The following is a 576,716-nucleotide window of genomic DNA, read 5'->3' as shown; positions in this document are numbered from 1 at the left end:
AAGGTACTGTTCATAATAGGGGTTGCTTTTTATAATTAAGGTGGAATTAAATCTTCTGAGGAATAAACCACAGAAAATAATAATGATTGCAAATGTTCAGAAAGTTAAAAACATTTGATTGCTTTGGGAAAAAAAAAATCAGTGTATTTGAAAAGAATAACGGGATAATCAAGCAAGTCATGTTTTACTATTGCAGTGTAAGAGCCTTTTGGGCTTCCAGCACAGAAGGCAATTTATGGATCATCAATCTATTATTTATGGAAACAAAAAGAAAAAAATGCTTTTGTCTAGAGACAATATTCTTGATTCTGATGTTTTTGAAGCAATAAAAGTATATGCAAGTCTAGCTTATATTTTTGCCTTTTTACTATAGGGACCATTTTAGAATCCCAATTTACTACTTACAAATATTATTTGCATATATCAGTTCAATAAACAGACATCTGGCTGTTAAATCTGCCTGGTCCTTTGGAAGTGCCAAACGAAGCTTTTAGAACTAGTAAATATATGGTTGTTATACTTACAAGATCCATAACATACCAGGTCCTCAGAGTTCAAAAGATTTGTCATTTGTGAATAATTGCTTTTGAAGTGGAGGTCAGGAACTGAAGCCAGAAATGAATTGATGCTGGGTATAGTTTGTAAACAAGACTCCCTTGCCATGCTAACTTGATTGTGCCTGTTGTTATTTCCTTTGGCTTGCTTTTAATCTTGTTCAATTAAAGTGACTACAGAGAAATTAAAAGACTGATTGGATTTGGGGAGACATATTTGCTCATATAAATCCAACATCTTAAGAAAACAGTCTATGGCATTCAAAATTTTTTCGCGTATATCTGGGGATATAACTTTATATTCAAAGGTATAATGTGGTTCTACCTGTTCAATAGATTTGTAAGAAAATATTACAGCGTTTTATTTCACTAGAAAATTTAGAAGTAGAGCAGCTATGAAATACTGCCTTCTCCAAATTTACTCATCCTGCTGATCAATTAGTTTGATCTTTATAAAGAAACCTGTGGTTAGAGAACATAAAAATTCAAGAAAATAAACTTTCATTCTCTGTTCCTGATCTTTTAGGCCAAACTAAAACCTGGAGGAAGCACTGACGCCAGGAAGTAGTCATTGTCATTCCAACAAAAGGAAACAAAAATACACACCCAAAATCTTGTTATGAGCAAAAAGGAACATAATGTACATATGGAACTAAGAACACCTTGTTTATCCTATCAGGATTTTAGCAGTGTAGTTATCCAAATAATTAGTCCAGTTTTGATGCTATACATTCAGACCAAATTATACAGAAAAACCTCATAAATTATATCCATATATTGTTATACAGTTAAAGTTCCTATTATCTACCTGGAACTATGCTCACCCTTCCAATGTCTCTTTGGGTTGGGTTGAAGGTGTCAATCCTCTTTCTCCAGCAGCAAGGAGTATGTTTTGCAGCATATCATCATGGCCCTGAAACAGTCATTGGGAAAGGTATAATGTCCATGTTAGTGGGATCCCTTCCTCCTTGGTCTTGGTGTCCGCTTGGGGTTACTTTTTATACATTTTCTTAACAAGGTCAGCTTTCAGCTAAAGTTTGAAATTTGTGCAATAGCATCCCGTAGCCCAGTCTAATACAGAGGGCTGTTAGCTTGTCCCACGATGACTACCTAGATTTGTCAGACCTTTGCCCATGCAGTATTCCCTGGCATGAAGCTACAAGCAAGTCACTTGACCACTAGACAATTATTAAAGCAAGCTGAGACCAATTCAGACCAAGGTAAGCACAAAAACTCCTGAGGTCCAGCACTGTCGGGTCAATAAAAAGCCTGTGGACTTTTATTAGCAGTGCCAAAAATATCATTTACTGTGCTACTACAATGGAAACCAGTGGGAAAAACAAGGAAAATCAACAATAAAAAGAACATGTAAGAGAGAATGTAGAAATGGGTCTAGCCTCTCTGAAAAAAAAGTTCATGTAACAGTGTGGCCACAACCATGCCACACCGCTTGGAGTTCAAGAATCACTTTTTAATGGTAAACCTTTAAAAAAGGTTGAATGTTTATATTAAGACGATGCCCAAGCATTGTAGAATCTTTCAAAGTAACATGATGAAGATGAACCTATACAAGCCTGTGTCTGCAATAAGGATTCTGTAGAACTGATGGCAAACTGGTGCTTTACAATATGCATAGTTTCTTGGGAATAAAATAATGAGTGTTGGTTCTTGGTTTTGTTTTTTGTTTTTTTCAAAATATGTTACTGCTTTTTGTATAACAAAGTATTAGAATCCATAGGTTGAGAAAGGATTTTTCATCACACAAGTGCTTCAAAAATAATTAGAATTTTGCAATGACCTGTTGTGATTCAAAGATTAAGGTTATGGAAAACTAATTAAGAATATCTTAGAGGGGCATTGAAGTAATTTCATGCAGGCTTATTGCCTCACTATATTTTAAAATCATTACTTCTTGCATCAATTTTCCACACTGGATCCTGCAAATTCAAGTGTCGGCATCTACTGACAGGAACTCTCACTGGCATAAAGGCAGATTTAATGCAATGCTCCAACAAATAACTTTAATGATAAAAGACAGTGGCATTTGGTAGATCTCTGATTAAACTTGATAGGAAATTTTACATTGTAGATGTATTCTGTTATAAAATGCCGATTTGTCAAAGTGAAATCTGTTTAAATAAAGACAGCCTTTTTGATAAAATGCTTTGGAAACACATTTTGACATTTAAATCTCCCCAAATTAGTATTTTTTTTTTATTTTAAAAGTATTTTTATTTTAAGAATATACTGGGGCATATTGAAAAAAACACACATGAATAATTTTACAAAGTAATGAAAAAGAATAATGAAAATCAAAACAAAAGAAGTGTTGATTTATATTTAATGAACATTTTTAGACTGCTGATTCATGAACATTCTTTTGCATTTTGAATATTTAATCCCCATTGAGAATGGGAGCTTCCTGTGATGAGAAAACATTTTCCTCCCAGTTCTATTCATGAGTGTCCACTGGGAAATTGCAGTAAAGTCTCAGATATATTGCTTACTGAACTTTGTATTTCTCTGGGGGGGGGGGGGGGGGGGGGGAAATCTAGGCAAAGACATTTTCTGAATTTAGTTATTACTAAAATTTTAACTATTTGCCTTTCTTGTCACAAGAAGTAACCCAGACAAACCATGCCACTCTAGCTGGCAGTGATCAGCTTTGATGCTGTGCTGTCATCTGTTGCAGGAATCTGCTTCTGATTCAACTTTCAGTTTGCTTGCTAACACTTCTTGGGACAAAGGTCAGCAACTACAGGGAGAAGGTTTGCCAGATGAGGCCAGCTTGGGAAGCAGCTCTGGTCTTTAACAGCCAGTGTTAGCAAACTACATCAAATTGCTTCCAGTGAAGTTCTGCTCCAATCTAAGATGCACAAAGGAAAAAATGTTCTTTCTCATATTTAAGTATTTTAGACCAAGTGAAATTTATTCTGCACCGTTGATGAGGTATCCCATCAGGCTTAGGATCAAAATGAAAGTCTCCTATGTCTCTTCAGCAATTAATATAAGTGCCAAGTAATCATTTCCCCCTATCTGATAAAAGTCAAGTAGCTTTATTTAAATGCCAGCAATCATCCTGCTTCCTGCTATCTCCTTCCTCACAACACATCCTCTCTCCCCTAATCCACAATGTCAGTCAAGAGTTTTGATTCTAGCACTGTTACTTTGCATTTCTTTGTTCCACCAGGAGTTCTCCACTCTCCCCTCATTCTCTTGGAGAATGAGCTTTTATTTGGTCAAAATAATTCAAATAACCCCTGTTTGTCTTACTAGACGGTGAAGTGATTTAACTTGTTCTACTCTTCTACAGAACCAGTGGCCTCATGGACCTTATGCCTTTTTGGAAAGCAATGTGAAGAAGACGAAGTAGGTATGCAGAGATGGCGTCTTTTTCATGACTTGAAGTATGCTCTAATAGATATGCTCCTTTGGCTTCTCTCAAAATAATGAATTCTCACCCTGACCCTTGCTCACCATTTTGCATGTATTCACAAAGCCTCCTGCAGTGAAGGCACGCAAAATATGGTCATTCTAGTGCCTGGTATTTCAGAATGATACATGGGTTCAGACCACTTACATTTTTAATTTGGGGGGACAGGAGCCATCTGTCTTGTAGCTGTGTGCATTACCTAAGCCAAAATAGGTCCTATTGCATTCCAAGCAAATGACCACACTCTCTAACACTTAAAAAGTAATTATGGTCATTATTTATCACCAACATGTTCAGCGTGTGAAAAGATTCTTTGCTCTTCAGAAATGAAATAGACCATGGTCCCAAGCAGCAAACGCCCATCTGACTGCGGCATTCTCTAGTACAGCTCATAAGCAAAAGAAATGTAAGCAGCTGAGCTGTGCTGATGCTGTAATGACTTAGGGCTGTCTTCTACTCCATATGCTTACTTTCTCCAATGGATTTTTATTCAGGATGTATATATTCATCCTATACAATACTACACCACGCAGAGATACCTTGACCAGGTATTTCTGGAAGTAGTAACTCTGGAATTTGAAGCAGGGCTGAGTTTTACTCCTGGGTTAGTTTTCCTCTGCTGTTTTTGTAACTCAGGCTGATGTCTCTGTACTGCCAGCAGTGCTGTGTAGTCCCAGGCAGCACAGCTCTCTGCCCAGTGCTGAACTGCACAATGTAGACAGTTCCAAATGCAAGCAACGTATGGCATTGCCCGCAACGTATTGCCTGCTCATTATTGCTGCTCGTGCACCAAATGGTAGATGGAGAAGGAGAGTACTAATTAAAACATAAGGAACAGATCATTCAAGAGTCGTCTGAAAAAGGAAAAGCTGAAGAATCAGCAATAATTATTTTAATCATCTTTGCCAAATTTATATTCAACCTGCAAGATACATGTATGCTCTAGCATATAAACTCCTTTGGCTGTGTAAGGAACACTGCATTTCTTTAAAATGAAAATTTTCTATAGTTTGCTATAATTACTAGAATTATGCTCCACTGAACAGCTGTGTGACTATTAAAACACCTTCACAAATGCAGTTTTGCAAAAATACTTTTCATTGAAGTACACTTAAACCTATCCGTTTTAAATATCTAAAGTGTTAAAATATTCTTCAAATTTGTAGCCAAATGTCCAGAATACACAGAAAAGACAAGGAGGGTGGCTATATACAGAGAAAAATATATACCAGATGTACTTTAAATTCAAAGGCTACACTAGAATACCAAATAATTTTGTCCATGCTGAATATTCACAGAGCTTAAATCTCACCTAATTCCTGGTGGTAAGTCAGTAAGGGAAACTGCAACTTTGAAGGCTTTTGAAGGGCTCACATACGCCTCTTGGAGGGGAATTGGTTCAAGCCAGTGAATGGGAGATAATACCTCAGGTGGAACTTAAACTGTCTGAATATGACCTGCAGTGAATTTCTAAAAAGCATTCAGCCGGTAGCATTTTGATCACAAATGTCCAGAGTTTCTGCAGGCTTTGCAAACATCAAAAACAGTATTTCCCAAAGATGAACAAAGATAATTTCACATGCTGGGAATCAATGTGGTGAGAGGAAAAATCTGGTGGTTTTATGAACTGTACTGATCTAGCATCAACCCTAACATATTACTGTGATAACAGTCTACAAAAACAGAAGGAAAGAGCTAAGCAAATTTTCTTCATTTCAGTGTTGTTATTATAGATGGAAGGAATAAGTAATTCACGGACTTCTGCATCAAAAAAAAATTCCATTAAGTCCGTTCCAAGAATATCTGGAACTCAGTGATCACACCAGCATTTGCTTTACACATTTAATAATGAGCAGCATATACCTATAAGGTATTTTTGATAAAGCTGAGTTTCAAATTTAAAAGACATTAATAACTTCTTCAATTAAGTGCTAAAGGATCATTTTATTTTAACAAATAGTTTAGAAATACAAAACCCTGGCAACTGAAGCACATACCTGAAGATGATTTTTGGTTTAGGTTTCATCAGTTCTAAGCAATTTTCCATCATATGACTTGCTGAAAGACACATGATATGATCTGAATGACTGGTGATTGACGTGTCCAAAGGAGCACAATTTTAACTGTTCCATATGAAACAGCTGTCTATCTACCACAGACAGACAAAGTCCAGCATTTTCCCAACCAGCCACAAGCCTAGGTTCGTATTACAGAAGTCAATTCTTAACCTATTGAACATTTTTTTTTCTTTTTATACAAGTTCCCAATGGTAGCAAAAAGTTTCTCTTCCTTACAAAGATTCTTAGGAAAACTTGAAGTAATCTTTCCTTGCCACTTCAACCTCCCCTATGTGTAAGAGAAAAGGGGGCAGCTGAGAAACAATAATTAACATTATTTCCCTTTCCAAAGCTGGCTAAACAGTAAGGAAGGAAATCTATAAGGTAGTATTTGGGGAACAATATCAAATATTGAAAACCTGAGAGTTTGACATTGGCCATCTAAACTAAGTGAGGGACTACGTTCTTCAGGAAGTACCTGAAAAACTCATACACCAAGATATGTACATAAAATTTTTCTTCTTCTGGTTCCCCACTTTGATAAGCAGTTTTCCTAATCAGTCATATTTGCATTGTGTTTTCCATCCCAAGAAATGCCAACATACATCATAAAACAAGGGTAGATTTAGATTAGATATTAGGAAGATTATTAGATATTAGGAAGAAATTCCTTCCTGTTAGAGTAGTGAGGCACTAGAACAGGTTGCCCAGAGAAGCTGTGGATGCCCCCTCCCTGGAAGTGTTCAAGGCCAGGTTGGATGGGGCTTTGGGCAACGTGGTCTAGTGGAGGGTGTCCCTGCCCGTGGCAGGGGGGTTGGAACTAGATGATCTTTGAGGTCCTTTCCAACCCAAACCATTCTATGATTTTATGATTCTATGAAACAAGACCATATGCTACCAAAAGAGCATACAAATATGTTTCGGAAACAAACAGTTCTTTTCTGGAGTGAAAGATTGAGACCCAATCCACATTACACTTTTCCAATTACAATTCTGCCAGCTAGAACATGGAAGATATATACCCAGTAACCAGTTTACTGATGCCAACAGGTCCCCAGGCACCAGTACCCCTATGCCACGGATTAGCCTCCGTACTTCAGGAGGGTGGTGTCAATCTGACAGCAGGAAAGAGTTCCTTCTGCCAGCTTACAGAGATTCTCCGTGATGGGGCTGTGACTTGGCGAGGAATAGTGTAATGGAGCTCAGCCCTAAGCATGGAAAATTCCAGTCCTGAAGTAATTAATTTGATTGAGTTGTGAGCTAGTGACATTTCGAGAGGCACGAGTACGGAGGGGATCAGAGCAAAAGTTGGAATTCAGCCTCTGTTACAAAGCATATTGTCTATTTGTGTTACGAAAATAGACTGCTTCTTACAAATACGTTCTTCCACTGAGTATCATTTAAAAAAAATCCAGAGATCAACTGGTATCAGGTATCACAGTGTAATTAGTAATCTTGAAACTGACATATTTATTACAAGAAAAATGCAGATTTTTACCTGAGAGGAAAAACATAACACTGCAACTATATTTCAAGGTCTGTGGTAAAATCTTCATCACTGATTGCTTTTTAAATTGAGACTGCATGTTTATCTAAAAGATATGCTTCAGTTCCAGTAGGACTTATGGACTGTGTTATGCAGGTCAGACTATGTAATTACAATCAGTTAATCTACTAATTCAATTTTATACTGTGCATTTCATATAAATTATTGTATCCAAAGAAGAGAGTCACAATGAATGATTTTAAATTCTTTAAAAGGCTAGAAGAAAACTGAAGGGTTAGAAACACAGTGGAAAACATAAGTTGTAAAACAAAATGGAAAGAATCCCAAAATTATTAACTCAATAATTAATACTAAAATCTATTATCTCATAAACAAACAGCTAACACTGAGTTATGTAGACCCATGTTCTCCTCTTCAGGTGAGCATCCTAAGTGCTAGGCTACCCTGTTCTTTTCACTTCTGGGCTTTGTATAATTCTGTTTTAATGGGAAAAGAGGAATTTGATCCATTTTCTTTAGCTGTTAAGACTATTTGATGGGACTTGGTGTCACTGCTACCCCCTCTCAAGCAGAGGAGGAGATCAAATTAGTCAAGAGATGGTCCTTCACTTTTCCTTCCACCCATTTTTTAAATGACAGCTCTCTTGGCCGCTGTGTTTTGTGATGGGCACTGATGAGTGTCAGCTACGTTCTGACTCCTGTTAGAAACAATGCAGGGCAGTGAACAGTTTGAAATGGGGCACCTTAACCATGTAAAGTACACACTCAGGCCACTGCAAACAAAAAGAATTAGAAATTATTCTTCAAGTAAATTCTTATTAATTTTGCTAATTAATAGTAATCTGCAATCTGGCAAATGCCTAAAATGTGTCCTCTGCGTGCACACTGTACTGGGTCTGGCTGGAACGGAGTTAATTTTCTTCATAGCAGGCTGTATGGTGCTATGTTTTAGATTGGTGACCAAAAAAGTGCTGATAGCACACCTGTGTTGTGAGGCCCTGATAACAAGCGAATGTCGCAAACACCCGTCTTGACATGGACAGGGATGGGCTAATGATGACCAGGGAGTGTTGAACAAGGACGGAGCCTGCGGAGGCAGGATAACGTCTTGTGAGACCACTCCTCTATTCCTAAAACACGTAAACAATGACCATCTGTGCTCTGTACACCATGTGCCTGTGACAGATCACCACTCGCTTGGTCAGCCCTGAAGTGGGGGGGGCAGTGAGTCCCCCGGACCCCCACAACCCACCGACTCATTTCTAGAACATTTCTGAACATTCCTGAGCACATACTGTGCCTGCTCAGTGATGACAGACCCCCGCCTATGGGGCGGGCACATCAGGTTATAAAAAGTGGAAACATAACTTCTTGGCGTGCGCCCACCACCTGAAGACTACAACTACAAGCAGAGAACATTGCTGGATCCAAGGGTGGTGATATCTTTTCTCTCTCTCTCTCTTCTTTCTCTCTTTCTTTTCCTCTCTATCACTCTCTTTGTAACTTAATTTTCGGCACATTAGGGTAATATTGTCACACGTTTTGCTAAATGCTTACCTTTCATAGTTCTGCTAAATTTTGAGCATTGTTATGACCTTTGCCAAACCTCTATCTTTTATAGTTCCACTGAATTTTAAGTAAATTTATAGTTGGTTTGAACCTCTGAAATAATTGTCGTTACTTCTCATTACTGTGCAGAGAATTAAAAAGTTAACCTCACCCTCACCCCCTGAGTGGGACGGGACATGTGTTTTAGCTATTGCCGAACAGTGCTTGCAGAGTGTCAAGGCCATCCCTGTTTCTCACTGTGCTGTTCCAGTGAGTAGGCTGGGGTGGGCAAGAGGCTGAGGGGGGACACAGCCGGGACAGCTGACCCCAACTGACCAAAGGGATACCCCATACCATATAACGTCATGCTCAGCAATAAAAACAGGGAAGGATTTTTTTCAAAGTAGCTTGAGGACTGGCTGGGCATTGGTCTGCTGGTGGTGAGTGATTGCTGTAAGCATCCCTTGTTTTCTTTTGTCTTTGTTTTTCCTTCATTTACTAAAGTGCCTTTATCTCAACCCATGAGTTCTTTCTCACTTCTGCCCTTCCAATGCTCTGCCTCAGCCTGCATTGACTGAGTGGGGTCTCAGCTGACGGCTGGGGTCAGACCACCACAGACACAGCATTCAAACTTGTGCTCTTAATGCCACATCTATACCTAAGTTATTACGGAAACAGTCAAATTTTGGCAAACATTTTGAAAACTATATTTCTAAATTGTAAAATAATGCAATATGAAGTATGCATTCATATGAATAACATATGTGTGCTCGACTCATACTGATACAGTTATGTTTGTTCAAAAAACCTGTTCCCTTTTAAGGTAGGAGAAAAACTATCTGGAATTCTTGGAGACAAACAAAATTGAAAATTTAATAGGATTTGGTCACCTAATTCCTTTACAAGGAGAATTTTAAAGAACAGAAAATGCATAATCTATTCTAAAGATTCATGTAGATTAAGGACTACAGACCCAGACAAAAATACTTCACAAAACATTATTAAATTAAATAAATGTTCACAAGATGTCTGTTCAATGCCCAATATATTGTTCAAAATAATTTTAGACAGTACTTCTTTTTCTGCCAGGGTAGTTTTTAATATACAGGATTACTCAAAGTATTATGGAAACACAAGTGTTTTTGCTTACAGTGTATCAAATTACAACATATGTAGCCAAGATTTGGCTTGAAATACTGTCAAGAAGCTATGCATAAATGTCCCAGTTTGAAAAGCATTTGGTCAGAATGACAGAAGTTATTACCAATAAAATACAAATAACGGTTAAAAATGTGAAAATAAAGGATGAGTCCAATTTCAAGACTTTCAAGTTGCATGAAGATTCTGGGCAAGAATTTGTCTTTTCAGCAAGAAATTTAATCTTTATATAAAATATGCATATGGAGAGGGTAAATCTTCAGATATGTAAATTTTTTTAGCATTTTTGATTTCAGTATTCTGAAACATGACTTATATATTGTCAAATGTTTCTGCCTAACAGAACCAATCATTTTTTATTTTTCTTAATTTGTGAAATGTCATTATATTCCATGGCAATAAAGAAGTGAGTAAGAAAGATAAAATTTTGTGTCCTGGTTTCAGCTGAGACAGAATTACTTTTTCTTTCTAGTAGCCAGTATAGTGCTGTGGTTTGGATTTAGAATAATGTCAATAATACACTGATGTTTAAAATTGTTGTGAGGTAGTTGTAGAGCCTACACTAAGTCAAGGACTTTTCAGCTTCTCACGCCCTGCCAGGTGCACAAGAAGCTGGGAGAGCACAGCCAGGACAGCTGACCCAGGCTGGCCACAGGGATGTTCCATAGCATATAATGTCATGCTCCGTATATAACTGCAGAAGCTAGCTGGGAGGCAGATTAGCTGCCTTGAAACATACTGGGCATCCAGTTGGGCTTTTTTTTCCTTTTGCATGTGGTGAGCAATTGTATTTGTGCATCACTTGTGTTATTGTTGTTGCTGCTGTTGGTGTTGTTGTTATTATCTTCCTTTGTTATCCTATTAAACTGTCTTTATCTCAACCCATGAGGATTTTTTTTCCATTCTCCTCCCCAAGCTCTTTGGGAGAGGGGTGAGCGAGCAGCTGCATGGTGCTTAGTTACCGGCTGAGGTTAAACCACGACATCTTGGCATAAGCAAAATTCACTAATTCACATTTTATAAAATAGCTTCATAATAATTTTATAAGTTCCATCTCTTTTTAGCCCAGTTAAACAGGAAAAAAAACCCCCAACACCCAGACTTATAATCCATAATTCAATCAAACAACATTGTTGTATATAATACCCTAGGGTGATGATGAAAGCTTATTATTTTAAATGTGTTCATAGTAATTTCAGACTAAACTGAGCAAGGAACAACATAGTATTTTTCAGTGTGATCATTGCCCGTGTTGAACAAGTAACTATTATCAATGTACTGTTACAATGGAAATAGGAAACATCTTAATTTTGCTAGTTCTTGTCTTTGTTATATAGTCTGTCTTTTTCATTTTTTTCTTTCTTTTTTTTTTCTCTCAAAGAGCAGAACCATATGCCTGAGCATTACATTCCAGAGAACATTTTCACATTGAAGTTTTCATTAGCTGTCTCTCCATTCACAAACATTGCTGTGTATGAACAGAGGAAGAAGAAGCAAAATTTTCCCCTTCTCTGGAAAACACACCGATGTCTCTAGGAGAAAAGGGAAGTACTTAGGAAACTGAAATTCACCATACTGAAACCAAGTGGTGCACTAACTTGGCTGTATGGTTAATGGAAGAGAGAGGTGTCAATTTGGGGCTGCTTCTTGTAAATGGAAAAAAAGGGAAAAGAAAAAATTGATAAAGCCCCCAAACAGTAGTTGGTATAAATCAAACACCTACAGAACTGCTATTATTACATCCCAAGTTCTTTCCCTGGAAAGAAAAGAAAAGCACAGAGCAACAACAGCAGTACCATCATACTCCATTCCCAGCATAGTCATGCAACTTTCTCCAAATTCCACTTTTTCTCCAGAACGACAACACTTGCTTTGAGGAAAATTTGCTAACCACTGTAATTGGTTATGAGTTATACATTTGGATCCTTATAGCCCTTGCATGACCACTGCAACTTAGTTCATGGGTGGTCCCAAAATCTACTTTAAACAAGGTAGAAATGAGATGTAAGCCAAATAGTATACCTATCCACTGTATATTATACAGGTAAACTAAATCAACACTTTGATCTGTATTGGGTTTGTGTGGCAAGGTTTTGGTAGTGGGGGGCTACAGGGGTGGCTTCTGTAAGAAGCTGCTAGAAGCTTCCCCTGTGTCTGACAGAGCCAACGCCAGCCGGCTCCCCAGGACGGACCCGCCGCTGGCCAAGGCCAAGCCAATCAGCCACGGTGGTAGCGCCTCTGAGGTAACAGAGTTAAGAAGGAAAAAACCCCAACCTCGGGAAGCTTTTGCAGCCGGGGAGAGGAGTGAGAAGATGTAAGAAACTCTGCAGACACCAAGGTCAGTGCAGAAGGAGGGGGAGGAGGTGCTCCAGGCGCTGGAGCAGAGATTCCCCTGCAGCCTGTGGTGAAGACCATGGTGAAGCAGGCTGTCCCCCTGCAGCCCATGGAGGAAGGATGAGGGGGTGTAGAGATTCCACCTGCAGCTCATGGAGGACCCCACACCAGAGCAGGTGGAGACACCTGAAGGAGGCTATGACCCCGTGGGAAGCCCATGCTGGAGCAGGTTTGCTGACAGGACTTGTGACCCCATGGGGGACCCACGCTGGAGCAGTTTGCTCCGGAAGAACTGCACCCCGTGGAAGGGACCCACGCTGGAGCAGTTCGTGAAGGACTGCAGCCCATGGGAAGGACTCATGTTAGAGAAGCTGGTGGAGGACTGTCTCCCGTGGGAGGGATCCCACGCTGGAGCAAGTGAAGAGTGTGAGGAGTCCTTCCCCTGAGGAGGAAGGAGGAGCAGAAACAACATGTGATGCACTGACCGTAACCCCCATTCCCCGTCCCCCTGTGCCACTGAGGGGGTGGAGGTTGAAGCCGGGAGTGAAGTTGAGCCCAGGAAGAAGGGAGGGGTGGGGGGAGGTGTTTTAAGATTTGATTTTTTTTCTCATTGCTCTACTCTGTTTTGTTTGATAATAAATTAGATGAGTTTCCTCTCTAAGTTCAGTCTGTTTTGCTCGTGGTGATAATTAGTGAGTGATCTCTCCCTGTCCTTATCTCGACCCACAAGCCTTTTGTTATACCTTTTCTCCCCTGTCTAGTTAAGGAGGGGGAGTGATAGAGCAGCTCTGGTGGGCACCTGGCCTCCAGCCAGGGTCAACCCACCACAGATCACAAATAAATTTGTGAATATCCACAAATAAAACTGTGTGGATTTTACTAAACTGGTTTGTTGCAGTAAATTACAGCATTTTCTAGGTATAAACTATACCAACATAGAATGTCATCTTATAGGAACTAGGTTAAATTAGTGCTTCTTTTGTATATACTTTTCTCTCTGGTTTAGTTTTTTTGTTGTTGTTTGTTTGTTTCTTTGTTTAGTTTGTTATATTTGGAGCAAGAATATGAGATCCTGTGAAATAAGTCTGGAAATTTCATTTACACCCAAGTTGAAGTGCTCTGGTACTCTGCTTCGCTAGCACAGCTGTCGGATAGGTTCCTACAGCCAAAAGCAATCAACAGCTGTGGGAACCTGAGGTAACCCCTGAAAACTGCCAGAGCTATTTGTGTAAAAAACATCTGATGACAGCCCTTGGTCTGTTTGCATTTTGGTTGTACCAGTGTGAATGAGAGGAAACCCTGCTGAGACTAACAAGTCTTTCAAAAAAGGCCCTGGGCCTCTACAGGAAGATCAGGATGTGCAAGATCTAGGTTTTGCAACATCTGTGCAAAAATAAGGCTTGCTGAGGCCTTGCCTCTGTCTCAGAATGAACTACCATCAATTCAGATATACCTCTGACTCCTTGTCCCCACTGTGTCACTCTTTGGACTACAACATTTGACCTTATGCACAACCAGTGCTATGCTAGGTCAGATCAGCAGCAAAGTGTTACAATTCCCACTCTATTCCCAAATCCCCTAAGCAGCCAGTTATACAGCAGCCTTCCCCTGGCTAATTTTTGAATTGATACCCAGTAATGACTCTGTGCACTAGGGCACACAACTCAGACTTTTCACTCTGACATTTCTTTTTTTTTTTATCTGTGTGTATATTTTGTCCTTTTCTAAAACACACTAAGCCAATTACATCAGAGAGAGGCAGAGGAGATGAATTTCTCATATTGATCGTTCTGTGAAAAAAAAGTCAGTTGTAAACGTCTCGCTTTCCAACTCTACTGGAATTCCCTAGTCCTTTATATATCAGGAGAGAGTAATTGCAACACTTTATGTACAATTTATTTTTTCTATGAGGTCTTACGGATTTCTTCTTTACTTTAATGATACTCTTCAGATTGCCTTCACATAGAGGTTTTCAGTGCCTTTGATAATTTTTGTTGTTCATTCCCAAACCTCTATTTCTCTCTACTATATTTGCACACATGTTTTATACAGGGTTACACCAAAATGTTGTTCAGCAGAGCACCACAAAGTGAAATGGAGTGGCTTACAGTGTTCTTCCCAAGTGAAAGAAACACCTTGAAGTTTATTGTATCTGACACTATATTATATAGAGGGAACATCTGTAGGCAAGAATCCATGAACAAGGTTATACAGCATTGCATTAGCAAAGAATTTATACGGCATGAGCTATTTGGCCAAAAATTGGAAATGAAAGAGTAAACCCCAAGAGAAGTTTTCTTTCCTTGCAGTTGTGCTTATTTTTATCCTACTCTGTTACAGTATGCATAGGAATTGGACTCTTACTCTGAAAGTCTTAAGCCTGTCAGTGTTTAAGAGGCATTTGGACAATGCCCTCAATAATGTTCTTTAACTTTTGGTCAGCCCTGAAGTAGTCAGGCAGTTGGACTACGTGATTGTTGTTAAATCCCTTCTAACTGAAATAGTCTACTCTATTCTACTCTGGAAAAAAAAATAAATTAGATGGTCATCTAAACAGCAGTCAGGTAATTTTTGTCATTTCAAACTTGACAATAAAGTGAATTTTGAGCAAAGGTGAGAGGATAATTTACCATAAATAATGCATCTTATTTTTTCAGTCTCTATTTCTGCCCAGAGAAATTCTGAATTTTTTTCTTTGTTCTTTGATTTTTTGACACTTTTCCATTTTTTTATTTTAATCTATGGCATATTCAGACCTTACACTAACTAGTAAATGCTGTTGGTGTTTTAGAATGGTTTCTTAATGATGCTAAGATTAGGCAGTGTCCTGTTTTGGCTGAGATAGATACAGTTAATTTTCTTTCTAGTAGCTGGTATAGTGCTGTGGTTTGGATTCAGTGTGAGAATAATGTTGATAACATACTGATGTTTTTAGTTGTTGCTAGGTAGTCATTTTGCCTACACTAAGTCAAGGACTTTTCAGCTTCTCACGCCCTGCCAGGTGCACAAGAAGCTGGGAGAGCGCAGCCAGGACAGCTGACCCAGACTGGCTAAAGGGATATGCCATAGCATATAACTGGGGAGCCAGCTGGGAGGCAGATTTGCTGCTTGGAAACAGACTGGGCATCCGGTGGTTGGGGTTTTTTTTTTCCCTTCACATGTGGTGAGCAATTCCTTTTGTCCATCACTTGCTTTATTTATTGTCATCATCATCATCATCATCATCATCTTCCTTTGTTATCCTATTAAACTGTCTTTATCTCAATCCACAAGGTTTTTCTCCATCCTTCTCCCCATTCCCTTGGAGAGAGGAGGGCGGACCAAGTGGCTGCACTGTGTTTAATTACCAGCTGGGGTTAAAACAGAACAGGCAGCCATGATTCAGGTATGTGCATTCATCTGTCTGTCAGTCAGTGGATCACTGCTTTCATCCATGCTACTTGGGTTTTGTAAAAACAGGAGTCCAGGTAATCCAGCCACTGATGGATAGCTGGTGGTCATTGTTTTCCCAGGGATTCGTGCTTCAAGTTTAGTTTTGAACCAAATTATGTTAGTACAGCAGAGTAGTCTCACCTCTTATTCCCCCATAACCATGTGCCCCTCCCATGAGAGTGCTCTGGTAACAAAGGGCTGAGCTGGTCCTTCATCCTGAGCATATTATAGTTTAAAAGCTGACCAAACATAACACTACAAGTGTCAACAATACTGATGCTCTTTGAAGGATTTGCTTGAAATACTTGTTGTTGCAAGAAAACTATATCCTGAGTACTTATGCTCTGAGGAAATCATCTGGTATTACTTATTGCCTGAATCAAAGTGTTGCCCTGTGAACCTTGCCTGTAGGTTAGGCAATTCTGACTTGACTGTGGTTTTGTGATGTAACAGCATGCATCTCTTACAGTAAATTAGAGATATATCATCTGTAGTTATATGATGTGTTCTCTCATTAGAAGATTTTGAGTGTGACATTTATTACCAGATGTCTGGGATTGTTTGGATTCTTCAGGAGGGAAAAACTCACTGGGTTTTGTTTGTTTGTTTGGTTTTGTTTTTGTTTTTGTTTTTTTATTATTATTATTATTATTCCCCAAGACCATGACAGGATAAGGCCTTCTGTAAAAATTAGTCTACTGCAGCCAGGTTTTACCATATGAACTTGCATCCTCTGACAGTAATTAATGTTCTTCAAACACTGGGCCTTATCTGCTGTCTTAAATGAACCTAGCCTGTGAGAAAGCCAGAGGCATAGTTTAATTTAAACTTTCTAAGATGAAAAGGAAAAATACCTTATTCTTCCTTTTGCGTAGGTGATTAGGAACTTTGTGGTGATGCATAGGTGAACTCGGTAGTCCCTGCCCAGGGACTCAAGGGCACAAATCATCCATCCTGTCTAAAATGTCTGTACCAATGTCTGTTGGCTGAACTGTTCAATGCTTCCTTGACCACACAGGGCACCCCAAATTTTAGAGAGTTAACATTCTTATGCAGAAGTTAGTTTGGAAAGTAGGAATGATTTTTTTTTTTTTTTTTTTTTTTGGTCCTCTAGGAGTTTCATATCTTTTCCAGTGAAGGCAAAATGTAGCCAACAAAAATGAATTGTGTAAGAGCACTGTGTGATGCAAAAATGTCTCCAGTGATTGCAGGGGACATCTGAGTGTTTTGTACCAGCTCTCAGCTGGGGACTTGATATGTACCTATTCCAGTACTTCTCTGCTTATATTTTGCTCAAGCCATTGTTGAATTATCCTTGAGCATCTGCGCCAGCTCCATAATTATCCATAACCACAACTGATAGTGTCTCAGCAGTTCACAAAAAATTAGAATTAGAAAATAAAAGAAGAATGATTTTTTTATTACTATAGATACAGGCAAAAAATAAAAAGACTTTCTCCACTGAAGTCTGTAAAAGTAATTTAAAAGGATAAACCTCAGTGACTTTACTAAGTTATTTTCTTAGAAAAGGACTACTTCTTTTTCTTAGAAAGTACAAGTACCTTAAAACAAAATAAAGTTAAGTTAAAATCCAAACATCTAATAAAAAAATGCAATTATATTTCAATTACCCCCTGGGGATTACATTGAAAAGAACATTTTGATTCCATTGCCCTTGGATCCAAAAGAAAAGGAATAATGAGAATTCTTGGCATTTACTGTATGTGAAGGTAAGTGGCAAAGCCATTTTCATTCCAAAACAATAATTCCTGCTTTTTGCTTATTTATATATTTCTTGAGATTTTTTTTCTCCTCTCTCATTACTTCTAGAACTGAGGTCCCATCTGAGCAGTGCTTCAGCACTCCATGTTGAGGGAAAAGATTAACAACTTTCACAAATTGCTTCCTATTTACAAATTTGGTGAAGATAGGGATAGGCTTGATTCCTGGTGATTGTCCACTGACGTGCCATTCAGACAATGTCTCATTAATCATTTTATTACTTTATGCAGTGTGGAACATTGTTGGAAAGGTCTGAACAAAACTCATCACATACCAGAGAGTCCCAAACTGCAAGGATTCCCAAAGACTGCTGTTTCTAACCTAAAAAAGGCTCTGTATGGTATCCTGAAGAAGACATTTTAGTTGCAGCTGTCCTTAAAAGAACAATAGACAGTCAAGGCTGTTGGATCTCATCTGCCTGCACTAGGACTGAATTGAGCATCTGGGCACTTAGAGATCCTTGGCTCTCAGTCAATCCAGCTATGTCCAATTCTGCTAATAAAATTGGGCCAGCGGTCAATTCTTGGCTCTGAGGCTCCATAGTGTGGACTGACTCACGTCCATATTTGTGTATATATTTACAATGCAAGTGTCTAGATCAGAGCTAGTCACCCCAGTCTTTTTTTGTACTCACTGTAGAGACATATGCTCACCTGAATGTGGTTCATCCTGTCCTTCAGTAAAGGTCTGAGGTTGGTGAGAGAATGGGATGGGCGGTTTTGTTGCTTGCATCTATTATACACCTTTACTTTTGGATAAGATGAGTCAGACTAAGGCATGCATCTCTTCACTAATTATAAAGGGAGCCTAGTATGACTTGTTTTGACATATGCAGTTAAGTGATGATTTGAATCCCCTTCTGATGGTAAGAAGCAGTATTTGAGGTATACGTTGCATGGACTCAGGTAAATGCACACTCAGAGACAGAGTTCAGAAAAGAACAGCCATCTTGGGATGTTGCTCTAGGATCAGGGGAGTGGGGAGAAATGTGGCATGGGGTCAAAGAGACCCAGCAAAGGACATGGATTTTACTATAGAGCCCCAGGTTGACCCCACCACCTGTTAAACTCCCTTTTCTTGAATAAAAACTGTCGGGAAGCCTTGGCCTACTAAGCTGCGTAGATGGTGGGAGGTTTAGGTTCTCACCAACCAAAATGTCAGGGACTGAACCGAGGACATCCCCCAACTTGGTGAGCATTTCAAACTCCTGGAGAGAGGCGTGTGGAGAGGATCTTACTGGCAATGCGTATGCTGGGATCCCCTCTTCCCCTGCTCAAAAAGTATATATAGTTTGCAAATTTTACCACCATTGATTCAGAGCAACCAAAAATGTACTCTTCAGTGAACTAAGTATAATGAAAAATTCCATTTAACCCCAGCTTAAAGCCACTGACACCCCAATTTCCCCATAGGCTATGAATTCTCATCAGGGACCCCTACAATAAAGAAACTACTTCTGTCTTTGGCAAGCTTTATGTTTGTGTTCACTTGCTTTTAGGTCATTAGCTTTCAGATGTCTGGTTAGAGATGATATATTTTACAATATGAGATGATAGTGATTCTTATAATTAAGAAAATCAAAGAGCCCCAGTGAGATGCCTCTTGTTTTGATCATATGCAGCCTTTTGAAAGTTTCACTTGTTAGCCTGTTTTTTCCCCAGAAATCAATATTTTGAGAAAACTTGAGAAAATGGCACTCTACCACTTCTGACTCAAAAGATATGAAAAAGTTATTTTTACTCATTTCAAAACCTTTCTGAACCATTCAATGCAAACACAATTTTTTTTACAGAGAACAAATTTGTTCAGTGTTCTGAACACAGTAATTCATCATACTATCATAGTAATTAATTACTATGATGATGATTGAAATAAAGACCTTTTTCAAAGGTAGCAATATATGTGATAGAATCAGATCCACAAAAAAGCAATAGTTACTCCTGTATAGTATCAAAAGTCTGCAGACTGGTGTTTCTTGGCAACGTCAGATGGGTGTAGAGGAGAATCAGCAAGGAGAACAGCTCACTGAAGTTACTCACTGGGATTATTTGAATTTTAGTTGGTTTGAAATGCAGTTAATTTTTGAGTTAGAGAAAAATAAAGTATTCAAGTAATGCCAGAAAATGAAAGGACAGGGTACACAAGTGATTAGAAGCTATGAGTCACCTAGCCTGATGAGGAAACACAGTAAGGAATTGTTGAATGGGGCGAATGGGTAAGTCTGAGGAAGCTGCTGCTGAGGACATGGTCCTACCTAGTGTCAAGGACTCAGTTTAGGGCTCTACATGCCCTTGATTCGTTCCTAAAGAGCGTGTATTCTGTGATTTGATTATGTTATAGATGCTGAAACTGAAGAGGTGACACATAGAGTTGAAAGGGTGTAGAGGCTGCTTCAAAGCACGCACACATACTGAGGGGGAGGGCAGAGCTAAAATTGCTTGAGCTGGGGTTACACAAAGCAGCAGGAAGCTGATAGCCTCTGTCCTTGGCATCACAAGTGTACTCACTTCAAGTGGCTTCCCCAAAGCTTCATACAACCAGATGATGGAGCTGCTGAATTACTGGGTTTCAACAGCCCTCAGTGAGATGAAGTGGAGGAGGGGAGGGACTGACTTAATACATAACTGTGTTAGGAACACCACACTAAATGAGCACTACAGCGAGTACTCCTCAGTTCTTATGAAGTATTATTATAGTGGTTTTCCACAGTTTATTCTTTCTTTTCAAATATTTTGTTAGTTTCTTGCACTTGATGCTTGTGAGTAAGAATAGCTCACAAGGGCAGCCAGTCCTGTAACTCACCCATTGAGGGTATTCTCACTGCAGCCTCCTCCATCACTTAGTTTCCAAGGGTTTTGCCAGGACTCAAGATGTTTAAGGGAAAATTAAACCCAGCCTCTTTCCTTCTAACAGACTTGGCAGAAGAATTGCAGCTAGAACTATTAAACGGAAAAGCACCAGGCACACAGCAGGGAGAAAGCTATAAAAGAGCTACAATGAAAAGCATACCAGAAACTTTAAAAAAAAAAAAAATCACAAAAAAGGCCTGCTAGAAAATTTCCACACAGAAATGCAGCTGAGATACCATTACTGTTACTAAATGCAATATAAGGGAATGACTGATATTAACAAAAACAAAACCCAAGGGAAATCTCATACTGAACACATACAAATATTCAGTCACAAGCCTCAATATCAAGTTTATGCACATTGATTCTTAGAAATACTAAGCATTAGTTACCAAAACTTGTACTTTGCATTCATACAAATAATCATAACACCATGAGTTCCCTGTGAATCTTTCTATTCCCTATGGAGCAAGAACATCGCGCCTTATGACAATACCCACAGCTACTGGGAGATTTAGTCAGTCACCAAACTACATCTGTCAACCAGAATTCAGTTCACTTTACTATATCCTTGTCAAGCCTACTATAAGTTCACCTTGGCTTGTTTGGCTTTTTTATTGTTTGTTTTTTTGGGGGTATTTTTTAGTAGCTACATAAAATACATAATCTAAAATGTATGAATGAAAATTATTTGGTTCCATAAAAACAAAAAAAAAATAATTTGAATCAGTTGTACCACTCAGCAAACATATGAAATTTCAAATACAAATTCCATTGATCTGATTTGCAGTTGACTTTAATGGAATTAATTTGACTTATAGGAGAATCAGGAATAATTGCAGGCTTTTCAGAGCCACACCACTGTCATTGACTTAGGAAGACTGTGAAAGTAATTTTAAGCTCCCTTTATCTCACAGGATGGTGCAGCGTCCTAGATTTTGTATCTTGTTTGTTATTAGAAAAGGGTATTCAGCTCACACATTCAGCTTTCTGAAAGTCCATGTCAAGCTTCTCCCTGCTGTTAGCATGTAATCAATATGAAACATTACTCTGGAGTTTTCCACTGGGTAGCGTTTATTACTTGCATTTCCAGGAGCGGCAGGCAGGAAGCTGCTGGTGGCTTCAGGGCTCCCACAACTCAGTCAGATGCCAGACAAAGCCAGTTTGCAGGCACTTTTTCAATAGCGTCTCCTTTTTTGGAGTCTCAATGATCTGACTGTCAATGAGGAATCTATTTTTATCCAGGCAACTCCTCTCAAATAAGTGATCTCACTGAGTAGTTTGAATTTTAGCATTACAGAGGGCAGATTTCTAATAATTCTCCTTTCTGGGATTCTTTTTTTCCGCTTTTCTCATTACTCTGATAATGACCTTCCTATTGCCTGTCACCTAACAGAAGTCAATCTGATTGATGGTGACTTAACGAGATGTCTGAATCACGGCTATAAGCCTTGCTGCATATAGGTGTCCTATTGACTTCAGTGAGGCTTGACATGTGAAAGCAGTGATGTACCTCCAGTAGAACTCAGACTCTGGGGTTAAGCTCATAGAGTGCATTTACCCTACTTATTTAAAGAGGGCCAAGGAGCAAACCAGCACTGGATCACTGCTTGTCCCTGATGTTGGTTAGCTTGCTCACTCACTCACATTTTGTACTGCTCAAACTAGCTCACTCCAAGAGGGGCTAGACCCAAGCAAAGCAAATGAGAGAAAATCAGTGCAACTCTACATATGGGCTGGAGATTGATCAGAATAGACATATCCATATGGCCCACGGGCAATGCCTGAGGACAGATGGGTGACTCCAAATGGGAACTGCACATATCACCATGTTGAGCAGCAGGGTAACTCCATTGCATGCTCATTGAGTAAAATAGACTCATCCCTCCTGAAAGAATCACAGGAGTCTAGTGGTCCCCTTACAAATAAGCCCCAACACATCTTAGAATAACACTCTTGTAAGTCTTTTTGTCCTCTGGAACAACAAATACTGATTTCTTTTTTTCTGCACAGTGGCTCTGCCTTGACAGGTAAGGTGAGGACTGACACCCTCAAGTTCACTCTCATCTCAAAGTAGCCTGCAGCCTGGTGGCCAGGACACTGTCCTTTCCAGTGAGGTAAAGGAACTGACCATGATTTTCCAAAGCCTTGGAATTGCTCTGTCACCTAAAGGATAGCACCCAAAAAAAAAAAAAAAAAAAAAAAATTAAAGAAAGCAGCAGGTGAGATGGTGTTTTGTATGGTGCTGCCTACAGTATTCCCTTCTCCTTTCAAGGGGTTTAGCAAATAATAGTCTGGAAAAAGACAAAGAAAAGAAGTTGGAAGAGTTGGGAGCAATGGCAGTAAATGTGATATTCATGGAAAATCTTAACCAAACAGAAAACGAGGGAAATTCCTGACTTTATCAAACCTGTTGAAAGACAGGACTCTTTTGTCAAAAACATCTTATGAATGACTCCCATCTGGGCTTTATGAAAACCCAACTTTCTTGTTGCTGCATGAAAAAAATACCCTAGAAGGTCTTTACTATAGTAGAATGCAATCCACTAATGGCTTTGAATAGAGATTGTTTCCAAATTAAGCTATGAAAGATAGATCATACTTAAAAAAACATCCTTCCATTCTTTGATCTACAAATTCAGAGGTGGATGGCAAGTCTCCATTTTAATCTAGGTTTATTTAAAGTATTTTATATACATTTCATACTGTTAATGTTTCCTCTGATAAGCTTTTGGCTTTTTTTACTAGAAATACATTTTTTTCCATATCCTCAGAGCAGCATTTAATATAGAAGTTTTACTTTGTAAAATTGCAAAATGCATTAAAGGAAAAAGGTATGTTGCCTGCACGTTTCAGTTAATCCAAGTTTAGGTGCACAGCTGAGATTCCCACTTAGGAATGCAGCTGTTCTATGCTTTATATCGAGAGGTCAGTAGAGGGAGAGAGACAGGCACTTAGGAGAGATTGAGCTCACTTAAGAACCAAATTGCTCTCTTAAGCAGGTTATTTTGCACCATGATGACTACAAGACAACCCTGGAAATGGTGTGTGAGTTCAAGCTAGATATGCAAGTCCCCAAACTTTATGAATCACAATGAAATGTAATTCATTTCATCCTACCATGGGAGACAGAATGCCATTGCAATCAGTGTCACTTCAAATGTTCACGTGAAAGATGGGCGTGATTACTCATACTTCTACATTATACTATTCTGTAAACTACTGTTACTTGAAACTGATTATGTATTTGCAATATAATTGTTTATAATAAATAAAGAATCACATTCTGAATTATTACGGTATTTAATATTGTTACCCTATCACTTCAAATTAAAAATAATGACTCTAGCTGAGTTAGTTAGAAACAAAAGAACATTAAACACTATACCATGATACCACACTTTTTGGAAAAACTGTGGGTTGCTATAACAGTTTTAAAGGCTGAAGTTTTACATAATGTTGAGGAGTGTACAAGATGTACAAAAAATATACCGCAAAATAATAACTAAATCATAAGCATTCTGACTGTGGAAAAAATATAAATATAGGGACCATTTCCAATTAAAGCAAGACAATAATATAATAAAATTGTGATCAGAATTTTCAAGAGTTTCAATTAATGTTGAGACTCATTAAAATACACTTTTGCTTGACCTCTGTTACCTTCTGTAGTTGAGTTTTATTCAATTTTTCACAAATAAATACTGTGATTTTTTACTAGCTGTCAAGTCACTAGGTAAGGAAAGACACACTTTGCATAAAGAAATGCTTGTGGGTGGATTGTCTTATATTCTTCTGCAGAACCATAGCATGTTCCTGACTGACTTCAGCAGAAGTGCAATGAAATTAATGTTCAGTGAGTTACAGAAATGCAAAATGATTTCCAAACACCAGAAGGTGAAGATGAGGAGACCAGGAGAAAAGAAGAGGTCAGCTATAGACAGTGTCTCTTCATGCAGTTAGTCAGAAATCTCTGAAATGTCTTCTAAATTATTCTATCAGCCTGTGCCGAGCTGCCTTAACAAAAATAATCTCTTCATTAAGAAAATTATGGAGATTGATAGAAGCTGCCAGAGATATTTGATTTTATAAAAAGCTAATAAAATTTCCCTGAGTGAAAAAAGCCTGACAAAAACTATCTCCAAAAAAAGTTTCTGAAGTTTTGCTTAGCAAGCTCCTGTGTAAATGATTATCACATATATGAGGTCAAACAACAACTCTCTACTAGAAACAAATGCAAAGTTAACCTAAAGCCATAGAGATGGTCTGATTGATCGCACATTTAGGCAGCTAAGGGGCCTAATTTAGGAGTGTAGTCACCCTAGGATCTTTATGGAGTCAGAAGAGAAAGAGACACCTTCAGAGGGTGTCCCAGATATTGTCATCTGACTTAGACAAGATCTATGTTTGCCCATACCTCTCTTTCAACTATGTAGGACTCTCTTAGGCTCAACTACCTTCTGAGACTCTGTGATTCTGGTGAGATCTCTGCTTGACATAATTTTATTTGCAATGTCTCTTATTCTACATTCAGTGTATGGCATCCTTCCTTACCAATGGATGCTATCACCTGTTAGCTGGGCAATGGTGCTTACTGAAGATGGACAGAGCTTATCATTCCCACTGAAGATGATGATGTTCCAGACTAACCCTTTCTGGGCTGGGGCCCAAAGGGGTGATGATATTTCCAAAAGGTTAGTTGATTCAGGGCATATAGAAAGTACTTAATATGATGTCACATCCCTTATCAGTTCCATTCAGTGTGGGACTGAGACTCACTGAAAGTGGATCTAATCACTGGATTTTGTGTCCCAAAACCTGTATCTCTAGAAAACACTTTGGCACACACTATATCTCCAACACCTTTCCTGCAGAGCAACATTCTGGAATCAGCCTCTCTTTCCAAGTCATCCCTCACTTCCACACAACCCCTGAGAATCCATCTCATGCTCTGCCCTTTCTGTTTCCCAACAAACATCCAGGCTAAGAAGCAAGAGAAAGAACCTTAGTAAAAGGTATTTGTTAACTGGAGTTTTATCCCTTGAGGAAAGACAAGACAGCTACAGGGTTTTGGTTTTTTGCAAATAGCACAGCCCTAAATTTCATATATTTCTGAATTTCAAGCCACCCTCTCTGTAAGTCTGACATTTGGCCAGATCACAGGAAATCCCATTAGTCTTTGTCCCTTCTCTATGTCACACCTTTCTGACCTTCTGTCATGTTGTCTCCCTGCTAACGAGTCAACTGCAACTTACCTTGGTTTTTGACCCTTGGAGCACATCCTGCAAGACAATTTCATCATTTACATGGATAGGCAAAAAATTGGAAGTCACTAGTAACTGGCTTATGACAGTTCTTAATTTAAAATTTTCCAGAGATCATCTCACACTTTTACTTACCAGATCCATCTCTGGAATTGAGTATGTTGTCAGGGCTGTTTGTTCCAACATTAAACACAACCCCTATAAGATCAGGATCCATCCTCCTCAGTTGCTGCAGTTGCTGGCAGAAGTTTACTTGCATTGTACGCCTTTAACAGTCTTCTATAATATATTACCCTCAAAAATCCCATTCTGTTCTTTGATTTAATAAAATCCCTCAAAATAAGCTACACTTCTATTTTGATTGCTTATTGTAGGAAAAAGCCAAACCATAATAATTTCTTCCTTCTGAGTTATAAAACTCATTTTAGGTTTTTTTGTATTTTAGCAAGTATACCATTTAGCTAAAATGGCTAAAGAATGATAGAACAATCATTGTATCACATCCTATTTTTCAGTATACATTAATCTTTTCAGTACTATCTCTTTTCAAAAATACCTTTAAAAAATAAAATATCCTATAAGAATGGTTCTGCTACTTTTCTGTCAATTAAGTCCTGCATATGAATGATTACTGTGCTAATGAAACAGGAATAGTAGTTATTTTAAGTTTGATGCACACTGTGAAGCTATAATTAACATTGCACGTGGTATACATTTACTTATCCCCAACCAAAACCGGGAAAAATGTGCTTTCTACTTTGATTGTGCATGTAAACATATTGCTTATGCTAGTGAATAATCTGAGTAAAACCAGAAACGAATTGCCCTGTCAGCATGTCATCCTACAGCCAAATTTCTTATGATTATAAAACCATTATTACATATTCCTCCTACGGTACAAAAACACCTACACACAGATGAAAATGAAACTCCTGTTGAATTGATTCCCACATATCCTCTGCCTATTCCTGATGTTTATGAATGTCCATTTTTTCTAAAAAGGAATCCTCCATTTTTCTCCCAACTTTCGTGCAATTCTTCCACCGTGCTGGATTCAACGACATCATTCTTGGGCAAGCACAGGTTGGGAAAGAGGTCAAGAGGAATGTGACACAGGCAGTCTCTGGTGCTGCTCCAGAGACTACCTTTTGTAGTTTTAGGATAGGTCCAAAATGTACATGCAGATACATGGAGAAACACTGAACTAATTTCATATTACTGACATTCAGACTCAGAAGTCCCATAAAAATGAAACTTACTGTAAGTGGTCTAAGTCCTTTGAAAATTTACTTAATATCCTTATAAATAAGTTATAGCCACTACCTAGATAAGAAAGTTCTCCACTCATCCTCTTTCTTCTGTTTTCCACTTCCAAACTGGTATATAAGAGCTGAGCCGGCACTATACTCACATTATACCCCTAGAGGATTTTCCCGAAAAGAAAAAAATCTTCAACTAAACAAATAAATTGTCTTCTCAATTTCTTCTGCTGCTGTACTGGCAAATAGCAGCATTGCAGATCTGGACTTCACATAGGAGTTCAAAGTGGTAGACAGGCAGGCTGCAGGAAAAATAAATCTGTCCAAATTGAAGGCCAGTTTATGGCCTGAGATAAATGTATATTCGTATCATGATTTCCACAAGCATTGTGTATTAGTATACCTGAGGGCAGAACATGACCCTGAATTTTAAACAGTGCTCCATTGTATGCTTCTTGATCATTTTTTTCAATTAGTTTTTTGCTTTTATTTAGTTTATCCACAAGAAATAAAAAGTTAATTGACTATTATTAACTAATCTGGGTACAGTGCCAAGACATTTTGATATTAATCTGAAAGATATATTTAAATTCAGTTACATATCTAAGGTCAATAAATACTAGTCTAAGCTATCAATCAATAAATGAATAAATGAATTCATAAATGAATACATATATATTATGACTGAACTGGTTTTTAAGAGCAGTTTATTAATTGAGGTATTTTCTAATACCTCACTTGGAGAAGGAGATGGAAGTTTTAAAAAGTAAACCTGATTGTAGAGGAACAAGCTTTAAGGCCTTCATTCTTTAAAGTAATCTAGAAAAAAAAATCTTTCTGACCTCCACTCTAAATAAAATATTTCCTATTTAGAAAACAACCCACAAGGTGGGGTTTGGAACACACCTTTCATCCGCAACCCTCATTTTTGAATGGCTGCAGGTGCCCGGGAGCGCTCAGTACCTCCATTTCCAGTATCTCCCTTTCCAGCCATCCCCCAGACAGGGCAGTCACCTCTCAGAAGAAAGAAGGAGCAGGTGCATGACATTAAATCAAGAGACACCTTCAAATTTGTGATTGTTTTCCTGAGTGATAACTAGTTCACCACAATTGAAGAACTGTAGAATCATGGAATTGTTTGGGTAGGAAGGGACCTCAAAGGTCATCTAGTTCCAACCCCCCTGCCATGGGCAGGGACACCCTCCACTAGACCACGTTGCCCAAAGCCCCATCCAACCTGGCCTTGAACACTTCCAGGGAGGGCGCATCCACAGCTTCTCTGAGCAACCTGTTCCAGTGCCTCACTACTCTAACAGTAAAGAATTTCTTCCTGATATGTAATCTGAATCTACCCTCCTTCAGTTTAAACCCATTCCCCCTTGTCCTGTCAGTACATATCCATGCAAACAGTCCCACTCCAGCTTTTCTGTAGGCCCCCTTCAGGTACTGGAAGGCTGCAATTAGGTCTCCCCAGAGCCGCCTTTTCTCCAGGCTAAACAACCCCAACTCTCTCAGCCTGTCTTCACAGGAGAGGTGCTCCAGCCCTCTGATCATTTTCATGGCCCTCCTCTGAACTCTCTACAACAGCTCCATGTCCTTCTTATGTTGGGGCCCCCAGAGCTGGACGCAGTACTCAAGGTGAGGTCTCACAATAGCAGAGTAGAGGGGCAGGATCACCTCCCTCGACCTGCTGGTCATGCTTGTTTTGATGCGGCCCAGGATACAGTTGGCTTTCTGGGCTGCAAACGCACATTGGCAAGTCACATTGAGTTTCTCATCAACCAACACCCCCAAGTCCTTCTCCTCAGGGCTGCTCTCAATCCATTCTCTGCCCAGCCTGTAGCTGTCCTTGAGATTTCCCCCACCCAGGTGCAGGACCTCGCACTTGGCCTTGTTGAACTTCATGAGGTTTGCATGGGCCCACCTCTCAAGCCTGTCATGGTCCTCTGGATGGCATCCCTTCCCTACAGTGTGTCAACCACACCACACAGCTTGGTGTCATTGGAAAAGTTACTGAGGGTGCACTCGATCCCACTGTCCATGTCACCGACAAAGATGTTAAACAGTGCTAGTCCAAATACCGACTGCTGAGAAGCACTACTCATCACTGATCTCCACTTGGACATTGAACTGTTGACCACAACTCTTTGAGTGCGACCAGCCAGACAATTCCTTATCCACTGAGTTGTGCATCCATCGAATCCATGTCTCTCCAATTTAAGAGACAAGGATGTCATGTGGAACAGTGTCAAATGCTTTATACAAGTCCAGGTAGACGACATCAGTTGCTTTTCTCTTATCCACCAATGCTGTAACCCTATCATAGAAGACCACCAAATTTGTCAGGCACGACTTGCCCTTAGTGAAGCCGTGTCAGCTATCACCCATCACCTCCTTATTTTACATGTGTCTTAGTGTAGTTTTCAGGAGGATCTGATCCATAATCTTGCCAGGCACAGAGGTGAGACTGACCGGCCTGTAGTTCCCCAGGTCTTCCTTTTTTCCCTTCTTAAAAATGGGGATTATGTTTCCCCTTTTCCAGTCACCTATCACTTTCCCCAGGACCTGTGGATGTATCTTATCAGGTCCCAGGGACCTGTGCACCTTCAGGTTCCTTAGATGGTCTCGAACCTGATCTTCTCCTACAGTGGGCAGTTCTTCATTCTCCCAGTCCCTGCCTTTGCCCTCTGTGACTTGGGCGGTGCGGATGGAGCACTTGCCAGTGAAGACTGAGGCAAAGAAGTCATTGGCTAGCTCAGCCTTCTCCATATCTCAGGTAACGAGATCTCCCATTTCACTCTGGAGGTAGCCCACATTTTCCCTAGTCTTCTTTCATCACTGATTGTCATGGTTTAGCCCCAGCCGGCAGCTGAGCACCACGCAGCCACTCACTCACTCCCCCCTCCTCCTTCCCCCCTCTCTCCCCCCCTCCCCCAGTGGGATGGGGAGGAGAATGGGAAGGAAAAGGCAAGACCTGGTGGGTTGGTATAAGGACAGTTCACTGGGATAGTAAAGGGAGAGGGGAAAACAAACCAAACCAAACCAGTACTTAACAGAGTATACAAAACTGGTGATACACAATGCAGTTTCTCACCCAAGGACCGTACAACTCAAACCGCACACTCAGACCCATCCTGAAACCAGACTGTCCCCAAGCCACGCATCCGGGAGCTGCTGCCGCCCCTCCCCGACTAGCCCCCCTTTTACACTGAGCGTGATGTCACATGGTATGGAATTCCCCCTTTGGCTAGTTTGGATCACTTGTCCTGTCTATGTCCCCTTCCAACTCCTTGTGCACCCCCAGCCATCCCACTGGCAAGGTGGTGTGAGAAGCAGAAAAGGCCTTGGCTCTGTGTAAGCACTGCTCAGCAATAACAGGTCCATAGAACAAAATCATCTCTGTATTATCAACGCTGTTTCCAGCACAAATCCAAAACATCGCCCCATACTAGCTACTGTGAAGAAAATGAACCCTCAGATGAAACCAGGACACTGAGGTACCTATAGGAGCTTTTCTTGTTGCCCTTGACGTCCCTGGCCAGATTTAATTCTATCAGGGCTTTGGCTTTCCTAACCTGATCCCTGGCTGCTTGGATAGTTTCTCGGTATTCCTCCTGGGCTACTTGCCCTTGCTTACAGCCTCTGTAGGCTTCCTTTTTGTGTTTGAGTTTGTTCACGAGCTCCTTGTTCATCCATGCAGGCCTCCTAGTGTTTTTGCCTGACTTCTCTTTATTGGGATGCATCACTCCTCAGCTTGGAGGAAGTGACCCTTGAATATTAGCCAGCTGTCTTGGGCCCCTCTTCCCTCCAGGGCTTTGTCCCATGGTGTTTACCAAGCAGGTCCCTGAAGAGGCCAATTTTTTTTTAATTCTGCTATGTCATCTTATCTTTGCTTAGCTTATCCCTGAAAAAAAGTCATATTTTGTTTGTCAGAATAATGCGATGTTAGGTTTGCCAGTAGCACTGGTAATTCAGTGCAGTTTTGAAATAAGTGAGGTATGGCTTCTGCTCTTTCTCTCTACTGCTCACCTGCAGGGACCCCCACAGCTGTGGTACAAGCAATTTAGGGAAGCAGAGCTTCAAGACGGTGGTGTCTTTTGGTGTGGCTTATATTCTGGAGGACAACTGGGCATGGCCCTACCCAATGTTTGTTTCCTTTCTGACTCTCGGCCTTAAAGAGAAGGAAAGGAAGAAAAGTGATGTGGGAAGTCCTTGTCCAGCCCTTGCACCCAAAGGGTGTGAGGAAGGTCGGCCTGCTAGGGATGGATAATGCTTTTTATGAATTTTAATTGGAAAACAAACCTTCAGACATCCCTCCCATCTCCCTAAAATCATCATTAGGACTAGCATGACCTAAATGAATAAACATAAAACTTGCCACTACACCATCACAGCTCAGAATTAATGCTCCCATAATAGTACCATGAAAACCACTAGCTCTTACCTTTGCACTTCGTGCAGTGTAATATATTGATCCAGTGCACCAGATGTCCACATGTAAACCTCACAGCTGAAATTAAGGGCCACTGCACATCAAAAGGAACACGCACAGATAACTGATCAAGGATCAAAATACCCATTTATCCAGAAGGAAGACATTTCTCACCATACGGCTTCTCGCTACTCACTTCCCTGTTCCCATCGTCAAGGGAGACATCTGTCCTGTTTATAAAGTACCTCCAAAAGATGGTCTTGAGAAGTAAAATTGCTAACTCTACTCAATATTAAAAATCATAGCTTCGATAAAAATACAATCTATTTTTCTCACATTCCATCACCAATAACGCCATTTTTAATAAATGACAAATTAATATCTTGTCTTCCCCCCATAGGCTACAACTACTTTATTACATCCTTCTATTAAATATAAAACTTAGAGTTTTGTTCCGAATAATTGCTCTCAGCTTGTGTTTAAAATTTTCTGTTTCTATTTCATATTTAAAGAAGGGCTTATGCGCCTGAAAGTCTGTCTGTTTTTCCAGTTTTAAAAGACATTACCTCTTCCTACAAACTTTGACTCATTCACACAGGAAGGCTTCTACCAAAAGAGGCAATATTACATGGAACTATGGTTTTGGGGCAAGCAACTCTTCTTTCTCTTTTGAACCTTTCATTTTTTCACATGGACTTGCAATTACACAGTGCTTGGCTGCCTTTGTTTTTAAAATGTAAGATTTATAGGCAATATTACAACCTGACCTGCTTCGGTACATGGCTGCACACATTCTGCTGAAGAGAATCCCAGATCAACCATTTTTCTCCATTTCAGTGAAATTTTCCATATATGCGAAATTGTGTGCAGTGAGCAGGACGCTTTTATGTCAGGCTCTCGGGAGCATGGAGCAAACAGTATTTCCCAACGATGTGTTCTGAAGTGCTGGTAAAATCAGAGCATCAAACAACACATTGTGAAAGAGGATGCCCAAATCCCGAGTGTGCGCTTGTTAATCAGAGGGGTTTTTTTAGCTTCAGTGAGCTTGCCTGAAAGAGACCCAGTAGGCCTAACAGTCGAGTCCCATATATCAGTGAGACTGTTTTGATTTTCACTACGCCATTAGCAATGCTGATATCGATGCTAATCAACCGGTAATTTTACAAATGAAATGTTATAAACTTCAGCAATAAACTATACACAGCATACAGATGTAGAATACTATAGCGACAGGTTTAGTTGCAGTTACATCTCAAAACAGGTCAGAAGGGAACTGATCTAAGGTTGCACAAGCAGAAGGCAGAACTCAAAAACATGCACTATGCTAAAAGAGCGTTTTTACAGTTGTAAAGTCAGGATGATGTCTTCCCAGCGTGGGTCTCATCATCCTTTTCCTTACCCTTTCACCTGCTCTGGTTTCACCTGGACTCTTCCCCTCAGCAAGTACCATGCTCTCACCTATCCCAACTGCCTGGTCCAACTTTTGTCTTTCTGACCATACTGAAACTCTTACCCCTACAATCTTTAACTCTATTACCCAACTTTTCTAAGCCAAATTCCTGTTCAGGATTTGAGCCAGGCACAGCTTTATAATACCTGGGCAAGGGAACCTCAAAGCTCTGTTTTCATTCCTGGTCCTTCTTCTGCCCATGCCAGTCTGTAGACAATGTGAGTGACAGCAGTACTAAGATACAGGATGCTGTCTCCTTCGTTCAGGATCACCATTTCAACTCTAGAGGTCTTTGCTCTAACAGTCTGCAGCAAACACTCACTGTCTCAGATCTCCCCTGTGGCTGGACCTTTTTTTTTTTTAATATTTTTCTGCAAAGCTCCCTTAAATCTGTGATGTGTCTGGCAATTTCCAATTATTTTTATTTTCCTCCTTTTTCAAGGTAATAACAAATTAAAGTCAATTCCGTTGGAATAACAGGCAACATTTTGAACACAGAAACTACTGTCCTGACAAATTTCAAATTTCTGCTCCAACACATGGTGGCATTAGACCTTCTGAAAGAAGATGTCATCAAAATTTTGGACTATCACAAAATACTTTTTGGTATGTTCATTTCCAGATGTATATCACTGAGTGGCAACTGTCACCAAGAAATTGAAAGAAGAGTCTGTTAGATGCTAGCTTGATGCATCTGCCTATCTGTGTGGTTATAATGGTATCCCAGTGTTTTGGGGAGCTACTGAATCACCCTATAACAGCAGGCTGTCTACTTCTCTGTGTACAAAGTAATAAAGCAGTATACAGAAGAAAATATTAGACAGCTATACTCTTTGGGCCAATTTGTCTCACAGCTACACTACAGTAAATCAGAAATAACTCCACAAACCTCGGTAGAGCTATTCCAGATTTATGTTTGCAGAACTAAGAGCAGAATCTAGCTCTTTTAGTCTCATGCTATCATTTTACATAGCCAGCTACTGAAATAGTGACTTAGGGCAGGAGTTTCTGAAAAAATATCTGTTGTCAAAGCACATTTATTTTCGCAATAGTTTTGACAGCCAAAGGTAAAATACAATGGAATAGTGAGAATATACTGACTACTTTTGAACTCTTTGCTGGCTGTGTGTGAGATATATGTGAACTTTCTTCATGCATTTAACATACAACTTCGGCGGTGGTCTCCCTGCCGATATCTACTCTGTCGCTGTGCCTACTCTGTGCATTTTCAGGGAGCAGCATGGCCTCTTTCCCTCTTTTTCCTCTGGATCATCTACAGGAAGGGTATTCCAAAAAAAAAAAAAAAAGGGGAGGGGTGGTTCCAATAAAAAGCATAACCGTCTCCAGTTCTTCCCCACTTGGACATGAGCTCAGTTGTTCTGGCCTTTTCAGAGGGCCAATGGTCTTCTTCCAAAGAGCAAGTAAGCCAGCCATGGTCTCATACACTGCGAATCTCTTTTTTGAGAAGTCTGACCTGTGCTCTAATGTGACAAATTTCAGAGGAAAGGACAACTTCTAAATGTTACCTGAAATTACTATTGATTTTATCTAAACTGAAAAGCAAAAATTTGAGATTAGTTTCAGGACAGCTTATAGTGTGGTTGAAAAAAACCTACCCTGTTTTCTACTTCAGAGTCATTGCACTGCAACAGTAACCAGGTAGCTCTAGTGCATACCTTATTACATGACATCCCCCTAAAGCAGCAGCAATTCTTGTAGTTATCACTGGCATAGATGCACCAGAGTTGCTGAGATTCTTTATTTAAAAAAAAAAAAAAAAACAAAACCCAGCTACTTTTCCATCAAGATTTAGCTTTTTTTTATTTTTTTCAAATAAATGTAGTAGGTGAAGATAACTTAGATTGTGAACGTTGACAGGCAGCAGATAATTGCGTGTCTGTGGGTGAGTGGGTGACTATCTGAAAGTGAACTTTTGAACTCACAAGCAAGCATGAGCCTGCCGCCTGCTAGCTGCAACTGGTGTGGGCTGGCTGTAAATTTTGATAACACTGTGACTAAATAACTGTGGCACGTCCTGATTCCTCCACTTAATAAAAAGATGTGAGACAGAACCTCCAATTAGGAGTTGATCATGCATTTGATTCTGCACATTGACTATTTAGATTGGGAAATGTGGAGGCTGGAGGACACAGAAAGAAGGCGGTGAAGATCCCCACTGCAGAAAAGATCCTGGAAGTAGGAGAAGACTCGGGAGATCAGAGTGCTGCATGGAGAGAAGTTCTGGGGGATCACCAGAGACCTTGGCTGCTAACACCTGAGGCTGGTACCCGTCAGCGGCGGCACAGCATCACCGGACAGGGCTTTCTGCCTCTCCTTCCCCGGCCAGCAGCCACCTTCCTGAGGGGAGGGACATCAAGACCAGGGGAACGTAGTGCTGGTGGGGAGGGCATGAGCAAGCACGTGAGGAAATCGAGCAGGGTAAAAGCTTTAATCTCACTAGTTCTTAAATAAACCCCAATATCCAGATTCACCATGGGTTGTTGTTTGCTCCATCTCACTTGTGACCATGTAAAATATAATTTGCACAACAGTATAATTAGATCCCCGCCAAACTGCATATCCATGTACGCAAAACGCAGTCTATATATTCACAGCAGAAGACCATGCTACTTGTGCAACGATCAATGACTCACCAGCAGTGTAGTCTTCTAAATTTAGTCCCGTGCCCTATTGAGGAGTTACTCTGACAATTTACCATGGTGACGCTACCCTTATAAGCTTATTATCACTATGTTCATATTCTCCCCCTTACTGCTGCTGGAAAATAGGCATAAATACGCTAGTGTTGTTCTCATCGTCAGCTGTTTTTCCTTCAAATTCTAACTTCTAAATTCCACAGAAAGAACTGAGAGACAGAAACTGAACAAAGATCACTTAATCTTGTTAAACATGGCAGCAAATCACATTTGTGTCAGAGTGGTGCGACAAAAAAAAGATACATCCCCATACAAACTCCTGTAAATCCACTACCCAATTATTTTCAAACACATAAATCACGTTTAATGCCAATATATTTATACATGAAAGAACAGACTGGCTGGGAAAACAAGGAAATGGTACAGAATTATGTGAGTTATATTTGAACTGAGTTTTGTTTATAATGAAGTCATCCTTGTTTGCTTGGGGTTTTTTAGATATTTTTAAAAAGGATCTGAAAACACAAGTTATTAATAAATATTTTCATGTAATTAGACTGTGGTAGAGTCTTTCAGTAGAAATACTGAAAGCTCATTTAAATGCTCAAAAAGGCATTTAAACAAAACTGGGCAAAACACTACAGAACAGTCTGCATAATGTTAGTCACATTAGCAAGTAACTGAAAATGGCTGATGCCCTTTTTCAGACTTTTATCATAAAAACACAGGCTGCGATTAAACAGAAGTCTATTTTCTCATAAGGGAGGGACAAGTATCCACTAATACCTGTAGTGCTTATTGAATTTCCTTCTGCAAGTATGACATGATACAGCCAGCACAGACGATTCTAAAAAAAGCAAAGACAAGTGAGGTCAGAACATTGAACCGATGTCAAATACCATTTCCGCACCTCATCTGCTCTCTGAACAAACTGTTACTGCCTTTCTTTAAATGAGTAGCTACCCACTGGCTGTTATCATTTCTCTATCAGGTCCTGAGTAGGCATGTATTTTAGCTCTGTCAGGATAATCTGGGTGTCCTCAAGAAAAAGGACTTGATGTCAGCCAGGGTTTTACCAAGACATTTTCAGCTCTTTCTGAACCTAATTGTGCAAATCTTTAGCAGTAGTAAAACATTTACTGTGGATATGGACTGTAAAGCCACTTTCTGTTTCAGGTCTAACCCTCTCCTTTTAACTTCTCTTTTCTGGTTTCCCCATACGTAAGTCTTGTGTAATTATTTCAGAATTAGTTCTCCTTGGTTCAAGCAACTTGGCAGAACTGGGCAGTAAAATATTTGTCCATCTGCCCTGTTGCTTGAAAAATTGTCTACAACAACATCCTTTCTACTGATAGCAGGTTGTTTTACTCCTTACTTCTTTGCTAATGTTACGCTATGCTTACTTCTTCACAAGAGGTACTTAAAACATTCTAGATATTTTGCTATTAGTTAAATAAAATAAGCCTGCACAGCTTAAGGATTCAGGCTGCACCAGTGGCCTCATCTTTTTCTTTTCCACACAAATCAGCTTATTTCTTCCTAAGTACTCCCAAAAGCTTATTTAAATATGCTAAAGTACTCTCTGCTTATAAAATACATCTCTCCAGACAGCTATATGGACAGACAAAAACATAAAAGCAGTCCTGTTCACAGGTGCAAAGTGTGACATTGTGGATGCCAGTACTATACAATCCCAGTGTAAGACCCCTTCTTAAGGAAGGTAATAATATTTCAGCTGAAAGCAATAGTGTAAAAAAGACTAAAATCCATTGGTGGGCCAGTTCTGTGAAATCCAGAGGACTGGATTCAAAGGCATTAGAGTGGTTAGGGCTTTTTTTTGCCTTATCAGAAAAATCTTTTAGTGACAATCTCTGATAAGAAAGAAATTGAACTAGTTGGAGAGTGATGAAGCAAACCAGTAAATGTGATGAGGGATAGACACATCATGGAATATATAGAAAAGCTGGAAGACTGCCAGGCATGCTGAGGAAGTGGGACGAGATGGAAGGCATTAACCATGTCAGACAACGTTCGAGGACAACATTTCTGTGTAGAGCATTGGGGAGGTCGGGAAGGGGAGACAGCTAACAGCAGCAGGCTGCATCCAGCAAACTGAGCACTTAGAGCCTGCAGTCCTTTGGAAAAGAGAGATGGATCCTGACACAAGACCAGCAAGACCCAGGGAACACCACAGCTGTAAGGAATAGTAGTACACTTAATTATTTCCCTGGATTTAGCATTGCAGAATGGCTTTTGTCCAGCAACAAACTTGATCCCATCTAGGAGAAATCCTGTGTACATGGCATTTGTATGTGCTACCTAGTTGCACAACTGGTTGCCCCACACCAACTAATTTCCTTCCCTATAACCATTCTGCCTGTCTCCTTACCTGTGAGATCCTATTTCCCAATCACTGAACCACTGGCTATCGACAGGTTCTTCATCTAACCAGCCCCTGTGCTATACATAGAGAGCAGAGCTGACTCTGCATACATTTCACTTTGCTGAAGTAGTACTGTGCTGGTCTTTTTATGTTTGCTTTGCATTTCATTAGAGAGTCCTGTGCCTTCATGTTTTTAACAGCAACAATCCCTGCAGCTGATTTGGATGGAGGCAGCTATTTTGGAGCACACCAGGGCAAAGGGTTTTTCTTGCATTTCCTCAGCACTGGGTTGTTGTACACGAAAAGCCTCAATTCTTAAACAATTCTCACTTTTGTAGTTTCTCAGTAAGGACCAAGAGCTGAGCTAGAAGGGTTGGCATTCTGCTAGATGCCATGCAAACAGCATAATAGACAGTCTAGGCCTCAATATGTCTGTGATTCAGGTAAGACAGGGAAAAAGTGCGGGAAAGAAGTGTGAACCTCAGCTTATGCAATGGGACTACTTCCTCCTCACCATAGTACATCTTTTCATTTAAAATTTTCAGTGAAAACGCTGTGGGAATGCTTTATTCCAGAATTTATTGTCCTTTTGTAGTCATCTCCATAGGTAAGTGACCTCCTCAAAGATCATAGGAAAAATTGCACATATGGAGTTCCCTCATAGGTATTCAAAATTATTTTACTGTGGGCCAACTTGTTAGCATCCTGTCTACCTGTTCCTTGCTTACACATAACAATGCGTAGCCCTCATGTTGGTTTGGGCATCTGGACATTGTAACAGCAGAAACAAGAACACAGCATTTGGTGAAAACAACAAGTAAGGAGTGGATTCCTCTTCCAGACGTGCTTAGTCTAGAACTGCTGCTTTCCTTCTTACTATCTATTAACTGCTTTTCCGTATTCAGCTTCTAAAATGCAATTGCCTGGCAGTTTCTACCACCTGTTTATTAGATTTCTGGTGTGTATGGTTGTTAAAACGTATAAATAATTTGGGTCCTGCTAACCTGCTACTCACGCTGGCGTCAGTTTTCATTTTGTGTGGCAATAGTTGCAAATATTTTTGCTTTTTTTTTTTTTCCCCCGGGAAGTTTTCAAGCACCAGTGAGTTGGTGAGCAGAAAATGATAGCTTTTTATCTATAAAGAAATATAAGCAGAAGAGAATAGCTCTAGGATGTCTACTACCTTACCTACATTGTCCTCAGAGTGAGCTATGAAAACAAGAATTTCTTAGTTGGAAAACAATTCAGAATAAAGGAATAGAAATGAAAATGTAGACAAGCAGTGTCATGACATTTCTGAGGGTCATAACTGAGGCTAGAGCTATTCAAAATGATCTGCTAAAATCAGAGAACCCAATAGTTTTGCTTTTTCTGGGTTTCTTTGCCCTAGTAAGCCATCCAGTTCATCAGTTCATTAGCTTTTTGTCATCGTCGTTGTTGTTGCTCTTGGTTTTTAGAGAGAGGGCTTAAAGTACATTACTAGTGTTTTCCTCCTCAAAAGCAGATAATTGTGAAGAGACCACATCCATCCCTCAGTGGCTTCGTCTTTCGAAGGGGACAGTTATTAAGCGTGCTGTGATGCAGACAACCCCCTCTATAATCATATAAAAATCCCAAATATAGGGGTTTATGTAGTGTCCATTATTTCATGGTTGAGATAGGTGAGTACTCCTGCAAGGCAGGAGCTTGTGGTAAATCAGCTGCCACGTGTGACATGAAATGTTGGCGGCTGGAGAGAAAAATCCAACTCAAGGTGGTTGACCCCTTGACCAGGAATCTGTTCACTAGTTTATGCCGCCTTTTACAAATCTCCAGTGTAACATATTTCAGCAAACCTCAGGAACCAATGCATAAACAGGGGCAGACTGTAGGTAAACATAGTTCATTTCCTCTAAGTACACTGAAAACAAAACCACAGGGGAGAGAGGCTGTACAGGTGGAGCAGACATTGAGTAGTTCTGAGTGCATAACTGGCTGTAGAGAAGGTACAGAGAGTAAAAAATTCCTTTTAAAATCTCTTCTAGTATCTCAGGTGAGTTTGAGAGTGCAGAGGAATGAACTCTAAGGTTGTAATATTATTATACTCCATATGGATATAAAGTATTCATTAGGCTGCAAATTACTGATTGGGTCATTTTAATGAAAGAAATGATATGATTCTTATTGGTGCAGTGTTGGAATGCATAAAACATCTGCATCTTCCTTTGTCTTTCTCTTTACCTGATAGTTTTGTTTCTCATTTCTGCTGCTAAGTTTGACCCCAAAATCACAAACGATCTGTTAGCCATATTGATCAGACCACATTCCTGGGGCCCTGTGCTCATATCATGCAACAGGACTTGAAGGATGTCTTCCTTTTAATACCAAACTGCTGCATTGTTTCGTACGTTATTTGGGTGTAATCTGGAGGAAGCTGCTGAATGAAAGAAATTAATTGAATTACAGATTTGAAATCATGCTTTTCCTGTAATATGTTTTGTCTCACAGCTAACCACAGCTGCCTGAGGACAGAAATGCTTTTTGTACTAGCAAAACGGGATTGGCTTGTCCCAAGAGTTGCTGAACATCTGGATTCAGCAGCAGCATCCAATTTCTTATGGAGGTCCTAGGAGCATCTCAGTGATGCTCCAAACATCTGAACCTGCTCCAAAAAAGACTGAAAATTGAGTCTGGTATCTCATGGCTGCTGAGCTGAAAGTCAAAGATCCCATAGTGACTCTCAGGGAAAAGAGCAAGATATGAACTTGAAAACTTTGACCAGCTTTTTTTTCCTTTGGTGAAAGACAGATTTGTTTGCCTACACAGGACCACTGATGGCCGGCTACCATAGTGGACATCCCTTCCGTTGCCCCCATCATTAACTTTCTTCTTTGCTGCCGAGGTCTCTTTCTTCCATTCTCCCCATTCCTCAGTTGCATGGGAGATTCATCAAGTAAGCAGCTATTTTAGGTAAAACACCAAGAATTGTAAAAAAATTAAAAAAAACCCCCATATGTAAGAGTAGGAACTAGTATAAATGCATACACATTGCTCATCAATAAAGTAATTAGTTTATTTAGGCAGTATGGAGTCAACTCTTTTCAGGCTTTTTTTTTTACAGAACGGTGCTGAAAATACCAGCAAAATGGTGCAAAGTGTGTCCTCATTTCCCTTTTCCTAATACCACATGTGTTGGGTTTGTGTGGCAAGGTTTTGGTAGCGGGGGGGGGGGGGTCTACAGGGGTGGCTTCTGTGAGAAGCTGCTAGAAGCTTCCCCTGTGTCTGACAGAGCCAATGCCAGCCGGCTCCAAGACGGACCCACCGCTGGCCAAGGCCAAGCCCATCAGCGCCTCTGTGATGACATATTTAAGAAGGGAAAAAACAGTTAGAGAGAGGTCTTGCAGCTGGAGAGAGGAGTGAGAAGATGTAAGAACATCTGCAGACACCAAGGTCAGTGCAGAAGGAGGGGGAGGAGGTGCTCCAGGCGCCGGAGCAAGATTCCCCTGCAGCCCGTGGTGAAGACCATGGTGAAGCAGGCTGTCCCCCTGCAGCCCATGGAGGGAGGATGAGGGGGTGTAGAGATTCCACCTGCAGCCCGTGGAGGACCCCACGCCGGAGCAGGTGAAGGCACCTGAAGGAGGCTGTGGCCCATGGGAAGCCCACGCTGGAGTAAGCTCCTGGCAGGACCTGTGGATCCGTGGAGAGAGGAGCCCACGCCAGAGCAGGTTTGCTGGCAGGACTTGTGACCCCGTGGGGGACCCACGCTGGAGCAGTTTGCTCCTGAAGGTCTGCACCCCATGGAGGAGACTCATGTTGGAGAAGTTTGTGAAGGACTGTCTCCCTTGAGAGGAACTCCATGCTGGAGCAGGGGAACGATGAGAGGAGTCCTCCCCCTGAGGATGAAGAAGTGGCAGAAACACCGTGTGATGAACTGACCGTAACCCCCACTCCCCGTCCCCCTGTGCCACTGAGGGGGGAGGAGGTTGAAGCCGGGAGTGAAGTTGAGCCCGGGAAGATGGGAGGGGTGGGGGGAGGTGTTTTTAAGATTTGGTTTTATTTCTCATTCCTCTACTCTGTTTTGCTTAGTAATAAATTAGATGAATTCCCTCTCTAAGTTCAGTCTGTTTTGCTCGTGATGATAATTAGAGAATGATCTCTCCCTGTCCTTATCTCGACCCACAAGCTTTTCGTTATACCTTTTCTCCCCTGTCTAGTGAAGGAGGGGAGGGATAGAGCGGCTCTGGTGGGCACCTGGCCTCCAGCCAGGGTCAACCCACCACACACACCATGTTATCAACAATTGTGAATAGGTTTGAGTTGATGTACCCTCATTTTATCACTTCAGAAGCACATATATGAACTTCTTGCCTCTCCACTATGGTCCTCCAGAGAAGATTTACACCATGTGAAATGCCAGCGAGGTTTCAAATGGTGGGAGCAAGTGAACGCTTCTGCCGAAGGGGTCTGCAATGAAAGAGCTGGTGACGTTGGAAGTTAAATTGCCAGTGTTAGGCATATAGTTTCAGGCTATATGTAGATTTTTCACAGTGGTGCTATTGATCTTGAATTTGCGGCACTAGTAAATCACAAAAAATCAATGTGACAATCTGTGCAAAATGCAGTGGGTTTGAATAAACAGCTCTGTGTTAGTATAAATGTGTCCACATTGCATATTTAGACTAAATGAGCGACATTTTTCAGAAACTTTGAGAAATGGGAACATAAATATAGAAATTTTTTCAACGTGAAGGTTCAAAACTGTGGAAGGTAAAAGCTTTGACACTGGCACACAATTCTGTGGTGAGCTGTAATGGCTACATGTCAAAGTGGTCGGATTCACAGGGTTTTGCTACGCATTAACTCTCTCAGCCCCAGCACTAGTTGTCTGAACAGGTTTTCGCCAGTCGTGTGGGCTAAGCATGGGAAGCTGCATGATAGGACGATCTCCAGCCTGCAGAACTCCTGGGAAGGCACTTGCTTAAGGAACAGATTGTGCAAACAGGATAGTGTCATTTGCACTGTGCTTTCCTCCAAGATGCACAGCAAGACCAGTCGCCCAAGCTCAGGCAGGAGGCCAGCAGGGCCCACCAGGACAGAGGTGGTCCCTGCAGGAGGACTGTGACTCTAGATCTTCTCAGTACTAACTGCCCCTGCTCCCAGAGTGCCTGCCTAATGTATCCACGTGCTGGAAGTCACACAAGGCTCACATCAGCATCCTGAAGGCAGTGGTGGGCTAGTGGAGTTGATATCTCCAACTCCTGTGGTTGCGAAGATGCCATAGCTGACATTTGTACACTGAGGCTACTATTGAGAACTGTTTCCAGTTTAGGCTTTGGGGTGGATTTTACTATACAAACGTGCACACGTACACACACACTCACACAGAGCATCCTCAGCCCTTAACCCACCTGCAGCCCCTTCATTACCACCCTGCGAGACTACTCATTATGGGTATCAGAGGAGAGAAAGGGGTTCTCAGCCCCCAGCTGTCAATCTGGGAGATGGCAGCAGGAAGACTGAGGAAAACAATGAGATACTATAAGCATGAAGAAGAGACTAACTTTTGATTTTTTTGCCATTTCTGTAACTACTTTGTACGACTGCTGGTAGACAGCGCTTTTTGTGCACAACAGGAATGTATCCTTCCTTTTTCTCAAAACAGCAGTTCATCCTTCTTTCTTCCTGATTTAGTTTCAGTATTAGACCTGGTGAAAAAGAAGATACTCGGTTTTAATTTGCCAATTGAAAATGAATCTACAAATGAAGAATAGAAACACAAAATGTGAGGGTAGGAGAGGAAAGAAGGAAAAAAAGGACCTTAAAGAAGTACTGTACGAAGAAAGTTTAAGTGCTGAAAGACAACATGCAAGAACAAAATAAAACAATCATTGTCGTAATGGTACAGGAAATAAAAAGCAATAATAACATTTAGGAAACTTTTACTAGATCAGACTCCCATTTAAAAACATTGCTGGCCAGAGCTGTGTGAGTCTGCAACCAGAATTAGGTTATGCCACTGCAGTAGGAGGTCCGACGGCAGCACGGAGACAGACCACGCCAGCTCTATGCAGGCACCATTCACTGCGTTGCCATAGTCTTATGAGCATCATGGCGAGTTACCCAGCCTACTGGAGACCCTGAGTGATTACATGGAGATTGACACCCCAGCTACTCTGTGACATGGTAGCCAAGATATACCAAAACTTAAACTAAGCTGGGTGCCTCAACACAAAACTCTGACTGCATATCTATGGAGCTGTATTGCCTTCATGCACTTAGTCCATTCAGGGTGGGACCTTATGTTCATAATGTAAGCAGGAACCACTGTGTCACAGGCAGTAAAATTTTCCCTGTATTCAGATGCAGTTTCTTCTCACTGAAAGGAACAAAAGCCCGACCTTGCAAATTTTTCCATTGGAAAAAAAGCTTTTTATGAAAATTGAACTGAAAGTAATTTCCTTTGGCCAAAAATTATCTAAATGGCTAACAAGGTAGCTTGGCGGCACTTTGTTTAGGAGAACGACATTGGTCCAGGAAACCAAATGAGTGCTTGGTAACAGAGTACAGAAATATCTCAGAGAAACATTGGCTGAATTTCACTGCTGATGTAAAAAAGTGCAAGACTGTTGAGCCCAGCTGAATTGTAGTTCCTTATGAGAGCTGTAAATTTAGACTAATATCTTTAGAGAGTGAAGAAGCTGTTTCAACACCTACTGCAACTTGTCCCTTATTTAATATGAGTGCAATAGCTTTAATTCATCCCAGAAGACATCAAATGGCGGGAGCAGCACTTTTGCTATTCTGCTCTGAAATGCATTAACAGCTTCATTCTAGGAAGAGTATCAGCATGGTATTACTCTTCTAGAAGATGGTTTCTTTATATTCCAGCCTCTAGAAGCTGCTCAGAAATACATTATATAAACCTACATTCCAGGTGCTCTGGCTTATAGCCTATTGCCTCTCACTTTGGAAGTGTTTTAAAGTCCCCTTCTGCTCAGTGAGAGGTTTTTTTGTAGAACGATGCACATACTTCATCAGTTCTTTTAGCAAAAGTTGTTTCTAACAAAGTTCTGCAATTATGACTAAGCAAGGCAGTCTGATTAAATTTTCCCATTGGTTTACAAATACAATTTGATTGGATAAGAATGTGTTGGGGATGGCTCAGGACAGCAAGGAAATGCTTCTGATCCTACGTGTGCCACTACTGTAAAGAAATAATTTGATTGTGTCTGTTGTGCCTTTAGATTTCAGGAAGGTTTGAGGGAAGCTATGACAGCTGGTTTTGAGTGGGTATTTGTTAGCAAGATGTATTTGAGACACTTGTCCAAAAAGACTACTGTTCGTGAAGTCGTTTTGGTCCAGCAGATGTAAATATGCCTGACATTGTAGCACCTGAATCAACAGTAGCTAAAGAAAAAAACATAAACTCTCTGAATATGCTGCTTACCATTTTCCCATCCTACCTGCACCGAGACAGCCACTCCCAGAGAGAAATTTGCCCCTCAGTCACATCCTAAATTCTTCTCAAATGCAGTGTTAAGTAAGTTCTTCATTTTTAGAGTTCTTCATTTCTTCCATGCTTTGCTTCATTTCACTTCTAGGCAGCGCTACCAGCCAAATGTAGATAACCTGAGATGTCATTTTGGAAAGCAAGTGTGACTACCAACAAAGGGAATGCCTATCTTCTTCGAGTACTTTGCGGCTAAACACAAGAACAGGGATATACCCTGAGAAAAGGCCCTTTCCCCCTTACATAAGCCCATGCTTAGGTCCATATATAATCTATTCCTGCATTTCAAGTGGAATAACAGAAACCACTGGCATAGTGATAAATTCCTACTCTATCAAAGGATTGTATGGTGAGTTCCACTTCTGTGAAGCCCCTTGCAAAAATATGAGATTCAAATGAACAGGAGCCAAAGAGACTGAGTCCCACAAACAGGTTTCTGTTTTCATGTAATAGTTAGTTTAACTAGAAATATGTATTTCAGTACAAAACGGACCTCCCTCCTGTTTCCACATTATCTTTAAAGCCTCTGGCTCAAGGGAGTATCCTGTATTTTAAATGAAGGTTTCCCTTGTGTCCTGCCATTTTAGCTCTACTCGGTGGCAGTGCTGTTCTCCACTGAGTTCCTTGCCCTGCAAATCAGCAGGTGCTTCTTCAGTGGCCACCATCCTTCAGGCCCCAGTCTGACCTCACAGCCGTACACATCAAGACCTGGTCTTGTAAAGGAAGGTCCATCTGTTCTGGCTTCTAACACATCGGATTTTGAAATGGAGGCATCTTAGCAACAGAGATTAACAGAAAGCAAGAGATCATCAACATATTTTGTTTATGAAGTGGTTTAGCTGTGCTGGGTGTAAAGCTAACCCAAAGCCTCCTGAGGCCTGTTTCTTTTCAATAACTCCTCTTGGAAGAGGCTTTTCTGCAACCCCCATAAATTTCAAGAAGTGGGTGAGGTCATACTGGGCCCGGTTTGATTTTCAGAAATGAGATGGATCCCAGTATTAATACAGTCAGCAGGAGCTGACAGAGACAGGGTGTGCTCTCCTTTCCCAGCGAGATCATCACCACAGAGCTGGACTCTGAGGATACTGTAATGTCGTCAGTGCGGAGTCTGCAGCTGCTGCTTGGTTTGCCTCGTTTGTGACTGGGAGGCAGCTGAAAGATGACATCTCTTAGTCCAGAACTGGCACCACAGTGAAATAGCCATATTGCTTTTGGGACCCAGACCTCTCATTCTTCACTACCCTTGCACAATGCAATTGGGGCGTGACGGCTCTCATCAGTATTAGGTCAGGGAGCTTTGCATATCACGTTATTGCATGGCATAAACCTGTCTCAGACCTTTCAGGGAGTCAGTCCTCCACCTTGGAATTTCCTACAGGTGCCAAAAGCAGTTCTGCGCTCTGCAGGCTATGCATGAATTGCCTCCTTCTGGAGGCAATGCAAACACTTCAGAGCAATGCCAGGTGAGATAGCTCTGGTTAAAACAGCTAACCAGAAGCTAACAGGTTGTTGCTTCTTTCTGTTCCTAACACAGCCAGTATCTCTGTATGGCCCTGCAAAAGGTCATGCAAACACACCCTATTTCTCTCCATTCATTCTGTCACTACACTTATATCCAAAATTGCTGGAATAGACTGAAAGTCCTAAAACCAAAGTGCTGCATCCTTTCCTACGTCTACCCTCAAAGCAATCAGAAATACTATTTTAGCAAATCTTCCTGGTGCCACCATAATGGCGTCAGTTTTTCCTTTCCCCTTCAGATATGGCTTTTTCATAGTTAAAAGGCTCTGGGGTATGGTGCCAGAACCCTACAGCATAGCTACAGGTACACTTTTTCCATTTTCTGAGCTGGAAACACTCCTGATGGCACAGGACTATAACCACATGTCCTCAGTTGAGTGGAACACGCAAGAGCTGTGCAAACAATGATGTCGTGCGCCATAAGAATACGCTGTGACTTTTGTTCTGGTTGTCAACCCATATTTATTTCTTTGAAGATCTTCCCTTTTAAAGTTCTGCTTTGGAAAAATGGGGTGGGGGGGCGGGGGGAAGAAATGTGCTGATGAAAAGTCTGTTAAAGCCTGCAATTCAGACCAGTGAAAGCAGAATACCCAACTGAGCCAGGAACCATAACCTAAACTCCTTCCATCAGTGAGGAGCTGTCAAGGCCTGATGCTTCAGATCAGTTGTACACAGGATAAGTCAAGGTTAGTTCTGTACAAACAGACAAACTGGGCACTTATAATCTTCACCCAAAAGATCACGTTATGTGAAAATTAAATCTGGGCTGTAAATTCACTGTCTGAAAAACAGCAAAGCAGAAATGGAAGGATGGTGCTACAGGTCAGTGGATTACACTGAAAACTGCATGTAAAATCGCACATAATGGCTGGGGTAGAGATGTGGAGTGAAAGGGTGAAGCTCTACTTTGCAATCAGTTTTTGGAGACTGGCCCAGCTACTCCATTTCATGGCCTAGAGCTTGGGCCAGTGAAACGTGCTCCCAGAAGGGTTAAGTGTTCTTCTCTTTGTCAGTAAATAGACTGTTCTTTTATGAGCATACCTGTTCTGGAAGGATGTGTGTCCCACTGGTGAACTTAAGCACAGAGAAACTATTTCACAAAAGGCCTTTTGGAGAGGAAAAGAACAACAAACTCCTATGGAAGAGGCAGGCATTCAACCTTTCTCAAGTAACCTTCTCTTCATGCTGCCCTTACTAGTGTCTCTAGCATCCTCCCTGTACTGTACATCCTCAGTACTGTAACAGTCTGAAACCATTTTTTATCTCTGTGTCAGTCTGTGTTCTGGTTTTAAGCATCAGGATGAAAACAGAAATTACTTTCTCCTCAATGCTGCATGCTCTCTCTAGCCCTTGACAAGGTTCGTCACCTGGCATCAGCTGAACTAAAGTTCAGGAGTAATCAAGTCCAGCACGACACTGAGTTACATGCCATTAGGAAATTAAGGACAAGAAGGACGAAGGAAGGACAGTGAAAGCAAGGAAAGACAAGGCTGGAACCTTTGCTTTTGCTTTGTATGAGTAAAAGTTTTTCATCTTGTTTTCTTTGTGTCCCCAAAACAAGCCATATGGGAGACTGCACATCTACGATGTATAGACGTGCTCCTGTATCCATGCTGGCAGGTGAAAGCAGGCTAGAGCTTTCTCTGCCCTTGCTAGCTCTGGACCTGTAAGCACAAGGAAACAAGCTCTAAAGACACCAGAGCTAACTGGACATGGACCAGTTCAGCTCTGGAGGTGACTTAACCTGGTGCTAATCCAGCTCAGCAAGTGAGCTCTGCCGACAGTAATGTTTTAGTCACTGAGATGCAGCACCAGACCATGGGAGCTAGAAGGCTCTCAAAAATAAACAATTGGGCTGAGGTTTTCCAAGGCTTCTCTTGTAGGGATTTCAAGTCCAGATTTGTTCCTCTAAGATTGGTTTGGTATGGTATGTTTCCCCAGACAATTTCCATTCATCAGCAGAAGAAAGCAGCAGTTGCAATTCAGCAAAATTTCAGCTGGCAAGCTTAGTGGAATGGATAGGTTCATACATAAAAGGATCTTTAACCCCAGGGGTGACAGAGACTAATCGAACATGGTCAAGTATTGACAGACCAAGAAAAAGGCCCTTAATAACATCACACAGAAAAAAAAGTGAATTCTGAAAAGTATATCTGACAATTGGATCCATATCTGTGAATTGAGGTAAGGATAAAACTGAGGCCAACTCCTACTTAAAGACAGTTCTGTAAGGAAGGAGGCTACTTCACTTTGGCCTGTAAAAGAAAATGTATTTTACAAGACTTGAACAAGGAACTTGATAGCATTTCCTGATACAGAGATCACTAAACCAAGCTTGTAATGGAGGTGATAGAAGTGATAAGACTAACATGCATGTGCAGTTCTTGTATGTGCCTTAGAAAGAGAGTTCAGGCAGTGTCGGACATCAAAGCCAAATTAATAGGGCAGTGTGCAGGGTACAGAAAAGATTTTAGCATGGGGCTTCCTTTGTTTAAGGAAACACTTCCTTTGTTTAAGGAAGCCACTTTTAAGTTTACCTTATTGGCAGCCATCTCCAGTCAAATCAAGATTCAGAAAAGAGACCCTAGATTATTTAGTCAGAGAAATTTTCCACTCTTTACATTCCCTGTTTCTTCTGAAACCATGAAATACTTCTTCCATATTCAGCACAGTATGCCTTTCTTTTAGATATGTTCTGTCCAAAAAAAATAAAAATAAAAAAAAATAAAAAAAACCCTTGCTCTATCATCACAAAGCAAACAATATTCACATATCAAAACCAAACAGCGTGACTGGTTTCTGAAATAGGCTATTTGACAAAACAAACTGCAATTGCTAGAGATGGGATTTAGTGGTACAAGAGGAGGCCATCCAATTTGATTTTTAAGGTTTTCATAAATTTCAGCTGCCATAAATCTGCACTGCTGTCAGTAAGACTACTTTGATCTATATTGACTGAGAATTTACACCGATGTTTTCATAAAAAACTTGCTCAAAGAATGCCCAGAAACATTTTTTTCTCTTTCTATAGAGTTGGTATGTGAGAGGAACTGAGACTTTCTGCCAGCATTATCTATAAAAGAGGTGAAAAGAAGTGACCAGGAAGTCAGCATTATTTTCCTCTTATACCAACATAACAGTTATTCTATTGCAGCTAACAATGTATAACCTCCATAAAAGATATGCAAAAAGGAGAGAGGGGTGGACCCACCATTCAGGCTTGAATGAGACCTCAGCAAAGGTTATACAAGGGAGAAAGCAGTGGCGCAACACTTTAGAGGAGTGGCATCATCATGTAAGGCTGAACCAGACAGATTATTAGATTGCTATGTGGGGTTTTTTTATACAGTATTATTATATCACCTCTGTTTATTATTCTACTCTACCATTTATCCTTTTGGATCCTCCCACAGATGAAGGGAGCAACCATAAAGACAGGCTATGGCCAAGGGAAGGTCTTTTCCTCTGTAGGGGCAATGAAGAGCAAGGTCTGCTCTCCATGGAGGGTGGGGTGGAGAAGAGGAACGGGTACACACCACAGTCAGGGCTTGTCTTAGCCTAGGTCTTTGTCATGAATGACGAAAAGTCAAAGTCTGGCAAGCAAACGTTGGTCTTTGGGTCTCTTGAAACAGAAGAGGAGAACCCAGGAAGAAACTTGCAAGACAGGAGCTTTGGATAGGAAAGAGAAGAAAACTGAATCCAGAAAGGCAACTTGAGCAGCTTCCCATAAGGGAAGACCAAGTGTGATAAAGGAGAGGCTGACATGAATCTCTTGTCTTGAGTTTATCAGTTGTGGTGATGACCCATTTGTTCCATGCTGCTGTGTGTCATTTTGAATAGAAGCCAAAGCTGAAATTATATGACAGAAGCAATTTAGATTGGGGAGCACTATCATCAGTGCTGCAGCATCAGTGCAAGAAAAAGTTGGAAGAAATTTCAAAGACAAAAAAAAAAAATCATATATTTCACAGCTGTTAGGAAGGCAATTTCCATACTGTCATCTGGGACAGCACGTCTGCGATGTATTACTTGAATTGTCTGGTATAAAACACCAGTCGTTTAGCCCCTCCTTTTCTGATGGAGGAAAAGGAATTGATTTCTTATTCATACCACTGTTTGCTGAAGAGGAATTAATAAATTAGATCCCAGAGGGAGTCTATGATGGGTTTTTAAATAAACATAGTGAAGTATAGCTTAACCTCAGTGGCTCTTTATGCTATGTTTATTAGGCATGACAATAGATTAAATAATTACAGCTAAGACCTTCCTCACTCCACCAGAATTGTTCATATTAAATTTGGGTTTTATTAAAAGACATTCTTCAGGGGAAATATGAAATCTCATTCTTTAAAATTTGAATTTTGTTATAAATTTTGACTTGTTAAGGTTAGCTATAGCAAAGACTCTGTTTAAGCCCCTTTCAGTGTTCACTTGTTTAATTTTATTCAGCTGTGTATGTGCGAGCAGAGGTGGTAATGAATAAAAGGTATGGGGTAATGTTGGAAGGGGATGGTGAGCAGAAGTCACATGAGTAGTAAAATAAGAAGAAAACTAATATTGCCTAGCAACCTAAGGGAAAAAAATGTGCCTGGCAACAGAAAGGAAGGACTTAGCTGCATAGAGAACACTTGCCAGGAAAGAGAGACAAAGAGAAAGAAAATTCATAACATAACAAGCCTGCAAAGTGGGGGATGGGAAGGAGCAAGAATGAATGGTTTAGGAACTTGGAAAAGAAAGCTAGAGCTTGCCTTGCACAGAAATGGCAGAGCACTTTACAGAAATGGCTATTGGTAATCATTTGCATTGGCTTTTTATGATGGTGAACCAAAACAGGAGATGCAACAAATGTATGGTCACCCTTGCCATTATATTTGGAACTTCAAAGGGAAAACTGAACTCAAATAATTCTGTTACAAAAACATGAGACCCATTATCTGGGCTAGAAGAAAATAACCATTTATGCTCCTCACAGAACAGGACCTTGTCTTACCAAGGACTCTAGGCTTCTAACAGTGTAAACAAAATTCAACTAGTAAACAGGAGCAATGCACTATCAAAAAGTGGAGATTTAGATTAGCCGATATCAAAAGAGGGTAAATTCACCCTGCCAATTAAGTGCCCCTACAGGGGCAGCTTTGCTGGGGGTTTAACTTGCCAGCAGCATTATGTTGTTGACTTTCTGTATATTGGAAACAAAGCAAGGTGCTGGCCATCACAGCACAAGAGGGGACATTTACCCTCAGTCCCATTAAAAGCAATGGGATTGAAAATGTCTTTGAAAAAAGAGAAGTTCTTTCATAGTTTCACTGATGGGAATAGTCATATGCAGATGAATTTTCAGCTATGCTAATCTTGGCACCAAATGCCATGTAATCTTAAACCTTTCTTTTCAAAATTCTACTCATTGCAGCAAAGGTAATAGAGGTTAGCATAAAAGAATTGAAAATAAAACATCAAAAAATGGAAAAAGTAATTTATTCTCTGCTGGGACTGCAGACACCGAGCAGCTTTAATCATAATCATACGGCTATTGCACCATGGGACTATGGGGCAAAGTTAAGGTTGTTTCAGTGGTAGGTATGTGGGGATTTTCTATTATTTGGGATAACTGCAACACTGATGACATGCCATGCTGTCAATCATCATGTGTTATTTTGGACACATTTTCACTTTGTTTGGAAATTTTTAATTATTTTTTTTTTAAATTTAGCTGTGGCAACAGCTTATTAAATAGAAAATAATTTTAAAATATTCCTCAGAAACCACAGTTATTTCTTCTTTTCCCCAGGAAAGTTGAAACTTCAATATCCTAAACACTTTGAATGACACTTTCAAATGCAGGAATGAGAAGGATGTTAGACCTGGGGCATAAGTAAGAGATTAGTAGTTTATATTAGCTCCAGATTAGTTAGCAATTTATAAAATTGAAACTCCACTCCCCTCTAGCTGCTGGAAGGGAAAAGGAGCTTGCTTTTTTATCAATTTCAGGAGTCTTTTTTAATTAAAAAAGGCTTTCATTTTTTATGATCTGCCCCTACTTTGAAGTTATCTTCAGTTACAGCTTCACTGCTATCCTGAGTTTATCACCAACCCATCTGACCTATATTGCAGGTCCCTCCTTTGCCATTATTTTATATGGGCATCGGATGGCTAACATTGTGCCTAGCAGTCTCTGTTTCTCGTCTCCTTTATTGTAGCTGGGTCTCCGCTTACTGTGTGTTATCTCAGCTATTTGTACATACTAGCTATTTGCTGTAACAGAATGCCCTAGCAGGAAGCAAAGCCTTGATTTTCTGACACATTTCTGCTGATCCCTGCTCTGTGCAGAGCAGCAATGCCGTGGATAGGTAACTCCTGCTGCCTCTTGGCTCTTTTTTACTTTTGACTCTTCTTTTCCATAGCTTTGTGGGAGCCTTGGGAAGAAATGATGCATTGAGAAAAACAATGCCAGTAATTTAAATGTAATGGTCTTTGCTGGTTTCCTTATTTCAGACTAAAAGGAAGTATGTGATTAAGGTCATGGTTTTCATTTAATGTATTATTAAGTTTTATGCAAAAACATGGGCTCAAGTTATTTCTGTGTGAAAGCACTTTCATTTCACAGGTGTGGGAAGTTATTCTTCAGGATGCCAAGTAAATACCCACTTTGTTTATGTTTCTTAAGAAAAATATCACTATTATTCTTCAACATTTCTGGGCATGAAAACAACAACACAACAGTTCTTGTTTGAATTCTGTTACAGCGTACTGGAGCATGTTGTAAGAATTACACATCCTTACATGCATTTCAGTTTCCATATACCTTCTGCTTCCTGGCTTTAGTATCTCTGGGATAGCCCATATTCCAGAGAATGGAGAAATAATCTTTGACCTTATGTCTCTTCTGTAAAAACAAACTAATCTGATCTGATAGGTGGGCTGGGATTTTCAAAGGGTAAAATATTCTTTGCTGTTCTTGATTATTGTAGTCTTTACACATCCCATAAGGTTCATTGGATGTTCAGTCCTAACAATATGATTATTTCCAAATTCACCTAAGGCTTTTTAATATCCTAAGTATTAACTGTCTGTGTTTACTGACTGGTCATTAATGCACAGATTACCCTCCAACCAATGACAGAAACATATTACTATGACATTGTGTCCTTATGTACTGGACAGTTTGAGTGCATAAATAATTTTCTTTTCCTAGCATTCACTCAAGGTGTTGCTGCTCAACCTAGAGCCTCTTGCCATAAGTAGGAAAAACTCAAGTACAATGTTATTCTATTTCCTGAGCCACTCAAGCTGCACTAGAGAAATACAGCCTCTTTGGTTTATCTGTCGCAAGGAGTACCTTTCCTGGATATTATTTGGTTAATGGCCTCTACACAATGCTTTCCAGTGGCTTGTGAAAGGTTTGTACCCTTGCAAAGAGCTAAGACAGAACTGTTCCATGCTGGAAAGCCAGCAACCAGCATCTCCTTTTATTCAAACTTATTCGTCTCTGTGCCATTCAGGACCCTTATGACAAAGCTGGTTTTGTCAGTGTGTTGCTCCCAGGTCTCCTTCAGATGCATTATTCTGTTGCTCCAGCCACTTCACAGCTTTGTGGTGCTTTCAATTTTTGTTTGGGTTTGTTTATTCTTGAAAAAGGTATTCCTGAGTCTCTATGATGCCATCACGTAATGTTTCAAGGGCAGAACATAATAGAATCTGAGAGATTCCAATAAAACCTAATATCTGTCAGATCTGTCTCACAGCATCCCTGGGTCTTTCATGTATTTAGATCTAGGCATTCCCTTGGAGTTTTAGTTTCCCTAGGGCTGTCCAGATTTCCTCAGAAGCCAATGAATTCCTGATTAAAAGGATCTGAGTTTTCCTCAGCTTCAATGTGCCTACATTTATTCTGATATTCGCCTCGCATCATTGGTTTTGGCAGTGTTACAGTCTAGCTTGCCATGGCATTACCATGTAGTATGGTCTTTTCATAAACAGGGAATTCAAATTTGGTCTTCAGTAAGGGGAATGTGCTTCCTACCAAGTCTCCTGTTCAGTGATTTTATGCATATATCAGCTTCTGATATAAAATTTTAGCTTTCCTAACTTTTCTTGAGACTTACAGGGCTGATGGTCTACTCGGTAGTGTACGATAATCCATTTTCTTTGCTGGCTTTCCAGTAATCTCATTATTTCCCCGTCAGCATCTGCACATCAGCACCATGAAATATATCTTTATAGTCTGTTTAAATTCCTAACAGGGCCCAAAATTATTATACTCTTTCCTCTCTCAGTTTTGTTCTGCAGTCAAATATGTGATCACAAGTAATGAATAGAAGAGCTACTATGATTTCCAGAAATGTTTCATTGTGTATTCCTCAACAACTTATGTTTGCCTGTTGGCACCGTCATAGTTGCATAGTATATCCCTAGTAATTGCATTCCTCAGGTCAAACACCGCTTATGTCCTTGCCCATTCACATGGCATCACTGGATGCTCCTCTCTGGTCGGCACTTACGTGCCTGACTCAGCTTTGTTTGCTTCTTAATTACATTTTCTTCCTTGCTGTGAGTTTCACTAGCCCCCTCCATCCATATGTTTCATATACCACATGCTGGATTATAACGTAACGGGCCTACCTATTTCTGTAAGAAAACTCCCCCCCTTTTCAGAGATGCTGCAGGCACAGGGAACACTCAAGCTAAATACAGTACGGTGTGTCTTCTTGGTGCCTCCTCCAAAGTCTTCTGTAAGTTGTGTTCCTCTTCCTAAGCTTTTTGCAAATGGTTCCTGCCTTTTTCCTGCCTATACCTTCAATGAGTAACAGCAGATTAACAATGAATCATTCTTGACAGTAATAATTCTTAATCAGTGATACTAAGTGATTTCTCACTGTATGTGAAATACATGAAATATAGATATTTTTTTTCCTACAGTATTTTGGGGGGTGGAGACATTGTTGATTTTCATTGATATTCTTATAAGACTTTTGTCTTTGGGCTTTGCAGCTACCTTTTTAATCAGTAGGTTAACCTCAATGAGGAGAGAAAGCTTCTAACTCTCACATAAGAGCTTTTGTCAAAGGAATTGCTATCTTTATGCCCATTTTACAAGCAGAATGCAAGAGGAGAGTGGCAAACAGAACAGATTTCACCTGTTTGATCAACATGAAATGTGGGTAAGTTTTCTATTACCCAAATTAGATTTTGTAATACCTGCCGCGCCACTGAAGCAGGAAATGTGTCACCTCGCCGTTCAGTGGAAGAACTGTGGTAACAATCCTGGTTTTGAGAGCTGCACTACAGTCATCTGCCCCCAACATAAAACCATTTTTTGAGGTGTGGGTGGCTTTGTTCAAAGAACAGTGCCCACTTTTGATCAGCAATGGTGACTTCTGTCTGAGTTCAGCATTTGAACTTATCATCTCGGCAATCAGCTTTGAGATTACAAATGTTTTTCCATGTAAATCACAGCTAGACTGTGGTGTTTTTTTCCTGACATTTTCCTCATTTGTTCCTACTTTTAAAAACCTTTGATATTTAGAGAAACTACATATGTCAGCCAGAACTGTATGCCATGGACAGAAATGACAACAGGAAAGAAATAGACTGGTCCCAAGGCACTGAGTCAAGATTAAAAGCCAATTTATTTAATTAAAATTACACAGATGACAAAGACAATAATCAAAGTATTAAAATGAGAAATAGAATGGGCAATAAAAAAGCAAATGCAAAACTGTATGTGAAAATGATAATTCCATCTACTCCAAGGATACCAATGAGTCTCAGGGATATCCAGGAGAGCACCTGAAGTGCAGCACAAAGGAATTCCAGCCACTCCAGCCAGTCAGTCAGCTTCATCAGGGGTCCAACTTAAATGCCTCTGTACAAACATATATAGCACGGGAAATAAACAAGAGGAGTTGGAGATGTGCGCACACCTGCAAGGCTATGATCTTATTGGCATCACAGAGACGTGGTGGGATGGCTCCTATGACTGGAGTGTAGGAATGGAAGGATAGAGGCTCTTTAGGAAGGACAGGCAGGGGAGACGAGGAGGAGGTGTCACCCCCTATGTCAATGACCAGCTGGAGTGCATGGAGCTCTGCCTGGGGATGCATGAGGAGCTGACCAAGAGCTTATGGGTCAGGATTAAAGGGAGGGCTGGGGCAGGGGACATCATAGTGGGGGTCTGCTACAGGCCACCTGACCGGGAAGACTGAGCAGATGAGGCCCTCTATAAACAATTATAAGCAGCCTCACGTTCACAAGCCCTAGTCCTCATGGGGGACTTCAATCACCCCGATATTTGTCAGAGGGACAACACAGCAGGGCATAAGCAATCCAGGAGGTTCCTGGAATGCACCGATGATAACTTCCTCCTCCAAGTAATAGAGGACCCAACAAGGAGAGGTGCCATGCTGGACCTTGTTCACACCACCAGGGAGGAGCTGGTGGGAAACGTGAAGCTCAAGGGCAGCCTTGGCTGCAGTGACCATGCAATGGTGGAGTTCAAGATTCACAGGACAGCAAGGAGAGTGCACAGGAAGCTCACTACCCTGGACTTCAGGAGAGCAGACTTTGGCCTCTTCAGGGACCTGCTTGGTAGAATAGCATGGGACAAAGTCCTGGAAGGAAGAGGGGTCCTAGAAAGCTGGTTAGTATTCAAGGATCACCTCCTCCAAGCTCAGGAGCAATGCATCCCAACAAAGAGGAAGTCAGGCAAAAACACTAGGAGGCCTGCATGGATGAACAAGGGGCTCGTGGACAAACTCAAACACAAAAAAGGAAGCCTCCAGAGGCTGTAAGCAAGGGCAAGTAAGGATCAGATTAGGAAAGCTAAAGCCCTGATAGAATTAAATCTGGCCAGGGACATCGAGGGCAACAAGAAAAGCTTCTATAGGTACATCAGTGATAAAAGGAAGACTAGGGAAAATGTGAGTTCTCTCCAGAAGAAAACAGGAGACCTGGTTACCCAGGATCTCAAGAAGGCTGAGGTAGTCAATGATTTTTTTTCCTCAGTCTTCTCTGGCAAATGCTTCAGCCACACCGCCCAAGTTGCAGAAGGCAAAGGCAGGGACTGGGAGAATGAAGAACTGCCCACTGTAGGAGAAGATCAGGTTCAAGACCATCTAAGGAACCTGAAGGTGCACAGGTCCATGGCACCTGATAAGATACATCCGCAGGTCCTGGGGGAACTGGCAGCTAAAGTTGCTGAGCCACTCTCCATCATATTTGAGAAGTCATGGCAGCCCAGTGAAGTTCCCACTCACTGGAAAGGGGAAACATAACCCCAATTTTTAAGAAGGGAAAAAAGGAAGACCTGGGGAACTACAGGCCTGTCAGTCTCACCTCTGTGCCCAGCAAGATCATGGAGGAGATTCTCCTGGAAACTATGTTAACGCACATGTAAAACAAGGAGGTGATTGGTGACAGCCAACATGGCTTCACTAAGGGCAAATGATGCCTGACAAATTTGGTGGCCTTCTACAGCTGGGTTACAGCACTGATAGATAAGGGAAGAGCGACAGACAGCATCTACCTGGACTTGTCCAAAGCATTTGACGCTGTCACACACAACATCTTTGTCTCTAAATTGGAGAGACATGGATTTGACACATGGACGACTTGGTGGATAAAAAATTGGCTGAACAGTGGCACTCAAAGAGTTGTGGTCAACGACTCGATGTTCAAGTGGAGAACAGTGATGAGTGGCATTTCTCAGGGGTCAGTATTGGGACCAGTGCTGTTTAACACATTTGTCAGTGACATGGACAGTGGGATCGAGTGCACCCTCAGCAAGTTTGTTGATGACATCAAGCGGTGTGGTGCGGTCGACACGCTGGAGGGAAGGGGCGCCATCCAGAGGGACCTTGACAGGCTTTAGAGGTGGGCTTGTGCAACCTGCATGAAGCAACCTGATCCAATGGAGGGTGTCCCTGCCCATGGCAGGGGGTTTGGAACTATATGATCTTTAAGGTTCCTTCCAACCCAAACCGTTCTAACCTCATTTGGTGATAAAACAGAGTGCAGACCTGCACTTGTGCCACAGACGTACGCACCTGGGAATCATACTCCTTCTGAAACTTGTCTTCATCTAGCCAGGGAGCAGATGTCATACTTTAAATGACAAAGGAGGAAGCAGGAGAGCATCGTTTATTTTAGGGAGCAGAAAGCTCTGTGGTCAGTGGAAAAAGACCCTTCTTCTGAGTTTCTCTTGGTGAAAATACAGTGACCATGGCTGCTTTTGTAGTATTTACATATCATGAGAACAAGCTGTGCTGGTAGCAATTTTGGTTTGGCCATCTGGTAGGAAAAAGAAGGGATGAGAGGGAAGAAAAGGAAATAGCAAGAGGACTCTGAATGTCCATGTATTTGTGTACACATGTATGAGGTAGGAAAAGGGAGAGAAATAATAAAAGAGAAAAAATTGAGAGGGTATGAAAAGTGGGAGGGAAGCGAGCAGAGGAAAAAGACACTAAAAGGAAGGGTATTGCATCATTGTAAAAGACAGAAACAAAGAACCTGTCAGGGAAGGATACAGAAGGAGGAAAAAAAAAAAAGAAAAGAGAAAAAAAGAAAATTAGACATTGTTGGGCTACTTCCATCAGTTTTGTCAGAAATTGAATTAAGCCCTTCACCAGCCATTTGTGTTGTCATCTGACTTTAGTGGTACACGTATTACTGAATTACCACAAAAAGTCTTTGTGGTAAAGTATCTCTTTGAAGCCCTCAGGAGTCTGAGTTGAGGGAAGACATATGAATTTTGTTTTTCTGTTTACACACTTATCTCAGTAGATGAGGACTAACTGCCACATGCATTGCAGCTTTATCTACCACTCATGTGTGTTGGTTGCTAAGAGGTAGTGGAGGCTTTTGGTGTTGTCTGGATTTCTCTTCCGTCTTTCTGGGATGGAGGAGGTGATGCAACACCAGAAGCCAGGGTAGAAAGAGGCAGGACGACAGTGATTTTTAAGTCACACTGAACAGGCCTTGGCAGCTGGTCCTGGAGACTTACGTATACCAGAAATGTCCTCACCCTGGAGCCAAGTATACTAGCCATTGGATATAAGTTCCCATTAAGCAGGCAAGCTTTTGAGTCATCCCTACACTTATTTCTGGGCAGTGGATTGCTCTGGATTTGAGCAAATCCTATTTTGTAATTCTGTAATCTCAGCCCTAGATGTTAAATCTGGCCACTGCACTGCCAATGCCGCTCAGAACTTCCCTCTGGTCTTTCCCAAGCCCAAAGTTGCACGTGAAATGACAGAGAGGACCTACCTATCATCCCAGGACCTTCATCCCTCCTGCCTACCTCTAAGGTCAGCACTGAGCAAGGAGAGGAGGTAGGCACCTCTCTCTGGCAGCAGCCTGAATGACTTCTCCAGGAGGCAAGAACCTGCAGAAGGCACTCATGCTGGGATGTCCCTTCCCACTCTGAAGGCTAGAGTTTCTCTGTCACATCAAAGCTGGCTCCAGCAGGAGCCAAAATAACATTGCATGTAGTGAAATAATTGATACTCCACAGAAGGCAGAGAGCCGCTGTGCCAGGACAGCTCTAATCAGACAATTCTGCGACTGGCTTTGGAATTTATCATTCAGTTTACTGGAAAGGTACATTAAAAGGTGCCTTTTAGAGCTCTTTCTGAAAACTGCCCAGGTAGGAAACAGCATGATACTAGGGAGGAAGGAGACTAAGCTGTGGGAAGGAAGAGTGTGAAGCAGGCCCTAGGAAATCACTCTGTGCACATGGCTGAAAAAAAAAAAAAAACCTGCTGCAGGATGAACTATGAAAATATTACTACCCAGCATGCAGCTCATAAAAAAAGTGGCTTTGAGTTTCAAAGTATTTCTTCAGGGAAGATCAAGACGCTCCAGGAGGAAAGGGGAGCAGATAAAAGAACAGAGCAAAGCTTCTGAACCTACAGTTCCAGTTACATTTTGTGTCAGCAAATAATTTGCTTAAACTGCAGACTGTCACAAACAGAGAACAAGTAAATTATTTATGCTGTACGCAAAACTGGAAATGCATCACTCAAATCCTCTGTTTTCTATTAATGTAAATACATAAATTTCACAGGTGGCTTCTGTCTAAAGAATCTATGGCATCCTTTCCTATCTCTGTGTTCTGCAAGGGAAGAATACAGGATACTAGTTACGAAGCATAATAACACCGTAAAAATGGGAAATGATGCAAGGGCAATGAGGTGAGCTCAGGGTGCCATAACACCACAGTGCAGGTTACAGAGAGATATGCATTTAAAGCAAGAACAAAAAGTTTCTTGGTAATTCTGTGAATGAACTTAATCACAAAATTTTGGGAGAAAAAAAACTTCAGAAAATTGAACTTTGCAAATATTTTTACAAAGTCTTCAAAAGGTATTTATTAATCCTTGCAGAAGGAATATTTTAAAATATTCTTTCTTGTCATGCTTGGCTTTGCTTTTTGTGTCCTAAGTACCAAAAGTTGCATTCTTGGGCATGTCCTGTCATAACATCCCAGATGAAGGTGGCTTTTAAATCATATACAAAAAAGAAGTTGTTATTATTAACCACAAGCTGACTAATATTTACCAGCGAAAAAATGAGTTCTTTCTTCAGTTCTCTCAGCTACTTTATTTGGCCATGCTTCAGGGAACAGCTGCCTGCAAGCTGAGCTGCAAGCTACATATTGCTAATCACTGAATTTTGGGCTTTACCTCTTCCTCTTTCCCTCTAACTGTTTCTATTTCAGTCCTGCATAAGGGGAATGAAACAAGAGCTTGAAACTCTGGCCCAAAGGCCAACATTCCACTTTTTAGCCATCTGTGAAACATTTCCTATTTTAAGTACCTGTATTGGCCTTATCACTCCAGTGTCATCATTTTATTGAAGACTTTCAACTCTATCTACAGAGATATACCCCTGCTGTTATCAACCCAGGAACTCAGAGGAGAACTTAAAAATTACTCAATTTCACGATCCACGTGTGACCCAGGAACTGAGCATCCCTACACCCTGCAGCATGACAGGAGGGCAGAGCAGCGCGGGTGCCCCAGTGTCACGCTGCCGGATTGGGTTGACGCTCTGATGGCAGCTAAACTCTTTGTACGAGAGTGTGGCCAGGAGAGAAGGGACGCCCTGGCAAGTCCAAAGGTTTCCAGCTGCAACTTTGAAAATGGCTAAACTTCAAGCAGCGATTTACACCCAAGCGCAGGGACGCAGCATGTCTACACACAGCAGAAAGGAAAGGCTAGGTACTGTCTCTACTCTCTGCTTGGACCCTCACTCCTTGTTTCTTGAACCTAACGTAAGATCTGGCCCCATAAGGTATGAGAATTAGTAGGCCACCAGCTGCATGACAAAAGAAGCCAACACTGGCCCTTTCTGCTTGTTATCTCCTTTCTAAAATGGAAATACTTGGATTGCAGTGTTTTCCATGGTGCTTTGATGCCTGCATATCCATGTCTATGTAGAAATATTTATTTGGCAAATGAAAAAAAAACAGGAATAGAAAAATAAAAAAATGTCCTTTTCTGAGTTTTTTGAAAAGTCGTGCAAAAGCTTTTTCCTGACCAACAACAGTGGTCAAGAGTAAAAAGTAAAACGAGCTCAGAAAAACAAAAGATTCTGTAGCTGATAGTTTCCCATTTCTCCCCACAGTCACAGAACAAGAGCGAGCTCAATTTTTCTGAAAGGCAGGAAGAGATGTAAGGTAGTTTGGCAGGTCAAGAATTTAAGGTTTTAACAGTGTGGCTGGACCTACTAGAAGATACCTTAGAGTTTTCTGTATGTGATATATCCATGGTTAAATATACACATGGTGTGTATACAAATACAACAGCATGAAATTCTAATACCAAGTACATAAATAATCGTGTGTGATTGCACTGAAGAAGAAGAAAATAAAGGTCAGGTGAAGTGGATAACTATTTTCTATCCATGTACATGCTGAGAAAATTTCCGGCCACATACCATAGCGCTTTACCTTCCACTTACTAGAAATCCTATGATGGTTTCATTTCCTGATCCTTTTCTTATGTACCCAGATTTTAGCCTCACTCATGTGCTTTCAATGTGGCTGGAGACCACCATGGAAGTGAAAGGAAAGCAAAGTGAAAATGGGGTGAAGCTGACATTACATAAAGCTATGTAAGTCTCCCAGAAGATTACAAACATCCCCGGTGCCCAAGGTGTACCAGCCACCACAAAGTCATGTCCACTACAGTATCGGCTGCTCTGAATTCAGCCCCATGTGTATAAGAATCGCTACACATCCATACCAGAACAGCTTTTCACTCTTGGCTTTGTTGTGATTGTAAGAAGTCTACATAATTTAACCAAAGCTGAAAGGAGAACTCATGCTTTTTCCAATTTAATGTTGCAGAACAGATAGTACCTATGAAAAGTAGGGACCAGAGCTTATTTTTCCTTCTCTACTCTTTGGATTACTCCTGATTCCCTTATACCGGGGAAATCCTCAGCTGATGCTGCTAGTCCTTGCACTGGGCACAGGGTGAGAAGTGAGGCTGGAGCACGGCAGCCGTCAGTAATCCTGGCATTTACCTGCAAGGGCAAGTGGAAACTGCTCCACTGTTCTTTACAACATTAAGACATCCAAGAAGAAAAAGGTGAATGCACACAGCTCAGAAGAGAGGAGACAAAACAGAAATGCTGTGTTTCCCCAAACAGAGACACTGTTAGCATTCAGAGAGGGCTGCTGGGCTTTGTAAAAGTGTTCCAGCTTCCTTGCCAAGCAGAACGTGTTATCCATCTTCCGTAAAAGTGTATAAATCTGTTCCAGCTACTCTTTTCTTCTGGGAGTTTTCCAGATTCCAGTGTCTCGGTCTAAATGACTTTGCACAAAAAGAGCTAAGGTTTGCTTCATACTTATTTTGCACTGTTTTGTATATACAGTCTTACAACAATCTGACTGAAATCTTCCAGTCTTTACCAGGAGGGGGAAACTTGGCTGTGGTCAAAAATGTGAGAACCACTGAATTAACTTATGAAGACAATATAATTTACTTTGTTAGACTTCATTCTCATAGAAGGCAGCATAGACCTAGGATTCGATTCACTTTTGGGGTGTCTCCTGAGAGTATCAGCCTAAAAAACAATGGTTATTCTGAGGTAAAATTTTGGTATGAAAATATAATGCAGACAGGCTAACCTCAGCTGTACATATAAAAAGTATAGAGTGAACAAAGATTTGAGTACCACATTTCCCTAAAATAATAAAAAACAATTTTAATATTAGCACTGAAATCTCTGGCTCCTTATTTTCCCTTTTCATTTTTATGTTTTATGTAAAAGTAGATTCAATAATGTACAACCTACTTCAGCAAAGCAGGCTTTGGGCTAGAGGGAGGCTAAGCTTACACACCAAGTCAGCAAAGAGTTTTCTCAGTCCAGATGACAGTGCATGAGATACATCTAAATGCAGTCAGAGAGTCCTGCCGCTCAGACAGAAACCCTCAAGTGTTTTTTAACCACCCAGCAAGAGCACAGTAGCCATGGCAACGTGAAACTTAGCCCAGGCTACGAAACCTGCCCCAGACCTCGGGTGAATGCCAGGGTGGTGGTTAACCCACACTTAATTTTATCCCGCCGCTTCCAGATCCTAAACCAGGTCACACCTGCCTTGGCTCTGCGCGGGTTTTTGACTGCCATGCACATTCATTTCTTCTCATGTATGGCCAGTTCTCAAAGGGCAAAGAAAGATGTGCAGCTGCTGCGATGCTCCCTTCAGATGCACAGGGAGTTCTTGCATCACAGGATGCTCAGGCGTATCTCATCTGTGCGAGGGACTCTCAGCTCCAGCCAAATACTTCATACGAAGGCAAGACTCCTGCATGCCTCAGTAGGAGACAGAAGGTTTTATGCCTGCAGGGACTTTGTCGGAGCCAGCGACTGCATCTCTCTGGAGGCCAGATCCTGTAAAGCAGCTGATCTGCCAGCCACCTTTGCTCCTCACCCGCAGCGCTCTTCCCCGAGCGCTACTGCTGCAGCGTGGTAGCTATAAGTGAGGATGTTTCTCGGGCAGTCAGCAAGCACACATATTTCTTCGTGAGCTGCAAGTGGCCTGTGCAGTCTGCGTCACGTTTTCCTTTTTCTAACAATTGTGTCATGGATTAGTGGAGCCACTTGCTTGAAGGACTAAAGAAATGGTGAAAAATATTTGGAGTTGACAACAAGCAGCTTTTTGTGAGGGAGTCTTGGTAACTTATCTGGGTAGAGAAAAGAGAAAATTTCCTCTGAGCAACAAATCAACAGATGACCTACTAGTACCTACTATGGTGTAACCACTAAGATGCAGTTTTTCAGAAACACTTGTCACACGTAGGAAGCAGCCAGAAATGTTTCAAGAATATCTTTCCTAACACCACTGAAAATAGAATTTGTCATCTGGCAGCAAGTAACACCATTGTATTTCCAACTGCTCACTGAGGCCAGCCCTTGGGGTCTCCTTTGGGGTCAGAGCTGAGAGTTTAGTTCTCTTGGGTGTCAGAGAATGAAATAATATCTGCCCTATACTCCTAGAGCTGTTTCAAGCAGAAATATCTAACATTGTTTCTTCAACATCACCCTTGCCCACAGTCTAGCTGATGCTCATGTGCCTATTGGCCCACCGGCAGTGGTTACCAGTGGCTTGTGGAAAATTTGTATAACAAATATTGAAGTATAAGATGTACATAAAGTTAAAAAAAAAAAAAAAAAAAAAAAAAGTCTTGCAAAGATTGTTAAGAGGGTTCCAGGAGGAGAGGTACCATGCAAAGTTATATTATTTAGCTGAACAGGAAAATTAAAACTCAAGTACCCAGCCCACTGTGCACCAAGTCGGAAATGCCAAGAGAGCTCATTCAGACATACTAGAAAAATGCATGACTGATATTTTATTCTGTTTGAACAGTAGAGCAGCAGAGAGTAAAAAGCCAGTATTTGTGCCTTTGTCAGAGACTCAGAAGGCGCCCAACACTGCTTTTTCATTATGCTGACTTTATTCCATCTGAATACAGAACAGACTTTGTGCAGGTTTGTAAGAGTATTTTTTTTGCTCTGTCAAATGCGATGTGTCCTGGGAGATCTGCGTAAGCCTGCATTAAAAAGATTCAGAAGAAAAAGAAAAATAATGCCTCACTCTTCTTCCTGTCCTCCCACTAATGGCCACACTTATGGTGTTCCTAGGATAATGCAAATATATGATATACTTTCATAGGCAAATGATGATTGATTAAAACTTTGCAAAAAACTCCATAGTAATTTCTCTGCCAGCAGCAACACTTTCATATATAGCAGTGATGTGGGCAGTGTTTTTGAATCACAGGGGGATTTCTGGGTGGGAAATAATGTTTAGTCAAAGAGCAAGCAATTATATACAACAGCAATATAAAATTGGATTACATTTTTTCCAAGTGTAATCAAAGCCAAAACAAGTATCCCTGAAGGATTTAGGAGCTGCTAAGGTTGTAGTGGGAATTAGATTTGTTCTTCTACATTTTGTTCCATGGATTGTCCAAGGGGTAACAGAGCTCGCCAGATAATTTTGAGCTTCTGTACTAAAAATGAAGATGATTGCCATCTCCTTTCCATGCTATTTTGCTAAATACTGTAAAGAGAAGCTTAATGATTTAATGTACTGAACTTGTCAGGTTGCATCAGAAATACAGAGAAGACTAGCTCTAAAAATCTTCATTAACGATAGGGCAGAGAAATTACTGTCTGTAACAGTGCTTTGGTGTTTATTGCTCAGCAGAGAAAAAAGGTGTACTTAAAAGCCACATCAAGCCAGGAAATTATAAGGCACTTATTTCTCTTTTTCTGTTCAAGGGACTCACCTGGGGAGGAGAGGCTAAATCTATGCCTGAAAAAGGAAGCAGTATGACATGAACATCTTGAAAAGACCATTCCTGCTGATGCAAAAGATTTCTATCTTTCACGCACGATCAACTCAACAAAAATATTTGACAGTCATGTTCCACAGAATAATGTGTAGTCTGGTGTTCCGTGCAGGCAAAACAGCTGAGATTCTCAAAAGCTTTTTCACTGAGTGTGCCAACTTATCCCAGACCTGATTTGGCCATAAAGTCACAGTTTTATTCAGGAAGATAGATAGCCTAATATCTGCAAATTTGTGTGTTGTTACCATTGATTATACAGCACTGTTCACATGCAAAATGTACTTACTACAAGCATCCTTTGGTAACCATTATTAAATAATTGCAATTGTCAAAACATACAATGAGACCTCTCATTTAAAAAATGTAAAGTAAGTTTTAATAACCATGGTATTGCTTTCAAAAGCAGTATGTCTTCAGGGAAAATATTGGGAAGTGGCTATGCAAAAGCTCCTCTGGCCTTACTGAAAAGAAGACGCATGTCTGTTTGGTGGGTTTTGATAGATGTCCTGGGTTTACAGAGGTTCCTCTTTTTATTAGTCTTGGAAGAAAACAAAAACTTTCACAGTATTGTGTTTAGTCCGACACTGCAGCTGAAAATAATACTGATAACAAGCATACAATTTCTCATTTAGATTTCCAAACTTTATGCTATTACAAGATTTTCAAGCAGCTTTTTTCTTCCAGCCTATCATCCATTGGTAACAGGTTTTGAGACTACTATGGATTCCTGTGAGAGCTCCAGGGATATGATGGTGTGATACAGCAGTATTTAGGTTAAGTAGATTCTCTGGAGTTTCTTCAGTTTACCAGCTTCCAAGAGTAATCTGCTCTCCCTGTTTGATTATTCTGTGTTGTTGACTGGTTAAATTAACTTAGTTATATATTAATACTTATACTGTTGACTGTTCATTGTTACCAGGTGTCAGCTGTTCGCTTCTGCGGAGACCTTTATATTAAATTCATGTGAATTTGGACAGCTGTCAGACTTTGTGGCACTGTGCATACTTGTCCCTAAATCCTGGGTTTTCCCCAAAACTCACTTCAAAGTTGCACTATGCTTTTTGGTATTTCACAGTAGACATGACATCCAGCATCCAGTTGATGGATACCTCACTGGATGCATGGCATGCATTTGGTTTCTCAAACATCCCAGCAGTGTTGCTGGGGCTCTTCACATCCACAAAGAAGCAGCTGATGGGGGAAATGATGCAGTTTAATGCATATGGGATCTTGGTCATGTCACTACGAGACTTCGCAGGAGAGTGCTGAACTTTTTATTGTGGAGCAGCTGTCAATTGACACTGCAGTGAATGACAAAGGTGTGCAGAATGGAGGCTAAAAATCTGTTTATTTTAGATATGGAGTAGAAGGCCAGGTGAGATCTTGTTTGATCTTGGTGATTCACAGTCCTGCTAAGCAAGAAAATGTTCAGAAATATGCAATGGAGCATTTTATATCGCACATCAGCCACTGGGATCCAGAGCACATGGACATCTTGAAAAACAAGGAGTTACCACTGACCTGTAGTCCCTGTGAAATGAGTTGTGCTCCTGTTCGGTGTGTGTCACTTTTACCAACCTTTGCAACAGACAGGACAAGCGTCCCCGCTCCTAAGAGGCAGAGCACTCTGGATCAGGACAGGGTTCACCGTGAAGGGGCTACTGCTTCTGTCTGCATCGGTTCTAGGGAATAAACAAACCATCATTAATCTATCACTTTTTATAAGCCAAATATTCAGATAAAACATATTAAAAGGAGAAGACAATTTTTAACACATCAGGTTAACATCAGCAAAGGCAGAACAGTTTGTCAGAACAGATGTTAAGAGAAGCAGCAGTAAATATAAGAAAGAATCAAATGCAAATGTTCAAAGGGAACTTAAATGTTTTGAGTGGTTTATGGACATAAAATAGAAAAACCCAAAGGATCAGCCAGTAAGCAAGTAATAATTATAAAAGAAAAGATGAAGATAAAATCCCTATAATTAATATTAACAGTTAATTTGTAAGTGGTATTTGAAGCTAGGAATTTCAAGAGCATAAAATGTGGCAATTGATATTGTCATGACAGCAAACGGGTGGTCAGCTTAAGGAAGCCACCAACACTGTCACAAACTGAAGGACCATCACAGCAGATAGCTCCAGCTTTGATCAATAGCATATGAGGGTAATGACAATTATAGAACTGGACTATATCATGACAACAAACCACAGACGGAAACAAGGGTTTTCACTGCTAGTATTACCCAATGAAAGTGTAGAAACCTCCTGCCGCAAAGAAGTGTCTTGGTTTCAGTGGAAGGAGAACCAGCTGTAATGTCACTTTATAAGATGCAGTATTTTCTTTGCCCACTCTGGTCATCCAGGTCTGCTGGTCAACACGGAGAGGGGAGCCCTTTCAGTCAGGGTAAGAGACTATGTCAGCAGCAGCTGAGCGGAAGAACAATCCCTGCTGGGTCCCTGCAATCTACAGGAGCTCCTGAAGTACTAAATGAAGATTTGAATACCTATTTTCATAACACCTATGAGTTACAACTGAATTTATAAAAGCAGTACAGTCCTAAAGTTAATGCTGAGAATGCCTTTACATTACCATTCAAGAAAAACACCATACCAATCACCACCAAATTTTCATCTTGTTCTAAAAAAACTTTCTAGACTTATGTGCTGTTTCATCAAGTACTGACTTTGAACATGTTATTTTACTTTCAAAGCACCTAAGATTAATGCTGTGGCTTGTTGTGCCTCTTACTTAGATGACTTGGTCGTCATTTTCAGTTGTGAAAATAGATTGGTTGCTTTCCATGGAGTTTTCACTCCTTTTTTTTTTTAATAAATAAAAGAAATAAAATAAGAATAGTAAAATCTGAAATAACAGCTAATAGAATCTCTACAAGAAAGTTCTTAACAATATAGAGCTACACAGTCTAAGTGAATTCTGCAGAAAACAAAATTAGCTAATAAGCAAAATTATCTAATAATGAGTTCTGTGCTTTAGAATTTAAGATATTTATACAGTACATTTAATTCACAAAATTCAACCAAATCTTTAAAAAATAAAAGGAATAAAAGTAGTATATGCTTTCAGGAATTTTTCAATGTAAGGAGCTTCTACAGTATTGAATGCATCTGTGCATTATTTAATATATCTCATACAATATTTTTAAATTAAAATAGTTTTACATAATCTCTAAAACTTTCCACATTCCCTACAGATGGAGGCAGAGATACAAGTACATGGGACAATGTATATCACATGCTTTAACATGTTCTCTGGCCTGCCTTCCTAGCGGCCATACAGACACAGCTATAATAGATTTCAGATTGCAGATACTCCCTGCACAACACGGAGACTAAAATCCCAGATGAAGCTGCGGAATTATCATAGTAAAGTGGGTCACGAGAAATTAAGGAACAGAGAAGGGAAAGGCTGTGAGAATCAGCACAACTGTTGTGTATGCAGTGTCGGCCAAGGGGAGGCAAAGCCGATGGCTTTGGGACCCAGATGTTTTCTTTCCAGTTGTCTGGATGTGAGGGTAAATGTGTAGTCCCAAAAGGCACACACACACACGTCTCTCTGGTTTCTGGCATAAGCCTATAACTTCTCCAGTATCAGATCCCCAACCCCCAGTCTCTCCAGTAATCAGCCCCTAGATTTATAGCCCTTCCAGTATCTAGACCTAGATCTCTTGTCCTGCTCACCAGCTAGTTTGGCTTGAAGCTCACTGGTGTCCCACACAGAGCCCAGAGAGCACCCTGGCACAGAAAAATAGTTAGGAGTTCACATGGTGATCAGACGGTGGGGCCAGACCACCCCCTTTTATCTCCCTTCTCTGCATATTCTTATGGTTTTTCTTCCCCTTTTTCTTCCCTTCCTCCCATTTTCTCTTCCCTTGTTACCTCCAAAATAAACAACTTTCCACTAATTACTCTTCCCCCATCGGTCCTAGTTTTCATACATCTGTACCTAGATTTGGTATTTCTGGTGCCATTACCTAGGTCATCTCTGCCTTACCTGGTGTTTCGAATGGGGTTACCAACAACCCTCCTCAGCCCCTGTGAGACCCGATCATCCCCCGTGACACTGTCGGTCACCTTCGGCGGCTTCACAGCCTGTTTCTTGTTATGTTGAGCAACGTCTCGTGTCTGGTCCTGTAGTTCCTCACGTTGCATCCACCTAACCTTCACCTCCAGCCATGGGCAAGCCATCTCCCGGCATATGCTGGCAACGTCTTATGTCTATGCAGCAATACCATAGCAGCCCTAGACCTATTTAAAGTGAGCCTGGACTCCTGCCATTCATGTGGTATAAATTCTGTAAGATTTCAGACATGAACGGCCAAATAATGAATGTAAGTGAAGCTCGGGTTACCTTCGCAGCACAACTGACTTGGTCAAAACCAACATTGTGGTTAGAAAAATTTAAATAAACTGGTTTCCTCCAGGACTGAGGGGGAACTGAAGGCTTCTGGAAGGCTCTCTCAGTTGCTATTTTCCAAACAGCCATGTTTTTAATAAAATAGCATTTCCAATGGACCGTAAACTGTCTTTGATTCTAAAATACAACAATAATGCCAGAAAATAGACCCTAAAACTGCTGTGTATACATCATGGTAGTCCTGAATCACAAAGGTAAGTTTTCTACTTTTCTGCTCTTACTCCCATGACTCTCTAAAGTATTTTGCTATAAATTGACAGATATGTCTGCTGACTTCACAACAGGCAAGAAGTGCTAAACCTATCCTGAATTATGCTTCAGGCAACCAAATTTGATATTTTTCTGCTTTCACTTTGCTAGGTTTCATTGATAAAATTCTTACACATTAGAATCCAAAATGCAGTCTGAAAGTCAAATGAATATAATTGTGAAGCATATCCATAGATCATTCAACTATAGAATTGCATAAGAATTTTTTATAAATGTAAATAAACAAATCCATTTGCAAATTTATCTAATAGCTTTCTGTAATAAGATCCCTGTTTACCCTTGCACTTACCAAACATTTTATCATACTGCATGCATGTTTTAAGTCCCAAGATGCTCTTTAGTGAGATTGACTTGCTAAACTGAGTCGATTTTGTTTAGATCAAATGGGAGTGCTCTGCACCATCTAAACCAGAGCTTCCATCATAGGGAAGATGGTGGCATCATGCACCATTCTGTACTAATTACGTGCAAGCCAAGGTTGCATCAAATTGCAATTGCAACTCCAGACTACTGTGATGTGAGGCTTGGAAATCCTTAATGGAAAAAATTCACTCATCGAGCAAATGAATAGCTATTATGTAAGTATGAAATAACAGCACTAACAGTGAATACTCATCTCTTCTCAGAAGGGGTGCAAGTTAAATGTAAAAACATTTAGCTGCAAAGCAAAAAACTCATATACAGCATGACAAAACATTTCCGAGCAGCTCATCAGCTCTGGTTCTTCAGCTGATGGTAAACATATGGAGGAAACTAAACTTCAGGATAAATGAAGCCTGAAGATTGAAAAGCTATGAGGGATAACATGTATTTAAATAAAAATATTTCCAAAAGCATGAAGTGTAACTTGGAGGACATTTCCTGTCACTGTGGTAGATTTCTAAGTAAAAAGCCTCTCTTGAAAACCCCCTTGCCCAGACTGCCATGCCTGAAGTGCCCCTGGTTTTGAGGGCATCCTAGTGAATGCCCCAGCCATGCGATGCACAAACATGGATGCTCCTGGTCACTTGCTGCAGGCCAGGAAACTCTTTCCACAACTGCACCCAGGGCTGCTTTTCTGTCCTGTGCACATCCAATTAGCCCACTGTGCCAGCACCTGCTAACTTGTATTAGCATGGGACGGGGAAACCCATGGGACGCAGAGGACTGTTAGCTTTACCCACTGCACCTGGCTCTGCCGGGTGAGGCAAGGTAAACCAGTGCTTCCCCCCCCCCCCCCCCCGCCCCGAGACTCACCTGGCTGCCCCAAAACTTTGAGAAAGGGCACACTGTCAGGAGCTGTGGTGTCCCTGTATGTATCCTGGATCCAAGCACCGCCTCTAAAGGAGGAGCCTCCATGGATGCCTTCTCTCCATCCGCTCTGTAGCATCCTCTACACAGGCATGGAGGAGAAGAGGGAGTGCAAGATGGCATGATCCTCCTCTGTGGTCTTCAGTTGCAATGCTTTGGCCTTTTTTATGTGCAATGAGCTGGGAGACAAGATGTGTGGGACTCTGGTGACATACTTTATCCCAGCAAGAGCCAAGGTTCTTACAAGATTCCCACACAAAGCACAGCCAAGCTGTGGACAGAAAATAGGATCCCATAGCTCTCCTACAGAAAACAATATCCTCTTGGTCTCTGTGCCTGGTATTGGCACCTAAACTGGAAGCCACACAAGAATCTTAATGATTTCCTTACGAAGGGAAGTGAATGATTCACCGTCAAATTGGACAATCCTGGCAGGTCCAAGTGAAAGACAACATGCACAAGAGCCTTTTCAGTCCACTGAATGCAAAGCATCCTGCAGCTTTTGGCCCTAAGCTATTTTCCAAGTTACTCCTCAAGTCTAAAGAAAAGGCTGACTTCCTTGCCAAATCTCTCCATGGTAAATCACAAAATATACAGATATGCCTGCGGAGGTCTGTTCCTGCTTTTCCTTTTATTACCCTACAAAAGGGTTCTTGGTTCTGCATGCTCCTCCAGCCATAGCTGCCTGCTTCAGCAGGCATTGGAAGTGGTCTTGGGAATCTCTCATTTTAGCAAAGCAGAATGGGTTTGGGAGAGGTGTGGTGGAGACATCACATCGGCCATCACGAGCCTCTCTGAGTGCCAGTGCAGGTGGGAAAAAGATACATCCCTCTTATTCCTTTTCTAGATAGATGTATTTCTTTTTATCACTGCAATCTGGCAGGCTGCAATACTCTCCTAAGACTATTGCAGGCTCTTTGAACCAGAAACAACACACATAAAATAATACTGAAATCTGCTCAGGCCCCAGGGCTGAGTGTTTTACAGCATGGATATGGTTGGGTCACTGAAGTGCAGGGTACCCTAACTGCATCCCACTTGGCCTGCGGATTCAGAATCACTGTCTGGAGCAATTGCATTTGTCAGGATGGAGATAGCCCTGCACTAGACAGGTGAATTTGCCATTTCCCTATTTTCTATTTCTCTGTTCATGTATGTGTGTCTACCACTGTTTTATCTTTTTTACTTCCAGTACATATAAAGAATAACTATTGAAGTCAACTGGAATGTAATATCTCAAAGAAGGTGTGAGAAGAGAATCAGGACTAGAGGTCCAAAGTCTGATACTTATTTGATACTCCTGGTGTTGACTCATTCTTTAATCCTTCAGGAACCTCACAAGCCCAACTAATGAATTATTATTTTAATACAAATTAACAATCATCGCACTTATTGTTCTAAAGCATGCGAAAGAAAATGATATAAAAAGCCCAGTTTTACCAAACCAGAAATATGTCTAATCAGTTGAATTTTTACAGCATCTTTGCTTTTAATTGGATTTTGTGCAATTTGTTTGCCTGTGTTTCAGGCATCACTGGGCTACAGCTAGTGAATGGAAAATTAAGCTGCTTTCTCTAATACTCAAAAGTCTTCTCCAGATGAATGGTTTGGAAGGGATGGAACATGCACTGACTTCAAAATATTATAAAAATTATTTCAGTCATGAAGGGGCATCCACTTCACAGGGCCTGTAGTTCTATCCCAAGCCAAGTACAACCTGAACAGCTCATTATATTGAAAATCCAGACATACCTGCAGGCTTCAGTTTTCTAATCACAGCCATATAAAGAATTTATGTTAGCAATAGAGCACTTTAAGAGGTTCCTCACGAATTATGACAGTTGAGATAAAAAGCTGAACTTTATATTTCTTTGTTTTGGTTTTTTTCCTTGCTTAATCTTATCAATTCACTTTTATATTTAAAGTTAGTGGTGAAAGAACTTTATCTAGAGTTGTATTTTCACCTGTGTTGTGGTTTTGTTTCTTTTTTCCTCTCATGAGCACTTCTGATATTATAGTAGAGGCATTCACAACCCAAGGGTCCCATCCTAGAAATCTATTAATCAGCTTTGTGAAGGCTGAGATACTTTTCTTCTCTGTGAAGACTCTCTTCTTTGAATATTGCTAAATCATCTGAACTGAAAATTATTTATAAATTAGTTTTGCAGAACAAAGTCTTTGCCCCTGGAAAAAACTGAATTGCTGCAGGTTACAATATTTTGAAGAGAATTTTACCTAATGCATTTATGCAGTTGCCATTTTAAACTTTTATTAAAATTATATCAATTGAACACAACGTTATACTGCAAATATAGGGCACACAATTTCAGGAAGCATGTGCTGGTTTTGGCTGGGACAGAGTTAATTCTTTTTCATAGCAGCTAGTATGGGGCTGTGTTTTGGATTTGTCCTGAAAACAGTGTTGACAACACAGGGATGTTTTCATTATTGTTGAGCAGTGCTTACACAGAGCCAAGGCCTTTTCTGCTTCTCTCCCCCATCCCGCCATGGGGGGAGTGAACGAGCAGCTGCGTGGTGCTCAGCTGCCGGCTGGGGTTAAACCACAACAGTCCTTACTGGTGCCCAACACGGGGCTCAAAGGGTGCAAGATAACGATAGATTTGATTGGGATGTGCTAGGTCGAATTTATAGCTATATTTGCTGTTTAGCTATTAATTGGCAGGCTCCTGTGCTTGCCATGGGGCTTGCTTGCCTTACAGTAAATTAGAGTCTAGTGCTCGTTAGTGGCTGCATTTTGCTTTCGCTGCTGGCTGCAGTGCGGTACTGCTGATCACCTCACTGTGCTGTGCCTGGGAACATTTTGATAACAGCAATGGCGATGCGCCTGGGCTGGCCCATGGCCAGGGCATCGCGGCTGTTTCTGTGCTGCTGTCCTGGACAGGCTGGAACTCCTGGGTGAGCTCGAGTCGAAGGGACTGTGACCTGTGGGTGAGTCCACATGGGAGCAGGACACCCCAAAGTGTCTGTGGCCGTGAATAAGTCCACACCAGAGCAGGTGCATCTCAAAGTGTCTGTGGCCATGGTTATGTCTGTGCTGCAGCAGGTACACCTCTGAAGGGATTGTAGCCCAAGGATAAGTCCACGCTGGAGAAGGTACACCTGGAAGCATCTGTGGCTGTGGATAAGCCCATGCTGCAGCAGGTACATCCCCAAGGGACTGCAGTGTGTGGATAAGTCCAAGCTGGAACAGGGGCAAGGGGAGGAGTTCATTGCAATGTTAAAACTTCTAACATGGCCCAAAGGGACTGGGGTGGAGATTGTAATTGAAATAATACCTTTATATTGTTGTAACCCGGAATTCAAGTAGCATCTTATGGAAATTACTATAGCAGGAACCACCTGAACTGATGGAGAAGCAGCCTTACAAGAAGCAGCACAAGCGCAGCAGTGACCCGACCTGAGCTGGCTTTGGTGCCCAGTAACTCCACGCAACACACCACCTCTCCTGGCCTGAGTGACCACCATGACAGATTGAGCCCAAAGTCATGGGCTAAATGAACTCAATGGACAATGTGTGGACATCCTAAACACTTTAGAGGGGCGGTCCAATGACTAAGGGAATGATGTCTATGTATTATATCAAATGATGGAAAGGGGGTAGTTAATGAGGTTGTATTGGATAGTGTGGGACCTGAGTATGATGTACATTATACGGAATAAGGGGTGGAGAATGTGATGATTTTAGCTGGGATATAGTTAATTTTCCTCATAGTAGCTAGTACGCGGCTATGGTTTTGATTTGTGCTGAAAACAGTGTCTATCTTCATAGCCCTCTGACGTGGTTTAGGCGCAGCCGGCAGCAAGGTACCACGTGGCCGGTCGCTCACCTCTCCCCCAGCACGATGAGGAGAAGCGTAACAAAAGGCTCGGGTCGAGATAAGGACAGGGAGAAATCACTCACTAATTACTGTCACGAGCAAAACAGACAATTTAGAAAATGGATTCCTCTCATTTATTACTAAACAAAACAGAATAGAGCAATGAGAAAAATAACATCAAGTCTTAAAAGATCTCCCCCCACCCCTCCCATCTTCCCAAGCTCAACTTCACTCCCGGCTTCAACCTCCTCCCCCCCTCAGCGGCACAGGGGGGGCGGGGAATGGGGGTTGCGGTCAGTGCAGCGCACGTTGTTTCTGCCGCTTCTTTGTCCTCAGGGGAAGGACTCCTCTTAACGTTCCCCTGCTCCAAAATGGAGTCTCTCCCACAGGCTACAGTCCTTCACGAACTGCTCCAGCGTGGTCTCTTCCATGGCGGGCAGACCTTCAGGAGAAAACTGTTCCAGCGTGGGTCCCCCACGGGGTCACAAGTCCTGCCAGCAAACCTGCCCTGGCGTGGGCTCCCCTCTCCAAGGGTCTACCGGTCCGGCCAGGGACTTGCTCCAGCCTGGGCTTCCCATGGGCCACAGCCTCCTTCAGGTGTCTCCACCTGCTCCAGCGTGGGGTCCTCCATGAGCTGCAGGTGGAATCTCTACACCCCCTCATCCTTCCTCCATGGGCTGCAGGGGGACAGGCTGCTTCACCATGGTTTTCACCATGGGCTGCAGGGGAATCTCTGCTCCAGTGCCTGGAGCACCTCCTCCCCCTCCTTCTGCACTGATCTTGGTGTTACATGTTCACACCTCTCTCTCTAGCTGCAAAAGTCTTCCTTTGTGTTTTTTTCCCTTCTTAAATATGTTATCACAGAGGCGCTGATTGGCTTGGCCTTGGCCAGGGGCGGACCCATCTTGGAGCTGGCTGGCATTGGCTCTGTCAGACACTGTGGAAGCTTCTGGAAGCTCCTCACAGGAGCCACCCCTATAGCCCCCACCTGCTACCAAAACCTTGCTATGCAAACCCAACACACCCTCCCCTCTTACTGATTAAATAAATTCTTCAGTCTTTCAATGCAGGTCATATTTTGTATATTTGTGATCACTCTTACTCCTCTGAATTTGTCAGTTGCCTTTATTTAAATGCGATGCCTCAAATTTGGATACTGTTTTGTTAGCTTAACAATAATAATCAGAGGGAAAGTAGTATTTTATGTCTTTTATACTATATTCCCTGAATATATAAGAATGACCTTTGTCTTTTTCCGTTTGTGTGTTATGCTCACCTTGTGATCCAATGCAGCCCCCGGCTCCTTTTCTGAAGTACTGCTATTTAACTAGATATTTCCTTTCCCATGTGTCTAGTTGATTACTCCTGCCCAAGAATAATACATTACACTTGTCCCTATTCAATTTCATCTTACTATTTTCAAGTTGCTTAGTCAATTTTTCAAGGTCATTTTGAATTCTATGTTCTTCTCATGCCTCCCAGCTCCATGTCACCTGAAAATTGAATGGACTTATTCTTCAGATCATTAAGAAAAAAATCAAACACAATCAGAGTGAAGAAACACCTCTTGGAAACTATACTAGACACATGCTTTCCTCTTTGTTGCAAATCTCTAATCATCATTTCACAGGTTCTGAAACCTTCCAAACCCTTCTGTATCCACACTATGTCAGTGCATTATAGAATCACAGCATAGCATGGTTTTGGTTGGAAGGGACCTTTGAAGATCATCAAACCCCCAGGTACAAATCATATTTTTCTAATTTGTTAGGTAAGACAGTACAGAAAGCCCTATTAAAGTCAAGATAAATAGCATTTATGTTCTCACATCCTGGTGTCCTGCTGTAGGAGGAAATCACATGGATTTGATAATTTTCTTTTGGCTGCTACTCACATCCTTGTTGTCTTCCAATGCTAACAAATAGTTTGTTTTGTCAGTTGTTCAAACATTTTCTGAGAGCAGAAATTAAACTAGCGGCTGAATCATACCCCAATCTTCCTTTCTCCCTATTTAAAGACAGACACTGGCTTTCCCTTCATGAACCTTTCAAGACGTTACCTGCCCATCACATGTTCTCAAGTGCAACAGTAGTATCTAATATTTCATCATGAAGTTCTTTAATTTCTTCATTAGGAAACTCATAATCCCTTGTTGACTTCAAAAACCCTAATCTCTAAATTGTTCATTTCCCATTCAAAGTTGAGGTCTTTACTTTTATCACTGGTATGACTATAATACCCCTCAACTGCAACTGATCAGTAAGGCCTGAGGCAAAAAAGTTATTACAAAATTTGACCTTCTGAGTATCATCCAGCAATAGCTTTTCCTCTCTGCTGAACAGCTGACCAATTCACCCTTTCCTGCACTTTCCCTCTGTTACGATTGCGCTTCTAAATTGATTGATATCTCTTGGCAGATGCGTCTTGTTTTGAGCTTTGGATTTTTAAATTTTGTTCCTACATGTTCATGTTATATTTATCACCTGTCCTCAGCAGTCTGACCTAGTTTCTGCTTCCAGTTTGATTCTTTCTTGTGTTTAAGGTTCATGCACAGTTCATGTTTTAATCGAGCTGATCTCTTACTGTATTTTCTCTCTTTTCTTCACAGTGGGATAGTATATACCTGTCGATGGATATTATGTAATTGTGTGTATTATTTTTTAAGGAGCCAACTCTTTAACAGAATTTTCTTTTACGTGAGATCTTGCTTACCCATTCTGTGAATTTATTGAAGTCTACCTTCTATCACTCAGCTGCTATTCCTCCTTCTTGTCCTGAATGATCATGACTCTTTTTTCTAATGGCCACTCTTAAATAGACCTTCCAGCCTCAAATCCTCATTCATTCCTCACAATTGTCAAGGGATATGAAAGAATCTCTCCTTTATTTGCTTGCTTTATTTCTTGAATCAGAAACATTTTCCCTGATGTAATCTAAAAGTTTCCTGGCCAATATCTGCTGTATTTCTTTCCCAGCAGATATTCCACATTATCCCCAGTTACCTTGGGCTGAATATAAAAGTTCTTGCAACATATCACGTGTCATTTTTTCCCTCAGTTCTGTTCTGTTTATGCTACAAACCTTGGAAATAAGATGTTACATCTTGCATTCAGAGACTGAGTTTTGGGAAAATTTATGTCTAGGACATGTTTTGTTTGATAGGTATGCAAAGGTCAGCTTCAAGATAGCTTCAGCCATTGACAACACAACCCAGAGCACATGAGATCTCGCAAGTAAGGGCATTTCAGATGCTGCTGACATGGCATATGGCATTAGGGGCTGAATATCTCAGCAAACAAGTCTAGATAGTCTATGTACTTCTCCGTAGTCAATCTGGGGTTTGCCAACAAGATATGAACACCAGAAAATGGTGGATCTAGGAGTATGCCAGGATGTTGGCTGCTCATGTATGTCCTGTTTAAACTCATTATAATCTCACTGAATCACACGGAACGGAGAATACTGGGAAGACCTGCTACAGTAAAAGCAAGCTTTTTTGAAGACAGCTGGACTTTCCCCAGGAAACAAGAGACACATCTTAATATCAAAATCCCAAAATATAAATCTAGGTAATTACGCTAGCTTGAATGCTGTGAGCAGAAAGGACATTAAAAAGAAAAAAGAAAGAATGAAAAAGACAAACAATGTAAAAATGAGGTAATTCTAGGACACTAAATGTAAACTTTCTATTTTATTTGAACAAGGTGATTTTTTTATATAGTTCATAAAAATACAACATAAGAATGAAATAGTAATCTCAGAAGATTGTATTTGTCACGTACTAGCATACAAGCTAAATGTCCATAGCAGAGGCAGATGTGGAAGTTCTCATTCCAAGTCAAATAAATACTCATCAAACATAATACAAATGATAAAATGTAAAGCTTGCAAGCTGAAGCTAGATCCTGAGCAGACTTCTTGCATACAGTGACATAAACAGGATACATGATGTAACACTGAGTTTTCATGAGGCATAAGGTTTTAACAGCATGAATTTGAAATTATCCCATTACAGGCTTACCAAGGAAACACAGATAAAGTGCAAATGGACAAGGTATTTCAAGGGCTGGCAATAATATTTCTCAAGCAGAATACAATGATGAAGGGTCTTCTTTCTCTTACTATATAACACGAGTGGGTTTTATAACGGAGCCCAGAATAAGCCTTATTCTCTATCAGATCATACCTAGGGCTTGGGATAATATCTCAGCATTTCCGCTTTCATTCTAAAAAGAAGCATTTAGGCATCCTGAGTATTAGAAAAAAAGGTTTAAAAATGTAACTTGAATGCAACCAATATTGTTATTTCTATCTGCATCTGTAAAGATCTGGAATTAATAGATATGAAAAGCACAAGCTAGCACATTTATCATAATCAGGTCTTATTTTCAAGAATGGTGAATCAATCTTTTTGACCTTTAACTTCTAAGTTTTACATACATTATGTGAAGATGATTTTTAAATCCTAGCTACTTTTAAGCTTAAGAGAATATAAACACTTGCACCATAAAACATGGAGGCCTCATCTTCATACTCTTTAGGGTAAACATTCCTAGCAGGAAACCGAACAATGGGAAGTATGCAAGAGATGAGCTGGTGTTGCCCAGAAACCACTTAAACCAGCTCAACAGTAAATAACAGGTATATGCGCTTGTCTTAGTAATGTAAAGATTAGCTTAGTGCTAAAATAACAGAAAGCTCCAGCCTAAAATGGCTCCTTCTGTACTGAACACAGAGAAATCTCTCCTTGTAGGTGCCACCAGGAATTTATAAGAACTTTAGAGTTAAGTTAGCCTAGACTTAACTTAGCTAAAGATGTCTTCCATCAGAAAGCATCTTCTTCCTTTAATTGCACTGATTCCTTATGTGGTGCATTATTCTTTAGTTACTTGTTTTGTGCGGCAAAGACTGTAAATTTTTAACTGCTGGGTCACGGACACTTGATCCCTCTGATGTGGATTTCTGGTACTGGTCACAGTGCAGGATTGGGGTTTATCAGAATGACTGCTGGGGGATGAAAGATTTATAAAGACTATCTTCACCGCACGTGTGAGAAGAGTGCACTGTGAATATGCAGCGGGACTTACGTGGCCAGTTATATGTTATTGGGGTGAGGGTGGCTTTCCTGTCCTCACAGAATACCCCCTGGTCCTATTGTCAGGGGAAGTAATGGTTGTGAAATTGTTATCCTTACATCAAATATGTAAGAAGTCCTTCATTACCATTCGCAAGGCCTCTTTTCCCTTTGTTACACAGAATAGGTACTGGTTAGACATTTTAGTCTTTCTCTTGGAACCAATTTTAATCATGAACACAGAGCACTCCTTCATTTTGAGCCATTATTAAAGGGTTCTGAAAGTGCTGAAAAGTGGTGTTATCAGCACAGTTTATAAGACACCTGTAGCAAATCCAACTCCTTGCTGTTTTTTGTAAAGTTCCCGAGATTAGATTCCTTCAGCTGCTGTACTTCTGCACTGATAAGAAAAGTTCTCATCCCCATTGCCAGCCCTAAGCACCTCAGCAACCTTTCTTTTTTTGAATTATGGCTTAAACACAATAAAATATATTTTTTTAATGCCAAGAGTAGAAAGAAAAAGAGCAATATGTGGCCATATAACCAGAGAAATAGCAAGCAGCATTGCCTAAAAAAGCCATAAGATGTACAGCAATAAGCATGCTCAGTGATAGCCCATAGATAAAACAGTTCAATACAGGAAAGGAAGAATATGAGTAAGCAGGCAGAATATAATGGTAGCTGTCCCTTGGATAGGTATTATGTCAAAATACTTTCCTTCCAAGGAATAAGGAGCAAATTGAACCTTCTGCTCCTATACTCAGGACCACACATATTTTACAAGTAAAGAGCTTAAAAAGCATAGTTGTTCTATAAGCAGGAAATCAAATAAAGCCCAGGTCCATTATAGATGGACAGTCTTCCCCTCAGCCTCTCCTCGGTCATAATAGCCCCAACACTTCTCCACATTCCTAGTGCACCCCAGTGAAACAAGAGGCAGCAGTACTGTTGTTATCCTAGACAAACACACGTGCTGAGCCACCAGCCAGATGCAGATCCAGGGCATGGTGCTGCAGCTTGTGCAGCAGTTCGTGCAGCAGGGCATGCAGGAAGGGCACTGTAGCTCTGCTGGCTTGACCAGGGAGCAACGGTATCCACCCAGCAGAAAGTCATGGCCTCTCTAAGCTCAGCACCCACAACTGACACAACTGACAAGCTTCCCAGGCAGAGGTCTGGTGGGAAGAGGCTGCCACCCATGTGTCAGGCTGCAGGCTGTGCCCTACTCTTATGCCAGTACAGGACAGCAGCAGTGAGCAACTGTATGAGGTTCAACAAGGCTGAGTGCTGGGTCCTGCATTTGGGTCACAACAACCCCAGGCAGCACTGCTACAGGCTTGGTAAGAGTGGCTGGAAAGCTGCCTGGCAGAAAAGGACCTGGTAGCATTGATTAATAGCCAGCTGAATAGGAGCCAGCAGCATGCCCAGGTGGCCAAGAAGGCCAACAGCTTCCTGGCTTGTATCAGAAATAGTGTGGCCAGCAGGACTAGGGAAGTGATTGTCCCCCTGTACTTGGCACTGGTGAGGCCACACGTCAAGTCCTGTGTTCAGTGTTAGGCCCCTCACTACAAGAAGGACATTGAGGTGCTGGAGCATGTCCAGAGAAGGGCAATGAAGCTGGTGAAGGGTCTAGAGCGCAAGTCTTAGGAGGAGCCGCTGAGGGAACTGGGGTTGTTTAGCCTGGAGAAAAGGAGGCTGAGGGGAGACCTTATCACTCTCTATAACTACCTGAAAGAAGGTTGTAGCCACGTGGATGTTGGTCTCTTCTCCCAAGTAACAAGCGATAGGACAAGAGGAAATGGCCTCAAGTTGTGCCAGGGGAGGTTTAGATTGGAGATTAGGAAAAATTTCTTCACTGAAAGGGTTGTCAGTCATTGGAGCAGGCTGCCCAGAGAAGTGGTTGAGTCACCATCCCTGGAGGTATTTAAAAGACAGGCAGATGTAGTGTTTAGGGATATGGTTTAGTGATGGACTTGGCAGTGCTAGGTTAACAGCTGGACTTGATTTCATCTTACAGATCTTTTCCAACCTAACGATTCTACGATTATATGATTCGGCTTTCTCTTAGCTGGGCCATTAGCCTGGACCTCCTTTCCACCCAGACATCAGTATTCATTACAAAGGTGGTAACATAACTGTCTTTGAAACTCCTACTCATCTTCCAATTTGGCTTTTTGGAAACCTTGCATAAACAAAAACAAGTATAAGAGATGTTTGAAATGCCAAGGAGATTTTAGTACAGATGGTCAAAAGTATGTGATAAATATGATTTGTCATACCACATACAGATATAAAAATAAAGGAGCTATCCCATATGAAAAGAACTCTGCCTTTGTTTTATTTGGGATTTGGGGATTTGGTTGTGTCTAATGGTTAAGTACCTACCTGTTGGATCAGTCTTCATCAAGTATATGAATCAGCAATAGAAGGAAGAAGGTGCTTTTGAAGATTTCCAAAAAGAGCTCCAATTCACCAAAACTAAGCACTTTTAGTTATTGACATTAATGAATTTAAAAATTCATTTCAGTTGCAGTGGATCTCCCTCTGGAGGCTTTGAAAAGCACCTAACATTTCTCCTACAAACAGGAAGGGAATTTATTTCTTATTAAAAAAATATTTATTTGTTTGTTTGTTTATTTATTTGCATAGAGAGGTGATTCTCTGGGGGAATCACCAGGCACCTAGGATGAAGACATAAGTGCTGGAGCTAGACAGATGGGTCTCCACCCAATATCCTTCCTTTGGGAAAACAGAATTAGGAAAAAAAAAAAAAAGAAAATTAAAACAAGCTAGTACCATTGTGGAAGAAAATAATGTTCCATTACTTTATTTCTAAACTTTCTTGTCACTAAAGATATCTGTAGGAAAGAAAAATGAAGGTAAAATAAATACTACTCCAACGCTGGAAACTGATAAATGAGATCCCTATTAAAGACAATAGTATTTACATACTCTTTATCTGAGGGTTTGCAAAACTTTTCATCTCTTCTCCCATCTCCATGTAAGAGAGTGCCCTAAACTTTTCCTCATAAGTTCCCAAAGCTTTGTGTTAGTGTTATAATACAAAAAAGGAAGACTACTAATATGGGCTAGTGTACACAAGCAAAGGAAGAGCTGACAACCAACCACTGTGCCTTGAGGCAGTTTCTGTAGTGGAAAATAAATGCTTGGTCTGAACTCAACTATATAGATGTAATGCCAAAAATGAAGTAACTCCTGGCTTTAAAGCCCCTGAGAGTCACTAGAAAACTTCCCCAGACTTCAGATTACACAGTAATTTATTTTTCAGTGAGTCCGTACCGAGTAAATTGCTGAACTGACATTTAAGAAATGGAGTTGGTTTTCTGTTCCTGACATAGATTACATAGAAGAGCCTGGATCAGTCACAATGCAGTATTGTAAAAGCTAAAATTATTTTTTTGAGTACATACATACCAATACTGGAATATCAGGCTGGAAGATAGCGATGGTACCACTTTTTAAGGCTGACCGTGGAGAGGTCATAAGTGAAAGTATGATACTTGTAATACAAGAAGGATGTGTGTAAGTTAGCGACAGCTGACATAAGAAATAAATGTTTCCCAGTCCACAAAAAGAAGTTATTGAGCCTCTTGAACCATCTATGAAACAATCAAAAGATCTGACTTCTGCCTGAAAGCACCTACCAAGAAGAAAATAATAATGCAGAATGCAACAGGAACTTCTGGCCAAATTTTGACCTGAAAGGATGGTACATATTTTTAGCCATGTTATCCATAAACTAAGTTATTTATTTAAAAACTTAAAACTTATTTAATAACTTAAACTTATTTAAATGTTCTATAAGAGTTTAAAACATTTATTCTACACCTTAAAATTAGTGATTTGATGCAGAAATTATCAGATATACGATAGGTTGGAACAGCTAATAATCAATGTATCTTCTGAATTTGAAATCTTGTGGATCTCCTTCTGTTGCAGCTTACCCATCTCCAACAACTTGGTGTAATAGGGAACATAAAGTCCTTTTTAGGTGTCATTACTATGCTGTTTGTTTTATAAGCAGAGAGAAATTACATGCTCAGTATCTATTGCATGATATATGGACAGTACATGTTTTAAATCTTTACCTTTCTGTGTCCTCATTAAACACTATAAATTCATGAGCCAAGGGAATGCTACCTTAATGGCACAAAGTCCTCTGCATGACGAGGATGTTAAGTACTATGGGTGTAACTAATCTCTGAGGCATCTCTAGGGGGAAATTAATGCTGCTTCTTACGGGGTGCCGCTATGCAGCAGAGAAGAGAGTGCAAAAGGCACGCCCGAGCACTGGTTCTTGACCACCCACACTGCTTACCCCTCACCTCACTCCCTGGCTCTTCTTGGGACTCTTCCAACTCGCTCTCAGACACACCAGCCACAGAGGGAGCTGGTCTCACACTGTGTAGATGCAACTCAGCCTGTACCTGGCCCTTTTTTTATTTAGCTATATAGATACTGCCTTAGGGACTTACGTTAAGTTGGCTGAATAAGTCTCTAGGTGAAATGAATCCCACACTATAAGCGGAACCACCAATTTGGGCAAAAATTTATTAAAACATGTAGGCACAAAACTTAAACACATAAAATTCTGTCTGAAGATAAGAACTTTTTTTTTTTTTTTTTTTTTTTTTAATATGAGTGTAGTTCAACACTGCATTGCCCAGAAAGGTTGGAGAGCCTCCATCCTTGGAGATATTAAAAAGCCTTGTGGATGTGGTCCTGAGCAACCAGCTCTAGGCGACCTTGCTTTGAACAAGGGGTTGGAGCGGACAGTCTCCAGAGGTGCCTGCCCACCTCAAGCATTCTGTGATTCCGAAAATCTCTTAACTAGTCACTCCAATCCTAGACCATTGCATCACAGGGCATACAAAATTACGTGACTATATTGAGGGTTAGTTCTGCAGTTAGTGTGCTCATTTGGATGCAAAGACAGACAGTATATGAGGAGAGAGCTGCTACCACTCTGGGTAGTCGGTGATTATTATGTCTATCAGTTTAGCACTCTTCATCTGCAGTCTCATGAGTTCCTTATAAGCAGGGTTAAATACTAGCTTCGTTTTTCAGATAGGTCAGTCAAGGCCCCTGGAGTGTTCATGATGCTAATTTTCCTTAGGAGACTCACCTCAGGATTCCTGTATGACCCATGGAGAGACAGCAGCAACTGAGAGCAAGAGCCTAAGGGGAGGTTCTCTGCATCACCCATGACAGGGACAGTTTTACTATACTGACAATAGAGGAAATGCAGGACAACTAACTTCCCTAGCTTAAAATCAATTTGTGGAGGTAGAAGGGGAAATGAGGGCAAACTACGTCAGTAGTTAACACAAAAGCCATTGCCAATAGTGAGAATAAAGTCTTTGTTCATGGATCTTATAGCTCTAGAAACTGAGATGGCTGGATTTGCCATGAGCAAAAGCCATAATGATCTCTGAGAGTAACTAAATTGACAGGTTTTTCATGCAGGCTGGAAGCTTCCCTTCCAGGCTTTTAGGTCATCTGACAAAAACAGCCTCTTGGGGAAAAATACAGGCACACATGGAGATGCCCTCTGTCACATGCTGGTTTGCTGTGTTAGCCCAGACTTGGAGGTTGTGCAAAGGGGGCCCTTGTGGTGTCAGAAGAGCTTGTTAAAGCCTGTAAACTTCTCATAATCCTATTTGTTGTTCTCAGCACTTCCTACTTCTCGTGTCCTTCCTTTTCTACAGGAACAAATTTAACTTGTCTTTTGAAATCTCATTACCACAAGATTGCTCTTTCCTGTGTCAGCCAGGCCTTACTGGTTGATAAAGAGAGAAAACAAGTTTTAATGAAAAGGATGATTATTAAACTGGAAGTTGTTTATACACAGACTGGTAGGTCCAAGTTAGAGCATGCGCTGCAAGTTCCCCAGCTGCTGCTCTGCCATCAAGCTCTGTATGTGCTGACTGCCCAGATTTTGGGGCTAGTAAGAGATCAGATATGGTCTTGTAGGTGATGAAATGCATTGTGAGCAAAAGGAAGTGGTGAGGTGGCGCAGATAAAACTGTAGCAGTGCTAATGTAGTAAAGCAAGCAAAAGAAGCTTAAAAACACATGCATCATAGTGTGTAGAAAGCTTAACTTCACACCAGCAGAAAGCTATTCTGGTTAATTCATGTGATCATTTTGCTATTACTTTGTCATGCCAACTCCTAGTAACAGAAAGGCTCAAGATGCTTTTTTTACATCTCTGACAGAAGATACTGAAAATAAGTGCAACAAGGGACACTTCAGGAAGGGATCCTGCTAGCTGACATTCCAGAAATTCCCTCTTGATATCTTCAGCAAAGATATCAGCTATAGTGAAGATATTTATTTGATGTGTGAGACGTACGTGCGACATGGAAGGAAAACAGAGGGTTCCTCAAGCTCAAGTGTTTTTTGAGGAAGGGACTGTCATGCGTAACTGATGGTATTTTTCTGCAACTAGCTTGTCTGCCTTACTTTACTGTCCTTCCTGTACACTGGGAATGAAATATAAGGAGGTTGATAATGGGAACATGAAATCAAACAACATAAAACAATTTGGATCCTCAAAAGAATTATGTAGGAAATTTAATGCTTGGTTCCTTCCAGTGTGACACAGCTTATTATTTACAAGGCTAAAAGCTGGTTCCAGGAAGAACTGGAGATTAATTTGCTTTCGACAATCTAAGGATTATGCTCAGACTGGCCGAAGCCCATAAAAAGTCAGAGATCATGATGTGAGCAAGGCAGTCTGTTTAAGCCAAAGGGGGAGTTAACTGTGCTGGGGAGAACTCACAGAAAGAGAGGAGAAACGTGCACACAGAATTTCTCAGAATTTTTTTTTAGGGTAGATATATAAAGTAACAGTTTTCTACTGATTGCCCAAGAAGTTAGGCCTATTTGTGTAACAAAAATTGTGAAGTCAAAAACTGATACAAAAAGCATACTTTGTGTTATGTGGATTCAAATTTACGATTATTCAAATTACACATTCAAATTACACATTCAATTCAATCAACAAATAGTTGTTTCTCAGATAAATGAGAATATTATGTCTACAGTATCCACAGACTGTAGACATTATCTTTGTTAATTGGAAAAAGATAGGACCTTATGTGCATATTTAACCTCCTGTGGCTTTACAGTTTCAACAGGAAATTTGACAACCAACAAACAATTTATGGTTCGGTATTACACTGACATGTGCGGCAAAAGATGGAACGATCTGATCTGTGAGATTGTTCAGGGCTTGCCTTTTAGAAAACCCTTGCATCAGGAAAGATAGTGTTCAAAATATTATATTGCCTAATTAGATATGTGCCAGTGAAAATAAATTACATAGGCAAAGAGGTACTGAGGCTGAATGTCTATTGGGTGGTAGCAAAAGCAAGTAACGCTATCTTAGCTCATCATGTATCCATTAAAACTGTAGTGAGCAATATTCTTCAGAAGAGGTCATGTAGATTACTCCAACTCTAACTGAAAGATTAATCTCTTCAATAAATCATCCTGAAGTTAATTATTTCCAACTGACTTAAAAGATCCATGCTGAAGCAGCAGATTTTAATTGCATTTTAAGTGATTCATTCCTTTATACAGTCATTACATGTATATATGATCAGTTTCTTAGGTCACCAAAATGTTAATCAGTGAAGGTTTATGGGTGTAATAGAAGGTCTATAGGGGGTGAACACTTGTCAGTTTGCCCAGACCATTATATCGCCCAAAACCAAGCTTCAGCAAATATTTAACACAGTCATCAGTTCAGGATCTGTTACATTAATTGCATTTTGCAGCATTCTGTATTTATTTGTTACTGCAGAACAAATTTGGAGCAGGGCTAACTTCTGATATCAAAGAGGGTTTTTTTCCAGGAAATTATTTTTCAGGGTGAATATAAAAAATTTATCCTTGAAATGAATAGTTGTGAATGATTATTCTGGGCTTGTCTAATTTTCAGAACTTTTTATAATATCAGGCAATCTCTCTTAACAGGGAAATATCTTTCTGTTTTTAAGATTCCCAAGAAACAGAACAGGCAATCAGCAGACTGAGCCACCTTTTTACTTTATTACTGGATCAAAGCTGGGGTGGGGGCGTGTTAAAAGCGGCTTTTTGAACAAGTCTAAATCTTGCGCCATTTAAAAAAGGAATGAAAAGACAACTTGCAGTGCATGAACCTGAGGTTTAAAGTGCAAATCTTGAAGAACAGTCTTGTCTTACATGCTTCCCTAGATACCTGCTAATGCATATTCTGAGACAGGACAGTAAATAGACTTTTGATCTGACCCAATCCGGCTTCCTGCTTCCAGACCCTAAATTGCAGGAGTGTGCATGAAGGAATCAGTGTAGCTACATTTGTGAGCTCTTGTAAGCTACAAAGAGAACAGGAGGAACCACACTGAAGATGAAAATGGCAGAAGACTGATCAGAGGCAGGGAATGACAAGGAATGACCAATTAGACAAGAGGTCTTTACCCTGGTAAGGTGATGACTAAGGAAACAATATGACAGAAGGCTAAAAAAAGTCATGGCAGGGAGAATTATTGAATCATTTAGGTTGGAAAAGACCTTTAAGATCATCAAGTCCAACTGTTAACCTAGCACTGCCAAGTCCACCACTAAACCATGCATCTAAGCACCACATCTACATGTAATGTGAATGAGGAATGGTTATTCTTTTCCTATACAAGAACTAGTGGTCATCAAATAAAATTATGTTGCAGGTTGAAAACACAAAGGCGAATGAAGCTCTTTAGCATGATGTAGCTAAACCGTGAAATTCACTGCTGCTAGATGTTGGAGATATCACAAGTTCACAGGTGTTCAAAAAGTAACTACATAATGTCATGGACTAAAAATCCACCAAGCATTATTAGATAAAAATACATCGCTACTGGTTTAGAATCTGAGAATGGGAGTAGGAAATGCCATTACATGTTTGTTTTACATCTATGTGCCTTTGCATTCTTCCCTTACTTCTCCCTTTCTTCCCTAAACTTGCCTATTCTCAAGTCCAGAAAGACAATACTGGGTGAGATGAACCTTTTACCTGACCTGGCATACTTGTTCCTATCTAGAAGACCCTTGCTTCACTGGCATTTCTCCCCATTTGCTTTTTGCCTGAACTGCATATACAATTGAATAGTTAAGTATGTAACATTTCAGAAGGTAAAAAGGGCAGTATGCCCTTCCCTGTCACAACACATTTGGAAGTTTCTCCTCAGCTGTTAGGTTTCACATGTAAAAAACCTAGAGAATTGTAAAAGACGTGGACAGATGAAAAATGGAAAGGTGTCAGTGGCTGCTTTAATATTTCAATAAAACAAGTCCAAGCAAAAATCCTAAATGTCTTTAACCAAGGACTAGGCATGGTCACGTAAACACTATGGTCCCCCTTAGTCCCATGGCTCCTAATTAGGTCATTGCCAGCCTTCCCTACCGTTCCGGCTCTGTTGGGATCGTACTTCACTTTGCTAAGCCCTGCAATATGGGTGGGTAAAAATTGCTCCGGGGTACAGAGCTCTGGCACGCATTATTCAGCAGCAGTAAGGCCCAAGGGACTCTGCTGGAGATGCTAGCCTCACTAATGCTGTCAAGAGTGAAGGGGAAAGCAATTAGGCTAACCCTAATCCCCCATGAAAATTGCTGGGTAGTGAGGTTACTGACAATTAAGGGAGAAGAAACAGGGCTGTGAGAGTAAAAATATCCCTGAAAGTCAAGCTTTTTGTCTACCTATACAACAGAAGTGTTCTGTTGTGATAAAGTCAGAGTAAGTTCCGATTTTCACTGCTCCACTAAACGGTTATATATTGTAAAGGCTTACTAAGAAATAATTGTGTTAGTGTTCTTCCTGGTTATGCAGCCATGTATTATAATGAATAAATAGATGATAATGTCTTTGCTCTGCTACATTGTTCTATAACTGTGAATTAGGTTGTGTTTCATTTTAAGCATTTTCAAAAGATACAGATAATTACAGCTTTTACTAACAGCACTGAGGCAAATGTGAATTCTCTGGTGGGCTTTTAAGCCTCATCTCAGCATGGTGGAGGTAGGAACAAACATTAAAAGTACTCTAGTATTTTTTGTCAATGCTTTCCTGCATCAATTCTATTAAAAACATGGATTATTTTGGCCTTTCATGCAGAAAGTATAGTGAGAATAATTTTAATATTAAAATGTCTGCTTGTGATGTCAAAGATTAAATTAGAAATACCAACTACCTATATTTTTCTCATTTACTTGCAGATGGTCATAACAATCTGCAGAGAATACATATGTTAAGTAAGTCATCCAGTCATCCCTATTATTTTCATTCCTGGGTTATGATACAATTTGGCACAGATTATTAATTCAGTTGCAAAAAGTAATGCTGGGCCATACACATTCAGATTGATACATGGTCCCCAGGAGCTGCATGGGAGCAAAATGAAAAGTTTGATACTTTTCTTTAATAAGCAAAGGAGAACTGCATGCATTATGGAAATGAGAATTTAGTGTGGTATTTGACTAACGAAGGACAGGTCTGGTTCCTTTTCAGCTACTACACAAAGATACTCCACCATATCAAATGAGAAAATTTCTAAGGAAGTAGACATTTTTGAGCTGGAGAAAAGGCAGATGAAACAGAAAAGAGAGGACTAAAATCTGCAGCAAAATATTGTCTCTAAGGGAATACTATTTTTTTTCTTCCGCATAAACACTTGAATAATTACTCTGCAGTTCTCCAAACTGGAAATTTGCAAAAAGCTGTTTAGCATGGCTTTCAGTAGTATAAAGAGCAAAAGCTCTTCAGGGTTTCAATTACATCCTTGCAACAGCTGTAAAAAATGTAAACATGCAGATTGTTCCAATATATGAAAACACCTTCATTTACTTCTTATTTGTCATACAGGGAATAAACTAGCAGTGATGACCAGTGGAAAGTTTTAGATAAATAAAAAGCCCTCCAAAGTGGGAGAAATATTGTGCTATCAGGTAGCTGCAGCTTTGCTGTGTGAGCTCATTATTCATGTAGAGACATTTTCTAAATATGTTACTTCAGACACTAATGGCTTCTAATTCTAAAAAGCCATTTGCCTAGAGGAGTAGCTGCTATTGCTCTAACTTAGCAACAAACCCAGTGCATCCTCCACTATTTTACCTGAACAAAGACACTTGGCTCTCATACGCCACTCTTAGGACTTTCATGCTAATACTATTAAAAAAATTTCCTTAGAAAATTTTCCACCTCCTTCCAGAAAATACAACTAATGTCCCTAGCTGTCTCAGTTTCCTATTCCACCACTGCAAACTGTGGTGGACTTGGCAGTGTTAGATTTATGGTTGGACTCGATGATCTTGAGGGTCTTTTCCAACCTAAACGATGCTATGATTCTATGATATCAAAACCAAAGTTAAATACTGGCTGGTTACTAACTCAGCTCAACTTTTGAGCAGTCAGGTAGAGAATTTCCATTTAGTCTGGACCCAATGAAGTGCCAATGTAAATTAAAACAAAAAAAAAGGTAAATGAAACCTCAGATTCTCCAGTAAAACAATAGAAAGCATATGAAGAACTCGGTGTTGTCTGCTGTGTCTCTCTCATACATATAGTGATCAGCTCCCAGGAAAACACCAGCTGGACTGGTTGTGGGTGCGTCCATGAATATACCAGCTGAGCGCTGGGCAATGGCAAGGAGAGCACTAGAAAAAGCACAGACCCTTCATCTGACCCAGAACCACCGTTCTTAATGCATTTGAGGCTTGTTAGTCTTTGTGAACATATTTATTGTGACATGGGACATCAGTCAACAGTCACGACATCAGTCAGTCACCAAGACATTTTTCATATTCTTCGCATGTAGAGACCTTAATCATGGAACGGCTAAATTATAACATTATCAGGTTAATGCCAATTTATCCTCCCTGTCCTGCTAGAAACATTTTCAACAGGAACAGGCCAGAACTAACAGCTGCTAGAGAAACATGCCTGGTTTCCAGGTCAGTGCAGTCCATGCTCAACCTTGCAGCTCCAGCACACCTGTGTTATTCATTTTAGAGCCTCGCATACTTTAATACTTTATAATATATACTACTCAAATAAGTCTTTAGAATCTCCTTTTCACAAAAGCACCTTTTTTAAGCACAGGTCTAACTTCCACTGAGACTGAAGCATATTTTAAATCTAGGCTTCAGAAAAAACATGTCTGCAAACATTGCCTAGATGTCGGTGAACACGAGCCCAAGATGGAGTTAGGGAAGGAAGGCAAAGATGGAGTTCTGTGGAAACTCCTCCATCTCTGGGCTCTGTCACCAGGGTGCATCCTCTTTCTCCCTGCTCGATAACAAGGGAGAGCCTTTCCACTTGGAGCACTGCTTTGGCTGCAGGAAACAAGCCCTTCTCACCCTCACGGCAGTGGCACAGGGACACCTGCACAGAGAGGCTGGGACCGACTGTGAGTGGCACCCGTATGGGCACAAAGCATCCTGGAACACATCCACACCTCCCTGCACACAGCTGTCTATCTGCTAGTGCTTTATACAGATGTAGAGTCTCTGATAAAACATTGGCATACAAAGTTGTGCCCCTTTCTCTTCTCCATAGCGTGGATGCCCCAATGTATATTGCAACCAAAACACTTAATAAAGGATTATTTAAATGCCAATAAGAAATGATAGCAGGCACACCAGCCATCTGCAAAGCTGTGTCAAATCTGAGTACTGACAGTGATTGGGTTGCAGTCACGCTGAGTGACCGCTATGTGCCTATTCCCCTTGCCTTTGCTGGAATACATTGTACGGACTGTCTGCAGTTCCTAGCACTTCTTCCTATGTCCTTCTTTCTGAAATTGCTTACTATTTCTTTACAGAAATAAAGTCTCAAATGTATATCTGGCCAGTCTCAGTGTTTGGATGAGTCCTCTTCCTTTCCCTTGCCTTGCCTTCCCTTCCTCTCTCCTTCCCTGTGTTTCACCTTTCTCTCTCTGATATTTAACTGCCCAGGAAGACACCAAGGTCATGCAAGGGCTGCACTTGTGCTGGGAGAAAGCCCCCCCAGCAGCTTTGGTTTTTCTCACGGGAAACCCGTGAGGAGCCCAGGTGTGTAGCAGACCCTGCCATCCCTCTTTCAAATGCTCTGAGTCAAGGAAATATTTCCGTGGTGCACAGAGACGCTGCTGCTGCTCGGCTTTTGGCAAGGACCGCATCACGGCTCCCTGGGGGCTCCCTGCCGAGCCCCGCTGCCTGGCCAGGGCCCCTGCACATCTCTCTCAACTTGCCCTGCTCTGAGGGTATGGCCCATGTGGAGAAGGGGCCAAAGCAACACGAGTCACGGCCAGGAAGGGGTCTCTTTGCCGTGCCAGAGGACTTCCCAAAGAAGGGGGGGCAAAGTCACACCCGTTCCTGCCTTCCTGGTTCCATCAGCGCTTTCTGACTCTGTCCTTGTAGGTGCCGATGTGGTTTTGCTTCTTGGATTCCCCGGATGAGCTGCGACGCCTGGGCTTGGAGGGGCACGATGCAGCCCCAGCACCCCCTCGGCGGAGGCGAGGAGACCGGCACCCATGCCCTTCTGCTTGTGCCCCGCTCAGCCGGAGGGCCCCGCACCGCCCTCAGACACCGCCCCCCCAGCCTGCGCAGGAGGCCTTGCTGGCTCCCTCATCAGCTCCCTCAATAAATGCCCACCGGCTGGCACATCTACCCAGGTGGGGAGCTGGCCTGGGACCTTCAGATTCGAGGGAGCGTGTTGTGGGTGGCAGTGTCTGTTGTCTGGGAGGGAGGGACACGGGGGACATCCCATACTACAAACCCCTCCAGGTTTTCTTTGCACCAACTCATTCTTGGCAGCCAGATGCTGAACCAAATTGCTCAGTACAAGAAGGGAGCACCCATTGCTGCTCTTTGGCTAGCGCACGTACAGCGGCACGCAGCAGAATACCCTTTCCCACAATCCCTTATTACTATGGATTTTAGAAACAAATTTTTGGATATACTTTATACTTTTTTGGATACATGTTATAGCATTAACCTGGAAATGTAGTGTCCTAGCTCCCTTTCCCCCCTTAAGCCAATATAGGTACATTGATAAGTGTTCTGCTTTAGTGTTTTTTGCAATTTAGAAAGTAGTCATTTCACATTCTTTGAGCATACACTTCTAGGAATTTTGTTTTATTTCATCAGACTAATGTTAAAAAAAACAGAAAGAATGACAAAAGTGATATCCCCCTACCTTGCCATCTGCATCCGGCAGTTTGCAAAATGGAAAAGAAACTCTGCTGAGAGAATCTATGGATTAGGAAAGAAATGACAGATTATTATGAATGCAAAAGAAGAAGGGTAGCTTGTCACACAACTTACCTGACACTCCTTGAGTGGGTGTCGAGAAGGTGGATAATGCCAGCAGAGCTGCATTGCTTTTTTTTTATACAGGAACAAAGCACTGCACCTTTAAAAAAAGGCAAATAAGCTCCAGAAAAGTATTGGCTTGCCATTGGAATACAGCTACATATCTTCTCTACCTGTTGAGGTCAGGAAGTAAAGAGAAGATCATTTCTAAAAGAAAATGCAGACAGGAGCATTGAATTACTCCACTGCATTTTTATTCACAACTCGTCCTTGCCAAACAGATGCTGAACCAACTTGGTCAGTACAACAAGAGAGCAGCCGTTGCTGCTCTTGGGTCAGTGCAAGTTCTTGTCTGCAGCGCGCAGCAGAATACCCTTTCTTACAGTTCTTGCTCAGACATGACTAGCTGGCAGTTTTCACGAGGTTAGTAACTCCAGATCAGCTCTATCAAAAATCCCTTTCCTGTTTCTTCTCCAGCAGATCAGCTCTCTCTGAACTGAGGCAAACACCCCCCTTTCTGTCAGTCATAGCTGGAGTTTTGAAACCAGCTTATCCCAAAACTCCAAATACTGAAAGAACCTCTGTTGGTTTAATGCTTGAGCCCTGTCTGATGTCTAGTGGGGTCAAGCTCCTTTCAGAAGGAAAACTCCATATGGTGCTCAAACAGGAGAAACATCAGATGTCAAGACCTTACTGTGGGCATCTTTCTTACCATGTCCCTGCCATTCATTTACCTGCCTCGGTGCTTAATTGAGAACTGCAGATCAGCATTTAGTCCAGAGTTACTAACCACAACAGTTACTAACCAAGAACCCTGCTCCAGATGTTGCAGGGCCAGTATGGGCAGGCAGATACTGTACCTGCCATCTCTGGAGCTTAGGTCACACAAAGAAGGCAAATCAAGGATGCTAAGCACACTTGCATCACACAAGCATTTGGACCAGAGTCGATGGTGCTATTGTACACGCAGCTGTCTATCTGCTAGTGCTTTATACAGATGTGGAGTCTCTGATAAAACATTGGCATACAATGTTGTGCCCCTTTCTCTTCTCCATAGCACGGATGCCCTGATGTATATTGGGACGTTTCATAAATAGAGGATTATTTAAATGCCCATAGGAAATGATAGCAGGCACACCAGCCATCTGCAAACAAAGCTGTGTCAAATCTGAGTACTGACAGTGATTGGGTTGCAGTCACGCTGAGTGACCGCTATGTGCCTATTCCCCTTGCCTTTGCTGGAATACATTGTACGGACTGTCTGCAGTTCCTAGCACTTCTTCCTATGTCCTTCTTTCTGAAATTGATTCCTACTTCTTTACAGAAATAAAGTGTCAAATGTATATCTAGCCAGTCTCAGTATTTGGATGAGTCACCTTGCGTTGCCTTGCCTTGCCTTGCCTTGCCTTGCCTTGCCTTGCCTTCCCTTCCCTTCCCTTTCTTCCTCTCTCCTCTGTGTTTCACTTCTCTCTCTGATATTTAACTGCCCAAGAAGACACCAAGGTCATGCAAGGGCTGCACTTGTAGAAGCCTTGCCTTTCTTCCAGGAGCTTTGTTTGTTCTCAGAGGAAACCTGAGGAGACACCTGCATCCAAGAAAAGCTCCTGACAAGGAAAGGACTATGTTACTACTTCTTCTGACTGGGGAAAGAAAAGCACTGCTTTTTTGCCCATCACAGAAGCCACTGGTCAATATTTCTATTATCTTGCTATGCTTTTATTCCATCCTTCTTCATGTTTAGTGTCAAAGCCCCAAACCTCTTAGCCATATTGCCATACTACAGACTTTGTCAGGAAGAGAATAATTTAGAGATCATCAAGGAGCTTCTATATATGGAGAGTTTTTTTGTTGTTTGGTTTTTGGTTTTTTTTTAGTCAGCTGGAAAAGATAAAAAGAACTGGTAAGTTACAAGTTCTCTACCTATTGGAGCAAACAGGAATGTATGATCTGGACCACTGAAGATGACCATGATGCCCTCTCAGTGGTCACACTCAGTTACAGTGTGCTGGGATGACTGAATTATGCTAATAACTCTATGCCTATGTATGCATTCATGAAATGTGCAATTCTGCTTTTATTTCTAAAAATAAGTACATACTTAGTAAACATGACTCACTGCTCTTTCTTCTGGCTTGAAATCTGTATTTGCTCCGTATGTGCTGAGAGAGGAGGGATATCTGGGAAATGGATGCTCACATTCTCAAAGCCAACATCAACAAAGATGCTACGTGTCACTTATGCAAGTCAATTCAGCTTTCTTATCCCTGCACCATCCATTCCAGTGACTTGGGAGAGCTTCTTGTCGTTGTAATAGGTTCTGCATCGTGATGGAGGTCTCATGCAGAGAGGAGCACATGCGGCCTGATTCTTTCTTTCCTGAGACCGGACCTGCTCCAGTGCTGTACTGTGTTGCGTGATGAGCTCCAGCACTTCAGCCCTTTGCCAGGCAGTTCCCTAACACTAGACTTCCCCCATCTGCATTGGGCTGGAAAGCATCTCGTGGTCATGCAGGACCTGTGCTCTGCACAGAGGTATAGTGACCCTGGTTAGAGTTTTCACCAAAAAAACCCCAGCTGAATTGTTCTTCCAACCCTTTTAAGTGGATCCGTAAGATTGCAGACACTGAGCAGCCGGGGCTGGGCACTCACCTGCAAGGTCTCATACAAATTTCTGCTCAGCTCAAGCAAAGAAAGGCTGTACTCTGGGCTCCCATATCTGAGACAAGGTTTCTATTCTATTCCAGACAGGCAGCTAAGAAAAACTCTGGTTTGCAGTTGATATCCCTAAGCCCTTTCGTATAACCTAAACCAATCATCGGAGGCGCTGCCCGTTTTACTTATCTCTGTGTTTTTACATGCCTAAAGCTGTCTGTGAAATGCATTTTTCAGCAATGCAATTCACCACAATTTGCCCATCCTCTTCCAGAGCTAACCCCTAGTGTAACTACCAATGCCTTTACAGCTGGAGAGAATTTCAGAAAAAGAAACTAAAAAAATATGTGAGAAAGAGAATTTTAACAAAAGAGGAATGAAGGAGATGCGTATCCGTTTGAATTTGCCTGGTCCCATAAAGCCAATGTAGGCTGCAGGTGTTAGCTGGACCAGCAAAAACCTCAAGATTACTCTATTAAATTCATGAAATTTGATTGAGAGTAGACAACAAGCAGATTAAAAAAAAATATAACGATCAAACCCATTAAATTCATAAAGTAACAATAAAGGGGAGATATTCTGAGGAAAAGACTAAGGCTTTCACAGAACTAAAAACAAAATCTCTTTCTAAATCTTTCTTTTATATACAAAATAACCATGGAAAAGAACATTTTCTTATCAAAATAATAAAAACATTCTCTAAAAATCACAGATCAAATTCTTCTTCATTTCAAGGGGTAAAATATAATATAATGGGAGAGGTGAAAGTTCTTTTACAAAGCCTGAGCCAAGTGAAGCTGAGCAGAAAGAGAAGTGCAATTCTTTTTTTACTTTTTTTTTTTTTTTAATAGAATCATAGAATATCCTGAGTTGGAAGGGACCCATAAGGATCATCGAGTCCAACTCCTATTTATACCGCACTGGTACAGTGTAGGTATTGTGTAGGTACACCGGTACTGTGTAGGTTTCTCCACGTATGTAAACCAAAAGAACATTCAAAATGCATTTCTTCTAGTGACCTTTCCTTAGGTACATTTACAGTGTACAATTCCTAATTAAATGCATAAGCCAACTGCTTTGGCACATACTTAAAAATGGCTTTACAGCACATTACTCTGAGATGATCCATGGGCTTTACAGAGATGCTTACAGTTTCCTCTGACGTACGCACTGTCAGTCACCATCAGAGAGAGGATAAATGACTGGGCAAAGCAGTTAGCTGAGATGGTATGGGAATTCCTGTGTCGCCATAACTCTACCACAGATTCAAATATGCCATGTGTATGCACAGAACCATGTGCCTCAGCCAGAAGCCTTTTCATAAGAGAGAGGTGAATGCAAGAGCTAAAAGAGTTAACACAATCTGTAAATCGTCGAATCCAACATCAGACTTATTAGAAGTGCACAGGTACCTGCTGTTGCAGAAGATTTAGGAAAAGTAAAGGTCCTGTTAAGGAAGGTAATAGCCGGAAAGGAAAATTGCAAGCCAATACATCGCCTTAGGAAAGATGAAAATTGCTGTAGAATGGGAGCATCTCTGTAAAGAGGAATGGTGAAGTATGTTTCCTAGCTGGTGGTGTGTCAGAAGGAAAAAGCAGAAGTTTCATAAGGGCACAGTATCTTTGGAAAAGGGTGGGAGAGGTGGAGGATTTTATAATTCTGAAATTATTGTCCTGTGTTCTGCCTTCTTCTGGTTTGTGGAATGTCTGCATGATATGTACTTCATCTTAGGGAAAACATTGATTATTAGGCAATTGCTATTACAGAAGAGAGCCACTCTGACCTCAGGAAGACCTTCCTGCTTGATTTAAACCAAGTTATTTAGAACTACATATTCTGTTATTCCATAGAAAGGGAATGACTTGCTGATTTCAGACGGTGCCTCTTTTATTCCCATTTGCTGCTATAAAAATCAAGGCTAAAAGTAATCTCACATTGTCTAAGGATGCTAATTTAAAGCAGCATTTCTTCCTCTAATTTTCTGTAATCTAATTTTGCAAATGAGAATGTGGGAAGAACATTGAGCTTTTTAAGAGACTATCAAGGGGAAAATGGTGAGGACAACTGTATGGGTTATAGTGAGGGAACTATAGCCAAAATCATGTTTAAAGCTACAATAGGGCCTTCTCTTGAGGAGTAACCTGAAGAATACAAAGTAGGGGAAAAGCTACTACAACCTATTACTTGTAATGTTAAGTGTTTATTATTTACCCAGACAGTCTCAGCCTCCACGCACCATGAGTTTGCGGGGTGGGTAGGCAAAGTGTGCAGCCTCTACAAGCTGAGAAGTTGTCACTGATGAAACTCTTACCTGGCCACGTGCCTTTACCACAGCCGAGTTTCCATGTTGTCCCTCTGATTTCCATACCAATTCATATGTATTGGAAGAATGTATTGGAATCATGGCCTCAAAAAAAACCAAATACCAACTCCAGTGAGTGCAAGTCCAGGTAGGAGCAAAGGATTGAGCTGTGCGCCACATGTAGCACTCCAAAACGCACATCAGCAATGTTTGTAGGTGACTCCGTAAACAGGGTTGAGGAAAAGACATAAATAAGTGAATACAACAAAGAAGCAACTTTTAGATATGCCAAAACAGTGCTAAGAAAGATCTGAGAAAATACTCCTCTGGTATATCCTCTAGACATTCTTTGAATGTGCACGACAATATATACAATGAAATTAAATGATCAAAACGTAAAGTAACATTATTGTACAGAGTTTTGAAGTTCCACTATATTCCTATGGTGGCAGCTTTCCTATTTGTATGTTTTGCAAGCCTTCAAACAAAAAAATGGTACTTGAATTGCATATTGTGGTTGAAGGTAACAACAGCAACAGCAATATTTACACGCTGCCTTTCACAAGTCTGCATCCTTGTGTCCTGAATAGGTCAAAAAGGCTTTGGCTATGAATATAGTTATGAAATTTATATTTCGTATGTACAAAACTTATAACATTTATATATCACATATTTTCCAGCTTTTTGAAAATATTATATAGGACTGGTGGATTGGCATATGATAAAAAAGACACAGGTAGAAATGGCTTCAAGAAAAATTAAGGGAAATGTTTTCAGGTACTTGAGATGCCCACCAGCACAGAACACTGCTGCTGTATGATCACCAGCCCATATAATTTTGGTTTTGAAAAAGAAATGCTGATTGAGAGTACAGTAAAGAAGTTTTCTCTCAGTTAATAAGTCCACTGCAACTTCAAACACTACCTCAAGGACAGCACTTCTACAAAGGCTTCTGATCTTACATTAGTAAAGCAGGGCAAATTTGAACATGTTTGCCTTTAAAAAGAAAAGCAATTTTCTGAGTTTGCCGTTCTTTTCTGTTCTCTACAGTTTCCTGCAAGATTCCTTGAATAAAATATTGAGAATAATAAGAACTAATAGAAATCTCAATGGAAGGTCTGTAACTTGGCTTGTCAGCAAAATTTACTTCCTTCAGGAAAACAAAAAACATTTTTGAATGTTTTCTCTCTACTTCTATGAGAGACTGAGTTGACTAATTGTTATATTGAAGACTAGTGAATGAAGTATGAATTCCCACTAACTGCATATCAAGAAACAAACCTTTAAAAATACTATGTTATTTGCATTTCTAAATCCCAGGTTACAGTTTCAGCAAATAAATGTAAATGCAAAGTCATGAATGTAAAAGAAAGAACACTGTTTTTGTGAAATTGTCATGTACATCCTGCAGTGACAGCACCTTTTATTGACATCAACAGGAGTTACAGTTATCCAGTACATCCTGGGACAGGATCCAGATAGCTGCTATTAAAAATTCATAGATATAAACTCTAATAGGGAAATAGAAGGCTATCCCAACCTGTATAAATCAAAAGCTATAAATTCCAAATGCTGTACTAATTGCATTGTATAAATTCAATAAGGTAAGGAAAAAGAACATGAAGAAAGTATTAGTCAGCATGATTAAAAATGAAATTATTTAATTTTGTTAGGAACAACGTGAAAAATTGTATTGATTCATTGCTAGATGGAAGTTGGAGATTTGATAGTTTAGGAAAAGTATAAATATTTTGCTCTGCAGGTCTGTTGAGAATAATGAACAAATTCCCTTCTGAGACTAATTCAAAAAAGATGAGCAACAGGCTTTTCTTTTAATCAGGTCTGGCCAATTTACATCCGGTGTCTTTATGAGCCTGTGTAATTTCTAATGCAGCCTTCTCAGAAAGTCTCAGAACCCTGGGGAAGCTTCAAAGGGCTGGAAAAAACATAACCTGTCTGTGTTTGAAGACAGTTGTTAAAGAAAATTGGGTAATTTGGGAACTTTACACCTGCCGACCTGACATCAATACTCAGCCATCCATTTATCCAGTGTAAAAACTACCTATCTGATGTAATAACTTGTAAGAAATGATACTGAACAGTCGTGTGACAGAGTAATGTCCGTCAACATCAATGTACAGAAAATAGATCCTCATGTGTTAGTTTTGCTTTGTATTTTAAGGCTATTTAGTTGTTAGAAATTGAAAGGCGGTATAATGTTTAATAAGAAAACACACACTGCCATGCGTTTTGACTGATAATTGAGATGGCATTTGGAGGACAACACAGGTGCTCACGGTGGCGGTTTACCGAACATAAACTCCAGCAGTGCTTAAATCCCTGGCATTGCCAATGCACACCTTGGACAGCTGAATGGAAAAAGCAGAGGACAGGACAGAAGAACATTACTTTGCATTGGCACATTCCCTTACTGGAATGTGCAGTCTCTAAAATCAACAGTTCAAAAGACGTTGATAAATTGAAGAGGATTTAGAGATGAGACATGAGATGTCTAAAGGACTAAAAAACATGTCTTATTGACAGACCACAGGAGGTCACCCCGTTTAGTCATCAGGCCATTCCTCCTGGCACTACTGACTGTACTGTCATAGAATCACAGAATGGTTTGGGTTGGAAGGGACCTTAAAGATCCTCTAGTTCCACCCCCCCTGCTGCGGGCAGGGACACCCTCCACTAGACCAGGTTGCCCAAAGCCCCATCCAGCCTGGCCTTGAACACTTCCAGGGATGGGGCCTCACTATGCTGTGAGCCAGTTCAGGGAGCTGCTCTGGTTGACAGCTAACCTGCCTTCGTCCGTTTGCTTGTTTAAGGTTTTCATCTGCACCAGGTCCCTGCACTGGTTCACCCCACGGCCACATAAGTAAAGCCAACACAAAACTGGTTATGGGGACAAGTGTCGGGGAGCTGAAGGAAAAGACAGCTCAGTTCATCCCCAGATTTCGATCAAAGGCAGGGCCTCCATACATACCCTCCTACAGAACGCTCTCTCCAGCCTTGCGGTGCCAGTGAAGAAGACATTACTTCTGGCTGAAAGCCAAAGCCAGTGTCATTTGCAGCGGAACAATTAATTGAGCACTGTGATGTCCCCTTTTTCACCAGCAGCATCGTCCATGAGATTAGATGGCAGTCTAAGAGATTTCACTCCCTGATTTAAAGACTGTATTCAGGGAAGTCCTGCAGTGTATGCTATGTAGAACAGCAGAGTAGATTATCTGGATATCTCTCCCTGTCCTCAAACCCCAGGAGGTGATGTGTTGAAAAACATCCCATCTTATAATCTGCAAGTAACCTATAAACTTTTCTTTTAGAAACAGAAACACTAATGCATTTGTATACATTTACGCTTCCTTTAATATTTTCTAAAGAAATATGACTGTTTGGTCCAGTTACCCGCAACTGAGTGCTCTCCAGCCTTCAGCATTATACAAACAACATGATATCTGAGGGGATAAGCATGCTAGTGCTCTAGCAAAGCCAATAAAGCCATCATTCTCACCTATAAAAGAAAAGGTGTCTTTACCCAGTTTTATTATAGTTTATACAGCGTTTTTCATTGGTTATTCAGACAACAAAATTTTAAGGAACTGTAAAAGTATTTTTAACTGGCAGTCTTTATCGTTCCTTTAGTGTCACCGCAGATAAGCTGTTAGGCATCTTACAGTAAACAGCTGAATCTTTCCCATGTTCCAACCACACCCTGAGACAGCAGATAACGTACAGACCATGAAAGCAAACTCTGGAAATAAGTGGGTCAGAAGTCTAGCGGAGAAGTGCCAATTTGTGGCTGGAGGGATCTCACCAGAATACAAATGCTGCCCCTTTATTCAGGCAAGGCACCAGCAGCAGGACCGTGCTGGCTCAGGGACAACCAAACCACCTCGGTCACTGCTGGGAAGGAAGCAAGGCAGAAGGGGCTGCTGTGGTGAGGACCAGCAGGTCGTCCCAGGGCCTGGGACCCATCTGCCCAGCCAGCCTGGTTCTGACGCAAAAGAGACCACGGCAGAAAAGGATTGCCATGTACAAGTTGGGAGTCATCACAAGACCTCCTGATCCTTGCAGCTTTCTGAAATATTCCTGCCTTGAGCTGTGAGCCATAGGAAGATGTGGAAGTGAATTTTACAAGTTGAGGAAAACTAAGAGTGTTTGTACAGGACTACAGATTTTTTTAAAAAATCCGTAACTGGGATCCCTTGCTAAAAGAAAAAAAAAAAAAAAAAAAGAGTCACATTCCTAGAACAGTCTCTGCCCTTTTAAAGGAAAAAACCTTTAACTTCAGGCTTGTAATAATCATAGACTTTGCTGTAATACGAGGAGAGAGATTGTCACAAAGCTATTTGGAAAATCTGACTCAAAACCAAACTACATCCAAATCTACGTAAGTCTACATAGTCATGATGATATACTCTGCTAAAGGACCGTTTATTAAGTGTTGGTGTGACCCTAAAGTTCAGCCGCGACCAGAAGAACAGTGAAAACTGAAGTGGCAGCACTGTGGTTATCTCTGAAAAAGTAATTCCCACCATACCAGCACCACATTCCTGCCTGAAGAACATAGGCGCAGGGAAAGGACTGGAGGAAGGGGCTTCTCCTTTATTTTATTTTTGCTTTTTACATCACAGCCTGCTCCTCAATAAATTAACCAAGGCTGTGACTTTACCTCAAAATTACAAAGGAAAACAATCGATCAAATGCTCTTTATCAATGGAGCTGGTGTTTTTATTGCAGTCTAGATATGCTGTTCTCATCTCCTCTAGCTGAACTTCCGTCAGTTAACACTTATTTAAACTCTGGTCGGAGAAAATTGTTAAGCTGCCAAAGCTAAGTCAGAGGCTATAGGGAGCTGGGCATCATCTGCAAACTGACACCACAGGACACATTGGCTCATTCCTGTATGCCCCTGTGTGAACTTCCCTCCCTTCCATATTACGTTGAATAAAAAAGGATGATCAAATATTAACCCACATCTGTCCATCTCCCTAAGCAAGGTGTACTGCTAACGTCGTCATTTCCCAGCAGCTAAACAGTGAGCTTTTTTGAAGGAGAAGAAAAAAATTTCTTTCATCCAAATGATATCAGCTAAGATCCAGAACAAACAAATGACATCAAGGACTATAGTTTTTCAGGGTTTTTTGGGGTTTGCAAGATAGGAGTAATGTGTGAATGTATTATTTGGATTAGACAGAAAAATATTTTTAATTTTTTCTGATACCAAGAAATTTCCCCAAAACTGCATGAGGCTGCTCCCACTTTGTGCAAGGATTTGTTCCTAGCTCTTATTTCCTCACAAGGAAATAGATCTACATCAAAACCTTGACTGACTGTTGCTAACAGCTTTGACGGAAGTATCAAATATTCCATAGTATGTGCTAAATAACTTTTAGCACAAGAAAGGTGTAACAGAGCTTAATTTTATTCCAGTTTGAACACAGCGGAGAATGAACAGGGAAAAAATGTAATAATTTGACCGACTGTGGTTTTGACTGTCTCAGGAGTCGTACTGTGTATTTGCAACAGACTACTTGCAAAGGCGGTATTAATACTTCAGCAATCATACATAAGGGTTTTGTTTAGCAGCAGAGCCTTACATCTAGTACAGTTCTCTGCAAGGAGAAAAACACATGCAGCTCATTTTAATGAAAAACAAAATTAGCATTCAGTTTCACAAAACTAAATGCTAGTACTTTCTAAATAAATAACGGATTTCTGCTAATTTTTCATTAACAACTATGCCGAAGATTTCCTACAATAAAAAACTCTGAGTCAAATCTAGCCTTCGGAAAATATTTTCCTGCCCATTTTTTGAAGGGCAGAAGGAGTCCCAAAACTTCCATATTCATAACAGACATTTTCTCCAGCAAAGGTACCAACAGATGGGTTTAAGACAGGCAGCCAAGAAGAGCTCTTTTAACAAGGCTCAAAGCTGATGGAGCTACACTTGGAAACATTGCAGAAATTTGGAGGCTGGAAATATTTTTAAGCCATTCTAGTCCACCCATTCGCTTGGCTGACTGGCCAGTGTCATAAAAGTAAGCGTGACCACTTGCCTCCTTGGTCTATAGCGCTTTAGTACACTCGGACTACTGTGTCCTCCTTTGACAAAAGGTTTTATATAGACAGTGCCAGGCATTAATTACAGTAATTTGTTGTTAGCCTGGTTTCCTAAGGAAATAAGGCTCATACGCTTGCATTGTCTGTTTGGATGGACATCTGTCCCCCTCAAGAACTTCTGAGTTCATGGGTAATTTCAAACACAATTGAAAGGACTAGAAAACCTCGCAGATGTTATGTTCTTACAAATCCCATGAATAATGTTGACTGGGTAAAGGAAAGGGAGAAAATATCTGTAGTTCACTGAGGGAGAAAGGTAGAATTCAGCCATAACCTTCAGCATAGCAGAAGCTGTCTCTGCCAAAGAACGTGCCATCGTTTGCCTGATAGAAGTAAAATAAAAGGGTTGGGAGTGAGCAGAGTAATAAGAAGTGGTACTATAAAGGAAATGAGACTTAAGGCTGCAGAAAGACAGACTCAAAGTTTTGTTGTTCATGGAACAACCTCCTTTCTTTTATTATTGCGTGATAACAAAGCTCTCGAATACTACCAAGCTGTCAAATAAAATAGTTGATTAAACTTCCCTCAGCTGGTTCCTTTGCATTATAACGATGCTACCCAAGAAAGATCTATTAAATATACAGGTGCTTCACATAGGTGGGTTTTACTGCCAATTCATTACTCATTTTCTGTGAACCTGCCCACGGGTTTACGATAAACCATTAGGTTTGTAATAGTTCACTAGAAATCACAGGGTAGCTAGTAAGATCACCCTTCTGTTCCTTAACAGAATTTCTAAATGCATTTCTCTCAGATCATCTGTTTCCTTAGGTATTAATGTTTCTTTCATTAAATAAGCACTATACCCAATGTTATTATTCTCTGGCTTCATAAAAAACATGAACATTTTTTTCAACAATTATTCTCTGCTATTCAAATTTAGTTGTTTAATCACTATGGTTTCCTGAGGATTGATTTATATTGACCAGTACTATAAAAATTCTCTGTGACACTTAAAAGTACGCAGTCTGAGCATTCTACATTTGTGTTTATCTTGCCACGGGTGTTACTAGAGATCCCTATTCGCGTAATATTCTTTACTTGAAGTTTCTGCTTTACATATTAGTTTTGAGTCTTTGCTGAAGTTACGAATATGATACTGTGGAAGAGAGAGCAAAGCTAACAACATCTTTACCAAGTGTAAAAAGGACAGCATAAACCACGCAAGTGAGTTAATATTTAAAGAACAAGAATTTAATTTGGTATGCAACTTTTTCCTAGGAGGATCTTTATTTTCAATGCTATACATGTGAATATAAGAATGAGTGACACGTTATCTACATGTATAAAAATATAAACATCCTACCAAACATCTGCAAAGTCACCCTTCATGATATGCATCACTGAAAAGACCTATGCCTTAACTTCTAATTAAAAGAAAGACTGCCTTTGCTTTTTTAATACCACTTGTAAATGCTACTGCATTCATCCATAAGTACATGAACCGTGAACAGCAACAGCTACAAAATGTATACAGGACTCCAGTATTGTGCCTTTAGATTTTGATCTTTCTGCACGTCAACAGGCCAGCAGAGTCGGCGTGTTTATCCGTTCTTTGAGCTCTCAACAGCAGACACCAGCAAAACTCAGGGACTTTGCCTCGGGCATTTTACCTTTTAAAAATTTTCCTGAAATTACTGAGTATTGTTTAAGAAAAATGTTGTCTTCTACAGCAAACCATCAAATGACTATTACATTTACGGCACCATCAATTTAAGCCTAAATGTAATGACTTGCCAGTAAATGAAGGGCCCCGTTTCCTACTACTAATAGCACTTAAGAGTTTTTAGCACGAACACAAAGATTAGAAAAATCATCATTTTATGTTTTTATTACACCCATTTTTACTTAAAGTTATGAGAATTTCTGGGTCATCTGCCAGCAAACGGATAGGCAATCATTGATGAAAATACAGGCAATCTTTGTTTTAGAGATGCATTCAGCCACCTGGAAGTTTAGTTATGATTCACATTCAAGCAAATATGTAATTGATTTCAATTCTACAAGCTGATGTTCATATTCAGTTTTTCCATAGAAACAGGTATAGGAAAACAGTAAAACATTACCATATTATGTACATAGCATAATATGTAAATGCTCAGCTAGATATATTATGAAATTCTGTAGCACTAAAATGATTAAAAAACTAAATGATTCGTGTAAAATGTTTATATACTGTATATATATGTACACTAAATCACAAGTTAAATTTAAAACTGCCCCTATTCATAGCTCCTATGATGGATTTAGAAAGCTACCAGATTCTTAAAAAAAGAAAGCTATCTAAAGCGAATTGAACACTTTACTGAAAACTGATTTTATACAAAATCTTAAAAAACATACTTCAGAATTACTTAACAGAAACTAGAAAAGGACAGTCATTATTCTTGAGAATGACATCTTAAAGACCTAATAGCTGTGATCAATGTCCCTTCACTTGTGGTATAAATAAGCACAAAGAAATCATCTCAGAGTAAGGCATAGGACAACCAGGTTTCGTTCCATCTTCAGGTGTACTGGCCTCTCACTCTATCTTATTGCTCATCTAATTTGGCAGGTATACATTTCTCTCCTTTTAAAAATACTCCATTATACAACTATCTACAACTGGACAATACCCAAAGCTTTCATACGCGCATCTTCAATTTAATCACATTGATAAACAATCTTGCTAATATTAAAAAAAAAAACCAACCCTTACAGTGATGCAAATTATTTTCAGGTTTATGTGGTTCTGCATGCACTTAATGAAAGACCAAGTGGTGACACAGACTGAGCACTGAAACGTAACTCAATAAGTACGTAGCTATAGCTCTTTTCAAAGGAATTAAGGTTTTAAGAATAAAACCCTACTGTGAAAATTCTTTGGTTAAAATACAAGTGCCATCAATATTTCTAAATTTGGGGTTAGAACAATTTCTTATTGAAGAGTTTTAAAAATGTTAATTTAAGCTTTTAATATGTACCACTAAATTCTTCACCACTTAGGATACATTTAGAATATTTTTCCATCAAGGTCCAAATAGACAATACAGGTTTTGAAATTACATTCAGATTTAAAAGGAAAGTGCTTTTGTACCCAAAATCTTCAAGAACTTATTCGAAAGAGCTGCTAGATCTTCCTCACTGTAAAACCTGCTGCTCAGATCGTCTGTTCCAAAGCAAGCTATGGCTGCCTCCTCCAGGAAAGACAGACTGTTAGCATGAACCAAATACAGCTTAGAAGGGGTAAATTTTCCCTGAAGAAAGTTGGCATTGTTCTTGTTTTCATAAGGACAGGGCTTAATCCTTTCTAAGAAGTATTACGTTTGTCTAGGAAGAAGTATTTAACTCTCAGCAGTGTCACTGCCTTGGTAGTACTGCCATTAAAACTAAGAAACTGTTTCTTATAAAAGTGTTTTCAGCATCAATTCTGTTGGCTTCAAGGTTTTACAGCACTAACATGACAAAACTTAAATAAGCAGGGTGCTCTTGATTACACTTACAATGTACATCTGCATTAATTCAACGTACATGATTTCACCTTCCCAGGAAGCAGGCCCTACCTTCACTCTGGCAAGACTGGCTTTATCTCGCCCCCATCATTTTGAGGGTGTTTTAGGAAATATGCATTGGCATTTCGATGCATATTGTAGACAATAATTTCAAGAGAATCGTAAGGACTTCACACCACCCATAAAAGTTACAATTCACAAGCACTTTAATTTTTCAAAGCGTTGTTGCTTTACCTCTCGAGGGAATAATCACGTGTCTCTGAGGACACTTTATAGTTCAAGTGGTTGGTTGGTTGGTTGGTTATCCAGCGAACCCATCCTTTCACATCAGCCTCAAGTGTCTGCTGTGCAGTTTAACAGCTTGGAGAGGGGAGTTCAGAAAGACAGGGAGTGGAGAGAGGAGATGGATGCAACCCATCATGAAGGGCCACATGCACGCCTACTGCAAAATTACTCTTCCCTACCGATGAAGTATGAGCCGGTACGTCAACCTCTCACAGTCAGGCACCACTTCTGTGTGATGGTCCTTCACAGACAGGCATCGCTTTGATGGGGTGAGGGGATAAAACAGACCATTCGGGATCTGCCCAACAAGGCAAAATCTTGCTTTAAGGGTACGGGGATCAGAAAAGACAGCCATTTGTCACATCATCTTCAACAGAAGTTGCTGAAAAGGAACTGAAAAGTTCCTCAGCCCCTAAATGGGTGGTTTTTTTAAACACCCTACCCTAACAGAGCCACCCCTTGGCTCCTGTGGCTGGAGAGGGGCAGGGGCTGGGCACACATGCACGCCTTTTCAGGGCAGGTATTTATCTTCTCCCACTACCTCTCTCCTTCCTCGCTACCAACACAGCTACTGGGAGGGGGGATAATGGTGCGAGCCGGGATGCAGTGCCCAAGCAGGGACATGGCGGCCGAGGCACGACACGGTGACCTCCTGTCCCCAGGGCCGTCAGGAGGTGCGTGCAGGAGGGGTGAGGGCTGCGCTGGGGGGCCGATCTGCCTTGTATGTGGAGGCAGGCACCGGGGTGAGGAAAGCGCAGGGGGACACAGCCCCCCTCCACGTCCTCCTTCCTCCGGGCCAGGAGGGGACCGTGGGTGTGAGGTTGTGCAGGGGCCGCCGCCTTATCCCCACGCCACGGGCCGGGTGGATGCTCAGTCCCGGCAGAAGACATACTCGGTGTAGCTGGTCCAGATCTTGTCATCGGCAGGACCGCCCTGCTCGGGGGCAAAGGCGCAGGTGCCGGTGGAGGAGCAGGCGGCCATGCGGAAGCCGGCCTCGGAAAGCCGGTCGAAGGCTTGCTCCAGGAAGTTGAACTTGAGGTAGTAGCGGGCAGTGTAGCGCTCGGGAGGGCGGTCGGGGTCGCGGCTCTCGTTCAGCGTCTCCCCGAAGACCTCCTTGGCCAGCGCCGTCTTGCCGCAGACGGTGATGCGGGCCACCCGCCGGAACTTGGCGTCGGCCTGCGCCTCCCGCCCGATGGTGTAGGAGCCCCGGTAGCCGATGGTGATGTAGCCCGAGCGTCGCCCGCCCGCCCCGTCCAGCGACTGCGACGGAGTGAGCAGCGGCCCGCCCGAGGGGCTGCGGCTGGCGGTGGGCGACGGGGCGGACGCCGCAGCACCACCGCCGCCGCCTCCTTCCAGCGGCTCGGCCTCCAGGTAACCGAGGAGCGGCGGCGGCGGCTCGTCAGCGCAGAGCGAGCCGTCGCGGTGCAGGGCGGCGGGGCGGGCGGCGGCGGCGGCCCGAGCTTGCGCCAGGCGGCGAGCCAGGTCAGGCAGCTGGAAGTACTCGGCCTCCCGCTGGAGGCGGCTGCGCTCGGGGAAGTGCTCGGGAAGCACCAGCTGCAGGTCCCGCAGGTAGTCCAGGATGTAGCGGAAGAGGAAGCCGTCGCGGTCAAGGAAGAACCGGCCCTTGCTGTCCCGGGGCAGCTCGCTGGGCTGCTGCTGCGAGAACATGCGCCAGAGCAGCGAGTCGCGCACCGAGACTACGGTGCAGCGCCGCGTCACATACACTTGCCCGCCCACGTTCAGCTCCACGATCTCCGGGAAGGACGACCAGCCGCCCGCCGCCGCCGCCGCCCCGCTCCCCGCCGCCCCGCTCCCTGCCGCCGGCGAGACGCCGCCGCCGTTTGGCAGCCCGCGGGCACTGTCCGCCAGGGCCATACCGGAGGGACCCCGCCGCCGGCGGGGAGCTGCCGCCCTTCCTCCTCCTCCTCCTCTTCCTCCGGCCGCCCGGGGTCCGGCGGGGCCGTCGCCGCCCGCGGAGGAGCGCGCAGCCCTCCGCCGCTGCCCGCCGGCGCTTTCCGCCCCGTCTGTCCCCGGAGCCGCGCGGGCGCTGCCGCTCCGCTCCCCGTTGCCCACTGCCGACCAGGCGCCTCCGTCGGGCTGCGAGCGGAGAGCCCCGGCGGTGGCAGCGGCGGCGGGGCCGTGTTTATGTAGCGCGGCCGCACCTCGCGGGAGGCGTGGGAGGCTGGCGGGAGGCAGAGCCGAGCGCACGGGGAGGGGAAGGGGACGGCCCTGCACTGACGCAGGGTCCCCCGTCGTCGTTCCTCCCCCCGTGGTTCGCCGTCCCCGGCTGCGGCGCAGACCCTCTTCTCGCCGGGTGCGCTCCCGCCGCGCTCCTCTCGCCCGGGACGGGCACCGCGGTGTGCGGCCGGCGGGGGTAAAACCGGGGGTGGGTGCGTGGGTGGGCCTGCGGGAAGGCCCCGGCCACCTCCACCCCGGCACCCCTCGGAGCTTTGGCTCGCTGCCCGGCTTCTCCGAGTTATCTCGTCTTTTCGCAGGCAAGAAACCCCCTCCGTACGCCCCGAGGTGCAGGAGCGGGGTAGCGGCGAGTCGCTCCTTCCCCACCGAAGGAGCCATGCCGTGCCCCTGCTAGTCTTTGTAAGGCTTGTCCAAACCCCGACCAAGTGAGACCCAAGACGAGGTAACCGTGTCCCTGCCTCCTGTCGCCTTCACGGGCGAGCGTGCCGTGCTGCCCGCACTCGCCTCACCCAGGTCCCCTGCCTGTTTCTGGGCTTGCAAGACACTCTCACCGCGCAGGGTTTTAACGCCCTTAAGGAGCCCGTGAAAATGTCCCGCCGATCCGCATCCCTGGGGGGACACTCGGCGGAAGCCGCAGCGCGCCCCGTCGGGAGGCACCGAGAGCGCCGTGCTGGGGGTGCCCGGTGTCGGGGCTGGGCTCCCGCGGGCCGGGGGAAGGCGTCGACGGCGAGGGGTACCCCGGAACGGATGGGGTCCCCTCCAGCCGCCTGTGAAGTGGCACTTTAACGTGAGAGCCTGGCTCTGCGTGGATATGTGTGTAATTGGGTGCCCTTACAGCTCAGATTTAATTTGGATTAATTAGGTACATCGGGATTTGCGTGAAACATAAGCACCTATTTAACATGCGTTGGCAGCGAGCATTTAAATTATGTTTCAGGCTTTTGCTTGAATTTCATCTACGTTTCTGTGTCTCTTCACAAGCAACAGCGGAGAGCTGCTGCCTCGATGTACTCAGTTCCTCTCTTCTGGGAATTCAAGTGTGCTTTCTTCCTCGAGAGAACAGCTGAAAGGACAGGAAGGTCTGAGGAGTATGAGGGTAATGGTCAATGCCTTCCTTTTGTAGGGGTGAAAGAAGCCATCTCCGGGCTACCCTGCTGCAAACGCTGTAATGCAGTGGTCCATGAAGTAGAAATCGAAAAGATGCAGAGAAAAGGGGTAAGAAGTCCTTCAAAAATTGAGAAGTGGGAGAGGAAGGAAAGGCAAGTTAGTTCTCAAAAAGCAAGCTAGGTTTGGCCAAGAGAAGAAGAGGAAGAAAAGGAAGAAGAGGAAGAAGAGAAGGAGTTGAGAAACATAAGTTTTGAAAAGGGAATAGATGACAAAGAAGAATGATGTGTCGAGGGAGAGCTAACAGGGAGATGTTGTGGTCTGAGGAAGGAAACGGGAAGGACTTGGAGTACCAGACACTCAGAAGTTACAGGAGTTTAATCTGAACAAGACTAAGAGTAGGGCAGCAAAGATGCAGAACATTACTTTTTCCATGTGGGAAAGCCAGCTGCCAGGACTTTGACCACCAAGTATTTTCATTTGTGGGAGGAAAATGGCAAAGTAGGTTAACTGATCTTTTGCTGGCATTTTGTAACAAGCAGCTTTTTCTCTTTCTTTCTTTGTTTTTCTCTTTCTTTCTTTCTTTCTTTCTTTCTCTCTCCTTCCTTCCTTCCTTCCTTTTTTTTTTTCTTTTGAGGGGAGTAGTAGAGAGGTGAAAACAGTTCTGGTAGATTAGGGAAAAAATAAAGTAAGCCTGAATGAAGTTGTTTTGCTACCCATTCAAACATCTGAGTTTGTCACTATAGGAAAAAAAGGGAAAATAACATGACTTACCTGCTAGCACACAGGGAAACTTTGTTTTCTTCCCTTATACTATTTTAGGGTCAATTCACTAGACTAAAAGCACATGAAATTTTCACATGGTAGTTTGCTGGTGACAGTTTCATGGAGTTACTTTTACCTCTCAGTCTCTTAATGTGGCATCTCCCCCCACATCACCCTGCTCTTGGCCATACTTAGCAAGAAGCCACCTCAAGAGCCTCCCACAGATTCATATTTTAAACTCCGCTTCCCTAGTGTGGGCTCTCTATTGAGAGCACTGTGATTAAACTGTGCACCCAGAAGATGAGATCATATAGTGCTCGTGCGGGCACTTATTCATAGCAGAATTTACAGTGGAAGATTTGGTACCTACCAGCAGGTGAGTCTTACAAATGCTCCCATATAAAAAAATGGGATGTTTAATTAATCTGTTAATTAAACTTAATTTCTCTGGCATTAAGTGAGTATTAACGTAGGTTAACAAAAATAGCACTAACATATTTATTAGACTTGAGCTTTTATTTGCCTTGAGCTTTGTTAGATTTGAGACTAGACATCGTAAGACCTTAGCTTACTGGATCTTCCAGCTCACGTTTTCAGAAGCTTCACAGACAAGTGAGTTACACTGCTCCTTCAGATGCCAGCTCCCCAGAGCTTTACCTCCGCTTGCCTGGCATCTGGTGGGAGGCCAGATGAGAAGGACCCACCGTGCTCCTGTGCAGCACTGTATGATCTCCAAAGCCATGCACATTATGGGGGGGGCAGGGGACACGGCTGTAACAAGCACCTCATTCGGGCCACTGTCCCAGGTCTTTCTTTAGGGGTACAAACCAGCCCGTCCCACTGCAGTGTCCTATGTCCCAATGTGCGGGCTGACCCCTGAGTCCCCTTCAAAAAAGAGAAGGAGGAGCCTTCTCATGGGAAGATACTGTTCATACAGCCTGTTCAACAGTCCTGGGCAAAGACCCAGATTGCAGTGTTTGTCTCTGAGATAGCTGTCATTTTCTGGGCTTAAAAACATGCCCAGCACTGAAATATCTGGTTTGAAGCAACTGCTCCTCAGAAAAAGTATATTCTCTGGGCATCTTGCTGCTTCTTTATGCAAGCGGGGATGGTTTGCCTGGCTGCAAGGCTGTGGTTATTGTAACTTCTTTCTCTAACAGATTTTTTCCCCTCTTTTCACGAAATATTCAACTAGTTCCTTCTCCATTTCTTGTCTCTTTTCATTTGGCTACATTCTTCTCCAGTGAGGAGAATCGGACTTCATCTGGGGGTATTAAAATGGGTAAATATATCAACTATTTTTTACTTAAGTGTCAGTCACCGGGTTGTGTAATACAGTCATAATCTCAGTGGTTTATTCTTATTTTGTGTGGGAGACAGAGTGAAATATTAGTACGTGTAACATTCAAGGCTGCCACAGAATGCCTCATTAGGCATAGTCCCCCCGTAAAAGGAGTTAAATGTGGTCTAATGGACAGGGTAGGCTTCATGTCAACAAATGTGTAGTAGAATTTCTTTGTGCAGTACTGTGACATTTCTAAGCAAGAGCTCCTTCAGATATGAGAGTTATATTTCAGTGTTTGCTATTAGCTACCAGAACTAGCTACGTGTTGGGGGCATGCTGTCTTAATCTGATGGGATCCAATAGCTTTTCTTTGCATATTTTGAGAAGTTTACACTGTTGTTCTGGGATGGGGTTTGATGAGGGGAGTTGGAGGGGTTTTGGGGGGGGCAGGAGGGTGTGTGCTTTTGATGTGTCAGTGTTTAGAAAGATGTTTCCACCGCGATTCCCAGCAACACTGGTCTGGGATGCAGAACGAGCTCCTATTTTACATTTTGGGTAGTGCATGCATGGGTGGTAATCTGGTCCAGGTTTATTCAAGCAGAACGATTTCCTTCACAAGCCATAGAGAAAGGGTAACACCTAGTGGGAGTAAACCCACATTGCAGTTAATAAATGCAAAGGCCTCCAAAGTCTCACCAGCACGACCCAAGATACGTAACAAAGAGAAAACTATATGGTTTTGGTCACAAAAAGTAGATGTATTGCTATATTCATCTTCATCTTGAGAAACTTGACAAAGCAAAACCACATTTTATCTCTGTTCTGAACTAAAAGCAGTCGTTAGCGTTTATTATTTCTTCTTTCAGTCTGTATTGTGTGAAATGGTATAAAATATAATTGTGTGAAATGGCTTTAAAAATACCTAATTAGATATGACTGAATTGTTTGAATGTTTAATACTGAATTCAGTGAAATATTTAGCTTTCTGCATAAAACCAACAAAAGGATTTAGTGATCTAAACTGAACTAGAGGTCCAACTATGCTCATTTAAGCTTCACAATATTGCTTAGATAGTGCAGGAGAAAGGGTATTGTTAGTCCCACAGCAGATTTTATTGTCTAAGAGTGGAGAACTCTTCATATTTTGGGGACTTATATGCTCTCTAAAATGTGTGCAGTTCCGTAGGTTTGACTTTCACAGTCAAGGGATGGGTAAAATTATCAGGCTCAGCGTTATACTCAAGTGACACCAAGTAATGCTGCCAGAAACTTGAATTGTGCATTATTCCATCTAAAGACAGAAGAACTCACCTCCTTCTAAAGAGAGTAAGTTCTCTCTCTCTGCAAACTCAGTCTCACATACTGTATATAGCTGGACAACACAAATATGCAAATTCATAGATTTCCATATTTCATGTGAATTGTAATGAATGTTATCTGTGAAGTTATATCTGATAATAGCTGTTCAGAGATCTTTTGCCTGTGTGTTTGCTTATACAGTTGAATATGTTCAGCTGGAACTGCATGTTCTAGGAAGTCCAGCTGCTATGAAAATACACGTGTTCAAGCATGAATGACATTAAACTGAAGGAAGGTAGATTTAGATTAGATATTAGGAATCAATTCTTTATTGTGAGGGTGGTGAGGCACTGGAACAGGTTGCCCAGAGAAGCTGTGGATGCCCCCTCCCTGGAAGTGTTCAAGGCCAGGTTGGATGGGGCTTTGGGCAACGTGGTCTAGTGGAGGGTGTCCCTGCCCATGGCAGGGGGATTGGACCTAGATGATCTTTGAGGTCCCTTCCAACTTGAATTATTCTCTGATTCTTCAATATCATAGAATCATAGAATGGTTTGGGTTGGAAGGGACCTCAGGGTGCTCAAGCACTTTCCTCCTGTCAGGGTGATACAGACATTGCTCTGAATACTTTTGTGAGGGCAATGCTCTGCAGAGGCTGAGGGAGAGGGAAGGAGGACAGCCATTAGCTGTGTATTCCATGTGTTTGGCCAATACAGAGCTACAGAGTGTGGCTGACAAACATAATCAAGTGAGCAATTAATGAAGTTCAGAGCTGTATTAATTTCCTTCAAACACCTTTGCAAAAATTGGAAGGCAAAAGGTACCCTCTCAAGGTAATGGTGACATGCAGGTTGTTTCTGCCTCAGTAAAGAAAAGCATTGAAGGGCACACCTTCCAAACACATCTTGAGCATCACTGAATTTTGACACAAGAATAGAGGCTTTGCACCTTATGCCAAATGTGGAAGTACCCCCAGCTGCTTCTTTTCAGGTGATATCTAGGAAAATGTGATGCTTGGTTTCCTGTTTCCCTGCTTTGGTTTATTATCAGGAAGTTACAGCTCTGATACCAGAAAAGCAGAGGACAGCTATATCATTTTATAATATGTGCTGCTGCAGTATTTTACATGCACAATATGTGAGGTTTTTCTGCTCTACTAAATTACTCATAACCCCTATGGAGCAGTTTTAAATCAGGGTTCTTTTTGTGAGTCTTGGCTCTCTGAAATTAATCTTCTGTATCTCTGTGAAACGTTTCATTCATGTCTTCAAATCTTCCCTTGACGATTTTCCTATCTGTGAATAAATAACATTCTGACCCAGCTTCTGCCACAGCAACGACAGAAAGACAATCAGACCTTTGCAAACATGAGTGGAAACAACATCGATCTTCCGCATTAATCATCAGCGTGGATCAACAGCCTTACGCCGTCTCCTAGAATTCGACAGTATGAGGATTCAGCGAAAGAGCTTCTCCTAACAGGGAAAATGCAACTTATTATCTAGCTAATTAGGATATCAAACCCAACCTCTACTCCCACTTCTTATCAGCCTGCTTTTCTATAGGGTTGGTCAGGCTTCAGAATAGGTTTTAGTGGGGAAAAAGCACATTTTTTGGAGGCAGCTACAATCAAAAGATAAGAGCATTGGTTTGCAGAGGAGCAAGCTAAGAATTGTCCCTAAGTCTATTCTTCTGAGAAGCTAATCACAAAGGTGGTATCATTCCCGAGCAGGAACTCTACGCAACACAAAATGCTTTTTAATGAAATTTTCAAAGTTTACAAGTCTTGCTTATACTCTTTTCTTACAAAAAGAAGGAAGGAATTCAAAACGTATTGATATAATTATTCTTTTCAACAGAGTGATTCTTCAAAGGTAAAATAGATAGTAATGACATTGGTGATTGTGTATTCGCTTTAGCTGTGAATATTGGAGGTATACTGTTCACTAATCTAGCACTTTTCAAAATCATTCCTGTGGTCAGTGAACAGTAATTAATGCATTTGCTTTTGCTTTCTGCCACTATGTAGCAACGCAAGCTGTGCTTAAACAATGTTAACTCTTAATTTAGATTAAACCAACAAAGGAAATGCAATCATTCATTTTGACAGACTCGGGAATTGAATGTTCTGCTTTGTTCTCTTTGCATCTTTTTCTGTTGAAATCAATTTAAAATTCCTGTTATGTTTAATAGAAGACATATCACAATCCTTACCAGGGATGCTTACAGCATCTATAAAGGTATGAAGAGGGTGAAAGCCCTTAGGTGAAAGCCCACAGCAGGCACTCTAGTATAGATAAGCTGGCAACTGATTTTTTATTACCTTAGTTGCTTTACTTGACTACCCAAGAAAACCATGTTTGCATCATTTTTTTTTCTCTCCGAGACCAAAGCTTGTATTGTTGATGGCAGAACTGACCGTATTGGTGTCAAACTTCTGCTTGTTTCACAGCCCATGTAAACTAATGAGCGATATTAAACTGTCAAGGACTGAATGGCTTCATGACATTTGTATAGTGTATCACAGTCCCCTGCTTGCTCACGTACCCCCAGGGTATCAGTCCTAAAGGATGCTTTGACTATGGCAGAGGTGGTTCCAGCTTTCTACTGGATTCCACAGTTAAGTATCTGTCCACCAGGCTTCATCACCTCTTGACACAGACTGAAATGAAATTAATTAAGTCTCATTAAAGACTCGGTGTTCACCTTCCCCCCCTGGAAGATGAAAAACAATTTATATACACGTAAAGAGAGAGAGCCTTTATCATTAGGATACTCAAACTTGTTTCTCCTTTGGCCTCGGAGCGCAGACCCTCCTACGTGGAGAGTGCAGCTCCGCAAACTCTTAGCTGTTCCAGACATCCTGGAAAACATCCATTCTGTCCGGACCTTGCCAAAGTCCGTGTCACTGATGGCTCTAACTAGGGTTCATGCCAGTGGGGACATCTGTGAGTGAAGGCTGTAATTAGATACTGTTAGCTCCTGCAGGCAGTGTATCTCAGCTGTGCAACCCATGCCAGAACAAGATGCTGGACCTCCTATTCACTGATAGCCTCCCTGACCTGCCACGTAAACTAACATGTCATGGAGAATACATTTCTTTTCATTTACTTGGCAGGGGAAATGATTTGCTGCCTAACTGCCAAAAAATTCTGCATAGGGAGTGAAATACCAGAAGTCAGTCTCTGCTAGGGCCAAAGTTGAGTTTGCCAGAACATTTTCCTTCAACCCTCATCCTCAGCAATGTTTCCAGAACTTCTCCTACTCATTATCCACTGCATAACCCAACTTGATTTTCTGCTTGGACTGAGCCAAGCTCGAAGAAACTTGGAATCAACTTCATCAGGCGTAGCTGATGGTTCCCCAGCTTCCTGACCTGCCGTGCTAATTAGACATTACTGCCCAAAGTAATGAAACGCAGTTGCTTCTCACCTGTAAAGAAAAACTGACAGTTGCTGCAGTTTATTTGGGGGTGAGTATGACAAAGCTGTCTTCCTTCTAAGGGAAGTTTACTGGGTTTATTTTGCTTTTTAGTTAAAGAGGCCAAAATGGGATTAATATGTCGTTCTTTCCTGTTTCAAGTGTTTACATAGAGGGATTGTGGCTCTGCTTTGGAGGGATTTCCTGTAACATCATCTGTCTAAAATATCTGGGGGTTTCAGTCATGTAGTTAAATATAAACATAAATAATACATTATTACTAAAAATGAACATATCAACTTCAGTGTTTGAGGACATTTAAGAAATATGCAGAAGTGTTTAGATTTAATGAAGTAAATGGCTGAATTCACAGACAAATCACAGCCACTTAATTCCAGCAGTCTACAGACTCTTTAAGCCCTCAAGAACTAGATTTTTAAGAAGTTCTCCTCTCTTTGTATACCTGCTAACAAAATAAAGATTACTTAATAGTGACTTATGAACTAAGCACAGAAATTATCTTTCCTGTATCTGCAACAAGGCAATTGCAGAAGTACAAGCCATCAAGTTTTGCTAGCCTGGAAAGAGTTATGCCCATACAAAGGAAATAATTGGGTTTTTTTGTTTTCACCTTTTAATTTTTCATGTGGGTTGTGTATGTGCAGTTTTTGCCAAACTGCCTTTCTCAGAAAATGGAAAGCTTTCTTCATTATTGTTTGTATTTTTTTAACTGTATGCCACAAGTCTAGATTTTATCAGAACTGAGTCCCCTAAATAAAATCCTTTCAAATAAAATGAGCAAAAAAAATCTATTCATCTCAAGGAGGTTAAATCACATAGAAATAGGTTGAGATTATAGGATGGAACTTAGTGAAGGGGGAGCTTATCTGAGAGGCAGGAGATAAGCATAAAGCCTGCAGTCATAGTGACAAAAAAGGCTTCTGGAATAAGAAAAGATCCTGTAAGTCAAGACACTGTCTGTGACTGACAGTCTGAAAAAGGAAAGAATTAAAATTGTCAAGCATAAGGCTTGTTAAGAGGGAGGAGGAGAAGGGAAGAAATTAAATATATAGCTAAGGAAAAACAAAATAAGTACAGAGCAATTCTTTCTGTATTTTCTGAGCCTTCAAGTACATATTTTCAGTGTTTTAGAGGCATACAATAGCTACGTGGCCAGGTCTTTAATACTGTATATAGACAATAAATGTGGTTATTCGGACCTATTTGATGGTGGAGTGACTTTAAACAGTAAAATACTCGTCAGTAACCTACCCAGGTGACTTCTCTTCTTAACCTCTCAGCCTTTGTCCTCAGGTCAAGGCTGATGTGGCTGTCCCCTTGACTTCTACTGAAAAAAGATGATGTTTGGATCACTGCTGTTTGACAACAGGAGATGTACTAGTAGGGCATGTTCTGTTTACTTTCTCCAAGAAAACTCTACGTTTTTCCTTTTACTGTGCTGGTGCTTTTTCCCCGTCATCCAGAGTGAATATATTCAATGCACCTGTCTGGGTTTGTTTGGTTTTTTTTTTGCTTTGTAGTAGAAAAAAAATGTTTGGGAAGCCAGAGGAGGTGCTTACCTGCAACCCTAAGAGTTGGCATCTTTGCAGGTACAAGAGGACAGATTATTCACAGCACCAAATCAACTACACATCGCGGGCCAGGAGTAAGATGGGTTGGAGGAACAGATGAATGGAATAGAGAAGGTCTTCTGGTAGCTATGCAAAGGAAAAATATTTGTAACGATGTTTAGTATTAGTAACTATATTACCCACAGGAGCTCTTCAGAAGTGAGCTGGGCACATTCCAGCAATAGATATTTGATATACAGGTTGGGAAACATCAAGATAATCTCATCTATACATATTATAATGGCTGACACTCTGTAAAACTGATTGTACAATGACTGCCCAACTAGTTTTTCTTAGTTTCATGTAATTTATTCTTCTGCATAAAACCCTTTTTCCCATCCACTGAGCAAAAATTGTTTTGCTGATATTGTGCTTTCTCTGTGAAGAATAAAATTTGGTTTACTAATCTCAGCTGGGTATTGTCAGTAAGCTTATTGAGCATTTAAACCTTAGAGATCACACCAGCTTGAGCTAACACCCGGTTTGTTCCATTCACCGGTCCCGCGTCTTATTTCGAGTGTTCCTGTAGGATTTAAACAATTCCTATTCCACTTACCCGGAGCACAAATACTAGGTTCTGTAAGAAAATTTGTGACACTGTAAAGATTCTTGGTTGAAGACACAAAGCTCATTAGCCACACAATTCCCACTTACATTAATTGAAGCTGTTTGGCTAAATCTTGGACTAGATGATCATTGTAGGTCCCTTCAAACAGAAATATTCTGTTCTATTCTATTGCTCAGCTTTGAGTATCTCAACCCTTGTTATTATGAAAATCATAAATCCATCCATACTTCTTCTGGCAAATTGCTGCACAGGAAAGCATAGCTAATTTAATTAATTAATCCCTACCCCTAAAGCACAAACATCTATCACCTGAGCTAGTTAGACAGTAGGTAGTTTTGTTTTCTTTTGAGCTTTTGTATCAGATTGAGAGACAATGTACTGGAAAATGCACATGAAGTCTAGATATGTTTTGTCCTCTAACACTGCATGAATAAGCAAATATGTACTAATTTGCCCCATATGATTTTGTCTTAACCTGTACTTGCCATCCTTGTTATGTTTGAATTTCATAGTAGCTTGCTACCGTAACTTATATTCAGCTGATTTCTTGATTTTTTTTTTTTTTTTGGTATGTGTGTGTGTCATGTGTTTTAGCTAGGCTGGGAGGGAACATGGGACATCACGTTCAATGTCATCATTTGTGTTAAGATTCATAGTAATTTTCTTCAGAAAGGACTCTGAGTACATTCACAGTGATTTGGCTGGGCAAACCTCCTGGCCTGATGCATCCAAATGAGGCCCCAGTCAAATATGCCTCAGAGGGGAAATGCCAGGCATCTGGCTGTCCGGGACACAATGCTGTTAGTCCCTTTCTCACAGCTGAGAATCGTGCCTGGCTATAGAAATATTCCTTTCCTCCACTCTTGTTCAAACCAGAAATGCTAGAAGCTAACCTGCTTGAATTTGCAGCGGAGGAGGAAAGAAATACCTTGGCATGTATTTGTCTCAGTCGCCTTTTCTCTAACACCCTGAAGAATTTCCAGGCATAAATAAAAATTACTAAAGGCAGTAGTAGAGCAAGGCTCAGGTTGAGGGATTTGAATGATTTATGAGCGAAGACTCTAATAGGGACAAGAGAATGGGCTTACAAAGCAGTGTTAATATACCTCGGGCAGGGAAGCAGTAAGCAGCTTGACTTGATAAGCAAGGATGATCCTGATTCAAAGCAGCGAAAGACAAAGTATGAGCAGGTTGTAATGCCACACTGTGTGCCAAGTGCTGTTTTTAATGTGAAAAGCAGTTTTCTTTAGAATCTAGCACGAAGAAGCGAAGTTCCAAAAGCCAGAAAGCAAATCTTTCTTGATAGAATCTACATGCAAATGTAAATACAGAAGTTGAAATTTTGGCCTCTCTCAACTCGGTAGCAAAGTTCCCTGCGGTTTGAGCCAGGATTTCACACAGCATGCGTGACTGCACTGTATGAGTGCCTTTCCATACACACTTCTTTATTTCATCTAAGCATTTCCTAGGGGAAGATCTGAAATTTAATTTCCCAAACAGTGCAGTGACTTTCCTTCAAAATTTACATACGCGTTGTTGTAAGACAAAACCACCACCCCTTTGGCAGTTTCTGGCAGTCTTTGCAACTCAGTAGTTAAATCACAAATTCTAATCAAATTTTTTAATAAAGTATCATTGAAAGCTCCAGGGTCACAAGCCTAGCTCTTCAAACCCCGGTATAGTTTCTTTAGCACTGACTTTATAGTGACCTTAGAAATATCCTTCACTAGTCAGGTCTGTTGTGACTGAATTAATCTGGATGAACTGCATCTCTTGCTATCCATGAACATCAGTGCCCCATTTCCACAAAATTTTAGAGCATCACTAGTAGCTATTAGCTTGTGCCAATAATGTACCGGTTTAGCACTACGAATGTTGTGACAGTTTCTATCGTGACCTTAAAATAGTAACTCTGTAGGTATATTTCTGGTAGTGTTTATCAAGGACAAGACTTCTAAGACTCAGGCTAATAATTTCAGCTGTATAGGAGAGGTGATGTAGAAAAAAATGTTAATCTATGCACTATCATTTTTGAGTCATGCATTTTAATATGATTTTGATCTTAGTTTTCTTGTGTATTATTCTTTCTATTTTCACTCTTTCTGGCTATCATCCATCACGGCTCTCTTTAAGGACAGCATTGCTAATATAAAGCCTTAGCCTGGTGAGACGCTAATTGCCTGCAGTTTCAGTAAATTCCTAACAAAACTCTTTACACTGAACTAGCCAAAGATAACAGCATCAAAGTATGTGACTAAGCTGCAAAGCAGGTGGCAAGATGGCTTGTTCTCTTTTTGAAACTGCGACAGGACGTTAATGAAGGCTTATTTTATTTCCTGATATTTTGTAAGGGACAAAGTCAGTATTTAATTATATGGTAAATATTTTTTAACTTTTTTTTTTTTTTTTAAATTTACAGTAAATGTACTTTTACAGTATATACCAACTTTTACTACCCAAGCTGCGGTGAGTGAGAGCCACGTCCCTGGGAGCAGTAGGTGGCACTGCTGTCTCTGCGCTCCGCTTTGAGGCGTTGCAGTAGCTCGAAGTAGCTCGAAGAAGCCATTTCACGAAGCGTATCTAATAGTTCAGGTTCCTGCAAAAAGAGGCACTTTTGCTTCCGGGCACTTTTGCTAGTGCCAATTACCCTCCTCAAGGTGGTGCGAACTTGCCCTCCAGAATCTGAACGGTATCGTTCTCCATGTGAAATTCCTCAGAGCCATGCGTATAGGGTTTGCTCCAGTGGACATAGCCAGCAGTATAGGTGTATAGCAAGGAGTACAAGTGACTTTTTGTTACTTTTCTTTTTAACCCGTTTTGTTTACCTAAAAGTGTATCTTTACTGCTGTCGTTGGCAGCCTTCACATGCCATCTATTCCTAGAAGTTTAAAAAAAAGTGTTACCACTGTTGTGCAAGTAAAAATTATTCCGAAATCCAAATTGTTCCAAAAAAGTTGTTCCAGAATCAGGTGATTAATTAGCAATCACTTTTACTTCAGCTCTTTTCTCAGCAGCAAATACAGTAGCAGTGTCAGTGACAGGAGCAAAGACTACCGATGCAATAGCCTAGTGCTTCACCACGTAACTAGAAGTGTGTGGGGAAGGCAGTAGACAGGAAGCCTCGCCATGCCTTTGTCTTCTCCAGGTCTGCAAACTCTGCAGTCCATGGCTCTGAGGTCAAGTGAGACTGGCTGGCTTTTGTCCACTCTGCTAATGGCTCGGGAGCTTGTCTTGCAACTGAAATGGTCCAATAAAGAGCCAAAACACAAGATTAAAAATTAAGCAATGTAGATAATCAGGGTCCAAAACCAGAACTCACCCCCTCACGCTCTTCTGTTTATCAGTACAGATATGCCAAATGGGATGTCTGCTACCTGCGGGGAGTGGGGGCAAGACTGGAGGAGGAGGGGTGCAGGGACAGGGTGACAGCATCTGCCTGAGCTTGCTGGAGAGTGCTGGGGAAAGGAATGGCTTGTTGCAAACACATGGTGGGAGTAAGCCACCAGACCAGGCCTTCGTGATGAGTGAGATGAGGTATATCAAGTGAAGTCATCCTTTCTTTTTTTTTTTCTTCTCCTTTTTTGCTTGTATTTTGAATGCCCAAGACAAAAGCAGAACCAATAAAAACAAGAAGTGTCATCTGTGTGGCCTCTCTTATCCTTAGAGGACTCAGATAAAGGAAGAATTAGGCCTCTGGAGTTCAAGGGAAGTAAGTAAGATAGAGGGCACAACTATAAACTGAGAGAATAATTGAAGTAAAATATTATTCTTTGAAAGGATGAGATGTGAATCACTGAGGTCAACAGTTTCAAGACATGCTAAAACTAGATGGCTGCATAATCATCAAAGCATTTCTGTCAGCTTAGTTATGATATAAATATGGATCTGGTTGTATCTTAAATTTGGACTCCTCAAATGGGACATCTGAGTTACCTGACGGGCAGTATATTTGATGCAGTGTCATGAAAATAAAGAAAATCCCTGGCCTTTTAACATTGCACCCTGAAAAGACATACCTGTCAAACTGGAGACAAGTTGTCCCTGAGATTAACTTTAAAATTTATTCCTGTAAGTAAGGGTGTCTAATGAAATACGTTTTTCAGAAGGGGTTTGGATAAGAAGTGGTATTTCGGTCAATAAGCTGAGGAAGTCAGTCCTTCCATAAGGGCAGATGGAAGCGGGAGAAGGAAATGAGGAGAGGGTGTTGACCCAATGGTCACTGCCAGGACTGAGAAGGGGGAGACTACCTGTGCATCATCCTGCTTTGGACTCATAAAGTAGATGGACTGCATCTGGCAATGGGGGAACAGACAGCATCAGCACAGATCAGTGTTAAGTGAGTGGAATTACATTAAATGAACACACACACAGAGGCCTGGAGGAATCGCAGACCTATCTTCAGGATTTTGTTAGCATTTTGTTCTTTCCTATTCCATGTACCAGTAATTACTGCCCTTCCCATTGAATTATCCCTATGATAAAAATATGCTTCTCGTCAGTCAGGCAGTCACAACCACATATCACACTGCTGAATCAGGATCACAATGGCTTTAAAAATGTATGATGACCAACAACAAAACTTCAGAGCAAAAAGTACACAAAGCCAAGCAGGAAGAAATATGGGAGAGTCCCGTCTAAGGTAGAGGAACTGATTATTTTATGGTACGTCTGCAAACTTCAGCATTCTCACACACAAAGGGAAGAAGATGCTAAAGTTAAAGGGCAGAATGAGGAACAAGTTAAAAAATAAACTATGGTACATGTCACAAGACGTTGTCAGTGCAGCCTTCTGACTGCTAGAAGAGGCAGTGAGGTCTTTTGAAGTTTCCTCTCCCTCTTTAATCAGTCCCATTAGAACAAGTAGATCCAAGCTTCAAAGGTAGCAGGGCTTGTCAAAGAAGCAAGCTGCCCGTTCCTCAGACCCTGGATGGCAGCTTTATGTCCCACAGTGGTGATTCCCACGTGAGGCTGCACGGCATCGGCAGGGTGGGCGTGATTACACAGCAAGTTCTGCGCTCAGATTTCTTTGAAGGGCTTTCGCGCTCTTCCTAAATTATTATTGATCCCCTCCATTTGACAGGACTTCCAAAGACTTGAAAAGATCCTCCATAAAGCATACTTCTTAGCTTGATTGCTTATCTGTAAAGTCTAGATTAATCCACAGACTTGCAGTATTTGAACTATTTTGTCCAGTTCTTTAGCTAACAAAGATTTATTAATTAATTGGCATATTTTCTTAATAAATGCCTGTAATTTCTTTTCTATTCTTCCTAGAAGGCTTTACCCAGAACTTCCCTACAGTAAAGGGGGTAGCAAGTTTTGTACAGGAAAGATGTGGTGTTTAGTTTGTCCATAAAACACTTCACTAGTGAACATCATTAACAATAGCATTTATTGACTATGGGGTGACAGAAGGTTAAGTACATTTCAGATTTTTCAAATCTGATCCATTTATTCTGCAGTCATTTCTGGAAAAAAATTATTAAAAAAATTAAAAAAAAAAAAAAAAGTCCTGATACAGCACATGTCTCTGCTTCATTTTAACTCCAGTTTCACACATCTGCAGTCTGAATATGAACATCACTTATATTTCAACAAAAATTTGCTGTTTGTTATACTTTTCTTCTGATATATTAATGAAATTGTGTATCTCAGTGTACACATTTCCCAGTTGATGACCATACTTCCAGTATTTGCAACTGGATTTCCATCATGCTTGAGCAATGACTTGCAAATGTTGCAATCCCATTTGCAATCTGAACCATAAGCTCGGTAATCATCTCTGAAGTATGATTTATTCTCATGGGCTTATTTTCATGATGTATTTAGAGACTGGCTATACCAATCTAGAAAGTTTTCCCAAATACAAAGCAGATCATGAGTGGTGCATCCCTGGACAGTGTGTTCACAGATGCTTCTCTGGTCTTCAACAAAATATTAGCCAAATAGCAGTATTAGACTCTGACACTGTTCTTGTTAAAGCCATTTTTCCAAGTAGTATTGAGTTCAGTTAGAGCTAATTCAGGGAAGATGGGTGAACTTTGTAAATCATTACATCGGAAAAAGGGAGGGATGGAGTGAATCTGAAGAGATCATCCTCCAATTCACCTCTGCACCGAGGCAGGATAAGAAACCTTGGACTAATCCTGGCAGATATCAGCGTAATACACTGGTAATGATTCCAGTGAAAGAAATTCCACAACATTCTTATGTAGGGTATTTTAATGTTTCACTGCCCAGTACCCTTCCTGTTATAAAGGTGGGGGGTTTTTTTCACATAAATCAAGAATCTTTGATAAATACTCACCAGATTACTTTTTGTCTTATTTCTCAGCAGACACAGCAAAGTTGCTCAACATTTTCCTCTCCCTAAAATATATAGATTGTATTTCTGTCCACCCATATACGGTGGACTTTCTCATTCAAGCTAAGCCAGTCTGAAGGTTAGCCTACCCTACTTTTTCCCCTATTCAGCCAATCCTCATGTGATTGTGATGAACCAGTTCAGAGGATAGGGTGGAGAAGCTTTCAGTTCTTTTGTAAAATGAGATTTCTGCTGACTTAGTTCAAGCCCTGGGGAGGGCATCAGACAAGCGCCAGTGGCTGGACTGGCGTAGCTGTGATATAAAATGGCACAACTTCTCTTTTCTAGACTAAATAATCCTCCTCACACCTCTTTCACAGGCCATGCTTTCTAAGCCTGTTATCGTTCTTATGCTCCTCTGAATCCTTTCCAGTTTTTCTGTATCTTTTTCATACATGGTGCATTTAGCATATTTCTGTATCCAAAGAATGTTTAAAATGCATGATTCAGTTATGAGTGAACAAACCATCAGAAAGGTTAAGAAGATTTGTTGTTGCTCATATGCTCTTCTGCACTTTTTTCCACATGCAATTTGTATGTGCCGTTACTCTGATTTTGCACTCACAAGATGGATGGATAAACACAAGTGTGTCAGCCCATGCTGTGCCTTTTCAGTTTAAGGAAGCCCATTCCGATCTACACCCTTCCCTATGTTGTCACTGCTCATGCGGCGATCTCATCATGTTTAACTTTAACCTAGGGCATCATCCAAATTCCAGCAGAACCTCAGGCAAGAGTTTCTGTAGGTGGAGAAGATAATTTCCCTTAAGTTTCCTTCAGTTTTGCCATGTGTATACACTGACCTGCATTGAGAGTAGATACATGACAGATTTTTAGTCAGTCTTTCATATAGTCTGAACTCTTTGGGGGTTAATGGTTTCATGCAAGTATTACTTTGTGGCAATCTATAGGAATAAGATGTTAAGATTTGCTATATTCTGTCTTTTAGATATTTATAGATAATTTATATTTCCCAGTATGGATTCACTTCTGTTTCATCTTCGTATAGTTCTCTCAACAGGTGATCTTGAGTCTCGAAGTATTTGGTTTTTTTCTTTTAAAGCCATCACCACCTGAAGTCATGTAGTCAACAGAGAATTTAAGTTTTTACTATAATAGTTTCCCTTATCACTGTAAAAATGTGGGAAATGTGAAGCCTGAGGATACAGAAACAGCAAAGTTACAGCAATAAAGGTCCCAAATATATCTGGTCTTTTAAAATCCATCACTTATTAACAATTGTGAGACTGGAGTCTGTGCTAGGGTGTCTGCTGTGGATGAAACCCACACAGTAAAAAAGGATGCACCAATAATGACTCCATCATTGTCTGTCCAGCTGAACTCGTATCCCACCACAGACTGCGGTAACCTATGAGTTGCTCTATGCTGTGTAACTAAATCTTGAATGGGATGAGCCAGCTCGTTCAGAAATGTTCAGAAATGCCAGATCTGAAGGTAAGGCTTGCTGGGCTTTCCCATGAAGGCTCCTAGGTGGCTCTTAGAGTATAGAAACAGTAGAAGCCTATGGGCAGGCTCTGGATACACCGCCTTTCAGGCTCAGAAATTATGTGGATGATGGGGACTTTCGGGCCAGGTGTATCCACCACAGGCTTCCTTGTATTGTGATGACATGGATGAAGGAACCTTACTCACCTTTATATGCTGCCCACTCTCTTGTGAGAACCTAGTGAGCTTTTGAAGCCCATCTTTCCATATCTTTACAGGGATATCTTGGGGACTGAACATACTTTTATCACAGCCACCTCCCTCAACTTTGCACTTTTTTTCTTGAATGTCCCTGAAGCTCCAGGTCCTCTGTCAGAAGCACCCACCCTAGTGGAGATTATTCAGGCTGATGACTTGTGGGACAGGAGAGAGAAGAGGGCTCACTGCTTTCCAAGTGCCACCTCCAGCACTGACTGCTAGCTCTATCGTGATCTCATTCCAGCGTGCATCACACACAGTCTCACCAAAGATCGCCATTTCCCAGCATCAGTGTGGCATCCGCTCCTAGGGCATAAACTGAAGTGGACTCTTTTCTATAAAGCTGTGGGAAGTTGGTATCTTGCACTGTTTTCAGGTGAGACATGCTCCCAGACGACCTATGAGAACTGGAGAAGAAGGAAGGGAGGAAGGAAGGACGGACAATTTCTCCAGGTAGAAAAGAGATACAATACCAGGCATTAAATAGCACAGCACGCTGAGGCTGGCCACAGTTCTCAATATTTTTCACTCAGAGTCAGTGAGCAAGCTCACCATACCTCTGACTCTATCTGGAAGCAGCATCACATTAAATGATACTGCATTTAATACAATAGGTACAAATAGATAATTTCCTCCCTCCCTTAGCCATGGTTCCTTTCCCACCTTCTTCATGCACACATGGAGAGCATGCAGAGGTCTGACCACAAGCCCTTTCCTCCCTCTCCCAGACTCTTGAACATTTCCCCTTTGCTGACCTACAGTCCCAGAGAGGGCTTCACAGCATGTGTCCTCCTAGGATACAGGAATGAAAGCTGAGTTTGGATACATGATGCAAAATTGCAGACTTTGGAGCAGCTGCCTTAACAGGTACTGGCTAGCAAAGATGTCTGTACCTGCAGGAGAAGTCTGTTGGTACAGTCAATGTGTGAGAGCAGTCTGATTCTAGGAAGGAAGGATGCACTTGGGATTTTTTGTTTGGTTTGGAGTTTTTCTTCTCAGCCACATCTCAAGAGCAGTCATTGACATGGTCAGTTCCCATGTTGCATCAAACCCCTGAGTCAAGAAGTCTCTGGCACAAAGCCAACTCACAGACAACCTTCTTACTGCATCTGAAAGAGGCAGGCAACATTTATGACCAGAAATGATGGCACTTACAGGAGCAGGGGACAGATAGCACGGGGCTCACCTGCCCCATGTGCCCTGCCTGCCCTGCCTGCACAGCCAAGAAAGCAGCTGTCTGCTCCAGATGTGCTGGACAGCTAGAGACAGCCCCCATGGATATTTGGAGTTGCTCTCTACTGTCCATAAGACCAGACAAGACAAATGCTGCCAGGAAGGAAAGTGAGGGCAGACAAAAAGCCATATAACCCTGGCTCAGGGAGACATGCAGGGCAGCCAGCTTGGTGTTAGTGCCTGCCAAGGGCCGGCAGCAACAGGGTGACTGCAAGCCACAGGTGGACTACGGTGGGGGGTGTGGACCTTACTGCGGAGTTGAACTTGGTACCGATTATGGCTCAGGTGCAGAGGTTTTCTGGGCCAACTGGTTACTCCTCCATCAAACAGCTCTGCTTACACTGCCCTGTGCCCCAGTGTGCCAGAAAATGCTGAAAAACTGGAGCAGTTGCCTTTTATTTCATGGAGGTTAGTTTAAGTTGAAGGCCCTCTTCTGTCTCAGCCTGCTGCTGCTGAGGGAGGCACAAGAAGTCAGCATTAGGTCTCCCTTTGCAGACAGCAGGTATTTATTCAGCTTCGCAGCAGGAGGAAAATTCAGTGGTGCTGTAAAGCATGTTTCTGGGGGCTGGGAAGAGGACATCTGGGAGGAATCAGAGGAGCTTAGAAAGTGGGAACATACAAGGGCTTGGGGTCTCTTTCTTCCCCTTCTTCTTTTCCTTTCTTCCCCATCTTTCCTTTCCCTGCCCCACAAACATTTGCTCTTCCAGCCTCCTTAAGAGACAGGGCATGTTTTACTCCCATACAGCCACATGTCTTCTCTTTCCTCTCCTCTTTCATTCTCCCCAAGGAACCATCCCCCTTCCCTAATTGATTTTGACTAGATAGGCTTCCCAAATTTGCAGGGAGTAGAAAAGCACGGGTAACTATGCCTGGGCCTTGTTAGCACAGGAGGAAAAGGGGGACTGCAGGGTTGTGCTGTGCTTGGAGGGTGGAGGAGAGTCCTGTCGCCAAGGGTAGTAGGGCGAGACAGCTGGAAGCCGTGGGTTAAAACAACTTCTCGGCACCAGCCACCCCGTTCCTTCTTAGGACCCCTTCATACGGGCAGCTGCAGAGGAACGCAGAAACACAAAGCAGCGATGGGGTGGGTCAGGCAAAAAAATTGCTCAGCTTTGGGTTTTTTTTGTTTGTAGACAACACAAGCAGCAAACTGCCTCCCAAAAGTTGCCGCCCAAGGCAGCTGCCTGCTTTCCTTCTGCAGTGAAGCAGCGTTGCGATGTGCCTGCCCTGTGTGCTGCTGGTTGAACAGTATGACTCGCGCCCTGCTGCAGTTGTGCTGGATTTTTAGGATGTACAGCAACATTGCAGTATTCCTTCATTTGTGACCCAGTTGATTAGTTGGGGGCGGGGGGAAATGCACCTCATCTCTCTTCTGACTTCCCCACCCCAAAGTTTAATAAAATACCATACCATATCAAGCAAATAAAAAAGGAAAAAATATCCCAGAAGAAAACATAGATTTCAAAACAGACTTCAAAACTGCCCAATTTGATAAAGAATGGAAGTAGCCAGATTGTAGGAATGGGAAAACCTTCTAATTGTGAAAAGGAGGGATAGGTTTGGTTTATTTGCTTATTATATTAAAATCAAAGTCATAGCGCGGGCATTGTGCAATGCAGTAGGATAAGCTGTGTGCATTGGTGGTACTACTAACATCACACATTCTCACCAAACAGGACCTGGAGTAATGTTTTTGTAATAAAAAATGCAATGACTCAAACAACATATCCTTTTCCTTACAGCTAACTCTATTGCTCCTTCAACTTCCGAGGCCATGTGAGGAGGGACATCTTCAACTATTGCAGGGAGGGGAAAAGGTAAATAAAATACTGTCTGAGTTCCACTACATCTGACAGTAGGTACCATTTTTATGTGAATAGTTTTAAACACTGCTGGTGCTGAAGAGTCAACACAAATGATTGAAGGTTGCAGAATCATTCCTCTCATTTTGTGAAAGTAGTTATTTTCCTTGATTTTTAATGATTCCTGCATCTGTCTTAATCTACCATGCTGAAGATGAGTAACGTTAGGGAAAAAATAGTGTCATTATAAATTCTAAACCCCAAAATTCTTCAAATGCTACTTATGTAAAAAAGGACCAATTTAAATCAAATCATTAGCTTCGGCTTAAATGTTCAATTAGAAAAGTGTAATAATATAAATGTTTTATGTATTCGCAGCTCTTGTCTTCAAATATAACCTTTCCTCCATTTTTGTCATTATTTTTCCCTTTTATAAATGTTGGTGTAATTACACCCATTTTCTCTTTAGAGGTGAATACACAATCACAGCTAGAAATTCCCCGGTATGTTTTAGTCTGCAACGTGTAATACTCAATCTCACGACTAATAACTACCACAGCATGTTTTATAATTACACCATAAATCAGAGACTGCTGCATCTAAAGTGTAATTTTAGGCTGTTTTGCAATATTTCTTGGCACTGTTGAAATATATCAGGGGTGGAAAATGCATGACCTAGCTACATACAACCACAGATGAGGAAAAAGAGTCTTTCTCCAGTTACTGGAGTGCCCCAAAAGAGACCACAGGATGCTAATGGCCAGTGACATATGTGTAGCTCGTGGGATACCCAAGCTGCCTCTGGGATCGAAATGAGAGCACGTCGTCTGAGCAAATGTTGCAATCCAGCAATTAAGGGGGGGGGGGGAATCAACCCATGGCACAAGCTCGCAGAATGAGCAAGCTACTAGCAACAAGTACTCTGTGGCTTTTGCAACATGGTTTGTTGTTTAAATTCTTCCAGGGAGGTTTGTGTTTGGGAGGAACTAAGCTAAGAGGAGGAGAGCGAGCATCTGCAGTGAAAGCTGGAGAAACAATTCTGCCAACGCACACATCATCTCCCAGTACCTGTGTCAAGTGCTTCTGCAGCTGCTGACAGGTAAATGATGGGCTCCCACAGAATTCGGTGCATTTTTCTCCCAAAGCCTGTTTCTGTTTGAAAGAAAATGTTTTATTATTCATTCTAGTTTTGCTGTATATGCTTTAGGTGTTATTTTAGCCCTTCCAGTGCACGCAAATGTTTGTAATGGCATCTGGGATAATTTCCTAGAGGTTCAAAATCCCTGAGTAATAGTTTAGATGCAGAGAGGGTCTTTTATCCCTTAATTAATGTTGAAGCTTTTCATATACTAGACCATACTATCTGCATCTCCCCACTGGACTGCCACCGCAGGCTTGCTGGGACCTGTAACGGCCTGACATCTGGGCTCGCTCTGAAATGATCGGGAGGGTCTCTTTGCTGGGTACCTTTCCGTGTCCGATGCAGCAGCCCAGCACAGTGACTAACGCCTCGCACGCACCACCGGAGTTCTGCTGGTAATTTAATTTGCCACATCCCTCACATGCGCTCACGCTAATTTGGTTTCTGCTAATCAAACTCTGAATTTATTCTAGTCACGCTTTATCATGTCCCCAAGTGGCACAAGTCCTTTAATGACATCTGGCTGCTTTTTGGCCATTTTTATTAAACATCATGACTGCTCTTCGATTAAGACAGCAACGTGTGATACAGGTTGCCCCAGGCTACCAAAAGCATCAGCAAGGAGAATGGCAAAGTCTATGCACATACAGAAAACCTACATGATCTCCTACACCTGCTGTTATTCAAACTGGAGGTCACACCGTATAGAAACCCCGCAGCCACCTGCTACTGGCCCAGGTAACCTTATTTCTTTTGAAAATAGGGTGGGAAGCTACAGCGGGATGAAAAAAAGCTTTGGGATCATCCAAAAGGGATGCGAGGCATCCCAGGGAGAAGTGTTGGTACCCCAGTGTGCAGAGGTGATTCACAGGGGACTGGGGCTGGCTGTGTCACCCTCCTCTAGACCTCCTCCTCCTCCTCCAGAGCTGCCTTGCTGCGCACCTGAGGCGGCCGAGTTTGGTGTAGCCCCTTGCACTGCCAGTGTATGAATGCTGGCACTAGTATGACAGGTAAAGGCTATAGTATGGGTGAGATCTATAATTTACACTGGGTCAACAGGAATTTCACGGACCTGCAGTGCCTTCTCGTGTTGTTGTAGTTCAGGTCCCTTGACACTATGCCATAAACGATGTCGAAGGGGCTTGCCTAATCATCAGTGACACGCTTTTTGGCTTCAGACATGCTTTTGCTACTAGTGGAGTGGCCTGAGTTCATGGTATGTCTGTACTGAAATGATCAATCTGTCTCGAACATGATCCTACGTGATTGTCCCGGTTATGTCCGGTACTTCTATCTTACAGCTCTTGTAAGCAAGTCAGCATCTACATTGCAAGTTTAAAATGAACTGCAAGGACTTGCCTTTAGGAATAGCACCACTAATTAATGAAAGTAAGAAGAAAAGTATAATGTAGACCTGGTGCATTGACTCATAGAAACCTTTACCAGAATGTGGCCTGGCACTTCCAAGATTTGTTATGAAGAGTTTGAAAAAAGGAAACCAGGGTGTTGTAACTTCTCCGAGCTTGTACTTGCAGTTGACACTAGTTATGCAAGTAAGTGAATAAGAAGAGAACTACGATAGGCCAGAAATTTCCAGAATTATACATTTCATGGTGCCAATTGTTTTTGCTATGTATTATTGCTGGCTGGATCAGTAATTGCTGTCGGGGTGAATATGAGAAGGTAAGCTTGGGGAAAAAGAGGCACAGGATACTATAATGGTAGTACTGCAGAACTACGGGATCCCAGGATTTATGGTTGTAGGGCACTTTTAACAGGATTTAGACCAAGCCACCTATTCCAGACCATTCGCTAAGATCTGCACCCCTTTACTGTACTTAAACTATCCCAGCAGAGGGAAAAGGAGCAGGTCTTGCACTTGTAAGGTGTTTTCAGACCCTCAGCAATAGCAGAGGCTCTGCAAACAGAGCACATCATTGGCATCTGCCTCCCATTTTCTCATCTTAGTACAGCCCATGAACACAGTTACATCTTAAAAGCTGGCTTAGAGAAAAGGAAGCCTGGCCTCTGTATTTTGTCATAATTTTTGATGTATCTTTAGAACAAAAGGAACATAATGCTAAGGCAGAAACTGCTTTCACTTGCAAACATACAGCTTGCAGGTGTGGGCAGAGTTTAGCCTAAAATAACTGGAGGCAAAAGAAAGAAAAAAGCAGCTTAAAAATGTGATGTCAGCAGGAGAAAATAGAGTCTGTGGGGCTCTGTTTTTCTAAAGCCTTGTTCTGTAATCAACACAGCTCATTACTGTAGCTGCGCACAATGTTGCAAACAGCATTTGGATGAGTGCATTTTGTCTTTCCATCGTGCTCGCTAGTTAACAAATTGCCTGCCCAAATTGCTGACCCAGGCGTATTGTGTCAAAGAAGACGAAAGCAACAGATTCCCTTTGTCAGGGCAGACAGTCTGTGCCAAACTCTCAGTCAGTGATTTTCAACCTTCTGCTTAGACCCCTACGAATTCTCCTGTGGAGGTCCAGGACTTTGTATAGATGCCTCTTCCCCCTGCAGCGATAACCATATTGCTTTCCTTTCCCTCCCAGTCTACAGCATACACCTGACTCTTAGTTCTGCAGACCACATTTTGGAAATCAGTCTCCCAAGCAATCTAATTTTGTGCATTTACAGTTTTACTTAATTCTTTTTTTTAAAAAGTCACTTTCTCATTATATCTCAGTTCAGTCCTTAAATAGCACTGATGTTACTATTGCAGTGGATGGGATAATCCATCCTGCAATTGAGGTTACAGAAAGAAATGACCGTGTATCTGAGATCAGCTAGCAGCGTGTGACTGCACATCACATTGCAAGGCATATCACAAGTTCTGACTGCCATCTGAATTTATTTTGGAACCTCAACATGGGATTAAAGGCAGCTGGACCTCTGCAATTCTTTGCTATAATAGGTATTTCGAAGAGTTGGAGTGCAGTAAGACATTGTAAGCCGTAAGCTGTTGTATCGGCCTTGTTTTGAGGGACGATGCAGGCTGAGGATGCAGTCCTACAGGCTGACACCACACTATGCCTTCTAGAGATAAAAAGGGGTATGAGCCATTTTTGCTCCGTTCTGATTGTGGTCTTTCCAGTACAATGCCACCTGTATTACAGCAGTCATTAGAGCAATAAATTAGATTAACCAGTAATTACGTTACTGCATGCTTTTCAGCTGTTCAGCTGTATTCACTGTTCCCTCCATTGGAGTTGCCAGGGGAAATGAAAAGGGACCCATGTTGCTTTTTATGTTAGGAAAATTTCCCTTAACTGGCTGCGGGGCTGTTGTGTCTCCTTTGTACCATCCAGCAGCACAGAGAAGTCAAGATGTTTAAGTTTCACTTCAGTCTCACCTGAGGAGGATGAGGAAATGAGAAACAGAATGGGATTATAAATGATAGCCCAAAGGCAAAGGAAAAAGATGACTGAAAGGGGACTGGCTTTAGGGTTTGAATATCTTTTATTTATGTCATGGTTTAACCTGGCAGGCAGCTAAAACAACCACACAGCCGTCCGCTCAATCCCCTTCACTGATGGGATGGGGGAGAGAATCAGAAAAAAAAAGGTAAAACTCATGGGTTGAGATAAAAACAGTTTAATAGGACAGAAAAGGAAGATGATGATGATGATGATTGTTGTTGTTGTTATAATTCCTGACAGGAAGGTAGGGATCTCTCCCTCAATATCTTGTAGCAGGTTCCCACAAAAGCAAAATCCCTAAACTGGTGGTAGGAGAAGTGCCTCCTTCCTCAGAGAAGACATCCTTGGCTGACATGCAGAAAACCTGCTACTAGAAATGATGGCCTCACATAGTGATTCATGCTGGTAAAAGATTATTAAATGCCACGAGCTGCCTTAATGCAACTTATGGTCTGAAATTCTTATGGCACACATTTCCCGTGTCTGAAAGAGGAGAGGAGACAGATATAGTGAAAGAAGAAAAAAACAAAACAAAACAACAACACATTGTTTAAGTTAAAACAGCCTTTGCCATCCTGCAATCTAGTACTGGGCTGATTGCTCTCCCGTCCATGCCCTACTTTGGTTCCCCAAGGTCAGCCTGGCACACCTGATGACTTCTTCTCTCCATGCTACCAAATGTAAGACACCCAAATTAATATATCAGTTTCTATCTGGTAATAAAACGTCACATTTATCTGTTTACACACGACGTGTATGTGGCAGACAAAGTCATATCACAAATGTACCAGCAGCTGATAGTAGAGTTAGTCAGAGGAAAGTTGAAAGTGAAGAAAAAGGAACATTTCCAGGCGGAGGAGGAAATGGGCAGGACAAGATGAGCAAAAGAAAAGGCCTAATATTTCTTCCTCCACCCCAGACATACGTATATAAATAGTGGAAGAGTGATTTCCCTGGCTCACTGGCCACCACTTGTTCGCTGCATCTCTCTGGGACCACACACCATCCCTCCAAGATGTGGGCAAAGGTACAGTCTTGTTTCTTTGCACTCTAAGATGTACTTTTCTGTTTAAGCTTTTGTATCCTCACTCTGTACGTTTAGGTAGCCGTGCATCACACCATGGGATATGCGATTCACCTGCTTTAAATGACTTGTGTACCTCAAGATAGTCTCAATGCTATAGTACAAAGCTGAGTGAGAACTTAATGGAAACAATGGGTACAATTCTGGCCACCGTTGCCAGAAAAGAGAAATCCAATTGGGACAACACAGTGAAAAGTTACTAGCATAGTAGGGGTGAGCTTTTATTATAAAGGAGAGAGCAGAACAGTTTGGGTTGTTTATCCTAGCAAAATGAAGTCCAAGAGGAAATATCATCACTCTGTGGGTATGTACAGCGGAGTAGAGGAAGGGGAAGGACAAGTGGAAATGGAAGGAGACAATTTCCAAAGAGACAGAAGAACTATATTCAGTAATGCAAATATAAAAAAAGCAAGTGTATGTATGGACTGGTTGTAAATAATATATGCCTCTACAGGGAGAAGTTTCTAATGGTCAGAGAAGGGAAGTTCTAGATTAGTTTCTAATAGAAATATTAACAGCAGCTAACAACTCCAGCCAAGAAGCAGCAGGCTGAGTTTGCATAATGGGTCAATGCTCACTGGGAAAGAAAAAAAAAAAAAATCCCAAATCAGCAGGAGCCAGGAACAAGGAGCCGCTGATTTTCAAAGAGGTGAGATCTCATCTTAGATAAAAGCTGGGAGTCCAGCTGGGTGTGAATTCAACGGGAGCTGGGACCCAGGAGCGGTGGGTACGAGATAGGGCTGCCAAGTCCCATCTCCCACTGAGCTCCAAGCTCAGCAAGGCTTGGGATGGTAATTCTGCTACGCGGGGAGATGAAGTCTTGCCTCCTTGTGTGGTAGTGGCTGTGCTAGATTGAAATGCCGCTTCCCCACTGATTTCAATAGTAATAAGAAGGTGCTATGGAAATCCAGATTTTTTTTTGCTTGTATTTGTTTTATATATGTGTGTGTGTAGAGAGAGACAAAGAGACAGAGAGAGAGATGGAGATAGATATCTTGCAAAGTTACATCAGCTGCAGTGCTTGCCCTCAAGGACTGAAGTCAGGGAGGAAGCAGCAGAAATGCAGAACAGACGAGGACACTGATGAAAGTGTAAATAAAATATAAATAACACTGGCATTTCTGGGAATAAAAAGGGGAAGAATTCAAACCTTAGTTTTACTGATGCAATTCATGTAAGCAGGGGCAGGGCAACAGAAATGGCCAGCATGCTAAGCAGTAGCCCAAAACTGAAAGCAAAAAAAAAAAAAAAAAGTTTTCTTTAAATAAAAAGAAATATCTACTTCTTTTTTTTTTTTTTTTTTTCTCTCCCTCCCAGACAATTACAGGAAATTTTGCCAATGTGATTCATGGTTTGAATGCAAACCACTTGACAGACCAAGTCATTCAGAGAAGCAAGCGAATGATTCTGGATACTCTTGGAGTGGGGCTTCTGGGTACCAGCACTGAGGTCTGCCACAAAGTGACACAGTACAGCAAGGTAAGGTGTCTGGCATTCACAGCACACCCTAAGATTTAGTTTTAAGAAAAGCAAGGGAAAACTTGGGCTATAAGAGGAAACTTTGTCATAGTGAAATTCTTTTGGGAATGGAAAGAGAAAAACGTTGTTCTATCCCAGTGGAGACAGAAAACTTCATTGCTGGAGTTACTTTTAACTCTGGATGAACAAAAGTCTGTGAAACAGACTGTATGCTAAGACCCCCCCCCACTGCAAATACAGTTAATTAAGAATCCTCTCCTTGCTTTCCCTTACGAGATTTTATTAAAAACATTAGCAAACATCACCAGACTTTCAAAAATAAGGGACTGTTAAAGGGATAGACCATTAGTAGTGGGTTATTTCCAGTCCATAAAACATACTTGTCTGATTACACTGGTGGTGTTTCTCCTCCAGTCATGTTCTCCTTAAACCGGAGGAGTTCTTGACCTTGAGGAGAAGAACCTTCCCAGCACAGGAGTGCATCAGTCAGGAGGAGTTTAGCCCACTGTTTTATCGGTCAGACCCGCCCAGTTCGACTCAGGCTTCAGAAGTCTGTGTGCCAATAAGTCTCTTCGCACAGAGATCCCCAGTTCCCAAACCGTGGTAGTTTGTGCCCTTTTATTTAATTCCATAAAGATCGCTTCATTGGCTAAAAGATCTGCACAGCAAAAGGAATAGAGCAGAGCCCCTTACAGGAAGGAGATACCAGCATCAGGAGGCCGTATATCATTTACCCAGGGCTTACTAAAACATAGAAAATCAGAACCTTTAACTGGACATCTTCCCCAACAAGATGATGACAGTCCTGAGGAAACTGCCAATGGGTGGTGAGAAGGGACGTCAATGGCCAGAGGTTGTGTGAAGGGACTGAATGGCCAAGTGGATGGTGTTCGTGTGCTCCCTGAGGTCTGTTGGGGTGGAAAGAGCCCTTGACATAAGCCAACAGGAAACCGAGTTTCTTTTCATACTTTCTGACAGAATAATAATTTTCTCATGAAAGGGAACAGCTGGGTCCCAAGAGGGTATGGTCTGATCTCGGTTACATCAGAGATACGGTGCACATTTATCCTTGAGTTCAGGAGTTTGAATTAATTGATGTTGATTTTTTTCAGATCTACAGCTCAGATATATCCAGTACCATCTGGGGCCACTTGGATTTCCGATTGCCTCCTCTGTATGCAGCTTTTGTGAATGGAGTGGCTGTAAGGGATTCTCTTTTATTTGCTCTTAAATCACACTAGTTGATACCATTCTCACTCTAGAGAGAACAGAATGCTCCTAAAATCTTAGTTTATTCTTGTGCCTGAAGCCTGCTACAAAACTTCCCTAGACTGTTCTCCTAATGTGCTTCAACTTTCTTCCAAGGACAACGGGCTTGAGGTATAATATATGTCTGATCCAACTCAACAGCATCCCTTGCCTTTAATGTAGGACTTGGGGCTGTTTTCAAAGATCAGAACTCTACCGCTTGTTACAACCTTGCTACAGCTGCATTACAGAGACATACTCTAGTTCTCTCTGATTTCACCGGAATCCAAATTCCACCCCAAATGGCAAAGTATAGTTACAGAAAAACACAAATACAGAGAGATGCACATGTACATATACACGTATCACAAGGCAATTTAGTCTTCAGTCTGCAGTTTGCAAAAGCCAATTATATATTTTGGACACGTACTTTGTCAATAAAGCAATAACTGACTCGTCAGACATTTGTCTAAATTCAGATTTAGGCTTAAACCATTTGAAATCAAAAGGTGTGCCAAAGGTGGAGTAGACAAATTTGGCAATTATGCAAAACTAAGGAAGGTGACCAACCAAGGAAATGATAAAATTAAGCCTATATCTAAATCAGTGTGACAACAAAATCAGAGGTCCAATTTGCCTCCTCATTTCCAGTGTAGAGAAAATTACCTTGGAAATGAGATCTGCTACCTCTCAGCTCCTAGTAGCCTGTGTGATATTCAAATCTAGCTGTTAGCAAGTATACGATCATTTCAGATTGCATCTTGGTCACAGGTCAATTCTAAGCGCTTATTGAAGACACTAGGAACGCAACTTACTGGGCACAACGGTCCTTATCCCACACTGCGGGGCATCTTCCCAGCTGGTATCAAAGTTCAAGGCAGGGACTGGGTTTTCTTCTGCCTGTTCAGGAAGACAGTCCTCAGAAGTGTGTATTCCCAGTATTACAAGACCTGAGGGCTGGGGATCCTGACCACCTTCCCAGTTTGCTCTCAAGTAAGACATGGGTGAATAGGCATGAAAGTTCAGCTTTTGAGGCATTATTTATGCGATTAAGAACACTGTCCCTGATGTTCTGAATTCCTTGGAGGGTTTCAAACCTTTGAGGGGGTTTCCAACAAGCAGTACACTGCAAATAGTGAGTGCACTTCTGGGAGCAGTCTGCTACCACAACAGCAGCCCTATGTCATGCTGGGAATGCCCGAAATCTTCCCGAGCAGCTCCGGACATAGGAAAGAAAGAGAATCTCCTCTCTCTGGAGACTCTCCAGGTCAAAGCAGCTCATCCCAGTTTTCAGACTGTAGCTTTCTCCTACTGCCAGCAACCCCACGGCATCTGGTTCCTCATGTGATGGATCTTGTCTTGATGTGCTGAAAATCGAGGATAAAGTCTGATCTACATTTGCAGGCTCCTGCCTGCTGCCCATGGATGCTTGCACCGGAGAAGTTGTTCTGATAGAACTTTCAGTTAGCTGTATGGATTTGACTGCTACCGCTTTAATGGTGTGAGCCTTAATGGCAGCATCAGTTGCAGCGCTGGGGAAGTAATTTCATTATGTTTATATACTGTTTTTGGGGAAGTGAAAACTCACCACTCACATGGTGGACCTAGAACTGCTGCTTTAATTATACCAGTCTAATTAAAGCAGCAAAAGCCTATTGTAGGAAAGAAGTTCATTGTCATGCTGGTTCTAGACTGGTGCAACTTAAATTAGAATTTACACTTCTCTGAGACAAGATTTGTATTGCACTGCCACTTCTTGTCAAGCCATGTTAGGATTAAAGGTCTTAAAAGAAAGATTTTTGAAGTTTTGCTACCTAAGGAAAATCTAGTTCTTTGGTTCTTTTTTATACCAGTTACAGTAATTTGGTTTGACTGAGCCAATATTGCCAAGTCAGAGTTTATTTCTGATGACAATTCAAGGCTTCTCTTTCCATTAGGTGCACTCAATGGATTTCGATGACACGTGGCATCCAGCCACACACCCATCCGGGACTGTGCTCCCTGCCGTGATTGCACTCTCGGAGGCCTTTCCTCAAAAGAGAAAAATCTCAGGCCTCGATCTGCTGTTAGCTTTCAATGTGGGAATCGAAGTGCAAGGCAGGCTGCTGCGCTTCTCCAGCGAAGCCAGGAATATTCCAAAAAGGTACGTAGAAATGCTTCAAGTAGCAAGTTGAGTGGAAGGTTTTTTTTTCCTCTGTGTTAATACACTTAATAAAATGCCAGTTAAAATACAAATGGCACAGTTAATCATATTTTCTATGTTGTTTGTCTGGAAATTTAGGAAAGGTTCATTTTAAACATAAATACCCTTACGTGACTCCTTACGGCTTAGCAAATAGATTTCTTTTTGAGAGCATCGATCAGTTTACAAGAAGGAGGCAATGATCTCCCTTTTAATTAAAAACAGCAGCAAAAAGGCAACATTTAACAGCAGAGGTCTCAGGCTTTCATGAATACATACGATTATGCCTCACTTGCAAACAGTGGCTTGCTCTCAGCAGAATGGAGTCACCGGCGCTGGGCTCAAAGCAGAGCCCGAGAAGACAGGATGTGCTAAGGGGAAAGACTTGAAATGTGGAATGGTTTATAGAATCAGAGAGTCATAGAATGGTTTCGGTTGGACGGGACCTCAAAGATCATCTAGTTCCAACCCCCCTGCCGTGGGGGTGTCGTCTTGCTATTTTCTGTGTGCTCCTTCTACCAATTCTGCAAAACTGGTACAGAATAACAAAACTTGCTTCCCCCAATATAAATAATTTATAGATGACTATAAATTATTTACACATAATTTATAGATGACTATAAACCCTGACGCTTTTGCCATTATTCTGTTCAGTATGCCTTGAACTATGAGCAATTCTAACATTTCAGTTGCTTTCTGGGGAAGACCTATTGTAAGTGGTACTATTCCTGTTTAACTTGTTCCTGGAGAAAAGTGACAAATTTTTCCATTAGGATCACAAATGAATTCTGAATGTATATTTCTTTATGGTCCAATCCGTCTTCACGGCAGTGAAAGGAAATTGAAGCTTGTGTATATAGTGAATTCAGGTGACTTTTTGAAATATAGTAATAAAGAGATTTTGCTTTCTCAGGTTTCACCCACCGACTGTGGTTGGTACGATGGGGAGTGCAGCAGCTTGTGCTAAACTCCTAGCTCTCGACCAGCTGAAATGTAAAAACGCCTTGGCTATCGCTGCCTCCTACGCAGGTGCCCCACTTGCTAACGCAGCAACCCAAACGAAGCCCCTCCACGTTGGCAATGCTGCCAAGCATGGACTGGAAGCAGCTTGCTTAGCATCCCAGGGCCTTCAAGGAAACAAACAGATCTTGGACATGGAGTCGGGGATAGGTGCTTTTTATACAGATTACAACCCACAGACTCTGCCAACCTTGCAGTCTTACCCCTGGCTGTTGGGTCAACAAGACGTGGCCATCAAACGCTTTCCTGCTCATCTTGGAACACACTGGGTGGCTGATGCAGCATCTTCTGTTAGAAGGAAGCTTGTGGAGAGCAGCGACAACTTGCTCCCCCTTGATAAAATCGAGAAAATCATTCTCAAAGTCCCAGAGGTCAAATATGTGAACAGACCCAGTCCTACCTCAGAGCACGAAGCGCGACACTCCTTCCAGTTTGTTGCATGCTCTGCTTTGCTGGATGGCAGCATGTCAGTCCAGTCCTTCGCCAGTGAGAACGTTCACCGGCCAGCCTTGCGGGAGCTCCTCTGCAAAACACAGCTGGAGCACCCCCCTGATAACATACCTAGCTTTGAGAGCCTTTACTGCGAAGTGAGTGTCATGCTTCAGGACGGCAACACAATCAGCGACCGCTGCGATACGTTCTACGGGCACTGGAGGAAACCTCTGAAAAAGAAAGACTTAGAGAAAAAGTTTCAATCCAATGCCTCCCGCGTCCTGCCTGCAGAAGCCACAGAAGGCATTATAGACACTGTGTACAATCTGGAAAAAGTGGAGGACTGTTCTGTATTAAGTACATTTTTATCAGGACAGTCAGCTAGAGCACTTTCGAAGAAGCTGCGCTTCCTTTGAATGTCCCAACAAACAGCTAGGTACTGTTCACAAAGCAAACACAAAATTCAGTACAAACTCTTATTTAGTGACTCAAGCACATTTAAATGGGACTCCTGTAACACACAAGCCATGATCAGTCCAATATTGTATTTTTTGACTAAGAAAATACTTTAGCAATTACGTGCACAGCTCAGGCTGAACAGAAGATCTGCCTGGCACAGTCAACTTCAATTATCTTTAAACTTCTAGAAGCAGAGCACTGCTTGTGCACGACACAAAAATTTGCCTGCTCTTCTGCCAAAAACAGTTCTATGTTCTGCTTCTGCTAAATAACTTCATAAAGGAAATCCACATTCTGGAGGAGTATGGAAATGCTGTCGGTGAGAAACATCACTTTGAGAAAGACAGAGAATAAAAGCCTTTATATATTTATTTCTGTAGATTTAGCTCTAAAGCCTCCTTGAAGAGGCCACCTGTTAAATCCAAGCTTTGACATTTGTGCTAAAATAAACATGGCACGTACACAGAGTGGTACTACTTGATACTCTGTGACATGTCAGGCTTCTCTGTAACAATTGCACTGACGACGTAAAGGTTAGCATCCTTCCTGATCAAGGAAGCACAAAGCCTTGCCAGATTGTCCTTCTGAAAGAGGCTCATGAGCTTTGCTCACGTTTGTAAGATCAAAGCACATGTTCTAACATATCTAAAATGTACCTTCCTTAGGGCACTAAACTATGTATGCAAAAAATCACCAAAATAAAGCTAATTTATTTTACTAACTAAACCTCATATTATTTCATTTATTAGAGCAAAACTTGTGTGTTTCCTACATACAATGTATTCATTTGTACTTAAGCCTCTGACTCTTGGTTTATAAAGTCGGTTTATCTAGGGGGCTCTGCAAAAATTTCAGAAGGCCATTAGTTATGCTTGCTTAAAGACTTGCAAGGGAAGAAAAAAAAAAAACCAATCACATTCTTTTCTTTTTCCCTGCTGATTAGAAAGTGGAATTTAATCATCCACCTATACTGAAGGTATACACGCTCATTTACAGCTATTTCGTCTGTAATTATAGCTGGGTAACACCAAATGTGAGTTACTGATTATCATTAGATAAAACCCCATTGGACAGAGGGTTCCTACATTATCTTATCAAGACTGAATACGTTCAGCTTCATGCGAAAAAAACAGAGGACCCCCCCAACAACTTTCAACACATGCTTTCTAATTTAAAAGAGAAACAAATTGGATAAACATAGCAATAACCATTTGATGTATTATAGATGTAAAAAACAAAACAAGAACTGTGAAGTTTAATAGTTGCGTTATTTTATTAACACAAACAAACGAAGCTACATGCTTATGCTTAGCTAAACTGATTTCCTTGCAGAAGCCTGTAAGCTTCCAGTCAGGCAAGTTTCAGGACTTCTTGTACCATTGTTCCAATTCCATCAAAGATTTCATGCAGAGGAGCCTTGCACATGAAAGCACAGGTAGTAACTATTTTATTGGCTTTGTCCACATGGGATTCATTTACATTTTTGCAAATGTGCTTACATCCAAGCTCTGCTATAGCAGATGCAGTTTCAGCATCAGGAAATCTGTAAATAAAAAGATTATAATTAACACAAAGAGATGATATAGCCATAAAGTTCTGCCAACATAACTTGAATGATAGAACTACAATAATATTTAAGCAACTCTTTAGTTCACGATGACAAGGCAGTCAAACAGACTGCCACTGTCAGGTTCTCCCATCCCCTATGGACACAAGCAGTGATTTGATTTTGGAAACAACATCTGAAATACAGAGCCACAGTACGTTAGAAGGTACAATTCTGGTTTTAACAATCCTTCAGTAAGTTTACAAGATGATACCAAGTGCAGCCATGACTGATTCCCAAAAGTGTGAGAGATGCCAACTGAACTTGCAGACACGTTAGACCTTTTCCAACACCTCCATGTAAGGCCTTCCACTGGGATTCTGCAGAGATTTTTTTTTTTTTCCTGAGGATAAAGCAGGAACAGGGGGGTGGAGGCAATCCCTCACTACCACTGCCGATATGAAATTCCATTCAGAAGTTTTATTGGGAGCTGACAGTCCTTGAAGCAGCACTGACTTCTGCCAGGCCATGTTCTCATCTGCCTCCCCTAAACTGGCCCCAAACTACTACCACCAGAAAAACTTTATCAAAAATCCCTGAACAGACAAAACCCCACAGGTTACCAAATTGTTGAATGCCAGGTGGCCAGATGCCTATTCTTCATTTGCACGTCTCCAATATGAATCAAAGGCATTGGGTAAGCAAATTCTGTTATCTCACTTAGTATGAGCTAAAATCTATCACTCAATTACCGTGAATGTAACATGAAAAAAATAACTTGATATCCTTTGTCACCTGCGTGTTTGTGATTCTATAAAAGTCGCTTTGTTCTGTCACTTTTAGGACTGATAGATGCTACATCCAGTGACTCATTAGCACTCACACTGCACAATAAAGCCAGTGCAGGAGCCTGTGTTACCTTTGGTGGCTCCCAGACTGATGGCTTAGGCAAGAGATAAGGCTCCCTAGAGTTTTCGTACTATTAATTGTAATGTGTCTGTGGATGTTGACGTCATAGAACATATCACAGCCCAACGTATTTCTGAATTTAGGGATACATTTTTCCAACGTTGCAGTGCATAAGTCACCTGACCTCACAGATTTGGTCTGTCTGCCCTGAGAGTTCTGTGCCTACTATTATTATGCAAGTGAAAATTTGAAGTAAGTGAAAAACGTCACTAATAAGGTACCCAAGGGTTACTGGCACCAGAAACCTCAGACTTTTGCACAGAAGACTGGCCATTTCCTAATCCTAATTCTCATATAAATCATCTCCATCCATTTCCTTCTTACCTTCCATCTACGTTTTTATCTTGGCCGACTGTGACCTCGCAACCAGGAAAGACTTTAGCTGCCAGGACTGGTGATATACAGCACAAACCAATAGGCTTTTTAGCACTGTGGAAAGCTTGGAGTGTGGAGTTCACGTGCTCGTTGACAGTGCAGTTCTTGCCATCTACAGCCCAGGAACACAGGTTCTTTGCTACACCAAAACCACCTAAAAAAACCCCCAAAAAACCCCAAATGTAAGACATTGCTAAAAGCCATTAAATTCAATACCAGAAAGAAGTTCTTTTTTTATAACATAATCATGGCATACGTAAGACTGTTAAGTTAGTATACTGAAAACTTTCAGCACGTGGAATATGATAGGATTACAATGTTAAAAGTTTAACTGCACATTTTTTATACCATGTTATGTTACATAGGCCAGAAAGCTTCACCTTGCTTCAATGAGCAACAAATAGACAAATAGGAAACCTCACATTCACTTGCTAGTCACTTGAAAAACTACACCATCCAATATGCACCCCTCAGTAAGAAAGAGAGGGATCAGTAGAAAGATTAATGATAGTTAAAAGTGGAAGAGTGTAATTCATGACAGCAATGCAAACAGTGATTTGACCCTCTACAGTAATTCACTCTCAAGTTTTACTTCAATACTTAAGCAATTACAGGAGAGCTTTTTCCCTCTCTGGAATTATTTTTGATCTTAACAAAAATTAAGGGTTATCACAATAAAACCAAAATGGATATTACATTAAAAAAAGCTCAAATGCCATCCAGAGGGACCTTGACAGGCTTGACAGGTGAGCTCTTGTGAACTTTGTGAAGTTCAACAAGGCCAAGTGCAAGGTCCTGCATACAGGTCAGGGCAACCATAAGCATAAATACAGGCTGGGTGGAGAATGGACTAAGAGCAACCCTGAGGAGAAGGGCTTGGGGGTCTTGGGGGACGAGAAGCTAAACATGAGCCAACTGTATCCTGGGCTGCATCAAAAGAAGCATGACCAGCAGGTCAAGGGAGGTGATCCTGCCCCTCTACTCCGCTCCTGTGAGACCCCACCTGGAGTACTGCGTCCAGCTCTGGGGGCCCCAGTACAGGAGAGACATGGAGCTGTTGGAGAGTTCAGAGGAGGGCCATGAAGTTGATCAGAGGGCTGGAGCATCTCTCCTGTGAGGACAGGCTGAGAGAGTTGGGGTTGTTCAGCCTGGAGAACAGAAGGCTCCAGGGAGATCTAATTGCAACCTTCCAGTACCTGAATGGGGGCCTACAGGAAAGATGGAGAAGGGCTGTTTACAAGGGTGTGTAACGATAGGACAAGGGGTAATGGGTTTAAGCTGAAGGAGGGTAGACTTAGATTAGATATCAGGAAGAAATTCTTCCCTGTGAGGGTGGTGAGGCACTGGAACAGGTTGCCCAGAGAAGCTGTGGATGCCCCCTCCCTGGAAGTGTTTAAGACCAGGCTGGATGGGGCTTTGGGCAACATGGTCTGGTGGAGGGTGTCCCTGCCCATGGCAGGGGGGTTGGAACTACATGATCTTTGAGGTCCCTTCCAACCCAAACCATCCTATGATTCTATGTTAAAAAGGCAATGATAACATATGATATTGAGACATATCACTTGTGACTGACAATATAATTTCCTATTAAAAATAATGCCAAATTTGCTTTCTAGAAATTAGTTGTAACAATCCTTTACTTGCATTTAATCTTCATTTAATTGTAGAAGGAGATTCAATTTTACAGCACCTTCATTTGCTGGATTTATAACCATCAGAATGATCAAAGAAAGAAGGTTATTAGTAAGTGTAACCATCCGTTATATTTGATTCCTTATGGAATGTGCACAACATCAACTTTTCTACAATACACAAACGGAAATTTCCACATGTATTTTGAGGGATAACATCAAGAAACTTTACATTTTAAATATTTTTCCTTTCACTCCTTGCTCACTTTCAAGTTTATCTGGAACCTCTGAGGTAAGATTTTAATCTTCAAACTTAATACGGTTTATTTCCCTCTAAAAGTTATTACAGCAACCCTCCTGAGCCTGGGTTATAACAGCATGAAATTAACGTGGAAAATATTTGCTAGCCTCTAGTCCCTGATCAGCCCTGATGTCACCCACTCATTTTAGCGCTGGAAATGTGTTTCTCTGCATTATACGCACACTCCCTCTGCTGGCCTTACAACAGAAGACAGAATAACAACTTCAAAATTAACGTTTAGGCACAATCATGAAGGCACTATTTAACAGTACTATGAATATTCTGGAAGTGATCTTCAGCAAGTCATAATTTCCTCGTGACGCTTTGGTTTCTTCGTTTCCAAAGTGATTACAATTACCTCTGTCTGAAAGGCAATTTTGTGATCTATAAATAAAACATTATCCATAAACATGTTTAGTGTAACTTGATCAGCAGCAGACCAGATACATAATTAAAACAAAATGTACTCACATCTGACAGGGAATATTATCTATTTGGCAACCTGCTATTCTGTCACCAATTTCAGAGGCCCTAAAATTAAGACATTGCCACGTAACATCAAGTTCTGGCCTTACTTTCATACTCTGGTCAGTGTTCTTGTACACAAGTAGGTATTGAAGTTTTCACAATCTTTAGAAAGAAGGAACAGAGTGATGTATAACTTAACACCAAAAGAACACTCTGGCATTTTAAATTAATGAACTATAAATTAATAAACTGAGATGACTTATCAGCCCATGAGACCTCGCTGAAACATTTTCTCATCCTCAAAGAAAATAAGTAAGTAAAAACCCACATACCTCTCAGTTCAAGAGCGTAATTTATTCTCTAAACCAATTTAAAAGTAAAAAGGTGTGAAGGCAAAGCAGTTAGTTGCAATACAAAACCCACAATTAATTTTATTTTAAAAGCACCTACCAGGGAAAATGACCGCATCAAATTCATTAGCTTTCAATTCTGCCAAATCCTGAATGTCTCCTCTTGCCAGTCTGGCACTTTCAACTAACACATTTCTCTTCTCTTCTGTTGGTTCTCCTTTCAGGTGATTGACTACATCCCTTTGCTCAATATCAGGGGCAAATATCTTCACCTAGAATATAGAGATTAAGCAATTTTGTTAACATAACCAGAACTCATACATATTGGTCATAATAAGGATCATTTAATGAAAACATTTTTTGTTCCTGAAGTCTCTTACCCAAAAGAAGTGGATTCCACAGGATGGATCTATCAAATTAAATATCTAAAGTGACAGGTGATGTATTAGGATGGGTAAACCCGGCCACACTCCCCATCCTATTTCTGCAGCTTTCTGACAGGAGCGCATTCTATGCTGACATTAGGCTTACCGATTTTGCCAGGGCCTGCCTTCCCTCTGCGGACAACCCCAAGGACAAACAGAGCACCACGATTTATAACAACAGCCTGCCTGGACACACAGATGAGCCTGCAGAAAAGCTGCTCTTAACTGTTATGGAATCAGAGTGCTAAGAGAATTTTACAAAAAAGTTTAAAAGATAAAGATGCAAATTTAACAAGCATTGCTAGTGCAGACATTAGAGTTACCTGCTTTCTTAAAAGACTGGTAGCAGGAAGGAAAAACAATACATGGAAGAACACATTTTGGTTAGGCACAAAAGGGGAAAGCTGCATCAAAAATACGAAATTCTGTGAAAGGTGTACTCCAGGGACTGTTTTCACACATCTGTTTTGACACTTGCTTTGCAGACTTCTCAGCACTTGCCACTTTAGTTAATTTTAGAGAGGACAATTTTGTGTTAAATATGGGTGGGTTGTTTTGTTACGATCAGATACCTGAGTGTAGCTACAGGTAGACAGAAAGTGACCACCTTCTGCCACCTGAAGCAACGGACAGGACCAAAGCACACCGGTCCAGGCTCCTCCGAGGGAAAGCCCAGAAACAGCTAGCAGAAAACAAGCAGGTGAACCTGACTGAGAGCAAGCACTTGACTTCTGGAAAAGTGATCGGAAAGCAGATCAAGAATTTTAACCGGGTCCCATCGTCAGCTCCCCAAGCAGGCTGCCTGGGACAGAGGAGCAGGGCAAGGCCTCCTGCCACCTGCGTCTGACTGCTGCTCCTGCCGGGGGGACATTCACGTCTCTGGGGATGGGGTGACGATAGGGTGGGATAAGGTAAGGAGAGAGGTTATGGCTGAACAGGCTTCGTAGTGTGCAGCGGAGGGGGAAAGACCACTGGGAAGCAGGAGAGGCTCCTGTCCCGCAAACAGCAGGAGCCACAGGATGGCCTACCCCGGCACAGGGTGGGGGCAAAGCCAAGGCGGGGGTCCCTCGGCTGTTGAGGGGCGCAAAGAGATGGGGCAGCTATACCTTCCCCCTCCCCCGGGGAGCCTGTCACACGCGGCTCCACACACACCCCGCGGGGGTGCCGGGGAGCTGGGTCCCGCCTCCCCGCCGCTCCCCTACCTCCGCGCCACCGCGGCTGAGATGCACCAGCGTCGCCGAGGCTTCGTGAATCTCGCTACCGTCGAAAACACCGCAGCCGGCGAGAACCAAGGCCACCCGCTTACCCATGGCGGCCTCCTCCAGCCGCCCGCCCGCCCCTCAGGCCCAGTCAAAGGCGCTGAAGCCGGCGAACCTGGGCCTCACAGAACGCCCCCCCCCCGGCCTTCTGCTGCGCTTGCGCCGCTGGCTTGCAGCTCGGCCTCCATCTTGCAGCTCCCCGCAGCCTCACTGGTGGGACCCTCGCAGTGGTCAGGCTCGCAGGGCTTGCATCCTGGGACCCCTCCCACCAGCTGGCACCCCGGGGGCTCAGCCTGCCCCGGGGTCCGGCACGCCGTAAGCAGTTCGTTGCAGGCAGTTTTTCACTAAGTGCTCTCCCTGCTGCCTATAAAATGTAGATGAGGGGGAGTTTTAAACGTATGGGGGGAATCTGGGGGAAAAAAAAAAAAAAAAAAAGAAAAAAAAAAGATGTGCCTTTAGTCTTAAACGAAGCAGGCTCAGGTGTATTGCCGGTCTTATTTCTCTCCTGGCCTGCATACCACAGCGTAGCTAGTGCAGAGAAGGTGCTGCAGCGACCCTTGCAATGCTGTTACACATCTGCATCCCTGTAGCTTGCCTGAACGTTGCTCTGCTTCCAGTAGGGCCTCGCAAAGGCTCACCGGTGTATGTGTGAGGTTGTTTGTTTTATGTGTAGGACTATAATGGTGTAGTGAATATACTGCTTTGAAAGCCAAAAAAATAGAGTTTGTGCAGAGGCCAGCAGTACTGCTGGGTCCTGATGCTGCTTGTTTCAGACCCACGTACCAGTTTTGATTCCCTTAACCTCATGTTCGGTTCCAGGGAGTGGCTCCATTTTACCACAAAAAACAGAGGTTCTTTGGAAAAACAACCTGTCTTCTTTCACCCGCTCCCAGCTTAGTCATTAAGGCATTGCCCTAAGGAACCAAAGTGCTTCCTTCGGTCAAGGCAGGCATTCATCCCTAGTCTCCTCCTTATGACTGTGCACACAAATGCTACACCAGTAATCAGTTGTATTTAATTTTAGTGAGATCTCTGAGCTCTTGGTCCTTCATTTTTAATGAGCTGCTTGGAATCAGAATTGTTTAGGTTGGAAAAGACCTTTAAGATCATCAAGTCCAACCATTAACCTAGCACTGCCAAGTCCACCACTAAACCATGTCCCTGACCACCACAGCTACATATCGTTTAAATGCCTCCAGGGATGGTGACTCAACTGCTTCCCCGGGCAGCCTGTTCCAATGATTGACAACCCTTTCAGTGAAGAAATTTTCCTAATCTCCAATCTAAACCTCCCCTGGCACAACTTGAGGCCATTTCCTCTTGTCCTATTGCTTGTTACTTGGGAGAAGAGACCAACACCCAGGTGGCTACAACCTCCTTTCAGGTAGTTGTAGGGAGTGATAAGGTCTCCCCTCAGCCTCCTTTTCTCCAGGCTAAACAACCCCAGTTCCCTCAGCTGCTCCTCCTAAGACTTGTGCTCTAGACCCTTCACCAGCTTTGTGAAGCAGCAGCTATTTGAGACAGAATCTGTGAGTCTATTCAGCAGTTGGTCACACTGACAATCATGTAGCAAAATGCATTCAGCTTTATATTGAGTGGTGAGGATTCTGTACAGGATGATGGATAGGGAGGTTCTTGAACAGCAAATGGCCAAGATAGGGAAACTCCCTGCTTAAGGGCAGACTGCCATCTGCTGGGTAATGTTTGCTCCAAATGGATGTAGGGCTACAGCTCGGTCTCCACCACAGCCCACACTCTGCCTCTCAGGATTGAGCAGGACTGCCAGTGCAGCTCCAGCTCAGAAAGCCCTCAATTGCCTGATACCTCATCCACAACCATACACTGGGAGATCCCTCTCAGTTCAATACACTTGAGTTAAAGCTCTGTACAGCACCAAACCCTCATCTTACTCTCCAGGCTGAGTAGGACCCCAGGGAAATTCCAGTGGAGCAGAGCCATCTCAACCCAGAGAAATAAAAAATATGTTTGGTGAGAGCGGAGTGGCAGTTCAACATACTTACTGGCAGGGGACTTCTTAGGCTCAGGAGAGTGGGAGTGTTGGTTTAGTTTGGGAATCAGAGAACTGAGAGTCTCCAGAGCTGGAATCCCACTGGAGTCCTCCTCATGCTTGAGAGCTAGGAAGAGGCTGCTGTCTGGCAGGAGTTTAAGTTCACATTTGGAGACATAAGTGAAGTCCCAAATTCTCCTGTGTGTTAGGGCCAGGGTTAATGTTAGAGCTAGAGAACTGAGCATCTTCAGAGCTGGAATTCCCTGCTCCTTTCTGTCCTGACTTGCTGGCTAGTCTTGTTGGATGGACCCTGGACCTGAATTGTCAGTAACCTCATCTTCAGTTTTGTTTCTGGCCCTGTCTCTTGGATGGACCTCAGACTCACATTATAGGTAGCCCTTTTTCCTGGATGGATGTTGGACTTGACTGGGGTATGATATTCCCATCCCATTTCAGGTCCCCTATGTCACATCTCTGTGCCAGCTCCATAACTGCCCTGGCTCTGTTCCATGATCTAGCTCCAACTTGTTCATGCCATGTCCCTGCCCTGGCTTTGTGACCTTGTCATGGCACTCCATGTCTGTCTTAGGTCCATGTTTTCATCCCAGCTCATGACGTGTCCTTGCCCTGGCTCTACATCACCCTGAAGTAGCCCTGTGATGACTCTTCTCTGGCCTGGGCCCACAACAGCAAGTAGCAACACGAGCATTTCACAAGGAGTACACCTCTGAAGCCAGGTCTTTGCAAGGTGACACACTGATGGGAAAAGAAGCCCTGAGTGCACTAGTAGCCCTACAATTACCCTGGCCAGCCTCGGCTGTGACCTCCACCCACACAGCCATGGGCTACACGTAAACTTAGGCCTGAACATCCAGACACGACCTGAGCTATGCTGTAGGTGTGCATGTCCACCTTCCTGTTGTCCTGACATATAGGCTGGTCTTCCTGCATAGACTGTGAACCTCTGCTACAGGTAGCCTCATCTTCAGTCCTGCCTCCTGGAGGGACCTTGGACACATATTATAGGTAGTCCTGGGCTTGACTCTACCTTGTTGTGCCTGGGGCTGTTGGTGGATCCAGCCACTACTACATACCTGTTCCCATTCAGAAGCTTCAGGACAGCACTGTGGTCACTGAGGTCACTGCCCTTGCCTGCACCATGGTCACGTCTGCTCCTGGCTTGTCCTCCCTTGCAAAGCAGCCCTACTCCTGCTGCTCTCTGACCCCCCTAGAGCTAGCATAAATGGCAAAAGTTGTTATCTGACTTCATATAAACCTGTATTTGGAATGGGGAAGAGGATTCACTGCTCTGCTATGTAGCAGCATCATAGGTAGAGTGCCAGGGCACGGCGAGGGCTGGCTGCTCCTCAAGGGACGCCGAGGGTGGTAACAGGGCAAGGGGGGGCAGGTGCCTCACCAGCCTGGCCAAGTCCCACCCCACGAGTGAGGTGAGCAGGGCAGCTCTGGTGATAGCAGTGAGGTTCCATGAGGAGTCCAAACACTAGGCAAGTCCATGGTGACAGGGCAGATGCAAGGTAAAGCTGGGGTGGCAGATACATGGGTCGGGGTCTGCATCAATGGGGTACAGGGCTGGGCCCAGGCATGGCTGCTGTGTAACTCAGGTGGGAGGCAAGAGCCCCAGCTTAAAAGCAGCTCCTCAGGAAAGGAGCAGGGAGCCCCTGCTGAGGTGTCTCAGCAGAGCTGTTTGGGAGAGCTGAGACGGGCAGTTTCTGGCTTTCTTCACAACAGTTCTTATCAGACCTTCAGCCACACACCCTGAAGGGGAAAGCACACCCTGCCCTGGGCCTTGACGTACTGTCCCCTTCAGGCTTCAAATGGTTGAATTACAGCTCTGTCCTGGACCCCAACCCTTTTGCTACTACTCAGTATTTGAGAAAGATGTTTTCTCTAGTGGAAATCCTGCTCTCAAGGGCCTTGGTTGCCCAACAACAGATTCTCAGGTTAGCTTAAATTTGATGTAGATAGCTCTTTGTATTTCACAGACTGCATCCAGCTGACTCATCAATTCACTTATCCCTACCATGCAGCAGATCCCAGATAGTCCCTCAATTCAAAACTCATGATGAACTTCATCTGCATCCTTATCCCAACACTCATCCTATCTCTCAGGCTTCAGCAGAGCCCTTCTGGAATTTCAGCTTGGAAAGAAATCATTTCCCTCATTTGCTCCCCTAAGCTGCCAGACAAAGCAGGGGCTGCCCTGCAGTCCCAAATGCCCACTGAACTGCACATCTGTCCTGAGCACAGCCCTCATCCAAGCTCTCAGGGTTGAGGAGGACCTGAGGGGAACCCTTAGCCCTACCTTACATGCTCACAAAGCCTGGCCATTCTTCTTTCTACTAAAAAAGACATGGCATCTGACTTTCTCCCACCCCAACGCATAGTTCAATTTGTGTCTCAGGCTACATAGCAGAGTATAGGTGCAGAGGAGTCCTGTACCTGGCTCCTTTTCTCAAGATGTCTTTCCTACCTCTGAAAGGCAGGGGGGTGGACCTCAGATTGATGAACTTCAGACTGGCTTCAGTATGACTTCAGTTAATGTTTGTATTTCTCAGTGTGCATCCAGCCGACTCAATATGTAAAATATGCTAGTGTGAGTATAAAAAAAAAAACCCTGTGAGCAGTAAAACTGCTGGCTATGTAGTTTTGTCTACTGTGATCCATATATAATTGTAACTTTCTTACTGAATGGCATATTGCCACTATATATGCTGGCAGACGTGCACCTGAAGATGTAAGCAGCATCCAGAGAAGCCCATTTTCGTGAGGTAGGAGCTGTTACTTCAGGTTCAACAGTCTCTTTGCTGTGCCTGTAACAGTACAATGACTCGTGTAGATGTTCAGAACCAAACTGGCAGTTCAAAACAACAACAACTGGCTGCAGCAGCAGGGTTCGTTTTCCCCTTTCTCTCTGTTCCTCCTGTCACTCTCAAGGGCAGAGATGGAGAAGTTACTCCATGTTTATAATGGGAAAACGCTGAGTCTTCATTGTTTCAGCAAAATGTTTGGGTTTCACTAATCAAAAGAAAATAATCTGGGAAGTGAGAAAAAATTGGGAATCCAGTCAACTCCAGTCTCAGTCTTCCTCAATGCCTGCTAGTGGACAAAGATGCAGATCAGCTCTGTGGGTTTATAAAGGACACTTTGACATATTTCTGGGTAATGAGACAGCTGCTGACTCAGAAATTGCTGGCATGTGAGCTTTTAGCACAAGTATATTCACAAATTTAGTAGTCATTTATTTTCTATGTTAAAATATGGTTCACAACATAACTTAGGTTGTATGAGAAGAAAAAACAGACTACTGTGCTGCAAAAGTTTCCTACAGGATGCAATGAAGTGAGATACAAAAATGTTACTAAAATGAAAAAAAAAAAGAAATCAATAGCTTTGCCATCTTAGTCATTTGGCCCAACACCTTCAGCAACCACAGCACTGCCTGAATGAAGACTAAATAGTCCAAACTGCAAACATGCGCTGAGCCAGGACTAAGAACCAGTTCATACTGTATTTCTAGTTTGGCTAACGAGCAGTTACAGCACCTTCATTATGTCATTTCACTTCTCTGCATCCCTGTTTCATATAAGGGATAAATGATGCTTCCTGTATTTCATAAAGCACTTCCAGAGTTACACATCAAAATCTCTGAAACTAGGAAATTTGGCTGTCTTCCACACAAACACATACCTTTTTGAACCGATGAAAGAGCTAGCATCTTGTACTATACTCAAGCTAGGAAACGCATATGACTAATAGCACACTTTATTTTATAAGCAACAAAAATAGAGCTTTCCTTTAAAGCAGACACAAATATGGAAATATAGGTATGTTTAGGTTATGTATATATGCATGAAATTAATGCATAGTGCTGAACAGCATGGATTTTAAAGATAAGCAATATAGACTCATACAGCAATGAAGTGAGATACAGAATGTTGCTGAAATTGAAGATTTTATAAACTGTGCCATCTTACATTTTTCTGAACATGTTTAGTAGTCCCAGCATTACCGAAACTGATATTCAGCAGCCTGTCCTTAATTTTTATGAAGGGTGAAGGTTTTTCCACCTTAAATTTTGTTTACATATAGCCTAGCATAGTGCTGACTAGAGAACTCATTGTTCTTTAGGGGCTCATACATAATAAGCAGGGGTATTTCTCTGGCTCCTGATAGTCAAAAGTCCACAGCAGAGTTGTTATTTACCCAGTGAATAGCATACACCAGCACTTTCACTGCCGATGCCAACAACCAAAGTTAGCTTCCTGGACTCTGATGCCCGCATAGCTGGTTCTGAATTCTACAGAGCTGGAAAAAGCTGTGTTTACTGCAGGGATGCTGCTGGCAAACCTGTCCTCACTGTTTCTCTTAGCCAGAGTTCATCTTAAAAGATAGTTCTCACTATCGTTGAAAAAAACCAAGAGAATAAACTTCTATATAATCCCCATAATGTAAGTTGTTACAACCTGAATAAGTGTTCTGCAATGGGTGACAATACGAACTTAGCTTGAAGCCCTGAAAGGCTTCAGACAAGGCTTCCGGGCAGCCAGAAGAGGCTCAGGGCTACCCAGTTCATGGCAGCAAAAGCCTTCCTGCCATTTGGTGAGGCCTCACCTCATCGTGCCATCTCCAGACCCAGAGGTCATCCCTCTTGGTGGATTCTGGCTGTAAGGATGAGCATTTGATGTCCATTTTAAAGTGGCTCCAAAGCAATGTTTGAAAAAATATACCAGGCTGTTAACAAATTCTTCCGCTAAATTAAAAGAATGCATAGTTGTCTGGGTCTCCAGAAAACTGAAATCGTAGGTTTTAAGTGACGTTTTTAAGGGATGATTTCAGCACACGGTTGGTTTTCTTCCAACACCTGCGTTTGGTCAGGACCCTGCGTGTAGCACTGTGTCACCCTCCACGCCTCACGGCCTCCGGCCCGGGCCCTCTGCGGGCACCGCCGGCCGTCCCGGGCCCTGTGGGCGGGCGTGGGGGCGGCCTTCTTCCCGCCCAGCCTCCCTCAGCGCCGCCGCTTCCCCTGTCTGCCCGCCCGCAGGCAGCGCCGGGGCCCGGCTCGCAGTCCCGCAAGGCCGCATCGCTATGGGCGCCTCCCGCCACTATCGGCTGCTGCTGCTGCTGCTGCTGCTGGCGGCGGGTTGGGGGCCGTATTTCTCGGGGGCGCTCCGCTCCCCGCAGCGGCGGTGGCCGGTGCCTTACAGGTGAGTGAGGCAGGAAGCGGGCCCGGCGGTCGGAGCCGGGGACAGGGACGTTCCAGCGGCTGCCCGGCACCGCCGATCTCTTGGCCGGCCCGGATGCCTGCGCCTTACCCGCTGCTCCTCCTCGGCCCGTCAGCTTTCTGTTTGTTTTGTTTATTTAACGTTTCGACTAAAAAGGCCATGAATGGCTCCCCCTTTTTAATCACGGGGATATTTGTCATTTATAGGGCATGCGGTGTGTTTACTCACAAGGGAACGAGTGTCCCGTCGCTGGCCTAGAGCTGCGCTTGCTCTGTCAACAGTAGGATTGCAGCCCCCGGGAACCACTGCCCTTGCTTTAAAGTTGCTCCTTTAATTCCTGTTTTAGCGAAAACTTGCGATCAGGAAGTCAGGCTACGATTTATTTTTTAAATTTAAGTTTACTTCATACTTTTGTTGAAATGGTATAAGATTCTGTTTGCTGCTCTGGAGCTGCCTTAGCTCCAGCAGAAGGCCTGGCACTGTTGGGGAGAGCAGAAGAATGCCTGTTATCGCATTTACCTGAAGCAAGTAGCTACGGCTTTGGTTATGCTGAGGAAATGAGCCTCTTCAGGAGAAGGGTTACGCTCGCATGTGTATTTTATGTGGGTTTGCTGTTTGTGAAGGGAGGTGTTATAGTTTTAACTGCTATCTAATGCACACATGAAGTTTTGAAAGCCTGTTGTGCAATTCCTAGCAGTGAAATTTGTATGGGGTGATGCCTGAAGGAGCTGATCTCGCAGTCATGTGTCAGGTTTTCCAGCGAGTTCATGAGTTGCAAGACTGGGTCTTGGAATGCTCAAACCTGGAGTACAAGCCTGTCCTCAGAAATGTGGTATTTTAATGCTTTTTAACATGTTTGTCACCTTTTTGTCACATGCAGAATGCAGTGGGAGGGGAAATTGAAAATTTAAGATGTACGATTTAGAAACAGGACTTAAATGTGTGACTGGCATAAGTTTTTGTTTTCTGTATGTTCTTTTTGCAGCCATACTCTCCCCCCCCAAAAAAAAAAAAAAAAATAAAGGCAGACATGCTGCAGTACCCAGCAAGCTTGGAGTATAAGTCCACTAGGAAAATCTGCGGTGTCTCAGCAGGGCTACTGGCCTTACTATGGCTCAGGAAGTCCCGTGTCCTTGAGTCTTCTTATGTCTGGGGTATTTGTGCCACTCAGTAGGCCTCGGCAGCTGACTGTGTTAGACTCTCAGGCTGTGCTCTGGGAAAACTGTCTACGCCAATCTGTCTTGGTGACAGGAATATAGGAACTTTGTTTTAAATGAAATACAGTGAGTGAATTTGAAGAAAATTGGGAAAGGAAGACTTGTCAGAAAGGCTTTTTGCTGTTTGTATATAGTGTGATATAGAAGTGGACTCGGTCTTCAGTTTTTGAGGTTTAATAGGAATGATGAATGGAAACAGTGATCATAGGTTCTTAGGCCTATCTAAATTAGCATAGAGGAATAGAATATTTCTTTCTGATATTGGCAATATTCTAGAGTAAAAATAGCTCCATCTGGGGAGCTATTACTATAGAGTAGTTTCCCAGAGCATACTGGTCAATCCCTGTGTAGACAAATTGTTAGGAGAATGTTTCTGAGGAATATTTCAAACCATCCTCTACCCATCTAGTACCATCATCTAGTTCCAACCCCCCTGCCATGGGCAGGGACACCCTCCACTAGACCAGGTTGCCCAAAGCCCCATCCAACCTGGCCTTGAACACTTCCAGGGATGGGGCATCCACAGCTTCTCTGGGCAGCCTGTTCCGGTGCATCACCGCCCTCACAGTGAAGAATTTCTTCCTTATATCTAATCTAAATCTACCTTTTTTTAGTTTGAACCCATTACCCCTTGTCCTGTCACTACACTCCCTGATAAACAGTCCCTCACCATCTTTCCTGTAGGCCCCTTCAGGTACTGGAAAGCCGCAATTAGGTCTCCCTGGAGCCTTTTGTTCTCCAGGCTGAACAACCCCAACTCTCTCAGCCTGTCTTCACAGAAGAGGTGCTCCAGCCCTCTGATCATGAGGGTGATAAGTCACCCTTTGTAATCTCCATCATATCCACTCCTTTGCTATCAGTACTGCATACAACATGACTCGTGTTTGCGAGTCTTAAGTCCTGTTCCTGCAGACGTGCACCTCAGCAGCCTTACGAACTTGTGTACTCCAAGTGTTGCAGCATCTGGATCACAGAATCTGTTGTCAGGGGGTGGCTGCACACTTGAGCTCTCCCACCCAGGCCCTTAACAAAGCTACAGGGCAGTTACTCCAGCTGTGAAGCTGCGCTTATCATTCTGTGTGCTTCTCTTTCTCAACGCAGGCGCTTTGATTACCGTCCAAAAACTGATCCTTACTGCCAAGCTCGTTACACCTTCTGTCCCACTGGCTCTGCCATTCCAGTTATGAAAGAAGAGGATGTCATTGAAGTGTATCGATTACAGGCTCCAGTATGGGAATTCAAATATGGGGACCTACTGGGACATTTGGTAAGGTGGTATTTTTGTTTGACTAAGTTATAGTGGCAAATGCAGGTGAATTCAACAGCAGGTGTCAAGAATGGGAGCTGTAAGGTTGGGATATGCTTATATGGAAGAGTATTGGAGCACACAAGCTAGGCTATATGTAGGAAAGATATCCAAAGAGCAGTAAGCGTCAAACAAAAGTTACAGAATTTAGCTCAGCTAAAGAAAAGAGCATGACCAGCACTGTTGCTGGGTTCGAATGTGTTCCCCCACAGAGCTGTATATTGGGAGTTTTTTGTGCACACGCACCATTACGTTTTGGGTGTCTGCTTTTCTGTGCTAGCACTGCATCAAGAAAATACCTTTATTTGCCCCCTTATGTCAGATGAAATGCACATGTAGTGTATTAACTTTTCTGTTGTTAACTTAGATATTTGCATGAACATGGATATCTGTCAGGAGTGGACAGCTAGCTGGTCAGAATGGTGGATCATGGGGAGTTGGTTGCTTTTACAGTTCGTTCTTGAATGTTATGATCAGTATTGAATTACAGACTCCATTCCTGGGGTCATGCAAATATGAAAGAATCTCAACTTTAGTAATATTTATAGCTATAGCAGTAGCATAATGAAGCTTCAAAGCACGATCCCTAACGTGAAGTAGCAACATCAAAACCAAGCACACAGAGACAAAAATGGAAATAGCTTCAAATGTCATTATCTCAGTTATTAAACAAAGATTGAATTTATGTATTTACTATACAACTTTAAATATTTGTCTGATTCCTTTTGTGGCTTTCATTACTAAGATCTGGTTTTGGTAACTCAGTTCTACTCTTTCCTTCTTTGGTAGCCCTGTGAGGTTAAGGATTCAAAAGTAAGCTTGAGTTTTGATGGTGAGCTCCCACTGAGTATCTGCCTCCAAATAACAGAATTTACAATGGATGGAGAGACATGCACTGAGACAGTGTGACTGTGATAAAAGTATGTGTGTGATACCACCTAGTATGCTGTATCAATGCTGCTGAATCCAAGATGTTACAGGAACTCCTTGCCCTCTTCTCCCTCTGTTACACAACAGCTCCAAATCGTCTTACCTTCTGTACAGATCAAGCTGAAGTCAGTTTTATGTTAAAGTTTTGGCATTTGAGGCAATTTTTTTTTCCTTTTCCAGAAAATTATGCATGATGCTGTGGGTTTCAAGAGCTCTCTGACGGGCAAAAACTACACAATGGAGTGGTATGAGCTCTTCCAGCTTGGGAACTGCACGTTTCCACATCTCCGGCCTGGCATGGACGCACCATTCTGGTGTAACCAGGGGGCTGCCTGCTTTTTTGAAGGAATAGATGATGCACACTGGAAGGAAAATGGAACTCTAGTTCTTGTGACCACAATATCAGGTAGATTTCGGATACTTTGGATGCTGCTAATAGAAAATACAGAAACAGCCTTGTCTTCATGTAAAGCAGTATCTTCTCATTAGTTTTGTAGGTTATTGGCAGTGTTAGTCACTGATGCTAATTTCAAGCTGAAATACTATCTCTGCACTTTCTTTAATACAGAAAGTGGCATGAGGCTGCTGCCCTTTGAGCAACACGCGCTGAAGAGTTGTTAAATGAGGGTCATTTGCTGTTGCTGTACAAAAACACTTGAGTCTCTTGAGTGTAAAAATAGCAAAACAGCTTATACAGAACCATTATGGGCTCTTCACATGGCTTTGCCAAAACAAAGCCTTCTATTGTGAAGTGGCAGATGACTGCTGAGATAGAAAAACTGGTGAAAATGTGTACGTTACTGAGCAAACAAATAAGACATATTTAGAAATAGTATAAAAAATATTAATTTCCATCTCCACCATTATGTATCATAAAAACTGTGCAAATGTCCCCGGTAATATGTCTCTGTCATATGTCATAGAATGAAACCAGGATTTACACTTCTTAAATAGGTAGATGATCACCAGAATAGCTTCCTGGTATATACTGAACACAGAAATCCTGAAATAAAAAAGTCATTTCAATAAATCTCATTGATTCCTCCCTGTGAGGGTGGTGAGGCACTGGAACAGGTTGCCCAGAGAGGTTGTGGATGCCCCCTCCCTGGAAGTGTTTAAGGTCAAGTCGGATGGGGCTTTGGGCAACATGGTCTAGTGGAGGGTGTCCCCGCCCATGGCAGGGGATTGGAACTACGTGATCTTTGAGGTCCCTTCCAACCCAAACCATTCTATGATTCTATGATTACTGTAGTAAGAGAGTGAATGACTTGGGAACAAAGTCCCCTGAGGACTTGGAGAATTGCATTTTGTGTGACCAAACCCACTTACTCTCCGAAGTTAGCATAGTGAACAAGGCACAACGGAGCGTCAGATTATAGCTGGTGTGATGCGGTGCTTTATGTTTGACCATATCCACCTTTAGCAGCTTTGCTGAATTTTGTCTCCAGATAATCTATCCAGTGCTGCTAAGAAATTCTAGGCTGTTCTTTAAGCAATGAAGTAAGTGGAGCTGCTTTCCTCTGAATTTGTAGCTCATGACTGAAGTCTTTGATGCCTGATATGGTTGGATTCTTTTGTATGAATACCAAGTTAAATATTTTCATACAGTTGTGCAACTTGTAAAGCTTCCTGCCTGTGTGGATTATTTGATGCCTAAGAAGGGTGAGATTATGCTGGTGCCTTATGGAGGCATTGTTACGATCTTCCTTGTCTGTCTTGCTTCCTGTTTCCACAGAACTTTCAGGAAGTTGTTTTGTTTTGTTTTTCATTTAAAGCTCATCAACCAGGTTAATGTTGCTTAGGAGTATGTTTCTTTTGTGCAAATAGGGCAGGAATATCCAAAATCTGATTTTTGACTGTCTAGGCATCTTCCAACAGATTGTCATGGAGCCACGCGTTAGCCTGTAATATTTTTGTTTAAGATGTTAAGGCCAGAACTTCATATGTAGTCCATCTTGGTCTTGTTAGAGAGACAAATCCTTTTCAATAACATGCCTTACAGAATACACACTAGGAAGCTAATCTAATAGGAATTAGAGAAGATAAAGGGGAGCTTCAAGCCCATCTACAGTGTATAGTAAGTACAGTTCTTGATACAGATTTAACGACTTGCTGTTTTATTAAACCAAGTCATGGACAATTAAAAAAGAAAGTATCCAACACTTTCACTAAACAGAGTGATTGTTATGTTTACTGTGAAGCCCAAAAGCTCTTAAGCATAGAACAGTTATAATGGGTACCCTAGGAGGTGAGCGTGCAGAGCTTTAGTTACTCTGAGGTAGTAGCTTGCATACGTGCCTTACCTTAGGACAAGTGTGAGATGGGTTTACTCTCTGATGAAGAGTAGACCCAACAATCTGACCTTTGTAGCTTGTTTTGGAGGGAGATGTGTGACATGCAGCGCTCTTCGTTGGTCTTGACAAATGCAGCATTGCAGTGAATTCAGACCTAATGCGAGAGGCTGGTTGTTGTGTGCACGGCGGTGTTAGTGACACGGATCTGTCTGATGTCTGCCACCCCTGAACTGCAAGGTAGCTGCTTGCAACAGCCTTGCCTATCTTTCAGCAGCTACCAAGCCCAGTTACTATACCCACAGCAGTGACATTTGCAGCTAAAGAGAGATCATGGCTTGAAACGCTATCACGATTGCAAGCTGTTGTCTGGCTGTGTCTTCTGACGTATCACACAAGAATAATCTGAAAAATTTGGCCATGCTGTGAATGTGAGGTGCTAGACGTATCTGAGTCATAGATGGTTGTACCGTGTGCTGTGACTGAGGAAAGAGAGAGCGGGAACGGCTAGGCAGAGGTGCAGTGCTAGGACTGCGGGGAAAACACAAAAAGAGGAAGATGAGTCCTGTGCTTCAGCTCTGTTTTGGGGAGACACATGCATCACATGTATGGAGCTACAGAGGGATGAGCTAAGAGATGTCTTCCTAATTCCAGTTGTGAAATCACCAAAACACTCCAAGCATGTATTCTAAATTAAAAAAAATAATCCACAAGGTCTTTAGGTTTACTGGTCTTCACATCCCCCTCCTATTGTTTGTCTTAGTTCAACTTTGCTGGCTGAGGAGCTGCTAAAACAGCACGGTGTCTCAGTCTAAGCTTACATCGGCTTCTTTTGGGGAGAGACATGAAAACTTCTGCCCCGAATTGCTGAATTTAGTTACAACTTGAGGAAGTGCAGAGACACCTGTTGCACTGGTGAGCACTTTGTCAGCATCTCTTGTGGATTGTACTACCTGCCTCATTTGTCTACTTGGATAAAACAAAATGAGAAGTGTCATGGCTCTCTGACATTTGGATGTTCTGGCATAGTAGCAGGGAAAAGGGCAGAAAAAGGAATTACGGTTTAAATAATTTACACATAAATATAGATTATTCAGTGAGGTATCACTTCTTCCTCCAGCCTAAGCCATGTTTCTTTGTATGGTTAGGTAATGTTGTAGGTAAACTTTCTCAGGGAAGGGAGGTGAACCTTGAAATAGATGGAAAATATTTTGAGTCATGTATTTGTTACTTAGTCTTTGTAATACTTATTTTCATCTCTTACAGGAACCATGTTTAATGAAATGGCAAAATGGGTAAAATACGACAATGAGACTGGCATTTACTATGAGACCTGGACAGTTCAAGCAAGTCCCGACAAACAATCAATAGTATGGTTTGACTCTTATGAATGCTCTAAATTTATACTGAGAACGTACCAGAAGCTAGCTGACTTAGGAGCTGTATTTAAGAAGATACAAACAAACTATACCAGCATCATTTTATTCAGTGGAGAACCTATTTACTTGGGAAATGAAACATCTATTTTTGGACCTGTAGGAAACAAGACGTTGGCAGCAGCTATAAGAGACTTCTACTATCCATTCAAACCTCATCAGACAGTCGGAGAGTTTTTTGTGGATATGTTAAAAATAATTGATCGTGTCATCTTGAAACATCAGTTTTACCTCTTCTACAACCTGGAATACTGGTTTTTACCTATGAAGTTCCCTTATCTCAAAATAATTTATGAAGAGGTCCCTTTACCTATTGCAAGCAAAACATCCTTTGGTATGTAATTGCTTACTGAAGAACCAAACTTGCCCTTATGCCAGAATATCCTTAAGGATTTTGGAGCGCTACTGTGATGGTATTAAAGCATTGTATGCTTCACTAACTGTAAAAGTTGTGTTGGGAAGGCTTTGCTAGACCACGTGAAAGACTATGCCTTTTTTTCTTATTACCTGCATAATACATTCATGAATGTTTCAGCATCTCTGACTTGGCCACCATCCGTGTAAGCGTGGGCCCCTGCTGCCTGAAGGCAGGCTGATGGGGCTCCTCTTGGCTAAGCTCTGCAGTGCCGGAGGCGAACAGGAGGCAGCCCGCCCACTCTGGTCTCAAGCGCTCTCCACACGCATGGCCGTGTGGTGACAAACAGAGATGGGACACGAGCGTTACAAGGACCTTCTGGTCTGACCAACTCTGTTAATTTGTGTTAGAGCTAACCAATATGAGCGCCTAAACGTGTCCAATTCCCTCAACATGTGCCTTAGATCAGTGTTTCTGTATTTCTTTGTACAGCTGGGACCTATGAACCGTTCTCTGGTTCATGAAGCAGGTGTTCAGCAGGGGTGGGGATGGGCAGTGAATTTGTTAGAAGATGGCATGGGTGGTATCTTATCACTGCTTTGCTTCCTTCACCTGCTCTGTAAACATAATACAGATGGCTCTTCCTAAGATTTGTGTGTGAGTTTTCTAGCACAGAAAGAAGGCAGAGGGCCTGCTTTGATGTCAACTGTGATGCAGAACTGCAGTGTTCTAGCAGTCTCCTGTCTTAAAGTCTGCTTGAGGCTTCAGTTAGGTCAGTTTCATAGAAGTCGTGTTTATATTCCTTTTACATTTCTTTAAAAAGCATGGAATCCTTAATATGAAAGACGCAATGACTGTTCGTGGGGTGTCACAGTTAAAAAATTGGTGCTTGTCATAGATTTGCCTGTGAAAAGGGATTGCAGCCTCTCACTGGCTTGCAAGGTGTTGCTGTGCCAGCTGTGGTGTCCTTGAGTCCTGTTCCTGGCTGTGCAGGTTGGCAACTAGTTCTCTTTAAACCCAACTGACCAAAGCCAAGGGTTTGTGGAGGGCAGCGAGGTGCCTATACACAAAAATTAACACCTGCAGCAGCATAATCATCTCTGTACACTGCTCATTTTAAATTTTTTTTCTTTAAACCAGTTGCAGGAGTAGCACTCCTGCAGAGGTTATTACTGCATCATGGCTAAGTAACACAGGAACCCAACTCTGCAGTTTCATTTAGCTTGTGCCAAGTGAATAGCCTGCTGCAGCCAAAGAGGGGAGTACACAACGTGAATACACAGTGATTTGATTCAAATCACAACAATGGCAGAAAATTAACCTTGTATTAAAAAGAAGTAACTAAAATGAATTAGTTGAATCACATATTATCATGTAATGGGATGAGCATGAGAGCTGGTGTGAGAGGAATGAGGTGATAAGAGCACCTCTGTTCTAGTTCCACTGTTACATGAAACTTTATCTTCTACCTCAACTTGAAAGACTTTTTGCAGCCAAAGTCACAAGCCCTTGCTTTGACCAGCTGAGCTTCAGATTCTTTAGATTAACCACCAAGAAGGTAATCTAGGAGGCACTAGGGAAGATAAAGGGGAGCCACAAGCCTGTCTACAGGAGGTACATTCTTGTAAATGCATGTTTTTATGACTCTGAAATCCTCAACATTCTTGAACTCATCTTCTCAGGAAGAAGCCTCAACCTCAAAACCAGTGTTCAAAGCTTTGAAGGGAGAATAGGTTCCTGGAACCAAGCCAGTAGGAGCCCCAAAAGCTTCTTCTGTAGCATTTTCTAAAAAGCTTGTCACGTTGCTCTCGCGGGTACCACTGACGAGACCTGGGCGTTGCCAAACACAACGGCGCGCACCCCCGACACCTATAAAAAGCAGCCTAGGGAGCACTAGCGACCCAGAGCATGGCAAACAGAGCAGGCAAACAGAGCGGGGCGCGTCAGCCAGGGCATGGCACGGCAGTTCGCGCATGCAGGGTGTGCGGGTAGGGCCTAGTCAGTCTGCCTGCTCAAGAGGGGAGTCCACTGGTGGTCATCACTCACTCATAGAAGGAGCTCAGCCATGGTACCCACCAGGCAGAAAGCCCTAAGCTCTGTCCTCGCCAGGAGGCATGTGGCGACACAGACAGAGCTGCCACAGAAGCATGCAGCCACCCAGCTCTCAGGCTGCAGGGACTGCCTGAGCTTGGCACTGGCAGGGGAAGGCAATAGTGAGATTGGCTGTGTGAGGTGTGACCAGGTGGATGGTCTGCTCAGCCTGGTGGCAGAATTGTGTGAAGAAATGGAGAGGTTAAGGAGCATCAGAGAGGCAGAGGGGGAGAGAGAGAGAGAGAGAGACTGGTGGAGCCAAGCTCTGCCCTCCCTGAGACAGAAACAGGGACAGCTAACAGACCAAAGCCAAAGTGAAGGGGACCCTGTATCCTCCCCTTGCCAGGCAGAAGGCAGCAGCCTCAAAGAGGGGAGCGAAAGGCAACAAGTCCACGCTCGGCATGGCAGGTGAACCTTCTCCTCACCCACCTCGCCATGCCACGTACCCCTGTGCAACAGGTACCAGGCTCTGGCTGTGGAAGGCCACTCAGGTGAGGATATGGATGACACTCAAGCTGCACCAGATAGCACCTAGGCCCAAAAGGCGCATGCCTCGGGTCGTGACCACCCCCACAAAGAAGAAAAGGCGGGTTATAGTTGTAGGGGACTCCCTTCTGAAGGGTACAGGGGGCCCGATATGCAGGGCAGACCCTCCTCTCAGAGAAGCCTGCTGCCTCCCCAGGGCCTGTGTCAAGGCCATTGCTAGGAAACTCCCCAGCCTGGTACAGCCCTCTGACTGTTACCCACTGCTGCTCCTCCATGTGGGTGGGGATGAAGCAGAGACATGTATCACGAAAGCAATCAAAAGGGACTTCAGGCTCTTGGGACAGTCACTGAAGGATTCGGGAGCGCAGGTAATATTCTCCTCCCTCCTTCCAGTTAAGGGCAGCAATGTTGGGAGGAACAGGCGGACACAGTCCGTAAATGCATGGCTCTGTGGCTGGTGTCAATGCCACAACTTTGGGTTCTTTGACAATGGGGCGGTCTACACGGCACCAGGCCTGAATGAACCCTGATGGGATTCATCTCTGTCAAAGGGGGAAGAGGATCTTTGCCCAGGAACTAGTGGGGCTCGTCGACAGAGCTTTAAACTAGGCTCAAAGGGGGAGGGGATAACATTGGGCTTGCCAGCAACGTGTTGTGGGACGATGTGCCCAGGTTGGAGGGACGGTGCTGGTGAGGGCCCTCAGCCTACTGCTCAGAGACGTGCTGGATGCACTACAGCATGCTCGAAGCCTAGAGGAGATGAGCCAGGGGCTCCAGATGCAACAGGAACCAACAGAGTAACACTGGGAAGATACATCAAAAGAATTCCAGCCACCCCAGCCAATAAGTCAGCCTCATCAGGGGCACAACTGAAATGCCTCTACGTGAATGCATGGAGCATGGAGAACAAATAAGAGGAGCTGGAGACATGTGTGTGCCTCCAAGACTATGACCTTATTGGCATTACAGAGATGTGGTGGGACAGCTCCTATGACTGGAGTGTTGGGATGGAAGGGTGCAGGCTCTTTAGGAAGGACAGGCAGGGCAGCCGAGGAGGGGGCGTTGCCTTTTATGTCAACGACCAGCTGGAGTGCATGGAGCTCCACCTGGGGATGGATGAGGAGACGACCAAGAGCCTATAGGTCAGGATTAAAGGGAGGGCTGGAGCAGGGGACACCATAATGGGGGTCTGATAAAGGCCACCTGACCAGGGGGTCAGGAGGTGATTGATGACAGCCATCATGGCTTCACTAAGGGCAAATCGTGCCTGACAAATTTGGTGGCCTTCTATGATGGGGTTACAGCATTGGTGGGTAAGGGAAGGGCAACTGATGTCATCTACCTGGACTTGTGCAAAGCATTTGACACTGTCCCGCATGACATCCTTGTCTCTAAATTGGAGAGACATGGATTCAATGGATGAACCACTGGGTGGATAAGGAATTGGCTGGATGGTCACACTCAAAGAGTTATGGTCAACAGTTCAATGTCCAAGGGGAGAACGGTGACGAGCGGCGTTCCTCAGGGGTCGGTACTAGGACCGGCACTGTTCAACATCTTTGTCAGCAACATGGACAGTGGGATCGAGTGCAGCCTCAGCAAGTTTGCTGATGTCACCAAGCTGTGTGGTGGGGTCGACATGCTGGAGGGAAGGGATGCCATCCAGAGGGACCTTGAAAGGCTGGAGAGGTGGGCCCATGCGAACCGCATGAAGGTCAACAAGGCCAAGTGCAAGGTCCTGCACGTGGGTCAGCGCAATCCCAAGCACAACTATAGGCTGGGCGAGGAATGGATTGAAAGCAGCCCTGAGGAGAAGGACTTAGGGGTATTGATTGACGAGAAGCTCAACATGAGCCGGCAGTGTGTGCTTGCAGCCCAGAAAGCCAACCATGTCCTGGGCTGCATCAAGAGAGGCGTGACCTCTCTCATCAAGGGAGGTGATCCTGCCCCTCTACTCTGCTCTTGTGAGACCCCACCTGGAGTACTGCATCCAGCTCTGGGGGCCCCAGTACAGGAGAGACATGGAGCTGTTGGAGTGAGTCCAGAGGAGGGCCACGAAGATGATCAGAGGGCTGGAGCACCTCTCCTATGAGGACAGGCTGAGAGAGTTGGGGTTGTTCAGCCTGGAGAAGAGAAGGCTCTGGGGAGATCTAATTGCAGCTTTCCAGTACCTGAAGGGGCCTACAGGAAAGATGGTGAGGGACTGTTTATCAGGGAGTGTAGTGACAGGACTAGGAGTAATGGGTTTAAGCTGAAGGAGGGTCGATTTAGTTTAGATGTGAGAAAGAAATTATTTACTGTTAGAGTAGTGAGGTACTGGAACAGGTTGCACAGAGAGGTTGTGGATGCCCCCTCCCTGGAAGTGTTCAAGGCCAGGTTGGATGGGGCTTTGGGCAACCTGGTCTAGTGGAGGGTGTCCCTGCCCATGGCAGGGGGGTTGGAACTAGATGATCTTTGAGGTCCCTTCCAACCCAAACCATTCTGTGATTCTATGATTGATGCAGCTAGAGACCTTTCAGAGCTGGAAGCAGATGCCATGGTGGGGCACCTTACAGTAGAGGTCTCTGCTCAACGTGACAGTGCTGTTCATTCACTGTACAGTACTTCCTTGTCTTCATACAGCAACCTAGGGAGTCTACACACCAAAGTAATTGTTTTCCCCTAATAGTGGAGTATTTTGTGTTGCGTAGAAGAGCCTTACAGAACTAGAAATGTCAAATCCCAAAATACACAGGTAATGGTAGCTGAACCCCACATGTCAAAGCTGCCTTGTGCAGCTCCTAACAATCAAAAAGATGGGTGGTTGTGGACTAGTAATATCTGGAGAGATTATACTACAACTTGACATAGCTAACTGATTGCAGAAATAAAAACTTCATGATTATTGAAGAACTTGATCAAAAATAGTGGATGTCTATATCAAAGAAATAATCACTTTTCCTGTCTGTGGTCAAATATAACATCATGGTTCTATCGGTACAAGTTTATAATATCCTAGGCTTTTTGTACCTTAATAACAGCCCGTCTCACTTTTCCTATTTCACCTGTAAAATCTGCTTAATTTAACACGTTTTACTCTAATACTCTGGATGGTACAGGGAGCTGCTTCAAGGAGAAACAGTTACATCTGAGCATGTATTAGCTGCAAGTTAGAGGACAGTAAATTTCTGACAACAGCAAACAAAAAGATGAAGACAACTGGACAGTTATTTGTCAAGGCTACTGCATCCCTTCCAGGCAGAAACAGAATCTTAGAACTGTTTAGGTTGGAAAAGACCTTTAAGATCATCAAGTCCAACCATTAACCTAGCACTGCCAAGTCCACCACTAAACCATGTTCCTGACCACCACAGCTACATATCTTTTAAATGCCTCCAGGGATGGTGACTCAACTGCTTCCCCAGGCAGCCTGTTCCAATGATTGACAACCCTTTCAGTGAAGAAATTTTCCTAATCTCCAATCTAAACTTCCCCTGGCACAACTTGAGGCCATTTCCTCTTGTCCTATTGCTTGTTACTTGGGAGAAGAGACCAACACCCAGGTGGCTACAGCTTCCTTTCAGGTAGTTGTAGGGAGTGATAAGGTCTCCCCTCAGCCTCCTTTTCTCCAGGCTAAACAACCCCGGTTCCCTCAGCTGCTCCTCCTAAGACTTGTGCTCTAGACCCTTCACCAGCTTTGTGAAGCAGCAGCTATTTGAGACAGAATCTGTGAGTCTATTCAGCAGTTGGTCACACGACAATCATCTGACGATTCCTTTATGCAGCCATGTGCGCATGCAAGTTGCACACTTTGAACTCTATCCTCAGTTTAAAGGTACTGATTATCACTGTAGGAGTTGCCCTTTTCTTAAACATACGTGAGTTCCTTCTGAGGCCAGTATTTACTCCTTCCGGGCACAAGTACTGGGGAGAGCACTCCTCCCTTTCTTTGCTTTTCTCAATTTGGGAGTTTTTGTTCAGAACCATAAAGCCAACTGTCCAGACTGAATGCACAGCCGGGTGGAAATAAATGCCACCAGTGCAAACCACAATTCTGGAAGAGGTGTAATTGTTGAAGTTGACTATTGCACTGAAAATAGTTTCACTAGCATTTAGACTGAAGCTAGCGAGTGCCATGCTCTCTCATAAGCAGAATCCAGACTTCTTGAGTTAGGCCCACAGGGCAAGATCCAAAATAACACAGGTGATGAGTAGGCTGTGAAGTAAACTTCTGCGAAGTTTAGACGAGCCCAGAATTGATCCATCAAGATGACACTTTTGTCACTTAAAAAGCAAACGTTTGTGACACCTAACAGCTTCGGTACACCTGATGAGCTGTTGGTTTTCGTGCCTGAAAACCACTTATTTAGCTCAAGCATTTGAAGTGGATGCTTTCATGCTGAAAGTCACATGGGGGAGGAGGAATGGTGGGATCACACCTAACATTTCACTCACCACCAGCTGGTATTAGCACTTGCCTGATGGTAGGAACCAGGGGCTGAACTAAATGCTGGGCTCAAGTATAAGCTCCTCCTTTCTCCAGTGACTGTATCATTGAGTCATTATTCCTGCTTTGAATAGAGAAGATATTGGTCACTTCAGGCTGTGCTTGGTTCTGCTCCCTGCTTTTATGCATGTTGCGGGTAAAAATACACGATCATTCTCTAATATGAAAATTTTTAAGTCTACACAGTGGTCTTGTGCAAAGCTCCTTAATTTTCATACCACAGATCTGCTCAGGGCTCTAACCCACATATCACTCCAGGGGGGGTCTCAAGCAAGGCAGTTCCTGGCTTGTCATACATCAAGGTCAAATACAGCATGTGCCTCCTGTGCCCCAAAGGGCCACACAATGAAGAAAAAACCCCCAACATATATAGCTGGTACAAAGGTTTTCTGCCCAAACCCACTCACAGATGTTCTGCATTAGGAAAGGGGCCACCTTCAGTGCTATAACTGAGGATGGTGGCAGTGATGTTGAGGTTCTGGTTTTGAAGTCACCACAACTAGGGTATAACTTGAGAACTGGAGCAGGTTTCTGCTCTTCTACTTAGACTCCATTCTAAGTGTAAAGCATTAAAAAAAACCACCCCACCATCAGCTGCTGATTGCAAATTAGCTAAGTTAGTGAAAATAGACCAGCCATCATATTTTCAGTCTAGGGAAAAACTGATAGAAGCAAAAGAATCATCTGTTATGTCATATCATGCAGCAGATAAAGTACAATACAAGGAATCACAAGTCTCTTTCTCCTTAATTGTATAACAAACCATGGCAGCTGATCTTCATGCAGGATTGTCCTATAAATGGGAAAATACGAGGTTTTTGTCATGCTCTAAGACTGGAAGGAACAGACATTTTCCTCTGAAAGGTCCAAAGGAAATGCCATCTTACAAAAGCACAGGCAGAAGACAGAGCAGAAAGCACACCACAGTCTGTTCCAAAGCACATGAACTATAACAGCCAGCAGTGGAGGTGATCCTACAAGAAAAACCTAACAAAAAAGATGAAGAGATGAACATAGAGAACATCTAAGGTTAATTGTGGTTTCACTGTCCTACTTCTGATACTATTTAACTTCAACCATATCTCCAAGGAACTTGTTTCTACAGCACTTGTATTTTAGGAAAATCAATTTACAGTTTGTAGTCTGAACTACAGACACTGAAGTTTTGAGTCCCTTTAAGATTTCATGTTTCCTCATTAAATCAATGCTCCAGTTTTAGATACAGCAGCAGCACTTATTTTTACCATTCCATGTGCAACGAGCTAAACCAGCCAAAGACCAAGACCGATCTCTGAAGTAACGTAGCAGAGTTCACATTTTAGTCAGGCCTACTTGAAATAGAGAGGCCCAGGTGAACCCTGCTTTAAATTCATGAGAAATTAATTTGGCACACATCAAACAACGACTGGGATAGAGATAGCCAATTTATACTTATGTAGTTAGATCAGTTTGTATAACATTAGTGAAAGTTTCAGACTAAAAATCCCTCCAAAACCCCACTTAAATTCACAAGTCTGTAGCTTTAGGTAAATCAAAGGAAACTGCAGTTAACATACACAGCTGCTCTTAAGTTACTCACCTTTTCACTTGTGATACAACTTCTCACTATAAATTAGCATGGTTGGTTAGGATTACCCAGCTGTTTGGCATCAGCAGCTTTCAAGAGCAATTTTATAGCCAAAAACTGAAGTGATGTAACACTTGTGTTCATAAGTAAGATGTGCCACTGCACACATTAACCACTCCTACCCAAAACTGGACAACCAAGCCAACACTGGATTATCTTCTGAAAACAAGAAATAAAGGTGAAGCCAGGGAAAATTATTTTATACAGCTGTAAGACACCTGTGTTCATGTCTCTAGTGAGCTTCATGACAGTCTGTGGTACTCTTGTCAGTACGCATGTAATGGATTTTTAAAAAAATTTAAAAAATTATTATTATTCCTTTTTTCCAACATGTAGAAGGCAAAGTAAGAATTGTACAAGATTTGCTAAAAAGGAGCATTGAAGCTTTTCCTGAAGCTACTTAGAATATAGGCTTGCCCAGGAAGTTTGCTTTATTGCTGGATTATTTGAGATAAGGACACTATAATTGGTTTGATGTATGAAAAAAATGCAGACCTCCAGTGGAAGAGACAGACAACTGCTTTCGAGTGGTTTTCTTATCCTTGAACACTTTGGTAACCATAACGATACTGTGTTACCTCTATGAAGGACTTTTTGAAGCCTATGCAACAAAACAGACCTCCTCAGGAGAGGCCAGCCAGTTACATTGCTGAGGAAAGCAGTTCCACTACAACTAAGCAGAAAACCTTCAACTGCTAACACCTTCCCCGCCTCAGGATCCAATGGGGTTCTCTCCGCGAGAAGCAGAACACCGAGTTTCAAAGACGTGAACTCCAGAAGCGAGGGAACTCGGGTATTTAGGTGGTGTCTTGCCTTTCAGTTATTCCTGCTACCACAGCGGGAAGCAACAGACCAACTTATCTTGCCAACATTAGGACTTGAGCAGTCAAAGTCCAAAGAAGTTTTAGCTGCTGTGTTACTAATGAGCTTACTTCACATGTTAATTTAGTGAAAAGATGTCCTCTTCCGCAGATTAGTAGTGTTACTCCACCTTTATCATGCAGGCAATTCTGAGAGTCAGAATATACAAAAACACTGCGCTTTTTTACTTTTTATGGACTAATTATATTGACACCTTTTATACAAATAAAAGCAAATTATAGTATTACATTAATTTAACAAATTCTAATACAAAAGAAGTGTATTTCTTAAAATGCAATTTTTAAATCAAAGCTCTACAGAAACATACAACTCCCCTATAAAGATGTCCAGTCCGCTGAGCAATGTTTGCTCAAAATAGTTATGAACTTAAATATGCTCATAAGTGTATTACACTTGAACTATACATTTGGATAAGCATTACTGAAATCAGAAATGAAGGAAATCTACTTATTACCAGAATTAGCTGTACAGCTCAGATGAGAAGAAGCCACCAGCTAAGTTCAGTTCGGCCCACAGCAGCTCTGGAGCAGCGTTGCGCCTTGCTGGTGGCTGACCACACCTTTCAAACACATTCAGCAGTCACATGAATACTCTAATGTTACCAATCAATAACATAAAAGAGAAAATAATGTAACTGTTGGCGGTAAGAAATGAAGTCACAAGCCACATCCAAATCACAGGCAATATGTTGCCTACACCACTTACAGACTAAAAAACTTTCTTCAATAAAATGGATTTACCAAATATTCAAAACATTTTTTTTTCCTATTGCTCTACTTCACGCAAGTTTACTGCTTTTAGCTTTTTATATATTATGAAATGATCAAACTAGCTGAATTAAAGGTATACAAAATGATCATCTATCAAACATTCATTTTATACATAAATATCTCTGAAACAGATTTACAGTATACAATTAGTTTATACAGCTTAAGCAACTGTTACAATGTAATTTCTCTCAAACTGAAAGCAGCCACAAGGTCTGAGATTTTATTTAAAAGGTTCTTGGTCACCTTTCAATTTTTAACTTTCTTGTCTCACACTGTTCACATCCATGTCATCCATTTAACACTGCAGGGTTCATTTAATAAACTATATGTTATTCCACCTAACCGTATGCTGCAAAACTGGTTAATTTGCAAGAAAAGCTCATTAACTCCAATGCATTTTTAAATACAACGTATCTACATTTTTCCCCAGAATGCTTTCGCTTCCTGAGCTAGACATAAAATACCTTAAAACAGGTTTAGACACAGATCTGAGACCCCATATACAAACAACGTTAAAATGCATAGAGGGGAAAAAACCCACACCCCTTTTGGTAGCTCACACTACTATTTGTTTGCACTCTAAATACATTTCAGATGGATCTAATAATCTGTTGAATACGGTAGCAAACTTAATATTTTAATTGCCTAAACTATATTATTGCGTATTGCTCTTGCCTTTTATATAAAAGAATGTGTATATTTCACAGCCTACTAAATACTCCTTATAATCTTAATCTCGTCATCTAGGTGACTGGATTTAGAAACGCGATAGTCTGCAACAGAAGCATGCAATTTCGGTGGGGTTCTGTTTGTTTTTTAAGATCAAATCTGATCATGTTTAATACTAGTACCTAAAGCATATTAAAACTGATATTTTGCAGGTACTTTTCAATATTTTAAATCCATTTGTTATTCCCATAAAAGTCTGAGGTCACTGTCAATGAAAACAAATCTAAACCAGAAAACAGATTTTTGTTTGGATGAAAATGGGTTTTGGAGCTATCCATGATTTCTATATTTGAATCTGGATTTCATAAATCTTTTTTTTGATGAAAAAATTAATCTTCTAATCAAACACCAAAGTAACTTACAGTAAAAACTGTACTATTAAATAAGCTTATACAGTAAATTGCAATACGGTAATCTTGGGTTTAAGGTGCTATGTCATCCGCCCTGAAGTCTTTTAAGGACTTTACCATGTGGGCATCATGTCTGGGAACCAGACTCTACCGAGATGCTTCGAAACTTCCCAATGAATCTGCTCTAAGCTGTATTTCTGATCAGGAATCAAAACTTCCTCCATAATAGAAAGCTGAGAGAGACGACCGCCACACATCTTCACAAACTCAACAAAGGCACTGCAAGAGACTTCACATTCTCCTAGGCCAACGGCTGACAGATACTTGCAACGTTCCGCAATACGGATCAGCTCCTCATCCAGCGGCCGTAATCCATTGGCGCACACAACCAGTTCCACTAGCCGAGGACAAGTCATCCCAACGCGGCCAAGTACATCTTTGCTTACCGATCTTCCAAAGTAAAGGTGGGTGACAGGTATTTCGTAACGAAAGAATGGGTCAAACTCTTCTTCGTACAAGAAAAAGTACATTACTAAATTTACTTTAGGAGAATGCTTGATGAAAGCGTCCCAGCTGCTCTTCTGAATCGTGTGGAACTGAGTCTGTCCGGGATTTTCACTGACAACATCAATGCGCAAGTGTTCTAACCTGACGTGTTTTTCAGAGGACAAAGCAAGCAGAAGCTCATCACTCAGCAGGTGGTAGTTCAGCGCCAACTCACGTAAGCCATGACACTGGTCAGCCACGCAAAGGATACCTGGGAAAAGAGAACATTATCAAAGGGGTTACACAGATAAATATACCAATAACTTAACAAGAAACATATGAGCAAATTTGTTTATGTATATCAAGAGGGTGCAAAGACCGCGTATTTCAACGTGCAGTCAAGACCTGCCATCACAACAAAATCGTACTGGATAACCAGAACACAAATCTTTTTCACATAAGCACAGTCTTGTGACTTCTTTGTACCTACACGGCAAGACACACATACACTACACAACTACATCGCTATTTTGCTAGGGAAACATAAAGAAGTTAACACACTGCATTGTGTACTTTCCTGTGGAAGCTGATTCTCACGTGACAAATACATAAATAGCATACTCTGACTGTTCTGCCCTGTTGTGAGACTACATATACTCAACTTTATTTTCGTAAAAGGGGTTTACTCATAGAGGTATTTCCCTAGCCTGCTCTGGAAGAACTGCTGTCCTGCTCTCTGGCTGAGAAAGCAACCATGAATGAAATCTGTCACCTGAGGAAAACAAACATAAAACGCTGATTTTAATTAAATACAGAAGTTGCTGGCATCAGTATTTGCTCTTTCTAGAAACTATAAATACTTAAATTTGGGAAAGCAACAGCAACAACAACAAAGAGGGAAAACACTAGAAATTGGGAGCAGTAATTCCTAGAACAGCAATTTTCAGACTTTTCCTTAATGAATCAGTATAATCTGCTGCTCATGGAAGACAAAAACATTCACAAAAATAATTCAGTTTGGTCTATAAGGTTTCCACTCATCCTATTTGCAGATACAAACAATGGTACCACACTGATAACAGAACTAAAAAAAAAACCAAAAACCAACAACCACTAAAAAAAGCATACAGTCCTCTGCATTTCATGTGACCCAGAAAACTGTGTGAAATTCAGGATATGGTCTTTCCATTAATAGAAAAGATGAGAACATAGTGTTTAGTACGGAACTGAAAACCGTGAGCTCAATACAATATAGCTTTGAAGCAATGAGAAAAAATATAGACAGACAGCAGTTATTTTAAGATGTGGCTATTAAACTCAAGAGAGAGGTCTATACTGAGCCTAAAAACACTTTCTTAAAAAAAAAAAATTACTGCAAAAATATTGCATGAATATATACACCAAAAAAGTATGTGTTTTCCACCTGAGAATCTGCAAGAATACATGCATCAGAAGCTTTTCTAACTATATCAATATTGTCATTTCGAATATAAAAAGTTAAGATGCATTTTTAAAAAAGCAGAGTTTAGGTAAACAGAATTTTAATCCAACTCTCATTGCAACTATTTCCTGTAAAATCACTTTATATATGTAAGCATATTCATTATTTCATTTGAGGAAGAAGGGATGGGATCCAAGATGAAGTGAAAATCCAGGGTTTTTTTAAGATTGGAGTACAAAATTACAACATCTAAGTATAACTACAAACTTGTGTGTACCTTCTACACATTCCAGAGATTATTTCCTGTCTGTAAATCATAACAAAGTCATTCTTACAGCAATACTCCCGTAAGGGCTACTATGACCACTCCATTTAAGCAGACTCAGGCACGTTGCTTGTAATACCTAGGTTTCTTGACACATTAAACATTTTAAAGTGTTTCAAGATTGAGATACATTGCCTCATCGCTACACAGTTTCAGAAAACAGCTTGCTACAAATTTAGTTTCCAAACCAGCTTGTTATCCCCAGCTGCCATCCTTCAAAAAATCATCTTTTTTAACTTTTAAGGGTACTTACTGACTAGTGCAATGCAAAAAGGGAAGAACTGGGGATCGACTTGCTGTGATCTTTGTGGGTCTAGGACTGCATATCCACATCGCACACTGGCAATGAAATGAAGTAGCTTGCATATGGAACTGACAATGAGTACAGTATAGATAGTTACCTGAGGGCCTGCCCAGAGCCCATGCTGCAAGTGGTACATTCACAGAACACCCCTAGGTGCTGCCTAAACCTTTGTGTCACCACAAGGTAAATTGCTCCGATATCATACAGCACAGATTTGTATAAAAAAAATCCCCCTACTAAACTGCTGATGCAGACACACCCTACATTCACTCTCCCCTACCCTCCATTCAAAGAGAAGCAACCCTCCCACCCCCAAAGTATAGCAGAAACACAGCCTTTATAGAAATGCTTTCAGTTCCCTCTGTTTCAATAGCTAATATTTCAGGTAATAAACAGCAGCACAGTGATGTGGAATTGTAAAATAAAATAATGGTTATTTTCAAGGTACTGTTGCAGTTCTAATGCAAATTAAAGTTCAGAGGGGAAACAGCAAGCAGAAGAAACTTTAGATATTCTCACAAAGATTAGAAACACATCACTGCCTTTACTTCTGCAGCCCAAACCCAAACTACCTCTTTATCTTTGTACAGTAACCAAGGGATTATTCAGAGCAGCTTTGGGAAGCAACTCACAGTTTGATACCGATCTTTTTCCTTTATCACTGCAGTAGTGGAATCTCTCTTGTACTACTGGCATTACTCTTCTCTCTCTTTCACCGATAAATTTCTTAAGAACTAATCTAGTAATTAATGTGTGTCCCCTCAACTGCAATTTGAAGGCATGATATACCTAAGTATGAAGTACATCTGTAAGTAATTAATTGAACCAAAAGGGCCATGATTTATGCAAAACTAAAGTTTTTCCACATTTATAGCAGCCTGCTAATTATACTATTCCCATTAGAAAAAAAAAAATCCAGGTAAGTCTTGGTGCTCCACGTTTCTCATTTGCCTTCAAGAGTGTAATTTTTGCAGCCTGCCTGCTCTGAAGCCAACTACCCACATACCAGCTCCTTTCTTTGTTCCACTTTTTTCTCCATCATAAGGCACACCCATTCCTGCATGAAGCAATTGAATTCTCCTGCCATTTGCTTAGCACTCTGGTTTTGTCACTAATGCATCTGATGCCATTCTCTTCACCTCCACTCCATGAAGGACAACAGTAGTTGTCCTCCTTGTTCCTTAGAACAAACAGGCATTGCCACTTACCCACTGTTCCTTCAATTTAAAATATCGTACAAGATACATGAAACAGAATACACCAGTCAAACAACTTCATAAATCCATGCCCCTCTCCAAATTATCAAGCATATGAAGCCAGCAAAGCCTGTGAGAGCTGCCAGGTCGCTCTTGGATCCAAGTCCAAGGAAATTACTCTTTGCCTAGCTACAAATTACTGCTTGAGCCTATTCCTCCCAAAAGACACATCATAGCTCGGGTACTTCTCAGACACAAGGATTCTCAAACAGAATTTTAGGTCAGAAAAAACAGTCACTGAAGCCAATTTATACAATCCCCCCTATCTACGATCACAAAGCTTTGAAGGAAATAACATTCCAGTTAACACACTGGTGAACACTTTGCTGGACAAATCCACTGCAAAACAAACCTGCACTTTCAGGACTTCTTTATATAAAAGCCAAACACAAGGTTTTGTCCGAAAGCTACACCTGCAAAAGGTATTAAGTTTATGTTTTGTTTGTTATCACTACAGCAACAAGCCCTCTGCTACGGTATCATTTTCCCCACACATTAAGAGTCCTGCTGGTAAATTTTACATATAGTATACCTAATATTTACAGTTGCAATAGATTTGCATGAAGCAAGCTATGGTGACTACAGTAGTTTCTACTTATTCTCAAAAGAGGAATTTAACTACATTGCCAGCATCTCATTTATAATTCCTCTTCCATTTCTCAGTGAAAAACTTAAGTGTTAAGTTGATGGGCTGAGAATCAATCTTAAGCTCGCTGTACATTGCGTAAATCTTCTACAAACAATTCTATGAATTTCAACAGTCTGAGTGCTTTCATTCTGATATGAGGTGGTTTCATGCTTGCTACAAACACGCTTAAGAGTATTAATGAAGTACATTTGGTAATGGCAGAAGGTCTGCACAGCTCCGTCTCATCTCCCCTTTGTTGATGCTGTCTGTACTTATGCTCCAGTAAGAGATTAAACTGCTTTCTTTCAGAATGACTAAACGAGCATCCTCATAATCCATGACAGTGCAACACTCAAAACCCATACACAATGAACTGTGTGAAAGAACTCAAGTTCCAAAAAGCTTAATTATACTGGAATGTCTAAATATTCATTGCAGTAGTGCCCTATCAAGTCAATTTTTAAGTTCCACAAGAGGTTAGTTATCCATCCAGAACACATACGCACTATTTTATTATTAGCTCAGTAGTCACTCTGCAAGTGGTAGGATGGATGGATTGACAACCAGTTGAATTAGTATTTTATTCAGTTACAGTTGCTGTAGATACCACATTCATCCTTGCTCTCACCCCACCCCTATTTTTAATGGGTTTACTGGTTTCAGACAGAATTTAATGCATATATTTAGAAAATAACCCAAAACATAATAGCTTACCAGCCGGAGAAACATGAGGACAGCTGCTCATTTTCAACAGTTTAAGCGTGTCACTGTTGTTAGCCACTAGCACTTTGAGAGATGGATCGTCTACTGGTGTATCGTCAATCTTAAGTGAAGAGAGGGATTTGGAGTTTACAAACACCACTGTCAGTGCAGAAATAAAGTGAGACTGGAAAAAAAAAGTTTAAATGAAACAGTAGTATCTGCAATAAAAATCTCAATGGTTTTACACTGTACACAGCAGTCCTAGTTTTCTCTTTCTTACTGACAGCATTTGCTGAAAAAGCATTCTTTTGATAATGCATAATTAAAAACTAATACTAAAATAGACGTATTTTTGAGTAGAGGAAGTATAATAATTTTTTTGCTATCAGTCTATGTATTTGGCAAATCGGAATGTCTAACATTAAACATAAACCACGCACCTGACCCAGGACGATCCACTATAGAGACTTAAATCTATAGTAAGACCATGAGCAAAGAAAAAGCCTAGAAGCTCTAATTTTGAGGATAATTTGCAAATTGCACTCCAAAAGAAGCATCTTCTCGATCAGGAATTCCCACATGGTGAGTTGTGCTGCATTGGTGAGATGCAAACACAGTCAGGAGTGGTAACCCTGTACCGGTAAGATGTGTCCAAAGCCAAACAGTACCGCTGCCTGCCTACAACTCACAGAGTACGTAGGGTTTGAATGGCTTTATCCTGCAAAGCTAACTGGAGTAATCCAAATGGAACCACAGAGCAGATGATCAATTAATTACCAATTAAGCAGCATAGATAATGTAGGTGCAGTGCTCAAGGTTGCTCCTCAGTGTTTTTATGTAACCACTGAAACTTACCAGTAAGGACAGAGCCCAGGACACCTTAACTTGAAAAACACAGACTAAGGAGCAGATACAGCAGTCCTTGTAGAAATCATTGGTGGTATGAAGGAAGTGAAAAGTTAGCTTAGCTTCATGATTTCTTACAAAATTGACTGAATAGAAGACTTAAAAAAGGTACTTCCTCCATGTACTACATGAAGTATCCCATAAAATTACCCGCTACTTTGATTTCAATACTGTTTCACTCTCAGCCACATGCAGCCTGAATACAGTTATATGAGAGAAGGCCTGGCAACAGTATTTGTTCATTGTCCTGTTACATGTTTCTGGGTTTTGCTAAAACTTACACACAAGTAGATTTAGAGCAGGAATTAATATTTTCACTTAACAAACTGTCAAAGTCAGTTTATGCAAATGGAAACAGAAAGTTCAAATCAGAAGCATTAGGCATTTTGGCTTTAGGGACCACTCCTGACTATACTGACAGTACGCTGGTTATATATGTTACATACTGAAGAAAAAGTCCTTTAATAGTATTTCCACTCTCTATTCCAAAGTGTTAGTACTGTGGTTTTATTTTCTGTATTTAGAATGTAATTCCATTCACTACGAAGGATGCTAAATAGAAAGGCAATGTCTACAAAAAGAAGTAACTTGAAACCATACTTTGAAGAGCTAACGGAAGACAGGCAACATCCCAAAATTTAAAAGCTGGTGATTTAATGTCTTTTCAATATTGCCACATATGTAAGCATATAGTATGATTCTTTAAAAGATTCACGTAGAATGTGCTTAGCAAAAAGACTGGGCAACACAATGCTAAATGTGATTTACAAGTATTTGCAAGATGTCGCATTACTTGAAATCAGAAGATACTGCAAAGTAGTTCAGACTTCCTATACAGTCTGATTAAAAAAAAAAAAAAACCCACAAAAAATCCAGAAAAACTCCATTGTGTAGTGTTAACCATTTTTCAGATCTATTCATCTTTGCGTGCTTGTCAACCAATGGGCCTATTCCTAACAACTTCCCGCAAGAACTTACTCATGGTCCAATTCAATTATTTAGCTTCATTAGAGGTCTAAGAAAATTTAAAAATCATTGGTGGTACTGTATGCCAGTGACAATATTATTGGAATGGTAAACATCTAAAGGCATATTATGCCTAGAATTGATTTTGGTTCATTTTGAATATATTTTTAAAGGCCACAGGTGAACCTATTTGGAACCAAAAAAGGAGGCCTGTATTTTACAAGCCTTGAAGCTGAATAAGACCATAGCATGAATGGCTACAAATAATTATTCAGCAGGCTGAACAGGACTGTAACATATCCCTCCAGTGAAAATTAAGAGAGCTAAAATAGCATTCAGATTAAGAAATAAAACAATACACAAGAGCTGAAAGGACAAAGTATTGCTAACACACTAAGACTGTGGATTTTTTTTTCCCCACCACATTCAGGTTTTCCTATAGTCACATCTCAAAGCACATCAGAAAAGGAAAAACAAAACATAAAAACTAATTAAAGGTCTGGAAAGCCTCTTTGAAAATTAAGGATTAAAAATACGTACTCAAGAGAACTACACGACGCAGCTGTGATCACTACCAAGGATAATAATTGATAATCCTTCTGTAGCTAACCTTACTTAAATCCTATAGCCTACTTCCTTTCCTGAGGCTGTCCCTGCTTCTTCCTTGTCCTTGTTGCCATCATCAGCAATGACATCACTGAGATCCAGCTAATAGTCTAGTTGTCTCTGGCTTTTAACATACAGGTAGACTGGATTCAAGAATTGAGGCTGTGAGACATCCAAGACGTTCCTGCCATAGAACAAGCAGCCCAGGTTACCCCAAATGCTCTCCTGCTCCTCAGCAATAGTACACTTAACCTCACTAGCAGGAATTCTTGTTTAGAAGCACATATAAGAGATTTATTGCCTTCTAGATTAGATGCCTTCCAACAAAATCTAATTTTTGGTAAACATGCAAGGTAAAAAATCTGACAGGAAATCTCAGAAATACAGTGCACTTTGCCTAAGAATCCAACACTTGACTGCGTGACATGGAATACTGAAAAATCATCATATCACTTTCTAAAGAGAGCTCAATGATAATATAATCCCTACAGCAAGTCCACATGGATAAAACTCAACCACTCATTCAATTATAGTTGTCTCCTAAACATCCTTCACAGTCCCACAGTACATTAGACAGACAGGAATCGTTTAGCATTCTGACTTGCAACATATTGCCCAGTATTACATGGTGGTCAACAGACAGAAGAACTTGGAAAAACAAGGTCAGGACTAATTCTCTACATCATGTGACAACTAAGTGAAACAGTTATACATCTTAGTAAAACATCTTCATTCCTCCCTTTAATAGAGCCTAGTAAAGATGTTTTCTCTACCAAAGATTTGTATTTTTACAATAAAACTTTTCATAAAGTTATAGAAATACTGTATGAACCACTGCAATACTTGGCTATAGAAAGAAATACACATATTAAAATACCTTTGGTAAATCCATGAAGCTTGGCCGGGCAGTTGAAATTAGCCCAAGTGTTTTCAGAGAGCAATTCACAAGCTGTGATAGAATATCACAAGCTGCTTCTGCAGATTCCTTGCTACTGTCCACCTTAAAACAAAACAGATTTATTGTTCAGAAAACACTGCATCAAACACACACTTTACAAAAAGAGCAGAGTAGAGTAGATGTACTGTAACTGTTTTCTACTTTACCTTCTGAAATGTGATGTCAAAAAAACCCCACAAACCACCTCACTGGGAACCCAACAACATCATTCTTTTCTCCGCAAAAAACCAAGATAATTTGCTATAAATTTACCACTCTCCTAAACACTTTGGTAAAATTTAGCATAGTGAGGGATCAGCTAAGCAGTTTGTTCCAAGATACTCATCAAATAGTAAGAAAGTGCAGATTCATTTGGGTCCAGAGCCTACCTCACTTCCTCTTTACATTCTTCCTTATCAAAATGCGGGAATTCTATAAATCCTTCAATCTGTGAGAAACTGCTTCCTTTAAGGTGACTCAGCTCATAATATATTGCTGCTGGACAGTTAAGCGCATTATCATTTGAATGCGTATGACTCGGCCTTCACCATTGACACCACAACAGATATGCAATGCATACTCCAGAAAAAAAAAAAACCCCAAACCACCTTCATTAGTCAGCTTTTTACACAACCAAATCCAGTGGATTTTCCCCAACAAGTTGGTGTGACAGCTTTGCAAACGTACAGAACCGTAAAATGTTTTATCACAAGATCAACTTCAAGTCTACCATAAGCCATGCTACCTTGTCAGCATCTGATCTAAATCAAATGAATGTTCATTTTCTGCTCAAACAGAAGCTGAAAAACCTTGATTTTCAACAATCCAATCTTTCTTCATCTGCAAAAAAATTTGCAAGTTTTCAGCCTTGACAGAGTAACAGTCAGTCTTATATCCACTTCCTTGTGATTATCCTTGCTACTTAGTATTTCCTGTGATCATTCTGCAGCACTGAAAGACAACTCAAGGGACACCTGCAAGAAGTGACAGGGGTATCACCCTACTAGTGAAGGGCATCTGAAATCCTTCAAAAACATCCGGTGCAAAACAATGTAGACTGCAGATAGACACTGGAAGGCGATTCCAATACTGCTAAAAATCTCCTTTATTTGGACACTAATAAAACCCCTGCAAACCTTGTGATAACTAGTTTTCATCTGATACCTCATCAAACAGTAGCGACACAGATTAGGCAGAGGTGCCCTAGCTACCTGTCACATGCTGATGATTCCTGCATTAAAACTGCCAGGTCTCAGAAACAAGCAACTAGTATGTCCACCTTGCTGCAGTCATTTCCTTTTCAAATTTGTTACACAGCTGATGCATATGCAGCCATGACTGTTTCACAGCACCCTTCCAAAACAGAGGGGAATGTAGGCCAACGTTAAAGGTTTTCATCTGCTGAAAATAATTCCATGATGTTAAAGCTGATTCTCACCAAATGGTATTTCTCAGCCACACACCATCAGCAGATACACCATCCTGTACAAATCCCATGTAGCGTTTTCGAAACGCAACTGTGCTGAGTAGATGCTATACATGGACAATCCCACACAATTTAGTACTAAAACTGCTAGTTGCTTACTAGTACTACTAAGTCACTCTTCATGCATTAGATGTTTTCTAACCATGAATATTAGATCCAACTCCCTACAGGAGGTTACATGGGGAAACGCCCAATTTATGCATCCTGACCAAACTTAATTCTGAGCCAGGTGTCCACACGTACAGTAGTATCAGAACTGAAGTATTTTTGCTTGCTTGAGGCAGAATTCTAAGCAGCTAAGATGCTACAAGAAAAAAGGAAAAAAAACCCCACCAAACAACAACAAAAAACCCCACCTAATGGAATTAAGGCAATGAAATGTTCAGAATTTTATTCCATGTTTTGGTCCTGAAAATATATTCAAATAAATAATGAACTGGGAGATAACCTCCATGTCTAGAAGCCTGTTAGGAGAACCCATTTCTGCAGTGTACTAGGCCTGAAAACCAGGCTTACCACACTGAGAGCTGCCGTATTTCTTTTTAGATAACTGACAATCTTAGTCACAAAAATAAGGCCTTTTCATAAGTCTTTCCTAACATTTAGCGACGTTCTTTAATTTTCAGCATGTTAAAATGCTTTGATCACAATTGTCAATTATCATTTATCATCATCAATATTTCAATTACTGACATTAATTAAATCATACTTCTCATGCTTTGATATTTATGCAGATGAACCATCAAAACTGTCCCAAAAGTATCAGAGGTATTTCCTTAAAACATTCTAAATAAAATGCAGGGGGAAAAAAAGAAAAAATAACTAAGTTTAACGAACGCTTTTACTTTTATAAAATTACTTTTAAAAAAGTGCATAAAATACACTACCTTGAAGCTTACATACTGCAGGTGATTGGAATGCCTCTTTATTATTTGCTTGATTAGTTCAGGATGCGTAGCCCTCAAGTAAGATGTAGCTGGTTGATTCAGTTCAAACTCAAAACACCTCCAGAGATCAGGCATATGAAACACTTGGTTCCAGCTTCGGCAGACCTGCGATGCATGAGCACGATCCAGAAGGGGCAAGTACTGAAACACCTGCAGGATAATGTCTTGAAGCAGGTTTGCCCAGTCAGGACTCTGCACAACTACAGGTTTCTTGTCTATAACCCTGTGTCTCTTGGATTCTTTCTCAGGTGTCTCTTCAGATGAACTGCTGTTGGCCTCATTAGTTTTTCTTCCTCGTTTCATTCTATAAAAATAATAATAAAAAAATTCTATATATTCTGCAAATGTAACAGAGCTGAGAAGAACAATATTAATAGAAAACTGTGGAGGTGAAATGAAAAAGCATGTTTTCTGTAACCACGCTTTTGCATGTTTCTTTTTTTTCTCCCCTATATGAAGGAAAAATAATTAATTTGAAGCCGTAGTCTAAAAATAACATTACCATCTAAACAGGTATCTTTAATATTACTTCTTTAATCATTAACAGCATGAATCCATTTATAACAGTCACTCTCAGTGTTTAACTTTTGTGTTTGAGAACACTTTGAACCTAATTTGTTTTACTGTTTTGTTGATTATCACTCTACTTGCCTACTGATGGAAAGATATTCTTCTGAACATTCTTATTGCTGCCCCAGTCCTATTTACCAGAAACAGCATTTGAAACTGTGGAAGGCAAAAGTCAGGCAAGAAAATAAATAATGAGCGTATGCATGTTTGCAGGCATTGCATCTTGCCAATGCTGTATCTGTTCAATTAATTTTTATTCACAGACAGGAAGAACCTTTTTTTTTTTTTAAAGAAAAATTTTGTTAAAAAAATTACTTAATACGCATCTATTTTAAATCCGTATCCTTAAAAACATATTTCATCAAGAACATTAGTATGCTTTTGTTTTTCCAACTAGCTAGTAAATGGGGATTACGAAAGATTTTCAGTAACAGTCTGGAAGTTTCAACCCACAAAAAAAAGTTCACAGAAGAGTCAGCAAACTTTCTTAAAAATCATATTAAATTCAGAAAGTCTGAGGCAAAAGGTTATCTCATTCACAGTAGCATATACTTCTTCCATAGTGGTCTCACTTACACAAGTTCCACCTTATATTAGTAAGGAGGGGGGAAAAAAAGAAACCCAGCACTACATAAATCTGAAATAAATCCAGCACTGAGTTTTATCAATGTGTGGTCTTTTGTACATGCCAGCTTACAACTGAACTTAGCATCCAACCATTTATTTTTAAAAGCCTCAACGTGATGCATATCACATGCTAAAGTACTATGAATGAGACCTCATGCTAAACTACAATACACTCAATTCTAGTCTCTAAAAAGCTAAGATAATTCGGCACGGGGTGGGCTTGATATGGATAAGCATCTCCCAGCCCCCATGATTTCTATAAGATAAACATGGATGTCATACATAGTGAAACTACTCTGGTTTAACATTCAAGTACACATATAAGATTATCATATGCCCAGTCCATTTGGGACCTCGACAATTTTCCCTGCTATGTACTAAGTAAAAGTTTAGAAGCCTTTTTTAAAACAAAGTGTAATGTGCTACATATACAAATGAAAAATTATACTGTTTATCATTCAATGCATCATAGATTACTGTCTCAAAGTCAGCATCTCCTTACCTATCTTTAAATCACTTTAATCCTACCTACTCACATGACAAAAGCTATCACTTAAGGTCTGAAGCTATTCATAAAATGATGTAAACAAACCTGAACATACTGTCATGAAAGACTGACAAACAGAATTTGTCTCTTGATTATTTCTTTCCCCCCCATTATTTAATCCCAGTAGCACTTGGGACCAAGTATAAGATGAAAACACTACTGGACAAAAATCTCTACATGCTTCTTGAGAACTATTTACTGTGATTCACAGCTCACGACTATGCAAAACATGACTGCTGTGCTGAAACAAGCTTTCCACCCAAGAGAGAGTTCTGTTGCTGAGCCATTAACTTCACTGATAAAGAAGAAAACCAAGAAAACCACATAGCGCCTTAGAATTTGCAACTAACAAAAAGATGAAGGAACTGGATTTTGCAACTGTGAAAACCGGATAATTAAACTTAAAACTAATCAAGAATTAGATTAGCAAATCCACTGCAAAACTATATGCACAAGCTATTCACTTGCCGAATTTGGGATAGTACGTTTAATGTCCAAGTTTTTTTCAAAGCAGTCACTTGTTAATCTGTAAAAAACTACACAAGGTAATTGTTAGGACTTGGCTCTCCAAGTCTTCCTTTACAGAAATCCTGCCTCATCTTTTGCTAATAAGGAAATATATGTGCCTAAATTTTCTAGTTAGGTAGGCTACTTTTATCACTGCATTAGGGGATCAAGTTCTAGATTTTCTCCCTTACCACATTATAGGGGCTGCTGTGCATATACAGTAGAGCTGATTCACATATACAGCACGTTTACTATCACAGATCTTTTCAAAGACACGAGCACTAGATCTGACACTTTTTTATTCTTTTTTTTTTTTTTTTTTTTGAAGAACAGACCAGGAGTGAGCTGCCACTGACAAAACTGTATGAATTTTTCAGCTGGAAAAATAACCTCTGAGACTTGGCTGATAGAAATAGACCAGGTCATCAACAGCCAACTTACAAGTTGCACCTCTGAGCTAACTTTGATGAGTTCTAAGTAGTTAATATATGCTAGCTACAGATCAAAACCCACTCTTGAAGTTGTGGGGTACCATCCCAAGTTTTTATAGACAGCCAATGAAGAAAAGAGACAATATGGCCATCACTAGAGCTCTATTGATGATGAATTTCAGGTCACAGTCTTCCAAGAAAATAAGATGCTTGTGTTCTAAGTGCCATGACTTGAAAAGTTGGGAAAAGACATTTCCAGACAACTTTTTTGTTACTGACATCTTGGATGCTCCTGTAATTGAAAAGAGAGAGTAATCCTAAGTTTTCAAAAATATTTTCTTGTGGAATTTTTTCCAAAGAGGAGAAAAAAAGGTCTAGCCTCAAGACTAAAAAAATATGATTTTAAGAATTAATGACTGTTTTGTCATCTTGATTCAGAATTTAAAGTGCTGGAATAGCTTTTTAAAAACATAACTGTTTTCAGCCTCTTAACATGCCTAACAATAAAATAAACACAAAACTGAAAGAATGCAGATTTGCCTACAGAAGTTTGCCAAGCCATCTAAAAATTAGTTATATATATAAAAAAGACCACTTAAGAGAGTAAACCTTTCTGCAAATTTAATACAGGACCAGGTAAATGCAATTAGGCAGTTCAGATCACTTTGGTTTATGTATCTGACAGTCTAAAGATCTAATCATTTTAAACCCAAGGCCAATAGAAATAACTTTTCATCAAAGAAGACACTGATGCAGAATTCCATGCTAGCATATTGCTGTATAGGTACAACCTATTTTTCAAACAATGATTGCCTGTCTCTTCTTACAACGCTTGAACTCTCAATCTTGCTTTTAACCGTCTCTGACGTACTCCGGACACACTTACCACTGATCAGTTTTTTTCAAATTGCTGCTATAATCAACTTTGCTTTAAAATCTAATATCTTGACAGAAAGGGGGACGGGGTGGGGCATGAACAACCCCAAACCAACAGAAATACCCAGCTCTACCAAGGCAGAAAGATGGGTGAAATCAGGATGCCTGAATCTTTAAGATTTTTCCAAATAAATTTCTCCACCTGTTATACCAACTTGTTTCTGAACTCAGTGTTCTGAAATCCGCATCTGGGCACAACCCACACTATCTTGTTTGCAATACAGTCATGTTCAACCATAATCACATAGTTCCGCCACCAAGTAGGAGGTGGAGCAAAGCACATGCTCAACATTGTTTTTATTGCTGAGTAAGGTGCAGACAGAACACAATGGCAGTTCAAAAAAAAAAAAAAAAAAAAAAAAACGAAACCAAACAACTGCGCACGGCTGTTTACATCCTGCTGATAACGCTTTCCCATAAACAAGCCTAACTACTGAGCTCGCTGTGGTGGTTTACACCTGAAGTAAGGCTGTTTTAAAACAAAAGGAGAGCGCTAATGGGGGGAACGGACTTAAAGAGGGGGCGACTCAGACACAAACCTAACCCCTAATCGCCGCGAACAACTAGTTCTGCTGAAAGCAATGAGAGATTTACAATTTAGTACTGTTATTATGAGAAGTCTGCGAGGCAGCGACACCCTGTAAATACGGAGGGCTAGCTTTTAAGCCCCGCTAGTCCCGGAGACGCTTCACCTCAGGGTTGGCTCCTCCCGGCCCAGCCCCGGGCGCGGTGCCGCGGGGCTCTTACAGACCGCGGGCAGGCGCTCCGCTCCCGGGCAGGGCCCCAAGCCCTGCCGCCCACACTACTCGGATCCCTCTCTCCTCCCTACATCGGCAGTGCAGCCAGGCTCCAGACTAAGGTCCTGGTCCTGCGCCGCCGCCGCCGCCCGCCCGTCCACCCATCCCCTTCCAGTCCCTTCACCTGGCGGCTCCCTGCTGCGCTTCGCATTAACCAGGACTCGGGCCACGCTGGCGCCTCCGCTCCGGCCACATCAGCTCCCTCCAGCACCAAAGCCGATCGCCAGACGCCTCCCCTGCCCCGCTGCCCGTGCCGCCCCGCTCGCACCGCCGCTTCCCTCCCTCCCTCCCTGTCTGTTTACTTCCCAGCAGCGGAAGCGACGCAAACCAGCCAAAATGGCGGCGGGCGGGCTGCGAGGCGGCGCGCCCCCTCCCCTCCAGCCCCCCCCCCTCGCGCGCGCGAGGCGGGAGGCGGTGCGAGCGAGGCTTTGGGCGGGGGGTTGCCGGCCGCAATGGCCGCTCCGCAGCCGTTACAGCAGGGCGGCAGCGGCTACCGGGAGACAGCCAGCTCGTCCTCCCGTTCTCTTCCTGCCACCCTGGCTGCCTCGGCTCGGCGCTAACCGCCTCCTGCCTCGGCGTACGCCTTCTCACCGGGCCGCCGTGACGGGCAGGCCGCTGCGAGGTGGCGAGGCCCAGGCTGCCTGGAGGCGTCCCAGTCAGTGCTCGGAGGCCAGGAAAGGGAGGAGTGAAGTCTAAAAAAAAAAAATCACCGGGGGTAATACTGGCAGAGGAGCTGGATTTTCATCACTGATAGAGCCAATTATCTCAGGAATTTGAAAGCCCCATGTCAGGCTAGCTTTAGGAATAAATGGAATTGAGAAAGCAGACAGTCAATGCTTTGTGGGTCCAGCGGGCACTTGGAATGAAGTCCTTGGGGTATTGCCAGGCAAGATGAAGGCAAAGAAGTGGTGTGTGACAATTACCATGGGTTGCAAATGCCTTGTTATGATGTGTCCCTCGCAAATGTGGTGCTTCGCATTCAGCTTGTTTTCCAGTCCTGTATGTGACTGAAATTTTAAAGTTGTTGAGATTCCCAAAACTTATTTATTGCAAGCTTTAATAAATAAAATACTGCTTGAATTTTTAATTTTAGGCCTAGTGGGTTATGATCCCAACTCCCACCATTAGGTTTTTTGGAAACAGCCAGATGTGATCCTATGTTCTCCCCAGTCTTGAAATTCTTCAGCAGCATTTTCTTGCATACTTAAGATCTCTTAGAAAAGAAAATTTTTTTTCTTTCAGTTTTAAGTCTAGTTCCTTGAGATTATTAGCAAGTAAAAAATGAATTGTGTAGAAACAACAATGTTTTTCAGTGAGAAAGGTTCATTTTAATTTTGAATTTATATGAGAAAATAATCTCTTTTTTTTCCAATTCAAAATTTCTTGAGACATTTACTACAGCTCAGCCATTATAGTTTTATGTGTATTTATAAACCTACATTTAGGCTTCAGCTTTTCAGGAGTGCAACGAAAATCTGGAGTTACAGGGAACAGCTGCACAGACCTTGGTAGATAATGGAGTGTGTTTATGACTGAAGCCAATGCTGTCAAGAAAACTGAAATAACTGTTTCGCAGTTCCCACCTGGAAATGTTTAGTGTCTTCCATTCTCGATGTTTAGAATTTTTTCTTTCAGTTCCATATTCCAGTTCATAGCTGGTTGTCTAAAGGTGGGAAGATAACAGCCCCCAATTACAGTTTCTAGTAATGACAAGTTGTATTTGCAAGTATATAACTTGCAAGCTGTTGGAGATGTGGGAGAGGAAGGTAGACTCTGACTGCGAGGGTTTGACCCAAACCTGGGCCCAATATCCAGGGGGAAGGATTGTTCATAACGAATGTGGAATGAGCAGCTGCCGCTTCTCCTGGTTGCCTCCCTTAGTGTTTTCAGGCAGCATTTTGCTGATGATGTGATGTAGCTGATCTATGTCATGTGAAGTGTATTGGGTTTGCGTGGCAAGGTTTTGGTAGTGGGGAGCTACAGGGGTGGCTTCTGTGAGAAGCTACTAGAAGCTTCCCCCATATCTGACGGAGCCAATGCCAGCTGGCTCCAAGATGGACCCGCTGCTGGCCAAGGCCAAGCCCGTCAGTGACAGTGGTAGTACCTCTGGGATAAGAGTTAAGAAGGGGAAAAAAAACCTAGGAGCAGTTTTTTTGTAGCCAGAGTAGTGAGAAAAAGTGATAGGAACAATTCTGCAGACAGCAAGGTCAGTGAAGGAGGGGGAGGAGGTGCTCTAGGTGCTGGAGCAGAGATTCCCCTGCAGCCCATGGAGAAGACCATGATGAGGCAGGCTGTCCCCCTGCAGCCCATGGAGGTTGATGGTAGAGCAGATGTCCGCCTGCAGCCCATGGAGCAGGGGGATGCCCGAACGAGGCTGTGACCCTGTGGAAAGCCTGCACTGGAGCAGGTTTGCTGGCAGGACTTGTGACCCCATGGGGGGACCCACGCTGGGGCAGTCTGTTCCTGAAGAACAGCAGCTTGTGGAAGAGACCCATGCTGGAGCAGTTCGTGAAGAACTGCAGCCCTTGGGAAGGACTTACTCTGGAGAAGTTCGTGGAGGACTGTCTCCTGTGGGAGGGACCCCATGCTGGAGCAGGAGAAGAGTGTGAGGAGTTCTCCCCCTGAGGAGGAAAGAGCGGCAGACATAAGGTGCGATGAACTGACCACAACCCCCATTCCTCGTCCCTGTGCTGCTGTGGGGGGGAGGAGGTAGAGAAATTGGGAGTGAAGTTAAGCCTGGGAATAAGGGGGGGGGGGTGGCGGGGTGGGGTGGGAGGAGGTGTTTTAAGATTTGGGTTTATTTCTCATTGTTCTACTCTGTTTTGCTTGGGAGTAAATTAGATGAATTTTTTTCGAAGTTGAGTCTGTTTTGCCCGCTACAGTAATTGGTGAGTGATCTCTCCCTGTCCTTATTTCGACCCACGAGCCTTTCATTATATTTTCTTTCCCCTGCCCAGCTGAGGAGGGCAGTGACAGAGTGGCTTTGGTGGGCACCTGGCCTCCAGCCAGTGTCAACCCACCACAGAAGTCAGTAGAAATATAGCTTTTCACCAAGGTTAATGCTCTGATCAAATTCTGGTGTCTGCAGAAAAAAATTGGAACACCTTGTGGCAAAAAAAAAATCTTTTCTGGGTCTGCATAGAAGTCTCGGGAGACATAACAGAGCTGCAATTTCATTATTCCGAGATAATGTTATTTTAAAACCCCTACTGCATTATCTGAGTTTGGATGTATTGACTTACTGGCGGAGACTTACTGCAGTGCTTTGTAGTTTTATTCTGCTGCCTAATATTTGGAGTAAACAAAGTTTCCTTCAATTCCTGTGCCCTTATTTGCTTTGTTGTAATTGCTTGTGCATGTTTTAGGCACACAAAGTGTAGGAGAAGAGGACAAGTGCAGAAGGAGCTCTCTGCATCACGCTAGATGGGACGTAGCAGCCAAAATGGGCAAGAAAGGCAGCTGCAGCTCCATACGTGGAGCTATGTTGTTGCCAGTTGTGGCAGGGCACCTTGAAGCTTTAAGTAGTAACTTGAAAATATTTAACAGGTATGTCTTCATTAGGTGGTTTCTCTGCCTTACTTATGACTTAACTAACAGCAGATGAGTTTTTAAGAGAAGAGTATTTTAAATGATAGAGAAAAGTTATTTGTGTACACTTCAAATAGTACCAGAAAAAGTCCAGGGGCCTGTACTGAGCCCTGGTATGCAGAAATGAGACTATTGAGGAAACTGCCTTCTATTTTTTTATTTTTCCAAAAGAGAAGGAGAAGGTCTCTGAAGTTTCAGTCTTTCTGGTTGGAGAGCCATTCACTTATGGCAGATATTTGAAGCAGCTCTCACTATGATCATGTAAAGATGAGGAACAGCCCACAGAAGCCCTTCCATAAAAGCCAAGAGAACGATAGCTGGTAACAGCTTAGCATCTAACGGGAGATGTCACCACCTCAGGCTGAGGTTGTACAGGTACACCTCTTCCTGTTTCAGCTGACAGACCACCTGGCTGGTGAAGCCTGCAACAACATTGCAACCACAAGGTCTTCGTTGTAAATGCTACAGCTTTTAGCCCTGGAAGTCTCATCTGTGCTGATTTTCTGGTTGTATTCAAGTAGCTCTGAAGCAGTCAAGCAGCAGCTGTGCTCCACCCTGATAAGTCTGGCTTGCATCTGGCTAGGAAAAAAATGCAGAGGGGAAAATAACAGAAGCAGTTGGAAGAGAGTTAAGTTACAATAAAATAAACCAGATCCAGCTATGATGAAAATACACGATGCTTGCAGGGCATGAGTAGCCCACTCCAATTTAATGAAAATACAAGCTGTGAAAAATATGGGGAGATTACTGGGATGAGTCAGTGGCCAAAGGACCTGTTCTAGGCAGCCTGTGACAATCTTATTCCTCAGCAGACTGTGCTGAAAAAGACAGGAAAACAGAACTTCTTTAGCAATGCCAAATGAAGTTATTGTTTTTCAGCAATGGATATCATCATTAGGGAAACTTCCCTTTTTTTAGCCTCTTAATATGTCTACACAGCAAGATTTTCAAGGGGGAGGGAAGTGCTTACACTGTTAGAATACAATGTTAGGGACTGATAAAATACGTATATATTATCAATCACAAACAAGACCTGATAGAACAGGAGCTGAAACAGCCATTTTTTCAAAACGTAGCCACACGTAAAATGGTCATTAAGACAGAGTCTCCACTTAAGGCCTCATGGCGACAGAAAAATAGAAAGATAAAACTAAAGACAAAGTGACAGCAGAGTAGAGTGTTGCCTGCAGCAGGCTGGTTACTTGATATTGGTGCTCGTGCCTCAGTAAAAGTTGGAGATAATTGCTTTAAAAGGTTCCTCAAAACTCACTGTCTAACATTTCTGTCTCTAGAGTCTATAGTGATTCTTCCCAGATGAATGGCTTGGGTGGTTGCTTCATCGGTAAAAGCTATTATATCACTCTGCAATGTTTTGCAAGATAACACAGTTAAAAATTGACATTTACTGAGGTATCTCTGATACAGGAGTATCGTGGCCTGGCTTTGGCTAGGAGTTCCATACAAATGGGCTGAAGGCGCTGAGCTGTACAAACAGCAGCGCAGACAAGAACTGAATTTTTCTGTGGACCATGGATCACCAGCTGACGGGAGAACACTACTGCTGGAAAGGGGTGTCTCTGATAGGTGGACCTGACAACATCCTGGTAGAGGAACTTTTTGGTTTACAGGAATTTTCTCTGTGTTGTGTAGGTCTCCGTGCAAATCACTTCAGCTGTCTTTGCCAGTGGGTGAGGAGTTGACATGGTTAGCAGGCTACCAGTGGTAAAGTTAAAATCCCAGATAGGCTTATTGCTAAGTGGGGGCTGGCATTTTGTATGAGGATTGACCTTGGTACCAAGGCACTGAAGGAGAATACCTCATGCAGCACGTCAAGTGGTTCCTGCAGGGACACCCTAATGCTGGTTTTCAAATATGGGTCCAGGACCTTGTTTCTAACTCTTGTATCCCAGCACTGGGGGCAAAACCCCAGATATTATTCATCAATTCCTTGAATGTACGAGTGTGCTGGAAGAACAGATCAATGTCAAATTCGGTCAGCAGTAGGGCACTTGGGGCTTGCCAGAATGAAGGATTTGGCTGGTGTGAGGTATGTATTTGTGCCCAGCTTCTATCAGGAGGAAATAAAGATTTATGAACCCAGGCCATACAATACCATACTGCGAGTATGGGAAAACCCAAAGGCATAGAGGTAGAGACTTATGAGTAACAATGTCTTGAACTGGGATGCTGTTGCTCAAATCCTGTTTGTATTGGGGAAAATGTGGACAGAGGTGGATGCAGATGCAGTGTGTCATCTTACATTATGTATATTGCAGCAAAACCTATGGGGGGTGGGTAAGTAGCATTTATCCCTATTGCTATTACGGCTTCTTGAGAGAGTCCACTGATAGGACCTGCCTCCAAGGCAAATGCTTTTAAAGGGTTGTTCAGGTTCACCAATCAATTTTCTAAGTCTTGTTAGGAATCATCATTAACACGGCAAATTACTTCTAGTGGACTGTACCTTGCCCATCATACTGAACTGCCTGAATCTCTGTGTGTTCCTAGATGCTACAGCTCTAAGTGACATGACAGTGCTGCCCATGTGGCACAGTGAGTATGCATTCCCTGCGTGTGCCAGGGTGTTTAACACCTGCCTTCCCTTTTCTCATGGCTGCTCAGATGGAATGCACAGCACAGGAGGGACCTCAGAACGTGGCTGTGTGAAGTGGGAACCCTTTCCAGGGCAGCTGAGCAAGCAGAAAGGATAAACTGTGAAGGGAGGATGTACACAAAGCCACACCATGCTGTCTCAGGAAAGGAACATTAAGGAATGAACAGAAGGGGAGGTGGAAATACTAGCTGAGAGCTAGCATGGGATAAGGATGCTGAAATCCTGGTCCATCACCCAAGCAGGGAGCTCCTCCCATACCAGGGAGTGGTGCTCACCAATGTAAGTAGCTACAGCACTAGAAGCCAAGCTACAAGCAGGTAGCAGCATGGGGGATTCATGTGAAAAGGGAGCAGTTTGGCTAAAAGGCACAGCCCCAACTGACCCTCAGCCATGCAGTGTGCTTTTCTGTGGCCTCAGGTAGAGCAGGAATGGGCCACAAGAAGAGCTGGGGGTTCAGGGGCTGCCTGCACCACTGCCAGCTCTGCTAGATGGGGCTCCTGCAGGCTGGTTTGCTCCTCTGCCACATGTAATTGAGGAAGTCTACAGGCACAGCCCTGCATTGGTGACTTTACTGATGTCAGAACGAACTGGAGCTGAACACGGATGCTACAGTTGTCATTCCAGTATCCTCTACCTTGTAGAGCCTTGTTTATTGTCCAGTTTGACTTATAGATTGGTGATGTGCTCTAGGTAGAAGAAAAAGTGCAAGTAGTGAACAATGGAAATGGTTGTCTCCATACTGTTACACCAATATCCAGGGAGGATAGCACAAATGGTTATCCCAGTGGGCTGCAGAACGGAGTGGGACTGTAGAAGCAGTGCCAGATGGTGACAGCAAATGGAACTGTGTACTGCTCAGCAGCTAACCTAAAGTAACGCCTCAAATACTGTTTAAGGCTTTCGTGGCCAACTCCGCTATTAGGTACTACGTGAGAAAAAACTGTTACATCCAGAATGACTGTATTTCAACTAGCAGCAGACAGCCTACACGAAACCTCATGGCAACAGCACAGAACACCATCTCAGGTGCCTCCTCAATCCCAGCAAACTGCAGAGGTGGCCGTTACCCGAGAACACTCACTGGCTAGCTGGTGGGGGACATCTGTGTGAGATTATTAATGACTTGTGATGCCCTGTTACACCTCATTGCTCTGCTATTGATTGCAATCAGTTTGTTGTTCTGTATTTGGTTGCCTCTATGTAGGTGTACGTGGTGAAGATCCTGCCATCTGGAACTCTTGGTAGCGTAAGTTCATCACTACTGGACCCCAGTAGTGAACGCAGCCCTTCCAGCTTGCCTCGGGCCAAGGGGTCATCACTCAGTCACCTCAGTCACCTGCAACACCTGCATGGGTTAAGGAGGGGTCTGCGGCAAAAAACCTACAATGCTTGAGTTAGTTATACCCCAAATGACTGGGTGGTCCTGAAGCTCCCTATCTAGCTTCTGCGTAGGTGAAACCACAAACTTAGTTTAATGTGATTAACGAAAACCATTTTGTAAGGACCAAGATTATCAGGTCCTGATGGTGACTAGTTAATTGTCTGTGCCTTATTAACTTTTACTGTTCATTTTGTGCTCAGTGGGTGGATACACCTGTGAGAGTTCAACCTATTTGTAAACTAATGATGTACAATCTGAGTGGGAGTAGCGTGGCCTCGCCTTGGCCAGGAGCTGAGTTTGGTATGAATTAGTTGAGTGTGGTGAGCTGTGGCGAACAGGGTGGTGCAATCAAGAACTGAGTATTTCCATTGCGTGGGCTGTGGATCTACAGCTGACAGAAAAGCACGTGAGACTGCTGGAAAGGCATACAGCAATCTTATTGTGGGCTGATCTGATTAGTGGCCTGTGCTGGCATCTGGCTATAATCAGCGGCAGAGATCGGTCTGGGGGGAGATGTGGTGACGTGAATGTCTGACACAGTGTAGGATCAGAGTGTTTGAGGTGCAACCATTATGTGTGGGAGCTGAGCTCTACCCCCGGAGCCTGATGGTCAATGCTCGTCCGTACCATCTCCTCGGAGTAGTAATCGGGGATGGTAAACTTTTGCCTGGCACTGCCTTATCCCTCACTCCGTCCACTTCATACATGGAACGTAGCACTGTCACATCCTTTCCCCACAGTAATCTCAATTTCCTAAATTAACACTAAATTAATCTAAAATGAAAGAGAAGGCTGGAAAATTAAAAATTAGAATTTGTTACTATGGTGCTACACTCAGAAGTTTTCTAAAAATGATAGTGGGTTAGACACCTCAGATGTGTCTGCTCTCTGTAAGTAATTTTTCCAGAATTTAAGACCCACAGGGATCTATGTCAAGAACCTATGCATAAAGATATAAACCACTTCAAATTCTGTGCATTAATCTTCCGCTGTAGTTAATTTGTCTTTGTTCAATATCCTTTTTGGGCCAAAGTTTTCTTTTTGTATTTTCTTTTAATGATTCCTCATCAAGTCAGTTTTCAATTAGAAAGATGACTTCTCTAAACTAAATGCCCTGTGAATTAAGTTTCTATTGCAGACATCTAATCCACGACCTTGGAACATGGAAGCGCTGAAATCCCTGGTGTGAATGCAGCCATACCTTTTATGAACTGGTTGACACCTTTAAGTGTATTATGAACACTTAAAATAAGTGTATACTTTGTATACTTAACACAGGAAAAAAGTTTTCTCCCTTCTTGTAACATTTTATATTGCCTTTAAAATGGTACCGCATAGACTGTATGCTGGATTTGGCAGCTCCAGGTTCTGCTGCGTGTGGTCAGCCAGGAAGAGCAGTGGTACCCAGCCAGATCCAGGCGCTGCTCCTCCTGCTGCCCCTCCACACGGCAGCTCTGCTCCTGCACCCTGGGGTGCAGGAAGAGGCTCCTAAAAATGGAGAAACAGTAGCCAGAAAGCAATGGAAGGAGGAAAAGGGCTTGTCTGTGGTGGATTAGGGCAGAAATAGCACCTGATAGTCCTCGTGAAGAGCAGGGTGTCAGCAACATGAGTCTTTGAGGGTAGATGAGGAGTAGGGAGTGAGGAGGGGGCTGGGTTGTGAAGGAGATGTGTCTGAGTAGTGTGATAGGGAGATCTTTAATATACTGCAATCTGCTTTCTTCCAGCTTCTGTCCTGGGTACACCCTGTTGTACTCTAACCACTGGTTTAATACCACTGCTATAATCTAAATTTGCTGCAGTACCTCTCAACTAATAGGTATATTAGTTGTGATAACCCCACAGCACATTTCTTGTATGAGCAGAAGAGTCCTTAGAACATCATTCTGCATCTTTTACTCTACATTTACCATTCTGAAGTGACCCAGGGTGTGTCCAATAGGAGTTCAGAGGTTGTAGATACAGGATCGTCAAGTATTGAGTAAGGAACTTACATTTTCAAATAAAGACACTTCATCTTTTTAAGGTTGATAGTAGGTCCCCAGGAGGTATCTGGCAACGTTAAAAAGCGAACTGCAAAGCTCAGGCCACAGTGTCTACCCTTCACCTGTCAGAATGTGCAGAAAGCTAGGCCAGAGGAAAGGCTGGTGATCTCTTCATGAAAAAAAAACAAACTATGAACCAAGGAACATGGAGAAACACTTCAAGCCTTGCCCTTTCACACTCTTCTATCTTGACATCCTCTCAAAACAAACAAACAAACAAACAAACAATCTCCCTGGTTGTTGAAGGCTGTGGTGTCCTGGTTCCAAAACACTATCTCTACTTCAGACTGCAGAGTAGATTGTGATGACTTTCCCAAACCTTAAAAATGCACATTGTTGTCACCTACATCTGAGCTATTCAGGTGGCACGTGTTCTATATCGAGATGAAATAAACCTCATCCCAGAAGTGCCTGCCCCTCTGCACTGAAGATGACTGCATCCGAGGTAAAAATCTACAGTATGGACATCATTTGGACAAGTGAGTCTGTTTCTATGAGTGAAGTATGAACAATCTTGGCTGTTCAAGATGCTGAATAAAAACACCACAGTGGCTTCCTCCTTACGTTCACATAGGGAGTCTGATGTGATTTGAAACTGTTGGTCAATGTTTTGTGGAATGAAGTACCTCATTGTTGCAGGGACAGGACCAATCTTTCGCTTGTCTGCTTCTTATTCGTTATGTCCATTGCAAATTAAGTTTTATATTGTACCTTCCCCCTCCTGCTATTATCTGTAGTAATTTGATCTGGTTTCTTTTTTTTAAAAAAAAAAAAAAAATTCTTGACTTGGCAAAGCTAACTGCTTAATACAAGTTATATCCTTTGTTTGCACTAGGATAGCTGCTGGCTGTGGTCTTAGTATAGTTGGTTGTTTTAAAGAAAACATTAACTTTCCTAAGTAAGCTTTTCTTTACCCTTGATTCCCACAGGATCTTACCTCAGACGTCTGCCAATTTACTGAACAGAGTTTCTTGTCTTCTTTCCTTTCAAAATCATGAATGTTATCGCATCATGGTTGTTGTCATCTAACCTGCCTTTCAGTCATAACCAAATCTAGTAAAGCCACCTTTTAGCTGCTATTTGGAAGAGACCTACAATGATCACCTAGTCCAACTGCCTGACCACTTCAGGGCTGTCCAAAAGTTAAAGCACGTTATTAAGGGCACTGTCCAAACACCTCTTAAACACTGACAGGCTTGGGGCATTGATGACCTGGCTAGGAAGCCTGTTCCAGTGTTCCCTCTCAGAAAAGAAACGGTTCCTAGTATTTAGTCTGAACCTCCCCTGACACAGCTTTGGACCATTCCCACACATCCTTTCACCAGATCCCAGGGAAAAGAGCTCAGCACCTCCCTCTCCACGTCCCCTCCTCAGGAAGCTGTAGAGGGCAATGAGGTCACCCCTCAGCCTCCTTTTCTCCAAACTAGAGCAGCCCAAGTCCTCAGCCATTCCTCACAGGACATGCCTTCCAGCCCTCTCACCAGCTTTGTTGTCCTCTGGATGCATTCAAGGACCTTCACATCCTTCTTGAATTCACCTACTCCAGGTGAGGCCACACCAACACTGAGTAGAGCAGGATAATCACCTCTCTTGACCAGCTGGTTATGCTGCATTTGATACTATACTTCATATACCATATTTATTTCAAACATGTTCCAAGAACTTACCAAGCAGCCTATCTCCTGATGTGTCTCTTTCCAAATAGATACCCATGAGTTGAAATTCCTCACAGGTTCAGTTGTTTGGACAACTGTTAGGTGTATTTCTTTGCAAGCCTTACGTCTGGCAACGTTTGTCTCTCAACCTGCAATCTCTCCCACCTCTGGTCATTACTGAGCCAGCTATACCCTCTCTCATGTCAATATGAGGGTTACATGAATTCTTTCATTAACGATTATACCAATTATATAAAATACATTTGATTGTATAGTTAAAACATCCAGTTTCTATTTACTCTGATACTTCTTGCACTAATATTCCCATACCCGAGACTGACCCACAATACATTGCCGCTGTGAATAAGATAAACTGTACTTCAGAGGTGTGTGTTTTCCCCCAGCTGTTCTATAGGGGAGACAGACATACACATTATGTATGTATGTATATGAAGTCAGGTGAGATGGATCCCCTGGTTGCAAGGCTGATCAAAGTACTCTGACATATCTGGATGCCATCTACCAGTATCTTGACTGTGAGAGCAGTTGTTCATGTCCACCAGTAAAGCACATTTCATTGACCTCAAGACAGAAATACTAGAAAAGGAGTTGAACTTAGCTAACAGAGAAAATCCAAAGAGAGAACCTTACAGGAAGAAGTCCTTACTTTAAGTTATATTTTGCCTTCACTATAGAGGAGCAGAGGACTTGGGACTCTGTTATATGGGATTCATGGCAGAAGACTATCTGTCCTAACAGTGGGGGTGATATTTTACTGAATATTCTTAATAATTGATTTAAAAAAAAAGTTGTCTTTTGTGTTTTAAAACATTTTTGAAATTGAAATAGAAATACAGTATTTCGTATGAATGCTAGTACATTTACCCAACTTTTCCTTTAAAGAAGATTTGAGCAGCATTTTTCATATTTTAAGTACTTCTGTAACCACCAGTTTCCCACTTTTTAAAAGAACCTGCTGAAATAATTATAAGAACCAACAACCCCCTGACCCGTTTTAAAACAATTTCTGAAAATGGAGGCTTACACATTCATTAGACTTTCACTGTATAAAAATGTACAGTGGCTTTATTGACATGTACATTCCATTATGTTTACAGCTGCAAGATATGAGGCACACTCAGTATTGCACTTCATTAAAATTTCAGGCTCAAACATAACCCAGAAGTTTAAATGAAACTGCTGTTGTAATTTAATAATTCTTATACAGGACAAACATTGATACCTTTATATACAGTGTGATACTTGTTACATTTATGCCTTCCTAACACAATTTTTTTTTTTTTATAACAGTCTAGGAAATAAACCAGAATATTCCTCTTTCCCATCCCCACTTGTGATGCGTTACAATTGTACAAGATTACAAAAAGTCAGTATACAATAATCAATATTCTTTTTTCTTTCTCCTGAAAGCCAGCATCATTCATAGTCCACAGACACACAGATCCTTTAATAGCAATTATTTATTTGTAAATGTCCAATGTTTCCTAGCCGATGACGGTAATGGCCACATGCAAACACCTCACAAGTTTTGATGTCTCAGTTCAAAAAATGTCAATATCTCACAGCAAGAATTATGTACATGGTATTTGGCATCCTTCTTGCACTGTAAATTGTTCCTTTTACCTGGGTTATGAAATGGTCCCGTCCTCATCCCAGCTGGACTTTATTTTCAGGACACTTAAGGGATGAGGGCACCTGTTTTGCTCTGGTTAAAAAAAAAAGCTAGTCTAAAAAGTGTGAGCATTTCTGCAAACGCCACAACCCAGAGCAAATTCTTCACCAGTGGGTGGATGGACAACATGAAGTGGACATTCTGTTCCTTCAAGTTGTTTACCTTTGGGACCTGCAGTGAATTTAAGGGTGAGGGGGGGAAAAAGAAAGAAAAGAAAAAGATTAATGCTTGCAGATGACGTAAAAAACCCCGTATAATACATTTCCTCAAAAAACATGCTAAGTGAAGGTAAAACATCTATAATATGGATTTATAAGGCATCAAAAATGAAGGCTTAAGAAACAGCAGATGGAAAGGTGCTTTCACACAAATTCAAGCAAGGAGTCTAAAGGCTTAAGAGGCCAAGAGAAAAAAATGTCAGATCTGGCATAACATGATCAAAACCTGTTAGCTCCTTATAACAGTTATGTCAAGTGTGGAATTGGTATTTGAAGACAAAAAAAAGTGATCAAACTGCCATGTAATTTAAAATAAATCAAATTCTAAGTAAAAAAGGCGAAAAGCTTATAGGGACATATCACTAAAGTAAGTTTCATCTCATTAATACCATGGAAGGAATTTGCACAATGTAAAAACAAAATCAATAAATACAGGAGTTACACTCTGCAGTAAACAATAAATCTAAGGTTATAGGAGGAATTGTAATATTTTTTTTTGCTTCTTTCATGTAAATATCTTAGTCAAAAAGATCTCACTTTTTTTTCCAACAGCAGGGTAAATGATATGATTTCTTGAGATCAAATCAATGGCACATGAAGTTACAAACAAAGGCATTGGGGCAACAGTTTGCACGTGACAGGTACCAAGGTACAGATATATCATTTCATAGTAGTGTGTTAATTTTTTCAATATAATTTTAACACATCATTACACATCTGGAGTCTGAATCAGTGTAGGTAAATTGAAATGTCTTTCTGTATTAAAGCATCTAACATTTAAAGGATCAGCACGATGATATTGCTGGAAAACAGAAAAAAAACCCCAAAAGCACACATAGAACAGACCCATTCTAATATCATTCAATATACTGAATTTAACATTTGTATGACTGACCCTGTGGTTTCCCTAAACATTATCAGCAAGAAAAGATAAGAATATCAGTTTGAACTAATTCCTTATCTCAGAATTCAGTGCGGTAAATTTGCTTTATAAAAATACTACCTGCAGGACAGTGTGGGAGCTCTTCTTTAGGGATGCTTGTCATTCTTTGGAAATCATCATGGCAAGCATTACAAAAATGCGTTGTTCCAAAACAGAAAAAAACAGCAACTGAACAGCAGTAGCGGCATTTGTACTCTAAGAAATCTGTACCATGTTTGGGACACATCTAAACAAAAGAAAACAAACACCAATAAATGAAGTACCCACACTGTAACAATCCGAACAACGCGTTTCTACATTGTGTTATATATATTAATATGATACAATATTCTACAGTGCATATAATTACAAATGACTGAATTATTGTGCAGCTCAGGTACTTGGAGCTTCAGAATGAAATAAAACCACAAATACAAGTTCTTTACTTACCTGAGCCCTTGAAACATCAGAGCATGCACCACAAATAAGCTCTCTTGGATCATAGTCATCTCCTTGCCCAGCCTCAGCATCACAACGAGCTTCGCCACCAAAATATGCCTGAAATTCATATAGGAATGATCGGCCGTTAAACCAGAGACAACTATTATTTTAACAAATTCAATCTGTAAGGGGAAAGTGCTGAATAACAGCTGTTACAGTAGTCTCCATTATTCTGATATCTCTTGACTCTGTCTCTAGATACATATTTTTGAGATACTAAGGCAATGTCTCTCAATCTCAGGATAAACAAGACCAAAAATTGTGCAACGTACTCTGGTCTGTGCAAGTGCCTGTAAGGCTTCTGAAACGGTATTTGGACGCTCTATGAACCATACGTAAGACAGACAGGGCTGAGGCTGAAGGCAGCACAGAAACATTCTACCAGGAGGGATTTTTACAAGCTGAAAAGAGTTATTGTTTTTTATGCTCCTGTGGGATTCCTTATAAATAGAATTTTGCTATTTTCTCCAAATTCATTTTACTTGCTCAGTTTATTCTACCAGGACACACTGGGTACAAAAATGCACCAATTAGGACTGCAATCCTAAGATAAGTATGTCAGGGAATTAGGTAGTAGTTTGAGGTGAATGGGTGCTGGAGGAAGGAAAGAAGTTAGAAATTAGATAGTTGAATGTTGCTGTTCAAGTATGTAGACACAGTACGAACAGGAATAATGAGATATGAGGGAAGGAAAAAGAGGGAGTAAGATAGACACTGAGATACTGAGTATTAAGGACTGGAAAGAAAGTGTAATGAAAAACAGGAACAGGACTAAAAACTGGCTAAAGATGAAAAAAAGAAATTATTTTTGTAAGGGAGGCAAAAACCACAGCAGACAAGTTGCTGAAGGATGAGTGAAAATTGATTAACTGTGGGAGGCAGGAACAAAAGTGAACTGAGTACCTATAGTAATGAGCTAGCAGGATTCATTACTGCTCTTCTTCAGCACATGGAAGTTAATACTTTCTCCTCTCATTTCCAAATTGTGCACTTCCATTTAACAAAAAAATTATTGGGGTTTCCCTTGAAAATTTTATCATGAAATGGCCTTATTCCATCCATTCCACAGGCAAAAAGGAAAAGGATGTGATCATAGAATCACAGAATGGTTTGGGTTGGATGGGACCTCAAAGATCATCTAGTTCCAACCCCCCTGCCATGGGCAGGGACACCCTCCACTAGACCACATTGCCCAAAGCCCCATCCAACCTGGCCTTGAACACTTCCAGGGAGGGGGCATCCACAGCTTCTCTGGGAAACCTGTTCCAGTGCCTCACCACCCTCACAGGGAAGAATTTCTTCCTGACATCTGATCTAAATCTAACCTCCTTCAGCTTAAACCCATTACTCCTAGTCCTGTCACTACACTCCCTCATAAACAGTCCCTCTCCATCTTTCCTGTAGGCCCCTTCAGGTACTGGAAAGCCGCAATTAGATCTCCCCGGAGCCTTCTCTTCTCCAGGCTGAACAACCCCAACTCTCTCAGCCTGTCCTCATAGGAGAGGTGCTCCAGCCCTCTGATCAGCTTCATGGCCCTCCTCTGGACTCGCTCCAACAGCTCCATGTCTTTCTTGTACTGGGGCCCCCAGAGTTGGACACAGTACTCCAGGTACTGGAGTGGGGTCTCACAAGAGCGGAGTAGAGGGGCAGGATCACCTCCCTTGATGAGAGAGGGCACGCCTCTCTTGATGCAGCCCAGGACACGGTTGGCTTTCTGGGCTGCAAGCACACACTGCTGGCTCATGTTGAGCTTCTCGTCAATCAATACCCCCAAGTCCTTCTCCTCAGGGCTGCTTTCAATCCATTCTCGGCCCAGCCTGTAGTCATGCTTGGGATTGCGCCGACCCATGTGCAGGACCTTGCACTTGGCCTTGTTGAACTTCATGCGGTTCGCATGGGCCCACCTCTCCAGCCTGTCAAGGTCCCTCTGGATGGCATCCCTTCCCTCCAGCGTGTCGACCACACCACACAGCTTGGTGTCGTCGGCAAACTTGCTGAGGGTGCCCTTGATCCCGCTGTCCATGTTGCTGACAAAGATGTTGAACAGTGCCGGTCCCAGTACCGACCCCTGAGGAACGCCCCTCGTCACCGTTCTCCACTTGGACATTGAGCCGTTGACCACAACTCTTTGAGTGTGACCATCCAGCCAATTCCTTATCCACTGCGTGGTCCATCCATTGAATCCATGTCTCTCCAATTTAGAGACAAGGATGTTGTGCGGGACAGTGTCAAATGCCTTGCACAAGTCCAGGTAGAGGACGTCAGTTGGTCTTCCCTTACCCACCAATGCTGTAACCCCATCACAGAAGGTCACCAAGTTTGTCAGGCACAATTTGCCCTTAGTGAAGCCATCTTGGCTGTCACCAATCACCTCCTTATCTTCCATGTGCCTCAGCATAGTCTCCAGGAGGGTCTGCTCCATAATCTTGCCAGGCATGGAGGTGATACTGACCGGCCTGTAGTTCCCTGGGTCTTCCTTTTTACCCTTCTTAAAAATGGGGGTTATGTTTCCCCTCTTCCAGTTGGTGGGAACTTCGCCAGACTGCCAGGACTTCTCAAATATGATGGCGAGTGGCCTGGCCACTTCATCTGCCAGTTCCCTCAAGACCCGCAGATGCATCTCATCAGGTCCCATGGACTTGTGCACCTTCAGGCTCCTTAGATATTCTCAAACCTGATGATCTCCTACAGTGGGTGGTTTTGTATTCTCCCAGTCCCTGGCTTCAGTGACCTGGGCAGTGTGGCTCAAGCATCTGCTAATGGGCGAGATGGGCACTACAATCAGCTTCAGATAAAAGAAGCAATGGGAGGGGGGTTCAGTGATTATCCAAAATTTCTCTAACCATAGGTAAAGAATGTTTGTCTCTTCTCTGCTGGTTGGGAAACCAGGGGCTGTTTATATACGATTTTTGTCTTCTGGATAAATTCCATATTCTCTACCTGAAGAAAACTGTACATGTATGACCCAGAGACCATCAGGCTAGACCACACATTTCCTCTTCCTACTCCTTTTTCATTCTTCTAGCACTTCCGGCCATCATCTCCATAGCTGCTGCATTCCAAAGGCACTCAAGATGCTGAGGTCTGAATTTTGGCATAATCGGTGAAAGACAGCAAATTTTCCTTATCCCCCATCCCAAACAACCACACTATCGCTTCTAGGGTCATGAATCAAAATTAAAGACGACTCTTCGCATCTTTTGAGGCTATCACGGGGGAAACCCACACCAACAGGCTTGCAGTAGTGGTCATTTTCTGCTCCAAATTCACTGTTTACTGCAGTTTTGATCAACTCCAACTTGGGTAAAAGTAGTATTTAGGTGGAATCTTAGTGAGAAACTTTCCATATCGAAGAGTCAGAATGAAACCTATCTTTATACCGTTTTAATGTTCACGTAAAGTATAAGTTGGAAGTGGGACAAAGGGATGGTTGGTGCTCTGACACAGCATCACCTGCACATTCTTCAAAGGTGGCTATGACCTCAATATGCTTTTGGTTTCTGAACTGCTCTGTATATACTTCTGAGCGTTACAAGATAAAACACTATGTACATCTAATTTGCTCAACACTTTTTTTAAAATTACGATTTAACAATAATTTCTTTTCCTGCTTTCCTACTCCATACACAATGTATTAAATATACATTCTATTCTTTACGAAATTACTTTTGAAACTATAACATACGTTTAATTTGAGAAAGTACTAATTGTCATACCTTTTTGCACTTGTAGCAAACATAATAAGCGTATCTGTTCATAGCATAGCCAGCTGGGTCATTATAAAATCTAACACCTGGTGTTGTGATGGCCTCACTCTTGTGCAACCCTTCATACTCCAATCTCATTAGTGCTTTTCTCCTTACATCTTCATAGAGTTCTTTGATTGGATCAAGCAAATCCTTTAATACTGTATGATTGATTTTGTTCTGAAATGAAAAAATGATTAAAATATTTTGTACCTTTATTACAACAGCTGTGATAATTTGTATTACGGTCAAACACAAAGAGCACAATGGATGTCACAAAAAACTAAGACCTCAGGCAATGGAAATTTCAAAAATATGGCTCATATACTACATACTTTATTTGCTGCAAAAACAGTAACCATGAATGCCTTTTTATATGGCCTTTTGTTATATGAAATCATCGGCCCTTATGACAGATTGTTAACAACCACAGAGGGATGGTAAAGGGTACAGGAAACATTCACCACAGCACAGGAATGTTCTGACTGTATGTTTTCTCTAATTTTGGTCCTTTTTTAACTCACTGCTCAGCAATTAATGATGAGGACTGACAGTCCTCTATGCCAGGTCTTTGTCATTTAAGAGTCACAAGCTAATGCCATAAATTACCAAAATACAGCATGAAGGAAGAAACACAGTGTGCAGAAATGGCTGACCATTCAGAAATTTCATATTCCTAGGGTGTTAATGTGCTCTCCTTCCCAGCTGCTATCACACGCTTTTGCTTACAACAATTATAATTTTGTAGATTACAAGAGGAATTTTTAGTAATTTAAGCTGAACTAAGTACATATTCTTCAACTCTGTCCTTCTTATACTGAAAGCAAAGCAGCTTTAAAAGGGGTTAATAAAATAAAGAAGCTGAGTTTCTCGCTTCAGATAATTTGCATTAAGATTACTTCTTCCCCGCTTCCTGCTGGCCCCACATATTGGGAATTTACAAGCTGATTGTGCTAAGAATAAAACAGCACTAAGATAAAAAGAAAGCATGAAACAGACATTAAGAGGACCCTTATTTCAGGGAACAGTAGGGGAAGGTAAAAAGATGCATCAAATGATACCCTTTCTTGAGTGACACGAGAGTAAGGAAACAAGTGACATATAATTAATTTATATTGTAACAAGCAATATATAATTAAAAAAACCCAACACCCCCCCCCCCCCCCCCCCCCCCGCCAAAGACAGTTTTAGGTAAGGTGTTTGACCTAGGCAGTAAACGCATAGCTGACTTACCTTGCAAATAGGACAGGACATAAACCCAAAAGTTATCCTTGGCCCAAGCCATCTGTTTTCTAGTACCCGTTGGCAGCATTGCAAATGGAAAACGTGGCTGCAGTCCAGCTTTAGAAAAGAATGCAAGTAAGTGAACACTGGAGTTACATTAACCACTAAACCAGAAGCAGTTAGTTGCTTTTAAGAGGCAACATATATCAATTCAAAAATTAATTTATTTTAAATCCTAGAAGACCCCGATTTTCTTCTTAAGAAAGATAAAGAATGTAAAATGGTCATTAAAATCAGAACCTTTCCCTTCCAAAACCACCAGTGGGTATATGAAGTATATCCATTAATTACATCAGTTGTTTTTCTCATTTACAAAATATTTTGAATAAACACAGGAAACTGTTGATACAATCTGCTTCCTTGAAATACCAGTAATGCCAGACAAAAAGAAAGCTTTTTAAGTAACTTACATTATGCTTACAGTGTCTGTTTTGAAAGTTTTAAGAGTGTAACTTGAGGGACTTTATATTTTAACTTCCTACACGCTTAACATTACAACCATAGTATTAATCTCTTAAAAGGGGGGAAAAAAAGATAAACCTGGATAGCTGGTGCTGCTGAAAGTGCTTCAGTAAAGCAGATCATGCACATGTCATCAGCATCTTGTTTAAGAGTTGTAGCATTCTTATCACAACCATGCAAGCATGGCAAACAGTGCTCTTCGTTCTTAACGCCTCCACATGGATGACCACAGGGGTGTGTCTTGCTGCAGGCAATTTTAGCATACTCCTATTAAAAGTAAATAATTAATCTTTTTTTTTTTTCCCTTCCACTGAACGGTTTGATACAGTATCGCTTTTTGAAGGATTGCTGGTTTGTGCAATAAACTGAGATGAAAGAATTATTATGAGCTAATCATTAACCAGCATAAAGCACTTTTATACGGACATGGTATACCACCTCTAATTCCTATCCTTAGTAAGTAGAAAACTTATAAAAGTTGCCCAGAGGCCAATAACAAATCAAACTGAATGAATATAACAAAAATGTAATATATTCAATAGGCTGAGAGAGAGAAAATTTGGCACACATGAACAGAAATAAATAGGGTGGGTTAAGAAACTGGTTTGGATTTGGCCCTCTGCCAATTGTACCTGTACCGTAGGGCACAAAACCACTCAGGACACACGGATACAGTTGACAATCGTGGCCAAGTCTTTAATGTTCCATGCTCACATAATAAAAAGGCTGTTAATGCAAACTACTTTTATCAAGCTTTGCAGTGCACTAGACTTTATGTTGACAGTGTGTATTTTACTTTATACTTGGAATGCTGTTGTGAAAACCTGAGATACTTTTGAAGATGATAATGAAACTACCCAGTATTTTGATTGACTATTGGTGTTTGTAGCCTGTAATTAAACTAAACATTTACAAACTCAGAAGTATTTGAATGACAATATAGTACTTAATATTCAAACCTTTTCATATGAGAGGTTTGATTTAAAATGCACCACAGGGACAAACAAGGTTTACTCCAAATAAGAAATCAATTTGATCCTGCAGTCTCTATTTATGTAATTCATGATGATTGATAGTTGTTAATACACACCTGGCAATCTGTATCAGAACAAACGCTTCCCACTGCCGATAACTCTGTTCCACTCCTACAACCACAGAAACGACACGCTTCAGAACTGCTGGTGGTCGGTTTGCCTAGGCCCGCAAAAGTAAACAAAACCGAAAATTGTTGTAATGAAATATAAGGGACTGATAATCTAACAGACATCTAAACAACAGTCACAGAAAGCAACCAGAAAACCAGCAATTCTTACGCAGTTAAACTGTTCAATTTTTATTACCAAACAAGTAAGAGCATTGCCCTAAAGTAGGTGAAAATATCTTTTTTTTTTTTTTTTTTTTTTTACAAATGCTCACATAAAAGGTAAAAATAATCAGGATAAAGAGCAAGCAATAACAGTTGTGTTTTACCTGTTTGTTCTCTAAACTCCACCATAGCCTTCATAGTTTTGGAATCTGCTAATGCCATCAGCCAGAAAAGTTTGGTCCTACCACAACCCTCATGGAGATCAACTTTGATAGCTTCTTCTTCTTCTTTGAATACCTGCCAGGTTAACCACACACATAATAAATAGCATCTCTGTGTTATTTTTGTCACTGTCTCTTTGGATTTTCATCGGATGCTTTATAGATTCTGCAGAATTTGTCTCCTGCAAGCTATTTTTCTTTTATGCATTCCATAATTTGTACAGATTGCAGAATAGATAAAGCCTTTGTGTTTTTAAAAGCAAATATAGATAAAATTAACGCTTGAGTTAACATGGCTGGGAAACAGTAATGAAGCAATCCTAAAGACAGCTGCACAACATTTTTTCTAATTTAAAAAATATGGAGCTTGGACTTCAAAACTACTATTCAACTCATCCAGCAGGCCACTGTATAGTAAAAGCACAAAATAACATTAGAAATATCTTCATGTAACGCTGCTAGTAGTTTATTCAAAGCAACATTGATAGTTATGATCTTAAGATGTACTATATAATAGAGATTATATAAGTGTATAACAATATTTTTGACTTGCACAGAAATACACAGTGGATACTTTTGGCTATAACAAGGAAAATGTAAAATTTTTCCAAAATCGAAAAACTGCATGAGATCCTTAGTGGACTTTATGCAGTCTCTTCTTTTTCTTCTTTCCTACGTTTTGAAGATAGTTCTGTTTTCATTCAGTTCGCCTGCAATGCAATAAGAGTTAGAATTTTCCTGGGTATGGATGTATAAACTACATTTAAACTTAGTTTTAATTCATATTAGAGTCAGGAAAAAAACCCCTAGTTGCTTCACAAAGAGGTCACTTAAGCAGATCGTGGTAACTTACACGCTGTCCTTTCTTGGAGGGGGAGAAAATACAGTAAAAGGTATGTACAGCAGAAGTTGGACAAAGAACAGGCATCTAACAGAAAATAGGAGACAGGGAACATGACAGAATTCAGAATTTAAGTTGAGGGGCTTGACATGAGAAACGTAAAGGTAAAGGTGGTGAATAAAGAGTAGAAGTTTAAACATGCTTTCAGAAGTAAATAGGAAAATCTGATAAGTAGCTATTTTGGACAGATTAAAGGACAGATGCGAGGACTTCTATGAGATAAGAACTTACTTTTTATCAACTGTAATCTGAACAGGCTATATAGGAGAAATCAGAAAAATAAATGAGACTAGACTGTGCTGTGCCATGACAGAAGAGACATGTAAAATCATCATCTTAGGATGACAAAACAGGAAAATTTCAATGGAGACTGAAAATGTTCTGGCTAAGAAACAGAAGACAACAGATCCACCATGTGGAACTTCCAGGCTGAGTCTATGCTGCAAATGCCGAGGTACCAAGGAGGAGATCTGTAGAGTGAAACTCAGTGCCAGTGATCTGAAGTTTACAATCACGCGTCTTTCAGACTAGCCGATCCCCTGTACTGAGCGCCCATTAGCAGCCTGTCCCTGCATCTATCTTTTTTTGTTGTTTTTAGTTTCACCTGAGAGGAATCCAGCTCATGCACTCCAAGGCTGCTCTATAACACAAATCACAGGACGTTAAGGAGAGATTATCAGATCTGCTGCAAAAGCCCATTCCCGATCCTAACTAAAAAGCTAATGTAGATGCACTCTAGGAGAGGGAGAGGAATGATTTCCATTGAATTAACTTTATTAATGAGGTTTATTATTTTAGCCTTTGAATGAATGTAAGTAGTCAGAGGGAAAAGGGAAAATAAAGGACCACAAAAAACACAAAAGAGAAACAGTGTCGGGAAAGAAGAAATGTTCAGTAGTTTCAGAAGCAAAGGCATCTTCAACATTAATTTCAATGAGAAAAAGAAATATTCCAAGGAGGATGTATTTTCAAGTTTAGAAATGAAGAGAATAAAAGAACACTAATTAGCAGAGTACACAGAAATTTGTAAAAACTTATTTAAGTCAAAGAGGAAAGACATTTCAATCCTAAAAATAAAACCAAAAAAGTCAGAAAATTGTCAAAGTTATGGATATGACAACTTATCTGTGAAAAGACAGTGAGAGCTGGAGGACTATTGAAAAATAAGAGAAGACTGACATAAGGGAACCAGAAGAAATATTTGCTGTCAAGTGGTCTTCCTGGATATTGAAAAATGTATATACAATAAAAACGAAGGGGTCAACAAGCACTGACTCATATGATAGTAGTAGTAAATGAGGTGCCATTGTAACAGGAATAAAGAGCCAATGTATACTTAAGAAAGACTATGCAGTTCCTAGATTCTCCTAAACAATGTTAGAACAAGAGAGAAAAAAATCTGATGTAGCATAAGAGTTCCAATTCGGGACTGCTTCGCAATTTTCTAATTTTCTTCAAAAGGACAAGAGAATTTAACTAAAAACAACTAAAAAGAATTAAATGGAAACATGTATCCCATCTCCGAAATAAAAGAAAACACCATTTTCAGATTTGATACTTGCTACTGCCTTTGGCTTATATATCAATTGGGGAAATGCACACAACATGTGCAGTGCCTACAACATGATGTCACGTATACTCTACCTGTCTTTGATGAGTTTTTGTTCGCCGATGGAGATGAAGGAATCTGTCACAATCTGTACACAAATTCCCACAGACATTACATAAAATGATTGCAGCGGTTTCGCCATCATCATGGTTATCACACATTGGCTGGAGGGGAAAAAAAAAATTCTCTATTAAATCCCTCATTTTTTTTTCCGCATCTGTTTTCATTCTCTCTCCAGTCGTGCGCCCCAAATTAATAACAGGGGATAAAGAGCTTGTTTAAACTATGAATTGTATCTTTAGAATAATCAGTATCTAAATAATTACTCCTGGTCACAAACAGCTCCAATTTACTACATCCGTTCTTCTGATATTCTTCATCTCATATTTTGTGTGATGTAGCCAAAAATGCATTTTTCAACAATACAGCTAAGACATCATTTTTAACTAGTCTGAAAAAATATTTATGCGGTATAAATGGGTTATGGGCACATTAGCAGAAAAGTACTTGGGTCAGTCAACATGCAAGATACTTACCCTTAATTACTTTGATATGGTATGTTTACTCTGTTCAAACATCTAATCAAGGCTGTAGGTCATCTACAACTTGGAGAGCATACAGTGCAAGCAACAAACTTCAAAATCCACCATAAAATTAACTTACTCTATTGACATAAACTCTTCTTTAAATTCAACACAGACAATCCTGTTTTGCAATTCAAAATATCTGTACAAATAGAGTTCAATGACTGACTTTGATTATGCATAAGCACATAATCTGAGAACAAGTTTCGACTGTACTCCAAGACTATGTGGTTTCCATGAGATTGCTTGTGCAACTTTGAACAGAATCCCTTCAACAGCAGTCCTGGTAGTGGGAACACAGTTCACCTCAATGTTTGAATATCCTGGTATAAAATAGGACTGGGGAATTTCAGGCTAGGTTCAGCAGCTTATATCCCTGCTTCACTATGTCTTGACATTTCCAAAGCTCTACAGAAGTCCCTTGGCTTTCTTAATCACCTCAGAAACCTTTGTGTCTGCTTCCTTTTCAGCAGAGTTTTAGTTCTTGCTGCTGCTGCAGCTCTGTGTCTCCTGTATTCTCTTTCTACCTACATTAAACTGCTTTGGAGGCTTTGTTGCTCTAAGCATCCTCAGTTGCTAGCGGGAAGGGAGAATCTTCCCTTGCCTCCCACAGGGATCCACCTAACCGAGTTATAAATAGACCAGCTTCATTATTCTGCTCTTTTCAGATTCATATTAGAAAAACCATAAGCTTTTTCTGATACTGAAAAATATAGACAGAAACTTGATTAATCCATCATATTCCATATTAAATTTGTAAATCCTCTGAGTAAATGGTAGCTTTGCTACATTTAGTTAGAGTTTCTTTCTCTTTGGAGTAATCACTCTCTACTGAGATGGAGAAGAGGAAGCTAAATTACAGAGAAGTTACTGAGGAACACAAAAGAATTTACTCTGTTATGTGACAGAGATCCAGACAGAAAGAAAAAAGCTCTGGTAGAGGGTGTCCTATTAAGTGAGTCAATCTACTCTCAAAAATCCATCCTACAGGTGTTAGGAAGGCCTTGCTCCATCCTGAATACCAGTAGAATTGCTACCTTATTGTTCTAAGTTGGAATTTTTGTTTTCTGAGCAGTGCTTGTCTAGAACACAAATACTTCAAACTTGTATGCACAATTTCCCTGGGGGACAAAAAGGAGGAATAAGGTTAGGCCAAGTCTACTGAATAAAAATAAACACAAAAAGATATGGGTTTCATTCTCACCATCTGTTTCTGTTGTCCATCCTTTCCCATCCATCTTCCTGAGGATAGTCTATCAACATGATCCTGATCAAGTACACAGAGGGATGCTAAGGCCAGCCATAGCTATTGAAAGGTAAGGTAGGATTAAATGTTTTAGAAATACAAAATAAATAAAAAAGTCCCAAATACAAAAAAATATAAACTTTGGCAGATAAGAATGTCACTGTTACCTGCAAACTGTATCATCGTTAGCCGAAGGCTGCCCATACAACACAAGTTTTTTCTTTTCCGAAAGAAGTCAAGCACACAGTAATACTTATTGAACTACCTTGTTTCTTTCAGGTATGTCATTTTATGGTCATAAATACAGTAGTTAGCACACAAGAGAGGAAACAGTGAAGAAAGATCAACCAGAGTACATTAGAGAGAAATACGGCAAACACAGACTTGCATATCACTCCCAAACATTGCAGGCTTTGCGCGGGGAGAAGAAGATATTCAAGGACACAGGCTAATAGAAAAAAAACCCCAAACAAAAACCAAATCAGCACAACTTTAGCTCAATGAAATTGGTTTCCCTCTGTTCTCTCCTCACCGCATGGGGCATTTAAGATTACCCAGAAAAGGGTTCTGAGCTAACCGTTCTTCAGAGGAAGCTTTCCTCTCTTCCTCTCCATTGACTGCAGTGAAATCCTCAAGAGATGAGCTACATGAGGATAATTTCTCAGTAGGCCTGTAACCCAAACTGAAATGCACTTGACAATGGCATTTTGCAATAGTTTTTGATCAAGGGTTTGATTTGAACAAAATGGCTTTAACTGAAAAACTCCACTGGACTCCCCCCAGAAATGCACACCTCCACTCAGAACTAATTCCGTTCACAAGGAGAGCTATGCTGACATTCAGGGCTCCTCTAAAACCAGATTAAACTAACACAGTGATAGCAGGAGCTGGTGGTACTCTGAGACCATGTCTTCCAAAGAGCAGGGAATAGATGAGTAAGGGGATGAAAAGGACAACTGGCACAGCCTTTTAAGATGGAAAAACCCATGAGTGTCAAATGCTTGTAACCATTGCAAACCTCTTCTTTTACATGTAATTATTATGCTTGAAAAGCCAAAAATCTGTACTACCTAAATGTTAGGAATATTACAAGTATGCTTTTCGTGATATTTCAAGCAATCTATTAAGGTTAAGTTAGTCCAAGTTTCTCTAAGAGAGTCATGGAAGCAATAAAGACAAAGAAAAAAACCACCCCAGGTAAATAATAAAGGGCTCAGCAAATGATTTTTCATTTTGAGACTAAAACACAGGTGAAGTTTAGCTTAATCATCCTAGAGAATGTTTGTTACTGTGTGTTTTCATAATAGCCTTGAGATGTGGCAGCTGATGACCTAGAAGTCAAACCACTAAAATAATTGTGTAGAGAGCTGGAAAAAGACAGCTGATACATATTGTGCAATTTTCCACACAGATGGTCTCATAAATTTAGTAAAAGGCAAGTATCACAAACTTAAGCAGAACTACCTCAAGGATAAACCCCCAAATGTATAAGCATAACATTTATTCTTTATTACTTGGGAGGTACCCAAGATATAGATTTAATAAAAATTCATTTTTTATTGGTGTATTTCTGCCACAAAGAAAAAAACTCAATGCGCTGTGACACAGAGAAAGCAAGACTTTTATTAGGACAAACAGTGCCTTAGTTAGGATACCTGTCCATTATGCACATGGCTAGATTTAGAGAATCTAAACTGTATGCTATATGCATTGTTTCCTGAAACAACCTGAATAAGGAAGCGTTTTCTAAAAGATAGGAATGTTCTTGGATGGGGTCCTACCGCACGTTTACAATGAACTAATGTTAAGTTTAGTAAAGTTCTTACTCTGGTTGTTGCAATGCACCTCACTGGTGATCTGTATTCTTCTTCCATTTTGGTCAGAGCTATGATGGTTTCAGCAATAGCATTCTTTGTCACACGGGACCAAGCTTCCGACAGATGACCCTGTTAAAGAGGAAACTCAATTTATTACAGCCTTTATTAAGAACAACTAAAACTGTAATTAGAGCTGCTACAAGCAACATTAGGTTAGGATCCCAGATTAGAATAGAAAAAGTAGTAGTCAGGGATGACTTTGACAAATCAGGTGTTTTCAAATCAGACAGATCTGGTAAAAATTAGCCTTCAAATACTCAGGTGACTGACTGAGATACGCTCAGAGCAACTATTGGAATGACTAACTTGGAATAGGTGGAGGGCATATGATTTGAAGACTGAAAGGGCATATTCCTAAGCGCCCCCCTAGAGAAAGATGCAGAGCTGGAGCACAAACAAGTGACTGTGAACAACGCATTGATTACAGTGGGTTCCTAGAGAAATCAGCTTCACTCGCTTAGCTCAGCCTTCCTAAATACCTTCCAAAGCTTCTATATTTGAAAGAAATAAAGAGAAGTACACAGAAGACATCAGAACCATAGCATACTTTCCAAACCAATCCTAAAGATTCTGAGCCTATGGCACTGACTCATACCCTAAAGTTCCCAATTCAGAGACTGCTGAATCCTTTAATTCTTCATGTAATTTCTAAATTTCTAAACCTCAAGCTAAAGATGACAGAAATAATTGAGACTCACTGGACTCTAAAAAGGAAGCTATAGTGACTAACTCAGATGTAGATATCTACATATTGCAAATGTTGAAAGAGTGAAAGGAATCCCAGTTGTAACTCTTACAAAGTGGCTGATAAGACTGATGTTACCCTACTGCTAATTAGCAGCTCTAAAAAGCCTTAAGGAAAGGTTTTTAAACTGGGACCCCTCTATGTCTCCACCCTCTCTTTTTGGGTAACAGGCCCAAACCCCCAAACGTGTTTTGAGCATGCCTAAACCAGAGAGGTCTTTTACAAAACATAATTAGAAAAATGTTAATACTTCCACCCATGAACGGCCTCAGTCAGGCCTCCCTCATCTAGAATGAAGGGGAATAAAGTTCAGCCCTCTGCTTCATACAAGAGGAGAGGAGGGTCCTTACTGCCTGGCTGTTGAATATTTGAGCATAAACTCAGTCCCAAGCATTCCTTTAGGAGCTGCTATGCTTTGAGCAAGCAATTCAGAATCTACTCAAAGAGGCATTTATATCCACATCTGAGAGGACTACATGTCATCTGACTTGATCCCTTTCTTTTTTGTAATAAATAATTATGTATTCATTCAAAGTAGAATTGCTTAAACAAGAGAATTCAAGACCCACACCAGTATATCCAACAGCCAGCACTACTGGGAAACTATCAGGTATGTGGGAGATGGAGCCTAGCATAATACTCTGGACATGCATGCAAGTTGCCATATCTGACTCCAGAGTTTTAAGAACATTCCTACTAATTTCTGCAATGGTTTTGGAGAACCAGATATTAGCAAATGCAACAGTTTCATGGGTGAAAGTCTTGAACAGCTACAGGGGCTCCTTAGACAAAAATACAAGAATCTGGTTCTAGTCAGCCAGCCATTTTCTATTTCTACTAATCTCATTCTTTTATTCCGGGCAAAGGTCTGGGCTCAGCTTAGTTTTCACCAGCTGTTCATTGAGGGACAGCCAGAATTCCTTAAAACAAGGACCACAGAGTTTGCTTCAAAAGACTTGCCCAGTAGGATTTAAAAATGCTGCAGAAGAAAATCCACTATTTCCCTGTTTTCCCACTTACCCAAAGCATACCTAGCAACAATGGCTACAAATGATACTGGCAACAACGCATAAAAAACCAAAACCAAACCTTGAACAAATTATCAACACCCAATGAATTCCCAATATATGTTGCAACTTATGTGCTGAAAGAAGTAGGATGCCTGAGAAAAACATATGGGCAAGGCATCATGTTAATCCTGGCGTTTACTATTCTCCGAGTACTTGTCATTGCAACTGCTATTTTTTTGGGTCCTAATTTTTATGTGCGATTTGCTAAAGTGTTGATAAAGTGAGCAGAAACAAAAATCCATCATGTGGAAGCAAAGATTAAGCAATCATTTTATGCACGGACCAGCACCGCTGAGGGATGAGACATGCTTTCATTTGACTCTTAACTAAAGATGAATTGGGAGATTCTGAAATCTTGTGGCAGAATCAACAATAAAAAATGCAGAGAATTCCCATCCAGCGTCAGCAGCTTTGAGAAGGAATCTCCTTAATCTAAGCACAGTGAATGGTTAGAAAATAGGACTCCAAAGGTGAACATACTGAAAGTGCTTTCAAAGGGTAATCACAGAGGAAAATTTGGGTCATTTACAACATCTCATTGAAACAGGTACAGAATTAAGGAAAACAAAAACAACCTCCCAACTAAACTCCTTTGCCCTAAACACATACAAAATCCGTATGTGTGTCCCCCCATCGTCGTGTCCCCCCCCCCCCCCCCCCCCCGCCAATATTATTTTTGGGAAATAGCTGAATCACTTTTCATCAAATTCTTCTACCAAAAAACTTGCCCAAAGCAGATACAATTACGGAAAGTTTCAGCCCAGATGGTTAAAGTAATAAACAACTATAAATGCAGATTTGCAGATTTCAGTAAGACTGAAAGAAGTCAATCTTAACACGCAGTCTTAACCAGAAACGCAACATATAAAATCTACATACAGTTACGTGAAAACAACACTATTATCGTACTCCACAGACACTTTTAACTTTTTAATTGGAGTTCTGAGTGCTCAAGACTTAAAAAAAATTAGGCTTCTGAGTTAATAATGTAGAAAATGACACACAATCATTGTTTACTTCTTAAATTTCTAGTACAAGTGACTTATTTAAAAGCTTATTTCAAAACTGGATTTCTGTTCAGCAGAATCAGAACTCAGTTCTCACTGCTCCTAGATCTAGATTCTACCCAGAAGACTGTACCTTTTTCTTCTTGAGACCAAGTCAATACTAACTGTAATAGTAATGGAAAAATGTACTCTTCATTAGCAGAAATATTTGAATATCCTCCACACATTTAAAAGATAGAAACTTACTGCTGCCATGTCTTTAATGAGTTTAATAATGATCTCTGAAATCTGTGTAGGTGTTGAACCCTTCATCCACCAATGGCTTTCACCTCGCCGAATATAGCTGCAAAGGACATATGGTAATACATGAAATAAATTCAAGTAATTAGTTACTATTTGTCAAAATCCACCACGAAGAAACAGTGCACGTATTCAGCATATGGTAGGTTGTGGGTTTTTTTTTTTTTTTCAAAGATTATAAAAGACAACATAACCGACTTCAAAGAATGTAATTTTTTTGTGCCTTTAGCCTGACAATATATACATATTTTTAAACAAACCTGGAGTTGAAGATCATTGGAAGTGTGACTGTAGTAACTCCTTTGCCTGCAGTAGTGCCAGCTGTCCCCGTTATAGTAGTTCCTTTGGCTTTTAGCTGTACAGTGAGAGCTTTGGCAATGCATCCCAAAAACATGTCTAAGATACCTAGTTTATTCCAATCTCCTTTTTCAGTTGAGTGAATGATATCACTTATATCTGCTGGTGGAAGAGACTTCACTCCTATAATACTAGCCAGGCGACTAGGAGTTACCTCAGGCAAAACTCGTCTTAGTAATGATGTTACCTGGAAAAAAAAAAAAAAAAAAATCACACCACCACAATTCTTACCAAGACAGCTGGAGTTTTCAAGCAAAATCAAATAAAGTCTTTCTTTTCTTCCTCACAAGTTATATCAGTAAGAAGGACTGAATCTACTTTCTGTACTTAAATCACACCTGTAGGAAATTCTTAAAGGTTTCTGTCTTGCTTTGAACTGTTTATTAATATACCCCGTGAGTCCAGAACCAATTTCACTCAAACAGTACTTAGTCTTCATATAATAAAAAAAATACGCTTGGTACTGGACTCATGGTAACAGTGATACAAATGTTTGTACAACTCTGATTTGCCTGCATGTTACAGACATGGTACCCACTTTGCATATAACCTGTAGATGTCAGAAACTCCATGGTAGAACAGTTAGAAACACTTTAGACTTCTGAAAACAAATTACTTGCCTTGAGGTACTGAACATCATGATTCTCTTCCATGATACTCTCTTTCCCCTCCTTTAGTTTTCCTTGCAATATTCTAACTGGAATTTTTTGAAAAGGAAATCTCTGCCAATTGCTCTAGATGTAACAGGAGCTGTCTTGAAATGATATACTTCAACCTTACAAGCTGGTGGAATTGGGGTTGAAATTGGCTGTATCATGCAGTTTGGTCCAAATCAGGATGTCTGAAAGCTTAAGGAGTTAACATTTCATATCTAATTTCTCAAGCCTTCAATGTTCTCTTGAAAAAATGTTTACATTTTAAGAAAAAAACCCAATATTTTGCATATCTGCAATATATCAGAATTACTGGGCAGGGCAGTACCTGCCTCCTCCAGGCAAGTTGAGGTGTGACATTGTAACAATTCAGAAAATTGGAAAAATAAGAGTACGAGACATAAAGCTGAAACAGGAACTAAAAATCCACCTAGAGAAGGCATACCAGCTAGCAACAACAAGCTAGTGCATTAACTGTACCACAGCAAATATTTTATATGTCTATATATTTGTTATATTATGTGCATATAAATACAAATACTCAAACAATATTCAAGTACCGATAGAAACAGATATTAAAGCTCTACCTGAGGACACCAAGGGTAGAAAGGAATTGTCTAGTTCCACACTACTACACTCATAGCCTGAGTGTAAGACAAAGATGCTAAGGACTCATGTCAGATCAATAACAGACACTGCTAATTAAAAACTTCTCATTTTACCTATACAGGCTATATGGACATTATATATGCATAATATATGCATAATATGAAATACTCAAACTACACTGGATTTTTAGGTCCTGTCCATTTGACAGACAGTTCAACCATGCTCTAATCATTCAAGGTCTAATCTCAACCAGTGAAGCCTCTGCTTCATCTGTTATCATGTTTCAGCACGACAGTCCAGAATTCTAGCTGTCACTATGCCTCAAGGCCAAGCATGATATTAAAAGGGCAAAAATTAACTATGGCCGCCTCAAATCATGCAAATATTTACCAACATGTAGAGCATATGCAGCATATATAAATGGGGGTGACTGTGTAGCGCGCTCAGCCCCTTTCCCCACAATGAAGTGGCATGAGATCTTACTAAAAAAAAAAAGAATAAGCAGTCACCTCACTAGCTTCCTCCAAACTTACCTGCTTTTTATACAGAATTCATATTTGCAATAAACAAACAGCTTTTAAAATTGATACATTTGAGAAATGGGAAATTAACTGCTCTGATATTTAAAAGGAGCACCTCTGGTTCTTGCAATTATATGTAGTAATTCTGGATGATGGGGTCCTTTATTTATAAAGTAGAAAAATGCAATACATGAACTTTAAGAAATCTCTTTTTTGGAATGTAACATAACACTGGTCTAAATTTAAGTGCTGCCAGTTACAAGGCAGTGCCAACTTCAGAATCTGAACTTTCATCTTAAAAAAGAGAATTCTTAGTCATTGCGACAGAAAGGAAATACCTGACAAACTGAACATATGTAATAGGACATGGATAAATCTGTTGAAGACATGAATAACTGGGCTACTGTGAAGTAAGATTCACTGAATACAGTGAACTTCAGATTCACTGAAGAATCCTTCGCAGCATCACTCCAAAATGAAGGCCATGTGCTTACCTTAAAGACCCAAATTAGGACACATAAAATGACTAATTGCTCTTGCGCATCCTACTTCATTTCAGCAACAACCCCTGCCAAGCAAACCGTATGTCCCTTTGACGTATGGTTTGAGAAAGCAATTTATCCTGCCCTATTCAATATCCTTTAGAGTAAGGACAAGAAAGGTGAAGAGTGATATTACTCAAAGGCATTTCAGAATAGTTTGCCGACTCAGGTTCACGATGACGTAAGTGTTAATTAAGCAATTTTGGCTTCCTACATCGCAGTTCTACTTCTTGGAGACAAAGCATAATCAAATTACTCAGAAGTGGGTTTGTTTTAATTTCCGAACTGTAGCCTTCATTGTCCTCAACACTGTTTGTGCTTCCTACAAATAGGTTTATACAGTCAAAATTGTGGTGGTGATGGAGTATATATGTATGTATTTATATATCAAACACATAAAACTTACCATTTTAACCCCATTCAAAAACTGGGAAAACCCCCCAAAACCTGACAACTTAAATTCCAAAAAGAGATTCTGTAATTTGTTTTTATGTGTTCATAAATTTCTATTTGCCCTCTTCTGATGTCTGCAATAACAAAATGTATTGCTTTACTTACAGTTGTTCTCTGCATGGAATATAGGGATGATCTGAGTATGATTAGGAAAACATTTCTGAAGCAAAACCACAAAATTACATTTCACAAAAACGTAAGTTAAAATACGTATTATACCATCACGCCCACAATTATACGATTCTACAGACATTTCTTCTAGGAATCCCAAGGTAGACAAGGAACAGTTAGCACTCACCTGCCTCTGCACCCTGGGAGAAGCAGTGTGTAGTAATGAGAAGAGATCCTGGAGCAGAGTCAGCTGCTGAGCCAGATACTGCCGGCCTACGTTGGAACCGCTCAATGCCAGAACCATTGACAGCAGCTCAAAGCAATAAGCGTCGGAAGAAGCATCTTCATCGTTCGGCTGCGAGTTGGCGTTCTCTTTGCTAGAGATGGCATGTTCCCATTCTTCGCGCACACGGGTTGCTTCCATTCGTATGGCCTGGACTATATGAGCACATACCTATCCAAACAGAATCCAAATACAGAGGAACTCTTTAACTTTTAGAAAGTGAAAGAGATTGTGTTGTATGTACCTTCACAACTATGACTAAAATGGAAAGCCTGTGAAATCTGGCCTGTGCTTAAATTACTTTTAAACATAAATTCAAATGAAGAATAAAATTCAGATATAAATTTAGAGTAAAGATTAGATAAAATTCTTTAGAATTAAGATTTAGATTTAATACTGAATATGCTCATCTTCATTCTGGAAAATTTCATTGAAATAAATCTTTTTTTTATTGCCCTTTCTGCCTTTTAGTTTGCTTTTTACATAGAATGTAGGTTTAAGAAAACTCACAAAAAACTCCAAAGAAATACTTTTACTCAACACTCACAGAAGGAAAGGATTTATTAAAAGATTTATTCTCTTGTTTAGTTTGCTCTTCAGGAAGCTTAAAAAAAAATGTAGAAACCATGTTTTCATTTTACCAATAGCATGTTAAAAAGCATATTTAAGATATTTTAAAATTTGCTAAGATGGGTGACAAAAAGGTAGATTTTCCATGACTTACTAATCTAACAAACTTCAAAATTAATCTAAAAGCTCTTGTATTACTGTGAAAAATTTTACAACAATATTTGTCTTGTGATAAGTGTAACAAAGATAATATAAAAGATGCTTTAGTTGGTGTATTTAAAAAAATTAAATATTCAAAAGAAAAAAGAAAAACATACTCTACCTACTGCTTTATGTTAAGAAAAACAAAGATAAATAAGAAAACCACAAACCCAAACTTTCACTGACTGCAAGAAAGAATAATTTAAGAATCTATGCACTGATTACCTATTTAGGATTAAATTTCATCAAACCTAAATACTTTTTGATGACAGAAATGGGGAGAAAATATGTGCAAAACTAAGAATCTAAACTCTGCCACTGAAGCTCTGCTAGAAATTTGAGAGGGTCTACTATTACGCTATTGTTATCAGCAAACATGAATAAGTACCATTTACAACTCAATTCTAAAATTTTTCTTTTTAAATTGAGTCTAATAGGATAGAGGTTTTCATCCTATTAAAATGGATTTTTTCATTGTCAATTTCAGCAGATTTTTCATATAAAACACACAGACATAGTATTTAAAATGTAAACCAAAATTTGATTATAAAGAACAATAGAAGAACTGAAAGTGTCAAGTAAAAGGTACTATATTCACTGAAAATGAGCATATTTATTACAACACATGAACATTTAATCCTCAAAACACTTCAGAATGAACAAACCTGCTTCTGCAAATTTGTCAGTTTGCTCCGGCTGAATATGATCCCTACCATGTGCTCCTTCAGGTCTGCATCTGATGTTGCCTTCATAAAAAACATATTTAATATTAGATCAAGAGTCTCAAGAACGTTTCATAACTACTGTAGCAATTAAGATGGAATATATGTTAATAAGGAATTTTGTTACAGAGAAGTACGATATATAAGCAAGATCAATTTAACTACGGTTAATAAATACCTCTTAGATGTATTTACTTACTTTCTCTTTATAAGAGGAAATCTGAGCATGAAATACAATAAAATAATTGATAAGCAAAATAAGTGAAGTATAATTATCCGAGATTCAGCCTCTTCACGTAGCTTAACACAATCACTGATTAAGCCTTTGTAAAGAAGTGCACGGAAAATACTTTTCAGTTTATATATTTCACAGGAAAAGAAACAGGGAACACACAATTAAGTCACCACAGAGCAGGTGAGAGAAAAATACACTTTTACAAAATGAATAATTCAGTCATGGAACTTATTGCCACAAGGTACTGGGTAGAGCAAAACCATTATCACCTAAAAAATGAAATTACTTTCGTTGACAACAGTCCAATTTTGGCTATTAAACGTGACAGTCCAGATACAATGACCTTTTCAGAAACACTCAAACTAATCCTTGCTGGAAGATCGGAGAGTACACTAGGTAGAAGGATATTAGTATGGTTTCTTAATACTTTTTCTCTCAACATCAACAGAGCCCCTCTTAAGGCACAAGATAATATGCAAGAAGGACTTTCAGGTTGACCGTTATTGCAGGTGTTAAGTACTTCTGTAATTGTAGGCATAATTTGCACCACCATTGCTGTGATGTTTCCATTAAATGCATACGCTACAATTATAATTTACTAATTAAAAAAATCCATGTCAATTTTTAAAAAAATAAGCAATTGTGACATTTTACTTCTGTTTTGATCTGAAAATAATGTAGCATAAGACACAGGAAAAATACTGAAAATCCTCCTGCATCATTTTTTCAGCAAAGTATTATTGATAGAATACAAATAAATACATTGTGTACTTTTTCTTCTCCTTCTGGGGAAGACAACAGTGCTTTTTCTTCTTGTTCTGGGGTTGGCTCAGCATCTCCAGAGATGAGTTTTCCAAATACCTGGAAGAAAGACAGTGACAATTAGCTTACCTCAAAGACCTCAAACTTGTGCAGATGTGACATGTTACATTAAAACAAAGTACTGAAAGTCTACGAGATTTATAGTAACTTTCACTGTATAATACATCATTAAAATCCCACCTGGGATGTAATAAGTCGGAATACTCGCAGCGTTTCTGATTCACAGTTTCTTTGTTGAGCTACACTTGCAGAAATCTGGCCTGCTATTTTAATGCTTTCACCATCTTTCCATCCAAGAATTTTCACTTGTCGAACTCTTAGTGTGTTCTCTGGACCCTTCAGTTCAATTTTGATGATGTGATTATCACCCCCAGGAAGTTCGCTTGTTACCCAGCCAATGTGTCTTGAATCCAAGTCTACCTATTAAACAGGAATATAAAGATGGGAACTGACATTACATCAAACAAACAGTCACCTACCTCTAAAACAAACCCATCATATCTCACTGGAACCAATACAGTGTTTGCTATGAAATTTTCATCCTGAGCAGTAAGACAATCATGTTTAATTATAAAAATGTTCAACTTCATGAAGTCAGATAAAAATTTTCTCAAACTTAAAAAAAAGACACATAGCCATTTCTTTTTTGTCTTTAAAACCTATTAGAAATAGTGGCCTATCTATCCCTTTTATCCTCTGAGCAACAGTTCACATATTCAAAAAATCACTTTGAACCAATATTTGCTTGCTACTTTTAATAAAAAAAAAAGCTGCCATAATTTAACTGAAAATACAACACACAATTATCAGTATTTAAGTTACTTCATCCCTATTCACATAAACCTCTGCCAAAAAAATGATAACTCTGTGGAAGTCAATGTCTGATAATTGTAAAAAAGACAGATTAACTGTATCAAATTAAGTTTATTTTAAAGCAAATACGGTCTAAAAAAAGAGAATATAAATAATGTTGTAAGATTTAAACTGTGACTGTCACTACTGGAACCCAAAACCAAATAGTGTGTAGTGCCTCCCATCATTGCTCAGAGCAACCCGAGCGGGCCTAAGTTACACTTGCCCTGAGCCCAGTGAGCCCTCTCATATAGCCATAAGCTCACTTATAATCAAGCTAATATTTGTTCTTTTCTGTTTCTATGCTAATTCTCAGCATCTGCATTGAACTGTGCTGCAGCAGAAGAGACTGACAATTTTTTAAACATTTTTTTTTAAAATACCACGAGACAGAGTATGCATAAGTTAGGGTATAGTATGTGGGTGTGTGTGAAGATAAAAAACCCTGTTGGAGAAGTGTCAGAGGACTGTTCAGGGAGCAAAGCTGAATCAAATCCCGCCTGTCTTCTGGGAGTGAACCATCCCTGGAAAAATGCCTGGGTGCTGTGATTGAGCAGACAGAAACAAGGCCAGGGAGCAAGCTAACAAGCTGTAGGAATGATCACGAGTCCAGCGCCTGAGTGCCGCCCTTTATTTAGCTGGATAACCAGGCGTACCAAGTCAGTCTTCTCAAAAAAAGAATTCTCCAGGTGGTGCGTGTGTCCATCTATATTTTGTATCTACATTTATAGATTCACAGAGAAATACACACAAACGTTATATCTGGCTACATATATACACACACTCACACTTCACTGTTTAGTACGAGCCCACTGTACCAAAGTGGTTTTTTGTTCAGATTTGTAGCATCTTTTGGAACTGTATCTTTGCCTTAAAATGCTCTCTGAGGACAAGAGGTAGAGAAAGGCAAACCATCTCTCTGTAATAAGACAGGTACTGCTTCTTGAAGAATTTTACCACTGACTGTCAATAATCCAAGTAATAAAGTTTTGAGCCCCAAATGGTAACTGCCTGTTTGAAACCTTAAATATCTCTAATGAGTCGCATCAGTGTCAAAATACAAAACATTGCTCTCTGTGTAAAAATCATGCACCTATCATCTGGCTTCACAACAGAAGTACAAAGACTGAATACCATCCTGAACTTGAGTCTCTGGACAGAAGTCTTCAGCTACCTGAAGTTGAGAACTAAAAATGACAGGGTAAAACGTGTGCTATAAAAGTGTATTAGACCATGTAACTACAAAAACTAGTCTTGAGGCTAAATGATTTATTTTCTCCTTTCTCATGGCCTTCTATTTCTGCTAACTTTTAAGCTGCAGTTCTCTAATGAAAAATGATTCCATGAAGCAGATGACAGTGTAACACTAAGAAGCCAGGCATCAGAATATCTAACTGTGTAATGCTATTTAATGCAATTATTTCAGGTATATTCAGATATAAGTAGCCTAAAAGAAATCAAACAGCTTGTTGGACCTTATAAAACACAACGTAAACAGTCTTTTTAGGAAACTTTCTACATTATAACTTACCCTTCCCGCTGTAATAATTTAAAAAAAGAAAAAAATCTAAGGAACATTTTATATTACCTTGTTCTGTTTCAGTAAAAGCTTGATCAATATTCAGTATATATGACTGAATTCTGTCATTAATAGACCAGTATCATCCAAGAATATTATGATGCCTGATATTTGTAAAATAATTTATCTACCACAAGAAATGGAAACTATTTGCTTAGAAAATCTGCTATATGCAACCAGAAAATGATGACAATTTTTCAATGTCAACTGTTAAAATGTTTACCTGCTTTATTCTGCAGAGATCTTCTACTGCCTTGCCAGTTAGGAAGGTCATTGAAGTCACTTTGTTCTACAACAAGCAAGCAAAATAAGAACAAAACAATTCAACTGAGGAGCATTCTGACTATTTCTTCCCTATTAAGAGAGTATGTACATGAGAGAGACACAAGTCGTTTCATTACAAAAAAAAAATTAAAAAGTGATCAAAACCAAGGACAAAGAATTCCAAAGCACAGTTCTCAAAAAGAGATACAATTTGTTCCTTGTATTAAAAGCTGTAGTTGAAATAAAGATATATTTGTAACATTACTGTGCAGATCGATAAACATGAATGAAGTAGTAAGTCTAGAAAATAGTTTGGATTTTATGAAAACCTCTTATTTGAATGCTTCTAAAGAAATCGTGAGCAGGAAAAGTAACTTATGAAATACTTAAATGCTTGAAAATGCATCTGAAATTGAACATGCCACTGAGAATTAAGTTTCCCAGTCTTCGGTCCATGCAAACTGCAAATTCAGTTGGATTGGTCTGATCATATCAGGTACTGCTTTCAAACCACAGGATTTGAAATGTGAGCTTCTGAATTAGAATTAAAACTGAACTGGACAAAGAAAACGGTGGTTCTTGATTGGTAAATATATACAACTTTGACTATGCACTTTCAATGAGAGACATTTTATTTCATTTTTTTTCTTACCCCAAGATCTCTGGAATTGTCTACATGAACACACACATAGCGTGCATTGATTCCTTTTACACAGTTAATTGTGATGTTTTTAGTTTTGTTTTTATCTTCATCTCCGGACTCCCAGAACGTTTCTGTAGACCCATCTGTTAAACTACCAATCATGGCAGGTCGGCTCGATGTTTTAATGTCAACAATGCTGGTTAGGTCTTTTAGACAAACCACTATACATAGTTCCTGTGAAAACAAATGGAAGTATTTAAAATATCTGAAAGTAAGCCCAAATACAGGCATTATTTACAATTTTTAAAACCATACAGGCATTTCTGTTCTGAGGAACAGAATTCTCTGAATTAAAGAAGAAATTTGTCATTTATTGGTTCAAATTATTCAGCTCTTTAAACCAAAGGAAGTATTAATAGCTAACAGTTGAATATATTAGGAAATGCCTAAACATATAAATAAATGGAAGAAAACACTTTGAAGATATTCATCAGGAGTATTAATTTGTGCTCCTCAGAGTAACAGAAGAAAACAAAGATATAAGCAAGAAAGAACTGCTAAGTACACAGCATTTAACAAATGAACTAACTCAATGAAGCAAATGAATTAACTAAATGAACTATAAGATATCTCCAAACACTGTACTTGCAAACAAGCACTTACAAGCACAGCTCCAAAATTTAGGTTTGAGTGATACACAGGCTAAGGGTCCTGAAATCCTTCCATTTGAACCTCTAAAGTTAAATATGAGAACCCAAATATCAGCAACGAGATCCCAAACTGAGACGCATTCAGGGAAATACGACATTGCAATAAAGAATGTTTTAATTCAAACAGAAAGATCGTAGCAAGTACAGGCTGTTCACAATTGATCTCTGCTTCTGAGAAGTGTAATACTTACCTGATTCATGACTTCAAAGCCAGACTGAATACTGATACTAAAACTCTCTTCACTATCTCCATCATCAGATTTAGACAAAATATTGTTGATATGATGAAAAACATTGCTCTGGTGCAGGAACTGGTGATCAGATTGTTTGAATTTGAGGCTCCAGCACCTGAAAACACATTTAGTGGACTGTGAAATTTTGAATATTGTTTGAAAGACATAAAATTAATAGTTTCACTGGTAGGTTATCTTTTGCTTATCAAAATAATTTCTATAAACCTTTATCTGCAAAATTTTGCAGGATCTTAAATGTTTCTATGCATCATTTTGAGGAAGGCAGAAGTAAACTTTTCTTAAGAATTTTAACAGTGAACAGAATAATTATTATTCAATTTGTATCTTTGAGACAGATACACAGGAAAAATTTCAAACAGTTTAAGGATACTATTCAGATGACAGAATTCTGAGCAAAAGGTATTACGCTCCCATGCACGTACACACAGACACTATGATATTATTCAATAATCTGTTTTTCTTCATAGTGGATACAGTACAGAATTTAAGAGCAACTAGATTTTTCTCTACAAATTCTTTTATTCTATTCTTTATATGGATAAACACATACATGTATCTTTTTCACACATCCTTCCTATGCGTAAGGATAGAAACGCTCCTTTTCACGCAGGCACATAAAGTTGTTTCAAACTTCCTATCTACACCACAAAATCTTTTCATCTATAATGTTACACCATTTCCTGCCTGTTAAGAATTTTCTTAATTTGCGCTTACCTTAAGGCCATTTGCTGTAATGCACTACCACTGGGAAGAGACATCATAAGATCAGAGATTGTCTGGAGAAGGCGATGGAAAGTGTGGGGTAATGGGTGAGCTGCTTCGCCAGCGATCACTATATCTGACAGTGGATGTTCACATACTCTTGTGTCTTTTTCCTAAGATGCAAAGCAATTTGTGTGTTGTTAACAGACTTTCAGAGAAAAAAGGTTAAATAGAAATAAAAACATTTGGGATATTCGGGTTAAGAATAACTGCATCAATCCTATAATGAATGTGAAATTCAAAGCATTTCCTGTCAGAGAATTTTTACAATAACAAGTTATACGTGAACACCAAACAAGGAATTCAGGAAGTATACTTTATACTTCCACATATTTCTCACGATTTAAAGATGTGACACACTGCGTTCCATTAATTTGAAAACTAGAAAAAACTGACATATTGCAGCTGTTAATAACAACTTTTTTGAACAGCCAAACCCAGTCATAACAAACATGCTAATTAAGCTAAAGTTATCAGCTGCTTTATTTCATTAGACCTGTGAAAATAATGATTCTTAGTTAAGGTGTGCCAGTATCAGAACAGCTGTGCGTTGGGAGCCAAGTTCCGCTGGGCAGCGGGTATGAAGGCAGTGGCAGAGGACCAAAGAGGGTGGGGGCCAGCAAGGTGTGTTATGGGGAAGAGTAGCAGAGAAAGAGAGGGAGGTTCTGATCACGATATCCTATTTCAGAAGGAAAGACTCATTATTACACCCAAAGCCAGATTCAAACTTATTATTTTAAGCCCATTAAAATGTTTTTATATATTCTTGCAAGTAGATTTTCCATGGATCTCGACTGCTTGAATGCCTAGAAATGCTATGTTCTTATTTGAAATGAATTTTAAGCACCTGCTTACCTAGACAAGAATCATCAAAACAGACATTTCTCTGTTTTTTCCTGGAGGGTATAACGTAGTAAAGTATACTCAGTGTATGAAGTAGGAAGCAGGAAATTGAACTCTACGCTAAATAAAATCAATTATTCAGAAAAAGTTCAAAGCCTAGGTATTTCCCTTCCCCTCAAGGATCCTATTGACATGGATAGCATCCTGCTCCCCGCTGTCTCCTGTGCAGCTTATTAATTCTTACATTTTGATTTGCTTTAGCAAGGACACTGCCCTTGAACCTTATGTGTTAAACCATTTATGGTTCTAGATCACCATCCCCCATTTTTACAGAATTCATCACTGGGATTTCTCGTCCTCTCCCAGTGTATTAAAAGAATATGTAAAAATTTTTCGCATAAGGAAATGAATCCCAGTTGCGGACATGCACCAAACTTCCTTGGATTACATTGTATACGTACAATTAAATGGGTATTTTTATCACATGATCAGACTACTGAAGATTTTGTGATTTGAATATACATCACCTGAGTGATATTTAACAATTAGCTGAAAACTGTTGCCAGTTTATTGTATGTCATAAAATTATTCACCCTAGCCAAGTGACCAAGGGGAATTTTTTAAGTCCTCCCTTCATTATACCAAAAGAGAAGCAGCATTCCCAACAGAACAGAAGTGGCATATTTTAACATTCCTTTCTAATCTTTATCTTTCAGTCAGTAATTATCCAAACTACGGCTAAAACAGTATTTGTTTATTCTTTTATATAGTAAAGGTTCTTATTTTGGAGACTGGCATAAGCACTAGTGGGAACCCATTTCCCTCACTCTAGCAGTGCTTTTGATGTAGCAGCTGAAATCATCACAAGGCACAAAACTGTTGGAGATATGCACGGAAACAATATTCTGAATATAATATACAGAGCTACTGCCAATCAGCTTTAATGTATACATGCAAGAATTTGGCACACTTGAAAATAAGTATGTAGAATTATAAATCTGCATGTCAATACCGTAAAACGGAAACGTTGACATCCCACATAAAAATCAAGACAAGACTACAGTTGCTTTGTAAACAACTATAGCAAGGTACCAGGGCTACAATGCTGAGAAAACTCATTTCAGAACTTCTCATTTCAAAGCTGGATTAGATTTGAAGTGATAAAAATTACCCTGGGCTTACTAGCAGCCCTCCCATGATTTCTTGAGCTATTCACTGTGGACATGATAATGTTTTCAATCTGAGCCTAAATCTAGAAGAGACTATATGAAGATACCTTTTGGAAGAGTGGTATGTTAGACTATACTATTTCACGTGCTACATTTTCAGAATTAACTACAGTTTTTTTCTAAATCACTAAATTAACTATATTGAGTGCATATGTAATTACTTTTATATATATAATTATTTTTAAATCTACAGCTATAATTACTTAAATTAACTCTAGATTTTCAGAATTAACTATAGACTTTTCTTAAAGAACTGAAAGCACAGCAGACCAAACAACAAAGCTTCTCTGAAAAATATTTTCTCTATTTTCTCTTTTTGTAAAAAATTTTGTTGTTACTGGATTAGCAAGGTCCTTGTGCCTTTTTTTTTTCTTCTTTCCGATACTCACAAAAATAATGCATTAAATGACTTTCATTCATCATCACACAAAACTTGGCAATTTTAGAAGAAAAATTAATGTATCTATGACTATCAGAAGAGTTCAACTACAATTTAAGACTAAGAATTTTCATTCCATAATTAAGGTTCTATTTCACAAAGAGAGGATTAAGGTTTCGTGAGTTGTTTTTTGGTTTTGTTTGAGTTTTTGTTTTGTTTGGTTTTTTACACATAATAAAATATTTCTAAATTGACTTAAAATCAACAGAGATACCGTATTTACAAAAGGAATGCTGAACCTCACTTGTTCTGCATTTTCTTTATTTGATTTATTTTCTTCATCCTCCTCTTCTTCAGGCTCTACAGGTGCAGGAGTCAGGGAAGCCACAAAATGCCATAAAATATCATGAAGAGAAGTTGTTTGAATGACGTTACAAAGAAGCCAGTTGAAAGCCTAAAATAAAATACACACAAAGAGTTATCAATTGGTTAAGCAAACTTGGAGTAAAACTATTTCTTAAACCATTTATGTAAAGAGGTCCACTGATGCTTTTGGACAGGCATAATAATAATACAACAACAACAACGTCTTCAAGTAAGACACATTGCTCTCTAGCTAAGACAGTTTATTAAAATGACAACTATATTAAGCAGACATGACAAAGTAATTCACAAACAGCGTGCACAAAAGTTCTTTGAAAAAAGCTTTAAGGTTGAAAAAGCAAAGTTCTTACGTATTTTTAGAGATTATTACAAGACGACGTGGTAACACTCCTTACTATTTAAATTGGTTAACTAAGTAAAGATCCTTTTTAATTCAGAACTCTGCAGGCTGAGATTTGGTTTCCTTTTTTCGTCTCTCCCATTGACTGAATTAATCAAACCAATTCAGCCACTTAAAATAAAAAAAATCAACATAGTGGAGAAAAAAGGATATTTAAAAATTGTAGTATTGTTCTATTCTTCTAAAAGCTGCAATACTTCTGCACGTTGACATTTGGAAATTTGATGGCTGGTGCTTAATAACAGAGGTGTGTTTTTTTTACTTTATTAGAGAAAATCCACCTACATTTTCCCACATAACAAATACCTGAAAAATACCCACGCTGTATACAAGTTCAGCAGAAACTTTACTGAAGCTTAGCTGAAATAATAAAAAAAAAGGCCTCTTGCAGTTTTTATTGAAGCAATTGAACTTTAATGGGTCTTTTGGTTGCTCATTCACTATCTATATAACAAATCCCATAGCATTCACCCATCTCAGAAGGAAGTTGTGAAATATCTAGATATAATCAGCACCAAAACAATTCTAAAGAAAGAATTCTCAGTCCAAGATTTGAAAAAAGAATGGCAAGCAAGACCAGGAAAATGCTGAGCAAATGAGGAGAAACTAATATTTGTATAATTGATTTTTGCAGCCTTAATAATATTCTTTTATCAGAGATTTTCTACACAACTGATATACTATTGAAGAAGGTTTATAGGCAATACTTTTGTATTCATAATTTTTAGAGTTCATAATACCATTAAGTGAACTTTTAGAATGGGTTTACTGACATTTGTTAGCACATGACAATTTTTTTTAAAAAATCTGTATAAAAATTATTTAAAAAAATTTGGAGTCAGAATTTACAAATGTCTTATTTTAATCATACAAGATCCATTAATATATTAATACCTCCATGGCAAAGACTCGGCAAGCGGATTTCCGTAAGGCCTGTTTCATTGCTATTTCGAGTCCTTCCAGATCATGATGCTGGATTACAAATGCCAATACTGGCCACTGGAAATTTCTCTCTCCTTTGGAAAGAGAGCTGTGGGCGGAGATTAACCGAGAAAGTTCAGGAGATGGATGTCTCAGGAGAGAGGACCCCACTTCTATTCAAAAGCATAAAAACATGCATACATTAGATTCTTTGTGCATTTTAATTTTATAGCCACAGTAAAAATAAAAAGCAATAGAGTAATTTTAGAATTGATATCTTTGGGTTTTTTTTCTATGAGAAAAATGCATTAATAAAAGCAAAGTGGAAAAATGATGCTTCAACCAAGAAAGAAAATATCACTCTAAGCACAAAAGATACACCACGAATTTTCTTAAGCTAATCCTGTGAAGATTAACAAATAGCTAATGTCTATTAATAAACAGAAATAAAAGTCATTACATGTATTTATAAAAAAATTGTATTTGTCTACAGTTTCCAAGAAGAACTGCAAATCTAATGCCGTATCCTTGAATATTTTTTTTAACGTTTCCGAAGTCTATGCCCTTACCTGCATCTCCACTGTTGACTCGTCTCCTAGGGATTGCTTTTACACGTGCTGGCAAAATTGAGTGCTGTTTGTCATATTCTGATGCAACAACAGAATATGATCTTTGAAAGACTGTACGCTTTGCAAGATCTGTATCTGTTATTGGACTGGTTTCCAAACTACAAAGAAATCGGTGAAGTTACAGACTCATCAATGAATATATAGAGTATACTTGAATTACACATAAATATTAAATAAAGACACATGCATTTCATAATGACAATGCTACTACTGCATGAAAGTTTGTCTTATGTACCTAATAACTCTTTAAATGCTGGAAAAGAAGCAACACGTATTATAATTAGACATGATGAGAAAGCATGCAAGTGCTTTATAAACAAATGTAATGATGCACATGGTAAGTTCCAAGAATTTAGGTATTTTTAAGAGAGAATACAAACATTCAGATCATGCCTGAATTGAAGTTTCAGCCCAAATTTGCCCTGAGAATGCATGTGAAAACATCTATGGAGTGAATTTTTAATATGCAAGCCAGCTGAAATTTAGAACTTCATGTGAAGTAAAAGTTTCTATCATCATTAGCCTTAAAGTGAATTTTCAATTGCTACGGCTATGCCTCTGACATGTTTTACTCCTTACCTTCAGTGGACTTCTTACAGTCTGCAGAAGAACTCCCAGCTTATGGTGTCCCTATAGGCCTCAGGAGACCATGGTTGTCCATAGTTTTATTAAAGGAATATACCAATTTGATGCACTCTTAAGGAGTTTTGTTAGAAACGGTCTATTTCTGAAAAGACTACATTGTGTATTGTAGCATTCCAATAAACTATTTTTGCAGTCAGTATAAAATATAACAGACTGAAATAAAAACAGGTTAAAAGCAAGTTTTCTCATCATTACATCCTCTTTATTGTATGAGGAATCACTGTTTGACATCTAAAACCACCAAGCATCTAAGTTGATTCCAGACTATTATTAAGTAACAGTAAGAGCCTTTTTTTCCCTGGCAAAACCAAAAAGTCTGTAATTGTTTGAATTTGATCATAGTAAGCTCAATGAGATAAGAAACTGGCTTATTCTGACAGAAACCATCCAGCGCTCTTGGTCCTAGATAGCATTAAGTTGTCACTTCTTCTGTGGCATTTTAACTTCCCACAGAAAGAAGCAGCAACACTTGCTTTGAAAAATCTAAGGTATTGAAATTCCTTCCTGTTCAAACTTCCCTTTATAATGAAATCCTGAAAGGAAGATAACAGCTACTTCCTTTCAAAAAAGGCTGTTAATCTGCACTGCAGTCAGTTGTGTAAAGGAACAGGAATACAGGGGAAAAAAATGCTACATTTTCAAGGAGCTCATAACAGCTATGGTCCTTGGACCATTGCTCTTTAGATCAGTTCTGGAGACCCTGGAAAACTCTATTTGTTTCTACGGGGAAATAAGCAGTCCTAGAGGAAGGACTATTGATAAATTTCCCTGAGGTATGCTGAAAGTCCTTACAATTTCTGAGCAAACTTTTTCATATTTAGGTTGTAAAACCAAGACCTTTCGAGAGAGAAGCAATTGGTTTGCATTACAGTTAAAAGTTTCAAATCTGATTTGCAAACTTGCATTGCTAGCGGTTGAATATATGCCTGATGTGCTATGATTAACTGAAGATTTTTTTTGACTACAGCTTCAGAAGCTTTTGCTTTTTTCCTGCCATTCTGCCACTGCAGAGATTGATCTGAGCTGATCTGATACTTTAGCTACTTAACTACAGCAATGTTTTATCTTTTTTTTTTTTTTTAAAAATTGGTGGTGTGCTAATGCTTTAGCATTTGTACGTAGTACCTAGAATTACAAGCAAGTACCTTGGAGGCATAGATTTCATGTTACTCTCTGGCTCTTCAAAGACATTAGGGCATGCATCAGGAGTAACCGAGATGTACGGCGCAGGTACTGAAGTTGAGCGCAGGTACCTCATCTCATCCTGGAAGAGGTTGTCATCCTGGTACCCAACAAAATTTTCATGATGATGCCTACATCAAATTAGATTTTTAAATTAGGATTAAGGATTACAAGTTCCTGAAACAGACATACACAAAAGTCCTTTGCCAATATATTTAGCCAGCCAATGCCACTCATTTACTCCTCACCTAATGCATTTAAGCTGGTTGTGACTTACAAGTGTTAGTGGAAAATATAATGGCATTTTCAACCAACAGCGAGTGGGCATCACCCTTTGTTATCTTTTAGTATTTTCATTAGGTGTTTCCATTATGTATTTTAGGCCCAAATGTCTATCCACCATAAACATAAGACACTACAGTGAAATCTACTTAGAAATACCAAGTAAGCACAAGCCGTCTTGTTTCCTTCTTACTATTTTTAACTGCAGAGAGAGAAAAGTAGCACATATGTCTGCTACTAACACACTAAGTCAAACTTTTCAGGAAATGCTAAATTCTTTGGACAGAAACTAAACTGTTGTTAAAAAGTATTTAGCATCCAAAAGCTACTCAGGGTATATTTAACACTTGGAGCAAACAGAATCTAAGAAATAAGATCACAGATCAACAAGATCACAGAAATAGAAGAGAAAGAACAAAGATCATAAAGAATTAGGAAAATACGTATTTTTCTACGTCAGTTTTAATTTAGTTTATGCGTACCTTTTTATCCAACGCTATAAATACAAGTATTAAAATCAATATTCTTAAGCTTCCTTTAATTACCTTGCTAAAGTCTGTAGATAGAGGCATGGCATTTTAATGGGAAAGTCTTCAGAAATTCCTTCTTTGACACTGGGAAGTTGAGATTGGAATGCTTTTGCAGGGTGATAGCAGAGGATACTGGGCTCAGCAGCACTACTCAGCGACAGTAAATACAGCGCGTTGGCTTTAATCACTTGATGCGCTTCCATAGTTGGCAAGGCACGCGGAGTCTTAACTTGCATTGGTTTTCTCCTAGATTGTTTAATCTAGAGATATTTGAAAAAGGTATATTTAAATTATACTTCATCACAGGAAAAGCTGACTATCAATTATACTGAAGTTGCTTGATGAAAAATTGCTTGTTGTAAAATGCTTTCTATTACAAAGTGGTACTTCTATTATTTTCATAGCTTTGCAACCTTTTAATAAACAGCTGAAAGTTTTGATGTTTTCCTTAGAATGAATTTTGTGTGCAAACCAAATTTAATTTCAAAAATGAAATTAAATTAGCATTGTTCTGCTTATCTTAAAACCTCAACATATTTGTATGCTTTAAGCAAGAATTTGAAATTGGTCATGGAGGACCACTGTAAGAACATCACCTTTTGTATTATTCCCATTAAAAATTCCTCCGGTTTGCCCTGTGTTTGGCGTCTGTATCCAGTGATCTGGATGATTAAGATCATTATAGAAACTATAAACATATAAAGTTAAATCAGTACTCATATTTCAGTAAACAAATAAAACAGAATTCAGAGTTAAATAAACTGACACATACTTTTAAAAAATTAGGTACTACATTCAATGGTGCAGTTGTATTGGGATTAAAAAATAAAATTACTTTACAAATTTGAAAACATTACCATCTGAAGGGATGAAATCTGGTCAGAAGTAATCAGCAAAGTTTCTATCTTATTATTTTAAATCTATCAATGGCCTAAGTGGACATTCCAAAATTCTGAAATTCCGAAGTTTTTTTAACTACCCCTACATTATTTTCAAGTTGTGAACACAGTACTATTAAGCAGATAGAGCGCTAAACATGTGAGAAACAGATGAAAATACCTTCTCTCTTGCTGCTGCTTGCTTTTCACGGAGATATTTTTCTCTGCATCGATCGCAAACCAAATACCAAGTGCTTCCTCCAATACCACCATCACCACAATTACCAGCCCATCCTCCACAAAAGTGCCCAATGCTATTATAACCTTGGCCACCTGCATACCGGCCACAACCTACATCAGGGAAAAAGATGAAAAAACAAAAGTTATTTCAAAAGAATGATTATTATTAGATGATTTATTACTGTAAAAGAGGGATGGAGATGGGGAAGGAACACATTTGTCTTTTCCTGGCCTAATTTTCTCCTTTTCTTTCTCTCTGAAGTGTTTAAAAAACAAGGTGCATGTCCACGTGTCCCACCAGTATACAAAGAATCCAAATGCACTGTGTTTTTCAAGTTTTTATTATGAACTCGTCCAAAGCAGGAACAGCTCCCTATTCAGGCAGCCAAGCGACGGTTAGGTCAGTATTACATGTTAGCCAACACGACCTATAATCTAACAAACACAAAAACCTACCCCCGTCTAATAAACCTTAAAAGGGAATGAAGTGCATTCCTATGCTGAATTCCTTTCCTTTCTCAGAAAGATTCAGGGCACTGATAACTGCTGAATAATAAGGCTCCTTAACTTTGCTTTAACTTTGCATACAGTGCTAAAACGAGGGCATAACAACATCAGCCTGAACTTCACTAACTGGCAAAATAACTAGTTATGTTTACAAGCTAGAAAAAAAAGAAACAATTTTGTCTCTAACAAGGCTACTTATTATTAGCTATATTGTAGCTAATCCCTTCTATTAGTGATCCCTTTTCTAAAGAAAACACAACTTGTGTATCTTTTGAACTCAGCTGACCAGCTAAGACAATGCATAGCTAGTACTGATACACCTCATTTTCCTAAAACTAAACAAACTCCTGAAAAAAATTCAGGGGCCCACATAAAGCTCAGATCCACAACTACTTAAAATTACTTACACAAGTGCATAAATAATTTGTGTGTCTTAAGATTTAGTTTCGCTTATATAGTGAATTGTGTTAAAATGCTAGGCAAGACAGCCTGACATATTTTCATAACAGTAACTAACACCAAAATGTGCGTGCAATGTATTTTACAGACGGACACAGGAATTAAAAAAATATGTAATCTTACCTGGATGAGCTTGTCTCATGTGGTAAGTCACAGGATATGGATGGGATTCTCCACACAACTCGCAGATGGTGTCTTTTTCAGGTCCTCCCACTGCAAGCTGGGCCATCTCACCAAAAAGATTCCCCCTTGGCCTAGTCTCAACCTTTTCTTTTTTCTTTTTCTCTTTTTTTGTTTTCTTGTTATCTTTGTCACTGTCCTTCTTCTTTAACACTGCACAAGAACCAGGACTTGGAAAAATCATGTTTTGGGAAGCTGCTTTAATAGTTGCTAAGGAAATATCTTCCCAGAAAGCTACCAAGTGCTGCAATGTTAATGGAAGAGGAGACTTGGATTTCATCGTGTGATGACTGGATGTATCAAAGGAGGTAGTTTCAGTTTTTCCATCCTCACACTTTTCATGCAGAGGTGGTTCTTTTAACATTGAGAGGACTTTGTTTTTATTGATGCTACCCATTTTAGATATATCTGGTCCATGAGGTGAGATGTTGAACATGTTAAGAGCAGATGATATTTCCAGCGAATGTCTATTTTTCAACTTGGTTTCTTTTTCCTCTGCAGGTTGTTGAGTAAGACTGTTTCGTATTGGTGCATGCTCTTTGGACAGTTCTGGATTAAACTTCAAAAAAGATGAACAAGCCATAGCATCATGAACTATTCCTTCATGCCAAAGAAACGCAGCAAATACAGCTCTAGCACATTCGGCAACAGAAGGTGACATTGCTTGCTTGGCAGGCTCTACAGGCTTGGAGCCATCTCCTTTGAAAAGGAAGCTGGATTTTTCTTTTTTGGGTCTTGTGTGCCTACCAGCACATTTACGGCTCACTTTTGGAGATGCTCTCATGTCTTGCTCGTCTTTCAGTGGTGCTTTTCCTATGCTGAAATGAACTTTATTAGAACCATCATCCAGACTTCTGAATTCTGTGTTGTCTTCACAGGTGCTATCTGTAATGCTGTTAGTCTTTAAAGTACTTGAAGTACATACTTCAACAACCTCACTGTGAAGATTTTCTTGTACAACATGAGGGGAAGGAGCTCTATTTTCAGTTTCTGTAACAGGTTTTCCATCTTTTGCAATAATTTTTGGTTTGGGTGAAGTGGACCTTCCCCTTAAGGGTTCTGTTAGTGGTACTTTCTTTTTGCGAAGGGTGTCTGGATCTAATGTGTACGAATCTGATTTGGATCGTTCTCGAGGAGGATCAAGCTTTGTTTTTACAGGGGATGAAGCTTTCTGAGGTAGAGTTTTGTCGTGGGGTGATGAGGATCGTGGAGAACTAGCACCGGATCTAACAGCTGTAAGTGTCTTTGTCTTTGGAGAAGATGACCGGGTTCCTGGCCCTGGAGATTCAGCTCTCAGACTGGTAGTAGTAGTTCTTCCATCCGTTTTTAGTGTTTGCAAAGTGTTATGGTTTGGAGACAAAGACCTGCTGTGAGAGTCTGACCGCAATTTTGCAGTATCCGATTTCAGCATAAGAGACTCACTGGCAGATAAACCTTCTGTATTCCTGGGTTTCTTCTGGTCAGCAGCAGCTCTATTCATTCGCACATCAAGCTTGGGTGACCTGCAGTCAGCTCTGTGTTTTGATGACATGTCTGATTTTCCTGCTGGAGAAATCGCTCTAGCAGCTCCTGTGAAATTCATTCGGTCACCTGTTTAGTATATTTTAGAATAAATTATTATGTTTTGACAGTGATACCTTTAATGATACAAAGCAAGGATTAAAGATCTGAACACAGGGTAAAATTCAAAGACATGCTTCTGTTCACATCAAAATGAAAGGAAATACAAAGGGAATTTTTTCTCCCTAGAATATTTCAATACATTTATTCTCCCAAAGATACAAACAAACAAGTGTTAGGAAATATCTACAGAGAAAACACTACTATGGAGGTATCAAAAGGCACAGTTCACTATTTTGAGAAAACACTAGTAAAGGAAGCAAAATTTACATCCTTAGGTAAAATCCAGGAGTTAACTAAGTTTACCACAGTTGCAACAGAAACCAAGGATTATTTATTTATTATCTCTATGAGTGTCAGCCTGACTGCAACAAGACACTTGCAGAAAGATCAAATACATTAACATTTATTTTCTTTAATGCTCTAAAGTCAGGAAACGTAGGAAGTAGATAAAGGCTATAAGGCAAATTAGGTGAGAGGCTTACAAACATGCTTAAAATGATTCACATCGATAATCTGAGTTATCCACCTTTTTAAGACCACACACTATCAATGTTCTGCTACCAGAACACAACCTACTAAAAAAAACCCCAAACCCTCACCTTTTTCAACAACTAAGCTAAACCATGAACTCTGGTCTATGATGTCCCTTTATTTTGATGTAGTAATTTATTACTCCTCTGCACATTGACTTCATACATGTATTAATCCACAAAACTATAAAAACTATTGGCAGCTTAATATAAATACACGCAAAACAAGTATATGCAGATAAGTGTATTAAGCAATCTGCTTCTAATAATTCTGTGAACACACCCAGTCCCTCTTGTAGAACTCTATTTTGAAAATTAAGACAAGCAATGCTGAAGTTACTGGCAGGCAATACAGCAGTTGTGAATTAAACATACCTGTCTCTCCACAAAGCATTACATTGCAAAGTCTTGAATGCATAGGTAAGTTGTTCTGATTTGAATGGTTTTCATTAGTTAAACATGAAGAAGTTTCTCTTGTACGGCTTGTAGAATTAGGTTACAGTACTTTGGATTATTTTGCTTTTCTAGACACTAGAAGGTTACTTCCATTGGTCTGGGTACTTTTTTTGGGAAACAACTATTTGTCAAAATATAAAGTTTCAGTTAATCAGACAATATTTGCAAATTTGGACCTTGATTTCTAAAGGGATCAGAGAGAATAGGTAGTCATCTTTCATCCAGTACCTCCAGCATTTACTTAGAAGGTGGGAAATCGGTGTTTACTTCCTGCTACATTATGGGATCTGAACCAACTTCTTCCAGATGACACCCATGAAGCCTTGTCCCTGTGCTAGAAAATATATAGAAGCACAGAGTGATCTCGGATTTTTTCCCTACTGTTAACTCTCACAATACAAAATCAAATGTATTATTTGGAGCAAAGTGTAGCAACTCAGATGTTTCCACAGGTTACAAACCATTTCTTATTATTTTGCTACCTCCATATTTAAGGACCTTATAATAAAAAAAACCCAGCAACAGGAAAAAATGAAGGTTACTTATATTAGAATATTGACAAGCTTGAAGGTTAGGGTACTGTCCTGGCTTCCCAGGACATGGTAGGAGTTCATACTTCTCCAGGCAGAGAAGAAATATTTTGTCTACATTCAGGAACGCTATTCCAAATGTAAACAGTAGAATATAATTAAAACATCTCAAAAGTCATCATAACCAATTTTGCGAGTCCAATCTGTCTTTATTCTTTTTTCTAATGAGTTCTATAATTATATTTTTTTTTTTGGGGGGGGGGGGGGAGGGGGAGAAGGAGGGGAAAGAGGAAGGGAAGAAATAGCATGGTGCGTCATGGTTTATAAAATGATTGTTCTTGCTAAAAGAAAGTTTCTTAAATATCAGTCCAAGCATTTTGTTCAGCTATTCACCAGTTCTACTGATGAGCTAATTCTGAGATGTCTTTGTGATATATGAATTCAGAAATGTAAATAATTATGTTGTACACACTTTTCCCAGAAACAAGCAAATAAAAAGACGAATTTAAGGTTTGCCAGATGAGAAACTACTCTAGATAGAACCTCTTACAGAATTCCTCATGAAGGAATAAATAGTGAAAGGACATCGATGTCTTCTTAGAGGGCATAAAACACTATAAACTATTCAGCAATGTATCAAATTCAAGGTATATGCATGACTACTGAATATCAAGCAAGAAAACATTCTAGAACAAAACTGCTTACGAAAGGCATAGCTTAACAGTAGCTTCCAGCAACAAAAAATATTTTATGTTTTTAAAAACAAAGGTTTAGATTTGTACATATACAGGTAAATAATCCTAATTAACGTTCTAGACTATCAGCACACATACAAAAAAATAATCCCCCAAATGAAAAACTGCATAATCATATTACAATCTGCTTTATCTGTAAACAAAAACCACTCAACATTTGTCGCTCTTTTTCTTCCATATTTCATTTGCCTATTGTTTGAAAACAGGTGTTATTAGATTAGATTAACAGTCACCTTTCTTTACAAAGCAGTAAGAGATAGCTAGATCACATATCACGAAGTTGCTGCAACTCAGGAAGGCAACACTGCATAGTTAGATCAAACGAGCTCCCAAATATCAAACTTGAATGTTTACTTTCGAAACAGCATTTTATTAAGCGAATGAAATGAAAATGAATGGAAGGAGAAAAAAAAAACAAAACCAACCCAAAACATTTTTGAATGCAAAATCTGAATAACCTTGCTATGTTGGCATGCATACCCACCCTTCAGTTTGTGAGAGAGAGATGAAATAGCAGAGGCAGGCCCAGCTACATCACTAGTTTTGTAAATACGCTCACGAGAAGCAAGGCAGCAGGATGGAGTTTCTACAGTGGAAAACAGTGGCACAGAAGCAGCACAGATTCAATGGAAAAAGCAGTAAAGATAAAAACAAGCATTTCAAATGATATGCATCTCCTTTGTTAAGTATTCTGAACTCATTGTTTAGACTCCTACCTTAGTTTTAAATGAGAAAGAGTTACTTCAAGATGTTTTCCCTGATCTAAATTTTAAAAGAATAAAAGATCTCCTGGGATTTCAGTATTAGTTTCTAGGATCTAAAAATGTAGTATGTGTAGACTAGCCAATGAGATTTATGGTTTATTATAAAAACCAGTATCTAGTTTTCAACTGAACTCTGGTTTTCAATGTGAACTTTTAATCTGTAAATTTAGAGATTTATTATTTGAAACTGCAATATGGCCTTTTAGATGATTAATTCTCACATTCTTTTGAGAAAATTACAGAACACATAGATGTTTGTGTTGGAAAGTCTCACTAATCACTGGACAGAATGAAGGAAAATATTTTAAACCCATCAAAATTGTTTTCAAATCTGAATGCACCTCAATAATGTAATGTTTTGAAAAACTTCATGTGGGTAGTGTGAACTTTAGTTTCTCACTACTACCAAGAGACATAACTAGCAGTAAAAGAGTTTCTATCAAACAGTATAGACATGAAAATAAATCTGTATCAACCCTTAAAAATAATTTTGCCTTAAGAAACAAAAAAGTTAAATTCTGATATAAGCTAAGATAATTTCAGTATAGAGTCTACTGACACCAAATGTGTTAGAAGTACAGCTCCAAATGAAATTTGGAGTGAGGTAACAGTAGGGACTTCTAGTTTCAAGTTTATCATTTTACTTTCCTCTAATGCTGTTTTTAATTCTAATTCCAATTCCTATTCCTTCCTTTAGAAAAAAAAAAAAAAGTCTAATTCTTGCAGCATTAATAAAGAGCTTGTGTATGTTAGAAGATACTCTGTTTTAAAGACCCTTTTGTACAAACGAAAGAAGACAAGTCTATTGAAAACAAGTGATTTCAATTCCTGCACTGCTTAAGACATCTTTTTGTCTGGTACTACATTTATTAACTTGAACACACAAATATAGTAAAAACCCCATCTTAAGCAATGACAAGGAGTCTATGGACTCTACAATGAGAAAGTGTTCACGCAGGCTTGAAGTAAGAATTTAATTCTTTAAAACAAGAAAATAATCTCTATTTTCTCAATGCAGTATTAGCATAAATTTAAGAACAGTATACCTACTTTGATGCCTACAAATGTTTTCAAGTGATCCAATACTAACTATATTACTTCTGAGTAGCAGGATGTCATTTCACCGATTTTTAAAGGCAAAAATGCAGAAAATCACATTAGAAAAACAAAATAGCAGTGGAGGAACAATGCTGTAAATAAAAGCCTAAAAATGTCAATTTGATATATTAGCATTCCAGTCTATGAATAATTAAATGAAAATCTTTACTAATCCCAATTTCACGTATGCACATTTTTGCTTCATTCTACGTCTAAGAATACTTACATTTTCTAATATTGTCATCTAGCTTATGTTGAACACTGTCCTGCTTCTCAATCATTTCAAAGGGACCGTGGGTGGAAGAGAACGAGTTTCCCACATCACCTCCTTGCTGCCTTGGCAAACAATGTGTGTCCACCCAGGATAAGTGGTCAGTCACAGAGACCAGCTTTTTGTTCAGGATTCTTTTTTTAATCAGCCCCAAAGACTAGAAAGACTTCAAAGACAGGTAGGCAAGCTCTGTCTCACATCATATTTGGAAGTGACAGCTTATCTTCAGTCACATTCTTTCCTTCAACACGGAAATAGCTCTAGCTTGAAAAGCTATGCAATATGGAGACATAAGAGGCAGTTCAAACCCTGTGGCAGGATGCGGTCTTCTAATAGCCATGCCTATTTCCTCTGAGGAAACAGAGGTAAGCCAATCCAGGAGGCATGACATACCACCTACTAGTCCACATTGGTCTTTTTTAAACTCTAAACCAGACTGACAAATGTCTCTGGAGAGTGGAGATAGGTTAAAGTTTCTTGTGAAATGCCACTGCTTTTCTGCATGACCATGAAGGAAAGCACTGACCTGCTTTTGCCCTTTTGCCTAAGCAATGGATGCCTCTTCAAAAAAGAACACATTCCTCTCTTGCTCACTGTTACTGACATGGAAGTTACAGTATGGCTCTTAGCTGAATTTCCTCAAGCACTGCAATCAGCATGTCTGTTTTCACATCCTGAAAATGCCAAATGGCATAGCGACAGTTGGACAAGGACTTTTTTTTTTCCTAAGAATATACTGAAGTCAACAAATGTTTGAATATTAAATATTAAAAAGGGAGAAAAATATTAGATACTGTTATAGTAGGGGAATGAGTGAGCCACTTTAAGTTTATTAATTGAAAGAAGTATTCCTGTGCCAGAAGGGTAGATAAAAATGCTTCTGTAATTTTATAATTTGTAACTACAATTTTTGAAGATGTGATAGGCCAAATTTATTTCTAAGATAAAGCTCGACACAATTTGTGCTCTTCCACCAAATTTTCCCATACCAGTCCCCCCAGGGATGGTTTTGGATTGACCTGGACAAATATATGCTTCATACATATCTTTGACTATCAAATCTGTAAAGCTTAGGGTATGAAACAATTTAACTTACTAGCTCAAATTTTCAGGAATGATGCTTCAGCAATACGCAGCATCTGAAAAAAACAGTTAAACCAATCCTCTCTGGCTGCTTTGCATGACAATTACGTCATTTCAGCACAATATGGAAGAGATCAGTGTGCTTGGTTAAGAGTATTCTCTCCCCTGATTTTACTGAAACACTACTGAGAAGGGTTACGTGCTCCATATGTGTGCTGGTCTTTTGTGCCCCCTCTACAGTTTAGGAAACATGGATAGAAGCACTGCAGGCAAAGCCAACGGTTCTAAATGCTCTGTAAGCAGCATCCAGAAAGGAAAGGAACAAAACCAAAAAGAAAGTGGTAGCACAATACTGATGGGATGTATCAAGGAACTCCTGACACTGTGGGACCATATGCTGGATTGCAGCTCTGCAGCACGAATTGGCAAGGAAGCAGTCTGACGGGACGCTACAACTGTTTTAAGAGCAGCTCAGCACTGCAGCTTCTGCCTGGACTAAGATGAGTGAGGAAGCAGTAGCTGTGCTGTGGAGCTGCTCAGTGAGCTGCCAGGGCTGCAGTGGAAGAGGGAGAATGTGACAAATGAGGCTAACAAGGCGGGTCCAAAGCCTCTTCAGCCTATAAATCTGTTCTTCATTTGCAAGAGCAACTCCAAGGTGAAGAAACATGGCACAAAGGCCTAACATCGGTGACTGCAGGGGCTCAATCTTCCCTCCCCAAGTTCAGAGTTCAACAGTCAATCGTGGAATTTTGATAATTGATGCTGGACAGCATGGCAAAATCCCATCTCCCTGACTTGTCATGTCTAAGGAGTTTTATGACCCAGCACACACTGCTGAAGGGTAAGAAACATGATCTTCCTTGACCCTCTAGGCTTCCACACGTCAGCTATACTCAGAATCCAAACAGAAATTTGAGTCTTCTGTGCTCTTCACAAAGTTCAGAGACAAATTATCAAGCCATCAGTAATAATCTTGCGGCTATGGGAGGTTGCAGTCCTGAGCAATCTGTTACTGATGATCTTAGAAACTTCTCAGAAGCAAGCATACTCAGGCTGGAGTAATTACAGACAGTTTTATTGAAATAATCAAGGAAGAAACATAGATAAACTCGTGCTCTTTCTGGAAAAAAATTCTTGCTAAGATTCCAAGTCAATATAGCTGTTGCTAAACTCCAAGTAGGTTATGCCATCTCTTTTAGTGTTTCTGTACTTTTAGCCGCATAAAAGACTGTTAAGAAATTAAAATACATAACAAGAACATCTTAATTTTGTCTGTCCCCATGAAAAAGAAAACAATCTCTCAGCTTTTTTCCCTTCTGTCACCATGCGTGAAAATTAACAAAGGAATTAAGTAGGACAGAACAATCAGCTGTTCGTAGAGCCATAGCACATAACACAAAACTGAGTAACATAGTTCCCCCTTCTTTTTTATACATTCCCTTCCGTAACAGATTATTTGACAAAACACACAGGACTCTTGTTAGTTTACCTATTTATGATGTGAAAAGAAGAACAGAGATACTTCTTATTATTTCAAGCATCATATCTGAGGAAGTGGTGGTCCAAAATTGTAATATTTCCACAAAGCAATAACCAGACACTGTATCAGAAGATAAAAGGTTGTGACAAGCCCTCTCCCTCTTCCCTAAATAAATTTGGAAACCAAACCAAACCCCAAAACCAGAAACCATTCCTCAAAAAGAACAGCTAGCTACAAACTCTTCTAAAGAAAAACTACAATCTGTCACTGGCACAAGTATGTTTTATAATCAGACCAACATTTTTTTTCCTGTTATAAAAACCTAAATTAAGGAAATAATTCTAGAGGACATTCAGCATGAGCCTAACTTTCCTCAGGTTCATGCTTCCACATAAAATTTCTCCCCAGGAAGACAGATACATGAGGAAGAACAGAAGATGTGCTAGACTAAACTATCTAGGCAGACTTTCAGTCAAAACTGGTATTTAGTATATAACCTCTGCAGGCATGGAAATCTAGTCTGGCACAACTTTTTTCAACCATTAAAACCATCAATTAGTCCCTTTAATATACAAGTTATTGACTAGAAACATTCATTTTAATTTTTAGATCTAACTTTACTGCAGGAAGCACTTAAGGATAGAGCACATAATTTGTAAGTAAAACTAAGCATGTCTAGGGCAAAAATCCAAGTGACTTGATATGGAGCCTTGGGATATGTTGTTTAATGGATTTAACCTTTAATTACATGATTGGTAACACAAAGCTATAAAGTGCTTTGGAAATAATGAATGAAAAATGCACACTTAAAAAGAGTTTCTGCTACAGTTCTATTAGAGCTGCATCAGTGTTGAACACGGATTAAAAACAACAGTGGAATTCAATCCAAATAGAACTTTTCTATCTAAATATTTTTATTGCATATATGCCTTGCTATTCTAATTAATCTTATATTGTAAATTAATCCATTACTTTCTAATATGTAAAGTTTCAAGAAATACAGTAATAACAGAATAATTGCTTAAAACAAAATGTTTAATTTAGAGAGTCTTATATAAGTTTCAAATACCTCTGATAATTTCCTTGACTATTAAATGAAAAAGTATATGAATATAGTCTTACAGGCCTCCCTGACAATATTCTGAATTTGGATGAACCTGTAAATCAAGGATTGACAAATTTGCAAAAGACTAGGGAAGTTCGAACAGGAAATTTTACCCCATGTGATTTTTGCCCTGCTGGAAGGACAACCAACCATATCGGTTGGGATCTTACACTAAGCTAAGATCCCAAATCAGACACAAACTTGAAATTATTTTCCAGTTTCATTATTATTTTATTTGGTAGGCTACCAGTGCACCCCCCATCTGACTAAAAAAGGCTTCCTTTTGAATCAGGGATCCTTATTAAAAGACAAACCATGGATGCTGCTCACTGAATACAGTTTATCTACATCTGTTGGATAGGCATATCGATTGAGCAAGATCTTGTTGGGCAGCTAACAAAAAAATGTTGACAGCTTTTCTTTCCATACAATAGAGATCTAAATGCTAAAGGACAAATCATCTGAAGTTTGACATAAGACAATGAGGGTTATTTTTGATGCACAGTTGAATAAGAAAGTCTGATTTTACTACTCTGAACAAGAGAGCTACAAGTGATAGCAAAGAATATACAATTGACAAATTCTCAATGATGGTGCACTGATGCCACTGGCAATCAGCTGTTTATCTGAGTAGGTTTTGGAATATTCTGCTTTCAGGACACTAGTTTAAGTCCAGCATAAGTACAGAAGATCACTGTCAGAATATTTCTGATAGTCTTTATAAAAGTGAATTAAGAGATTTTAATCTAGTTCTCACAGGAAGCACTTCACTGTCACTTCAATAAGCTGAGCTGGACAGATCCAGGACTGAATAGACATAGAGACTGAACTGACTAGGAGGGTCTCACAAGAAAGAACCGAGGCACTTTTGAAGGACAGTTTATGGGAGACGGGAGAAGACTAGTATTTCTGTGATGCATGCTATACCTGTCCTCTATATAAGGACGAATTTACTGCAATATCTGCTATCCATCATGAATGATGAGCTTTTAGTTTTCATTAATCAAAACCCGAACAGTTTCCTGACCTCCCATCAGTAATCAGGTTAACTGATTGCTGATTGCACCTCTAGGTGCAAACTTTCATGTCCATGCCAAGCCTGTGAGCACCCAACAGAAGACTGCCAGAGCCGTTCTTATGAGTAGTGCCAAGTTGTTCCCACTTTCCAGCTACATCCCTAAAGTTAGAATTGATAAAAAAAATAGGAATTTAGGAGGCCAGAAAATTTAATAATTATGAATTTACTGCAGTCCATTTTTGATGTTAAAATTATCAACATTTTGTACCGTATAAAATATTTACCTTAATTACAAACCCAGAGTTGCATATAATGTTGGAAAAGTACTTTCATGACTTATCTACACTGCAGAACACACAGTAAAGCAAAATATTGTCAATGTTGAAATTAAAGTTGAACAAGTGTACTTCTTTAGGAGCATTACCTCACATGCTTCTGAATCATGAAAAACTTAACGAAACAAAACCAGAAAGGTGCACTGAAGGATGATTAGTAGCTGGTAAGCAACCGAGAACAGCAATGTCAGAGCTGCAGAAATGGACTGATGAGGCAGGTAAGGCTGACAAACTTACTCTGAAGCTGTGGCTGAGGCTGCTGGAAGGAAAGGGGCTGTCCGAACACAAATGGACTGTGGACTAGGGAAGAGGGAGGTTTTGCAGCTTGATCAAAGATGGAAGGAGCTGGGAGATTTGGCCGTGACTGAATGGAATTCAGTATGGCACTCAGTTGGTCACCTGTAGTGGGCAAAACAGTCAAAACTACAACCTGTTACTTGTCATTCTCCAGAAAGGCAGAGTAAAATGGTGCTCAGTTAAAGTTTAAATGATGATAATTGCTCATAAATCTTATTTAGCCACATACAACTCTGGTTGCGGCTAAACATAAATATCTCACCCCATGCATGGCAATAAAATTACTGAAAAGTACAAGGGTTTTTAAGGATCATGGATATTTTACTGCAATTATTTAAAACATTTCAAAACAGCAATTTATATTTGCCTTGCTAAAAAAATGAAGAGCAGCCAAGAAAAAACAGAAATCCCTAGCATTTACAATAATATACACATGCAACAAAACATGCAGAAAAAGATTAGAAAAACTGATGAGAAGGGAAAGATAACATATAATTAGACTTTGGCAAATGTATTTCTGTGCCAAGGCTTTGGTAAATATTTGCTTGTTTTTGCAAATATCTTTAAAAGTATTATTTCATGCTGTTTTTCAAGATCAGATTGAAGGTAATTTTTAAAAAGTAAGTACCAATTAGGAACTGGTTTTTTGAAGAACTACATATATTTATTGTGAGGTAAACAAAGGCCTTCAAAAAACTAGCATGTTAAAAATAAAAGTTTTAATTTCTGAATGCCCATTCTCCAAAAACTCTATGTGAGCATTAGAAATACATGAAGTCTACAGTAAGAAGGGAGAGCTTATCACACCATGTTAGAACTTGAAGTATACTTAGTAATATGAGCTGGGAGACATCAAGAGTTTGAGAGCATCTCAGATTTGAACCATCACCAAGTAAATCCATTTTATTCTGCAAATTCCTATCTTTTTGATAGCATTCTAGAAATCTTAGTAAAAAAATTAGCAGCTAATACAGAATTTACAGCTCACTGAATTTACAACGTTTTTGGGTGATTATCAATTGTCTTTTCATGGAATTAGAGAACAACCAGTGGGTGTGTGGAACCCTGTATTACTTAAGAACTCCAAAATTAAATTTTGCATTTACTGTCTTGATATTTTGGTTTCAAAATTGAGAGAACAAAAATACCAGAAAATATCTGGAATGTCTTTCTAAATAATCATCTACAAGTATCAATAAATCCATTTTATTCCACTGTTTTGGAAGTAGTATACCTAAAAAATATTGGACCAGTACTTGGGTGGCAATCATTCCTACCTTAATAACCCAGAAGTGATTGATGTGTTTGACAAAGCACTACTCTTCTCAAATATGACAGGCCTATTTCCTAAAATGAGTAATTATTTTAAAGGGAAGAAGAGGCTGAAAGTCACTAGCCCACAATAATTAAATATGGAGGTGGGTAGGGCCATTCATGAGGAATATTAAAGACTTGCCTGGAATGTAGAAGGCTGGAATAGAGAAGACGTAACTAAATTAAACAGAATGATTGTGGGAGTTATGTCTTCTGCCTTGCAGGTAATACTGTAAACACAGACCTATTACATGGGGATCTTTATATTTGACCAAGAGTCAACGCTTATAGATGGTGACTGAATTTTCATTGAAACTAGTGCATCCCTACAGAAGTTCTTTTAACAAACAAGCACCTCCAAAAGACCTGCTTCATTTGGAAAGTACCCTAACAAGTTGTGCTTGTGCCTTCAGTTTATTTTCCCACAGAACTCAAAGCTTCTTAAACCTAAGAATGCAAAAATACTGTATATAAAGTAATGATACAGCTGAAGAATTTTATTTTTGAGGAAAGTAATATCATTATTCTTTCAATACAGTTGTCAATGACTCTCCACTCTCGGGCAATTCAGAAGGAATTACATTACATGGAATGAATAAAGTCATCTAGCAGAGCTGCTCACTCACACTAAACATCACAGCTTGAGGGTATGTCGAGAGAATAATGTGTACAAAATGACATGGAATTCAATACCAGGAGTAGCTTCTAAACTTTCTGTAACTGTAATATCCCAAAGAAACACCTTAGAAATTGTTTTAAGACAGGATATATAAAAAGAATCAGAATGTCTTCAGAAACTAGGATGCCTATTAATATAGCATATTGAACTCTAAGGTTTTATCTTTGGACAGCACAGGAAAAAAATTCTTTTCTTAATATGCTTATGCAGAAAAAGAATAGATAATGCTTTTGCACTATTCTGCAGTTGACACTGAGACACAATCTGTAAAACTGCCTCACACACTGAACATCTTAAACACTTCCACTTTTCTGATTCAATTGTTATTTTGAAACGAGTATGGCTGAACTGGGAAAAGCAGTTCTATATAAAAAAGCCCTAATAAAAGGGTTTCCTATAGGAATGCATGGACAAGTATGAACTGCTGCTTTAGGCAGTAAAACACTGTGAAATGATATAAACCTATTTATTGTTATGAAACTAAAGACTAGAATATTTAGGAATAATTTTTCTCTCATCTTTTCTCCTTAATTTAAAACACGTCTTAAATCAAGTTATTTTATTTAGGATAATATATGCTGGTGTCAAGAACACATAGCACACCTTAGGCTCATGTTCATAGTGGCATGGACAGAGTACAGCAATGTAAGAGTTGAATAACAAAGCTCTGTGTTTCAAATAATATTTCACAAGGACATCTGCCTCAGCAGAAGTCTCTTCTATATTATTAAACCTTCTAGATCTAATCAGTAGAACTGAAGGCATGCAGTTTGAGTTTATTGTGAAGGCTTATATATATATTGATATCTTGCCAACAAAATAAACCATGGTTAAAGGAAACAATTATTTTATGTCAGTAAAATTAACAAACCCAGCATTTGTAACTGATATCTATGTGATTGAAAGGTACCTTCAGTTTTAAAACTTAAATCTCAAATGGTACTTTTATCTTGCCATCTCATTAATGGCACTTAAAAAATGCCGACAGGTGAGAAATCTTTACAAATGTTTCCGATCATTTTAAACCCCATGCTTTTCATATCTTGTTTTACAAGTATCTATTTTTCATTTCTGCGTTATAGTTTTGTGCCTACCACTATAGAAAGCCTCAACTGATGATCCCTTTTATACAGAGCAGTACTTGGATTGAGTGAAATTAAAGCAGAGAAAAAAGCAGTTACAACATCAACTACATGTTTTGTAAACCACCTTGCAGCTCATTGCACTACTGCTTATGTCTTTTGGAGGACATTGGATGGTGCCTAACAGAGTAAGAAATGACTAACAAAAACATAAACAGAGTTAAGAAAAACATCATTTTTTAAAACATGAGTGTAAAAACATACCTTTATTATTTCCAAGGCCATAATCAAACCCTTGTCCATTACTACAGCTTGTCCCCTTACTGAAAGCTTGTATTGAAAAAGGACTTGGGGGAGGAGTCTGAACATTTTGATCTAGAAGGACTTGTTCTGTAAAAAAACCCACATCACTTCAGAATTAGACCTCTTAGTAACTGATTTACATTGGAAAGATGAGTCACAAGGCAAAAAAGTGATTTTTTTTTTTTTCCAGATAGCACTCTACCACTCAATTCTCTTCAGAAAGAAAAGCCTATCTCTGTTCTTTAGAGCTCTAAAAATAAAAAGAAGACTTAATACCACACAGGCTGTTTTTTATGTTTTGCCTGAATTGCTGCCAGCTTTGCCATCATATGCCATATGGTGGCATAAGGAACAGACTTGACACTTTGTTTTTCAGACACCACATCATTCAGTGCTTATTCTTTGGATAGCAACTGTTAAATTCATTTGACAAAGCCGGGTGGAGAAAAGATAGTTTCCAGAGTGACAGACTCAGAGCCAATAAACTTTTAATTCTGGCTATCCCCTTCATATTTCACAGGACATAAGACATTTTTTCCCCTGACAGATTTATTCATATCTGACACCAAGTACTACAGTTTTGCTTTCTGTATGGTAGTAAAAAAGCCTCAAAAAAACCCAGCTTGGGGTCTTTCAGAACATCTGTAACAACTAAAGAGCCAAGATAAACGAGATACAGAATCCACCTGACTAGATTTAGGGAGGCATTATTGACTTATGTGGTCAGAAATAGCATTCTAAATGATTACCTACAAGAAATAATTCACATGAAAACTTCCACATGCAGGTTAAAAGCTCATGTTGGCAACTTGAACAACTTTTTCTTTTGTAAACATACTAAAGTTAATGTGGATTCAATTAAAACAAAAATCGTAACTTTTCTAAGAGCCATTTTTAGAAATTTCATTTCAGAGTATAAACTTTTATAGAACACACATACTCATATTATAAAAAACTATCAGTGAGAAGGTTGAAAATTTACACTGTTTAAAAAAGAATGAAACTAGAATTTTCTCAATTAGAGGCAACTCTAGATCTTGATGTACTGTTTCAGCTGAAGTATCTGGATACCCACCCACAGACTTGAGCATTCAGTATGACTTTTGCTTTGGCTCTGAAAGAAATCCTATTTTTTTTTCCTGAGAATTTCATTATCATTTTATTAAATAATGAAAATACAAAAGCAATCTGAAAGATGGTATTATTTATGGATAAAAATATAGAGAGTTGGAAATCTAGTTGGAGCTCCTCCAAACCTTAATTATTTTCCTCCAGCAAAAGCACTGAAACTGATGACAAAGAGTATTCCTAATTAATTTCAGGGCAAATAAAAGTAATTAGTTTAAATAATTTTCAGATGTGGCTTAAGCGCATTAGCTTTACTTGGTACTGAGATGGACTAGGAACATAGAAAAGCCTGGAGCTTGCATTTCTTTGTGTAAGAAGAATGATGTACTTGAAGACATCCTTCAGTAACACTACATAAGTATCAAGAATATGAAGACAGACCTTTAAAGAAGTGTCTTGTTTAAGTTCTTCCAAATTTAAGAATTCTTTCTTAAAGCATAGATATACCTTGAGAAATTTCAGAAAAGATGAAATGACAGATAAATTACTGAACCTGGAAAAGACTACTTAAAATATGCAAAATACTGTCAAGTGACTTAAACGTAGGTTATATCTATTCCTCCAAAGAAGTACTGTTGAATAGAAAATTTTGCACCCTGCTTAATTTATTAACTTCAGAGAAATGATTTTCTATTGGAAAAGCAAACAGCCTCATATTACGATAGAAAATTATGAAGTTAACAACCCTATTATTGAATACGTGCGCTTTCAGCAGTAAAGTATTGGTCCAATTCACAGACACTTAGTTTCTAAGTGGCTCTTTGAGAACCTCTGAACTTGAAATTATCAGACTTAACTAAAAATGGAGAATCTATGACTTCAAAAAAGACACTGTGCTAAGTATTAAGTAAAAGTCAAGCAGCAACAGCCTACAACACACACACACGTTTGGATATACCTAAGTTTATTCCTACACGTAGGAATACCTAAGTTTTAATATGGTAACATGATGATAATTATCGGAGTATCTAGGTGTGAAATAACTTTCAGCACAACATGTCAAAACCAGAAAAAGGACAAAGAGTCTGTTATAATGAACAGTAAGAGGATGACAGTAAGTACTATCTAAAATCACAAGTATAACATGACTGCTGAGCTAGAAGTTTTTCAGGAAGACATCTTTTGGAAAACAGATTCATTAGATCCCATAAAAGGAGTGGGAAGATTATAAATTGAAAACATTCAGATTTATTCAGAAAACAGAGAAATATCTGTTGAAGGAGAAAAAAAAAAGGCTTGAAGAAAGCAACTCTTCAAGTGAGATCAAACAAACCAGCTTCTAGGGAACTCTACCAAACATGTTATTATCAACAGAAGAACTTTAGCTGTTTCTTTTTCAGAGTATCTGTAACAAAATCATGCTAATGAAGATCCATAGTAACTTTTACTAGACATTGGAAAGACAAGAGGGGCAAACTGGACACCTGGGGTGCTGTCTCCAGTTTCAGGCCCCCATCAGAAGGCAGACTGAAATGAGTTCACTGGAGGCCACCGAGACAGTCAGAGCAGTAGAGCACACATCATCTAAGAAGAGATCTGGGTCTGTTCTCTTAAAAAGAGAAAGTTAAGGCGAGATCTTATTGCTTCCTTCGACTACCTAATTGAAGGGTTCATGGAAGATGAAGCCAGACTCATCTCGGAGGTTCACAGCGATAGGACAAGAGACAAGAAACAGAAGTTGCAGAAACTGATTAGATATTAGGAAAATTTTTCACCACAAAGGGGAGTCAAATACTGAAACAGGTTGTCCAGAGAGGCTGGAGATAGTTAGAACTTGACCAGACAAAGGCCTGAGCAACCTGATTTGCACTGACAGGGAGGTTGGATAGATGATCTCCTCCAGGAGTATAAATACTGACAGATCACTCCGTCTCTCATATTTTAAGGGAATATAAGTATCCTATAATCATGTACAGGAGAACTCATCCGGATGGGCTGAGACTATCTGTTAGGGAAGTAACAGTTTCAGAATACCTCAAGGTATTCATATGAAGCATTCAGGGTGAAAGCAAGCTACGTCAGATCAGTAACAATTGCCTGTTTGTAGATCAACACGAAGGATGATTAAAGCAGGGAGGGAGGGGGAGAGGGACAGTAAAAAGTTTCTGTACTAACATTTTGTTTATGTTTTATTATTTCTAGGTCTTACCCAATCTGAACATGAATTTTCAAGACAGGAATTCTGCATTTAAAGAGAATGCAATCATACTTTGCTAACTAGAATAATTAACTAATTTGATATTAATTTTAAATACAGAGTTAAAAAACATGTTAACAGTTTTTTAACAGGATGTTGTGTGACAGAACTAACAAACTTAAAGTCAAAAGCAACATAAATAATGAATTCTGCTCTGCTTTTCACAGACACACAAAATAGGCCAAAGAAAGTTAATAAAAATGCACAATTACTTATTTAAATATGATCCCCATAGCTAAAAGAAGGATGGTTAAAATTATGATCCATAACTCGGTACAGAAGAAAACATGGGAAGATATTTTAACTGTTCTTTTAAAACACATTTAAATAATGTTTGTAAACAACTTTGAAGTCCAACTGCGTAAAGTAACTCAAATGAAAAAATGCAAATTCACGTTATACCTGTTTAAAACTCAGTTCCTTCTTTATTTGTCCTGTTTAGATTGCTTAATTGTTTTCCTAAGTTAATTTAAAAAACAACAAAACAACAACTTGCCATCTTCGTGTCGGAGGTACTGGTTTCCACCTCTGTCTCTAGCTAACGACCATGCCTCGCCTTCATCACTTTCACAGAACTCTACCATGCTGTTCTTATCCATTTGCACCCACGTACCTTCTGAATTAGTCACCTGATGCACACACATAAAAAAAGCACAATTTATTGACTTTTCAGGTAATTCAGTAGCACGATTCAGCAACTTATTATAGTATTTGAAAACCACCTCCATTTATATTACAAAGCAAATGTTAAAAAAAAATTAAAAATTTCTTAAATTAAGGCCACAGGCTGAGGCAGATTGAAGGACCAAAACTATTTATGGCACAGTTAGGAGTATTTCCAAAAATCTTAGACCTGTTTATGTTCAGAAGAAGCAAAACACTAACATCACAACTTTAGAACATCCAAACAAGCATAAATGAAAACTTGAAGGAGATATTCACCAAAATATGCCTTTTTATTGGTGGCTGCAACAGTAGAATAATAACACCAAGTTATGTATGAAAAGTTTGTACGAGTACTAATTTTGTTCCTGACATGATATTTAGGAAATAGCATGACACACTTCATCCTTAAGCCCTTATTAACCATAAAACACCACAGCTGGACAACTGGGAACAGTAGCAACAGTTCAACAACTGAATACAATCAATACGGAGAAACAGAATAATCTGTTAATTGGTTAGGTCCTAGAAAAACTTTTCAACGAAACAAAATTCTTTCAAAGAATATGACAATGAAGTAGAACAAGAAAATAATTTTGTAAGGAATACTGTAACAGAAATATATAAGCAAGCATACGTAACTGCAGTACAATTTTAACATTATTCAAATCAATGCACACATCTAAAATTCAGAAGACATCATGGCATTAGTATTTATAATATAAACCAAGTTCAAAGGTTAGTACTTATCACGAGGGTTGGAAAAGCAAACCTGTACAGGGGCAGATTCTTTTGTTGCGTTTACTACTGTTATATACTGGTATCTATGAAGACATGAACTGAAGCTACAAGGATCCATACCTCGCCCACTGCCTTGACTTTGTTTCCCAGAACTAACATTCCAATTGGGATACCTCTAAGGTTAGGGCAGCTTCTGATGTTGTGACCTGATGGGCCAGTCTTCACTACCTTGTACACTCCAGGTCCACCTCGAAGGAATGGCATATCTTGTTCTTGCATCACTGCTTCCTGTGGGCAGTGTGAATTTAGGTCTTTGAAAAAATCATCAGTATTAGACCTAGATTCCTGAGAAATTAAAAAAAAAAAAAAGGCAAAACAAAACAGAACAGAATAAAACCTATTAATAATACCTTTGAACTCTTTAAGATAAGAAATACTTACTTCAAGACTACAATAGCTAAATTTCAAAACTAAAAGAGATACTAGTTAGATCGCTTATTTTAGTGTGGATTGATAAACAACTAACTACGAGTGAATTGCATATTAATTGAAAAGTCACCATATTACTCTTGAAACAAAAGAGGTATAAATGTAACCATTTATATAAAAGGAGTATCTCATATCTACCATTTAGAGGTAAATTATTTACTCTAACCGCTTTCACTACACCTTGTTTCATACTGACATTTATCAGGATACACACTCATTCGTCCTGCTGCATTTGTAAAATTTTGTGCAAAAGTCTGGGGCTATGTAAAGGGAATTTGTGTATTATCTTCCTCTAAATGATATGCTTCTTTTTTGACTTCACATTTAGAATACATTATTAATTTAGAGTAAAGGTAAAATTGTGACAGAGTAACAGCAACACCATAGATTCTTAAATGCACATATAAATATTAGTGCATATTTATTATTTTCACTATGACAATAAAAGTGGCCTGTATGTTTATTTCACCTGGTACCAATTACAGATGAAATATATACCCAAATCTGAAATGAGCAAACACTTTTTGAGTTTCCTACCAAGAAAAATTGGTAGTTACTAAAAGAAGACAAGTATTAGCATAGATTTTTCAGCCAGCCATAGCTTAATAAAAAGGCTATTGTGCAGAAAAGTATGAGGGATGGGAGTAACGTAATGCACATTTATATGAGAAGAAAGCAAGTGAGAAGCAGGAGCAATCTCTATTATGCTTATAATGCAAGTCATAGGTGATTTTAAAAGAACACCTGAAAGTTAAGGACTAAGTAAGGCCCTATAGGATGATGCCAGTGGTTCACCTTATCCAGTATATTGTCTTCAGCAATGGCAACAGGAGATGCTGTTTAGAAGTAGCACAGAAGTCTTTATTAGCAGTCTGCTGCTTATATACCAACAGCATTTAAAATCTTTTTATTATGGATGTTAGAAGATATAGCCTATTTTCTTTAGTGTTTATTTATGAATCTGATTCCTATAAATTTGTTGAATTTCTTCTGAATATGCTGATACTTTCTACCTCCACAACCTCCTGTAGCAACACCTTCCTGGAGTTCAGTTCCCGCTGGGTAAAAGAATACTTTATCAGTTTTAAACCAAACTTCTGCTCATGTTACTCCTTTGTAATTAATGCAGTTTCCTCTGATCTCTTTAATGATCATACTTTCAGCTTTTTGGTATTGAAGTCTGTGCACTACGTCCAGAATAATACAGCAGTTTTTCCAAGAAGCTTTTATACAAAAATGAGTCTGTCCTGTAAAAATGTAGCTTTCAAAGCAAGTTAATGCAAACTGAGGTAAACTGGTTTAGGGAAAAAGAAATCTATATGTTTTAAAGACAGTTTAAACATTGTCTAGATCTTGATATAACACTGAAGTTTGCTACTTTGGGGAAAAAGATTCAGTGGAAAACCAAGTTTTTAAATCTCCAAACCATTACGTACAACACTGTCATCTTCATTACAAAGTTCATATGAAAAAAAATTGATCTCAAAATCACTACAGGGCTGCAAAGAGATTTAGACAAGCACTTCCGTAGATAATTTAAACAGCTTAACTGTACATATCTTTTTTTTTGAAATTACACAATTATAGGAACAAGTTTAAGAATGGGCTCTGTATTTATTAAACAGTTAAGCTTTACTCATACAAATATCATCTTATTAGATGCTGCAATAACAGAAAAATTACTAGTACATCCTGCATCAAAAAGAGAATGAAAGCCTTTATGATATTACTAGGCCATCTCTCCAAATTTCTAATTTGGTTCATTAAAAAAAAGGAAAGTGCTAATCATGAATTAATGAAAATTCAATAATCTGCCCCAGTATTTTTTTCTCATCCTAAAGGATGAGACACAGATACAGCATTTTATGCAAATTTGCTATTTCCTGTAAAAATAATTCAAAGTAAAACAGACTTCAAAGAATATTTAGCATAAAGTTGAGTCATAAGGTACAATCTGAAAACATGAGATACAGTGTGACTGTTCCTGTCATTTAACTCACCTTAGGGGGTAAAGCTTTGGAAGTCCATGAAAAAAAGTCCAAATCCCTTACTCCTTGGCTAGCATTAAAGACATTCTGAGCAACAAAGTTTAAAAAAAAAAAGACATATCAACAAAGAAATGGGAACACAGAAACATTGGAGGAAGAAGCTCAAGGTTCTATAATGCAAACTTTCTCCACAAGTAAATTTACTGCTAGAATGTTCTGCAAAAGGGGAAAGTTTTGTTTTCCTAATCAAGTCACCTGAGTCCATTGCTCACCATGGCAAATCATCCATTAAACAAAAACAGTTTAGTATGTCAAAAGCTCGAAATGGATGTAGTGTGTCATGCCATTTACTGAAGTTAAGAGCCAGACATTTCTTATAAAGCTTGAGACTTCATGCACAGAAAAATTCCACACTTCTGTTACAATGAAACAGTAGTTGGTCCCACCACAAACCACAGTTTTATAGCAAGACAGTCTGCTGTTCTGAAAGATAATTTCAGTTATTGCAGGACAACTGCACATGGACTTTTAGTCACCAAGTCAGAACTGAAAAGGTGCAGAAGGGCTAAGCTCACTATTGCTGAAAGCAAATTCACTTGCACAGAATGATATCATCAGTTCGCACGTCAAAATCGCACTCTTTACCAGAGCCAAAAATTTCGGAGTGCTGTAAGGAGAACGATCACTAAAATTCCATTAGTTTTGTAAAATACACAATGCATTTACTAGTTTATTATGAATTATCATAAACCAAATGGAGCTGCCAGAGAGAGTTCACTAGTTTTATAACCCATTGCCTGTATTATAGAAAGGAGCACTGCTGTTCTGGGTTTTTTTTCTTCTTTTCCCTCCCACAGAACAGCTAGGACAGCATTTTTTAATCACTTGAAAACATGAAAAAGAAGCCATTGTTTCCTCCATAAACTGGTTTCTACTCATTTCAAAGACATTGTTACTGTTCCTGTCAAATGAAAGAATTAATAGTACATATATATAGTATTAATAATCAGTATTTATAACAAAATCCCTTTGGCAAAGCCACCATTTTATCTATATAAACAGAGGTATCAAAATCTCATTTCCTATGCCCATCCTGACAGGGGAACCTAGTGAAATCCCTGGACAGCAGTCACATTAAAATTTCACAGTAGTTAAAGAAAAGGCAATGAATCCCTTTAAGCAGAAACAGGTACAAAACACTCTTGGTACAAAACATCTCTGTATTTCTTGAAAAAACACTAACAGGTTAAAAGTAAGGAAATCCAGAAACTCATGATAGAAGTAAAACATCTAGCTATGTCCTGTTTGCAAAACTTCTGCTTACATCAAGTTTCAGTAATGCAAATGATTTGCAATTTTGACAAAACCAGGGAAACTGTCAAACATCAGCATTTCTTTAGAATTTAGTACCTCTACCCGAAATTGAAAGAGGTTCTAATACACTAGTGAGACATGTTTTGGGGCACTGGGGAAGGTGGGGAGGGTGTTAGATAGGAAGACCGACAGAGTAAAAGCTTATCAGTTTGACATAAAATGATGACAACTATAAAAAGCCCGCATTTGCCTAATGAGAGCGTACTTCATAGGCACCCAATGTAGATTAACGGACTGATTATATTACTTTGCAGCATACTTCATATTTTGTGATGGCTGCCTACTGTACAGAGAAAAATGAACTATCCATACCTAAAATATTTAAGTATCGTTTCAAAGATCCGCTTTTGTATGTTACAAAGCTATACGTGTGAAATATAAAAAAAGAAACCACCAGCAGTGAAGTGGGACCATGCTGGCTTAGCAACACCAAGATGATCAAACTAGGTGGTCTCCTTTCCTCTGGGAACTTTACATGTTCCTGACTATTAGCACACTGTATGTCAGTTTAAATGAATAGATCAGGCATGTATTTGACAATTAAGTTTTCATTCTTATATGTACTACATAGAAGCTTATATATAGTCCTTTTTAATTTATTTCTTTCCTTTCAAGCTTTCCCTTCCAAAAACTAAAAATAATTTCAGGAATCTCTACCTAAAAAAACCCAGAAAATTAAAAAAAAAAATCATACTTTTTTCCAATAAAGTTTACATTTCAGAAATAAAAAAAATTAAATATAAATCACTTCATTTTGCCACCAAAAATTAGCAGACCATTAAGAAGCATTTAAAAATCTCAATACCGCTTTTCAAAGCTAAGGTTTATCTTAACATTTTACCAAGCATCATCTCATTCTCCAATTGCTTGGTAGATATCTCTTGTGAATGTCCTTCAACATTTCCACAGAACGTTTAGCTTTCTAAGGTTCTGAGATCAAACACTGCAGTCTACATACTAATTTTGGTTCTTTATTCCACTGCAATAATGGTTTGAAAAAGTTGCAGTTTCTAAATCCTGCTTGCCTATGGAGGTTGGGGAATGCAATAACGTAATTCTGCAGCAGCGTACAATAATCCTTATAATAAAGTTTGACATTTCAAATGAAGTAACAAAACTATATTTAGAATATGATTTTTTTAAAAAGTCAAGTTCCAGAGCTTAACCAAGATTTTTTTTTTTCCCTAGTGTGTACTGGTTTATGCTGTATGTACCCTTCTACCAAGTACTGTGTGTAAGCATGGATACATAACTGTCTGTGTAAGGAATTTAACAATTATTTTTTCAATTATTTGACACAATGTCACAAGAACGAAGGAAAAGTAACTACCAGGGAAGGAAGCAGCATATCCAAAACTCATACTCTTATCCAAAATAACCATCTAATTAAATTCATAGTCTCATAATCATATTACCTACAATGGATTGGATGCTCAATTTTAGATCAATGGCTACAGAGCAGCTCCTCATGAAAGGATGTGACTATACAGCTTTTCTTAAGAAGGTAAATGACCACAGCTCATATAAATAGTTTGGCAACTATAACGGGTCTCTGCTTTCACATGATGATTTCTCTTTAAATATAATAGCTTTGATCAACATATACAGAAACAGTATATTTAGGAGATTGAAGATACTCAATATTTGTTTTATCATAAAATATATAGTTAATGTCAACAAAACACATAAAATTTAAATACAATATATATGCCAGGAGGACAAGAGGCTTAAATTAATACTGCTGAAAAAATATTTTTTTTCCCACTGTTCTATTAATACAGTGATGAAATAGAAGAATTCAAGCTTTCTTTAAAAAATATACTTTAAATGTATTTTACAAAATGTACCGAGAGATTTTATTTACTTATTAGAAAAGGCCTGTATGCTTAAATGTAACAAAGTAATGTAATCGGAGTTGCCAAGTCTGCACATTCGTGAGTTGGATAAAAACTGGAGTCTAATAATAGTAATGTGACAATCATTTGAATGGGGAATACAATGACCAATTCAGCCACTTGATTTTCCATTTGTATTTTCAGTCACTAGAGACTTTTTCCAGTTTGTGTCCTGCTTCTGAAACCAATACTGGTAGAACAGCTTTGGATTCCAAAAATCTTGTATATTAACAGATTTTTTTTTTTTACTACATTCTGCTCATTGTGTCATTCAGTTACCTGAATCAACAGAAAAGGACGAGCAGATATGGATTATTTCACAATTTCATCTACAGAACCTTCAGTGTTTATTGCTTAATTGAACATATTTTGCCATAAGTCATTCAACCCTAGAAGACTGCATGATCAAATCTGGCAACTTTATATAGTTCTTTTCTTGGATAGTTTAGAGAAAGGCAGACATATATTTTTGAATATTCTGGACTTAATAATCACCTTAAAAGGGATTTTATTTTAAAACTTTCTACCAAGACAGCAATATCACTTTATGTGATCAAGATTTAGTAGGAAAAAGAGTTTTAAGCAGAGTTATAGAAGTCTGGAGCTTACAAAAAAGTTTATTGAATTTCATCAAGTTGCGTGGTGCCTAATACTATAATAGCATGCATTGAAAACTAAGGCATTCAAAAGTAAGCCACTGAACCGTGACTTTTGTTTTGTGGCCTATAAGAAAGAAAATGCTAGAGAACATTTTTTTTCCCTTTTTCCTCTTACTATTATGGAACAAACCAACAAATCTTAATACTTAAATATGATCATAATGAAATTAAATAGATTCAGGACATGTTAAGTCCTTCAAAAGGAATCTGAAATTTCAAATATGAGATGTGAAGAAACCTTCCATTTGAAGCTAGCTTAAAACATATCTCTTATTATACATAGCTACATTGTTGTAATAGTTGTGTTTGTAAGACTTTTGCTATGTTGGCCACTGACTGCTTACTGATCAGAAGCTAAGAAAGTATGTGACTTTTACCTTGTGCCATTAAGGATGTAATATAACTGGTTAGTTAAAAGAAAATTAGTAATATCTACTGACTCCTAGTAGTCCAAATGGCATCAAAACTAATTCACAGCACTGTTTAAGAAAAAAAGAGATCTATAACATTCAATCTCAACTTTACAGAAGCATTTAGAGTGAAACGTATGACAATTACATGCTGTTTTTCACATTTCATTGTACCTGACCTACTTATTAAAATTAAATTTGAATTATCAATATTATATTATCAAGACTGAATACTCAGTTTATTTATGACAGTCATTTCCTTTCAAGCTTTTCTCAAAGAGCACAGGGTATGTTCTTCTTTAGTCATAAGTGTGTCCTAGAGCCATTTGAAATGTACCAACCAGTAACTTCTTGCTAACCATGTACATAACTATTGAGCTCACAACTTTTTCCATCAGCAAGTAAAAAAGTATTAGGAATAGAAAAAAATGAAATAAAATCTAACAAAATATAACACCCATCCTGTCTTACAATACTGCTGCGTACGAACATTAATGTTTTGTGAAAGCATACTATAGCTATTTTCTAATTAGTATTAATTCCTAAGGCCAAAAATACAAGCAAGATTTTAAGCAAAGCCTATATTTTTTTCAAGGTTTTCATATATTCTACAACAAACTAGACACATATGCCTGTTGTCACAGTGTTTGAGTGACTGATGACTGTGTATGGAAACAATTTGCTTCCCAAATGCAATATTAAAGTACTTCCCAAAATAAGGATTTCATGGAAGTAAATCTCCAAGTGGAATTATATTAACAAATAATTTATAGACAAGAAGGTGAATAGGAAGAAGATCTAGTTGCATCATATAACAGTGTTTGTCAGAACACGTGCTGCAGCCACATGAGGTTTATGAATTGCCAGATTTAGCTAGTAACAAACAGCCCAGTTTCACTGGGACTGGGAACATCTCAGTTCTTCTGTGATCGCAAAACATGAGCAGGGTGACGCTACTGGCTGCAGGCGTTTAATTTGGCTAAATATTTGTTAACTGTCTTCAACTGCAGCAGCAGCAGCTCACTCAAACAAGAGGACAAATAAAATCTGAACAGCTGTATTAGCAATTAGATCTGGTTCTCACATTCTGTCCTGAAGAAATCAAGGTATTGCCTGCTCTGGGGAACGCACAAAACCCGATGAGCCAGAAAGGCCTGCACTTTCATAAATTTTTTGAGAAACTATGATTTGATTTAGCCAATAAACTTTTTCCTTTCCGTGTTTTTTACATTTTTTTAAACTTTATCTCGTTTACAGAAAAGGTGTAACCTTTGAATTGTAGTGATGGTGATCACCATTAAAGTTATCCAGACAAATTATGCTTACTCTTATTTTAAATTCAATTTTTTACTCAGTCTTGGTGCTCTGGGATTTTTTGAGTAGTTAATATATTGATAACTCAAGGATTCAGGTATAAAACTCACAAAAAATACACACAAAACCCAACATAGCCTAAAGAACTTTACAAGTTTTTTTAAAAGTCTCAAGTACACGGATTCACCACAGACTGCAAGCCTCTTCTGAAATCACGGCATTAATGGGCCACTTTACAGACAATGACATCCTGCCATCAGAAACACCTGGTGCAGACCACAATCTGAGTATATTTTGTACCCTATTATAGCAGTCCTTGCACTTTTGTTTCTCTTCTAGGAGAAGAGGCTTCAACATAAAAAGCCTCGTATCTTTCTACACTCCACCCTCATTACACAATAGCCCTCAAAAATGCAAACACTGGTAATTATGGTAATTGGTAATTAAAATATTGTTTACCTCAGGACTCATTTGCAGCCTTAATTAAAGAAAGTCTTGTAATGAGGATAGAGTGTACTTTTGGATATTTTTCAAAGGCACCTTTTACTTACGTCAACAGGTACCAGAAGGCTCTTGCCAAGATGTTGGTTAAAAGAGAGACACCAGGCTTCAGTGTAACCATTCATGTTAGGAACATACTTCTTTATTGTCTCATCATTCAGCCTCAGCCAAACACCATCATCATTGTGGATCTATGGGAAACAAGCAACAAAACGAGCCATGCCCTCCTGTAACTGTTCCGTAGCTAGTAAGGATTAACAGACTTCAGACAAACAGACAATAGTAGCAAGGAAGTAATGATCTTCACTGCACTGATAGAATGTAAGAAGAGGTAAAGAGGAATATTGACAAAATCAGAATCTCAAAGCAATGGGAGACATATTTTTTTTAGAAGGCAAGGTGTGAAGATAAATTTAAATCAGATCATGCAATAATAAGAGTTGCTTTGAGAGAGAAAAGGAAAGCAAGCCAAGCCTTCGTAAGCTTCATAAGTTCCCCACTTTCCATTTTCCCACTGCTGATATAGCTTAGTAAATTGCAAAAATATTCCTTGTATATGAAGTTATATTGTAAGAAAAATACATGCATAGTAGTCTAACACACTAGTGATCTTTCAGAAGTGTAAGTGAAAGATGTAATGAAAATGACGCCTACATCCGAATTTTTGTGTAGAGTTGAAATAGTAAGTCATGAACAGCTAAATTCTTAGAGATATTATTAGAAGATGAACTCTGGGAATTTTGTTTCCTCATATCAGAGTCTCAGAAGTTTGTTATACAGGTTTTCAAGTAAGTGAATAAGTAAATCAAAAGGAAATGACAGCTTGAAAGACTAAATTAGTAAATATTTATAATTTTGCAATTTATACTCTCATGTTCTTAAGTTGTATAAGTCAACATCTAAACATGAAAAAAACCCCACATTATTTGCACGAATTAACTTTATATCTTAGCCCAATTTTCAACAGAAATGTCTTATTAATTACCTCGTCAATAAAAGTGATGGATCCATTGACTTTCACTATGCCTATTTGCTCACTCTGAAGGGAAGGGTGGCTACGGATACGAAGCCCTGCACTGTCCTTGGCCACAAATTTGCGAACCTAAGAGAAGCAAAGGAAGACAGTAAGGAAGAAAAAATTGAAACAGAGCTCTCAGAGTAAAAAGAAATAAGTTTAACAGATTCTGAAATGCTAGTGACAAGATAGCAGTCTTAAGAGTTACAGTTTGTTGCTAGTTTCCCATGGCTGCTGTGTATAACCTCACTTTTTTTACTATAACCAATAAAATCCCAACGTTCAAAAAAAACCCCTAAAAGTGTGTTGAATCAGTCTTGGAAAGATCTCTGTTATACCACACAATATTCAGTACAAGCTTCCGATTCCAATTTAACTGTCTCATCCCCCCATTTTATTTATTTTTGCAAGCTTCAAGGGTTTTGCCTTTTCAAATTTAGTATTTCCAGTAACTGATCAACCTAGGATTACTGGTTCTCATTTGTGCTAACATAAAATTCTGTTTAGTCAACTTTTTGGCGAAGATTTGGATATATTCCTTAGCTAAAGGGTTTAAATAGCCATTTAAAAATAGAGACAGACCACATCTTTCTACTTCTTTATTTTTCAGATAGCTACTTTGATAGTTTTTCCCTTTTGTACAGGAAGGTTAGACCAGATGCTAACTTGTTACTAGTTTGATTTACTACAGCCCCCAAAATCTCCCAGTTGTTATTCACTATCATTTTTTCACCAAAACACATTATCAGGTACCTGTCCCATATAGAACAACTGTAAGCCACCCTTTTGGTTTCTGGTTTTAAGAAGTGCATATATTCTACGCATGTGGTATAAAACCTTTTTCTTGGAAGGTTATTTTCAAACTCCACACATAAAACTGAAAAAAAGTATCAACTGAAGTATTGAGTCAATCTTTAACTTAACATAAAGCACAGAATGATATGGAAAGAATAAACTCAGGAAAAGGTAATGAAAGGTAACAGCTAAATGCATGAATTAATTTTTTTTCCCTAAAGAAATTATTTATTTTAAGAAATAGTATTTATTTTAAGGCTAATAAAAAAAAGAGAGAAGCATGTAAAGAATTTCAAATGTAACTTACTCCAAAATGTGCAAGGTTTTGCTTACTAACAATCCTGTTACTCCAAGGATTTAGATTTCTCTCAACAGGCAAAACTAAGACTTCCAAGGTCCTTGTAAAAATATAAGGCTGAATCACTGCTGACAGCATTCTCAACATAGACAAGCCTATAAACAAAGCCTTGCAAATTAGCAGTCCCTGCATTATTAAACCAAAATGTTACTGCAGAAAAATCACATGACAGGTTGGCTAGAACTTGGATTAAAAGTTTGAATTTAGAGGAAGAAGAATTCATACTCAAGATTTGGATATGCACAAGCCTGGAAAAAGCTTCTTTCCCCTTTGCAGCAGCTAACTAGTCAATAGAAAACTTCAAGCTGTAACTACAAACTGTTTAGGGATCAGATCTGCTGAGAGACAATACAACAAAAAACAGATGGAAAGTTCTCTTATGCTCATTTCTGACCATCATGAAAAACTTAATTGTCTGAGTCTTCTTTCTCATCTAGCACCTCTTTGCTTGGAATATTTCTCTGTGGCACAACGGTTCAGTAACTCTGTCCTGCAACACCTCCAGAGTCAGTTCTTCCACGGAGCATACACAAACTGGATTCTAACTAAAAGAAGTGACTAATGCAGAAAGGCCCAGTGATTAACATGTACATCTCCCTTAAGGTGTACTGCAGTTTAAGAGCTTTGTTGCTATGCCTTCTTATTTGGTGAATCTGAAAAAAGGTACACCTCGTAGCATGGAAAGATGCATTGTATAGGATAAAGCAACCTTAAGAAGGGAGTTAACCTTCTATGAAGGGATGCAAAGAACCACCTCCTGCCCAGAGCTTTTGGGTTTGGTGGGGTTTTTTTGCAATTGATGCTAGCTACTTGTTCAGTCATGTGAAGACAGTAGAAACAGTCAAAACATGTAAGTAACCAATCATTTGGTATCACTCTTGCCCCATCCAATTCAGCTAAATTAGGACTGCTTTCTTCTAGTTGGTTCCAACCACCCTGAAATATATTACATAGCTTGAAAGATAATGTTTCCCTCAATAGGATGTGGAATGGAATTTCCTGCAAATTAGTTAAGCTAAGTTTCACAGCCAATGAGGATGCAGCAGCTCTTATGGGTCATATACCCCAGGCTGAATACAGATCACTATGATAATCTCCTTTACCAACTTGGATGGACAGGAAAACCAGATTTTCATCGGACTTCAAGTAACAGAGAAGGAAGAAACCAATACAAAAATCATAATACAGTATCTAATTTCAACTTGCGATTCAAGTAAGGTTCGTCTACAAAATTGGAATATGCCACTGCCTCAAAAATATTTTGGTGTTTCTAGTTGAGAACAGATCATCACTGAGAATGTACTGTTAAGTGTTCTTTGGTTATAGCTAGGTGAAATTTCAGGCTGACAAAGAAGAGGAAGCCCTTTTTCTCAGCAAAAGATGATTTGGTATATTGGACTGTCTCTGACTGATACATTCTTGGCTTCAGAAGCATGGAGCACAGTGCAATAAATACCCTTCTCTTATTTATAATGCTGCTGTTCATACACAAAGAATTTTTCTAACCTGTTTTGTTATGTGATTTATTACAACACAGAAGAAATAAGACTGATGAAAGGTCTCCTGTATTTTTGCTGCAGGCTCTACAGACACTATATACAGGGCAGAAAGATGGTTCCTCTTTCAAAGAGACTACAACTTGGAACGAGAAAACAAGACACACAAGTGGAACACCACAGGGAGATGATTAAACACTAGGCAAAGCCTCAGAACACCAGAGGCCTAACTTTTGTCGAGTAGTTTTAACTGTCACAAAGACTGTTACCTGACAAAACGTAGCTATTATGTATGAACAAGTCACTTCAATTCCCACTGTAATAATTGAAAAGAAAGTGTTTCCATCCACCAATTTATCTCATCTTAGACCAGATGTGTGTCTCACTTTGGTGACAGCAGACAACACATATGATGACCAGCTTGGATGGAGATATTGTTAAGTTCTGTGACATGAACCTCACCGAGTATGGACCGGGAGGTTTAATTAAGATAATGAAGTAACCAGGAAGCCTTCCTTCCAAGAGAAGGGAGAAAACCTAATTTTGTTGGTGTCTTTTTTTTTAAATACAGTAAGGGGTAAAAAATTGTGTGGAAACTAAAGGCAAACTTATTTTTATTTTGAGGTGTGGGTGCAGGGAAAAGAATCTTGTTAGTGGCAGAAGCAGACACTGGATGCATTTACAGACTGGGGAACTGTATAACAAAGTTACTGTCTCTAGATTGTGCAGAAAGTTGGAAAACTAATATATCAGGATGTGCTGTACAGGCAAGAAGTTGGGAAACACCTGATCCTTTTTTGTAACCACGTATTTCTCAGCCATCTTTGCAGTTGTAATAAGACAGGGAGGGATAATCTTGTGGTATGTCAGAATTCCACACCTTTTAATACAGGTCTATTCCATGAAAAGAAGATTCAGCACCTCATTTAATATCCCTTCCTTCACATCTAAGAGGAAGTAGAAGATGGTTCCCTCATCCAGGAATTTTCCAGATTTGTGTCTACTTTAGACCTTTAGAGTGGAATGATAAGGTGAGATGGGGAAGTCGAAAGGATAACTTTAAAAACCAAAATCATAATATTCTAAGAAAGGAAGGTATCACTAAACAAACTAATTTGGGATTTTATATTAATTGAAGAAAGTTCCTTATCACAAAACAAACAAAATCTTTGTAAAGCCCTTTGCACAATTAATTTCATACTACAATATTAAAGAAATTGATACTGTAGTTGATATTGTTCCTGCCATCGGGGCTGGAACTAGATGATCTTTGAGATCCCTTCCAACCCAAACCATTCTATGATTCTATAAAAATAACTAGTAACAGTGCAGAAAGCAGTCTGTGGCTTTCATAATGGTTGCACAATGTTTCTGTGACAAGTCAAGACTAAGGCAGTTTCTGTAGAAATTCTAACAGTTTTATTAATGGATAGAGTGAAAGAAAATGGAATGAATATCTTTCATTTTATTCAGTATATTAATTTCATTCCATTTAGTACGTTAAAGTGATTTGTAAATATCTTGGAGTCCTGCACCACTATAATATGATAAAGTATGTAGTAAACAACAATAAAATCCCACCCAAATATAACTATCTGAGCTGTTTGTGGGTTTTTTTTCAGTTCTCCAAACCTTGTTTGGCTGAGGCTCTGCTTTTGGTTTAATAAGTTGGGTTCCAGGAGGTATCATTCCCTTTGGAGGATCTTTTACTTTCACTTCTAGTCCAGCATCTATAAGCAAACAAAGACTAAATTTAAAAAAAAAAAAATAAAAGGGGATATATCAGTCAAACAGTAACTACAGTTTATGTGTGCCACAACTCAGAGTAAGCAAAATAACCACTCGCTTATGTGTCTGCCATAAGCAACGCTTGCAGTTGCTTCATGGTGCAAAGTATTACTTTCTCAACATTTGTATCTTCACATGTGGAAATTTACAGATATATAATTTCATATTGTTAATAGACATCTGTCATACCTTGTGTACACAGCACTATTAGGTAATTTTGTATACCAACAGTGTCCATAGGGGTTATGTTTCGAGGCATGGTGAACATAGAAGAGTTAAATGTTTGAGGCGGACAAGTAAAAGCTTCTGGAGAGACAATAGCTTACGCACGCTGTATTACTGCAGATGCTAATCGCAAAGTGTGAGAAACAGATAAGAGCTGCTGAATCCAAATTAAACAACCAGAAAAGGCCTATAATGTAAAGAGCCAACATCTTTAATTACCAACACTATTATAAAACCAGAAGGTGCTAGAAAATATCTCAACACAGTAAAATTCTCAGATCATGAAGAAAAATACATGTAAAGAAACAGTTCAAGCTTAAGTAATAGATGGATATAACCTTGAGTAATCTTAAAATAAATTGTTTCAGCAACCAACATTATAGCCAAACTATGAAAACCTGGCAGATGTTTTTAGGGCTTTGTTTAATTTTACAGGGTGACCTTTTGAAGAGCAACAGTTTGAGAAGAAGCAACCAGACCTACTGATAAACCTGTTGGTTTCATTCATGCTCTTTTAAAAAAGCGTGGCAGTAACAGAAGGAATCTAGAAGTATCAAGAAAGCAAAAGGTTTGAAACATAGAAGAAATTAAGTGCTACTAGGACTTAAGTGGTTGTAAGTTGAGAGAATTATGGGTCAAGCATGGGTATATGAAACCTTGAGACGGAATAGTAAGATACAATGATTGAACCAGAGCAGAAGTAGCATTGAAGAAAGATGGCATAGATAAGTATTAAAGGATACTCACACCTGTTTAATAACAAAGTTTAACAACTCTATTCTAGCATTTCTAAAAGTTAAGCCTATGCAATGAATGAACACGTGAGAATCTGTGTAAAAATATAACAACAGTTGATTTAAACTATGGTGTAAATTTTGTCTCTGGGGATGGCAGACTAGAAAAAACCAAACACAAAACCCAATCAAGTGCACTGGATGCTCCTATGAACGAAAATGTCCCAGTTTGAGGAACAAAGGTAACTATTAATAACCATCTTCCATTAATTTTACCTTCTGTAGATAACACACAAAACTCAGTATCCCATTCCAATCCTATGCACATTATATGTATGTGTATTTATGAGTATCGCTTTAAATATTTACAAAAGGTGCTGTACAGTATTAGGAAAGAGGAATTGCTGGTCCTGGAGAATTTGCTTACACCTTTCTATGAAACTTAGGGTACAGTTTCAATTAAGACCACGCTTTCTCAATTTTCCACAGAAGAAATAACGTTATTTACTTCTGCATGGTCAGGAACAATCTTCCATTCTCCTAGGTTCTTCAGTGGGTGTTTTTCCCCTTTAATTATACATCTCCATCACTCTTGTCACTGAAACAATGCATTTTTCTTGCAACATAGAGAGTAGAGAATAAGAAACTCTATTAATCTTGTAGTCCAACCACATTATAAATACATGATTTGCCAAATACATTCCTATTTCAAGAAGAGAATAGCTGTGGTCTTTTTTCTTTTGAGAAAGAAGAGGGAACTAGATAGAAGGCTTTGGAACAAAAACTTGGGTGCTAGATTTTGCTGTGAACTTTAATACTAAATCTTATGAGCACCAAAACATGCATTTATCAGTATATGAACTGGATATAAAATAAATTTCTGCTTGAGTATAGTGAAAGCTAAGTACCTATTTCAATGCCATCTATAGTAACATGGATGGTATAGAGACCAACAGCTCCAGGAGTCCAGTTTGCACAGTATGTACCATCATTATTGACTCTGATCAACATGTTTTCACTGGGTCTAGGCATAAACAAAAAAATTAGTATCATTAAACAATTATTGTCTTCTTGAAAATAATTTGTAATAGTTCAAATGATCTGAAAGGAAAAAAAAAGTTTCCAATTACCATTTTTCCTCCATCTAATGTACGAAACCCATATTATTTAGAAGGTATAAATCTCTATTCTACATTTATTTATAGCACATGATGAAAGAACACATTCAAAGAGCAGATAATACAAATAAGGAATCAACATTAGAACAATTAAGAATGAGAGATTTTAAAGAGAAATTTAAGAATATTTAAATTCAAGAAAACAAAGTAATACAGAATTTCTGTAGTGTTTCCACCTTTAGACGAGATTATTTGGCAGTCAAGGCTTGTGACTCTGGGAGTAAGCAGAACATATTAATTATAGTCCCTATTAAAAAGTAATGCTTTAACATTTACCTCTTTGGTGTTGGTGAAGCAAAGCGTAGTTCTTCAAAAGAGTAATTTTCATATGCCTATAAACAGGTGAAATTCAACAAACAAAACCAACAGTTATCAATTATACTAAAGTTATGAATAAAAGAAAGCAGAGTATCTTCTCAAAGAACATAATCTAATTTCACACTCACCAGAAGCATTGAGCAGGGAACCAGAAACCAGTTCCAAAACACAGAAACACACACACATATATGCATATATGAAACAAGTATCTTCACTTTCCCTTTAAACTGCCATTATTTAGATAATAAAGATACTCATTGTTAATGAAGTTATTGCTTTGTTCACAGTCAAGTATTTGAATCTCTTCTGAGATGAATCTCACTTGCATAAAACCCCTTTGAATTATTTTCATAAGCTAGATTTCAACTTCCTTGTGGACACAAATAATCACATAGTATCTAAGGGATACAGCACCGTGATGATTTAAGTCAATCTAAGTCTGTGCTGGCATGATATCACCATATTGCTCTCATAATTTTGCATACCACAGAAGTATACAACAATTGATGTTGGAAGAGACCTCCAGAGGTAACAGAGAATTCACCCCCTTGCTGAAAGGAGAGTCACCCTCAAAAATTACATCCAACCTTCAAATTAGGTCAGCTTGCTCAGGGGTGTATCCAGTCAAGTTTTGAGTACCCCCAAGGACAGAGATTCCACAGCCTCTCTGGGAAGCCTGTTCTAGTTTTTAACAACTCTCACTGTAATTTTTTTCCTCCTAATATGTAACTGGAATTTCCCTTTTCACCAGCTGTGTCCATTGCCTCATATCCTTTCCCTGTGCAAGTCCAAGAAGAGTCAGACTTTGCCGCCTTTATAACCTCCCATGAGAACGCCAGTGTCTATGCCAAGACTACTGAGCCAGTAGAGAACTAACCTTAAAAATATAAGATTAAATAGTTTATGCCAGTTTAATTCTCTAGTCTAGCCTGGGACCATATGCTTTCCAGAAGATGGATGGGCTAGATAAGCCTAAACTGTTGTGAAATCACTGCCTTAGAAATAAAACAAATCATGATAAACTAAAGTTATGTCATGGAGCAAAAAAGAAAGTAAGTTTTTCAGTAATCACTGTAAATCGAAAGACAGAGTGCATACATCTGTTCTGAGCATGGATGGGGGTTGGAATTTCAGAGAATGTTGTCAGATCATCAAGTAGTTTAAGTGAAATTTAGAAAACACCCCTTAAAAAGCTGGGAAGCAGCCATATGCCATTCAGAAAGCATGTAGTATATAAGATACCAGTTAAAAGATTTCACTGTTCTCCCAGCAGAGAAAATCAGAGATAGTTCAAGCAATGCAAACAGTTACATTACGGGACATAATCTGCGCTCTGTCCACCAATGTGCAGATATCCCTGAGATTCTGGAGTTTTAGTTTGAGCTATCTGTGACCCAAGACATTTCCAAAACTTTCTGTAACATATCCCTATAGCTTCCAAATGTAGGCACTGAGCACAACCCTAGTTATTTGGCTAGGGGAGTCAGACATCTCTAGACTCATCAATAAAGGATCCTCTTGAAAATCTTTTACCGTGCTCCGTAAACTGGTAGAAAAAGGGATAAATTCCCTGAAACTACATTATCTATCTCATAACCTGTCAGTAAGTGTACACTGTCCATAGCACAAGGTGTAATCAAGACTGCACCGTCCTCCTTGGCTGCAGAAATCTTTTTAAATGTCTATTTGAAGAGGAAGGAGATGGCAACATAAAACCCAAGGTCTAGAATACCCAATCCATGCTACCACTGCTAATAGGCCAAACACTGCCTCTCTTAACCACTGTGGACATGGTTGACTGGTGCTTGGCTTGAGGAAATCTAAAGATATATGGGACACAGTAGTTTTGAGATCAGCAGACAGTGCATTGAAGACCATGTGAAGATAAGAAAGCAAATGTGTCCCAGGTCAAAAACCGCAAACCAGCCCAGTGGATTTACCAATAGCATTTTGGATTGTCTTTTTACTCAAAGTGAGGAAGAAATTCCCTCTATATTGAGGTGGCATTTCCATTGATTCCCACTAGAAACCAAATGGTTTTACTTTCATAGATTCTTGTGAAATGACTGCACTGAAAAGCCCCAGAAGCAGAAAACGGTGGTCCCAGAACTGCACAAAGTATCTCAACAAGAATATCTCTGGGCTGCAATGGCTGCTGAGTTATCAGATTCCCATGTTAAATCAAAAAAAACAGGGGGAAAAGAGGTGGGATAAGAACCTTTGAACATATATGCAAAGCAGCCATTTTGGGTCTCCATACAAGATGTGGTTTTGAGTATCAGTCTCCCAAACATGTCAATTTATTCTCATGAGGTGAGAAGCTCCAGTTTCTAATCGTACTTGGATGTTTCTATCAAGTACTGATACAACATGCAGGCTAGTATGAAATGAAAAGGTCAGGGGACATCTGCATTTTACACTAAATGAGTATTCTCAGTAATGCAGGGAGGAAAGTAGAAGAGAATTTTTAAACACTTTCTTGAATCAGCACAGTTGTTAATGAGCTAATCAAGCACAGCAGGCAACACATCTGTGTCTCCCACAATTTCAGTCAGTCCTTAATTTAAGCAGCAAAATATCAGGTCTCTTCAGAATAAAAATAAATAAATTAATTAATAGTTAGGTAAAGTTTTGGATAGAAAAGACTTAATCTGGAACCTCTAGAAGACTCCCCAAAAAGGTATTAAATCTAGAAGCCAAGCATGTTTTAACAAGTAGAGAGACTTTCTGTATTTTACCTTGGTTTGTGTATTTTACTTGTTCACTTTTATCTTTACAAACATTTGTACTGTTAATATCTACTAAGATGACCTTAAACAGATACTTGCATTTTCATTTTATCTTAGCCTGATTCAAGTTAAAATTTATTACAAGTTAACTGGCTAACATCAGGCATTCTTCACTCAAAGGGTCCATCGAATTTAGAGATTAATTTCTAGGCACCTCGCACTTGCTCCACAGTCAGTTACTCCAGAGTATCTGATGCACTGCAAGGTGTGTCACTGTAACATCTGGGTGAGCAGGTTTAATACCTGTTACTGGAAAAGAAGCAGCAGGTGCCTGTGGACAACGGTTATCAGAAATCCTATCTGGGTTTCAACTGTGAATAAATAATGTATTTCCTGCCCCCCTTCAAGCCACTGGTAAAATCACCAAGCAGCATCCAGCCAAGAAGTGATCTTTGCAGTACCCCAAGTTAAAACCAAACCAAAAAACCACAACCAAAACCAAACCACACTTGTCTCCTTGATATACACTCCCTGGTTCTAAATATCTTTTCAGACCTGTGATTTAACAAGATTTTAATTTTTTTGTTGTACACCACAGTTATTTCATACTTACTTCATCAATCCATTAAGACACTATTTACACATAGCTACCGCAGCACTAGCCTCTGCAGAAAACCACCTCTAGAACACTTCTAGTACACACTAGAAGATGTTAGTTTGCTGATTCCCCCCGCCAGCCCCACCAAGTCCATATTGATTATATCCTTCTCTAAGTCCTGATTATCATGTCTTAAGTTGTTTAACCGCTAGTTATACACATCACATCATACCTCTTAACTCGGTCAACATGTTTTATATATATGTAAATATATTGCGAGTTCTAAAAGATATCTGAATCAATACTAACTGTTCAGTTTTCACCTCTTTAAAACCTTTTACTGGCAGTCTCTGACCTGATCCATTTGACAGTGGCTGATTTCAGCAGATGTTGTTTAACATTTATGTACTGATACACAATAATTCCTATTGTCTTTTTACTATGCTGAGCTTCTATTTTTTCCTACTTTCAACAGTTATAGTTTTTAATATAGATTCACTGCAACACTTCAACTTTATATGGATACACTGGTTTGGCTTCCCCTTCACCATTTCAAGAGCCATCTTCATTTCTCCCAAGTGACTCAGACTAGTTTGTTAATCACTGTAATCAAAATCAAAGACAACTTTTCTTTTTTAAATGGTATTCCATTTATAATTGCTTTAGAGGTCAGGCAATTGGCCCTTATGATGCACCTAGTTTTCTGCTGAATTTAAATATAATCAAAGTAATTTGTAATTAATGTATTTTGAGATTGTAACCAAACTGAAATATACTTTTTTCCTTCTCCTTTGCATACCTTTACACACTTTGAATGATGACTTGTATAGTTATATTGTTACAATGACAACAATTTACCTTCATCATTGTAATAGCAATATATCGAGCTTCTTTTACTATCATTGGCTCATAAGAAGAATCAAGCTTTGGTGAAGGAAGACCTCCAAAGGTCATATCACTGCTAGGGGAAGCAGCCGTTGCAGGACTCCCTGGTATCCGTTGCACCTTTTTAACTTGTTCTTGTTGCAAAGATGTTTTTTTCTGAGAAACAGGAATAGCTTTGACTTCTACCTGCAATAAGACGTGGAATACAGAAGATGATTTAGGGAGAAAACACACACATGCATTCTTTTAGGTCTGATAAGGTACAGTGACAAAGTGCTTAGAGCATGCAGTGTAAGTCCAGCTGTGTCAAAAACCTACGTGTCTACACTTAACACTTTGCAAAGCCAACCAAGGCATCTCTGAAAAACGTGAATGTACAGCAAAGCAGCACCCAGCTGACTTTGCACACGATCAGTAAGGGCCAGTGCCAGAGCACTCCCTGGGAAGCAGCACGTAGTCTGGTATGCCTAGCTAAGTTTTCCTACAACGGCAAATTCTATGAAGTAGGGAAGAGAGCCTTCCAAAGGAGTGCACAGGTTTCAGAGCCTGCTAGATCTGGATCAGCAGTGGCCAGATTTGAGCTCTGCCACCCTATTACATCAGCACATTTAACACATTTTATCTGCCTTTTTTTCCCCAGAGATACCACAGACCTCCATTAGTGCAGGTAACAGTCAGCTCTACTTAGTTTTCTGAGGAAGAGGAGACAATCTGGAAAATAAGTTAACTCACTACTCATCCTAAATCTGCAATAAAACGCATTCAATTGGTGCAGATTTCAAATGCTGTTTTAATCTACTGGAAGTTACATCAGCACATTGCACACTGAATGAGTCGAACAGAATGATTAAATTGAATTAAGACTTGTTACGTTAATACATTCATGAAGAAAAACAGTAATTAAACATGAAATCCAGCCACAATTTTCATGTGTATATTTTGACATATCCTCTTCTTGATTGACAGAGTAAAATCACTACTTAAAAAGTTTTCTACTTCCTTTGTCACACATTTAAGTCAGTAACCACACATTTAAATTGCAATCAAGCTGTGTTTGTGACTGATTCTTGTGTTACTGTTGTAGACTCATAGTTCAGCAATGTGTTTACAGGTCCCTGTAAAATAACTCTTGATTATTATATGCTATATGAAGAATGGATTTGAGAGTTCTTATGACAGGAATTGTGCCTTTGTATAAGGTACTTCACCTACTTTTGGGCTTGAACAAAAGCAAGTCTTGAAAATATTTGTACTACTCCAGAGTAATAGCAGGCTTCAAAGCACAGATGTAACCTACTTTATTAAAACAACATGAAAAACATTCATTTGTTCAATTTGTTTGTATGCTTTGCTATTTCAAATCAAGCAGCCAACTTTTATACATATCCCATAGGTTTTACTCCAAAGCCTGCAACGGTTTTCCCATTCTTCCTGAGGCTGTCACGAATACTTCCTTTGCAGTACTTTAACAACCAAAAAAACCAAAAAACAAAGACTATAGAACTTTCAAATATTAGAAAAAGAAAAGGAGAAGTGCTGTTCTAGTCTAAAATAAAGTGACTATAAAATGGTCCATCAAAGTGCTTCTGATTCTTTTTTTCCCCATCACAATTATTCAGTTTAAAATTTATAATCCTCCTTCCTGGCTTACAAGTTAAAACATGGATTCTTGTCACCTTACACATCACCCCCCATCGAACATTGTCTACAACTGATTAATTTCACAAGCTGCACATGTGTAACTCATTACAGACAAGCTTATAAATTGCATAGAATGGTGTTGGTGTAATACAGAATTTGATAATTTTGTGGATTGAGGTAAGAAAGCGTGACCACATTGAATTTACAAGCATCACTTTGTGCCCTGTGCACGAGCGTTCCGTGGAATATCTACAACAAATACTAAAAGAAGGCATGACTAAGTATAAGAACAGCCATAATTACCTTCATGTTAGGAACATGAACAACATCCCCATACTGGTCTTTTGTTTGTACCGTAATAACAGTTGGCCAACCACATCGAATGTCATCCTTATTCAAAATCAATGATGTTTTTTGAGGATCAGCATATGAATCTGGCTGAAGCCACCTACAAAGACAAACACTTAATATTAAAATCTTTCACAGGCCCCCAAAAGATAAATTCTTGCTCTGTACAAACGTGACTTCCAGCTAAGAAAGGATGCAGAAGGTCTGAATACTTAAATGCTTTTACCGAATATATTAATAGAAACAACACAGTCAAATAGTTTTTCTTAGCTAACATTTGATGTAACTGTTAAAAATTCTACAGTTAGTTGTACAGACAAGCAACAGTGCAGAGGTTTTGAAATCTAACACATAACTAAGCATTTTCTATTTTGTTGCAAAACCTAAAGATTACAACTATTAAGTAATGAGTTTATTCATGCAGCACAGCACACAAACATTTTACCTTGCAAGTCGTCCACCACTTGATCCTGGTACACAAGCAATGAAATCCTCCAGAAATGACTGCTCATTGCTTTGTACCTGCAGTGGAAGATTTCCTTCAAGAGCTTCCAAAATGGTTGGTGAGTGAGATAGCGCCAAGCCTTTCCCGAGGATGCCAGCATGAGATTTGCACACCTATTTTTGCGGGCGTTGGAATGAAAGGATAGACACAAAAGAGCTTTTCAGTATCTTTCAGTATCTTACATGTAGACACTTTCCCATAATATGAGACAACTGGCACAGACAACCATTCAAGTAGAAGAGTGGATAAACTTTAGTCTGATAAAAGTTTAAAAAAATCAGTTCAGTCTATAAAACAATAATTTATATCAAATGAGATTAAATGAGCTTGTATTGAGAGAGAATTTCTGGAAGAAAGAATAAAGTAACAAACTTCCATGTTAAGAGTATCCTAAACTACTGAATTGTGACCAGGAGAAGAATGAAGAAAGCCGTTCTGAAAATGTGACCAATGAGCATGTTCCAAAAGAAAACAAAAGGCTGGAGATGTAACTTATAAAAAGGTAGATCTCTTAAGACAGACATTTTTAGGTGAGACAGTAAAAGAAATCCCTTTGCCAGAGGGAAGGAAGGTAGAAAGATGCATAAACAGACAGGATTACAAGCAAAAATGAATCCATTGCTCACATGTACAGTCTTAGCTCATGTTTTGAATTAGAACACAGTGAGTCCAAGAACAGATTTCTTAAAAAACAAAAAAAAATTCTTTCAAGGAACATCTGATTCCTCCTAGACAGTTTCTGTTTACTGCTCTGTCATCCAAGGCCTGTGCAGTGGAGTCACACTGTAGAATCAGAATGGTTTGGGGTTTGGAAGGGACCTCAAAGATCATCTAGTTCCAAGCCCCCTGCCATGGGCAGGGACACCCTCCACTAGACCACGTTGCCCAAAGCCCCATCCAACCTGGCCTTGAACACTGCCAGGGAGGGAGCATCCACAGCTTCTCTGGGCAACCTGTTCCAGTGTCTCACCACCCACCCTCATAGTGAAGAATTTCTTCCTAATATCTAATCTAAATCTACCCTCCTTCAGTTTAAAGCCATTACCCCTTGTCCTATCACTACACGCCCTTGTAAAGAGTCCCTCTCCAGATTTCTTGTAAGCCCCCTTTAGGTACTGGAAGGCCGCAATTAGGTCTCCCCAGAGCCTTCTCTTCTCCAGGCTGAACAAACCCAACTCTCTCAGCCCGTCTTCATAGGAGAGGTGCTCCACTAGCACTGGTATGTTTTTCCATCAAGTACTGTGACAACTAAATTTCAAAACAATTGCCCTGAAGAAAATTAGGAGAGAGACAGAAAAATGTGAAAACTCCTTTTTCACTGTGCATCATCAGCTAGGGGCTATAATTAGGGAACTATTGACCAGCTAATGCTGGTCACATCAAACATCATCACAACAAATAAAATATCTCATCAATCCAAAACAACTGCAATCATATTATTACATTTGATAAATGTTACCATTCAATGGAAAAAGTGATTTTTTTTTTTTTTTCTGCAATTACAAAGACACATGCAGCAGTAATTTTTGTAACATCTAAAATTTGTTAAATCATGGAACCTAAGCTAGACACCTAAATATTTTGAAATATACTTGGTCATCTAACTTCCTCTGTGATATTCTATGCATTTTTTTCTAAGAGATTTATTTTAAAAAACATTTGATGTAAATACTAAAACTTCTGTAAGACTTTTTAAAACTGTTTTATAACAAGCCAGATTCCCTCCTATTATAAAAACTTTACAAGCAATTTTTGTCTGTAGCAGTCAAAAAGTTTCAATGCAATCATGTGCTGAAGTATGTTGCAGTGGAAAAAAAGGCAGCAGTATACCTGTAAAGCAGCCTCTTCAAGAATCTCAAGATCTTCTTCAAATTCATTACCTGCTGTAAAAATAGAACTTATTTTCACAACAAAAAAATAAACTTTTTTCCATAACAATAAATATTGATATTTATCTACATATGATGGAATGTAAAATTCAGTTCTGGTTAGTGAAGCCTTTTATACTACAAAATTTAAGTTTGCAAGATGATGTGTAACATTTTTTAACCAGCAATTGAAAGATTCATATTTTCAAGTAACATAGTAAACATGCAGTACTGTGTAGTTCAGTGCACAAGCAAATAAACAATATAAATTATGCAAAACAAAAATTGAGTACTTGTCTTCTTATCTCCAAGACAATATGTATGGCAAATCTTTGGATGTGACTAGATACTTTCAGAAAAAGATTTTGGAAGGTCAGGATGGTTTCTGGGAAGCAGTACCTATGAGTATGCACCAGCTGCTCCCTTTTAAGAACTTACCCTAGTAACAGTATTTGAAAACCTGATAAACTCTGCACAATTTTGGAAATTATGATTCCTCCTAAAATATAAAACTCAGATGCTATTATACAATATTTCTCTCTCTCAATTGCAACTCAAAAGTCTGATTCCAGGGTGACTAGAATTGCCAAACACAGTCTTTTAACAGAAAAGTAAAACAGATAAGGTTACCATATTTCTACTCTCTCTCAAAAACATGTCAGGCAATTCTACTAGTAAGAAGCAAGAAAGAGAAATGGGAAGAATCAAGTCCTAAGATATTTTTAAAATTCAAAGAAAAGAAGATACATAAAAACTCTGCTCTCAGAAATAACTTCTACCAAACTTGAAACAATTAAGTAATAATGTTAAATACATCGATCAATTCCACATTGCTGTTTAAGTTAGATCTTAGTCACAGACCAGATCTGCCTCTTGGGAAGAGGCAAAGATGCAAAGACTCAAAAATGTGAATCTTGGACAACTGGAAAGGAGGAAGTATGAACTTTTGAACATGGTAACTCAAATAGTATTTGGGTGTACTTTCAAAGATAAAGTTTTCCTAATATATGAAAGAATCACTGTCTGGTCCACCTTCCCTTGGAGCAAAAAAGGCTAAAGCCTGCTTGATGTCCTTTCAAAACACTTTTTTTTCCTAATGGTTCCAGAGGAATACTTATATAAGTATTTGGCTATTTGTATACAGTATGTACCCACTACAGCAATTATTAAAACGCAAGGTCTTTGTGAAGGACAACCTCTTTAAAGTCAATATGCCAAGATAAATCATGCAAATAAAGCTGAAGATGGAAGGGTCCTACAAGGATGTGAATAAGAACTAGTAACTCTGATTTGAAGTCAGTTCAATCATCCTATTTTCCTTGACAGAAAGTTTCCAAACAAGTCTTTTTTTTTTAACTCCTATGATGCTCTTTGCACAATCTTCCACAAGCGTATCGGGTGAGAATTTTCACTGATGTGTTTGCTATTTCCTTTTCTTAAAATCCTGCCACCTTCATGAAGTTTCTAATTGTCTTCATTAAAATTGCCAGGTTTTAAGAGCACTTAGTTGGATCCAGAGGTCTACAGAGTATCTAGGAAATGGAGCAGGATTTACTTCACCTATTTTTGGGCAGTGGAGAATGAGATAATGAGCTCAGACTTAGGTATTACAAGGTATCTAAGCTACTAGCTTAGAGCTAGTTGCCTAACTTCTAAAAGCAAAGCTCAGAGTTCAGGCATTGTAGGTTAAGTTGCTAATTCTTTTCTGGAGTGCGCCTTTTTCTGAGGTTACTTTCTTTAGGCTGTATACATCCACACATGGAACAAAGGTAAAACTGTAGAAATTATAAAGTATGAGAAGTCTAACACAAAGGGCCTTCTTGTGTACATGCATGACAAGACAGTCTTTTATATGATTACATAGGTTTTTCTTAAAGGACACTCCATTCCACAAATAAGATGATACTGCTCTGCAGATGAGCAATAGCAGTAATACAGTATTTTTTAAGACACCATTTCACTTGCAGCAAAAGGTAGAAGATACATAATTTAGAATGCAGAAAAAGGAAGAGTAGTCTGACATTCATGTAAATGTTGCTCTAGAAAACCACATTTTACCTCTTTTCCTGCTACAGTGTTTTTCTGAGACACCAAGCAAAACACATAAAGCAAAATTACAGACAACTGAAAATTATCTTAAAAAAGGCTGCACAGCAGTTTACATCTGCAAACACTGCCACTGCACCTATAATTCACCAGTTTTGTTTATTCACAGGGTTCAGCGGTCTTGTAGAGAAACAACACACAGGTGTGATGTCTGTCATTAGCTTTGTAATATTATCAGCAACACTAACGGACTTGGCTGAAGTCCTTGAGTTGGTGTTTGATAAACAGGTCAGATGAATCAATGGTAATTCCGTCAGTAATCAGGAAACTCTTTACAAGCAATGCACCTATCCCTCCTCTCTTGCAGATAGGACACAACCACTTATATAGGTGGCTGAGACTGCATAGGTAACTTAACTGCATGTTTAATTAAAAATTCCTTCTACCTGAAAGCATATAAAGCCAATCTATGTACTACCTACTTCCTCTTCTTGTTTTAGACATTCAAAATTAGAACAAAACAAATAAACTCTTTAGAGAGAAGTATGAAGTATTTCAAAACCTGGGAAATTAAGTTAGAAGAATATCAATTTTTTTTTTTTTTTTTTTCATAGGAGAACAGGTATTGGGTTCTCCTATGCAAAATGGGTGCTAGGGAAGTCAACAAAACTAATGAGTTAATGTGGCTGTCTGAAGGATAAGAGGAGAGGGAACTATTTAAACTATAGAATTGCCTGTACTTTTGAGAGAGAAATACAGATCTATCAGTGCAATTGAGGTGCCTATTTACAACATACAGTAAGAAATTTGCACATTCAAATACACAAGCAAAATACTGGGTTAAAAAAATTCAAATTAGGTTTTGTGGTTATAATTGCACTCTGATCAATGCCCTCCTGCTCATTAATACACACTTCTAGTCTCATTAAAAGTATTTGAGCTCTCATTTGTGCTCCTAAATTAAAATGATCAAAAAGATATCCTATTATAGATCATGAGCCTTTTTTTCCTATACACTAGTGCTAATTAAGAGAAATGCTATTACACAGAACATGACTTAATCACTAGAAAGTTGTAATTCAATCTCTGTACCATTAATTTTCATAAACTTGTATTTTTCCTTGCATTTTTAATTGCAAACTTATGTGCTGTATCTGTTGTAAATGTATGTGGGTTTTTTTGTAATAGTAAAAAAAAACCTACAGCACAAATATTTTAGACTGTAAGGTCTACAGATACAATGGTCACTTTCAATTTTAAACAAGTACTTTTAAATTTTGAAATTTAATGCAGCAGGTATTTTTCATTCAGTAAGGTGTGGAGTGCAGGGAGAAAAATCAGTGAAAGAGAAATACAAATAAGATACCTGCACATTTGTGAAGTACCACGAGGAAACCGTAGGACATAACTCGTACACTGATACACTACCTGTGGATGGGGTGAGTTGGTTCAGATTTAAATGACCAGGATTCCCTCCTCCCCATACACATATGAAGGGAACAGTGTAAGCAGAAAACACCACTTTATTAACTTGTTTGATTAATTCAGTTTTAAGAATCAATTTTGTATGATCATCTCTAACTAAAAGCAACATTAAGACTTAGAGGTAGTATTCATTCAGAAAACCCAAAACAATGATGAAGTAACAAAGTATGTTCTTTGAGTAGGGCTTACCAATAGGAAGCGCTAGATCTTTCTTCATCAAAGCTGCTGCACATGATCCTCCTAAATTGGCCAATTCTTTCTCCAGCTGAATAATACCCTTCAAATTGAAACAAATTTCAAAACAAAAATTATTTCAGAAAATAGGACAATGAATGCATTTTCCTGATATTGCTTTATCCTAAGAAATATTGTGTGTTCCAGTTTGACTTTTCTCAGTGATATTCTTCCTACAACACACCTAGACTTTCATGTTTAGCTGTGACATGGGCCACAGTACCAAATTTTTAGAACAATTTCAACTAGGCAAGGCTATGAATAAATGGGTACTACGCTTCTGGTAACCTAGCAAGAACGTATAAAGATGATAATTGTCTTTTGTCTGTAATGTTAAAGAGAAAGGGAACTTCCTAAAACAAAAAAACCTACTGATACCTATTCAGATTGCAAAGCAATGCCTCTTCTAAGCTGTACGTATATACATACCACACAAGCTCACATTACCATCTTGTTCAAAGGTAGTACTGTTCATAACTTTTTTGTCCCTCTTCCCATTCTCTAGTTGGAAAGGCAAGGATGGCAAAAAGATTCCGTAATTTCCTTTTCTCCATTATAAATCCTAGGAGACACCCTTGACAGTTTCTCCCTCCTATTGACCCTGAAAGTTACTTCTTCCCATTGATGCTGCTCTTACGAGAAATAGGATGACTCCCCTCTGCCCCCAGACTTGTCACTGAAAACACATGAAAGTGTCTCCATCAGCATCTTTCAGCTATATTTGCAAGGAAAAATAAAGAACAGACCATGCACAGTGTTACATGGAAGGAAGGAGGCTGGGTGCAAGGAGTGAGGAATGGCTGGGGAGGTTGTAGCTACTTAAATTTATTTGATATTTTCCCTTCAACTTGTCCCAGCTACATGCAAGCACAACCTCTTTAACTTTGGTCACACAAACGTGTTTACACTAACAGCAATTTTAAATTTTAAAGAAATCTGTGGGTGGTTCAGTATACCTCTGACAGATGCCTCTCATGGAGGGAAAAAAAACTCAACACCAAAAACCAGTGAGGGAGATGGGAAACCTCTGTCTGACAGATCTTCTAGGCAGACTTACAGAAACTGGCAATATATAGGATAGGCAAAAAAATCCTTCTTTTGAAAGTTTTCAAAATCAGTAACCCTAGACTTGCCTTGTATTCTCAGACTCCCAAGCAGACTGAAAAATCTCCAAAAATGCATTTTAAACTAAACCCTTGATAAACTGCATCTTTAGGACACAAACCAGCAGGTTCTGAAATAGCAAGGAAGTAAAGATGTGAAATGTGGATCAACCCACCTGACAGTTCCTTGCTGTCTGAATACCGTTTATGTAGAAGGCAGTTCTTACATATATTTTGTAATTTAATAATGACCAACAAAAAGCCTTCTGTTTCATTCAGCAAAGCATAAATCTACAATTTTTGCAAAAATCCTAGGTTTAAACAAACTTTAATAGTTTAACTACACCTGACTCCTTGATGCACTTGCTCACGCTCAACGACATCTTTCAGTTTTTGCAGAGACTTCCCTAACAATGAATGTCATACGATACAATATAGTTAGGTAACTGTGCCAGAAGCTTGTCCTTTGGAAGGAGAGAGAATCAGATGTGCAAGAATTAATCCCACTGAGTTGAATTACTAATACTTTGTTCCTTTAAGCTAGACAAAACACAGCGGTCATCAAAACATATGCTTCTTTTTCTATCAGTGGTGACACTTCGGAAAATTGTCATCACAGTGTTCCCAAAAGAACAAGAAACTGGCTTTGTGTGTCCAATTAAGTTACTTACGGAGGCTTAGGCCTGAGACGCAAGGTAGCTTAAACACTGTAAAATTTCCTTTTCTATTTATAGAATGTTAAATTAGAGTGTTTGGGCTATAAGAAGGTATGTTTGAAAGCAATTACTTGCAACTTTTCCTTAGATTATATAAGTAACATATTGGCTAGCATGTTTTAGCACTGAGTGTTAAAAACATGCCAGCAAATTTGTTTGTAAATGCTTTTAAAAAGTTAATGATGTATATGAATCTGCATCTTTATTTCTGCTTAAGCAAAAATTATTAGTATTACTTCTCAAACACAGACTAGTTAGATTATCTATAGGAATTATAAGTCTGATTTACTGCAAGCCAATGAGACCATCATAGCTAATAGTTTTATGGTATGTTTTCTTATCTGATATGTTATGAAATTCCAAAGAATCTCACATTTTGAAAACATAAAGACATGATTTAGCTTGAGCAGAATCCAGGAATAAGATGAGGTACTCTATGTCACAGAAGATTTAAGCAAGATGCAGATCTTCTGAAGTTCATGTGAGGTCACAGGCCCAAAGACTCCAAGATAATGGAAGGGCTATTTTTCTGGAATTACTATAAAGCATATTAAGTATTTTTAGTAATCTCTTAAAATAAGCCAAAATAAAGCACTAGCCTAAGGACATGAAGAAATTTTATCCTCCCTTTGCAACAAAGAAACAGTGGTGGAAATGACTCATGTCCTTAAAGGCAAGATGAGGTGACCACTGTGCAAAATCTCAGGTAGCCTAAATGAGCACAGCCAGGGAGCTGGAGAATTCTGCTACAAGTGAACACTGGTATGAGTGAAAAATAATGCAAGTCTGTCATCCCGTAAGTGGCAGTGACAGTAAAATACTTATCATTGTGTATCTGAAAGCCCCAATCCTTTGGATTTCTGATGGAAGACTAGGTCAGAATTTTAGGAAATTACATATCCCATTGACATACTAGATAAAAATCCTGTTTTGTATTTGCAGACTGTCACAGTTATTAAAAAAAAAAAGCCATTCCAATAATATTCAGATTAAAGAATTCCAAACAAGTAATGTCTGTAACAAAAAATGTTAAAAACTTATACAAAATTAATTTTAAAATATTTTGCTAATGTTACTTCATCAGAAGTGGAAATACAAATATTTTTACCAAAATAATTGGCCTTATAGGAGAGAATTAATTTGTGCAGCAAGTAACCTTTTCACTTTTTCCTTACCTCATCAGATCCTGGACTAAATTCATATCCAATTGCAAAACATTTGAAACCGTAAAAACAAGCCTTTTCATCTTTCACGTAGTCTGATGCAGTCTCCAGAGAAAAAAGTGCTTCATTTCCTTTTAGGAAGTAAAAGGATACATAAAGTGAATAAATAAATAATTTACTCTTTCTCCTCTTTTTGTATATTTCTTCTACATGAGCATATATGAAACTCAGGCTTTACATATAACTTGTAAAGTAAAACCACAAATAACATGCAAATCAACACTTCAAACAAGAAACTTTATATAAACATAATCAAGTGATGTACAACCAGTGGCTCATAATGAACGCTTGTCAGCTTGAAGATACTTTTTTCTGCAAAATTATCTTAGAAAACAAAGCTGAAAAAATCAAACTTTCTTTAGTTATTTTAATAATTCACATTATGAGAAATTGTTGCAGTATCTATTTATTACCTGGCAATACTAATACCATGGTAGGCCATCCTGAAGATCCAGAGAATTTTTTCAGTTCTATCCATGAATTAAGGTTTTCATGAACAGAAGCATGCTTTGGTCCAAATCCCAGATTCTGTGCAATTCTGACAGGAATTAGTAAACGAAGAACATCCTCTGATTGAGCCGTGCCACACTGAGTGTCAAACTCTATTGTTATCCACCTGACACATTCAGGAAAAGTCACCTAAAACAAAACAATAACCTAATTATATGCAAGTTTGGGGGCTTGTTGGGGTTTTTTTTACATTTGTTTCTTCATTTCCATTCAGTTTTAACTCTTTAGGCTATGAAAGTGATTCAATTATGTAATCCTATGCAGTTGTTTTGATATGCTTTAGATTAACATTAACCTAATTTGTTCTTTGAAATTCAGATATACCTGAAATGCTTTACACCTTATTGAATTAAAATCATGTACCATAACTTATGTTCAGATTAAGTATTTGCGCTTATGATACCATTTGTGATTGTTTTTAAGAGCTCTGCAGAGGATCATTAAACAAAAGAACCACAGACTACTACAAATATTTAACTCTCAAATACCTTTTTAAATGCAAACTTCAAACACACACACACACAGTTTTGTGCAATCCTAGAGAAGTACGCAGCAGCTGAATCACACCTGTGAATATGGCCTGCAGTATGATAGCATACAGCTACAGAAATTCGGAAGCAGTAATAACTAAGCCCAAGGTTTCAGATGAGCTCCATAAATTTTTAGAACAATAGTAAGCATCATTGCATCAGGAAGATCATATGATAACAACATTTTCCGCAGTGGATGTCTTGCTGCCTCACAGAGCAAGCAAGTGGAATAGTGGAATAGTAATTAATGACCTCCTCCAGCTCTTACAGGATTCCAGGTTTGCTACCTCTCGATTTACTGTCATGGAATCAATGAGACTGCAGAACTCACTATTTCAAGAACTGAAACATGGAATTTATGCCTCAGACCTTTACTCAACTAGAAAAAAAACCCTACTCTTTATTGATGTTGAGGAAAATCTGGTTTTATTGCAATAGACATCCATATAAGACGGAATTAATCTTACTGACTTAATACAGTTAAGAGGACTTCAGAGACTTTTGCAATGTCAAATCATGGTCCAAGTGAATGTAATTAATGAAGAATTTAAATTGGCAGACCAGCAATAGCCAGCATAGGGATCCCTACACTATAATGCATATTAATTTGACTAGAATTGACATTAGCTGTTTTTACAAAGCATTGTTTTAGCATTAGGTAAGAAAACCTGAGATATGGTTAGATCATATACACATAAAGACTTCCAACATTTACAATCTGTACAGTTAGAGCAAAGAAACTGTGCATGACAATAGAAAAATCTAAGACTGAGCAAATTTAGGCACTTACAGTAGATACCTGCATTAGGGGATTAAAACTACACTAGTTTCTACTATACATACTGGACAAACAGAGGTTTCTCCAGAAAGCAGTACAGTAATAATATAATAAACTGTCTCTTATTTTAGATAGTATGAATTATCACCAATGGCAACAATTTTTCAGATAGTAATGTTGATGAAACAAAACTCATGTGTCAAAAGCTTTTAAGAAAATGCATGCACGCTTAGAAACGGTGCTTACCTTATAGTGAGTAACACAGGCAGGTTTATAGGGATGCTCACTTTCTACAACAGCATAGTGATTGGAGGTAGTACAAGCTGAAAGCCCTTGCTCTGGTTGGTTTCCAGTAGTGCTGTCTGTAGACTGATTTGGGTTAAAAGCTGGAGGGGCGTATTTTTGATTCAGAACTGCCACAGAAGGAAGTAACTGTTGTACCAGGCCAAAGACCTCAACAGCAACCTGTAACATAACACCACAGGCAATAAAGTATTACTTATGACTGGGTGAAAACAATACTCACAAACTTACATTTCTCTGCAATGGCTGTTTTGGATTTTCTCAGAATATCACTACCACAATTTGTTCAATCATCTTCCAATTCTGCATCTACGCAATCCTGACAGAAAAGGCACCACTACATTAATCTCAAATACTCCTCTTGGAGACTTGCCAAAACAGAAATAAAATGTATCTGTAGGCAACTGCAAGATACCTTCACTAAAACACCTTCTTTAATACTGAAAAGCCATAACATTAACAAACAATAAGCATGAGTTGAGAGAAAGCAAATACCCTATTCAAGTCATAGTCCAGTTGTATTTTGGTTTATAACAACATTAGTATTGTTGGGGTTTTTTTCAAATATTCAACATATTTTACTGCATGCAGTATTAAGTATTGTGTTGTTCTCTGTAATATTTATGACATTTTCAAAGGAGAGGAACACTTCTAATGCAAGACTACTGGTTCTAAATTCCAGTTCCTCACAGTGACAAGGTAACTAGAATTTGTAACTATTTTTAATGAAATTAATCTGGTAGATTTTAAGTGGCCAGTCCTCTTTCTTCCCTCTTTAAAGAGAGGTTAGAAGAGAGTTTACAGTTCATGAAAAAGCAATAAAAGGCAATAGTGCCTACTAGCTATGGATTAATGACATTTAGAAATCTAATAATAGATTTCAAGAGTGTTCCAGACCAGGCATACAGAAGAATCCTCTGCCACTGACAAGTAAGGATATTTTTATTTATAGCTGAATTCTTCCCATCTCTAAATTTGATTGAAATAATCTTAATGAGCAGCTACCGTGGTTTTGGATATTTTTTTATAAAAATAGGATTTATATAATATAAATAACATTTAATCCAACCAATATTCATCAATGAGTCATAAATGCAGATCCTTCTAACTTTTTGTCTTTTCCTACTGTTAAAGCCTGTCATCTTTCCATCTGCCTTAAGATATATATCTTTTTTCACAAAGTCTTCAATTTTAGTTAAAAAAGAGTAATTTTTAAAACATGACATGTTTTCAGAATTCTTGACTCTTGGAAAATTCATAATGAGTCACATGGTCAAATATAAACCACTAATTCTTAAATCATACAAAATTAAGATTTTTAGAGTAAGCTTTTTCCTTGTATAACATTCTTAAAGTTCTTCAGTAATTTCTATTGAGGAGCATACCTTGGGAATAGCTGCCGCCACTGGTCCTATGTAGGCTATTATGAGGGGAAGCAGCATTGAAAACAGACTGGAAGAGCTGAGTAGTTCTGGAATGTCTTCAGCTAAACAAAGATAATTACAACACAGGCATTATTAATAAATGTACCATTTTATTTTTCCGGTTTGCCTCTTACAAGTTAAACTTCTAGTTTCTAAACTAGCTTTTGCTTCAAATTATTTTCATTATCTAGGCATTGTCAAATTCTAAAGCTGCGAAGTTCACCTGAGATAAACATACTGTTATGTACAGTTCTCTGATAAAAAATTTCTTCCTCTTAGAGCCTAATTTTATTGCACTCTTTGCCATTTTGTGAAACTGTGTTCATATTTTCTATCATATAAAAGCTAGCACAACAAGCTCCTCCCAGCCCTCCAAATCAATTTTTATAGCGCTATAGTGTATTCTGGACATTTGGACAAGAATGGCTGAAGATGGTAGCTTAAAACCATTCCATTTTAAAGCTTAGGTCTACATTTCTCAAAAATGGATGTTTAAGTGCTTACAAAAATGCATTACATTCACCAGTCTTCCTGATTACCACTACTGTGCAAAACTTGCAATAAAATTTGGAACTGACTCATCATAGCATATCGTTCAGAAATAAAGACTCTTACCAGCTTTAATATGATACTTGCTAAACTGATGAGCAAATTTATACAAGGTATCTGCCTATGATATCTCAAGTGCAACTCAATGACTTAGAAAGTTACTCACAGTTAGATACCTACAGTAATGACAGATTAGAAAAATATTCTTTGGAAAGTAAAAGAGAAATACCACAATTTCTGTATCACTGATATTCTACTAATTATCTCTTGTATCAAAGAAAGAAGTTTTGAAAAGTAAGTTTTGAAAGTCAATTTTCAAAAGTCTTACCATCTACAGCAAGAGCCCTGTGCAACAGGTCTTTGGCTGCTCGTACAACAGCGCTCACGACAGAAAGAGCCCTGCTACAATTTTTATCTTCTTCATTAGCTTTGCTCAAAAGCTGTGATTGCAGATCTCCATCATACTCACTCCTGGATGGTGGATTAAGTTAAAGTTAGTTCACAAAATAAAAAAATATATTAAAAAAACATGACTGACTGATTTTTGGCACAGAATAAGTAAAACAATTAATTTACGATAAAACAATAATGGAAACAATCAAAGAAACATATTTTGGATATTTTGGAGACAAAGCCTCAGTGTTAGGCCTTTGCAATCATTTTATTTTTTTGGCAGAAAAATATGAAAAGCATGTTAGTGAAATGTTTCTTTGAACTAGGTGCCCTTCAAACCACAGAAATGTATTAATTGGTATGCTCTTCCAAGCCCAACCACCTATTATCTTGATAAAAATAGAATAATACTAAATGCATCACAAAAACGAGTAAAACTCTTGCAATGGCCGTTCCTGCAGTATTGTAATGGGGAAAAAAGATTCTCCATCCCTATTCTAAAGATTAATTTTGGTTTTGAAATGTAATCCTAGGCTTACCCTTAGCAAATAGTTTTTTCTTTGAAATCTACTCTATGTCAGATTAGGTTATCCTAAACAACATTATGCACAAAACTATTTCAATGAGGTATATAAAAGATCTGGTTTGATTTGCTTTTTCATAGCATCTGAATGATAATTATAAACTAATTCAAGCCCTCAATATGATAGTGATTCAGCTGTGGCATTGACAACAAAAATCACTTAGTCAACATGTAAAGCAAAATTTCCCATTCTCTTTTGGATTCCTTATGTTTGCCCAGAAAGATTTGATCTTTCATAATGTCATTCCAGAACATTAAGATTCCAGGACTGGCACCTCAGAATGCTCAAAAACTACTTGGAGCAGTTCAGTGCACAATAAGGATACTTATGTTTCTCTATGACTTAAATTAACCACTCTTACAATAAGACTTTTTTTTTTTTTTTTAATTGGTCAATGTGTCCTAGAATTGTAGTTTTGCTGTCAGCCTCAAGCCTTTTAAATTTGTGTTTATTAGTGGCTGACAGTGGGTGCAATTCCAACTGGGTACAGTTCCAACAAATCCTTCCAAAGCATTTTGCCCTAATCAGAAGTGTGTTAACACACTTCTTGTAGTATGGCCTTTAAGGAACAATTCTATTTGTATTTGAGCATCCTTCAAGAAAAATCAAGTGCGAATCATACATGCTCTGTTCTATAATATTTGACTGAACCTACAGTTCCTTCGCTGTAGACAAATCAAAACCTCAAGTCATTGTATATCAAATTGGGAATCCTCAAAGTGACCAAGTCCATAACTATAGTCATCCATCAGATAACATTTACGTTTCTGTTGACCAAGTAAACTTCAAAAGACATTGTGATTACAGGCAGCAGCCTGCAAATTTTCCAAACAAAATTTAATTCAATTTATTCTGTAACAGTTCTTAGTTGTGCCATTACAGTCCTTCAAAAGCTTCTTAGAATTTTATCACAGTTGAAACAAAAGACTTGAGACTGTTCTCCTCTAAAGACAGCACTCTGGTGTGGGGTTTTTTGCCATATGTTAGCTTATTAAGTTAGAATGCATTGAACTTCCATTTACTGTTTTATGTCCTTTTCTGAAATCAAAGAAAATGGTTGTTTCTCCTTTATTCTCTCTTCTGATTATATAAAAGCAAAAATTCTAGGAGTGGGAATAATTTTTTTCTTTGTCTTCCTCATTCTCACATTATATAATTATGATACTTCATAATTATGATCCTTCACAATAGAATTCCTCCAAATGCTGGAGAATTCCCTAAATATAGGCATCTAAGATTCCAGAAGACTAAATCAATGAAAGTATCATGATATGCACCACTGTAATTCCGTTCTTTGATAAGCAATTACTGTTATTACTGACAAGCTGGATGTTTGAGTACAACCAATCTCATGCTTTAAAAGAGTATCCTTTATCTTCAAATATAGTTAATTTTGCTGGCAACTTTATTTCTTCTTATTTCACCTCCTTTAAAATTTTCTTAAGAGCAACATATTCTTGTGATTGTTGGTCCAAAATACATCATTTGTTGTAGCATTACTTATTTTATCCTCTTCATCTTTTATTAGGTAGGTATATCTTGCGCATAATTAAAATACCAAAGTAAATTACTACTCCTTGTTGCTTTTACTCCTTGGATCTACTATTGATCAGCCTTTTACCACAAAAATTGAGAACTGAGTAAAAGACATGACATTTTTTTGCTGTACAGATAATGGTAGTAATTCATATATTCAGGTGCTGCCATATTTTGAAAATCATGTCTTCATGCATATCAGGGTAAGCACCTCAAAAATAAGAGCAATGCTTTCTGCAAAAGCAATACCTTAAGTGAATTACTACCATCATTCTGAAAGGCTAAAATAAAGCTTCCCTGCAGGACAGTTAGACTTTTCAGTTGTGATTTCTCTTTTTATGCCTTTGAATTCTACAGTAAGAGAGGAGACAGTTCCTATATAAACAGACCTTACTTCACTACATGATGCAATCCTTTCTAGCAACAAAGGAAGGAATTGAATGAAATCAGAGATAAACATTCCAGTGAGTATTCTCTCAAAAAACTCTTAGGTTATAGAAAAAACAGAGATTGAAATAGTGCATCTTACCAGACTCCCACGTTACAGCTTTAAAGTAGTAGACAGTGGACCTTGTAAGAGGGGTCAACCATCAAATTATTTGGCAAATCAAAAAAAAAAAAAAAAAAAAAAAAGAGAATCTAAAAGAAGACTGGAAGAGGCACAACACCAGGTACAACTGGTGTCCTGAAAAATGTCTTCACTAAATCACTTAAGTCTGAAACTACACTGGAAGAACACAGTATTGCTGTTAAAGAAGTTCTTTCCTCAAACACACTCCAGATGTATATTTCTGTTACTTCTCAAAAATACATGCGGTATAATAGCACTATGATGGTTTTATTCACTTTTCTTAGACATGGATCATGACAACACACAAACCTGTAATAAAGAATCTGTGGAATTTGTCCTCGTGTTTGGTTTGTGCCATTACTGCTCAGACTACATGTACTAAATGTAAACGTTACACCATCCGGACACTGAACTGTGGTCATTCCTCCATCTCCATTGGCAGTCCGGCTTCCATAATTCCTCAAACGAACTGCGTATTTCACATTTTCCTTAAAAAGGAGAGCCAAAAATATGATGCAGGATAAACCAAGTGTGTAAGTTAGGCTTCATGATATTACGAAAGCTATTATTTTCAGACTCTCCAGTATTAATGTAAGAGTCCTTCGAAGCACTTTACCAATGAAATTAACTGAAAAAAGATCCAGCATTTTACACGTCAAAGCTGTTCTGTGTTCCCAAACTATGGACCATAACTTAAGTAAAATATTGCTTCTAATTACTTGAAGAGTGATCAGGTACCCAAGAAAATCAGCTACCAAACTGCACACATAAAAAGTGGCACATTCAAGAATATTCTAAATTACTAAATAATTACAATCTATTTTAGGCTATTATAAAAATTAAGATTTATTTCTGATGCCAAGATTTGAACTTTTCAGTTACGGGGGAAAATGAGAATTTATAAATCAAAGATGTCAAGATTAATTTGCAAATGTGCACACAAAAAAACCCCAATTTATGTTGAACCTTCTGATTTTTGTTATCCAAAGAAGTAATTTTATTTAAAGTATTATTTAAATAAGTTCCTTTATTTACCTTCAGCGGCACAACTTTGTCAAGCCTTATTTCAGCTATGTCACTGGGAGAATCATCTGTGGTGTAAGTTCCTTTAACCAACTCTAAAGATGTCCATCTATGAGAATGAGTTGAATCTCCAGTATGATCACTCTGATTCAAAGAAACAAAGTAATTTTAAGATATTTATAATGTAAATACATGACCCATTCATGCAATTGTGCAAGTGTTATTTTCTTGAATAAATTGTTACACGCAGTGTTATAAATAAAACAAAGCTGAAAATCTTTCAGAGTCAACAGTAAAGCCTTTCTACTGAAAAAGAAATTACTGAGCAGAGATACTAATTTTCCATAGCAACCTATATGCTCGCCCTTTGGAAGAGATTAGAATGGTCAGTTAAAGTGAACAATTGGGTGTAAAATAACAGAGGTCTTTCTTCATTACAAGAACACACAATACAGGTTTTACGCTTCTTCTAAGAGAGTAGTTCAAGAACCCATGAAAAATCTGTAGCTATAGCCCGACCATGCTTGGTTTAAAATGTTTTAACTTGGTTTCCTTTATTTCTTACGTTCCTTTGCAGTTTGCAGATAGATAACTGGTACTTATTTACATTTAGCTCCGAGAAGTAAAAAGCTCACTATACTTCAAATATTACTTGTAATAAAGTAAGATTAAGACGATAACCAAGATAAGGACACTACTGGATATGGTATGGAGCTTGCAATACCACAAAAATCACCACCACAAGCAAAAAAAAAAAAAGACTACTACCAGTGCACTGTTTTACTGGTAGCCTAGACTGTATAAGAGTATTACAATATTACTTTGTAAAACACACTATGAAAAACTCTGATATTACTTTTGTTCTTTTTTTTTTTTTTTTTTCAAATGTAGTACTTACATCATCAACTAGTACTTCCAACTCATACTCATGAATTCCCCCTCCACCGTAAACAGAAAATCCTACTACAACTACACCAGGTTTGTCGACAGAGAAACATATTGCATCAGGGGATCCATTCCCAGTATTCCAGCTTCTTCCCTGACTTGTTTTAGTGAATCTGTTTGGAGTGGATTTGACAGAATGGAGAGAGTTCAGCCCATCAACCTGTAGAAAGTTAAATACAAGCAACAGAAAAAGTTAGTGGCTAAATACTAGACTGCTTTAATAAAGCAAAATTAAGTGAGTTAAATTACCCGATTTCAACTGGGTAAATTTTAACAGTCAACTGATAAAACAAAAGATGTCACTACTGGGGCTTCTATTCAATCTTGGCTAAAAAGAAAAAAGGAAACATAATTTCTGGTAATTAGGAATTAAGCAGGAATAATTAGGAACCCAATTCCTAACTTTTTCAAGTATTTAAATATGTATTTCATAGGACGACTTAGCATAAAAGCTTAACTGTGCTTCAAGAACAGTTACATATTTCTGCCTTCGGTAAGGTCAAGATCAGAAGAAAGATACAGATCTTACATAACAGTAAAAACATCCTTCATCAAGGCGTAATCAAAAGTTGGGTTCTTTCAGTGAAAAAAAATCTTCTGATAATATGCAGACTGTGACATACAGTCCTGGTTTTGGCTGTGATAGAGTTAATTTTCTTCCTAGCAGCTGGTATAGTGCTGCATTGTGGGTTTAGGATGAGAATAATGTTGGTAACACACTGATGGATTAGTTGTTGCCAAGCAGAAAGGAATTCTCAACTTCTCATACTGCCCTGCCAAGGACAAGGTGGGGGGCACTCAAGAAGTTGGGAGGGCACATGGCCAGGACAGCTGACCCAAACTGGCCAAAGGGATAGTCCATACCATATGACATCATGCTCCATATATAACTGAGGTTTGGCCAGGAGGTGGCATGGCTCAGGAACTAGCTGAGCATCAGCTCTAGGTGGTGAGCAATTGTGCTGTGCATCACCTGTTTTGTATATACTTTTATCATTATTATTCTCTTAATTTTCTGTCCCATTAAACTGTTTTTATCTCAACTCACGAGTTTCACCTTTTTTTTTTCTTTTTTTTTTTTTTTCTCCTTTCTTTCTTTCTGATTCTCTCCTCCATCCCACTGTGGGGAAGGGAGGGAAGTGAACGAATGGCTGTGTGGCTGTTTTAGCTGCTTGACAGGTTAGATGATGACACATGCCTTTAATAAAATCAAATAAATTTCTATCATTTAACAACATTCTATTGTCATAAAACAGAACTTCTGGGATTATGAATCTCAGGATTTTAAAAAGCTGAACTCAGTACCACTCTCAGTTTTTGAATACAAAGCAAATAAACTGGAAAAAACTCTAATGAAGCCTTGTAAAAATATATACGTGTAACATTTTTATATAACATTGTGTATATAAAGGAAGATATGTATAAGGAATATCTTTATACATATAAAGGAGGAAGACACAATGCATAAACACATTACAAATTCTGACAGATAATCAAAAGCAGATAGCATTAGAACTCACAAGGCATGATACCCTCAGAGGCAGAGATGCTCAGGGATGTGGCACTGCCTCCACTGAACACTGAACAAATACATTCTGAGTGTGCACGTGCAGACACACGCGTGCAAAAAGTATTCCAAACAAAACTGTCATTTTTTAAACAATTCACAGTATTTTTCAGTCATAATGAAATAGCTAATTACCAACAGTATTTCCTTTCTACTGTGTATACAGGCTTTTAAAACTATGTTAAACATCTGAAAACTACTGAGAATTTCAGCATCTATGAAAAATCTGCATACCTATGTAATTGCTGTCACAGTCTGTATCAGATTCATAATATATACTTGTCCTGAAAGACTTCTAGGAATGATTTTATAGAAGCTTTACCTCAGATCCTAATGCTGATGCTGTAAGCTCACTCACAATACTAGCAAGCAACCCACAGGTATTAGAAACCAGATGTGAAGAGAAAAGTTCATTTTCTCGTCTAAGGCTGTTCCGGACTGGTAAAACAACAATGACCAACATCTTTTCCAGCACTTCCCGAAAGCTTGTCATCCCTGAAACATTTTCTTCACTCTGCATTATGAAAAGAAAAATGACAAATGACATTGTTTACTTAAAAAATCCAAAACAACAGGCTGCTTTTCACATATTATAAGCACTAGGTAATTGAAAAATCAGTGGCTTCTTAAAAATAAGAAATGTCTAGAGCATGAAAAAAAAAAATTAAAAATTTTCAAAGCTATCATAATATTAATTCCTTGTCAAAAAACTAATTAATATTCTTAATATACAGAATGAGGCGGTGTTGACTCTGCTTATTGTATTGGAAAGATATATAGGTGTTCTTCTCAGGAGGGAGCTTTTCTTATAGCCCTCCTTGCCATATTACTTATAAGCATATGTTAGAATACAACAGATATATAGCTACCTATGGAACTCTTCATATCATTGTCTTCACCATTGTCTAAAAAGAAAAACAGAAGCTTTTTGGCTTGGATGTTAGCAAAGAGAATCTTCTGTGCAAACAGGTAAGATAAAAACAGTGGTGGGATGCTCATAAAAACAGTTGTTCTTTACTAAAGACAACTGTGAAATAAAACCAAGCTTAGGCACCTACTGTGTCTTCTACCTAGCAGTGACATACACTCTTTTTCAAAACAGTTATCTGTCATTCCAAAGAGGGAAAAAATAAAATAAGCTCTACTGACAGAAATCAAATGTTTGTCTTTCTCACCATTTTGTCTCCCAAAAATATCCTAGTAGTGAACAGCAAAGAGAATCAGGTCAAGCAAACCTGTAGAGATATCTGCACAGAACTCTTTCTATCTTTAGCAGTTAAGAGGCAGCTGTATTCAGGACAGAGATATTATCTTTGCATTTAATAGCTTTGCATCATTTTTTAATTCATCAACTTGTGCGGGTGCTTTCTAAGTCCGTGAAAACATGAAAACTGGATGAAATACCCTTCTGAAACAAACCTTCTAGCAAGAAAACATTCAGGCAAATTCAGCTACATCCTTATCAAGCTAAAGCTTCAACTTGCGTAACTGTTTTCTGTTGCAAAGTAAAACAAGTTGTTAAATTTTTAGAATATATCCTAACCTGACTAAGTTTTTCCATGTGTGCAACCAAAAGAGGAAAACGATGGGCCAGAGCAGAGTCATTCTCAGTGCTGACTTGTTTGACCATTGACCGCAGCAACGCCTCTCCATCATAAGCGATTGGAAAGATAGAGGTCAGTTTTACTGAAGTATGGCAGAGAGCAGACATAACAGCAGCAAGAAGCCGGCTACTGGAGGTTTTGAAGTTTGCTTCCTGGATGTCCTAAAAAGATAAAAAGAAGTGAACAGAATGGCACCGTTGCATTCAAAGTAGATGAGGGAGAAACTACTTTTGAAAGGTTTTCCGGTTTTATAGTGATTATAAGAATAATGTAGATAAAGAATTTCATATTGTCTTAACTTTCCTGTGAATTTTACATTATCTTCTCTCATGAGCTTCCATTTAGAGCTTTCAAATTGGAATAATCAGAATTTGTTGGTTGACATGGTTTAAAATAATAAACCCATTTAAAATTACTCCTGAAATTATGGCACCCTTTGAAGACAAAGCACTTATTCTAATGAAACAAACAATTTAATTAGAATAATATATTAAGAACTGATTCTTTCTTGGATTTTTAGACACTAAATGAATTTCATGCAAAGAAGCAAATTGCTTACATCTCACTGCAATCAATGCAAGCAAGCAACAACACAACAACACCGTTTAGATGTGGGATGCTCATTGATAATAAGCAAGATACTTATAAGAAAGTTGTTGATTATAGAATAATAGTCAGCTTCTCATGTACTTTGCTGGATCACAGCACTTTTTTAACATTTAATACTGAGAAATTACTCAAGTATTAGTGAAGAGTATAAAAAGTGCCATGGATATGTTCCTAAGGAACATGCAACAAGAGTAATCACATAGGCATGGCATCAACACTGAAAAAGCTGGTGCTGACAGTTACTAGCACCAAAATTTTCTTCACTGTCCCAGAGAGAAACTTACCACTCTAGCAAAGTTCCTAGCTCTTGCTGCACTTAGACAATTTTTTAATTTTTTTTTTTTTAAATAAAAATGCCCAACCAATTATTAAAAAAACCAAACCACATCAAATTCAAGTTGCAAACCCTGTTTATCAGGGAGTGTACACATAGGACAAGGAGTAATGGGTTTAAGCTGTTGGAGGGTCAATTTAGATTAGACGTTAGAAAGAAATTCTTTGCTGTTACAGTGGTGAGGTACTAGAACAGGTTGCCCAGAGAGGTTGTGGATGCCCCCTCCCTGGAAGTGTTTAAGACCAGGTTGGATGGGGCTTTGAGCAACCTGGTCTAGTGGAGGGTGTCCCGGCCCATGGCAGGGCGGTTGGAACTAGATGGTCTTTGAGGTCCCTTCCAACCCTAACCATTCTATGATTCTATAAATGCAAAAAAAGGAATGAAGTTTTAAATACTGCTTGGTTTCTCTCTGAGCAAAAGGGCAAGCTAAGTTGTAATATTTACCCATGCAATTTCAACGTACCTGGTCCAAACAATTCAGCAAGTCACAAAGACATGCCCACTGGAGAGCTGGTGTTGGATAAAATGAATGAAAGCAAGCTGTGAATGTATTATGGCATTCCTGAAGAACAGCTTCTAAAAGACTGAGGGGCTGACTGAGATATCCTTGTGGATCGTTGTCCAACTTCACCATGCAATGATCAACTCCCTCAGACAAAATTTTTCTCAGCAAGGTCCTAGTTTTTCCAATGCAATCTGCTAGTTTGCTGGTTTCTTCTACAACCGCCTTAGCCGTAGCTAGAAGGTTACACAAAGAGGAGTGTTAAATGTACATGAAATCAAACATTTTCATATTAAAATGCATATTTTACATACAAATAAAACAACTAAAATTTAGCGACACTGATGAATGCACATTCAGAGCAGTTAATTTCAAAAAGAAAACAGTGAAGGGTGTTAAACTAAATCAAAGAAACCTGAGTATCAAAACCTTCCAATTTTCCAGTCTTTCATAATATATGCTGCATTTTAATACGAGCGTTGTTAAACTACAGGCATGAAAAACACATACTCTCTTTCAAATTTAAATTGTGCTCACCACCAAAGCAGCTACTATGTACTGAAATGGGAAAAAAGAAGATACAAATAGTCCAAAAGAACTCAAGTGGCAAGCTAAACAAGAAATTAAAATACTCATGTTATACTCATGTTAAACATGTGGTGTTGGACACTTGGTTATGCAGATAATTGCAAATATCCCATTTCTGACAGCAAGCCTCTTAATTGCTCCAATAAAACCATCTGTATAAGCGATTTCATCTTACGGCACACCCTACATGAATACTTAGATCAAATTTTGAATCTCCTGTAGATTATTATTTGCTGATAAAGATGTGTCGTGGTTTAACGCCAGCCGAAACCAGAGCAATATGAAACAAGTGAATTAAGAGGAATACCTGATATTGGATATATTTCACAGGTGTAGACTCTCAGCAACCTCAGGCAGCAAGTGCCCACAAAGCGCAACCTTTCTAAATCTAGAAGAGTAGCAGTGTATTGGAATCCTTTAAGTCCACGCAGTTCTTCAACTCCTAGCACCAGTGTTGTCCAGCTCCAGTGAAGAATGCTCAATAAAGATTCAAAGCATTCCTATTTCAGGATATGAAGGATACAGAAGACAAATGTTTGTGTTAAAAACAAAAAGTGAACTTTCAGCATCAGAATAAGATGAAAAGCAGATAGCATCTATATCCATGTTTATTATGAAAACATATTTATGTCTATATGCATCTACCATACAACACACAAATCCTATTTGCTTGAGAATAAAAAAGAGCGCTGAGAATGCAGGGAATACCTCACTGTAATACCACACGAAAAACAATTTATAACATGTTATAATATTACGTGTGTGGAAGTCTCTCAGTTATTTAAGAACTAACAGGTGTTTGTATTCGCCTGTAATACAGATTTTTCAGTAAGTTTTACTTGCTTTGTCTGCTTATGAGTAGTGTAATACCTGCTGTTAACAGAATACATTCTTGTCGTAACAGTAAAGACTTCTCAGGGCTATCTTTGCCTTGTTTTAAACAGTTACCATCTGCAGGATCATGGGAACTAGATCACATTTACAGTACTGGGAAGTTCAACAGAAGCATATGATAGTGCACAAGAAATTTGAGGATTTAAAAGGTTTTCTTTGTACAAAAATTTTTCTACTATTATTAATCATGGTTGGTAGTTTCATAAATCTGTGCCTCAGAAGGCAAACTACAAGGATTTGGTATTGAGTATCTTCAAGCTGCAGGTATACCTTCAAGCTGCAACAATCAAGATGATTGTTCAAAGTTTGTTATAAAATGCCTAATGCAGCAGAAAGCCAAACCCCTCCTTTTATCCCAATTCAGATCCATGGTGAGGAATAACATCAGCAAGATAACAAAGAGGGAGGTTACAATGTGAAGTATTAAAAGTCACAGGAGTTCATAGTTTAATGCAAGCATTTTTAAGCAAACATATATTAAGAGTAGCTACTAATATGTCGATAACATGATTACTAAAAATGCAAATTGTGTAGAAAAGACATTTCTAGAAGAAACATGAACAGGAGAAGCTCATCCTGGTCATTAGAGAATACTGAAGAAACGGAAAATACTTAAATGAGAGAAAGCAGGCTGGTTAAGAAAATTGGACTGCGAGTGGAGGCAAGTACCTTCAATGTAACTATCAGTTGAGAATATTGACAGTACATGCAATGCAGCATAAAATATAAACCAGGACGGAACTGAAAATAATCATTGCTTGTAACAGATAAGGAAGGGATTGTACTTCAAAACCACGAAGATGGAATTGGCCTTATCCTGCATTTTTGACTGCATTATCCTGCATTTGACTAACCTCCTTGTATGTGAAGAACAGCAGACTATCTTCTATTAATAGTTGCAGTTCACTGTGCCTATTAATACTCCTTACTTCAGCTTATCAAAGTTTAATTAAATGCTATCTGATCCTCAATGTATACTGGAATGCATCCAAGAAGATGATGAATGTCACCAATGACTAATTAATGACAGTAATTTAAAAGCCTTGGAAGAGAGCACATAGTAAAGCTCCCTCAAAACTCTAAAAAAGCCTGCTAGCATTAATTTCTTGGCAGAGAGTAGGTCTTGTACATTGAATACAACTGGTAAGTATGAACTCAGCCCCACACCCTCAAAAAATCCCCCAAAACTAAGTAGTTCACACATGAAAAGTAAACTAAACCTTGTAAGTCAATACATTAACTAGGCTCTCATTCTCAGTTCAATAACAAGCTTAGCTTAGATTTAAGTTTACATCTGAAATCGTCAGAAAAAGACAAAAAATACAATGTTCTATATATCAGTGTACATAACTTCTGCTTGATAAAGCAGACAGAAAAAATCATTAGTTATTTCCACATGTACATCTTCCAATTTTCTAAGTATGAATGAACTTGCAGGAAACACAGAAGTTTCTTGACAATACTCACCACTGAGACAGTTCTGGCAAAAGATCTCTTTAAAATGTGCACAGGTTCACTGGTTTGCTGTTTTCCTTTGGATGCACTGCCATCACTCGTTGGCAGCCTGGAAGAACAATTTAAGAACTGACTTGAAATCTGCACCACGATTTTGCTGTTTGTATTGTTCACATGGAACAAAAATGGAAGAAAAAGTTTAAGGTAATTATCCAATGTTCAATTTCAGCATAGTTTCCTCCAATTCCTAATCCCTCTAGACAAGCAAATATCTTTAAATCCATTCAACCGGTAGAATCATGACAACTGATAATAAAGTTGAGATCTAGTTACAGATGAAATTATTACAAATATTTACTGTATTTCTTCGGATGACATTTTCAAGACTAGAAATGTTATTCCTCAAAGAACACCATTTTATTGGTATGTCTAGGGCAGGTGCTCATTTTTACTTTGAGATATCAAGGCATAACAAGCATCCAGAACTAACACTATTTTTTTGTCTATTAGTATTTGCAGAAATAAACTCAATCTACACCTCTTGTAGGCAGATGCAAGTTTGAGCATATCTTTATCTCTTCAATTACACTCAAACTGCAATCCAAAAAGACAAAATTTTATGGACAATAGGAAAGAGAAAGAAGACAGAGGGTAACAAAGGTAAAGTAACATTTTGAAGAACTCTGGTTCCTAGTAAAGAAGTATTTTTCTTTCTTTTGCTTCCTGGGTCCGTGAGTCTATTTGTAACTCTGAAGTGTATGGGATGTTGTTTGGAATCAAAAAAATCCAAAGGTGGATTCCAAAGTCCCTCACTATGAAAGCAAAACTAATACTAATACCTGTTTATTGCAGCACCTTTCTTTTTGTGCCACTCATGGCTCTTCAGCCATATCCTTCCTTCAGAGACCTCAAGGCTTGTTTGTCTTTGGCAACAGCCATCTCTCCATAGAAATTACTCAAATGATCAAGAGGTTATGCCAGGACTTTATGCGCATCAGTCAAAATGAAACCTTCGTCTAGAGAGACAGGGGTCTATGGATAATAAAGCTTACCTGCACAAGTGAGCTGTTCTGATAAGGGACCCTAAAAAGGCCATGCTTAGAAAGGACATAGCAATAGAACTGGTATAAAGAAATTCCAAGTTTCAAAATTAACATGGGAGCAGGAAGGGAGGAATATACACACACACACACAAAATATAAACATTGGGTATTGTATATATCTGAGGAAATCTGAAAAATATATTAGCAATACAATGAAAGAGTTCTTGCTTTTTAAAACATTTTTAAAAGGTTATGTTTAAAACATAACATTTATCATGGGAATAATAAATTTATGGTAACTTATTGTAAAGCACAATTCGTTTTGTTTTTTTTTCTTTCCCCCTTCATTAAAATCATCTGTTTGATAGTATACTGCTTCTAAACTGAGGCCTACCAAATAGAATACTTCCCAACTGGCAAAAAAACGAAGCATGTTAGATGAAATCATGAGGCTCTACAGAACTAAATTGAAGGCTCAGAACATAATATACAAAGAATGAACTCTTAAAGAAAAACTGCAAAGAAATAAATGTTGGTATAATGGATTTATTACTTTTCTCAAAGACACGAAGTTTTCCCTAAATTTTTCAGATATGGATTTCCTTAGCTTAATAATAATTTCATGAAAAATATGCTTACTTTAACAGGGCCTCTGTTTAAAAACACATGTCAATAAATTGTTCTACATAGAGGTCAAAATATTACCTGTATAGTAACTGTGGGATCTGCCCTGCATTAACATCTGTACCATTATTTGATTTCTTGGAACTTTTGAACTGAAATACAACACTGAAAGAAAAATAATTTAATTATTATTCAAGCAATATTTGATCGCTTCTTTTGCATTAAAAAAAAAAAAAAGAAAGAAAAAACTATACCCATCATCTGTAGTAATAGAGGCCTGTCCATGAGATCCACAATCACTACTAGGTCCTGACACTCTTGCCCAGGCTACATACCACCAGCCAGCTTGTAGGAGTACTGGTTCATCAAACATCATTGCATACTTCTCTCTGGGAGAAGTAAATTTTGAAAAAGATACATATGAATTAGTTTTTAGGTTCATCTTCAATGAATTACACCCTGCTTATAAAATAAAATTAAAAAATCAATGGCATTAAGTTACTAATCTCAAATATCTGTTTATATTCAATATCTAAAAATATTTTGTTGAAAAATATTCCAGTAATTAAAAAAATAGTAATTCAGAAGGACCTACAAATGCCTAAGTCTAGCTTGATCTGGCCTTTTGAAACAATCAGATGACAAATGCCAAATACAATAAGGAGAGATTAAGTTAAATTAACACACTCAAACCCAATTACATGTAATACATAATACTGCAAGTAAAGTATCAATTATATTCTTCTAATTTAATTTCAGAAAATGCTGGGTAAATTACAAGAGCTTATACAGAAATTCTTAGGAATTACACATGAATAATAAAGAAAGTAATAGAATATATGCTTAGGGGTATTGATACATAAGAATTAAACCTAAAAGAATTGGTCATAGATGATATGTTAAATTATTTCATAACAGGGAATGAAAAAGTAGCTAAAACATGGCTAACCCCATCCATACGCACAAAATCTTGCACACAATAACTGCTTGTATCCTAATTAGCTGAAGCACAATAACTCTTCTTTTGGTTATGATAATTTCATATTGCAATAAATTTAATGATGAGCTGTTTAATGCAAATACCCATTTGTGCTTGAAAGCACCTTTTTGATAGAAATACTCAAAATAGCTGCTGCAACATTTTGCCTGTCTTGTCTTGTCATCACTGGAATATGGGATTTGACTTTGATTTATACAAGAGCAACTGCGAGAATATTTTTCCTTCTTTTAATTTAGTACCTTAATGGCTTGGCGAGGTATCTGGTGTTTTACTACTTTACCTAACACATTTTATTTAAGTTTTACATCACTTGCTACAAACTTGTAACAATGCAGATAATCTCTGTTGATATTTAAAATGATTTTAAAATGCATATGAAAAAGTAAAAATAAAGATCAAGAAGTAGGTCAGGAAAACATCTTACCTAGCAGCACAATCATACGCTAAGACATCTGTTTCAGCAAGAAGGTCTCCATCAGTCTCATGGTCTCCCCCATCTGGACCCAATTCAAACAACTGGTGGAGTAAGAAAAAAATAAAATACATCTTAGCTGCTAGAAACCTCTTAATACCACTTTTTCCTGTCTAGCATTCTGGAAACTATCTACTACTGTTCTTTCCCATTCCCCAAAATAATGGCTAGTTACTATCACTGACAGGCAAATTCCGATCTGGAAGTCAGGATTTTGTAATGTCATTAACTGTTTAATAGCAATTGACACTGACCTCCCAGCCTTATGCCCAGATACATTCTTAAGTGGAGAAACTCCCTAAATCTCCTAGGCAAGTCAAACACAGAGCATCTAAGTTTTTCATCATAAATTGAAATGCACTGAAGATATACGCAACTTCTCTGGAAAGGGACAGCTTGACTGTTTGGCAGAGCTAGTAAATAGAGTCATAAATGGTCACTTGGACAAAAGATCATACCTTTTTCAAAAGAACTTGGGTTTCTTAGTCAAAAATCACTTCCACAGTTTGATCAGTTTGAAAAAGGACCACAATACATGTCTATGACTTCTCTTGGAAATGCCTATGTAATACACAGTTTATCTGTGGTAGGACTGGCAAATCTTACCTTGACTATAAGCTAATCCTAGACAACCAGACACAAATTGAAAAAATAACACTCGAGTGCTTTCATAGGGTTACTACCTTTAGTATTTAAACATTAGTCATGCTTTTGTTTTGTTTGTCAAGTTTCTTGGCTTTCCCTAACCATTTGCAATTCTCAGAGCGTTAAACTAGAATAAAGTACAACTGCTTATTTTGGATCTCCGGTTGTCTTATGCAAATGTTACTGCTAAGCATATGCCACTCATTTCCCTAAACCAAACCTTAATACCTATTCAGCTGCAAATAGAGAAAGAAAACTCAATAACCCACTAAATGACAAGTAACAACAATAACATATTCTGAATAAACACATCTAGTATAAGTCTCAGACAGATATTAGATCCTTCCTTTACAATGTCTTTCAGGGAGTTTCTGAAATCCTTACTAAATGCATGAACAGAAGCTACTTATCAGAAACCAGAGCTCTGTCATCATACAGGTTTATTTATTTTAAATCAGTGCACATGCTCTAGTCCTCATCATCCGCACATTTGGCACACAGCAGAGTTAAGCATGTTTGATGTAATTCACTCTCAGTTGAAGAATCCCAGCTGAGAAGTTACCCAGAGAGCAGGCAGAGAAAGAAGTGGCAGGGACAGTGGGAAGTGATGGCTCAGCTGGACCAAAGGAAGTCCAGCTACTCAGAAGCGCTCTTTTTCTGTTTTTGAGAAGCAGTCCCTCATGTATTCTGACACAGGATGTGATTCTAACTTGAAGCCCACACCACCAGTTTTCTGCAGCTGGATGTCTGAGCTTTGTATAAATAGGTCATGGAACCATTCTACTCTCTCCCATATCTGCTTGACACCTGTAAGATGGCATAGCATTTAGTGAAGGTAAGAATGGGCCTATTTTTGACAATTAAGAACAGTAATTCTCAGATCTCTACTTCACCCACCTAACCTGCATACTTACTTCTCACTTCTGCTTCTATTACTAATGCTTTTAAGATATAATAAAGTACTCATTCATCAAGAAATAAAACTAATCATGGTTTTAGGTGACATTTCTATGATTTCTAAAGTTCTTATTTTGAAACATAGTTTTGTTTAAAACAAACCCAAAAACCTTACCTTTATTTTAGCAGTGTATTCACCTCTACCTCCAAAAAGACCAAGACCACCTAACAAAATATCAGTATCAGCACAGAAACGGATAGCTTCTACTGAGTGGGCTGAATAACCCCAGCCTCCTCCATGACCTGCAGAAAACAAAATAAAAATAGAGTTAATCTTAGTCTTTTATTCCACAAGTTTGATCAGCTCGTGCTATAAAGTTTTACTGTATACATACTTTCAAATCTGTTAACAACACTATAGTCTTCTTTAGAATAAACCTTCATTACTGCTTGAGTCTCCTCTTCTGTATTTGCTACACCCATTTTTAAGTCCTGCATAGCAGCCAAAGTATCAAGACAACCTAAAAGAAAGCAAAAGCAAAAACAACTCAAAATTTCTAACTGTTGTTTATAATCAGTGAAATGGAAATGAAAACTAGTTTAAAAGATCAAAGCAACATAACTGTTCTGTCCCTAAACCACACATATACTAACGAGTATCATTATAGCTTTGATTAGGTCAGGGATCATTGCTGTAGAATCTCAAGGTTCACTATTGAAGATAGATTCCATTTAAGTTTTTCATTTTCTAGAATAACCAAGAAATGTGATTAAATCTACTTTGCAACTTTTTCAGTGGTAAATAAATTACCAGCAACATCTTAATTATTTCTTTTTTCCTTTTTACATTTCCCTTATTACCAAAAAAGAGTTAAAGTAGTAACTGAATTATAAGCAGATTTCAGAGGCTTTGTAAAAGACATTTTGTTTCATATACATGGGTACCTAATGTGCCTTACTCTGACTCAGACACAAAAAAGTACTGTTCAAGTTAAAAGTTACCACATCTCTAACACACAACGAAGGGAGCAGGACAAGGAACTGATCACTCTTCACAATCAGTGAGCAAGTGAGTTAAAATAACTTCCAAAGCTGTGCTTTGAAGCATTGAATATGTTGCATATGGCCAGTTTATACATTAACACAGTGGGATTATTTTTTGTTTAGGTAGGCTTTGTATAATATACAAGGAAATAATATTACTCTTAGCACCCCATTATACAAAACTGCCAAGAGTAAATTCTAATTTTACATACTGCGTTTACTTTAAAATAAAAATAGCTTATTTAAGAGCATTTTTTTCCTGTCTTTTGGAGACTCCAGGTTAACTTAATAGTACAGACTTTATTCTGCAGACTGTCCAAAAAGATCATCTATGAAGTTCTCTTACTTTATTCTGCTGACCTCCAGTAGCAGGTTCCATCAGAACTCTAAAAATCATCTAGCATTGTTAAGATGGCAGAAGATCATTATTTTGACTAAAATTAATGGATCTCGGCCAGATTATAAGTGTTAAGAGCAATGGTGAAAGATTACAAAGTAACTCAAAAAAAGTCAGAAAGCTGTTAGATTACAATTCATTTATACATTAGGTAATGATTCTTTATGCCATCTAAGCTTCTGATTCATCAACTATAAATGTGTACCTAGAATGTGCAAGGCTGCGTGAGATCGGGTGGTTAGAGCTTTGGAACCTGTTGGCAGAGCAAGTTCTGGACTCAAAATACTACACCGGGATTGCATGTCTGGAGCTGAGGGAAGTCTGGAATCGGCAACTACTGCATTGTAACTCCACAGTTCCCTAGCATTTGGTCGAAACCTAGAGCAAGACAAAACAGAGTAAAAAAAAGCCAACCTTTCACCTACTAAAAAATACCAAAAAAATCTAACTGATAAAATGTAAATGTAGATCTGTTAGTACAAACTGTTCAAATTGAACATCATTACACCAAATACATATAAACTTTACTAGCTTAACACACTAGCAAATGGAAAGACACAAAAACATTCTTATTGTAGTTCAAGTCAAACAGTCATATTACAGGTTTACAAATTTCAGAAAATATTAGATACTTTTCACAGCTAATAAATACTAAACCCGCATAATCTATTACGAAACATGAAGTAACTAGCAAAATACTAGATATAATGGCAAATATGCTCAAAAATTATAAAGATGCCAAGTGCAAGTAAAAGGGTTACTCACCTTCAAATAAGAGTAAAAAGATCTTGAGAAATCCAACATATTTTGTTGGGGCTTTTTTAAATGGGTAAAATCACCTTATGAGTATTTAAGGGATTATAGAAAAGGGCAGCATAAACAAGGGAATACAAAGACTTTTTATACCATAGATTAACATGGAGAAAAAGAAAATGGAAAAAAAAAATAAAGTCTTTAATATCACTATGTAAAAGGAAGAAACAGTTAGAAGACATAGGCCTATGGAAGTGTTCTAAGTACAAAAGGAATTTTCACTTGGCACACTGTTCTAAAAATCCAAATGGGACTCAGATGGTCTAACTAATGGAGAAAGAAATAGTTTTAACTACAAATATTGTAAGACACCATATGTATTCAGGATTTCAATGAGTTAGCAATGTGCAAGCTTATACACACACACACACACAAATATACATACGACATTATTTAACCACTTGAATTTCACTGACAAAGTCACAAAAATGTGAAGAAAATCTTTAAAATCCATGTAATTAAGAATGCTGTCTCTCTGTAGAGAGAAACTGTACCCTTCATTTAAACAGGCATGAAAAAAAATGCCCAGGAATAATAATTAATATACCAAATATTTCACTGCTAATGGGCATAGTCATGAACATATCTCTTCTTTAGACTCTTTTAGTGTTTTCTGTTGAACAAGAATGGGATATAACACAGAAATAAATCTGCAGATTCCAAGAATCCATTCTTCAGTTAAGTATTTAAGCTCTAGATTTAGTTCTACAGTCCCCAAAATTCTGCAAGATAATAAAACACCTCAACCCATGTTTTCCTATAATATCTTTTAAGAGGTGACTTTGAACTTCCTCAAGCTGAATAATAACCACTTTAGTACGTTATATTAATCTGAGTGTCATCACCTTTTCTCCCCCGAAACTTGCTGCTTTCTCACAGCCATCAATAACTGCATTTTTTGTAAACTGAGTCTTTCAGTGTGTTTTAATCATGCTGATAATACCACAATTGAGAGCTTTTAGGGATGTGAGTAATACTCTTCCTGATTTCAAATCTCATAATTTAAGTAAGAACTGGTACCCAGCTAATGAGATTCAAACAATCCAGGGAATGTGCATAATGCAGGACTACTGCCATACAAGGAACTTCAGAGGTCATAAAGGAACATGCCTAACAAATATGCATGCTTCAATGTTAAGTGGCTAGCAAGTTCTTGAATCTCAATTGTAGATGAAGACATCCAAAGTAGAATGCAAGCAGCCTATGGACACAATGATCTTCTAAACATATAATCCTACATGATACTATCTCTTCCAGATGAATGCAGACTAGCTGGTTCCTTGCTTTATTCTAACTCTAAGTGATTATTCTTGTTTTGCCTAAATCTTTAAACAGTTTAAACATTATCCATCACTTGCACTCAGATGATAGGTCAAATTTCTCTTCCAAATCTTGGCTAACATAGCTTTTAATTCATTACAGAAGAACTGGGTGTTATGATTCTCTTTTGGTACAACAGCTTATGATCTACGCCTGCTCAAAGACTGCACTGAAAACAACCATTCCCAAAGACTGTGAAATACATACAACTGTAATTTGAATGTCTATGCCATTTAAATAAGTATCTTTATTTTCACCTCTCAAAATGTCAGAATTGAAGAGTATCATTACTCCATCTCTTCTCCTATTCAAGTCTGAATCATTAATGCCTGAGAGAAGGATGAAGATTTAAGACACAAGGTTGTAGAAGCTGGGTATGGCAAGAAAATTAAAATATGCAGTAAACTTAAGTAGAGGAAAGTAAGGGAAAAAATAAAAAGAGTAAATAAGCAGGAAAGATTGGGGTCCCCTACACATTGTGAGACTGGAATGAGAATGATGCAAAAAAGAAATTAAAAAAAATCTGACAAGAGAAGATATTTATTTTGGGCTTATTTGAACAAATCATCCAAAAAATGTGAAAAAAGATACATGGAAGACTAGAAACTGTTTATCATTTACTGGGGAAATGAGCATAATCAAATCTCCAGCCTCCCCAAATATTTTTAAAAGGATTTCTATACTATGACTTTAATAGCTATAATCCACACTTGCCTCCAAATAACATCATAGACAGGATCCAGACACACACCAGAACCTTGAAGGTCTTCCTGCTCAGAATCATTGAATGTTTTGCAACTGCCATCTACTTTGTTTATCAGAAGACATTTAAAAGGAGGAGGTTCTGATATTGAAGCTGGTACCAGGCCTAGATCAGGGAGCAAAAAGAGCAGAAAAATATGAAGACTCCACTCATTACGTGGCATTTTCTATGCATGGTTAGGGAATAATATGCTACAGCAATTTATGCTACAGCTTTCTATGCAGTAGGGAATAATACTGCTACAGCAAAAAGTAAACCGTAGTAAGATTTAAGTACAAGAGAAATTTAGACTTCTCTTACATTCCTATTTTAATAAAAATTACATTTGATTTAATAAAATTACATTTCTAAATGAGCTAAGATCACCATGTGCAGTGTAACTAAAAAGAAAAAATATTTTCATTCCCTCCATTCACATTTTTGACTAGCTGCTCCTCTATTGTTCGCATGACCGACACTACTTTTTTCTCCATACTTCTATAAGCATTTAAAATATTCTAGAAAAGTTCTTGCCTATTATATGCCTGCTTGCAAATATCTCTGATGTAGCAAGCACATGAGAATTAATGAGAGCTTCATCAATCCGGAGAAAAGTCTGGTCTCCACTCGCTCCAATCCACGTTGCTTTGCGTCCATATTTTGAGCCTATATTAGGCATAGGTGCTGGTTTTGCATTCCAGTAGGGCATATCCAGAATTGGTCTACCAAGTTGACCTTTCTACAGAAAGAATGCAAGAATTAGTAAGTAACAGTAACTATATGTCTCAAAGATGAATAAGTTACTTTGATAGTTTCAACATACAAAATTAGCAAACTGGAAGAGAGAGCTTCCCACAAAATTAGAGTAACTGTTGCTTTTACAAGCTAAGTGAAGCATTACACACTTAAATACAGGGGACAAGTTATTGACAGATGTTGTCCTCCCTATTCAGTTAGGTTTTTGAATGAACTTTTTTTTTTAACACAACTCAAACTCTCCATGATGGATAGCCCACCTTTCCACCTTCAGAATCAAATATAAAAGCATTTATTCTCCGTCAATGCTCATTATCTAAATAACTTCAGTGCTTAACAAGAAATGAATTAATATGACAAAAAAAAAAAATCTACATTCAGATCCAGATAGTCTAAATTCCACTCAATTCTGAATTTACACGGACTGTAAGTTTTACAGTGCAAATAGCTCTTGAAAGTACCTACAAATTGATTAGTACATCAAACTTGAGCTAAAAAGAGCATAAAGTGCCTAAGTAAGCACCCCTGCATACGCTCATTAACTTCCTGACTTGGAGATCCAGGACCTTATCTCCTATATACAACTAGTTACTGAGATATGGACCAACAGTTCTTATGCTGTACCTAAGTATATAGTAAGAACTGCTGCAATAAACCTGTTCAGACTCCATCTACCTCATTCAGGCAATGGAAATTCATCACAGGCTAATAAAATCAAGGTAAGGGAGAAGAAACATGCAGGTATAACAAACAGCCTCTATCCAGCATGTTACTCATCTCTCTTTCTACATAACACTGTATATAAAGCAAACTTAGTGAAGGTATTTGCAAGAAATTTGCTTGCTTTTGAGTTTGTCTTGGCTTTATGAGGCTTTCAACAAACTTTCAAGCATTACAATATTAAAACCAGATGCACAGAACAGGTGGTCTAAACATGATCTAAATTTATTTTTTCTTTTAGAAAAATAAAAACCCTCAGTCAACAGACAGGTTTTTAAATCCTATTTCTGAGAGTGAATTTTTTTTTTCAGGGGCCAAGTTTCACTGCAAGTCAACAAAACTTAAACTTTTATGTGTCTGAGTCATTTTTGACAAAAGTATGGACACCAAAGCTCTTCCTTAAAGTCTGAAAAACAACAAAATATTACCTAATGTAAGAGCCATCTTGTGGCACACCATTCAAAATATGATTTTCCAATTTTCAGTCTTCACCTTTTAAAATTTTTTTTTGTAAAAAGATTGATTTCAAAAGGTGCAATTTGTCTCCTGTTGTATTTTTAAGTATATAAAAATAACTCAATACCTATATTCCAGATTTTGCAAAAAAGGACAGCAGTGGGAAAGCCCAAAAAACAGATGATGCTGGAGAGATTGCAGTGAGGGGATATTTTTAAAGACAAGGAGGCACAAAGGCCTAAACTCAGGATGAAGGAGAACTAAATGATATTGAAGTGCTTATTCAGTGAACACAAGAACGGATTCCACATGGACATAGGAGAATATACACCATGTGGATATGAGAGAAGAATACCAGAGCTATGCTGTGTCTACTGAGCAATAATCTCCCCTGAAGTGTAAGCGTAACTTCTGCAACTCATTGCCGTTTCTATGAAAGAAAACAGGACACTTCTTTTTTCTGATGAATGCAGACAGACAGGTAACAGAATATGCAATAGTTACTTATTAGCAACTGAGCTTGCAACAATAAGAGTTAAAGAAAACTGGTGCACCTTATAAAATAACCCAGTTCTAAATCACCATCTTCATTAAAATATAAAAACCACCAAGAATTTGTGGCATCATGCTTTTCTAACCACAACAATATTAAAGGCCACATTTTTAAACATAACAGACACAAAAGACATGTAGAAGTCATGAGTAGTTCTATAAAAGCAAGCACAAGCAAACAGTTTTGAAAAATCTTTGAATGATACATTAACTACTAGCTTATTCCCATATATAAATATTATTATTTTCTTACTGAGAAACTTCCAAATGTGAAAACCTGGCCATCCATTAAAAGAATAGCTGTATGGTTGCTCCCAGCAGTAACTTGTGTACTAGGACCTGGTAATGCTTGCACCAAAGTGGGACATCCCCTATATCAAAATAAATTAATTTTATATCAATACATGCTTATGCAACATTTAACACATGCATTTGTATTATAAGGATTTCAATCACTGTGAAATATATTCACTATGTTCACATACCATATGGCACCAGAGTTAAGCAACATCTTACATATTAAATGAACAGATCTTTGAAAGACTGTACCGGATATTTAAGTTTATGCTCTCTTGTTACAGGTAACCAGATCAATTACCCTCTCTCTTCAGTTAAACTCAGAAATTAGCACAGAATAAAAATGGTTAATTGAATATAAAACTGTAGGATTACATTAATGTTACTGTAGCTACACTTATATGTATATAAAATATATTGCACTGAACTGTAGAAGTAAAAAAAAACTCTGTAGTGAGGATGCTGGTTAAGCACTTAACAAAATTGTTTGCATTATGAAGTAATCAAAGCCTTAATGTGGTTGGTACCCTAGTACGATTACTAGAAGCAATATTGATATATCCCTCCTGAGATCACTGTCCAGGGAATTATACAAGAAAGAGAAGGTCTACCCATCTCCATCAGCTTTCTAAAGGAGAGTAAGGCATTAAAAAACTGCTTTCCATCAAACTCAGAGTCAAGAAAGAACAAACCTCTCCAAACTATTTTCCAGAAAGATCTGAAAAAGTCTAATCCATGTGACTCCCAAATATGGACAGGTGTAAGAAAAAAAATATTTCGCATTCCAGTAAAAATGAAGGAAAAAAAAATACCCCAATAGTATAATCAAGAAGCAAAGAAAGAAAATGTGAAGTGACGACTTATAATAGAAACAGCAGAAAAGATAAAAAAAGAAGTATGAGATACTAAAACTAAAATTTTTGTCTCAACCCCAAAGTGAACAGGAGCCTACAAGAACTGTACTAGACTTTGAATTCCATAATGAATGTCTACCTAGACTTCAAATTTATTGTGGACTTAGAAAGACTGTGTATTTGAAGAACAAGTTATTCCCAAATAACTCTGTGTTTGGGAACCTGACCTCGGAGAACAGCAGCGCTATTTAAACTTACTTTTAAACATGCACTTTCAAAAGTAATCTAAAATAAGAACAGGTTGTCCTGTGCTGGAATAACAAAAGTGTCAGCCCACAGTTACCTAGTGATTGTTTAGCAGCTGATGCGCAAAAAGATGGATTACTTGCATGTTCTGGTTTTGCCTGAATTGCAGGTCAAACAGAAGTCAAGAAAGTAGAAGGAAGGAGAGGCATCGTGTGTTCAGTAGGGAAAGGGGAGATGGGAATATGTGACCATTGGGGAACGTGGAACAGAGGAACACAGCATGAATACAGGTTGATGATCTGAAGGAGGGGGAACACATGTCTACAGAAAGAAATTATTCCTTCGTGGTGAATGAAGTTTCCAGTGGGTGACTGTAGTAGAGATGGAGAGACTGAAGGACAAAGTCTTGTAGAGGATGCACAACATGACATTCATAAATTTAGAAGCCTTTATTGGTCTATAGGCACATGAGTTTGGACATCAGTAGGATTATACACAGACATACGGAGCAAAGTTTAGTGGCACCAATGATGAAATATTTTAAAATAACAGAAGAAATATTACATTGGCCTCCTATTAATTTTAAGGAAGCTAAAAAAAAAAAAAAAACCCTAACTGAAGCAGAAACAAAATATAATTAAGAACTAATCCAAAAGCATTCCTGTTAAAGGGAAATATTTATTCAAGTTTTTTTTCTCTCCCTCAAAATTATGATGGCTGCAGGCACAGAATTATCAATCCTATGCTTTTAAAAAAAAGTGAACATTTAATCTCTCAGACATAAAAGTTAAGCTATTATCACCAAAATTACTTATCTTGCTGTTTCGCCAACTGAATCTATCAGCAATGTTATCTGAATGCTGTGTATGATACTCCCTTGGGAGCAGCAGAGCAAAACCGGACAAGCAATTAATGTAGAGAGATGTAAAAGTTATCCTCTTAAATAGCTCTTTTCTTAAGATCACCCAGCTTTTGGAATGGCCAACTACAGTGTATCAACTAAAGAAACGAACAGGAAAAAACTTAAGACATTTAACTACACCAAAAAAAAAGTTACAGAAAAATAGCTTTCACTTCATAAAAGGAGGAAGGATTTGGAAAAATAAGCCAGTTTGACTGATGTGTATGGAATTGAAAACCTGTGATACTATTGAGTATTTCCCTATCCCTCAAAGTCAACACTGAAAATCTCAGCATAGACACTTAAGTCTGAGACACCCTTTGGACAAAGTTTTGGCAACCAGGGTTTCTCCATTTGAATGGGAGAAAGCAAGAAGTATTCTTCTGGGATGGAGTTGAAGGAGACACTGGTGTCACAGATTCTTTGGCTTCTGGATATGACACAGGTCAATCACAAAAGACCAACCTCAACTATATGGAAAGTAACCACAGATCCCTTGTGAAAATACAATATTGCTGAATGAAAAGCAGCAGATGTACATGCATCAGCTAACTCAGGATCCTGCAGAAGGTCCAAATGCATTTTGACTGTCCACACCAAAACCCTCTTCCATCCTGAAAGGGAAGCATTTCTGGCAGCAGACAACTCGTCCCGCATTAACTGTTCAAACAATCGCTGTCCATGGTACTTATCCAGCCAACCACGACCAGCAAGATGTCATGTGGGGCAGCTGACCGTGGTGCTGCAAATTCAGGTTCACCACGGGCCACTATGGTGTAGTGTGTAAAAGGAAACCAGTAGTAACTTCCGCCAATTGCAGGCAGAGTTGCACAGTATGGAGGTAAAAAGAAAATGGAGCATTTTTAGATTTTTAGAGGTAACTGGAAGTTTGGTGAAAAGCTGTAAATAAGACTTGCACTACACCGCAAAAATAATCAGATAATGCACCTAGAAACATGGTCCTATCAAAGGTGATAGAACACATTTTTTTCCTAGAGATATTGATAGGATATAGTCTCTACACTGTGTCTTCAAATAGAACATAGCTGACTGTCCACAGAAGGTCTGCTCAGTTTTCTTCCATGTTATTGTGATTTTTCTTCCAAAGGTTCAACATCACGATTGGCTTACTTCAGTTATTCCATTTCCAGAGCTTGACTGCCAGATCATGTGCTTGTTCAAGTCAACAGTTTGTACAAGAAATGCAGGCAAATTTTGAACAATAACAGAAAGATCCTGGAGTTTTAAGTCCCAGCTTCTTGAGAGAAGCTTCAGCAACAAACAGGCCTTTGCTTACCTGAATACAAGACATGTTACTTTTCACCAAGACAATATACTGCAAAGCATTTCTTGCTTCCACTGAGTTTCTATTCACGAGCATCTAATTTGAGGAGAATATAAGCACAGACTGACAAATCCTTCATGTAGTGAATAGCTCATCAACATTTGTCACTGTGGATTTTACAACAGAAATCCTATGCAGACTAGCTCAATGGCTCTGGCATAGTCATATGGAAAAAATCTAGGTCACTTGCATTTTTAAGTGGTCCACCTGTGAATGGCTGAAGTCTTTGCTGGAGAAAAAAACATCACCACCACCACGTGCATGTTTGCTTGGTCCTCCACACCATTTCAGTTCTATCAATGGTTTATTGAGAATCACATCATCCTGTTCATCTGCTCTTTTGTGTGCCTGTGCGCATAAAAAATAGTCTGAAGTCCTTCTAGGGCATGTAATATGCCTTGTTCCTACTGAAGGAGCAGGAGGAATTTGTGGTGTTTACCATACTCTAATAGAGGAGTCCAGAACCCCCTTAATTAAGGGGAAAGATATGTCTGGACAGGTGAACAGAATTCCAAGTAGTTAAGCATTTTCAAGACTTTTTGAAATACAGGAAAGGCTAAATCATCAATTGCTGCCTAAGAACTTCCATCATTGCTTCATCTGGCAATGCAGATGGCTCCCTCAGATGAAAATGAGAGTTCCTGCATTTTCCCTGACAGTTCTTGTTTTCAGGCGCTCCCATATTTAGATATACTAGCTAGGCTGCCCAAGTATTACTTCAGGTTTGGTTTTTTTTTTTCTCTCCCTCCTCTCTCTCTCTCTCCTGGAAACATAGTAGAGGATCAGTTCCTGGATTCAGAAGATGATGGTCTTCCTGAGGTCAATACAGGCAATGTGACACACTGCATGACTGACATACCACTGACCTGGCTGGAGCTGGCCATCTGAGCACCACTGCGTCCCAACTGAGGTGGAACTCTGCATAAGGATTCCCTGTTTCCTTCTCTGAATCCCTTACTGTGAGGACAGAGGAGAGATCTCTACTTAAAGCTGGAAAAAGAAGTACATCAATGAGGAAATCATCATTTGAATGATGGTGCTAAACAGCAATATAGTACTACAGCCAGTTCTCATGCACAGGACATACTCCAAATTTCTTCCAGACTTTTTTCAGACACTGTCTAGGGTCTGTTATAGAATGATACAAAGGTCGGTGCCAAGTCACTTGTATCTCCTCAGCTTCTAGGCCTGGTCAAGCACTATCCTTTGGCACAAGATGTTTCATGTTGTCTTCTAGGATCTCACTTGGAACCACACTTAGTCTCCATCCAGTTGCTGTCTAAATAAGCAACAGATGTGTGGTTTACTGCCTGAAATTCTGACAGATACAGCAAATAGCTCCGATGCCTTCAGAAAAGCCAAATGATTTCATCAAAGTTGGAAATAGGAGATGGTAAGTTATCAGTACAAATACCACTGCTGTTTGTACGTCTTCAGTCTTTAAGACAGAAACTGGCCTTATTCTAGTAGTGACTTGAATTGCCAGCTAAAGCAATTGTAGCTTGGAACAAGTATCCAGGAATTTCCAGGAATGAAAAACAGAGTACTTATCTGTGATACGGCTCTACCATCAGCAGAAACACAGACTGCATTCACTAGTCCAACGCAAACTGAATAGGGGTAACAGTTTAGAGACTACCATTAGGTACAGCAGTCAATACAAAGTAACACTTCCAGTAAACTTTCTTCCTTCCTTCCCTCTCCCCCTTTTATTTAGTGAATGCAATGAAAGTTTTAAGATGATGAAGATTTCTTCAGAAACTTGACAAAAGAAAAGAAATTATTTGGAAGTCTCCAAAGAGATTAGGAGGATAGATGTTCAGTAATTTTCATCTCACTGCTATAAGAGAAATGACAGAACTGAAGACAGGTCATGGATGCTCCACTCTGTATGACTTTTACATAAGGATACTGGGCATTACTGGACATATATAAAGCTTCAATGATCCCTACTACTCAAAAATCACGTCTTATGTGTTATATGGTATATGTACGTGCCCAAAGAACAATATTATTACATTTCCTTTTATGGCAGGACACTGTTTTTTTTTTTTTTTTTTTTCACTTTAGTGACTATATAAGATACTAAGGATGAGATTGAGCTTCACATTGAAGGCATCTATATTTAATTACCTATGCTCTCACTGTAGTCAATGGATACCAAGCCCATAAAGTTTACAGAGCTACCGAGTATACCTAAAGTAGATAAGTAGTGGGTGGTTAGTCAAATACCTCTCCACACTCTGTTGACTTCTCTATTTCCATTGACCGAAAGAAGGCACACAACATTCTCATGCTGACATCAAAAATAAATGTCTACAAAACGCAGCTGCGACTCGAGCTTAGTGACTTAATTTTGGACATCAATAATATACAAAAATGAGATTTTATAATAACTGAACTACTGCCAATAGTATAACAGAAACTGGTTAATCTAGGTTTACAACATCATACTGTTTGAATTATTGCATATGTAGTATTTTACAGAAATGGTGAAATCTTAATGATATTTCAATGTCATTCTCTCATATACGTAGGGAGAATTGAAGGGACAAAAGCAGTTAAAATTCAATTATCAAAGCTATGTTAATAACTATGCACAGAAGTCTTCGTGTATTAAGCTAATTTATACAGTACAACAGTACTGTTACTGTATCTATATCCAGGGAATTATGGGGAATAAGTGTAGAGTAAGAGCTTATCAACTTTATTTGGACAATATTTGTGTTTTCACAACTCTGCTAGCTACAGAGAAACAGAAATTTAGCCACTTTTTATGCTGCAGTTGAGCAATATACAATGACGTCCTTTAATTACCAGCTCACCTGGAATTAACATCACCGTGTCCAAGTTGCCCATGCTGCCCATACCCAAATGTGTAAACATCACCATTCTCCATCAAAACCACTGCAAAACAAACAAAAAAGAAAAATGTTTTTCAACATATGCACATGTTAAGATGGTACTGCACCAGTGCTGGTTAGCCTTTCTGAACAGCACAGTTAACAATCCCTACTGAAACACTAAGAGATCTATGCCAGATTCCACAACTCATCACAGCTGGCATCTCTACGCAGGGCTAGAGCTGTGCCATGCAGATGTGTTCAAACAACCCAAAAATTGCTTAAAAGCTCTGATGTAAATCAGTATATGATACTTCTAGTCCTTTTCACTGTTGAAGGACAGTGTAGAAGGCTACAAAATTATACTGCAATCTTTTCAACCTTCAACACTCCTGTGTACATCCTTACTGAAAATTAAACAAAAAGCAGTGAAAACATATATGACACCATTAAAAAAAAAAACAACAAAAATTCTGCACAATAATTAATATTGATTTATTTGTTTTTACCTGAATGGTGAAATCCACAACTGACTTGTACAGCTCGCAGTTCACAGTCAAAGCGGACAGCCCCTGGTGGATAGGTTGTAATTTTGCTGGCATCCTTCTCACCTCTTTCTCCACTTCCGTCTATAAACAAAACTTGTAATTATGTCCCATGTCTTTTAAAAAGAGTTATATTAGAAGAATGAATAAAACAAGGATAGTGAGTAACTCCCCACCCCGCCATTTGTAAGGTAGGAGAAAGAACTCTCAGAACAGCAAGCGAGACAGCTCAAAACGTGGCATCAAAGTAGATGTAAAAGATGACAGAAACTCTGCTTCTAAACAACCTACTACAAAGTTACACACGTCCTCTAAAGCAGAAACTTCCAAAGAGCAGACAAAAATGACTAGCAAACCAGGAAATTCAAACAACTTCAAAAGTTTTGCTTAATAACCACTGCTTTCATTCTTTAATAAAGTAGACAGAAAGCGCTGTAGTTAAACTCAACAGGCATAGCCTGGTCTATTTTTTTCAGTTACTAATTGTTAAGGATTCTACTGAATTCCAACTTGGCCATATAGCCAAGTTGTGTTTTACATAACTAATAATTACTTGAGCAGCTCATTTCTAACAATGCTGACACAGTCACTACTAGCATGTCTGTTTCCTGCCCATTTAAGATGCATTTTTAGACTTTGTTTCTGTGATTTCTTTTAGTAAGTATGAAGAGCATTACTGGTTCCTAAAGTCAAACTGCTCTTGAATCAGATAAAAGCACTGAAGTGACAAATAAGTGTATTATTTACTAACTTCTTGAAAGCCACTATCTTCTCCAGAAATTGGAATGTTTACATCATCTAACAATTACACTATAATTAAACTATATGGTCACAGCGTCATAAAGGCAAGTGGTTTCATAATACTAGCGGAGAACCAACATGACAGAAATAGACAACATGCTCATCACCATACCTATACCTGTGTAGAAAATGGGCAATGAAAGCTCTAAGAAAGTGCATTTTCACAATGAAAAATTTCGTATGTGACTTCAGTCACACTTTCTCTAGCATAGAGAAATGAAAGAAAATACATGAAGTGATAGATAACTGTACATTCCATATTCTGTGATAACTGACCGATTACTGATTTATTAACAAAACTGACACAGGGAAACAACTGCTGCTCAAAGCATTCAAAGTGTTGTTAATTTAGATCTATATTAATAATTTAACACATTTTCCTGAATAATCATTAGTGGAAGTCTGAGACTTCATTATTCATTCTGTGCAGCACAGCACTTACATACTTACAAATCCTTTAGACTTAAAATATAATTCTGTTTTTATACATATTGCTCAAACTTTCTTTCATTTTTATTGCATGGAAACTGCTGATACAGTAAAGTCATTTCATCACTTTTATTACAAAACAGTTTTAACAACTCTTACTGTTCTGGAAATAAAGCTCTTTTCTAGTGATGACCAAGTACAGAAATTATATGAACCTCTGCGTAGTTTACATCTGTCAAAGGAACAGTGCGTATAGATATTAAGTAATGCTTTTGAAGAGTTAGGTTTAACAGCATAGGTAAAGAATCCCTTTGAAAATGTGGGTGCCTTTCATCAAAAAGAATGACACTTGCAGTACATGTTGGATATGTGTGAAATGCAGACATGGCAGAGGATTTGTCTGGCTTTAAGAACTGCCACGGATTTTCTGAGTTTTTTCCAACAGCGTCAGTTGTGTACTACCAGACTGCATGCATGTTAGAAGAAGTGTTTCTGAAGGTCTGACTGCAGCTTTTTTTGTATTAACAACAAAAGCAAATACAAAGAGACAGAACCACTATTTAACAACACCCCCACTCCCACCCCACCCCCTGAAAACACAGAATTTTTCCTCTCAGCCATGTAATTCTGCCTTAACATGCTTCTAGTATTTTAGTTAACAATTTGGCTATTTCTCAAGTACCTTTGAACTTTTCATGCCTACTTTTGCATTAAACTCTACATGCCAAAGTAATCAGGAGATGGTTCTAAGGGCTGATATTGCCACCAGAATTATTTATTCAGCAAGCAGCCTACTATAGTTGAGGATTACTGTTTTCTCAAATGATAAATAGGTGATATTGCCTTTAAATAAAAGATGATTCTAGATACATACCCATTTTTTCCAAAGTTGCAAATGAAAGCATAACATCACCCTTAAGGAAACACTAAATACTATTGCTCAAGATGTAGAGACAAGTACATTCACATAAAACAACTTTTGCAATTTCTTATCTGAGAAATAAGTTTATTTTAAGGAAAAAGTTTTACTGAGTTGGCTTTTTCAAATTCCAGAGCTAACTTCTCAAAGCCTGTAACAATGCAGGCATGGAAGCAACTGACTTCCACATATATCTTACTTCGTGTAAGTGTGAAATTTGCAAACTGAAAATGGAACTCCTCTCAGCCTTCTTTGGGTGGTTAGTAACTGTCATGAGTTTTGATAAGCACTCTCAAATAATTTCTGTGCTTTAATTACAAAACCCTTGTAACTAAAAAAAGTAAGATTCAGCTAGTCTTGCTTAGGGAAAAAAGGTCTTTTGACTAAAATATACAAAACTAAACAGAATATCACTACTTACTTTTAGAGCAATACTTTTGGGCTATATTTTTTATCTGTATACTCCATTACATGGCCAAGGCATACCATATTTTTCTAGCAACACTGGTGAGGAGAACCAACTTCTACAAGCTCTTACACTTAGAGACAAGGCTGCAAATAAATTGTGTCATCCCCTTTCCTCTTGGTACTTTCACAGAGTCAACATTTTTTTAGGTACGTGAGCAAAAGGCGGATGTAGAAAGCTTATTCACACGTATCTCGAGTAACAATTGTAACTATGGAGATACATGCTTGCTTTTCTTCAAACAATTATGCACATATTCATTTCATTAGAAGTAGTATCAAAACAACTGCTCCTAAAAGGGAAGCATAGAAATAAAGACTACTGAAGCAGAGACTCTTCTGGTTGAATGAAAGGAACCTTGTAAGCAGAGCAAGACAGAACTTCCAGTGTTATCCAAGTGGACTAGCACTGAACAGAAACTTAGACTCTCATCTCTCAAAGAGAAGAAAGCACCAAGGAAAAGCTCCAAAGTGCTTCCGGCTGTCAACAATGAGGCGTGGCCTCCATGAACAACTTCACAATGATGGGTTTTCATCTTGGTTACCTTATAAAGTTGTGGAAGGAAAGCAAAATAACTGGAAATACAACCACTCCCCCACTCCATTTTCCTTAGAAAATTCTTAACTCCTGAAGACAGTTTTTCACTCTCTGAAACATGCTCAAAAGTTCTCTCGGCTGATATTGCAAACAAAATAACAAAAACAAACAAACAGGCAAAAAAACCCCCAAAAACTCTTTTCTAGGAACAAAGAAAAAGCTCATTTAGTTCCAACAGCAAATGAAGTAATAAGCTATAAATCAGTTCTGCTGGAAAAAAAAATCCCAACATTGTTACAGAATGGCATCTTGGACCCCTGGTCCAGACCTGAGAAAAAATGTTTTGTTAGTGTTCTGCAGCTGCAGTAAAAATGATGATATTTTGCTTCTCACTGACCATCTCTGGAGGAGGGAAAAACCACTTCTAAAGAGGTTAAATGCATTTCTTCTCCCCACAGATGAAAAGCTTTAATGCACTATCAACGTACACAAAAAATTCTTAAAATAACTGTCTCTCTAGACCACATCATTTGCCAACCAATCTTTGTTAAGTTCAGCAGTGTTCACCAAAAAGAAGCATATGAGTCAAGTTACTGGTTAGTATCTGTGATGTTCAACTCTCACAGGATGTTCTGAATGCCCTAATATCATCTATACGCTTTATACACAACAACATTACTTCAACACATCAGCCTCTGACTGCAGCTTCTTTTCTGTCCACCACAGGTTTCAGTTGAAATATCTGTAACCAAAGTTATAGCTACAGTGCAGGGGGGAAAGAAACCTACCTCTGCTTGTGAAAAATCATCCTTTTGAGGGTATTTGGTTTCATATTGTTTAGAACATTTTTTTCATTGCTACTACTCCCTAATTCGGGAAAAAAAGTGGCATTTGCTTGCAGAACCTTAACTGACTCACGGAGCTTACTTAGTTTTTAATTGCTAGTCAATTAATTTCTACAGTTGAGAAAATTCTACAGACTTCCATTAATCTTTTTTTACTCCGATCCCCAGTGATGAAGTCCACAGGGACTGGAAATGCAGAATGGGAACTCATTACCTCATTAAAGAATAAGGATGATGCACAAGCTCATTTTTCTTCTTAGTGTCAAAGCATACCATGAATACCAAGAAGGTAGTACCGAATCCTTTCTATCTATACTTTTGATGGAGACACAGACATAGATCAGAAAGATTATGATTATGCTTAATATGCATTTTTTTTGTAATAACAAGAATCTTGATACGCAGACCTTATAAACATGAAATGAGTAGATAACAATGGCAAGTTTTCCAACAGATGGGTATTTTGATCAAGTTGAAGGAGTTTTCAAATGGGCAATTCAACAGAAGAATTCTACAAGTGAAAAACATGTGGATTTGATAATAGGTACAAGTACGTATCAAATATACTTCTTCAATTAGGATAAAATTGTCAGTCCTGAACAAATTTGCATGTTCATGAACAAATTTATATATCATTATCAAGAAAAATTCTGCAGTTGCAAATGGAGGAGCAGGAACAGGTACTGGCAAGTTTAGTACTGGCCTCATCATCAGTATTACCAGTCAAAATAAATTTCCCTTGCCCAAGATCTTGAAGGTCTGGTTGGTCTGAAGAGTTACAAGACTACTTTAGCAGAAACATCTGAAGAACGAACGCTGCTTTGGAAAGCATCACATTCAAAAGTAAAACAAAATAACATGCTAATTTCAATGTTATACTGTCCTCTTACTGAAGTCAACATTCCTGCCTCAGATTGCTTGATTATTGCTTTTACATTCTGTGTATAGTAAGAGAGACATGCCTTTTATGATGAGGTATACTTATATTTTTCACAATTCCCACCTTCCCCATTAACGTGATAACAACCCACTTCACCAGTTTTCCTTTTTCCCTTGGAAGCTCTTCCAAAAGTTAAGGGGCATTTCTAGTTTCTAGCAGAATTTATGGTTGTCTTCTGAGGCAGGCAAGGGTCTCAAAGTTTACTTGTAATGATGTTACAATCTTCTTTGTCTGTTTAGCATGAGACACAATGAAGTAAAAGAAACTCAACATTTCTTCACATATAGCCCTCCTCAAGGAAAAATACATGTTTGGTTCTACAGAGAGTATCTGACAAAACCTTTTGGCACAATACAGACCTTTGCATTGTTCTTACAACTCCAAGAAGCAATGTAAACCTCAAAGTGACACTAATGATTATATCTCTTGTAAGGACATAGTTGAGCTGAAACTACTAACACATGCCAAAAAAGTACAGATGTAGGCAGGATGAGCACACTCCTTTATGCATTTGCGAATGACATCAAGGGCTTGCAAGTAGTACAACTAGCAGTCTCCAGCTCAAGAGTATTTATCATCAGCAAACCGTCACTCAAATCACAGCATTTAGGTTCTGTATGTTTTGTCTTTCAGCATCCAATCTCTCTCTGGGAGATTATGATGGGTTATTCTATTTAATCCATCAAGACTTAGACCAGTTTGGGTTGGAAAGGACCTTAAAGATCATCTAGTTCCAACTTAAAGCTCAGATGATATGTTTTCCAAATAGACTGAATATATATTACACAAAACCAAAAGACCAGATTCTGCTTTTATTTCTGTAAAATAAACTTATGATGATTTCATGATCCAGTATGTTCATAACTAGGTAGGCCTATCACCCACACACACTGAAATCATATCCAAAAAGGCTTCAAACTGTCATACAATTTGTTTGCATACATGCCAAACAGTGTCACTAACTTCTGTTAATTCAACTGAAATACTATTCTAACAATTCTTTGCATATTTATCTATTCTTTAAAAAATACTTAAAGCATTCTGAGCCCTCACCACTTTAGGAGCTTTCTGCTTACTGTGATCAGGCCTGTAATCTACATTTTACATATTTATCCTTTATGTATATACTCACAGACACATCTATACAGAGATACATACAAACTACAATCAGATTTGGTACAGCTCAACTTTAATAAATTCAGTTGAAAGCTTTAGTAATACACTACCTCTTCCTAACAAAAAAAAAAAAATAAATATCACTTATATTTGAACAAATTACACATTGAGAAATTCAAGGCATAATGAATTGGCCTTCCAGACATACAAAAATGTCAGAAATATCAAAGACATTTCCTTATTTACATTCTGCAAAAGAACATTTAACTCAAGAATATCACAGCGTAAAACCTGTACTGCTTACATTATTTTAAATATTTCTTAAAAAAAAAAAAAAAGGCTTGTTAAAAAATAACATACATATGAAAAATTCTATGTTAGAATTAACAAGTCTGGAATCGATGTGTTAAAGCAATCACCTCAGATACACAACACTCAGGTTCAAAAAAACAATGCAAACGCAGTGCAGTAGTCTGAGTCATTGGAAGGCGTTAGCTTCCCACAGTAAAATTAAAGAAACTTAGGAATGAGACAGCATTAGAAATGAGAAAAAGACAAACAGAAAGACAATGCATTTCATTAAAACAAAAAAAAGAAAAACAAAGGTGATGCAGTCTACCATTTACACTTTTAAAACAGATCAACGTTTAAATGTGTTTTCTTTCTCCTCAGGTAACAAGATACTAATAAGAAGAAAAGCAGAACCCATTTTTCGCAGTTCTTTGAAAAGATAGATTCAGTGCATGGAAGAAGTGACTGGGAGGATGGGCTTATTTCCACCCTAGCCAATAAGGAAGACAAAATACCTTTGTGCTTGTCCCGTTTATGCTTTAGCTGTGCTGGATGGGGTCTGATTCTGGCTAGAGCCTGTTCTCGATGGTTCATAAAAATAGGACCAGGAAATACAAGGGGGCCTGAGGAGAAACATTTTGCACATGCATAGGAAAGCTCACAAAATGGAAACTGTGTTAAACAAAATTAAAATTAAAAGCAATAAAAAAAAAAGATAATTATATATATATAATCTTGTTTTCCTAAATTCAAAAGGCCCTAAAAGAAAGTTGTCATTTCTTGATAATAAGACAAAAATATTATGCAAAGAAACAATAAATATCTTACAGTGACAGTTTTACCTGAACTTCTAAGTATGCAACTGTACTCCAAGCAATAGAAATAGAACAGACTCACCCTGGAGTAAAATTTCATAGCAAATATCCATTACCATCATTAATAGTTAAAAAAAATTAATTATCATGCCTTACATCCTACAACAGTACACTCAAAATACTAATTTGGAACGATATTATCATATTAATACTAAATTTAAAAAACATAACTATACAATTGTTTGCAATTACCATAGTTAAAATGCAGTTATATCTTATAAAGAAAATAGCTATCAAAAAACATCTGTTCCATGAAGAAAATAATTCAAATAATTTTTTTCCTCATCTATTTACTTTTGAAATATAGATTATTTTAAAAATATTTCCCATGTTCAAGAAAAGATTTGTATTTGAAGAAAGCAATGATTTATGTATTTAAAATTTTCTTCAGACTACTTTCTCTTTTTAAAATCTAGACCCAAACAGCACTGTATTAAGTTTAATTGAGGTTGATATGTAGATCATGGACCAGAAATTTGTTCTTTAAATCTGTATTTTTCCTCTATTTTAAAGGTTAAGCATGCCACCAAGAATTTCTTTGGAGGCATCTCCTCTTCCAAGAGTCTCACATTCAATGGAAATGATGAATCAGGAGCAGCTAATTCTGCCAAGTGCAACTCTCACCATTTCACAGGTTCCCAGACCCAGTCCTTACGTGGACTTTCAAAACCACACAAAACTACCAAAAAACAAACCACAAACCCAAACAAAAAACCCAAACCAAACCACAAACCCAAACCACTGCAAATCAGGCCTTGTGTCATGCTATGTGAAACTTTGAAAACAAATATTCTTCCTCCTTACCCAAAATCATTGATACTCTATTGCCTTAGCTGGACTTCACTGACAAATTAATGTAGGCTAACTTTTCATAAATGCCCATTGTTCTCAGGTTTCCTGCTGTCAGCTTTAGTCCATCAGTTCCTTCACTAACAGTAAACAGTATGGAAAGAAATTTAAGTTAGGTCAAATCTATCCAGTTTTAGAGCCTTCAGATGAAGAAACTCATCTTGACACACTGAAGTTCCCAAATTTTAGCATTAACTTAAAAAAGAAAATTAAAGATGTTTTAAAAATTCACTACTGCCTTTCCCCCTAGCCTTGAGATTCATACATGTGTTAACTAATATAACAGCCAAATACCTGATTAATCATGTGTGTTTCTACACACAGTAGAGATTGTTTTGGTATGGTTCTACTGTATTTATCTGGACTTTCTTTATCCCAGAATAGGTCTCCGTGTTAATTAAGAACTCCTTCTGAAGATCAAGGATCATCATTTGCTTTTGCTTTACCTTCACCTTGCAGATTCTTCCTTTAGCTGTCTTGCTATTGCACCCACTTTTCACAGTCTCCTCTCAGTCGGAGCTTCCATTTAGTAGATACATTTCTGGTAAAGACTACTTTCTGCCAAGCCACTTGCTGTGTTTAATATCCTACTTCCCACAGTTTAGGCTTACACAAAAAATTGTACCGTGCTTTCCCTCTTTCCAAGTCGGTGGGGAGATACTGAGGAGTATACTGAGGCAGATGAGGAAATGGCAAGCAGATTATGAAAGCTAAAAATGTTTGAAGGACAAAAGATACAGAGGAAAGCTGGATGAAGAACGGGGGAAAATAAGAAGAAAAAAAAGAAAAAAGTAATGGGACTTGCTTACTGAGAAGTTCCTAATGGAATGAAAAGCCCAAGAAAGAGAATGGACAGGACAGTATGATAAAAGTGAAACTCAGATTAGAAAAGTTGCAAAAAGAGATTCAAGGACAGCAGAGACTGCAGCTTGAAGTGTGTGGATCTAAGACACTTGGGGGTGATCAAACACGAGATGTGATCTCTAGATAAAATTCTGAAGTTCCAGAAAATGCCTGCGCAACAAACAGCCCAGGGGATGAAACACAGCCCTGAAGGCAGCTGTTGGCATTTTAGTGCTAAGAGCAAAGATAGCAAAAAAATAATTTCAGGAGGACAGAAGAAAGTGAAGTACATTAGGGTGAGTAAAAGAACTACACGGGATATGGGAGATAGAGAATGTTTAGGAAGCCTAAAAGGCTGTCAACTCCAGCATGGTGCTAGCACATGGCTGTCTTTAGTTGTCAAGCCACTCATCTGAATTACACTCCCCTAGTCAAGATGAAAATTCTGTAACACTACCTAACCTTCTGACCAAAGCAGGATTTATTTTCGCTATATTATTCCTATTACTCTGCATTTCCATCTATTATGTAAAGAACTTGAATCTAAAATAAAGGTAAATGCAATATAGCTCCATTTCATAATAATTTGTATCAAATCAATGTAACAGGATGTGCAAGTCTGTCATTCTCTTTGGCTTTTTATGCATGCTAAATCTGTAACATGATCATAATATGATAGGAGATATCTACATTTTAATTACATTATGATGCCTCCACGTTCAGTCACATGCTGGCAAGATGTAAAGTACCTCCTCTCCCTCCAAAATAACCCCACACAGGAAACAAAACACTAGAACAATTCATACAGACCGTATCTGCTTCACATCTGAGGTTGCCTGTACAAAGGGAACAGAGTTTAGGTACTATGAATTATTCCAGTGAGGCAATTCAGCCATGCATTAGACACTTCCTTCATTTTGTTAAAGAATGCCTGCAGAGTATTATTTGAAAAACTTTTCTAGAAACCTCGAACATAGATCTACGTGGGGAATAACAACATATTACTACACTCAGTTATTCTAGTAGCTCAAGTTACAGAGATAAGCAAACGAGAGTCACTGGTAAACTGTAGTGCTGCTATTTTAAACCAGTTGCTGTATGATGCAAAATGACATTCACACTCTCCCTTTATTTTTTATAGAACGCTTCTGCACAGCTAAGCTGCGACGTTAACTATCCCTAGCATAGGAAACATCAAGATTACCTTTCCCTAAACAAATCCAAGCAAGTTGTGATTACAGAAGACTGGAATCAATGATCTCAAATGGTGACTTCTATACCAGTGCACTGAATGTAGCAGGCTACCTGAAAAAATAGTACCCGACCACACAACTGAAGGTTGTATCACGAGGAACATTAATGTTGCAAAGGGAAGTTGTAGGTTGGATGGCACGTTATGTTGTAAAACCCTATTTTTGGCTTCTGGAATACTTGTAAAAGGAGAAAACAGACAGGTGATGTTTTGGGGTTTTTTAAAAAGAATAAAATAGAGAGGCAAACTTCTAATATAGAAAAAAGTTATCTAAAAGGTCATCAGGCGGTAAATTTTAAAGAAAAATATTTCAGAAAATGAAATCGGGGACAAATGCTTACTTTCAGTTCCACTAGAAGTAGAAAACATTATACTGAGATAATGTCTCACCTCCAAAGCCTTAAGGGAAACAAAATTTAATATTCCTATAAGGCAGGGATAATAGTTAAGGTGCATGTTCTCTAAAATTGTATTTTTCAGACGATGAGTGGCAATTTATTATTAAGGCAGAAATATTCACAGAGAACGTCACTGTGCCATGCAGGCAAATATGGTTAATTGCAGTTTGCTTCTTTTGTTCAAAATGCTGAAAAGCCTGCGTTCTTAAAGCTCTTTTCTACTGACACTCAAATCACACAAATCAGATGTGGAAGAAAAATGATTAGGGCTTTTAATAGGGGAAAAAGCATGCAGGGCAATTTGGGTGTGATACAGAATGAGGCAGAAGTTTTATGATAATTGTAATTTTGACACTTTCTCTCTTCTGAATACTTCACTTTGTATATATTGTTAAATAAATGTGAAGGATGCATTTCTGTATATAAACACATAAGGTAAACTAAAACACCAAATATAAACCAGACCTGCTCTCACTAAACCAGACCTGTTCTCACTAAGTCTACTGCAAATGTGAGTTCTAAAACTACAATGGAAATATAAATATTTCTACTTTAAAAATCACTTTGTTAACAATAATCACCTCTTTCAGACAGAAATCACAAACTCAAGTACAGCAATCTAATTTCACAGAATCATACCTGCTGGTCATTAAGGACAAAACCTACAGCCTTCTTCTGAAAGCATTCTTAAACAGAAAGTCATGTGTGGATTTGATATTGTTTCAAGTAAAAAGGGGTTTCTTGTTTGTTTAAAGAAACTTTGAAACAAATATAAACTCCAGGTCCTGAAAGCATAAAAATAAATATTTAACTAAAACTACAGAAAGAAGCTGCACTAATATTTAATGAAAAATACTGCATTTGAATAGATAGTTCTGCTGTATATTTACATATATGTTCAGCAAAGAGTAGCGTTAATGACAAACTGATTCCAAGCCAACAGTAGCTAGGGCAGACGTTAAACACATTTATACAATACTCAGCTGTGCTGGTTTTGGTTGAGATAGAGTTAATCTTCTTCATAGTAGCAAGTATGAGGCTATGTTTTGGATTTGTGCTAGACAGCGTTGATAACACAGAGATGTTTTAGTTACTGCTGAGCAGTGCTTACACAGAGCCAAGGCCTTTTCTGCTTCTCACACCACCCCACCAGTGAGTGGGCTGGGGGTGCACAAGGAGTTGGGAGGGGACACAGCTGGGACAGCTGACCCCAACTGACCAAAGGGATATTCCATACCGTATGATGTCATCCTCAGCTTATAGAGCTGGGGTGAAGAAGAAAGAAGGGACGGACACACACACACATTCAGAGAGATGGCATTTGTCTTCCCAAGTAACCGTTACACATGACAGAGCCCTGCTTTCCTGGAGATGGCTGAACACCTGCCTGCTCACGGGAAGTGGTGAATGAATTCCTTGTTTTGCTTTGCTTGTGCACACAGTTTTTGTTTTACCTATTAAACTGTCTTTATCTCAACCCATGAGTTTTCTCACTTTTACCTTTCTGATTCCCTCCTCCCTCCCTTAGGGCAGGAAGTGAGGGAGTGGCTGCGTGGTGCTTAGCTGCTGGCCGACCACGACATCAGCTACCACAGTAAAACTAATTACTGAATCACTTACACTTCAGAAAAATCAAAAATCGCCCAAATACAGGCAGCCTCACATACTATTGTCTCACAGCAGTTTTGACTAAAATTAATCAATTTCCTGCAGTGGTTTTTGTTGTTCTGAGTAACACTGAAGGAAATAATTTTCCCTTTCTGTAAGGGCATCAAAACCTAAACCTTGGTTAATTACACACCAAATCTCTATCTCAGTAATGAACATCTAAAGTTTTTTTTTACGTCATAGGCTGAGAAAGAAGTACTGAAATACCAGTGAAGCATGAGACCATTTATTATCACCATATTAAGAGTTATTTCAGTATTTTTTAGCTTATTAGTTAAATAGTAGTTTACTTTAAAAGCTATTTTCACATTCTCACAGCCTTCTGGGAAAAGAAAGAATAATCTTTAAGTGATAAATTTAAATCTTTGACTACTCCTAAATTCTTTTACTTCAAATGTCAATCTGAGAAAGTCACAGGAACAGCTTTCAAGATTAGCTCACTCAGTAAATGGTAATCTTCGGTTCATTACATTAATTGTACAGTGTGGCCCAGGGATTTCTCTAATCCATTAAGGCATAACTTAATGCCCCCAAGACTAAACTAATTGTTGTTTCATAGGAAAGGAAAAATAATCTAACCCTGTTCTGAACATTCCAACAGAAAACTTGCTCATTACCACAGAAAACAATAAAGTGCAACTACTTCTACACTCACCTCCCACTACTCCCATCAAGCCCTAAACCAGCTTGAAAAAACCCCAATTTTTCGTCATATGGTACATCAGTTCCTTCACTTTTCACCAGAAAAATAGAGACAGTGAAAAGCTGAGAAACATCCCATCAATAATTGTGATATTATGATTTAGCATAGAAACTGTGACGAATACAGCTGGCTTTATTTCTCAAAAGGTCATACACCAGACTCAGAAATGTATAATTGATTTTGAGCCCTCTTCACTGCTCTTGTCACAGCCATCAAGCTAGAAGCAGAAAGAAGCAGCTGAGTGAAGTAGCTCTACCACTGTCACAGAAAAGAAGCAGAACTGGTCACCTGACCACACTATATGTACTTGTTGCACTGAAAAGAGCAAAGAAATATAACCAATATTAAGAAATCTTAAGGTTTTTTTTAAATAATAGATTTATTATCCCAAACTGAAACATTTTTCCCCTATTAATTTTAAGGACCTAATTTGTCACTAAAATAAAATATCTTGAGTGAAGCAACACGAATAATTGATTCTAAACATAAAAATTATTTACTAGTTACAATTCTACCATAGCAAGTATAATCTAATCTGCTGTGACTACCATTTCAAGATAAAAGACAGAGAAATCTTCAGCAGAAGCACCTAAAATTTCTGAAGTTACTTACCACTCAGTGTTGTGCTGCTGAAGAGCATATATACAGAGGTCCCTTAGAACAGCAGCAGGCTACTTTGCTCTTGATTGAAAATATAGTAACATTTAACTAGGTCATTGATGTTGTAGCTATTGATGACAGCTACTTCTTCCCAGAATATTGTTCTTAGTCTCTCTAATGAAAACAGCAGTATAAGAATTCTCAAGAACGGTGCTATTCTTTCCACCAGCTCATGGAAAACTGCAGCATTTGGGTGGAGAAGTAACAAAACTCCCATTTTTTCATCTGATTATGTAAATCAAGATTGATTATCAAATCAAATTTTCATACCTGATTATGTAAACTGAGATATCTATTTGTGAAAATGTTGCCCACTTTATCACATAAGTCATTCTGAACTGAAACAGAAGACTAATCTCCAACCCTTCCAGCTAGACATACCCACTACCTCCAGTAGCCACATAGGTATGGAATTTCCATATTATATTCTGTATCAAAAGAACACTGATGTGTGTAACAACCTGGCCACCAATATATTTTTAGCTACAGTCCCTACATACTTATCAAACCAACAATAACAACACATTCCTGATATTGATCACCTGAGACTATTAGATATTATGTTTTTTAACTGAAATTTACCTCCCAGCTCTGTCATCATTACCTTTCTGTGCTGAACAGCACCAGCTGTCAACAATGTCTGGGCATTCAGTGAGGATTTAAGAAAAAACGATTGTTAGCCGTAGCTAATATTTGCCAGCAGTTTGCAACACAGCTCCAACATGACTTAGACGAAGAAAAAAAGGCTTCTTCCCCTTCCCCTCTCCACCTGACAGCTAAAATTAACCACAAAGATTCAAAGAAATATAAATATTCCATCCTTTATAGGAAACTATAAGCTTTCTCTTCCATGTTGCTCCTTATTTGTGGTAAGGCCAGTAATTTCTTACACGCATGTGAAATAAAGCCACAATTTGCCTCACAAGGTTCACTGGCATGGAGTCTAGGAACTACGTTTGATCACAATGCACATTTTGTATCTGAGCAAAAACATTAACTAATTCCTAAAAGGAGAACCAAAATGGCATTTACTAACACAGCAGGACCTTGAAGAGCATAAAATTCCAATAAAGTTGTTCCTCTTTTCAACACACAATAAATAATCTTACCAACCACATCACCATGCTTCACGAAAATATGATTTATATCAGTCTAAATCTCTCAACTTTATTTACCAGATGACAACACTGAGGTATTTTAAAACAAGAGTAATACTGAAAACCTGTTAAAGAACATATGGTTTGTGTGGAAAATGAACAATAATTCCCAAAGTAGATAATACACAAGGCAAGAAAATTTCAAAATGATGCAGTGTTTTGTTTTTTTAATTCAGTGTGTGATTTTTTCATGCTATTCAAACATAGAAAAGTTCATTTTATAAAAGAAATTCTGCTATTATACAACAGAAATTCAATAATTTATAAGAATAATTAAATAATTCATATTATAGGTAACTAGCACTCAACAGGCTTGCAGTCATTTCAACTCAATATAAAAAAGCATATAAACTCTTCACAAAAAATGTTTCAGTATCTACATTTAAAAAAACTATTATTCAACTAGGAAACAGCAAAATATTAACTATATGAGAGTGATATAAAATGCTACTCTTCACCACTAAAATTCTGATTCTTATGAGTAGACTTTGTTAAACATACAGTTTTTGCACAATTTTCCAAAAGCATGCTAGATGACATAAGCTAGCTATTTAGGTTCCTGTATCGGCTCACCGGAGCAAAATGAATTTCCATTCTAAGAAAACAGGCTAAGTAGTTTGCTTATTCAAGCCTCTCATCAGTAAGAAAGTCACTTACCTCTTCCTTCTTCCAATCTATGTCTCCTATTTACACGTTGCCGCTTTTCTTCTTGCCGTAACTGAAGGTGTTCTTCAATATTAACACCAGGAACTGGGACAGCTACATAAATTAAGAAAATAAAATATGTAAAACTACCTTTAAAAATTATTGCGATGGTAATAAACCCTAGAAGAGGTTAAGTGAATGAAAACTGAAGCCTAGTTACTACCTACTCTTTACACGCGGCTCTGATAATATTTAGAAATAAAGAAGGGAGTTGAGTACATTTAGAGAAGAGTTTTAGGCCTTATCTCTGAATTTCCTGCTTTTCAAGAATCTGCCACAATTCCAACATCACTGAATAGCATTTAGTACTTTCTATCAGACATATACCTATTTATATTTAACTACGCATTGTCATTGTTATCTCAATTTTTCCTCGAAAAGTTTCAGAAAAGATTATTATTAAAACAAGCATAAAATTGCTTATATTTTAAAAAACATTTTAAATAAATTAGATATTTTTAGTTTAAGAATGCGTTAGCACTATATGCTCAGTGCTTAGTAAGAAGCATGCAATTACTTTAATACACGCATACATCTATATGTAAGTCTCACTTACTTACCAAACTAGCTAATAAGAACTTGAAACAAACTGATAAGCACTTTTTTAAACAGAAAATACGACTTGAATGAACACACCTATAAAACTACTATAAGCACTATCTTCTTTCCAATGCTTTTTCATCAAATTGCAACAACCTAAAACAACATATCTTGCCCCCAATATCAAACAAGAACTCTACCTGAAAGCACTGTCACTTTTCTCCAGACAAATGTGGTCAACCAGTTCAACACCCTCACCTCAAACTATGCCAAGCCCAACAGGGACCAATAGCTGTCATCTATCTTGCTAGGAGAGGAGTTCGCAAAGTGGAGGTTAGCACAAAACCTGTAACTCCTCCCTACTCATGCATGAGAACAGAGCTGTGAAGCAGAGCTGCTATCCCCACATTCACCATCAGTATAAACCTACTTCTGTGATAGCCATATACAAGAAAATTACATTTAGAAATATCTGTATGGAAGTATCAGGACTGCACAGTAATATTATTTGGGGTAATTAACGTTACCTTTATCAAGAGAGCCACGTCTAGTTTCTATTCAACTCTTGCTTTGGGAAAAAAAGTCCCGCACTCACAATATAGCGTACACTTTTCTATTACTACTGTTCCCTCCTCCCCTGTCACTCATAAATTGGTGAGGCGTATAAATATTTTAAGCCATGCATCTGATTATTTTATGGTCCTTTTCTATACCAGATACTATATCCATACATCCATGCAGGATTAAGGGCTCATGTAAATCTAAATATAAAATAAGTTAAGGAAGGAGTGTCTGATCTCCAAAAACCTGTAACTGTGCAAAGAATACAACATTAAAGATGCTGTGATAACAGATCTTACAAGGCAAGATCCCAAACTTTCCAAAAATCACACCAGTTGGTATTTTTTCCCCTAAGGTGGGCTTTTTTGGGGGAGGGGTGGGTGGCATTCTAGGTTTTTTTAACGTAATTTCCACATTCTCTGAAAGTTTCTAAGAGAAAAAAGGAAAATGTTTCCAAGAAACAATATTCCCGATCTTTTATGTGACTGCAAAAAAACCCAATAGAAAAATGTTCAGGCTATCATAAAAGGACAAGAACAACTTTGTAGTATCAGCATTAGTATCATAACCACACATGTCAAAATGGAACACATCTATAGTAAGGGTAAGTTTAAAATTAATTTCACTTACCAGAATGATCCCATTTTGGTGCATCACCAACAAATAAATCTGCCTGATAACCAACATTTTATCCATTTCAGCAATATTACACTAAAACTGCCCTGTAAGTCTAGAAGTTCAGTAATTTGATTGGCAAGAAAGAACTACATTACTTATGATACACAGAAGAATCAAAATACTAATTGAAATATTAACTGAAAAGAACAAACCTATTTCTAAACTAACCTGTTATTCCAATTCAAGTTTCAAAAGTCAGCCGTGGGATTGAGTTTATTAAAGAGTGTAAACCAATGTACTGAGGGGAAAAAAAAGTGCAGTAAGAAAGAAAATTAAAAGCCATCTTGCTATTTTCGTATCACTTACCCAGCAAGAGATCTAAAGGTATCATCTCTTTTACAGCATCAAGGATTCCTCTTTGCCTTGCTTCCTGGCCATCCAGTTCTCTAGCACACGCCTTGCAGCAGCCACATACAGCACAGCCTGACTCACCTGAGCCACAGCCACAGATTCTGCAGCAAATAGAATTGATTTATCACTATCTTTTATTTTCGTGCATTACTGATGCCTTGGTAATTAAAACACACGTTATTAGTTTGTTCTATGTGTGGACATGTACTTTTTCCTGAGATGAACAGAAAGCACAGCTACAGTTTAAATCCTAGCTGCTGTTGCATGATGCCAGGGAGCATACACTGATGATATGTATCTGACTTCTCAGCATTAACTTTTCTTCATTTAATTAAACATACACCACATGAAAACATGAACCAGGAAACAATAAGCACATGCAATGCTGTGGAAATAGTAATGGCAATATGTAAAGCAGTGGTCCTTTACGCAGCTCAACCCCGAAGTAACAGATAAAAGTAACTGGAACAGCAAGATAAAAAACTTCCATCATAGGACCAAAAAAAGGTTATCCCAAAGCCAGTAGCTCTGCCAAGAGACAGATTATATTAGTGTTCATCTTCAACAGCTTCTAGTAAAGAACTATACACTAAAGAAATGTAAAAAAATGCATTTAAAACTAAATCACTTGCAACCATCACAATCTATATACAAAAATTTTAATCTACTTCTGATTTTAAAAGCACAGATTCTTTTTAGATATAATGTTATCTTAAATTGAAGTTTAAGAACACATCAACTCAATTTACATTCAACGTGTGCTCTAGCCATTCAACACACTATAGCAAGTGTATTTCCATACGTTTGCTTACCCTCCAGGTACTCTGTCAGGACGCCCACTACTAACACAACTAGCTCCGTAGCCTGTGCAATCTCCACACACAGTGCACACCATACACTGCTCCAGCTTCCATTTATGCATGCCTGGAGGACACATCATGGACTTCTCATCTTTTTCATCCAGTTCCTCTTCTAAGTCTTCATCCATTGCTGTTGCCATGTTCTCAACTCCAAAACCTATTAAGATATTGAAAGAAAGAGTTGTTTTCTGAGGCCAGCAGTGGCTACTGAGGAAGCTCTGAAGAACACTTGCAGATCAGATTTTAAAAGGAATGACTAGGCATGCCTGATTTGCATGCTCAGCCAGCACAATGACACTTTTGAAACCTCTCTGAGCATGGGCTGGGGTACATATCTGGGTTTCACAACTAAAAGGGAAATGAAACATTTATATTCAGCATACAAGTAACGCAGTATTTACTTGTCACGTATAAAATATTCCAATCCAGCAAAGGTGAATAGGTATGATTTTTCATACCTATATTTAGGAGTAACAGAAACAGTCAGTTATGTGGCAAAATATGTAGACTTGCATTCATGTCCTGTTTAGGCAAAAAAACAGCCTCAAGACTGAATGAAAAGAAGGAAAAGTAGAAAATTTTTTCTTACTAGGACAAAGGCACAAAGTAAGACAAGGAGTGATGAGGTTTGGTTTTATTCATTTGTTTTAAAGAAAAGCTTTTTCACTGACAAAAGAAAAGTAATAGACATTTTTATTTTTTTAACATAACTAAGTTTATTAGTATGTGCAGAACACCAAATACCTGACAGATGAAGGGAAAGCATCCATACCTGGTCTTTTTAAGCACGTTGCATATACTTAAGCTTCAGTATTTTTAATATTATATATTTCATAATAAAATGCTTAGCTATGTTTGCACTTGTGATGTTTTCCAGCACGCAACACAAAAGGAAAAATCTAGATCCCTCACCTTTTCCTCCCTGGCTCATGGAGCCTGTGTCTCGTCCACACTGTCCTTTATTATTTACGCCAAATGTCCAAACTTCTCCATTCTTCATTAACACACAGGTGTGAGCTTTGCCCATGGCTACTTGAGTCACAAAATGGCCTTTCAAATCTGTTACTAAACCTATAAGACATAAAACAGTTGAGTGGTAAATTCCTGAGAAGGAAACTTCAGTGATTTAACAATATTGCTTGTGGAAACTGACAATTTTTAAATTAATGGCAAGTGAGAAAAAGAGAAGATATAGAAAACAAGTGCTAGAACAAGTGAAAGGAGAATTAGGCCTAGGCCATTTGTTCTGCAAAGAAAGGAAAGCCAAAACCAAACCAAACTCTGCTGCAAATCACATGTTCCAAAAAACAATTCTAAAGGAGTCATTACACCACTGGAGTTTATTTCTTTAATATTTTAAATAGAAATGTACTGGATCATCTGCAAATTCAAAACAGGCTGTCTTGTGAGCAGACAAATGTATAAGGCCTGGCTTCCTGCAGCCTTTGCTCGTAACAAAACACGGCTCATTTTTGTGACTTTTCCCTGTGTGGTCCTTCTAGTGTCAGCTTAATATAACAAACAATTTTATTTCCCCATCCCCCTCCTTAGGGGAAACATTCATTCAAGTATTTGTCAGCAGCGCTGCTATACATTTTTACAGAACTTAAGACAACTGTCTCCTCTTTCTATCCTTCTGTCATATTCAGCTGAATCAGAATAAATTCAGAAATATATTAGGAGAGTAAGAAACACATAAACATCATTTCCACAGACTAAAAACTTCCAGACTAATTTCAATTACTCTAGTTGAGAAATCACTTAAAAGACAAATACTAACTTACTTGTACTGTCAGAGTAAATGGCATCTTTTCCAAACATGTAGAGTTCTCCATCTTTTGAAATTACAGAACTGCTTCCATTATTGCATGCTGTAGATATGACAATCTTTCCTTCCATTTTAATAATTTTTTTAGGTTTATATGGTTTTGACTGCCGTCTGCTTTTAGCTTTAAATAAATAAACAAATTGCAAGTCATTCTACCAAAAAAACTTCAAAGGCACAATAACATTTGTTTTATAGGGGTTAGTTTTCAGACTGCTACTGGAAAAAAAAAATAATCCATCTGTATGATCTCCTGGTCTAATTTTTATTGGATTACACTGGTTTCTCTCAAAAAATTCAATGGCAAAGTCATGATTAGATAGGTATCTTTCAGCAATGATTCTTCAAGTTTTTCTTTTATATATACACTGAACTAACTTTATGAACTTTACAAAGCAGCACATCATAAAAAAAGTCCTCACTGCCATTCAAGAAGAATATATATGACAAAATGTGCACAATAAGTTCACAGAGAAATGTTATACAAGTTCAATTTTTTTAAAAAGAAAAATATTAAATTCTCTATTTATTAAACCCATGTTTAGAAAACCTTTGAGTCTCAATAGATTCCCACAAGAGGAAAAAGGGGGAAAAAAAGTACTAAAAGAATCCCCAGCCCCAAACTGTTTGCAAATCTGGCCTGTTACGAAACAGTAACCACATAGGTAGAGACTGGATAAAACAACTAACAGCTACCATTACTGCCTGTGAATTTTTGCCCAAGTCAGCGAACTGCCAGCTACTTCCATTTGCTGACAATTACCTAATTTCTACGAAGAATGCACACACACTCTGCTGACAGAAATCCAGTCTCCTCGACCAGGTTTTAAAGAAATCGGGGGGTGGGGGGGTGGAATCAAAACTTGTGCACATCCATTCTGAGCCAAATTAGAGAGTGACAAAGAGAACCAGATGAGTCACAGGAGTTGAACTTTTAAAAGAACTCAGAAAGACCTTGATCAGGTCCTTGAGCAGATTCTTCCATAAGAAGATCTAGTAAACACTAAATCTTCTCACCTAAATTTCGCTTGTTTAAATTAAAGCAGTGACAGCAATTTACTTCAAAGTGCTAAACTTCTGTTTCATCTGAAATTGTAGATTAATTAAATATACAACAAAAATAATCAGTTTAATTGTATTTTGGATAACTTCCCAATAGTTGCGCAAAGAAATCTTGACATTTGTGCTTTTCAATATATTTCCTGAAATTGTTTTAAATCTTCTAAATTTACTCTACATTTGCTGGAGAAAGTAGTATGATTTTGTCCCACACAGTTTTCAGTAGCTTTGCATTTAAGAAGAGTCTACAAAGTTACAATAGCACGTGCCAACTTTGTTATCCAGACTTTTACACAGGAGTACTACTATTAACTTCCCCTCCCCTGAACACATTCAAGAATCCACTCCATATGCATTATCAAACCCTAAAATATATTCTTGCCTGTATTTTAGTTATTTTACATGGGAAAATCCACACAGTCTTGGGGAATATTGTCAGTGTAGTTAATCTTTCACAGGAACAATAAGTTAAATACGTTTTGTTTCTGTATGAGCTATGCCGTACCTCACATATGCAGCCCACGTGAGTCTTTTTTAACTTTCAAGAAAGGTAAAACTCCTACACAGCTGATTGAGACAAAGCTGGACTCTACCACTGCTGTTTATCAAGATTTTAAATGTATTTTGAAGTTGTACTTTGAATCAATTTTTAAATTCTAACCATCTACTATCTATAGACTTGAATTTATACCAATATTTGAGTGTTATTTATCATATTTCTAATTGCAGTGAGGCACAAAAATTTGTCTTTTAATCTGTGTTTAAATTCTATGACTAGCAGCCCGAACTTTTGCACAAACTTGCTTAGTGAAAAATGTATTCATTTTAGCGGTAACAAACTACACTACTAAACCAGAACATTATTGAGAGATTAAGTTGAATTTTAGTTAGCGTTTTCATATAGTATTGAAACCTATCTATGAAATATACATTACATTACCATATTAAAATGTATGCATCATAAAGCTGACAGTTCAAAAATAACAGCTTTAAGATCCTCAGGAGTTAGGTATTTATCAAAACACACTCTTTACCTTTTTTTTTTTTTTTGTCTTTTTCTTTTCATTAATCTAACACAATGTAACACAACAGTTTCCTAAAGTGAAGTACTTAACATCACTGCAGATCACAGCTTTAGGGCACTTAAAGCCATCCTTCCTTGTCTTATAAAGCATATTTCAACCTAAACACACAACTTTAGAGATCCAAACTAGGAAATTTGTTAATTTTATATTGAAGAGGCATTTGTTAGCCTGAAGATCAAATTTATCTGTCTTCTCTAATGTCTGAAGAGTTGCTTGATCAAGCGCAGACAACTCTGCTTCTACAATTTCTAATCAGTGCACCTCTTCATTATGGAGAGGCATTTGCTGGCAAAACAGCCATTCCCAAAGTTCTCTAAAAGAACAGTGAAAAGGCAAAAGTTTGGCTCTTCAGTTTTTCAGACAAAGCCCCAGGCAGAGAGCACGGCCTCTAGAACAAAATCACAACTGCCTTTACTCAGGGCAACTGTAAAATACTGTTCCCACCACACAATCCAAACTGGGCTAAAACTGAGATGAACATCTTGAGCTGAGAGAGACAATGGCACTGGTTGTCAGGACCTGCGGCTGGTGTAAAATCCAAACTCAATGGCATGTTTACATATTCTTGAAAAACACGAAAACTCTTCTTTTCAAATTAAAAGGTGGTTAATAATTTTTTATCAGTCATTGATCAAGCAAGCATAATACGTACTTGATTCCCCATCTTCTCCTTTACTAGCAGAACCTGTGAAGAATATGCTTCCATCCTCAGCGACAAGTAAGGCGTGTGAGCCATCATGTCCAACAGAGAACTGAATAATCTTTGGAGATTTTGTGATTGGGAGTTCAACCCATTTTCCTGCTGAAGGACCACCTTGTTTGATTCCAAGGCTCTGATATTTGCCAGTGTAATAAATCTAAAAGAAAACAGTTTATAATTTTCAGTTATGCTACAATACTTCAAACTTGCATCATTTTTAAAGCTGCATTGGTTTTAAATCCTGTATTTCAAACCACACAGAACTTTTCCTGACATTGCTTATACCATTCCAATATCTCTATCCAAAACCCATGAATTTTGACTTAATAGCGGAAACATTTTGATTAGATTCTGCTGGTTTGTTTGTTTTGAAATGTGCTTTCTACTCTGCCACAGAGTTAATTTTCGTATATAATTGCGTGGCTAGATGAGTTGAACGCACAAGAAAGAACCATTCAGAAGAAACTAGTCAGAGGAAGCTAAGCATTTAAAACACTTAAGAGAAATGTCTGGGCTGTGTAAAAACATTATGGTGGCATAACAATAAAAATAATTAAGAATACCAAATTACTACGAATTTTATTATAGCTCAAAATATTTTTAAAACTTTTTTTTTTTTTTTTAAGTAAACGCACAGTGGCCACTGACTACAGAAACAGTAACACAGAATAAAATTTTTCATATGAACAAACACAAAACTACTGATTTGGACTAAAAAGTTTCCTCTAGAACCATGCTACTCAACAGTACTACAAAATGGGTGCCCCCTACATGGGCACTTAAAGCCATCTTTCATTGTCTTATAAAGTATATACACCTTTAATAATATAATATATATACTTATATATAAGTATATAAAAATATATTATTACTTATAAGTATATATTATATACTTTATACAAAATATATAAACATACAACTTTAGAGATGAAAACTAGGAAATTTGTCAATTTTATACTGAAGAGACATTTGTTAGTCTGAAGAAGAAATTAATCTGTCTCCTCTAATGTCTGAAGAGTCCTGCATGACAAAATTCTGTTTCATACTATTAAATTTTATTAGGAAAAAATAGTTAAGCTTATTTATGAACATTTTCACCAATCTCACTGTTTTGATAAAACAGAGTAAGGCCTTCCGTCCAATAAAGTAACACAATTCTGAACACAGGAAAAAAGAACTATGATTATACAAGTAAAATAACATTAGTTTCCCAAACTGAAATAGAAACACAGTAAATAATGTGACAGTAAATAAATTTATTTCTAAATTTCAATGAATAAGCAAATGCCTCTGAAAAACAATCTCCACTGAGCAGAACCAACATATCAAATCTTTAAGAATAAGGTTAAAGAAATCAGTTGAAAACTTTGCATAGGGGAAGTCAATAATTCTCTGAAGGATCAGAAAAACCAGGCTGGGATTTAAATAAACGAATATGGTCAGACTGTTAATAGAAAGCTATGAAGTAAAAAATTTTGCAAATGTGATAACACATCATTTGTGGACAAAAGGTAATTTTGTCCCCCAAATCTAAAACAAAGGCCCACGTTGTGTCTAAGTAAGATTGACTGTTGGAAGTCCTATAAATTCAAGCCACAGATTTCTCAATGGTTCCAACACCATCTATTTATGTTTTCAAATAACCATTTGCCTTTTTCCCTTTAAAATGGGCTCTGAAAATGTATTTAAATACAGTCATATAAATTCAAACATATTAAAAAGGTAAAAAAGGAATTGTGGATGATAATAGTAATTAAATTTAAAAAAACACATTGAAATAAATTGATACAATTTGCTATTTACTACAGAACATTTTCAGTACCTTTCCACTAGCAGTTTTCATTAGTGCAAACTCTCTTCCAGCACCAAGGACAGCTGATTCCTCGTCAAACCCTGTACCTGTGTGAGTAAGACTGTGTTAACCAGATAGTTTCACCAGTTTCACAGACCAGTTTACAGACCTAACTCTGCCAAGGGAGAGTTTGGCATAACAAAGGTTTACGGAAGTTACAAGTGAAACAAAGTTTTGCTGCCACAAGAAGGCTTACTCAGCTAGACTTGGCAGAGCTGTTCAAAGAGGAAAAAAGCAACAGCATAAGAGCAACTGCACTTGTTCAGACAAAAGGTCCATGTAGCCAAATAAGCTTTTGTTCTGATAGTGCCAAAAGTAGACACCTAATATAGCAAAAAAACCCTGAAGACCAAGTGAAATTTCTCCAAAATACATTTGTAGACACCAATAAGTTTGCATCTCAAATTCTGATGCAAAGGTGGTTTCCAAGTATTTAGTATCTTTCAATATATTTCTTTTCCATTAATCCAGCCAACAGTCCTTTTAACTTTTGTTAACTTCAATCCACAGCAAGGAATTCTACAGCTTAACTATGTGTTATAGGAGCACTATTATGATGTCCAAGCTTCAAACAATCACATATTTATTATACAACTACAGGAAAATACTGGGAAACCATGGATAGTGCTATAGACAGAAAGGTGGTTCAAAATGAGTGTATGAATTACTGCGAGTCAATGCTTAAGCAGTTTCAAAATCCTTGTACTTCCCCACACGTTTATAATGGAGCCATACCTTCCTGCACATAATAAAGACAAACAAAGGGAAGGGCAGTGTTTCAGTTTTATTATTTGGATTACTAGGCTTGTTATTAACCTTCAAAGAAGAGGACTTACTGATAATGTGCAAGTCTTTCTCCAGATCAAACAATGAGATGCCACAGGCATGCAAGCATTTTCTCGCAAGCTTAAGCTGCAGTTCTTGTTGCAGCACTGGCTCAGTACTTGTTGCAAATATTCGCACTACAAAGCCGTCCTGTAATAAATAAAAAAATTTCTACTTTATACTGTATAATAAATGCATTAATTTACTTTTCATGGCCTAAGTGCATCAGTATAATAGTATTTCAGAGTAAACAGTATAATAGTATTTCAGAGTAAATTATCAGAGGACACATTGATGAAGTAACATGAAAATGCCAAACAGGATGAGCTGAAGATAAGCATCTGACAGACCTTAAACATATATTGAATTCTATGAAAACTCTATGAAAACAGTGAATTGCTATAGAAATAATTAACTCTGTCATTATAGATATGTTGCTTTTATAACTATTTGCATCTATCTTTTAAGCCCTCAACTTCTCCTGATTCAGAATCCAAAATTCTGCATGCACTTTAAGAGTGACTGCTTTAAAGAGTAGCTAAAACAGGTTTCTATCTACAAATGCAGATGAAGTATCATCATCTGGCCACGTTTAAAAAAAGCTGTTCCATTAGCAGAGAAATGGATTAATCCCGGTTTTCCTACAGCTGCATGTCTGGCATCTCTTGCCAATCCTGACTCACCCCACCCCTGCCCCATACCTATTTTACAGCTTTCTCACTGTGAAAAAACAGTGACCAGTCCAGAACTAAGAATGTAATAACTGTCTGCTGAACAAAACATAGAACATGTTGCTAGAACTGTTTTGCTCCTAGTAAAAGCACTTATTTGGGTTTCCACAGCTTTGGCTAATAGGCAACTTTCATGTAAATATCTATTGGAATGTAGTATCTTTCATACCTCTTCTATTAAATCTGGCTGAAATTCCCCAACAATTACCAAGTAATTAAAAGAAAATAAATTAGAAAAAAAATATAAATAAGCTCTAAGAAGCTTATCCCACAGAGACCTTGTAGAATAACACGTTAAAAAAACATTATTCCATGTGATTTTTTTTTTCCTCAGAAAGAGTAACACAGTTTTAAGAAATACTTATCTGAAAAATTAAAAAACAAATCTGAAAAACCCATCACAAATCAAAATTGTGTGGATAAATACCAAAATACTGCTTCTTCATGCACAAATATAGCAGTTTCTCATTACTTCTAGTTACATGCATTTCTTCCTTAGTTGTGTTAGCAAAGAAAAAGCCAAACATTTAGCAAAAAGAAAGCTATAAGTATTATAAAATATAACAATTTAGTTAAGAGAAAAATAGTTTACCCCATACATAACACTTACATCTCTAGATGCTGCTATTTGATTAATATATTCCCCATCAGTGAAAAGGATATTCTGCCCTTCAGTATGACAATCTGTGAGAGAAAGATGAAGTGCACTGCATCAGTTTATATTTACACACACTGTTCTCTGCTTCTAATTCATTCTCACTACAGACTATGAGAGTTCTAGTTTGTATAAAAAGAGATCATACTGTTCTGATGACACATTATTTTATGCTAGGATCTCCTCTCACCAAAAGCACATATACTCCCCTTTGTCCCTTTAAGAGTCATTAAACCACTTTCTATTGCATGAAACGTAAGGAATTATCCCAATAATTAACTGCAAAAGCATTCACTATTCATCTGTGAGGGGTATTCTAAACAATTATAATACAACTAAATTCTAATTTTCTGGGAGTGTTAGTCTTTCTCCTTCCCCAAAGGCTTTTTTTTTTTTTTTTTTTAAATAAGGGCCATTATCTTTACAGAAAAGTTTCCTCACTCCAGCATATAGAACTTACAGAAATAAAATTAAACAGAATCAAACTTTTCATTATCTCCTTTTTCCATTGTTTATAAATTTTGCAAACCATTAACTGGAAAATCTAGGTGGTTTGTAAAACTATAAAGCATACACTTGAATGCATCACACATCTATTGAAAACAGGTCAGCTATTTCCAAGAAAAAAAGGTAGGGAAAGAATTCTGCCCATATTATGGGAAGGAAAAGACCACTTTCTCTACCAGTTTTAAAGTATGTCCCTATACCATCTCTTCTTCCCTTCCTGCTCTGCTGATGGAGCTACTAAAAAAAGAGATTGGTATTATACGGCTTGTAAGGTGCTTGTTCCACTGATTACACACAGGAAGGAGACCTCTTCCAAAAATACTACAGGACAGCTACTTTACACTCTAAATATGTTATAATACACTTCATAACATGATCAAAGATGCACTATCAGTCATTTTATCTAACAAATTTAACACTAAATGAAGCACACATAATATCCTTCCAGCATAACCAACAAGTTTTCTATTTTTTGCTAGCTACCTAGAGTGTTTTATTAAAAATAATACAGCTGAAAAACCCCCACGGTATTCACAAACTCATGAACTTGTTTCCTTTTTCTTGCTATATTGCTCAGTCCAATACAGTGTCTTACCAGGAACAGAATATGCATTAGGTGGCTTTCTCCAGTTCTCACATCTTGAAGTAACAGACCTAAAGTAGACAACCTCCCTCCTCCAGAGCACACACAGATACAAATCACAAAGAGGGTAAACAGCAAGCAGAACGGAGAATGGCAGATACACTGAAGTCTGAAATACTGCTCTCTCAAAAATAATCTTGGATTTAACGACCAAAGTCAGTTCATGTTACTAATTCTCCATGCTGCAAAGTAGTATTGGTGACTGATAACAAGAGTTATCAGTAACTTAAAGGGAAGTTCCAAAAATAATCTAAATGACATTTCTGAAAGGTTACAGGAAGTTGGTAAGCGTTAAGATCTGTTGAATGGCTGAAAATTACATGCTCACGTAAGCCTAACAGTCAAGGAAATGGGATATTGTGGTCACCAGTGGGCCAATATTACACTTTTCGGCCTATTTCTTGAGTCATTTCAAGAAGTGAGCCTCCCAGTAACCATTTTTGGGGGCCGTTTATATGTTTGGTAGGTGTGTTCATAGAAGAAATCTGGAACAGGGATGCTTTTTTTTTTTTTTTTAAATGTATGTTCTTCAGAAGACTTTCTAAAAATTAGCACTTGATTAGATAACATCCAGGCCCAGCATTAAATATCAAATTAATGGGGAGAGTAGAAAATCGAAGGCAAATGGAATAGCTGCAAAATGTAGGATAGCATAGTGTCTCAACTAACAAGGAGCTCTTACGATCAACTGTAGTCTTATTCGGTCTGACTTTGGAAATTACTCTGGGGACAAAGATATCCAAGCTTTCTGCCCGGCTTATGTTTTACTTAAAGGACCTAACTACAGACACCTGTTAATCACAGCCTCCTTAGAGGCTTCAAGAGAAAATGACTTTCAAGCATTACCTTCCGTATTTATACAGTTCATCCTGTGCCTGCTAATAAGCACTCTTGAGCTTGTCTAGGCTACCCTCAGTTGGCAGTAATTTTCAGATTAAGTGTATAGTCCTGAGCTCCAAGATACTCACGTGTAATTTCAAAGAAAATGAAACCATACAAGATGTAACTTCAACACCTTCAGCTGAATACAGCAATCCTTCTCTAAGGTATAGTAAGCATTACTGTTAAGGGAACAGTCAAGATTAAAACCTCCTCTGTAAATTCTGGTCCAATCACCTAGAAAATCTCACCGAACTCAGGGATTCTTTTATGATATTTGGGTTGGGAAGATAGATCCACAGTTCAAGGACAGCGTATGAAGTTTGGCAAAGGCATTAGATACAAGAACGTTGACACACAGTCTGGTAGTTCCAGATAGATTGTCAGATTTGCTAGATCATCAGAGCGGAAAGAGTGCCCTTTGAAATAGAAGTTTATGGTTTGAAGAAGCTGGTAGATCCTACTGAGAAAGGAGATGATAACGTTCCATAGTTCACTGAGTTTTCTAAGGTCACATGACTTCTAGCTAGGATCAACTCCTAATCACATCTCCTAATGAACTCCTAATCTCCTACGCATCCCTGCATGAATAAATACAAATATCCTATTTAAATGTATTATCACCAACCCAGGCATTTGAAAGAGATTAACTCCAGAAAGAGCCAGGTCTGAATACCATACCAACTAGGAGGAAATAGGTGGAGTCATATCAGTGTTCAGCTGTTAGCAAGGTTACTGCCCTCTAGTTCTATCCAGTGTGGTTTTTCAGAACTACAACGCGCTGCAAGTCATTATTAATATTACAGTGGGGCAGTAACTACTACTTAGAGTTGTGTACCTACTCGGGTTTCCTCAGGATAGGTCACATACCCTCCCCGCCACTTCATTTCTTTTCTTTTAATGGGCAATGGAAATAACCAGAAGTTGACCCTTTGAATTTGTCCTAGCTAAAAGAACAAGGCCATATCTGCTCACATTATAACAGTGAGATAGAAGTGCAGAAAGTAAACCAGCAAAGTTCAAGGGCTGAAATATAAAGGGTAGTAATTATGAAGAACATCTAGCATCCACTTTGACTCCATCACAAACCGTACGAAATGCAAGTGTGTGAAACAGTTTAAGGGATTTCTGAAAGGGTACTCCCACAGTTCTAAGACTTGCTTTTGCATGGAAATATTAATACATTTTTGTACAGAAGGCATACCTCTTGTTTAAATTGTGCCTTTTTATAGTATAAGCACAAGGCTGTCTTGCAGAATGACACCTGTCATTGTGATTTGCAAAATAAAGTAACAGCTCAGAGGCGTAGACTTTGAATGTGTTCAAGTGTCTCTCAAGACTTGCATGAAGAGCACTGATTTGTTTACCAATGGTAACATAATTAAGGACCTTAAAGGACTCTACTGGCTGAAAAAGCTGCCTTGAGGTGGAGAAAGTGAAAAAACAATCCTACAAGGTAATTTCTCTGGTCCTTGAGTGTGCTCTCAAACTTCTCATACAGCCCCATGAAGACCAAGCACATTAAACAGACATCCACATTTGAAGGACTTGCAGGAAGTTGCATAGACTACATTTTACATTCATAGTTGGTTTCAAAAATTATTGTTTGTATTCGAAATACAAAAAAGTCTAGAGAACTTTTCTGAGGTTTTGATCAGTGCCCTCTTATTTATGTCGGGATGCAACACAAAATCTTTCTTCTGATCTACAGAATAAGCCTGTCATTGTTCAAGTGAAAGATACTCTTGTGCCCTTCTATTGTTTATGTGAGTGGCTAAAAAAACCCAAACTAAAACCAAAACTACAAAAAAATTCCCAAAACAAATAAACAGAAATCCATCACCAATTTAAACATCAGAAGGATGGTCCATCAGTGTTCATTAGCCTCCCTTGTTGTTTTGGATACATTTCTACCTATGTTAAAAATCAAATGGTTTTGGTGATAGTTTGTAACCACCTACATGTAAGAGATACTGGAAGCAAAGTCACATCTAAGCCAAATACTCAAAGTTCAAACAAGGAAGAAAGAAAAATTTTTGCAGAAGGAAGTTAAGCTCTTGGAGTCTTTAAATTAAGATGACCATACGTTCTAAAATGTTGCAATATTCTTCCAGTAGTTGGGGTAAGACCTCTGAATAAAATACTGCAGCTGGTCTAATGCAGCAAACCAAAGTCATAAAAACCCAGTCTCTCTGTGATCTCAAAATCCATCTCAATTTCTCTTCTGCTTACTTGAAAATACATAGCACGTAAACAGTAAATTATAACTATCTTCTCATATCTGGAGTTTCATACCTGGCAAAGCAACTGTACCATCTTGTTCCAAAGTTTCAGGGTTTATTCTTATGGCTGTCATACTGTGATTATTCGCATCTCTGTATAATAAATAACCCTGGTAAGAGTAAGAATATATATATATATTGGTATGAAAATAGTCTTTAATACATCAAAGGATATTGTCAAAAGTGAAAAAAATGCAATCATTATTTTAGATATTAATTAAAAATTTTGAAACCTTTTACATCAAATTCGCTTCATTTTGATAATCAACTTTTTTCCACTAATAAAATTCTGCAATAAAAAAGGAAATTTGAACCCCTTTCTCCACACATTCTACATCCTGTAGATCAGCATGCTGAAGCTCATATACAGCTTTTGAAGCCATGTGTAGTAGTTCTGTTCTTCCTATGTGTATACAATCACAGTTCAAAGCCACGGACACAGTAAAAACCAATGTCCGCACTTCCCAAATCAACAAAAGATTCACAGGAATTCCAGGAAGGAGATACATACATACATAGAAAAGTAATCATTAGGGAATATTAATATGTGCATTAAGAACTAGAGAATTTTTTTTAAAATGTTAATTAACTACTTTGACTCCCACACTAAGAAGATTCTTTCTAAACTCTTCATCAGAGAAGTGACTCTGGTGACAGCACCCATGACACATGGTTACATACAATGAGGTCTTATACTGCTCATGTCCCAACTCCTAACCAGACCTAGGGGAAGGGAGATACTCAGGACTAACGATTTCCTCTTTCTGTTTCTCCAAATGCAGAATTTTCCCCAAAATTATCTATTCTGGTCAGCAGCCCACATCAAGAAGTCTCCTTTGGTATACCAAACCAGTATCTTCTCTTTGTTTATAGGTATATATATTTTTTGAAGGTTTGATTCAGTCACCTGTTTAGAAGGTTTCTCAGTAAAAAGATTTGCCTATCTGAAACTCACATTTGAGGTTTATTGTTTATACCTATAACTTTGAAAACACTTTGAAACAAACACAGTCAAGTAAGTTTTGCTTTACTTTAAACTAGATATGTTGCATAAGCCCCTAAAGTTTGCATAATGAACACAGATCTGTAAGAGAAGCAATATGGCAACTTTGGTCTCGCATTTTTTTCGATCCTACAATGCCTGTGAGCCCTTCAAAGATTTTGAGGGAGCAGGGTAAAAAAACAGCTTGGGAATTTACCCTTAGAAAGCACTTCTGCTATAAAAGCAGCTACAGGAAATGAAAAAGATTACTTAGCGGCACTTATGAACGTACTCACTAAAGGTGACTGAGGCCAAGCAAATACATATATATTTATGTGATAACTATAAAATAGAATGTATATTTGTAATGAACAATTTCACTTCAAAAGCATGGCAAGGAGTACACTTACTTTCACGCTGGGATAATGAGATCACTCAGTTAATAGTAAAAATTGCTCAGTAGTTAAAAAATGAAGTAAATCCGTTGTTCTATGAAATTTAATTTTTGATTTGTCATGGGAGTTTTTTTGTTTGGTTTTGGTGGGTTTTTTGAGAGAGCGCGAGTACTCAGTGGTAATAACAGGATTCTAAAAAAACCCACTATTTTTATAGCGAACGGCAAAGGTGTAAGAAAAGGTGGTTGATATTCCAGAAACAAACTTTAAATAAACAAACTATCCAAATATAGTTAAGTCTGCAATGGTAACATCAACAATTATCTCTACTTATGGTTTATGCACCCTCAATTCTCCCCCAAGCAAAACAGCATCACTTCTTTATTTTACTGCAAATGTTTTAAAATCAATTTATTTTCTTCAACAGAAGTTTCAAGTATTCTTACACTATTTTGTTGCAACAGCATATTTTTACATCCCATAAATTTACGTGTTAAACCATATTTTGAAAAAGTCTTTACAGTGACAACACAAATCAATGACACTTTTCATTACTCCTTTCTATATGCCAATACCATCAGATGTTCCTTATCTTCCACAATTTAAGTCAGTACCAAAAAATTGATTTTTGTACTTAAAGCCAAAGGAACACTACAATATCCATGTAAGCTTACTCTAAGCCAAAGTCTAATTAGATTACTCATGAGGGATGGGGCACATGTTTTATGTTTTAAGCATTCACCTACCTGAGCATAGCCTAACCAAGACTTTTTTTCCTTTCTGTTTTTGATGCGGGATGTAGAATTGTATATATGGCCCTGAAAAGCAAAAAACTCAAATCATTTAACAAGTATTAGAGTGACAATTTTACACATAACCATCTACCATATAAATAACAATGTTTTCAACCATATTGAGAAGTGAAAATTCTAAGAAAATGCTGTAAAATTCTCATAGAGATCATCAGAAAAATTTAGACAAACTGTAAAAGAACTGATCATTAGCAAGCTACAAAAGATTCCCAATGGAAACAGGACATCATAACAGTTAAAATATTAACTACCATTCATCAGACAAGAAGAAATCACATTACCCTCACTGTCCCGCTATATCCAGAGCCGATTTTGTAAAGTCCATCTTTACATAAGAGATAGAGGAAAAAACCATCACTCTGAAGTAGGCACTGGTCATCTTCATCTACAGATATTTCTTTCAATGGCCATTTGTGCATCAGGGCTGCCTTCTTTATCCCATTACTGAACCAGTCCTGGATTTGGATTTTTCCCACCAGAACTGCCTGTACACTCCGTTGAAGAGAGTTTAAAATGGTTGGCACCTGAACAGTAAAAGAAATCATGAGTGCAAAACACAACTACTTTTTAAATGTTGTATTTTCTGTTCTATCTCCAACTCAAGAGAAACAGAAATACCTACTCTTATCTCAAGAACAGCAAGGTGAAAAAGTTAACTGAATGTACACAATAGATCTTCTCAGAACTCATCTACATATCATTTACATAAATTCCCAGACACAGAGAAGTTTTAGTGCAAGACCTGAATAGTCTGACAAGCATGGCTGCCATTATTGGTGAGGATAGCAGAGATTGCTTGCAACGTTCTTCCTGTCTCTCCCCATGCAGCTACCAAACTGAAGAGGCAAGCACAGGAAAGTGCTGTCAGGGACTGTCCTGTGCTGTCATTCATTCCCGTGCTACGGACAGTTATCTCCAGAAGAAGCTGGAACAGGGATTCTGTAGATAAAACACAGCAATTACATAGACAAGTCACAAAATCATACCAAGCAATTTGCCAGTCAATGGGAAATTCGGCTTACAAAATACATGATACATCTTTCCTCAGCCATTAAGTTTAGTCCTATTTCCAGACAGAAAAGAAAGTACCCTTTTAAATAGGCCTACAACATCCTTAACTTTTCATTCTTTTTCAGCCAGAAAACATCAAGTCTTGATAATCACAATGGCCAGAGAACAAGAAAAACTAAGTCTTATCTGTTACAGTGGAACACATTAATAAGAAATGGGCCAGAAGGAGTTACTTTACCTGCCTATTCAGTCTACCTCATCACTGAGATGATGTGTAGGTTTTGACCAAACTTATCTAATCTTTATGACCATTACCCATGTTGAAGTACATCACATTTCTCAGAAACAAGCATTTCAAATCAAAGCTTGAAAAGTATTTTGATCATATGCCTCTTTTCAAGCACTGCTTAAGCTGCTGAACGTCTGTAACAATCAAGGTGTGAACAGAAATCCACCTCAATCTTTTTTATAGTATATGCAAATAATCACTAAGCCAGTAATCAAAACAAAGCCTTCTTTGTACTTTTTTAATACTCTGTGCATCGATACAAAGTAAAAGTTTTCTGTAGCAAATTACTATCATCTTTGGAAATAGAATACTATTGAGCCATAACATAGGAAAATAGACATAGAAAGTCTTAAGATTTTATTATTATTGAAACAACAGATGCTACAGCCTAGCCTTCCTTGCAGTTCTATAAACCAGTAAAAACTATGAATTAATAGAAGATAATTGGATTTTAACTTAAAGGACATAATCAATCATACACTCAAAGCCATCAGGAGTTCAACTTTTATCTTCAATACCATTACAAGCAAAATTAATTTTCAGGGAAGCTTTTGGATGGCCAGAGGAAATAAAAGCAAGAATTCTGACACTTTGCTTAGCAGCTTTGTATAAATTACAACATTAAATAGCTATGCTATAGATTACAACAGCAGATTGCAAGAGAAGTTCACTGTAGATCCATCTTCTTTCCAATAAGACCAAGTATTTTATAGCTTCAGTAAGAAATGAAACACAGTTTGTAATGTTGTAATGTTTACTATGTTTCAGTGAAACTTTGCATTACACAGCAACAAAATATGACTTTTTTTACATATATATACCTTTATATGTCAACATTCCTGTTACACAAAAGATCAATGCTGAGAAAGTACTAGTTAGTTACACCATAAGGAGTTTACTCTCCAGAAGAGTCAGTCAGTTGAGAACAAGCATGTTACTATCTCATGAATACTTGCTAGGAACCATTTTCTTTTGTTCAACACAATCACAGGTGTATGTTAATAAAAATACAGTAACAGATGAGATATTACCTAGGACTTCAGGAGGCTCTGATTGCAGGCCTTCTGGTTGCTGGCCCTGGAGCACATTAAGTAGGGCTTGTAGGCTCCTGAGACACAAGGATGGATGAGAAAATCTTGTCTCCTTTATCAGTTCAAAGACTTCACATAATCCAACTTCAATGATCTAAAGAAGTACAGATATTTCAGAATATCTTTTAATGTAATATTTTTGGATCTTCATCAATAACGGTATATCCCAATGTTCACAGAACAAGATGGTTATTCAAATAAAATGTAATACAGAATAAAATGGTAATTCAAAAGAGAATCAAATTCAAGAACCCACCTACACAACTGTACTAGCAAATGTTACACAGAAGTAATGTCATTATACAAAAGAGTGTATATCTAAGCAGAACAATAGGTCCCTGAAAAAAATATGGAAACTTACCATTTTTTGGACAATGTAAGACAAACTCTGCTTCTGAGTCCTTCTAATTTCTATGAAATTCACAGTTTGACAGACCTCTTTTTCCTTTTTCCTTGCTCATTAATGTCAACCAGCAAGCTAAAATTAGCTTGCAACCTGACTTCCCAACTTGAGTAATGATACATTTGACCGCTGATACTGTCAGAACTTGTACTTTCTCGTCCAAAGCCCCAGATTGTTTTTGTGACAATATAAAAAATAAAGATTAATTACTCGTCACTAAAACTCCACATATACTCACCACAGACATGCATTATGTCAACTAACACAACATCTGTAAAAGCGCTGTTACAGCCACTCCTAGCTTTCCCTTTTAGAATTCCTTAATACTCTGAGATTTCAATTATGCTTCTCTCCACTGAGCACTTTCAATTCCTTCTCAAACTCAGTATGTAATAACGATGAGGATTCCTTATTGTGATAATAATGATGAGGACTCCTTACAAATAAACAACCATATCTTCAAAACTTCAACATGTGTTTCTATCAGGAGCAGAGCCCCAATGTTTAGAGTGTTTAATAGATTTTACTCAGGGGTGAATCTATAAGGAAAAAAACTGAAATGCAAAAATACATAAAATTATTAGTCGAACTGCCATTCATGCTTAAAACAGATCTGTTCTGACAGTCAGCTCTAAGTTCTACTGGATGCCTTGTAACTGCCTTTGCTGTCATTCAATTTATTTTTATTTCTGTCTTTCACAAGTTATTTTACCACCTGTTTGATTTTTGGAGGGAGAATAGAAATACAATCAAATCAAGCCTTCAAAGTGCAACAGCAGTTTTCCTGCAAATTACACCTTACATTTCATATCTTCAAAGGAGGGGGCACACACACACATGGAATCTACAGGGAAAAAACTGTCAACAAAACAACAACACAGCTGCTTTTTCCAGAATACAAAATGCAGCATCGTCTTGCAGGATAAAGAATAGAATACACTGTAGTACATTTTTAAAAATATCCTTTCTTTTCAGTGATAGTATCTTTGAGGAAAACTGAGAAGTTTATTGTATTCTTCCCAACCTTCAGACAGAATACCTCATCTAGCAGCTGACAGAGGCAGCTGGAGAAAGCAGAGAATATAACAAAGTGGAGAAAATAATTTGGTGAACTTCCACTACAGTAGGAATTAACAATGGATAGTTCTGCCGGGATTTTGCCTGATCTGATCAGGTTTGGGGTTGGGTGGTTTGGGGTTTTTTTTGTGTGTGGTTTTTTGGTTTGGTTTTTTTTTTTTTAGTACCTGAGATCAACAGGCTGGGTAGGCTTCTTAAAATAGGTCTCTTCACCTTAATATGTATATGTATGTGTATTATACACTGGTACATAAATATAGATATACTAAAAAAATGCGTGTATCCCTCAACTTCTCCAAACTGTGCACTGAAGGACAGAATAAGCAAATGGTTTTTTTCAAGACATCTTAAGCTTGTTCTTGCTGCTCTCTGAAGGGCCTCTGAGCCAAAAGCAGCACTGCTGCAGCCTCAGTCTGTGTCACAGCCCGCCTGCTCTCATTGATGCTCTCCACACCGCCATCCTCCCGTTCCCTTCGCAACATCTTTGAGACTTAAGATCAAAAGTGTAAGCCCACCTTATGAAGGGTACACAAAATTCTAGCCTGGATGCAAACATTATGACCCATAATTAATTCCTCAAAAAATATCCTATTTCTTCAAGAAGTCCTATCTACACTACTGGTTTATGTCCTTTGTCTTCTCTCTTGTAACTGCCCAATACTCACATTTCTATGTTTATTTAAGAATACATAATATTCTGTGTATTTAATGCTCTGCATTAATTGACTTGTATATAATATACATACATACAAAAAAACCCCAAACTGTACCCAGGTAACACATTCTCCTAATGAATTTTAGAAGACTAAGTCAGTTTCTAAAAAGAAAAAATATTTTTCTTTTATTTTTTGTTACAACTTGAAAATTTTCATTTTTGCTTATTAGCTAAACAGCAAAATATATGCCACTGCAAGAACAAAAAATATTTAAGTCAGTTAATTCCACCTTTTATCACCTTAATCCAGCATTTGTTCCTTTTAGTCCAGGGCTTTTGTGGATCACCCACAGCCTAGAGTTAAGTTTAATACTGGGAGGGGGAAGCACCTCTAACAATTACAAATCAAATCAGTAGAACTGAATCTGCCCTATTTCAAGTAGAGAGAATTCCCCAATCATTAGCTAAGGTACTAAATAAATAAGGTACTAAATAAGTCAGGCAAAGGCAAATATTTATGTAAGTCCAAAATTTTAAAGCCTTCAAACCAAATTACTAAACTGTCCAAACACAACCAAAATACAAACTTTATTGTATTAATATCTGAAGACTAGCAAATTGTCTCTCTATGCCTCTTTTAACAACTGTTAAAAACAATTGCTCTCAATCTTATTATAGAAATTGCATAGGACAACTTTTAATTCTGAAACGTGTTCCAAATAAAAGCTCTAACAAGTCTGAGTTCCTCAAGATTAAAAAAAAAAAAGATACTTCAATAGAACAGCTAAAATCAACCTAAGCTGCATAATAAGGAGAATGTTTTCACTTTATTCTCAATTAAACAAAGAATTTTCATGAACAAAAAAACCCAAATAACAAAAAAACACCAAAAAAAACAATCACCAAAAAACCACACAACCCAAAACCACCACACCAAGGACCACCTTCACCAGTTTAACTCTGGAGAATCTAGAAAAGCACAAATCCTAGTTATATTTTTTTTTAATCTGACTTTCACCTTACTGTCAAACTCAAAATGCATCAGTATTCTTCTTAATAAGCTAATGGTTACTTTCAGAAACTGGTCTAGTAAATATGGTAAACCTTAAATATAAAGAAGAAAGTTATTGACATTTCTAACAAACTAAGCCCTACCCAATATTATTCATTATATATAAGAACCAGACCATAATATACTCAAAACACGAGATTCAGACACCTATATTGAGGACACAAAGACCTTTACACAGTTAGCTTCTAAATATTTTACTACCTGTGAGACAGCTCCAAGTGGATGTCTTTTTCAAATGTATGGATGAAGTGAAATTAGTAATAAAATATTAGCTAGATAGTTATTAAAAATACTGAGGTCGTACCAAGCATCTAAGCCATTGCTGAGTTAGTAAAATTTCTTGAATTCTTTGGTATTTTATAGATTCTTTGCTAAAAATGAATAGTTTGAAAGCATACTGATTTTCATCAATTTTATATTTGCTGTATTAAATGTAACAAAATATCTCACTCGTTTTCTGTTTTGAGAAAGGAAAAGTAAAGTTTCTTACCTACAGTTCCCTACCATTTTTTCTAAGACACCATCTTTTAAAAACTGCACCACTTTTCCAAATCCCTTTTTGATAAACTCACCAACACCTTTAGCAATACCAATGTTTTAGTTTTCACAAGCAAGTGTTCTGTCCATATCACCGGTAGATCTCATCCTTCTTGGAACCTCTTTTAATTTCAAAATCTCTTTGCAAACTCCAGTCCATTCTTTTTAAGTGTTAATAGCTACATTGCCTTTTCTTAAAATTTCAAATTAGGCATCTATAAGCACTCACTGATTCATTTAATATAATCCACAAGGAGTCAGATGCAGTTCACAAACAATGCTAACTTTATTTCTACTGACCACACATTATTTTGCAACTATCAACCATGAAATTTCAGTTAACAAGTGGCAGTTACCTGACTTGGTTACATTTCTCTGCAATTCTCCACCACTACTTTCCAGAGCGCCAACTCTACCCTTCAGGTAATACTACCTAAACACAATCATCTATAAAATTCTAATTTTCTAAGCAACTAGAACATTCTACATAATCACTGCCGCAACAACTTTTTTTAATTCAGTATTTGTATTGGTTTTAGAGCAAATACAAACAAGGAAAGTTACTCTGAATATACTTTTTAGACTCAGAAGAACACCAAAAGGAAGCAGGATTCCTAGCATTAATAAGCTAGTAATGAGCAAGACTGAACGCACAGAAGTTACACAGTACAAAACAAGCAAATTGGCAAATTAAAAAAATTGAGAAAAAAATCAGTAACTCCTATATAGATTATTTCTGATTTTCCATCATTAATCCTACTATCAGCATGGGGATAGTAAATAGTAAAAAAACCTACCCTAACTGTTGAACTACAGTATCCAAAATCTTAATGTGCATTATTACCTATCTGTAGTTATCAGTGCCAAAAGACACTAAAGGCAAAAAAGGGAAGGATTAACGAACTAAGGCAGTAAGAATAATTGACAGTTACTGCAATTACACGTATACCTGGTAAATATTCTTAGAAAACATTCTGCCAACTGAATTCCAATAACAGAAAGATTTATTCTATTTTGGAGATAAAGCAAGAGAAAGCACCCTTTATCACTACTAGTAGCCTCTGACAGATATAAGAGCTGCCTTGTTCGCATTTTCTGCAGACTTTTGAGGTTGTAGGTTATTTTCAAGTACCAGTACTTATAAAGGAGTACAAGTTGGATGTTTACCTGACATTTAATTGACTTTAAAATTAATTATTGGGCAGGTATGTAGATCTTCCTAATTCATCAAATCAGATGATTCTAGACCAGATGGACTACAAATAGAACTATAGCTATTTTCTGAGCAGCTAGCTTATAATACTGGTTTTTATTCCCCATAAAGAATATACCAACTTTAAATCACATACATTGCACACTTCAAAGAGTATCTAGTTACTTGCCTTTGGAAGTTTAATAGGTGGCTCTTTGGATTCCTCCTCTTCATCACTGTCCGAATCCCCACTCTGTACACTGTTCTTTGAAGCCAAAGACACAGATGCTTCCTTCTTTTGCCACTCCAACACACAATGGCGGACATTGCAGTAAACATTAAAAGCTGAAGGGTTGCTATGTAATCTGATATCTGGTATGGTTATTGTACTCTCTAGGTTTTCAGTCTGAAAAACAAGATTAGTTTTAAGTTTATTAGAAGTTTTGAACTTTACTAAATACAAATAATCTCAACAGTCTCAATAATTTTGCCCAAGCAGACGATTATCAAACTGGAGACTGAACTTTCCTGTTGAAGTACTAATTATATTTCAGGCAGGGAAGAAAGGAGGCAGAGTAAGAAGTTTCAATATATTCCATCAGGCTTTAGTCTCTACCTCTCAAAACTTGAAGACACTGGGACGGGAAATGAAAGCAGCTCAGGCTACAGAATGGTCCAAACCTGTGCCACAGTCAAAAGACTAGCAGAATTCAGGATTTATCTTTTTAACAGGAATCAGTTTGGGGTTTTTTAATGATTATTTTTGAATTTTGAAGTGCATTATTTGTTATTCTTGTTGTTAATTTTAATCTATTGGCAAATAATAAAAAATTAAGCTGTTTGCTAAATATATATTAGAAATTAAAGATACCTTTAGTTGTTCTGTCATTAAATGAAAATGGACGGCAAGATCAAAAACTCCTCCAACAGGATGTTGTAGATAATAATTTTGTGGATAAGAAAAACCTAATGGACAAACTACTGAACACAAAAATCTATCAAGGCCTATGAAGTAACAGGCCACCATCCTCATTTCAGAAGCCCTGAGCCACAAAGCAAGAGTTGGGAAACTGTTCTGAGAAACTACCACTACGGATGCCCTTACCCTACCCCACCCTTTCCTTGATATCTGCTATATTACTGTCGGGTAATCAGGTATATTACTGTCAGCCGCTGCCAAGACACAGAAGAGTCTTCATGGGGCTGTCATTAGACTCAGGAAAATATTAAGAAAAAACTTTTTTTTTAAAAAACTCCTTTTAAATTCTGCCCCATACTCTCCCTTACTGTAACAGTAAGATAGGGCAGGAGGAATGATAGACTTAAAGAAACAAAACTCCACAACAACAACAACAAAATCCCCAGGCAGGGTTATACTTTCTCTTTGGTTGCGTACTACCAAAGACTAGGCTGGTTTGAGCACAAGCTATGAAAAACTGAACTTCAGGCAGATGCGAGGAAGCAATTCCCTATAATACCTCGGTGTAGACAGAGGGTACAGAGACTACATAAGGAGAGGTGGCCTAGGTTAAGAGAACAGGACAAATTTGCTTGAACAGGCAAGGCAAAATTTGGAGGAGCATTATGCTGGACTGAGTCAGGGTCATGGTTAACTTCTCAACATTATTTTCACTTGTTTCTTGTATTCTTGGGGAGCAGTGAGGGTGGAGGCTTTTCGTCTTTTTCTTTCTTTCAAGTAGGAGAGATATTGTGAATGACCACATTCATTTGGCAGGAAAGTACGCAGTGAATATTACAGTGATTCGGAACAGAGTGGGAATACTCATACATCTGTGAGAGCAGTGATGGGAAAGAGGACTTCAAACTGGCATAGAAGAAGGGAAAAGTAGTCTGAGAACCAGTGAACTGGATACTGTAACGGGTGATTTATTTTTCTACAGTATGGTAGCCACAACTTTGTGCATCAAAACACAGCAATGGTTCACAACACATTTTTATCTGCACTTTTCTTTTTATTATTACCAGAAATAACAGACTTCTAAATTAGACCATTTGACATCGTATGTTACAAAAGAACAAAAAATTCAAAATAACTTCAAAATATTTCATAGTTTATATATATATTTTTTAATTTTATCTAATTGTACTGGTACATATTCGCATATCTTTCCACTATTACAACAAAATTATTGCAAGCTAAAACATTAAGAAGCAATGGTTTACTCTGTAAACTCTATGTTATCCAACACAGACAGTGTGTTAATTTTTCTTACCCATGTCAATATTTGCAGTAAGCACAAAAATATAGAGATAAAGAGGAAAAAAAAGCTGAAAAAAGTTCTCTACACACTTTTTTTTTTTTAGCACAACAGAACTTCTGCCATTAGGAATTAAAAGACAACAGAAGTTTAGTCCTTGGTCAACAGGGATATCTTCAAAATAATAAAGCTGCTGTTAAACCCCCCCAATATTAATCAGTGCAAGAACTCAACATACAACTTCATATGTAGTTCCAGTATCAAACTGCATCAAAATAGATTTGGACTGATACCAACGATAATGAGCTACTACATACTTCAAAATGCATTTGGCACCAGAAAACTAAATGCTTATAACATATGACTCTTCTGTATGTCAAACATCCATACACATACCCCAAGAGTTCTGGCAGCTGCTGCTAAGGCAAACACAGTATCAGCTTTCAGCTTTAAAGCTAACTCATTTGAACTACACAGGTTAAAAAAATTATGTAGTAAGTTTAGTATGCATTTCCTAATTCACTGACAGTTACAGGAAGAGAAAAATATCTAGATCCTCTGAAATCTCTCTCTCTGAAGAGTATCATGTATTGCAATTATAACTTCTATGAAGAGTCTCCATTCGAGTTCTCTCTCAACAGTTCAGCTTAGTCTTTGTTCCAGAACAGCCTAAGTTCTGTAGCTCACGTAGCCTTTTTTGAAACAGGTTAGCCAAATTGTTTAACCAGCACAGATAAATTTAGACATTACAGTGCTAGATGAAATACCAATGTATGTTTTCTTACCTATTAATAAAGCTGACTAATTTTCAGAAATAAACTCCTTCCTTACTCTCTGTACTTTACAAATATTAAAAAGTCCATTACCTAATGCTTTAGCTTTTAAACAGTAAGCACTTTAACCATTCTCTTTGTGTTTAGTGCCTCATTCTACAACAGCGCAGAAACTATAGTCCTATCCAGACTTCAGCACAGCACAACACTGTAGAGAAAACCCTGCTGAACTGGAATATACAACTGAACTAGAGTTTAACTCCTAGCTGTGGTGTTAACCCACTGTTTACATTTTAGTTCATACCTCCACTTTCCCTTCATAATATCCGAGTACTGTAAATTCTTTGAAAGTAAAAGTATTTTATACTTTTTTTTTTTTTACTTTTTTCTTTTCTTCAATAGTGGTAGTAGAAAGTATTCAAAACAGACATCAGAAGTTTTTTTCTATACAAGTTAAGTTTTTTCCTTTCCAGATTACAACAGATTCCTAACTTCACTGAGGTCAGATGTACTGATCAAGTTAGGAATCTGGGATTTAAGTTCATCCCATCATCAACTGGAAGATTCCTTTTCTGCAACTAATGAGAGCCATGGCATTAGGTCACTCTTCTACACAACCACACAAGCATGCCCAATAGCATGAGAGTTGTGCTACCACCTGTACAGTCTTGCTACTGGCTCATTTATTTTGAGGTAGAACAGATCACTATGAAAATCTAACCACTAACTGTGCCTACAGAATCCCACTTAGTAATTCTTATATCAAACTCATAAAGTCTATTTTAAGTAACAACAATTCTCTTAATCATACTGCATTTCATGTTGACATAAAATAATTCCACATTGCCAAGGAAAACAATGGAACATTGAGCCAGAATGTTAATCAATTTCTAAGAACTCAGTGAAGCAACTTATTAATTTTGCGCAGATCTAGGATTATTAATAATCCAATCAGACTGCTCTTGAGCTATGGGATACATTATTTCAAGAAAAAAAACCCCATCCTAACAGCTTGTTTTCTTGGTGTTAAGCGTATCAAGATCCACAGATGTATGAAATATCTTTTTGTGACACTGTGGGTAAGGTGAAGAGCAACAATCACTTTTTCTGCACCTCTGAATGTCCTTTTCTTAATGGCGACTGGAATATTGCAATCCAAAGCACAAACTAAGTATAAAGATGACTAGGATCAGCTTCTAGGATATCCGAGTAGAAGACGAGATGATAGGCTCTATGTTTTTTTCTCCCAAAGCATTTGGTTTCTCTGAATATGAAACTGCTGTCGCTTTCAAAAAGAATGGAACTTCAAGACTGGAAAACAGAATTATGCTCTTTGATTTAGTGGTTTTTGTATGAGCTGTAAGAATGTGGGACATTCTGAAATCTTTATCTTTGTTGTTTCACTTCGTATCATCATAAATTGAAAATGCACCTTCTTAAATCAAGACACAAGATGAAACACACATCATAAAACTTAATAAATACCCAGTATTCATCACACCTTTCTTGAGTGTTGGAAAAAATTTGTGCTAGACAGAACATCGAAAATTAAATTTTGGTGGAAAGGAAGAGCAATTTTTAAACATGATGTCATTATTGCACAATGTGCAATATTAAAATTCAAAAAGGAGATTCTCAACTGAAACCATAGAAGGTGAGGCAACAGTGATGAAAGGTAATTTCAGTGGTCAGAAGGACTAAGGCATCTTTTGCAGAGGAACAGAGAGAATCTTTAAAGGCAATAAACCTAATTAAATCCCACACACAAGTTTTCTGTATTTTAGGTAGACAAAACAGAAGCAAATGATGTTCTCCAAACATTTAAGATAAAATTAAAGAAGCCTTTCTGTTGAAGTTTTAAAAGATACTGAAGAAAGAACAATTCAATCCTGAACTACTGAATAATGAAATCTAAACGCAAATCTGAGAAATTGCAATGCCAAGATACATAAAGAATCATGAACATAGTTTTAATATATAAAAAGGTAAATTTCTTGTGTGTTACTTTTCTTCTAAAAGATAAGAGGCTATCTTATGACAGAGAGAATGAAGCACAGATGCCTATACACTGAAGCGTGACTTCTTATAAACAGTCCTTGCTAAATGGAAGGATACATTATGTACAAGAGGTTAAACAGCACAGGTTTGGTTCATAAAACAGAGCAACCAGACTCACAAGTGCTCTTCTCAGCCTTTTGTAATGTTCCAATACACTCAAGGAAGAAGTGGGAAAAACAAAACAGTCTTGTCACCTTTACATTTGTCTCACACCTAAACAAACTGTTTTCCCAAAAGATGAAATCCATACATAGCTTTTTTCTGACCAATTTTTTCCTTCCTCTTGAACCAGATGACTGCAATAATGGTTTATTCTCAGATGTGATGGAAATAGACTATAATCCAGGAAAGGAAAGTTAATCTGTAGTTAAAAATAGGTAAGGCCATAATAAACATCTGATCTAACCTGTGCATAACACAGACCATAGAATCTCACCAAATTCTTCTTTGAAGAGTTCAAAACATCTCTTAGAAAGGGATGCCCTCTTGAGGTTGAAACACCAAATAATATAAATGCCATTGAAAACACTGCCAAATTATTTGAGAAGTACATGTGTTTTAACGAGACAAATATTTATCCCAGTTGATCCACCTTGTAAATCTAATCATTAGCTTACAATAAATTTGTCTGCTTCTGCATAAACTAAGCAGGTGGGTGCCAATCACTGCAAGTACATTCTCTGTCTCTGGCAGACTCAAATTTTTCAGTATTAGTAAAACAACATTATGAGGACAGATGGTGAACTCCAGCTTTCCATCCAGTCTCTCAGCTAGGTGTCCTAAGCAGCACTTTCATGAGTTAACAGTAGAGTGGGAAAACTCCAGGGAGTCAAAAGGGAGAGGGATGGGAGGCCGCAATATTCATAGGGTCGAGACAAGTTACAAAGCCGACAATTTTCTAGTGATAATTGTTGGGGACAAGGGGGGTGGGGGGGAAGGGAAGGAAGGGCAGGAATCCAAGGTGCTACACCCACATCTAATAACCACATATTTGTCTTCTATGTAAAAGTCACTCTATTCAGCGCTGAATTTCTAAAACCAAAACACACTGCACCCACATGGAAAACTTGTATACCTCTGTTAAAAAAAAAACAACACTAAACCACAAAACCAAAATTAGTTCAAATACAAGTGATCATAACATGACCCAGCTTAGAAACAGAATAAGGCACAAACTACTGGGCTACATTAAACAACAATTAATGTTTTACACTTAAAATGTTATAACATTTAATGCTTAAATTGTTGAAATAATTTTCTTCCAGTTGCTCAACAATTACTTTTTTTTAATGTTATCTCCTCTTTAATTACTCTATCATCTTAAGCAAGTGCAGGGTATAAACTATCAAATTATTGGCTTCCTTCAGCTTATTCTTAAGTTAAGGCCCTCCCTGCCTCTACCAAACAATTAAAAGAAAGATCCCATCTCTGTTCATACTAAAAGACCCTGGTTCTTAAAAAATAAACTGATGCACACAAGCTCTCCTGGTCAGAATGTCCAGTAGTGATGGGCTTTTCAATCTATCTGCCCTATTATAAGGCTTTAACTAGAAACACATTTTCCTGATAATACATACACCCATCTGTTTTCAGAGATTCCAGGGCAAAAATGATCACTGTGCTTATTCTGCACTTGTAAGAATGGGGATGAACTGAAAAGCATATGGGGAACCCCCACCCCCATCCCCCCCGCCCTAAACCAACAAAAACATCCCCAAGGAAACAAACAAACAAAAAACCCACCAACCCCACCCACTGTGTCGGTAAAACTTTGATAACCTAAAGATATGATGCTGATTTTATCTTTCCCTTTTCAGCTACATTTTTCAGGAAATGCACAATGTCCTTCTATTCCTGCAGGAATAAGCTAGAGTGCCTTTCTGTACCTCAGTGACTCAGAACGAACACCAATGCTCTGCTGGTCAACCTTGGCCTGCCTCAAAGACTATCTAGAATAGAGACATCAGTAAAAGACATGCAAAAACCCACTGTCTGCCTTTCAGTGCAGATAAATCTCACTTAAAGCTTCAAGTAGAAGCTGTTTTAAATCCAAGAAAAATCTTGAAAATAACCCTCCGTATGCATGAGGTGCATCAGTTAGTGTCAAATGTGTAACTACGGACAAGAACCAGCCTTTAATATGCTCATGTTGTCTTTGGCCATTCAGAAGGGATCCTGTCAATCTATTTATCCAACGCAACTAAATCCAAGAAGCACATTTGACTGTCAAGCTTGTGAAGAACAGCAGTTCTGGATTTAGCCTCCTACTTGGCAGTCCAACTAGGGCACCACACTATCCAGAAAGACAAGGTTCTCTTTATACAGTAAGAATGATCAAAACTGAAGAATTATCTTATATTAAAAGCACAAGTTTCTGTCACCAGACAGAACACACAAAGACTAACTACATTCTGCAAAATTTCTTCAAACTTCTAAATTGGTTTTCTGTGTTGGCAGTGGGTGTGATAAAATCATGAAGGGAACAGGGCTAAACCTTCTAATATCATAGCAACTGACAAAAGGGCTGAAAAATTCAGTTTGGACCAGAAATATTTCACTGTACAGTACTGAGAACAGAAGTGAAGATAAGCCCCTTCTGTACCATAGCCTGGAGCTGCACTACTTGAGATAAGCAGAACAATCTGGTAAGTATCCAAAAAGGCAATACCAAGTAAAGAGATACGGGGCTTGCTTCACCCTCCCCAAGTCATCTGTTTTGAGATAGAGTAACTACACAAGGTTTGGCAAATAGGGATAAGACGACCAATTTGATCTACAGTGTATTTGTATTATAAAGGGCATTCAACTGACTAGAAAGTGTTTTCATTGGATATTTCAGTGGTTCTGTCCTTCAGAATCATTCCAGAAATGAGCCACTCTCTATTTACTGACTACAATGGGAACCTAGGAATTGTGCTTGCAGTGAGCCTTCATGAAAATCCCTCCAACACTCTAGCTTTAACAGAGAAATAATAGCTCTCTAATAGAGAAAAAATGCAGCAGAGCACGTTTTTTTATAAAACTGTTGCTTCTGCCTAGATTTCTTCTCTGCAACAAATAAACATGTAAACATTTTTATCAAGTTCACTGTACTACTCCCGTGCATTTAAATTGATGGGGTTACACAGGGAGAAAATTATTAATAGAAACAGATAAGTATCATCTCTTCAATTATGTAAGAATTTTCAGAAGTAACTCTGGATTCCCTAGACACTGAATGCTCCTTTTCTCCTTTAGCCAATATGGACAGAAATCTTTGCAGCAGTAGTTTCTAACTGTTGGGTAGACGTGCATCTCTTAACATTTAGCTATAAGACCAACATGTTGAGCTACATTTACAGTTTAGGATCTGCAGAACCAAAAATGTTGTTCATGTTATTTCAATGTGAACATTAGTAGCAAACACAGTTGAGTAAGGTTAACAGCGGTATCATAGTCATGTAGAATACAGTAAATAGACATACAATACTGGCCTATTATCTTTTCTAAACAAATAAATTGCTAGTTACATTTATTTTTAGTTATATTTCAATTGAAATTATTTTCATTTTTGAGTCAGAACTTTGTCAAGTTAGTTACAGACTTACCTTGCTGCGTGTTTTTACTTTCAATTTAGTCTTCTGTTTCCTTTTCAATTTTTTCTTGCTAAAAAGTTTCTTACTTCTGAAAAAGAGCAGAAAAGCCATGAGAACAAAAGAATTAAACTTCCTTCCATACCCCATGCTAAAGAGCAGTAGCAGCAGCAGGGGAAAAAAAATGTCCTAAATACTCTAATTCTTTTTCTCCTAAGCAAACCAACACAGGCAGAATTTCAGAGTATAAATCAGACTATGAAGCACTTAAAATGATGCTTTCCTAATGCTCCACTGAATTAAGGGCCTTTACTCTCATCAATTTAAGCAGAATATATGCTAGGACAGACAAAAAAAGAGTCCCTAAACTTTATACCGTTTTACCTTACTGTTTCTATTACAAGCCCATTAGAGCCACAACAATGCTAGAAGCAAGAATTCTTGACAGTTCTCAGTAATATAACCTGTTAGTACGGAACACTTCTGTTTTGTGAAGTCTTTACCAGATAAGGATTCAAGCCTTCCAAGACAAAAAGGAAACTTTACAAACGTATCATTTGGCAGAAAATTCAGCTGGTGGAAGAAACTGGAACTTTTGAAATACAGATTTTTAAATTTTTGTCTGGACTTTTCCACCCACAGTTTACAGACTTTTCATTTCCACCCCTTTAATGTTACAGCCCTAGCTAACACATGCTCCTCTAATCCTCTTCTGCCCACACCTCATTCCTATCACATTCTTTTTCTCCTCCATTTTACTACCCAGTAAAAAAAAAAATAAAATTACACCATACACACAATTGTTTTGTCACCGTGATTGAGATTACGCATGCTTTTTCACCTACTCTACATTGATCTGATCTGCTCAGATTATAAACCCTCCACAAAAAAAAGGCAGATGCTGTCTGTGCAGCATACAGCTCATCCTATACAGGACTTTAAGCAACACCTACTAACATTCCTCTGTGCCACTTAAACATTATTCAAATACTTTACAGTTCAGATTAGTTGGAAAAATAAAACTATGGAATCTGAAAAATCACAGGCAGTAAGAAGTTGCACTTTCAACTAACAAAAGAGAATGAGAATCAGGAGAACCATAGTATTTTATTCAAATAATCTTGTTCTAAATAAAAAAATCTGAGGGACTGAAACCACATTGCTTATTACTCTTTCCTGTACAGCATTCAGACTGCAAGAGTATACAAGTCTCATGGTCCAGCAGTCAAAAGCTGGAAACTAAAGTTTGACAACAACCACCAGTCAGAAAACAAGCTCAAAGAAAGAACCCCTGCGGAGTATCCCAGGAAAGCTGCCTGCTAGAAATTTCATCACCGTTCCCATCTTCACCTACCAGCCAAGAGGGAAGTACATTCCTCACCAAGATAGTTCCTGCAGAAACAAATCAGCTCACCACTTTTCTCATAGGGAACCACCACCATTACCCTGGAGTTAAGAGAAGTGATTCCGTGAGGGGGAACCCCCCACCCTCCCCAGTAAATTAAAGCTTATAAAGAGAACCTAGATTACCTCCTAAGATTCCTTCAACAGCAAAGTTTCACTATGTAACAGTATACAATGTATTTAAGAAGCAGAGGGAAGAAATTTCATACAACCTTTAATGTCCAGATTTCTACACAATCAAACTCCATAGTCCATTCCACTATTTAATTGGACAGGTTTTTATTCCTTTTTTGAGTTTAAAGCAGTTAATTCTTATTCTGCTGTCAAACATGTAGAACAGCGCAGTCCTTTCCATTCTGTAGCTACTCAATCTTCTCTGGACCGAATAAGCTTTTACAAAGTGTAAACTTTAAGAGTTTATGAAGTCTAACTTTAAGTGTAAAAGTTCTGATTTATTTTGGACAACTTCTGGGCTCTCTCAGTCCACACCACAAGTAAACCACACTGAAAGCAGTACTTATTATTTGCTATTAAGAAGAGGAAGAATTGCCTCATATTCCTCCAAGATGACTCTTTTAACTGTATTCATGTATCATTTGGCAGCTTCACAGCAATATGGTATGGCAGACATATGTAACCCAGAGTGACCTGAAAACATTTCCCTGCAAACCTCCAAACTGAGCTTCCAATACTCTTTATGTAGTTGTGCTGTTAATTATGCCCTTTAAACACACTACAATTTGCACTTACTAGAGAGAAGTATTGCTTGTTGTTTTGGTTTGTTTTTTTTTTAAAAAGGACACTAACTCAAGTTGCCAACACATTTAAAGTTTAATCCTGCCTGCCAAAATCCTTGTAAACTCTCCAAATTTGTTATAGTCTGAAAACATTTTTTTACAGCACTTTATTGTCTTGTAAATTTTTCACAGGACCAGTCCCCACATTTTTGTATGTGTTTCTCTCTGGGTATGTATACATCTAGAAACACCTAAAATTAAGCCTTTTTTTTCCCCCCACTAAAATAAGGCTCATTTTGAAAGTGACAAAACCCCCATGATTTTGCAGACTAACTTCATTTGTCAATGATACCTAGACAATGTTTTTTCTCCAATTAGCAAGCAGTTAAGATCAGCAATGGGCTGACTTCCTCTTTCAGATTCCAAGTGGTGATGGTGGTATGATCTCCCTCATTCATACATCAGCCATTAAAAATGCTGCAAGCATAAACCTCTCCTAGTCACTCCACTGTAGTGGTCATTATGTTCAGCAGAATTTAGGCTTGAACAATTTTTTATGTTGAAACTTAGGTATAGAAACGTCATATTAAGAATCCACATTTATCTCCCTATTTTTTCTTAAAACCTCAAGGATACTGAAATCCCAACATTTTTGTTAGGAAGTGCACTTTCCTCCTGTATCCAAATGGAATTTCAGAATTAGTGATTAATTAAAAAATAAAAAAACCCCTCATCAACACTAATTTTATAAACAGTTCTGAGCAACCAGTCATTACTATGCATAATTCTAATACTAACGTTTATAACATTTCTGCATATAACAAAGATATATACGATTATCCACATTTCTACTGTTATATACCACTATATCAGAAGGTTTTAATATTCAGATAGAAAGGATAAAAAATGGGCAAGCATATTAATGAAAAACAACGTTAAGCGGATAATGAGTAATTTCCTGTTGGAAACCCCATGTGTTAATTATAAGCCTGACTCTTCCACCGCCTGAAGATTAACAAGACCTGATATGGCTTGGTTAGATTTTTTTTTTTTTAGATAAATTATTAATTATGGGTTTAGTTAACAATTGTAAATTGCTGTAAGCTGTTGTTTGTAAAGTTCTTGAAACTCTATGCTGACAATCTGCTTCCAGTGGCAGAAGGCCTTTAGCCTTTAACTTTTAACTCAGCTGTTGATACCATTTAGTTCACACAAACCAAACACAGATTATCAACAAATCTTAGGCAGGTTTTCTGCAAACTGCTTCAAGCCATTGTAACATTTGAGACTAAGTTCGCAGTTTTGAATTGGACCACAAAGGAAGTGCACCTCAAACGGGTGCAGAACATGAAGATAGCTTGACAAGAAAATATTTGTAGCAAATGGACCCAAAAAAGGAGTGTGTAGTGTTATTACAGCAAAAATCTGTTGAGAATAAAAGCAAAGCCCTAACGTGTTCAAACCTCAAATACAGAACAATTGTCTCAAACCAAAGGGGTGGAGGGGGGAAAGAGGGGTGGTCATCCACCGATTGTCAGAAAACTTAAAATAGGTAGCATAGCTGTTAAATGGCACAATCGCAACTTCTATTCAGCTTTGTGGCACCTGTAGTGGAAGGAAACAGAAGCATGCTTAGTTCATTTGTTTTCTAAACCAGAAGCAACATAAGCTAGTACTTGCAATATTTGCTGCATTACTAGGGGGACGCTCCTCAGTTGTCTCAACACCATAGCTCTTACTCTGTTCAAAAGAGCTGAGGAAATGCAAACAGAGCAATCTTCCCCTCAAAGTCGCAGTAGTCCTGAACTGCGATTCATAAGCTTACATTTGAGAAGGAAGCTTTAGATGTTGAGCGTTCCCCCTGCTCAATGCTGTTACTGAATTACTCAATATGGGCTAACGTTATGTTAACCTTATGGTAATAGTGTCACACCTGCATAAACTCCTCTAGGCTGTATGTTACACTAAAAGTGCTACTAACAAGTGGAAAAGTTATCACCCTGTCTCTGCTGTTGAGGCAGAATAGGAGCAACAAAAGTGTTATTCACCTGCTGTCTGACATAAAACCTTTGCTTCTTTCTGAAACGCGTTACCAAAGGTCACGGTAGCTACTACAGCATTAGACCCAGTCATTCTACTGTTGATTAAATCTTTGAGTACATTTTTGAAAAATGAGTGAATTCAGGAAGCTGCATGCTAGCACATGCTAAAATTTTAAAATCTTCCAACTGACTTTGACTCAGTGTATTTGCCTAAACTAGCTTGCTCTGGTCTGACAGGAGAGGTCTAATAAAAGTCAGGCTACATCCAGACAAATGACAAATATACTGCGTTATTTTGTTTCCATATGTCCTTACTCTGCACAGTTAGCTTAAGCATTCAAGGGCTGGTGGAAATGCTCTTAAGAGGCAGCAACCACTCAGTGACACCGAAATGAAACACTGTTAGATTTGCACCACCAAATAATTCTTTTGTTCCCTCCACTTGGTGAATTATTTCTGCTGGTGGTTAACTTGGTTGGACAAGAAGCAGCAAGCATTTGCTTATGAACAACCCAAAGTGAAATCCGAAGCTGAAATTGTCAAGTAGCCTGCAACTGCGAGCTTTTATCACATCATGTCTCGGGATCTTTCATCACAGCATTGAGTTCCTTAAAAAGCTCTAAATCTACCAACACACTTTACTCAAGGGCAGTGAAATGCAAGTACTGACACATGGACATGTTGAAAAGTAATGAACTGATGTTTCCTCCACTGTTTTCCTCAGCTGTCTCACACTAACAGCTAAAGATCAGCAATACTAATTTTTTTATGTGCAGAAGTCACATGATAACTAGTGCTGTTTGGCAGCTTCCTTTGTATGGGTACTTTACTGCCATAAAGGATCTACAAATTACAAAACACATTATCCAGAGGTTGTCACTACATGACGAGATTTCATGTTTGCCATAAAAGCAGTGGGACTACAGGAAGCAAATTGGTCCAAAGCAGTTAGACATCAGCCACAGTGCCTCATCTTACCTACCTTCTGTTCTGCCCAGCAAACTGTCAGGGTAGTATTTGATTTGCAAAAGTCTACATGCCTTTGTGATCTTCTTTTTGAGTAAGCGTATTACAGTATCCGATTGACATAATTTTTTTCAAAGACTTTTCTTTACTGACACCCAGAAGCAAAACTACTCCCAAGTCATCACTGGAGAACTGAAGTACTTTTACAATAGGGCTAGAGACTTATTTACAATAGGGAGATGGGGAAGAAAAGACTATTTTGAGTAAACAAAGCTGTATTAACATAGAATGACTGCCCAGAAAATGTAATGATTTCATCACTCTCTTCTTTTAGTCTCTAGGAGATATAAATTGTACTTCAAAGAATGCAGCAAACAGTAATTTTTGCTTTTTGCCACTTAGTTTGATAGGTTTACTTTACCTCCAAACTTCACCAGAATGCTTATCACAGTTGCTGCAGAACACCAACTGGATTGTCCTTGTCCTTTTTGTGATTCAGACAGAATATGAAATAGTTGATGGCGAGCCAACTGACAGTTTAAGGGTTAGGATTAGAGAGCAGACCAATATGAATGCTTTTGTCTTGGGCATCTACTACATACAGTCTGATCAGGACTGATCAAGAAGCAGATAAGACCTGCAAGAAATAAACCTCACATTCACTGGGCCTGCTCCGTATGGGGCATGTTAACTATCCCAAGTACCTGCTGGAAAGCAACACAGCAGGACACAAGCAATGCAGGAGGTTTCTGGAGTGAATGGATGATAATTTCATGACACGGGTGATCAAGGAGCCAATGAAGGAAGGCACTTTGCTGCACCTGACACTTAAAGAAGGAAGAATGGGTCAGGTGCCTGAAGGCTGGGGGCAGTGATGGATGCAGTGACAATGCAGGTAAGTTCAGGAACCTGAAAGAAAGGGGCAAGGCAAAAGCAGGATGGCAATGCTAGACTTAAGAACAACAGATTTTGGCCTGTTCAGTGACCTACTTTGAAGAGTAGCCCTGCATCTGGGGACGAAAAACCCTAGTCACCTGTATACACTGTCAGCCAACTGACAGGAAAGTAGCTTTACAGAAAAAGACCTATGGGTCCTCACAGTGGACATACTGAATATGAGCCAGTAACATTGCCCCTGAAGCAAAGGAGGCACACAGCCTCCTGGGCTGGGTTAGGAACATCATTGTCAGCAGGTTCAGGGAGTTGGCTCTTACGCTCTACACAGCACTGGCAACACCACATCTGGAGTACCGTGACCAGTTTTGGGCTCCCCAGTACAAGAGAGACTCGCTTACTGGAGCATCCTGAGAGGTGTCACCAAGATGCTTAAGGGACTGGAGCATCTGTCATATGAGGAGAAACTGAGCAGAGATTGTTTAGCCAGGAAAAGAGAAAGTGGGGGTGGAATTTTATCAATGTGGATAAATACTTGACGGGAGATCATAAAGATGACAGAATCAGACTCTTCTGAACAATATCCAGTGATGGGCTGAGAGACAATGGGGAAAAAGTGAAATACAGGAAGTTCCATTTAAACATAAGAACTGTTAAGAATGGCCAAACACTGGAACACGTTGCCCTGAGAGGCTATAGATTCTTCATCCTTGAAGATATTCAAAATCCAACTGGACAATGTCCAGAGCAACCTGGTCTGGTTGATTCTACTTTGAGCAGAAAGGTTGGACTAGACAGTTTCCAGAGGTCCCTTCCAATCTCAACTGTTCTGTGATCCTCACTGTGTGTTTACAAACTAAAGTAAAATTTGGCTGTACAATAAATGTGCTTGTACATTGTGGAAAGAGTACATTTTTTTCTTATTCCAAGTTCAGCATTTTTCCTGATGCCATGCCATGTTTCTGATTACTCTTCCAAGAGAAAGACATACTGAGCTTTTCATCTGTTCGCCATCTGGATCAGCAAACATACAGCAAATTCAGGCATAAGAGCAGACTTCTTTGGGAATTAGTCAGCATAATAAAAATTATAATACTTCATAAAGCTAACAAGAGAACAAGGGAAAAAAAACACTCTACCAGACTTAAAATATACACCTGTATAAAGACAAGCCTGTCACTTGAATCGATCCACACTTTCTTGGATATAACTGATGCCTAAGGGTATACTAAGAAGTGCATGACAAAGAACAAGACTTTTCCAAACTTCAGTGGTACAGAAAACTTGTGCATGTTCCCAGGCAATCTAAAATATAATTTGACAAGTGGAACATACTCTAGAATCATTAAAAACAGTGTCTGGAAAGGACCCCAAAAAGTCAGTCTTTCCGTTCCTTGGTCCAGCACAGGAATAGTCAAATTCCACTTCATTCTTGACAGGCATTTTCCCTGTGGAGATATTAAACACTGCCAATGATCACACTTACACCATGTCCTAAGTATTCCTACTAGAAAGCTCTCTGTGAGATCTGTTCTAATTCTCCCTTATAGCAATTAAATGCTATCTTTAAGTCTTTATTGTAGAAAAATCAGTTTATTTTCCTCTTTTTCCATGGTAGCTTGAATTTAAGTCTGAGGGTAAGTCAGACTCCTATCAATTAAGGAGTATCAGTTCCTTCAGCCTAAACCACAAGTCATTTACATCACTGAGATCTAATTTAACAATTCTCTCATACTCATAAGTAGTCCTTCTTGTTTAGAAAACAAAACAACAAAAAAGAGGACAAAATACACACGATCTTGTGTGCAAAGAAAAAGTCTAGAATTACTTCACGTTTCCTACACAAAGAATTTCTCTCAGGTATTTTGAAAAAATAAATCTGAAACACTCCAGCAGCATGATACTGCTAATCCACATTCACTTTACAATTCTATACAACGTGTAGAACCTGAGGAACTACTACCCTACCTTTTATTCACTGCTGGTTTCACATTCGTGCTTACTGATTTTTTTTTCTTGATGCTAAGCATTTGTTGAGGTTATTATCTTCAGTATACCTGTAATCTTTCCTAGCTTTACATCCTCTATGAACTTTTTCATCCGCAATCTCAATTCCAACCCTAAAATTGTCAATGACGAGACCGAGCAGTTCAGGACCTAGGACAGATCCAGATGCAGAGCAAGCACTACTACCTCTTCTGACACGCTTCCCCTTGACAGATGGCTGTTCCGCAGCACCTCTCCAGGGTGGTCTTCTGGCTAGTTTTAAATCCACCTTACAGTACTTCCGTTTAGAACAGGCGTAGCCAAATTGACAGGTGGAAGGCAACACACCCAAAAATTCTACTTGAAGAAGGCTACAGTCCAGCCAATGAGACGACAAGGGCAACATCAGCTCTTCTCACTTGCATCTGCTTGAGGATCAGCCCATGCTTCTTGGTGCAGGCCCAACACTAGAAGTAGAGCTCTGGTTTACTCCTAGCTGATCTGCTATAACAAGATATTCTAAGGTTTGATTCAGTTCAGAGCAAGCTCTGAGTTGAGGTACAGACTATGTGGTTCTGGGTCCAAACTCAATCATCATCTGATTTCAGAACAAGATTAGCATTTAAAATTAAGATTTCTTTTGGTGAAATTATAATTATTTTCCATAATTTTTGAAGAATTAGTTTTAGACAACTGTTAATAGTGACCAAGTATTAAAAATTCCCAGACAGGGCTCATCATAAATCCATTTTGTGTCTAATTTATCACCTTCATTTATAGAATTTTTCCAGTACTTTTAGAAATGCAGTGAACAGAAACTGTACTAGAGTACCTTGAGTCCTTCTTTATCCATTTTTCAGTCAGGCACTGTCAACCAATTTGTTTTATATTAGTCTTCTAAAACCTTGTATATTTTCTATGCATTTCCTAATAGTTCTGAAATGGCCTCAGCCAGTTTTTCCAGACACTCTAAGGGGGAATTTCATCATACTTGTGAAAATACCTAAATACTTCCTAGCCTGTTCTTTCCCTATTCCCGCCTTCATCACTGGTTGCAACTGTTTTAACTTACTATAGGGCAGAGATACTTTTTCTATCTAATCTGCATCATTTTTCAGCCATGCACAAAACCAGGAGGTACTCTTCTGATCAACCACAACAATGTGTATTTTGAGGTTTTTTCCTTATCTTCTCCAAGCAGATAAGCTATCTGACACATGATCACACAGATGAAGGGTAGAGCCATTACAGAGAGACATTAAAGCAATCACAGCCTCTGCTGTGTTTCCCCATCTCCCATGCCATTTACTCCATCCAAAGTGCTCCAAACCAGCTGTTAATTTGTAATCTAGCTTCAAGTCATCTTAATAACAAATACAATAATGAAGAACCACAGCTGATAAACACAAGTGTCCTTGTCAGCAAGAAACTTACCGTTCACTGTCTTGTTGTTACAGAAGTTCAACCATAAGGGCTACAAAATACAGGAATGGGAATACTAAAGAAAAAAGGGTTATCAAGGCTGATCAGAAGGTCTGAAGAGATCTCAAAATTGTGGGACCCTATTTCCTCTCTTATTGCAAGACAGAAATTGCTTTTTAATCTTATTTTACAGGCCATCCAGCCTTGCTGTTAACAACTGAAAAGTATCTGGCAAACATAAAGCCAAAGCTAAAACAAAGGGGAGAGAAAGTTCAACAAAAGTTTGGGACAAACAAGCAATGGCTCACATGAGGAAGTTGACAATGATAAGAAAACCAAGGAACTAGGCAGAGCTTTAGTGGCCTAATCAATAGATGGAGAAGAGGTTTTATGACAAAAGACCTGAAGAGCAACAAAAAATACGTGGAGTCTGGATGTTGGCAAAGAGATGAAGAGGTATCACTGACAGAATGTAAACACTGAATATTGTTGCAAAACACATCAAAGTTGCTGCTTGTCTTGCATACTTCCTATTCTGGTACCTCTCCGCATTTACAGAAGCTACAATCTTCAGCAGCCTTACTTCCACTTGAAAGCAACTACTTCTCTTAAGAGCCTCCATGTACAAAGCCTCCCATATTTAGCTACGCCTTAAGTGTCCTTTCAATGAAAATCTCCTTTGATTTCTCCACCAAAGTGATCTCTGCACTACTGTTATTTCAGCCGCTGAGAAACCTAAGTATCTACAATGACAAACTGCCTTACAACATGCCCCATAAAGCAACTCAAAGTAAACAACTCGTGTAATCAAAATGCTATATACCTTCTATGAATTTGCCATTAAAAAATGTGTCACTCAAGGGTAGGTGCTTTAAGATTCCATCTATAACTGTTAAATGAGACGCTCAGAAAATGGCTCAAGTACTAGGTCTAATTTATACTACTAATTCTGTCCTTAGCTCGCTTGTGGGTTACTCCATCTAACTCCCTCCAACGCAAATCTACTAATTAGTGTGAAAGTAGTTCAAGTCAACCAGAGCCAGCAAATGTTTCATCATGTTTAGAGGGTGCCCTTAAGTGCCCTACAACTGAACTTTCCTAAGGCCTTCCTTGTTTTACTCTTTTGCCTTTGCAGATAGCTCCCTTTGATAATTAAGTAGCCACAGCTAATCATTCTTTCTACCGCTGAAATATCCAACATGCATTCAACCATGGGGACAGTGTCAGTAGACCAGAAGAATAAAGAAGGAAAATAAATACCACCCAAAACCCCCAATCTGTTCTTGTCTTGATAAACAAAAGGTCTGCTTACAAACAATAGTTCTAAAAGCTTTTTAGTGCTTCATTTTTCATATCACCTGTAATAATACATACCAAGTTTCCAAAAGGACTTGGCAAAATATAGTTGACAGGGAAGAAAATACACATATACGAAGTGAAACCTGGCATGCGAATATGTATTATGCAAATACACATAAACTCTCTCAGTGTAATGCAAAACTATTAGCAAGCTTTATGAAATATACATGAACAGAGCATATATTACACCATATACTTCCATCATAAACTGACCCAAAATTACCTGAAAAATCACAAACAAAAATAGAAAAAAAATTCAAGAATGCATATTTCTGAAGAAATAAATACGCTCATCTAAATCCTTTCACTGCAACTCAGCAACAAAATCTATAGAACTCTTCAAACCAAATGCCTTTTGCAAACAAAATTCTGTAGCCACTGGTTAGTAACCCTGCGTTTTAGAATACCTCTGAAAAGGGAACACTTGCTCTTTTGAAGTACTTAATGAAAAATACCTCCATGAAGCAGTTGCTTGACTTTCCCTTCCTCTTTGCAGAGTTGCAGGCAGGGTAGGAAAAATAAGTTACTGCTTCTGCCAAAATCACAGCCAAAGTAGCTCACTCGCACGGCAGTTGGCTCACAGACCGTATTTTTGCCTGCTGTGATACATTAGAAGTTTGAATACGGTATCTGCTAGCAAAACAAAAAACAAACAAAAAAGCGGAAGACAGGTTGCAGAAGAAGAAAGTTAGGATTTCTGGAGTAATATCCCCAGACCAGGGACTAATTGTCACTAGACACCCACAACACCAACAAGACTCTAACATACAGAAGACCTTAAAACAAATTAAAAATACTCAAAGTAATAAATGACTTACATTTGGATATTGCTACCATGCAGCTCTTCCTACAAGAACGTTAGGGCAAATATGTAGCTTTAACTTATCTTAAACTGCTACCTTTTCAGTTCCCCTCATATTCTCTTTACTTCTATTGAGCTATAGCACAGAGGTCCAATACATGTTTCCAATAACACGATGACCACATCTTGCAACACAGCTCTGCAGCAAGAACTGATTGTTCAGCATTCCACGTTTGCTCCCCATGACACCTCCTGTCAGAAGACAAGTAAACCCCATACAGATCCCTTCTCTTCATGGTCTGTTTTCCTAGAAATTACAAAATCATGGAATCAGCCTGGTTAGAAGGGACCTATTGAGATAACTCTTTACTGTGAGGGTGACTCTGAGGGTTGCCCAGAGTGGTTGCAGAGCTTCCACCCTTCATGATACTCAAAAGCCATCTGGGTATAGTCCTGGGCAACCAGCTCTAGGTGGCCCTGCCTGAGCAGAAGGGGTTGGACCAGATGACTTCCAGATGTGCCTTCCAACCTCAACCATTCTGTAATTCTGTGGCTAATTCTATGAAGCCCCCTGCTCAAGCAGGGCCAGCCACAGTAGGTTGCCCACCAGTACTATGTGCAGTTGGATTTTAAATATCTCCAAGGATGGAGACTTCATAACCTCTCTGAACAACCTGTTCCAGTGCTTAGAATCATAGAATCTTTAAGATTGGAAAAGATCTCTAAGATCATCAAGTCCAACTATCGACCCAACACCACCATCTAAACCATGTCATGAAGTGCCACGTCTACATGTTTTTTGAACACCTCCAGGGATGGTGACTCCACCACCTCTCTGGGCAGCCTGTTCCAATGCCTGACCACCCTTTTGGTGAAGAAATTTTTCCTAATCTCCAATCTAAATCTCCTCTGATGCAACTTGAGACCATTTCCTCTTGTCCTTTCACTAGTTCCTTGGGAGAAGAGACTTACATCCACCTCACTATAACCTCCTTTCAGGTAGCTGTAGACAGCAGTAAGGTCTCCCCTCAGTCTCCTCTTCTCCAGGCTAAACAACTCCAGTTCCCTCACCTTCTCCTCGTAAGACTTGTGCTCCAGACCCTTCACCAACTTCATTGCCCTTCTCTGGACATGCTCCAGCACCTCAATGTCCATCTTGTAGTGAGAGGCCCAAAACTGAACACAGCACTCGAGGTGGGGCCTCACCAGAGCTGAGTAAAGGGGCACAATCACATCCTGCTGGCCACACTATTCCTGATACAAGCCAGGATGCTGCTGGCCTTCTTGGCCACCTGGGCATGCTGCTGGCTCCTATTCAGCTGGCTGTCAACCAGCACCCCCAGGTTCTTTTCCGCCAAGCATCTTTCCAGCCACTCTTCCCCAAGCCTGTAGCATTGCATGGGGTTGCTGTGACCCAGGTGCAGGACCCGGCACTGAGCCTTGTTAAACCTCATACAGTTGGTCTCAGCCCATCAATCCAGCCTGTCCAGAGCCCTCTGCAGAGCCTTCCTACCCTCAAGCAGATCAACACTCCCACCCAACTTAGTGTCATCTGCAAACTTACTGAGGGCACACTCGATCCCCTCATACGGATCATTGATAAAGATATTAAACAAGACTGGCCCCAAAACCGAGCCCTGGGGAACACTGCTTGTGACCGGCTGCCAACTGGATTTAACTTTGTTCACTGCAGCTCTCTGGGCTCAGCATTCCAGCCAGTTTTTTACCCAGCGAAGAGTGCACCTGCCTAAGCCATGAGCCACCAGCTTCTCTAGGAGAATGCTGTGGGAGACAGTATCAAAGGCTTTATTAAGGTCCAGGTAGATAACATCCACAGCCTTTCCCTCATCCACTAGGCGGGTCATCTGGTCATAGAAGGAAATCAGGTTGGTCAAGCAGGACCTGCCTTTCATGAACCCATGCTGGCTGGGCCTGATCCCCTGGTTGTCCTGCACCTGCCTGGTGAGCTCACTCAAGATGAGCCACTCCATAATCTTCCCTGGTACCAAGGGCTTGACCACCCCCACAGTAAAAAAGTGTTTCTTGTGTTCAGATGGAATTTCATTATTTGTAATTTGTACCCACTGTCTTTTGTCCTGTCTGCGGGCACTACTGAGAAAAATCTGGATCCCTCTTCTTCATTCCATCCCTACATTAAGATCCCCCCTAAGCCTTCTCTTCTCCAGGCTGAACAGTCTCAGTTCTCTCAGCTTCTCCTTATAGGAGAAATGCTGCAGACCCTTTATCACCTTTGGGGCCCCGCACTGGACTCTGTCCAGTACGTGTGTCTTTCTCTTGTACTAGCAAACCCAGATCGTGACACTCCATATGCAGCCTTGCCTGTGCTGAGCAAAAAGCACTTCCTTCAACTTGCTGGCAACGCTTTTCCTAACCCAGTCCAGGAGGGCTGCTGGCCGCCTTTGCCACAGCAACGCATTACTGGCTCACAGGCAGCTTGTTGTCCACCAGTATGCCAAGCTGCTACTCTGCAGAGCTGCCTTCCAGCTGGTCAGCCCCCTCAGGGTTATTCCTTCCCTGATGCAGGATTCTGCATTTCCCCTTGTTCCACTTCATAAGATGCCTCTCAGCCCCATTCTCCAGCCTGTCCAGGTCCCCATGAATGAAAACACAACCATAGGATGTATGAGCAACTCCTCTCAGTTTTGTACCATCTCTGAACTTGCTGGGGGTGCACTCTGTCCCAGCATCCAGGTCATTAATGAAGATGCTAAACAGTACAGGCCCCAGTATCAGCTCCTAGGATACACTACTGATGACTTGCCTCCAGCTAGACTTTGTGTTACTGATGACAAACCTCCGGGCCCAGTCATTCAGCCAGTTCTCTATCTACTTCACTGTCCACTTATCTAACCCATCAGCCCAGGAATGCTACGGGAGACAGTGTCAAAATCCTTATTCAAGTTGAGGTAAAGAACATCCACTGCTCTCCCTGCCCTGAAGGTATCTGTAGATTACCTACTGTTAAATGAACACTACTGGGAGTACTATTATTTTTCATGAAGAGCTACAGATTTTTTCAGGAACTCAGCAGTGAGAATCACTGCAGAGGAAAACTGCTCAGCTTGTTAGGCAGATCTCAAAAGAACACTAGAGAGCACAACTGGGTTTTTTTCCCAAATAATAAAAGCTTGGTATATTTTGATTGTCAACAATGACAACATTACCCCCAGATGACCTAAAATAGTTAAAATTCTTGATATCATCTTCATGTAGTAGTAAGCCCAAGATCTAACACCTGAGGAACTCAAATTTTTAGTAAAGTGGGCAATAGCTCAACTGTCATTCTAAGAGCCATGTGGATGCCGTCCAAACCACTACCAGCTTATGCACAATCTTCTTTGAATTATTAATCAAGCATTCTAATGTGAGTTTTCATCCATGACAATACAAAAGAAAAGTCAGGGCTTAAGCAGTATATCTACAAATGGAAAAAAAACCCATCAAAATCCTGTCACCTAAATCTGTAAACCAGGATAAGGAACATCAACTGCAATCCAATTAAGACAGGCTTAGAGGAAAACAGAGGCAGACTAGTAGGACAGGCTACATAGGGCTTCTAAGGCATCTAAAAAGAAAAGGTTAAGAAAACTCAAAACAAAAGGAGACTGATGGATTTGAGAGAACACTGCCTGAGGAGGAATATAGAGCTACACATAGTTAAGACATCAAACATCTGGAAGATGGGCAAGACTAACAGTCACATTACTATGGTCTCAAACTCCTCCCTGCACACTCTGTTCCAGAAGAAAAAGGACATCTTACTACCTGATTGTTCAGTTGAGAGTTTAATGTGCTACTGTTTGTGAGTTGAAACTGCATATCTTTTTAATCATAACTTTAGTTTCATAACTCAGAACTATTTTCCAAGGCTATGGCATCAATCTGTATTATCTTTACTAACACACTCACTTTTTAAACAAGTAGCTTTTTTTTTTTTTAAACCAAAATTTTGGAGATTTAAGAAAGGGGTTATTCCAGCTGCTGGAATATCCTTTCTAAGGTGTCTTCCATACAGTCCAAAATGTAGATACTGTAGGTTCTATAAATAAAATTAAAACCCAGCTACACAAGTGAAATGGATCTGATTTTCACAGACTCACAGAATGGTTTGGGTTGGAAGGGACCTCAAAGATCATCTAGTTCCAACCCCCCTGCCATGGGCAGGGACACCCTCCACCAGACCACGTTGCCCAAAGCCCCATCCAACCTGGCCTTGAACACTTCCAGGGAGGGGGCATCCACAACCTCTCTGGGCAACCTGATCCAGTGCCTCACCACTCCAACAGTAAAGAATTTCTTCCTAATGTCTAATCTAAATCGACCCTCCTTCAGCTTAAACCCATTACCCCTAGTCCTGTCACTACACTCCCTGATAAACAGTCCCTCACCAGCTTTCCTGTAGGCCCCTTCAGGTACTGGAAGGCCACAATTAGATCTCCCCAGAGCCTTCTCTTCTCCAGGCTGAACAACCCCAACTCTCTCAGCCTGTCCTCACAGGAGAGGTGCTCCAGCCCTCCGATCAGCTTCATGTCCCTCCTCTGGACTTGCTCCAACAGCTCCATGTCTCTCCTGTACTGGGGCCCCCAGAGCTGGACGCAGTACTCCAGGTGGGGTCTCACAAGAGTGGAGTAGAGGGGCAGGATCACCTCCCTCGACCTGCTGGTCACACCTCTTTTGATGCAGCCCAGGACACGGTTGGCTTTCTGGGCTGCAAGCACACACTGCTGGCTTCTCATGTTGAGCTTCTCATCAATCGATACCCCCAAGTCCTTCTCCTCAGGGCTGCTTTCAATCCATTCTCGGCCCAGCCTATAGTTGTGCTTGGGATTGTGCCAATCCACATTTCATTTAACCATGACAAAAGTGCAAAAGTACCTGGATCCCTTTTATAACTGAAAAGGCTTCTGAAACAGCATAAATCTATTATAAACAAAGAGCACACACAAGAAAGCACCCCTCCAAAGCGTTCTCCACACAAAGAGAATGGTCTCTCGGTACAACCACCGACAGTTGTAGTTTGTTTTCTGTAATTATCTGATCTTTATTCACTGCAATGTTATCTATGAAGTTATATCAGTAAGAACACGCAAGAAAAATATTCCACCTCACGCAGAGGAAAGTATTTCTACATCTCTTACTCAAACATTTTTAGGACTGTATTTTTTTTAATTAAAAAAAAATCATTCAACCATAGCAAAGATGACAATATCCACACCTTTGTCACTTTCCTATCTAAATGCAACCACCAAAACCAAAGTGCATACAAAACCAAAGTGCATACAAAGCTATCTTACAAAGAATCATATCAGCAGATTTTTTTTAATTTAGGGAAGATGCTCCATGAAGTTTAGGAAAAACTGTACTTATTAAGAAAAAGCACATTAGCAGTGGTTAATGACAGTATAACTTCCTTAGAGTGATTACTATTGCAAGTAAACCAAATAAATTCTACATTCTCTTCAATGAATAGCAGAAGACGCAAGCACCTAGTGCAAACAACTGAAAACTCACCAGTTTACAGCTGACAATAGTCTACCCTGTACAATAGTATATTCTAGAAATAAAATGGGTTAGAGAATTGATCGGTTTGAAGAGAAATGGAATAGACATGACTACTCTGAAAACATACAAGAGTAATAAAGATGCACAAGCACATCTGTTAGGAAGAATACTGCATTGGCTAGTGGGAGAGAAAGGAAAGGCAAAACCAGGTAAGAGGCGAGTCATAAGTAACAATAAACATAACTCATGGTGAAACAATCAAAATAAGAAAGAAGAGGCTGAAATAATAAAAACAGGAGAACAAGGTATTTATTTAAGAACAAGCTCATCTCAATGTAATGCAAATGACTGGCTTGCAGATCCGTATAAAGGCTTAAAGTCTCAGCAAAAGAAGAGTGATATTATCAACTGCAAAAAGGAGAACACTGGAGAAGTAAAACGAAGACTTTGGGGTTTGACTCTGTTAAGGTTAAAACTCTTAGCTAGACGTCCTTCCAGACTGACAGACATCATAACCAAAATAATCTAAATACTATGGCACTGCAGCACAAGTTAGAGAAGAGGTTTCCGATTATTTTCATTTGTAAACTAACAAAATTTTTTCAGTAGTGGTTTGGATCATTCTAATGAATGTAAACTGTGAACAACAGGCTTATACTTTTTACCTTATTTTACTTTCTCTTTGTACTGGCTTTGGCTAGGATAGAGCTAATTTTCTTCATAGCAGCTTTTATGGTGCTTGTATGTTTTGGATTGGTGATGGAAACAGTGTTGATAACACACCCATGCTTTAGCTGTTGCTGAACAGCACTTACACAGAGCCAAGGCCTTTTCTGCTTCTCACACCACCCCACCAGCAAGCAGGCTGGGGGTGCACAAGAAGTTGGGAAGGGACAGAGCCAGGACAGCTGACCCAAACTGACCAAAGGCATATCCCATACCATATGATAATATGCTCAACAATAAAAGCCAGGGGGAAGAAAGAGAAAAGGGGGAACATTCACAGTTATAGGGCTTGTCTTCCCAAGTAACCATTACATGTGATGGAGCCCTGCTTTCCTGGAGGTGGCTGAACACCTGCCTGCCCATGGGAAGTGGAGAATGAATTCCTTGTTTTGCTTTGCTTGTGCACACAGCTTTTGCTTTACCTATTAAACTGTCTTTACCTCAACCCACGAGTTTTCTCATTTTTATCTCTCCAACTGTCTCCCCTTTCCCACTGCGGGTGTGGGTCACCGAGGAGCTCTGTGGGGCTTAGCTGCCTGCTGGGGTTAAACCACAACACCCTTTCGTAGAATCTATAAAGTGTTTTCCAAGAGTTCAAAAATCTCAGTTCAAAAAAACATTACCTTAGAAAATTATGCTTGGGAACACAAGTCATGGAAAGTTAAGAGAAGAAAATGAAAATAAGGAATGGCACTAATCTAACCACAGGGCTCCAGTTTTATGTGAGGACAAGGAAGCTGAATTTTTGTTTCTCTTCTAACATGTACAACTGGTATAGATTTAGATTTACTAAAGTAATAACAAAAGAAAAGAAAAATCCTTACAGTATTCTCAGGCCATAGTAGTCAGAGATATACTAGATGCAACAAAAGAAGTATCATAGACTCACAGAATGGTTTGGGTTGGAAGGGACCTCAAAGATCATCTAGTTCCAACCCCCCTGCCATGGGCAGGGACACCCTCCACCAGACCACGTTGCCCAAAGCCCCATCCAACCTGGCCTTGAACACTGCCAGGGAGGGGGCATCCACAGCTTCTCTGGGCAACCTGATCCAGTGCCTCACCACTCCAACAGTAAAGAATTTCTTCCTAATGTCTAATCTAAATTGACCCTCCTTCAGCTTAAACCCATTACCCCTAGTCCTGTCACTACACTCCCTGATAAACAGTCCCTCACCAGCTTTCCTGTAGGCCCCTTCAGGTACTGGAAGGCCACAATTAGATCTCCCCAGAGCCTTCTCTTCTCCAGGCTGAACAATCCCAACTCTCTCAGCCTGTCCTCACAGGAGAGGTGCTCCAGCCCTCTGATCAGCTTCGTGTCCCTCCTCTGGACTCTCTCCAACAGCTCCATGTCTCTCCTGTACCGGGGCCCCCAGAGCTGGATGCAGTACTCCAGGTGGGGTCTCACAAGAGCGGAGTAGAGGGGCAGGATCACCTCCCTCGACCTGCTGGTCACCTATCATTCAGTTATAAGAATAAAAACTAATTAAGTCCATCAACACATTCATCAGTCTGAAGAGAGGCAGTGAGTTATAACATGCTTTTTACTACGAAATACTTGCTACTAAGGAAAAAGAGCATATTAAGCATATCAATATGCTTCATAACATATGAAACATTAAATTTAATGTACAGAAACCATATACTTTAATGTAGCCACTTACACCACAAAAGGAGCACATTCTCCTGTGCCAATTTATAGTATTTGTCCTTTGGAGGGGCACAATGGTAGGAACTGGCTGTGAAAGACCACTAGGAAAGATTAGCTGCAGAAGGGTATACTTACACATAAAAAGTTTAGTTAATTATAAGACTACTATTCCAACCAGCACCTCAGTGTGAAGCAATGTTTATGGCAAAGAAGGTAAGAAAGAAAAAGACAAAAATGCAACTATGTATTTAAGAGATGCTGCAAGGGATCAAGTTTCCAAAATAAACAAAGGATGTGGAAAACAGCGTGCATGAAGTACTTCAGCACCAAAGACTGTATTACTGATGTGTCGTATGTGCTTTCAATAAAGATATAAATAGTCTTTAAATTATGGGTTTGGTGAAACATACATAGTCATATGTCAGGAGAAGAATTTGCTAAAGAAACCTCTTCAAAATATTTTGGAGGAAGATCATAATATGGGAAGAAAAACAAAACCAATCCCCCACAACTGATGGTTAACATAGCAGAAACACAATTCAACATCAAGTTCGTAAGTATGCAGGAAGCACATTTGCTACATTTAACCAGCTAGCAGTGAGGAATGGTAACTTCTTAAATTGCTCCAGCCTAACTTTAACTGCTTACATTCACCACCTAACAGACCAGCGGCATGCCAGAGCAGATAGCATAATTGAAACTGAAACTTCAACTGGCATTTCCTCTCAGTTTAAAAACAAAAAAATGAACACCCAAAATCCTCGCCACAAACCAACAGCATAAAAGGAAAAAAAAAATAAAATAGAACAGAGACACAGATGATTTCAAATCAGTAGGTGTAAGAATCCCAGGGAGACACAGATTAGAAACACTGAAGATTACTGAGAACAGGAAAACAGACTTTATATGAAAATTGCCAACAGAACTCATACACCTTTAAAAAAAATGGAAGCGAAATCCAATTTCAGTTAAGCAGAATAACTCTTTGATTATTTAATTGCTAGCTGTAGCCATTTTGAAATCAGTTAGAAAAAAAAAATAAAAATCAGTCCCTGGTTAAAATACTAAGCAGAATAAACCACAATTGTTGCAAGTCTAATATGCCAATTCCTCTCCTATCCTATCAAACTTAGAGGCTGTATTTACTTATGTTTGCATATTAAAATTCCAAATTCTTGTGAACTTCAGCAGAATATTCAGGCAACGTTTACTGGATTAAAGTAGAAAAGACTTCATTATCTACAGGGAAAAAACCCACAAAATTCATGCAATGACCTCATATAGATTTAATTACCAAATTATAATGCTAATACTTGAGCCAGACATGTTGCCACTGTTAGGAGCTTTGCCGTCATATAGATACCAACACCTACAATCATATTCCCACAAATATTCTCATTAGTAATGTCCAACCTGACATTCAGAAAGGATAATTTTTTTAAAAAGTTTAAAAACACATTAAAGACAGTATTTTGGAACACGGCTGAGCAGCCAAGATCCTCAAAGCTGGCAACAATATCAAGATATCACCAAACATCAAGGATTAATCTATCAATAAGGGGAAAATTAGGTAAGACCTTAGCTATGCTTGAAAAGCATCTGCAAGAATGCCGAAACTGGGTAATGGGAATTAAAAAAGAGGCAATAATCTGCTGTCATTACAATTAACCTTACTAAAAAGACACTTCCTGAGACAATTACCATGTGAACACTGAAAAGGCTTAACCAATAATGACCAAAATATTACAGCTAAATAGTTAGGTACCCAATACAAATGATTCAGTAACAAATTGATTTATGTAGAGAACACATCAATCTTGTCCACAGGTGAACATTCAGAACGTCACTATTTAACAGTACTAACACCATAGCTGCTGCTACTTGCCACACTTTCACACAGGCATACTCTCACAGCTTAAAAAAAAAAAACTTAAATGTGTTTGGTAACTTCTGTTCAATTCCACTTTGGCCTATAATTGAACTTTTAACTGAAAGGCAAAAGGTTCTACGTAATATTATTTTGTAATCCAAAACACGTAACAGGAAAAAAAAAAAAGAAAAAAATAATCACGCAATGTGATATCACATGCATTAATTCCTTTCCAAACTACACACCTTCCTTCTAAATGAAGCAGCAGAAGGAAGCATGACTACAAAAGACAAAAGGTGTCTTTTAGCATCACTAGACTTCTAGGGCTGCTTCAGCCTCTATTTTGGTGAAAAGGAAATGCATTTCTATCATCCCACAAAATATTCTCATGGATTCTAGGTTTTTTAATTTTTCAAATTGTTTATGGAAGTTACGATACATTATTTTTATAAATATACACACTAATAAACATCTTAAGCCTCTCAACATAATAATATTAGCTTCTTTCCAGCTGCTATTACTGTGTTTTCTACGCTAACACTGTACAAATACAAACCATGTTAAACTACTATAGATTTTTAAAAGCACACTATGTAAAACTGTTTTTCTTATCAGAATATAAGGTAAAGATGATAAAAGTAAAAATACAGTTTTAGTCATTAGGTAATCCCTATTAACCAGTAGCATAATTTAGTATTAAAATACTACTATAATGCACCTAAAAAAGCCTACAGCAGACAGCAACTCTTACTAGCTTTTCTAATGCACAGGTTAGCTTAATGTAAGACTCAAGAGCACATCAATTTTCCAATGAAATAAAGTTCTAAGTTTACATAAGGACTTAAACTTTTTTTTTTTTAAAATGACATTTACAAAACATAACAATTGAAAAGCAGAAGATAATAATAGAGTATTTCAGTTGGAAAGGGACCTATGGGGGAAACCTTTTCACAGCAATAAGCAGGAAAATGTAATATGTAATGCATAATACTTCACAAGAAACATTGCTAACATTTTGTTAGTCTTTATGTATATGACCTTTATTTTTTCAATCAAATGAATGCTTCCAAACTTTCTGCAATTATAATTTCATTTTTAAAAAAAGCATCAAGTCCCAAACAAAAAACAGCTACAGCTTTCGTAAAGGCTTTAGATCTGAAGAAATTAAGGCTGTCTGGTATACCAACAATCCAGTTAACACAAATTTCACATATCTAAATTTATTAAACATGGTTTCTACAAATTATTTAACAACTTGGCAGTGCAAAGGTGAAGTGTTTCAGTAGCATTGTTTCAACAAATTTTGAAAAATATATATACCTAAAATACACCGGGGCCAAATAAGCATTGCATTCCTGATCATAAGAAGGGGCATAAAGGAAGATTTTGTGTCAGCTTTGAAAAGCCTAAAGACTAACCTAATGATCAATTTTCTCCAGAAGATGTATAATTTACAACTATGAGTGCGGATGAGTTGGCCTGCTTCCAAAAATTTCTTTCATTTTATAGTAATTCTTTCTACGGGATGATAAAAGAAAGTTGGCTGCCCCTTCTTCAGTAAAAATGGCTGGGAAAACAGCCATCTGATTTCTGGTTAATAGCAGAAATCTTACATTCCAGTCATCACTGAAATTTTCCTTGATCTCAGTCAAGCCACTTCACATTAGATTTGGTTTAGGTTTTTGTCCCCACAATATAAATAGAAGCTTTCTTCCTCTGAAGGATCTAAGTTAAAAGAGGCAACCAGACCAATGAAGTAATAGACAACCCCAAAAGCATTTGTATTTTCAAATGGTTAATGTTTTTAAACTAATTGATAGAACATTTCTACTGAACTTTATGCAGTGAACAAATTAAGCACCTGACAAGCTCAGTAGGATGTCTCCCTCTAATAAGGAGCATAAGAAATTTTCAATATTAAATATTATTCAATAAATACTGCTGCATCTCTGATACCTACAGAAATCCAGACACAGTCCTCACAAGTAATTTAAAGTACAAATGCAACCAAAGAAGAAACTATTCAGGAATGATTCTTAGATCTGCATGATGTTGCTTTTACAGTTGCTAAGTTGATGTCCTACAGACAAAAAAAAAAAAAAAAAAAGAGATCTTTTTAGTAAAAATCAACTGCTAAGCCGTAAAACGGATGAAAAACACTGACATGAGTATGACATTACTGTCATTTTATATATCGTATATTGTCAGTGTAATATTGAAATTTCAAGTTAGTCAAAATTATGTAGTGAACAAAAAAGGCCACACTGAAGACATTACATATCTATCCATATTTGATAAAAAGTCTCAAAGAACACACTGATTTTAACTGATACTTCTGGTAGTACATACATAGGTAAAAGAAAAGTAAAGGAACTGACAGTTCAGGGAAGACCCTAAGATGCCCAAGAGAGAGTAGCTAGATAGGCATGTTTGTTAGAATTAAGTTACACAACAGAAAAATTGTCTATTTGAAGACAGCAAAAATGTGAAAAATCAGGAATGTTTTTAAACTACCTTACTTTGCAAACACAAAGCTTCAGGACTGAAAGCAATTAACAACTTCAGTAACAGAGCAGACTTCCAGTTTCATCCACTCAAACAACAATCCAACAATGTAAAGCTTTTACTTGTTCTCTGAACACGCTCATACTTCCTACTAGTGTTTCACAGACTTTCATGGCTACACTAGCCATTATGCCATTACTAGTCATTTTCATATATTTCAGTAGCCACAAAGCAGAGACTACAAATTAAGCACAGAGTAGATATATCTTCCAAACCAATCTTGACTTGACAAATAGATTTCCCCCTGCTAGTAGTAACGTAACAGATTCTTAACATTGCTATCTGAGCAAAGATGGTTGTATGTTAAATTGCAGGATTTTTTTCTGTTTCCTTTCATAAAATTATTATGCTGGCACTAGTGACAAAACCAGCAGTTTCTCTGCTCCTGCCTCTCTGTACATAGATCTTTGTGCAACCCTTCACCTCACGCTGTCACAAGGTGAGCCAGATGATGGAATTAGTCTGGATTACAACAAACCACTTTTGCCAAGTTAATTTTAACCCAGAGCAAGTCTCTAATCTGTTACTGCAAGAGACTATATAAATAATTATGTCAACGTGGCAGGGGGAACAAGCACAGCGACCGAACCGCCTCCTTTGGAGACCAAAGTGTTCATGACACTGCAGCCAATATCACATGAGGAAATGCAAAGCGCTGCTAGTTCTGTTTCAAAGCCAATTACTGCATCCTACTCAACACTTTCTGATGACAACCAGTATAAACACCTTGCAAATGTGAAATTAATCTTACTTGCAACTTTCAGATAATCTCCACAATGTTTAATTTCCTTGTCTACACACAAGCATTTTCATACGGCTTTCCAGTTCTTCATACACATTACAGTCAGGTTTAGAATAAAAGCGCTCACTGAGGCAGACATTGGTCACGCCACTTCACCATGTGAAGTGCAGAGTACACTTTTGTGGACTTGAAGCAAAAATTCCACATCAACATATTGCAAGCAGGTTGTACCATCGTTCTTCTCTGAACACAGGAAGAATTTTATTAATGCTAATAAACCAGTTTATTTAGGTTTTTTTCAGCTACTTCAAGCTATTTTTCTAGTCACAAACACTCGTAGTGACAGATTAATAGGCTTCAGATTTTCCACAGAGATAAAAACCACTATCAACTATATCATCTTAACCTGCAGTTAACTGTTCTGGCACTGTTATCTACTGTTGCAACTAGATGCAGTCACAAATTACTTTAAAGCATCTCTTTAGAAAATGTTTAGGATTGTTACCATTTTTGTAAAAAAAGCATTTTTGACCATTTCTGTTTAAAACTACCAGGTGGCTCAAGTTCTCAAACCTTAAATTGAAATGTTTTGACACTAGTATGGAGAAAGGATCATGATCTTGGTTGCCACCAGTCTGACACATGAGATGTTCCGGGTCTGTATCAAGAGACAGTGAGCAACTAGCTGATTATTAAACATTCCTCCTGTCAGAAGTCCTACAGTCCAGATTGGCTATATTCACCAGTATTAACCAGCTGTCATTTACCTGCCAGTAGCTTAATATAACCTGTTTCCTCTGGACAGAGGAGTCTGGCTTCTTTGATTTGCTCTAAGATAACAATGTAGCTAAAACATATAACTAAATCCAGTCTTAAAAAATTAAGACATACAGAAATGTCACTGTTTAATTGACAATAAGAAACTGACCCCAAAAGAATGCTACTTGTGGCATCTTGGAGTTAAAGGTAAATATTTTAAGAACATCAATTAATAGAAACATTAAATTTACATCCATGTAAAGCTAGTATTTTCTGCATTAGTAAGTGCAAGAAATATCAGCTGAATTATCCTGAAACCAAACATTGAGGACACAAACTCAGAACTACAGCTTTGAAAGACACAGACACACTAAGGCAAAATTCAGACAAATATCTGACCATCACGGAGCAATCGGGTGGCTGATTAAAGCTTAGCATTGTTTCCTTAGGAAAAGAAGATTTAAAGGAAAAAAGCATAAGCACTGAACTCATGAATATCAGGGGTAAAGAAACTCTCACAGGTACCATATGGGGGGAGGGGGAAAGTAGTGTCCCTGTCATACAGTCCTAAGAGGTCGATCCCAATAATTGCAAAAATGTCAGAGTCTACGTTTCCAGCATTTGCCATAAGCAAACTGGGAAACTTATGTTATTCTTTTGGTTTCTTACATCAATTCCACTCCTAGACGCAGCCTTTCTGTGGGGTGAAATAAGCCCTGCTGTTCCAAGTCAGACTGAAAAAAAAAATCCCCAAAACGAAGAAGCCAAACACCTAATGTTTTGCAGCCGTTTACAATCTCAAAACAAGGATGACTCAAAGCTCTCCTTACGGTCAGGCCACCCACATCACAGCTTAAGGCCAGCAGAGGCTGAGAACAGAGGAAGGTGCCGGTTTCGTGTCATCCACATCCTCCTCCAGAGGGAAACAATGGGGAGCGCCCGGGCACCACGGGGGAGCCCGCCCCTCATCCTCCTCACACAGAGCAGCCGCCAGGCCGGAGCTCCGGCCGGGCACCGCGCCCCCGCCTCCGCCGCTCGGCCTCCGCCTGCGGGAGGGGCAGCCCGGTCGGGGCCGCAGGGTAACGGCCCCGGCGGCCACGCGTGACGCTCGCCGCCCCTCCCTCCCCCGCGGCCCCTCATCGCCTCAGCCCACCACCTCCTCCCCGCCGGCTCCGCACGGCGCCCCCCCCGCCCCATCTGTCAGACGGCCTGCAGGCACCCATGTTCAGGGAAGGGCGGCGAGGCACCACGGGCGAAACGCAGCAGGAGCAACAGGCACCCCGCTGCGGCCCGGGGACGGAGCCTGAGAGCCGTCTGGCAGGACCGGCAGCTGCCGGCGTGAAAGGAAGCCCCGAGGGGCACCGTCCGCCGTGGGTGGGGGAGAGAACTCGGGAACCGGGTGGGTGCGGCAGACTCCTCCCAACCCCCCCAGCTCCCCCTGGAAAGCGCTGCCGAGGACGCAGCCTCCTTCCAGACGCCCAGGCCGCCGACAAGGCGGCAGAGGAAAAGATCACCAAAGAGGAGGAGAAATAAGGCAGGGCAGCTAAAGGCTGTTCCACACACGGCAAAGCACCGAGCTCCCTCGGTCGGACGACCCTGTCAGCGGGATCCGCGGGTGCCCTGCAGAGCGGGCAGCTGCGTGTCTCGGTAGAGACCGCGGGGTTCAGCCCGTTTCAGTGGCACGACAAGCCCCGGACGGAGCGAGGTCTGCCCGAGGTCTCAACATGGACACCGGGAGGCAACACTCCATCCCCCCAAGCGGCCGCGGGCGGAGCGGGGCTTTACATCGCTGCCCTACGCCGCAAGGGCGTGACGGAGCCCCCGGCCTCCGCGCTGGGGGAGGGGAGCGGGCACAGGTAACTCCCCCCCCCCCGGGAAGGGGGGCGGCAGCACCATCTGCACGGTAACGCCGGCCAAGCTTAGCGGCACGGCCCGGGCGGCGGGGAAGGGGTGGCACCTGGCAGCCGCCGGGTTACATCGCCGCCCCCTCCGTCCCCCGGGGCCCAGCGGCGGCCACATGGCAGAGGCAGCGGGGGCAACGGCGCTGTCTGACAAGGGGGCGAGGAGGGAGGATGAGGAGGGCGGCGGCCGGGGGCCGAGAGGCGTGCTACTGCCGGGAGGAAGGTGCACGCACGGGGCCGGGGGGAGCCGCCGGGGGAAGGGCCGCTCCCAGCCGGCGATGGGAGGGGTGACGGCGGCCGCCGGGGGTACCCGTCTCGCCCGGGAGGGAGCTCGGCGCGCGTTACCTGCCCGGGTGGCTCCCCAGCTCCCGGTCGCTCAGCGCCGCCGTGTAAATCTTCCGGTATCTGTCGGCCAGGGCCTTCCCGGAGAGCAGCAGCTGGTAGCGGCTCCGGCAGCCCAGCGACGGTGGCGCCAGGGCGCCGGGCAGGGCTCCCAGCCCGCCGGCCGAGCCCTCTTCGGGCCCCATGGGCCCCGCCAGACCAGAGCCGCTGGAAAAAAAGAAGCCGCCCTCGGCCCCGGTGCAGGCGGCTCCCGCAGAGGCGGCGGCGGCTGCGGCGTTCATCCCCCTCCCCGCCCGCCCCCTGGTGGCTGCGCTGCCTCCCGGCGCGACGCGGACACAGGCGGCTCCCGCTGCCTTCACCGCCGGGGCCCAGCCATGGAGAGGCCGCAAAAGCCACCGCCGCCGCCCTGGAAGCTGCTCATCCACCCGGGTCGGGGCCGGGGGTGCGGGAGCACCCCTCTCCTCCCCTCAAGCGGCGGCTCGGAGCTCCGGCTGCCCGCTCGCTGGCCCTCTGCCCCGGGCGCAGCGCCGGCCACCGCTCCCTCCCGCCAGCGGGCACGCCGAGCTCTGGGCAGGACCGTGTGCCTCCGGGACGGGGAGAGGGGGCGGGGATGACCTGGCCGCTCGTTTCCCCCTTCCCACCACAGGAGTTTCTCTTCGGCAGCGCCGCCGCTCTCGCTCCGCACAGCCGCCCCTGCCCCACCTCCCTCCCGCGGCCAGCCCGGCCGGCGGGCGCATGCGCCGCCCGGCCCCGCCCTCCCGCGCGGTCCCACCCACCGCGCGGCCCCCGGGAAATCCGGGGCCGAGCGGCCTCACGCACCTGCTGCGCGGGGTCGGCGCTCGCGGGCTGCTCCCGGGGCTGGCGGGCTGGGCCCGGGGCCCGCCGGGACCTGCGAGGGGACCCCGAAATCACGGCCGCCTGGGGTCGGCCTTCGCGGGCCTGTAGGTCCTCGCACTGAGCTTCCCTTTCGCCGTGTCGAGGGTGCGTGCCTGTCGCGTTCTGTTCAGGTGTCCAGCTGTAGTTGCAGGAGACGCAGACGCTCCCGGGTTTAGCGACGTAACCCTCGCAGCAGCCTCGTCACATCGCCGCGAGGCCCTGCGCCAGAGCATCAGCGTGCGGCCTGGGTGCAAGAAACCTGGCAGAGTCCGCTGCGGGAGCCGAGCCGCTGGGTACCAGCACCCCGCGCCTGTTCCTCTGCTTTGTAATGCTGGGCGGGAGCTTTTCGCTGAGCAGTAACTGCCCTGTCTGTCTTAATGCAGTTGCCACATAAGGCCAAGATTTTCTTAAATCGTCTTTGACGGCTCCAAGAGACCTTTCCTTCTCTTAGGGAGGCATGGCAGTAGGCACCCTTCAGTATATCTTGTCGTATTACCTCCTTCCACCTAGATTACGTTCTTACATTATTACTTTTTATCTGTTGGTATTGTAGCCGTGCAGTTTTGCCACCTTTTCTACTGCTTTACACAGCTGAAAGCTTCAGGTGTACAAACCAGAGTACGTTATTAAAAAAAAAAAAAAAAGGTCTGCATGCCAAAAGTGGCTTGGATCATATTCTGTAGAAAACTCTCATCCAGAGAAGGTGAATGCTGTCATATTTTCTTCTTTTTTCTTCTCCCCTCCAAAAGAAGGCTTTAATAAAGCCTGGAATTCTGCTGATTCTGAATACAAATAAATATTTTTTGCAAACAATTTCTTTCTGCATAACAGCAAACAAGAGGACTACGCAACTGTCGTCTGTCTTCAGCTTGTATATTGCCCACCGATGCTGAAGCATTCAAGCCAAATTTCAAGTACTTCTTTTCACAGAGAGCTGGGGATGTCAAAACCAATAAATTCATACAGGTTTGCTCAAAGGTAGCTGTCCAGGTGACAGAAGGACAGCCAGATTAGTGCCATCGCTGAAGAAAAGACTACTTTCTGAATGTAATTAGAAACACCAGAGACCATCCAAGAAGCATTTAAAATACTAACTACATAAAAAGCTTTCAATTATAATTCTTATAATTGAAAAGAAAAAGAAAAGAATAATCCAGCAGTGATAAAAGAAGCCACAAGAAAACAAGCGCTGTGTCTCATGGTGCTAACTACCTCCAAATTGCCTCCCCCCTGAGAATCAGAGTAATAAATCTTTATAGCTCCTCTTTTACGGATTGCCTACAATCATTCCTACAGGCAAGAACCACAGAAAAAAAGAAAAAAAATAATCAACAGACACCCCACCTTTTAGCTCATTTTTGTGTTTGGTTGCAAGCTGCTCCTTTATATCCAAATAGTAATTTTTCCTTCACCAAACACACACTGCCTGATAAATCAGCTATCTTCTGGTGTATCATTGTCTGTTCACATCTCAAAATTATTCTTCTGCACTAATGCTGTTGTAGCCATCTTAATGCTTGTGCCATAAAAGCTAAGCGCTGGCAAACTTTTATGAAAGTGATGCAATTTATTGCAATTCTTGCGTATTGCTCCAAACTCTAGAATTTGTCTGGGCTTGTGTTGTACAGAGCCACACACGGTGTGGTGAGCATTACTCTTTGCAAGCTACAACTGCTACTCCGCATCTCTTTTTATCTGAAGTCTTTTTGCTTTTGGGGCGAATCTTGCTAAGTGTCCACAAAGGAGAATCCACCTTCCATAAGCTTCAGCCTGTGATGAACAATAGTGTTTGCCAATGTGATTAGGAGTTGCCAGGCAAGAATAACTCTGGACCTTCTTATAGTTCACCTCCCAGCTCTCTTTTCCTTCACTGGAAATACAAAGTGAGGCTGTTAATGGCACTAATTGGGAGCTGGATGTTCAGTCCTCATTCACAGCCATATTTTCACTTGTTCAGTCTTCAGAGGAAGCCACCTTTCCTTTTTCTTCTTCTTTTTTAAAAATATGACTGTGGTATTCATATTTCATATTCTTTCTCTGAGATTGATTCCGAGCAACAATGCCAGTACTATGCCATTTAAGAACATTCAGGAGTACACATTTCATCCAGACCTGCCTTATGCTAGACTGATTTTGACTATACTCCTGTAGTTAGTGTATAATTATTATATGTTCAAATTTGGTTTTTTGGTTGTTGTTTTGTGGTTTGTTTTTTTTTAAAAAAAAGAAAAAAACCCAAATGGTAATATAGTTGTAGAGACTGCTTGCACCAGGTTAGCCCTTTGCTTTATGTAGCTGCAGAGTTTTTGATCTAGCAGTACGTGTTTGAAAGATGGATTTCTTATGTCATCAAAACAAACTCAGTCAACTGAAAGCTACTATTAAGTGCTTTGCAACCAGAACGTCTCTTGCTGCTGATAATACTCAACTCTTTTCCTGTTTGCTAACATCTAGTTGCTGCTACAGAATGGAGCACTTTGCCAGTCAGCCTCTCCCTTTTATTTTAAGGTGGGGTTTTCAGCAGTTGCGTTCGCTCCCTTGGCACCTTTATAAATAAGTTTCAGCAGAACAAGTTGTTCAAAAGTCATCCAGAATCAGAGTTTGGCAGTCTGTTATGTTCGTTATCACTGCTCAAACAGATCGTCATTGTACGAACGTGACTTTAAACACATCAGAACAAGAATTTCCACCAGGTAATTTGAGAGCTCCGGTATCCTGCATGATTGGACATAAGGGGGAAAGTTTCATGATTTCATAAACTAACCCTTATACTTTTGAATTATATTTGTAGGCCATGTTTTTTCAAGCTTTCAAAATATGATACAAACCAATATAGTAATTTCTTCACAAGGAAGCAAGAATCAGATAATTTCAAAATATGTAAACTAGACAGTTTACACATGACATTGCAGCCAGGGAGTTACAAACCACAGAATTCAGTACTTCTGTAGTAAATTGCAAGTTTTATCACAATCAGGTGATGTTAGAGTTCTTTTTTCACCTGAGCTCTTACCATTGCATTTTCTCCACAAATAGGACTTAAATCAATAATAATGGGAGGGAAAAAATATCTCTCTTGGTCACTAAGCTTCTGTAACTGTCAAGATCTGTTGTGAAGCTGTTAATGTGATTAAAGAAACCATTCTTCATCACATAGTTCCAACAAAGCTGAAGTCTATTTTGTCATATTTACTCCATAATGTACACCTATCTTTATTTTCATAGAATCATAGAATGGTTTGGGTTGGAAGGGACCTTAAAGATCATCTAGTTCCAACCCCCCTGCTGTGGGCAGGGACACCCTCCACTAGAAGGGAGTCACAGATTAACCTGCTGTCATCATCTGTCCTTGAAATTGTTTGGAAGTTTATTCTGGGAGCATCAAAGAGATTTTAGTGTCTTACTGTACAATACAAGTTGTGAATGAATAGTAAACATGAACCATCCTCTACCTCAACTCGATCCATCAAAAGGACTGGCAAAGGACCAGGAATTTTACCTCACCTGGGTGGAAAAAAAAAAAAAATCAAAAAAATTCCTTTGCCTTTATATACCAAGACAACTTCTACCAAGTAAAACACCAGGTGGACAGGGAGGATCATCACTCTCAATCTCTTAATTTTAAATTGTCAGTATTTATTTTGAGACTTCATTATTACCGGGGAAAAAACCCCAACCAAACAAAAAACCAACCACAACCCACAAGTCTTCACAACATAATTATTGTTCTGTGCTTTTCAATTATAAAGAGTTCTTTATACGTGGATAAGGGAAGGGCAACTGACATCATCTGCCTGGACTTGTGCAAGGCATTTGACACTGTCCCGCACAACATTCTTGTCTCTAAATTGGAGAGACATGGATTCAATGGATGGACCACGCAGTGGATAAGGAATTGGCTGGATGGTCACACTCAAACAGTTGTGGTCAACAGCTCAATGTCCAAGTAGAGAACGGTGACGAGGGGCGTTCCTCAGGGGTTGGTACTGGGACCGGCACTGTTCAACATCTTTGTCAGCCACATGGACAGTGGGATCGAGTGCAGCCTCAGCAAGTGTGCCAATGACACCAAGCTGTGTGGTGGGGTTGACACGCTGGAGGGAAGGGATGCCATCCAGAGGGACCTTGACAGGCTGGAGAGGTGGGCCCATGCGAACCACATGAAGTTCAACAAGGCCAAGTGCAAGGTCCTGCACGTGGGTCAGCGCCATCCCAAGCACAACTACAGGCTGGGCCGAGAATGGATTGAAAGCAGCCCTGAGGAGAAGGACTTGGGGGTATTGATTGATGAGAAGCTCAACATGAGCCGGCAGTGTGCGCTTGCAGCCCAGAAAGCCAACCATGTCCTGGGCTGCATCAAAAGAGGCGTGACCTGTGATCCTGCCCCTCTACTCCGCTCTTGTGAGACTCCACCTGGAGTACTGCGTCCAGCTCTGGGCGCCCCAGTACAAGAGAGACATGGAGCTCTTGGAATAAGTCCAGAGGAGGGCCACGAAGCTGATCGGAGGGCTGGAGCACCTCTCCTATGAGGACAAGCTGAGAGAGTTGGGGTTGTTCAGCCTGGAGAAGAGAAGGCTCTGGGGAGATCTAACTGTGGCTTTCCAGTACCTGAAGGGGCCTACAGGAAAGCTGGTGCGGGACTGTTTATGAGGGAGTGTAGTGACAGGACAAGGGGTAATGGGTTTAAGCTGAAGGAGGGTCGATTTAGATTAGATGTTAGAAAGAAATTCTTTACTGTTGGAGTGGTGAGGCACTGGAACAGGTTGCCCAGAGAGGTTGTGGGTGCCCCCTCCCTGGAAGTGTTTAAGACCAGGTTGGATGAGGCTTTGGGCAACGTGGTCTAGTGGAGGATGTCCCTGCCCGTGGCAGGGGGGTTGGAACTAGATGATCTTTGAGGTCCTTTCCAACCTAAACCATTCTATGATTCTTTTCCATTCCTACAACAAAGATGCTTATTCCTCTCTGTCTAATTGTTTTCCAGGTCAAATAGCAACACCAACTTATGCTTACTCACGTTTAGTTTCTGTATACAGCACAAATGAAGGTAAACAAAGCTCATATATTCAAAAAATAAATATAATTTTTAAAAAAGAAATTAACAAAATCAACTCTCCAAATTTATTTGCTTAGTCATGTTTTTTGCAAGTCAAGTTTTCCCAGTCTTAATTATAGACACATGCTAAAGGAAAAAAAAAAACAAACCAAAAAACCCCCAAAAAACCCACTTTAATTTTTGTGCTAGCTGTCACAAATCCCAAAGAGCTTGCTAACCAAAAGGTCCCTCCCTCTGTGCTCCCAGTCACCCACTGTTGTCTTTATACTTCTATTGCGTTAACGTTTGGACTTTAATTCTACCTTGGCCAAATTTTGTTACCTTCTTTAAATTCTTTCTTTAAAAAAATGCGCTTAGTACACTCACACACAAAAATTGTACAAAGTTAAAGATTACGGCTCCAGCATTTTGTAATGTTGAACCGTATATATCTGCTCTTGAATTTAAGATAATGACTTCTGTGATGGGTTGACCCTGGCTGGAGGCCAGGTGCCCACCAAAGCCACTCTGTCACTCCCCTCCTTAGCTGGGCAGGGGAGGGAAAATACAATGAAAGGATCGTGGGTCGAAATAAGGACAGGGAGAGATCACTCACCAATTACTGTAACGGGCAAACCAGACTCAACTTGGGGAAAATGAATTTAATTTATTACCGAAGTAGGATAATGAGGAAATAAAAATTGAATCTTAAAACACCTCAGCCCACCCCTCCCTTCTTCCCGGGCTCAACTTCTCTTCCAATTTCTCTACCTCCTCCCCTCAGCAGCACAGGGGGATGGGGAATGGGGGTTGTGGTCAGTTCATCACACGTCATCTCTGCCGCTCCTTCATCCTTGGGGGCAGGACTCCTCACACTCTTCCCCTGCTCCAGCGTGGGGTCCCTTCCATGGGAGACAGCTTTCCATGAACTTCTCCAGAGTAAGTCCTTCCCACGGGCTGCAGTTCTTCACGAACTGCTCCAGCGTGGGTCTCTTCCATGGGGTGCAGTCCTTCAGGAGCAGACTGCTCCAGCGTGGGTCCCCCACGGGGTCACAAGTCCTGTCAGCAAACCTGCTCCAGTGTGGGCTCCTCTCTCTACAGGGCCCCAGGTCCTGCCAGGGGCCTGCTCGAGCGTGGGCTTCCCATGGGGCCACAGCCTCCTTCAGGTGTCTCCACCTGCTCCAGCGTGGGGTCCTCCACGGGCTGCAGGTGGAACCTCTGCTCCCCCATCAACCTCCATGAGCTGCAGGGGGACAGCCTGCCTCACCATGGTCTTCACCACGGGCTGCAGGGGAATCTCTGCTCTGGTGCCTGGAGCACCTCCTCCCCCTCCTTAACTGACCTTGATGTCTGCAGAGTTGTTCCTCTCACATCTTCTCACTCCTCTCTCTGGCTGCAAATGCTGATGGTTTGGGGTTTTTTTCTTCCTTCTTAACTCTGTTACCCCAGAGGTACTGTCACTGATGGGCTTGGCCTTGGCCAGTGGCGGGTCTGTCTTGGAGCCGGCTGGCATTAGCTCTGTTGGACATGGGGGAAGCTTCTAGCACCTTCCCACAGAAGCCACCCCTGTAGCCCCCCCTGCTACCAAAACCTTGCCACACAAACCCAATACACTTCTTTTAGGTACAGTGGGCAGATCAACAAAGAAAATCCCAACATCTTACTTCTGCCATGGTGATATGACTGGCATTAGAATAAATAAAAATAGGTACATGTTCAAGTAAATGTGGTATTCATGAGTAACTTTTTCCTTTCAAGATTGTAGCAATTATTTAACAGTATTCCATCAGATTTCCCTTTACATAGAAATTCAGACTTTTCCTACACATATTTGTCTAACCCTGCTAGGCATTACATGAAGAGAAACACAGTTAAGTAAATATTACCAGGGCATAATCTGCAATCACCCTGAAGAGCAAGAAAAGTTACCTAGAACATTTTAACCAACAGCACTATAGTATGTGAATGAAGTGGGAAAAATTCAAAGAACAAAACCAAAAAGTATTAGAAATCCACAAAGACGACATATTAGGAATGTTTTATAAGATATTATTGCTTTGAAATTATCATGTAGGTTGAAAGGAAGATACAGTGTGGCTTCAAATTCAAATCTACATATGCCAGTAAGCTTTGAAACTGGGCTTTGGACTGGAGCTGGACTGAAACTTGAAAACCTTAAGTCCTCTCCATGATAACGTATGGAATAATGTTTATTGGATTGTCACATAGGATCAAGAAATAAAATACAGACTAGGATGCAATCCAACTGAAAAGTCCTACCATAGAAACATAGGACTGGAAAAATCTACTTGGGTCATCAAGACCAGTCTTATGCTGGAGATAATGCAATACACATGGGAGCTGTAAATCCTGCATCCTTTACAAGGCATGGAACACCTGAACTCTATTGGAAACTAAATTGACTTGGCAGAAAAAAACACCTACCAGTTCAAACATGCTAATCTGCAAGCAATAATCTTGTGTATCCCAAATAGAAAAATGGGATGAGATTATATTTCCATTTCTACTGTGTTTTCACACAAGACCGAAATCACATTCTTGAGACTTCTCAAATGGATAAACCAGGTCAATTTTAAATTCAAATTCCAGACTCAGAGCAGGATGCCAGGGACATATTTAGGATAATTGTGTTGTCAGTGAAAGCTTTGGAAGTCTAGCTAGGAAACTAAAGGGATGGTGCTGTGATCACAGAAAAAAAAAAAAAGTAGTCTAGGGTGCAACTGCTAAAAACACACACAGTTATCCATGGACATATTTTTGGTAGTTTAGGGTGCAACTGCTAAAAACATACACAGTTATCCATGGACATATTTTTGGTATCTGTAAGTTACTTAAAATAGTTTTCTTGAGCAACTATAAGTTAAATTAAGCCCTTTCAGGCTTTGTGTTGTTTTTAAAATGCAGAGTCTCAGAGTTCAGTAAATTAACTGTGAAAGTTCAGTGAACTTTCTCAGCCATTAGTTCAAACACACAGAAACTTTCTACACATGAATCATCGCATTGCATTTACTGAACTCCAAGGTCTATCCATATACCTGTTGCTGCACTAGCCACGTTATTCCCTGCGGGACTTTATGATTTTTTTTTCCCCCTGTAGACTTGTAGTTACTAAGGACTACTACATTAGTCACTTGACAGGTGATTTTCTTACTAATATCTATCAGTAAGGTAGCCAAAAGGAACTTCCTATTTCAACTAGTCCCAAGAGCAAACACCATTCCTGATATTTCTAGGAGCATATAGTAAACAATTAAACCAAGAGGCAAGAATGCAACCCAAAATGTATTATTCTACTTAATTTTTTACATCTTTCAAAGCATTTGGATAAAGCCTGCTTGGCCATTATTTGTGGGACATTCTCTATCTCTACTGCTTCCCCTACTAGACTCTGCATCTGAAGGTATGGATTTTGCTGGTTCTGCTGTGAGGTACTGCAGTTTCTCTTACGGTTTAGTAACATGCGTATCATGCATTGGGAATTGGGTCTTTGTTCTGGAGGCTTGTGACTGACCTGAGAAGACAAGAAATGGATCTTCTTCAACTGGCATCCTCAATCCTTGCTCTCCCTTCTGCTCCCATTCTTCTGATTCAGAATTAGGAGTTCATTTAATTCTCATCTTTTCTCCCCAGAATTGTTGTGCTACAAATGGCTTTGCTCACCTGTATTTAGAAGCACCAGGTGTTGTGCCCACAACTGTTTTGAAGGCTTTGTTTTGAAGCATTTCCCTCAGATTATGATCTGCTATAAATTAATTCAAGTCCTGTTGCTATTGTATGTTTTACCTTCTTTCCTTTTATTTGCTTTTTCTTAAAGCTTTAGCATGATTTATATAGAGGCATCACTTCTGGAGACTCTGAAATCTTAGATCTTATGGTTTAGCAGGATTTGACATCTACAGGTGCAAGATCCATGAACAGTTTATGTCATGTAACATCTCCTGTAGCCAGATTATCAGGATCACTTCCTTCCATTGGAAAATTAGAGGGGAAAAAACTGTGGGTATTCTCATAGCCAGTGTGGCACATAGTCTCTCAAAGGATGTCAGAAAAGCCTCTGCAAAGCTTCTGTCCCCCTGCAAGAGGTGCATTTCAAAGCTAGTAGTTCGAGTGCACAGCAACCAAACACCTACTTTCTTGCATCTTTGTTTTCTCGAGTCAGAGTTTTCTTCTATTTCTTTGTCTCTGACATGGAGCACAACTCCACCACTCCTAATTCACCTTATCTGCTAGTCTTTTTACAAAGGAAATGGCACAGATCCTCGCTGATAAGACTGCTGTCAGATTTAATAACACATTCACTTCAGAGCCCGCACTGGGCAAGTGTCATCTCTCTCTTTACTACCAGCTTAGGCTCACTAAAGAAAAATTCCTCTCCACTGGGATGTAAGACCTAGGTAACACAACTAAATTGACCTGTATGACTTACTAGACCCAATCAAGAAACAAAGTAGTAGGTGAAATAAATAGGATCTTTCTCTCACATGTACATACACAAGTCAAAGCAGAGCTATGTGGTTCTGTAGTTCAGAAACTATGCAAGGGTAAAGTCCACTCACATTAGGTGGACTCCTCTATAGGAAAAAAAGAAAACACATGTTCTCAACTTAAAAAATAGTATTTGTTTTCCAGCCATTTGTAGCAATATACAAAGAAACTAGTCCAGCTTCCCAGGACTGGTTTAATGCTCACGCTCCCTGTGGATGAACTTGACAAGAGATCATCTGCATCCTATGACACATCTTCCACTTCCCAGGAAATTATTCTGGTCGCCTTACATGAAAGGTCAGATTTATGTTTTTTCTTCTTTGATTTCTTGCTGAATTTGTTCTATTCAATGGTCCTACAGACCATTTAAATGTATAGCCATTCCAGAGATGCGAGGGGATAGGAGATTAAAAAAAAAAAAATTTAATTACCCCCCCCCCCCCAAACTATAGCCTCTTTATTTGAAGAAATACAAGAAATATAAGCTCTTGGTTAAAATGGAGGAATTTCAACTGACTTGTCAGTGTCCTTCAGTATTTCATATTTATAAGAATGCCATAATCACTAGGCTAGTGGGTCATTGATGCAGGAACATCTACACTGAGGTAATTCTAGGCACACTGTATGTCAGCATGCTGTAGCATGACTAGTGAAGTCAGTCACAGAGGTAGAGTTAACAGACCAAGATGTGTTTCTTTCCCTCTTACTCCATGGGGGTCCATTTCTTATGTTTAGAACAACAGAGCAAACAAAGGAAACCAGCTCCTGCTTCCCACGTTCAAAACCCTGTCGAACACGTATCATCTCATTAGTTCCATCAAATATATCTTTATGATATTACAAGAAAAGGAAGAAACAAAAGGATATGTAGCATGGGAGAAAGAAAGTTTAAGAAGTGGGGAGGCGTAAGAGGGCAGTAGTTCAGCATCCCAGTCTACCTAGAATTCTTTACCTAGAAGTTTATTACAACAGGAGAAATTCCAATAAGAATCTAGTTCCATTCACCTTCATAAAGGTACCACACTAATAAAACAACAGCAAAACCACTAAAACCACCCAGCCCTCTCCCTGCCCCCACCCCCCAAAAAAACACAACCCAACAGATGAAACAAAATCCCAAGGATCAAGAGAATAGTTGTAATTTTTGTTGGTTTTGATGTAAAATGGAATGATTTAAAGCATTTAATTTTAATTGCTCATGAGGAAGAACAGGGTAATATATTTTAAGTGTCATGTTTTAAGGCAAGATGCTTTTGAAAGTTACTATATTCATATGAGAAATCCAGGGAGAATTTTTTGAAGGATTTATTAAGGAAATGACAGTTCAGTCAGACATATGCTTTTGGAGGACCATGAAACCTGTAATTAGGGACCAGATTGTAATATAAATCAGAAACCAATACAACAGAGGAAAAAAAAAAACCCAAACCTGTCAGGATTCTCCATCAGACTTAGGGAAAGCACAGACGTGCTTGGATAACTGCAATCTACATCTTACACTGCAAGCCCTGACAAGAAAATAAAATTATATCACAGCAGAGTGAGCTAGCAAACTACAAAGATACATGGAGGGATTATGTGAAATGCATACACCAAGGATGAAAAAATACAAACAGAAACCCCTCTGCAAGAAGTGGAGCATATAGTATGAGAAGAAGCAGACCTAAGCACCACTCTGCATTTGAACAGAGCTTCTGTATTTGGGAAAACCAAAACCACATTGAAGAAATCTATGCAATGCTCTAATACAAAACATGCATCTTCTTAGAACATGCTAAAATCCTCGTAGGACCAGAGTTGCAGCTATAGCAAAAGTTAAGTGACTTTTTCAAGAAAAAGCTATAGCCAGCGACTGAAATGTTACTCTGAATATGAATGGAACACATATTTAATTTTAGTGGACATTTGAATGTAGTATTTCAAATGTCATTAAGAGTTTTAAGATAAAAAATAATAATGAAAGCAGAGACGTAACATGATCAGTCTTTGGAAAGATTTATCCTAATTTGTATGTCTGAGAACTAAATACGACTTCTTGAGAAAACGCCTTAACTCCAGGTACAAACTACTAGACAGTCCTAATTTTGCTATCCTTTTTTAAAAAAAAACAACTTTTGTTTTAAAAGGAGGAACACCTGGGAATAGAAAAATAAAGTAACCTGTCAAGAGAGGGATGGATGACACGGGAAAGGAAAAACTAAAATTCCTGCAAATGGATAAAAATCACAAGGAATAAATGACAGTACAGTAAACAGAGCTATGACAAACTAGAAAAAGTAAGGTCACACCAGAGCGTGATGGTGTACATATACATACACTAAAAAAAATTTCTGCATCCATCGACATTTCATACTTATGACTCAAGTGCCACTGACCCACCTACATAAAGTTATTTTCTTGAAGTATTTACATTACCTTGAAACAGCCAGGTACTTGTCATTCCATTAGCACTTAAGACAGAGGTTGGTTTTAAAAAGCTTAGTCCTGTAGTGATCATAAAGACGAGTCACAACAAGAACTCTAAAAGCCCTGGCCCAAGATACAAAGATTATTTCCACCCCCCCAAACTTCCCTAGTACTCAAAGATCTTTTAAAAGAAGAGAACTAGAACATTGAATTTGTGCTAGCATCAGAAGTACAAACAAAATGACAACAATAATTACCCTGTAATTACTCAGTTAACAGAAAGGATTGCAGTGCTAGACAACCAAAGATGAAATAGCATTAGTTATATTTTTACATAAAAGTAGATCTCATTAAATAAACCTTCTTTCTACACGTATAGGCTTCCAAGTTAGTACTACACAATATTCAACTCAGGCATCAACACCATAGAAAGCAATAGACCACAAGACAAATAAATATAAACTAGCTGATTAACAAGTACTTCTTAAAAATGTATCAGTATATATGATTTATCCTTTAATAAAATTTACTTCTACCAGAAAAAATGCTTCCAGAATTGACCAGAATCTAACTCTCCTCTTACACTAGCCAGTAACTAAAAAATTAGTGCTATACATAAAAAAGCCCCAAAATTCCACAAACCTACACAATGTTTTCATTTTTACAATCAAGTTACTTAGTAGTTTTTTTCCCTAAAAGAACATGCTTTTCTCTAGCACACATTTTTTTAAAAAAAAGAGAAACAAGACCACAAAAGTAGCCTAATTATGATAGCTTCCAGCCTCTTAGCACCTCCTTCCATTCAAAACAGTTATTGGAACAAGGATATTAAAACAATTAATTATAATGTAAATTTAGTTAGCTGCATTTTGTTGAAATTTTTGAGTTTTTCCTGCTCACAACAGTGCCATAAATAAGAAAGTTATTGGCCTTTGCTAATTCACTCTTGGAATAAGATGGAAGCTGATTTACAACCCCTTCTCTAGGGCAGTAATTCTTGTCATAGAAAGTGAAGAATTATTTTGTCTAATTTTAGTCATCTAAAGGTTGGGCATCTCAGCCTAATCTGGCTTGAAATTTAACTAAGTACATAGCATATCTCAGTCTATCACTAGCAGCTAATAACCAATATCCTCCAGGCAGGATTCACTCATTTTACTCACCTACGTGTGCATTAGCTGTGTGGCCTACACTAGTCAAGCTCTTTCCATGGTAAGTGAAGAGACAAGTATCTTCAAAGAACAATTCATCCCACCTGTCTTAGGCATCTGTTTTTATGGTGGGATGAGTTGCCCTCCAGAGGTGCCCACCATACTTTAATTAGAGCTCGAAACAGATAAATAGTACATAAAAGCTTCAGCGACCTTTTAATCAGGCAGTTATGCTTTTCCAGTTTCTTTACTCATCTTGATGCAATGCAAAGTAGCAAAATGTGAAGGCAGATATGGCTCATGGTGCAAGTCTTTCTAGAATGGGGTGATAGAGCCATGCCTTTGATTCCTGCTGTTAGAAGGCCATTTTATGATTATAGGTGAGCACTGAGTGCATTTGTACCTTTGGCTATAGCTCTCTTCTGTTGTAGGAGCCAGTAAAATCAAAATGCATTCATTCTCTTTAGCTGTTAAACTCTACTCAGCCGTTTTCACCGTAGGTCTTCCAGCAAGCCTGACCAACCTCATTCCTTGACCTCCACAACAGAAGAGGTTGTATTTCAAAGTTCAAGAATCTTGCTAGCCAGCTACTGTAATTTTATTCTCCACACCAGTTCACCTTTAGCTAAAACTATATCCCAGTGTAGTCCTCAGACCTTAATCATTAGAAAGCTCCTAGTTGCGGCTTATCTTATTGATTTTCCATTGCACTTAAACCAGGGGGAGGAGGGTATATAGGAACTGATTTTATCTGCTGCTTTAAGTTACTGGGTCCACAGATACCCTTAACTTATTCCAGTTATAGGAAGTTCTAAAATGTATAATTTAATTTTTGCTAGATCTTTTTTACCTTATGAATTTCCAGAATTTTACTTCTGCTATGTTCTGAGAAAAATAGAAAACTGGGACTTAATTTATTCTTGTCGGAACCTCACCTGAAGTTGTAGGCCATATAGCCCCATGCAGCTTTTAGATATATGCAAAGATAAGGTGATCCCTCTTGTGGAGTAAACTTGTCCCTAATATTAAAGAACAGCCCAGGAATCGTTCTTAAAAATTCAAGACCTGAATTTTTTTACAGCACTGTATAAAAATTATGATGCAGCTACTAAGGCTATTTGGCTTTGCAGAAATGCAATGAGGGCAGATTTAGGTTTGAGAATCATAGAATCATAGAGTCATAGCATGGTTTGGGTTGGAAGGGACCTCAAAGATCGTCTAGTTCCAACCCCCCTGCCATGGGCAGGGACACCCTCCACTAGACCACATTGCCCAAAGTCCCATCCAACCTGGCCTTAAACACTTCCAGGGAGGGGGGCATCCACAGCTTCTCTGGGCAACCTGTTCCAGTGCCTCACCACTCCAACAGTAAAGAATTTCTTTCTAACATCTGATCTAAATCGACCCTCCTTCAGCTTAAACCCATTACCCCTTGTCCTGTCACTACACTCCCTGATAAACAGTCCCTCACCATCTTTCCTGTAGGCCCCTTCAGGTACTGGAAGGCCGCAATTAGATCTCCCCGGAGCCTTCTCTTCTCCAGGCTGAACAACCCCAACTCTCTCAGCTTGTCTTCATACTAGAGGTGCTCCAGCCCTCTGATCATCTCCGTGGCCCTCCTCTGGACTTATTCCAAGAGCTCCATGTCTCTCTTGTACTGGGGCGCCCAGAGCTGGACGCAGTACTCCAGGTGGGGTCTCACAAGAGCGGAGTAGAGGGGCAGGATCACCTCCCTCGACCTGCTGGTCACGCCTCTTTTGATGCATCCCAGGACACAGTTGGCTTTCTGGGCTGCAAGCGCACACTGCCAGCTCATGCTGAGCTTCTCATCAATCGATACCCCTAAGTCCTTCTCCTCAGGGCTGCTTTCAATCCATTCCTCGCCCAGCCTGTAGTTGTGCTTGGGATGGCGCTGACCCACGTGCAGGACCTTGCACTTGGCCTTGTTGAACTTCATGTGGTTCACACGGGCCCACCTCTCCAGCCTGTCAAGGTCCCTCTGGATGGCATCCCTTCCCTCCAGTGTGTCAACCCCACCACACAGCTTGGTGTTGTCAGCAAACTTGCTTTATTTGGATAAAATGAACCAACTTATGGGTATGGTGATAAATAGAAGTTAGTTTAGTAGCAGAAGGACTCTAGTTACCATTTAAAAATCTCACCTGATGTCTAGAAAGGAAAGCTGTATCTTTTTGAAGTTGGAATGTCTTGGATGCTTGGTAAAATCATTTTTGAAGGCATCTAAGTTCAAAGTTAAGTTATATTAGTAACTTAGCTATGGTGGTTTGGTAATAGAAGCTAATATAAATTCAGTTTAAACGACTGTAGCTAATAGTAGATAATGTAATGTTTTAGAAATGCTTTGGAAATTAGTATGTTGGATAGTTTAGGAAGTCTAAAAACTATGAAGAGAAAACATATTTCTTTGAAGAAATATTTTTTCCCCATAATTTGTTTATTAATGTGAAGCTATGCTTTCTACCGAGTCATTTTAGAGGTAAACCAGCAACTAGGCTTGAGCTTTGATTCTAGTAATCAAATAAATTTAAACTTGATTCTTGATTTCTACTGAATTAAACCTATAACTTCCTCTACTAATCCTAAAATCACTAGTCCAGGATGAATGTGGCAAAAGAAACAAGTGTTGACTGAGTCCTATCTAGTCAAAATCTGAACTGACAGCCAAAATTTTAGAGCTTTAAATATTGGTTCTGAAAAGAGATGGATCAGCCGTTACTACACTTTGCAAAAGTAGGTCACAGGAGGCCTCATAAAAAAAAAAATACTCTTTATTTCCTTATTTGACTTTCTTTCTGCTATACTAATAGCACATAAGGCATTCTTAGCTGTGGAAATCTAAACTGTGGAATGTGGGGGCATGTCCCAACGTCTGGGTCCAGCTACAAACTCAACTGCATTCCAGCTTCATGTCAGATGGAGAGCAAGCCTTCATCATCTTCCCTTTCCCCCTCTTGTTTGTTTATGAAAGCTTAAGGAACATGAAGTGACTTATTTGTTTATCAACAGCTAGTGCTCGCAAATACCGACATGCAGGAAATTTTAAGAAACCATGAAAGCATGCCTTGCAACATAATTTATCAGGAGATAATAAGAAACAAGGACACACAACAAGAAACAATGTTGAAGAACAGACAGAGAAACAGATTAGTAAAATGTTAAAAATATTAGCAAATTAAAGAGAGATCAGCCAGTCAGTCTGATAAAATTAACCAAAAAAATATAGTTGCAAACTAGATTAGCTCAACTGCTTTGGGCAAAACCTAAGGCAATTTTGTTTAAAAAAAATAATTTTGAGATCCTAATTAAGGTACTCCTTTTAAGATTGATGGTGAAGACAATAATGGAAAGCTCTTTTAGGACTGCTGAACTTGAAACAGTGCTTCATCTGACTATTTGGTTTACTTATACAGAAGAAATAGAGATATTTCTGCTTTTTCCAGCTCTGCTTTCTGCTCTGCAGATTGCAGGTCATTCTGTAAGAGTCAACAGTAGTTTAACCAGCCAGCATGTTGAAACATTTGAGAGTCCAGATTTTTCCAAACTAATTTTAGGCAAATAACTGAAGATCCACTATCGGGAATGTAATTGCCTTTGACTCTCAACAGTCAATGGGTGACTCATGATAGATGGGCTAGTTTGTCATCTGGAGGTGCTATTGAGAGTACATGAGGACAGGCACGAGTCTTCTGTCTCATCTCCCACGTCTTTAAATGGCGGCTATGATGACCTATATTACAGCTCTGGTATTAGATGATAGGGTAAATCCACAGATTTTTTTGTGTGTCATTCAGACTGCAGGATATTCTAAAAGTACAATAATGTTTCTAATGTTTCAGTAGTAGAAAGATAAAATCTTAGTCTGGTAAGAGAGGCCTTTCAATTAGTATCACAACAAAAATCATCTTGCTGGAATATTTCCCACGAAGGAAGAATTCTCCCTGTCTTTCCAATCAGAGTTTGAGTCGATGAGGAAATCTGCATGATGAATCTATTTTCCAAAGCAGGTTATACACATGGGGAAATCTTGCTGAAACACAATAATTGTTGCGACTCGATACAGCTTCTCTCACCTTATATAAACTGGATTGAGCTATGTCACTAGAGAGTCCTGTGATCTGGACTCTGTAGTCCCATATAGAGGTGTGAAGACCAGATTCTCCCCAGAACTATTTTTTGTGCCTAATGCGCCATTTGGAGGGGATGAGTTCATCTGTGTCCCAGAAGGTTAATGGATACAGTTTCACCTGCTCTGTTTGTGAGTCAGAGGCTGTTCCCCTGTGACACTATTTGCTGAAGGACAGTTTAGCCATTAAATGGGAACAAAATTGGTAACATTTTTTACTGAAGATGTAAACCCTCATCCAAAATAACCTCTCCCTTTCCTGAAATGACCAAATGCAATTAGGACATTAATGACCATATTAATAGGTGGTATTACAACTGCTACTGGAAGCATACCAAGTATTGGACATACAATTGCGCATACAGTTCTGGAGGCAGCTGTCAGACTATCTAAGCATTTCAAACAGGAGTGCAAGGAATGGTTTGGGCTCTACATGTAACACTAAGAGCGGAGAGACTATAGGAAACTGCTAAACCCAGTGTTGTGCAATGCACTTATTCTGTGTGCCCCACTTGGAATGCAGAATTAATGCCAGATAGCTGGAAGTGAGCTGGGAAAAAATAGCTATTTCTCCATAAGGATGTAAATAGGAAACAACAGGGTGGTTGATGTCAATGTCTGTGAAAGGAAGCACGTTTTGAGTCCAGTCATTGTGGTTCTAGCTTGGCCTCAGCTCTATTCAGAAGCTGATCCTAAACTTGGATATTTAATTTAATAAATTCAATTTATTTTATGGCTACAGGTTGAAGCCTGGTAGGTGGCTGCTTCTTTCTGTAGTGAGGAGTCAAATGATGACTCTGTACTTCTGATTTGGTCTAAACTCCAGAAATCAAATAAACTTTTCTAGGACTTTTAGAAGTGAATACTTTGTGATAAATTTATTTTTTTTTATAAAAAGTCTGTGCATGATCAAAAAGGACAATAAAAATGTCCTACAGGTACAGGCTAAGAAGAATTCTTAAAAAAAATTTTTCCTTGTGCATTGGAAGATAAACTTACTTAGGACAAGTTTCTTAGGGTGGTAGGTTCTTTTGAGTTTGTCCCTTTCCTGTTTCCCTTTGGGATTCATTAACTCACTGCTGCTGGGTATACCTTCTTCATGACTGGATTCCCTGGTAATACCTCCCAGAAAGACAAATAAGGAACCGCTGTCACTTTTTTTTTTTTTTTTTTTTTTTTTAAGAACAGGTCATATTTTTAAAATTTCTCTGCAGCTTTGTTCCCTAAAAGAACTGCCAGGTAGATTTAATGTTCTATTACGCCTCTTACATTTTTTTTCCGATGAAAGTGACATCCCTTAGCCATAGAAAAATCTCAGCCTTTGCTCTTAAAAGAAGACTAGGAAAAGATTGTTATGCTGAAGACTCTATTATATTTAAAACTAGTGAAAGTGATGGAATAAATGTCACCGGGTAGTTCAGTGTAGTTCACATTGACTCATGATTCAGTTGCTTTTCAGAATAAATGTAACTGTAATTTTATGTTATCTTAAGAGTACATAAAATGCAAAATAGAATATTTTAAAGGTGGAGTGAACCTAGGTGAATAAAGGTTCCTGTATAATTTTAATTTTCTAGGTTTGTGAGAGAAGAATGCTTTTATCTTACACATTATCTGTCAGTTGGCTTTACAGATTTCAGGAAAGTATTTGCCTTGGAAAGAAGAGACAAATTCAGCCACCATCTGGAAACAAGTTGTGAGGAAGCACCTTCTCCATAAAAAATAAAAATAAAAATTAGGAAACAGATCAATTGAACCCATAAAACACATCATGCAGAACTCTCATTTAAATCAAAAAGAAAGGCAAGTGAAAATCATGCATGAGAAAGGACTGCAGGATGAGATACAGGGATGCTTGTCCAGCATAAAGAGTTTTAACCGGTGATATTTAGCCTTCTGGGGACTGCAAATTCCTTCTAAAGAATAAAAAACCCAGGTAATTAAAAAAAGCAGGATAATTATTTGCCAGTGAGCTTAAATTGTTCTATATGCTACTGAAAAAAAAAAAAAGGAATGGCTAACCTTCCAAAAGTAGAAATGGTTGAAAATGACATCTCTAGTATATTAGGTTATCGTTGTGGGAACATTTGAACTGATACTGTCTTTGGTGTAGCAGTATTCAGTTACAAGGTCATCCTTTGACTGTGAAGCCCTTTTATGAACCAGAATACTCTGAGTTTATTCCAGATAAGACTGTTGGTTTCAAAATAAAAAATAATTAAAAAAAAAAAAAGGCAAGGATTAAAGTAAAATCTACGAAAATTCTAATTTTAACTCTTAACCGAATCTTTTTTGAAGTCTCTATAAGACTTTGAAAACTTTGAGAAAACATAAGCACTAACTTATCTGTGTTCTTGTACCTCTGTGGTGAAATAAAAGAGGGCCACAGAGTGATCTTGAGCGTGCTACTCAAATGTTAGCTCAGTCGCTGTCTCTGTGTTGGATTACCTCCAGCCAAGACATATCCATTCATTCAAGGGGCCAGCACCACGCAGTGCAGATTCGAGGTGGTTAGTGCCATTTGCCTTTGGCTTCCTGGCCCTTTATCTAAGTTAACAGTACGGGCAAAGATATTTTTTAAATGTATTTATTTAAATGCTAACAGCAGTGTTAAATGCTCTTCTGTTAGTGACCAGGCCAAATACATTATATACATTTTGCAGCTTCTTTTATGGTTTCCATTATCTTATCATCTTATCCACTTGCAGGAAAATGTATTTAGCAGACTGAAAGCTTGCAGAACTGCGCAGAGTGCCTGAGAAAGCTTTTACTTGAAAGTAAGCACCAACAGTCTCTTCCTTAGAGAACTCAGCTGGGCTCACTCTTTTCTTTCATAGAATAACCTAATGGTTAGCACAGTTGCCAAGGAAATGAGAGACTTATATCCTATTACCTTCTCTAGCTGAAAGGGCTGTAAACTGTAAACCAAAACTTCCCAGGAGAATATATCAAGAGACTGGATACAGGGATACTCTTCAAAATTACAGAGAAAAACCTTCCTCTTTCTTAAGAGGCATGTAAAAATAGCAGAAAAATATTTAATTTTGAAGCCTAGGGTGTAAGACACCCACTCGTATGGCAGAATACCACAGTCCAAGTCACAGGGTAGTTTCTGTATTTTTCTTTAATGAGGATTTCACTGGTGCTGTATGTCTTTCTTTTAATAGAACTGGCAGTGTGTGGATTTTTTTTTTCCCACAAATTATTTCTGGAAGATATTAAATTTATGGAAACAGTTTAGCTAAACTAAAAATTTATTCTTTGAGTTTTGCACATATTGCCGAAACATCAAAATCCCATAATGTATCATTCCTCTTGCTGTGATAGTCTCCTGATTTCTTTGTCTCATGTCTTGGGTGGAAAATGAGGAGAACTTTGATACATGTAAGTTGCTATGGGAAGTAAACCCACAGTCTCAGAGACCCAAAAAATCTGGTTTCCTGCACATAAAATTCACCATTACAGTGAAGACTTACATAATATTACAGAATAGCACAACCTTTTTAACCTTTGTATTCACTTTGAAGCTGTAGACTGTGTCCAGAACTCAGTAACCTGGGTCCAAAATAGCTAGGAGACTGGAATTATCAGTGAGTAATATCTATCCTATACTACTTGTCAATAGTTATGGAGAAAATTGTTGTCTGATAACTAGAAAAGACAACACTGACGATGCTACGATGTTAACAACTAACAGTAACATGTTTTCGGAGTATTTTTGCAATCCATATAATCATGTACAATGGGAGTGGAGTGTTTGTTGCAAACACTGCTTAGTTGCAGTCCAGTTTTATTCACAGACATTGTATGCCCTAGATTCCAGTGAGTTTTAGTTAAACAGAACATCTAAAGGTTGCAGTGTTTTTCAGAAAATTTCATGAAGGAATGCCAGTTTTGATAAGTGTTTTTGCTTTCCATAGTTCCAAGAGCACAGAATGCAAACTTGTTCTTAGGTCAAATGGCAGGTCTCTGCCCTTCTGGAACTGGAGGATAGTAGTGGAAATGGCTGCTTTTGCTAAAATAACCTTCATCTCATGCCCATTCAGTACAAAAGAACACAGAAATTCCTAAAGAATAGGTTCTTCAGTCAATTCATTGTCTGGAGGATATTTTTCCTCCATCTGTGTTAAAGGAGAAACTAAGTATATGAAGAGAGAAAGAAAAAGTTATCACTTGAAGTATTTAGATATTTAAATAATGCACAAGATTTCAGTGAACTTTAGCACCCTAGCAAAGTTTAAAATTCAGTTATTCTTTTGTTAATATCATGATGAACAAGGAAAGATGTAGCATTGGGTGCTATATTTCTTAGGGGACCCAGCTGAAATAATTTTTCATCCCTAACAAACCACTGCATGTATTTCCTCTCCTCACAGAAGCTGTTAAGCTCCGAGCGAGCATTGCTATGGTGATAATATATTGACTTTTTCTCACAGAGCAAAGAAATGGAATCCCTCCTATGTCTGAAAAAGATGCATTTTTTATTGCTTACCTGTGACTGGTGCCTTCAGTCCCTGCCAGGAAAGGCTTCCAGTAATAGTATTACATATGTTTTCAATACAGCAGAAGTTACATTACAAGCAAAGAAAACAGTATTACTAACTATTCTGAATATTAAGGCCAAACATAGCTGTGAATAATGAGGCAGTACAAAACATCACTTAACTTTTCAGGTTCCACTGTGACTCATTGTTTAGAAAGAAGAAAAGACAGAGAATAAATCAGTTTACTGATAAAGATAGTTCATCTGGTCCTCAGGAGAAAATGACTTTAAAAAAGACCAATGGAGCAGGGGAGAGGCATCCATCATGTAAATGGGAACTCAGCCACTCTCTGCTTTCCTCATCAAGCATGTTTCTGTGTCAAAGTAATGAAACAACCCTATGATACAGAGAGGACTAGGGTATGTGTGTATGCCACAAATATGTTGGCAGCAGCATTGCAATAGTTTGGGGGGGGGTTTAAATTATTCTTCAGCTTTGGTGAAGCCAGAGAGACACTTTGGTGGTGTACAGGAGAGGGGATATGTAAATTCTGAACTCAGTGGCTATAGAGATAGGTGTTTCTGCTCCTGAACTTTCCCACTGTAAACCTATGGCTGAAAAATGATTTAGTATAAATGAAGAACTCTCTATAAAACAAAAAAACCCACAAAAAGCAAAACCCCCAAAACCCCAAACCAATGTGCTAAACAGCTATGTTTTTGAACTATTTTAATTGATCTAAGTTGCCTCAGAAACTGATTTCTAGCAAGATGATACTAGAGGTCTTTTTTATTTTCTCAAAGAGAGATACAATAGCGTATAATTGGAGAGACTGGAAATAAAGTGTGAGATTTTTCAAAGCATTTTAACTATTTAGACCATTTTGAAAATTCTAGATGGGCTCTTATATGACTATGGAGGATATAGACCCAAGAATGTCCCGAATAGGCAGACAGTCCTTCAGATGGCAGCTCTTTATCAACTTTATCTCACCTGCAAAAGGGAAAATAGATAAAAAGTGGTGATCTCAGATCAGTCTACTTCAATATCATGCAGATTATTTCTTATATGACTGCCTTAGAAACTGTATGAGAGTAGAAGGTTGGAGGAATAAACCACTGTAGAGTTTGCTTCCACATCTTAAATAAAGAGATTTTTCTAAGGATCATTTTATTGAATATGAAGGTCTGTTTGAATTTCATTTTTGTTTGCAACTGGTAGTACATTTACAAATTCATTATTTAAAAATAAACATGAAAGTATTAATATCTGACATTAGTATGAAACTCATTACAATACAATGTAGATCATACTAAAAATAACTGTAAAAACACTGATAAATGCTCATGAAACAATTTCTAACTAACAGAAACAGTCAAAACCTAATTCCTCAAATTTAACATTTGAGGCAGGTAAGGAGAAAAAAAAAATCCATGAAAAAGCACTTCCAGTAACCATAATCAGGGAAGAATCAATAACATTAGAAAATGTAAGATAAATCAAACTTTTTTATTTGCCAATATAAGTTTGATTTTACTGTAAGCATTTCAAAATGCATTCTCATACCCATCTACAAGAAGGCCCCAAGCGAAGATCCGGAAAACTACAGGCCCATTAATCTTACTTCAGTCCTTGAGAAAGCAATGGAATTAGTCCTCCTAGCAACTATTACTATCCAAATGAAGCAGATGATTGGGAAAAGCCAGCACTGATTTACCAAAGATGAAGCATGCCAGACTAACCTGATCACCTGCTACAACAAAATAACATCTTCTGTTGACATGGGGAAAGCAGTGGACATCGTTCATGAGGACTTCAGCAAAGCATTTGACACTGTATCCCACAGCCTTGTCCTAGACAAACTGGCAAGACAGAGATTGGATGGGTGGTCTGTGAGATGGGTAGGAAACTGGCTAACAGGCTGCACTCAGATTGATACCAAAGATTATGACAGTCTGCTTGTTTAGTTGTCTTGTACAAAGACCATGTCAAATAATTTCTTGGATATATTGTCATTGATAGTATGTTTTTGCGAGAAATTGAAATGCTGTTTTAATTAGATGGTCAGATGAACATCTGAAGTAGTCACCTGCTGAGTGATAGGACAGCATTAAATGTTCCTTCTAAGTTTGTGTTGAGTGTCCATGGCAAAGTATCAGCAGTGGGGATCACAGGTGTGGCCTCTGTGAGGAGAAGCCCCGTGTCAGACAGCTGGTTCAAGCCAGCTCCTAGAGACCCACCACAGGGCACAGCTGAGCCCATCAGCCAACATTATGGTGCCTCAGGGAAAATGTGTTTAAGAAAAGGCAAAAAAAGCCACAAGACAGAGAGTAGAGAAGGGAGCAAAAAGAGTCAGAAACAACAGAGGAAACACCAAGGTCAGAGGAGGGGAAGAGGTGCTTCAGGCATTGGAGCAGAGATTTCCCTTCAGCCATGGAGGGGACTGTGGTAGAGCAAGTGAATATTCCTGAGGAACTGCAGCCCATGGAGAGTCCACACTGGATCAGGGGAAGTACGTGAGAGGGAAGGAGTAGCAGAGAGAAACCACCATGTACTGATCATCCCGCCACACCCCCTGCACTGCTCAGGGTGGAAGGAGGTAGAGGTGTTGGGAGTGAAGTTGGGCCTGAGAAAGGGAGGTGGAAGGGCTTAGCTTTAATGTTTATCTTTGTTTCTCACTACCTGAATCTATTTCAATTGCCAATAAATTAATTTTTCCCAGGTCACGACAGTAGCTGGTAAGTGATCTCCCCGTCTCTGTCTTGACCCATGAGTTCTCACAACCCGCTTTCTCCCCCTGTCTCACTGAGGAGGGGGAGTGAGCGAGCATCTGGGAGGGTGTTTGGCCCTTAGACAAGGTTAAACCACCACAATGTTTTGAATCAAAATACATTATTTTTAAATGCATATTTCAGCAGTCATTAGGATGGTCAATGCTAATTGTGTTCTGTGTTTCATTGTCCCAGGATCATTATAATTAATTAATTTTAATTATTAATTGGTATGGCTGTGTTTTGTGTTGAGCATTTAAAATTTATGTTTAATAAATGGAGAGACTGGAGTTCAGAGTAAGTGTTTAACATTAGATGCAAAATTGACTAAAACAGAGCTACCGAAATACTTTTGTGACATAATTTGAGGAAGAAACAGAATATTTGCACATTTTATGGTAGGGCAAACATATATAATGAGTCTAATATAACAAGTGAATTACTATTTTTAGCTCATCTGTAGTAATTCTGCGTCACAAAATTCTTGGTCAAGGACACTGAATCTTGTCATTCAGATCATGATGGATGCTATAAATCATCAGATCTCACTGAACTCAATATCTTAGAAACCTGAATTTCTCCTGAAAGTCATTGCCTAGCAATCTGAGTGCTATATTATGAATCAGAAATATCTTTGTGTTGCCTTACTCATCTTCAGTGGGATCTCCAATTAGCTAGCGTGGGAGCTATCATGAGTCAAATCTGAAGCATTTGTCAACAATGCAATGTTGCTTTTCATTTTGGAGTGTGCTGGTATGCAATAGGAGGAACACAATGTCCTGTGTTGGTCACTGTTTTTCTAAAGCTTTAGATGAACTGGAAAGAATTCAGAGGAAATCAGAAGAATGATAATAGGGTTAGAAAAGTTTATCTATGAAGAAAGGTTGAAGACCTTACTGATACCACTGTGAGGCCACTCTTTATTATCTTTGAATGGTCATGGTGATTGAAGAAGGTCCTTGATGACTATGAAAAGGCAGATGTTATTCACATTTCCAAAAAGTCAGGAAGAATGATACAGTGAACTGAAGGTAGTCAGTCTTCTGTCAGTCTCTCAGAAGATTATGGAGAAAGGCCTCGTGGAAGCCATTTTGAAGCACATGAAGGACAAGAATGTTTGGGAACAGGCAGCACAGATTTACCAAGGTCGAGGGTGCTTGACTGATAGCCTTCTATGATATTACTGGCTCTTTATATTGGGTGGAGGGAGTGGTGTATGTCATTTGTCTTGAATTAAGCAAGGCCTTTGACATAGTCTCCCATAACAAATGTGTAGCCTAGAACAGGAGATACAGACTGGATGGACTACAAACTGGATGAAAAACTCTATGGAACACCAGACTTGATGGGTAGTGGTCAATAGATGGAAGTCTAACTAGCAGTGATAATCCTCAAGGGCCAGTATTGGGACATTCTACCTAATAGAATCGTAGAATGGTTTGGGTTGGAAAGGACCTTAAAGATCATCTAGTTCCAACCCCCCTGCCATGGGCAGAGACACCCTCCACTAGACCACGTTGCCTAAAGCCTCGTCCAACCTGCTCTTAAACACTTCCAGGGATGGGGCCTCCACAACCTCTCTGGGCAACCTGATCCAGTGCCTCACCACTCCAACAGCAAAGAACTTCTTTCTAACATCTAATCTAAATCGACCCTCCATTGCCCCTTGTCCTGTCACTACACTCCCTAATAAACAGTCCCTCACCAGCTTTCCTGTAGGCCCCTTCAGGTACTGGAAGGCCACAATTAGATCTCCCCAGAGCCTTCTCTTCTCCAGGCTGAACAGCCCCAACTCTCTCAGCCTGTGCTCATAGGAGAGGTGCTCCAGCCCTCCGATCAGCTTCGTGTCCCTCCTCTGGACTTATTCCAACAGCTCCATGTCTCTCCTGTACTGGGGCGCCCAGAGCTGGATGCAGTACTCCAGGTGGGGTCTCACAAGAGCAGAGTAGAGGGGCAGGATCACCTCCCTCAACCTGCTGGTCACGCCTCTTTTGATGCAGCCCAGGACACGGTTGGCTCTCTGGGCTGCAAGCGCACACTGCTGGCTTCTCATCAATCGATACCCCCAAGTCCTTCTCCTCAGGGCTGCTTTCAATCCATTCCTCGCCCAGCCTGTAGTTGTGCTTGGGATTGCGCTGACCCACGTGCAGGACCTTGCACTTGGCCTTGTTGAACTTCATGTGGTTCGCATGGGCCCACCTCTCCAGCCTGTCAAGGTCCCTCTGGATGGCGTCCCTTCCCTCCAGCATGTCGACCCCACCACACAGCTTGGTGTTGTCAGCAAACTTGCTGAGGGTGCACTTTCACCAATACTTTCATCAATGACCTGGATGATGAAACATTTAGCAGTGCAAGTTTGTGAGTGACACCAAAATGGCAGGGGACAGGGAGGGCAGCGAGTGAGAAGGGCAACACCAATCACTTCACTGGAGGGAAAGGCTTGCCATTTGGAGCAACCCTGAGAATCTGGAGACAGGGGCTGACGGAAAGCTCATGGAGTTTAGCAAAGGCAAATGCAAAGTCCTGCATCTGAGACAGAACAATCAATCACATGCAGCAATACAGGCTGCTGAGATAGCAGCATTGCAGAAAAGGACCTCGGGGTGCTGGTGGACAACAAATTGAATGTGAATCACAAGTGTGCCCAGGTGGTCATGAAGGCCAATCTCATACCAAGGTACATTAATAAGAGTGTAGCCAGCAAGTCAAAGTCTTCATTCCCCTTTACCTGGCACTCTGAAGGCCACATCTGCTGTATTGTGTCCAGCTTTGCATGTTCTGGTACTAGAGAAAGTTAGTCCAGCAAAGCATCATTAAGAAGATTGAGTGGCTGGAGCATATCATGTGTGAGGCTGAGTGACCTGGATATGCTTGGTCTGGAGAAGAGAAAGTTAAAAGGAGATCAAATTACTGTCTTCAAGTGACCTAAAATAGACTTATGGAACCAGAATCTCTTAGAAGGTGCACATCAAAAAGACAAGAGGTATTCGTCACAGGTTGAAATAATGAAAATTGTAACTGAATATACAGCAGAAAATTTCAAGGTGAAAATAGTTAAGCACTGGAACAAATTGCCAACAGAGGTAATGAAATTTTCATCCTTGGAAATTTCCCTGAACAACCTGATTTAACTTTGAAGTTTGCTCTGCTGTTAATACTTTTAGAAGGACAAATTGGCCAATATGTTTTTGGTTTAAGAAAAAAAATCTGATCTTTCCTAGGAGCACAAGAGAGATCTTTGAGGTTCTTTCCAGAGCTTCACTTCTATGACTCTTTTAAGGCTATCTCTATAAAAAAAAAATTGTGTTTCACAGCATCTAGCGGTTGGGTTCTTTGATAAAGACTGAAATTTATGCCAGCGAATAAGGTGCCTATGCTTTGTCTGGAGTTCTGGAGTATGAAGGCACCTAAGAAAGGGAGTTACAAAAATCAGTGTGCAGATGCACACTGTGAAATATATACAAAACATAAATATGGACATGACAGCAGTATCGGTTTTTATCACCTTTGCCTGAACTTCTGATATGGACAGTTTCTATTCACGGTAGGAACCTATTCCAGGAGCTGTGTGCCTATGTGAATATTACAGAGGAAAGGTACAAACTGGAAACCGAGGTGATGTCTCTCTCTTTTTTTTTTAATCAGCTGCTCAATTGTTAGTATACTCAACAAGGTTAGAGAAGATGTTGTGAGAATTAAAACCAAGTCAGCATTTCTTAAGTGCTTTGAAGATAAAAGGCAATATAAAGCACTAATTATCATTACTAATTAGCATCACACCAAACGACTCACTGACTGGTTTTTCAAGTCTTAACAGGGTTGTCAGCAATCTTCTGGAAAACTTGAAAAACTTTTTCTCACAGACAGAAAGGGAGAGCTGGAAAGCATTAATGTAAAGCCAGTGAACAGCTCTGGGTTTATCTGACCCCAGTCAGAGTAAATTCAGTGTCAGGTGAATCAGAGACTGGCCTGTAATTTGGGGCCATTCTCCAAGCCAAGAAGGTAATTGTTAAACAAATGTAATGGGGCCTGCAGCGTAATTGTGCAGTTGTACGAAATCAAAGATTCTCCATTCCAGGATCTATACCTAGTGAGCCTGCTCAACAGGTACTGTTGATTTCCTGGCTTCTGTACTCTGCTTCTGTCACGGTAGACATATACACCTGCTGAGGATATTTTTCAGCTGGAAATGTTGAACCTGTTCTCATGCGACTCCAATCTCATCGGTATGGATGGCGCTCTCTTTTCCATCATATATTTTAATGCAGATAGGGTAGGATACAGCCTATCTTCATTTTAAGGCTGTTGTCTATGTGTGAGCTAGGTGTCTTAGGTCTAATCATAGTGCATCTAGAGCTAGATATAATAGATAATTATACTGAGCTGCAGAGATATTCAGATGATGAAATGTGGGTGTCCAGTCCAGGATGAGATTAATAGCTTTCTAGAGTCCATTGACTGGACCAATTACCTCTCCACTGAAGCTAGAGAAGCTCTCAAATTTCTCTTACATGTAGACCATCTACGTTATAGCAACTTAGACTTGGGCAGGTTAAATCCCACCTTGTATATCAGGCATGTTTATGTTAAATGCCCACATTGGCCTAATCAATTACAATTGCCCTGAGCAAGCCTAACACACCTGAGCAGAATTAACCCCTTCTCAAAGTGCGATAGAAGGACCTTTATGAGGCAGAGAGTTGTTCAGGATACCTCTCCTTACTGTTATGGCAGAGTGTGCCATGTCATGTTACCCTTTCACGCACTAGCGTAGATGTTGGAGTGTTTGAGAAAGAAATAGGTGGTTGGGTTAAATACCATTCTTTCCCTGAGGGGTTCAAATCTACATCTCTAGGGACAGCGGATGGTCTGTTTTGAGAGCAGATGCCTTCCATCTCATTTCCTGAAAAGGTGCCAGCTATTGCACCAAGAACTTCAAGTTTATTGCACCATAAAAAGGTAATTGAGTTTCTTCCTGGGAGAACCACGTGACCATCAGATTGTTTTACAAGAAATGTCATTCTATTTGGTGAGGAACCTGATCCCATCATTTATCACTGGGCAGGTATTTTTATCAATTAGCTATTCCCTGTAAGACTTAATCGCCTGCCACTTCCACTGACCTATTTCAGAAGGCAGGAATTGCCACACCTGCATTTTGTGCAGTGTCTGCACCTAGCTTTCACTGCCTGTGAGACTGAGCCTGTCATGGATGAAGGTGGAGGAGCACTTGATTGCTGATCACAGTCGGGCTTGGGCCAAATTACTTAGCTCTTTAGGACTGTTGCACTTCTAGGCACACATTTAAATTCAAAGCATGTGAAGAACCTGCAGAGTTTAAACAGTTATGCAGAAACTGAGGGAAGATTTTGACAATCTCAGTTTTGGATTTATATGCATAAGTTTATACGTAAGTGCATTTTAGGCCTCTGCCTAAGATGTTATTGTAACTACTAAAAATAATTCATAGCATCTATCTGCAGGCACAGTTTTAAATTAGAACTGTTTTTCATTCATAAACTTACACGTGTCTGTTCAAGGTAAATACATTCTTCAAACCTTTATTGTTTTCTGGGATGAACAGATCTGACAGTAACAGGAGGCAGACCTGCTAACTTCTGCAAGCTTCCAAGATTTAATGTACTTTCTATAATCCCTGAGAGAGTGGAAGGACCAGCCTTAACCTATTAATTAGCAGTGTCAACGCATAAGATATAAATAAAATATATAAAACATACATTTCATTAGACAAGTTGGTTACCAGAAAAAAAAAAAAAAAGTATTTTGGCACTGTTCCTGAAGGAGTAAGTGGAAAACCAGGATTACCATAATATGTGAAGCTCACAAAACAGCTTACAATGTTAAGGCTCCACAGGCTTTGGAAGGAAATGCTGTTAGAGGCAAAGGTTGTAGGCAATAAACAACTTAGCTGTTATAAAGTTAGGGGTCTTAGATGCTTTTAGGCCTCTGCACCAATGAGTGGTATACAAGAAAGCTGGACTAGTGACCTATATTGTGAAAGGAAAGAATTTGGAGCTTCAGAATGGGAACCGGTTTATCTGATTTCATGAAGCATGCCACTTACAGAGTAACAGGCATTTAGAATTTACAATTCAAAAATGTATTTGAATTCTGCTCCACTCTGAAAATTTGCCCTGGCACAGGCTGCATAGAAACGTTGTCTTATGCTAGAAGTATACAGACTCAAATTCCAAGTAAAATATGTTTGTATCTTACCTTTTTCGTAACAATCAAGTAAAAGTCATGTTCTATTTAAAAAGAGAGGTGTAGGCTGTTTGTTAAACTCTCTTGTTTGTTAAACCATGATTTGGGATGATATCCAAGGCCAGCTGAAACAGGAAAATTTAAGTTGGATGGATTGCCCTCCATAGTTTAAGTAGCGTCCTTCCATATGTGATAAAACTGCACGGCTTTTGAAATGATGACCAACATGAAACCCAAATGTCCCAGTACCGGGTTTGTTGTCACAGTTGCACAGTTTTTATAATCCATGTGCAGCCATTCCTGTTCTTGCTTACAAGATGTTGATTTTGTTTGTTTGTCTGCAATGTATGATACTGTTTTATTGTGGTTTTGAGGATATATGTCATATATAAGAGCTAATCAAGGAAGGAAGAGCGTGTATGTACCTTTTCAGATGAGTGCAGAAGACATTTAATTTATACAGCTTCTGAAGGTCCAAGTGTTAATCCGGTGTCATTAAGACAAATTCCTGATATGCTTTTCTGGGAGCTGTCTGGATCTGCAATCATCTTTCAATTCAGGGTGCTGTTGGAACTTGAACAAGGATAAAACATCTGTTGATAAAGCCGAAAGGTAAATAAACTACTTGCAAATATGAAACATAAAGTGTTTCGAGGAAGAGATGAGTGGCAGGATCCTCCTATTGCCAGTGAGGCTGCAAAAGCTCATTATCAAGTATACTTTACCATTTAGGGGGAAAAATAACGATGTTAAAGGATTGTTCATTAGTCATTTTTAAATAGAAAGTGCTGTGTACTATGAATGGTTGCAGTCCTCATAAATTAATTTGTCTGGGAGTGATAACAAGGACTGACCTTACAGCAAAAAAAAGCTTCTTTGGAGTCATACAGAGGTGAACTGCTAAAGAATCAGTCAAAAACTGTCGATGTTATAATCTAGAAACCAAGCTAGTGGAGAGAAGAAATCTAAGATGAATTTTAGATGGAGAGTGGGCAACTCATTTACCTTAATTAAAAATAGGTGAGATTTGAAATGGGGCTGACTCTTACTACAAAGGCCTTGTAGTACATATAATGTATTGTCATAAAGAGATAATGATGATATTTGGTTTATGGAACATTGCATTGATATTTTTCAGTTTTCTGCTTATAGAATAAATCTCTTCACCAATAAATAAATAAAATATGTTATAGTGCAAATACTTGTTTATATCATTATCTATATAGAGAGATATATCTACCACCAGATAGGAAGGTGAGTCATTCAGAAGCTAGTATTATCACATCTGAGCAAAAGTTATAGGCGTGTATGTCTTAAAGAATCATCATCAGATTTCATCATCTTAGCTGGTACTGGTGTCTCAGATTTCATGTTCACTGACTCACCGATTCAAACCTAGAGCTCCTATTTCTGAAGAGTGACCTCACTGTCAGGATGTGAGGAGGATGGTGGCAAAAAGGATTTCTTTCAAAGCTGCACTACTTGGCAGAAAATAATTCAAGATTTATTATGCTGCTGAGAGATAAATACAAGAGGGATTTTGAACCTAGCAGACTGGCTATGACCTCGGAGGGCAGAGACTGGTATTCCAGTTATTGAATTGCTTATGGATATTAAATAGGCATGGGCTAGTCCTTGGTGTTTATGCATGTCTAATAGTCTTCTGAGATGAGAGATGGTATGTCTTAGGAGAAAGCATTATTTTATTCACTTTTTTTTTTTTTCAGACTGAAGATAGAGGTATGGAGAGACAGCTGTTTTAAAACTTAGCATTGAGCCACATTAGCAGCAGTGTGTTCTCCTAAGATTTCTTAAAGTGAGCTAAGGTGGGCTAGCTCGAGTAATTAAAAAACTGTAATTCAAGTGTATTTTCATAGAGCCTTAAACTGACAGCTGAAGGTGGTAACTTCTTAAACCATTCAAATTTTTTTCTGCAGGATCGTATCTGACAGTCAGTGAACTTTCATTGCATCATTACTATCAAAGAATTTTTCATAGCGCACAGTTAATATCAAAGAGTACTATCAAAGAGTTCTTTAAAACATCTCTCCTAATCCAGATTTTAGAAAGTAATCTTTTTCTTTGGCTGTACAGACACCCTTGTATTGGGCAAATTAACTTTTTTCATTTGGAAAAATGGCCTTCAATTTTCATTCAATGTGATTGATTCATTCATTACAGCTAGCTTGGCTGTCTTGGCAACACTTTGTGTACTAGTATCAATACACTTTCCAGAATAAAAGTATTAACAAGTTCTTTGTAAGTTCGTCACAGGTCACAAAGAGATAAATACTATGCATGGTAAAGCCAAAGAAAATGCAGAAAATTGTAGATTCCATATGATAAGAAACTTCGCCTTCGTTATAAAATGGATTTAATGGTCAGTATTAATTCAGTGATACTAAATTTTGTGTCCTGAATATTATCAAATCAGAACATTTTATGCCAGCAATATCAGTATGTCAGATTAAAAAAACCCCAGGAAACATAAAAACTCTTTCTCAAAATTCCTTTATCTGTCAGAACTGATTAAAACTGATGTTTTAGGATTCCTACATTTTAATTGAACGAAATGATGTAAAAATTAAAAATGAATTGATTATATATAAAACACTTTGCTTAATTTTAGTGTTAACTCATTTAATAAAATACTTTATATCCCTTCTTGTCCTTATCTCTACAGTTCTATTGACTTTCTCTTTTTCCTTTCCTTCCTTGCTTTGTGATTTTTTTTCTTTTCCTTTTTGCTCTCCATCACTATTTCTGACTTCTCTCGTTTCCCCATTCAGAGTCTATTTTTGACCATGTATGTCTTCCTGCCAACCCCTCAACTCCAAATGAGTTTATAAGAGTACCTTTTAGTGTCATTTAAAATTTTTAATGCAAGACTGTTGCCCAGTTTTCTAAGTAAAGTCCTGACTCCATTGTTACTCAGTTCATTTCCAAACTCCCAGTGACCTTGGTTTGTGCAAGATCAGTTCCTACAATTAAAAATATAAACAATAGCGCAGGCAAGCTGTGACACTGGGAAAGTACAGAATAAAACTTCTGGCTGAGAATAGCAATGAATGAGTGTGGTCAGCAGCACTGGTAGGGAAATGTGGAAGAAAAAAACATTATATCTATTTAATACACAGCTGTAAAATTAATTTGAAAGTTTGTCAAGCTAGACAAAAATTTGACCTGCTTGAAAGAGTTTACATTCCTGAGAATTATGAAACCTCAATGTTATGTAAAAAAGGAAATTTCCCCCTCTTTAATACTTACTTTTTTAGTTGTGTGTGTTTCTGATAACTGGTATTCTACAAGATGCTAGTTATGATTGCAATGCAACCTAAAATGGATGTTTTATTATTAGCATATCTTTTTGAACTTTCACATGGAAATCTGTTTTTCATTTCTGTTGCCTCTGTTTTCATCAGTCTCATCTTATTCTTTGTATTCTTTATATTTTCTCACATTCCAAGTAAGCCTCACCAAATCTTGTGCCCATGTTAATTCAGATAACTGATTTTATGTATGGAATATGATAGATATTCCCGCTTATTTTTCATTTGCCTACGCATGTTCTGAGTGGAACTAGGTCATAACGATATCAAATGAAAGACTTAGATATCTCTGTCCTGCAACTTCGAGGATTTGATTTATTTTAAAATTAATACTTTGGTTTCCTCACAATTTGTGGAAAGTTGACATACTACTGTATTTTTGTTCTTTTCATGGGTAATAGAAAAATAAGGTTGTTGCACATAACTTAAGAAGAACTCTAAAAACAAACCCCCAAATTAGACTAAAATAATTATGAGCAATTAAAGGGCCTGAGAAAACCTTATATTCAATGTTTTCATTTTTTTACTGCAAAGATATAGAATTAAACATTCAAATTCTGAATGACTCTATATGCAGCTAGAAAGCCCATTCACAGGAACACAGCATGTTGAATCATTGGTAATTAACAAATTCACTAGGGTTTTTTTAATAATGCAATAGAAGACATTTGATCTTGCGTAATCTAATTACATGATAGAATTGCATCAGATCTGTATTCTCATGCTAGATTAGGATGAGAACATAAACTAATAAAAGTATATTAACTTTCAATTCCGTTTTTATTTCTACAGAGAAACATAGAAATAGATTGCAAAATATTTTTACTTTGATAAACTTACATGCAAATCAGAGTGTTTTTCAGGAAATGGTAGCAGCATTAGAATAAAAGATCTGCATTTTAATTAGAGATAACTGGCAAAATGTCACTGGTGTCTTTATTAGTCACTTTGTTTTTGCAGTGATAATAGAAATTACTGATGAATGAAATGGGGGTGACAGCCCATGGATATTAATCAGTTTTATAGATCCTTGACTCACAGAAATTAGAGATGGAAAAGACCTTTCATGGTGAATCATCTAGTATACTTTACTGTCCATTAGAACAATTTTTTAGTATTTTATGTTGCATCATTTTAGTGTGTTAAGGAAAGGAGCTTTTATACCTGGCTCCCTTGGGAGCTTATTTCATAACCTAAGAGATTTCATTGGGCCTAATACCACTTGTTTTATTTACACATATAATACCAATAAAATTAATAGGACAACATGTATTTGCTACCAAGGAGTTTACCATGACTTTCACTGTCATTGCTACTTTTCAGTTTCAGCTGTATTTCTTAATACATGCTTGCAAATGGAGATATGCTCAATTTGTTACTACTTAGTGGGTTTTTTCCTTAACACACACCAAAAAAACCCCACAAAACAATAGGCACCTTTTGAGTTTGCATGACCTTCTGGGGGAGTGTACTCTCATTTCCCAGGGAATTACATAAAAGGTGAACATTCGAAAGTTACTAGTTTTGAAATTATTCACTTTATTTCTATCACTTCCTAATATTTTTTTCCTAATTTTCCTTTTCTAACATTTCTTAACAAGTTTTCAATCTGATTGATTGGTTTTTGGTATCAGTATTGCTTAAAAGCTGTGACTGTGTAGGTGTATTAGTGCAGATGTACTCAATATGACCTGACCTGTGTGAGAAAAGAAATCTATCATCTCTTGAATATTTTTATTTTTCACACATTCATTCTTAATTTTCTGTCTAGTTTTCTTTTTGTGCCTCCCCTAGAACCACTGCTGGTTTATATCTTCCTCTTTGTTCTCTTCCTCAAGAAAATTTTCAGATGACAGTATATTGCAGCAGCACAGAGACAAGAAAAATATCATAATAAAGCTACAGATCTGCTACTTAAGATTGATGATACCTATATTGACCTCAAGAGCTTTGGGAACATGTACCTGAGTAACATAGTAAGAGGGGTAAAACCAAGTAAAAGAATTGTGGAAAAGTGCAAAATAATTTCTGAGACTGACTTGAATTTTTGAAAAGATCATGGATGATTATGACCACAAAAGAAGTGAGCTATTGTAAAAATACAGTAGGGAAAAAAGCGTGAGTTTGAGGTGCTAACAGAGAAAGCTAATGAAAGGAGTGGGACAAATAAACTCTATAAAAATATGTTTCCATTCTTATGATCGAGAAATGCTAATTTGTTTAGATGTTTAAAATAATTTCTATTAGCATTATATGAATGGGTATAAGCTGTCAGAAATGCATCTGGAAAGGAAAATATCATGGACATAGATCATGCAAAAATCTAACCGTGACAGTCTTTGGACTGAGTATTTATGTGGTCATCCTGAGAGCTTTTTGTGGGTTTACTAATGATATTAACAAGATAGTACTCTAAAAATAGAGATTTTAAAGAAATCAGACCGATGAACATCAGCTGAAAATCTGAATGAGTATACATCACTGCAGTAATTCTGAGGAAAAAGAATCACAAAAAATCAAGAGCTAGTTTTGATCAGCTGGGAAAAAAGAGGCACTATCTTGAGGTATAAGTTCTTGAATAAATCATGTACTATGAGTGGTTACAATCATAACAGAACAGGGAAGTTAGATCCCATTTGGGATGTTGAGTACATTTATGTGCATCAGATAAAATGAAGAGAATAAATGTGATTAAGAGTGGGATGGAGCAGTCAGGCAGGTAAAATTTTTCAAATTAGGTAGGAAATAGTGCTTTTGCAAGGAAGAAGGGAGAAGATAATGTGCAGGAACCACAGAATAATAGCGGTGGGAAGGCAGAATAATTCATTCACCCAAGGTCCTGTCCTTGATTTGCAGGATTTGCAGCCAGGGTGGATGCATCTGCTTGCAGATCCTCCTAGGAAGCAGATGAAGGTGCATCCACTATTGTGAAGCCTTGATCAATGGGACAGACATAAAAACATCTAATGGTGGAGAATACAGAAAGGAATAGAAAGGTGTCGTAGTTTCGGCAGGGATAGAGTTAATTTTCTTTCTAGCAGCTGGTGTAGTGCTGTGTTTTGGATTTAGGATGAGAATAATGTTGATGATAACACACTGATGTTTATGGTTGTTGCCAAGCAGTCGAGGACTTTTCAGGTTCTCATACTGGCCTGCCAATGAGAAGGCACGGGGCAACCAAGAACCTGGGAGGGGACACAGCCAGGACAGCTGACCCAAACCGACCAAAGGGATATTCCATACCATATGATGTCGTGTTCCATTTATAACTGGGGGGGGTGTGGGCCGGGAGGCAGGGCAGCTCAGGGTCTTGCGGAGCATCGACTTCGGATGGTGAGCAATTGTGCTGTGCATCACTTGTATATTTTTTGTTTGTTTGTTTTGTTTTGTCCTGTTAAATTTATTAAATTGTCTTTATCTCAACCCACAGGTTTGGGTTTTTTCCATTTTCAATTCTATCCCCTATCCCACTGGGAGGGGGGAGTGAGCCAAAGGTTATGTGGTTGTTTTAGCTGCATGCCGGGTTAAACCACAACAAAGGGATAGGAGCAGTGCTGACAGAGATAGGTGGACTGGGACGACTTTGGGATGGAAACTGGCTGCTGGTTCTCTCTGCATTGCCCTGCAACCAATTAGGCATTTTCCTAGATCTGCTGCCCTGTGAATGAGTAGGAACTAGCCTCAGTCATGAATGCTGAGGAACTGCACGTCCAAAAGTTTAGAAGCTAATGTTTATCATTTTCAAGAGGAAAAAATTGAGGGTATTCAGTGACACACTTTTGAAGATACTGCAGGTATCCATTTGCTCAGTTGACTTAACAGCTATGAAGTGTGTTGCCTTCCAGGAGACAGAACCTGTGAAGATAAGAAAAAGGTTATGACACCTGTGTGACTGGGATTGCCATGGGTCATAGGCTGTAAGGATGCTGCCAGGAGTGATCTTAGGCAGGTAAGTGGCTAAATAGCTCTTGGAGCAAAAGTGAAATCTCAGCTGGAGTTCCCTTCAGTGCCTCTAGCTATTGATAGTAGTCCAGATAGGTATAGATAAATTAAATAAAAACATGACTATAGACTTGTAAACAAGCTGACATTGTCTTCATTGCCCATGGATAATGTTCTAAGGAGGACAGCTGAATGGAGGAAGGGTTCATTTCTTCCGCTGGGGCTTTTGATCAGGTGATACCAAAGATGAAGGAATATTCTCTATACTGTGGAAGAGAATAATTTTAGATTAGATTAGGAAATGATGGCAGCATAAGTTTACAGGTGAGCATTAAAGGCCTAAAACTGAAAAGAGGAAAGTTCCTATGCCATAATGGTGATGATAGAAAGATTAAAACCATATAGTAAACATTTTAGGTGTATAATCTAATACAGTGGATTAGATTTAATGAGTAATGCAAATGATGGGCTTGATGTCTTAGTAAACAAGTGAAATAATGATTTAACTTGCATTACAGAAACTTAGTTCACAGGATTAAAATAGTGATATAGGAAAGTACAGTTTAACTGTGAATGGAAAAGAAAGATGATGTTACCTTTGATATCAAAAATATACAGAAAGACCACAAAGTCTGATAGATGCTTAAAAGCCATAATCAGGTCACAAATATAAAACTCATTGCAAAGAAAGCCTAGGAAATATGCTAAACAATGATTTTAAGCAGGATATGGACTGTTCTGCAACCTCAAACACCAGAAGGAATTGCTCAGAAAGTATTAAGGATGAATGTAAAATAATAGCGTGAACTTGCAGAGACAAAAGCAGAAAAGTATAAAATGAGAAACAGTTATTAGGAAGTATAAAATATTCTCCAAGCATACTGGTATTTAGAAGAGCAAAGAAAGATCTCTACACAAAAGGAAAGGATATCCAATAGTGGAATATCCTGAGAAATCTGAAGTGTTTAATGTTGTGGTGGGATTTTTTTAATTTCATTCTTCACTAAAAAGTCTAATTAACACAATCAACACATATGGAAATAGAGGTAAGAATCATTGTAGTATAAGAAAAAGAAGAGGCAAGAGATTCATGAGTCATTTTCAAATCTGCTCAGCCAAGTAAAATTCACAGTAGGAGATTCAGCAAACTGAATGAGACCATCTCAAAGCCGTTAGCATTTATATCTGAGAACTCATGCAGAATGGTTGAAGTTCCAAAAGACTGTAAAAGGGCAAAAATAGCACTAAACCTTGAAAACCAGGGGGATAGAAGTAGACCAGGAAACTACATACAATTTAGCCTAACTTAAATTCCTGTAAAAGTACTGTAACAAATAAACTCATTGAAAGCAAGAAGAAAAATAACAGCCCTCATCAATTTGTCCATTACACATCATGTTAAACCAAATTATTTCTCTTTATGACAAGGTAACAAGCTGATGGATAAAGAAGCAGCAGCAGATATGATTTATTTTGACCACTGAAAGGCTTCAGGCACCATTTCACATGACAGTTTCACACAGAAGCTAGGGATCTAGATGATCCCACTGTAAGGTGGCTGCACAGCTAGGAACAAAAATAAAGCTCAGAAGAATCGTTTCAGTGGTTTACTGTCAAACTGTAGGGATGTATCAAGAAGGGTTGCACAAAGGTCTTTCCTAGGCCGGATGCTACTTAGTGCTAGCATTGTCTTGTATCAAGGACAGAGAGGTTGTTAGCTACAGTTACAAGCAATATAAATCTGGCTACAAGCACTAAGGATGGCAGGATTTGAATTCAAAATGATCTTGACTGACAGGAGTCAGTCAGACTGAAATAGTTATGTTTGAATTATATAATGCCAAGTGAAAGGTTTTACACGTTTGTAGAAAAAATCAAGTGCAGAAGTACAAGATGGAGAAGGCTGGCTTGGCCTGAATTTTTCTGTGAAGGAAGTGGTTTCCTGATTACAAACCAAACGTGACTTAAAATATTATTTTATCTGTTTATTATTTTTTAAGGCAGTCACGTTAGATGGATGATATCCATGATTGGAGAAAGGTATCTTTCTGTGACCAGGCTTTTAGTCAGAGGTACCTCTTCTCTTCTCCTTGCACCTATTTTCTTATTTAGTGGTGGATGGCCCATCTCTGCTTTTATCATCTGATGAGTACCATAAACTTCAGCTATCTTTTCTCCAAAACTATGAAGCAAAGTCTTTTAGTCTTGGATGGCCCTTCTTCAGCAGCCAAGAAAGGCGGCACGTGTCAGAAATTCAAGTCCCTGTTTATTTCCAGTTGATGGCTACCATGTTTACTTGATCCTCAGGCTGCTTAACTGGTGATACTTCCGAAGTACTGCTGTGAATATTACCACTTTCTGTCTCCAGGATAGTGGGGCCACTCCCTTGTCAGAGATGTAGTGGAATAAATTAGGTTTAGCTGATCATTTCTTGGGACACAAGAAAGGATTAGGCAGTCGCTTGAGGTCAGCTCCAGGGCCCACCCCTATATAAAGTTCTGGACCACCTCCACTAAAAATATGTTTGTATCAATAAATAAATATCTGTCTATTGAAGTAATTATTCATATAGTTTATAAATTTGTACAATTTCTAGACATACATATATGTGGCATATGCAGTGATCAAAATGGAGGAATTGAGTATCTCTAAATATCTGAACTGATGGAAATTGAGAGGCAACGCTAAGCAAATTAATGAAATTTAAAAAGATTGAGATCTGTTGCACTGAGGAGATAGTGAACATTCTTAAATTAGACGAGATGATAGAGTATTAATAAAAACCTTTTAGCGAAGTGCTGGAAGTATCAGTGTGAAGTCCGTAGCACATAAAGATGTAAGGGAAAACTCTTTCGTGAGAGGGTGTGAGGGACCTGTGAAGTTACCCAGCTGTCATTGAAGAAATGAAAGTGGATTTGTGCTATAGCTGAGCTTTCACAGAAGAGACTGAGTGCTTGTGATCTCAGGTGAGCAGATTTAAAATTGAGCTAGATTTTTATCTATTTCTGAAATTAAAACCCTGGTCTTATGAATGCTGTCATATATTTAAATGTGAGACCTCTGCTATCATAAGCATTTTTACTCCTTGAGTTGATGTTCTAGTGAGATTTCTTCCTGGAAAATTAGATTAGTCCACTGTGAGTCACACAAGAGCCTGGGGAGTGTAAAACATTTAGTACAAGTATGATTAGTTCTGTATACAATGACATGAATATGAAGGTGCTCTGCACACAAATTATTTAAGGTGTGTTAAGGCAGGTAGGTATGAGGTATTCACATTTTCTTAATTAGAGCAGAGATTGTATTTACATAATTTGTCTTGATTATGAATGTTCATATAAGGCTTTGGGAAATTGTACTGAACCCTTTCCAGAAATGTTTGCACTGCCTTAGCATTGGGAGATATAATAGACAGTGTGGGGATATTCAAAGTATAATCTAGACAACGATTGAGTGAGGTGGGCTATAATTTGTTTTAGCTTTTATTGAGACTCTTAGATTATAAAAATCACTGCATTGGCCTATCTAAGTAATGAACTATTTCTTGATTTCGTATTAATAGTTAATGTAAATGGAACCTTTCTGAATTGTGATTGTGTAGCATATTTGCATTTGTAATTATGATTGAATGGCATGTATTTTTGTCCCATTGATTTTCTTTGAAAACCTGTTTTAGCTAAATTACCAATGGCAGATTTTTAAATGAACAGGACCTTTGCTTAAATAATGGCATCATAAGTGGGATCATATGCACAACATGGTAATCTCTCTATTCTACCTTTTTTTTATACCTAACTTCTATGTATAGCTACTAATATTTTTTCTGGCTTGTCTGACACATGCCTATAAAGTTGAAACTAGTAAAATAAAAGAAGAAAACTGACAATCTACAGACTACTTTCATTAGTAAAGTCTCTGAAGCATAAATTCCGCATTTGACAAATCAGTGACTCTTCTGATTTTTAGAATATGACATGTACAGAAAATGATGATCCATTGACTGTTTTGTTTGTTCTTTATGCACTTTCTGACACTGCATATTGTGAAAGGGACCTAATCATCCAAGCATTTTAGTCAGACTTAACCCATGCAAATTGCACTGAGGTGTGCACAAAGCTCAGTGTTTTCATTCTCAAAAAACAGGATGGGCACAACAGCACACTTTTTTTTTTTTTTTTTTCCACCATGGCCTCATCGCTGCAACACATATGAAAGAAATGGGAAGCCCGAGTTCATATCTTCTGCAGCCTGAAGTGATTCAGATGCACAGATCTCCTTGCATCAGAAGACTTTCACCACTCTCAGAGTATCTTGGTTTGTCTGGAGAGTGGTGTCTCCATTCTTGTTCTTGAAACCAGGCTACATTGCAGCCAAAAATGTGAAATGGAGGTATAGAAGATGACAATACAGTAATCCAGTGATTGGAGTTTTTAGCTGAGAGGATGTGGATGGACCTGTGCAGTTTTTTAATCCAAGACCTATCTAAAGGAAATTGTACTGATCGTGAAGTTCTTAAGAAAAAGAAGAGTTTCACTGGCATACTTTAAGAGTAAAACCTATTTAATCAGTTGCCTATGTTGTAAGAAGAGTCAGATATTCTAGGTCCTTAGTGGCTATAGCTATGTAATCTGCAGTGTGAAAGAAATCTTTTTTGTGTGTGTCTTTATATGAGTTTCTTTTCACTCCTGTTCCAGGCTAGTTAATTATTCAGCATGTAGGTTGCTCTCCAGAGACTCCTAGCCCTCCCCACTGGCTGCATAGCACCCATCACACCTCTGGCACCCAGAGTAAATCCAGTAGGTAGAGGTGCTTAATTACTAGGCATTGTTATGCCAAAGCATCTGTGATTCCAGGCGCAGAAGGAAAGGAAACATGGGTCTTGCACATCATAGGGAAAGGCTCCATCTATGAGGTAAATACGTAGAGTGGAGACACACACTGTAAGCATAAGGATCTGGACTGTGAATCCCATGTAAATGCATGGGATTTCATGCACAAAAAGGCAGGGTTTAAAATGCACACATTTATTTAGGATAACCTACTCAGTGCTCTAAATTCAGGCAGCTCTTCTTGCATTCTGCAGGGAGCTCTGGGCTGTTACTTAATGATACGTTGCTGTACCAAAATCCTTTCTCTGAATATAGCCCTAATCTCCTTTTCCTGATATAATAATACATTAAAAAGAGAAAATAAAACCACAAAATTAGCAAGGTCACTCCACTTCCTGAAACTATTTCTAACTGCTTTTTAAAAGTTGACAAGAAATTACATTGGTAGTTATCAATTGCTTAGATGTTACGACTTAAAAAAAATCAGATGAGTTAAAAAAAGGACAAAGAATCTTCAAATGCTGCCTACAATTTACAAGTGGCAGTGTTTTTACTCTCTTGAAATAGACATCAGGCATAAATGGGACTGAGCATTAGGAAAACTACAAAGAAAAAAAATCTGCAAATTTGAATAAATGGAATTTATCAAGTATATTACTATTTCTAGAAATACTATTACTATTAATAATGCAGTATGTGTGCATGATGTTTGTGAGGTATGAAATAAAACATATTAATAAGTTAAAACTGTTGCCTAGGAAATTAATTTGTGCCACGCTACAGATATCTTTTAAATTAAGCAGTCAAATGAAGAAATCTTTTATCCCTTTAAATTTTAATCTATTGATGCACTGTTTTCAACATCTTCATAAGCAATTTGATGTGCTAGAAGATATTAAGTGTACAGCAAAGTACAGAATATTTTTATCTCTGCAGCTTAGAACTGCATGTTAGTCTGGGACATGCAGTGGTTGGATTTCATAAATTCAGTCTAGTCCTGGCACCTCTCTCTATGCAGACAATTCTATTCCTATTCCTCTGATTGAAAGAAGTGGTTGATTGTGTTACCCATATGAGCAGCAGGCTGCATAACAAAGATTAAAGGGCACATGATTGTGTTCTTGCCAATGACAACACAAGAATAATGGCATGTTGCCACCTTCTATCGTTATAAGCCTTCCTTTGATTCTCCCCTCTACACTTTCAAAAGAGGAATTTTAGCTTTAGTTAATACAAGGTAACGTTTTGTGGAATCATTCAGTAATACCAAATAGTCATGGCTAATGTGTTATAGAAGTTGCATTATTTTCTTTCCTTCAAAATTAATGATGTTTTATTATGGTTTTTAATCAGTTTAAATGAAACATACTGTTGATAAGAGATTGAGTAACTCTAACTGGAAGTTAGTGCAAAGGAGGTGTGACTGGCTCTTGTAATCTGATCAAAGCAGGTGGAATCTTTAAAGATCCTGTGGAGACTACAGCAAGTAAAAGATTGTAAGACTGTATGCATAAAAATACGTTGATACTTGCAATAATTCTGTCTCTATCCAGATTGAATTCCTTTGAATCCTCTCACACAGTACTTATGGAATAATTTCCATACAGGTTTTACGAGATGGGACATAGCACATTAGGGTGTTCTTGGCATGAAATGATTTACACATTCCTGGTGTGATATGCGCTTTGTAAAGTTTGTTAGGAGAAAGGTGCCATGTTGATATCAAATTAACATCTTCTGATGATCCAAGCATCACACTGTGAAATGAGTTGATATTTCTGTTTGCTATAAATAAAGGTTTGGGTGTTTAGTTAAACATTTTTTGTTGCATAATGTGCTGGGTTTGGCTGGGATAGAGTTAATTTTCTTCACAGTAGCTAGCATGGGGCTACGTTTTGGATTTGTGCTGAAAACGGTGTTGATAACACAGGGATGTTTTAGCTATTGCTGAGCAGTGCTTACACAGAGCCAAGGCCTTTTCTGCTTCTCACACCACCCCACCAGTGAGCAGGCTGGGGGTGCACAAGGAGTTGGGAGGGGACACAGCTGGGACAGCTGACCCCAACTGACCAAAGGGATATTCCATACCATATGACGTCATGCTCAGCATATAAAGCTGGGGGGAAGAAGAAGGAAGGAGGGGACATTTGGAGTGATGGTGTTTGTCTTCCCGAGTACCCATTACACGTGATGGAGCCCTGCTTTCCTGGAGATGGCTGAACACCTGCCTGCCCATGGGAAGTGGGGAATAAATTCCTTGTTTTGCTTTGCTTGCACACGTGACTTCTGCTTTACTTATTAAACTGTCTTTATTTCAACCCATGAGTTTTCTCGTTTTTATTGTTCCAATTCTCTTCCCCATCCTGCTGGAGAGTGAGTGGGTGGCTGTGTGGTGCTTAGTTGCCAGCTGGGGTTAAACCATGACACATAACAAAAGAACATTTTTATTTCTAGTAGCTTTATTTTTATTAAGACACTTTTGATTGTTATTGGTTAGGATGAGATTTATCTTAACTATCATTTAGCAATTAAATTTTAGATGAACTGAGTAATTTTTTCTGTTGCTTATTTATAAGTATCATGATTTGCATATGTATATCAGTCAAGGTTAGCCAAGCTACTGCCAAATTTTCTGACATGTTATTCATGAATGTCGATGATATTGGCAATTCAAATCATAACATGTCATTTTTGTTTCCTAATTAAATATCTCAGACATCTATAAACCAGAAGTAACAAGTAGTTGCTGCCCACAAATTAGTTTGCTCACACATACTTTACTGCACTTGTGATTAGAGGATGTCGTACATACAAATATCCATTCTAATAAGAAATCCTTCATGGAAAGCATCATAAACATTGAACAACAAGGTGCAAGCTTGACTGAGCAAAATAGCTGTTTTCAAGCATCTTTTAGGTGCTTGAAAAACATTTGGCTGAATACTTTTATCCATTGTTAGATCTAATTTGCAAGAAATGTAAAATGTAAACAAGGGGACAGTTTAATAAGGATCTCACAAGGAGACAGTTCTTCAGTAGCTGATTAGAGTGGATTGACTAGACAGGCCTATATTTGAGGATCTAAGCAAAGTCAAAACTTTGGTTAAATAGTTTTTCTATATTGTTTTTTCAAATTATAAAATGTGTGCCTATCCAGCTGGAGGTGTGCTCTTTCTCTACTCTTTTCTTATTAGATATGGGAGTTGTCCTTAATAGCTCATAATTTGTTGTGCTACATACTGCTAAATAATTCCCTTTCACCTCTTATTTATATACATTTTGGCTATAAGGAGATTTTAAAGAAAACTAGAATCCAAGAATGTTAAGATAAATAGACAAAAGAATACAGTTACTCAGTATCATTCCTGAATGTATGTGGTTTTTGTTATTCCACATACAGGCATATTCCTGCTGAGCTAGGAACATCAGCAGTTAAGAAATAGCAGGAATAATCCACCTGGAATAATCACTGCATCAGCAGTTAGAAGCAGAACATGAGGGAGGCAGCTCTTAGGTAGCGACCTGAGGTGAGAAAGTGTTGAAGTGCTGAGGTAAGAGTTTTGTTGGGTCTGTCAGGGAGTTCAAACCCACATCTCCCCTCTTACGATAAGACTCACAACACCCATCTAGAAGACCTGAGCAGACCTGCATCCCATCATAGCCATCTGACACCTTGCTGGATAATGGCTTGCACTAGAATTAGGAGTTTTATGCCAACACCAAAGGTTAGGAAAAGAGCATGTTTCAGTGTATACCTTTATAACTTCACAAGACACCATTCCCATATCTACTTGCTCTGATTAATTAGATACCAGACCTTCATTAATGACTTAGCAGCAGGGTAGCTTGTATCTTCCTCTAGGAAACAGATTAATAATGCAGAAAATGCAGAATTCCATATATAAGATGGTACATATTTACATTATATGTTTCAAATCTCTGAAAATCTGATGCCAAGTTTCAATAGAGAGGCTGAATCATGCTACTGAAATAGACTTGCTTCATGTGGCATCCCCTGATCCAATGAAAAACATGAAAGGAAACAAATAGTAACTTATGTTCATGAACGTAATTTCTGCCCATTTATTTTTAGTGAGAATTTTGTATAAAGTGCAGCTAAAAGCTGATCTTTAATGGAAATCATTGTATTGGCTCCTACAGAGCAGAAAAAGAGGAAGAAGCATTGTTTGAAGTGACAGCTGATATCTGCAGTCTGTTAATGATTCCCCTGGAGATTCCTGAAAGGATCCTGGAAACAAATGAACAAAAATTGCAGCATCAATGGTTTTCTCTGGGAAGGCACTATTGCTGCAAAATTCCTTGTCCTAGCCAGAGTGGGAAGTATAATTTGCAAGCACTATTACTCCTTGCTATTTGAAACCACATAATGTGGACCACATTAGCTGAGAGAGCATGTCCACTTCCCTATATTTTGAGCTCATTTGTCAGCAATTACTTCATTGCCAGTCCCTTCAAGGTTAGAACATAAGTAGATAAGCACATGCTTATCTGTGCTTTATTCAAACTTGCAACTAGGGGCCACCCTGTTAAGCATCTTAGATGAAGCTGAGAGAAAAAGTGTGAGAGTTGCAAAACGTGCAATTCTGATAGAATGAAAAACCAAGATGCTTTTTCACACTCAGATTTATTACAAAACATTTGTAAGATGTTTCAAAGACCCCTGCTACATTCTGATTAATAAAAAAACTATAAGAATGCAATGTATGAGTTCTTTGGGTAAAAACAAAAAAAAAAGGGCGTATCTTTGTTGAATCCATCCTGGGACATCTAGTTTCTGGAAGGTCAAAATATGCAGACTTTTTTTTCCTGGAGAATCAAAAGAACTTCCGACTTGGTCTAAGAAGACATTTCTTTGCAAGTGGGTTGTTCTTCAAAGCTGTCTGTTCCTACAGCAGCAGGCTTCCTGCTTGCAGAGACAAAATTATGGCATTAAGCAAGAGATAGACTCTCAAATTTTTCAGAGCCTCAGCTGCGGCTCAATTATGCCTGCGTTGCTGAAGGGGGATGGGAAACAACAGGTGAGAGAGGAGAAGAGGCTGACCACATTGCAACTGTTGTAGAGAAAGGAGAAATGAAGTAGGGCTGGTTATAATTCCACTGCCTGCCGCCTTCTTGACCTTCATTGCCATGTTCTGTTTGCAAGGCTGGACTCCACTGACCTCATCTATACTGCCGAATGTGTCCAACTCTGATTGAAAGTGTCTGAGATAATGGGACGGCTGTGATGGGGCCCAACAGCATGATGATTTAATGGTATGAAATTAAGATAGACACAGTGAGCCCTAAAGGTTATTGAAGGGGAAGAAAAGGGTTCAAAACCTCCTAGAATAACATTGGAGGGTGGTTAGGGCAAAGGGTACAGTCTCACTATACTGCGTACTATTTCTGAAGCCGGGATTGCAATGTGCAGAACAACATCCAGGTATGCTCATAAAAATATCTATTAATCTTTTTACTTGTCCTTAGCATTTCTGTAACTGTAGGTGGAAGTCAGCAAAACTATAGTATAGTGTATTCCTCTAGGCTGAAGTTTAACCTTTTAGACTCACAACAAATGGCTGTAGAACTATGGAATAAACTGAAAAGGCTGAAATGAATTTCAGAAGTCATGGATATGCATATTTGCTGAGTTTAATAAATACGTAATTGCCACATTTTCTTATCCGTCTTCATGAAAGGTATTGCAGTCTGAAAACTCATCTGCCCTTCACTCAGGGAAATGAATTGTCACCTTAATCTCATCTAGTTTGTCAGAATTTGCCCCCTGGGTTTGTTACAAAGTTTTCCAGCATTAGCAACAAAACAAATGCTGCACGGTAGGTATTTCTGGGAAGTTTCTGACATGATGTCTATGCAACAAAATCACCTTGAATTATGCTGGCGTGTGGGTAAGGTACACATAAATAATTTCCTTATTGTTTTCAGCATCTTTTACAAAACTTGCAGCTTGACCTGTCTTTCCTGTTTCCAGTGGGTCTTGATGAAGCCCATGCAGTTATTCCTCCCCATTTTCAGCTAGCAATGTGAATTAAGACGTGAGTAAAATACAATAAATATTTTCCTTTTTTTTAGTTCAATGCAGACCATAGGTAAGACAGAGGCAGAACTTATTTGTGATTGTAACTGGGAGAAGGACATTCATAGGATTAACCTATAAGCCAACCAACCATCTATCCATAATTTTTCCTCTAAAATATAGGTCATATTATTAAACAGTTTGTTTATGTTTTAAGTGCCAAGCTCTAACTCAATGGATTACCATACTTTTAAGAAGTTATCAGTAAATTTAAAATATGTTTTAAATATGCAAGTTCTGAGTTGCCTTGGGATTTTAATATTCATATTAAGACTCAAAATGGAAATTACTTCAAATACTTAATTTAGACCTATGAATATTTTAAAAGACCAAATTAATGTGTAGGATGTAACACAGTGCCTAAAGACTGTTTGCAAATCAGTGAAGTTAAATGAGATGGTCTCTGTATTTTTATTTGAAGTTATTTTAAAATGCAGGTAATTTCTTAGGAACTATCACATGAAGCTTTTTGCTTATGTTTGGTTAATTATAACATATATATATTTAAAGGAATATGAATTACTTAGCCTTTATTCTTTTCTTAACAGAGTAAACTGATGAATCATAGCAGGTGTCTACATTAAGTAGCAGTGTGCTGTTTCAAGCAAAAATGAACACAAAAGCACAGAGAATACCTACATAAAATATTATAAATAATAATCCATACAAAAACGTTTTAATGGTTATTGACACTAGCACGTTAGGAAGACACAGGAATTGGGGAATTTATTTTAGAATTTAACTGTGAAAGCCTCAGTCATCCTCCCAGGTTGCTACTCATGCTGTCAATATAAATTCATATTTATCTGTCACAGAAATTGTTATAAAGGGTAATTGTTATAAATGCTAATACTAATACAGTCCCAAGAATTTCATCCAGAAAAGTGGTATACAAATACTATGATTGATAGTCTTGTTTCATGTTATACGACACAGAAATCTGGAGCAAGAGTTTTGAACTGCAAATATTACAGAAATCATTACAAATTAAAATTATAAATAAATAATGATCCAGGTATTTGATATTTCTTTTACCACAGATGGTAAATGCTGACAGTCATGATAATGTCTGTGTACTACTGTGAACACGAGGAAGGAAATAATGATCAGCCACGTAACATCAGTTCTTCTACCTCCTGAACAGAGAAATTGCTGTATGGTATTTCTGGAAATGTGACGATGCAGATGACAATGCTGTGGTTAATACAGCTCCGGTACTGCCTGGATTTCCTCCCTTGGTCCAGCGAATGCTCTCCCAGAAAACCCATGGGCATAAAATGCACCAGAGTGGTCTCTGCTGTTATGGTGGTGAAAACTGTCATCACCCATGTCAACCAGGAGGATGTCCACAGCCGACTAGCCCTACTGAGCACATCCTCCGAGTTGCAGGTGATGCCCCTTTGGTCATAAAACAAAAATGACCATTTTCCATGCTGTTTATTTTGTTCTTAATTGAAAAGGTCTGAAACTATGGGAGGACTGCATTTTAAAGTATCAAAAGTGAGAGTATGCATTCATACAATCCTCCAGCATGCATTTCAAAATGAAGCAGCCTCCCAAAAGTCTTGCATCTTATCCACCAACCCTACATGGATGTATCTCATAAAGCATCTAAAATGGCACTAGATGATGATGGCTGGGCATTAAATACCAACTTCTCTTTTTTTGAGAGAAAGAATATCTTAAAAAGTGTGTTCTAGAAACTGAAAATACTGCATATGCATATTCTTGCTGCAATTAAAAAAAAAAAAAGATAGCCAGTAAATTTTTGTCTTTTAAACTAACAATGCTGAAATATATATTGTCACTTGTTTAATTAGCTTTGAGATATAGAAAAGAGAGAACTGATAGCTACAGTACAGCTTTTACATTTAGAAAATCATTCTGATTACTATGTCATTTTCAAATTCTGACTAACTCTGCAGCCTGTTTTTGTGAACAAAACTCAGTCATGTATTACGTTAAAAGTAATGGAGCCTTTCAAAGCAAGAAACTATTTCAAACATGAGGAATTTAACCCATCTGACCTTGATAGTCTCATATCAGATTCTAATTTCCTTGACCCTTTGTTTTGGGTTTGTGTATTTGTACTCTAATATGAGAAAACATGAAGTGTAGCAAAATTAATTGAATGAATATTTTCTTGGTATGAACTGGAAAAGTATACATAAGTACAAATATCTGATGTTTATTTTCTTTACTGAAACGAATTTAGAAAAATACTAGGGCAACATAAATGCAAACGTACTATTGCATATATCTAATTGCCCACTCATATTTTTTATTATTCCCTACACTTTCCTCAAACCAGCTGATTAGAAATTGTTTTCATTTAACTTTAGCTTGCATTACACCAAGCAGAATTTATGACCTTAATTAGGGGGCCTAAAATAATGGGGTCTTTTGTCCTTTGAATATCCACTAACACAAGACTTTCTAGACTTCTGGTGTCTCTCTCTGTCTCTCCAAAAATTTACTTCCTATCTTTGTCACATTTGCCACTTGTAGCATTCAAAAATTTTCGGGCAAAACGTTTCTCTCTTTGAATGTTGAAAAAAGCTTTTTGAACCAGCCTGAAAGAACACAGCATGCAATAACTGAAATGTCTGTGCACATGGTCTGTGGTTGTTCATTGCAATATACCACGTGTACTGGTGGAATTTAAGCTTAAGCACTACAATTTAATCCACTGGTGAGAACTGCCCTTTCTGAACAGCTCAGCCTCTTCCCTTCACCGAAGACTGACTGAGAACCAGAAATTAGGCATTCCTCTGAGGAACTCAAATCCCAAAGGAGCTTTTGGAGCAGTTCCAACACAGATTATGAATCAAGCTCCTTGGAAAACTTAGTTGAAAATGTCTCTTCCTCTAGAAGAGAGCTAAAAGGAGGAGTGGTTCTTTTTGCAATAACCCAGAAGGGATACCATCCACCCAACCTATGTGGCCCTGATTTAATGCTGTGTCTGAAGGAGTTCAAATCTACAATTTTCAGGGCAGTGTCTTAACAACAGGGTCTATCTTGCCCCATGTCAAACCCAAAAGCAGTTCAATGTATTTGGAAGAAAAACAGCAGGGAAAGGAATATTACTACATATAAATGGTCAGAAGAATTGCTAGAGATGCAAAATCTGACTATTGTGCTCTAAGACTGACATGATTTTACTTTTAGCAATCAGGTAAGTGCAAGTCTTCTTGAGTAATGACATCACCTACTAGCTTTTAAAAAGTCACTAGCAGTCCTACAAAGTTCTTTGAAAGAAAGGGTATGAATCTGTATTTTCAAGAGAACATTATGCAGATTAAAAGGCCCTGAGCTCTAGAGGGTGGTGGGATTTCAGACGTCTAGACATTTGCCTACTTATCATGCTGGCTGTTTTGAATTCCATCCTAAGACATATCCCTGTACAGTGACAATGCAGTTATGCTTGGGAGACATTTTATTATTCACATAACTTTTAGACATCTAACTTCTTTCTCTGGATTAGTCTTAAATTGATCTTCTCTGACCTTTTTATGTGAAAAATTTTACGCAAAATGAAAGTTAAACATCATTCTGAAGGAACAATATTGTGCTTTGCCATTAAATTTCAAGTATATTTTGTCATTATATTTGACAAGCAGTTAAAGTAAAAAAAATCCCAGCTTTTTCTAAAAACATACACATATGCTGTATTATAAGGCAATACACCCTGTGCTGAATGGAGGTGCAACCACACTGCCGTCAGAGGTGGTGAGCTGTAGGCTAAATGAAGGATCATTGAAGGACCTTAGTAAGGAATCCTATTCCTGCTTTATTCTCTACTGAAAAGGCACCTGTGAGCAGGGGAAGCTCTGCCCCATTATTCACAAATATTTGGTTTCTGAGCTTATGATACTCATTAAGGGTTTGAGAACACGGCCAATGTACCCTCCACAACTCTGTCAGATATGCTTCATGTTGGTCACTCAACAACCAATCGAGAGAATTTTAGTTACTATCAAATGCAGTAAAGGTTGGCAATAGATTTGTAATGGCAAATGCCTGAGCATATATTGAGTATTATTTAAGCCCAGCACCTTTTTTAATCCTGTGAGCCATGCCAGATCTCTAGCAATCCTGTGATTAAAAAACTAAAGCATTTAAATTAATCATAGAATGGTTTGGGTTGGAAGGGACCTCAAAGATCATCTAGTTCCAATCCCCCTGCCATGGGCAGGGACACTCTCCACTAGACCATGTTGCCCAAAGCCCCATCCAACCTGGCCTTAAACACTTCCAGGGAGGGGGCATCCACAGCTTCTCTGGGCAACCTGTTCCGGTGCATCACCGCCCTCACAGGGAAGAATTTCTTTCTAACATCTAATCTAAATCAACCCTCTTTTAGTTTAAACCCATTACCCCTTGTCCTATCACTCCATGCCCTCATAAACAGTCCCTCTCCATCTTTCCTGTAGGCCCCTTCAGGTACTGGAAAGCCACAATTAGATCTCCCTGGAGCCTTCTCTTCTCCAGGCTGAACAACCCCAACTCTCTCAGCCTGTGCTCATAGGAGAGGTGCTCCAGCCCTCTGATCAGCTTCATGGCCTTCCTCTGGACTCACTCCAACAGCTCAATGTCCTTCTTATGTTGGGGCCCCCAGAGCTGGACGCAGTACTCCAGGTGGGTTCTTACAAGAGCAGAGTAGAGGGGCAGGATCACCTCCCTCGACCTGCTGGTCACACCTCTTTTGATGCAGCCCAGGACATGGTTGGCTTTCTGGGCTGCAAGCGCACACTGCTGGCTTCTCATCAATCGATACCCCCAAGTCCTTCTCCTCAGGGCTGCTTTCAATCCATTCTCGGCCCAGCCTGTAGTTGTGCTTGGGATTGTGCTGACCCACGTGCAGGACCTTGCACTTGGCCTTGTTGACCTTCATGTGATTCGCACGGGCCCACCTCTCCAGCCTGTCAAGGTCCCTCTGGATGGCATCCCTTCCCTCCAGCGTGTCGACCACACCACACAGCTTGGTGTCATTGGCACACTTGCTGAGGGTGCACTTGATCCCACTGTCCATGTTGCCAACAAAGATGTTGAACAGTGCTGGGCCCAGTACCGACCCCTGAAGAACGCCACTTGTAACTGTTTAATTTACAGTGCATTTTACCTGTAAAATATTTATGGCAATACAGTAAAGGCTTGCTTGGGTAGGATGTTATTGTTTTAGCAAGCGACTTGTGACGTTGTGGTATTGCTGGTGAAATATCACCAGGGTGATAATTTATTTTTCACTCAACTGTATTACCCTATTTTACAAGCCTTTGTCTCTAGCATGACCTTGTAACAACCGTGGTTAACTGCTGTCTGTCCTCAGTCCAAGCAGTTCTTTGAAGAGTAAAAGCAAGTGTCAGTGTACCTGACTGTTTATTAATCTCGTATATTACCATGTCAAACATGTTTCTAAAGGTTGATATATTTAATACACCACTCAACCCCAGATTTCATCATATTTATTATGTCTTCTTACAGGAGCTTCTGAGTTTTTTAAGCCAGAACATATTTTTGACTTTGTAATTGACCCACAATTTTTTTTCCAGAATCTTCCTTGCTGCAAAGTCAGAGTTGCCAGACAATTTATTGGTTCTTTCCTATTCTTTCATTAAACTTGATGAGGATTTGGCATCCTAGATTCTTATCTCCTAAGGGGTGCACTGGCTCTGTTCCCTCAAAGAAGTCTTACTGCCAAATTGAGACAACACAATGGTAAATCCAAAGTCAGGAGGGTTGTGCTGGCAAGGCATTAAAAAACGCCCAACAACATTAAAGCTTCAAGAAAGAAGACCTGAGGTATTGATTCAGGAAAGCATGCCAAATTTTGAGTTTTTACTTTTCAGTCAGAATTGTGTAAGTATAGATGGCAAATACCCCAGGGTACTGACTTTTGGAGGATCAGAGTAGGCAAACACAGCTGTAAACCTCACATCCAAACACTCAGTAAAGTACCCACAATTTCTGAGGGTTACACAAAATATGCTACTTCAATGAGCTCCATTTTTCAAATAATTTCTAGGTTCAGAAGGTTGAATATTTTCATGTAGGCAGTAGACACTTATCCAGTGATCCTAGCTACAAAGCCAGAAGTGCTCAAAATAGAGCATGTTATTTAAAAATATAATTGTGTGACACTCTAAATGATGAAGAGCAGATTATATTTTCTTAAAAACAGTTTCAACACTTATTTATGCTCTGCAAAGTTGCATTTTTTCTTGGTTTTCCTAATTTTTTTAGTTTCTCTTTGGAACTCATCCCCTTGGTATGATATATAACCTCACAACATATCACTGTTTTCCTTTCACAGTAATTTTCAGTGATACATGATGTCAATTTAAAATCTTTTTTGACAAATTAAAGAAGTTATAAAGTTGACCTAGTGAGAATTCTTAATGTGCTTTTTTTCACAAGGTAAAACTTTAGTGGCAGATCAAAGAGATGATCAAAGAGAAGTTCTGGAAAGATTCAGCATTGCTGTAAAGGTAAAGAAAAGATATGCATCATACAATTAGGAATAATTTGGCAGAGTTTCAAGACACTATGAGACTTCTGATAAAGATAGTAACAGTCTCTTTTACTGGATTTTTCAAATAATTTAAATAAAATCAACAATAAACTGCCAACTCTATCCCCAGCTAAAATAACTGTTAAGTATGTCAAAATGATAGGTTGCAGATTAAAATGACATTTCAGATCAAAATATATTCTCAGTTACAGCTGAGTTAACATTGAGTAATTTATTTAACTCGGTGGAGGCATTCTAATGAAAGCAGCTATAAAATGGTTTCACAAGGTAGTTGCATCAGTTGTAAAATAATGTGAGACTTCCCATGCTGCATATCAAGTACCAGTATCTCTCCCTGAGCATCGCAGTGGGGGAGAGAGGTGGGGGAGAGAGGTGAGCAAGAGCTTGTCTACATAAGAAGGAAAATAGGTATAAAATTGCAAACTGGAAGCTCAGGGATTCAACTAATTAATCTAACAAATTCCCTATGAAAAGTTTTTCTGTCTTCTTTGAGATATATTTTTTTATATATATGCATATATATATATATATATAAATTGTTAGAGCATCTATTGTTCCGCTTCCATCCCAGTTATTCTGTGGAGGCAGAGTATGTTTATGGCACAGGGCAGCCTAGGAGACACAATCGGGGAGCAGAATCAGGGCCTCGTTGTGCTAAACAACCAACAGAGGAATCAAGCTGACAATCCAGAGACGACTATTTGCATTTGAAAAAGAGCGAAATGAATATGCTACACTGACGTCTTAATCCTTCTACTTCTAATCCTGCAGGTAGCTTAAATCAAGTCAATGGGATCACTTGCTTGAGTAAAACAAGCAGGATTTAGTTCCTCCTCGGTGCTATGCGTTAATTAAAATGAGGGGCAGAGAGCACTAAAGCAGTCATACAACAGGCTTGCCTACAAGTCCTTTGTGTCTGCCTGAGAGGAAGAGGGACACTCAGAACTGCTGTTTTTCCTTTCAAAGGACAGATTGTACACGCTGTTCTTTTTACATTTCAGTCTTTCATCAGGGAACAATAAAAGATGCTGCACTTTCCTCTATAAGGCTTGTTTGCACAGAAAAATTCACTAGTGCATTTATAGTAGCGTATAATCAGACCAGTGTAACAACCCATTGCTAATACTGTTATGCCAGAATAGTTACACCATAAATTGCTCAATTATGAAAGTATGATCATATGACAGGTGGCTGCACTGTTGTGCCAACAGAAGTCCTCACTGCCTATGATTATTTCCTATGTAGTTTAAAGGTCCTCCTGCATACTGCTTGGTGCTCTCATTGAAGAAATACTCAATTTTGTATTTACACAAAGAACTCCAACAATCTCCACGAGATCTCCTCTAGATGGGCTTATCACAGGCACCCACAATGCTTCCTGCCAATATAATTCAGGGACTAATCCCCATCCATTTCCAGGAATTTGGAGTTGCATATGCCCACCATATAATCTGGGCAATGATATGGTCAGCCTTGACCTCTCTGCACTGTGATGCTTGTTAGCCCTTTGCTCCCTCATCTCCAAAGCCACCGCTTTCCTTCTGGCTAAGAACCAGAACTAACTCAAACCTTTTCGGCGGTACAGACAATTTTCGCAGGGAAGAAGGTTTCTAGGAAGCTGGTGGGATCCCAAGGGGGTAAGAGAGGGTGGGGGAAGTTCTGTAGGGCTCTAAGGAAACTACAGATAGGGTCAATAGATACCAAGAAAAAAAAGGAGTTTGACTTGCTGTGAAAAGACAGGACTCCCTCGTTCCTCTCCAAGGCCACTGCGCCCTTTCAGACCTTTCTCATTCCTGTGGTGATCTGGACAACCATTTTCCTTACTGCTTTTCACCCTCTGGAGTTTCTCAAATTCTAGAAAAGAGCAAAAGAGGCAAGGCTACCCCACTGAAGAAGGAAAGGAAGTAAACGACAGCAAAACCAGAGCTACAGCATATAGCTGTAAGTGGTCCTCTACACATTTCCTCCTCAGGAGGAACAGAAGACTGTATGGACTGAGACACACTTTTTCAGGCTAAACCGGCTCCATCAGCAGCTCAGGAACAGGCAAAACAGTCCATCTTGCCTTAAAATAGCTGCAGGATAATATATGGGAGAGCCAGTCCTGGAACCTACTTCAAACCAAAGGGCAAGAACTCCAAATGAAATTGTAAAAAACAAAAAGGGGGGAAAAAGAAAAAGAAAAAAGGAAAAAAAAGCAGCACCTTATCTGACCCTTATTTAACTTCCCTAGTCAGTCACTTCCCCCATATTACTTTTTTTTTCTTCTTAATCCACCAGGCCAACAAAATATGTCAAAGGCAAGCTTCACACATCCCATCCCCATGACTCTCTTCTCTACCAGCTGCTTTTAATGGTCAGGTTGGGCACAGGTGGAAGAGGAAATTAGAACCATCATTAACCATTTCTGCACTGTTTCCCTATCAGACATGTATATGTCATCATATGAACCTACATGTAATTTTTTTAATTATTTTTCAATGTTATAGTTACTAGATTAAAAACAATAAGCTGGCACACCCAATGCTGCTTTCAACCGTGATGTCCCAGCCCTGTAATTCTAACAAAAGGCAGGGTGAGGGGTATAATGAGTCGGTTTAAGTTCTCCTTAAATAGGAGAGGAAATAAAACTAGCCATTTTTTGTCTTGCCTTTGCTGTAGTAAACAACAGAGCAAATGTTCTTATAATCTAAATGGGAATATAAAATGAGTACAGTATCATAGCAACAGACAGAGGTTTGTATCAATATTTGAATGATTATAAACATCCTTGTTAAGCACATCGTATATTGATATTTCATAAGGAAAACATCATAAATTAATGATATAAAAGTAAGCTGTCAAAACTGAGGATATTAGATTCTTTATTGTTGATATTTGTTTAGCACTGCAAGAGTGAATTCTGATTCCCAGGCATCCTTTTTAATGGCAGAAGACAGATCACAAGAAAAGGAGTGGTAAGTCCTGCCACACGGGGAGCAAAAACCCTCAGATATTTTTGGAAAGGACTTTATGCTTCACAATTTTCAAATCAATATGCAAATTAACCTTTTTTCAGAAATGAGTTTTCATGTTTCCTTTTCAAACTGGGTGAATTGTCAGCAAGGGTGTAACACAAAAACCTTGTTTTATTGAAGTTAATGGCAAAAATACCACCTTCTGGAGGATTTAGTCTGTACTGGTCCAGAACAGGGGTTCTGTGGTAGGCTGGACTGGATTTTCTTTTTAGATCATTTCTTGCACCAGGTTATTTAGGTCTATTCTGTCCAAGTTCTTAAATATTGTCTATTGTAACCAAGCAACATGACTAACATTTTGAAAACACCTGACTAGCTTCCTACACCAGGGCTAGATTTACAGAAAAAAGTGCTGTTACAACACATGCCTTGCAAGGACATTGCAGCCTAGTGAAATCCTTCCGTAGCACCATGGGATGAGAGTACCATGCACACCAGGAGAGGTACTGATGTGTGTATGTGTTTGCGTGTGCATGTACCTGTGCAAGCGTGTGTAGCATTAGGGCTTATGGATGGGAAGCATAAAACCGCAGAAAGCCAAAAAAACCCCAAAAAGAGCTACTGCAACTGGTCAATAAGAAATATGGGGGGAGAGGCATCTTTTTTTCAAGATGGTCATTTAACCCTAGGTTACATGAAGTACTTGCATTAAACTAGGATCCAGAATAATTAATGTAATTGGAGACCAGGCTTCATTCTTGTGCTGGCTGCCACTCCCTGTCACATTTTTATTTTATTCAAAGTAGAAAAGATTCAGCAGGAAGGACTGAGGGTATTCCCTCTTTCCAGGACAGCCTTCTCACTGTCTAAAAGATGAAAATGGTTTTGAGCAACGTGCAGAATGCAGCTGAAAACACCTAACATGGCTTCATTGCCTTCTAGCTATATTTTAAGAAACAGGAATGATTTTTGAGACAAGCTTTTAATTTGTAGGAATGCTTCTGGGTGATGAGTTCTGACTGGAGAGAGGCACCTGCTCCGGCTGTGACAAACCTCTCCTTGTCTGGCTGGAAGAAGAGCCAAACAAGGGTATCACTCTCCTTCAACGTGCTGTATAGAGGAAGAAAAAGCATCCCCATTCTTTTTCCTCAGTAACTTTGTTGGTTTTTCCTAAAACTCCATGAAAACTGGTACTCTGATCACATTGGACTAGTTAGAGCTTGACATTATGCTCATGGTTACCCGTGAGAACTTGTGTAAGGAAGGAATATATCACATGACCCCATTTTGGGGCTGAGTCCCAGTCTCTAAGTTCTAGTCAAATGGCACAGACTGGCTGAAATCCATGCTGCTTAGGGTTAGCTCTCTCTATGGCAAAATAATTTTGGCTAGTCATCCAAAGTAGAGACAGGGACCAGGCACCTCTTAGGCAGCGCAGACAGCCAGGGTCTAGTGGTTAGCAGGGGGGCTTCAGTAGGATTTTAGTTTTTCAGCCTTTTTAAAATATGGTACTCAGGGTCCTAAAGGGCTTTGAAAATTGTATAACTTTCCCTAACAGAGGAAAAGCTTTAATAAGGCTTTACAGTTCTGATTTTTTTTTTTTTTTGAGCTAGTTTTGATCTGATTCTAAACTAAAATGTATTGATTTTTCTAATGATGTCGGCCAAAGTCATGCTCCTTTGTAGAAGCTCTGACAAATACAGAGAAAACCTAGAAAAAGATAATAGAAGGGTTAAGTAGGATATGCATGGAACATCTTAATTTTATTACAAGCTGGGCTAATTAACTCTAATTCCTTTAATGAAAGGGATGATAAATAAAGCAATATTCAAGCTCTTGTGTCTTATCCTCTTTGCTTTAGTGCTTGTATTATTCTATTGTCTTTCTCCCCTGATTTCCACAGGTGTAAGAGAAGAATCAGCCCCTTTCATTTCAAGGAGAAAATCCTTGAAATCAGAACTCTCCTCTGGCACTGAAAATCAGTGCAGCATGGGAAACACAACCGCTTCCCTGAATTGGATTCTGGAAGTACCTGAGGGTGTTATCCCACTTGGAAACAGCTTGTCTGCACGACAGTGTTACTTCTTTTGGAAAAATGGACATGTTTGTTTTCACTGAACAAGTGAAGTTTGTTTTTTTTCTTGTAAACACCTCCCCCACCCCCAACCCCTTCCAAATTGCTATTGTAGATGTAGCTATTTCTTTAAATTAAAATGAAAGTTTCAGAGTGTCCTTCTATACTGTAAAACTAAATGGAATATGGCCTGTAGTCCTTTGTCATTGAAAAATATATGCTTTCAGTTGAAAAGATGCATTTTTCTTATCCTTGGTCTCTCTTTCCAGACACTTTGAAGTCTGAGAAATGATGCAGCAGATGCTGAGCTGAAAACTAGAAGATATATAATGATTTAAGTGTCAGCTGCCTAGTATTTACTGTTCTTTTAGTTCACTGTGATAGAAGACTGCAGCTGTGCAAATTAAAAAAGAAATCTTAAAAAGGTCATATTTTTCATTATAATTTTTTCCTGCTATGTTTGTTTATTTTCATAATGATATATTCTTTATCAATTAAAATCAATATATATTTTATTGTATTTTTTTTAACATGTTAATTTTCTTGTTGCCAGTAGCAACTACAAAAGGAGTAACCACAAACAGCCAGTTGTTTTCTAGTTACTGTGTCATGGGCAAAGCACTTGGGAGGATTAACTCATTGTCATAATTTTGCTCTGTTAAATTAAGTGATTATTGGTTCTGTTTATGACAGCCTCAATGGACCCCAAGAAGACATTTGGGCCAATTGGCTGTATTCTAGCTTGTCTCTGCATGGGAATTTTGGAATGACATGGGTTTTTATAGTTGAGTACATCACCTATATACCAACCCAACGATCACCTGTACTGTTAACCATTGGCCATTTTGGGAATATTTTAAAAATAAAAATCATGGGCACCATTAGTGTATGGGTTTTCTTGAAACTCTGCCTTCCTTGTAAGCAGTCATATATAATGAGTCAAAATAAATATTTTGGCTGGACTAGAGCTAAAATGTCTGTATGTTGTATAAGGGAAGCTACCTATGTCATTACACATTTTGATGTTTGCATTTTGTTTTAATCTGTTCTCCTAAAGCTGCTATCATCCGTACAACAGTTTACCTTCAGTGTCACAATGTAGTCATATAGCTCAAAAGAGAGACTCCTAGGAACGATGATTTTTAAAACTGAAAATTCATAAATGTTTATCAAAAAGTTATTTCTATCATCTGCTGCACTTGTTGCTTTCCTGTTTTAGATTCTATTTTAGGGTACAGTCTAACCTGGATGCAATAGACAGACTATTTCTCCTTCTCAATCCACCTTTTCAAATTTGAGAAACAACCTCCACTCCAGATATGAGCAGCCCAACAGTATTTTTTACTGATATCAGAAAAGAAAATGCCTAAAGCAGTTAGAGATCGATGACAGACCTTTGGAGAGTAGGCTAAATTACATAACAATCACACACTATGAAAAAGCCTGAAGATATTCAAGGTGGGGATACTTAGACTAAGGACCCATTGACCTCTAAAACAAAAGGTTTAGTTCCAATTCTACTGAAAATACTTGAAAGTCATCCTGATTTTTCTGTAGGCTGCACAGAAGGCTTAGGTTTCAGTCTGTTACTTTGTAGGTAAAAGTCTTCCTTCCATGTATAAATAATCAAATGTTTTAAGAAAGGTGAAATGTTTCATAATATTTTGATCCTCTCTTGAGGCACTCCCATATCCTCCAAGTGCAGACTGATTTTTCCCACATTTTTTCCACCCATCAGACAATTCTATGATGTTTTACCCATTGGATGGATAAGAGATTATGTTGCTGTGATAGTCAATCGCTTGTAGTCAAGGATACAAATATTACAGTGGAGCTGGATGAGTTAAATTTAACGGGCGTGTAACTGACAGGCACGTACAGGATAAGCACTTTTTATTACATACTTCTCAGCGCCACTCATTTCACAGTGTGCTCCACAAATATTGGCAAAGAAATATGTCATGTGCCAGGAAATGAGTAATAGAGATTTGTGTGAATTATGGATGCCAGAGAATGTCTAATTATAGCTCATGAAAGACCAAACAATAGGGGTAAAAACCAACAGAAACATTCCCTCAAACCAAAGGTGGATTAATGAGTCTTGGAGAGAATTGGCAATATTAATAGTCACTGAAATTCTTACGTGTCCAAGAAGCCATGGGTAAAGGACTGGCCTAGATCTGTGGAAAAGAGGGTCTGGTCATGACAGAGTGCAGGATGAAATGAACTTCACTTATGCAAAAGGGATTCCAGCATCTTAAATATAAAACTATGTGTTAAGCTTGGTTGGAAGCAGGGAAGGAGCAGCTTTTCCCTAACTAAAAAAAAAAAAAAAAAAATATCTGACTTGTACTTCCAACATACAAAATAAGGCAGCAGATGGAGTTGCTAGGAGACAGAAGGCAAAGAACAAGAGCACGAATGTGCTCTAGTGTCTCTACACAATAGCAAAGAGTATATGAAATGAGCCAGAGCTACAGATCTCACCGTCAGCTATTACTATTACAAGTGATGAAATTTAGTCTTTGTGCTAACCAGGTTAATGGTAAATCTGAACAATTATAATAAGAGGATCTATGAGAATGATATTATGTGATATTTAATGCTACTCCGTGGGCGATCTTTGTAACCATGGAATTACAGTATAATTCAGGTGGAAAGGACCTCAGAGGTCTCTAGTCCAAGCTCCTGATCAAAGCATGGCCAGCTCTGAGGTCAGATCAACATGCTCAGGGGCTTATCCAGTCATGTCCTTCGTGAATGGAGGTGGTACAACCTCTCTGGACAACCTGCTTTACTGCCTGACTGCCCTCATGGGGGGTGGAAGTTTTCCTCATATCCTGCCTGAACCATTCTTGTTTCAATTTATGTCTGCTGCCTCGCATACTCCCACCACACATTGCTGTGAAACACCTGGCTCCATCTGGCTACTGCCATAAAAGACAATAAAAAATGTTTCTATAAATACATTAACAACAAAAAGAGGGCTAAGGAGAATCTTCATGCTATTTATTGGATGTGGCGGGAAACATAGCGACAAAAGATGATGAAAAAGCTGAGGTACTTAACGCCTTCTTTGCCTCAGTCTTTAGCAGTAAGACCAGTTGTTCTCTGGGTACCCAGCCCTCTGAGCTGGAAGGATGGGGAGCAGAATGAAGCCCCCATAATCCAAGGGGAAATGGTTAGTGACCTGCTGCACCACTTAAATACACGCAAGTCTATGGGGCTGGATGGGATCTACCCAAGGGGACTGAGGGAGCTGGTGGAAGTGCTCATCAAGCTGCTTACCATCATTTATCAGCAATCCTGGCTAATCAGGAAGGTCCCAGTAGACTGGAGTTTAGCTGATGTGATGCGCATCTGTGAGAAGGGCCAGAAGGAGGATCCAGGGAACTACAGGCCTGTCAGTCTAACCTCAGTGTCAGGGAAGGTGATGGAGCAGATCATCCTGAGTTCCACCATGTGGCATGTATGGATCAACCAGGTGATCAGGGCCAGTCAGCATGGGTTTATGAAAGGCAGGTCCTGCTTGACTAACCTGATCTCCTTCTAGAACAAGGTAACCTGCTTAGTGGACAAGGGAAAGGGTGTGAATGTGGTCTGCCTGGACTTCGGGAAAGCCTTTGACACTCTTTCCCACAGCATTCTCCTGGAGAAACTGTCTGCTCATGGCTTGGATGGGCCATGATGGGCATACTCTTTGCTGGCTAAAAACCTGGCTGGATGGCCTGGCCCAAAGAGTTGTGGTGAATGGAGTGAAATCCAGTTGGTGGCCAGTCACAAGTGGAGTTCCCTAGGGCTCACTATTGGCATCAGTTGTCTTTAATATCTTTATCAATGATCTGGATGAGGGGATTGAGTGCACCCTCAGTAAGTTTGCAGATGATACTGAGTTGGGCAGGAGTGTTGATCTGCTCAAGGGTAGGAAGGCTCTACATAGGGCTCTGGACAGGCTGGATGGATGGGCCAAGGCCAGCTGTATGAGGTTCAACAAGGCTCAGTGCTGGGTCCTGCACCTGGGTCATAACAACCCCATGCAACGCTGCTACAGGCTTGGGGCAGAGTGGCTGGAAAGCTGCCTGGCAGAAAAGGACCTGGGGGTGTTGGCCAACAGCCAGCTGAATAGGAGCCAACAGTGTGCCCATGTGGCCAAGGCCAACAGCATCCTGGCTTGTATCAGGAATAGTGTGGCCAGCAGGACTGGGGAAGTGATCATCCCCCTGTACTCAGCGCTGCCGAGGCCCCACCTCGAGTACTGTGTTCAGTTTTGGGCCCCTCATTACATGAAAGACATTGAGACGCTGGAGTGTGTCCAGAGAAGTGCAACAAAGCTGGTGAAGGGTCTAGAGCACAAGTCTTAGGAGGACCAGTGGCTGAAGGAACTGGGGTTTTTTATCCTGGAGAAAAGGAGGCTGAGGGGAGACCTTATCACTCTCCTGAAAGGAGGTTGTACCCAGGTGGGTGTTGGTCTCTTCTCCCAAGTAACAAGTGATAGGACAAGAGGAAATGGCCTCAAGTTGTGCCAGGGGAGGTTTGGATTGGAGATTAGGAAAAATTTCTTCACCAAAAGAGTGGTCAGGCATTGGAACAGGCTGCCCAGGGAAGTGGTTGAGTCACAATCTCTGGAGGTATTTAAAAGATGTGTAGCTGTGGTGCTTAGGGACATGGTTTAGTGGTCGGACTTCTTAGTGCTAGGTTAATGGTTGGACTTGATGATCTTAAAGGTCCTTTCCAACCTAAATGACTCTATTATCTCCTTGCTGACATCCCTGTCTGCTGTCAGGTCCCCCCAGAGCCATCTCTTCTCCAGGCTGAACAAGCACCAGTCCCTCAGCCTCTCTTCATGGAGTGAGTGGACCAGCCCCAACCATTCTGGTGACCCTTACTGAACTTGTCCCAGTTCATTGATGCCCCCTGTACCTAGGGCCCCAAACTGGATGCATTATTATTCATATGGTCTAACAATTGCTGGCTGCGCTCCTGTTAATACAGCTTCAGATTCTGTTAGCCACCTTTAACATCTTTTGCCAAGGTGCGCTGCTGACTCATGCGTCGCTCACAACTAGAACACTAATGCCTACTGTTGAAGTCACCAACACAGAAGGTTATCAATAGCTTGCTGTCACTCCAGCGCTTTTACATTTTATTACAGTTGGTTAAATGATGTAAGAGAAAGGAGAGGGTGCAAAGTGGAAAGAATAGCAAGGTCATGCGTGGTACTGATGAAATGTGGAGTAAAAGTAAAGCCTGGCTGGGAAGTTGTCCTGGGAAAGATAAAATGAATGAGAGAAGTTTCAGTAGACTGACTATAGCATACTAGGAGTAAGAAAGATTTAGTAACAAAATAATTTTCTTGTGGGAAAATCTCAGGTAATTTGGCCACCATTGGATAACAAAGAATCATGGATGGGCTTCGTAAGATACATTAGAAAACAATTTTAGAATATAGATATTAAAATATCCATTGAATGCTTATGATCTTAATCTACTTCTTTATGATAGTGCTAGTGAGTGAACAAAATGAAAAAAAAAATTATCCAACTATAGCAAATACTTATATTTAATAATACAAGAAGAAAAGAATTTACCTATTATAATATTAGAAGGCCATGGAATTTTGAGACAGATATGTGTGCAGAACAGAGAAATGTGGTGAACAATATGTAAGTTAGGGACTTAATTGGTTCTATGAATGGAGAAATATATTGCCAATTTAAACAAAAACCACAAGCAATTCCTCTGGAAGAAAATACAAGGCATGTGATTGATTGGAAGAGTTCTTCATTAAATCCAAGATCTGGGACTACAATGTAAAATGGCAAGAACAACCAAAAAAGTTTAAAGAGAGCTGCTCAGAGTTTTGAGGGAGAGGCAAGGACTGCCTCAAAGCCTCCAAATAAACTTCCAAAATTTACAAATACTGTAAATGCAGGGAGGGCTTATAAATTTGGGTTAAATTAAAAGGCCAAAAGGCTAAGCTATCTCATTAATAAAATCATAAAAGATTACTTTTTAGTAAAAAATAAAGATGTAAGACATTTTGAAAAAAAAAAATTCAATTAATTCGATTTTAACCTGCATTACTAATGGAACTAATATACAGAAAAAATTATACAGATAAAGTAAAGGAAAAGTATTACACACAGTGAGTTTACATTACATTAATGATCCGAGAAAAAGTTTGCTGGAACAAATTACTGGATGAAAGGAAGAAAGTGGCATAGTTCTTATGTGGATTTTAATACATTATTTGAATAATTATCCATTATTGTTTCAAATATTTATTCAAAATGCAATTTGCTATAAATTCTGTCACAAAGGTTGAAATATATTTCATAAAACTGCAGAGAGTACCATTTTGGGGCAATGTATTGAATTTAGATGATGTCTGCTAGTCTTCTGTAGAGCTCAGTGTTTTCACCTAAACATAGTGGTTAATGATCTGAAAAAACCAAACCCTTGAACAATGTGTTTGTATTCTTATGAGACAGGGTGTTGTGAATAATCAGAGTTGACATGAAGAGCAAAATACAATTACAAATAAGAGTAGATAAAAATAACAAAATTGTTTTCAGATCCTAGAAAATGCAAGTAACAAGGCATTGGACAAAACCACAAGAAGCACAGAAAATAGTGAAAGTGGAAATTAGGGAGGAGTCACCAAACAAGAAGTAGGCTGTGCAGTGCGGGAATCTGTACACAGCACGAAGCCCTGGAGCAAGGCTGGTTAACCAAACCCGATCTACAGCATTCAGCACAGGCCATCTCAGTGATCCAAATAAAAACAAAACAAAAAAAGCAAGCAGATAAGCAAGGCATTCAGTGCATGACCAGCTGATACTAGTTCTCAAGCTAAGACTTAGGAGGAAATGAGCTTCAAATAAGCTTCAGTAGTTGGCATCGGCAGACTTCTCTCAGCTGCAGCTTCTCGGGGGTTGGCTTGTGCACAACCCCTGTCTGTAAGGATCCAGTGGGGAAAGGATGACTGAGTCTGTGCTGGTATCACCACCTGCTCCAGGGATGGATTCCCAGTTCTCCAACCAGTGAAATGTGTCCTACAATTTGCTGCACTCCTCTTTGAGCAGCCTGACCCTACCTGTAGCGCTTGGATATCACAGGTGCAGCAGCTATCCCTTGCAGCCACTTACTCATAGGCACCTCTAACACTGGTGTATTTGTGTGTGATGCCAAGGGTGTGTTTGCATAAGGAGTTATGTATTATGACAGCTCACCGCCTGGTAGGATGGTGTTCGAAGGCTGGGCCAGGTGGAGGTGGTGAGAGTTGGCTGGCTCCCACCCATAACACTTATTGGAGCAGGCCCTGAGATGGTTTTATCATTGAGTCAGTTCCAGGTTTTAGCTGGGCAGATACCAAGTTGTTCCACCCCATGAAGGATTCAGCATGTGCACACGGGCAATAGGAGCAAGTCCAACTGACAGCTCCTGTGTTTGCCAGGTACTTTAACTCACTCTTACCACCTGGCAAGCCTTCAAAGTGAAAACAGGCACATTTCATCTAGGAAAGCAAGAGTTCACAGTCTTCATTGCAATACTGAAAACCTTCTTTCTTCTACTTATCAGGTCTCCTCATCCAAAGAACAATAAATAGTTACAACGTTTTCCCATGTGCCTATGGAATGCAAATATGTAAACACTAAACTTGTAGAGAAATCATTTAATAAGATTCAGACCCAGAACATGCCTATTTAATATCAGTATAAAAATAAATAGCTGCTACTATTCCTTATTTTATTATCCAGTGGCATTATATTTGTGCTTTAAAAGGCAGGTTTTCTAGAATTAAATTAGATAAGGGAAAAACGAACCCAGTAGTAAGAACACTTTTCAGTGTCAGCATGCATGGTGTCTGGGACAAGTTCCCCAAGTGCAGAAGGTTTATCAAGGTAGACATGAGGTGCACAAGGCTGTGCACCTTCTTTGTGCCTCTGCTGGAGGAAATCTCGGAGGGAGCAGAGAACAGAGGATGGGCTAAAAAGAACCCTCTGAGCACTGTGTTTCAAGAATTCCTTGGTGCCTTTGCAGTTATGCAAAGTTCTCTACATAGACAACTGAACTGTTTTAGGCTTTACACTACTTGCCTAAGGGTAATAGTGGTTCTGCATTGAGCAAGCATTTAAAGTAAGACGGAGAAGACTAACTGATATGTAGTGTAGATGCTGGAATCACAAGTCTCAATGATACTGCCGTGAGATAAAAACAAAAAAAAAGAAAAATCAATGCAAGGCCTTTCATGTCACTGTGGTCTTACTCATATTACCATATATTTCAGCAACCTCATTAATTCACCTGATTACAAACCTGAAATTCTCACTAGCTCCATTGTCGGATATCTAATAATTTATTTAGGCTTCCTTGTCATTCTGAACTTTAACAGTGAATGCTCTTCAGGAATGTCATTTAATTTGCAGGCTAAGGTCATCAGACTGGTCAGAGTTTGCATCTTTAAACACGTCCTTACAATTAAATTTTATAAGATGAAGCCTCGCTGATTACCTCTAATCTTTTCCAAAACTTTGACCAAAATGTAGTACTCTGTTAGTAAGGCAATAACTTTTGGAATCTTCAATTCAAAACTGATAATACATCAACAACATCATGATAATTCATATAACAGGGGACAAAAAAAAAATTGAGAAACTATTTTCTAAGAAAGTCCTCTTCCCAGCCATAGAAATTCAAAGAACAATGAAAAATGGTAAGCTAGCAGCATATTTCTGTAACCTTGCTTTCAACCATTCACTTTTTAATGTCATATAACCAGTGAGGGGTTTTTTTATTTGTTCAACCTTTGTCTTTCAGCTCAAGAATATAATGATGAAAAAGAAATGAATGCATTTCAAAAATCACATTGTAGCTTGTAATTAGAAGAATGGGTCTCATGTCTATGTATACGTATAAATTATTACATTTTAAACAAGCAAAAGAACAAAACCACAGTCCTTCCAACAACTTGAAATGTTTGTTCATGTACCAGGCAGGGAAATACAGAAAATTCTGCAGTGATACAGAATTGAGTGATACAGTCCAATGGAGGACTAGGTAAAAACTAAGGCATCCATTCATCCTGTTTCCCTTCGGCCTCTTACAAGTGCCTAAATCAGGAACCAAGTGCTGTCAGCAACCTACATAGTCAGCAGGGAGAGATAAGTGAGCATGCCCTGTGCCCTGCAGTCCTGTATCCCTGACTGCTCATGTAGAGGAGAGCTGCTGGAGCACATGGTGGTTCCCTTCTGGCTTTTGCACCTGTATCTCATTCATCTGGAAACCGAGGCAGACAGTCGCTTGGGTGTCTTGCTTGTCTTAGAGCTGGGGTGTGGGAGGTTGGGCATGCACCTAAGTCTGGGAACACTAATGGATTCCCAGGGGCATATCCAGATAGCAATTCAGATTTGAGACACTCAAAAGAGCTGAGTCTCTTAACAGACTACCAAAAACCTCTAGACACATCAGTTAAATGCCTGGAGATGTAGGGTGAATCCAGGTCTTAGGAAGCCAGACATGAAGACAGCAAAATACCTGAATTTCAGGCACACTGCTGGATTTAATGTTATGTGTGTAGTCTATCCAAACAGTGAAATGCCTCTCTATAGGATCCAGAGTAGTCAGTGGTGTGAGCAGGGAGCAGACAGCAGAGACACTGCTGGCATAGGAGTATGCCTGAAGTCCTTCCATGTGGGGTATATGCTCTCTCAGGAATAAGTACCTCTACCTACTTGTCATCCACCAGTAAGATTCACCTTTTGAAGACAGAGTTTTTTCCTTCAGAGTGGGCACACTCTTTCATTTTAAAAGTTGAAATCATAACATGGAGGTGTTCCTCTTGCTTTTTTTAAATAATTTTAACACATGCCCAAGCACTTAGAAACTGAGATTCAGATCCTTCCTCTGCTTTAGATCTGAGGGAGTCAGAGATCAAATTCACCTTCTCCACCTCCTAGATAAATCCTTTCCCCTGTTTTTGGAGCTGTGCCACTGTGCAATGCTACCAGTCATTCATTTCTCTGCATGACTCATAGTCCAATGGTTAGGTTACCTTCTCAGAGATGTGAGATGTAGATTTGAGCCTCCATCAGGCTCAGGAGAGAGGTGGAACTATGTCCCAGGTCCTGGTGAATGTCCTAATTTTTATATAATTTAACAAAGATTTGGTAACTTCATCATCATCTTTGCCCTTGGAGGGTACATGAAGAAAAATTACAGGGCTCAATTACTATTTTTACAGAATCTCATTTTATTGCAGTTAGTCTTATTCTCAGTTCAAGTACTGGATTGGGACCTTTGAGGAGGTGAGGCAGACGAAAGGTATCAGGTTATAGTTTGCGTGACACCTGGTATACATAGGGAAGGCCAACCCATATAAAGGACAGCAAAGCCACGCAGGAAGGCAACTGGCAAGTCTACATACTTTGATCTCCCTGTCCCTGTCTCAACCCATGAGCCTTTTGTTATATTTTCTCTCCCCTGTCCAGCTGAGGAGGGGAGTGACAGAGCGGCTTTGGTGGGCACCTGGCCTCCAGCCAGGGTCAACAGACCACAGTCAAGCAGAGGATTTGGTGTTGCAGTTTTGGATACAGAAGCACACAGTCTGACAGAATACTGCTCCCACCCCAGCCCCTTTTAGGTACAAAGAAAACTGATTAATTCTGAAGGATGCCTCTGTTCATCTTTCACTTCACATACATGTCTCTGGCATACCTGTGGTATTTGGCACCTCGTAGTCTGCCGTCATTCCACACCTTGGCTTTCTGTGGTATGAAATCATTAGTGGATTCAGACTTGTCAGGATTAGCTCTGCTCCGGGGTGCAGTGGGAAGGTGCCCCTGTAGAGCTGAGTTCAGAAGCACTGCTGCCACCGAGACAGCAGGTGCCACATCAAGTGGCACTGGCAAATCAGGACATGGATTTTTTCTCTGCTATGACCATCTTAAATCCACATTCAAGGTATCTCTGTCAGGTCAATCATTTCTTGTGACTCCTGGTGGAAACAAAAATTCCTTGGGGGCTCCTACATTTGCTAAATATATCTATTCTTTGTACTCTAAAATGTCATTATGAGCTGTTATATGGGTGTGGCATTTTAATCAAGATGCGGTGAGAAGGTAATGGGTGAAGCAATTATTTCATACGGCAGTAAGAAATGCTTTAAGACCTCTTATCTTTCATTAGAATCTAGTGTGTTATTTATTAGTGCAAATGCCATTGCAGAACAGGTTTCTACAGGAAATGAAGAAACTTCAGTGAAAGTAGATTTAGGATAAAATCAACATTCAGTTTAACTCGCTGTATTTAAAAGGAAAATATCCACATCGTTTTTGGCTCAGGGCCATGCAGAATGTTTCCTGTTTTGGTGCTTAAATTAACACCTAGCTGAAATAGCTGTTAATATGCTTTAGTGATTCAGTGTGTACCAAAACTAAATTTGTGTTCTAATTAAATGAGAGAAACAGTCAAAACCTAGCATGTCATCTATCTTAATGAATTCCTAAAGAAGGTGCAATGTCTAATAGCCTCTTTTGACTTAGTTGTGGTAAGAATGATAGAGGGCAGCAATTTAAACCTAATGAGTCTAAATACATTTTTTCTTCATTTACAAGTGCAATTGAAATAATCCTTATTTGTTTCAAAGTAAATTTGAAGGGAATGGAAACAGGTTTTTAACCTGGGCAATTGGATATTCTCAAAAAGGTGTAATGATATAAAATTACCACTCCCTCCTTGGAGAAAAAGCAATTACTAAAATTTGCCAGCCTGACTGCTTGGGATTTCATTTGACTTCTTATTGCTGCTTCAGAGCCGGTGAACCTTTCCAGCAAATTCAAATTATTAAAGAGGGTTTATTTTTGCTAGTGAACTTGATGGTCAACTTTGTCTACAGACTGTAAATCCATTTGAAAGGATTTTAAAGAGTAGTGATATAGTAGATGTGCATTTGCTTCTTTCCATTCTGCTTGATTAGCCCTTGATACATCACAATAGTTTGTCTAAAAAATTGGCAAATTTGGGGGAGTTTACTCAGCATTTGAATTTATAACAAAAGCCCATGACTTGGCAAGCTTACCTTGGTTTGCTATAATATAAACATCTCCCAAAGCTATGGAAAATAGTTGACCAAAATACAAAGTAACACAAAAATATCTTGAATCTTGAAAATCATGAACGTATCTGCAAACACTGTGGGATAAAATAAATCCTTGGATTTTAAATGTCCAAAATGCACTGGGAGGCCCCGTTTCTCCTCTCTCCTCAGAACAGCACATCCCTTCACTCCACATGCTTTCATCCCTATTCAAATAAACATCAGCCCTTACCAACCTACAAGATAACAGCTTTTTTTTCAGCTATATTTCCTAGCCCTTCCGCAAGTGTTATTAATGTTAGGACTCATACTGAGTTAATCCAATTCCTAGCAGTAAACAGCTTTTGTGTCATCAACACATGAGACCCAAGGGCTACCCCTCTACACATCAGTTCAGCAGTGCCAGGATCCATACGCTGATATTCCGGCCAGCTGGCACAGACTAGTCTTGTTCGTACTACTGAAGTCTCATAAACAAGCTTTTTGCATTCAAGCTACCTGTTGGGAAATAGTCCCAATAGGGCTTTCCTAACTCTGAATTTATCTTAAGGGTGTGTTTGGGGACTTGCTAGCTGGTCAGGGCCAGAACCACACCAAGGCCTGTTTTAGCTGTTTAACATTAGAGATGGCAAAATAGCAGTGTCGATGTCTGTGTGTCAGCTTGTTAATATAGACATAACCAGGTGGATTTCTTTTTAAGGATGTTCTTGGATCTCCTTCTGGATCCACAGTCTCCTCTGGAGCTGGTGGGCCACCTCCAAGTGAGGAATCTTCACGTCTCCCCTCCCAGCCCAGGCACTGGCCGTACAAGTGAGGAGGGGACCCCTCGGAAAGCATTTCTTCATATCCTCGTCCTGCCCGTGGAAAAGGGAGAGAAGTTTGGGTTTTGCTGTATAGGGACAGCGGTGCTTCATTTTACAGGCAGTGGTTTTATTTTCTGTCCTTTTAGGGAAACAAAGATTTCTCAGGGGTCAGAGTTTTACAGAGAAGAGTCCGAACATCTTTACTGAGCAGGAAAAACAACACTGCAGAGAGGTTCATTTTCGGAAGATTCATTTCAACTAACACCTTTGAAAATCTGGCAAAATATTACCTGTTTACAAGAGATACTATCTCCTTTATTTCAGAAAGAGCAGGTTAACAGCCCAATCTTCCCAATCCAATGCAAAGAGATCCTTAAGAGAGCTGAGGCAGCAGTTTATCTCAGCCCCATGCAAACCTGACTCTCCTTTGTGATTTATTCCTGCAAACTGACAGCCACAAGCTCCAAATCATGAAGCTGCAGTGTAAAAAAAAATATCTTTTTACTGTATTAAGGAATAGTTTGTATAATATCAAACTTCCAAGATTTCTATTTCTAATTTTATCTTGGTCTTTATTTTTAGGTTTTTCTCACACAGTAAGAAGGGCAGAGTCACATCCTTGCATCTTGTGATGAGGTATGTAAGGCAGCTGAGTCCTAGTGCGAAAAAAGAAAACAAAGCGTTTCTAGTTCACCCCAAACACTTCTTTTAATTCTAGTTCATTTAATTCATCATGGGCCTGTCAGATTTGAGGCAACAGAATAAACAGACTTTCAGAGATGCTGTTGGCTCCAAGTGTGACTCCTTTTTTATTGAAACAATTTTTAGTTCTGTTTGTTTGCTACAGAATATTTTCCTCGCTGTTGTTTTTATGCTGAACTGAGACTTGGCGATGTTTTCCATCGGTATGTAATGCTGTCCTGTCAGGTCAAAAGGGAAAACTCCAGTCGGTGTTTCCCAGTGGTTGTACACACATAACATTATGTCCTTTCATTGAACTCAGCCTTTATTCTTGAGAAGGAACTGTTATTTTAGCTTGCATCACTGCAGATATTATCAGTCATAAACATATGCAGCTTTTTATAAGTCTTATGTTCAATAGTCAAAGAAAAATACCTATTAACCTTGTCATAAAATATGAATTCTAACTTTCCAGAACCAATCTTCCTTTTTCTGCCTCCCTTATTTCCTTCCTTCTTCCCTTCTTTCCTTCTTCTGTCCATCTGTCCTCTCATACTGGATTTTTTCAGGGGATGGGCAGAGGGGGAGGGGTGTAATAGCAAGGCCTAAACCTTGGACCAGATTTATATTAAGCTTTGGCAGTGATTGCTTGTATAACTGGTTAGAGTAGCGCCTTCTCATGTCTTTTGTTTCTAAAAGAGACAAATAATTCTTACCTTTTTCTGTAAACTCCTTAAAGAGTATCTGTATAAAAATCTATTATTATCTCTGCTAGAATCCCTCCAAGTAGTGTTTAGAAGCTTTTAGAGAATGAGAGGATAGGATTAATTCATTCTTTGATTTATTTTGAATCTCAGCCTTTTGAATGACAGAAATGCAATGCCCATTATCTTGGAGATGGACACATCTGCAAATCTGTTAGAGTTAAGTAACAGAGTACTGCTTGCACAAGCTGCAATTTTAAGGTTGAAAAATCTTGCATCATCCCTGAAATATAAAACCACAGATGCTGTTTCCCAACACTGCATTTCAGAAAGCTCTAGGCCAACTCCTTAAGTAAGTCCTTACACAGTTCTGTTTAGTTCTTTTGAAGGGAAATTTTCTAATTCAATGTATCTCTTTTATTTCAATATGAATTGTTCTGAATAAAGACAAATTAAAAACTAAAAATGTATATCTCTCTTGTTCTGTTTGATTACTGAAATATCAGTGGGAAATGAATCTTTTTCATTACAATAATTTTCCTTTCACACACGTCTTTGTCTAAGCACATTTTTAAGCACTTTGCTCTTACCTATGCTATATTACCACAAGTCTCTGCCTGCAGTAGCCTGTAGGTTTACACCAGAAATGAGATGCTTTAGGACTCTGTGGTGGGTTGACCCTGGCTGAGGGCCAGGTGCCCACCAGAGCCGCTCTATCACTCCCCTCTTTCATTAGACAGGGGAGAAAAGGTACAATGAAAAAAAAAAACTTACAGGTTGAGATAAGGACAGGGAGAGATCATTCTCTAATTACCATCACGAGCAAAACAGACCGAACTTAGAGAGGGAATTCATCTTATTTATTACTAAGCAAAACAGAGTAGAGGAATGAGAAATAAAACCAAATCTTAAAAACACCTCCCCCCACCCCTCCCATCTTCCCGGGCTCAACTTCACTCCCGGCTTCAACCTCCGCCCCCCCTCAGCGGCACAGGGGGACGGGGAGTGGGGGTTACGGTCAGTTCATCATACGGTGTTTCTGCCGCTTCTTCATCCTCAGAGGGAGGACTCATCATTCCCCCGCTCCAGCGTGGGGTCCCTCTCACGGGAGACAGTCCTTCACGGCCTTCTCCAACGTGAGTCTCCTCCATGGGGTGCAGACCTTCAGTAGCAAACTGCTCCAGCGTGGGTCCCCCACGGGGTCACAAGTCCTGTCAGCAAACCTGCTCTGGCGTGGGCTCCTCTCTCCACAGATCCACAGGTCCTGCCAGGGGCTTGCTCCAGCGTGGGCTTCCCACGGGGTCACAGCTTCCCCTTCAGGTGCCTCCACCTCCTCCAGCGTGGGGTCCTCCACGGGCTGCAGGTGGAATCTCTACACCCCCTCATCCTCCCTCCATGGGCTGCAGGGGGACAGCCTGCTTCACCATGGTCTTCACCACGGGCTGCAGGGGGATCTCTGCTCCGGCGCCTGGAGCACCTCCTGCCCCTCCTTCTGCACTGACCTTGGTGTCTGCAGAGTTTCTTACATCTTCTCACTCCTCTCTCTGGCTGCAAAAGCGCTCTCAAACTGTTTTTCTCTTTCTTAAATATGTTATCACAGAGGCGCTGATTGGCTTGGCCTTGGCCAGGGGCAGGTCCGTCTTGGAGCCGGCTGGCATTGGCTCTGTCAGACACAGGGGAAGCTTCTAGCAGCTTCTCACAGAAGCCACCCCTGTAGCCCCCCCGCTACCAAAACCTTGCCACGCAAAATCAACACAGACTCTAACAACTCTTGTTGTATCGAATGGACACAGGCCTGTCTATATGCCCATCCCTGCAAGCCAGGGGTCTTCACTCTTTGGTGGGGGTAAGAAAGGCAGAGAAACCATGTTCACCCAGCTTTACAAAAAAAAAGCTGTCCTTGGTTTGGAAGGTTTATGGATCAAACACTGATTCCTCCATGACTTGGCCATTTTTATTTTCCCTCCTCTGCCCAAAGTAAACAATATTTTTTTTATTTAGGTACCAAAGTGATCTGGGTGGCTAGAAATACCTTGACTGCTGAACAACTTGCAAATGAAATGCAAATAACTTTCATTTGGATGGAAAACACTAGGCCTGTGCCTTCTGAAATTTTTCTTACAACTGGAAATCAGCTTCTCCTTTGCTACATTTTGCAGTGAAATCATAATTGTGCGTTTGGCATTAGTCTGTTGCCATGGATAGTAGGAATCGGGGTAGGACGTGATGACATTAAAAGGTCACTTCAATCTCTAATGGCTATGGTTCTGGGAATGACTAATGGCATAGTACTGCTACAAATGTAGAGCTGGAACAACATGATTAACTGTAACTGACTCTTGTTTAAGCATAAATATCTCTGAGATTTAGAAGAAAGGATGACAAAACCATATTAAAAACCATATGGGTTAATTTTTCATTTTGTTCTCTTTTTTTGAATGAGATTGCATGCATGATATTTGGATGGAGTCATTTCACTTATAGAAGAATATAAATTAGAAAAGTGAGTGTATCAATAACTGTTATTTCTGGTAGAAATCTATGATCATATTTAAACCATCATCCCTAAATAATGCTTTACAGAGGAATAACTTTGACCAATAATCATCACTATTTTTGTTTTCCTAGAAATATTTCAAGGCTGTCATTAAGATGTGACTCTTCTCATCTGGCCATAGGAAATAAGAGATAATGTTTGTTTTCAGAAGTACATATTTGAAGTGTCTAACTGAAACCATGGAGTTCATGCTTGGTTTGGGACAGTTGGGTTTGATCTGACAGAAGAGCATGACTGAGTCATTCTGAATTAACACAGTCCCGATGGTTATGTCAGAAACTCTTTAGGGGACGGGAAGGAGATGAAGCACACATTTATATTACAGCAAAAAGTGTTAAAACAAAAAGAATCCCAGAGTATGTCAATCATGAAGGCTCTTTGGTAGAATTTATGGGTAGCTCTAATATAAACATTTTGCTTACTCATGCAGTTTGACAAGAAAGTAAAAAAATTATAAAGCCTTCCCAGTATGCCTTGCCTTGCCTTGCCTTGCCTTGCCTTGCCTTGCCTTGCCTTGCCTTGCCTTGCCTTGCCTTGCCTTGCCTTGCCTTGCCTTGCCTTGCCTTCCCTTCCCTTCCCTTCCCTTCCCTTCCCTTCCCTTCCCTTCCCTTCCCTTCCCTTCCCTTCCCTTCCCTTCCCTTCCCTTCCCTTCCCTTCCCTTCCCTTCCCTTCCCTTCCCTTCCCTTCTCTCTTTCCCACCTTCCTGCCTTCCTGCCTTCCTGCCTTCCTCCCCTCCTTCCTTCCATCATACACTGAATTTTAAAAGTGAATACATTCTATATTCTGTCTTTCTATTAAACTGGCTATTTTAGCATTTAACTGTACCCGTTTTCTAGTTGTGATACATTTATTCATTGACCAGTATTGCCACATGTGTGTTGCTCTATATTTCACTTCTTTCATTTAGAGGAGTACACTGCACATTTTGCATTCTTGGGAACTGTTTGTAGAAGGTTAACTTTTTTTCAGATTGACATCTAGACCAAGCTGTTATTCACTGCTGCTATAAAATGGTGGTATCTCCATCTACCTTTAAACAATGTTCCCAACTTCATGATAGGTCTAAACAGCTCTTTGCTTTAATGCCATCTGCAGTTATGCCATTTAACATTCACGGTTCCCACAACTTGTACTCCAGTTGAAAATTTCCTCTTGACCCTCAACCGCTGTTTCCCAGAAATATCATAGGAAGACAAAGTGTCCAGAGAGGAGAAGAGCTTAGATTAAAACCTGGATAACCCACAGTGCTGTCAATAAAGTCTGTGCTTTAAGCAACTGACTCATCCCATAGCAATGATGTGCTTCGTTTGGGCAACCCAAAAGGTCAAGTATTTTTCAAGTTTTTCCTTGTGCTGAAATAATCCAGTTGCTGATCATGAAGCCAGTGTTAGAGCGTGCTGCCCAGCCTGTCCTGACTACAATACCTTTGGCCATAGTTTGCCACGCAACCCTTGGCTACATCTACACTGCTAAAAGGAGAGGGCAAGGGGCCAATTCTCAACCCCATGGTCAACTGCCACAGAATGGCTCAGGTCCCCACCGCCTGTGGCTTGTTGCTTCTCTAACAGATTTGCCTTGGAGACAGCTACTTGGTGTGGACCACAGTGGATCCACAGAGAGAAGAAAAGTTAGACAACATGAGTGGTGGAGGATCCTGAGCAGGAGCCCACAGACTATTCCTATTTATTTAGCAGTGAGAAGCTACTTTTTGGGACTAATTCCATGCCTGGTCTTAAGCAGGTGAGACAATCAATAGTAAATAAATAAATGAAACCCAAATCCACACTGATAAAAAGCCCTGCCAAAATGTGCTGGCCAACACATGTTAGTGTAAGGCTGCCCTTTGAAAACCCTTTGGCAGCAAAGGCAGATTTTGCAGTGCCATAACAGCTCTAGTGAGACTTTCTTCCTGATGGATGGGAAGAGGTTGATGTTGCCTTTATTTCCCTAGTTCTGCAAACAGTGGGGACTCTTCACTCCCTTTTCCACCTTCCCTGCTGTTAGCAAGTAGCTTGACACCTGCTATGGGGACTGCCTCCTGAGAAGCAGCTTAGGTATGCCATGGTGTTCCTCCTGTCCATCCTCACAGCTTTTTCTTCTTTATGAAGTAGGGAAACCCTTCTGTTTCTAAAGAAGGACTGCAAGTTACTTGAGAATGTTCCTTGACAATGGTAAATAATCAAATATGAATTTGCATTTTGTTTCTAAAGCTTTTGTTTACATTCATGTCTCCATCCACGAATGGAGATTTACCATCCTCAACTCCACTAAGAGTGGAAGAATGCATCTCACAGTGGGGGGACTTGCCCAGGTGACAGTGGAAGATCAGAATAAAAGCCTGTATCTTCTCCTGCCCAATCCTGTGCATTAATCACACATCTCCACTCCTGATTATGTGGCCATTCTCAGAGGCAGTTGCACTTTGCCTGAAGCAGGAGAACAAACAAAGGAAGAGTAAATCCCTTCTTTAATCTCAAGTGCAGAGATAATTTTTTTCTCCAATAAGAAGAAGCTTTCTTCTGAGGGTGCACAACTGCACCATTGGAGCATCTGTCTTGTGTCTTGGCACATGCTACAGATGATCAAAGCAGCAGCTTTTGTTTAAAGCAAGAGAAAAACAGGGTGGCAAAACATCTAGGATTGGGTATAGCACCACAAAGCAAGGAGGCAACAGAAGAGCCAAACTGTATAAAATGTTTTTTCAGCAGTTTCCCAGTGCACAAAACAACATTGTCAGGTAGCTCAAGTTACACAGTTCTGAAATAGTTTATCCAATAGACATTCTCCCCATTTTTGTTCTCAAATTCCTCATATAGATTTTGTGCATGTAGGTTTTTTTCAGCATCTGTTTCTCAGTTCTGTAGATAATCAGTCCAACTGACAAAATAATGTTGCTATTTTCCATGACAGTGAGAAACAAGGTTTTTTTAACCAATATTTTTCTTTGCTTGCTAGGCAAATTTAAATGCCATTATTATATGAGTAATGAATAAACCTAGGTACTCTGTTCATAACTAACAATTCTCAGAATGCAGCAGATTCTATTCATACTAGTTCTACTTTTATACAAACATAACATTGAATCAAGCAATAACTTTTTTCATAGTATTTCTATAAGTGATTAATTAATTTCATACCATCAAGCAGTACAGAGAAGGCAGACATACTCAATCCACAACAAATCATTGAAATGCCTATTTTTAGGCACCTGGTTCTTTTCAGGAACGTGAGGTCTAAAGTGTTGCTTGTGAGTAATCATCAATATCAGTAATCTTCACATGATTTATTAATGCCTTGCTAAAAAGCTCTGATGTAACTGTCCAGTGCTGTTTTCTTTTTTCTATAGGGAGAAGAAAATCCCAAGCACTGTCATCATCAGCTGGCTTGTGTCCAATAATTCCAAATTAATTTAAGCGGCCAAGAACTGGGCGTTAACTTCTCTCATATGTCAGGAGAGTAGGTAACAAAATAAAACCAATCAGTTGAACTGTGGCAGCTCTTTGCTCGGCAATAGTGGGAGGAGAGGGTGAGATCACCAGTTCTGCAAAGCTGAAGTGACCAGCTGACTTCTTTGTCTGCTAGCCTGCATGCTCTCCACTAGCAAAAGAAGAGAGGAGACATTTCTCCCTGCTACTTTGTGAATAAGCAGCTTTCACATATAGCCACTCTGCATCATGAAGCTACATGACGCGGTGACAGTCCTCCTGAAGGCAGTTCATGCCTCCATAATTTTATTTCGTCTTACTTCACACCTGTGGAAAGAAACAGCTTAGTTAATGAGAAGAGTGAGGCATAGGTTTCATTCTCACGGTTATGAATATGAGCAAGGCCCCTGAGAACACTGGAAGTAATTACGTTATATTCCCTTCTGGTTTAGCTGCTGGGGCTGGCTTTGTTCACAGCAGATGTTACAAGAATTTCTTGCCATCTTTAAGACTGGCACTTGCCCTTTTTAGCTTGGAACGGTTTAGGATGTGTCATTTCAATTCCGGGGAATGGATGCAGGCATTTATTGCTGAGCTACCTTCTATGAAAGAAACAATCCCACCTTCTGAAGTCAAATTTTCCAATTTTTTTTTATTAATGTATTAAAATAGTGCATGTCCGTACTGTATTGTAATAGACTATTTGAGTTTGTGAGTTCTTTATTCAAGAGCACAAGCAGTCTATTTCAATTTATATATAGTATGCTTGTCTATAATTTTAATTTAGTCTTCTTAAGAGTCATAGAAGACATGGTACAGTATGTTAACACAAAACACTATGAACTGAAAGCATCCTTAAGATACAAGTCACACGCTTCTGTATATTGTGCATAGGAAGACAAGATTTCATTTTTCACATGCCAAACAGGCTTCTGTTTAAAACATAGCTGTAAAAAGATGTGTTATCAGTCAAAATCAAACTTGATTTTAGATTGTTTTTTTATACAATGAAAGAGAAGTTGTGCCTACTTGTAACTGCAAGTCTGTTGTGATTTCCCCAGTATTTTTAGGAAACACCAGTTGACAAGAGTTCTTCAATAGTTCCCTTCATTCCAGCTGGAAAGGAAAATATTTTTAAGTATCTCCAGTCAGAAACTGCAGAGGAGGGGCTTAATACACTGTAGTTATTCTGAATTAAGATTAAAATGTTGCTTGATAGCTGCTGGCTTTTTTTAGCAGCAATTATTCTGAGTGCATGATAATACTTGTTAGTGACTGCATGTGCTTTAAGCTCTCCACTCCTTGAGACGTTCTTGAACTTCTGCTATTTAGCAAGGGGCACTGCATCGAAGGTTTTAATGGAGTGATGGAGGACTAACATCATAAAATAACATGTCCTGAATTACTATCCAAGAATCACAGACTCTCAGGCAGTATACGTTTTGTAGAATTACAGTCATTGCTAACTGACATTGAATAGACACTACTGTCTTATTAAAATGCTGTTAAAACTGCTACTTAATCATTCACTATGATTTTATGATCAAGTATGGTAAATATTCTAAGATATTGTTAGTTGTGAACTAGTTCAATAGCAAATTATTTTGTCAACCCAATATATTATTGTATAAATGGTATTTTCACTACTGTCCACTGAGTATTGGCAGATACTGATTTATTTGTTTGTATAATATCACTGTAGTTATACAATTATGCAATACTTATAATACAATATATTATTATACAATAACTATTACTTATAATAGTATCATTCAGTCCATCAGTCTATTTAAATTACCTAAAATAGATTTGATGTGGAGACTGAATTAAACATGGGTAGTTAGTATGTGCATGCATGCGTACATCTGTGTATACAGAGCTCATAATGAATTACTTTCGGTACCTTTTAGTTATCAAGCTGAGGACTAGCATCCAAAAGTGAAGCAAACCACACAGATGAACTACTTTTGGCTTTAGATAAGGCTTGTACTTCTAAAAGTATCTTACAGGCAGCAGCTCTGCATCTAAGATGCTTATGTTTTAATCAAGGGCAGTCAAACTTTTTGACGACTAAGGAAGAGATTACTTTATAGCTGTTTACTCAAGGATCTGATGGCAAATAAATTTTACAGTGTTAAAGGATGATGGAAAATGATCAGAGGACCATTCGAGAATGCTTCCATGGCCTGCCAGTTTGATGGCCTAATTTGAGTAATGAGCAAATTTTGTTATGCCCTGCATACAGATTCTGCAAATAACTGTGTTACAGATGCAGCCTTGCTGCAAAGATCCAGTTTTCTATTATCTGTCATAAAGCAGAATGTATACTGCACTGTAATTTATTATCCACTTTATCTGAAAAAATAGGTTCTAATATAAACAAAATTCAGCGCAGTTCAATGGCCTTTACAGTATGTCAAAGTGAAGATCAAAGTGGCCTCTTTCATTATTGTAATTTATGGTTCTACAATATTATAGGGGTAAAAAAATGCAGATTCATTAGTGGATGAGCAGGTGATATAAGTAAACAAAAATGGGGAAATCCTGACTTCATGTGTGTCCATCTTCTTATTTCTTTAATTCTAGATCTTCATTTCTCCTTGAATTTTCTAAACATACATTTTGAAAACTGTATTTATTTCTGTTCGTTCAGTTTATTGGGGATAGCAGGCTTAGACATAGCCTGCAAAGATGTGGTGGTTTGACCTTAGCTGGAGGCCAGGTGTCCACCAAAGCTGCTCTGTCACTGCCCTCCTCAGCTGGGCAGGGGAGACAGAATATAATGAAAGGCTCGTGGGTCGAAATAAGGACAGGGAGAGATTGTTCACTAATTACCATCATGGGCAAAACAGATGTAACTCGGGAAAATTAATTTTAAGTTATTACCAATAAAATGAGAAATAAAACCAAATCTTGAAACGTCTCCCCCCACCCTTCGCTTCTTCCCGGGTTCAACTTCTCTCCCAATTTCTCTACTTCCTCCCCTTCGGCAGCACAGGGGGACAGGGAATGGGAGCTGTGGTCAGTTCATCACACGTCGTCTCTGCCGCTCCTTCATCCTCAGGGGGAGGACTCCTCACACTCTTCCCCTGCTCCAGCGTGGGGTCCCTCCCACGGGAGACAGTCCTCCACCAACTTCTCCAACATGAGTCCTTCCCACAGGCTGCAGTTCTTCATAGACTGCTCCAGCATGGGTCCCTTCCATGGGGTGCAGACCTTCAGGAGCAGACTGCTCCAGCGTGGGTCCCCCACGGGGTCACAAGTCCTGCCAGCAAACCTGCTCTGGCGTGGGCTCCTCTCTCCACAGGTCCACAGGTCCTGCCAGGGGCCTGCTCCAGTGTGGACTTCCCATGGGGTCACGGCCTCCTTCGAGTGCATCCACCTGCTCCAGCGTGGGGTCCTCCACAGGCTGCAGGTGGATATCTGCTCCACCATCAACCTCCATGGGCTGCAGGGGGACAGCCTGCCTCACCATGGTCTTCTCCACGGGCTGCAGGGGAATCTCTGCTCTGGTGCCTGGAGCACCTCCTCCCCCTCCTTCTTCACTGACCTTGGTGTCTGCAGAGTTGTTCCTCTCACATCTTCTCACTCCTCTCTCTGGCTGCAAATGCTGATGGTTTGGGGTTTTTTCCTTCCTTCTTAACTCTGTTACCCCAGAGGTACTACCACTGTCACTGATGGGCTTGGCCTTGGCCAGCAGTGGGTCCGTCTTGGAGCCTGCTGGCATTGGCTCTGTCGGACATGGAGGAAGCTTCTAGCACCTTCCCACAGAAGCCACCCCTGTAGCCTGCTACCAAAACCTTGCCACACAAACCCCATGCAAAAGAACATGGCTGTATATGTCTTTTTCTCTCTGTGTCCAGCTTATTTATATACATTTGAAACATAGATTCCTGATGTTCTCCATTGCAAAAGCACAGTTCTAGTTTGTCTATTGAATATATTCCTTTAAAATTTTATATATGCAATTCCAGTTTTACAGTGGCAATTAGTAGCTTCAGTGAATGAATACAAATTCCTGCTGGTCACCTGCTTAAAGTCCAGTCTGTCTGCAGAAGATATTCTACATTGCCAATGTGTGATATTAACCCAGGAAACAAATTACTATCCCCATGACGGGTAGCACAGAGACATGCTCTAAAGAACTCAGCTGAATGACTCTTGGTTTGATGCAGCTATTCACCCAGAGAAAAATTCAGTGTGTTCAGAGTTCAGATTACACTATTAGATGGAATTTACATTGACCAAAACAAACTAGAATATAAAGGCAGCCTGTTTGAGGAAACAGTGGAAACAGGACAGGGATATTTGTTGTCAGGGATTTTCTGGTAAAGGAAAGTAGCTGGAAGCAAAGATTGGAGAAGATGCAAAGAAGTGGTCAAAAGAGTAAGATGGAGAGGAAGAAAATGGGCTCTGTGGGAAGCCTCCTCCAAAGTGGTCTACAGTGTCTTGGGGCAATGCCATTATTCTGTTGAGATTGATGGGATTTTGCTCCTGGCTTTAGAGCAGCCACGATATCATTCTTGATGCTTATCACTCATACTTGACCTTGCAGGCAGGAAAGTCATTGCAATTTAGAGTGCCTCAAAAAATACTGCGTGTCACATGCCTATTGGGCTCAGTATGAAGACAGTCTTTACGTGTCAGAAAGGCAGGTATATTTATTGCATCTAATGATCATCAAAGACAGATTTTTGGTATCAGATCACTTTGTTTACAGAGCAGGAGGAAAGCTGGGCATGTCTGGATTTATCCCACATGTTGACTCACTGCTATCCTATTCAAAGACAAAACCACTCCTAGTAACACTTTCAGTTACCAACAGCAACTGCCAACGAGCAAGAGTAGATAACAGCAGAGACAACCTGAAACTTGAATCTTGGTGGAAGAGGAATTTTAGCTGTAGGAAGTAGTAAATGGAGGCATGTGAGGAGTCCTCTATTCAGTGATCAATAAATCAGCGGCTTTAAAAGTAGTGGAAGTTCTTGCATCTGGAAAGCTGACCCTAGCTACACTCTTCAGTGCCAAAATTGGTAAGTCCATGTTATAACTATAAACTTACCTGTGGAACTTGGAAATGGGGATTAATTTGAAATTAAAAAAAAAAAAAAAAGAACATTTGTGTTTGACTTTCAGTGTTTTCCATATAACCTCTGCTTAATTTTCAAATAGCATTTCCCCTGCACTCCTCCCATGTATAATGTGGGTTCTGGTTGTCATGAAAAACTTCTTTTTTTTTTCTTCTCAGCTCTACACTAATGTGTGACTTCTTTAAGTTGGCATCAGGAAACTGTTCAGTCAAGTAGCTAGACTGTACTAAAAAGATCCATTGATATAAAATCCAGTTCATACATACTTAGCAGAGTTGGAATAATAGGACAAATAGAAGACATGCCAGCATCTTCTAGCACTGTTTCTAGGAGAGATGATACTGAACGTACACAGGAACCTGGTTTCTTAAAGATGTGTTGCCGTTCTGCATTTAACAATTGCTATATTTTATTTAGGAGTTCATTATATTTAAATTTTAAGTGAAGCATGAATGAGACTGTTTTATTGTGTTGCAAGGAGATTTCCATGCTATTTAACATGTGCTTTCTCCTCTAAATACGGCCTTAAGGATAAGGATTGGGATGACCCTCTTGTGAGGGACAAAGAACTAAGTCTGACATGACTTGTTCTACAGAATTTATTTTTTTAATTTAAAAAAAAAAAGAGGAAACATACACTATACCACAGGTAGGTTTAATTCAATGGTATCTGTACCAACTTCCTCAAAACACTTCCAAAACAGAAGTTTTTTCTTTATAATTGCATTTATATCTTGCCCTATCTAAGTTTCCTTTCACTCATCACACACAAACTTTCTTCAGAAATGTAGAGAGTAGGTCTTATGCACCTACCTGATATTTACTTTTTGAGTTTAGCTTAGCATTTGTTCCTACAGTGTTTAGAAAATGTACTTAAAATCATTTAATCTAACATAATGAATTGAAATACCCAGTAGATAGAAGGTTATATTTACTTGGATTCGGAACAATAAGCTTAGTTATTCCCCAAGCTTCAACAGGTTTCAAGTTCAGATTTTGACTTGCATTCCACCAGTATGAATACTTGCTCTGGCATCTGAGCCAATTGACTAAGTCACCTAGGGCAGTTGAAATCCACTTCAATTTGTCAAATCAGCCTGTGATACCAGCATCTGCCCTCTTGTTGACTTAAAAGGTGGGGGAGCAGGCAGAACTTGGATAAACATACAGAATGGAATAGAGCAAGTTATTGGGGATCACCAATGTATTCATTAAAAAATTTAGAAGAATTTGGAAGAAGTGAAAATATTGCAGGAAACCTCATGGTTTGTTATGTATTAATTCTGGATACTAACAGGGTACCAATCACAAACGAAACCATAGGTCATGAACTATAGATAAAACTAGAGATGTCCCTTGCTACTACACCAGCTTCTTAACCCAGACCTTTCCAGCTCTGCAAAGAACACTGCAAGGGGTGAGGGATGACTAGCCCAGTCTCTTCTGAGGCTGTGTAAATCCTGAATGTGTCCTTTCAAATGGATGGTCTTACACGAAGATTGGTTGTTTCTTGGAAGTAAGATGAGGATGCCTGGATGACCCATCCTGTCCATGCATGTTTGGACGAGCACTGCTGTTGCGCAGCTCAGTTCTGCTTTGTGGTTTCCAGTGAAGTGCTACATCATTCCTCCTTATTTCTGTGGGCTTTTGCTGCAGTTGCGTTCTGAATATGGATTTTTTCTGGAGCCAAGTTTTCTACAAGCAGCACAATATCTAAAAGATGGCTATAATCCAAAGCTAAATATCATTTCGGTTCTCTTTCTTGAGCTGAAAAAATTTAGAATTATAATAAAGAGGGTCCCATAACTGGGTTGTACAAAGGAGTAAAATTAGGCTGACTTTTCTAGCTGAGCTTTTCTTGTTGCATATGCATGCAGCGAGTGAATGAAAAGCATACATTTCTATTTTCACTATGTTATTTGTTTAGAATCTATGACAAGCAAATGGCAGCAGACAAAAGCAGATCAGTCTAAGTATTTGTTCAACCTAAAGTTTTACAAAACTACAAAAGCAATAGAGGAAAAAATTGCTATATGTCTAATTCAAGTACTAATTTCCACTGAGATACTTGAACAACAACCAACGGAAATATCCCTGAGCACTCTGAATACATGCATCCCAAAATTTAAAGCAAGTCAGCAAGGAAATAAAATTAAAAAGTCAAGTTGAAGAAGTCTAGGGAGAATATTTTCTCTTGCGCTTGTGCACAAGAAATGAGAATGATAGAGGTCCCCAATAAAATGAAGCGGGTTTAAGCTGCCATTTCTCCCTTCTGGGATGTCAGTCGTGTGTTGGAGAAAGCTCTGCCATTTGTTGTACTGAACAGTTGACAATAGTTCTTATTTTCATTGCTCTATTTCCACCTAGTGCTCAAACTGCAAATTGCACTAAAGTGTAAGTATGTTCTAGAATCGATAACTGCAAATTGAGGGAATCTGCATTACAAATAAGCAAGTGGATATAGTAATATTAAATATTTCTTTTATAAAAAGGTATTTGCACTAGCTCCCAGACTAAACGCTGTCAAGTATTTAATATGGTCTCTGCTGCATGATCTATTCAGAAACAAGAATATCAGTTACTTGTTTTAAATGTTAGAATCCCTCTTGCGGATATAATTTTTGTGTGAGTTCTGCTGTCAACTGAAGACAAATGAACACATACGAATAAAAAGGGCCACACCATGGTTATTGAGAGGCATTCATTTCTCTCACAGGCAAGTGTGTGCTCAGGATGAAGTCTAGAAAGTGGTAGCTAAACCACCAGGAAGTTTTGAGGTGGACTCATCTGGACAGTCTTTCCCTATATATCTCAAGCTATAAAGTATCTTTCACACTTTATAACAACCATAACATTTTAGTAACAGAACTGGAGGATTCTAAAAATTGTGCTACAGGAATTAAAAAAGAGAGATTTTGTGCTGAGCTATGAATTTATTTTTTTTTTTTTTTTCAGGAGGCTGAGTAGAGCATAGCTAGAAGACACAACTTGTGGATCTACCTTGTGAAATGTAGCAGAAAGCTTATGGACAGATACAAGCATATACAGATAGTACACAAGTGATGTTTCAAATCTCTTTCATGTTCTAAGACAACATTAATTGCTCTTATACTTTGTGTTATATATGTTTACAAAAAGTAAAAAAAAATATTGGTATTGCTAATCTCAAACAGCACTTCATGCAACACAAGTATGGCAATAACTTTGATAGCTATAAGATGTTTTCTTATTCATGAATTTTTGTTGCAAAATGTAGATGCAGCAATTCTGTTTATTTACCCGTTCTTGTAACTAGCACAAAACAGCTAGATGACTCTTAACTGCACCACAGGCACCATCTGAAAAACACCGGATGGTTATTTCTCTGAGCACCCGATGCGTAGGGAGATGGAATCTTCTGTGTTTTGAATTTGTAGTTTGGTCCTTTTCTTTAGGAAAAATGCTTCAGCTCCTGCTTTTCTCCTGTGTTCTCTCTTTGAGCACATGCAAAATATAAATGAGTTCATGTCCAGACTAAGAAACTGCAGTGTCCTTCACTCAGGACAGCGTACTAACTGCTGGTTTATTAGAGAGGAGGCAGCACAGCTGAGGCCACCTTCTTTTCCTGGATACAAGCAGGGTACCAATCACAAAGGAAACCGCACGTCATGAACTATGAATAAAAGAGAGGTGCCTTGCTAGTACGCCAGCTGCGGTCACATTTATTTCATAATAAAGCATCTGCAGCAACCCTGTTTGTTGAAGTGTCCAGCACCGACTGCTGGGTTAGGCAATCCCTGAAAATATTTATTGCACCCAACTCTTTTCAGGTGTTTGTCAGGGGAGTATCACCTCTGGATACTCCTCACCCAGTTTAGCTGTGAGGTAGACACCCAGTTGCTTGCTCCGAACCAGGCAGATACCTACAGAGAGGCATACATGTATGTGGTTAGAGAACTCCAAATACAATGACCTGCTTATAGAATTTACATTTTTCTAGGGGGAGGCAAGAGGTGGGCTGTTTTCAGAGTTACATCTTTTGATTTAAATTTCATTTTACAGAACAATTTGTTTAACCTTTCAAAAGACTATGTGCATAGAACTCTACAGGTCAGTAGTTTTCTAGCAGAACCACCTTGTTAAAATATGGGATTATTTTTACCATTGTGAATGTTACTGTCATCTCTGAGCTACAGAACAGTTCAAGTCTAAACCAGTCTCTATTATACAACCTTCTTGCTTGAATAGTAAAATCAAATTTTATTTACAGTCAAATTCTCCTTATTTGTAAAATAATCTTAATTTTATAGTGCTTTTCATGGAAGTGAACAGCACTATTTTATTATATTACCTTTTACCTGATAGCCCTGTTCCTCAAAGAGAGCTTCCTGCATTGAAACATACATTTGCTTTAGTTTGAGTCCTAAAATAATCTGGCAGGAGATGTAAACTAGGGAAGGGATTGCTGTGGATGTAGCTATGTATTACCAAAAGCAGCCTCTGAAGAGCGTAGGGTCTATATGTGGGGTCTATGGGGAAGTTGCACCCATCTTGGAACAACTGCTCTTGTTTTGGATCATGGTAACATAAGGAGCTGTTCTATTCTCTGCAGTTGCCCAGTCAGATGAAGACTATCTATCTGAGTCTTCATATTACTTCAGGCAGAGTGGGACTGAGATAGTGTCCTTCCAAGGGGATGGAAGGCAAGACTTTTTTACAGAAGAAAAAAAAGTACTGCCAGTATCTAAAACCAACTATAAAATAGTGCAAGCAGAATAAATGGGTTTTTTTGAAAGTATGGGAAACCTCAAGATTACCTGACATAATTCAAATTAGTACATTCACATCTAAGTAATTATTTGTAATAATACTTGCAGTATTTCTTACCCTATCATCCTTCAAGGAACTGCTCTTGGCAAAATAAAACCAGATTTCCTTGGAGGATTGTATTTATGTAAATACTTAATAGATTGTGATTAAATTAAATTAGCACTATGTATCCTCTTCAGTCTTGTGTATATTGTCCTATCCTATGATCTTTGGGCTAATGAGTGTATATCTGGATGAAAATATTTATGGGTTTTGAGAGATACTGTGGAAAATTAAATCAATTATTACAGTTAAAAGTGAGGGGGAACCTGACTTTGATTTTTGTAACATTTTGTCATGCATTCAATATCGTATTTTGAATCATTCTTTCATATTGTGAAGGCTGGTAGAAAGAAGGGCACTTCTACTTTTAGTGCTCTCCATCACAGAGGTATGGACACACTAGATTAGACCTATACACCATCCAGGCCAGTAATTTGTTTCTGACAGAGCTCAGAGCCAGATGCCTCAGAGGAAGGTGCAAGGACCTGCAGTCAGAAGTAAGGGCACTGCTCTCCCTCTAGCATGGAGATAATAAATCTGTTCATACAGCTTGAGCAGCCTCCTGAAGATTCATCTTGTGATGCCAGAAAAAAAATGAATAAACCCTTCACATATTTTTCTGTCTGTTGTACTGAGTGATTCTGAAATATCGCAGAAGCTCTCAAGTCTGGTTCTTCCTTGAAGCTTCGGTGTAACAAAATGGAATAGCTGCTGTGACTTGGAGGCACTGCACGGGGTTGGGAGGCAGAGGCAGCAATAGCTAGAGCAGACCCCAGCCCAAGACCAGTAACAATTCACATCTGGATATGCCTAAGCACGTGTACTGAAAATCCCTATCTAATCTACTGGTAGAGGTAAGCAGATACTTCTATGTATCTGTTACACAGGAGTAATCTAACTCCTTGTGTTTGGTGCCGTTATGTGAGGATTTCAGAACTTGCATCTGCCCTTAGTCCCAAGTTTCTCCCTGGATTTACGGGGACAACTTATGGAGGTCTCAACAAGAACATTAGAGCAGCTCAGGGAAGGTCAGACATAGCCAGAGGATGCAATGAGGTGTCTGCCACTTACACTGGCATGCAAAGCTCTGAGTCAGGCCATCTCTCCATGCCTTGCATGATCCATGGAGTCAGACACCCCTGAACATGGAGCCACCTGGAATTCCCTTTCCTGTTGTGCAGTAACCTAGGAGTGGTCAATACAAAAATACTGAGGGCAGGGGATGTCTTACATCTGGCTTGCATGTGCCTTATTCTGAGCTCCATCCAGCTGAAACCAGAAGCAGATGGGTGTCCACCATCGTTACTTCAAAGTACTGACCAAGGACTACTCCATTAAACACAAATTGAGGAGAAAGTAATACAAGGGACCTGTGGCCACCTTGTATTCATAGACTATACATGAGCAGCCCAGGGGCCAGACCTGGGACTCATCCTATTTGTATGGCACACAGCTCATAACAACTATAGAGAAAGCTTGTCATCTGGAACATTAATTTTGTACATGACCATATTTAAGCTCAGTAAACTAATGTTTAATTTTTACAAACATGAAATTTACTGTGGAATTAAAATATATAAAGTAGTGGTTAAAGTTTTGCTCATCTGTACACTATCTATGATGTCTGCTTCTACCGTGTGGTCATATATTTGCCTGAATGCATATTCTGTACCTTGTTGAGTAAATTGAAGCTGTTATGTATTTTACCTTTCATAGCACTACTGCTTATGAGATACTGTGCCTGTGTATTCAGATTAGCTTGGATGTTCATCACAGAGCAACACTTTTAGTACTTACTCACACAAAACTGCAAGCGATTAAATACTATTTGACTCAGAAGGAGCATTGCAATATAATACGCTTATTTATTACGTTCATCTCCTTTGCTTCTAATACAAATTTATATTTACATTTAAACAGCGTCCTGTATATGAATTTCAGTTTTGGGGGTTGTACTTTCTTTTAGTAAACTTTTTAATAGTCATCTCTGTTGCAACAGAAGAATGAAAATAAATCGGTACATTTTAGTAATTACAATAAATTAATTAGAAGGCAGAAGTGGAGACGGTTTACATTTCATTGACTTTATAATTATAGAGTTGCCAATGTAGGAGTGATTACCTCCTTCCGTCTTGATCGTTATTAAATGAAGAGTTCAAGGAAGCCCTTAATCTTTTCTTCCTACCATGGTTGTCAGAGATGGGATGTGGCAAGGATGGGAGAAAAAGAGGAAGGAAACAGGTTAGCACTGTCCCATGAAGAGAAGATGCACATAATTACAGAGTGAGTGCGGACTGCTTTTCAAAGTTATTAAGTCTGGCTTGGTCTTCCCTGTGGGGAAGTAGCGATTTATATAGTGTACATACAGTGTAGGGAGAAGAGAAATTGTCACTCATCATAAGAAGAAGGCAGGTCTGTGCTTTAGATGGTGGAAGTCACCAGGGATGTATCCTAGGACTTAATACTGGGGACAGTACTGTTCACCGTCTTCATTAATGACCTTGCTGAAGGAGCCGAGTGAACTTCCAGCAGGTTCACAGATGATACAAAACTGGGTGAACTGTTTGATGTGCCAGATGGTTGTCCCACCATTCAGAGGGATCTTGAAAGGCTGAAGAACAGGGCAGAGAGGAATCTTATCAACTTCAACAAGGGTAAAGGCAAAGTCTTACATCTGGGGAGGAATAACCCCAGGCACCAGTACATGCTGGGGCCCTCTGGCTTTGTTGAGAAGGTCCTTGGAGTGGAAGTTATCCAGCAGGTGGACAACTCGATGACCATGAGCCAGCAATGCACCCTCATTGCAAAAAAGGCCAGCAGCCTTCTGGGCTACACTAGTAGCATTGCCAGCAGGTCAAGGGAGGTGATCCTTCTCTTCAGCATTGGTGAAGCTGCATCTGGAGTACTGTGTCACACAGCACAAATTAAAAATCATGAAATTCCATCTGAACACATCTTCCACTTCTTTATTGCAGATGGTGGTCAAGCAGTGGAACAGATTGTCCAAAGAGGTTGTGGAATCTCCATCCTTGCAGACATTCAAAGCCCAACTGGACACCATGCTGGGCAACATACTCTAGCTGATCATGCTTGAGCAGGGCCATTGGACTACGTGATCTTAAGAGGTTACTCCCAACTTCATCAATTCTGTGATTCTGTGATTCTGTGATCCTATTATTTGATTAAAGTCTATGTCGTGGGTTAACCCCAGTATGTAGCTAAACACCACACATCCATTTGCTCACTCCCCCCATGGTGGAATTGTGGAAGGAATCTGAAGGGTAAAAGTGAAAAACCTTGTGTGGTGAGATAAATACAGTTTAACAGGTAAGCAAAAGCTGCATGCACAAGCAAAGCAAAACAAGAAGAATTCATTCACCACTTCCCATGGGCAGGCAGGTGTTCAGTCATCTCCAGGAAAGCAGGGCTCCATCATGTATAGCAGTTACTTGGGAAGACAAACAACATAACTCTGAATGTCTCCCCTTCTTCCTTTTCCCCAGCTGTAGAAGCTAAGCATGACATCATATGGTATGGAATATCCCTTTGGTCAGTTGGGGTCAGCTGTCCCAGCTGTGTCCCCTCCCAACTCCTTGTGCACCCCCAGCCCACTTGCTGGTGGGGTGGTGTGAGAAGCAGCAAAGGCCTTGGCTCTGTGTAAGCACTGCTCAGCAGGAACTAAAACATCCCTGTGTTATCAACACTGTTTTGGTCACAGATCCAAAACACAGCACCATATGAGCTACTATGAATAAAATTAACTCTCTCCCAGTCAAAACCAGTAGTCTGTCTTCAAGGGCAGTGGTGGAGAAACAGAAAAAAGTATCTCTTTTTATCTTTTGAGTTGTTGACTACTTTGGAGATCAGATGACTTCCTTAATCTCTAAAGTGATAATGATTCCTGTCACTCAAATCCCATCCTCAAGTTTTGCCCTTCCCAGTAGTGTCTGAAAGATATCAAACACAAACAAAACAACTCTCTGGTTGGAGAGCACGGCTGAGGGCAGGAAAGGAAAGGCAGAACCGTTTCTTTTGGTGAGAATGTGGTAATAAATCAGTTTAAACTGATCATGAAACCACACCCTTGCTGTTCACTGCAAAACCTATTGTCAACACCCATTTACTGGATCACTGCACTGTACAGTTAGATAAATGGCAGAGATACTTATTCATGACAATCTCTGCAACGTTTTCTGAACGGGTAGTCCCTGCAGTTATACCCTTGACTGTTTAGGAGATTGACCTCGCAAATCCCTGAGAAAAATTATATTGAGAGGCTAGAACTGAACTTGCCCTTCTGCATGAACCTCTGAGGGTTGGTTGTTTGTGGCATCGTCTTCAAATCTCTTGGTTCCCTTGTTTGCAGCTGAGCAACCATCCTTTCTCATCTTGTGTGTTTCCCTTTATTTGCTCCTTCTGCAGCATAATTCCAATGTTAATCTGTCCCAATCGCAAGCCATGTGGAAGGAATAGCTGACATGCCGTGCATAGTTCATTACATAGTTCTCATGCAACATCACTGCTCATCCTGTTCCTCTGCATTTGACTGCAGTTCTTCTAAAATGTAAGATTTCTGGGGAAAGAGTTATTCTGGTTTTTTATATAAACACTTCTATCGGTGCTTGAAAAACAGTAGGAAACATTAATCTTCATATACAAGGATGCAGTTCTTGAAACCCTTCATGACCACAGCTCTGTAGGATTCGCATTGTCAGTATATGAGATCAGACTGATTTTTGACCTTCTAGATCCTTTTCTGCTTGCTTCTATTTTCTTCTTGACATGTTCCTCCTTCATTTTTATTTCAGCTCCTCTTCAGTTACTTTGCTACCTGCTTCCAAATTTCAGTCTCCACCTGCTCTACATCTTCCAAACAGTGGCACTTGCAAGTCACATCCCCACTCTGCTCTTTTCATGAGCTAAGGTTTGGTCTGGCTAAGAATGATTTGTGTGTGTGTCATGGTGGTCTCTTATTACCTTTGGAAGGGGGGGGGGGGGGAAGATTTAAAACATGCATTTTCTCAAATAACTAAATGCTGGACCTTTTGGTGCTGAATGTTCCTATTATACAGAATGTGGGATAGCACTGTGAATAATACAATATAATGCCACAGGAGAGATCCAAAATTTAACATATTTACCAGCTGGGGGGGGGGGGGGGAAGTGATTTAAAAATGTTCCCTAGAGAGTGAGGTTGAATCCTTCCAAACAAAGCCATCAGCATTATTTGTAATAATGGCAGGTTGAAGTTTGTATATACGCTGTGCTCTGGTAATTCTATTCTCCTATACTAAGCAACAGATTGAAACTGATATTCCAGTCATGTCTTGTGAACTCCGTTTAAGAGAGATTGCTCTCATTATCAGTTGGAATTATCCTTAGCTCCAGCAGGATACCCAGAAGGAGAAAATACCCAGTAGATCTCCAAGGCTCAAAACCAATGCTATATGTATAAAAGTTTTCAAATTCTGTCTGTCCTCCATGCATAACTCCTGAGAAACAAGAAAATTCAGGTTCCAAATAATGTGATTTTTGCTCAGGTTCCTGGGAACTTGCAGCCCAGACTTTGGATTGGGGTATTTCAGACCTTAAAGTGGTGGCCCAGAAACACTAGCAAATAACCTCTGTACCACTCTGAGTGAAGAACTAGTTTGACCCAAGTGTTGCGTGTCCTCATCAGAGCTATTTTTACAGAAAACCACAAGGTTTTACTGGCTGGACTCAATGGCATGTGAATCCTGCTCTCCAAGGAGTGAGAAGAACAGCATTCTGGCAGTTTCATTTCCTGAATGATGGCCAAAAAAAAAAAAAAAAAAGACAAAAAAAAAGACGGAGAGAGCGACCAGTGTGACACATACTGCTACACTGGATTTTGTGGTATCACTTGAATAGAGAGGCAGGGTGCAGGTCAGCTGTTTGTAACCACAGGAACAGAAAATGTTATTTGGAAGGAAGGAGGAAGTACGCCAAATCTACAATGTCTCAAACCTGACAGTGTCTCTTTAAAATGTTCTTAAACCTGTTTAACACACCCCTGCTTTTCACCACTCCCTGGGAACATGCACCTCTTATAGCAACTTGTAAATCAAGAAAAACTGAACCCAGCAACTTATTCTCCGGTGTGTGGTGGCTATTTTCACACACCCAACCTGGCCATATAATTAAGCTGCAACATTGCTCGCTATCTTGGAGCTTTCTGCTTCAACCTAAGATGAGATTAGCACTATGAATTTAAAATTTTCAAATATTCAGGAGGAAAATTGCATATTTCAAAATGAAAATTAAGTAAAGATAAAGAATTCAAAGATTGTGCTTCAGGCAGATTACTATGGAGTTTCTGCTCACAGAAGATGTCAAACCCCATTTGTACTGGTTTGTCTGCAGCTCGGGGATCTGAACAGAGTGAATACAGTTAACTACAAGTACGGCAGCTAAACCCAAAAATTCAAGTCTTACTTTTGTTATAGCTAGAGGGTTCAAATCCAGAAAGATCTGACATACTCCTTCTAAAAATAGAAGGAATATTTCCTTTGTACCTGCGAATGAAAGGGACAGAACTGCCAGGAAAGCGCAATGATTTTTTGCTTTCTCTCTCTCCTCTCATCTTGCAGTTTCACTGCAGGTCAGGCTCCCACATGGCCAGATTATAGTTTCCTTGTCACGCTTTTTTGTGTAAGTGCCCACAGTGCGGTAGGAAAGCTGTTTTCTACACTGCATCACAGGACATGTAGTTTGCTTGAGAATGAGATAAATTTTGATGTAGTATAGATGTGGACTGCTGAGGTTGCAGAATGAGTTTTGCGACTTGAATTTTGGCCAGACACAGGAAAAAAAAAAATCTGTGTGCTTGTTTCCTTTTACTTTTTATTTGGCAAGAAGTCACTGCTTTCTGCAAGACCAAAAATTTTATTTGAAATCCTGCCATTACATGAGATTCATCTGACATGTCTGGGTGTTTACAGTGTAGATGCCTACATCTGACTTGTCATCTTCCCTTTCAAAACAGTGGAGAGAAATAGTAACTTCTGGAGCCCAATGCTCTGACCTACTTTAGTCATCTACACTAGAGTGAGATGAATTTCTTGAGTGACAAATGTAGAGGTAGGAGCCTAGCTTTTGATGTAGCCTAGCTTTTTTGTTAAACAGGGCCTGTGATGGAAAGTCTCGCCCAGCTCTGAGAAAACAAACGTTTGAAAATAGCTGTCACCAGTTTGGCTTCTCCTTTCATTGAGCAGAATTTGGATTATTTACTTAGACATTAATTGGCATTTAGTTTGCTCAAGCTAATAGCCTGCAAGAGGATCCAGAGCAGCCCATACTTGAAATTGTATGGGCTCATGGTATGCTCCTATAGCACCATGGCAGTATCTGGAATTTCAGGAACTGATCTGGGACTCCATGATTACATCCAGATAATTATAATAATTCTGTTCTGACTCTTTCCCTTGTAATATCACTCAAATTATTTTGAAATCTTCCCGTTTTAAAGCCCAGCCTTGTTTTCATTGCACTTAACAACTACAGCAACAAAAACAAATTAAAAACCCTTCAGCTCAATTCTTCTGAACATTAAACCTCATGTAAAAGATTATTTCTGCCAACATTCTTTCCAAACTACTCACAGTTTGAAAACAATTATTCAGCAGAATATAATTTACTCAGAAAAAAAAGGGAAGGAGAAGTTGATATTTAAAATGTACTAACTTCCTCACCAGTGTAACAGTCTATTCGCCAGTTTGTATCAAAGAATAAGTATTTTGTAAAGGCAAGAAGGGAGCTCAGTTGTTTCTTCAGCTTCTCAGCCCATGAAGCCCTACTTGCAGATGTGTTAATTTAGGAAGTGTATTCTCCTTTCTTTCATATAGATCTGCTTGTCATTGAAATCTACACCTGAAATTTATTCCTTGGAATATGCTTGGGAATGCTATTAATCCTTCTGCTTCCGTGCACAAGGGAGGACAATGAGACAGCTGAATTCTTGTCCAGAGAAGCTGGGAGGGGGATGTGCAGGGAAGATGCCACTTCTGTGATACCATTTGCTGTTTTACCTCCTGCAGATGACCTACACTTCAACAGATATCATAAATCTGCCTTGCTATTGTATCTGTTATTTGAACAGATGAGCAATTTTATTTGACTGCAAAGGTATTTATGAGTAAGGAAAAGGTCTTAAACATGTGCTAACAAAATACAGTGCTCTCCATATTTACAGAAATATATAGTCTCCACATTTGTCATCTAACTAGAGAAGAAATTCAGTCTGAAGAGACTAAAATGACAATGCTGAATGACTCTCAGCTGAGGGGCTAAATGACAGCCCCTTCACTAACTAAGGAGACTGGCTTACTTTAATACCTAAAGCACCAACATTCTGCAAAAATCTGGTATTACCTTGATTGTGTTGCTAATTTTTTACATCAACATCAAAGAATTAGTAAACAATTTTAATGTAATTTTAGGTATGTACCTTATACAATTTTTGACTATAAGGGCATAACATAGGAGTGGCAGTCCTTGGTCAGCTCACAGGTCTATTTAGTCCAATATTCTGTCTCCAACAGTGGCCAAAAGCAGTTGCTCAGGGAAGAGTGGAAGACAGGGAAAGTGTATAAGTTGCTTTCCTTAAGTGCCCTTACAGTTTCTATCAATTTGCATGTTAGGGTCTTTCTTAGCCAAATGTACTTTCTGTTTACTTAGTAACCATCAACGGATTTCTCTTCCACAAGCTTCTGTTATTTCACATTGAACTGTATAGGTGCACACCCATGCATATATAAGTATTTATATATATACACACGTACACACACTCACACACAAGTACAGATATACATGTACATACATAAACTGTTGCATTTCATAAGCTATTGGAAACAGCTTCCTGCAGCAAGGACAACTTACATATTGTAGGAAGAAACACCTCTTTTTCTTTATTTATTTTTTTTTTTTTTCCTACTAGCTTAATTTTGATGCCAAATAGCTCTTGTACTAGGGGAGAATTGAAATACACCTTTCTCATACTGTTTGTGATTTTTTTAGACCACTTATACCTGCTTTCAGATATCCCTTCACCACACTAAAAGGGTCCTAGATGATGCATTTGTTCCTTGTGTGGAGAAGTAATTTTGTATCTTAGATCATATTTTTTTGTCCTTTTCTGAACCTTTTTAAGTTCATCCATCCTTTCTGATTCCCATTTTTGGCCTTTTGTCTTATTTCTGCAGTTACTGATTTCGGAATGCATTTTCTAACAACTCTTCTACAGGAAGCCATTCCGTGCTAACTGTACCACAGCCAGCATCTTCAAGGAATGGGGAAAAACATACCTTTCTTCCATGTTTATATTCAGCTTTGATGTGGATAGAGAACAGGATCACAATCTGTTACATTTGGCTGGCATGCATAGCAGTTACGTGTGCAGATAACACCAATGTGGAACTCACCTGTCAATAGATTTCATTTAAATAGGTGGGATGTTGGTTCGCTGGGTTTTTTTGATTGGTATAAAATTTTCATATAGGTTTTCAAATGCCAATCAAGTTCTCAATCAACTAATTTGATCCAAATAGTAAAAGAAAGAATCATCATTACAAGAGAAAAGGCTGCATAGCCCTAGCAGATAATCCCAGCACAGTAACAGGACGAGGAGAGAAACCCAATCTATCAGATAAGTGTAATTTGAAGTTCCTCACATGGAGATCATTTTGTGGGGCAGATACATCTCCTTATCTGCACCATAAAAAGAACTGCCCAGAGGTGCTTCTCTTCTATGTATTTACAGTGCCCATGACCAATTAATTGCTATAAGAAAATTTCAGATAGGGAGCAGGAAGAAACTTTCCTCCCCTTAACTTCTCCTCCTCTAACATCTTTTAACAAGATAGCTTTCACTGGTATCAGCACTGTTGGTTCTTTCCCAGAGCTCTCTCAGTGGGGATTTCTAGGTGATGGGGATATTATAAAGTGTTTCTTATTCTTTGATGAAAAAAGCACATCTAATCATAATTCTCACACTCCCACTACTGTTGGTCAGAATCTGATTTTCCTTTCTTTAGCCACCCATACCAATGTTCTTTGTTAGTTCAGATGATGGTAACACATTAACAAATAAGCTATTTATCAATAACATAAGCTACAAACCTGGTTACAGCCTTTCAGCTGGTACCACACAGATGTTATTTGTCTTAGCCAGGTTTTCAGCACAATTTTCCTTAGATAACTGATTTTATCAGTACTTCTTTGAGTTTTTTAGGTAAGGTAGTAATGGCAGTGGTGCAAGATTGAGACACACAAGTTTGGCGTAGTACAGACCAGACTTTCAGGGACCTCTGCAAGAGATTTCACTCATTTGCAGAATAGAGAGGTATTCAAATTGTGGGAAAAGCAGACCCACTAACATTGAAGATTGTGTATCTCCATGAAATGTACTGGCACCTGCTACGATTAGCATTTTTCTCTGCCAAGCAATTTTAGAAAGGAAAAGACAAGACACTGCTCAGCCATTTTCTGTGGTAACTAGAAGCAGTGAAAAGGTTTAGACATTTTGCATACTATTTATAGACATTTTTTCTTCCTCCTTTAGTTTATGAACTTTGCCACACCTTTTGGGAGAACAATGGGTTGCCAAATACATCTGCATTGTCACTAAGTTTTTCTTAGCATTTAAAAAAACGCATATGAAAAAGTTCTGACAGCGCTCCTTCCTGTACTCAGGAAGGTGTGGTTAAACAACCAGACTGCATACCTTACACTAACCAGTTGAAAGGTCTTCCCCAGGAACGGCACCTGCAATAGAAGTAGGAAATGTAAGCTGGGCTAGCAAAAGTTAATCTAAAACCCACGACGTCATCCCTGGTGCATTCTGGTATTTCATATCAGACTTAGTGAAACGTTGTACTCACTTTAACAGGAGCATAATCTAGACAAATTGGCTTTTTCTGCCTCTGCACAACAGCTACATGACATTACAAAATTACCCTTATCTCTACCTATTTTAATCACTTGGGTGATAAAATTCTGAAAAGTACAATATCGAAAGAAAAAGAAGAATTCCGTATATAATATCTAAATATTCATTTAGACAGTGGTGAGACCAATATCTCTATGTCATAGTAAAACAGCTGTAGCGCTATTCTCTCTCCAGTGAATGTTTAAACTTCAGGGAGGTAGAAAAGTGGTAATTGTGTTCCTTCCCACAAAAAATATCTTATAACTCAGTGATTAAGGTAGTCTGCTGGTTAAAACAGGCTGCTGTCAAAAGGACAAATAATTTGAACTTGGGTTTAGCCATAGGCTAAGCGACTTTTGGTAGACCATTGCTTTCTCATCCTGTTTTTTGAAAGGGTTAGGCATGCTTGGAGATGAGCCTTGCATGTGGATTAGGCAGAGGAATTCTGACTCTCTGAGTACCAAGGGAGGAACAAAGTTGTTAAAAAGGACCCCAGATACTTGGCACTGCCAGTAGTTGGCAGCAAGGCTGGCCAGGACGTTGCTATCTACCTTTGAAACCCACATCTTAGGTATGAGCTAGGATGCCCGTGAAGAAAGGGTGTTTCCATCTCACATCAGATCAGTAGTTTATTTTATTTTGAGATGTCTGTTTAGGAGCAGGAGGATCAGAATCTTCAGGGGCAAGTTACAGAAATCGCATGGGAGTCTAATGATAGAATAACTTGTCTGTGGAAAAAACCTCCATACTCCTTGTTTCTCCCTCTCCCCTCTGTTACAGTCATGAATGCTACTGGGATTCACACAACCATTTCTAGCCTGGTTCTGAGTCATACATACCTCTTGGTAAGGGTGTACCCATAGGCACTATGTTCCCTTGCTTAATTAGTTTGAGCAGTGGTGAAAAGTACCTCTGGATATAGAGGCAGCACAAGTCCCAAGCACCCCCTTATTTAATGTAGGGCTGGACTGGGAATTAAGGGAGAAGCAGTCCTTGTGTCAGTCACCTTCAAGAGGACGGTGTCATGCTATGCATGAGCATCACTTCCTTTTCTATGTTAAAAGTAGTATATTTGCTGTACTGGGTTCTTTTTTCCCTAAATGACCGTTCCCCTTTTGACTTAACCTGTTAGAACTGCTGCCTGTATAGGTGATCTTAGATCAAACTTAGGCAAGAAAAATGTACAGGAGGCACAGATGTGCAACTCACCTCCCAGATAAAGGTTAGATTAACTAGCTGTGTTCTCCTGCTAAATGCTGCCTGGCAGCTGGCCATCATCCACTGCCGACACCTCTCTATATGTTTCAGAGTGTTTAGTTTTAGTCATCTTTTGACACAAGTTATGTTGAACACAATTCATTTTGGAAAAATCAGGTCCAATGAGTAGGACTGTGCTAGTTAACTAAGTAGCAGTAGGACCTGGGCTTGAGCAATATCCTCTGTCCATACCATTCTCATGCACACTCCTTGACACAGTTTTCTTCCTGCCAATTAGTTATCTCTGAAAAAAACTTTGGGCATGGATCTCTCTAGTACAAGCTCCGGACTGTTTCCAATAGGAGCATGGATGACACCACACAGTTCTTTCTGGAAAGCAAGTTTAGCGATATAGATACAAACCATGCTGTGTCACTTGTCCTCAGGCTAGAGATTGGACTATTTTTAACTTAATAGGATAAATGTAGTTGTTTTATCTGTATCTTGAAACTAAAAAAATTCAACAGGATTTGCTACAATGTCTTCAAATCTTTTGGACACACTAGTTAGAATAATAACATCTTATAACCCAGAACACAATAGTTTACCAATCCAACATGGAAAGTCTGAAGTATTAAAGGACTTTTCTTTTGGAGGACTGCGTGTATGAAAAAAAATGTATTCAGTGATGTATTCCTCCCTTTTTGGGTGGAGTCACAGAATGGTATTTGTCCAAAAAGCTGCCTGCTGAGTCATTGCTCATGCCCATCTCTTCCTTGTGAATCTACATAAAAGCTCAATAGGGCTAGGCTACATTATGTTATTTTTGTATGACGCCCATCCTATAAATCTTAATCAGGATGTGGAGGTAGAACAATATTTTGCAGTATATTTTGTACTTAAAAATGGAAACTGAACAAAAATTGACAGGAAAATCACGTAGAGAAAATGCACCTTACTAGCAATCAAGGGACATCATAGACTTTGTAGAAAAGGGTAAACTAAAGCTAAGTACACAGAACACAACCATCTTGTTCAGAGACAGGTGGGAATTAGGAAGCATGATAATGTGTTGCCTCTGTAGGGTGCTACATGCATTTGACTTTAATAATACTAAATAAGCCATTCAGATCTAAATGATGGTATTTCTGAACTAGTTATGTTCACTTTTCTGTCATTGCTACTCTATTTTAAAAGTCAACATTCCCTACTGGCAGTTCCTTAGGAGGCATTTTAAGAATTCTTTGGATGACAAATAAGCCTAAGCCTCCAATGTTGATGAGGTATTTAGAAGGAGCTTGCTAGAAATGGCCTCCAAAATATGCTAATAGTCTAAGCGGCAAAAGATAGTGACCTCTGATTGATAATCAGCATTGTGTCCCTATTGCTTGTTATTAACAAGTTAAACAGAGGAGTTAATGTAGGGAGGAATTCTAAGACATTTCTTGTAAATCACATCAGGCCATGCACTCTGCTAGTCTAAATCAAGCTACCAGAATGATTTTGGTGGAGTTATATCAGTTGAGGATGTGGCCATTTGTGTTTGTATTTATTTTTCAGAGAAGTTCCTCTTTTTTCTTGTGAGAATGGCAAGCAAAAGCAGAGCATTTACCTAACTCCTAACAAGGAGATTACATAGACATTACGGTGATAGGTCAATATGAAATTAGTTACTGACGTCACGAAAGCACTTTACTGTTTGAACTAAAATAAAATTCCTTTAACTCTGATAAATCAATAGTAAAGCATGGCCCAATGCAGTGAGCTAGCAGATTAGGTGAATTACATTCTTTGATTATAAGTCATTGGTGGAGAATACAGAGGCATATAAACACTTGTATTTTCTGCGTTGCTGGTTTTTGACACTGCTGAGAAACCTGTGTCCAGAATGTTATCCGTTTGTGCTACAACTGGGGAGTTTTCTTGCAAGTGAGAAAAGCAATAAGGGAGACATAATTCAAATTCTGATATAGTCTGAGCAATTAAATTTCACTGTATCTATATTTCTGACCTAATTCAATTAAATAAGGACCTTAAAATAGAGAATGAAAACAGTACTGGTCTCTAAACCTGGCTGCAGAACAGTTCGTGCAATCTGGGGGTGGCTGGATTTGTGATACATCTTATTTGTTAAACTGAGATCCAAAGGCAAAGTTGGAGTTCCTCTGAATTTCTGAAAGCTGAATTTCTTCCGAGTATGGGAAATTTCTTCATGGAAAATTGTTATGTGTCACTTTCACTGTTTGCTTATTCTGAAAATGTTTAATTCCTGACACATGGCACTGCATCATATATTCTTTATTCACCAGGTACAATACTTGTATTTGATTACCGTGGAGAAAATCAGACAGAATGATTAGCAGTAAATTGAATTTTCTTTAATCTGAAAAAAAATGCTTAGGTTTTTTTTTTAATTTTTCCCAGCTTTGAAATATTAAATAATCAGCATAACTGACATCAAAAATTCACAGTCCATTGACTCTACTGGTTGTTGTGGATCAGTCAATAAAAGATAGCTGGCCTGCTTTATTCTTAGACTGAGGGCAGTACCATTGTTGGAGTATCTTGTATTCATGCATTTTCCTGTAAAGAGTCTATTCTGTTGTGTCAGCCATTAAAGACTTAGCAAGGACTTTCCTAGAATAAGTCTCTGGCTTATTTTGGGTAGCAGAATTGGCTTGCTGCGCCCCATAGTTTCTTCTCTGTGCCCAAAGGTTATAAATACAGGAAAGTATCAATTTAATTTCTCCAGACTTTATTTGTTGCATCCCTATTCGTGTTTCTCAAACATTCGGGCTAAAAAAGGCAGTGCTGTGAGACAGGTCAAGCTTATCTCTGATTTACAAGCAGAACTCTCCTGGTTGACTGTAAAATGGTAACAAATTAATATCATCTAGCAACTGGATTGTGAAAGAAAAATGCTTCAGAACAAAAAGATACTCCTGGTCTCAGATGTTGTTATTATAGATCAGAGCCATAAGTTCATTTCAACTCAAAGCCTATGTAGATTTTTTTAAGCTAATTCCCATTGTGCATTGCTTATGAGAAAAGACATCTGTTTCATTTGGGAGACGTGTGCTGAAATTGTAAAATCATAATGTGTCTGTAAAAAGATGCATTCGCAACCTTTTCTTCTTGATCGTAAAAAGATAAACATATAGTACAATGTACCTGAACATGCCAGGACTGCTAGAAGTATTTTTCACTTTCACAAACCTGGAAGATGAGATGTGCAAAGTTCAGAAAGGTTTGCTTGTTTGTATTTATTCATTCTGAAACCTGTGGTAGTTAGTAGTTTTGGTATTTTCTTGCCTGCTGCTCTGCTTCATCAGCTGTATTTCATCAGATATAACCAATGTTTAGACAATAACTTCATGCTACTAAGTGCCAAGCCTATGGAGAGGTAACCATCAGCAAAAATAAGGACTGGAAATATGGCTAAGGGGGCATATACTAAGTTAATTTGTGTCAGTTTGCCTTTTTTTGTGTGGAAAGAAATTCTTAATTTTCACAAAAGACAATAGGACTAAAGGTTACTCAGAATCTTGTATAACCACATGTGATATATTTCATTACAAAAGCTCCCCAAATGTAAAGTAAGTGTGGGCTTGAATAAAATACTTTAAAAAGAGACTCTGTATCTTAAACAGAACCATAGGGTCATATACAGCATTCCTATAAGGAAGTTTATGTTCCTTGCTACTGTATTTATTAATAGTGAGGCAGTTCTTAGTGTACAGAGAAAGGTATTGCAGCCATTGTAAAGAAAAAAAAAAGAAAAAAGAAAAAAAGAAAAAAGAAGAAAAAAAAAGAAACGAAGGCAGTGTCTTCTCTCTTTTTTGTTTATAACTGGCTGTACTGACGGAGAATGCAAATGTGCACAGCTAAGAGGGACTTGGAACAATATCTCATGTGGGAGGGTTTTCCCCCACAGATCTTTTGCCTCTGCCCACGTACTCAAACAGCATAAATACTTAATGCATCTCAGATTCCAATGCATGCTCCCCACATAACACTTCTGCAGAATTTTCCTTTGATGAAATACGGTGTTTCTTCATGCTCACCTGTGTAAATACCCCAAACCCTCTAACTAAGAGGCAGCCCTATAACTCTGCAATGTATATTTCTGTGGAAAATCCAAATAGGTGTATTATATTTTTCCAAATAGTAATTGCTTGGTTTTCTGTTTCAAGGTCTGTGAAAGCATTTCATTTGGTGAAACCCAGCCCTACTGCACTTGAAAAGTACAGCAAGCACAGAAGTATAACAACTCCCTGGTACTTTTAATTGATCTGGTATTTCTACAAGGTGCCACCCTTTTCCACACCTCCTGCCTCCTCCTTAAGTGACTCAGCCTCTAAAGGAGAAACCTCTTGACTTTTCAGACAGCTGGATGGGGAACGACAGTTCAGCTCTCTGTCTGCTTTGATTGTGCCTCACTTCCAGGTATCTCCAGGTTGACTTTCCACACTGAGCCACGCTAGGACGCTAACTTCTACCATACCTAGGTAAGGGCGTTTACTTTTCTGTTTTTATATGCCGTGTATCCAAAGTCCAGTGATTTCTTAGTGTCCAACTAAGGATCCCGCTTCAAAGATCTGATTTTCAAGAAGTGTGGAGAACTTGATGATGAAAACCCAGCTCTTTAAAGTGTCTCAGTTTAGGTGTTCGGATTCCCTGGACCTATCTGAAATCTTCTTTTGGCTATACTATCTTAATTACTTCATTATTTACATTATATTTCTAATTGTATTTTATTCCAGTTCTATTTCTCTGATGACAAACTCACTGTTCAGACCACTTCTCATGAATCGCTGTTTTAATGTAATTTATGCTCTTTGGTTCATTTTATTGTTTCTTTATTCTTTCTTTGGAATTTTTATCTAAAATTAAAGAGTATTAAAATTTCATTTACTTGAATTTGCTTCAAGTATATGATTTTGGAAAAAAAAACCAACAAACCAAAACCCACAACAGTTTGCTTTCATTTTCACCTTTGCAATAGGTATAGCAAAAATACCCATTCTGCTTTGATACAATGACTTTTCTGTACCATGAACTGAACCCATGTATAAACAGGAAGGGTGCTTCATTAAAAATCTCGCAAAGCGAAAGGAAAGAGTTCATTAAAAAAAAATTAAAATTATCACCCTCCTTCTACAGTCTATTAAAAAAAGGCACCATTTAAAACTGACCATATATTTCTAATTTGAAAACACACATAAATTTGGGTTCTGACTTAGCTGCTGATTTTACATTAGTGACAGTTCCAAAGCTTAATTTCTTTCAAAACTGAATCTCCTCCGCCCACGTCCTGAAAAACCAGTTCTGAGACCTCTTTCTGCTACAAATAGATGAATGATTTCTGTCGTACCTTCACGTGTTCTCTAGTCCTACCTTGCCTGTTCTAACCTTGCCTGTTTTTCCTTTTACGCACAGACGCATGTTATTCCTATTCTCTGTGACGGTTGTTATCATTTCTGTGGCCTAAACTATATAGTAAAATACTCATTTAAACACAATGTGTTATTTCTAGAAGTTTACAAATGTATTATACAGCTATTGCTGTATAATATGTTTTTGTTGTTCTTTAATATCTGTAAAATGAATATAGTTATTTTTAAATGGATAGCGGTGACAATTTTGTAGGGAAGAAAGTACAGCACCTGTTATACACACAGATCTGCACCTGACAGTGGGCCTTTCGGGCTATTTAGGAGATCATATGTTTGGAAATGTGAAGAATGGTACAGCATTGGGTGGCCGCAGCTGTGATGGTAATTTGAAAAACAGCCGTTGTTATCTGCGATCAAGAATTAAAGCCATGTTTAGAAATACAAATTCTTATTTGAGTTGAAGCATAGGTAGCCAGGTCTGACAGCATAGTCACAGCACTTCTGATATTTGAGGGGAGAAATTATGAATGTAGAGAATACCAAAAATGGTGTTGACTTCCAAACCAACAAGATTTCACCTCACATGCTTATGGATGTCTATCTAGAAGAACAACTGTAATGATGTGTCTCCTCAGTGCCTTATTTCTAAGGCTTGGAGATCTTTATCCTGTACCAAGCCGGAATGACTGTGATCAGTTGCTTGCTCACACATCTAGGTCTTACTATATTCAAGAGAAATGATATAGAAAATAACAGTTTGCTGACCTGACATGAAATTTGTTAACTGAAGGCAAGGAAATTCTGTAGTGTGCTTTGAAACTGTGATTAAGTAGGATCAAATGTGCTTTTGTTTAAAATGTCATATTCTCCACATCCACCTCATATAAATGAAAGATAAGCCATGTAGTATAGAATTAACATTAACATTTCCAACGGAAAAAAGAAGAAACAAAAAGTAAAGCTGAAGTAAGCCTTCATTTTATTCACTCACCAATAGTTATTCTATTCAAAATTTCTCCTGGACTGCAGTGAAAGCAAGCAAATGGGTTAAAACTCAAAGGATGTGGAAAATTAATTTCCTAATCTTTTATTAGATTTCTATTGGAATAATTCTAAAATTTTGAGCTCTGGTTACTCACAAGACATTGAATGTTCAGCTTATTTCAGAGCAGAATAGTCCTTTGAGAAGATGAAATTTTGGTGGAAAGTTTCATATTTGGGATAAGGAAAGAACAAAGTATCTGTTTAGTTTCTTTTTCAAATGGCAGATATTAGATGCTTTTGAAAAGTTGAAACTTGAAGGACGGGTAGCAAAGAGTAGTCAGCAAGCTGTGGCTGTGTAGAGCCACGTATAAGAAACCTGTTTGTTCCAGATGGCATTTTACGTGGACACGCCAAACTCAGTGGCTTCTCTACAATCCAGGCTGCTTTAGCAAGGCAGCACAAGAAGTCGGAAGAGAGGAAAATTCTGAAACTTTTTTGTTTTGAAGTAGTTGTTCATTTACAATTTTTTTGTATCACCCAGTTCATTAATAATAGTAGGAAGATTGATATTTTAGGCATTCACATTCGGCAATGCTTTATATGAAAAACCAATATAAAACCAAATGTTTTGACCTTTAAGAGAAGAAGGTGTGCCTCCCTTAACATTCCCTCAACATCTACTATGTTGAATTACTTATTATACAGTGTGATGATATGCAGTACCTCTAAGCTGTGGAAAGAAACATTGTTTATTAAAAGCAAAATACGTATAATCTGAATATTTATAAACAAGGTCTTAATCACCATCATAGCTAGAAGCTAAAGAACAAAGACTTTTTTTGGTTGTAACTAGTTCAGTCTCATGTGGAAAACATGAGACTTATAGGAAATATTTGTATTATTATTCTGTATTTTTTTTAAATACAGCAATACATATATGTGAAACCTAATTATGTAGGAAGCTGCAGCCAAGAACAGAAGAAGGAAGGCAAGAGGGCTCTGTGTTGGAAGACTGGGTGTGTTCAGACCAGCTGAAAACTAGACGGTCTAGCTTTCAGAATTTAAGGCAGGCCTGAGGTCTTCTGCTGATCAGTCACTGCAGGATGTGGAAAGGAGATGTAGAAGTGTGAATACGGCTATTTATGATAAAAACAGAACTGGAGACCTGTGCTGCTTTCTGAATTACTTGCTACCAGTTGGAGGGACATTTGACATTCCCTGAAGTCATGTCTGAAGTTTTTTCTGTATTTCTTTGGGATTGTATTTGGATTTCCCAAAAAATGGGGGAGGGTCTGAATCCAGGATTGGCATGTCTTAAAACTTTTTGGTAACTGCTCATTGGACTGGCTGGGGCAGTTTTAATTTTCTTTTAAAGTTTCCTGACGCTGTTTTTAAATTCAAATTACACTGGAGCTGCATTCCTGTTTGTTTTTGTTTTGCATTCCAGCTGAGTTGTTTTGCTTTGGTGGTTGAGATGTCATTAAGAATGCCTGAACATAATTTACTGCTATACTATAGAAGTCTTTAAATTTTTTTCCTACAATTTTATTTACAAAGTTAAAACCTTTTTTTTTTTCCTCTCCCCTGAACTATGGGCTGAACATAAACAGTTCACTGACCTATGTGTACAATGTGATGGTTCCAGATCTTTATGAGCTGAAGCTTTTAAACTAATGGGATCTTCACAGTCTCCTGTCCGTTCCCCTTTCCACATACACAGATACACAGATACACACACTTAGTTCACAATAGTGAAGACCAAGAAAAAATGCTTCGATGAGTTGTATTCTGCCTCTTTACACAAGATTCTTTTCATTTCTAAGATTTTGAAATTTAAATCCTACTATGATAATTATTGATTGTCTGTGCTAGAGATTAAAGTAGGATTTTTATTTTTTTATTTGCATCTTAAATTTTAATGGATTAATCTTTGATATACAGCTTAAAAGTTCTGAAGCAAGAAGTAAACCTTGAGGACAATGTGGCAGTATTCTGTAAGACTAAAATGCCTGGGTTTAAAATTTCAGAATACCTGGCACATTTTCAGTGCTGACTGTAAAAGGGAGTGTGCCTGTTCCTTGTATTCATTTATGCATACTACTTATGCAGACTTGGAGACTAGGTAGTAAGTTTATTCTGGATGCTGTACGCATATGCAACCATAATATTGTTTTGCCCTAAAAACATTAAAAAATGAATGTAGGACCAGAGACAAAACACCATTTCAATTAAATGATGGAGGATGAAAGAAACACACTTGCTCTGAACTGGTTTTGGTTCTTTGCTGGAATTTCTTTTGTCATGCATGGATACAAGCGGGAGTTGCAAACCTGCTTTCCAGTTGCTTTTCAGGGTCTCAGTGTCACTAATGCATTTGTAGTTATTCTGTAGATCGTAAAGACAAGCCTCAAAATGTATGGATTTTTTACTTTGGAGATAATTTATATTTCAGAACAAATGTCTGAGGCTTTTTTTTTTAGATTGTTAAACAAAGATGTATGATACTTTCCTGCCAGTTCTATGAGAAATTTCAGTTGCCATTATGAACCTATGGAAGGAAGGCTATAGTATAGCATGAAGTTAGAAGTTAGCAGTTTCCTGTTATTTTTAATGAGAAATCTTTAAATTGCAAAATGTGTATTTTAACAAGATATTCTAAGCCTTAGAATGAACACATTTGGTTTAATTTCCACAAAAGAAGCCTCCATTTTCAAACTTTTATGATTCACTTCCTTTAGAAAATGGCTTTAAAAATCTTTATTAGAAAATAAATCCAAGTTCCTTCTGTATAAAACTACAGCTTTTTCTCCAGATGAAGGAGTGCCAGCACTCATTGCTTGTGAAATACACTGAAATGCCAAGCTTCCTATTATCCTGGGACTGACTGAAATAAAGACCAGTATCAGATGTCCAGCTGTTGCTAAGCTGAAAACGTACATAAATAAATCAGACTCCTCTCTATCATCTTGTGACAGTTCAGGAAAATTTATAGCAAGATTGGTTATTATCTAAAACTGGTTGCTTGATAACCTAACTGAACAGTTTCTAGGAATTCAGTGCATATCTACTTAAAACCTTATACTAGTAATTTTTAAAGATATTTTATAACCTATTGCAAAATAAGGCTCACCATAGCCCTGAGCATATTTTTATTGGGTGGGAGCAAGATCCAGCAATCACGTGCTTTCTACACACACTGTGCCAATGCACAGTTGATACCAACAACTAAGGTTAAAAGAAAGGAGTTCAATCAACATGCCAGAATTTTAAACTCATATAAACATCTGGAATTTCACAACTGGGTAAGATATATACAGACTTTTGGACTCCAATATTATTTTTGTATTTATATCTGTAATTTCTAAAAAGGTCTGTATTTGTTTACATTCAGATTTTAGTTTCCTGCTTTCTTTTCTTGGTAATCATAAGCTCTTTTAGCAATTGGCTGGCAGTAAAAACACAGAAAACAAAAATCTGCTCTAAGCGCAATTCATTGTGGCATCCGCTAGTTTTAAATGCTTCGTTGTCAGCATTACTTTTAGTATTTTTGCTAAGCTTTTGCCAAAATTCAACATCTTCTTCACCTTCCATTGGTAAAGAAACAGCCACAGGCTCTGGTCTCTCAATCCACTCTATCTTAGGTGAGTGACCAATACATTCTATGTATGAAAAAAACCAGGACAACTATGTCACCAAATAACAGGGAATGTTTTTGATTTTTAACGACTGCTGCTGTCACAAAACCTGTTTTCTGGTGCTTCTACAAACTTTAGCAGCCCGACCAGTGGAGCTGGTTGGGAGCTTTCCAGCTTAACATTGTTTTCTTGGAAAATGCTGCTTTTCAAAAAGGAATCCTTCTGCTGAAGAGGGCCAATTTTGTCCACAGTCTTAAGTCAATGTTAGGATTGCTTTTTTTTTTTTTTAATAAGGAAGATTTTTTTGTTATTAAAATATCATTATGTTCTGCTTGATGATTTCTCTAGGAAAGCTGATATTCAAAATCCAGTTTCAAAGCATAACATGAACTCTTTTGAGAGGCTCAACTCCCAAATAAATTTTTTTTTTTGTTTAAAATCAGCAGTCTGGTCTGTTCATTTTTTAACCTTACTTGAGATAAGGGAAGAAGTCAGTGACTGGAAAACAGCTGCAGGGCAGAAGAACTACCTCAGTCCTAGACCCCTGCGCTAGCCGCAGGCCACTGGAGCTGGGAGACCTGTCAGCGGGGCTGGGTGAGCCCACGTGCGCCCGAGGCACAGCTCTGAGCCACAGGCTGATATCATCTTCCCATTAAGCTAATCACCTCACCCCATTCTTCATTATTCTATCTTCTCCTCTGAAGGCTCTCACCACCCGACGTTCTCAGGGAAGGAGAGGCGGTGTGACAGGCAGAGGCACAGGGCAGGAATATACGTGGGCATCACCAGGGAGAGAAAAACCACTGCTGCGCCCGAGCTTCAGTTCCAAGAGGGCTGCAGCTAGTGCTAAGTCATTCCACCCTATCAGAATAAACTTGTGTGAGGAGGTGATCAAAGTGGCAAATGAACTAAAACTGTCTTTGGGGCTCATTCCTAATCTCACCGCCAACTCTTTTTTTTTTTTTTTTTATGTTTTCTTTTAGATTCCCACAGAAGGACACCCCATTGAAGAAAATGTCAGCTTTCAGCATACGAAAACAGTCTCCTAATCAAAGCGGTAATACTGAGTGTCCTTCATTTTCTGCTCTCAGGGCACTTGGAGGTTAAGGCACGGCCTCCCTCCTTTCCAAGCATTGCCATGCCCACCATGCAGCTCCCTCACAGGGTACACCGCCACTCTTTGGCAGTGACAGGCTGGTTTTTGGATTCACAGTAGGACCTGCTTTAGCCGCAAAGCTAGTGGTGTTTCACATAAGCTTTCGCTGGCAGAGCTTCAGGCCGAAACACAGCACGAAGCAGCGCAGTGCAGTGGAGCCGTGGAGCTGGGCAACGTGTTGCAAGATGGCGCTTCCCTCTGCTGAGGGTGAAACCTGGGTGAAACCCTGCAGGAGCATGGCTGCTGCTGGGATGGCAGTGGGCAGACAGGGCATCCATAGCCCTCAGCACTGTCTGTCTGACTTGCTCAGGGGGAACAAGCAGAAACTGAGGAAAATTAGAATGGAGGGGGCAGAGAGAAAAGCTATTTAATCATTGTCCGATGAAATTGTTTGTTCCTCTGGAGGGACAAAACTTGAGGAGGGCTGGAATTGCTTTCTCTGCAGAGAAATGACCTGAGGCAAACTGGAAACATGATGAAATTTTCCATTTCTCTCAAACCTGCAAAATACTTCTAAACAATGAAAGGTTTTGAGGCGCATGAGGACCTGGTTTAGTTGGGATGTGCCAGGCCTAAGTACACCAAAATGGATGCAGCCACAGTGGGGAGCAGCTTGGCTCTACTGTGTTAAGGACATAAAGTTTTTATTGCCAAAATAAGAAGGGGATAAGCTCCATCTGCCTTTGCTCATATGGCCTGAACTGTTGTATCAGATCTATATTTAATTTTTTAATTGAAACTTGCGAAGCGGTCCACTAGAGCAGAAATGAGTACCCTTCAGCAAACCCAAGGCCTCATGCATTAGCATGTTTCTTGTGATGTTTCTTGAAAAGAAAACACAATATATATTTCTTGGCTACTACATTTATAGGAGATTTCCCATAACCCTTTTTTTGCAATAGGCAATTAAGCAAGCCATGATTTCTGTGAAATGTAAGTGATTTTTGGGTAGGTGATAAGAGTTTTCCTAAAATGCTATTGGAAAAAAGCCAATATTGCATATGCAAGGTTAATTTTAATAGTTGTATATATAGTGAGTACTTGAATATATAGAAATGCTTATGTTATGTTTGTGTCATTGAAGAGTTTTTCTCCAAGATTCAGAGAAGGTTATGGCTTCTGAGGCTAGAGCACAGATTAAAATGTATTGCAGACAGTTGAAAGCATCTTTGGCTAAAACTATTAGTATGAAAGGAATGCTGGAATAATTTCTATCCCTTTAGTTGCCATCAGCTATCCTTGCTGTAAAGAAGATTTATCTATCTCTGCAATGAATATACTTTCACATTTTTCCTATTTTGAAAATTAACCTTTTTTTTCAGTGCAAATGATTGTATCAAATTAAAAATATCTAAATATTTATGAGAATGGAAAGGTACAGTTTTTGCTATTAGATCTTCATTGAAATCCTTGATTATTGAACATTTTTTTTCTATCTAGATAGAACAGAATCATAGAATCATTTAGGTTGGAAAAGATCTTTAAGATGAAATCAAGTCCCACCATTAACTTAGCACTGCCAAGTCCACCACTAAACCATGTCCCTAAGCACCACAGCTACACATCTTTTAAATACTTCCAGGAAAGGTGACTAAACCACTTCCCTGGGCAGCCTGTTCCAGTACTTGACAGCCCTTTTAGTGAAGAAATTTTCACTAATCTCCAATCCAAACCTCCCCTGGCACGCCTTGAGGCCATTTCCTTTTGTCCTATCACTTGTTACTTGGGAGAAGAGACCTACACCCACCTGGCTGCAACCTCCTTTCAGGTAGTTGTAGAGAGTGATAAGGTCTCCCCTCAGCCTCCTTTTCTCCAGGATAAACAACCCCAGTTCCCTCAGCCACTGGTCCTCCTAAGACTTGTGCTCTAGACCCTTCACCAGCTTCATTGCTCTTCTTTGGACACGTTCCAGCACCTCAGTGTCTTTCATGTAATGAGGGGCCCAAAACTGAACACAGTACTCGAGGTGGGGCCTCACCAGTGCTGAGTACAGGGGCACAATTGCTTCCCTACTCCTGCTGGCCACACTATTCCTGAATCAAGCCAAGACGTTGTTGGCCGCCTTGGCCACATGGGCACACTACTAGCTCATATTCAGCTGGCTGTTGACTAACACCCCCAGGTCCTTTTCTGCCAGGCAGCTTTCCAGCCACTCTGCCCCAAGCCTGTAGCAGCATTGCATGGGGTTGTTATGACCCAGGTGCAGGACCCAGCACTGAGCCTTGTTGAACCTCATACAGCTGGCCTTGGCCCATCCATCCAGCCTGTCCAGAGCCCTCTGTAGAGCCTTCCTACCCTTGAGCAGATCAACACTCCCACCCAACTTGGTGTCATCTGCAAACTTACTGAGAGTGTACTCAATCCCCTCATCCAGATCATTGATAAAGATATTAAAGACAACTGATGCCAATAGTGAGCCCTAGGGAACACCGCTTGTGACTGGCCACCAACTGGATTTCACTCCATTCACCACAACTCTTTGGGCCAGGCCATCCAGCCAGGTTTTTAGCCAGCAAAGAGTATGCCCATCATGGCCCATCCAAGCCATGAGCAGACAGTTTCTCCAGGAGAATGCTGTGGGAAAGAGTGTCAAAGGCTTTCCCGAAGTCCAGGCAGACCACATGCACACCCTTTCCCTTGTCCACTAAGCAGGTTACCTTGTTCTAGAAGGAGATCAGGTTAGTCAAGCAGGACCTGCCTTTCATAAACCCATGCTGACTGGCCCTGATCACCTGGTTGATCCGTACATGCCACATGGTGGAACTCAGGATGATCTGCTCCATCACCTTCCCTGACACTGAGGTTAGACTGACAGGCCTGTAGTTCCCCGGATCCTCCTTCTGGCCCTTCTTGTAGATGAGTGTCATCCAATAGATATGTTCATCCAAATCCCCATTACATCCCAGTCATTGCTAGTATTATCATTATATCCAAATAAGTAAATATTTAGAGCAAATGCACTTAATATAGTCTTGTTTGCTGATTACAACTATCTCTATTCTTGACAGCGACTATGAGACAATGCTGTTGTTTAAACTGATGGAGGTCCTTCCTCTTTTTCGTTTGCAAGAAGTGTTTATTTTAATAGATATTTTAATGAACCACTGGAGCTATGCAGATGAGACTTGGATGTCTTCATTTTCTGAAGTCTTTAAAGTCAGATTTTCATAAATATTTTTCAGAGAAAAACTAGTTCAATTGGCAGTGAACAGGCTGATGCGGAGATCATGCAGTGAGGTTAGATAACTTTATGTGCCTGTTCATTCTTTAGTGGTCTCAAAGGGCTGCATCTATACTGCTCAAAAAGAGAAAGCCAAACCTTGGCATCGGAGACAAGAGACAGCAACACACATCCGTACTATCACAGCCATGCCTCTTAAATGTTTGTCACTTCTCTAGCAGCTCAGTCTTGGAGAGAGCAAGTCCTACACGGAACCAGAGATCATTTGCAACTAGGCAAATATGGATGATGAGTCCAATCCTTTAATTCCTTCACTGGCATTTTATTTGGCAGTATGGACATATATACAGTGAATTGCAACAGATAAGAGCAGACACGGTTTGGGTTACAGTCAGATATACATTTTAGACTGAATTTTATCTTTGTACTGCAGTGTTTTTCTTTCATGAGAAAAATGTATTTTAAAAAATCAGTCTTGGCCATTGTCACTTAAAATAAAAGTTTTGGGGCTTTATTATGATTTGGTCTTTCATTCACTGTAGCTATTTGTCTTTTTTCATGTTATCACTGAAATTCTTGGATTAAACCCAAGAGCTATATTTTCTTATAAATCACAGCAGAATGCCAAAACACAGCTCTGACAAATGACATAATACTCACTGCATGTTATTTTCTGTGAAGTGGGGTCTTTCTATATGCAATATTTATGGTCAAATGTCCTTACTGAACACCAGATAATAATGTCTCCTGAAATCTGGTGGTGTTGAACTCCTTTTGTGTGGATGGTCAGAGAGTGAGGAATTCATGGAGAAAATCATGAAGGTCTCTAAAGAAAAACCTAAGAAACTCAGTATTTTTCATCAGTCAGTTTGTTGATTAATTGGATGCTGTTGACAAAGGTTTTGCGTATTTAATTTTTCACCTTCTCTTGTCTGGGAAAGCTTGGGGCAAGTATGAAAATCATAAAATGGAGTTTCTATTTGAGCTCTAGTCTTCCATTTTAAAGGGGAATGTTAAAATGGCACAATATTCCCTTTCACCTCAAACAGACTGATGATATGAAACTTAGGTCGGAAAAAAACCCCCTGAGAATACTGGACAATACTCATTGAATATTTTTGCTTGCTTCTGGGCCAAACCTGTCATAAAGGGAAACCAAAGAGGATAAACATCACCATGTCTCTCATGAAAGTAGACTGAGAAAGTTGGGGTTTTCTACAACCTGGAGAAGAGAAGACTCTGGGGAGACCTTATAGCAGCCTTCCAGTACCTGAAGGGGCCTACAGGAAAGATGGTGAGGGGCTATTTACAAGACCATGTAGTGACAGGACAAGGGGTAATGGGTTTAAGCTGAAGGAGGGTCGATTTAGATTAGATATTAGAAAGAAATTCTTCACTGTGAGGGTGGTGAGGCACTGGAACAGGTTGCCTAGAAAGGTTGTGGATGCCCCCTCCCTGGAAGTGTTTAAGACCAGGTTGGATGAGGCTTTGGGCAACGTGGTCTAGTGGAGGGTGTCCCTGCCTATGGCAGGGGGGTTGGAACTAGACAATCTTTGAGGTCCCTTCTAACCCAAGCCATTCTATGATTCTATGATTCTATGATTCTAATACAGTAAGGAATATATAGACTCACAAATCAAGTGAACATCGTATTGTTAGTTACTACATATCAACATTATTAGGCAAAGATACTTTAGGTCATTTTCATAAGTAAATAAGGCCTCCATATTCATATAGTGTGTGATTGTGCATGTCTGTCTGTCCCTCCCAATAACCTTTGAAACCATATACCAATTTTAGTTAAATCTGATGTAAAGATATACACCGTAAAGGTATTGCTGTTATTAAAAGTTCAGTAAAGCTAGGTAGCTGGTTAGAATACAGACCATGTTCATTCAGCCACTGAGGATAACACTTCAGGCAGAGTCTGACTCTTTTGAGAAGCCTGAAAATCCACACATGTTGGGCTGAATGTAGGTGGATGACCATGTGATCATCTCAAGATTATTTTTCGTTTGAAATTTCCATCCTAACACACATCTGCAAATAAAAAACCCACAGACAACACCTCAGGAAATTGGATTCATTAGTTTGACTTTCCTGGAATTACTGTTGTATGTATATTTCATAATCCTTTTATCAGATCTGTGATACCCATTTACATTAAAAAGATATCAAGCTGTTTCATAATAAGGTTGATGCTGAATTTAGTTTGGTAAACTGGGCTTCTGCAGTGCCTTCCAGGTTGAAGGGATCAAGCCACAAACTTTTCAAGGAAATGATCTGCGCAGGAGTGATAGCTGAAGATTCAATCTGAGATAAACTTTCACTTTTCAGCTTTTCACTGTTTCAGCTTTTCTAATAGTACTTTAAGTTTCCAAAGTTATCCCATACGTTCATTTTCAAGACATGCTTCTCTACATTTGCAGATAATAAGAGCCCCTCTGTTGCAATTAAAAGCAGACAACAGGCTACTCATGATATTAATAAACGACGGACCCTTTTGCAAGATAACAGCTGGATAAAGAAGAGGTCTGAAGAGGAAAGGTAAGAAAGATATGAAATACATTTCTTCTTTATTTAGTGCAGTATGCTACGTACATTTTCTTGGAGTGACTACTTTTTCATGAATGGGATCAATCAATGTTCCATAAATTTCATCAAATAACTATTGTTTGCTTATCTTGATGAGGTATTGACTGCCTTTTGGAAGTATTAGTGTGCTGAACTTTTTTACTGACTATATTTTTCAATGGGACTTTTGAGTGCTGAGCATTTAATGAGATGTCAGGTTTCTGCTCTACGATAAAAATCCCACATTTCACAAATTTAGATTGCAGGAGTACAATCTGACTTTTTCTTTTTATGAACATGAAGATTATAAATCTTGGGAAGTCCTTTTAAGGAGCTTAAGTCAGAATCAGTTGAAATTTGCTGTAATGCAAACTAGGACTTGTGTTACAGTAGAAGCTTCACCTTGAGACCAAGCTCTCATTACTTGGTCCATGAACAGCACGTATGAAGAAATAATTTTTACTCCAAAATGTCTGGAATCATCTAATGCAGAGATCTGTAGCTGGCGTGGTTACAGTGGTAGTGGACAGCTGTGAAATCGGATTGAGGACAGAAATCTTTTGCCAAGAAACAATTTTCTATTTTTAATATTAAGATTTTAACTAACCATTGTCTGTCTTTTGCTTGAAGTGCTGACGAAAACTATGGAAGGGCTGTGCTCAATCAATACAAATCCCAAGATAGCCTACACAGGTACAGTAGAGTATCTGAACACCTTTCTAACGATATTTCCAAAGAATACTGAGTATCCTTTTACTTTATCCTGTTTATACTAAGAGCTTTCTTTGCTCAGTTTTAGTCTATAGATGTTTCCACTGTAAATCTGACTTTGATGTCAATGATTGTTAAGTTGATGATTACAACAGATGCAGAGTTGGTTCCATTGACATCTGAATGGTCTGAAATACTGTATGACACCTTAATTCAAGACTTATATATTGTTTTATTGGTAATGAATTGTTTAATAAAAGCAGTGACCAAAGTGGCATTTCTAACCTTTTTTATAACACTAGCACAAATGAAAAGGAAGATCAGAAAGCTGTACTTGGACGATACAGGTCTGATACTACCTTGGACAGGTAGGGCTTTTTTCTGTATGTTTTGTATTTTGTGATTCTCATGCCTGTGAGAGGTCTAAAAATGAAAGCATGAATGAAATAAATCAGTGGCATTTTTTAAAATTTTGTTATTTATTCAGGGTCTAAGTAGAGGACTTTGAATGATTTTTGCTTGAATTGTCAATGAGACAATGGAAATGTAATTTGAGAAAAGGTTCTTTTGATATCTTGCTCTTCTTTTTCTGTATCATTTTCTGTGTATTATTGTCCTCATAAATGTAAGTATCTCTGCACAGATGATATCCACTCCTCCCCAGTTTCCTGCTTTTTAAACTATAAATCCAAGTCCTATCTCCAGTAATTAAGCATAACATGGTTAAACCCCTAGTTCTTTGCAAAATCTTGCTGCGACTCCTTACCATGGTCCGTATAAGTATCAGAATCATATGCTTATCATATAGGTGCTTAATTTGAATGTCCTCTTCAGCCTTGACCTCTGTTAAGACATGACCATGCCTGTGTTTGCAGATTCTTTCTGCATCACAACTTCAAAATTCAGCCCCCATTAACATCTGGTATCCACAACATGCTGAGGCTATGAGTACCAGCACTTAAATGCACACTGTGGAAAAAGTGCACTTGTTTGGTTGGATCTTAGCACTGTGTAATTTTGTTTGATGATCCTTACTTCTGTTGTAAGAAACAATGAAAAATTGTTACGTAAAATTGACCTTCTCCTTAGGAGTCTAGAACAGAATAGGCTACAGAGCTGTGTGATATCACCCTTCCATCGATTCTTGTACAGGCTGGTGAATCCTGCTGTATTTGTTCACTCATCACAAGGAAGCCATTCTATAACTTCAATTTGCCTTCAATTGCTCTTCTCTGTATCTTTTTTATTTCCATATTCATCTTTTTCATCTAGGGGTCCACGTCTCCACGCAGGTAGTTAAGATGGGATCACACCTTGTATATATAGAGGAGTATAACAATGATGTGGTTCATTTGCTATTCTTTCCCTCCTACTTCATAATATTGAATTTGCTCTTTTGAGTGATGCTGAGAATTGAGCTTTCATTTTCATAACATTATCTATATAACTCCAAGACCTCTTTCCTGAGTGATAATAGCTGGTTCAGAGATCAATTGTTTTTCTTGGCAGGCATTACTTTACATCTAAGAAAAGTGAATGTCATCTGCCATTTTAGAAATCTGACATGTTAGCAGATGACTTCTGAAAGCCTTCCCAGTAGGCATTTGTTTTGACTACCATGAGTTAGTGTCATTGGCAAGCAACATCATTTCACTTTTCTTCTTTTCCAGATAATTTGTGAACATATGGAAAAACACAGGTCTTGTTCAGATCCCTCTTTCCATTCTGAAAGATTGTTGTTTATTACAAACCTTTGTTTTCCCCTTTTTAACCAGTTATTTATGCATGTAAGGACCGTCTCTGTTACCACATAGGAGATCAGTTTGTTTAAGAGTCCTTGAAGCAAATTTCTATAAAGCTCTTTGGAAATTCAAGTAGAATGTATCAGCTATGTCACTCTTATCCACATGCTCATTGACTTCAAAACAAATTTTAAGGCTTAATTTTCATTCATGAAAACCCTGTTTACTAATTTAGAAGGCATAGGACAATTCCAGTTTCTATAGTGTTGCTGAACAGCATTGTTCTTTTGCATTCTATCTATGTCTTTTTGCTTTATGCTGAAATATTAAGATGTCTGAATTATTTTAGGTTGTAAGCTGTCTTTGTGTTTTCATATACACAAATATCCAACATAAAGGGTTCTCAATATGCAACAGATGACAGAGAATACAAAGAAAGGATTATAGGTGTGAATATACAGTTCTGGTAACTAATGTGGATTATGTCCATAAATGGAGTGAATAATGATGGTTCCACCTTGAAATGATCACAATGAGGAAACTGCCATCAAGTTGTTTACTTTTCTTCACTCATCACCGGTCTTCTCAAAACCGTGGAATATAGCCATTCCAGGATTAGTTTTTGCACACCCATTGCCAGCAGGCACTTCTGTAGAGGATGATCATGTGTTCTGCATCTCCTCAAACTTGCAACCTAAGGCATAAAAGGGCGTGGTGATTTATTTTCTATTAGCAGCTTTTTGTAGCCTTCAGTCAAACTTGGTACTTCCTCTGTGAAGGATGTTCTCCACCAGGTACAATGCCCTTATTTTCTTATAAATTATTTCTGGCAGGCATAACCATAGTACAGAAATCTCCAAGCTTAGAACAGACCAGTCTGCAGAATAGCTGTATTGTTTAGTTGTCTGTGTGAAAAAGAAGCATTCATTTTTTTTCCTATTCAAAACTAGAAAGCAGAGTTAAAAATGGAGCATGTTCCTGGAATGCAGAAAAAAGTATAAAGGACTGCTCCTAGAAGACAGTTCTTGAGAAGCATTACTTTGGTATTGGAGATCTCTCAGAGCTGTTTACAGAATTATTGTAAGTCATGTTGTCTATATGGAAAATAATTTTTGTCTAGCTAAGGTGCTGTAAAATGGTAGTCTTCTATCCTGCAAAATGTCTTTAGGAGTTACGTGTTTTCAAGCCAGAGATTGGATCATCTGTCCACAATTTTGCTTTGTATCTTTTCTGGCCATGACTGTAACATTCTGAAGGACGAGTATTTAAAGAATCTGGGTATATCTGGATGAATGTCTTTTCAATAGCTAGTTTTCAAAATGGCAAAACAGTCATTGACATTCTAATTAAAAAAAAAAAAAAAAAATCCAAAATAAACTATTTGAGGAGTATAGGAGTAGTTTTGAGTTCTTCACTGCATATGTAAATCTGACAGTGAAAACATAACTAAAAGCGATTTTAAGTACAGCTTTTTGCTTCCTAGATAATGCCATATCCATGTTCAGAGAAGGTATTGTTTGATATGAATTTTGCCTAATCTGGTATCTACAAAATTTGAACATCAGTTTCAGTATTAAGGATCTGGGAGCGATGTTGCAGATGTCTACATGCAATTGCACCATTGGCTGCAAGCACAAGAAAATACCAAACACAGTTAAATTGTTAACAGAAATCCATAGCTTGATGGCAGTAGGTGCACACATACTTGTACTGGCATGTAGAACTACACATCATAACTCAGACAACAATTGCATTGTGCAGATGATCACAGGCAGCCTTTCCAGATGGGAGGAAAAACTTTATTTGTCTATTTTTTTCTCTCTTATTATTAGCAACTAACTAAATATTTGACAAAAGATGGGAGAGACTTAAAAATCAAATAGTGATAATGAAAATGACATTGCTATTTTTCCAAGTACTAGGTGTTACTAAATCCAGAATAGCTTCCAGGAAGAATAAATCCCAACTGCATTTATAGCAATCAGATTTGAAGAGACAGGACTGAAGTAAATGAGACACTTTCATTGTCTGCTTTATTAATAATCTAATCCTTTGGAACAGTAGAAATTACTAGAAAATGAATGGAGAGCGAACCAGAAACCACTGCTCAGTTGTGGTATGAGCTTGTTTTGTACATCTTGAGCACTGCATGCAGTATTTCACTTATGTGAAGAAACTGCAATAGAACCAGGAAAAAATACAGAGGAAGGTGAGAAAGGATTATCATAAGGATAGAATAGCTTTCATATGTGGAATGTCTAAAGAGACTAAGTTTCCTCAGCTTGGAAAAGAGTGATATAGGGAAAGTGAGTAAGGAGGGAATATTTTCTGTTTGTTGCACTATAAGAATGAGGAGATTCTGTACGAAGTGTTTAGGTAATTATTGAAAGGAAAAAGAAGAGAAAAAGAGAAAAAAGAGAGGAAGAGGAAGAGGAAGGAAGGAAGGAAGGAAGGAAGGAAGGAAGGAAGGAAGGAAGGAAGGAAGGAAGGAAGGAAGGAAGGAAGGGAAAGAAAGAGAGAAAGAGAGAAAGAGAGAAAGAGAGAAAGAGAGAAAGAGAGAAAGAGAAAGAAAGAAAGAGAAAGAAAGAAAGAAAGAAAGAAAGAAAGAAAGAAAGAAAGAAAGAAAGAAAGAAAGAAAGAAAGAAAGAAAGAAAGAAAGAAAGAAAGAAAGAAAGAAAGAAAGAAAGAAAGAAAGAAAGAAAGAAAGAAAGAAAGAAAGAAAGAAAGAAAGAAAGAAAGAAAGAAAGAAAGAAAAAAACCCCTTGTTTTTCCCCTGAAGACATATATTAGGATTCACCACCACAGGATATTGTGGAGGCCAGAAACTTCAGATGGCTCAGAAAAACATTAGATGGATAAATGGATCATTGATCCAAAGGTGTCTGTTGGAGACAGCATTCTGGGTGCAAATAAAGGATATTCGACCACTGCTTGTCAGAAGCTGAAAAGTTGTATAAGGAGAAGTTAACATTATACTCACCTTTCTTCTTTCACTTTTTTCAAAGCTGCTGCTACATTGGGCAGCAGTGGAGTAGGATGTCAGCTGGACCCTTTAAGTATTGTGCTGAAATTTTGAAAATACTAAATGAAACAAGAAAGAAATGCTGGTTCATTGGCTAGTTGTGAATTAGAAGAAACGCTCGTGTTTGCATCTGTAGTAATGCTAGCAAGTTTAGCGAGACCTCTAGTGATCTTTCGAGTAACTGTAACTGCCGGTCACAGTCACAAGCTGCCCATATATATGAGATAGTTATTTGCACAATTAAATTGAAGATTTGAAAAAGGCACAGAGCACTTGCTGGTGTAGATTGCGTCCCAGAGCTCCCTTGAAGGCTCTTTATTAAACACAACAGTATTCTGTGATGCTTGGCAGAAGGCAGGATACAAAATGTTTTGTACATAATATTAGATTATACTTCTAAGATTAATTATTTTGTATCTATAGCTTCAGCTTATAGATGAGAATAGATAAATGAAATTAAGTAATTGCTATATGTAAATAAGTGGCAGCTCGAAATATGTGTCAGCTGTTTTAGCCAAATATTTAAGATAACCCTCTCAATTTAGTATTTGTAATCTATTTCAATGTACATTACTTTATATTTGAGGTTTTTGGAGTTTCCCTGTTCTTATTAAAGGATATTCCATATATGGGAAGAAAGTTGAAATAAAATAAGTACTTAAGCTGTTTCAACTATGATAGCTACATGGTGCTTCCTGTGAAAATTTGGAAGCGTTTTAGGCAATGGCTGTGGAATCCATAAAAGGCTTGAAAAATCATGTGTTTTTTTTCTTAGTGTAGTAATAAATTAATAGCTTAATAAAATCAATTCAAGCACAAATAATCTAACTTCTTTGATACATGTTATTCCTGTAGGTCACTACTATGATTTATCAGGGATTTTACACCAGAGTATTTTCCAATCACATTGATCTCTAAAAGCTGTAAAGAAAATAATACTGTTGCATCTCTCAAGGGATGCTGAGGGAAATGGAAAGAGAATGGTTTATGTACTGCTTGACTGAAAAACATTGCTTTCTTTCTAGTATTCTGATCTAATTCAAAGGAGTTGTAATAAATAACTGTTAACACCAATGAGACTTGATACAGTATATCAATTCCTGTTTGAACATAGCCTTTTAAAACAGCTTTTTCCAGCCAGCTACTTAGACTCTTCAGATAATGCACTAAAATTATATTAATTCAGCTTCTGTTCTATACCTATTTTGATACTGGGAAATTTTTACTCTGTACACAGGTGACACTGGCGAATTTTTAATCTGTTTACAGGGCAAAGTGATACTCCATCTTTTAATTTTATTGAAAGTATTTTTTTTTAAATATCTAATGTGTATTATAAATAATTTCTGCGTTCTTGACAGAATTGCAGCCAGAAGTGATACTGATAAAACAAATCAGTCTCCAACTCTGAATAATAAGCAAAGCAACAGGTATGAGTTTTGGAAACTTTGTCCTCTGAGTATTATGTATTATAATTTATCATGTATCAGGTATAATTTATCATACATTATCATCTAAGTATTGTATATTATCATAACTTTTATTATGTGTACATACCAAGAATATATAGAGAAACAATTTCTAATACATATGGCCTAACAGTAGGCTTCATTTCACTACCTGACATCTGGAATGCAGACATCTATATCTAGGTTATCATAGACTCATTTTATAGCCAGTGAGGAGAAAAAGGGTCTTTTGGAGGACAACTCATCTGATGTGTCTCAGACATTTTCTCTAGAATAAGGGGAATTTTCCTTAAGAATGCCTATTTCTCAACATAGATTAAAAGAGAGACCAGCTCAGATTACACATTTACTCAACATACCAATTATTTAAGAAACACAGTATTTTAAATACAAAAAAGAATGAGTGTTCTGAAAACACTTCAATGTGGGTATGTTCTAGAACTCTACATTTCTCTGCATGAATTCTACCAAATATAACCCGTATTTCTGAGGAAAGACTACATGAAAAAACTCTAGTTGAAGTTTTCTGTGGAAAATGGCATTGAACATTGCCAATGGAAAACTTGAGTATCAAAATATAAAAGTACTCTTCTGATAGACTAACTGATTTTTTTCCTGTGGAAAGCTTTTCTTTTGTCAGAACATCAGTCTTTTATTTAAAACAGGTTGAAACCAATTTTAAATTTAAAATTAGTTAACACAAAATCTTTGACATGTTTTTAAAAAAAGTTTTTATGATTCAGATATGGCCACTTTATATATGTGATATGACTACACAACACTGAAAATTTATTTTCTAAAGAACTTACAGCTCTTACCTAATTGAAATGTTTATTTAAAAAACGAAAGTCAGAAGACCTCAATCACCATAGTTATAATTGTAAAGGGACAAATATATTGCTGTGTGCCTTCAACAGTGTCAGGAGTGTTCTATCAGTAATAAATTACACTGAATACAGTTGCTAGTGAAGACTGAGCACAGCGGTTAAAAGTCATCTTATGAAGTGTTGAGATATTGCTCTGAAAAGCAAATTAGTATCTCTGGCATTTGAAGTCAAGTGAGGTCATTCTTTTAAATTATGATTTTGCACCATTATGTTGTAAATCATGGTGATGATGACACATGGAACATCGCGTAAATTGGATTTTATGTTATTTTGTCCAGAAATGATTTTTTAATAGACCTACCATGGATTCTGAAGTGGGACTTAAGTGAGACTTAAATGGTATATACTTTTTTCCTGCCAAAGAGCAATAAAATGATTTGTAAAACTCTGTTCTTAATTTATTCTCATTACATTAAGAATTGCAGAGGACAGGACAATAACTTTTTGATAAATTTTATGAGAAAAATCACTGGCTTGGAATTTATATAGGTAGAAGTATGAGCAATACTGGCTCCTTTTACAAGTACATCAGAAAATAGAGCAGCATTGACATAATAGAACAAGAAACAAAATTTAAAGTATATAAAATTAAAGATATTAATATTTCAGTGTTTGGAGATTAAAGTGTAGGTACAGAAGTAAAGATTTTAAGAAGTCAGAAATTAGTTTGGATATCAAGTAAAGACATGTCTGTTCTCTAAGCATCAGAATCCCTTAAGGTGTCCCAAATCTTGTACCCTTTGAGGTACTTCTAAAATTTCAGGTGGCATATATAAACATAGTCATACCATTTACCATACGCAGTTGTATCATTCTGATAGTAGAAATATGATTTCTTATCATTGGTGTTTTGATTTTTTTTTTCATTTAAAATGATACATTTAGTGAAGATTAATGAATTAATTAAGTATATTTCCTTAACAGACAATCTTGGACTCCTAATGCATCATCCACAAACACTGCTGTGACTTCTCCAATCAAGAAAAAAAGGTATTCATTACGACCATTGCTTGGTTGCCAGAAGACATATATAGCACTCTATTAAACCTCACGTATCGCAATTATATAAAAAACATTACCAACTCTCTCCTCTAGCACGTGCTGACTTCTGATTCCTCAGCAAGCTTCAAGAATTCCTGTTTTACATACTTTGGCTTTTTTCATGGCAGTACTGTGTTGCAAGGTTGTCTCTGTAGAGCCAGTTTTGTGAGCCTGGTGGACATAGCACAACAGATATTAATCCTACAGCAGACCCTAACTCAGTGTATGCCTTTTCAGTCTCTAAAGCATTGCAACTCACTGTAATTGTGACCAGCTGGGATTTCTGATGCCAAACTTGACCCTGTGCTATTGCAGTACACTAAGCACACTAAGGTTTTCTGCATGATACATGGCTAGCTTTAAAAATCTGGATGTCCGATAGTATTATCTGGGCAAGAATAAAAACAGAATGTAGAACAAAGAACTACTTTTTTAATTTAAAATGTACTGCTGGTGATAGCCATGTTTTTATGCATCCTTCCCAGCCACAAATCCTGTCCATTTCTGATTTTCCCTTCCATATTTCATGCATAAAAATTGTGATGAGTAGAATTATGGAAGCAGAAATTAAAATATAATTTTCTTATTAACAGCTCTGCTTATTTGGTGGAAGTTTATGGTGTTTTCAACCCACTAGTTCTATTCAGGCTCTTTGAAGATTATAGAATGGTTTGAGTCGGAAGGGACATTAAAGATCATCTAGTTCCATCCCCTCTGCCATAGGCAGGGACACCCTCCATGAGACCAGGTTGCCCAAAGCGCCATCCAACCTCGCCTTGAACACTTCCAGGGAGGGGGCCTCCACAGCTTCTCTGGGCAACCTGTTCCAGTGCCTCACCACCCTCACAGGGAAGAATTTCTTCCTGACATCTAATCTTAATCTACCCTCCTTCACTTTAAGGTCATTACCCCTTGTCCTATCACTGCATGGCCTTGTAAACAGTCCCTCTCCAGATTTTCTGTAGGCACTCTACAGGTACTGGAAGGCCCGAGGTCTCCCCAGAACCTTGTCTTCTCCAGGCTGAACAACCTCAACTCTCTCAGACATGAAAGGCCATCACTGAACTGCACTGTTTATGGTGCAATTGCTTTTTCCTCACAAACAATTGCTGGATTGATAGTTTTGAGGGGGAAAAAATAATGGAAGAACTGAAAGTGCTTATGATGTTTATGTGACCTCTAATAACAGCCTGAATGTGTTTCTTGGGTTGATACTTGAAACCCTTTCCTTTGTGCATTCTCTCTGGTTGTCCTTCCCATGAATGATCCATTTGTTTATCCCATTCAGGTTGTAGAAAACACCCCCTAGAGTCAGAGAATTCATTTTCACAATAATTAAAATGACTATATTATTTCCAATTCCATTCAGTTGTCTGGAAAAAAAAAAAAAGGTCTAAAAAGTATCTGTATGCAATATTTCAAAATACTAATAATTTAAGAAAAGTTACAGTTAATTCTACATCAATTATGACATTCTAATATTCATAGTATGCTGTTCAGTCCCATAGCATTAAACTAATATTCAAGAATTTATTTGTTTATACTGACAGGCAATCTTGGATGCCTCCCTCGGTTTCGAGTAGTAAGACCACTACAGAAACAGTGGAAATCAAACGGTAAGTACTGATTACTGCTACTTATTTCCTAATACTTGGCTAGAGCTGATTTTGGGAGTGAGCCAATAGGGCAATTCTTTGAGGGACTGAGTTTGAAGAGTAAGATGGCATGTAAAGAGAAAGTATCCCATGCCTAAATACTTGTTTGGGCTCTTAGCAGCTTGATGCCCTGCATTGACTGAGTTCCGAGTATGTGAAGTGCAAGCGACTTGAGATTACATAAGTGCTCCTAAAATTTTTCTGCAATACTTGTATGCTGTCTTCATGGTTTTGCTTTGGAGTATTCCAGTTAGCTCTCCACAAGACAAATCTGCTAAAGAGAAACTAGCCATAAGGTGCCATTGGGTGCCATTTGGTCTGACAGCCAGGGGCTAACCCTGGGCCTTTTTGGTTAACAATGTGGACAAACCCCCAAGATCTGCTTAGTCAGCTCTCAGTTAGGTGTCCAAGAAATAGTTTAGAAGAAAATCTCAGGTTAAAGTTATTTGCAGATGAAAGTTTAATGTTTGTTTCTAAAGTTGTGGTTTCTTTCTGGCAGATCAGATCTGATCAGATCAGATGTGCTCTCATCTCCATGGTCTAGGGGGTTTATGGAATTTCTGTCACTGGAAGACTTTAAGATGAATCCTTAAAACAAAGTTTAGCAATTATTTTTAACCTTATTCTGTGTTTACTAGTGTCCATCTGCTTGGCCAAGATTCAAAGTCACTCACCACCCAGCAGAAAGATAGCTCCTAGATGCTAAAGTTTATTTTCTTTTAAGTCAGTGCTTACTAGATATTTCTAGTATGTCAATTGTGATAAACTTATCTGGCTTCATTTCAATATCCCACTATGATCATGGCAATTTTGAAAGCATAGGATAGGATGCATCCTCTATATGGCATCTGCTCAGCTTCCAACAAGATGCGGGGATTCCTGTGTCCCTCTCAACACTAATTATCCAGTTATGCCTCTGCTCTCATAGTCTAGAAAAGACCAAAACACAGGCATATTCTTTATGATGCTTTCATGACCTTTCCTGTATCTTCTAACAATGTCACCAAGGACAGTTGGTTAAATAGTGATGGCCATTAAATGATTCATTTGTTTATCTTTTAAAAGAGCTTTGAAGATGTGAAAGCTATTTCAAATTGTGAATATTACTATCACTAATAATAGTCACCAAAGCAAAGCCTTTTACTTGCCTGTGAGTTTCAGGAAATAAAATGCTATGCATAGATGCTAATAACCACAGTTTTATAAGGTCACTATCAGTCTTAATGACAGGTGGAGCGCAGAGCTGTGTCTTTTCTTCAAATATGAGGATGGCCAACTGTTCTGCTGTCCTCAGGAAGGGAGTTCAGCAATCATGGGTTTGTGGGGTTTTTTGGTAAGGGCTGGTTATTTACTTACCTTTTCTGATTCTGAGACCTGATTCTAGCATTTTATAGTCAAGCATGACACATAAACTTCTACAGTGCTTTGCCTCAGTTCCAAGCTGATTAAGCACACTTACAGAACACTTAAAAGAAATTGCAATTGAAGCTGAGAAAATAAGCAGCTCACTGTAATTGAGTTTTTTGGTTGCGAATTATGTGCTGAAAACAAAACACTACAGATCAGAGTGATTGACTGGAGAATGTTAAGTGAAGAATGATTGTCTTAGTAACATATAAAGAATATGATTAGAATTTAGATTTATTCTACTTGAGCTAAACACATTGTGTTCCACATTAAGAAATAAAGAAAACTACCATCTTGGAACGAAGGAAAAGCAAAATTAATTGTTGTTTATTGATCTAAAATCTTGCAAAGTGCTTCGATATTAGCATTGTGCTACTTGGTTTCTGAAATGTTTACTCTTTTCTTTCTCTAGGACCAATTCAGAAAATTCAGAGGGTCCAACAACGTATGTCTTGTTTACTTTGCTTCTTAGAATTTATATTTAGAAATGCAACACAGTCCTGTGCACAAACCTTGATTATTATTTTACATTTATTTGTAGTACAAAGACTGTATCATTTGCTTGGGAGGGTTCCTCCATAGTCAATGTCACAGAAGCACATGAAGACTTTCTTCCTTGCAGAAAAGTATTTATTTTCACATAGCTTAGAACATATCACATTGGATATTTATTCAAGTTGAAAAAACAACTCTAACTGCATAAAAAAAATTAAAACTGCTTCACAATTTTAGTTCCACAGTTATGTATGTTGCTAATGCAAATACTCCTTTATGTTAAACTGATGTTTTAAAGAGCGACTGAAAAAGAGAGCAAAGTGAAGAAAAAGAAAGTGGTAAATTAAAAAACTGTGCACATGCAAAGGCTTGTAATAGACAGCATTAATACAAGATGAATTGATGGAAAGTACTCTAAACATTTGAGTGTCTGCAAAGGTTGCTCTAATTTTAGAAATTTTTTTTAAAGTTAATTCATTAATTAAATGTACATTTCATATGGTTTAAATTAGGAAAAGATTACTTAACCAATGTGTAATTTCATGGCTTATAATTAAGACAGCTACACAACTTGTCATGATTTAGTTGCCATCCTAATAGAAAGATTCTCTGAAGAAACATGTAACTCTTATTTCCAACTGTGTCAGCACCTTCTCCCTTTCTTGTAATTTCTTATAATTTTAGTATTCCTGTAGTGACCAATCTGACTGTTCACACAAATAAGTAAAAATAGGAAAGTGTAATTGTTTACTTGTTTAGTTTTTTTAAAAATCAGTACTTTGCTGAACAAGTAAAATGTTAGCCTTTACTAAATAAATAAAATTTATTTAGTAGGTAATGAAGAGTATTTAAAAGTTCCTTTAATGCTAAAATAATTTTGAAACAAAAGTAAAGAAAATCTACTTTATCACTATATATATGCTAGCAAAACAGCTAATCTTGGAATACTAATTTTTCAAAAGGCTCAGTGGATGCAGTAATCTAGGGAACTAAACTATTACATAACTCTTTAGATATATATAATATCATATTATATATATGTTTATATATTATATATACTTAAAGAAGAAATCAGACTAAAATTTTCTCAAAGAAAATCCAAACTCACTGTGGTTACACTTGTAAGGAATATAATATCTACAATGATAACCCATTTAAATGGTATATTGTGTTTCCAGATATCTTCTTGTTCATTAAGCATGTTTGCACCATTTGTATTGCAGGGCTGCCTTTTCATCAGAACAGGTGACCCCGCAGAAATCAAAGACTGATGTGGATGATAAAGCTACAGTAAGGTAACATAAGTAGATATAATTAAAACAATGTTTTTATGATAGACATTGATAAATGTGATATTAACTACTCAATTTGTTTGATTTCTATATTTGATAACTCATTTGGACATGGTATGTGATAATGCAGCATTTATCTAATCCTAACAATTGGCCTAGAAGTACAAACTTCGAGTTCCATCTCATTGACTTGCTAACTTATTGCAGACATTTCATTTTTTTTCTTTCAGTCTGTGTAGCCTACATCTTAAAGAGCAGCATACAGATAGTTACTGCAAATGATTGGAAGCAGATGAATTGCAGAAGTATGGACTATATAGTATATTCTCTTTGGGCTTCAATAAATTGTGGGAGAGAGGTAGTATCTACACACTACTATGTATATAGAAAAATCCCAACCTGTGCATTGTAGTGTTAACATTTTAAATAGTAAAAAAACCAACACATACCATTTAGTGTGACAAAATTAGTATGTTTAAACAGATGGACTTGTTCTTGTGGTATAAGTTAGATGGCATATGTAGTAATGTATCTTGGAAAGTGTACAGGACACCATGAAAACTAGTTGTGGAAAAGACATAGAAATGTTTTAGGTTTTGGAGTTTTTTAAACTGAAATTCCAGCAAATTGTATGGTTCTCTGTTAATGGACATGCTAAAACATTTCAAAACAATCAGCAACAACTGTGCAAAAGATTTGACTCTATGACCTTGACCAGACTAAAATGCTTGAATATGTAATATAAGAGTGAGTGAATTAGAAGCAGATTTCTAGATATGCACCAAGAATTATGGTAGCTCATATGATGGCAGTTTTTACCCGGAAATATTAAATGGTGCAGACAGTAAAATTAGTTTAAAGTGGATAATTTTATTTAATCTTATTCATAACGTACAATTTTCTGAGGCCTGAAGCCGCAGTCTATATTATTTTGAATTGTGCCCCACTCCCTCTAAGCCCCCAGTATGTAAAACCAGTACAAAATATTTAAGAAAAACATCCAAAAGATGTCTGACTGTAATCCCTAGGAAAAAAGCGATGCTTCAGTGAAACATTTGCCTGTCAACAAATGTGGGAGATCTTAGAGAATTAAATGTGTCACTGTATTAACTAAGGAAGTCACAGCTATTCTTCACTCCTAAAGGCTTGTTAAGGTCTTGCTTAATCCCTACCCTCAATCAGTTCACATTCATCATCCCCCAGTGGCTCTCATTACAATATCAAGCTTTGTATTCCTGTCCCTCCATTGGTGGAGAGCTGGAGGAATATTTTACTGGTCTACAAGTTTCTATGGTAACATTGCACTGCTACAGCTATTTGTGACAGTATATAAACTATAAGTAGCCTGTAATCTTAGTGGGCAAAATTCAGCCCTCTCTACTCCTGCTATAATTCCTTTACAGTTGGCTGGTGCTTCAGATGTCGTCCATCTGCTGCTGATGCATCAGCTTCACAAAACTACAATTTTTTGTTAAATTTACGCTAACCAAAAATGTATTAAGCAGCTGTCAGCAGACGTCCCTTTCTTCTATTAAAGATGTCATATAAATACTACACTTCTGGCAAAAATGATTGTGCCACACAGGGGAAGTAAACAGTTACACGAGAAGTATTTCTAGTAACACTGACATTTACTAGAATAATATTTTATCTTATGTCCTTTAATTTCCTATATTTTTACTCAGAATGGAAAGATTTTCAGGTCACGCTTTTTAAGTCATAGTTAATTGATTATTTGTCTTTCACTCAGGATTCTGATAGGGATGTTAAAGGAATAATGAATTAATTTCAGTATAAAATAGGTGGAAAAAGGCAATTTGTTTTCTATCAAACTCATCAATGACACAATGAAAATCTTTTGGAAGTCATTCACCCAAAAAGAATGTCAGATACTATCTCTTTTGGCTAAAAGTGTAAGCTTCACTGCGTACTCTTCCATGCAAGGCCTAACACTGATTCTGTTAACGTAAAAAGCAATTTTTGCATTGTTTTCAAGCACAACAGTTAGATGTGACATCCATCTTAAACCACAGAGTATATAGTAATATATATAGCATATCTGGAGGCATGGACATATGGACCTCCACCTTTCTGAGATAATTAACAAAATGGAATAGGCATCTCATTATTAGTTAGGGCATCTATAGGTACCCTAGACAACATAAGTAGGCTAGGATCCAGAAAAAGTAAAGTTAACCACCATCTAATAATTGTGTGTTTTTCAGAGTATTATAGGTCATCCTCAAATCGAGTCTCTTGGTATGTTACAAATGCAGCAGCATGTGAGTGCTGCACTGGGTACATAGAGAAACATTTTTCTGATTTACTCAATGGGGCTTTTATTCATTGTTTATCAAGTTCTTTTTGTGTTTTATTTCCATTTCAGTGGAGATCCAAGATTCTCACTCTGTGTTTTTCCATCACAGAATTGTAGCAATCATTTAGTGCAGTTGTTTAAAAAACTGCATTTTTTTAAAGAACCATGTTCTGTGAGCAATCTTGCTAAATCACCTCAAACATCCCGAGGGTGTTTAACACATTCATTAATGATTATAGTTAGGAAGCAAAAATGCTTTTATACGGGGTTCACTTGTATTCAACCACATTGCTTCCTTGCATATGATCTATACAGAAAGTAACAGTATTTGGCACAGTGGGCCACATTTACCAGTGGAATAACAAAGTTATTACCATCAAAAGATGCAGATCAAATAATCAAAAAGTCTTATTTCCAAGAGTTCGCAAATTGTAGAAGTAATGAATTTATCTTTTATTATCTTTTATATCATAATTTGTGTTGGACATACTTGAGGAGAAGCTTTTGAGGCAGTAGTAACAGGGGCTATATAAGAACTTAGAGATCTCACTCAGCTCTTAAAGCATCTGTAGTGAGATTGTCTGCTACCAGTGAATGACTATTCATCTGTAGGGGCACAGGGCATATTGTAGAAACTTTTACATAAGCATGAGTCCTGCACCTAGAGAGGAATAACCCCAAGCACCAGTATAGATTAGGGGTTGACCTGCTGGGAAGCAGCTCTGCAGAGAAGGACTTGGGAGTCCCGGTGGACAACAAGCTCTCCACGAGCCAGCAATGTGCCCTTGTGGGCAAGAAGGCCAATGGTATCCTGGGGTGCATTAAGAAGAGCGTGGCCAGCAGGTCGAGGGAGGTTATCCTCCCCCTCTGCTCTGCCCTGGTGAGGCCACCCCTGGAGTACTGTGTCCAGTTCTGGGCTCCCCAGTTCAAGGAAGACAGGGAACTACTGGAGAGAGTCCACCAGAGGGCTACAAAGATGATGAGGGGACTGGAGCATCTCTCATATGAGGAAAGGCTGAGAGAGCTGGGGCTGTTTAGCCTGGAGAAGGGAAGACAGAGAGGGGATCTCATCAATGCTTATAAATATCTAAAGGGTGGATGTCTAGAGGATGAGGCCAGACTCTTTTCAGTGGTGCCTGGCAACAGGACAAGAGGCAACAGGCACAAACTGGAACACAGGAAGTTCCATCTCAGTATGAGAAAAAATTTCTCGACATTGAGTGTGACAGAGCACTTGAATAGGTTGTCCAGAGAGGTCCTTCTCTGAAGATATTCAAACCCCACCTGGACACGATCCTGTGCAACCTGCTCTAGGTGATCCTGCTCTAGCAGGGGGGTTGGACCAGATGATCTTCAGAGGTCCCTTCCAACCCCTACCATTCTGTGATTCTGTGATTCTGTGATTCTGTCTTTTTGGTATGCTATCAATAGCAGAGTTAGGTTGAAAAAAATGTTTCAGCTGTGTATTTATATTTATGTGGGTGAGAGAGGCAAGTTCTAGGGAACAGAGACAAGGAACTAGAATATTTTTCTGACTTAATTAAGCAGATACTATATTCTTGGCTCATTAGCATTTTATTTTCTATGAAGTACAGTACACTGAATATTAGTTCTCTACAGAGTTTTCCTATACTGTCAGGGTAATTAACTACAATTACTCCTGTCAGAAGATAGCAATTTTAGACAATGCTTTAAATATGTTCCTATTGTTCTCCTTTTTAATGATATTCCTATTTGACCCAAGCAGTTTTCATTATAAAATATGGTGAAAGATCAACACATTAATTACCTGTGCTTAAACTATCTCTTATAACAAGGACACATTTTTCTGTGTCTATCAACATTTGGCAACCTTGAAGAGTGGAAAAAATGATGCAGATTTTTTTTTCAAATTATTTTAAAAATATTATTAAATTGGTATTGACTTGGAATTTTCCAAACCAATAGAATTAAACCTATCATTTCAGGTCTCCTAAATGAACATTTATTGATAAAACCTTTATTGTTCTAGAGCTGCAAAGAGCACCAAACTGATAGAGTATGTAAGTGTGTTTTCAGGTATTGGCCAATTATGTGTTCCTGTTACATGAAAAAGAGCAATCTGGTCTATGGAGAGAGACAGGCAATTCCAAACAGCCACTAGAAACATCCTAGAGAATTATCTTAGGTTGGACTAAAGTTTAGATGACCAAAATTAGAAGGCATGACTCCCATACCAGGTATTCCTCTGTGACTTTTCCATTGTGATGTCTTTTTTATTTCCTTTCATTTTTTAGTGAGACTTTCAAGAGATCTCTAAAATGTTATGGAGGACACTTCTGTGAACATTGGAAGCAAGGATACTAAAAGAGAAATCATGTAGACATATCCATAATTCGGTAGTTGTAACTACAGTCAGATCTTGCTTTGGCTACAATGACAATTTTTTTTTTGTGGTAAAGTGAAGTGGCTTTACACTTTCTAAATTGTTTTTGATAGTACAAATTAATACAATCATTTTTGATGATACGTTTTTGCATTTCAGCAAAAGGCACTTCCTAGTGACAGGGACCTTCTGCCTGTGACAGATTTGGCATTCAGTGGAATGCTGGTTTACAGCTTTTTGGAATGTTGATGTAAATGATTTGCTGTTGCAGAGCTTGCGTGAAGAGATCCAAGCCCATTACTCCTAACTGAAAAGTTAAGACAGTGCTTACAGGGTCATACATATCCTCTAAGCAAAACTAAAAGTTATTCCTTTCTCAGTGATCTTTCCCAGTCCACCTCCTATGAAACATTCTGATCAACAAATTCTTCCTCTGTATTTAACTCCAGAATCCTCTGGGCTAAGTATTACACTGGTTTTGGCACAGTATAAATTGGCTTTCACAGTTGACTGCAGACCTCTTCTGTTCCCTCATCCTCGGCTGTTATTGATGAAAGGTCTGAATGAGGGCTCCTGGCACTGACTGGTGAGCATAGCGGTGTGGAAGGAAATACACCCTGCTTCAAAAGAAATGCCACTCTTTTCTCAAAGGACCTTATTCATTCTCAGTTATACATGACAGTCTGATATAGTAAAGCAGGATGGCAGATCAAAATTCAGCCGGACACATTATGTTAAGCTTTATCCAGTGAGATGCCCGACTTTTACTTAATATACTCTAGACCAACTTTTTTAGTTCAGATTTGGAAGATCCAGTTGGCAATCGGCTGGTTTTGTTTTCTTCTGTGTTGACATGACCAGGTCAGAAATGCTCTTATTTTTGTAATCCTGCTCAGGGCTTTTAGTCAGAAAACAGATGGATATCTATGAAAAATACTATGTATGACTCCTTCAATAGATCTGCCTCTGGATTGCTGATGCTAATGTTGACAGAGTGAGCAGATCTGAAACCTCACTGAGTGTCCTGGGATTTGACATTAAGTGCCCCACTGCTTAAAGACATTACAGTAAGTCTCCTGAAATTTGTATGGTCCTTCAGTTTTCTGGTCCATAAAACAACACCTACAATATTGGTGCTTGGTATTATGTGGACGTTTGTGTATCAGCATTTGTGTTTGTGTATTGTGAAATTCTAGGTAACAAGGCAAGAGCAGGAATTAGGGAACGTCTGGAACTAGAAATGGGCTCAGCAAGACTTTTATAGGTTAAATAAGCATTCATTGAATGCCTAGGGAGCTGTGGTCACATACTCTCCTGTCTGATACTTGAGGTTCGAGAGCATGGCTGAGGTCTGTTTAAAATTTCATTTCTCATTCTCTTTCCCACACATGTCCAGGATCGACTTCAATTTGGCTTCAATATAAGGACAGTCAGAAAAATGTGATCAAAATTTTTAAAATCTATTTTTCTTGATTCTTATCTTCATTGCCTTCAGAATTTGCAGATACAAACATTAGAAAGGTTTTAATTGCTTTTATCAAACAACTAATGACATCACTAAAACTCTTTTGTAGGCATGGTTCACGTTTCCTGTTTCTATGCTATTTCAGACTTTATCTGAATGTTTTAAAGAAAAAACAAAACAAAAACACACACACAAAAAACCAAACAAAAACAAAACCCCCAAATTATTAACTATGCTTAAATAGCCGGATGGGATTCATTTGAGCTCTTCTTTTTGATGGTGATCCGACTTGTCACTAGTTAAACCAGAATTACAGAACTATTATCCACCAAAATAAGTGAGATTCACAAACATATCTCACAGAGCAGAAGGACTGAAAAGTATTAAATCTTTATCTCAAGACTGAAAGTCACAGTAAAATTTCTCTATTCTCAATTTCTCTAAGTTTTTAATACGGAGCATAAAAGGAAAAAAATCATAATCTGTGATTACATCATACATTCATTTTTATACCTATAAAGATTATTTACTGAACATGTTCATAAGCCTTTCACACATTAAATCAAGGAAGACATTAGACACCTAACATTAATAAAATGAAATAATGCAAAAGAGAATTGTTCCGCAAATGAAGGAACATTTGCTGATATTGATTCAGGGTCAGAGATATTAAACTTTTGAAATTTAGCTAATTTCTGGAGAGCTTGTCACACAAGCCCTAAATAATTTCCCTTTTTGTTTGTGCCCGATAGGCATAGGGGTCCAAGATATGGCAGAATAGGAGTGTCTGGTTAAACTAAGCCTTAAATTTTGCATGCAGCCTGCCTTCACAGCTTTTTTTTAACCCTACTTCACTTATCTTCTTTGCTAACCTTTTATTCTGCTGGACTCTCATTAGCTGTCAAATTTCTAATCCTATTTTATGCAAGCAGCTAGAGGCAAAATAGCAGAGAGCAGCAGCAAAATTCATGGTTAACAAGTTATAGCATGAGGCCCACAGTGGCCCAGTTGCACACAGGTTTTTCTGCCCTTCAGAGTGGGGCTTTCCTGTAGATTCATAGTGCTATTTGAAGCATTTTTCTGCAAAGGGATGTTAAAGGCAGAATAGAGCTTTTTCTGGAGGTGGTTGCTTACAAGGGGGAAAGTAAATGAATCAATAGGATTGTCTTCCGTGCTTCAGTGATGATAACAAGCACACCTACATCTTAATCTAAGTCTTAATGTATTAATTTAATAATAAATTAGTTAATTTTTTCAATACTTGATCATTTCGTACAAAATGTGATACAAAATCCTCTGTACTGCCGTTCCAAGTATACAAGTATACAGATTACAAAAATACATATTTGTTATCCTGAGTTAGGTGCTCCTAAAAATTCCAGTCATGTCCTGTGGCTGTATTAAAATATTTCAACTTCTTGAGTTTATAAGCAAACTATATATTCTCCTCCTGGCAGGCTGTCTGACCTACCTCATTCTCATCCATTTTGAAAAATACTCACCCTAAGCAGAATGTTCACAGTGAGGTAATGGCTGTCTCTAAAAATACTATGCTTGGAGGTGGCATCCTTTGGAATGACCTATGAAAAATGGCAGCATCTACTACAAGCCACTGACCACATTCGAAAGATATTTCCCCAAGTTTGTCTAACCGGCTTTGTGTAGAAGTTTTATGCTGCTGTTTTCCATCATCATCTATATTTTTAAAAATTGTTGACTAATTTAAGAAGCATGAATTCAATTTAGCAAGCCTTGGACACTGAAATAGTTTATTTTTTCAAGTGACAGTTATACCTGCAACTGGAGAGGCTTCTCCACAACAGCCTTTCACTGCATGTGATATTCTGATATTCAAGGATCTTCTTTAATGTATGAATATATAGGTTAGTCTCTTCCCCACTTTAATAATTCACAGCTCTTTTAGAAGTATTAGAAGAAGTATAATTTTATTGCTGATTTTTAGCATGCTAACAACTCTCAAATGAAACCTAAACTGTAACTCTGTTTAGGCTCTGTATTGCACATCCATTCTAATTTTTAATGTGGTGATATCAAGGCTGGTGCTCACTGTGTGCTATTCCTAACGTAAATGTACCTTTGCTAACAACGTGAGAGAAAAAAAAAGGCATCAAAAGTATGCCCCGAACCAAATCAGATAAATTCTATGTCCTGCAGCTTGCCCTACTTTACATTTTACCCTTTTATAAATAACAGCTCTCTAACTTTAACTTTAGCTGCTAATAACTTGAACTATGCTTGAACCAGTAGCTTGAAGTTGCATATCCTATGACCTCTCCTTTGCACCAGCCAGCCACCTCAAGGCAAAGAACTTGCAAGATGTCAGCCCTGATTACTTGCTGCAGTCATGTCAAGCAGATGGTGAAAGTTTGAGAAGTGTTATCAGGGCAATAAATTAATATCTTCTAAGGGTTATGTTTTACAGAAGTTTTGTTCCGTAGGAACCATAAAGCATAGCTGAACAGGTCAGTCAGCATGTATTTTTGTGCTGTAATCTGCAGCTACAACTGTTTCTGTTCACTTATTAGGACTCTTCAGTGTTGGTGTTCTATAAATCAGGCTGCTGGTTGACAAGGAGCGCACGTGTAGCCTAGACTTTTATTACTTTTGTTACTATCCCTTTGGACAGCAAGTAAAACCTTCCTTGTGAGCCAGTCAGTGCGTTGTGATACTCAAAGCACTGAAAATAATGTATGAGGAAGTAAAAAAATGCTGTTGGCTGCAAAGTCGTGATGATTTAAAATCTGCAGAAGGGAACTAACTCATCTATCCCTCAAGTTACACCAAGGATTAACACAGGCCAGTAAACACATTTCTGAGGGAATGATTCTTAAATTATTGGAAGTATGTAAATCTATTCTTTTTTTTTCATGATTTCCAAAAAATGTAGTAGGTCAAGGTTGAACTATTTTAGAGAACATCTCTTTTTTTTTGTTTGAAAACTCTGTGCAAAGTGAACAGAAAAATTTAAAGCAAAGCAAGTTTGAAGTTAACTGGGAAGAGTGTTAAAATACATGTAAAAACTTAAGAAGATTGTGGTTTAAAGCCAGAATCTTTCCTCCTGATCTTGAGCGAGTTTCTTCCTTCCCTGTTGACAGAAAAATGTTACAACAAGAACAAGTGTATAAGTGATATAACTTCCCAGTGTTCTACAATCAATTTCTATAGTGTTACTAATTCAATTCTGTAGCACTTGATACAAAAACACTAAGATATTTTAACATTTCTTACAAAGATTAACACAAAAAGTTCTAGTATTTTGGCCTTGTGGTGAGAGCATATTTTATCTGCGTAGTATTTGATTATTTTTATAGGAAGGTGTCTTCAATTAATTTATCTGATTCTGAAAGAAGAACCCCCAGGAATTATTAAAAAGTATGAAATTGAAAATTGTTTAAAAGTGAATATAATATTTAATATCTATACATTCAAATGTATCTGTTTTACTGAGCCACGTCTCATAAAAAGCATATTGGAATTTGGTTCTCCAAATGCTTATATTCCTTTGAAAATCAGACGTAGGAGTATACTGGCCTACAGGGCACAGCTTTGCTACTGTCACAGCCTTTCTGTCGCTCCACGTTGTGAAAGTCAGCAGAAGTAAGCAGAAAGGCTACTGATAACCCTGCTGAGTAAACTGCATATAATCCCATGATTCTGCCAGAATGAACAGGAGTCCCAAATCTGCCTTCTATGTTTTTCGGGTGAATATGCAACAAAAAGGCCGATATATATATATGAGGGTTGCGTAGCACATGAAGGTGATAGTTGAGGCAGTTGCAATTGCAAAGCTTCAGTAGGCTTATAGAAGACTTGAGATGCATATTTTAAATACGTCTAAGAACATAAAGGAATGAAAGATGTAGTAGACAAGAATAATAATGTATATTTTATTCAAGCCAGACACATGTACAGCTGGAGGTTTTTTCTTAATAAAAATTGAAAAAATATAAGTTAACAAAGTAACTACCTGAGGTCTTATTAGACGTATTATCTTTTTAGTGTTGCTACCTCTAAGTACTGAGGAAGCAATTTGCTATCCAGTTCATAAAGGAAATTATATTTTTGGATAACTGCAAGACTCCAGCTTCTTGAGGAAAACTCTGTAAAGTGTGAAATTTGTGATAATGTAAAGAGAATTTGCAGAAGAATATAATACATAGATTTATCAACAACTAGCTAAATGGCAGTAGACTCTGCTTGCATTGAACTGGTTTTGTTTCATTTCTAAACAAGCAGAGAATCTCATCAAAGAGACAAAGCTGACAAACATGACCAAGAAGAAACCTGAGAAGTTTGTCTTTATCTTTCACCGGGATGTTGTTTCCTGACAGAACTGTTCAGAATGAAATGTCAGCAATGAGACATATGGAACATTGTTGACTACCAGGTTATAAAACAGGTCCTACAGTGGGGGGACTGTCAAACCATCATAGGCATCACTCTTTTCTCATTGCTTTCTTTTTAGGAGTCAATTTTTCAATTTTTTGTAGTGAGTTAAGGTTACAAGATGGTAACTCTTTTAGGTCAAGTTACTGAAAGTTTTTCAGTAGAGGAGTTTGCGGTTGGAAAATGCATTTTCATGGAAATGTGGTGTTTTATAGAAGTGTTAACACCAGTGCAATCCTTTGAAGGGAAATAAACGCAGTCAAAGCATCACCCCATGTTCTGACTTGATACTACTAAATGTTCCATTCAAAGAGTATAAAATACATTAATTTACATTTCTATTTTTAATAGTTTTGTTACATTAATACACATTATATGTTTAATGTTCATATATTGAAAAAAGAAAATTAATTAACCAAGAAGATCTAATTTAAGGAAGACTTGTTTTTTCCTTTTCATCAGATAATAATAGTAAATCACATCCTATCTTTTTTTACAGAAGTTCAAGAATCAGTGGATATAACTAGTTCCCAGCCTCCCTCAGTATAAACACAAAATTTCTTGTGAGAAGGGAGTTTAATTGGGAAGGAGCTGGTCTAGATAGCCTACTAAATAGACCAATGGACTTTTTGACCAATTTAGCCAGAAAGACTTAGTCCAGAATTACTTTTTAGGTACGAAATTGTACGTGCACATATCAGGAATACTTGGCTGATTGTATTATCTGCTAAAGATTCTTGTTATAGCATGTTAGAGGTCAGACACTCTTTGGAAGTTGTCCATGACGTATGTTCGGTACTTTTTGACACAAGTATGAGGTATAACTTGTTGTTTCTAAAACATAATTTGGTCCTTTTATTCCAGGAAGTGTGCTTATGTGCATATGCAGGACATATGGCTGTGTCTATGAATAACTTTGAATTACTAAAATGATGTATGCTTTGAACTTTTAATCAGTTTAATTTTGTCTTTCATAAAGAATGTGTCAATTATAATTTCTTTTTTAGTGAGTATTTAATTTGGCTAATTGACAGCTGGCTATATTAATCGTGGTTTGATCTGTTTTTTGCTCTGTCTCTAAAGGAACCAAGATCTCGATAACCTCAGCAAAGTGAATCCAAGTTCTTTCACAAGTGACAAGGAGTAAGTCTTCAAAGCTTCTCAGGCCCTGCTTTTCTAAGGCAGTGAGTAGTTTGTAACTATGAGAATGTCAGGAAAGGTAATGTTGTAAATTTGTAAAATGTTTATAGATTAATAAGTAGCATTCCTTATACAGAATGATTAATATAAAAATACAAATGAATTAACTAGCATGTGCACTATCATCAGCTGAACAAGTAACATCTATCGTGAGCTTCTAATGCCTTATACGCTTCCTTAATAAAACTATTAAAAAATATTTTAATATAGTTAGAGAAGAGGTATTAAACAAAAAGTCGTAGAACTCATAGATGTTGTGTTGCCCCGACAGGGTATAACAAAGCATTTCAGTCAGCAAGGGCAGTGATCCATACAGAACAGCTTGAGCTTATGTTTTTGAACAGCACATCAGTTCAGGGTGCTTCAGGCCAAGTTTCTTGTGGTCTGTGAGCAGCCCTTCAGCATACAGAACAGCAGGAACTGCCGGGGTACTGTACTAGTAAGACCTACGTAATACGTGTCACATCTAACACCAAAATTCTGCAGATAACTTGTAGAATGATGTTCTAAACAGTAGCAGCACATAAAAGTTGCCAATATGTGATCATCTATTTTACAGTAGACAATCATCTCACATATATGCATATATACATATATATATGTACATTTAGCACTAACCTGTAAGTTGAGTATGATTTTTTTGCGAATTTTAATTTACAGACAATTTATTAGGATAGAGTCCAAGACTTTGAGACACTACTGAATCTTAGGAGGCACCTAAAGTTTTAAGATTAATAAACCTATTATGGATTGATGTGACCAATTTATTAATTTCACAGATCTAACTTAGCCTTTTGCTTTTGCTCCCTATTTCTACCTAAAGAGAATCAGGATTTTTTACATTAGAGTGTTTTTCATAGGTCATTCCATTCTCTAATTTACTGAAACATTTTAAAATAGTTTTTAAAACATCCAGAAGAAAAACTAGCCACTAGTTTAATTGTATTTATGAAATATTAATAATTTAAAAATTTTTTCCTTATATGTAAACTTGGTGAGTGTTTGGATGTTTACATTTTCCATATAAATACAGACATAGTCAATGCTTTCATTGTTAACAATGATGCCACATGGAGGTAATTTCTTGTCATTCCAGAAGCAAAAATGTGTGGACATTTGGACATATTTTGCGTGTCATCTTAAGAAGTAGAATTTTCTTAGCTTAAATAAAACCTTTTTTTTTTTTTTCAAATTAATGATGCTAACAAGGATTAAACTGCTTGAAGCCTGTAAATTAATCCTAAATTCTTTGAAAGTTCATGTTTCTCCTTCACTATTGTCACTGGTGATGAAGAATCTTAAACTAAGACACTGATATGATTAAACAAAGCCTTTTTATTTTCTTGGCTGTACTAGATAATATTTTTTATTTAATTATACAGAACTTTGCCTTGCTAGTGGAAAATTGTATTATGGTCAATAACATATGTGTTTTCAAATTCTGAACATAAACTGAACTAACAATTTACTTTTTTCCTTTTAAATATGTGCATAAATATTTTTTTTTTTCTTACTACACTTTCCCTCTTCCCAGATAGGGGGAATATTTTAACAGTTGTATTTGTTTGTTGTTTCAGAGGAAAAGACCTTGAGGACTTTACTGAAATAAATACTGCTGGTCAGAAAAATAAGAGGAAAGGCTGTCATAATCTTTCCCTTATATAATCATAAAAATCTTTGTGGTTCGTTGGATATTAGTATTAATGGGTTCTGTTCTGTAAAAGTCATTAGAGGAGTCAAAACTAATATTTTTATTTGACTGAAATAATAGAATTTTAACTTTTTAAAATTCCTTATTAAATACAGGCTAGTAAATATAAATAATTCAGCACAGAAGAAATGCAGGTACTACTTGACTTTATTTTATTTGAATTTTAAATAGTCAGTGGATGACCATCAAAGTTCTTTAAATTAATGTGAAATGCTCTGTCAAACTAAAAATTGTCCTTTAAATAAAAAAGAGGAGTATCATAAATATTAAAAATCCTCTTTTCTTAGCATCATTATTAATTTTCAAATGAGAAACAGTGCAGCCCTTTTTAATCTTAAACAATTCTTCAATTGATAACATTATTATTTGTAATTACAGACCATTTTATATAAAATATTAAGGTAACATATTAACATATTATATAGATGACATGTTAATATTTGAAATCTATCATATGTAATCAGGTTTTTCACAGCCTATGATTTATGAGTTACTAGTATAAATGTGGTCATACGGTCTTAGAGATTGTATACAACTCTAGATAACAGCAGTTGTAAGAGGAATCTGGGCTGGATATAACAACAAAACAAATAACACGCTTTGGCAGCCATTTCCATAGCTCATGGTGCTGGTGCCTGTACTGAATGAAATTATGTTACCAAGTTAAAATGACAGAGCCATAATCAGTTTAGAAGATGTAGGCAGGCCCTTCACCTGTAGTATGACAACACAACGTGACACAGCAGTCATAAATTGAAACAAGAGAGATTCAGACTGAAGATAAGGAGGACTGTCCAGCAGTGGAGCAGGTTGCCTGAAGAGGTTGTGCCATCTCTGTCCTTGGAGGTTTTCAAGATCCAACCAGAAAAAGTCCTGAGGAACCTGGTCTGACCTCAGAGCTGCCCCTGCTTTGAGCAGGAGGTTGGACTAGAAACCTCCCCAGGTCCCTGATTTCCAACCAGAATTATCCTAAAATACAATGATTAACATTTTGAGTAGTTTGCTGTTCTTTTGTAGTGTCACACTGGAGAGACACTGAAAAATACAGAGGTTTGAGTTGATAATTTTGATTTCATAACTAATGAAACACTTATAATATGAAACAATTGTGATACATACTCAGTGTAGTCAGGAATCTTCCTCGTGAAATGCATATAATTTTTTTCTTATTCAGCATAAATAATTCAACCTATTTAATATGTTTAGTTTGAATCAAATAATTTCATTAATTCTGAGATCTTTCTCATTTTCACAGAGATGAGGACCTTGGTGATCACACTGAAGTAAAGTCTGCTGATAACCAAAGTAAAAAGTGGTGAGACTCAATTCATAGTTCTCTATAAAATTTAAAGAGCTAATATCAAGAGTTGTAGTTGTTTAGTGTGGTAACAGAAAATAAGAATTCCTAATACAAGCAAGAAGAATTTGCATAACTTGAGTAAGATACTGGCATTATTTCTAAAATGTGCCTGATTAGCCCAATATAACAACATAGCTGCATGTATTTTGATAATAAGTAGTGACTCAAATCTATAATCTCTTGTAGTGAATGAAAATGCCTGGAGACAATAAGTATTTTTGTGCTTATCTAGTTGTTTTGTAAACTCAGCCGTTAGCATATCAAAGAAATACATGTAAATGTAGTCATAGTTTAAAGGAGTCATTGCTACTAGTTTTCATTATTTGGAAAAACTCAGATCCATTTTGGTCAATTAAAGTGAAGTCATTATTATGTTTTCAGGTACCATGCTGATGGTGTCTTTTTGAGTCTTCCATTTAGTTGTGTATCTAAATGAAGAGGAAGAATTTAGCTATCTGTATACACACGTACTTCTGCTATTTTTTTTAATATAAAATATTTTTATCCTAGCAGTCTCACTTGACAGTCTGACCAGAGAAGCATATAGTGAATATGTACGGTGAATGAGTTTCTCTTTTAGTTCAGACAGGGGGCCTGCCAGATTAGGAATGAAGCACAATAGAGGGTGCTGCTTCATGCAGCATGCTATGCATATAAAACAGTGACCAGCACTGAGCAAGGTTCGTTTAGCAAAGCTTCAGACCTTGGCAAGCTCACTGAAATAAATCAAGCTGCAGCCCAAACATCCAGAGTTAAGGCTTAAGTTTCAGAATGTAACCTCTGGCAGAATCAAACGAGTAGCCTTTGTCTGAGCTGCTTTGTAAAATCATCAAAAACATCATTAGCACTTATTCCTTAAATCCTGTAATTTGCCTGACAAGGTTTATTTTTATGTTTGGTTGCATGTCATGTCATGTCTGAGGCAGGCAAAACTACAGGAGACAAGGTTTCTTTTGTTTGAATTGTAATCCTGCTTTTTGAAATAAGAGCCTATGTATCTGTTTGGGGAGTCATTTCTAATGAAAATATCACTGTAGTATATCCAAAAAAAGAGAAGATTTGGAACTAAAATATAGTAAAAGCAAGAATAAAACTTTATAGAATACTGCCAAGAAAACGCAGAATGCTATCAACCTCTGACACATTTCTGCACCGTTGAAAACCTCAGTGGGTACTTTGAGAAAGCTAGAGTTCAATTCAAGTTGGATGAAGTTTCTGATAAGGATATATCTACCAGCATAAACCAGAGATCAGTGATTCTGTTACATTTCACATGCAACAATTTGACAACGGTAAGAAAAAGATAAATTTCTTTTACCTACTGTTACTGTTACTTCTACATTCATGGCTGTAAGTGTAGGTGAAAGCTGTGTAGCTGAAAATCATTTCTAAAAAGTGCTTGGTTTTTGTTGCGTTGTTTGTTTGTTATTGGGTCTTTTAGGATAAATAAGCAAGCATATGAAAATACTCCAAGGGCTCCAAATAATCTCCAGGAAACAAACTACTCCAGTGACAGTGAAAGAAAAACCAGGTACTGTGGACAATTAATTGAGAACCATAATGTCTAAATGCCATTTTTTGCGGGGGTGGGGGAGAGAAACCATCTTTATGTAAGAAATTTCAGGGATTTTTAGAAACGTCACAGTGGTCTCCAGAATCATGCCAGCCACCTTCCAAATTCTGTTTCCAGGATCCCACAAACAGAAGCCCACAAAGCATAGCTCTAGTGCACAGGCCGAGGAGCACAAAACATACCCTGCGTAGCTCTAGAGATGTAGCTGAGGCATAAAATTTATGAGAGCAAAGTCAAAATTCGTATATAATCAATAGAGGAAAGGCATTTCCTGCATGTTAGATGTACCATGCTCTCAGGGAGGTTCTTTCTTTCCAAGGCTGTAAGGAAAACGTTATGCTCTTCACTCAAGGGCCTTGTTAAATTCCTAAAATGATGTGGGATGAATCTGAAACCATGTATCATCTGTTATCCCAGTCACTGAAACTGTAACATGCGTTTCTGACTTTTTGACCAGGTACAAACTATTTCAAAAACCATTTCTCTTGCAATACTCTTGCTCTCGCTGGATTCTGTCTCTACAAGCACGCATACTGCAAATCTGAGTGAAAAAATGTGATATAGGGATATTTAATAGAACTAACTAAACACCAGGTCATTTAGTAACAAGAAATCATTGAAATAAAGGTAACAATATATTTGTATTCGCAGTCAAAATATATTTTCAAGAAATATGACAACAACAAAAGCCATAATATATAATTCTTGAATGAAGGACCTTTTTGGAATAGGAAAATGTCTCTTCAGTACCAACCCACTCATCTACATCGATTTAAGTAGTAATGTAGACAGGACTGTTTAAAGGCAGTCCTACATATAAGATGTGATATTTCTGTGTAGTGGTCGTGAATTGCCAGAGTCAAGGCTGATGACTTGGAAAGGAGAGAAGAAATCTACTGAGCCTTCCTAATAGGGAAAACAGCAGTCATAGTCTGGTACTTTACGAAAACTATGGCCGATGTCCCAATCCTTAAGCTTATGCACATCTGAGCCTTAGTGTCGGTATGACTGGGCACAAGGTCTTTGATCTCTCATTTTCTGACATTTGCTGCAGGAGACCTTGAAGGCCAAGCCCATAAATTGGCTGAGAATAAAAGAAAAGCTAAACAGCATACATGTTTAAGACTGAAAATGAATATTTAACACAAAAATTAATTAGCATTTTGCAGCATTTTGCAGACATGAAGCTTCTGAGGTGTAATATTCTCATTATCTTTGAAAATTAAAATAAAGAACAATAACACAAGAATGGCAGGACAAAGAATGTGCTTCAATATGTAGTGCTACCTTGCACTTGACAAAATGTATAGTCCTTACTTGAAGATATAATCCTGATTTAATTAATAAAAGCTTACTAAAGTAATGGGCTTTGCAGGTTATTCTTTCAGGTTTTATGCAATAGGTTCTACAGAGTATTTATTGTTGAGTAGTTTCCTGTATAAACAAGCCATATCATAGCAAGTAAAAGAGTGAGTGATACGAACTGAAAGAAGGGACTTGATCAGACAGGCAGTTTTCAGGCTGCATTGTGGCTCAGTTTTAACTTAGTGTCTTGTCAAGCTGTCAGCCTATGCATTTATTTGAAAAGGTTCTGAGTTGCCTCACGCTTTCAGTTGCAAGACTAGAAACTGATGCTTAGGAAATATTTTTGCTGTAGCTTCACAGTTTTTTGTCCTATACAGTACAGATTTTTATTTTAAGATGTGGTTATATATATGTTTGTGTGTATTTCAACCATAATATCCTAGCCAGTTATTTAAATCCAAGTGACATTGTTCTCTACACTAGGACACTTGAGGAAAGTACTTTTTCTATAAGATAATGTTATTTTCAGGCATGCCGCATCTAAATATCCATATTATGTTGAGTGTGCAATGCACAGTACTTGCTTTGCCTTGATCTCAACCCTGATTTAACTAGATGATTAGAAATGTCAACCTGACTTAGTAACTAGATTCTGCAGCTAAATGCATTGAGATAAATGGAAGATTTGGGAAAAATAAGCTTAACAACAAAAACAAGCACAGACAGGCCCATAATTTATAGGAATTGAGAGGTGATATTCCTATGCCACTTTTCACTATAACAAGAAACTTTAGGTACTTGCACCATCAATATACTCCATCCTGTGACATGTGTTGTGCACGTGTCTAGCTTGGTTGAGGCAAAAATAGCCAGAAAAAACTCTTTCAAAAGGCGATCACTTAGCTTCAGTTTGCTTTTCTGCTTAGTAAGCTTACTTTCATCTTGCCTGAAATGTAAATAGAGCACTGGGTGTTCATTTGAGGAGGTAATTTCTGTGGTGAGCAAACCCAGGTTTGCTACTTTACTATTTAATAACAAGCATATCGTTATGTTCTTTGAAACATAAATAAAACACTTGTAATTTAAGCTTCTCAGTAACTGTGTAATTTTAATACACTTCTGACCTTGCAGACAAATCAAACAAGACATATACACATTACAAAAGACAGGTATGTAGAAAAGTGTATCTGGGCTGTGTAACACCTTACACAATCATGTTATCAGTCTGTTATACTTTCCCTCAAAAAAGACATGTTCTGCAAATGGACATGATTATAAAAAATTGTTCCTAACATTGCTAAACATTATTCAAGAGCGATATGAAACATGTAATAATTACCATATACCTTATGATTTTCTGGAGGAGTAGGATAATTAAATCAGTTCAGAAATGTTCAAAACATGTATAGCAAGATGACTTCTTCAGCTGTCACACACTTGCTTATGCCTTCCACGCAAACAAAACTGACAGTTAAGCAACTAGAACTGGGGCTGTTAAAAAAGGAAGATTTAACTTCCCTAATAGTTAAATTCAGTATATTCCTTCCTACTCTGATACAAGGGACAATACAGTTACTATAGTGAACACAAACCACGCATTGAACAGCCTGTATTATAAAGACCCTCACTCTACTTTTAGGCACATGTTGTAATTTTGTTTGGCTGTTTGACAGCTCTTTGAGGCCTAATGAAAGAAGGGGAAAAAAGGAAAAAATGCAGCGTGTCACCATTTCATGATATATATCATTTAGGCTGGAATATCAGCACAGGTAAACCCAATACCATCATGTAGATTTTACTCAATGGGTTTGCAGATTTAATTTTGAAATGTTGAGGAATAACTCAAAACCAGAACAGTCTAAGGATGCTATCTTTCTAATTTATGCTTTTTTATTTGATGTATTTTTCTTGATGGTTGTGAAAATACAGACAAAGAACTCATCACCAAGTTTGATGATTTTTTTTTGAACAAGCATGTTACATTAGTTTAATTTGCACATTATCATCAGTGTAGTGAAACTTTTAAAAATAAAAAGTACTGTTTAATGATTGCTATGCACTCACTGCTTCACAGCAAATCATCATATGGTGCCTATGAAGAAAATATAACTGGAAATACTATCAAAACTGTTTACTCTACTTCTGATCGGTAAGTACACATTAATAACATTGTAGAGTATCAAAGGACACAGACATTTTGCATAAGTGTTCAAGTGTTCAGACAAAAGAGAGCAGCGGAAGTCACCATTAGGCTCGTCAGACAGTTTTTCATACAGCGCTCCCTGTCAGTGGGATCTTGCCATCAAATCATTACCACAGTTCAGCAGCCTAATATTATGTTAGGCTTGTCACAGCTGACATTTTAAAATATCTATAGAAACCATAGCCAATGCCTTAAGTGATAGAGTTGGTTTTGTGATTCTGTAGGTTTCTATCTCAGACAGCTGCTTACTCTGCAAAATTTCCTTCCTTTGTGAGAATGGTCTCTGTAATGACCAACTTTATGTACAGATGTGGAAGAATAGGTTCACATGACAATGCTGTTAAAAACTCGATGTTTTCACACCAGGTAAGATATTCCCAAATACAAGAAGGATATTTGCTCAACCAGTAATACCTTACCTAAGGAAAAAAAAAAAAAAATGTGCCCACTATTTTCAGTTTAGATAATTTGAACATTCCCATTACTTGGAAATACCAAATCAGAAAAACTTGTATCTTTTCCAACATAAGTATAAGGAACTCTGGGAATGATTAAAAATTAGTACAATGGTTTATCACTGACTGGAAAGGAGCAAGACCAGTTGATTTTGTAGTGCAAAACCAACACCAACAGTTCTATTGAGACAAACTCCAGATTGATGTCACAAAAGAATGCAAAAAGACCTGAGAAAATTTTTAAAAATATTATTGCTATGAATATCAGGTAGGCTGTTCTATACATGTGTTCACTATAACTGCCATGAAGGTAGGATTTCTGTCTGCAGTGCAAAAAATTAAAAATGTTTTCAGGCACTTATGCAACGTAGAGGAGAATTCTATACCAGACTGATCAAATGATGGCAGTTTAAATTCAACTACCAATTTACTTTTGTGATTAAAATATTAAAATCATTACCCTCCACTTCATCCCCGTTTAGTATACATGCTCCCAGACATTCAGCAGCTTAATACAGTCTCATTACTGTTTGAAATCATTCAGTTCACCAAAGAAGACCATTGTTTCCATCAAGGTATTTTTGCTACTTAACAATTATGCTCAGCAATTTGCCAATCACAGGAGCATGTATATTCCACCTGTCAACTAGAATGGAGGGAATATACACATGAGATTTTTCCATTTATGGCCATTGTACGGTATACACATCTTTCCCATGTACTGCACTAAGTTTATCAATTTTCTCCTTGAGATTTCAATGGTAGCTCTTTTTCTGACAGCTGATGTTATATTATATACACAGGAGTATAATTGGAAAAGATATATGTACATACTGCAGGAAGCCCTTGGGCATAGATGCCAAAATGATCTTAGATGCCTTGCAAATTTGCTGTCATTCGACTTGCTTCAAGGTAAGAAGATTTCACCTGCTACTTAGAAATATAACTTGAATGTAATACCTGCATTATATTACACATATAATAAGAGAATATTTAGGCCTTATGCCCTCTCCACCTGGGAGAAGAGGAAGGCTTGCAAACTGGAGGAGAAGATTAATGTAGGAAATACTAGTCTCTCTCGCGCGCCCCTATGCAATCTCTTCCTCTTTCTCTCCATCTCTCTCTCCCTTTTCCTCTACTCTCCCTCTCCCTGCCTCTCCTTCTCTCTGTTCTCTTGCAAGCACAAGGAGGATAAAGGATGCAGTGGAACATACCCTGAATGCCCTATACATTTACAAGCCGTCAGTTATACACGCTTCCAGTCTGATATAGTACATTTTATCCTACTCACACTTTGTTCATATTGTAAAGTTTTTTCTACTTCTTTTTTTATGAAGTTTTGTAGATGTTCTTGATTGAGTAACATCTAAAATCATGGCTTGTGGAGAAGCCACGCTCAAAGGCATCAGTAAGAGGTATGACAAATAAGCAATAGAGGTGAAATCATTTTGCCCACTAGGGTCAAAGAATTGGTTAAAATGTGGGTCCTATGGATAGTTTCTGCTGTAGGATAAAATGGTGTTGAAACTGGACATGTCTTTGCTTCAGTCTTATTGATTAAAAATTATGTAAAAGTAATTTTTCCTGTTTCCAATAAGAATGAAATCACAGAAGAATTATTTTTTTTTTTTGCTTGTCACTCCAAAGCCTAAGCCTCAGCCTAAAATTCACTCTTATTCACTCTTATTCACTCTTATTCACAAAATTCACTCTAAAATTTTTTCTCAGGGTACGCCTACCAGTGCTCAGCCCTGTAGTCTGTTTCGTTTCTGCCTCATTTGTCTCGATTCTGCTTGCATCTCCACACAGAGTTTGTTGTTCTAACAAACAATACTCGGCAAAATCACCACATTAGCATAGCTCGTTTTTCTGCCCAGTCTTGAGTAGCTTTTGTTTCCACTTCTGACAGCAGTTCTTTTACCTTGTTATTGCATGAAAAGTAACATAAACCAGAATACAGCAGTAAAGTTGTACTTAACATGTAAGAAGTTACCTATGCTTTTTGTCTCATATGGACTTTCGGAGCTCTTTGAGCACTAGAAATGCAATTTCTTCCATCATAATTACTATGTAATGCTTCCTCAAATCTATTATAGCAAATAAATACAAACTCTGGTTTGCTTCCATTCTTTTTGATGGATCAACCCACATAAAGAGGAATGGGCTTTTTATGCAGTTAGGAGTATTAACATGTTGGTATTGGCTGAATTATCTGTTAAATATTTAAGCTTATTTTTTAAATTATATTCTTTTTTCTACCTATTCCCAAGTGGGGACCTGTCTGACTAGCAAAATTCAGCTTAAGTTTTGCATAACTATACATTTATGAAAGCATTGGCAAAAAATTAAACAACTAATGTAAGTCTGTGGTTCATGCTTGGGGTTATGTATTTAGCTAAGTAGTGCAATTTCTCATCATTAATATTCATTTAGCTCCCTACAAATACCCTGTATCCATTAGAGATTTGCATGTAACTGACAGCAATGTAAGGTCTTTGTTTCCTTGTAAAGGTATATAGCAAAAGTTCAGTGAGTAAATAATCCAAACTGTAGGGTTTTTTTATGTGTATAAAAATGCTAGCTAACCTTGGTGATTAAAGCTTTGAAAACATGCCCATCCTTCTGCTGATGTATACAAGGAAACATAAAATGAATTAAGAGAGCAGACTGTTTTAATAGTACCTTAATACTAACAGCTTATATAGAAAAGACATAGAAAAAACAAATTTCTGTAAAACATCTGGGGAAGTTCTCTAGTACTCTAACATGTTATACTAATCAAAACTGAGTGCTCAGTTTCAATTTCATACTGGCTCTAATGAACCTGGATCCTGAATCTAATAATTCACAATGCCTTTAAGTCCATGGTGTTGGCATCACACAATTTCTTTATTCACTTAGCTGCAAAGGAATGTTCTGGGTAAGACTGTTAATTTTTAATTTTAATACTTTCAGTCCAAATTTATCTGAATAGGCACTCATTGTGAAAATTATGAAAAGGCTTACAGCCCTTCTGGGATGGCTGGCAATTTGGTTACTGAATTGCACTGTAAAAGTAAAGCTGATTTTCACTCATCAGATGATAAAGTAGCCAAAGAAACCAGAGTTTGCCATTCTTTTATTAGGTTGAAAAAAAGGGGTGATTCTGGTTTATAGATGGAATTACTTTGCTCCTTGATCCACTGTCGGCTTTCCTTGTGATCTTGGGAAGTCAGCCTCTGTGTATCTGTGTATTTTCATATGTGAAACACGGGTGATGCCTCTCTATCTCAAAAGTTAGCTTTTTGAGAAATTTGTGAAAGCAATGTCCAGATTCTGCAATAATGGGAGATATATTTAATGGTCAAGATAAAGTATCATAAACCATTTTGGAACAAGCAGGTTTAGATTTTTTAAGATCTACTCTGATTTGGACGATTAAATGTGATCATGCTTCCTTTCCTCAATGAAGAAACAAAAGGATCTCAAAAGGGTGATTTGTCTTATTTTAGAAAAAATTTCTAAGCTAAGACAGAGAAATTACCCTTTGGAAATGTCTGGGGGAGGGAAGGGGTTGGTGAGTATAAAGAGAACTTAAGAAACCATTACAGATTTAGATATCTGATTTTTAGATGTCTGAAGGTGAGATATTCCGATGTCTAATTTAATGTTAATGAAAACTACTCTTTCAGAGTTCAAATTTGATGATATTGCAGTACTCATAACCCCTATGCTGGTCTGGTGGTGCTCACTCCCAAAAAGACAGCATGCTGGGAATGAATATTAGAGAAGGGTTTTGTTTTAATTTTTCTCGTTACTTTTACTTGTGTATTGAAGTGTGAAGTATGCAAAAGACCACTGGAAGATCTGAAAGCAGGAGACAGCATTTGGATTTACAGACAAACTGTGCATTGTGAGCCTTGCTATTCCAAAGTTAAAGGTAAGATGAAAGATGTATTATATTAAACATAAGAAAACCAATGTAGAGAACTACATTCAAATAACTTCGATATATTACAACACAGTTATTGCTTTTGCTCATTTCTGTGTACTTAAACCTTTTCAAAAAGTATTTCATTCAGTAAGATTGGGTTGCTTAGGATGATATCCAAGCCCAGGCTCCAGACACAGAAATTATTCTGCACCTGCAAGGGAGATCTTTTAAGGTCTCATTGTAATCTGTAGAGTCCTGCTTGTGCAGTCAGTGGAGACGCCCACAGTGAGGCAACGGCATGAATGTCACTAGAACAAATTGCAAGGCCATCTGAGAATCAGTTTGTTCTATTGAAATGAAAAAGCCAGACTTAAGAGGTATTTTCACCTAATGTAGTCATTCCAACCAATAAAGAGAAGATGATACAAAATCTACTAAATCATAATGAAAATATACTGTTATTACTACGCTTACCTTTGTGAGGAGCATAGCAATTAAAAAAATGTGCAAGGCAGTGAAGAATGAAGCTTCTGTTTTATTAGTTTTTCTAGAATTTGCTAGATTTTAAGTCTTCTCTGTTTATGGCAATTATTAATTCATAATACTATAAATCAGCACCTGTGTACCAAATAAAGACAAATGGAAACCTAGACTAAATGTTCTGATAAGCCGATGTTCACATATGTACTACTTCTGAGAAAAGATTGTGCTACTTAAAATTACATTAATCAACTTGTTTTGTTAGAATACTTTGTGCTATTATGCCATTGCAAAATTTGATGGGAAGAATTTATTTTACAATTAATCAGATTATAAAATTAATAAGGCATTGTGACAGTTATAAAGCTGTAGAAAGACATATCAAGCATTATAAATTGACATATCCTATTTCAGCAAATGACAAGGTGGGACAGTCAAACTTCAGTAGATTTTCTAAAAAAAATCAATTGATCTAAAGTTTCTTTGTGTGACATTTAGAGAATACTGATTTTCTTGGCATTTCTGATCAATCTTTTCTCTCTTGCAGAAAAATGGATCTACTAATTTTGACATACAGAAAGCATGATAAAGAAGCTCCACCAGTGTTTAGTTAAGTGTATTGGCCTATTAAGTCAAACGACTATGGAAAATGATTCATTTTTATTGCTAGGAACAAAAACTCTAAATGCAGACCTACCGCATGGTTCTCAAAGGAATTAATTCCATAAGAATTTAATGCCTTTTCATACACACATTCCAGGAAGCAAAACAAGATATTGTTCGGTATATTCATCAGATCTGTGAAACTGCTAAACTGTGTGTAAAACTAATGATAATTTCTTGAAATTTTCTGAACAGCAAGACATACTTACACATATGTTTTGAAGGGGCTGTATTGTCTTTACTGAAACCACATCTCCTCAGATATAAAGATCTGTTATCTTTATATAGCATGAATGGGATTAATCTCATCAAAGACTAGTCATTTACAAGTCAGTTATTCAGTTTAAACTACTGTTTTCATACAGAGTGAGGTGTGTTCACTCTGTACCTTTGAGGAGAGACATCAATCTCCAGAATATTCTTCCCAAGTAACTTAAATGATCACTCTAAGATGTAAGAAATCATCTTTGGAAAATGCACCTCTATTACTGCAGAAGGATTCTAAATAGAAATTGTTAGAGGGTTTAAATTAGAAGTGTCCCACTCCATGTTTATAATTCCAGTAACTATTGTATTAGCATTTTTTTTAAGAAGCGCACACTTAATAGTCACCATGAAATCCTGAAATACATACTTTGCATGACATTATGTTGTTTTATTTATCTTTCATACTTTATTAAGCTATCTAAGCACCTTGGATGAATTAATCTTGCCTAAATTTAAACACCTACAGATTAGACACCTACTTTTAAGTTACTTATCTATTCTGTCTTTATAGTCATATAGAGAAGTAGATATTTTTAGGAAGTGATTCAATTGGTCACATTGCAAACATCTATTTTACCATGAGGTTAACCATGCTCTGAATGTACATCTTACTTTCCATGGTTTGCAAAGGAACCTGGAGTGAATAGTTCACATTTTTAGACATCTATATTAGGCCAGATAAAATCCTTCCTTTAAGACTACAATGAAAGCATTTTTTTTTCCTTTTGGACAGCATATGCGTATTAAAGTATGAAACTGAAAGAAGAGTCCATGCTTTGTAATAATATGTTTCCACAACACTCAGTAGTTACCTGCCTTATTTGCCTAAAATAATAAATACTTCAGTGGTTTACTGGACAAAGGTGCTGACTACTAGGATCTGCCTTGAGATGTTTTAGATCATAGTTATTCAGAATGGATTTTTCTCCCTTACCCCTCAGCTGAAAAGGACTTCTTGATGATCATGATCATGACAGAGTTAGAGTGCTCAGAGGCTGCTGGGCCTGAGCAAAAGCTTAGAAGGGTGAAAAGGGCCAAAGCCATAGATTAAAAAATATTAGACTGTTGAATGGCTGTCCCAGCCAAACTTTCTCTCCTCGTCTGCACATTCAGTAGTGGAGACAGGATGTATGGATGCCTGTGTAATTTAAACCATTGGGCCTGCAGCTGAATAACGATGTGATCTGTCTTGGCTGGCTTAAAGGATGTTCAGACTGATATGCAAAGGAGCCATGAAAAAGTAAATAGTTTGTTTTGTTATTTTTGTGAAAATTTCTTATGAGTTAGTGGCAGTAGCTTTAATAAACCTGTTATAAATATTTTTTCTGGCCTGTGTCTGTTGCTATTGATGACATATTCTAGTTAAACTACACTCAGTATTACCCTGTGCTGCACCAGGAAACAATGAAACTTGCACAACAGGTGGAGAAAATTAGTGGCAAAGCTTTAATGTTGGGATCACAAATTTGGTCCTGTTTGGAGACCAACAGTTATTGCTAAGACTCAGTTACAACAGAAGATACAGATATTCATTTGAGCCAGCACATTAGAATCCAGGACTTCCTAGTGTTTGAGAGGATGCGAGATTTTAGTTCACTCCATTAGAGACCAGGAGCAAAGTCTGGATCCAAATATCTGCTACTTGAATGCTCACTGACAGAGAAGTAGCAATAAGAAACAATAAATAATAATTCCATGCTCATTAATTCATCCTTGCTGAACAGCCCTGGTAATTTTGCCATGTGTTTTTTTGTTATTTTTTATTATATGTTGTAAGTTTGCTGAAAAGAAACACCGGTTTTGTGATGCTTGATATTTACCGTATAAAAGCCTGGATGGCAGTACTCATTAAAAAAAAAAAAAAAAAAAAAAAAATCATATTAACATCTCAATACCAATGTATCAAAACTTAATTGTTTTTTGTCCTTTTTGCATATCATTAGCATGTGGTGTTTTATTTCTCTTTGAGTAGTGCTTCCATGAAACAATCCAAACGAACAGTTTGCTGGCAGCTGTTTTAATGAACGCGTTCTTCAATAATGCATTAAATTAGACTGAAAAGCTGTATTGAGAGATGATGGACCAAATTATGTGGGGTTTTGTGATTCATCAGGCCCATTTTCTCAGTGTGTAATGGATACTTTATTTTACAAAGCTGGGGCATAGCTCTACAGGGGGGAGAATCAAGCAATAAGAGGAAAGGAGTGAAATAATGCATATAATACATATTGATGCATTAAAATATGTAGATGGCTTCAAAGCTTGTCACAAGAACCGTTTTGCTGTATTAATATATTCCGTTATATCCTGTGTAGGTTCTTACAGAATGCTCAGTCTGAGCATCCCATCCCTAGCAGTGCTTACCGCAAGGTGACAAATATCTGTAACATTGTCCTCCCGTCCTCTTCCTCTTGTAATAAACATCGCTGGGAGTTTGACAAGACATGCTCTCTGTTACTTCATAGAACCTCCTTAGCTAGGCTTGTAAAGAACTGGTCAACATCAAAGGGGCCTTGCTTTTATTCAGTAGGTCAGCTCCATTCCTTGCTCCTCGGTACGGAGATGAGCGTTGTGTTGGGATACTTTCATGTGTTCAGTTTATTTTCTCAGAACGTATACAGGTCAGAACTCTGTTACCCCTCTTGCCTTCCTTGATATTTTAATATAATCCTGTTGTTTATAATGAAAAGTATCCACTTTCCTGGTTGGTTTTGCTTTCTGATCATACTTTCATGTTGCTCACTGTAGCTACTCTGTTACACCAAGAGGTGGTTTCAGCTTCCAGTCAAGCTGGTGTCAGACTACGAGGGAGAAGTGTAGCCTCCTTTGCTGCTGCACCAAAACACCTCGTTTTTCTTCACAGCAGCATAACAGCAGAGACACCCTTCATTCCATAAAGACAAAGGATAAAGACACTTCATACTTAAGTAGGTTTGGTAGGCCAAAGTCTGAAATTGTTGACCAAAATAGCTCTGTTTAGCTGCTTACGGGTGCAGAATCACTGAGGTCTTAAACTTGTATTTCCTTCTGTGACTTCAAAGGCCTACGGTGCTGTTATGCACTTTGCCTGATCTGAGCAACCCAGCTCTAATCTCCTGCAACAGTAAAACTGGGACTTAGAAACATTCCTTGCATTTCAGGGAGAAGAATCTGCAGATATTCTCAAAATGTGTTTGTCACACACTGCTGACATCAGACCCCCTAAAATTCTCCTGATAACTACCGCCTTTTAAAATCATGGAGATGGTGTTCTCCTCTGAACAGATCACTGGCCCAGAAAGTGGGACGGCCAAGTTCAATCTCTCCCTCAACGTACCTGAGTTTTAACCAAGTGGAATAACACAGTGGAACAGGCTCATCTGAAAGAGATGTCCCCATTAACATTCTTCCCATGTTCCCTGACCTGTGCAGAGTGGGTCCTTATGGCTCACGGACCACAGGATAGCTGCGCTTCGGGAATGACCACTGAATAGAAAATATAAAGACAGTCCCAGGAGCAAAGATCAGATCCTGGAATTTCTCCATCTCATCTGAGTGGTCTAATTCACCATTAAAAGCAGTCTGAATGATTCTCTGATTATCTCTGTTAGTGCCATGATCCTTTCTAGCAACATTAAAGGAGTTCTTTGCACTCAGGTTTGTCTGGAGCAGGATGGTGAGGGAGAGGAAGTTGGGGCTTTTTTCACCTAAGAGTACTAGAAATGTCTTCATATGGTGACCTCTTCTTGCCTTTCTAGTCTCTGAGCTCTTTTGGACGGGGACTAACTCCCTTTGTCTGTGCAGTGCCCAGCATTAGCAGTGGCCTCTGGGTGGTACTGCTGCACCTGTGTAAGTGGCTCAAGAAAAAAAATCAGATTTCACCTCCTTTTCCAAGCAAGCTACTTGTAAATTTACTGTTTTCATGGAGTTGTTATAGCTGTGTCAGTTATAAATTGACAGCTATGGTTTCATAGCCTGTGACAAGATTTAAAATGGGTTGGTTTTGTCCTGTTAGAGTCAATATCTGAGTAGAATCATGCCAAAAGCACTTGTCTGAGTCTTGGCATTGCTGTGCAGTCATCAGACATCTGTTCAGGGAGCTTAGACAGCTATTGTGGTCAAAACAATGGGCATCCAACATTTTAAAACTACCTACTTGGGGGGGGGGGGAAGTAAACAGAATCATTTCTGCAAAGAAAATACCAAGTTTTTCTGGCATTCAAGCCATTTTTCCTAATAGGGGAAAAAACAGTGTTCACATGTCAAAATACCCAAAAGTAGCTGAAAAAGGAGAAAAGATTAAGAAAAAGATGAAAGCATTATGCAAAGAAGCCAATTAAGGACAAGTAGAATCAGTGATTTTAAAAACCAGAGATAGAAATTTAAAAAGTAATAGTGTTGCCATAAAAAATGCCATTGAAATCAATAGTCAAACTTGACTGTAAGACGAATACTCCAGAAAACGTTGGTCTAGCTTCATATCTTCTGGTTGCTCTAGGGAGTTTCCACACATGTAACTTTAAAATACATTATCCCTGTGTGTAGTTCAAATCTTGGCATTAGAAATGGGAATCCAGCTAGCCGTACTTGTAACATTATAATCTCAAACAGCCAAGTATTTAAAATACTAATATCTGGAAAATCTACAAAAGTATACGATTGATAACGCATTTGAACATTGCTTTTATCCTTTTACCAAAGTAACAGATAAATAAAAGTAGAGCCTTTTGTGGTAAAATACCAGCTTTCTCACAACAAAATTCTCCATGGGAGCAAGTGTACCTGTTCTGACATGAATGACATCTGTGGAAAGCTGGAAGAGGAAAACAGGGAAGGAACAGTATTTTTTCTGCCTCTTCCACTCTAGTGTGAGACATCCCAGGTAGTCAGAGGACAGCACCTGCTTTGAGAACTCTGGTTTCTAGTTTTTAACTCAGGGATCACCAGGACTGTTTAAAAACTCCCCTGCCTTCTAATTCTGAATCAGGATCTCCTCAGTAGGAACGTAAATGAAACAGGGGAATGGAGGTAGGAGGGATTTTGCTTCTCATAGAGAAATTGGAATAAACACAAGGAAAAGATCTAGCTAAGAATAGGCTCGTTTTTGTAATACCACAGTTAATATGTCCTTCATCAATCCAGTGAGTGTACTCAACAAAT

The 576,716-nt window shown here is 39.0% G+C and overlaps 7 protein-coding genes and 2 long non-coding RNA genes across 32 annotated transcripts; 4 read left to right on the top strand and 5 right to left on the bottom strand.

Annotated features, from left to right (window-relative positions):
- Positions 1 to 108,461: 108,461 nt before the first annotated feature.
- KCTD12 (potassium channel tetramerization domain containing 12) lies at positions 108,462 to 114,899 on the bottom strand. The gene has a single exon (XM_075741659.1). The coding sequence runs from the start codon at positions 113,640 to 113,642 to the stop codon at positions 111,939 to 111,941; it is 1,704 nt and encodes a 567-aa protein (XP_075597774.1). The 5' UTR covers positions 113,643 to 114,899; the 3' UTR covers positions 108,462 to 111,938.
- Positions 114,900 to 139,186: 24,287 nt separating this feature from the next.
- On the top strand, positions 139,187 to 147,589 carry ACOD1 (aconitate decarboxylase 1). Of its 2 annotated transcripts, none has more exons than XM_010306004.2 (5): positions 139,187 to 140,028; positions 141,403 to 141,564; positions 142,677 to 142,766; positions 144,750 to 144,955; positions 145,908 to 147,589. In XM_010306004.2, exons 1-5 carry the CDS (start codon positions 140,017 to 140,019, stop codon positions 146,860 to 146,862), a joined length of 1,425 nt encoding a protein of 474 aa, XP_010304306.2. In that variant the 5' UTR covers positions 139,187 to 140,016; the 3' UTR covers positions 146,863 to 147,589. The 2 variants fall into 2 exon arrangements, with proteins under 2 accessions (XP_010304306.2, XP_075597773.1); XM_075741658.1 differs by lacking the exon at positions 139,187 to 140,028 and adding an exon at positions 140,608 to 140,734.
- A 565-nt stretch (positions 147,590 to 148,154) lies between these two features.
- Positions 148,155 to 154,344, bottom strand: LOC104631185 (glutamine amidotransferase-like class 1 domain-containing protein 3, mitochondrial). Its single transcript, XM_075741683.1, has 4 exons — positions 154,173 to 154,344; positions 152,646 to 152,817; positions 149,745 to 149,949; positions 148,155 to 148,448 (listed from the first exon to the last, which is right to left on the bottom strand). Exons 1-4 carry the CDS (start codon positions 154,278 to 154,280, stop codon positions 148,256 to 148,258), a joined length of 678 nt encoding a protein of 225 aa, XP_075597798.1. The 5' UTR covers positions 154,281 to 154,344; the 3' UTR covers positions 148,155 to 148,255.
- A 1,304-nt stretch (positions 154,345 to 155,648) lies between these two features.
- On the bottom strand, positions 155,649 to 196,216 carry FBXL3 (F-box and leucine rich repeat protein 3). Of its 2 annotated transcripts, XR_012833280.1 has the most exons (6): positions 195,966 to 196,195; positions 191,367 to 191,730; positions 188,934 to 189,056; positions 185,591 to 185,699; positions 175,326 to 181,193; positions 155,649 to 155,784 (listed from the first exon to the last, which is right to left on the bottom strand). XR_012833280.1 is itself a non-coding variant. In XM_075741679.1 (5 exons), the coding sequence occupies exons 2-5, from the start codon at positions 191,727 to 191,729 to the stop codon at positions 180,550 to 180,552; spliced, it is 1,302 nt and encodes a 433-aa protein (XP_075597794.1). In that variant the 5' UTR covers position 191,730; positions 195,966 to 196,216; the 3' UTR covers positions 175,326 to 180,549. The 2 variants fall into 2 exon arrangements, 1 of the variants encoding a protein (XP_075597794.1); XM_075741679.1 differs by lacking the exon at positions 155,649 to 155,784 and having other exon boundaries at positions 185,591 to 185,762; positions 195,966 to 196,216.
- Positions 161,294 to 169,663, top strand: CLN5 (CLN5 lysosomal BMP synthase). Its single transcript, XM_075741680.1, has 4 exons — positions 161,294 to 161,462; positions 163,799 to 163,964; positions 165,114 to 165,339; positions 168,491 to 169,663. Exons 1-4 carry the CDS (start codon positions 161,344 to 161,346, stop codon positions 169,000 to 169,002), a joined length of 1,023 nt encoding a protein of 340 aa, XP_075597795.1. The 5' UTR covers positions 161,294 to 161,343; the 3' UTR covers positions 169,003 to 169,663.
- An 11,957-nt stretch (positions 196,217 to 208,173) lies between the features above and the next one.
- Positions 208,174 to 412,266, bottom strand: MYCBP2 (MYC binding protein 2). Of its 21 annotated transcripts, none has more exons than XM_075741636.1 (85): positions 411,545 to 412,266; positions 383,866 to 383,941; positions 375,419 to 375,634; positions 370,233 to 370,386; positions 368,644 to 368,840; positions 368,183 to 368,425; positions 367,836 to 367,907; positions 365,726 to 365,822; positions 361,357 to 361,430; positions 360,027 to 360,165; positions 359,161 to 359,237; positions 357,291 to 357,495; positions 354,454 to 354,618; positions 353,582 to 353,740; positions 352,622 to 352,826; positions 351,765 to 351,910; positions 349,632 to 349,733; positions 341,085 to 341,192; positions 334,190 to 334,309; positions 333,663 to 333,744; positions 327,448 to 327,565; positions 325,245 to 325,449; positions 324,683 to 324,836; positions 322,041 to 322,213; positions 320,790 to 320,915; positions 320,570 to 320,697; positions 318,805 to 318,896; positions 317,635 to 317,769; positions 317,462 to 317,545; positions 315,726 to 315,822; positions 313,672 to 313,864; positions 312,738 to 313,012; positions 311,271 to 311,492; positions 310,050 to 310,241; positions 308,114 to 308,320; positions 307,228 to 307,359; positions 306,502 to 306,680; positions 303,437 to 303,579; positions 302,521 to 302,621; positions 301,079 to 301,297; positions 299,428 to 299,653; positions 298,967 to 299,085; positions 295,928 to 296,015; positions 292,170 to 292,222; positions 290,280 to 290,452; positions 289,790 to 289,934; positions 287,819 to 288,031; positions 283,592 to 283,647; positions 283,046 to 283,161; positions 281,023 to 281,120; positions 276,712 to 276,828; positions 275,777 to 275,917; positions 269,586 to 269,660; positions 267,217 to 267,441; positions 266,189 to 266,321; positions 262,329 to 262,454; positions 258,930 to 259,115; positions 247,588 to 249,234; positions 246,440 to 246,609; positions 245,396 to 245,640; positions 244,532 to 244,699; positions 242,682 to 242,839; positions 242,086 to 242,285; positions 240,712 to 240,861; positions 237,909 to 238,069; positions 237,132 to 237,288; positions 236,240 to 236,464; positions 235,547 to 235,612; positions 233,073 to 233,312; positions 232,833 to 232,931; positions 231,779 to 231,859; positions 230,247 to 230,513; positions 227,074 to 227,357; positions 226,760 to 226,856; positions 223,641 to 223,760; positions 221,773 to 221,874; positions 220,020 to 220,148; positions 217,418 to 217,550; positions 217,038 to 217,141; positions 216,026 to 216,214; positions 215,435 to 215,542; positions 214,172 to 214,381; positions 210,405 to 210,512; positions 210,036 to 210,201; positions 208,174 to 208,985 (listed from the first exon to the last, which is right to left on the bottom strand). In XM_075741636.1, exons 1-85 carry the CDS (start codon positions 411,820 to 411,822, stop codon positions 208,870 to 208,872), a joined length of 14,280 nt encoding a protein of 4,759 aa, XP_075597751.1. In that variant the 5' UTR covers positions 411,823 to 412,266; the 3' UTR covers positions 208,174 to 208,869. The 21 variants fall into 21 exon arrangements, with proteins under 21 accessions (XP_075597751.1, XP_075597753.1, XP_075597754.1 ...); XM_075741638.1 differs by having other exon boundaries at positions 232,842 to 232,931; XM_075741639.1 differs by having other exon boundaries at positions 258,930 to 259,091.
- A 58,944-nt stretch (positions 412,267 to 471,210) lies between these two features.
- On the top strand, positions 471,211 to 473,458 carry LOC142600157 (uncharacterized). Its single transcript, XR_012833612.1, has 3 exons — positions 471,211 to 471,333; positions 472,735 to 472,850; positions 473,166 to 473,458. It is a non-coding gene; the product is annotated as an uncharacterized LOC142600157 (long non-coding RNA).
- Positions 473,459 to 519,501: 46,043 nt separating this feature from the next.
- Positions 519,502 to 573,557, top strand: SCEL (sciellin). 2 transcript variants are annotated; one of them, XM_075741633.1, is made up of 19 exons: positions 519,502 to 519,523; positions 519,632 to 519,754; positions 526,245 to 526,318; positions 532,028 to 532,145; positions 532,803 to 532,865; positions 533,180 to 533,251; positions 539,009 to 539,077; positions 540,928 to 540,993; positions 542,595 to 542,660; positions 544,519 to 544,551; positions 545,825 to 545,896; positions 557,531 to 557,590; positions 559,225 to 559,281; positions 560,614 to 560,673; positions 562,160 to 562,249; positions 565,671 to 565,745; positions 567,058 to 567,166; positions 570,071 to 570,173; positions 571,195 to 573,556. In XM_075741633.1, the coding sequence occupies exons 3-19, from the start codon at positions 526,276 to 526,278 to the stop codon at positions 571,209 to 571,211; spliced, it is 1,173 nt and encodes a 390-aa protein (XP_075597748.1). In that variant the 5' UTR covers positions 519,502 to 519,523; positions 519,632 to 519,754; positions 526,245 to 526,275; the 3' UTR covers positions 571,212 to 573,556. The 2 variants fall into 2 exon arrangements, with proteins under 2 accessions (XP_075597748.1, XP_075597750.1); XM_075741635.1 differs by lacking the exons at positions 519,502 to 519,523; positions 519,632 to 519,754 and adding an exon at positions 524,820 to 524,928 and having other exon boundaries at positions 571,195 to 573,557.
- On the bottom strand, positions 533,971 to 537,726 carry LOC142600156 (uncharacterized). The gene is made up of 3 exons (XR_012833611.1): positions 537,606 to 537,726; positions 535,143 to 535,319; positions 533,971 to 534,196 (listed from the first exon to the last, which is right to left on the bottom strand). It is a non-coding gene; the product is annotated as an uncharacterized LOC142600156 (long non-coding RNA).
- Positions 573,558 to 576,716: the final 3,159 nt, after the last annotated feature.

The sequence above is a fragment of the Balearica regulorum genome, chromosome 1, assembly GCF_011004875.1.
Source record: "Balearica regulorum gibbericeps isolate bBalReg1 chromosome 1, bBalReg1.pri, whole genome shotgun sequence".
In the NCBI taxonomy this organism is placed as follows: Eukaryota; Metazoa; Chordata; class Aves; order Gruiformes; family Gruidae; genus Balearica; species Balearica regulorum.
The sequence above is the reverse complement of the archived record's forward strand: the minus strand, read 5'-3'. Positions and strand labels throughout refer to the sequence as shown.

What these genes read in the sequence shown, in the direction of transcription:
- KCTD12 (XM_075741659.1), bottom strand. Translation starts at nt 113,642, where the DNA reads ATGGCTCCTTCGGTGGGGAAGGAGCGACTCGCCGCTACCCCGCTCCTG.
- MYCBP2 (XM_075741636.1), bottom strand. Translation starts at nt 411,822, where the DNA reads ATGAACGCCGCAGCCGCCGCCGCCTCTGCGGGAGCCGCCTGCACCGGG. An exon ending in TATCTACAGACTTTAGCAAG is followed by an intron (nt 244,700 to 245,395) that starts GTAATTAAAGGA and finishes AATTTGATGTAG; the next exon opens with GCATCATCATGAAAATTTTG. An exon ending in GTTCTGATACAGATTGCCAG is followed by an intron (nt 216,215 to 217,037) that starts GTGTGTATTAAC and finishes TACTTTTAATAG; the next exon opens with GAGTATGCTAAAATTGCCTG.
- FBXL3 (XM_075741679.1), bottom strand. Translation starts at nt 191,729, where the DNA reads ATGAAACGAGGAAGAAAAACTAATGAGGCCAACAGCAGTTCATCTGAA. An exon ending in TGCAGTATGTAAGCTTCAAG is followed by an intron (nt 189,057 to 191,366) that starts GTAGTGTATTTT and finishes TTTTGTTTTAAG; the next exon opens with GTGGACAGTAGCAAGGAATC. An exon ending in TCCTCATGTTTCTCCGGCTG is followed by an intron (nt 181,194 to 185,590) that starts GTAAGCTATTAT and finishes CTCTTTTCCCAG; the next exon opens with GTATCCTTTGCGTGGCTGAC.
- SCEL (XM_075741635.1), top strand. Translation starts at nt 526,276, where the DNA reads ATGTCAGCTTTCAGCATACGAAAACAGTCTCCTAATCAAAGCG. An exon ending in TCTCCAATCAAGAAAAAAAG is followed by an intron (nt 540,994 to 542,594) that starts GTATTCATTACG and finishes TTATACTGACAG; the next exon opens with GCAATCTTGGATGCCTCCCT. An exon ending in AATTCAGAGGGTCCAACAAC is followed by an intron (nt 544,552 to 545,824) that starts GTATGTCTTGTT and finishes TTTGTATTGCAG; the next exon opens with GGCTGCCTTTTCATCAGAAC.
- LOC104631185 (XM_075741683.1), bottom strand. Translation starts at nt 154,280, where the DNA reads ATGGGTAAGCGGGTGGCCTTGGTTCTCGCCGGCTGCGGTGTTTTCGAC. An exon ending in TCAGCCGCGGTGGCGCGGAG is followed by an intron (nt 152,818 to 154,172) that starts GTAGGGGAGCGG and finishes TCTATATTCTAG; the next exon opens with GTGAAGATATTTGCCCCTGA. An exon ending in GATAAAAACGTAGATGGAAG is followed by an intron (nt 148,449 to 149,744) that starts GTAAGAAGGAAA and finishes TTTTATTTACAG; the next exon opens with ATTTCCTGATGCTGAAACTG.
- ACOD1 (XM_075741658.1), top strand. Translation starts at nt 140,648, where the DNA reads ATGGGTCAATGCTCACTGGGAAAGAAAAAAAAAAAAAATCCCAAATCA. An exon ending in AAGTGACACAGTACAGCAAG is followed by an intron (nt 141,565 to 142,676) that starts GTAAGGTGTCTG and finishes GATTTTTTTCAG; the next exon opens with ATCTACAGCTCAGATATATC. An exon ending in GCCAGGAATATTCCAAAAAG is followed by an intron (nt 144,956 to 145,907) that starts GTACGTAGAAAT and finishes TTGCTTTCTCAG; the next exon opens with GTTTCACCCACCGACTGTGG.
- CLN5 (XM_075741680.1), top strand. Translation starts at nt 161,344, where the DNA reads ATGGGCGCCTCCCGCCACTATCGGCTGCTGCTGCTGCTGCTGCTGCTG. An exon ending in GGGACCTACTGGGACATTTG is followed by an intron (nt 163,965 to 165,113) that starts GTAAGGTGGTAT and finishes TTCCTTTTCCAG; the next exon opens with AAAATTATGCATGATGCTGT. An exon ending in TCTTGTGACCACAATATCAG is followed by an intron (nt 165,340 to 168,490) that starts GTAGATTTCGGA and finishes CATCTCTTACAG; the next exon opens with GAACCATGTTTAATGAAATG.